The 545,204-nt window shown below is 39.2% G+C and overlaps 6 protein-coding genes and 1 pseudogene across 19 annotated transcripts; 3 read left to right on the plus strand and 4 right to left on the minus strand.

The window, feature by feature from the left end:
* The first annotated feature begins 37,229 nt into the window (after positions 1-37,229).
* On the plus strand, positions 37,230-101,041 carry ARHGAP21 (Rho GTPase activating protein 21). Its single transcript, XM_053468437.1, has 25 exons — positions 37,230-37,467; positions 64,582-64,761; positions 70,308-70,332; positions 75,392-75,484; positions 75,759-75,837; positions 76,823-76,877; positions 80,261-80,290; positions 81,509-83,381; positions 87,111-87,269; positions 87,818-87,917; positions 88,335-88,374; positions 89,076-89,198; positions 89,521-89,817; positions 90,661-90,725; positions 90,810-90,958; positions 91,989-92,128; positions 92,221-92,376; positions 92,459-92,537; positions 93,044-93,117; positions 93,887-93,976; positions 94,256-94,381; positions 94,463-94,504; positions 94,901-95,006; positions 97,834-97,865; positions 98,269-101,041. Exons 1-25 carry the CDS (start codon positions 37,384-37,386, stop codon positions 99,919-99,921), a joined length of 5,850 nt encoding a protein of 1,949 aa, XP_053324412.1. The 5' UTR covers positions 37,230-37,383; the 3' UTR covers positions 99,922-101,041.
* Positions 101,042-107,261: 6,220 nt separating this feature from the next.
* Positions 107,262-413,065, minus strand: KIAA1217 (KIAA1217 ortholog). 14 transcript variants are annotated; one of them, XM_053467127.1, is made up of 20 exons: positions 412,680-413,065; positions 227,203-227,483; positions 188,161-188,356; positions 168,407-168,605; positions 161,586-161,679; positions 134,717-135,540; positions 129,883-129,987; positions 129,643-129,695; positions 128,072-128,241; positions 123,942-124,117; positions 118,248-118,378; positions 117,686-117,833; positions 116,814-117,267; positions 116,463-116,634; positions 115,972-116,120; positions 115,729-115,866; positions 114,976-115,095; positions 109,823-111,451; positions 109,303-109,428; positions 107,262-108,733 (listed from the first exon to the last, which is right to left on the minus strand). In XM_053467127.1, the coding sequence occupies exons 1-20, from the start codon at positions 412,774-412,776 to the stop codon at positions 108,236-108,238; spliced, it is 5,760 nt and encodes a 1,919-aa protein (XP_053323102.1). In that variant the 5' UTR covers positions 412,777-413,065; the 3' UTR covers positions 107,262-108,235. The 14 variants fall into 14 exon arrangements, with proteins under 14 accessions (XP_053323102.1, XP_053323101.1, XP_053323105.1 ...); XM_053467126.1 differs by lacking the exon at positions 412,680-413,065 and adding an exon at positions 356,279-356,578 and having other exon boundaries at positions 115,972-116,117; XM_053467130.1 differs by lacking the exon at positions 412,680-413,065 and adding an exon at positions 356,279-356,578 and having other exon boundaries at positions 107,262-108,436.
* LOC128498577 (uncharacterized) lies at positions 137,979-138,158 on the minus strand (annotated as a pseudogene).
* A 33,914-nt stretch (positions 413,066-446,979) lies between the features above and the next one.
* On the minus strand, positions 446,980-448,169 carry OTUD1 (OTU deubiquitinase 1). Its single transcript, XM_053467143.1, has one exon. It carries the CDS (start codon positions 448,001-448,003, stop codon positions 447,035-447,037), a length of 969 nt encoding a protein of 322 aa, XP_053323118.1. The 5' UTR covers positions 448,004-448,169; the 3' UTR covers positions 446,980-447,034.
* A 10,540-nt stretch (positions 448,170-458,709) lies between these two features.
* On the plus strand, positions 458,710-503,074 carry C5H10orf67 (chromosome 5 C10orf67 homolog). Its single transcript, XM_053467141.1, has 16 exons — positions 458,710-458,825; positions 460,543-460,663; positions 461,355-461,498; positions 461,848-461,922; positions 462,937-463,065; positions 473,530-473,677; positions 474,926-474,984; positions 476,422-476,487; positions 480,192-480,257; positions 487,267-487,449; positions 488,589-488,674; positions 488,750-488,815; positions 491,492-491,579; positions 493,000-493,071; positions 493,394-493,490; positions 502,925-503,074. Exons 1-16 carry the CDS (start codon positions 458,737-458,739, stop codon positions 503,014-503,016), a joined length of 1,581 nt encoding a protein of 526 aa, XP_053323116.1. The 5' UTR covers positions 458,710-458,736; the 3' UTR covers positions 503,017-503,074.
* Positions 503,075-515,214: 12,140 nt separating this feature from the next.
* PTF1A (pancreas associated transcription factor 1a) lies at positions 515,215-517,018 on the minus strand. The gene is made up of 2 exons (XM_053467145.1): positions 516,349-517,018; positions 515,215-515,752 (listed from the first exon to the last, which is right to left on the minus strand). Exons 1-2 carry the CDS (start codon positions 516,950-516,952, stop codon positions 515,547-515,549), a joined length of 810 nt encoding a protein of 269 aa, XP_053323120.1. The 5' UTR covers positions 516,953-517,018; the 3' UTR covers positions 515,215-515,546.
* Positions 517,019-538,626: 21,608 nt separating this feature from the next.
* C5H17orf98 (chromosome 5 C17orf98 homolog) lies at positions 538,627-540,714 on the plus strand. The gene is made up of 3 exons (XM_053467147.1): positions 538,627-538,936; positions 539,518-539,617; positions 540,368-540,714. The coding sequence occupies exons 1-3, from the start codon at positions 538,670-538,672 to the stop codon at positions 540,523-540,525; spliced, it is 525 nt and encodes a 174-aa protein (XP_053323122.1). The 5' UTR covers positions 538,627-538,669; the 3' UTR covers positions 540,526-540,714.
* Positions 540,715-545,204: the final 4,490 nt, after the last annotated feature.

Raw genomic sequence — 545,204 nt, forward strand, 5'->3', positions numbered from 1 at the left:
ATGTTAAATGCCATTACAAATTATTTAATAACCACTTGTAATAAAGGGAAAAGAGAGATAATTTAATTTAATTATACTTCTATCCCTGAGAAACATTTCCTCCCCATCCCCCGCTTTTTTTGTTTTGGTTACTACCGTAATCATTACATGTCAGTCTACCGGTATTACGACAATTGTGTGGCATTGGACTATATCACTAACACTTTATTATATCAATACCTTGGCAGGTATGGACTAGCTCTTAAGCCAGATCAAAGATCTCCCCTACTTCCGTTGTTTGGTCCTCATGAGTATCCGTACGGATATGGAAGAGGAGCTGGACCCCCTACAGTTACATAGCGTGTTTTGCTAAAATATTTGTACATCATAAAAAAAATAGATAACGTAAAAGATACGTTATTTTTATGTGACACTATTTGCTGCATTCAAAATGTTTTTAGAATTTTAGGAATAATCTCCACATCTCATTATTTTTACCCAATAAAGAGCTTTGTACATTTCTCCTGGACCCATAGTAGAGTACAATCTGGAGGGAAGAAAACAATTTAATAAAATATTATGGATTAATTAACATGGTTATGGACATCAGGAAGCCCAAGGGTCTTTTCAGAATTTGTCTCGGCAACCCAGACAAATTTTTCTTCAGATAAAAGGGATCACGAGATGAATTCCTTCACAAATTTCCACAGAAACACTCAAAAATCTTCCTCCCAGAAGAATAGAGGCTGTTATAGCCAAAAAGTGGAGGCAACTACATATAAATGCTTTGGAATGGGATGTCCACCAAGCGTGATGGTGTCTACATATGCTTGGTCATGTAGTGTATATAATCCAAAGAAAATTGATGGTTGTTGGATGTTGTTGGTTTAAATGTTTTTGGGGTAACAGAAATGATTGCACATGTAAGACTATGAAGTCATTACTTCATGTTGTCCACTTGACCCAAGTACTAACTGAATATGAATAAATAATTAAGGTTTTGCCCTAAATTAAAGCATTTTTGTAAATAAAGCCCTTTGAAAAATGACTCAACCGGCCACTTTCAATTGTCTAGAATTACTTAAGGCAGCCCCTTCAAAGTAAAAACACGGAGGGGGACTCAGTCTAAGCCCAGCTTCACCAGTTAATGGTTACAATGCATCCTCTGTGAAAGGAAGACACAGAATAATTGTAATGATGATTGATCCACGGTAAAATATTTCAGCAATATGTAATGCTATAAACTAGATTATACTATGTTGAAATATTTCGTGATCAGCTGCGGGTTTATCAGTCTTGATAACATGGAATGTATGTTTAAATGATTAACCAAGGGTTATTAAGCTACTGGAAAGCCTAATGGATGTCCGCACACTATAATAACAGGTGAATAGTTGGCTGACCAACAAACCTATCCGAGGAGACTGCTAACAGATTTTTAAATAGAATGCAGCTTAATCATAAAGATTGGGACTGTTTGACTCGGTAGATTCCATCGAATAGAAAGAAATGCTGCCGTCGGAGAAGCTAACTGCCGGTTGCACCTGGAGGACCTTAAGGAAATAGGCCTATTGTATTTGTGTCTGGTTATTGCAGTTCAGTTTATACTCAAATACCGTATTTGCTCGGATATAGGCCGCCCCCGTATATAGGCCGCACCCTAAAAGTTTGGTGCTTTTTTAAAGAAAAAGTTTTTTTCTTTAAAAAAGCACCAAAAAAACATGCTGCCACTCTGTCCCCCCCCCCGAGATACGCTGCCACTGTCCTCCCTCCCCGACATACGCTGCCACTGTCCCCCCTCCCCGAGATACGCTGGCACTGTCCCCCCTCCCCGAGATATGCTGGCACTGTCCTCCCTCCCCGAGATACACTGGCACTGTCCTCCCTCCCCGAGATACGTTGTATTGCGTAGATGTCCCCCGCCGACCCCGTAAGACACCCGGGAGTCTGCTCCGGTAAGTCCGGGGGGGAGATGCAGAGGTAAAACGCATCCGCACGATGCGCTTAGACAACCTCCCGTGCCGGAACCCCCCCCTGTGGGAAGTGCTGGCAGGGGAGGCTGTCTGAGCGTATCGGGGAGTAGGAAGTAGGTCCCCTGCACCGCTGTGGGGGATCTGTATCCTAACCCCGCTGCCTGCCCGGCGGCCGGGACTGCATGTCCCGGGCGTCGGGCGCTAGACCCCGAATATAGGCCGCACCCCCACTTTAAAGTCTTAAAGTAGGGGGAAAAAGTGCGGCCTATATTCGAGCCAATACGGTACATAGCTTTTCAATGTCATCCAATATCCACAGATACAAAATAAATACTACATTATGGTAAATTGAGTTTTGAATGAATGTTTAATCCTTTTGCAGATCAGGAGCTAACAAGAGCTCCACAGCCAGTGCCTTACAGCAGGAAGAAGGCCATTTAGGGATTTAATTATAAAGTAGAATTATCAATTTTAAAAATACGCACGGATTGAAATGTTATAAATTAGAAACAAAGGATTAAGAGAGATTTTCTCCCCTAGGGAATCTATCGCTTGTTAAAATGTAACCAGCTTTTTATATCAGCTGGGAGGAACAAGTTCGAAATTGAATGGCTACCATTTAGCTAGAGCTGGAGTTTCTGATATAATATTAAAGCCGTGACCTTGTGCACTGTATGTTAAGATGTCTCAGCTTTGGATCTCCCCAAACATTTCATTTTCCGTAAGAGGGACCCTAGTATTTAAGATAGTGCTGCATACAGTTTCTTCTGACCAGGCCCTGACTGGCCATCTGACACAGTAGGCGAATGCCCAGTTTTCCGCTGGCCGACGGGGCTCGAACTGCTCGATTGCTGCAACTTGTGGCCGCTGGCTGCATATGCCTGGCTGCACGCTGCATTTAGTATGAAACCTTAAAGTGGAGCTAGCATTTGGTAGGACTTAAAGTACCAGGACCATCATAGGTATCTCCATTTCCGCCCAAGCTTGTGGCCTTCTCATGGCCTTGCTTTAATCGACTGAATAAATAATTTGGAGCAAGATAAAAACTATTTACATTTTTAAAACCTGTAAACTGAAGTTTAAACAAACATCATGTTGTATTTCATCTGTGAAATATGCCAGTGGAGTGGAGTGTCAATAGAGACCGGAAACTTTGGAAATGCGCACTTTGGCTAGCAAAAGTTACAATGTCATTTATACATGATGAACATGCACAGTTGTGAAGGCTACGAAAGAACAACAAATGCAAATTCTTGAAATTAAGTATAATACACAGATAAATAAAAAGGAAACTTTACTCATAGTGTCTAATTCTGTTCTTTCTCAGATTTTTTTTCACCAAGGTCACCCCCTCACATACAGTTATTGTTAAAATTGTGTATTTTTGGGATACCAGTAAATATGAATAATTTCCCTGTTCGTAAGGAAGGTGGATATCCTATTACACTTTAGTTTGGCTTCTAGATTCCTTATTTACAAGAACGTGGATATCTCTAAATAGCCCAAATTTTTTTATATTTTCTTAAAGATTTTGATATATTTCACCCTTCAAAGTAATTTCACTTCCTCATCATTTAACTTCAAAACTTTTTGCAAAAACAGTGGTACTTATTTCAAAAGAAATGCGTACTTTGCTAAAATATCCATTAGTGGTGAAGCCTAAAGTAGAAACAAGCCAGTTCGATTAGTATTTTATAGTAAATATTACATATACCAATCTATTATTGGTAGAGCTCGGTAAGTGGTTTAATTGGAACAGGATTTCGTTGCAGCTCACACAACTCACCTTTACCTCTTGCGGAGTCCTTTTTTCCCTGCAACTTGCAGTCTCCGCTGGAGCTACCACTACCTACTAATGCTGGGTCACGTAACACTCATTACATGACCCTAATGTGTGCTTCAGTTACTGGGCATCTTGGTTACTGGGCGCTTGGGTGTCATGCACCCCTGGCACAGCCATAGCACGCCTTTTGTTTCTGTGGGTTTAAAAAGTATATCCCCTATAGTGCAAGGTCACACTCTAGATGGTTGTAAATGTGTACCTTTGTGATATATTTTTTATATTTGGTTTAACACCACAGTAAGCAAGAAAAATGTGGCAACATGGCAACCCTAGCAGATAGCCAGTTAATGAAAAAGATATGGGAAACATCAACCATCACTAAAAGTTAAAACACATTTGGTCATTTTCCCCGGGAGAGATCCCACAGGCGATTTTGGTGTATAAACGGGCAGCTGCCCCTCATTGGTTGATGCCGGAGGAGGCCCGTGTTGGCAGCCAATAGAGTCCCTCTTACGGACCTTTAGCTCCTCCTGTTCCTGTTAACCCCTGCTATGCTACGAAGACTTAAGGTAGGCTAGAGGCAGTGGGAAGGGACCAGGGAGATTAGCTAGGGGACATTTACAAAGACAAACACGAAGAAACGAAGATTCTTTGTGTCCGTTTACCTGCCGCCATATTATGCTTTCATGTTCTCTCGAATACAAATGCCCAAGTCTAGTTATATGCCTGAAAAGAATCTAATACATGTAAATGTGGAGTTTCCAGCATTTCCATTCAACTTCCCAGTATAAACCAGTGAGAGGTTTAAACCTGCCTGAGGAGGATTGATCTCATTATGTTTCTTACTAAAGATTATCATTATTTTTTACTAAAATCTCTGTGGTGCTTTTGCTTTTAATCACATATGTTATTTACATTCCGGTCCTAAAGAAGAATCACTAGAGAATCCATATCCAGGCAAAATCAAGGGGTCAATTGCATAAAATGATAAATTGATTCTAGAATACAGTTAATCCCCAAATCTGATCTTTGTGTTTTTTTGTTAGCACAATGTATTGATCATCTTACATTCACACTATATTCAGTGTGTTGGTGCCAGACGTTCCTGCTACACAGAAATTGCTAAGTGGGTGTTATTCTTCATAAAAATCTTCAATACGTAATGAATACTCATTAATTTAATTATGGTGTTTTACCGATACTAGCGACACACCTGTGACCTTGTTTCTAATTTAGATTTACGAATTTCAGTAACCTGCCTAAATCGTGATTAGGCAATTAGAATCGCCCCTAGCAGCTTTAAGTCTGAAATTCACATAACACTCAACCGACTTTCTAACATTGGCTGGAGGTAATGGGCGTTGTAGTCCAAGAGCACAGAAAGTCACAGGATTCCAGATGTTCTGTATTTTTTTCATAACACTTCTGAAGAACCAAGCTTAATATTATTATTATTGTTATTATTACTATTATTATTATTATTATTTCTCTGATGTATCAAACAGTAGAACATTTATTTTTTTTGAAAACGTCATTCAGTTCCTCCAAGCTTCATTGAGCTCTAATTTTAGAAGGGCTTTGTCTAGTTTCACCTCCCGAGGGATCGGAGCAAAGCAGGGGAGGGCTGGCAGCCTAAGGCCTGGGGGGCAAGTCTAGTCAACTGGCCCATTGCACCATCAAAGCGGCTGCGAGCGACATTGAAAGCGGCCGTCGTGCGGCAGTCACTCCACCGGCGCCTAATGAAATTAAAGTGGCCGGCGTGCACACACCGCATGCCTCAGCTCTTCATCACACCCCTTTTAAGACGAGGGAAGAGGAGCTGAGGCATGGCCATTGGGTCTGACAGCCGCATGATGCAGGGGCGTACCTAGAGTATTTGGCACCTGTGGCAGACCCTGTATGTGGCACCCCCCACACTTTAAAACTGCATAGTTTCTATGGTTAGGCAAACATTGACAGGGGTACAGCATATTTGTTATCATTATATACTTAGGGATTACGCAGCACCACCGTCAATGTGTGCCTATACATTGAGCCAGACACTGACAACCCCTATCACTATATACTAAGCCAAACATTGATGTGGTGTAGGCTTACCACTTTAGTGACTGGCATAGTATATAGTAGGGATGCACCGAAATGAAAATTCTGGACTGAAACTAAAAATTCAGCATTCACTTGGCCAAAACTGAAAAAAAAACAAACAAAAAAAACCTTTAAAATACTTTATTAAAAGTAACACCAAAATTAGACAAAAAAAATCAACAACAATATTAACATATATATATATTTATATATATATATATATATACAAATATATATAACAACAATCACAATCCTATCATGCCCAGGTTCTAGCATGTGCTGGCTGACTTAGCATGATAGGAGTGTGATTGCTGTTTGCAATTATATATATATATATATATATATATATATATATATATATATATATATATATATATTAATACTGTCATTGAATTATTCTGTCCAATAAAAGTGTTAACACACCGAAGTTGGACCAAAAAATAATTTATAACAGCAATCACACTCCTATCATGCCTAGGCAGCCACTACATGCTGGAATCTGGGCATGAAAGGAATGTGATTACGGACTCCCTATGCCAAGCTATCCCCCAACACTTACACATCCATGCTATCTGAAACCCTCATTCACAAACATTCAGCATAACACCCATCACTCTCACACACTTACATTCAGCATAACATCCATCACTCTCACACACTTACATTCAGCATAACACCCATCACTCTCACACACTTACATTCAGCATAACACCCATCACTCTCACACACTTACATTCGGCATAACACCCATCACTCTCACACACTTACATTCAGCATAACACCCATCACTCTCACACTTACATTCAGCATAACACCATCACTCTCACACACGTACATTTAGCATAACACCCATCACTCTCACACTCTTACATTCAGCATAACACCCATCACTCTCACACACTTACATTCAGCATAACACCCATCACTCTCACACATGTACATTTAGCATAACACCCATCACTCTCACACACTTACATTCAGCATAACACCCATCACTCTCACACACTTACATTCAGCATAACACCCATCACTCTCACACACTTACATTCGGCATAACACCCATCACTCTCACACACTTACATTCGGCATAACACCCATCACTCTCACACACTTACATTCAGCATAACACCCATCACTCTCACACTTACATTCAGCATAACACCCATCACTCTCACACACGTACATTTAGCATAACACCCATCACTCTCACACACTTACATTCAGCATAACACCCATCACTCTAACACACTTACATTTAGCATAACACCCATCACTCTCACACACTTACATTCAGCATAACACCCATCACTCTCACACACGTACATTTAGCATAACACCCATCACTCTCACACACTTACATTCAGCATAACACCCATCACTCTCACACACTTACATTCAGCATAACACCCATCACTCTCACACACTTACATTTAGCATAACACCCATCACTCTCACACACTTACATTCAGCATAACACCCATCACTCTCACACACTTACATTCAGCATAACACCCATCACTCTCACACACTTACATTCAGCATAACACCCATCACTCTCACACACTTACATTTAGCATTACACCCATCACTCTCACACACTTACATTCAGCATAACACCCATCACTCTCACACACGTACATTTAGCATAACACCCATCACTCTCACACACGTACATTTAGCATAACACCCATCACTCTCACACACTTACATTCAGCATAACACCCATCACTCTCACACACTTACATTCAGCATAACACCCATCACTCTCACACACTTACTAATCCACTCTCTCCTACCTTTTCTTCTTTCACTCTCATGTTTCCTCTTCCTCCTCTTCTTCTACTTCTTCTTCTTCCTGTCCTTCCGGTGCACTGAGCGCGGAAAATGTTGGGCGTGGCTTCAGTGTTGTTGCCGCGCGTACCGTTTCTGGAGGCGTGCCGGCATGGTGGCACCCCTCAGATGAGCGGCAGCCGGGGCGGACCGCCCCCCTCCCTCCCCCGCCAGGTACGCATGACGGCCGCATTCAATCCTGCTCGCGGCCGCTTAGTTTTTAACTTTGCGGCCGCAGCCGCATTGAATGTCTGTCTGCCGGTCGTCCGTCCGGCCCACCGGCCCGGATTTAGGGCGGCCTGGGGGGCAATTGCCCCCCTGCCCCCCGGCCCAGCCCGCCCCTGGAGCAAAGTGCAAAGAAAACACTGGGAGGTGGAACGATTTATCCAGTACCACTAAGAGGACAGGGGTGGTAATTGGGAATGTGATGAGGTCATCATCACAGTTGAGTAACTATTTCCTGTCATTATATAATTAACATTAAACGTTCTGCCGCAGTTTATTAGCTATGATATAAAATCAAAATTATTTCACTAAAGATATGAGCTTTAATTAAAAAAAAAAGAATAAAAAATGACCTTGGTGTAACTTTTACTGCTAACTTGTATGGCAACACCCAAATGTTTATCAAGAATACTGAGCAATGACTCACACAACCGGCTTGGATTTCAGGGTTTGTTATTTTGGCAGTCGGTTTTCCAAATGACATCTTTGGGAGCAATTATTAAATCTGGTCTATTTTGAGCCACCTCCAATGTACACAGAAGCAGCAATTTCAAAGATATCCTTGATATATTAATAGGAAAGGGTGGAAAGGGTTTATTTTTGGCATACCAGCCCAGAAAGGAAAATAACGTCTCCTCCTTCACAAATCCATCTCTTTTCATTCATGAAAATACATTGTGTGTGGGAGGAAACGCCACAGTATTAAAAAAAAAAAACATAAATGGAGGCAGAATGGAAATAATAAATCGCTGATAAAGTTGTTATATGAAAATTATTCCTAAAATAAAAATTATAGACCAGGGTAGGGTTACTAAGTGGCCAATATTTGGCCAGCTTGCAAGTTTCTTTAAAAGTGAAACTGGTTGTTGGTTCGATACTCTCAGTGTTCCTATAGAAAGACATTTTCTTTTGCTATATTCCGACAGCTTGGCATAGCTGGCTCATTGCAGGCAGACGCAGTGTAACGATGTTCGCAGGGAGGAGGCAGCCATTCCTCTGTTAGCAAACTGGATACAATGTAGTGGATACACTTTAACTAAGATTTGTAGCACAGCTATCTAAGCAGTAACCTCTGCCTTTACAGTCTGTGTGTGTGCATGTGTGCGTGTGTGTGCATGTGGGTGTGTGTGCGTGTGCCTGTGTGCGTGTGTGTACGTGTGTGGTTACCTCTTAAGCGCAAGAGTGCCGTACATCCATGTTGTATAGATAGCCTCTTTAATGTCAGAGTCTGAACTTTTGTGTAATTATTAGCTGTTTGTGTAATTATTATTAGCAATGCTGGAATGCAAAACGTGTGTGTGTGTTTAACATCTTCAGTACTGAAGTGCAGAATTTAGTGTGATGGAGTAATGTCAGCAATGTGCCATATAGATGGCTGGTGCATGGATATGATGCCGTTTGATGGATATGGAATGCTGTTACTAACAAGTCGCTGCGGAATCGGCCGGCGCTTTATAAATAATGTAATGTAATGTCGGGTCCTGGTTTTATCTTTTTGAAACAGCAACCCTAAAATCTGTCCGTCGCTACTGAAGTAATACAGTTATCAAATTACCGTATTTGCTCGATTATAAGACGACCCTGATTATAAGACGACCCCCCAAAATCTGAATATTAACTTAGGAAAAAAAGAAAAAGCCTGAATATAAGACGACCCTAAAGGAAAAAAGTTTTACCAGTAAATGTTAATTCATGTAAACTATTTTTTTTAATAAAAGCTATGATTGAGAAAAATATTTTTTTTTGTTTTTATTTCTTGTATTTTCCAACCTGTCCCCCAGTTACGCACATCTGCCCCCAGGCTTGCCACACCAATATGGCACTGTGGCCCATGATATGCCTTTTAACCCTCTATATGCCACTGTGCCCCATGGCATGCCTTTTGACCCCCTATGTGCCACTCTGCCTCCAGAAATGCCTTATACCCCTATATACCACTCTGGCATTTAGGGGGTTAAAAGGCATATTATGGGGCAGAGTGGCATATAGGGAGGTATAAGGCATTTCAGGAGGCAGAGTGCACTATTAAATGCCCCCTTAACGCCACTCTGCCTCCTGAAATGCCTTATACCTCCCTATATGCCACTCTGCCCCATAATATGCCTTTTAACCCCCTAAGTGCCAGAGTGGCATATAGGGGTGTAAGGCATTCCAGAAATGCCCTACACACACACACACACACACACACACACACACACTTACTTACTTACCGGTGCTTCCAATTTCCTGCTGTATTGCCGGGGCAGCGGGTTGACGTCTCATTCCGCGGCAGCCGGAAGGAGGTGGAGTTGACAGCGGGGGTTTGTATGCGTCCGTCGCAAATACCTTCCCCGGCTGTCAGAGATCAGGAACTCTGGAACTCTGGTCTCTGACAGTCGGGGAAGGTATTTGCGACGGACGCATACAAACCCCCGCTGCCAACTTCACCTCCGGAAGCACCGGTAAGTGTGTGTGGGGGGGGGGGCGACGACAGGAGGATCCAGGTCCCCTGCAGCGGTGCGGGGGATCTGGATCTTAGTCTACTAATCAGACCTCTATTTGAGGTCTGATTAGAAGACGACCCCGATTATAAGACGAGGGGTATTTTTCAGAGCATTTGCTCTGAAAAAAACCTCGTCTTATAATCGAGCAAATACGGTAACTTTCTCAGTGCACCAACGTATATATATTTGGCAGCAGCCACACTTTGTAACAATGTCGTGTATGGACGCAACCTGCTGAAGGTAAAGGTGATGTATGCTGGCGTGGACATTGGACCAGATGTCTAGCCTGTTGGAAATACATCATTCAAACTTACATGGCTGTGAATGTACCCTGAATATTATGCTCATTGTTTAAGAATATATTACAAGTTTATGCATTAGGTCTGACAAAAATCACTCAAATCGTGTCTGTTCAAATTACATCTATATGGAAGCAGAAAAAGAGAAGCACTCTCTAAAATGTACATAAATGAAAGCATTCAAATATGCACATGCAACAAAGCAAGGAATCATTACACCCCAATCAAATACAGCATAAAAGCACCTATGTGAGATAAATATTGGGGATTCCATCACACTATATGGCCATATATCGCTTGACCCCCACGGAGTTGAATCAGTGGGACTGCACTGCCTTTTAACCCCCAAGATCTAGTCAAAGCCTCCAAATATACACAAAAAAGTGAAGCACACCCTAAAAGTATATACATTCAAATATACATTTGGGGTGCTGCACCAATATGTACATTGTTTATATATATATATATACATTTACATATAAAATATTGACATACAACTAAGCACGGAGTCAGCACCTACTTAAAAGCATTAATTTTGTGTGCTGGTTCCTTGCTTCAGATAGGGGCTTTCAAATGGTTTTTTTCTGGATACACGCTTATTCTTTGTGGGTTTTTTATCTGTAAAGTAGTAATATTAAGATTCATTTTTTTCTCCTCCTCAGAGTAGGATAGTGTTTTAGAGCGATCTCAGAATTAGTAAACGGTAATGTTGATGAACATGACCTTCCAATGTAACACAAAATTGTGTTTAGTTCTTCTTAAATCTTTTGAAATCAGAATCGTTGAACCGGATATTTTCATCAACTATTTTCATTATCTCAACTTCTTAAGAATAATACAGTATATTAATATAATATTATGATAAGTTTTAGTTGTAAATAAACTGATGTTTTTTCCTTGCCATCCCATTTGTTTTGTGGTATCACCATCTATAAAATATGAATAAATTACATACATTTGTTATAGGCTAATCTGAAAAAAGAAGCAACTACAGCAGTTTGCATTGGATTTTCTCAAATGATGCCTTTTGCTGCAGGGCTGGATCAATATTTCTTACTTTGTTTTTATTGCAGCAATAACCATATGAACGATTACTGAGCTGTGTGAAAACGTACATAAATCTGTAACACAGGTTATTATAATGATCACCTTTTTTAGTTACATAGTATTAGTCAGCACTAAAATTTTATTTTTACAAAATGATTAAAGCGGTCAACTAAAGGTCATTACAAAAAGTATCCGGTACAGTAAATGGAATTAATCCAGGTCTGGCAGAGAGGAGTTATGGCACGGTGACAATTGACATAACGGCACACTATGCCAACCATCTGCGAACTAGCTTCATTCTTCCTGTAGGAGACAGGTATAGATAATGATTTTATAAATCAATGTCCTCTTTATAAATCATTAGGGGAAACTATCTTGGCATGTCGTTAACCGAAAGGGTCAAGTAACACCACTAGCACTGAGTAGCATTTGCCACGTCCATCATATGATAGTGTTAATATTCTTCAACCAAGAAATGGAACAATGTGTAATTCTGCATGCAAGTACTGGAGCAATCTGGGATTTGGCATTCATGCATTGGAGAAAAGTAAAAATTCAAAATGTGACATTGGCGAAGCGAAATAATTCATCTTGAAACATGCTCAACCCAAGTGTGCTTTTTGGAAAGCTGGTAATGCTTACATGGCCATGATATCATCAAGATTGCAGGTACCTCATGGTGGTATTAAGGTCACAGCTTGGTCTAAGGTATTTGTGTGATTAGTTTTTATATGAATTGGTGCTTTTTAATTCTAAAGCCCATTTTATCAATCCAGTTACAATAACAACTATTTTTAAAATCAGATACAAAAATCCACTAAAGGGGAAGGGACTTATTTACCTTGGGTGCTCACTAGGCTTGATCCCCCCATGGCCATTACAGAGAGCCAGTGTATGACATCATATCCCAGCACTCAGTGTCTGAAGGGCACACAGGACCTTCCAATGCATCCAATGGAGGCACAGTCTTCCATAATGTAACTGGGAGAGTTGGGGAGATATTTCTTGCAACTGGCTCACTGAGCAGCGGCACAGCCGGGGGAAATCTGTGGCTGAAGACACCCACTCCCCTGGACCTGCAGCCCTAGACAAGAATATGTTGCTGTTAAGAGGGGTTCCCATATAGCATATTTGACATCTCTTCCCTTGTTCTTAATATTTTGACGGGTTCCGATGAAGGGTGCATTTTACTATACAAATAAACTATAAATTGAATGTGATAATCTATATGGAAATGGCGGTTAAAAGTCATCTCCAGATGTTGTTGACATTAACTTGCCGTTGATGTTGGTTGCAGTTGATTTGAGTTCTATGTCAGCTAGAAATGTACTTTCTGGCGACTTATAGCTTTGAATTCAGGTTTCAGCTTTTTCACATACTCTGACATGTCGTTGTCTACTTCATGCAGGATCCTTTCGCAGTAACTCTTGGTTCTGAGTTTCTTTTTTGGCTTTGGAATCTAAGATCCATAAAAAGTTCCCACCCAACAGCTGCATTTAGTTATTGGCATCCTTATATATTTACTTTTGCTCATTTTGTGATCTAAACAATGAGCCAAAAAATACTATAAAAAAATGCAAGACACTTTTTGTTTTTTTAGCTCTAAAAAGGACTATTAACAGCAAGCACATATTTTCTAAATTGCTAGCTTTCCAGGTAAAAATATATGAATGTTGCCATGACCTTTCTGGAAAAGTAATCTCTCCAAACTGAGTTGTAAAATGGGAATGTGAAGATAAAACCCCTCAAAATTGTGAATATTCAAAGCATACTTGGAAAATTATTAAACTAACTGCAATTTATTGTGGGAAATAGAGTGGTGCATCACATTTATAAAAAAATGAACAAATTTGTTAAAAAAAAAAAAGAGAAAGAATGTTCTGTCTCTACGCATTGTGCGGGCACTGTTTTTTTGTTTTGATTTGGCAGGAAACAGAATGTGTATGATGTCACTGATGTCCCGTTCACGCTACGGTCAACTGCAAATATGTCAGATGGCCAACCTTTCCTGATCAAAATAAGTATGGAATATATAAAGCCAGAATGATTTCATTCTTCATTTTCCATAATAAAATCTAATAATGACATATTTATTATCGAGAAACATTTGTATGCTTTAGTCATCAACCAGGCAGCAATGTATTCTGGACATGGCCAACTAGGCCTAGACCTGCGGCGGCAGGACCAGAGGGGTGTCAGTCCCCCTTCTAGGTGGCAGATCATCCTCTTGGCCCCCCAGTGTGCTGCTGCTCAATGGGCTGGTTACATAGACTGCATCCAAAGATGCTGTGCGCCTTTAAGACACAGAGCAGCAGGATATGATGTCATATCTTGGCGTTCCATGGTGAGGACGGAGCTGCCCAGAGTTATTTGTCAGATGGTAATACACATTATATTACATTATACGTATTATATATCTATTACAATGAAAATGTACTGAATTTATACTGATTTTCAGACTTAACACAACTTTCTTCTTTGGGACTGCCGTAGGCTTAATTCAGAGCAGCACAAACTGTCGCCCCTCCAAAATGCCAGTTGAGGGGATCAGTGATTTCTCTTTTTAACTGGCCCGTTATGCAGTGGCACTGATCACCCAAAAGGGCAACTGGCTCTGTGTTATGTTGTGGAGAGGCCAGAATACACCACAAAATGCAAATGTCTTATCGAATTCTGATTTATTTTTTTTGAGAACTTTACTTTTACAATACAGCCTCCTTAACAATTTTTCTACGATAAATATTTAGTCATATTACCGTGGAGCCAGTGATCTCAAACGTCTGCATACAACTGCCGGGTGCTAAACACAAATGTAAATATTTTGCATTGAGACACAGAAATCAACCATAACAAATTTAAAATTAAGAACCAAAATAGAAGTAAATTTACATTTCCTTTGGGCTTTACAGAGTAATATATATACTATATATATATATATATATATATATATATATATATATATATATATATATATATATATATAAAAGGTGATCATTGTTGACCTTATTTGCATGTGCCTACCCAGAATCCCTTGTGGTTGTGGCAGCACCATGGGAATTCTGGAGAAAAAACAAGCCTTCTGGCTTGTCTGGTGTCTGTAGATGAGTGTTTAATAGCGGTAATACTTCTACTACCCCTTAAATTTAGATGGAAGGGTTTTTGTTATTTTAGATATATATATATATATATATATATATATATATATATATATATATATATATATATATATATATATATATATATAAATACTTAAAATGAAAATCATAGAATCAAGTAAATGTTGTCACGGATCTATGTTTCTCTGCGAGGTACATTTATTACAATATATTTATTTCATTTTAACATGTAATCCAATAATGTTACACACAAATTAGCAAAAACAGATGCAACAGAGTTACACTTACTAAACAGCGGCACAGACCATACCTCAATATAACCAATCAAAAGTTGCTATTGTTGTAAACAAAATGCTAAACCTATGGCAGATATCACATTTTAATTATAGGAGGAGAAGCCAGTAGTGAGTTCTGAAACAGCTGTGGGACTATCAGGAATACTTGTTCAGATGCACTTTCCTTTGACAATGCCAGTCGAGCATTATGGGAGTTGTAGTTCCTCATGTTAGGTGCGGAATACATTTGTTATAAAGCAAAACAAAATGGATGAAAATGTAATTAAAAAATGGGAGGAAAAAATGTTCCTCAGTTCAGTGGAATTTGTAGGCATTAAACAGAATATGTGTGAAAGGAGATAATTGCATGCGCAGGCACAACGTCGCCTTGCCAGGCCTATACTCGGCTAGGAAGTGCAAAGATGTGGGTGAAGTGCCATACTTGTTACCTAGCAACATCACGCTTCCTGCAAAACACGTCTGTGGGATACAGCGAGGTGTTTAGAGCGAGAAATATATATATTTTTAATGGGTTTGTCATGTCTCTAAAATGAGCTGAATAAATCGGTCTCCCGTGAGGATAAGAGTACAGCAAGTAACAGCAGTGGAAAAGAAAAATGACTCAACAACCAAAGACGCTGAAAGGATCAGGAAATACTTTAGCCCCCCCCCCCCATTTCAGTACAATATCCACCCACCCATAAACGATTCTCCTCCAAATCATTATGCTAATAGGGAAACTGGACTAAAGACAGCAGAGAACGATGTTTCTCCTCCGCTAGTATAAGAAAGAACTACTTTTGCTATATGGAAAGAGTAATTGGTGTTACCAGCAAATTCCATGGATACAAAAACACAGCAGAGGTAACATAAACAGTGTGAGGACAGAGGGAAAATGTTACAACGTAAGCTAAATAAATTGAATTTCAAAATTTTTAGAAAATGATCAATTGATTCCTTTTTTCCTAGGTTGGGCCAAATCTGGCAAAGAATGATGTCGTATGGTTTTGCACATGTTCCACTTAGCACATACCTTGGGGGTTGTGGTCATCCACACCACACTTGTGGTCATCTAGAATGGATGGTGGAACCTACCAAAGGGGATCCATTCCTAACAAACCCATTAAAGCAATGTGTTATGTACAGTGGCATCACAAAAAACACATACATTAACATACTTACACACTAACACACACATACTAACAGAATAACCAGAGAAAGGCAGGCATCATATAGCTTGGTGTGCCCTCCATCCCATATTATATATATACTAAAGCACACACTCACCATAACAGACAGATACTCACTAAAACACCCTCAATCAATCATGACTCTTCACTCCCTCATACCTATAACACATCGCTCCCATCGCACATCACTCCCTCACACCTCACATTTCACAACTCACTCCCAATGTGAGAACCTCCGTTACACCAATGGTCGTGTACCTGGCTGGAGGGTCCTGCAGATACTCTTCCATGACTTACCTGTTGCGTGGACATCCCGCGCATCAGATGAGAGCATGGGGAAGAAATTGGAAGTTGTGTCTACGGCCTTTGGCAACCTTCTCAGAAGCTGTAATGGACAGATCAGTGTTCTCCATCGGTGGTACCTAACTAGCTCAGGTATAAAGCCTCTCCCTGTAGCCTCAGTATGTTGGTCAGCTGCTCTGGGTGCCCCTAGTTTTCTCCTGATTCCACCTGGCCCATTGCTGAGCTGCGGCTTTTAATATCTACTATGATCTGGGTTTTGTTCCTGGTTCCCTTTTGGATGTCATCCTGGTCGGTTCTGATCTTCAGGTTTGAGATCGGCCTAACGTTGTTGTGATAACAAGAAGAACATAAGTGGGTGTTTGCTGAGACAGTGACATGAAACAAGCAATACAAAATCTATGGTTTAAATCCACCCACCTGTTCTTACAGGGAGGTATTTAGGTTTTAAGAGGCCCCATAGATAACAATATAACGTTCTATGAGATATATATCAAATCAATGTTAAATCCATTAAAAATATATATAATAAGCAGTCTTTGCAATCATACCTATTTATATATATATATATATATATATATATATATAAATAGGATTTAGGTTCTAGGTATATTTTTTAAATAAAAACCAGTTCCGTAAATACCAGAAATAAGCAGGGGGCACCTGTTTCACCAACACACATGGGTATTATTTTGCCTGCTTCAATGCCTGGCAGCTTGAATCTGGAAACAATGACAAGATTAATCTCCTGAGTGGAGAACAGAATAGACAGCTGCACCAATCCCACGGGGTCCAGTGCGTACCACATACTGCTAAAGAATCACGCTTCACAGGCGCAAAATCACTCCTACACTACCATGGCCCAAAAATATTATATATATATATATATATATATATATATATATATATATATATATATATATATAATTTTTGGCCTTAAAACTTTAGATTAAATATTAAATTACCAGATGTGAGGCACTTGCATAATAGTGGAGAAAAGCATTTTTGAGACATAAAAGGTTAATTGAACATTTTTGGACAAAAAACTGAACAATATTTAAAAAACGATGAACAATGTGTTTAAAAGGATTGTCTTATTTTTTACTATATTCACCTTTCCAAATAAAGTTTCAAAATATTTGACTCCAATAGTAAACCTTAAACACTAAATATTATTATTATTATTATTATTATTATTATTAAATAATTGTGGTTTTTTTAGCAAAGTTACTTTACCAAACATCACAACATTTTAAATGGCCAAAGAAGGACATTTTATTTTTGAGGTTTTGCTGTGACTGTGACTTTTTTTGGCTTATTATAAGCTATTTATCATATGAAACCTCTGCCATTCTCAATAAAACTTCAGTAAAGAAGTAAAGCCAGTTCCGAATACAATTACACAGCGCAAGGCTGCCAGATTATAAATCAGCATTTTACCACCTATTATTCAAGCATTTTTTAATTAACAAAAGTCTAGACTCCAAGCATGTTATTAGTCAGACTTAGGGAAACACATTCAAACCCTAGGCCTTAAGGGGAAAATAATATATTTCTGTAAAAGGGTGACGGAGCAGATGTATCATTTATTAGCTTGATATAAAACAGAGGTTTTTTCCCATAGAAAGGAAAGGACAATCTGTATCACTCCTTGCAGCTTGTAAATTTGCCCTCTGGGTAGTAAAGAATTGTCCTGCAGAAGCTAACCTTATGCTAAGTGTCACACTAAACACAATGTGTTCTACGGTATAATATAATACGGACGTGCAAACAGACTCTAGATCACTATGTGCAATTATGGATTTTAGTTATTTTATTATAAATTATAAAGTAACCTTCTAAAAAAAGCAAATACTGTTTATCTAAAATATTCAGCGGCTACAATTAGAATTCATTTGAAGAGAGGAGATAAACTCCTAGTATAGTATTTAATTAAATTCAAGCGGAATTCATGCATGTAATCCATTTAGTGCCAGAATGCTACCATCTGCCTATAATATTTATAAAAAGGCTCTATTCTCATTATACTTACAAAGACCAGAGGAATATTAAGAAAAAAAAACATGACAGAGGATGTGTCACTTGTGAGGCTTTCCTCGCGTTCCTTTTACCCTTAGAAATTTAATATATTTTTACATGATTTATGGTTTTATAGTTTTTTTTCTCAAACAGTGTAATAGTTTTAAGGCATTTGTTCAATGTTCTATTTCCACTTGGTATTTGAAGCTTCCAACAAAGGTACCAAATTATTATCGAGATACAGAATCGTGAAGAAGTTTGTTATGTAGGCCTTTTTTAAGTGAAATCTGAGTAGTTTTGTGGGGATTTCAGTTTATCTTAACATAGAAACATGGAATTTGACGTGAGATACGAACCAATCTGTCCATCTAGTCTGTGTGTTTTTTTTCCTGATGTAAATCACAAATTTTAATCATTCTTTGGTCTCATCCTAGATTAAGAATAGCTATACATCTATCCCATGCACCCACTATATTAAAATCACAGAAGATGCCATCCCTCTCACTTCCACATAAGGAAAAATAAATGTCTGATGTCATCCTTTCTTTGCTAGACCAAAAACTCCTCGATTCAAAGCTTACATTTGAGCAAATACCATAGAAGTTGGTCACTAATATTCCTAACAACCCCTCATTGTATTCCGCATGGAAGATTATTTGCTTGCGCCTTACATTACAATAGAGGTATTCAATGCACCTGCTGTTATTATTTAATCCAGACATCCACTCCACTACTCGTTCCAGCTTTGGTGCAGGGAAGGTTTTCATACAATATAAAATGTTTTAGAAGACAGTAATTACTGTACTTTATCTAAGCAACTATTTGGAGATAAATCCCCCTATTTGGCTCTATCATTTTTCATATATGTCCAAATGGACAGTTGAATTACCACAGTGACAAAACACTTCTTTCCCCAGGACTGGGTTAGCCCACTTAACGCACATATTTCATGTATAAGTGAGAAGCACTCAAGAGCATTCTTTCATTATTCAATAATTGCCCATCTTTCTTCCCAAATATTGATCCAGGGACCTTAATGAAGGCGACTTTACAAATAAGCACAGTGTTACCATCTTCAATATGTACTGAAATGGCCTTTAAAATAGTTGACAATGCATTGTGGTACAGGCGGCACGAGCTGGTCTAGGCCTCAGTAATAACTGCCCTAGTTGTACCACGTCTAATGCAGATTTATGTTAATACCCCGGGGCATAAAGCTTTTGGAAGAAGGTCTACTTGTTCATTAAAAGGGGTATCATGTGAAATAGTGTAATACTGTTTAATGATGAAAGTGTTTACTTTGAGTTACCATTGTATCTCTATTTACATGTTCAGCCATTTTTGTGCACATTGTTTAAAACAATAGACCACAAAGTGTTGAGATGGGGCAATATTTGTTGGACTAAAAATCAGTGCATGGACCAGTCTTTTTAGCTATATCCAAGCGTAGTCCTAAATGCAATACTTGGCTTGGCATGGGGCTGAATTGCCTTTTCATCTCTTATACCCGATAACCCTGCAGTATCTGTAGAATCAAGGTTGTTTTCCAATGGCCCAAGTTATGTACATATCTGTACATAGGTAGGTAACTCTAACTCCCATGATCCTCCAATGACCATAAGTTTACAACTGAAGAGTCACACGTTTGCTAATGTTACCTTAGTATTAAAAATAAATATCAGACATGATGAAATTACTGAATAATTCCTGCTTCTCATAGAAGCCAGAGGAAAGATAAAAAGATAAAAAGATCAGATGCCGCGGGATATAGAATGTTCAGCAGGAAATGTCAGCATGCTGGTGTTGTGGTAATCAAATGCCTGGGTGAACACATCAGTCTCCAGCTTGCTCTAATGGAATCATTGTCATAATATTGTTAGGGCAACATTACAGTCATTCATGTCATACATTTTTCATAAAAAAACTGGCAGCAGCAATCATTGTTACATAGAGGACAATTATTCATCAACAGAGTCCATTTGCCATTCAGAGTGCAGAACTTAAGCAGAAGCTCATGCCTATGTTCTCACTGCATAACAGATGCATTAAATCATCTTCACTCATTCTTAGTAGTGTGTTTTGGGATACGCTGTACTGCAAAGGATATCTGGACAAGACGTTTAATATAGACTTTTTTTCATAATATGATTTTTTACATTTTCCAAAATAATACATGAAACAAATGCATAGTTAACAAGTGGGAGGGGGGGCTCTTGAGCTGGATTTAATTGTAGATTGTGTTTCAATTCTAAATGAAATGAAATGAAATGGAATCTGAACAATATGGAGAAATGTGATAAATTCAAAATAATTTGGTATCCCTAAATAAATAGATTCAAGTAAATCCTAAAGGATACACCTCCTGATGAGCGCGTGTGAATGTGGGGGTTTATAGTTACATTTTGTGCTAGCTTATTAGGACAAATACATGGAACTGTGGTATATTTATTGTAATGTATTGATGTTTATTTATATGTTTATTGTCTGGTACAGTAAAAAATATTAATCTATACACTATACTGCTGGGGAGATTGAAGGAAGGTACTGGGATAGAGGTATTAAAGGTATAGGTACAACTCATCTGTTACAGCACTTGATTCTTGAGGACCAGGGTCCAAGCCAAAATTACATTTTTTCAGTTGTTACTTTTCGTCTAGTTGTTCATTTTTTCCAAGACATTTAATTTACTGTTTTATTAAGTAGAATATTTAAGCCATCAAACTAATATTGATAGTACTTGTAAAGATGAAGAAGAATGTGGATATTTATTATATGTTTTATACTTCCCATATGATAACACCTTCACAGTGAGATTCCAAAATACAACCTGAAATGTCCCACTATTTAATACAAGCTGTAAGCTCGTTTGAGCAGGGCCCTCTTCACCTGTTGTCTCTGTAAGTCAATTTGTTATGTTACATACTACTTGTTGTGTCCCGTCTACCCATTGTACAGCGCTACGGAATTTGATGGCGCTATATAAAACAATAAATAATAATAATATATCATTTGTTGGTACTTACTGATAAAGACTTTGTATAGAAGGAATTAGATCGTCAAAGTATCAGACAATTATAGAAATTGGGAGCATTTTAGGTTGGTTTTAAAAAAAACACAAAAATTCCTTTTTACATAGGGATGAAGAGGTGTATTTTTTTATATATTCCCATTTCACATATTCCTTTTTTCATTTCCTTTACAAATCTATGCTTTTATTTTCTACTCCAGCAAACTTTGGCTGAACTCCGTGTGCCCTCCCTTTAGAATGCGACAGCCCTGTCTAGAATTTGGAATCCACAGAACAGAATGTAGACCAAGGAATTTCCAAATATTCCTTTTAACTATTTTTATTATCTTGTGTATATGAACCGACTCTACACTCCACAAACGTCAAACACTGAGAAATGAGAAGTACACATTCTTAAGGGGAAATAACATTAGAATTAATTATAATTGATTACGATTGAAATATCTTTTTCTAGTGGATAGACGATGGTTAGGTTTTCTTTTGTTTTGGGTTCTTCTGTTTCTGCCAGGGTGCAACTGGTGGCCCCAAGCAATATATTTGTTCACAAAAATAACATGAAATATTCTTTATAAAAAATAATCAATAAAAAGTCAACAATGGTTACAAATAAAAAAAAGAAATACATATAATCAAATCTGTGATTACTAAGAAAATCAACCACCTGATCCCCAAGATCTTTAAAAATTACGGTATATGTCTTAGGAACTGGTCTCTAATAATATTGCCTTCTCACCAAGGCATCCCAGTATAAGTTAATTGACTCTTAATCTATTAATATCTTTGTAAAAGTATACAGGCTGTATTGCGGTGTAAAATTCTTTGCGGGTAATTTTAACGCTAAATTTTTCCGTCTCGTGGCACTTTATTATACCTAGTAAAGTGGCCTGTCATTGACTGCAATCCAGAACCCTGCCACGAGGGAAGAATGATCAGGACCAGGAGAACCAAACTGAAATTAGAAGCAGCCACTAGAAAAGAAGAATGGCATTTCTACGTGAAATATCACAAGCGTAACAAAGGGAATCTCAAGAACAAATATGAGAATGACTCCCCACCTAACTGTGCCAACTGCATCCAAGCGCTGTTTGAAGTATGAAATTCCACTAAGAATATGCCCCGTTTTTAGAAAAAGTAAAAGGATCACTAGATCAGTGATAATTGCATCCCCATAAAGCTGTTTGTGCGATCTGAGTACGAACAGTGAAATTTTAATTAAGACCAACTACTGCTGGATGAAATTTTAATACCATCAAAACATAATTAACAATAATAAGGGTAGAATAAAATCTCTGATGGCAACATGACAATAGAATGGATATAATATAAATGGATGGAATTGTACTAAGAAACACTTCAGCAGAGAATAGCAGGTGTTTGATTATAGTATTTAGTTAAATAATTACATACTCCTGAGTAAACTGCTGTGCTGTAATTATTTAGAAATTATTTTCAGAAAGCTGTGCATGTCATATTTGGTTATGAGTCCAAAACGATGCGAATAAACGTATATGAACGCAGAGGAGCCACATCAATCAAGCAGAGGTCTTGTTGTTTAGTGGCTCAGAACAGAAATAATTACTTTCATTCAGGGTGGAACATATTGCGGAGCTGCCTGGACTGGAGTATTATTTACAATTCAGATATTTCATAAACAAGATATTAATTGGCAGAGCTCTCTGTAAGTGGCCATAATATCTTCACCGAGCAAAATGTTCAACCAAACCTATCACCGGCATTTTAACACAGAGATCAAGTTTACCAAGCACAAAATGCATGCGGTATTCTAAGTATACAGTTACAGAATACATGAAGGACACATCTGTTAAGGGGTATAGTATAACGGTGGGAGAAGTGGCCACCAGCCTGCCTTACCCAAATAGCCACCTTGTGATCCCAGTGTCTCAAGCTGGCTAGCAATGGCTGCAACACCACAGACCTCCATTGACTTTAAAGCTCCCTGGTCCTCCAAAAGTGGGACAATTGGGCAGCTACCAACAACAGCAGGTCATTCCCCTTGAAAAACTGGACAGTTTGGCGGTATATGATATGTGTTTATTTCAACCACACGATGACCCTATACACTGAGCGTTTTAGGTGACTTCGAAGTGCTCTCAACAGAAAACTGACTCTTGTGAAATGTTGTTTTTAGTTACACCCTGTCTGTAATCACTTGATTTGTCTTTTAAAATTTTAATTTTGTATGTTCTTGTGATCTAAAGAAACACAGATGGAATACATTTCCCAAATGTGACCATAAGGAGCAAATAAAAACACTCTTTTAAAAAAATTATATATTACACGCAGTGCAACCACTAATTCACTGTAATGTTTATTGTGCGTGCTCCTAACATTGGTGTAACACTAAATCCTGGACAAGTTTTGTTAAGGGCCCTCTCCCCACATATGTATCCTGAATCTAAATATTATTGCACAAATAAATGCAATTGTGCTCAAAATATGAGCTAATGGTATGTTATGGTATGCCAAGTAAGGGTAGGCTTCCCTTAGATCTGGTGTCCACTCTGTTATGGCTCCCAACACTTTCTACTTGTCAGTGGCACGCTAGCCTAAGGCTGGGAATCAGCATAGCAGAGCGACTAGCGATAATTGTGGTCCTAGACTAGCCAAAATTCAATAAGGTAGAGGGTGTATACAAGGACTTGCCCATAGCTGTTTGAAAGAAGCGTAGAGAATAACACCTAGAAAATATCTAATGTATATGCAAACATATGTACAATATTACTGTTTTGTTTGTGTCTGTTTTTGCCCGATTTCAATCATTGTCATTGAATTATAATAGTTGGGGTTTTTTTTAAACAATATTTATTTTGTCATGTGGAATGATCACACTATTTTTCTTTGTCTTTCTTATATTTGAAGAACAAAAGTACTACCTACAATACCCTAGATTACCACTGATTAATTCTGCTGGAAATTATTTCAATTTCATGTCACTGTGTGTCGAAGACACAATGATAGTAATAATAATAATATGTTGAACCTCTTAATTACTAGGTTTTCCTAAATATCAGAGTATCCCCTTTTTATTTAATAAGTACATTCTTACTCTGCCCAGCAAATGCTTACCCTAGGAACAAAAGAGCGCTTGAACCCGAATTGGAATCTTTGTTTGTGAAAGTAATAGTTTTATGTTAGAATACACCTTTAATACAGCTGCTGATTTTGATACCTTAATATTCAATTTAGTAATTATCCCCCTCTTCCCCCACCCTGCTCTTTGTGAGATTGCTTATTTTTTTGCCACACTTTTTTCTTTAGCAGTTATTATTCGTTGGCTCAAAGATGAGGATTTCAGGACATTACTGGACGGGCTCTGAAAGATAAGATCATCTTTTTTCCCCCATAGGTGACAATGGGTAAGAGGTGGCAGCATGGGAGGGGTAGAAGGGTTTATTATTTCATTTCTTCCCCCAATGAATGGGTTGGGGATATTTTTATTAAGCCACTTCAAGTAGTGAATGGAGGCAGGAAGTATAGTTGGAGAATAGGCCTGACCCCTGGGCCGTACCCCAGCTGCCCCCTCCACAGCGGCGGTCCTCGCGGCAGAAGTGTATATTGCCATATCCCAGTGCTCCTTGATTTAAAGAGATCTCCCTGCCTGATGTCTGGAACCTCTTTGTGCTTCCCTCTGTTATGATTGGATGTGATATTAGCCTGGGGTAACATTTGACCTTGCCCACGGTGCCAAGACTCCTATTTATGGCTCAGCTTTAATAGTAGGGTACTATAGGGAAAATTCAGATGCAATTTGAGGCAGTTGAAGTTGAAGGTCCTTATGACCTAGGGGGTTTTAAAATGTTGGTGGGAATAACAATAAGCAATTTTGTCAACCCCCACAATAAGACTTAAAAAACAAGACCACAAGACCAGGTGATTTCGATGTAAGAAACTGTTGGTTTTGTTACTCGTAGCTATTTCTCTAATGATATCAGTCTGAAAAAGTATTCCGTGTACACAATGAATTTACACACACTACCTCAATATACACATTATTTTGATATTTACGGATATGACGTGTATGTCTGCTATACAACCTTATTCCTAATCTGTTATTGGGAAACGTATCTGTGCCCAAAAGAGGGACTCTTGCTTAAAAAAAAAACTGGGAGGCTGGGTGAGTATTCGTGAGTCAGAGAGCATTTCCTCCAAATAAAATGAAAAGATGTTTGATTACGGGGTGATTATTAGAGAGGATTATGCTATCTTCACAAAGACAGTCTCACACATTAATGCGTATGTAATTATACCCGCATTTAGCCACTTGTTGAGTTCTCCTTTCGATTATGTATATACTGTATGTCACGCACAATGAGTATCATCCTAGAGTGGGTGCGTAATGAGCTAATGATGTTTGATGATGTAGTATTTAGTAATGGCTTTAAATCTTCATTGTAGCAGACACTGGTGTTTAAGTCCAATTTCCGGGAGCTTCTTCCAATCTTTTCTTAATATACCAGGCCTGTAAACAAGAACCGTGTGCAGTGTTTAGAGAGTAGGCTAAATCAGTTTTCAATATAACACTTCTAATCTCTTTACTCAATCAGGAATCAGCAGTATATCTGGCTGTCCCTCTGTTTACTTAATTCTGTTATTGAAAGACCCAGGAAAGAAGAGTTTAACCCAAAGACTCCTGGTCAAACCGGGACAGTTCTCAGGTACTAGATCCAACAGCAATGTGTAAAATCTGATACACAGCCAGGTAATCAAACAATGTTTTTCAGTTAAAAAAAATAAAAAAAAAAACTTTTATATAAATATATTATAAAAGTGTTATATAAATATTATAGTTAGTATATTAATTTTATTCTAATGCATTTTGTAATAGTGCTGAGTGTGTAAGCATTTAAAACATATATGATAGTTTATTCACTAAAGGGAGAGTTGAAAGGAGAAAGGAGAGTTGGCAGGAGAATTGTGGTTTCAGCTTCTTGAGATTCTGCTGGAAGAAGAGCTTGCCTGGTCCTGAGTAATATATAGTAAATCAGAAGTCTTCTTACACGTTAAATTATGCATAATGCATGGCCTGCTCAGCCCTTCATGCTAGAGAAACTTTCTAGGGTTGGCCCATCACAATGAACTATGATATGAGAGAGTTAAAATGACAACTTTCCTATTAGTGAATAAACCCCCATTGTTATTTTCTCTGAATATTGGTCCTATTAAAAGAGAGAGAGGCTACCAAACATCATTGTCTCTTGATAAAACAAAAACTTTTAGATAGCTTAGATACTGGAATTATGGTATTAAGGCAAAGCCTAGAATCCCTGCTGGGTCACACTTGCATAAGAATAAGAGTCATTTGGTTCATTGTACATCCCGGCATTTGAGTTACTAAAAAACATTACTGCCTGTAGATAGTTTTGTCTGTCTTCCTTCCTAGTGCTTTGTTTAATGGCTGTTGCAAAAATGGTTGCAGACCCAAACATTTAATGTGCTAAGAGGTTGTGCATAATGCAAAGGTTAAGTTTGCTGTGACTAAAGACGATTTCACTGTGACAACTCTTGAAAAGAAAAATGGATAGAATGAAGAATGGCAGGCACAGACATGTGGAAAATGCATGCCTGGTCGGGGCGCAAGCTAAATGAAATAGTAAATTGGCCAGGGGCACTATATGATTACATTCATTTGCAATTGAAATATCTGAAATATGTTCACTTACCCGGAAAAGGTGTTTAAATTCTTTATACTTTTTAATATATATATATATATAACGCAATGCAATGAGTCATGGCTTAAACAGACCTGAAAAATTCATGCAGTAGGTATAAAAACTTGTAGACAGATCTGAACTAATTTAGTGCATATTTAAAATGTACAACGTGCTACAATGTATCAATTTTAAGTACCAGATGGCTTCGCCAGACAGAATTTTGATGTGCCCAGACAAATAAGTCTTCGTATTGGTAATAGCCATTGTACTACACATTGATACATTGTAGCAAGTTGCTGGAAACGTCCCAGAAATACATTTAAGATGAAGTTAAAAAAATAAATACAGTTGGCACATAAAGTTATACTTTTTATGGTTTTAAATAAGGGTTGTAACTGTCTAGTATCAAGGGGATCTAGACACATTTTTGCAACTAGTTTACCATTCAAAAACCTAATTGGTTACTCATTTGCCTGAGCAAAGGTTTGCATAGATAATGATTTTAAATTGAAGATAGCTTTCAAAGGAGGAAATTCAGAGTAATGCTCGTTAAATGTGTACATGTAGTCCAGCTTCTTACTTGTCTTTGTGCCCTGGGAGTTGAATCGCTTACTATTGTGTATGATTTCAGCATTTGTTCCTTTTTTTAATAAATCCAGATTTCAGATGGCGCGTCCAATAAACCCCTAAATATGTTCATGCTCAGTGTGAGTTTTGTGAACCATATATCAATAATGTTATTAAAAAATAAAAGTATTTTCTTTATTTTTTGTCTTCCACAAGACTGGATACAGAATTTGATCATACATTATGTATATTGTGGACAGTAAAAAGTAGCTTGTACTGTAGTTTTGAAATTACACAGAGGGAAACTGAATGGGCCTTTCCTGTAGCACATAAATAATGAACGTGGCATGTGATGATGCAATGTTAAGTAATTCATGAATTTTAAAAATGATAAATAGCATGATATATGTAAAATGAAAGATGAAAGGCAGGTTGTAACAAAGTTTTTCTAGATGCACTAGAAGCTGACACTAGTAACGTCTGCAGCTTATGATTTCTAAAATAATTGAAAGGATTCCATATACCATAAAGGCCAGCCTAAGGCCCCTGACAATTTGTCCTGTATATAAAACAGTTGTGATCCATAAAACAATATGTAGCCATGAATATCTACTGTGGACCTCTCACCATGGATGGATGCCTAAATTCATACCCTTCATATGACCATATACACTATAGGGTACATTCTAGTGGTTTTTCATGTATTTATAAGAAGAGTAATAGATTATTAATTCATTATTTGTGTATCAATTCTGGATGCTTTTTTCTTTTGAGAGTAATACTAGAGTGTGATGTATTACTATCAATAGTAGTAGTTCTAGTATTGACTCTTATCTAAAGACCTTGCACTGTATTCTTTTTAAACCTGAAGCTTCCTAAATACTTGTTTCATCAGCTTGCCATCATGCAGATACAACTGTTGGATCACTGTTAACATGCACGTATTAATCATCTTGCGACCAAAATGTGTTATTTTTATTGTATACTGGTGGTAAAATACCAACTCAATGGGTACCTTAGTAAATACCTGTCCCTGAAGGTTGCTTCTAATGGACACCAGAACAGATAACCATCAAAAGCACCAGTAGTCATCATAAGTGAGAGTTTCAACTTTAGGCTTCACATTGGGTTAGGGCTGGCCATAGGCAAGAAGAGGGTAGTTCAACTTGCATCAAGTTATAGTCTCTATACATTTTGCTCTGGGCGTGTCTTATTTGGAGTGTGACTAATTCAGCCATGCATGGGCTGCAACTCCTCTGATCCTCAGTAAGATAAATGTACATGTTAGTTGGAGGATCCATGGTGGCACACTGGTCATGGCTCAACAGGCTTCTGTCATGATCCGCAGTGATTCGAACCAGCAACATTGTGGATTCCAGATGAATCACCCTGCTCGTGTCCAAAAAACCTATAGATGGCACCCAAGAGGAAGACTAGGGCTAAAGTGGAGCGTAGTCCTGAACAGGATCCATCGTCAGTCTGTCTTTGGCCATGCCCCAGATCATACCTGATCTGGCACCCAGTGCCCTTACAGCTTTACTGTTTTGATAAATACATTTTTCCGGTGCCCTGTCCCACTCTTATAACTCTTAATACCCTGACCTTAAAATAATGATGTGATTTTTTTTCATATCCTGTTTCCAGACATTCCATGTAGCCTTGGATGGAGGAAGTTGTCTTGTGAGTTTATATAGTATCCAGAAAAAAACAATTCCTGTTTGCCAACACACCTTTGTTGTAAGCAACTTTCCTGCCGATAAAAATGGTGTTATGTGTATATGTCTCATTACATGAAATACAGGAAGGAAAACATTAATTAGGAGTAGAAATATTCTGAGTTTCTGAGGTGTTACAGAGCTAACTGCAGGCAACAGTGTCTAGTGCAGATCATGCTTGGTTCACTATTATGTTAGTGTCATACTCAATTGAGTCTGTACTCAATCAGCTAGTTTGTCTTTGGATGGACAAGCCTTATCTCTGACTGGCAGAATGGGAAATCCAATCCATTAAAGAGACACAATTTAAAGTACACAAGCTTTCAGCAATAATTAAATAAGTACAGGTTACGTGAATAGTTGGGATTATACAGGAAAAAGATGCTCTATGTTACACTGATAAATAAATTCGGGGGCATTTTTAATTCGGGAATGAACATTCATTCTTATACTCACTCTCGTTCACTCTCACTCTTTCTAAATGTTTTCCTACCTACTCTGCTGACCGCTTCCGCATCTTCTTCTATCTTTTATCTTCTCTCTTTGTCCACATCTCCTGGGACATGACCCGCCTGGAACTTCCGTTATAATGGTGGCGCATGTGGTGACATCGGGGTGAGTTCACTTACTTGATATATATGCATTTATATATGCATTAAACAAAGAAAGTTTACCTTTTACTATATTGGTCCTTAAAGTTTCTGTTCCACTAAGATAAAACATCAATTGCATTCCATAGTATGCTAACCAAATAAGCCTTACCGTATCAGTCATCTTATTCTTTCCTCTATGTTTAAACTCTTAAAACAGAAAGTTTCTCCAGATGCCATGTCAATAATCTGTGTCTGCTTTTGTTTTGTGTGACAATTAAGTGTTCTTAGCAAAAATCTGATTAAATAATTATTTCTAGGAACTGTTTGGACATTAAACAGTAAGAACTAGGAATGATGTATCTAATGCTGCATCTATAAATATTTATCATTTTTGAATGCTTTTCTCATGAGCATTTGATTTTGTTCCTGTGTTTCCTTGTTTTTAATTTAGGTTTATTATGTAAGAAGACATGTATGGATTGATGTATTTCGACGAGAAGCCAGAAATAAAATCCCCACTCAGCCTGTTTAGGCTTGTTATAGCACTCACTCGGTAAAACCACATTCTTTCATTTTTTTACTTTGACAGTAGAGAATGAATTTGTATGATGTTGCTCAAGGCAGCTTTGCTTGTCTTATTTTTACTTGACGTTGTATTAGGTGGATTCATGATGTACCATCTCCGGGTGTAAAAGTGTTAACATACAGACATTTCAGCAATGTAGTATCGATTTGGAGCAGAACAATGCAATTCTCAAAAGGATCTCCAGGGTATTACTGCACTGATGCTTTATGAATGGTTTAGCTAAGAACATGACAGATAAGGGTTACAAATCCAGAATTGTAATCAAAATATAGATACTTTTGTATCTATTTAAATAAAAGGTGATGTATTTCAGAAAGTTTTATTTTCATTAATTAGCAGTACATGTGCAACTATTGTGACACAAGATGTGTTTAAGACAGGACCGGAGAATGTGTATTTTTATCCTAAATCGTGGAGCAATTATTATGGACCAACGTATCTTCCGCACTAAATTGCTGTGCGCATGAATGAGTCAAATACATTTTGCCAATGGGCCATATGGGTGAGAATACTCAGATGATGTGGAGGTGAGGCCCAAGTTGACTAAGAAAACAAGGAGCAATAACAGTGGAATCAATGGGAATGCTTTCCGCACATGCGGGGGTCTCATTAAGCCCCCTTGTGAAATTTGCTGAGCCACTGCTGGAGACGACTGGTGGTAGGTATATTACATGTCCTGCATGGAAAATAGGGGTAGAAAAAGAGGCAAATGAAAATGGAGATCATACAAAACCCCGCCATGCTTTTGCAAGGGGGACACCAGGCAGATTAAAAGGAACCTCGTAGCTGTCAAATACTTTACAGTGCGTTAACAGTAGATTAATAGTAAATAATAACCATATGGCCCTAGAGACTATTACAAAATTACATTAAGTGGAAGGGGTCCTACCAACACACTAGCATGATGTGTACATATAGTTATTTAGTTATAGCAACAAGCGGGTATAACAGACATGCTTTTAGTAATAAACGAGTAAAATCTATTGTAGGGTCAAGATCCACATCTTATATGAGTTCAGCAACCCCCCTGATGCCATATCTCCAACATTTCAGGTACCCAAGGTGGGATACCATCATGGTAGTTCTGGGGCACAGATGTCTATCTACCAAACGTATCCAGTTATCTTGCAGTATATTAAAGCAGGGATTGTGTTCTGCTGTAACGCTTCCCAAAGTGGCCACCTGGGAGTGGAGATTGAGGTCTGGGTTGCAAAAGTCAGTCAGTGGAAAATCATTTGCTCTCTCTAACCATCCAATGATTCTCATTGTCTGCAAAAGCAACATGGTGGGACAGCTTACTGAGACGGTTGGACAGGTCCACCTTAAAGCAAGACACTTGGGAGGCATGTGATACTCACATGGGCATGGTAAATCCAAGATTAATAAACCAATGGTGTTACATGTGTAGAATCTTTACAACTCAGCTGTAGGGATATAATTAGGCTTAGGCATACTAGGCCTAGGGAGGCAAATTTGTGGACCAGAAGCCCCTGTGCCACATTAAAGAGTGCAGCTTGTCCTGTGGGCAATTGGGCTCACCAGCACACCACTGCCCAAAGGGCCTGTGGGGGATATCTTGCAAATTGGCTCAGTTACAATATAGGAGCATGTGCCTAGCCGGCATATCCTCTGTAATACCTACACTCCTACACGGTGGGATCTTCTGAATTGTGATGCCACTTCCCAGCAATCAGCACAGAATGCATAGGGAGGACGTTCCTGGGGGCATTGTCCTAAGCCTGGCCATCTAAAGATCATTCATCATTATTTGGGTTGCACTTTTAAAGCAGCTAGAGAACGCCAGAGGCAGATTATCACCCTGAATGGGCAAAAATGCATTGCAAAGGTAGCATTGGTATTGGAAAAACCAGTTCCTGGTTGATTGAGCGCCTAGATTTTCTGGTACTGGAGGGGTTCATCATGGTGTTTTTTTTAGGACCAGAATACGCTTATCGCTAAGGTGGGGTGCTCCAGGCATGCATAACACCAGCTGCTTTGCTGTAGGTATAAAACCCATGATTGTGAAACTTAAAACAGTAATTAACATGCAGCAGCCCTCCATCTATTTGCTAAATATAGGGTCACTTTAACACTGCACAAAAAAAGTGATAAGTGGGTGTCAATGGAGATGCACGTAATCTTAGAGGCAAACAGCCCATTGGATCTAAGTACAGACATTAATATATCTATGGGTAATTGTCCGCACCTAAACTCAACTTGAACTTCTTCTTTGTGTGATTTCGCTGTGTATGGGTCATTTACCAAATAAAATGTGTGCATTAAATTCTTTAAACAGACATCTTCTTGCTGCAGCCTACAAAATAGTTATAGCCACAAATGATTTTGATTGGCTAGAACTTACTAGAACTTATATTTAGTTTGTAAGATGAACGCAAAAGTCTAATGTATATATTTTAAAAAAAAAGCTATGGGCTTTTTCTGGCATTTTAAAAAACAAACACTATAATCCTATATAGAATATAATTATAAGGTGGTCCGAAATTATATTATTTGTTATAATGGCATCTGTAAACGTAACGTGTTTTTTTGGACATACAGCCTGCAGTTCTATGGCAAAGACAAAGTCAGCCGTGTGAACACAGCCTTCACCACTTCAGGAACACACTCCTACTAAATTGTTCATACCCTCATTCAACGTTCCAAAAGGCTTCTGTTCACACATTGTTCGCTAGACCACTGGTGTCAGGGGGTCTTCTATACCGCGCTCAGTTAATCCCCTCTGTATTTCTGAAGCCCGCAATGCATTGATATGTTAATTCATCTTTAACTCATTCATCAGCAAAAAGAATCTGCTACTGCATTGTGTAAATGTTGGAACCATAGATTCTGAGCTTGCAAGAGCAAGGCCCTCTTCTCCTTCTACACCAATATTTTGTAACTTGTCTTAATGTTTAAATTGTCTCGCAGGTTCACTGTCCTCTATTCTAACAGCGCGACGGTATCTGCTGGCGAGATATAAATAAATGTAACACAACTATAACATTTTCCATGTTCCAAGGCATTATATGCAGGTGTCAGATTGGGCTAAAGCGTTCTTATATGATCTACTATGGGAACACTTGGAGTATATTGCAAGGCAATTTGCTGCAGTCCCCTCTGGCATCAAGTGATTAATCAAACGGAAAAAATTATAGTGCAATGTGTCATAAAGCGCTTTATCGAGTGACAAAGTGAAACATATATGGCTTTGTTTTCTATAAACCCTTTGGGTACCAGTGTGAAGCGCAAATACCTACTCCTTTCAGGCATACAAGAGTTAATAAGTTAAGGGGGGAATAACTCTTTAGCAGAGGAGAGACATCTGCAGGCTCTAAGGGATCATCTGTGAGGCAGGGAAGTGAAAGTTATTTGTCCTCATTAATTTACAGACCCAAATCTCAGTCTCTTCTTTTTTCCCCAGTCTTCTACTCCCTAAGGATGTTTGGGAGCAGGAGGCAATGAGGGCGTCTGAACCGGAGAAGGCTTTGTGTTTGTTTCAAAGGGTGGGTTCTATTGTCAACATGGAAAACTTCTAAATACGTTTGCTTTCCACTAATATTTCTAATAAACTTGTTGAATTATCAATACAAGGAAAAATAACTTACTGTGCAATATTCTAAAAGTGTTTCTTGTTAAATAAGTCTGTTGTACAGCACTGCAGGAACCAGGATATGATGTCACAATACCAAAAATCAATAATTAATAATAAAATGTGTAATCCTTTATTTCATAGAAATCGGAATTTTACTTATTTACAAAATGCATTAAGGTTTCCTGAGCGAAAGAACTATGGGTTTATGTATATTTATGCGACACAGAGCCCAAAGTAGTACAGTCACCACGGCAACAAAATGTTCCTGCTGATTGCTCTTCTGGTATCAATATGGACCAGAACTTACTTTATATGTAACCTCCTATAGCGTCGTGATGGTTGCTCACAATACTAGTAATTGTTTATTACTCAACAAAAGAACTGTTGTTTTATGAGGCCTTTTTATTATTAGTTTTTACTTATATAGCTCCATCAGGGCCGCCATCAGCGGGGTACCCACGGTACAGATTACCGGGCACGGCTGGGAAGGGGGGCTTGGCCGCAGGGTTGCGCTGAGACAGGCACTGGGTAACTGAAGCGGCCAGCGGAGTCGCATAACATGAATTACAGATATTGGTGTAACGGAGGCCCCCAAACCAGCTCCACCCCCCTCAGTCATACCGCTAGGACGGTGACCCAGGATGTGTTTCCTCAGGCCCAACATGCTGAGTCCGAGGGACAGGATATGACGTTGTTTCCCAGCACAGTGTGTATGTTACTATATGTGTGTATATGTTACTGTGGGTGTGTATGATACTGTGGGTGTGCACACAGTATGTTTCTGTGTGTAAGTGTGTTAGTTCATTTGTGTTAGTATGTATATGTTTGTAAGGCGTTTAGGGGTACCAACCTTACATCTCACACGACTGCCCCCAGTGCCATAAGGTGGTGCTTCCGGTGATGTCCTCTCCCCGATCCTCCAATCGAATTAAAAATACCCCTGAATTTTCAGCCAAATGGGCCAAAAAACGGACTGACCTATTTTGTTCAAATCGTTGTTCAAATTTGCATTAAATATATATTAAATATATGTGTGGCACAATCATTGGCACCTTTTTAGTCCTTTTTACTCATTACTTTATGCTACCTCCCTTTGCCAAGATAACAGCTCTGAGTCGTCTCCTATAATGCCTGATGAGGTTGGATAATACATGGCAAGGGATCTGAGATCATTAGAATACAGAATCTCTCCAGACCCGAGATCGATGCTGGTGGACTCACCTATTCAGTTCACCCCACTGGTTTCCTATGGCATTCAAGTCAAGGGACTGGGATGGCCATGGTAGGACCTTGATTTTGTTGTCAGTAATCCATTTAACCGTGAGCATGAGGTACTTTTCCATATGGCTACCTCTCTGCGTGCGCCAAACCCACCTCTGGTTGTTTATTGCCAAAAGGCACTACTTTGGTTTCATCTGACAGCAGAACCTGATCACATTTTACGTTCCAGTAGCGTCTGGCAAACTGATGACGGTTGAGTTTGTTTTTGGATGAGAGTAGAGGCGTTGTTTTTGAAACTCTTTTTTGGAGACTTTCTGGCCCCAAGACGCAATCAACTTCTGCAATTCTCCAGATGGGATCCTTGGAGATCTTTTGGCCACTGGGACCATCCTTCTCACAGTACGTGAATGATGGAAATGGGGATGTTCAATGCTTTTGCTATTTTTTTATAGCCACCATTTTGTGAAGCTCAACAGCCTTTTGCCGCACATCACAGCTGTATTCGTTGGTCTTACCCATTGTGATGAATGACTGAGAGAATTTGGCCTATGTGATACCTAATATTTATACCCGTGTGGTTATGGTTAAACGATTTCCTGTTCCTAGTCAACCAGGTGTACTAAAAATGTGAAATATCACGGGGAATATACTTCAAATATACTCTTCTCATGAATTCATAGGTGTGTCAATAAATGTTCCACACATATATTTCACATTTGCATTGTGTTTGCAATTGTTTGATATCCATGAGAGCAGAGTTTTTGTGTATTCTTCTGAAGAAAAGATCAAAGAACATTTTTCACAGCTTTCTTTGCTCATATTTACCAAGGGTGCCAACATTAGTGGAGGGCACTGTACATATAATATACACGCGCTAACACTATACAATATATATACATGCTGTTCCTATGGAAAAATATATATATATTTTCCTCCCACAATGCATCTCTTCCTCCTACAGAGCATCTTTTCCTCCATAGGGAGCAGCTCTTCTTCCAACAGAGCATCTCTTCCTCCAGAGTTCAGATTCAACAACTTCCAACAGTAAGTCAGGTGTTAATGTTAACTCTATATTTATATCTATAGTAAAATCATCTACAATACCTAGGTGACGGTGACCCTTTTTAAATGTTTTATATATGATATATTACATAACACAGCAAATACATGACTTTCTCAGCGTTTAAGAGACAGGTGACGGTAAATGAATGGCGCCTTGCTTGGCGTTGTATACTTTAGTATTATGACACAAAGTGGCCAGATGAGCACCGCCCTGTAACAGCCACCTACTGCCTCAGCGCCACACAAACACCGCAAACCCAGGGATTCCCTAACACGAAACCTGTGGCTGCCCGCCTTATATATTGGAGGCGTGCCGGACAACGTCACGTACTCTTTCCATTAACTACCTGGCTGCTGGAGAGAGCGCTGATACGTTACCTTCCAAGTCATTGAGTCACTCTTGTGGCCGCGGAGAGGGTTAAGGTTGAGGGCGGGATCTTGTACTGCATTCTGAATCTGTGATTGGCCCGCCCTGGCACGCCTCCTCTCTCCCGAGTCCCAGTCCCAGTTCGCGGTGACATGGTGCGTGGTCTCAGCGCGGCTGTTCAGCGACTTCTCCCTACTGTGTCCCGGTGAAAGCGGCTCGTTCTAGCGCCCCCCGCTCTCGTCGACAGTCTAACTCTACCGACGTCCTGTTACTCCCGATGCCGCCTTCTCCTCCCCCTTCCGTGGCTTCTGTCTCCTTCCCCAATGTGGACTCCCCAAGCAGTTTCGCTCCTCCTTTGTAATCAGCACAGGGAATCATGGCGACCCGCCGGACAGCTCCACCTGAGGAGGACGGCGAGAAGAAACAGCAGCTACAGAAGCCCATCAGCCCGGGCAATGAGGTGAGCTCCCGGGGTACGGAATAAGAGCGGGGGCCGGTTACTCCAGGTTCTGCGCCCTGACATTAAATGACCGGATTTAGGGGGCTCCCAATAACTGCCCCAAACCCCGGGGTCATACCCACATGCCCTCTCATGAGACCCCAAGTAACCTCCACTCAGTTTCAATTGCTTATCAAAGGCGTATAGGGGGTGCATGCGGTGCTACTAATAATGTCTGGGAATATAAATCCAGCATTTGCCCTTAGCCAGGGCAGTTTGAATTAAATGCCCCTGTAGTTTTCCTCCAGGAAAGTTTGGAGTTTTGAGTTTTGTTCCTGTGCAGCTGCAGAGCCTCGGCGGGTGAGTGTGCAGCTGCAGAGCTGGCAGTGCCCACTCACTCAGTCCTGGCATGTGGCTGCTAAACCCTGTATGCTGCATGAAGTAATGAAACTGGGAGCACCATCCCCAGGCCACCCACTGCAAGACATAGAAGCGTAGACTGTGGCGGCAGATCGGACCCTTTCAGCCCACCTAGTGTGCCCGTTATTCCCGATGTAAAGACTCACACCTTAATCAGTCCTTGGTCTTAGCTTTATGCCTGTCCTGCTCATGTATTAGTCTCTGTATGTATTACCACTTCTGCTGGGAGGATCTTCCATTTATCTGCCACCCTCTCTGTATAGCAAAACTTATTTACATTGCATTAGATCCTTATGAATATGTGTCTTCATCGGCGAAGCAGCTGCGGAACCTCTTTAACCATCAGCTCTTTGCCTATTGAGCAGATTTTGCTAGCCTTGTCTCTGTGATCTGTTGGCAGCCCCAATAATCCCCCCTCCCCCTCGGGGGCAAGTGCCAGGTCCTCCAGGGGTTTTTGTAGTCTGTCATTCGGCGGTCCGATGTGGCCAGCTGTGTCTGTCCTCTCCGCTCATCATATATTCCGTGTTGCGAAGGCTATTCTTGCCGTGATATTACCATATGTTACACGCAGCGCAGATTTCTGGCCGCCTTATTGATTCCCGTGTGACCTCTGGATACTGTTACTACCTCTGGATATCTCTGCTGATGTGTGAATGCGCGTACGTTATGTTATAATACGTTATATTTCAGCCGATTGTTACCCGACTTGTTTTGCTGCTTCGGATATATTTGCAATAAGAAAGCAAACAAGTTTAATGCTGACCGATTCGGCTGCCGGCGTCACTGTGATGTCAGAGCTCCGCTCTCGTTTGCATACGAGGGAATCGCACGCCTCTCTGGCACTCTACCCGCCCGGGGTGTTATTGTATGGATTTGTGCAGGCTTGTTAGGGGAAGATTTGGTGAATATGCGCTGTTTGAACCCGCGTGTCACGGAGGTGGGGATGAACTTTTGACTTTATGGATGTTTTTTGAATTTATTTTTAATCTCTGGCTGGTGCGCCCGAGTTATGACATCACACCGTGTCGTTTGTATGGACTGTAATCTTCACGTTTTCTGTATATATATTACCATAAAGGGTTAAGTCTCTGGAGTGAATATTTAGAGTGTGGTGACGGCTCTTTGGTTTCTCGGGTAACACCCGTAACTTCTGCGAAGTGTTAAAATTACAGTGAAATATGTTTTTCTTTGCAGAATGGAATAAGTGATTCTTTCATTAAAATCCAGCAAACGCAGTTTTTGCTTCCTGTACGTTTGGCTCGAACGTATAGATGAAAATATCCGGTTGAATTCCGCCTGGGCTGTGCCCGTGCAACCGTTTCTTATTTCTTGCCGTTAAAGCCAAGCTTGCTTTGAGAAGCAAACACGGTATAAAGCACCTGCCATCTACATTTTTTATCCCGCAAAAAATCAGGAAAGACTTAATATGTAAATATTTGAGGACAGAAGAGAGGGGAATGTTGTAGAAACCTTTAAATTCATAAAGTATCTTAACAAAGTACAGGATGAAAGTTTATTTCAAAGGACGAGAAATGTAATGTAAAAATGTATTATTTTACTGGTAGATAAGAGGAACTGCCTCCCAGCAGAAGTGGTAGAGGCTAATACAGTGAGGGGATTTAAACATGCATGTGTCTCTGCATCAGACTGGGTGGGCCGAATGGTTCTTATCTGCCGTCAGTGTTCCATGGTGTGAGTAATATAAACCACTTATTGGGTGAGTAATAAAAAGCTGTGGCTTGGCCGATTTCTGGGTTATATATTTGGAATTCTTGCTCTTCTGTGTGTTGCTGATATTTAGGTAGTAAGCGCGTTTGAGCCGGACCCTCCTTACCTCTTGCTTCTGTAAGTCGGGTTGTTATGTTTACTACCTGTTATGACATGTTTGCGTATTGTACAGCGTTATGGAATATGATGGCGCTGTATATAAAATATCTGGCACATTATCGCGTTAAAGTGAATGTGTGCGTTCTGTCTCTCGGTGTCGGAGCCGCCAGCGGTTTCTTCTCCCTGAGCTTCTTTTTCTTTTCTTGCTGTATTCACGTGACTTTGACATCAAAGGGGAATTCCGTTTGGCCCAACAGACTTACAAACAGGACGGGTTTCATTCTGCCTTTCGCCGCCTCGTATTACCGGCTAAAATCCTGACATGAAGCCCCCCATACAGAATAGCCCCCGAGACGAGTAAGTCGCTCTTTGCTGGGGGATGAACTTGGCCCGGTCTGTTGTAGGGGTCTGGATTAGGAAGCATGTTGCGTTTTGACGGGCGCATTCTGAAGATGTTAAATATTCTGGAAGTTCTGCCTTAGAACGTCCGTGTGATTTAATATCCCATTTCCCGTGTGCAGTGATTTGGGTGCACGGTTTGAGAGGCCTTCCCTTTTTTTTTTTTTTTTTTTATAGATAAACCCCCACGTTTAGGTTTGAGTTAATATGAATAGTAGTGCCTGAGACTGATATGGAATCCAAAACAAGTCGTTACAGGTCCTCAAAACCCCCCACCTGCCCCGTTGCCAGGTAACCGTAGCTGCCGTGTTACCTCTGGTACCCAACATGTTCTACTTCTGTCTCTTTTTGTGCCACCCAGTCTCCCAAAGATTGCTGAGCTGTCTCCTAAAACCGCTTCGCTCTTAAATGTGTTCTGTTTCTCCTATACCCCACCAGCAACTGCCGGCACCGCTAGGACATACATGATGTCGGGGTTTTCGGGACCACCTGCCCCGAGTACCCGTAGTAATAGGTAAAGGTGCGCCGTGTGAAGCTGCGTAGCCGCCAGTGGTATTAAGAAGTGATTTTTACGCTCTAAGCTTTTACTTTAAAAATGATAAATGTATTCTTTACTTTACCTATATAATTCTTTATTAATTAATGCAAAAATAATGTACCTTGCATCGGTAATTATGTATCGGTAAGGATGTGGAGGCTTTTTAATCACCTCGCGCTATGGGGACCGCGTTCCTTCCCGCCCTGCACATCGCTCTGTATACCTCCTAGTAAAGTTTGTGGGTCTTCCTGGCTGCGCTTGAGGACGTAGAAGCATTCAGTGATCATTTTTATATAAATGTATATCATTTTATCTTTCCCTTGCGCCCCCCCCCCTTCTTGCATTTGGTGCACCAGCTGGCCTTTTGCTGGCTGTAATGAAATTGTTGCACCTCGGGGCAAAAGATTTCTCTGGTGAGGTGATCGGGCAAGTTTCAGTTCAGACGGCAGGTGTTACCCAGCCTAGGCTTCCCATCATAGAGCAGAGAAGTGTGGTATGAAATGGTTTTTACTGTCCCATTTGAAGATATGCCTTTTTTTTTTTTACTGGTGGTTTTATAAAATATATATATCTCTCTATATCTCTTAAATGTGGACTTATTACCATAGCCCCAACGGAATGCACCTGCTGACTCGATCGTTCTGCTTGTTGCCACAGTCATAAAACCACTGTACAAACTTTGCCCCAGGATGGCATTTGATCCTCTACCCGAATGTGTTAATCATTGGCTCGGTCACGCTGATCTACCCATGTTCTGCCCAGAACGGGGCTCCGCAAATTCGTGCGGAAGTTAGAAGCCGGGCAGGCCCAATCAGATGAACTTTTTAGGCGCTAGAAAGCGATACCCCCAAAGAAATCAATATCAAATTGCTCAAAAAGTTCTGAATCGGATAGCCGTGGCTACTCTTTAGAAGATTGAAGACTTGGAGGTATCTGGTTCTGCTCCTTCCTTGACAGGTTGGCGTCATCGTGGGATATCCCCTGCCATGTCGTTTAACAGCCTGTTACATGCCAGGAGCGGAAGGCACAATGTATCTTTGCCCTCTACACCAGATATACCGTATTGGCTCGGATATAGGCCGCCCCCGTATATAGGCCGCACCCTAAAAGTTTGGTGCTTTTTTAAAGAAAAAGTTTTTTTTCTTTAAAAAAGCACCAAAAAAAACATGCTACCACTGTCCTCCCCCCCGAGATATGCTGCCACTGTCCTCCCTCCCCGAGATACGCTGCCGCTGTCCTCCCTCCCCGCGATACGCTGCCGCTGTCCTCCCTCCCCGAGATCCGCTGCCCTCCCTCCCCGAGATCCGCTGCCCTCCCTCCCCGAGATCCGCTGCCCTCCCTCCCCGAGATACGCTGCCCTCCCTCCCCGAGATACGCTGCCCTCCCTCCCCGCGATACGCTGTCCTCCCTCCCCGCGATACGCTGCCGCTGTCCTCCTCTGCCCCCCCTCCTCGACTTACCGGAGCAGACTCCCGGGTGTCTTCAGGGCCGGCGAGGGACATCTACGCAATACGCGTATGCAACTTCCGGTACCGTTACCGGAAGTTGCATTTGCGTATTGCGTAAATGTCTCCCGCCGGCCCCGCAAGACACCCGGGAGTCTGCTCCGGTAAGTCGGGGGTGGGCAGAGGTAAAACGCTTAGATAACCTCCCGTGCCGGCACCCCCCCCCGTGGGAAGTGCTGGCAGGGGAGGCTGTCTGAGCGTATCGGGGAGAAGGATGCAGGTCCCCTGCACCGCTGCGGGGGATCTGTATCTTAACCCCGCTGCCTGCCCGGCGCCCGGGACTGCATGTCCCGGGCGTCGGGCGCTAGACCCCGAATATAGGCCGCACCCCCACTTTAAAAACTTAAAGTGGGGGAAAAAAGTGCGGCCTATATTCGAGCCAATACGGTATATATTCCAAATGTGACAAAGATAAGCCAACTCTGATCCCGCAGATGTGAAAGACCGCTGTTTTTGTAATATTCTATGACATTCCTATGGAAAGGACAACAATTAAAGGAAGCGCGTGTCAGGATGAGGTTAATTAGGGTCGGAGGTTATTGAGACAAAGCTGGATTGCTTGTGATGGTTGATGTATGTTCTTGTAAGAGTCATTTGATTATTCCCAGTGGATAGACGGCTACTGTAAATGGCTACTATTCAAGGAAATGGCATCTTCAGGCAAGAGGATGTTTTTAATTTGGGAAGGTGAGAAGAAGTGTCTAATGGTTAATGTTGTCCCGGGTTCCTGTTGTGTTCTATGTACTAGCGAGGGAATGAATATTAATGAGGAATGGAAGTTGAAAACATACCCCAACATCTGTTGGAGAGTGCAAGCTTTAGACAACTGCACTATTCTCGCACTTTGACTAATTTTCACACTCTATCATGTATGAGATCATCACTTTATCAGTGATGGCTTATAATATAGGCATATAAAAAATAAAAACAAATCCCAGGGTGTTTTTGTGACCCACAATTTCATATATCTCCCCCACCCCAATACCTTCCTTATTACTGGTAACCACAAGTTTAAAAATGGTCTAATTTCATTCAAACATTTCGGACCGCATGCTGTCTTCTTCAGGCTCGCATTTATGGCTTTTAATTCCATAGATGAAAGTTTGGTTTTTTTTATAGGAAAATTGTGTTCCTTTGTCTGAATGACCCTCTTCTCTGGTTCTCACACGTGGGATCTATCTAGGCTGTGTGGCTCAAAGCTTGGAGTACTGGGCTGGTGTGAATAGACGTTGCATGTGCTCTTGATGGTTTTCCAGTTTTTAGTATTTTCACTCAGGACTGTAGACCCAGAGGAATGCGGCTTCAGCCTTAACTGGTAACGGTTTTATGGACGAAAGTTCCACGTGAAGTCTAAAGAGTTAAATATGTTAGAAACCCCATTAGTAAATCCTTTACCTTTTTGATGTTTAAATGAAGAAAAGAAAAACTTTCAGCGTGCGCGGCGGTCGGGATAGTACTTGTCTATTCTGTAGGATTCCGAGTAAATCTGAATTAGGGCATTGTTTCTTCACCCAGAATTTCCTACGAAAGGTGCGAATGAAGCAAAGACCGACGCAAGCCATTAGTCATTGGAAACTATTTGCATAACTGCTAGCAGGTGCTGTCTTGTGGTTAGTGTCCAGATTTTCTGTTTTCTTGATGTATTTGCCTCCCTGGGCTGTCTGCGGCTCATTGACACCCAGTCCAAAGTTCACATTTAAACGGCTCTTTTGAATGTGACCTTTTACCTTCTAATTCCGGGATTGCGTCTTTTGGAATGATTAGTTTACAGCTAGTGATTGATTAAAAAAAGATGGCTGGATTTTTGGATGTGAGATGTCATTCTGAATTTTTCTGTATTTGTTCTTTTATTTTTTTTATTGTGTTTTATACATTTTCTTTTTTTTGGTGGGGCTTCCCCTTTAAGAAGGCCAGTAGATGTATATTTGCTTTGCTCTCCTAGAGACAGTGGAGGATTTCTTGGAGCTCAATGAACTGTCCAAGCAAACAATGGCCGTGATATGTTCCTTGTACGGAAGCTGGAGCCGCGGACTCCTCATAAACCCGCTCCCCATTGTTCTGCCGAGTACCTGCTGTGAATGTTTACAAAAAACGCGGTAACTGTTTATTTTGCGTGTTTGCATTCTGCTCCGACAGTTGTTCTGGAAACCAAATATGTTCCGTTTAATTGTACAGATTCCAAGTTATTTTTGACACTTTCTGCTGATGCGATTCGACTAGAAATAGCAATGATGTGGAAACAAGGATTTGTATTGTTTCTACATTTTTTTTGTATGAAGGCAAACTTGGATTGCTAGAGCAACATATCACTTGACTCACTCATAGTTTCCATACTGACTAAACTACCAGTTATTCTATATAAAATAGTTATTGGACATATTTTACTAAACGTCAGCGTTATTGGACTTTTAAAGGATGACTTATGGAAACGCATCATTTAATATAAAATAATATATATATATATATATATATATATATATAAAATGATATGCACATATATGTGAAGGTACCTTCTCATTCTTTCATCTTCCCGGTTAAGAATGTGTTCCGGCCAAGGCCCTTCTGCATCTGTTTTCACGTACAACATCTAAAACACAAATTATAGTGTCCTAGTTGTTTTTGTTTCTCGTATATTGGTTATGTTGTTTCTTCTTGTATAAAAGGAAATAGACGTTGAGGCTCATTCCCAGATTTGGGGGCGACGCTTCTGGTTTCTACTGCTGACATGATTAATGTATTTATGTACTGTATAATATTTGTGGTTCTGCCCATCTTCCCTCCACAAGATTTACCCATATTTTTTGTTTTTATGGATTTATTAAATATTAGAGCTTTAAGCGTTTACTGGCCCTGTGCACCTCACAGGCGCCATCGATGGGGCAGTGATGCTGTGCGGGAGGACTTTACTGCATGGTGGAAAGCGGCATGTCGGCGTTGCACGAATGTTCACAAAGTGCATATTTCCTTCGATTGTACGACTTCTTGGAATGCCCTGACTCACCTGTTTCCTTTTTGAGCCGTTGTGTAAGGAAGTCATGTGAATAGGAAGCTCCTTTTTGAGAGCCTCCTTGGAACCCTGTCTTAGTTGGCAATTAACAGTATGTAGCGATGCATAGAATTCATAGCCAATGTATCTGGCTTGCTAGTACACATTTCTTGACCATCAAAATAACTTATATCTCTGCAGCTAACTCTGAGTCGTCTGACTCTAAATCCAAAAAATAACCCTCAATAAGTCGGACTTGGTGGCCAGATTTCAGACTTATAGAAGGGTAACGCAATGATGGCTGGACAGCTGAGTTGGTGTTGTGTTACTGTAGAAGTTATGCTTGATGGCTCAGAAAATCTATGTTGGAAGAATAAAGTTTAAAATCTAACTTGGAATCCCAAAGATGATTAATTCGGATTGTACATTATCCCTGTCTGGGTGCAAATTTGTTAATTTAACCATTAACTTTCTTAGATCCAAAGTACACAGCCGGTGACACCGCTGAACAAACACTCTACTGTTTATTTGATTAGGGTTTGTTAATTTGGTTTTTAAAAGAAAAGAGACTGCAGGGCTGTACTGTTTCCAGGCAAAACATGGGAAGATTGCTGATTGATACAGAAACTATAGGCATCCCGTACATTCTGGATCGGTTGATCGTTGCTTTTCTGGATGGCGCTAACCATTGCTCCTGCCTGCCGTAAACTACGTAATTCTTTGAAATGAGCGCTTGGGTATCTTGTCTGTTAAGTGATAACAGGAATGGCTCTCCATGGCTTCCATTTCAAGCATTTTCTTGTAATGATAGTTTGTCTTCCACACAGAAACAAGACTTTACTGCCTCAGCCCTCTGCAAAAATTCCTTTCTATATTAAGGTGTCTCTTAGATATCCTCGGCACCAGAGTTCACGTTTTATTAAATTTCCATGCTTCGTGTATAGCAGATTCCAACAAAATGACGCTGGGAGGACTATTACACCAGAACAATATCTGGTTATTTTTTGTGAACACTGAGATCTAGATTGTAAGTGAGATCTGAGGCTTCCACGTTCTGTAAGTAACGTGTACTCGGTATCTCATGGCAACAGAGATTGTCGGAGAATCTTATAGATTTACAAGTATTGTTGATTTAATTTAACCTAAAATTAGTGCTCGGATTCTCTAGATAATTGTCTGCTGACACTTGTAGTACAATTCAAATGAGAATGTTAGGAGAAGAGGTCATGGTCTAAAAGTTAAGGGTCAGAGTCTTAAATTTAATGTGTGGAAGATTTACTTCACTGAGAGTCTGGTCCATGAGTGGAACATTCTCCCAGCAGAAGTGGTAGACGATAATATAGTAAGGGGATTTTAACATGCATGATGTGGGTATCCTGAATTTTTTAGTTAAAAATGTAATAAATGATAGTGTCTGGAATCGATCAACATTTCAATACGTCACCAGATGAGCACGTTTTTTCGATGTCTCTAACACTTATTTAGAAAATGTTGGTACATTTTTTTTTTTTTTCTTTTTTCACTCCCAGGCTAAATATTCACAAAACATTTAAGAGTTTCTGCTGGTTTAATGTTTTTCCCCCACATTCTCCACTAATGCCGAGGTTGTGTGCACCATAATCCCACACCGAATGCAGGCCCGTAATCTGGATTTAATAATTCTGGGAATGCGGAAAGCCTTTGAAAGGTCGCATCGCTGCATTTTGTGTGATTGCGATTCCAAAAACTGCAAGTGTAATATTCAGCAGCGCATGTAAACTGACAAAGCCGCGAAGGGACTCAAATTACAGAGCAATTATCTGCTTTAGCCTTTATCATTCGTGTAACACCCTTTACAGGCTTGCACAAGAAGCAAAGCATAGCAAGCTACGCGTGCACCTGATGATTAAGATTTAGACCTATTTAGCAGTTTGAGATATATAAATATCAGTATTTTGCAGCTAAATCGGTATGAATAGATTTTTATACTATTACACCAGAAAAAATATATAAATACACAAGCTCTGCAAACTTCATCCACTCATCTATGATAAATAAGTGTGTGTGTGTGTGTGTGTGTGTGTGTGAATGTACAATGTATGTGTGCCAGAAAGAACACCATTATTTTTTACATTTTCAGAATTACTGTATTTTAAATTGATAAATCGGTGGTAAATCATATCTCTCTCAATAAATAGAAAAAGTCTAAGTGCAGCTTTCCAATATTTTGGTAGATTTGCATATTATTTAATTATTTGTTGGACCTCTCCATGAAGTAACGTGACTACAGGTTAGACTTAATCTGACCAGACAAAAATCTCAATGGGCGACACTTAACACGATTAAAGGATTACTTTTGTGTGGTGTTTGGGCTTTTGGTTGGAATAGCGTTGAATGTTTCTATTGTTACATTTAGTTGTTAAAGGTGTTTAGCAAAATAGGTGGAACAACACCTTTAAACAGGGTAATTTGGTGTGTCCTCCACCTTGGCTCTTATGTGAATCATAGTTGACCAAAGGTCCTAAATTGCTTTCCCAGGGTAACTCCTGCTTGTCCAGTATTCCTGTAGATCGACAAAGGTTCTTACCTGTGAGATCTACTGCTTACCTGTTTATATAATCTCTTTATTGTTCTATTTCATGTTGCATCGGAATACCATACATTCTTGTTCTTTTACTCGCTGTATTGTTCTCTGTTGCTCTTCCTGTCTTTACTATCCAATAAATCCAGAAAATAGACACTAGGGTTATGTCAGATGAGTAACGTTTGTAACTGTTCGGTTAGCAAGGCAGTGGCTAGAATGTGGTCTTGGGATGAAACTTTGCTTTTAATAAAAAGCTTGGCTGTTTTTATCCGAGACCGAGGATCTCTGGGTATTCCACAACTTAAATAGTCCCATAGAAATCCATTCATAGTGTGCATGATTTTTTTTGTTTATTTTCTTTGTTTGTTTTTAGAAATTGGTGGCACAAGGTACAGTCTTGTGTTCATGTTCCATTGGAAGGTGGTGAATTGTTCAAGCACTCACGCTCTAGGTAACTGTTAGAGTTCCCAGAGAAAACCTTCAAGTAGTAAATGAATCCAACCCTATTCTGAGAATTACATAATGTTCTCAGCCGTGTTCTCCGGGTTTTACACAAAGTTGACGTGCTGTCAGTTATTTTCTGTACCGACTTTAACGCTAATTAGGGATGAGAGCTGTCACTCTGCTTTGGCTGAATCACGGTTTGGGACCCGGCTCTGTGCTGGAAGATATGGAGTGAAGGAATGAGAGGAATGTCAGAACTATGTGTGGTATTCTCATTCAGGACAACTGCAGATCAGGTCCATCTCGTCTCTGTAGTCATGGTCAACATGGTTCCTGGCTTCATTCGTTTTCAGTTTCATAACTGTTCATGTTCAAGTAAACAAAGCAGTAAAGTGTGTCATAGCTATACTATACATTTAAGACGCTCAAATCACTGACACACCAATGGAAACAGATATTGTGATAGTAAGGCTTTTGGTGAATAAGTGTAGTGTTTTGGATGGATCAGGCGTCTCATGCTTCGGTTTGGGTAATCTGAATGCAATGTGTGAATAAACCCTGTCCTAAGCCCCCCCTTATTAAAACGTGATTATTTCTCAGAAATCGAGAGATTAAGGTTTTGTTTAATAATTTATTCTCTATATTGTGGATTGGTCTTTTTGACCTGTTGGATTCGTTTTCAGCTATTATCAATGTGCTGGTTGATGTTGCGCTGCATTGTGGAGGGCCAGGGGATGGTGGTCCACAATGTCCCCTTTACTGTATAACACAAGATCTCACTGATTTTTAGTCCTTCTCTCTGTTCTTCCACCCAGTTGAAAGCATAACTACATAGCGCAGAAGAGCATTTTATACTCAATCTAGACGCGTGTTTGCTCTGCGTCCATAAATACCGAGAATACATTTACTTCTCTGTTACTTCTCTTTGTTGCTATGAAGAGAAATCTCTGGGAAAAAATTATTTTACAGTGTGATTGCAGGCTTAATGAATACTTTTTTACTCATACAAAATGTATGAAAATAGATGCTAAGAGATTTCTACTTTGCAAGGCGGAGGAATTATTTATAACCCACTTAGTAATTCCTGGATAATTTATATCAGTACCGGCCATTGTTTGTTAGTGCTGTTAATTGACTTTGAGGTGGGCTGTAGCCCTTTTGTGATCTGTAAGTTTTACAACTGGTTTGTTAGTGATTTTGTCACTACCTTATTCAACGCAGCATAATAAAAGTCGTGGTAACACTTAAAAGCATGTTAAACGCAACGGTAAGTTTGGAATTCACCTTTTCTTATGATCCTTGTAGCTTCTTGTTCCTGTTCTATAGGGCAGAAGCTTTGTATAGTTGCAATAGAAACGGCAAATGCAGTGTTTCCCAATTCTGTGTGTTTTTGGGTACTTTTTCTTTTTCTTTCTTTCTTACGGGTGCTTGACCAGAATATTGTCTATGTTAAAGGAAACGGCTTGGTTATCCAAAACCGCCAACTACTCGGAACACGTCTGTTTGGTTTTGTAAGTTTTTAACTTCCTCTTTCTTAAATATGATGTAGAAATTATGATTTTATGGTAACTCTTCAAGAACGTTTGAAAATTAGTGAAAATATTCTACGAAATATGGTATATTTGTTAGGGCCTTCAGCATATTATCTAGTTATGTACACATTTGACTGGGATACTTCTTTGAATGTGACTTTGCCCACTGCCAGCCTCATTGGACCTACATATTGTCCATATTATGTCTGGTACCCACAGCTTACTCCACTCTTGATGATTATTTTGTCACCGGGGGACATCTTGAGATCGATTACACTCCATATTTATACGTATTGTAATATAATGCTTCATAACTGATATCCCTGAAGGTTCTCCCAGCATCTTCAGTAGAAGTAGTGAAAAGAGTTCCCATGTTGCCCAGTTTAACTGTAGTAAGGCGGTCAGGGGTACCAGGTGGTAGCTCCTGGTCTGATGATTGTGGGTAGCGCTTTCCACTGACTTTACTTTGTTTGGCTTCATAGAATAAAAAAGGGAGCCCTATGAAGAGAAAAGATATTCTCCTTGAGCATAGAGTCCTGGGCTGTGTACAGTAACATAGAATAGACATTTTAACTTCTTTTGTCTAAAATGTGATGTTTTGAGTGCCTTTTTTAAAGGGGATTCTTCATGGCAATGCTAATGAAGTCTGTTCCTCCATAGAATTTCAATAGTTAGTCTGTTTGGGTAAACAAGACTGAGCCATTCTATTGTTTACCACATGTAGTACCATAAGGCATCAGGGTTTTTTTTCTAGCGGATTGGGCCAATAGAACACATAACACAAATGGCTAATATGCTCCTGCTTCAATACATTATATTCAAAATCTAATACAAGCAATAAGAAAAAAACAATGGCAGTTTTTATTTAATGTCTGATTTACTGCAGTTGGTTAGATTAGGAATGTTTTGAAGTTTATTAAAATAAATGAAACTATAACCAGCCTTTTATTAAATCTGTAAAAAGTGTGTCTGTGGCCATGCTGGGCTTCTCTGGGTGTCTCTAATAGATTTTTAATGATTTTGTTTCTGTCTTTGATTCTAACAGTTCAAATGTCGTAGAGGGGACATGGCGATGCCTCTAACATTCAGAGAGGTCAGACACGAGCCTTATTGTTTTATAATCCATATTTATGCTTCAAGCTAATCTGATTATAGCAGTGAGGTTTTCAATTTCATTTAAGTGTTAATTTACACTAAAAAGCTTATCTAGCACGAGGGAAGCTGCCGAGAGTATCCGGATCATTTTTGATGGGAGATACTTTCTTGGAATCTATTTGGTTTCTGCGTTCTAAATCTAAAAGTCTCCGATCTGCTTTAAATAAATTTCAGTTCCACATTTTAGGATGATGGTGATGTTTCACATATGATCTGTTGGCTCATCACTAATACAGGGAAGTCCACAAGGACAGGAAGAATTACAATGTAACGCGTGATCACCAAGTACAGTCCGGTGGAAGGTCTGGTATTTGTTCCGTTGCTTTAACAGCAATCAGAGTGTAAGGGCGGTTGTGTTGACTTGAAAGCGATTACCGAGAAATGTGACAGCACTTCACTAGCTAATGTTCTTGGAGCTAAACTATGAAATATGCTTAAATAAAGCTATTCCATCTTTTAGTATCTTCACCATCTGTTCTTGTTTAGTTTTTCCTCCCAGCCCTCTGTTTCTGTGCATGTAGTATTGGTCGTAGCTTACTGCCCACTCTTCTTAAAATGCTGCTTTGAGTTATGAGGAATGGAACCCTGTAGCAAGCACGGGATCTATGTGTTCTAGCCCTTACTGCTCAAAGCGGATAAATATGGTTTAATAAGGAAAACGACATGGTGGTGTGACAGGGGTGGACCCACGCTGTGGGCTACCTATGTGGAGCTTCTTGGTCGCCATGGAGGACCAACCTTACCACTCTAAAGGTATCCACATGAAAACTGCACCATTTTATTCTTTCGCCATCCGTGGCCTCCTGGCTGGCAGGTGGAGGAAACCTTTTACAACGCCAACCTGAGGACCGTGGTCTTAATTACAATTTTTCCTTGTTAATGCATGAAGACACCAACTGATCTAGCCCTTTGCTGGCATTTTTGGCATATCCTTTAGAGTAGTGTGATGCCACAAGCGAGGACGTTCAATGGGGACTGCCCAGAATCTTCTCATGGAAGCGTTACCCCTCGGACCTCTATAATAGTAATGGAAACGCACAGCAAAGCAAGAGACACCCACATGTAAATCATCAATGGTTTCTACAGAGGCCTTTGAACTGAAGGAGAGTCTCGGTGGCTTAAAAGGCAGTGCTGTCCCACGGGTTCAGCTCCAGGATAAGCAGTTCAGCCATGTTAAGGATTAGATGGGGCTCACCAAAACTGGGTTACTTTGACATAAGCAATATATGGCCCTATAGCGGTTAAAAGCAATATGCGGCTATATAGTGACGGGCTAAGCATTATTTGCTGGCCGTGGGTTGATTCCTTGCTTGATTGTATTTTCCTATAATATATATAACGTGTTTAGTCTTCCTACTGGCCGAGGCAGCAAGCAATCTGTTTAGTCACCCCGCTACTTATACATGACGACATTAAAGGGAAGAGCGCGTATAGGTTTTAGACAGGGTGTTTTCGGCTGTGGCCACATATAGCACATGTTTAAAGCACCAGCCGCATTAACGTTAGATCAAAGCGGTACGGTAAGTAGCACGTTCCTCTCCTCTTTTCAGAAAAGCCCCAGTTTTCTGCCGTCTTATACCAATCGGAAACTGTGTGTAAAGGGCAACACCGATCAATATAGAATGCGTTTCAGGGCAGCATCTGTTAACTGCGTTTTATCAGGTCAAATCATCTGGCAGCGAAGCCTTGCTGGTGGGCTGGGGAGATAACAATTGCCCCCAAGTTGTTATCCAAAGCATAATATATATAACGTGTTTAGTCTTCCTACTGGCCGAGGCAGCAAGCAATCTGTTTAGTCACCCCGCTAACTGGAGCAGCGCGCAGGGCCAGGTGGGGTAAATGGAGAATGTCCATCTTTGCGCTATGACAACCTATCTTATTACTATTATTAATTATAAATAATATTATTTTAATGTTTAATGTTATCAAGCCCATGATCTAATTTCTTAGGAAGCCATCTGATATTTTATGGTATTTATGGTATTTTAATGGTGATCTATTGCTGATGACGGTTGTTCACAAGACTGCATTTCTCATTTAGATGTGAAAGCCACACCGTGCAAAGTTTTCACTTTCACCGGGGTACGATTTACTAACAAAACCATTAGACATCTTGTGTCACATATCACGCTATTCTGTGAATCCAAACGTGCATGCGCGTTTTATTATGATATCCAAGTAACTGTTAAACCAGCTGCCCGAGTGGTGCAGAACACCTTTTATATATTGATCCATACATTTACTTAGAAGTGCCTGTATGAAGAAACCTAAGAGTTAAAAAGAACACGTTTCACTGATGTGTTTAAACCCACCAAAGAGAGATTTCTGTAGGATTTTGGGGCCGACCTCATCTTACAAACCAGGAGAACATCTGTGTCTCCACAATTTAGGAGCCCACGGTAACGTTCTAATAGCTTGTGGCTTCTGAGAGTCTTCAAGCTCAAAGAGAAATGATGTGATTTTTGTATTTCTGCTGATGGTTCTATTAACCCTTTGCATGATAAAGGATTTAAAATCCTTTGCACTTAGCTGAGCAGCTCCTGCTTTGAAGGAACTGGGTTTTATAGACGCGTGTCGTGCAGACCCGGGACGGTGTTGATTGGTAAACGGATCTGTTACTCTCGCTGCGAGCTATCAGCTGAATGGTTAAAGTCGGAGAGGAGGAAGGTCCTCCTCTCTAGTTCCAAACACTGCATCGCTTACACATCCTCCTGTATCTCCCTGATCCGTGCAGGCTGAGTCAGATGCGGAATGCATACTGCGCTATAGGCAGATATGGCCCAGTTCCGAATATTAGACTGCATGCTGAACCCCAACTGGAGTTTGATCTGCAATCTCTACTGTGCTTGGAGCAACCAGGTTTGTACGTTTCCGGGTACGCTCCTGTAATGGGTTAACGTATTGATGACCAGAGTCGTGATGAGGGATGCATCAGTGGAGGGGTTTGTTTTGTTTGTTTTTGCCATTTTATTTTTTTTTTTTATATGTAAAACTGTCGGACCACTTTTGTTGTAAATGTCGTTATACATGACCTACCACCACGGGGATTGGTCCGTAAAGTGGTAATGCTGAAATGGCTTTAATTTTCCCGACTTCAATCAATTCATCAGCATATTTTGATGATCTCAAAAAAGACCTTTTTTGTAGTTTGTGCACCTATCTGGGGTTTAACGAATTAAAATGAGGAGACTATGAAAGGTCTAGGTATGTTTTATGATTTTTGGGGGGCCGGTTTCGGTCAACTTACTGATGGGGTCTAGCACCTCGTTGGGTTTGATTCAGTTCATTTTTTGTGTTTTCTTTTACAAACACCAAACTGATGTAAATAACTCTAAGGTGTTTATTTATTGGCTAACTGGGATATAGAACTTCGACTTGTAATCTCGAGCAGGGCCCTCCTTACCTTTTTGTTTCTGTAAGTGAAAATGATGTACTATTTGTAATGTCCCCTTTACCCATTGTACAGCACTGCAGAATATGATGGCGCTATATAGAACAATAAATAAACACAACACAATTGATTCATTTTACCTGTATATGCTGTATATATATATATACATTTATACATATGTTGGAAACTCCCCTGTATCTCTTGTTGTGTCTGCAACTCTTATCTTTCTAGCCATAAACAAGTTTAGAACAATAAAAGATCTTGGAAGCATTGCTCACATAAGGTGTAAATACATTGTAGAAACTCATACGACAGTTTTGATATTCATCTGAATATTACATTTTTACCTATGAAAAATAAAATCTTATCATGGCTGTGCGGGTTCTGGTTCTTGGGACAGGGTGCATGCAGTTGACTTTGATGTTTCTAGGTTAAAATTATAAGTATGCATATATTGGGGACCCACGACGTGTGTATACCGTAGGGGCAGCAGTCCTTACTTCTGTTCTCACTTTTCATTGCGTGATGGAGGAGCAGGGACAGGGTTTGACATTTAGGGACTCCAGTGGTCTTAAAGGAGCACGCCGGATCTATTTCCGTGTTAAGTGTACTATGGACTCCAACGCGTTTTACTTCCAGTAAATCAGAGCTTGACTAGTTATTCTTCTTTCTCAGTAAATGCCTCTTCTAGCTGAATGCAGGGGGCCTACCGTAATATACCTTTTTGCACACGCTTAGAACCCGCGGTCAGTGGGAATAGCAGCAGCCAATCACGTGTGTTTTTCAACAATGATATTTAGCTGGCAGAAAGTGATTGGCAGGCGTCCCATCTTCCAACTCCAATAACTTAACGATGTATGCTTCGATTTGCATGCAGTAAAATGCGCTTTAGTCTATACGCAGTGTTGTTGGAATTTAACCTGGGTCATCCCTAAAGTTGAGCAGGGCCCTTCTCACCTGATGTTTCTTCAAGTCAAATTATTATGTTACATACTACTTATGTCCCGTCTACCCGTTGTACAGCACTACTGAATATGATGGCGCTATATAAAACAATAAGGACTCAATTCAAAATTTCTAAGTGCCTGGGTCCTTTCTGTAGCCCTTAATGCTATTTAAGGGGTCTGGACCTGAGAGCTAATCTGACATTCACTCTTAATCTGCCCTGGACTACAACTCCCACCTGCACTACAACTCCCATAAATTTAGATCAGACCCGGGTGAGAGATGAGTGTTTCCCTTTGGCCCCTGCCAGAAAATCTTCCAAATCGCTTCTTGATAATCACAAAATTATAAACTTTTTAAATGCGTGGAGCCGAGGTGCAGCAACTCATTTAAAACCTTTTTTTTTTTCCCTGTGTAAATCAATGCTATTGATTCGCAGTGAGTATCCTTCTCAGGTTCTGTATAATATGTGCTCTTGGGCGTCCTGCCATCGTTTTTTATTTTGTGTTTAAAAACCATTATGTTTTTTAAACTGCTTATTCATTCTGTATCTTTCGATAAACAGACTACTTGCGTCGCCCGTGTTCCCAGGAAGCCATTAGCAAGCCATAAAACCAAAGCTTTTACGGAGCTGGGTGCTTTTAATGCCTATGCACGTGATAGCATATCGTCTTAAAATAGCTAGTGCGACCTGTTGCTTTTACTTCTTATAATCTGATAAAAGTAATATGTTTGCCACAATTAACACATTACGCCTATGCCAATGAGACATCTCAAAAGCATGTCACGGGCGTTTACGTAGTTATTCTTCCCCAGGGAGTTGTTACTCTTCTTTCAGGTAAATACTTGTTTGTCTAGATGACCGGTCCCCATAAATTTAGGCTGTCCAGGTGGCTCCTTCGGCTTTATTAGAAGTCTCGATTAAAATCAGTGGTGTTGGCAGCGTTAATTGAGCTCTCTAGTTCTGGCAATAACTATTTCCAGATCTGACATTTTATTCTATAAAAACATGTAGAACCTTTTTAAGACTCGTTTTCAGTTTCCGTGGCAACATTATATTATTCCCGGTTTGTGTCATAAGACATCGTTTTACATGATTAAAGGATTATTTGGTGGAAAGGTTTGTACTAATGGTATTTCTAATGGTGCGTTTATCTACTGAAGTGTTGCGTTCAGCAGAGTAGGCGGAATAGCACCCTTAATATTCAGTCATCTTTGTTACAGTAAACCATAAATCTAATCTAAATGTTCTGTTTTTATGTATATAAAAACTACTTGTGTTGACCTTTTTTAACATGCCCATTTTCAGATAGAGCCTATCTTTGTCACTTTTTGACAATTTCATAACCAAACTTCCACTTTGCTGCCAGGATTTGATACTTTAAGAAACGCCAAAAATAACCACAAGAACTTAGAAAAGCAAATGAGTTTCGATGCTTGGGTAATAATGGCTTTTGATCCCGTGGTGCTTGTTGGAACTTGTGTGAGATCTCCTCCCTCGTCTTGAGTTGGCCCATAAATAACGAGCATGTGCTCTGCTCTTCTGTAGGAGCTTGTCAGGGCTACAGGAAGAACAGTTGGCTTGTGGGAATATCCCTTTGACACAAACACACCCAAATTCATCTGACTTTGTTTTGTGTGTGTGAATCATTCACATTCCTTAAGGAGGTGGAAGGAGAAGCTTCTAAGCTGCAGAATCAAGAGTTGATTTGGTGTTACAATTGGGAAACAGGAGATTGCATATTCACATATCAAAGCTCCATCCAGATATACTCCAAGGGTTTTACCAAAAAAATAGCTAAAAAATGTTGATTGCCAACCAGAGATAAAGGTGTACACACACACACACACACACACACACACACACACACACACACACACACACACACACACACACACACACACACACACACTTTCTACCGGGCAATAGATTAACGAACTCCTACAGGCAATGTGTGTTAAACTTCCATACAGTTCCAATAGCCAAGAACTCGCATCTCCCACCGCCCCTCCATTGATATGCACCGAGCCTCTGCATGAACCTGGCTCCATTTGTAAATTCCTTGTCTGAGTCAACCACTTGGTGTTAGGGGGAGGAGGTATATATCCTCTAGCTCTTACCTTCCCTTTCAATGCTGAAAGGGTTAAGCCTGGTTTGCACCTCTTAGGTGTCCCTTGTGGTCAGACAGACCTCTAAGCACACTCAGTCCCCTTATTCAGCTCCTGATTGGCTGGGACGGGAAAAGGGACAGGTCAGACTTACTCATGTCTGACCACTATCTGTCCAACCACTTGATTTAATCATTGTGTGGAATGCAGGGAAGCAAACATCTCACATTTTGAAAGCAGGAGGATTAGAGGAAACATGGTAGGCAGATACGTAAGTATTTAAACCGGGAATTGCGAGTTTTACTTCCAGAGTAATCCATGGTCTTTGCCATTTAAAGTATTTATAAGGTATTTGTGTTTCTTTCCTTGGGTTGACGCACATCTGCAAGTGTTAAAGCGTTGGGAATCTATGGAACCAGAAATACGACTTTCTAGTCCACTTTATTATTTAGTGATCTCTTTAATAATTATTCATACAGATTTATGTAAAGAGGACTAAAAATGTAGGAAACAATAATTCGGTATGTCGGGGCTGTGGCTGTCTGTCTCCTGAGGTTACAGAAAATACCATGCATGATCAGTGACCTATTAGAGAGACCTGATTTGAGTGATGTTACAATGTAAAAACTGGGTGAAAAGGAACTTGCGTTCGGTTTGCAAAATTAGTCATTTTTTACAGTCTGGACTGTAGACACATATATTATTTAAAATAGCTATAAATGATGATCCAGATTGACACTGCTGAACTGTCAGTGAAATTATGTATAAAGTAAAGAAATCTGTGTTTGTTCTTTCTGTTTACCTTTTAATATACTCCTTTTTTTTGGTTGGCATGTTAATTGAAAGCTTTTTTTATTTTTTTTGGGGGGTGTGTGGTTTGTTTTGTTTTTTAATATATAATGGTATATGTATGCCTGGAGGGTAATTGAAAGTTTGAGTCGGATTTAAAAGTCAGAAGCATACCCAAAGTAATTTGTACAGATGGCTTTGGGGAAGTAGTGGGGACTTGGTGATCTTTTGAATTTTTATAAACAAAACAAAGGCGCATTTCAAAGGCTGCTGAGGTTGTATCTCGGGCTGTTGTATGGTAATAGTGTGCGGAGGGAGGTGCTCTGTGCCCTGCTGTGCTTGGTATTTCGAGACAGATTAGGATTGTAAACATCAGCTAGTCAGAAGCCAAGATGTCTGTTTGGTGTTTTGGGTATTGATGGGCTGGAGGCTGGAATTAACTTCTTGAGAAGTAATGCCTGGCATGAACCCGTAAACTCCAGGGATTAGGAAACTGATATCACAGTGTGCTATATGCTGTCTGATTAAGTATCATTTACAGCGTGTCTGTATTTTTAGTTTGTCTATTACACTGAAGGCTTTGGTTGACATTTCTTACGAGTGTTTTCATTCTGAGTTGATGTCAGGTTATACAATCACAGAAAATAACATTTTTTGGGGCCCAATACAGACTTAATTCCTGAGCCCCCCATGTCCCTGTCATTGTCCCACACATTACTCCACCCATCACTACATTACTATCTTCCCATAAGCACACCTCATGAGAGCAGGTGCGAGCCTAGGGTTAGTGGTGTCTGGGTGCTGTATTTCTTCAGTTCCACTAATAAATATGCATACATAGTAACATGCAAACGCTCTCTAACACCGTAACACACACACACACACACACACACACGCTTTCTCCTTCTCACCACTGACACTCCCACACCATACACTGACAACCACACATGCATGCCATCACCATACGCTAACACACTCGGATGTCATACAGCAACAGACATGCACATGCTACCATTGTATTCTCACAAACGTTAACACCTTACAGTAACACACACTAACACTATACACTGATGCTAACACCATACACCAAAATACACACTAACATGATATACACACAGGCTAATGCCATGCAGTAACACACAACACCAAATGCACTTACATGCAAACACAACACTCATACGCATGCACACCAACTCTCACATTATACATATATAATGTGTCAGTGTGTGTATGTATGCGTGTATATGTACCCAAACATATATTAGTAGAGATGAGATAAAAACGCTTTTATATTTTTGATGTTCAATTGTTAGATCAAAATAAAAATATAATAAATTGATTTAACAATTGGACATCTATTTTTTTTTTCTGTTTTTGTTTTATGAAAGGGCTTCCTAGGCAGCAGGGCCCTCTAGTACTAGTGTATTGGTTTCTCATTTCTAGTTTTGTCATAGCCTTTGAACGTATAGACTGTAAGAAGTGCTGCGTAATTTGCTGGGGCTATATAAATAAAAAAATCTATACTAAGGGCACCGTCCGTTTTAAGGCCGTCTAAGAAATACATTACTGTTTCTCCTCTCCGGCCTGCTGTAAGCCTTCCGAGCAGGCATGGTAAAGCCTTTCAGATCCTCTGCTCCCTAATCTACCCCGTTGGTTGATATGAGTTTGCTGCCTGCCGCGGGTTTATTCCTACTTTCATTTAATGGCAACTATAATCAGCAGACGGCATGAGTCAACCTCTAATCGCACCACTCCTGTAAAGAATTTGTCGGATACATCGACCAAAACCTGTGTGTTCACACCGAATTCATTATGGAGCTCCCTGTGCTCCAGACTGAAGACTGTTCAGCAAAACCTTTTTATGCCCGGTCATTTGAGGACATGGGGGTTTTTTTTTTTGTTTTTTTTTTTCTTTTTGTGAAGTTTGAAGCCTTGAAGAATAAAAAGGGAGACATCTACTTTGCATACAAGTCCGGGTTTACAAAAAAAAAATCAACATGATGAAAGCATAACTCAGAAATGACATCACCTGCTGTTAATGTTGCAATGATTATTCAAAACATACATCACTAAAAAATAGCTTAAGCATAAAAGTAAAAGACGTCATCTTGGGGTATTTAACTGTCAATATATTCTGAGAATATCCAATAAGGCGACTTGGCCACTCAAACAGAAGCTTAGCTGACCCCGTATAATGAAAAGTAAATCAGTAAGGGTCCTAGAGGTCACCACACCAACAAAACTTTTTAGTATCCAAGGCCAGCTCAGAGTTTCCAGCAGGTGGAACTTGTCAGATATGAACAAACACTGATGTGATAGCAGATATGTTTTATTATTATTATTTAGCATGTTTCACTTATTTTTCTATAAACGTTTTTTGCCGGTTTTTTTTACATATTCGCTATTATTCAGATTGTTGATTTAATTAGCTGATTACTATTTAAAACCCGCCTCGCTAGCTGCTCTCTCATCTCGTATAATGCCGTTTTAACGCTTGGGTAATTGCACCATTCCTTAACTAAGAATCGTGTAATCCCTACAGTCACAGACCGGGATTAATTTAAAAAGTGCAGACCGATTTTAAATCCTGTAAATTAAAATAGTTTAAAGATCTGATTTGATTTCTAGTGCTTTCTTATTTAATGGTTATTTCTGGGAAGCTTATCGTTATATACGCCGTTTAGCGGTGCAAGTTATGAGACAGACACTTCCAACATCTCCTCTGCTCATCCAACATCGTATTCTGTATAATTGCTCTTTATTTTATTATTCTTAGTATTTATTGATTTTTACGTTGACATCATATTCTGCACAATTTATCTTTATCTGTATAGGTATTATATTATTTTTTTATTTATATATATATATATATATATATATATATATATATATATATAGTGCCATCATTTTCTGGAGTATGGCTCTTTATCATTTATACAGGTATTTTTATTGACTTATAGTGCACATTTTCTGGGAAATGGTTCTTTTTGACATATATATTACTCTGGAAAGTCCATAGATGTGTTTACTTAGTATACAGTGACTCAAAACTTCTTTGTTCTTATCATCCATGGAGCTGTTTCTCTTCCTTTTTTTTCTTTACTGTCATAGTCGGTTTTATCTGTTTTGCATCATTTTAAAAAATTAAATTTTTTTTGTTTGCTAATTTTCATCCGTAGCCAGTTTACTTTTGAACGACCTGCATTTTTTAATATAATTACCAAAATAATTGGGATAGGATCTACTGAATCAATGGTTGGCTCACTTGGCTATCGTTTCACAACTCTGCTGTGTACAAAATATCCATTTGCACAATGAGTAATACAGCCGAGATATAATGACAGCGCTGGGACTGGCTGGGGAACCAGTTCTGAAACTGAAAACTAAACTGAGTCATGATTGTGTGGCTTCACGAGGCTTCTCCATCTGGTGCGCTGAAGCTAGCATTGTATGATCTGCGGGGCCGTATTGATTGTTAATGACCATTACTGTAGATGTAATTCTATACACATTGCTGCTTCAGTCTGGAGTTGCCCTGTCTGGTTTTTGTATAATTCTTGCCCCTAGGGGAGGGATTAGTAAAACAGCTGTAGCCAGGGGCTTTATTACGGCTACTAGATCATCTCCCAGATGGCTGTTAGAAAATTTACTTTGTTGCAAATGCAGGATCATTGTTAATTTTGTAACTCAACCATTTTTTTTCTCACTGGGAGAGGCTTTTCCATCCTTTTTTATTTATATTTATTATTATTACATTTTTTTGTCACCATTATCCATTATCTCGCTCCTATTCACGCTGATCTCTCGCCCCTGTCTCAGGTGTTGTTCTGCTATGTGTGCCTACTCACCAGAGATTTCAGACTGTCTTCCCACAGCGCTGGCACAGGCCGCGTCCTCCCACCACGGTACAAACACCGGCTTTCTCTGCCTTGTTGCCATAGCGATTGAATGCAATGTGATCAGGCCATTAGGGAGCTGCTGGTGTGTGTGTGTGTGTGTTTTTTTTTCTTTTTTTTTTCCTCCCTTTTTCTTTTTTTTCTCCCCTGCGTTCCGAGGCCAAGCTGTCTGCCAATTGATCAGAACCACAAACCAAAATATTCCCATCATCACCTGCCATTCCAAGCGCTTTTAATTCTTGGAGTAGAATGAAAGGTTGGGGGTTAACCATCAGCTGCCTTTATTTTTCTCGAATAAGCTGGTGTACCTTGTTTTGCTCATGGCTGCTAATTCTGATCTATAAATACCATTGCAAATTGCCTGCATTAGGGTTGCTGTTGCTATTATTTTTGTTTGTTTGTAGCTTTCGGCTTTAAAGGAGCAGTCGTTACTAAAGCTACACAGAACATGAAAGGGTTAAGGGTGCAGTTTAACACTCAAGACTCCTGATAGAGTTTATTTTAGAATCTATGTATATTTATAGTGACGGGTGCTTTGGGATGTGGAGAGGCAGTACTTTGGATATGGCAGTAAACATAGTCGTGCTGGTTTAGTTTTGTGTGGGGTTTTTTATGTGATTTTTTCCCCCTTTTCGGTAACGGGACTAATTCTTGGTTCGTGTGACGCCAACAAGAAATCTGTTGCAAATTGTTTTCATTAAAGGTATACGCCTCGGAAATGTTACAACAGACCTAATTCTGAGACCATCTTCGTCCGTGATATATGTTGACGGGACGCTATCCTGACACAGCCGCGCCCCACCATTTTCCCCCATGGCTGCTCTTGTCCATGGTGGGCATAATATGCTCCCTGCACACTGCGTTTTTAAGGATATATCCGGCTCAGGCCAAGTTCACTATGGACACTGCCACCATAGCGTATATGGACTTGTTACAAGGGAGATCCGAACTCCGCAGCCGTCCCATAGAGCTGTGACGGACTGGGGAGTCTGATCACTCAGAAAGGCAGTCTCCCCAGATTATGTAGAAGAAGGGCTGCCGTCCCCCCGTGGAGCTGTGGCCTAGGCCTTAATACTTCACTAACCTTAGTGTATATATAGCTCAGATCTGGAGGGTCCGTTTCCTGGACAGGTAAAGGTAAAACTGCATGACGCGTAGTTAAGCTGTGCTGGCGTAGCGTCCCTGCGTGATATTTGGTTTAGAAGTAACAGAACAAGGGGAGCTTATATGTGTGGCAGAGCTAGCATTTCAATTTGTATTCCATTCTAGTCTTTACAGGGGCTGACAAAATAATAAAGAAGTCGCCAAAGGGAGAACGTAACATAAAAAGGAGAGAAATGACTTAATGGGGAAAAATATTTCTCCCTGAAAGTTCAGGAAACGGGAAGTTAAGGTGGCTGCTCCCTTGGTATTCACACATGGTTGGCTTCTAATGCATATATTGATGTTTTTGATTGGTGAACCGCACTACCTATATAAAATAAAATTAAAAATAAATTAAACTCCGGGAAAAAGTAATGGAAGCGTTTCACGCTCCTGCAGCGCTGGCACCTCCACCGATTTCTTTGGGTTACCGCTCGGTGAGCGTCGCTTGGATTACCGGACAATGAAAGGTGGATTACAAACTTTTTTTGTTTGCAAACACTGAATTCTAAAACTCGCTTTGGTGGAAACGTATTTGTAAAATATCCCAGCAATTAGTAATTTGAGTAATTCTTCACAGCATGTCACCTGAGTGCGTGGGTCTCGGTTACCCATAATCCCTAGGAAATTACTGCAGTCCTGGTCCTAGGCACTAGGTATCGGCAGATTCTAAAAACTACAATTCCCATGATCCTCTGCCAGCCATAGCCTTTTCTATCCTCCAGGCTATCGTCTGGTTTGATGTCTGAAGTCCTCCAGCATTGTCATGTAAATTGTGCTGCAAGTCAAGACACTTAATTTTGTGTCTCTATTCTATTTTGTTGAACCTCCATTAAAAATAAATGATTGAAAGCGCTTCTGATGCTGTTGGCTGTAATTGTGAGCGTTAGGTGGATGTTTTGGACTCGCAGGAGACAGTTTAATGTATTTTGGATTCCCCCTGCCGGTTCCCGATCCTTTTATGTAATGCTGCGGTTTGCCTGGTGCAGCTCCCTCTCTTTCTGGTCGTCCAGTGCCGGTTAATGACTTCTTCTACATGCAGATTGTTATCTGCGGAGACAGAATTTGCAGAATGTGGGTTTGTTTTGTAGGGGGAGGGGCAGGGGCCAAAAGGTCAGAGCTGGGCTGGTGCGGCAGCTGCTGCTGGATGGGGTAATATGTATGCGTTTCAGATGTGAATTAATATCTACTTACTGTGCCAAACAAAGGAAAAACGGCTGCTGTCAGGGACTCGGTCCGTCATCTGGCCAGAAACAATAACCAGCATAGAGGAATTCTACAAAAATATTGATCATATCTCTTTAATAACGATAGACATGCGGAACATTAAATGAAGCCAGCATAGCTTATAATAAGGCCTCTTATGTCTTTTTAAGTAAATAAAAAAAAAAAATATATATATATATTATATTATTTTTTTTTCCATGTGATTTTTTTTTTTTTTTTTTAATGTTTTTTTTTTTACATTTTCTTCCATTTTTCTCCCCCTCAAGGTTTCAAAAAATAAAGATGGGCTTGAACAGAGTGAGGTGGTATCGCCGACGGAGGAGGAAGTCTTTTCCTGGCCTGGTCCAAAGACTGTAGTCTTGAGAAGAATTTCCGGGGGGTTTGGATTTACTCTGAGGCATTTTATTGTGTACCCCCCTGAGTCGGCTGTTCATACATCTACAAAGGTGAGTTAACGCATGCTCACTTTCTGCTGCTTGTGTTAATACATGTTCCTCTGTTACTATGGTTGTCGTGCCCTCTTATCTCTTCTGCTTATAGTGCACCTGACTTTATAAAATCTGAAACATTGAAGACGCTCTATTGTTTATTACACGACTGTCGTGTGATAAGGATTCCATGTGTTTTTCTAGTACAGGGGTCTCCAAACTTCTCAGTACAAGGGCCACATCATATATTATACACATTTTCACAGGCCAAAGAACAAAAAATACGTTTTATAAATAAAGAAATGAAATGATGCCGTGCTTACACTTGCGTTCCACATGTAGATCATATAAAAAAAAAAACACATGGAATCAGAAACTGTATGCATTGCAGATTTAGATCAACCAAGAAACAACTGTAGAGCTGCCATCATGACACCCACCCACGTCATAATTCATTTAAGTTATGTCCATACCTGGGAACTTCTGGGCTCCGGCTACCCGGAGCCTTCCCTTGCGCGACGCGGCCAGGACTGCCCAATGGGAAACACCTGCATTTAAAGGACAAATGGGCGGGGAGTGGGCCTTGTCAAGACCCTGGACCCGGATGATTCAGGTCTTGACCCAGACAACCGGTGCTTCACCTGGCAATCTCCGGGTCAAACCCGGAGAGTTCCCAGGTATGGTCATGTCCCCAACCACTATATTCATATCTCTCATCATAATCATTCCTCCCCACCATCATTTCCATCACCCAGTATTGCACCAAAATGATTCCCCTCCACCTCTATTCCCAGCAATATTTCCTCTTCATACCCTTGCCTAGCGTGCCCCAATGCATACGTTTGTGTCCTGACAGAGTCTGTCGCTCAGCCTGTTGGTCTGCGGTTCGGTCTTTCTTTGCCTGTCTGCCCCTGCAGTGGATGGGAGATCTGTCCCTCAGTTGGCACAGGTCTGTTTTTTACGGCTAAGGCTGCGGCCGTGGCCACGCGTTCTGATGGCCTACCTCAAGACCGGCCCAGGTGAGGCGGCCTACCGGAAGGTTTCCCGATATCCTGGTAGGCCAGTCCTACCCTGCTGCCTGGGCGAATTGCTGCGGGCCAGATAAAAACTTGTGGTGAGCCAGATGTGGCCTGCAAGCCTTATCATGGAGACCCCGCTCTACTAGATTGGACTAAAATAACAGCGCTAGAAATATGCAAATGCAAAAAATATAAGAATTGTTTTAAAACAGAAAATTATATACCTGTTTTTGTGATACAAGCAATACGACAATGGCTTATGGGGGGAAAAAACAAGGAATAAGAATTAATTAAGAATTCCTACATAATTTCTAAATGCATCTTCTGTTCTTCATAAATACATTGGTGTTACTTTTAGTGTAGGTCAGCTGTGCCCACCATGTGTTCTAAGCTCATAGCGAAGAGGGATATAAATGCGAAGTGAAGACGGACAGAGGGATGTGTGGCACAAACGGCGCGCGGACGTATCACACGGGCATTGGCTTTTCTTGTGACTAAAGAAATATTTAATCCCAAGTGAAGCATGCAGTTTATTGTAGAGGTTAATAGTGCAGGTCATACCAAATGCCAAGGAATGTGGAAACAATGGTAAGGTGTGCCACCCAAACAAGTAACCCGGGTCTCTCGACAGCTAAAACTAACCCCACTCTGTAAGTAATGAAAAGGTGAAAAACTTTTTTTTTTTTTTTTTGGCTGTTAGATATACCCCATTATTTTGCACAACATTTCTTGCCTTTGAGTGTCTTCCTTCTTTCAAAGCAGCCGTTCAGCGGCAGGAAAGCTCTCCCATTTAAATGAATGGGAGCGCATGCCGCGCAGGTGCGCAAGAGGCCAAAGCCCCTTCCGCAGACTTCCCCGAGCCAGCACTGGAGCTGACTGTAGGTAAGTATATAGCTTTCAGGGAGATGTGTTCCGCTCGGTTACATACACGCTTCAAACCCTTTAACAAACAAGACAGAAAGGCAATGGAGGGAAGGATGCTTAAATGAAACCTACTTGTTTTACTGTTCACACAAACACGCACACAATTGGTGGAATCGGCTGGAATACACACGTGTGATATGAGTGTCTGATACAGTGCATAACGTGTATCCCCCGCAACCCATACAGAATAGGTGTGTCGTTATTTAGTGTATTTCCCCCCTCATCGTTTTCGTGGTAAGTTTTTAAATTAGCTGTGTGCAGAGTACATGCAGCAGAATACTTTACGTGACTAGTCATTGTTTACAGAGCCTGCGCCCTGCTGATAAGTGTTTGGAAATGAGTCATTGCTGCCTTCTTCAGTTTGATTTGTAGTTTTGCATTTCAGCCCAAGAGACTTGAGAGTCTTTAACTTTTTTTTTTTTTTTTTTTTTATATAATAGTATTTTTATATATTATGTGAAACCCCCCCACACAAAAACAACAACAATGTTGCTTATACTGGCAGATGATATAATTTGTATTCAAGGGCACACATATACCATAAATACATCTACCACAAATAATTTTAAGTACGGTGCCTGAATTAATCGGCGTGCGCTTTGGTAGTATAAAACATCCCATAAACTATTTAATATTGTGAGATAATCTCTTAACAAAATAATATCTTATAATATGTATCGGTTTGTCTTAGTCGGTCAATTCTTGTCTTGTCAGACCCCTTGGATATATGTATTGCAATCAGCGCTGCTATATAAATAATAATAATAATTTTATCTTTTAACACTTACGCTGTACTTTAGGCAGATATCTTGGCTGATGCGTTTCCCAGGGGCACAGCTAGAGGGCGCAACAACTTAAAACCATGAGTTTTTTTTTTCTTTATGTGCATTTTGTTAACCGTATTTACTTTGTGTCGCATGGCTTACGTATGTGCGTGGGCATCAACATTTTGTAGCAAATCTTTAATTTTACTTTCTATGATGCTGAAGCTTTAATGCCGTGGCAAACTGCTACCTATGGTTTTTTTTCAGCAAGCAGGTGGCACTAGAAATGCCAGTTTAATGTCACGTGGCCAGGATTGTTAAGTACACAACACAAAGATTCACCTGATCATCTCAGAGTTAAGGGGTCCATGGGTTGCTGCCACCCTCGTCCTAGTCGGCCAGAATATGCCTCTGGCAGAACTTTCTGGAAACATAAAGTTGCTGATCTAATATTCTTCCTTTATTGCCCAGATATCCATGATTCAAAAATTAACTACGGTCGACTATATCATAATGCTAATAGGGAAGGCAGGGCCACTGTCTGCGTGGTACTCAGTACTGGTGTAGTGGTCCCGGTGAGAGATCGGGGAGGTCACTTATGCACCCCCTTTGGACGTGACCCTGTGGTAGTAGAGACACTGGTATAACGAATGTATAGTATTAGAGTTAGTGTATGTTGAATAATGTGTGGTGGTGGCATGTGAGAGCATGCTGATGACCCCTTATAGTACGAGTCTGCGATATTCCTTTCAAGTTTTTATTTATTTTTTTTGTCTTTAAGATTCTACGGTCACTTTAATTTTATCAGATTCGTTTTAGATTCCGTCATGGGAACCAATGCAGGCTGGCCCATTATACTATATGTAGTTTAATGCATGATGAAATATTTGCAACCCACCTCCACACAATTACAGCTTGCCATTTAGTGAATAAACCTCATTATATGCTCTATTGCTAAACCAAACTGAGTAAAACAAGTTTCCATTGAATTGGGTTTAGTAATTTATCATACATCTTATATAAAGTCTTTCATGGAGAGAATTTTTTTTGTTTGTTTGCTGGTCCTTTTCATTTATTGGCGCCATTGGCGCGGTAGAAAATGTTTGTTCTTCCTGAATTCCTCCGTTGGGTTGGTGCCACCTCCCATGACCTCGGTGGCTTCTAGACTCGCTATCTAAATGGGAAGGGGCGATGTTCTCCGCATTGCAGCCACTTAAGGTTTGCTGAAGCGGGACTGTGAGCTTTCTTCTTCTTCAGTTCGGAAGTCTTGATTTTGCGTGACACAGATGTGTGTCTGTAGACGGTGCTTGCCAAGAAAGCGATAAACTCTTGACTGTAGCGCTTCCCCGTGTGTACACACACTTTGGGTGTTTTTCCTCTACTTTAGAGCGTGGATGTATTCTTAGTTACTATATCCTGAAAACAGGAAAAGGTATTGTATTGCAGATTAAGATTAATTTTTGGTCTATAGTGTACACGGCAATCATATCATCCCTTACATCCCCGATGTGGCTGTTTACAAACCGCTTACAAGTGATAACATTTCCTGCTTGCTGGTTGACTGTGATAAACAAGCTTAAAGCATTCTCCGCTTCGGCTGTGTCTGTCCCTTCTCTTTGCTGCTTTATGGATGTGCCAGAAAATTTATAAAATAATTAATTGGAATATCCATCTATCTATATCTCTATATATATCATTAAGCTGCCGAGTAACACATTGATTCTCCTTAGTGCAGGGCAGGGAACATGTCTGTAAATTAGAGAGCCGGAAGGAGGTATGCCAACAGATATATAAAATCACCAGAATCGGGAATCTGCACACACTCCCCACAGGAACTCAGGTGCTTAGCTGTGCCAGGAAGGGCCAGCTCCCCAGTAAATCCAAATAGAAAAAGGCTCCTGGCACTCAAGGGTTCCATCAGGCAGATTTATTGAAGGAGAAGGACAACAAAGTTTCGACCTCACGATGAGGTCTTTATCAACTTGATAAAGACCTCATCGTGAGGTCGAAACGTTGTTGTCCTTCTCCTTCAACAGATATAAAATGGCACAAACGGTCAGGAGCCATGGCTACCCAGTTCTGGGAATTCTCTAGCCTTCTGATAATGAAACACAAAAAGAATCTCTGCTCTCCACCGATTGTCTTCCACATATAGGATCTCGAGGAAACATAATCTGGTTTAAAGGGACACGCCAGCCATCATATGTACTTTAATGCATATGATAGGAGTGGGGCCTTTACATTCTTGTGATGGCCCTTCTGCGGAATTTGCCTCTCTCCCCAACCCCAGCCTGCGCTTTGCTTCGGTATATAAATTCCGGGTCGGTATTGTGCGAAGTGTCCGGCTTCCTTCTTTTTCACGAATACTTTTAGGGTTAATCCACCGTTACCTGTCCGTGGATCTGTCATTCGGTGTAATCGTGGGAAGCAAACGTGCTGCGTGTTCTCCCAGAATAAGATCTCTTTGCGGATAGACTGTAAGACTGCGAGCCTGGGCTCTCGGAGACTTATCGAATCGATGTGCCAACAGACTTTCTCTCCCAAACTCTGTAGCTGAGCGCAGGGTACGTGAAATGGCCCTGACGTTCCTACCTGTGGTGAAGGTTCATTCACCTGTCCCTTTCCATAAGTGCTTCTGTTTAATGTTTGTGAAAGGTCAGCGTAAATGATCAATATGTGGGATTTATTTTAGGTGTAATTCCTCATCTTTAATGCCTGTAGAACTATACATATTTTAAAAAAAAAATGAAATTGAAGACCTTAATGTGAAAGCCTTAATTTATGCATGTAAGTACTATTACATTTTTATACGTTTACCGTATTTTAACCTTTTTATTTTTTATTTTTTTCTCTCCAGAATGAAGAGAATGGAAACCGAAGCGGTAAGATTTGATTAATACATTTGAGGCTACTTTACTTTTGAGGGCTTTGTTTTAATAAGCCAAACATAATATGATGTAGATAGATATATAATTATACTTACGAGTTGTGAAGCTGCAGCTACACGTGGCATGCATCAGATATCTCCTCTGTGTATGTTCATAGTTCATTCTTGACTTAGGATCCGTGGTTTAACTAAGCTTTGGAATTCACTGAAATTGAATCTGCGGCTAGGTTTGGTTAGAGTATAAGTTTGTGGGTAGATCAGGTGAAGCGAGGTTGGTTTCTGTGTGTTTTGGTAAGTAGTATACTGTGCCAAGCGACTTTGTCTTGGGATTAACAATAGAGGCCCAAGACCACTTGTTGGACCAAGGCACACTTACTAAAGCCGCTCCCCATGATTAAAGGATCGGTAAGTTAAGGAAAGAATTTCAACAATTTGAACCCACAGAAAGGTGTTTATATTAAAAACTGGAGTTTTTCTTTAAAATGTCTCTTCCACAGGGTAGTGTTTTCTGAGCCAAGTAAAGGAAACAAATCCAACAAGCAAACTGCATTTAAGGAACCATGCCTTACAATGACATAATGAACTTATATTTAAGTAGAGATGGTGATGAAAAGCGAAAAGATCCCGAGCGATTCATATACTGTCCGTCTTTTCTTTGTCCACCTGTCTCGGGGAGATTCTGTTTACGTCGGGCGAATGCCACTTGGATGTTGTACAGAATCACCCATTCTCTTTAATGCCTCTAAAGTGCCGTAGGGTTGGACAGTAATGCACCTTTGTGGATAAAGTACATTCCTCATGTCATAGCCGTAGATCCCCTACCGCTCTATGGCTTTGGCTGAAAAGAAGTCGTCAAAACAAATCTAATCTTCACTTTAACGTAGTTGGCTTTAGTTTTAAGTCTTCTGTTCTCCAGTCAGGGACATGCTGCTATAAGAAACGGGAACGTAATCTACACGGTGGCACCCATATAGAATGTAAATAACATGTTTTTAGCTTATGGCTGTGTAAATGTCTTGTTAGAGAGTTTAATTAACTGGGCAGTTGATATGATGGTAATTTAGGCCATTAAGCTCCCATTGTTTCTGCTTTCTTGACGTATAAGTGAAGAATAGGGATGAACTTGTAGTTTGTTCTACAGTAGTCATCATACAAATTTGCTATAAATAAATATTGTGTGTGTCCATCTCTTTATATGACTGATTTTAAGCCTAGGTGAGCCAAGAGAGAACTCTTTTCTCCTCTTATATGACATTATATTTAGGGCTATTACAAGAAGTGAGAAAAATAAATAACATAAACAGATGTTAAGAAATACTGGTATATTAGGATAAGAGCAGCCTGCTTGTGCAAGCTTTTAGTCTATGAAGTGGTTAGGGGAGAATGAGATGTATTGGTTGTGATGAGAGTAATGTGGAGAAGTCGGTGGCAGGTGCAGGTGGCATCGTAGGGTTTATGTTATCACTAAATTTTATTTTAAAATGGTTGGTAAGGGCAGAGACATTGGAAGGTAATGGTTCCAATTGGTGGGATGCTTGGGACGGAGGAGGTTGAAAATAGGGTTATACATGATGGAAAAGATAATAGACACAAAATGTGAAAAAGGGGAAAAGTGTTCGGGTTTTTGTACTGTTCTGAGACTTAATCCTGCGTCAGATAGCGCCATCTAGTGGTGAACACAGTAGATCACACCGATTCTGACAAACTTCTGTAAATATGATCATCAAATTGCTTTTTCTGTCTAGCCTTAATAGTTGGTTATCTAAAGTAAAACCAATCTAGACCTTTATCGTTTGCATATATATTATATAGAATTTGACGACATCTATGAGCAATTCGGACCGTATTACATTTTTTATGTAAAGATTTACACCTTAATCTGTCTTGTATTTGGCATAACAAATACTGATTCCATGTATTATACTGTCAGCACATAGTCCATGGAGGTGCTCAGAGGCGCTTGCCAGGAGATCAGGGTGTCTGCTTACAGGATCTGTCGGTGTTGCGGAGACATAGCGAGGTCTTTTCTCTGATTATCCCCGATCACCCTAGAAGTGCACAAAACTGCAATTATCCAATATACTGCATTACTTCTTGGTAAATGATATTAAAAGGCATAGTACCCATCAATTTGCGTAATAACTATTGAATTTATAGCAGGCATGCTATTTACCACATATCAGTTTTCCAGAAAAGCACCCTTTTCCACAGTACAGCCTAGTGAAGAGAGAAATCCTTAAACAGAATAAATGTATACCCTACTAAAGCATCAGATATTTCAAATAATTTTGATTTAAAAATGTTTTTACTTCTCAATAGGTATGGTGTGATCAGGAAAGCAGGGCCTGAGAGATCTGAGATTACTGTGTGATCGGCAAGCAGGGGAGGTCATAGTGAGAACTGAGGGTAACACACTGTCTACCTCTTAAATAAAAAAGTACATAATAATGGAAATATTTAAAAGGTGGACCACAGAGATTTCTATGTCTAGTTACAAGAAAAATCCCTGGGGGCTACAAATACAAGGGGGTATCGTGTTTATATTGGAGAGCTTTTTTGGTGTTATTATTCCTTCCCATTATGTTAGTTCCCTTTGGTGGGAGCTGGTTCCAAAAGTCTTTAAGGTCAAGGACCAGTAGAGTAATTAGTCATGCAAGCTTTGTCACCATCTGCCGCTGGACTTGGCATTGTTACAGTGAACCTGCCTTCTGTCAGCAAACAGGTTGCGTCCATAACCAGTACTGTGACTAAAAAACCCTCAACCTCTGATGCCAGACATAGTCTAGTCTCCCAAATTGTTTGTTTTTCTTTAATGGATATTGGAGTCCATTTGTATTAGAAGGAAAGGCGTATCGAGGAAACATACTGTACCTCTCCACATGCGCAGTGGCGCTCCCAGTCTAGTTAGTGGCAGCTGAGCTGTATGCGTCTTGATTTCAGTAGAGGCAGTCGTTGGAGGATTTAACACAAAAGTCTCGTTTTCTATAACTAAAGGCTGCGCTGATTAGTATGCCGTAAATTCCATTGGCATCCCTGCAACGTGAACTTGTAACATGTAAATAGGCTCACATTGGACTTCTAAAGGTGCTGTTCCACCTAAAATTCTGAATTTATATTGTCATGTTACCCAAAAACAGGTGGCTGACCAAGAACCTATGAAATTAAACCGTCAGAATAAAATGACAGTTATGTTAAAGTTTATTTGATGAAAATAGTAGAGTGTGCAGTTCATGTCCTGTCTAAGTCGGGCAGCGGTTTTCAGTCTAAACCGTAGAGATGGGGTACCTTTAATCGCAAACACTTCGGGATGCCTAGACCCAAGCTTCCTTGTTAGCGTTGATCTTCATCTTATAAACTTTGGATGATAAATACACAGAGCTTACAGTTCAGTGAAGTGTCTTGTGAGAGGTCGTTGAAAACTTGGAAGATTGTGAACCCAATTTCTCATCTCATTATTGTTAGACTTGGACAACTTGCATAGGCCATGTATTTTTACCCCTCTTTGTACCCAATCCAGCTATGCAACCCCATAAAGAACCTTGTGTGTGTGAGGATTGGTATCATCCTTCATGGCTGAGAAACCTATTGAAATCGGATACTGATTAGCAAGCATTTGCCCACCCGACCATACAACTCCACTTCTAAAATTACAGTGGAATGGGCTTTTCGGATGAGAACATGGGGTTGCATAAAGATCACTTGAGTCTGAACGGAACTTTTTATTAAATTATTAGCCATTACCTCTGGATAGACTGACCTCTGTAATAAACAAATTGATGCAAATAATTATTCTGGAAGTAGAATAGTAATTTTCTGTCGACTTCACCTGCAATAGTTATTATATCAAAGGGCAGCATATTTTCCTTTATTTGCAGAGCGCTCTTGTTCTCTGTGCCAAGGAAGGTGTGCATGGCTGGTAATTATTAAATTGCTTTAATACCTTTCACTATGAGTGTAATTTAACCTTAAATGTCCTTTTGTGTCCCAAGGAACAAACTGTTAGTACTACCGCTATAGTCTTTGAATGGGCATTTACAGTATTATAGTGCTGATGCTGCCACCTAAGAGATTTATTTATTTTTATGGGGTTGTGCTGCTTTTTTTATGCCAAACATAGCACTGCAAGTTCTTCACAAACAATTCAACCTTAATTTCATCAGTCCACCAAACATTTTCCCAGTGGAGTTGCTCTTTCAGACGAACAGCGATGTTGAAATGGAGAGCAGCAGCTTCCTCCATGGTGTTCTGCCATGGACTCCATGCCTGTTCAGAGATATTAACCAACGATTCCTTCAAGCCTTTAACGGTTACTTTAGGGTTCTCTTTTTTTAACCTCACTGAGCATTTTTGTGTTGTCCGCTTTATCCTGGCTGGGCGACTACTTCCAGGAGTGGTAGCCACAGCACTAAATTGTCTACATTTATAAACAATGTGTCTCACTTTGGACTGACAAATATGTAGACTCGTTGAAGTTATTTTGTAACTCTTTCCTGGTTTATGCCAATTGACAATTCTTGATTCTAGGTCTTATGATACTACTTTTTGTGAGGCATGGTTCACATCAGCAGATGCTTCTTGAATAGCTCTAAAACACACATCAATTCCATTTCATTGATTAGACTCCAGGTTTACTAACTCCTGACTCCAATTAGCTTTTGTTGAAGTGATTAGCCTAGGGAGTTCAAATACTTTTTCCAACCCGCACTGTGAATATTTGAATGATGTATTCAACAAGAACAATACAATAATTTGTGTGTTATTAGTTAAAGCATTAGGTACAAGATTGTTGCAGTTACTATACATAATATTGTAGGGGTTTTCATATGGTTATAGCAGACATGGTTGTGTTTTTTGGAGAATAGTTATATGAATTTAAAGCAGTTATAGCATAGTATGTTTATTTTTAGTTTTAGTAGCAAGTAGAATTGTTTTTTTTATTATTTATTATTATATCCAGGATAGAACTCTTTCTAAATGTCCAATGCTGCGGGTGGCACTTTTCATTTTAATTTGGGGAAAAAAATACTTTTTTGTTCTCAAAAATCAATCTGCAGAAAGCCAAAGGAACCGTTTGGAGCCAATGGACACAATATTTGTGAAGCAAGTTAGAGAAGGAGGATCGGCTCATGAAGCAGGACTGTGTACAGGTACTGTAAAGGGGAGGAAAAGTGTGTGTGTGTGTGTGTGTGTGTGTGTGTATGTTTATACCTAAAGACATGAGGGTTGGTGGATGCTTTAGCCCCTAGTGGTGGGAGGTAATAATAATCACACAGAATACTTATGATCTAATTTATTTTACACCCATTTTACATTTATGGAAGGTACACTATGAATAAATATTTAATTGCTCTTATAATGGTGAGAAGTATTAAATATGCATCCATTGTGGGTCCTTTCATTATGTGCCATTTTTTCACCCAGGGGACAGAATCATTAAAGTCAATGGTGAAAGTGTGATTGGCAAGACATATTCACAAGTAATTGGACTAATCCAGAACAGGTATGTAAGAGCATTTCCATTCCTTTTCCACTTAGGCTTGCTGGATATAGCATTAGTAGTAGTGTCTGGCCTCTCAATGACATACATGGTCCATCTTGGTGTACCCTCGGCACATCGCTCCTACTGGACTGAAAGCTGCTCAAATTGGAGGTCTCGATGCTAAACCTCTCTACAAACCACAATAATCCACCATCTGCATAGTTGTACAAATGTTATTGTTCCTTTACCGAACATACAGCAAAAGATGAATACATTTGGTACAAAAACATGCAAATGGAGACTCATGGTGGATTCATGGCTCATGATCATACCTGTAAATATGCTGGCTCAGGCTCCTCGAGCCGTTTCCACATTGTAGGGTGGGAGCCAGGGTCGGATTACCCTCAAATAGCTTAAATCAGTGTGGGAAGGGGATAGAGCAAGAAGTGCGGGTACCTAGACACAGCTCCCAGAGCATGGATACAGGGTATGGCGACCCACCACTGCACCAAGACACTCCAGCGATGACCCAGCGCTTCACCCAGACACTCCAGGCATAACCCAAAGAGTTCTGTATGCTGATGGCCGAGTGGTTTAGTGTCAGACCGTGACATACCAGAGTATATTTCTGTGCTTTTTGTTTTCACTTACTGTACTACATTTATCCCACATTCAAAAAGTAGGAAAATTAGATGGATTTTGTAGTACAAAAGGCAAACCTTATTGTTTCCAACTTTTATTACCAAAATAGTCAGTTTCGGTTTGAAACGTATTATTTGCTTCATTGTTTCATGAAGCTTATTTAATACTCCATCGTTATCCTTTGAACGTGAGTGATGTTGATGACTAATCTACTCTTTTGTACGATCATCTTTTTATTTAAAATTGCCATGGAAAAGCCATTTGTTACTGTTCATATATGAATAATGGGCTCTGCGATGTGCCCCGCAACCAATGCCATTAGATAGGTGTCAGAATACTAATTACTGCTAATGTTTTCTTCCAGCGATTCCACATTAGAACTTAGTGTGATGCCAAAAGATGAAGACATCCTCCAATTGGTAAGTTGATGCCGAACGGGGTAAACTTCATGTATTGTTTGTCCGCTGTCTAGGTTCTTGCCAGGATGTAAAAGATTTGGTTTACATTTTGTGTGTTTGGGTTTTTTTCCTCCCTATGATGTTTCAAACCGAATGCTCATTCATCGGCGAGAAATCTTTACCAGGAATGAAAGGAGTTTATTCATAATCGCGTTTGTGTTGGGGCCTCTATCTATCCTCCCTCATCCACATCTGGGGTTTTGTAGGCTTCTGGTTAAGCGTATCTTCCTAACTGACTGACCTTAGCACATTGCTGAGCTGTTACAGTGTCTGTTAGCATTTCAGAATAATCGGTGTTAAACACCATCAGATGCTGCTTATTGCTGCACTTGTCTATATCATCCTCTATCTTTATCGATGTGCAGATTATTTATTAAATAACTCCACTTATAGTGTATTACCCTGAAATATCTTTTACTGTCCCTTTAATTTGTTGTGACATACATCATCATGTTTCTTACTCCAATGGAAATGTTCAGCACACACCCTAGATATCTGCCTTCCCCAGTCACAGATATACTTGTGCTTCCAAACGCTTGTCTTTGGACCTTTGAACTGTCTGACCGGGTGATCAGCTGGGGTTGTGTTGGATCCATAAGAATTGGTCACCTGTAGACATGTTCGTCTGCGGCCGTTTCCTGTGAGTAGGTGGCTCTCCTCCTGGCACTGACATCGCCCGTGACGTTGGAGTAGGCTGCTCCTTGCTGCGGAGACTCTGCTCTTTGCTAGGGGTTGGCGGATGATCCTTACAGGGCGGCTCGTCATACCGAGCTGGGTGTGTAGCGAAGGGAATGAAAGGTTATGTTTACTATTCTACAAGTACCAGCGCCTTGTGGGTTGTTTGCACCAGGCTGTAGAACGTGTGCTAGTAGCTATTGTTGGCTCTTGTGACGCCCGCCGTGCTGATAAGCTGCTGTTCACCTGCCCTTCTGGTTAAGCATCTAAAATTTTAAGTGGATCTCATTTTTCCAGTCTGTATTTACAGTCGAGTACATTAAACACATGTCATACTGAAACCACGCAGACATTTAAACCTTCTGTTTTCAGGAGTTGTGTTCTTGTTCCTTATTGTTGCTGTTACATTTTGGCTGAAGCCCATTGATTCTGACCATATTCTGCCATATTTTGCCACAATGCCCTGCCTTTTTTAGATAAAATAGCTCCAAACATATATATTTTTTTTTACTGATTGCAAAATAAAGGACAGTTTTCCTTTTAACGAATAGGCGGATTGTGGGCACTTGTGTATATGTCTGCCACAGCCGCCTAAACGGAGTGAAAATAATACACACTTTGTGCGAACGTAACGTTTAAGGATGCCCATGAATCACCAGATTCCCTCTATTGCCGTTTCAAGCCCAAACAAATTTGTAAAATGTGACCACCATGTGATATCACAAACAATTATAATATACAATAAATTCATTATATCTTCAACAATAATAAATAAATCTGTTATCTTCAACAATTTAAGACTGTGAGTCCGTATTTGGCTCTAAACCGATTTATGTGGTTTCTGTAACATCTTGAACCGATTTTAATTGGACTTGTTACGGGAATCGATACAAAATGAAGATGCATTGGCTGAGCTGTGTTTGCATTAGAGTTGCGTGTTCTCAGTGAATATTTTAATATCTACAAAATAGCCGATACGTCAGTGACTGTAGCTGGTAGGGCAAGACCAGTCCCTGAGGTCTTTTATCCACCACGTGGTATTTCTCCATAGCAAAGTGACTTATTAATATAAATGGCTATGAGTTCATAAAGTCACCTAAATAAGAAAAAATTTATATAATGCCAGACGGATGCATTGTTTTTCCAAAGATCTGGGGTTTTTATGCTGGGGTCAGGTGAGGTCTATGGGCTCCTCAATTATATGTTAAATATGACAACCAAAATAAATAATAATAAAAAAAAACACCTATCCAAGTTTCATAATAAGTAGGTAATTACGCCATATTATCCCAAGCAAACAAAACTCACTAAGAGAGCTATATGAATAAATTATAAATGAATAGTTGTAAACCGGGATTCTTTGTAAAGAATGTACGGCCACATTTAGAGTAGATCTTTGGTTAATGCTTTTTTGATTCCTCTTTGTAGCGGCTCTTTTGAACTTGTGCTTTTCTTTGCGTGTATACCTTAAATGTTTTGTTATCGTTCAGCTGTTGATGGGCTATAAATATTATAATCTCCTCTGGGTTACTGGGTGATTTGTGAGCTACCTTTATGGATATTTTAATCCGCTGACTGCACATCAGAACCTTTTTCTAATCAAGGCTGATTTCCTGAAGCTCTCGGGTCACCCTGTCCCAAGCAGTCACCGCTTTGCATCATGTTGGTTCTTCTTGTTCACCGTTTACAGTTGATGTTCCGGGCGCTCTTGGGTCTGATCTGCAGTGTAAGACCATGATCTACATCAACCCTGGCCAGGTTGTCACCGAAAGGACATACTTAGTAGCCTGTTAGATTAGACTCGCTTCTAACTCCCTGTTAACGTTCTAGCACCCCAAGCCCAATGTATCCAAAGAGCAGGGTCAATAACTCTTCCGCTCCTTAACTACAACCCCCAGGATCCCCTGCCAGAACGTAATCAGGAGCAGGGCTGCCATCATGGAAGTTGCGTTCCTATAAGGCATACTTATTTTTACCCATATGCATTCTGCTCATCAGTGCCGTATTCACCCCGCCGGACACTTAGGAAGTTAAAGCGCATCCTGCGCAACCTTTCGCTGTCTAAAACCGATACGTTCAAAAGGCTGCAGATGTCTTCTCGGCATGTAGAGACCCCAGCGAAATTTTTGGCTGATCGCATGAAATGAAAAGGAAGAGATTTCCTCTGGAGTATCGCTGTGTTTTTCACTGGAATGTAGAGGGAGAGAAGGGGGGGGTGCAGCTTGCCGTCAGCTGAGAGCCGATCCTATGGTCAGGGCTGTACGGAAAGCCACACTGTTTGAGATGAATAATAGACCTATTGGTGTCGTCATCCATAAGCTGCGCGGCTGAAAGCCCCGGGGAGAGAGCGTAATTGCTGTAGTGGAAGGAAAGGGTCTGTAGCATAGGACTAGGTTTGCCTACATGTTGCAGAAAGGATGCTCTTAAACACAAGCAAGCCTTCGCCTGATAAGAGGAGTAAACACTGCGAGAATGTGTGCGGGAGGCAGAGCTGCCACAGGAGGCAATTAGGGGAGACATTCTGCTCTGCCGCCCCTTTCCTTCATTGGTACCTTCCAGAGAAATCAGTAGCGATGTATTTTTAGCCCTGTGTACCCGGCATCAATATGACAACATAATTCACTCTTTCCGTCAATAAGAAGCTCTTACTATGCTTTATTCCCTGCCAGCTGCAGTTTCCAAAGGATGTCACGGCTCTGGTAAGAAACGCACAGGAGCCATTTCTGTCCTCCCTCGATGGAATGTTTCGATTTTTATGTGTCTGCGATGCTGCTTGGTTAACGCCGGACATGTTCTTGTAATGTGTGTTGTGTTCTTTCTAGTTAACGTGTACTTGCATGGGCTGATTGATTTCTGTATAGATTTTTTATATGTTTCGGTGTATGCGTGTGTCTGTATACGTTATGTATTAAACACACACACATACAGACTTTGCAGCAGGGTTCGGAGCCTCGCCCTCCCCTCCACTAGTTTATGGCTGCTTTTTATATTTTTATAATCTTCCAAGCGCAAGGCATTAGACAGGCGGCTCTTGTCTGCAGTGAGTATGTTAAGGTCGGAGCAGGAAATGCTGTAATCTGATACCGCACCTGAACTATATAAAAATCCACCAACAGCGCTCTCATGTTTTTTTTCCCTTCCCTCTATGCTGCATTGGCAGCCTCCTACTCTGTCGGCTCCTGCCGGATCTCACGAGCGTACGCTCAGAGTCTATTTCACATACTTTCGTGAAAAGGTTTGCCCTCCGCTGCTCGCCTTTTCTCCGTTTTTGTGACGCCCGCGTGTTTTATGCCTCTGCAATGATTGCCGAAGTGCCTTTCGATGCGCAAGGAAATTGGGCGAAACGAGCCAAATTTAGTTTAAGCATTTATTTAAGGAGCCAGGCTTTAAAGCGGAAGGTAAGCTGCAGGCAAACCAGACGGGGGAAAGTCCTTTGGCTTTGTGGGTGTCCAGCCTTCTAGTGATTTTGACATGTATTTTGGCCACTGATTTTTAAATATGGCTTGTTTTGTACGTTTGTTGGCATGACGTTTATAATTTTTGCTATGTTCGGCGTTATTGTTGAAACGGTTAAACGCATGTGTGCGTAGATATTTTTTGGTTTTCTTTTTGAGTATATTTATGTGTAGGTTCGTATAATTAAAAATGGTTACTTGTGTTTCAGGCTGTGTATATATGCCGTGTGTTCTGTTAAGCATGACATATACATTACCAGTGATTAGTAAGATAAATGTTTGATGTTTAGTATTTGGTAATGTGTGCTTGCAAATGGCTTTTCTTTATTTTTTAAATAAACGTATGGTAACATCTATATGGAGTTCATTACCTCTTCGTTATATAGATTCATTACCCCTGTTTTAGTTTATAAGTGGAAATCGGTGTTTGTGGTCTGACTCTGGTTTATTGTTTCTGTCTAGGCATATTCCCAAGATGCTTACCTGAAAGGAAATGAAGCCTACAGTGGAAATGCACACAATATACCTGAACCTCCTCCCATATGTTATCCCAGAATAAAGCCTACTGCTTCTGCCATGGCTCAGCCCGTTGAAGTTCCTCCTCCGAGCACGTCGCTAGCCAAGCAACAATCCCTCCGACAGGGGCGCACATCGATACCCCAGGACAGAAGCTACAGAGTTGAGATACAAGTGCCTCCGTCACCAACAGATGTGAAATCTAGCACAGCTGTATGCGTCTGCAATGAAGCTGTGAGAACTGTTATTGTGCCTTCTGAGAAGGCTGTAGATTTTTCATCAAATAGAATTAATCTTGGTGGCTCTTTGCACAAGACTGAAGAGGTAAGATATGGATTGGCCGATCCATCTACAGTCAAAGTAAAATCAAAAGCCGGGTCACCACCTTCTACCGCTCCAGCTTTAGTGCCGATGGTTCCGGTTGCTTGGCAGACGGAAAGCGGTGGATACATGAGCAAGCCTCCAAGCTGTGGTGGACATGTAGAGGTGTTTGGTGTTAGAACAAATGCTCAAGGGGAACAATCTCCTTCCACTGCGAATCACTGTTCTTCACCGACTTCACAAATAGACTGGAGGAACTATAAAACGTACAAAGAATATATAGAAAGTAGACGCATGCAAATGTACGGAAGCAGAACAATACAGGAAAGGTTGGACAGCCTTCGAGCAGCATCTCAGAACACAACAGATTACAAATTGCCAAATTGTACTTCGGTGCAAGTCAGGAGACGTAGCACTTCCCATGAGAGAGTGCCACTTTCTGTCCAAATCCGCCAACGAAGTGTTTCACAGGAAAGGTTGGAAGATGCTGTGTTAATGAAAGAATGGCCCAGGAGTGCCTCCCAGGATACTTTGACACAACCGGTGGTTGGCCCTCGGAACCACAGGTCGGAATCTTGGGATTACCTTTCGAGAAAAGGAGAAACGGACCATTTTATGCCAGACGTTCATGACACTAACGGGGACAGAAAGCACAATTACAAATGGACTGGATTTACTGAGCAGGACGACAGACGGGGTATATATGAACGGCCAAGGCAACATGCTTTTAACATGTCTCTTCGATCACCCAACTACGGCATGACCCCTGCTGCGTACAGTTCAGACGTTAGACGGATCGGTGCTAGAGGATTCACCTCTGCGCATCCACTGCAAAAAGCTCTGCCTGATATGAAAACCAATCAGCCCACAATGAACTTTCAGAAAATGTCTCTTAGGACTGGACATCCTCGACCTGAGAGATCAAACTTTGCCATCACTAAGACTAATTCTATGAGAAACCCAACAGCGTATGCGCCCAAACCATTTTCTCTTAATGTAAATTTAGAAGGCGGCATCGTGAAAGACCAAAAAGTAAATCATATGTATAAAAGTGCGCCTCTAGGCTTGCACAAATTAACACCGACTGAAAGTACACCTATATCTCAGCGGGAATGTAACATCAAGTCTCCGATCGCCACTTCACCTCTGGTTCCCGCAAAGCCTGAACACCAGGTTACAAATAGCACACCTACCTCTGAGAACGGAGATGTTCCAAAAAGTCAAAGCCCTGAGGCGACTGCCTGTGACTCTGGTTCGGAGCGGAACTCTATGGATTCGGTCATTTTGAGAGAGAAACCTCCTTCTGGCCGTCAAACGCCTCAGCCCTTAAGACATCCATCTTATATCTTTGCTGTAAACGAGCCGGAAGTTGTGCCCGATGCTACCTGCTGGCTACCAAATGATGCCCGTCGAGAAGTTCATATAAAGAGGATTGAGCAAAAGAAAGCGTCTGGCTCTGGGTCACCTGGTGATTCGTTGGCATCCATTCCTTTTATCGGTAAGTGAGCGGACATTTTAATGCACAAGGTTATTTAATTTGTATGCTTCTACTGGACAAACGTTCTATCTCTGAGCTGCTGCCTGAATAAGTGATAACACAGGAGTATTGGAACTAGTTTAATGCCATTGTGGGCATGTGGTGGTTTCATGTCTCCTCTAGGTTGGAGAGAAGCATCTCTTTTACATCGGTTACACTTGTGCTATCAATCCCGTGCGCCCAAAATACCTGCAGGATACCTCGTGGCTAACTTTATGTTTGCGTGTTACAAATTTGTCTCGACAGCCACCTTCGTTAAAACAAATCCCAGCAAGCGCTTCTGTCGCCGGCCGACGAAGCAAAGCCAGGTCCCAGATAGCGAGAGCTTTGGTTTTTAGGCTCTGAATTCCCACCTTTTGTACGAATGTTTCTGTCCGTACTCGCCGTGTGTCTGTTGTGACTGCGTGTTTGGAGTCTTCCATGGTGTGCCACTGAAGGTGTCTTGCCAAAACACACAAACTCGGTTGCGCAATAACGAAACATTGCACAAAATGTGAGTTCTGCTCAGATTTCAGAAATATTTCTTACATGTTTGACAATTGTGGCCGGTTTCCAGATTTGCTAAAGGCGGTGAGATCAAAGTCCTCAACTGCGGTGTATTAGCCGTTCACCTATTACAGATAAGGAGAATCGCTTCCACTGCTGCAGCTTGCCTCCCCTCGGCATTAATGTGATACGGCTCCTTGTGCAAAGGGTTGTTTTAAGTATTTCCCTGCTGTTGGGATGTGTATACGCATCTTGTTGGGGTGTGTATACCCATCTTGTTGGGGTGTGTATACGCATCTTGTTGGGGTGTGTATACGCATCTTGTTGGGGTGTGTATACGCATCTTGTTGGGGTGTGTATACGCATCTTGTTGGGGTGTGTATACGCATCTTGTTGGGGTGTGTATGCGCATCTTGTTGGGGTGTGTATACCCATCTTGTTGGGGTGTGTATACCCATCTTGTTGGGGTGTGTATACCCATCTTGATGTTTAAATCTTTTGAGTGTTTTTGCCTCGACTTTCTAAATGTATTTCTGTGTCCTAGCTTGTCTCTAAAGTTACGCTGAAGGCAGAAATCCCACAATTTACAGTTCAGGAAACACGTATGACTATGCAACAGATTTTATTTATTCCTGGTACTAGTAAATGCTCAAAGCTTTCCTTCAAATAATAATTAATAATTTTGTTTCCGGCAACACCTAGTTGGCAAGTGGCATAAAGCTGTACCCATAGAATCTGACAAGACTTTGTAAAAGCTTGTGTTTTATATGATTAAACCTTCAGTGATTATTATATATATATATATATATATATTTATATATATATAATATTTTTTTATATATATATATATATATATATATCTCTACATATATATCTACATATAAACATATACATACTAAGGATATTTAAATGCATTCATAAGGCTACAGAATTGTAAAACCTCCTTCCCTTTTAAGTCAACTGCATCGCCATACCATTGGCAAATATTATGGAAAATTATCAAAAACACATTAATTTTGTCGATAATCAAGCCAAGAGCAATGAAATCAAATAGTTTGACACACAGCACTAATTTGCAATTCAAACACTGCTTTGCGCTATTATTTCAAAGTGCGGCATTTATTTGTAAGGTAATATGATAACTTTTGTAGAATATTAATGAAGTTCAGCTGATTATCGTTATTAGTCAATTAATGACTCAAAGTAAAGAAAGTAAAGTGCGGTGGGCCTGAACACCAATGTCCCCGAAATTCTAATGGGGTTGTAGAACATATAGTTTGTGTAATGCTTGTCCCAGGGCCCGTGTTGAAGAAACGTTAAATAACACCTTGAACATGGGCTGTGTGCTTCAAGGGATGGGACGCTTTTGTATGAAAAAGTCTAAAGAAACGACAGAAACGGACAAGAACATCTGACTGGGGGGAGGAACAATCCAACCTCAACCGAGCCTCTGTGCTGACATCTTCCATGAATATCCATTCTTATATTGCGTAACCATATCCAGACGACAGATGCATGAAGCGACAGGTTATCTTCTTCCCGTGAATTCCACACGTAGCACAAATATCTGCTCCACTTGATCTCTGATTCAACGAGGAGCCTCGTTTCACAAGCCTTGTTTTTGTCTGCTTCAGCATTTGACTCAGTCTTTTTATTTTTTTTTTTTACCAGACTGTATCGTCACAATATAGACAATGTCAAGTTGACGAAGTTAGTCATATCCCGTTTGTTTTGTAAAGTAAAACTTTTTGCTTGGTGGAACTTCCTTTCAGCAGTAAGAACGTATAAGTGGTCGGCAGCGATTTAAGGCAAGCGATTAGTTCGGAGATGGCTGGAATGAAAGTGGAAAGTTGGGAACCGGTTGATATATATATATCATCATATAGGCATAGAAACCCTCTGTTTCTTGATTTGTAGAACTTTTGGTTTTTAGAGTAATAAATATTCCACCATTCCGTATTGTAAAGCAGTTGGTAATTTTATTTATTGGTTTTTGTGTTTTTTCCTGTATGATCATGATCTTTTATATTATTATCATTGATAATGAGAGTAAAAGATGTAAATATTGTACCAACCCGTGCACACATCCTCGAAGTATACCGTCCGCACAATACAGACTTAACAGAGCAGCTTCTGATCTATGAAACGGCACAATGAGTCCCTAGCTGTGTCTAGAACAAAAGTCGCTTGTTGGGATTCACGCGGCTTAATGCTCCACTCAGAAGCTTTTGGTCTTCAAGATGAAGTCACCTCTCATCCACGGGGAAGGCTAAACGCTGCACCGTTCCCTGTCTCCATGGCATGCTTGGGAATCTTTACTTGCCTCATGTAATGTTTCAGAGATGACCTCTCTGCTCGCTGATATGTAACATGTATCATGGCCTTGGTGACGGTGCAGACTGCTGTATGTTGGACCTGCGCAGACTGCCACGACTTCTATGAGCTCTTGGTAGAGGATGCCGTTGGTAGGTTGCACCTTTTGTGATGGGGTTGGGGGTAACGTTCGGTTTGGAATATTTTGCTCTATTCTGTAGCGTTTTTGTTATTGTGGAGGAGGAGAAAGAACCGAAGGTGAATGTTGAGTAGCAGGGAGGCCGGCGTGGCATCACTTCTCTGTAACGGGATTCTGGTAGTCGGAGTGTTGGCTAGAGAAGGCAGACGTCCATCTCCATTTCTTTGATTCATTCCTTTATGGTTAACGTTATGTCTACCGCTGATGTCGTTTACTGATCTGAAATTGCGTTTCCACTTTTATTAGAAATTTTCTCCTTTTTGACCCCAAAACTTTTCTTGTGGTTGAACTCAAAAAACGACATGTGCTTTTTTTAAATGACCTTCGTTCGGTGATATATTTAAGATGATCTCTGACGGCAATGTGTTTGAAAAGACCCAGATCTCTCTTTTGTGTGAAATAGTCAGCGGACTTGGTGCAGATCCGCCACCCTGCGTCTGTCGCCGTGGATTCATCTCGCCTAAATGTTTTAATATCTCAGAAACAACGTTGCACATGGGCTTACATTCTCTTTATTTTAATTCTGTACATTTGTACTAATAAGAAATAACAGCATGCAATTCCCTGTAATGCGTGTTTTTGCCTTTTTTTTATATTATATAATTAGCAATTTTCTGCTTTGTTGGATGAGGAAATCGAATTACTGCGTAGAAATATCACATGTGTGATTTTCCGGCTTTTTCTCTGTGTAGATGAACCAACGAGCCCCAGTATCGACCATGAAATAGCAAACATTCCTGCCTCTGCCGTGATTTCCATCTCCGTGCAGCCGCCCCCCACCATAACCACGGTTCCTCCAAGTCCTACCTCTCCAGGGCCGGTATTGCAGCGCCATCTGTCCCATGATAACGGTGAGTTTTCTTGTGGATTTGATTCCATCTTGGTTTTTGTTAGAATTTAGTTTTATTTATTTTTTTTTTAATAAAATTATGTATTTTCTGTTCATATCCTCACCGTTTAATTTGGTAAAATGTGTCCTGTGCATTGAAAATTGGTTGCTTCATAGGGGTTTATTTACTACATGGTTTACTAGGTAGGCGCTATTTTAAATCTTAGAATTTTATTGTATTTATTTTGTACTTTTTTGAGAAGTTTCATTGGCTTTGCTTAATGTATAGTTACAATGCAGAGATTTCTTGAACTCTCTGATATCGCTATGCTTTTTTCGTGCGGGAGAAAAATGTCAGATTTGACCCGTTTATAATGCATATTGATGTATGGGAGTTGAAACCACAGCTTTCTGGCAGGGTAAAAAAACCTCATGGTGCCGGAGTAGTTTATACTATTTTGCTCTTGTTGTAATTATAGCTATCGTTTTGTAAGCAGGGTCATGTGATGGCGTGCAAAATGTAACAAAGTTTCTGTTAACGTAACATTAACAATAAGTATTTCGTTTCAGGGTCTATAAGGCCCAGTGTACTAAAGGTCCACTCCAGCTCTAAAACCGAAAGGTCAAAATCTTGTGATGAGGGGCTTGATGATTACAAGGAGGGAGTAAAGTAAGTGACCTGCTAACTCTTTGCATTAGGAACTAGTATTGCAATTAAGTACACCTCTGCGCACAAAAGACCTGTATTAACCAAGGTATTTTCATTAGCAAGGTGAAGTGTATATAAAAAAAAATACATTGGATATAATTCTTTAACCCCTTAATGACCATTCACGTGCCTGGCAGGTCATGGGGTTAAATGAGCTTTGAAAACTATCAACGCCAAAAATTTTCAGGGGATTCATGTGATCACTCTCCGGATCACATTGTGATCACATTCACCATATTGCTACGTCGGATATGCCCGTTCCCTGCTGAATGCTAAGACAGCCATTGTCACAAAGGGGTTAAAGTCTGAAAAGTTTAGGAGCAGGAAAGTTATAAAGTGGCACTAAAAATCAACTACTGCATGTTTTCCTTCTTCCAGCAGAACCTTGGAGCACGTTTCCAGCCTTAAACGGATCAACGTATGTATTTTTGGAAGTGAATATTTATTTTATTGTTACTGATTAAATATCGTCATTTAACTGAATATCTCTGTGCAGGTCTACTACCAAAAATAGATTTTATTAGTTTGTTAAATGCCCAGGTCTAGCAAATAAAATCTCTTGCAGGGGGTTCGAACTGTGATTATAGTTTATATAGGTACGAAATAAAAATGTTAAACATGCCCTATGTAATATCCAACAACATCAATGATTTGATCCTCCCCCCATTCATAATGGCTCTTTGGGCAATACATTGCCTAACGGCGATTACAACATAAATCACAACTTCCCTGATCCTATCCCTTTGGTGGAAATTTGCCTGGTGTCAACAATCTTTGGCTTTCAAAAAAATGCTTGTAAGCCCTTTCTGTCAAATACAGCACAATACGTGTATTCTTTCCCAAATGAAGTCTAAATTAAAAATGTTCCGAAATGACATATAAAATGCATCTCAGAATATAGAGCCGGTATTTTTAAATGTATCCGGCACTAGAAGAATAAAGAGCATATCCCGCGGAATATCGTCACTGTTCCTTTAGGGTCCTTGGAGGATAAACTGTGTCGTTCTGAAATGTATCCTGCGTTAATGTTTTGCAATCGCTCTGTACTCGAAGGTATTTTCTCAAATTGCACAAATTCTGGGGGTTGTTTGGTTTTGTAAAAAGCTTTATTTCCTTCAGGCCCCGGAGAACGTGCAATCGTCAGACTCCGAATCCAGGAAAGATTCTTCTTCTGATGTCTTCAGTGATTCAAACAAGGAAGGCTATTTGTATTTCAGACAGTTAGTCACCGACAAAGGAAAGGTGTGTACAGTAACCCAATCCAGTTGAATATTTGCAAGTCACATAGTTTGGAGTCACTTATAATTTGTGTTCCCAAATCATGAATCTGATGAACGGAATTCCCCATGAGCTGCCAAAGTTTGTGCCCCGTGGCTCATGGCGGAATGCAGGCCATAATGTATCTAAAACCCGTTTAGGCTCCTTGCGTGTGGGTCAGTCGTCTTTGTGTCCTTTCATCTTTATCAGATTATATTCTTTCCCTTAGTCCTTGTTAATTTCAATTTGCTCTGCACTTTGGTGTTTGTAATGTTAAATGTTGTGTTTTATTTATTTTCTCCCACAGCGGGTTGGCGGGAGTATTAGGCCCTGGAAGCAAATGTATGTCGTCTTGCGGAGCTCCTCTCTGTATTTGCACAAAGATAAGAAAGACCAAACCGGCCACTCTTCATCTCAGTCTGAGGAGGAGCAGCCGATAAACATTAATGGATGTTTGATAGATATATCGTACAGTGAAACCAAGCGCAAGAATGTGTTCCGTCTTACGACGTCCGACCGGGAATGCCTTTTTCAAGCTGAAGACCGAGATGATATGTTGGCGTGGATTAAGGCCATACAGGAGAACTGCAATCTAAACGACGAGGTAGTATGGCTACGGGGAGCGCGTATAATTCTGTACTTATAGGACAGGATCGGCTCATTAGAAATGTTCCGTTTCATGTCTGTAGGGTGGCATTAAATGCTGATCTTGGTGGCGCCTTGCTCGTTGTTTGCTTCATTTCAGGCGATGGCACACATGATAAGTTTTGTCCAGGCCTGTCATGCCATTAGCAGCAAGCGAGCTCATACCTGGCACTAGAAGATTAACTACAATCATGGGTTTATTTTACGTGCCCCTAGTTTTCCAGTCCTGATAACATTTTAGGTTTTAGTGCTGCCACAACGCATATTACGGTCAAACGGCTAAATCGTGATGGCCGCTGTTCCACTGGCAACCTTAAAACCCAATTAGAAATGGTCCTCGTGGCAGGTTTCCATTGTTAGAGCCCCAGGAGGATACCTTCGTATTGTGCGCAAATTTCATAATACTGGGTATTTTTAGCTTGCTCTTCCATAAATGCTGCCCTGGGTGAAATCCTTCCCTTAATGGAACAAATTGTAAGCCCTGGCAGTGTTCAGCTTCCCAGGTTAATATATATATATATATATATATATATATATATATATATTTTTTTATCTTAATCTGTAAAATTGTTGCGGTGGGCTATATTCTAAAGTCATTTGCGTCAATCCATGTAAAATCCCCCTGCCGTCGGCATAGTGTGATTTATCAAAAGAATGTAGCACTTTTCCTTTGTCTTTAAAAGGGATTTGTCGTCGTCTCTTTAGTTTTCTTAATTTAATTTGGTTAAAGCATCGACCCTGTGTACGTTTTGGGAATCCTGTCGAGTTAAGTCTTTCTTTTTGATTTTTTTTTTTTTTTTAGCAAACGGGCCAAGCGAGCAGGGACCTGATTAGCAGGAGGATTAAAGAGTACAACACAATGATGAGGTAAGCATTGTCTATAACTAAGAGCATTTTTTTTCACGTTTTTGTTACACGGCTCTATGTGAATAACGCAATTATTCTTAACAGCTGCTCAAGCAACAAAACGGAGCCTTCCCCCAAAACCCCGCGGCAGAGCCTGAGCATCCGCCAGACGTTCCTGGGTACAAAACCGGAAACAAGGACCCAGAGCCCCCACTCTCCAAAGCAGGAATCGGAACGGAAACTGCTAAACAAAGGTTAGTATGGATAATCTGCAAAGTATCTTCAACTATATCCTGGCACCTAATGGGTGCCCACACCTGTGTCATAGATCTATGAGTAACTATAAGAGATTGTAAGATTAAACCTAAAAGTTCCAGATCTTGTAAACAACCCATCTTTCCCTCTGTTTTTTTTGTAGGGTCAAAGTAGTTGTTTTTTTGCATATATTAAAGGGAATATTTAGAAAAATGTAATTGTCTCTTATATTCACAATTGTTTTTCTTTCTTTCCTCCCATCTCCTCTCTAATCCTCTCCGTATTATTTTAATATCGTGAGTCTTTGTTTATATAATAAGCATTACTGGTTAAAACAAGGGTCCCAGCCTAAGAAACAAACAAAGAACCTTATATACCTTTTAAGCAAGGTTAGTAACAAAAACAAGGAAAGTCAGACAAAATATGCAATACAGAAGATTAACAGAAAAACAAATGAAGGGTTAATGGACAATTTAAAAAGAAATTTAAATGAACGTGCTATTATAAAGGAAATTGGGCAGACGGGTTAATGACAGCAAAATTAAAAAAAAAAATAAATAAATAAATTGCTCAACAAATATATATAATGTATAATGGGAGATAGTTATACTCACCTGATGACGTTGGTGGAGTCATTAAGGCAGGAGAGAGACTTTAGAATAGAGGCCCTGTGTAAAGATTGGTTAGATATTATAATAATGACCACATTTTTTTTGGCCCCATATCTTGTTTGAGATTATGGTGAACACAACAGATCAAGTACGGCGATTGCCAGGTCTTCAACCATCGTCATCTTAATAACAAATTATATGTATAAATACTAAATGTATAGATATATATATGTTGCATTTTCAGAGGCATGTGGAAGTAAATGTTTCTTGTCTGTCGAGGGCTGGACCCCTGAAAACTGCCAGTTGTCATTGATTTCTTTGGGTTTTTTGTTTTTGTCTTGTTTTTAAGGCAATACATTTTCCGTATTAAGGGTAACAAAAGTATAACATTAATGTAAATCCAATGTTTTATCCTAAGATGACACTAGTCCACCTAAAGACAAAGGCACGTGGAGGAAGGGAATTAGCATCATGCGGAAGACGTTTGAGAAGAAGCCAACTTGTGGTGGGACCTTTGGTGTGCGCCTTGATGATTGTCCACCTGCTCACACGAATAAAGTAAGGAGCGCCACTGACAGTATGCTCTACTGTTTGATTATAAGGCTCAATTATTATTGCTATTATTCATGGATTCGATCTTTTCCCCGCAGTACATTCCTTTGATAGTAGACATATGCTGTAAATTAGTCGAAGAAAGAGGACTTGAATACACGGGCATATACCGAGTGCCGGGGAACAACTCGGCCATATCGAACTTGCAGGAGGAGCTCAACAAAGGATTTATTGACATCGACGTCCAAGATGATGTAAGAAAAGACGTTGTTGTAAAATACCTTCGGTTTGCTTTGTTCGTGTTTTATTTGTAATCGGATTGCTTTCGTTATCTAGAAATGGCGAGACTTGAATGTCATAAGCAGTCTGCTAAAATCTTTCTTCCGGAAACTCCCTGAGCCGCTTTTTACCAACGGTGAGATACCTACAGAATTAATATTAATTTTATTTATTAGACAATTGCCTTTTTATACTTTTCTACTGACTTCTATCAAACGCACAACCTTAACCCATGTATGTATAGTGTGACATTTATTACGTCAAAGAAAAAGAGGACCTTTCCTTTATTTTAAAATAAATTAAATAATTTTAACAGGGCTTTCCTTTATTTTAATAATTGACTACAGATTGTACACAAATATTGCAGTCTAGCATAGAAAACCTTTATTCTGTTCCTGTTTTTAGGATTAGGATCTTTTTTCGCTTGCTATTTTACATCGACATTTTCCTACATCAAACGTGTACCGATTTATATCCCATTAAATAATTATCTGTACGAGAAGTCAATAAAATGCCACTTTCAGTGAGGAATAGTAAATCTGTCCGGGAAGCATTAGAGGGCAAAAGATGATTTGAGTAAAATCTGGGTAAGCTGGGTCAAAAATGTGCATGCAGTTACTTGAATATATTGCCATTTTTCAGAGAAGTACAATGATTTCATTGAAGCAAATCGGAAGGAGGACCCTGTAGTAAGACTTAAAACCCTCAAGCAACTGGTAAGTCCATACAGGGATTTTTGGATCGGTTTTAGTGTGTAAAACTTAAGTAAGTTAATCACTGGGAAGAAAACAGCGATAGTATATGAACATTGTCTTCTGCTCCCATCTGAGATCCTGACCTTTTTATGTGGGGTTCGATAGAAGGTATCAACTTCACCTGGAGACTCGGTGAAACAAATGATGTAAGAGGAGAAACGGTGACATCAGATCTTGTTTATAGCAGGATGGGTGCAGCAAACAAACGCTTAAGGTCTACACGAATCTCATGGTGTGGCCCTGGTTGGAACTATTTTATTCCACTCATCCTTCAGGAGCCAGAGGCACCCCCTTCCAGTATAGTCTATGTTGGGGGACGGGGCCTTGCCGTAGTTGTTTGCATATTGATAATGCATTCAAATTATAAAGGGCCTACGGCACGTCAGCTTACTTTCTAATAAACCAACACAGGCTCCCCGGCTACCATCCTAACGTATAGCCACCGGTTTGATTCCTTACGTGTGTTCAGTAGATCCACAAGAGATCTCCTGCATTTAAAAATCCTTTCTTTTATAAAACATAGCAATGATCTTTACCTATTGTAGGATTGTGAAAATGGGTACCTGTGATGGATTTGTTTTAGGCAAACTGCGTTTATCCCACACACGTGCTTAAAGCTGTCGAAGATGACTACATTCTATCTGTAGTGTTTGATTGGAACATCTAACTCGTGTTTGTCCGCTTTGTGCTCAGAGCCAATGTCTACTGACGTCTCCACTTTTATTTCCAGATCAAAATTCTACCCGGTCATCACTATGAAACATTAAAGTTCTTATCTGCGCATTTAAAGACCGTGGCAGACCATTCTGAAAAGAACAAGGTAACCTCGATGTAAAACGCAGCCTGAAAGACTACTTGGTGATTAATACAGCATGGGTTCGCTCTGTCTGCAATGTTTTTTAATGCATATGACTGTATGTATGTATGTATGTATGTATGTATATATCTGTATATAAGAGACCAATTCCTTCCAGCTCTGTCTTTTTATAAGGTCAAAAAGCCTTTCTAACTTTACCTTTTGGATAGCTTTTCCCGTTGCCTGTTCTATCCTCTCAAGGTCGTTGTAGTAATGTGAATGACGGAGTATTTTATCTTTTAGATGGAGCCGCGGAACTTGGCCATCGTGTTCGGCCCTACTCTTGTCCGCACGTCTGAGGACAATATGACTCATATGGTCACGCATATGCAAGACCAGTACAAGATAGTGGAGACTCTAATTCAACATGTAAGCCCACATTTCTGTACATCTTTCTCTATAAGGTTAAATAGATTCCCTTTCTCACCCGCCTTCCCTCTGTTTTTGTAGCACGACTGGTTTTTCACAGAAGAAAATGAAGATGACCCAATTGTAAGTATTGCGGTTTTTTTTAAGGCATTTGGAAAATAGTTATATTACATCCCTTTGTTGCTGAATAACATTATTAAAATATATATATATAATTATTTGTTGGGATATTCATGATGCAAATGAATCTTTTCTTCTGGGAGCCTGTCGATAAGATTAAAGCTTTCCAATCCTGATCTTTAAATATGTTGAAACTATTTTGAATGAACAATCCTGACAGACAATCTCTGTGGGTTTTCTGAATAAAATGAAAACCACAACACATATTGTCTTTTTCTTTTCAACTTGGAGCATCTATTGATTTCTGCTATAATGGTGGCCTGCCATCTAGATTCCTTACAACACAAGGGATCATCTTTGTGTAATGGTGTTGAAGAGATCTTTGTGTATTTACTATAGACAACTGTGCAGCAGGACAACACCATTGAATCCCAGCCGGTGCCCAGTATAGACCATCTACTGACCAACATCGGGAGGGCTGGAACGTCTCCTACAGACATATCAGGTAACTCTTGCCTGCACACACAGTGCTAACCAACAGGTCAGCCTACTTAGACTTTTAAGAACTAAATGTTTGTGTCGTGCGGATGTGTTTAAGTCCTGTTTGCAAGAATTGCACTTTACGTGTATGCAGGCATGTATAATACTCCTAATGGCTGTAAGTGTTACATGCAATCTGATACTGTGATGTGATGCTTAACACTTTTTGTATTTCAGATGTTGTATATTTCATATTGTTTGGTTTTGTCCTAAAGTCGTTAATGTCGGTTTTTATATGTTTTATGATTGAATATCGTATTCTGTATGTGCTACACTTTTACTTCCTTGATCTTGTTTATTTCCCCCTTGTTTTAAACCCAGCAGAGTTTATCTGTTAAATAGTTACTTTTTTTCACAGAGATACATACTGCTGTTGTCTACAACACTTTACTATCGCGTAAAAAAACTTTTTTTAAAATATGTTGTATATAGATGGTCCTTTGCATGCGTTTACTTTTGCTATGTGTGCAGGTTATGCTATATGCTGAATATAAAAGTATGAATATTGCCTAAATAACATGAATACAACAGCAAGCATGCGCTTTATAGTTAGAAGACAAAATAGAAGTCATTTATGACTCGTATTTACTGAACAGGCTGCAGAGAGAGCTCATAACATGAGCACAGAAATGGATCCAGTCGGGGTGTCCTAAAACAGAGAAGCCCTAGGAGCCATTGTCAGACGTCCAGTTGACTTTCCTGTTTTTTTTTATATATTTAGCGTTAACATCTCCGCAATAAATTCATTTTTATATTAAATATGAATTAAGTAGACGAGTAATCTAGTAAGAGTTGAAATGATTTGACAGGTCTATACATGCAAATACATTTGGACTGGTAAAATGTGCTGTCTCCAGGTCATCATGAACCCTGCATGTCAGGAGGTGGCACCTGGTAGAGGATCCCCTTTGGTGCCAAAGTGTAACTAAAGTAACCCAAGGTGGCCAAAAATTACATCTCTAGTAAAACCAGAGGGTCAGATGTTTAGATATGTAGTGTAAAGAAAATGTTACTTTACTGACAGCGTGGTAGATAAGTGGAACAGCCTCCCAGCAGAAATAGTTGGGGCTAAATACAGCGAGGGTATTAAACACTGTCTTACTATAGTGTTTGAACTTTAAATCAAATAAATCACATATGTAGTCGGACAAGTAACGTGAGACCTAATCCAGCACACGCGTGACGGCCTTTGCTTTCTGTACGTGTTTGGCCGTTGTGATAAATAAGGATCTTCCCAATTCCCAGGCTCCATACAGACCTACCAACAATATATTCCAGGTATCAAAAAGATATTTCAAACATTTTATTGCCTGTTATGCCATGTTGTGTTTAGCACAGATGAAGTTTATATTTAGGTCTGTACTACGTCTGCCGGTTTTTGCCTATAGGGTTAGGATGACTTAACATTTTGTTCTTACTAGAAAGTATATTTCGTGTACTAAAGTTCAGTTTTCCCCTTTTTTCTCCTTTGTTTTCAATTGCCACCTTTTTCTTGGCTAAGTACTAGTATCTCAGGCTTTCTTGGCAAATACCCCCCTATCTGCTGTTGCTGTAACCTAGCATGCCATGCTCTACAACATTTATCCTTTTACCACAAGCCTTTGTTTTAAGTTCAAAGGGTGTTGCTTTCTACCTCTGCTCTATTTACTCAAACGACATTTATACTGGTGTTGAAACAGGTGAAATGGGAGGCGTCTATCATACAGTGATGTCACTAGTGGACGCTATGATGTCAGTGGTGGACAGCTGGAACTGTAGGAAGAAGGATGACTGCTGTCCACATTGTAGCTGCCTTGTCTGCAGAAACCCCCGTTTTTTCTAAATGTATTTTTTTAAAAGAAAAAGAAAAAAAAAACGAAAAAAAACCCATTGCACTGTAAATTTACTGTTCAGCGTACCTTAAACAGATCAATGCTACTTTCTTAAAGTTTTTCTGCCGTTTCTTGTTATTTCTGAAGCAGACCCTGAGGAGAGATAGCATGGTATGGTCTTTTAGTTTTTGTGGTCATATAAGCATTAGCCATGTGTCTCTAAGGGGTGTGGCATGGGGCTTAGCGCTTGCGTGAAAAAGAATAAAATCTATCATTTTTGAAATTTGACTACCAGAGGCTACTGCTGGCCCCCTACTGCCCTCTTTACACCCGTCCAGCCTCAGTCTCCTTCCCTTGTACCAACGTTTTTGGTGTTCATTCTCCATTCCATAAGAGCGCCAGCACAGGTTGATCGGAACAGAACCCGCCAAATTATTGGAATGTGGCGCTTCCTGCAGAAATAAAGTCTCTTCCTGCCACTCAGCAGCGAAACATCCACATAGACTATATAATCCACAACCAAAGTTTTTGTTCTTTTATATATTTTTTTCATTACATAGGGTGAATTAGATTAGTAGATTAGCAGTGTTTTTTTTGTTTGGTTTTTTTTTCTTCTGTTTTGGGTCAGTAAATAGAAACACACAGGGTTTCCAAATAAGGATTAGCGCGTGTGAGGAGTCTTTAAACCTTTTTTCTTTCATTTTAAAGACCAGGGTTCCCTGCCATCCCTCTCATTGAGCTGGTTCTGCCTACAATTCACAGCATCTTTTCATAGCGGTGGCTTTCTGTGGTGCGGCTTGCATCTTTGTGAGCTATTACTATCCCTTTTTGTTTCGTTGTTTTTTTTTGCTCTTATACATTTTATGTGCTTGTCCTTTCCATGAAACCTAGCATTATTTGTTGCCAAATTTGTTTAATTTTTCTTCCAGAATTAACTGGTTTTTGTTTTGTTCCCCCCCCCCCGTTTTTAACTCTTCACAGATTCCGCTACTAGTGACTCGGCAAAATCTAAGGTATGCTATGCAGTGTGTTCTATATGATTTAATGGGGAATTGTCTTGCCACAAGGGTTTATTTTCCCACTAGGCATGTGCTTTAGATCATGTGGGTAGCAAAAAAGCGAGAGGCTTTATAGAATGATCCCCTGGTCATGTAACTGCCCGTGTCTGTCAAGTTCTAGCCATTTTATGGCCATGTTTTTCTGACAAAGTTTATCATTTAAAGAGTCTGCGGCACCTTTGGGTCCTTGTTCCAAGAACGTTAATCAATGTTTAGATGAGTTGCGATTCCAATTTGGAGATGATTCTCTAGAGATTTGTGAAGTAGTATAGAGTATTAAAAGGGTGGCTAGATAACAAATGGCTCTGGTATGCTTTCTATGTTTATAACCCGCTATAATACATTGTTTTTCATACAGGGTTCTTGGGGATCTGGAAAAGATCAGTATAGCAGGGAGCTGCTAGTTTCCTCCATCTTCGCTGCAGCCAGTCGCAAGCGAAAGAAGCATAAAGATAAGCCGCAGCCTAGCAGTTCCGAAGATGAGCTGGAAAATGTGTTTTGCAAAAAGGACCTCTCTCCTGCGGAGTTTCGCAAATCAGACGGTGGTAAAAGCGAAACTGAAAAAGATGGCAAGGTGATTACAAAATTCAAAGGATTGGCATTAAAAGAGGTTGAAGATATTAATAAGACTGAACCAAGCGTGAGTAAGGGCTACCAGCTGAGAAAAGAGAGTACCCCCTCTGACGAACCCAGTTGTCTTCCAAAAGACATAAAGTCTCCGACCACGGGTCAATGGCTAAATGTTCCATCATACGAGAAGAAAACGCCTGCATCAAAAACAAACTTCCATGTGGAAGAGAGCATGTCTGACTCTGGAACGATACTTAGCACATCATCCCAGGCCTCTGCTCATAGGTCGAAACATAAAGTAACTAGTCCCGAAATGAAAGGTAGTGATTTTTTAACGGCAGATAAAGCGTCCATTACCTCGGATTACTCTACAACATCATCAACGGTATATGGGACGGGACTGGACCCAAACCTTATCAGCCCTGAGGTTCAATCTGTAGCGGAAAGCAAGGGCGATGAAGCAGATGATGAGCAAAGCGAATTGGTCAGCGAAGGTAGACCCGTGGAGACGGACAGTGAAAGTGATTTCCCCATCTTTGCTTCAAGCGCCGCGTTTGATAGACAACAGCGGGCAAAAGCAGAAGAGATGCCAAAGGGCAGTCGGAGGAACTCGGAAGGAAGTGCTGGTTGTACAGAAGGCAGTTCAACGCCAAGGCTGGAATGTCGGCGACTCAGCTCACACAAACTTATTGAATGTGACACTTTGTCAAGAAAAAAATCCGTACGAAAAAAGACAGACAGTGAATGTTCAGCAGAAGGAGCTGCGGAAATTATGGAAATGTCTAATGCGGCAGAGGCAACAAATAAAGCTAGATATATCGGCAATCTGGACCTGCAAGTAAAAAGCGAGCCTGAAAATCAGGAACTTGCCTGGAGACTCAAAATTACAGACAGGTTGAAACTGAGACTCAAGGCATCTGCGGATGACATGTTTGGAATAGGAAGTCAAAAAGCACATAACACCACAGAAAACCGGAAGAAGAAAAACATTAGGCGGAGGCACACACTGGGTGGACAAAGAGACTTTGCTCAGATAAGCATCTTGAACGCCTGGAAAATCCATGAACCAGGTAATGAGAGAGAAGCAGAACTGTCAGCCGTAGATCGGTTGAAGCCAAAGTGCCCATCGCAGGACCTTTCTATCTCGGAATGGCTCGCGCGGGAACGTCTACGTTCGGAACTCAACTCTGGGGAACCTGAAGATCAGGTTTCTAAGAACACTAACTTAAATCCAACATCTTCATCACAAGCAAACATAGCAAGTTCAAGCGGAGCAGCCGAAAACTCCTCCGATGCAATCGCTAACCCTCCTGATGATCAATTAAATGGGGAGAGCTACCAGAGTAAGAACAAGAACAACTTTAGCCCGGCTGTGGATGCCCACCCCCATAAACTGTCTGGTACCCAGGTCGTTAGATCTCGATTCTACCAGTATCTTTAAACGCAAGTGACAACGGCGTTTGAATAGACTCTAGTTCTTCTCCAGTGTATATTGTTCTGTGCCTTTTTTACATTTTATTTTATTCGCAGCCTGAGTGTGGGCTGGATTCATTCATGAGCTCTGTGGAAAGTCTTTGCAGAGCTTTGCTGCGGCCGGAAGAACTTCATACAAACCGAATTAATTTGAGTTGTAAGAACTTGGTAATCGGAACAAATGAATTGCTTACAGATTGTGTAAATATTAGTGACTGGTGCTGGCCATGTCGTTAGCTGACATTGACACATAACAAATGTTCTTTTTGATTTTAGTCACTAAGAGAAAGTGCCTCATGAATTCATCTTTTTTTTTGATAGGGTGCCATATTTTTACATGTTAATTGGAGAAACCTACTGTGAACAAATATAGCATATTTTACCAGTGACCAGTTTTGCATTAAATTTTACATATTTTAACAGGTGGATTAAGAGCTTCCATTCGTTACGCATTCCAGTTCAGTCTCCGAGTTTTATATACGAACTTTTAATACAGTTTGAGTTTTATGTGACTTGAATTTTTAATCTTTCTGTAAGATACAGTAACAAAAATGTATATATTACATGTGTATCTTTTCTTCAGATACCAAGATTTGATATAAATGTTGTAAGATAGGCATGTAGATAGTGAATCCTGGATGGAACTGGTTTCTTTTATTGAAAAGAATATAAATGTGCATGAATCCCTACTATGCCCTTGTATCATGCCTGTGTGCATACCCACTTAAACACTGGAAATAAAATTGTTTTGGTGATTTTTTTTTAAAGCTTTATTTAAAAAGATACAAAATGGTTCATCCCACAATATTGTATAGCAGCTGTAAGGTTTTATAAGGCCAAATTAATTTAAGAAAGCACAAGATATCTGGGCAAGGCAGCGACATGGGGACCACCGAACGAGTCTCAACTTGTCAAGCCTTTTTTGCATTTAATAAAAGACTGAATTAGACAGGTAAATGTGTAAAAATAATAAAATACATAAATGTCCAGCTGATTATAAGCATAAATTAGATGCTTAATGGAATAACGTACTGGTCTTGCGTCTGTGTAGTTCTCTGGTTCTTAAATAAACTTTATTTTATACATAACGCGTGGCAGTGATTCCTGGGAATAAAGTGGGCTGGTATGTCGGTGATGTATCTAGTACTGTGCAAAGTAAACACTATTATACACGCTACCGTTCAAAAGTTTGGTGTCACTTAGCTGTTTTCACAGAAAACAAGGAATTTTCTAGCTGTAACATAATTGCAAAATGTTTTTCTTACCATCAATTAGCCTTTTAAACAAACTTTGATCAGGGCCTCTGTACACCTATGAAGATATTCCATAAACAATCTGCCTTTTCCAGCTACAATAGTCATTTACAACATTAACCCCGTCTGCGCTATATTTCTGATCAATGTTATTTGAATGGAGGATATTTGCTTTAAAAACGAGGAGACTTCTAAGTGACCCCAAACTTGTGAATGGTATCGAATGCGTGTGTGTATGCACCATAGTTCACAATCAGCCAAGTACGTGTTCTACTCAAGCTATTCGGGCATTATATATGGTGTGAATGGATATTGAGGCGAGTAACCAACACTGACCTTGTGCATTCTGGGTTTACTAAAGCCGGTCCCCATGAGTAGCTGACATGACCTCTTTGAGTTGTGTGACGGTATTAAGGAGCACAACTTATTGCGTAGTTATGTTAGTGTAGCCAGAATTAACATGCAAATACTTTATTGCAAATTGGGGTCGCAGATAAAGCAGCCGATAGACAAATCTCTGACACCAGCAGGCTCCAACTGTCACGTCGTCTTTTTATATTAGAGAATTTCAACAATTTGAACCCACAGAAATGACAGACGTTTATATTGCTCTATCTTCTACAGGATAGCGTTTTTTGAGCCAAGTAAAGGAAGTAAATCCAACAAGTAAACCGGATTTAAGGAACCATGCCTTACAATGACATAATTAACTTTTATTTAAGTAGAGATGGTGATGAAAAGCGTAATGATCCCGAGCAATTCATACACTGTCCGTCGGATGTGGAACAGAATCACCCGTTCTCTTTAATGCCTCTAAAGTGCCGTAGGGTTGGACAGTAATGCACCTTTGTGGATAAAGTACATTCCTCATGTCATAGCCGTAGATCCCCTACCTCTCTATGGCTTTGGCTGAAAAGATGAAGTCAAAACAAATCTAATCTTCACTTTAACGTAGTTGGCTTTAGTTTTAAGTCTTCTGTTCTCCGGTCTATCTGTGCTGCATAGGGACACGCTGCTACGACACGGGAACGTAATCTACACGCTGGCACCTATCTATATAATAAGACCGACTTCAATAACTAGAACAAATAAAAAAGGTGGTTCATGCACTTTGTGATAAAATAAGAAATATGTGTATTAATTAACCTTTTGTTAGATTACTTTATTGGGTCTAGAATCTCCCTTCATGTGAGATTTTAAAGAGATCATAAACAAAAGAGGATCTTGTTCACGTCTTCACATGTCAATAGAATCTTCCGCCATTCACTCCACTGAGTAAAAGTGGAGTTACAATCTCTCTGCCACTGCTTAATAAAATGGGGTGCTTTGCTAGTATTTACAGATAGTAGTAAGTGGTAAATGTGTGACACGGCTTGAGGGGGTGTCTATCTCCGCACACAGAGCCTCAAACAGAGTAAAATCCTACCATAAGACGTGTTTCTTTGTGATAGCCGTAAGGTAATGCTCAATCTTATAATGACAGAATTGAATAGAGAAAGTGGACGCGCGCACGCACACACACTCTCACACTCTCACTTTCTAGTATGTCTAAGATCTGGGGCTGTCCAGAACCTGAAATGTTATACAACAACTCATAATGTGAACATTGTGCGATGTTGGATGCAAGATGCTGCTCCTTCCTATCCTTGAATCCTTATGAATGGCTGCCTGAGCCTGCGTTGTCCTTCAGGGCTCTTGATAATTACAGTATCTACTGAGTTTATTCCCACGTATGTAATGCATTTTAGATGCCAATTTTTCTGCCGTAACCCATTTCTTATTCCAAAGTGTTACAAACTATTTTCTACGGGCCGAGACTAGACTCCGGGTATTGGGTGCGGAGCCGAATCCTGAGGTGTATGGGTGCATGATCACTTCACATTGTGGTGTAGGTGTGAAACCAGGCCGGAGCCTTTGCTTGTGTACTTATTGTGAGTATGTGACTAGTAACTGTAATCTTCCGTATGTGTGTATTTTAACATGCGGCATGCAGTTTCGACCATCGAAACAATCCCGCCTGGGATCTGTGAGGAGGATACCCAATGCATTTAAAAACCAGGGAGTTGAACATGAAAACCATGGGAATGTTTTTAGTCAGAATCTCAGGATAATGCGTCTCCTGGACAAACTCTTAAAAATGTTTCATGTCTGCCACAAAGAGTCAAATATATAAACCTTTCGCATTACGTTTTCAAAATATCTACTGACATAATAAATCATGAAAGCAATGTTTCTCCTGCCAGATCTCGGCCCCAAGAAAAAAACCCAACTAAAAATAAAGGAGGCTGCACCTCATGATGCATCATAATGCTCTACAATGTGGGCCGTAGGCCGGGGTCACGTGACCTCACATTCTCATCCATTTCCCTCTCAGGTGTGGATTTAATAAGCCCTCGGGGGTAAGAACAACACATTTAAGCCCAACAGGGTTTGTGTTTCCGGACATCTGATGTATAATATAGAGGGATTTTCATTGCCCTCCATCAAGGTGTGTATAACTGTAGGTGCTTTCCCCCCCCCCCACCCCTTTCCTTCCCGCCTGACACATGTACCCCATAAGTGGTCCCCATTCAGCCTATTTTAACCGCACGTCACGCCGCTGTCCGTATTTATAATTATTCCAGAAAGATACATTGCGAGATCCCAAACTCTCCACAGGAAGTAAAAAAGAAAATTTTTCCCTATAACTCCCGATTTGTAAACTGCAAAAAGAACCCACGCGATGGGCCTTTTCGTGCGACGCTTCCAGCAGCGCCATTATACGGACCTCAGAACGGGACTGGAAAAATTCCATCGATCCCCCTCTTCGTTTTTTGTGCTTTGTTTTTTAAACTCTCAATTTAAATGGGGTAATCCCAGATTCTGAGGAAATTCTGGTGCCTTTAAACATATATATGTGGTCAGCCTTTTTTTACCGACAGGTTGAGGGGGAATCCTCAGTGATAGCCGAGTCTCACCTAGTAAACCCTTCTGTTACCGCTTACAGGACCCATAGTTTGTTCTATAGTAGTCGTCATACAAATTTGCTTGAAATAATATTGTGTATGTCCATCTCTTTATCATTTTAAATGACGTTACATTTGGAGCTATTACAATAAGCGAGAATCCAAAATTAATAACAAACACATTTTTAGAAATACTGATTTATCAGAAAAAGAGCAGCCTGCTCACACAAGCTTAAGTGATTGGGGGAGAATGACTTGGTTGTGATGAGAGTAATGTGGAGTCGGCGGCGGGTGCAGGTGGCATCGTAGGGTTTATGTTATCACTAATGGCATTTTATTTTAAAATGGTGGGTAAGAGCAGAGACATTGGAAGGTAATGGTTCCAGTTGGTGGGATGCTTGGGACAGAGGAGGAAGTTAAGGGGAAAATTGGGTTATAAATGATAGAAATAAGTGTGTTTTTTGTACCGTTCTAAGATTTAATATGGCAGATAGCACCATCTAGTGGCGAACACCATAGATAGTACCGATTCTGACAAACTTCTTTCTGTCTGGCCAATCTATATCTAGACCTTTACCATCACCTTTGCCGTGTGTATATATAACATAGAGTTTGATGAAAGCTATGAACAATTCGGCCCATATAGTCTGCCCATTATTTCTAATAATCATACCTGGAAACACTCCAGGGTTGACCCAGAAGCACTTTTTCCGGGTCTACACTCAAATACTCCAGGGAGCAGGGACTTGACAAGTCTCTCAGCGCCCATTTCCCCTTGAAATGGGGTTGTTTCCCGCGATGCCAGCGGGCTGTCCTAGTCTGGGAAGGCTCAGACGTTCTCAGGTATGCTAATAACGTCCACCATCAGAGGTAAAAATAAATCCGGTAAAGTAGCTTGCTTTTCAGAAATATATAAATGGTTTTGTAGGGGAATTATAAAGTCTAGTGTTACAGAGGGCTTCCAGCTCGTTATTTTGGGGTTATATCTGTGCTATGAAAACTACCGTATATTCCGGCGTATAAGACGACTGGGCGTATAAGACGACCCCCAACTTTTACAGTCCAAATATAGAGTTTGGACTATACTCGCCGTATAAGACTACCCCTCTACCCAGCGTACAACAACCAGCCAATCACGGCAAGCGATGCACCTTACCGGTGATTTGCTGGTTGATTTGCTGACATATACATACATGCACTGCCCTTACACACACATATATAATATATATATCTATATATATATCTACACATATGCCTGTCCATACATACACATTTATACACTGCCCTCACCACACACCCCTGCCTTTACACACACATGTATATGTATATGTATATATATATATATATATACACACACGTATGTATATATATATATACACACACACGTATGTATATATATATATACACACACACACGTATGTATATATATATATATATATACACACACGTGTGTGTGTGTGTGTATATATATACACACACCAGTAAATATATATATATATACACACCAGTGTGTGTGTGTGTGTGTGTGTGTGTGTGTGTGTGTGTGTATGTGTATATATATATATATATATTTCTCCCCCCTTTCTCCCTATCTCTTACCTTATCTTCTGTCTTCTTTCTTCCATCCAGTTGTGGGAGCCCGAGGTCTGGCACTTCAGACCTCGGCTTCCCTGCTCCCTCATCACTACGCGCCGGCTATTGATGCTGGGCGCCGGGACATGACGTCATCCCTGCGCTCGGCATCAATAGCCGGCGCCTAGTGATTAGAGAGCAGGGAAGCCGAGGTCTCAAGTGCCAGACCTTGGGCTTCCCTGCTCCCTCATCACTACGCGCCGGCAATTGATGCCGGGCGCCGGGACATGACGGCATCCCTGCGCTCGGCATCAATAGCCTGCGCGTAGTGATTAGAGAGATTGGTGGCTTCGTGGGAACCTCCGGCTTGGTAAGTACCCGGCGTATAAGACGACCCCCCACTTTTAAGAAGATTTTTTGGGGTTAAAAAGTCGTCTTATACGCCGGAATATACGATATATCTCTTGTAGTTGCTAATATTTTCCGCCAAGTGTCACGAGTGGGGCAATTGCCCCAGGCGGCACTTTTGAAGAGGCGGCACTTTGCCGAGTGGTTTTTGCTTATCAAGTTTTCAGTACCCGCTCAGCGCCCCTCTCTCTCCTCTGAGAGCCCTCTAGCTCGGTCTCGGTGTCGGCTTGTAATGCTGAGTGCCAAAATGTGACGTCATTTCCAGCGCTCAGCAGTAAAGCAGCGCGCACCGCGGCAGAGCAGAGAGACTCACTGGACTGCTGAAAGGTAAGTGAAGTACAAAGGGGGGGATTTCAAACTTCGCCCCAGACGGCATTATGTCTTGGGCCGCCCCTGCTTACAACAGGAACTCATTTGTGTCACGCTGTATAACTTTACTTAATGAAGTATTTAAAAGCTTCCCCCAGCTGACTCATCAACATCCATTGCAGCACCGAGTGCAGGGTACTGGATAAACTCACAGAATTTCTTGGTGCACATTTCCAGTCTTCACTACTCTGCAAACACCCATGGTTGGGGGCCTGTGGTTATAACTACATGAATGTGTGACAACCTTCCAAAGTCATAGTACTGGACAAGAAAATATATGTTTAACATATATGTAGTTCTCGATATACTCATCATGGAGGCTGCTGAGGTAGTCCTTCTCTGGGCTTCTTCTTTGTGGTGAGCACTAGGATACGATGAACTACAAAGATACAGCAGAGGTCTACCTAGTAGTATAACTGGGTCGGTTTCAGGAGCGATCTCTCAAACCAGACCATAAGGGGTGCACAAGAATCAGCCAATAGGCTTCTGCCCCTGTATTTGCCATTTTTGCAGTCTATATATGACTGTGCCAACGGCTGTCCTTTGCTAGGTATGACTTCCAAATAATGTGTCCTTGGACCAAAATCTTTCCTTAGTTGGGAAAGAATCAAAAAGAACCCTAATGACCTAAAGCTCTTGTAGTGATTTGCTTCATCTTCTTATAAAGAATCAGAGAACCAAATGTTTTACGAAAAAGCAGAGCCAATGATCACTGCAATGTCCCACAGGACGCCGAAACAATATTAAGTACTAAAAATACATACGCAGCACTTTCCTTTTTATTTCCAAAAAAAGTGATCTGCTTATTATAAGTATTTATTACATTAGTTATACAAATTCATTCATTTACAAAATCTGTGCAACAGGATTCCAGCGTTCCTTCCCACATGGCTGATACTGAAAAGCAGGCATTTTAATGGTAATGATAAACGGCATGTTTACTTAAGCAGAAATACAAAGTACGTGTTATATACACATGGGTTACAGGGCACTTCAGAAGAAAGAAACGCTTCTCTAGATCACTCCGCACGCCCAATTTTACTCATTAAAACCCATATCCGGGGATCACAGGCAGTAGCTCTGAAAAATAAAAACTGATAAATATGTACTTTAAAAAAATCTACACTCTTAAATACTTGCAAATGGCAGTGCACAGGGTGCCAGTTGATGTATGGTTTTAAACATGTGTCATCCTGATCTACCCCATACATGTTTAGGGTAACCTACTACTCCTATTTGAATTCTTAAACATACTTTATGTATCAAAATATATTGGCAAAAAAGTCATTAAAAGCAACAATGGCATATTGCTGTGAAAAATAGAATTCTGTAATGAACGCTTGTGTTGAAAAAAAGGAAAGAAAATAGCCATTTATTTTTCTCTTTTAAACCACACACTAGCATTTAAGTTTTTCTGTTTGCAGATTGCACAATGAAAAATATTTTATACAAAATAATCTGTCTTCTCATCCTTATCCTAATTTCCTTATCCGTAGGCGCCTTACATTTCTCACAGGTGCAAACAGAGTATATGAATATATACAATCACACATACATTTTACAGATCTCCATGAGAATGAATTCATAGTAGTAGCATAATATTACAACAGCTGATTGGGATCTGAATGTTGGATAAATGCACGCATTGGACATCAAGATTTAATATATATTGCAGAAAGTGGCACTTCGTTGATGATACTTTTGTAGCAGACATCGCAAACAGCCGCCGCGTTTTTCACAAGTTGGAGGTCTCCTTGGAAGGGGGTGTTTTGACTGCATTCCCATTCTGTGACTTGTAGCTGGTGAAGCTAGGTGTGTGGATGGTGCGAATGGTCTTCATACCTTGAGTCAGTGAAGTGGGAGAGACAGAAGAAGAAGGGGAAGAAGAGGCAGAGGAAGATGTAGCAGTAGGAGGAGATGGTCTGCCATTTGGGGTCTGCAGTGAAAATGAAAGATGATGACCTTTACCTGTATATGTCGGACTTTGAAGTTTGGAAGGACCATTATGTGCAGAGCGTACAATGGAGGAAGCATTAATGGTACGACTAGTTTGAGTGTTAGAGTTTGTTAATGAAACATGTGACTTCACAGACTGATTAGGGGAATTAGAGGTCTCAATACATTGAACAGAGCTGCTTTTCCCAGTGTTAGAAGGGGCTGGGATCTTAGAAACAGATAAAGTAGGGGAAGTAGCCTTATAATCCCCACCAGCTTTCTTAGTACCTCCGTTAGCCTGCAAATAAAGATGGCAGGAGACATTTTGTCAAAACAGTCAACATGGTCACCAGTTAGGGTGCATTAGAAGTACGAGAAGGAAAAGTTTCACCCCGGACCTGGCAGAATCCACAGAGCATGTAGATAAGAGAGCTAGAAGAGTAATAGGGGATGTGAGGTCAGATAAAACATATAACGATAATGCATCTTGGTGATGATTAGGTGAGAATGGAAGTGAGCAACCAAGCCGTTAATGCGGTGCACCAAATACGCACTTGTTAGTATTTGACGACAGAACACGTTACACACAAACATTTCAACTTCTTTTAAGTGCTATTTTAACACTCAAAGCCTTCCGTTCATTCCAGCTGAATGTCTTGAAGTTGAACAAAGCAACAGATCTTGTATTGCAGCCATGCACAAGTATGGTGAAAGTGAAATAGTACTATAGGAATTCTCATGCCACCAGATCCAGGTAAGTAAAACAAGTACAGAGATACACAATCCTTGTTTTGGTTATATTAAGTCAGTGACGTGGCTTGAAGTTTAAAAAAGTTCTTCCAAAAAGGTGGTTTACGGTAAAACTACCTGTCTGTACTGACGTTGTGGCTCCTGGAGTTTGGGCTGTTTGCTATTTTTTTCCATACTTCCTTGCCTAATTTTAGAAGACATCGGTACTGGCATTCGGCTGGTCTGTGACCCTCCATTTGAACCCTACAAGAACAAACCAATGGGGGAGAAAAATAACACAAAAACACATAAATCACACACTAGAACTGATATCATTGACTGTTCACATGCCATGCCCCACCACTATCAAACAATATACCTGGTCATGCGAAAGAAACATTTCAGCGTTATTTTTGTTAAAAATAAATAAATAAATAAAAAAAAATGCAATCAAAATGATTTTAGGTCAAACAATAAAAACATTTCAAACACACAGATTTAAGTCCTTGATTTGCCCATCACCAAAATATTATACGTATTAAATAGATTGTTAGGAACCTAGGAAAACACCAGCCACCAGAGGAAAAGCAAACATGCCATTTGGCACCAATTTTGAGTGTTGTGATTGGTATGCATCAGGCTTTTTATCAAAAGATACCTTACGTGCTGCTGAAGGTATTGAAGGAGACTCTATAACATGTTTGGTTTCATCCGATAGTACAGATTGTTTGTCGGCGTGAGTTAAAGGTAACAATTGTTTTTCTTCTTTGGTTTCAACATGATCTGACCCTGGCTTTGGAGACATTTCACTGATGGTACTTTCTAGCTGCTTGATGGTCTGTTCAAGGCTATCAAGGGTCTTATATGTGTTTTTCCGTATCTCATCGGTTCTAGAGCTTTGGTCAGGGTCCTCCGAGCAGAGGGTCTCTTGTTCAGAACTTCTCTCATGGCTGTCCTTGGTGTTGTCTTCTCTACTCTTGGATCTTGCAATTTCAAACCTTTTTGCTTCTTTATGTTGTTTGACTGTCCCATCAGGTTCTTCCTCTTCCTCATATACCACTACCTGTAAGGTCTTTTTCCCAGTTTTTGTCCCAGTGCGGATGGCTTGGGTCAACGCCACCAGCTGCTTTTTTGGAAACTTGAACTTGAATTTTTTCTTGGCATCTTGCCTTTGGGTAAATTGATAATCTGGTGTATCAGACTTCTCCTCATCCGTAAATTGTGACTGGGAAACTTTCCCATCCTCGAACATAACCTTTTTCATTTGTGCTAAAGATGGATAATTAAACCTATATTTGTTTTCTGGTGGAGGATCAGAATGAGCTTCATTATTCTTTTTGATGCTTGACTTCAGCCTGTCCCCATGGTAAGGAAGTATGCCAGATTCTTCTTCTTCTTCTTCCTCCTCTTCTTCCTCTATCTTTCCTTCTGACATCATTTTTTCGAGATCATCATCGCATTCCTCAAATATTGTTGAAAGCCTCTTATAGGCTGATTTAATATCCATTGGTTCATCAAATATAATAATGACTGGTTTCTTGTCTGTGCAAACAACAGAACCTTCAGGTCCTAGATTTTGTGGGTTCCCGGAGACAATTTTCTCTGCATTCTCTCTATCTAGATTAACTGTTTGTACTTCATCTCCTTTTCTGCTAACAATATCTTGGACTTCACCAGTCGACAGGAGTTGTACTTCAGTTTTGGTTATCATAAACGCAATATTGTCTGCCGGGGATTTTAATTCAGTTGGAGATGTGGTTGGAGAATCTTCAGATTGCTGGCTTACAGTCCTCCTAGGATTTTTGGGTCTCAATACGACCGTCTGACCAACATCTAAATAAGGCATCTCTTGCTCCCTCAACAGACTAGAACCCGTCAAAGGCTCAGGAGTTAGTAAAGCTTCGCTCTTATTTCCTAATTTCAAAACCGTGGATACGGTGGAACCGGACACTTTTGTTTTACTTTCAGTTAATCCGCTCTCCGTTACTGTTCTATTAAAATCATTCATTTTCTTTTCCTGTTCATCACCAGGTATGGTCATAAATTGATCATCCCCATGTTTTGATTCCTTATCATGCTGGGTTTCCCTGGTTTTAGAATAGCTCCCCTCATGCTCAGCCTTCCCTATAAACAGACTGTAGGTGGATTTTTCATTCCTTAACACTGCATTCCCCTCCCTATCACTTCCAGAATCAGGTGCAGGACTTTGAATATTTTGTAAATTCCACTTCTCATCTGGGATTTCAACAGGTTTTGGGCTTTCATGAAATATATACTCTTTTGAAACCTACAGAGAAATATTACAAGGTAAGTTGAAATATTACAAGGTAAGTTGTTTTGTTACAGTGTTATAATTTCAAAATTGAGTTGACTAAATATTAAAGTGTTTTGTAAGGAAATGATGTCCATACATTAACCAAGGAATCATTTCTTGTATTATGGTGAGCAGAGTAATGTTATATATATTTATATATTGTTTTTTCAGATGTGTTGTTGCAAGATTCTGATCTTTACGAACAAAATCCAGTAAAAAGTTGCCATGAAGTTTGCAGCAAAGTTTAACCTTTTAGTCCCTTTCATTACAAATTACAAATTGCCAGTCCTGGGGAACTTCTCCTGCAAGAAGGGCCGAGCTGACCCTACATTATAAATAGTTAACATGAGGAGGTTTCCTTAAAGTCGCCTCACTGATTCTTCTCAAAGTAGATGCTGATGTGCTGGGCCATTTAGAAACAGAATATTGCAACTACATGCAAAACGAAGGTAAACACACGTCCACAGTCAAAGTAAGCGTAACATGGTTCTGGGTATAATTTACAACTAACATTGTTAAAACAGTAAGACTTATAACCGCAAAAGTATAAATATGGAATGTCCATGTTTTTCTTATTGCATTTCAACTTCAAGGTTTCACCAATCTTTAACAGTTTAGGTACTTTATTCTACGCCTTCTCGCATCATGGTAATTTCTCACCAGTAACGCATACTTTTAGTTCAGTGTTAAGTACATTTCTCTCTTGAATGGTACAGAGAGAGACACACAGAAGATGAAACACTGACATATGTGCTTCTAATATTCTTCTGGAGTTTTGGTAACAAGTATCAAGCACCTGCATCCATTATTCAATGATTTCTAATAAAACAAATACAATATCTGTAGACTTTGTGTGATATCGGGATACTAGTGTTTATGTTCATAAGAAAACATCACATTGCCTATGGCAGAGTTTAATAATGGTCTCCTGGTACCCCCAACAGAACAGATGGTTCTCTATTAAGAACACTAAGCATTAAGCACCAGTACTGACTGATCCACCATAGAATGTGGAAGTTACAGCTTGGAGATAAAAGTTGGTTTAACTACATAGAGAAGATAATAAATGTTACCAGTACCTCACAACCCTTTCATGATAGGCAGTAAGAAGTAACCTTAAATGCGAAATTGTACATAATATGCTCTGGGAATACATTATTATTTGCAATTGTGTTTCCATTTAAGTAAATCCATATGTTATATAGTTCTCTATACACCATAGAAACACCTGCACTGTTGTCCCCTGGAACATTAAATTCACAGATCCCGTTGTTCTCCTCCATTAATTCTCATGTCCAGTTCAACGTAAAATGAATACACATGAGTATTATTTATCCACATAAAATTTTCCATGGTATAGTCCCATTAAACAGTTTACAACAGCCATTAGCTAGCTGCCCCTGAGGAAACGGTCGGTTTTGGTTAAAATGTGTGTAACATTTTATTTAAGCAGCTGCTCTAAATGCTCTTTATTTACACAATATGCTTCCGGTTTAAATCTGTTACAATCTCTAGAAGCTGTACTATATCTACTGTGCTTCCAGCTTAACCACAAAGACACAACAGCAGCTGAATTAATTCACTGCAACCGTCACTGGGGCATATCCAAGTATCAGTTTTAAATCCATAAGACATCTTGGAGCTTCTCTATTAAGGCTACACCACAGCCAGTGAACCATACAATAAAATGAGCCATTAGAGAGCATCTTTGTGGATCCCTGACTTCACCATACAGTATATTATGAAGGTCCATCCCCAATAAACGTCTGCTGCAGCAAGAGCTTGGCTGGCCCTGTATAATGTATGCTGACAGTGGTGAGATTTCTCATAAGTCTCCTAGCTTGATGAACCTGCCAGTGTTGTCCCTTTACAAAAATCGAAGAGAGAGTTGAAATCTCTACTTTTAGTGAAAAGCCCCATTTGATGTCTACACATGCTTTGATACAATCTAATAAAGAAGATGCTATTATGAAGGTTTTGGCTGCTAGTCTTTAGTTTGTCACGTGGAAGCTCTCCAGTTCTTCTTTGTTCGCAGAATACTAGCATGCTTTACGTTCTAACCTGGAAAAAGTTACTGAATGACGTGTTTTATCATAAATATTAAACTGAATTTTGAGTTTTATATAAAACAGACACAACAAAGGCATAAGATCAATGAGCCGTACACAGGAATGTCTACCTTTCTTAGATAAAAGAAAAAAATGACAATACCCAACATTGGAAAATTCTAATATTCAGTCTGTCTGATTTACATGCAGGCTGTGTACTTGTTAGTAAGCATGCGGGTTAAAGATCATTACACTGCACTGGTCTAAAAGGCAATGTACATCGTTCAGCTTTCTCATACATTATTACTTGAGAAATAGTAATATTTTAAAATCTAGTACTGGTATTGGCCTAGGCTAAGAGTGAAAGACTAGAGCGAGCAAAGACTGGATTATTAGGGAAATGTACAGCACTCCTGCCAAGTACTTGAATTCTACATAGATGGCGTTTGAGGGAATAATGTAGTTGTTGAGTCTCCTTTACAGCATATGAATCCATGCGATCTTTTAGATCACAATTGACCACCCAAACCCCACATAGCTCCCAAGGCCACGCTCACTTGTATTTATTTATTTAAATTTGTATGTTTTCCTTGTATTTTCACATGCACTTACAACAGTATCTGATGGGCATTAGGCAACATTTGCAACTTGACTGTAGCCTTTGTGCTTATTTTTACTGTCCTTTTAAATTAAAATAAATATGTGTTGGGCAGGATACCTTAGTATGGGCCGCCAAATATGATTTTGGGTGTAAATCACTCAACCACAGAAACAAAGAGTCTAACTGTGGATAAGAACCATTTGGCCCATCTGGTCAGCCCACTTTTCCTGCTGTAAAGACTCCATCCACAATCAGTCGTTGGTCTCATCTTAGATTCATGATAGCCATCCTATCCCATACATGTTTATGTTTCCTGATTGTATTAAACTCCACTACTTCGCCTGCTAGGCTGTTCCGCTTATTCATCACCCTTTCCTTAAAGTAAAGCGTATTTTATATTTATTTGGGCTTGCCCTCCTGGCTGAGGGTTGCAAGCAGTGCCCTGACGCAGTACAGGACAGCCAGACCCACAGGGCAGATAAAAGCAGCGGAGCTTACAGAATCTAGTTCAACTGGCTCAGTGTCGCTGGAGTTTCAGTTTAAGAGCTGACAATCAGCACACAACCTATAGCAGTCAGAAGATTTAATCAAACAGGAGCCGTATGACAAGTACCAGCACTGTGTGGCGTTTGATCCACAGCCTAGACCCAAACCACGTTACCCGGAAAGTTTATTTTTTTGTGTTTTTCTTTTTTTTCTGTTATTGGCTCATATGCTTTAAAGGAGACGGTATACATTCATTGCACGCCAGAAAAGCTATATTGGAAACTGGTCTTTTGGGGTTAACTAACAACATGATGTTAGTATTTACTCCAGAAAAGAAGGTTATGGCCAGGCCTTAAAATTACCTTCTTTTCGCTAGGCTGGGCTAAAGAAGCAGGTCTGAGATCTTTATCCTGAGTATCAGATTTGGAATACTCCGTTGGACCTTTTGAATTTACATCCACAACAGAGCATTTCTGGAAAGCCTGAGAAATGAAAACATTAGACATAAACACTCTGAAAAGCCCCGCTGGGTCATGCCTTTCTGATATTTCCTTTTTAGATGGACATTTCTTGACCACTGAGTTGTCAGACGATATAAGTAGCTTACAATGACATTTCTGTTGATGTCAGGTGTTTTACAGGTATTGTAGGGTAATGAAACCGGTTACAATATCCCTTTTTTATAAGAAAAAAAAATATATTTTTTATACATTCATGTAACACAGCATTTTCTAAACGGATAAAGAAATGTTATATTTTGATAACGTGCCATGGTGCAATGACACTATTGTATTCTTTTTTTTTTTTGCAACCATATATTAAATTTGCTTTTAAATTTAATGCATACTCATTGAAAACTGAAAAAGCCTTTTGACCATCATGGTGGATGTAAAAGTGTAACATTCTTTTTGGATCACTGCTCCGCTTTACCCCCGCCTTAACATAAAAACTCACAAAAAGTCTACCTATCTTAGTAACTGATCACAGATCATAGAGTTAAAGCTATGGATTTCCCAGAGTAGAATACATGGCCGGTTTACTTGTGTCAAATTAATGGTAGTAAAAGTGAGAAAAATGATTCAATTTACTTTATAGAATATGAATGCAGCTTTTACCTGCAGTTCTGCCATGATCCTCTCTCCCTCCTCCTCCTCTTCATCATCTTTTACCACTGAAGCCTGTGTTGAACTTTGATCTTCTGTCTCAGCCTTGGTAGTTTTTGATGGTGCTAATGGAAGTATTTCCTCACATTCCTGCATTAGTTACAAACAAATAACACCATTTTCATCAATCAATAATCAGTTACAATATAATAGATCCTTAATGCATTGTACGGAATACAGAAAGAGCCTCCACACCTTGCTGTTGTCCTTCCTTGCTATGTAGGTAGCATCTGGTGTCCATGGGCTGCCTATGGCAGGTCCAGGTGGGTAAATCCGACGTGGTGGTGGTGGAGGTGGAGACTTCATTACTTTACTGTTGTCTTGTTCAACATCTGGACCATCTTCTGGAATTACACAATAGGCGTTGAGAGGCCAATATTAAATCCTCCATCTTATCTCATTATTTTTTGTATTATTATTATTATCCCTAGAGACCGGTGCAAATAAGTCACATCACTGGGATAAATACAATAAGGATAATATATAATAAGATGGTTAGGTGGAATTTAAGCCACTGTTTGATTCTCAATTTTGAATAATTAACAATTCTTAAGTAGATTGCCTTGTCAGGATAAATATGATATTTATGTATTAATAAGAAATGAAATAAGTTGTAACTTTTTTTGCTACAGTAGTTATGGTATAAAATATTCCACACACATACGTCCTTAAAATGCATGCATCACCTGTAACATCTACTTTCTCATTAGCGTCCACTTTCGGAGATTGGGACGGCATCTCGAGGCTGGGAATAGACTTCATAATATTGGCTTGTGCTTCTTCAAGCATCTTTTCAAATTCTTTGCCATTATAATGATCCAGATTCTGTCTTTTCTCTTCAAATTTTCTCTCCGCTTCCTAAACACAAATAAAAAAAACTGTTACATTTCAAAATCATTTTTTTTTTACTTTGAAAGAAGGCACACAAAAAAAACATCTAAACCTATAGTCAAGTTTGGCTCATGTAGGAAAGAGGCATCACAGAAAGACATATTGATGGGGACGTCTTTATGTGGTGGCTTACACGGTGGTCATACCTCTATTGAGAGTGCTCGGTTCCTGTGGCTTGTTTGTTGAATTTCTTCAATAAAGAGGCTCTGCATGGTAGATCCACTATTGTGAGCAGGCTGCGCCACCGGAGTCTGAAGTCCAGCAGAAGCCTCCTGTGGTGCAGTCACTGCAGAGTTCGATGATTGGTTATTGGAGATAAGAGAATGGTTAACCAGTGCTGAAGAATGTTGGGACTGTTGTATGTGGACAGGTAAACTTTGGACTTGGTGAACCTTCACACCGGCAGAGAGAGGAACCACCTCGGATTTCACAGAGGCCGTCTGTGAATCGGCTACTATTTCTGTTTGTGTTGGCTGGAGATAGGCATGACCTTTATCTTCCACATTTTGGATGGCTTCTGTTTCGGTAATTTGCTCTGTAATCATATACTGGTTATTCTGATTGAAGTCAATGGATTTCGAAGGCCCATCTGTAACATGCCTAAATAAATCACAAAAAAATAAGGTTCACAAAAGTATTGAATATAATACAAGTACAGCCAAGCCGACGTTTTGTTGAGACTGTCCTGCTATGTTAGTATATGTACGTCGAACAACCTCAATGTACTATATTCTATTCTATAAACCATATCTGGATATGGTTTGTTGAGTTCTCTGGAGATGGCATAGTTTATATTCATACTATTTATCTTTAAAGAAACATTATTTGTATTGAATTATTTAGGTTTGCAGTGTTTAGCAGAATGATGTCAAAGAATCAGCATGGTTTCCATGGTATTCATTATAAAAAATGACATAAACTAACAAGCAGGTAACTGAGAAGCCATATGAATCCCAATCAACCAATTAAACTAGATCTTATGATAGTGGCAGAAGAATTTATAATTAAAGGCGGTCACCTTCTTAACGCAGAGAGGGCATCTGTCATATTCCGAATCCTTTTTAACATGCTGTCCAGTTTGTGTGGCTCTTCCTTCAAAAACCTTACGGCTTCAACCTCTACTCGTAAGACTGCTCGCATCTTGCTTTGAAGGTATGGAAATTCTCCTGTGAGAGAAGAAAAAATATTGAAATTACCAGCCCCCCCCCAAAAAAAAATCATCAGTCTGGGATTGTGGGACATTAAAGCAAAATATATATAATAATTAGGCATTCTCTAAAAGAACCCAGCAGACCAAATCAGTTGCGGTTGTAGAATCATATTGTGTTTTATGGGGAAATTATCCTTTCTTGCATGGGAAACAAACTGGAGTCGTTCCCAATGGAATCCTTCTGAAGAAGAGACTTCTAATTCCCAAAAGATTATGTAACTTTCAATATTTTTCTATGTTGGCCCAATAAAGGTATCACCTTCAACTTCAACACCTTCTTGCAATGCATCTAGAACTGTTTACTGAATAAATACTGAACTTAGTCTGAAAACGCGCTAGTGATTGATTATTGATTTCTAAATATCTGTACCTTTCAGATTGGAAACAGCTTCTCCTATCTTTCTCAACATGAAAGCTCTGTCTTCCACGTCCTTCAGTGTAATTGCTCTTTGAGATGTTGTTAAGTCTTTTTTAAGATCGTCTACAAAGCTCTCCAGATCACTAAAATGAGAACACATACAAGCAAATCAGAAAAGCTGGCTTGGAAAACGTACTTTGGTATTAGAAACTTCACATATACAAACTTTTATTTTTTATTTTTACGAAGGAAAAAAAAAAATGACCGAAGACATTGTCAAAATTTCTACTGTATAATTCTGTATAACTGATTTCCTTACAGATTAAACAGAATGAGGGATACATTGCTTGTTGGGTCTGAAGTTATGTGGACAAAGCCGCAGTTTGATATTATCATACGAGAAGCAGGACAAACCCTTTGTTGAATATCAGACGTGACCAATGTGTACCCTGCCTGTTCACCAACTCCCGCACAGAAACCGTATGTACATCACACAGCCTCTAGGTGGCAGTAGCAGATCACAGACCATTGCTTTGGTTGGCCATGGTTTCTTATCGCTTCCACAGTAACATTACATCACACATTCCCTAACAAATATGGCTTACTGGGTGAATGCTGACTTTATCAACAAAAATAGTGGAGATTTCACCAGCGACAGGATAACTCCAGTGCAGTGCCTTCTACATACTAAGAATCACAGGATTATCAGACGTCATGGTAGATGTAGTCAACTGCAGCTGCGGTACTGAAGACGTCACGCAACTTGCGCATCACATTACTGCAGATTTGGAAGAATAGACGGGTGGCTTTTAAAAGAATGATCTCGTCCCCATCATCTCGTTATGTGCATGCTCAGTAGCACACCCATCTAATCAAAGCAGCTGGACAATATACTCCTGATTGACTGTTGCAGCACCTATTGATTAAAATAGTTTTCCTGCGCATGTACAAGAAGCATACCCCAGTATGCACCCCGCTTCTATTAATGGCAGATGGAAGAGGACTTTACTACAACTTAAGAACTCAAATATATAAATAATGCCTGCAATTATTTGCATGCTGGAAACAACACTTCTTCTATCTCTGGTGTTCCCAATGTCAGGTTGTCACATGGCTTAAAAATGTATTTCAATTGAACAGTTTAAGCAGAGATGGCTTATCTTTAATACATTCATCTGGAACTTAGCTATGCCTCTCCAAGCCTACAGTGTTAACTGGAGTTCCAAATGAGATGACGCATGCTGTAACATCTTTTTAATAAAACATTTGTGTTGTAGTTTCAATTACATGTTAATTGCCTTGAGAAAGATGTTAATGGAATGACAAAGTCTTAAATGATAGAACAACGATGTCTAGATTTACTTTCTAATCTAGAAAGAAAAGACACTGCAGTTATGGTTCACAATTCTTCAATGTAATGCCAATTCTTGCTAGCATGCCCTATGCAGAGGGGTAGTAGTGCGCTGGCAGGTTGCAATGGAACCATCAATCCTCCAGCCACATTTTCATGCCAATGGGCCAGTGATGGACAGCTGCGCATTGCAGTTTAGATTCCTTCGTACAGGGTAGTGTAATGCCTTATATAACGATAGGTGCGCCAGCAAGGCAAGGTGTATATGAACATGTGATATTATTATTATTTATTGTTTTATATAGCGCCATCAAATTCCGTAGCGCTGTACAATGGGTAGACAGGACATAACAAGTAGTATGTAACATAACAATTTGACTAACAGAGACAAAAGGGCCCTGCTCAAACGAGCTTACAGTCTAGAGGGCATTGTCATGTAAGAGAAATGCAGGCACTATTACATGGCCACATGTAATGTTGCCACAGAAAATGAAAATGTTTATGATTAAACCTTCAGAGCAAAGAATAAAATGATAGATCTAGTAGACTGTAAGCTCACTAGAACAGGGCCCTCTTCTCATTCTGTCCCGGTATATTTTACCATGTGTTAATCACAGTCCCCAGTTCTAATTTGCGTAACACACTAGAGCCTGCAATTTATATAGGTGACCCATTTAAAGTGATTTGGGTGTGCCCTAAATCTATACACTAATACGGCAAATGTCCATTCATTTTTATGCAGGATTTCAGCATTTGGGTACACTAAATATGATGAACTATATCCTATCTTCATTTTTTTTTATTTTTTTTCCCTTGCAGAAACTTTAGATGGAGCAACATTACAATTTTCAGATACAGAGAAACATATTTGGCAAGGTTTATGAATATATTTATGGCATCGCTGAGAATTTTAACATTTTTATTTGCTTATTTCTAATACCAACATGGGAGCGTGAAAGTTAGTCAAGTGAACTATCAGCACAGCCCAGATGTAAAAAAAAAAATGCGTTCATAAGGAAAATGTATTTGAACTTCTTACTTTGTATTCAAGTCCAGGCGTCTGTTTAGCGGGATTTAGAATTCCAGATCTGAGAGCTAAACCTCATGTTCCATATAATAGGTAAATTACAAGTATGTCTGGCTACAGTTTGATACCATGCCACTCATCTAGGAATTTATTTTTTTACCCCCTAGAATCCACATAATCAATAAAATCCACAAAGCAAAAAATGCACTAGAAGAAATACACATTTTACAAACATGACAGTATTAAAGAGCTTGTAAAAAATTTTAAAAAATGAAATTAAAATTGTTTCACTAAATTTTGCTTGAATTAATCCCCAAAAGCTTTTGTTCCATTTAAAAAGAACTATAATTTCTATAATGTGCACATTGGTTATAGAGATCATGACGCACAACGCCTAATGGCCTAAGGACACTTTGTAATGCAGGGATAAAGGCAAGGCTTTATAAAGACTTTATTTGTAACTGTGACCTAATATTTACTAAGTTATTCAGAAGAAGAAATGTATACTGGTTGCACAATTACATTTATAATCATGTTTTCTTCTGTTGATTTACACATTATTGGCACTTTTAGATAAACGTATACCCGACAAACATTCCGAGCTTCTGCACAACAGGGACATCAGGGAAGGAAAGAACGACAAAGGGATCTGGGGTCCCAAAGAGGGACACTTGGAGGAAAAAGGGACATAGGGAATTCGGTACCCTATATAAGGACATCTGAAAAGTACGGTTAATGCATTAAAAAGCCAACAAATACCATATTTATTGAGAACAGTGGAGAAGCTCCAGCTTTTTATGGTGGTGGGATGGCCCGAGCCTCCGTGAGCCCTGTCGTTGGTAGCAATTAGCTGGAATAATACGTTGTTGCGTCTTCCAAAATATTTTTGGATGGGCCCATTGCCTGGATTAAAATATATTTATAGAGAAGGTCTACGATCTATTTGTAGTTTACACAGAAATCCAGACCTGGTTTACCATCTCTCTACAAAGGCCTCAAACTGACCGTACTACATAAACTGCATGGAACACGATCTTAAAATACAAGGTTCCATTCATTCCCTGTGAGCTTATAAAATTAAGCACCGCATTGAAATATTTGGGTTTGGTCCGTCTGCCACCATCAAAAAAGTATTTTTTCTTTGAAAAGCATTGGTACTTTTTTCTTTTTTTTTTTCTCTAAAACATTGATTATTCTAAATTGATGCTTTCAAGATGTATGATATATTTTATTTGTGATAATGGATTTACCAGTGTATATAAAATTGATAATTGATTTTTTCTGGAACATCAGCACCTGCTCCACACGAGCACATTCTGTTAGTAGGAGCTCAAAAGCGAGAACAGCTGGTGATGTTTCGAAGAGTAATAGGTATCGAGTGTATTGTCATTGGAAATTGAAGAGTTGGAAAACAGAACATTTCTATAAAAATGTCAGCCTGGTGTATAATATGTCACCCATGATAAATATTCTTAGTGCTACAATAGATTCTCCATACAAGAAGGTGTGAGAAAGTATGGAGTCAGACAGGGGAATGGTAAAATATTTAACATACCGGTTATATTAACCAGCAAGAGCAAAATTATAAATCCATAGTTTCAATCTTATATGTGAAATACATTATTTGTAGGAGTGTAAAGGATAAAAAAATCAGAATGCCAAATTCCGATATATTACGGCACTATTGCATGCACTTTTTTTTATTCAGAAACCTATAGTATTAGTTCATGTGCTGTGTATTTTTTTTAATTATAGAGGAAATCTGGAGAAATATTTTGTACTGATAGTGGGAAAATGTGACAGGAAATATCCATTATTAATATTTCAGTTGATGGTTACAAGGTGTTGATACAAGGACATGTAAGTTACAGCTGCTAACAAAATTGAATTTGTTTCACTAAAGAGAGAGTTCCCAGAAAGTTGAATAATCCGACGCGGAGAACGGATTGACCTTGGTAATTAATTTTTTGTTACGTACACCTGTTTCCGTGAACTGAGGTTACAGACCGGCGTGTTCATGGAAAGCAGTGACTAGCTAAGGGCCGGTTAACTAGCTAGTCACTGCTGCTCCAGAAATCCAGGCTACGCCGGTTGTCCAACCGGCCACCTGTAGGCCAGATGAAGCTGTCCAGCCTGCCTGGGAAACCCATACATTCTATTGCATTTCATAATTTTATGACGTTTATTCCAGAGTCCAAACTCCACTTGTACAAATATCACGTTACTGCTGTTACAGACCAGGGGATTGAAGTGGAAGGGGTAATGAGATTTTGAATTATATATTTACAAAAAGTGCTCACGACGATAGTGGCTGAACATGTACTTCTACAGGTTAGCAATTCATTCATGTGTAATATATTCACATATTTGTTAGGGTATTATATTCAAACTAAGATGACTGATGGGCCAGTAACTAATTAAACATTCTTCTAAGATACAAACTGTTAACAACTGCTGTAACCCAGGAGCATACACCAAAGAAGTTCTTCATCCAGATACACCCTACCGAGGGCCTGAGCCGCAAGACAAACATGCCTGGGACTTCAATGATCCCAATAGCGTGGAGGCACACTAAAGCACGGCACTAAAGCACTTGCCGTAGGTTCCAGATACCTGTACATACGGTAGGTAATACCAGAGGTAGATGCTCAGGACAGGTAACCACAGAAAGCCAGGTCAGGTGTGCAGGGCAGGCAGTCGGCCAATGCCGAGTTTGATAAACTCAATGAGTGGCCAGATATGGCAAAGGTCGCTACACAGAGCAGGTAGTCAGGATAGGCAGGTATGGTACACAGACCAGGTCAGGAAGGTACAAAATTGCAAGGCAGAGGCTAGTTGAACTGGTCAGGAGTCAGAACACAGCTTCAGGAACAGATACACACACAAAAGGTCTACGCTAGGCTATAGCAGGTCCGGGTTTTAAAATCCGGTGTCAAGCCTGCCCCCACCCCTAGTTACCCATCACAGAAGAGCCCCCCATTGCACGTCACAAACTATCCTAAACCAAGATGGCAGGTACAGGCTGCGTGAAGACCTTGCTTTGGCTACCAGCATCTTCAATGTGTTACACAAACTACAGAGAAAAGGTAAGTTAGTTAAGGTAGAATGGATGAATGAAATGCTTATTGTTCCACAACTGAACTATATTTCTCACGCATACACTTGTGTAGTTTTCCTACTGTTTTTAATACAGGATGGAGTTGTTCATATATCTCATGGGTACCATCTAGATTATAGTTAAGAGTGTTATTAAGGAATACTGTTACTAGACAATGTATAGCGAATTACAACATAAATGATGTGGGAAGGAAAAAGTGATTAGACATACCATAATTTTGTAATAATTTGTTCCTCTTCATTGAGGTACTTTTGGCGCTCTTGTTCTACGAGGATGCGCTGGCGCTGCACGGGGTCTTCCAAGCTCTTGACCATCTCCATCAATTTACTGCTGATTTCCATTTCCGCCTTTTTCATCATCGCTCTCACCGTTTCCTGGTTCTGCAGCTGTTATACAAAAGAAATCAGTTTCCATTTCCGTATTTTTCCTCTCCTGAATCTTAACCAGATGATTTCTGAAGAGACTCATGATTAAATAAAGTATAAATCAGAAAAACAGTGGAAATCACTCTACATTAAATGTCTGCATTTCAAATCCCTAAAGTACAGCCCAACGTAGGCAATTCTCCCATTTCAGGTTTGTGGGTTTAAGATTCCATGATCAGTTTTAACACAACACAATAATTCCAAGAATAAATCACCATCAAATACAAAACTCCTAGATTTAAAAAATGTTCAATGACATATACTAATTTATTGACCATGAAACTAAAAATCTAATTATACTGGAAAACTGGGCACATAACGCTCAGCTCCATACCTTTGCCCCCCCCCCAACATTGCTTTGTTTAACTCTAGTTTCTTCTATTCTAAGCGCCCAAGAGATTACTGACAGAATAGTACATTTCTGTGGCACGGAACAAAACCCTTACAAAGAACCATCTATCAAAGTGAAATGCTGTTGCATTCTTGCTACTAGATTTTGTCCATAGTAAAATGACTCCTCTTCTATATGAAAGCTTTTACGAGATGCTGAACTTTTCAGTTCCAGTTTTGCTCATTTGTTTAAATCAGCAATGCACGCCTTCCAAAATGTCAGTCTGTAGCACGCTGTGACATCTTCATATTCTCCAAACAGAGAGGAAGAGGAACCTGGTCCGAAAGAGGTACAGCTATTTCTTAAGAAAGAAACTCGGGGCAATTTATTTCCGAAAATAATTCTCTCCCCCACTTGTTTGTTTTTGCTTTGCCTTACAGCATTATTTGGCAAGTCCATTGCCCATTTATATGATCTAAACGCAACATTTAATACCGTGATCGTATCACAATAACTCCCAGCTATCACAGAAGGTTGGTTACAGCATGTAGACCCTTATTTATCGGCTGAACAGCTTGAGAAACTGGATTGAGGCCATCACTGAACCTCGAGAGATGCAGTTTTCATTTTTCTTAATCAAAGCATCTTAAAAAGAGTCTTGACCACGAGGTTTCCAGCGGGGTGAACTAAGATGCAGGGCTTTTTCTAGGTTTATCATGTGAGAGCTCTCATTTACTCATGTAATATTTCTATACTTATACAGCTACCCCATATTGCTTTGTTTCTGATACCTCTTAACACGTTATCTGCATGTGTTTGAGAGCCACGTTTATCTATGCTATCTCTATAAACAGAATGGCTTAAACGAAACCACATTATCAAAATCATCTTAAGCAGACTCTCTATTGCCCCCCTTGTTATAAATGTATTATAACTTCATTTTAATATATTACTGTTGTCCCCATTCTCTTTCCTTTTACGTTTATTCTTGTCTATGAAAATGACCAAAATGTGGTTACCTGGACAAAAATACCCTGTGTGTACCATAACTGCTGTTATGCATTAAAGGTTAATTTGTTGTTGTATCTACCCACCTTCCCATCATTCTCACTATGGAAAGGTGATGGGAGTTGTATCCAGCAATCCTGAATATGTCATTTGTCTGGCTCTATACTAAAAGATGCCATTGGCTGTCTACAAATTTGAAACGGAGACGGCTTCCAGCCAGGAGACACTCAGTCTTTCACAATCATGCCTTCGAGGCACAATGGAGATCTTTGATAGCAAAGTCCTCTTCAATGGGATTTTAAGTCACTCAATGGCCATCAAGTTGCAGCAGATGATGAGATAACTCCAGCTGGCTCTTAACCACTTGGTATCAGTTCATGTTTTATTTGGGATAGTTCCTGACTTTTTCACTGCTAACTAACTGGGCAATCATCTTCAGTAATGTCTGTGCATTAGAAAATAATTTCGAATTCCAATCAAATGTAAAATAATTGCAGTGTTTCTAAACTGCTGTGTTTCAGCTTTCAACCTGATTTCCAACGTTCATTTTTTGGCACGAAGCTACATCACCTATAGTGCCGAGGGCTAATGTTTTTACATCAGCAGTAATGACAATGGCCGCCTCCAGGTCTGCAGATACATGAAGTTTGTCGGAACAAAATTATATTAAACCAGGTTTTTGTCAATTACTGCACACAACAATGTATTCTCGAGGAGAAAAAACGTTTGTTTCCATGGAACTTCCCCTTTAACGAAGCTACTGAACGTTGATAGAATTCTCTCACTCTCCTGAATCCAATAAAACCAAATTGTAATCCAACACAGCAACTTAGATTTTTATCTTGGGGTTGCGTTCAGAGATATATCAAACTGATTTTTTGTATGCTTTCACTAAATAACTGCTGAGTAAATTCTCCTTTATCTTCACAACCTTTGGTGCGTGCGTTCTGTTGGACTTCTATCTCAAATTAATCTCTTTCTCCGTTACATCTTGAATTTCTACTTTCCATGGGAGCTGCCAGAATCCTAATCTTTGCTTCTGTTATGACACATTTCATCTGTTACGTTATACTTGCCGTATCGCACAATCTGTGCAGAATCTTAAGTTCCTTGGAATTTTATATCAAAGTATACAGACTGAAGAAAGAAATAAGAGGTTTCCTTTGTTCAAAAAGAAGCGTCTCCAAAGTTGCAATAACATTGTACATGTTAAAGAGAAACTCCTACAATTGTTTTATGACAAGCATCAGAAGAAAAGTGCTGTTAAAATAGTTCTTGTATAATTTAATGTTTTCAGATAACCGCATAATAGCTACTTGTATGATTTCTCGCTCCGTTATCTTAGCCCACTCTACTAGAAAAACACCCTGACTCCTTAGCATACTCCTTAGCCTTGTAGTAAACAATAGAATGTCTCAGTCTTAATCACCATCCAGTGTGACTGATGAAAGCCTACAGAGGAGCGTACTTCACTATCATTGTCATAAAGAATCAGCTCGATGTAGTGAGCAGGAAAGGGCACCCAAAATATCACATGCCTCACAGCAATAACAGTCTCGGGGCTGCAGATAAATTATTGGAGCAAAAAGAGATAAAAGCAAGGTTTTTGGTCAATCCTAACCTATATTACTGTATATATACAACACTGGATTTTATGCTCAAGGAGAAAAACATTCATTTCTATAGGGGCTTCACCTTTATATAGAGCTTATAGAATTGCAGTAAATAAAGCCCTTGATTCTTGCTGCAAGAAGAAACCTTTTTAAAAGTCTCCTATGCAGAGGCATATTTGTCTTTGGGGCTGCACTTGGCCTAACCCAGGTCAGTGCCAGCAGCCATGCCTTCTGCTCTTCCTGGGGACCTGTGGAGGACTGTTCTGACTCGGGACAGTCCTCTATAGCGTAGGCTGGTTGGGGAGACTGGTGAATCTCCCTTTTCACCAGCCTGATCACTTAATGGAGTCCCAATGGCTGCCACCTCCTTTGGACCTGCTGGCCCAGGCTTAGTTAGCCTAGGATAGAATAGGCCACTGCTTTCAACAATAACAGGAAAAATACCTTTACAATAGGATTAGGTTGTGTGTGTCAAGATCTAAACCTATTATTTGTAGCACGCTGAGAACTGTCGCATAGGCTTTTACTTTAGCTTGTTTTTCAGGGTGAGTTTTTCCCCAAGTTTAAATATAATATCTTCTGACGTTTGATGTTTCATGTTCCCTTAAGCGCACAAAATGCAATCTATTCTGTATTTTTTAACCTTTTTTTACACAAAAAAAGCAATTGATGGATAACATTGAAGCAGGCAAAGGAATCATGAGTTTGAGGGATGTATTCTTTTTTAATTGCCTTAACTTAAATTCTGTTTAATTCCCAATGCCCATGATCAAACTGTTCATGGAAGTTTCATGCCAATTATATACACCCGATAGCAGCACTGACACTCTTAACCCTTAAGTTTGCCAACTGTTTTTATTCCTTCAATACCCCAGGAAGTCAAGTCAAAAATAGGCTACTAATTGTCTTTCCTAATATATATTCCAGATACACGTTCTTCAAGAGACCATAATAGACAGATACCTGTAATTGCCGTAATTTATGCAGCTGAAGGCGAAGATCTACCACATTTCTTCTCATGTCATGCAGATTGACTTGCATTCCGTTGGACCTGGCTGGTGGGGTCTGATTGGTGACTGTTGTAGATTCAGTAATGGCTAGTGAGTTCTTTGTACTTAATATTATGTGAGTTCCTGTAACAAAGTAACACATCATGAGACAAGAAGGAAGACTGAAGAAAGGAAGAAAGCGGTTAGACGACCAATGCCTCAGGAGGACTCATTTCAATTTATTAAGATACCACAGAGACCTCCCTAGCCTAAACCTGTGCATGGTTCCTCTATATTATGCACTGAATGTGAGATGATGTGTGGCCATTCTCAAGCACCAGCAGTTCCAGGTAGTAAGGTCAATCACTACGAAGGAAGAAAAACAATAGAAGAACCAGGATATCATATCAAAACCGGGCGAGCAATGCACACGGCAGCGCCGACTCCAACCGCAACAAACCCACAGAATAAATCAATGAACCGCGGCAACACTATCTCCGTTAGCAGTCAATTTATTGAAGCGCCATAGCTTTAGGGAAGCAGATCGGGCGATATACACTTGACACTACGCTTAAACTCCTCTAAACAAATGGACAAATGCTATGAATTAAGTAATGAACTGAAACATAGAATGTGACGGTAGATAAGAACCATTTGGCCCATCTACTCTGCTCATTTTTCTGATGTAAAAACTCAATCCTTAATCATTCCTTGGTTTTGTCTTAGATTCAGGATACACAACCAAAAAGGAGAAAATAACCGCTATACAGTAAAAGTGCTACAAACTCTAAACAGTTATCACCTCTATTCACTGTGAACAAAAATAAAAACAATATAGGGTGGGCAATATAATTAATACAACAATCCACCATCCAGTGATTGTACAAAAATATATAATACTTATATTAATAAAAAGGATAAAAAAAGAGATATTTTGTAATCTTCCAACAATGGTATAGTAACAAAATATATAGAGAGAAGCATGACATAACAGAGCACAATCTGTATAGTAATTATTGATAATCCCCAAGAAAGCATACATTTAATTGAGCAGCATATGCTCATATGGTAGGGCACTCAAAAGGATAATTTGCTTCCTTAAGATGCAGATGAAAACTTGGGGTACATTAAGTGTAAAATCAACTTTTCTTTTAGTCTTCCAAACAAATATAAAAGCAAATGATTGCAAAACGGCAGGGATATCATTTGCTAGTCTGTCCAAAAGACCAGTTCGGCTTCATGCCAGACACAAGAGTCACAGTCCTAGTGATACTCGATGTACACGGGCAGCTTTGCCTCCGCTTCTACTTCCCGTATAAGCAAACTCACACTGACGCGTTTCGCTTCCAAACAGGCTTCTTCAAATGTATTGCCTTACCCTTATCCCACGCAATTTCCTTACTGTATTAACCACTGTTCCACTTATCCACCAGCCTCCCAGTATTGTAAAGTAATGAGTGATAGTCTCAATGTTAATATAATGGAAATAAATTATCAATAATGGAAAGGTTTGTTACTATAAGCCACCTGTAAACGGTAACATACCTGTAGTGTCCATGCTCTGAGTGTTGCTGTTTGCAGCTTTTAATCCTTTCTCACTATAAAAAAGTAAAAACACAAATACAGATTTTATCCATTCTCAATTACGCAGGTTACTATGTCAGAACGATATATTCACAAGGTTGAGGGACTCGTAAATAGCTGGTGTGTTATTATATACAGCAAGGGTGGGTTTCAAGGGACATGTCGGTTCTTCATAGCCTAATGCGAGACACACATAGGTACCTAGCAGCATCCTTAGAGCTGGTTGGACCTGGTCCTTTCAAAAGTGCAGTTTGGACAAGACCAGTCAAGCTTGCAATCTGTTTCTCCATGGCCTGCATCCTCTCCCTGAAAAAAACAAGGGGTAACTTATTAGCAGAAAGCTCTGTATTGTTCCTCTTACGCATCCTGAATATCAAGTTGGATGCCCTACACATCATAGTCGAGCAGAAAATGCCAGACTTTACAACACTGGAATCCAAACTGTAGAATACAGAAAATGTTCATAACGCCACTGCTATTAAATTGTAACCTTATTGTGATAAACCCAAAAACCTATATATATATATATATATATATATTTATATATATATATATATATATATATATATATATTCCTTGTGTCCAAAACTAATTTGGTTTTCATTAAAACTCAATAACAAAGAGATTATTTGTTATGTCTTCTTCATAATGTCTGTAAAGCTTCGTAAAATACAGATAATCCAAATATCTGTTTTCTAAACTGTAAAACAAAGTCCGCAATCTCTTTTACTTTAGAAACCTGGTAACAATTTAAACTTTTAATTTAACTATGACTTTTTATGGGGATGACTTTGGGTTAGGATACCCTCAACATAAATCATACTTGGGGAAAATAATCCCAATTTTTATTTGATGCAGAATTAAGCAAACAGTCTGTGCTTCCAAATACTATTTTATCATTCTGACGAACAGTAAAAAAATAATTCTGATTAAAGGAATGTGCATTAAAATTCTCATGTGGTATTCGCTCCGGAATGAGCAGCTAAGGGAGTATTAGTTTATGGACAGGGCTATAATACCGGAATTTTAATATAGGATTATTATTAAAGTATAAATTGCAAGACTGTTCAGATTTTTTTTTCCACAAATGCCCATTATTAAAAAAAAAAGTTTATCCAATTCTGGAAACCAAAGGAAATTGAAGACTAAAATGCAATAGTTTACTTTATGACAAAGAAGGGCTGACAAATCTGAGTCCGTGAGATGCAAATGGGTTCTCGGGTTTAATCTGAATAAAACTGCACTGTACCTTGGCTTTGAATATGGGCTCAAGTGTCATTAAGCGGCCATTACAGTTTAAACTGGCATTTTAACTGTATTTTTATGTGTCGGAGTATTTTCACTCTTTCCATGTTTGTTCTGATATAAAGCTCTGATCAACAGGGCTTTTGAGAGAGTTTGCTGGCATTTGTTTTGCAACATACCATAGGCGCTGTCACTATAGTAAATCCAGTGTTCAAATAAATGTACACATATATAACATTTTCAAACTAATACAACAAATATTTCTCTATTTTGTCTTGAATACCCCTCACAACCACACCAAATATACTACGGTAATAGAGTAAGAGCCCACTTATGGTTATATCAATATAAATTCTGACCTATCACTATGAAGATCCCTGAACTTCCTAAGCGCTCTATATCACCATATAACGTTATCGATAGACAATTGCTTTCTACAGACACCAGACAAGGCAAAAGGCTTGTTTTTCCATCAGAAAGGGATTCTGGGTAGGCGCATGCAAATAAGGTTAAAAATTATCACCTTTGCCTCTATATCCACTTTATACATGGAACCCTTGAAAGTAATTGCCCGGTGTCTATAGATGAGTGTTATAATACTCATAATACTTCTACTACCCCTTAAATTTAAGTGGAAGGGTTTTCCATCACCTTTACTCACCATAACTTATGTAATGGTATTTCTTGGCAACCCCAAGCCTCAAGTATTAAGCCAGCATCACAATCTCATGCTGACGAGTCCCAGCTGTCAATGAGTGGTGATCTGGCTATTGCACCTCTTCCCGAGTTTTGTAAAGGCTGTCCTGTACAGCGGGCAATTACTTTCAAGGGATCCGTGTATAAAGTGGGTACAGAGGTTAACCTTATTTGCATGCGCTTATCCAGAATTCCTTGTGGTTGTGGCAGCACCATGAGATTCCTGGTTTGTCTGTAGATGAGTGTTTCATAATACTTCTACCCTGTACATAATTAATAATATAGTATTCTGCCTAGATTGCTTCAAGTAGCACCAGGTACCCAGACAGCATGTTAGATAAGGAATCTGTTTCTTCCATTGGCCTGGCCAGTAAAACATTCTGACCGCAAAAACCTTTTGCGGTTTTAAAATGTGCCTAATACAAGTAGAAACAAGAATTTGTTATAAAAGTAACTCAAACGTGTGGGGTTTTATAAAGTTGTATCAGCATACAATAATAAAGGTTTCTTTATGAAGTTTCCACTTTTACTTCTGCAATTACAGAGCTTGCTTTATGGCGCTTGCCTCAACTAACGGACTAAACAGATCTTCTTCACGGTAATCCAACACCTCGAGATCTGTGTCTCCAAACCTCAAAAGCAGTACAAGAAACAAAGTCTCACAAATATATTCTGTTTCCAAGGTTTGCTTGCGAACAGAAATTTCAAATTACAGTTCCAATTTTTGCTGGAAGGATATTTCAGGACAACCAAAAATACCAAAACAAAAATTATATATATATTCACAGAAATAACACTATTTTACTACAGTTTTCGGAACTAACATTACTTTTCATGTATTAAAGGTAAATTGGATTAAAAAAAACTTAGTACATGGGAAATAGTAGGTGCCAGAGTTGTTATATTTCTTGCACTTGACATCATTTACAAAAACATTTTAAAACACATTGAAGTAGTTGTAGCAGGAATGTAGTTTGTATGGCACGCTCGTCATTTTATTGTACTACAAATCAGATACTGCAGCTAACATCAGACATGGTACATGAGGCAGATCAGACCAAGAGCTTCAATGGGTGAAAATCTCTGTGCCCCTGCAGTTCTTCTTCAGTTTTTTTCTGAAAGGACTGAGCAGATATACAGCTGTAATTTGCAGAGCTGCTCCCATCATTGCAACACTGATGATTACAGAGTAGAAAGACAGGATGTGTCACACAGGACGGCCACTAGGGGGAGCAAGAGATAGAGGCTGTGTCGGACCTGTGCCTGTACCAAAACACCACGTAGGGACACACTCTCCAAGTGAATTCATCCAAATTAATTATTATTATTATTTATTGTTTTATATAGTGTCTCAGAATGGGTTGCCTACGTCAGCGGATGACTGGATGTGCTACGGCAGCATCCACAAAGAATTGCCCACATGGGGTGAATGTTTCTTCCAATTCAAAAATAAGAACTCTGGTAACGAGTGTCATATTTGCACTACTATTACTATCATTTGTTTTATATAGCAACATCATATTCCATAGCGAAATACTTCATGAATAGACTTCAGAATATAGGGAATCAATTTAACACAACACAATTACAACCTTTGTACAGAATAAAATAATGCAAAACAGCCTGTCAAAATAAAAAATATGGTTAGAATGACATAAAAAGCGGATGAAAAAGCTAAAACCAAAATCTAAATTCGCGGAAAAACCTGATGTTCTCGTTTGTATCTATCCTGTGCTTAGAGCTGTGCTCTGCGGGCCCACAAATTATAGGCTGGGTCCTTCTCTACCATGGTGAAGTTTTTTATGCACACATTTAATAAAACTTAAGGCTTCAGTCCCTGGTGTCTTATTTCTGAGAATAACATTCACTTTATGACCTGCTCAGCCTCTAATCACACAGGATTCTGTTATATATATATATCAAAGTGCTAAACACATGCAAAAATATTTTCATGATAGTGTTAATTTATACTTAATATACTTAATTACATTTTTTACACTTATTTTTCTAATAAAAAATGCATGGGCTGTGCATTCGGAAACAAAAATATCCAAATATTATGTTATAAGTGGTATAAATTCATTGTATTCAGACTACATGAAACAGTAGGTTTCTGAACAAAAACAAATGCTCGCTTTTGACTACACTATACCACCGATGTTTAGGCTGCAAAATCCCCTTTAGTTTCCTGGAAAAAAAATTGTTAAATTAATGCATATCATGGGAGATATTATGTATGCAAAAGCCTGACAATATTTCGAACAGATTCATCAAAATAAATTATGCTAAAAATATAGTAATATTATACTCGCTTGCCAGGTCACAATACAGCTATACAATTTTGTTAGGAAATATTTTATAGCGCTGGATTAATGGGCAAACAAGGATGTGATATTTAGAACTGCTGTTGAAATATAAATTATTCATAAACCTACATTTTAATTAAAGAGATTTATATTGGTTTTAGAAGTACGTGAGATAAATATCCTGCAATGGATGTCTACACAGCGATAAATTTAATAAAAATATGTGTTTTTATAAATAAGGCAGAACTATTTGCATTTGTAGATTTTCCCTGCGCTTTTAATTCTTATTAGAATATTTGCCAGGAAATCACTGTGTTCTGAAAGTACATATACACACACACACACACACACACGTATGTATCCATATCCAAAGATGGGCCTGTTCTAATTTAATAGGATTCTTAGTTACACCTCCAAAGTAACATACTGAGCCCTAGTAGCCAGGGCCAGATTTAAAAATTTACCTTTTTCCAAATCTTTACCTATTAAGGATTAAATAGGTTAAGGCATATAAAGCCTGCTCTCTTTCTTATCACAGATACTAAGTTTGGAAGCCCAACCATGTTGCATTACGGATAGGACTCATCTCTCATGGGATGCCTCGTCGTAGCAGGTGGGCTTATGTGCTTTGATGAAAATATAGTATTAAAGCCTCGTGTCGATTGAAAGCATGAATTTGTACGTTTCTCACAGAAAGTGGAACAAATGCTATACATAAACAAACTATACTCGTACTAGATCAGACTATAAAAAAAATAATAATGATGTAGAAGTGATGATTGTTTTACCTGGTATATGGATCTTTGGGTGGTGCGCCATATCCTCCAAATGTTTTTTCTGTAGGAGAAGGAACAACATCAGCTACTCCCAGTATTCCACCAGTATTACGCATCTTGGCCTCCACAAAAACACCAGCTCCTTGATCCTTTTTAAAAGATTGTCGGAGCGGAGAGGACCTTTCTGTTTGTACTGCGTGAGGAGGCACATGGGTATTATGGGGGTGAATATCCATCATTCGAATATCTGTCACTCTGTGAGGAGAGACTGGCGGCGTTTTCGAACCAAGGGTCGGGAGATGACTTTCAGAATGTTTGCGGGTCTTTTGTCTGTACATCGATTGCTCCATCATCTCCATCTGCACAGATGAGTTTGTGTAAGTGCTTGCAGATCTCAGTGCTCCTCTGTGATATGCAATTACATGATCAGGAACATCAAGCGGGTGTCCACCATGTGAGGAAGCTATGCTCATCCTCCCTTCATGATATAAGTAAGGTTCCGTGTACATGGTGTCGTTCCGTATCATTTGCAAATTTTTATTGCCTAAATCTTCATCTGGTTTCACATCCCTCCTTTCCAAGATGGCACTTGGGCTGGGGGATATGGATCTAGATGCTGGCAAACTTGCAATCCTATCTCGTTGCATTGTGTTATTGCTCTGTATCACTGCTTGGCGCCCTCCGCCATATGGAATCCTTGATGGAGAAGGAGGCATGGAATGGGGTGCTGGTGTGGTTGGTGGTGATATTGGGCCAGCATGAGAAGGATAGGTTGCCGACCCAGGTCTATGGACTGCTGGGCCTTCACGAACTGAATAGGAAATATCCCTTTGCATCTGTAGAAAGTAACAAAAGAAAAGTGTTTTAGGCTAATAAGTACAAACCGAATGATATCATTCACCTCCAAAGTACTAATAACAAGGGTAACATCTAAAAGGAGCTCACATAACACCGATAAAGTGAGCCAATAACCCAACTAAAATAGTTCGGTATACTTGTTATCTAACACATTGAATACAAGATATATTTAGATAACCGGATTCAAGCACAAAAGAAATCCAAACACTATTCTATAAGAAATTTAAAAACATGAGCATACAAATCTTGCAGATTCACTCTTCCAACTTCCCCAAGGGGATTTATTATAATAATAATGTTTTGTAGAAGCAGAGCTGTTTATTCTAGTGTAAACCCGGCACTAACTCTGAGAATGGCAAGATATCACTTCAGGGACTTCATAAAATTGTGAATTTAATTATATATTTCTCCATATATATCTCCAAACCATTTATCATCACACGTGCTTATTGATTTCTTTTTAAATAAGTATAATAAAAAGGTGTTATATATAACTTTTAGTTATGTGCAATGTTTTTGCCTTCAAAGACATCATGATAGAACCAAGCATTACTGGATGATAAAAAGAACACACTCCCGAAGGATATGCCACCCCTTCCTTCCCTCCTCGGCCATAAGGCCTGCAGGAGGGCCGGATCGTCTTGGCCCCTTCCCGCAAGGGTTGGGGCCACTGAAATCTTCGTTTGAAGGAGGGGGCTTTAGGGGACCCGGCTCCACCGTGGCTTTTCAGTGTTAGTCGTGTCCGTTTTATCGCATCACTATTTATATAAATAAGCTCAAATACAAAAATTATCAAGAGCACATACACATGTACGCTGTGAAAAAAAAAACAGTGCAATCATGTGGTAAAAGTATATACAAAAATGCTACCAGTGGAAGCCCCTAAAAAATTGTTTGTATGTACCACGCACCAAGCCAGAAGGCTGGGGCTAACGCATACAAAAACAAAAGTGCATGTAGGGGTCCAAGGTTCTAAAAGGTGGTTAACAGCATGTAACACATGAAAGGGCACAGTGTGCTTAGAGCCACGCTAACACCCAGTGCACAGCACCCAGGCGGGGACCAAGGACTGGGGACCTAGAAACAGCCTCAAGGCTTCATGCATTCACAGCCCTAAAGCCAGAGAACCAAGCTTTCCCTCTCTCTCACAGGTACTGACTTGATCTTAGCCAAAGAGCTACTCATTGACAGCCATTTCATCCTTAATTTTTTTTTTTCTTTTTTGGAAGCCCGAGGTGCGTGCTCCTTTGGTGCCGCATTCTGTGCACAAGGCAGCAGAAGCCAGACTACGATACCGAGTTCCCTCACGGAGAACTCGGACAAATTCCAACCCCCCCCATGGGAGGGTCGGATCTTGAGTCTCACCCCGAAGAGTGAGACTCCTTGCTGGCCTTCTTGAAGAGAGGAAAGGGCCAAAAGGCTCCAATCCTCTCCAGCAAAGTCCAGACTTCACTGCCTCCTAAAAAGAAAAACAGTGTCCAAAACATGGTTACAAAAACGTGTGCTGTAGAGTAGTGGAGGCCAAGCCGTGAATTTCAAGCCGTGAATCAAAAGGGGGATAAATTAATAGGCACTCGTGCAAAAACAAAGTGAATTATATAAATTAAAGAAAAATAATTTAAGGGCAAGCCATTTCTGGCCTGCCAGATTCAAAAATAATTCTCATCCCCAAGACCTGATGGTACATGGGGAAGAGTAGTGCTGGAAGGCCGCCAGTGGAAACGTGCGCTCACCGTGTGCAGTGGCGTGCAATACCACACACGGTGACTCCGGCATTTCTGCCAGAGCAATTTCACCTCGGGTTCCATTGCTTTCCCGAACCCTAAGGCCAGAGGATCAGTGTCATCCCTCCCCACCACAAGAGAGACTACACTTGATCTTAGCCAAAAGGCCGAGAATTCATCCTTTTTCTTTTTTGGAAGCCCGAGGTGCGTGCTCCTTTGGTGCCGCATTCTGTGCACAAGGCAGCAGAAGCCAGACTACGATACCGAGTTCCCTCACGGAGAACTCGGACAAATTCCAACCCCCCCCATGGGAGGGTCGGATCTTGAGTCTCACCCCGAAGAGTGAGACTCCTTGCTGGCCTTCTTGAAGAGAGGAAAGGGCCAGAAGGCTCCAATCCTCCTCCAGCAAAGTCCAGGCTTCACTGCCTCTTAAAAAGAAAACAGTGTCCAAAAACAAAGTGACAAAATCGTGTGCCATAGAATTGTGGGGGCCAAGCCGTTAATTTCGAAAACCGTGAATCAAAAGGGAAGTAAATTAATTGGCACTCGTGCAAAACGAAGTGAATTATATAAATAAAAAAAATAATTTAGGGACAAGCCATTTCTGGCCTGCCGGATTCAAAAATAATTCTCAACCCCAAGACCTGATGGTACATGGGGCCGAGTAGTGCTGGAAGGCCGCCAGTGGAAACGTGCGCTCACCGTGTGCAGTGGCGTGCAATACCACACACGGTGACTCCGGCATTTCTGCCAGGGCAATTTCACCTCGGGTTCCATTGCTTTCCCGAACCCTAAGGCCAGAGGATCAGTGTCATCTCTCCCCCCAGCAAGAGAGACTACACTTGATCTTAGCCAAAAGGCCGAGAATTCATCCTTAATGGGACTCATCAGCATGAGGTTGCGATAATGGCTTAATACTTGAGGCTTGGGGCTTGGGGTAGCCAAGAAATATCACTACATAAGTTATGGTGGGTAAAGGTGATGGAAAACCCTTCCACTAAAATTAACGGGGTAGTAAAAGCATTACTAAACACTCATCTACAGACACCAGACAAGCCAGAAGGGTTCTTTTTCCCTCAGAAATCTCATGGTGCTGCCACAACCACAAGGGATTCTGGGTAGGCACATGCAAATAAGGTCAATAATGATGACCTTTTGCCTCTATATCCACTTTATACATGGATCCCTTGTAATTGCCTGCTGTACAGGACAGCCTTTAGACAAAACTCGGAAACAATTGTCCATGGGTGGTGATCTGGCTATTGCACCTCTTCCCGAGTTTTGTCTAAATCCTGTACAGCGGGCAATTACTTTCAAGGGATCCACGTATAAAGTGGATATAGAGGCAAAAGGTGATAATTATTGACCTTATTTGCATGCACCTACCCAGAATCCATTGTGGTTGTGGCAGCACCATATATGTGTAATATATATACACACACACACACGCACACGCACACACACACACACACCCCGTATTTGCTCGATTATAAGATGACCCTTATTATAAGACAACCCCCCAAAACTGAATACTAATTTAGGAAAAAAAGAAAAAGCCTGAATATAAGACGACCCTATAGGAAAAAAGTTTTACCAGTAAATGTTAATTCCTGCTGCAGCGGAAGTTGCGTATGTGTGTAGCGTAGACATCTACACGCTGCCCCAGCTACACACCGGGGACTCAGAAGTACCGGTAAGTGGGGCGGGGGGGAGACAGGAGGATCCAGGTCCCCTGCAGCTGCGGGGGATCTGGATCTTAGTCGTCTCATAGTCAGACCTATTTGAGGTCTGATTATAAGACGAGGGGTATTTTTCAGAGCATTTGCTCTGAAAAAACCTTGTCTTATAATCAAGCAACTACATATGCCAAGGTATTAACACATTGTTGTCACGGAAGCCTCCATGACTTGGGGTTTGCCTGGAGGTTGTATTTCCCATTATAGATGGTGGACCCCTGGATTGCATTACATACTTCCAGCAGGCGACAGTGGACACTAATCGCAGTGCGATATCTGGTTCCCTTTGCTTGGATTCATGTATAAGTCACCCTGTATCTGATTTGGGGTACAGGGCAGCAAGAGCTAGAGAGAGCTAGAGAGAGCTAGAGAGAGCTAGAGAGAGCTAGAGAGAGCTAGAGAGAGCTAGAGAGAGCTAGAGAGAGCTAGAGAGAGCTAGAGAGAGCTCTAGATCACAGTTTCCCCTTTCTTCCTGCCTGCCTGTCTGACCAATATTATTGGTTCTGATGACAGGATTGTGTAAGTTAGTGTTGGTTGCATGATCTGCATATGATCTGCATAAAGTGTTTTGCATATGGTGTGATGCACTCTGGTCATAACTCACCGCCAGTCTCTTGAAAGGGTCTTGGAGGCTGGTGGTGATTGTTAGTATTAATTTATAGCGTAATTGATGGGCAGCTCTAGTGTGAATCCAGACCATACAAATCAGACCACCTGTACTGTACAAATGTTTTGTATCCCAGTAACCTATCACTTTAAATGTGTAAAAGATACTATTACTAATTATTACATTATATGATTGGACAAGGGAGCTTGATAAATATGCTAGTTTTGCACTTGCTTATCTTGTACTAAGGAGAGAGGTTAGTATAATGTGAACCTTTTAATGAGATCTAGTGAATGCACAGAGCCCAAACTCCGATGGAGCTCTATTTAGGTAAAAATATCTAGACGTTAACATTTCATACCAAGGCAGGCTTTAACATAAATATGACTATCTTTTAGACAAAAGTTGTCTTTAACGTTCAAGACAGTTCCATAAATGTCCGGCCTTTGATGACCTGGATCTTGAGTTCTCTAAAACGTACTCATGAGTTATGGTGATAAATATATCTGTTTACTTCCAAAGGCAGAAGAATCTGAGATGCTTAAAAATACCAACCTTTAAACAAATGGTCATGGATATTTCTAGTGATGACACACCATGTGATAACTTAGTAGCTACAAAAACACATCTAGTTGAAGTCCATACACACTAGAATCTAAATAGATTTCCAACAGTGTACTCTTCTGAGGACAATTGCTTTTGTATCTGCATAGTGGATTAATAGTGGATGAAGCCAATTATTTTACTATGCGGGCTTGGACATGGCCTGTTGAGTGAGGTGGACAACTACTTCTGCATTACCAAATTAAGTCTATACATCTTACATTGGAAATGATTTCAAAACTATTCTTGAAACTAAAAAAGACATTGCCTGTGTTTTGTGTAGAATAGTTTTCAATCATGAATAAAAAACCTCTATATCAAAATCTGCAAAGGCAATCATACAAAATTATATAGAAGAATTTATGGCATCCGAGCAGTATAGCCTCATTATTAAATGCATGCTCACTCCTCATTAAAGAAAATCGTGCCTGCTTTTTCAGTTAGATCATATGTCTCACTTTAAATTCCTTTCATAGCGTTACGTCCTCTTTATGTATAGATTGATTTTCGGGAATGGATTCCAGCATTCCAATTAAAGCCATATAATTCCAAAATATAAAAAGTATATATTATACTAAAATGAATAACATATATAGAATTGTTTTCAATTCATTTATGGTCCATCAAATATTTATTTATCTTTACAGTCTGAGCTAGAAAATATTATTCTTGCTATCAGCAGTTCTAAGTTTGACAGGACAGGCCCATCCATTGGTGGTATTTAGGCATGCCCTGCAATGCACTTTAATGTGAATTTTGTGTGCGGGGGTCTAATGAGACCCTGTGCACATTTATTGAAAATCCTCCTATTACTTTCAAGCAGCCAATTAGTGGTCAGAATCATCAGATCACAGTGAAGGTGGGGAGCTACAGCTCTGGACCTGCAGCTTCTACCTAAGGTGATTTTATTAATGTAACTTTTCCAAAAAGTGCATATTTAAGTACAGATAAAGTACTTTAATATGTAGTATTATTTGGAATAGCTCCCTGGCACATTAAACTGTTCCTTAAAGAAAATCGGACATGGCAACCATAGGTGTTTCAACCAGGAAAACATTTTTGAGTATTGTGATTATACATCCAGTGGGAAAAGATCCAAACATATGGAATTCATCATCAGGGATATCTCTATTGAGAAGAGGAGTTTACCAGTGTAACCTTCACCTTATGAGTGTTGAGGGAGTGTTAAAGTTAAGTTGGTCATTTTATTTGCTTCTTTTTAAAGACAGTAAGCGCCAGACACAAGGTTATCTCAAGTTCCTGACATCCTAAACTGAGGCAGGAGAAAAATCCCAGGCCACTCCAAATGCCTCACTTATTCGTGACTCAATTATAATATATATATATATATATATATATAAATATTTTGTGGTCCATTTTCAGCAATGTGTTCTTAGAATTCCGTTTACGTAAAATAACAATTCCCTGTTTCGTGATCGACAATCAATTAAACACCAAGTCTATAAACTTTGACACTTTAATTACCCTCTAATGGAGTCAAGGGGCACTGCCTCAGCCATCACAAACTACGCCAACAGTCAACTATCATAAATATCAGGGGCCTTCCTTCTATCAATGTAGCCCATCTGTGAAAACTGATATATATAGATTGGCGTTGCAGGTATTCAGCAACCATTAGCCATGCATGAACTATGACATCATCAACGCAGCCCCATATGCAAGTATCGTCATGAATGCCAAGAATCAAATAGGAAGCGAAAATGTATAATTATACATTATATGAAAATCTGCTATATTTACAAGTTCATTTTAATGCCACACATCAATATTTGTTCCAAGTTCAAATTTGCAAAGCATTTAATTTACAGTTTAGCATTTAGGGCAGCTTTTGCAAGCACCACGTCTTTCCTATAGAAAAGTCTTGCTTTGTGTTGGAGTGGTCATGGGGAATATTCTGGGAAAACATGGCATTCATGCCGATAGAGAGAAATATTCTATTTCAGTATCCAGATGGCAAACAACTGATGCAGCCACTAATTTCTCTGGAGTGAATTTTAACCACAGTTTGCATCACAGAGGGATATAAAATAACCATCTACCAATGTGGTTCTGTTAAAATCTCATCTATGTGAGACCACAGAAGGACAATGAACACACTGTTTTCAACTTTGGTATTTTTAGTGCTACCCAAGCTAAAGTAAACAGGAATAATATGAAAAAGAGGGGTCGGGTGGTCACAACATAGTACACACATATATGGAGTTCATATGCGTTGTTAAGACCGCGCCAGATGTCACCCCGGGAAGTGTTTGCTGGGTATTTCGGGCACTCAATTTGATCTCATGTTCAGAAGTTGTGTTAAGAGCTACCCTGTCTCTGACTGGTTCTAGCCACTTGCATAAAGTTTTACCCACCAAGAGCTGCCCCTGTTTTTTGCCTCTAGGCTCTTTCCTTCTCATAGTGTGAATGAGGGCAGAGACAAAGATCCCAGAGAAACATGTCTGGGAGAACTGATAATATGTGAGCATATTCACATACAAGAGTATATTCGCCCTCTATGGTTTCTATGAGGACCAGAATTTTGGATACCATAACATCGCAAAATCTCATATGCTATTAAACGTTTTCAGGTCAAGTCATTTACAAAGTTTCCAGATACTGACTTCAGACATACTCATAAAAGGGAAAGGATCCACACATGTTTAATTGTTTGTAATGCTCCAACCCTTACCTCATTCCATGTATACATTACAGCTGAAATATATCTCTAGGATAGACACTTAACGACCCCAGGAGTGCAACTGCACATAATTCACATAGCCTTCCTCTCAGAACTGAAGACCAAAAGCACGTTGATATACTACATGTCTCCATGCTGGAGTGGCGTCATACTGGTCTCAGGTTGCCCGGTAAGTATGAGCAGGTGTAGTCCTATACATAGCGTTGAAAGAGTGTTGTTCCACATGCAATGGGAGTTGGATAACTATATCATACTGCAAGGTCATCCCTAGACTCCTACGTCTAGGAGCTTCTACCACCTCAAAACATTTAAAAGTCGAATTTGATTATTGACCTCCTTGTATGAATTATAAAAGATTAATTAAATTGTAGTAATTAACACTTTAAGCTCAACATTTATGATATATACACCGAAAGGCATAGGTAAGGCAAAAATAAATTAGGTTGTAGATCGTGTAATGGGTGTCCCACGAGGCGTAAATCCCACCAAGAGGTCAACTTGAATTCCTATATATCACACGAGCAGTCCTGTGTTCCCATCTTGGGGAATACAAATACCTTTATGTAGTTCATACGAAATGGTTCAATAGATTATATAAAGAGAATTTACGATCTAACCAAACGGTGCGCAAAGCTTTTTAACCTTTACCAGGTAAAATGTTCATTGCAAGTTTACATACTTAAAATGTGACTTATACTGCTGCGACTATTCAATGAAAAACATTATGAGTCTTTGTGAAAAGCAATGTTTAACGCCACAGGAACAATTCAATTGCAAATATGTGTTTTTTTAGAATTATAAAACCCATGACAGAATTCCAAGCAAATCAGAATGTTGACATTTTACACGGAATAGTCTAAAGTTCTGCAAATAAACAATGATTTAATCAATCCATAAACCTAGCACAGAGGAAACAATGCCCCGAATTCCAGAAATCGCACAAAGCAACACGCTCTTTGCTACAAAGAGGAATTCTCCATACGCTTGGACACAATAAGAAAAGAGAAAAAGAATTGTTGCCAAAATAAATATCCTGGCCAGCTACCCGAGTATTCTGAGACTATGCATGTCTGAAACGAAACACTTCCACGCAGATTTACAAATTCTAGCATAAGCGTACGCACTTATCCATTGTATATTTTTAAAGTGGATCTGTCAGCCTCAAAATGATTACATTAAGCTAACCGAGCCTATAAAATGTCAATTTGTTTAAAGTGAAATAAATGGTAACTATGTGATTCACCAAAGACTGGTACATCCATTGCATTCTTAAAGGGACAGTTTAATGTCCCCGACACCCCATTAAGGAAGGATGCATATTAAGATACTCTGCGAGAAGTACTAGAAGCAGAGCTCTTGCCCCGTATGGGCACGGAGGTCTGAAAAGACCCCGTCTGCTGTGTTGACCGAGCCAGGGCTGGAGCAGTAAGTATATCACATGTAAGGAGATGTGTTTCTGTGTCAGCTATACACTTCGTTTACATACATACCCCATCCTGTCTACAGAGCAGGGGTTCAATGTATGCTTCAAGAGGGAAAGCTTGGTCCTCTGGCCTTGAGGCCTGGTGTGCATCATGAAGCCTGAGGATTGCTACAGCGCACCCTCGTATGGTGCATCAGGGCGCTCGGCACCTGTGTGGTTGTACAGGGGCAATTTTTTGCATTACTTGCTAGGTAATAATAAACAGCCCCATATATGTGGCGCTAATATTGCACCAAACAACTCTGTGTATCAATTCACTTTTGCTGTACTTTCCAATATAGCGTTGATTTTATAAAGTTCCACCATAACGGTTATAATGCTAGCTGAAAACATTCTTAATGTCTGAAAAATCAAGAAATAAAAAGTAATAATAGTTTTAAAAAAACATAATGACAGACACACATTGGACCATCTGTAGTCACTAGGCGAGTGCAACTTGGCTTGTACCTAATGTTAAAAACAGAGCATGAAGGCTAGTTTTCCTCTGGTATCCCAACTCAGGTACCTTTACTTTACTTTACATGAAGACCCCCTAAATTAATGTTTGGTGTATGGAACAGCATGTGCAGTCATTTTTTAAAGATGCCGTTCCACTTACTCTGCTTATTTGACACGGCTGTAACTAAATTTATTAGAAACATAATTCCTAGCACTGTTGAATGTCCAAACCTTTTGAAGAAATAATTGTAAAACTTTCGTTTAGCCTTTTTTTTTTGTCAGGAACTCATAATTGTCATGTGACACAAACGCAGGCACTGATTGGTTGGTACCAGAAAAACTGAAAAAAACCCAACTTTTTTTCTATGTAATTAAACTTTCAGAGGAAAGAAGAAAATATCTGCTAATAGTAGCTGCATGAATTTATTTAACGCAATTATATATATATATATATATATATATATATATAAATATAAATATATATATATATATATATATATATATAGGCTACTTAATTTCATATCATCAGGCTATAAAACCAAACAGATGACACTGATTTTCTAGAGAACGCAAATTACTGTGCATTTTCAGAAGAAAGTGAGCTGAAGAGATGTAATTTGAAGTTCTGCTGTAATTATCTTTCACAGCTGTCTCTTTTGTTGGCGGCCCGGACCCCTACCTCACACCGGATCTCAGCGCACATAATGCCCAGCAGTTACAGAACTAAAAGAAAACTATTCATTTAAGTCTGCTTATCCGGTCCGTTATTTCCCTTTGCTTTACATTTTCTCTTTTTTTTATGTGGCCAAAAGTATATCCGTAGTTTTATTATTTTAATGTTAAGTAGCCAAGGTATAATAATGATAATTGGTTATTAATAATTATTGTTTGACCCGAAACGTTGGAAAATACTAGGTGTTTATATAGCACTTACCTACTTTAACATTCCTCTTGCTTTTAAAACAACTGCACTCCGTGCAATTTTTACACAAAAGGCACATTACATCATTTAGCAGCTCACTTTGTTACTAGCCCTGCCTTTCACGGTTTATACAATTTCCAGATCAGCAGTATGTTGGCTAAGCACAATGGGAGTTGTAATACAAATCAGCAGGGGAAATGGGTTTTACTTATCCTACTATTAGATCTGGCTAACAATGACAGGCAGAAATAGTTCAGTTTCAGTATTAATTCCATGTCACATTCTCCTCTGATGCTGAAAAGCTGCTTATGCCGCACTTTCCACATTAATAGTCTGGATATCTTTAACAAAGAGCAGGCTGCCTATTTAATAGGCTGCTATAGTTACTGTAAACTCAGATTTCAAAGTACTACCAGATACTCTTGAAATACCAGAATAGGGCTGTATTCACATCAAAAAAATCAATTTGCGAAGTTGGCTTAAAAACCATTTTCAGGGCCGTCCACCTTATATCTGGCCAAAGGCCAGAGTGTGATGCAAGAGGTGAAAAATGTCCCTGCGCAGCTATAAACCAAATGACATCACTTGTTGCTCCAGTGGTGCCACAAAGAGTGTTAACGTGTGCTATGGCTGCGCATATTTAATCCCCATCACAAAAAGACAGGAGCCTGCCCTCTGGATCATGGAAAACGTTATTATAACATTAGGGAAAATATAACTTAAAAAAGAGAGAGAAATGGGTTCACCATTAAAAGTGTTATTCCTGATGGAGACTGCGAGTATATAATTGCTTTCTGAAAAGGTTCCAGTTTCTTCTATGTGGAAACCCAGAAATTCACACAAATTTGTCTACTGAGTGGTTGTAGGCAGTAAGTCAGGGGTACATATAGACACCTGAGTGGAAATTGGGGAAATATAATAGGAATACTGATGTTTTTTTTTACTCTATGTGCATATAGGTAGCCTCTGTAGAACCCAAGTTCTTCTGACCCTCTTTCCTCCCATGATGTATAAGAGCTCGGAATGTTTGATGGGTATGAGTGATCTGTAGCACTCAATGTCAATAATGAAAATAAACAGCAAAACACAAGCTTACACATTAAATTGTATAAATAAAATACATTTTTTCTAAATGCCTAACTTCACCAGTAGGATCCATGAATAAATCTTGGTAAAACCGCACCACTAGTCATGGGAGGTATACATAAACATCTATGATGCTTAATCATTAAAAAATGAATCCAGTTTACCTTGTAGTTTAAATAATGTTTATACCCACAACCCACAATATCTCCTCTGCATTACATTTCAGTCCAAGTGGCCAAAGGCTGGTGGCAACTAAGGAATGGCTTTACCCTTCTTAAAACCTTGAAGATTTACATTTCCTAAAACCTTGAAATTTACTGCAAATATTAACGAACATGTACACCAGCCTCCATCTATACTCAATGGCACACTGCACTGGGTCATTTTCACCCAACGCGATAAGGGGAGAAAAGTTACACACGTGGTAAACATGGTTTTGCATGGGTTATTGGCAGATTTGTGTCAGAACCTACTGGGAATCACTAGATATCTCTGGCACTTTAAGGCCAATGGCCGGTAAATTACTCCTGTGTGGACACCAGCTGAATACGCATTACGCTCATGCAGGGTGAGTATCCAGCTGCAGCTTCACACCTCAGGACCTGATCTGCAGCTGGAGCAGCAGTATCAGTAACTATTCAGCCCTACATGCCACCATCCCACCGGTCATCTGCTCGGTGTGCCAGATGGCCAGTCCAGGTCTACATTGTATCATAATGCCTGTATGAACAATGTATTTCCCCATACATTGCAAGGAATACCTCTGTTTGTGCTATATAAATAGAAATATACGTACATACATACAAATTGGGATAGTGATGGATCATTCCAAAGACTCTGGCTCATCCTGTTTATATAAGACATGACATGTGTCAAAGCCATTTGTTATTTTTGTCAGACTATCAGTCCTCAACCTTTGAAAACAGCAATGAGGATATCATTAACTCTTTTTCAGATCTCAGGGGTGATTAATGCATGTCAAACACACCGCCACATGGTTATATGTATCTTGTTTTCATCAAAAATGTGCTAATAATGCTTTAGTTAAAGAAATGCCAGTGGCAAAAATCTAGCGCTTTAAAGTGACCAAGAGTGACGTTCTTTTCTCTTTTCTTTGAAACACTGGGAGTTGGTGGCTAAAATATCTGGTTTCAAAATCCTTGCTGAAATGCTTCATTTCTGACACGGTTAGATGAGGTCTATTTTTAGTTTTAAACATTAAACCAGAAGCCAATATTTGAGACCTCAGAGACGCTTAGGCTGGGCAAGTCATTTGCTGCTATTCCAGGCGTCACCCATGTTTGCTTAACCCTTTCCTATAAGAAATGGTTTTCTGTGAACTTAAGAACAAAAAAATGTTAACAGTTAACAGTATTTAAGAAAATGTCACTATTTAAGAATGTTAATAAGGGAACATGTGATATCGTGAAAGTTTATGTCAAAAAAATCTAATGTTCCTTTCTTTCTCCCCAGTGCAGCAGTGGTCGGTTTTAGCTATGACCAATACAAACTTTGCAGATTAAAAGTCTATTTAACTAACCTTACCTCCCCTTCTGATTGCCGGTGATGCCACCATGAATCAGGTGTTAAAAACAAGTACTAGAGAATTAATTCACTCCACTTCACATCACATTCACAGCCTGCACAATATGTCCATCCTGGAATAATGATAAAATCTTTATCACGCCTCTCAGAGCTTTACACTGTATTTAGGTTTCAACTTCAGTGATGCGGTCTTGGAATGATCAGGTAGAATTCTCTGGCCAAGAGTATTGATCCTTGTATAGTATTATCTTTTATTTATACCATGTCAACAATTTACACAGAGCTTCTTACGGTTCATACTTTCAAAGGGTTTGACAAAACTAGAACTGATAGACTAAGACAAACCATTGTATTAGGTAAAGAGGACTCTGCTCAAAATATTTTTTATATATTCTTGATTGATTTTATGACACCTAACGTTTCATAATGGTGTTAACAAAAATCCTGCTTGAAAGCTAGTGTTTAAATGAAGGATATATTTGAAGGCTGACAGGCGAGGATGTCTAGAAAGACTATTTTGTAACCACAACCAGATATTTTTCATTACAGACTCTTAAATGGCAAATTTTAAAGTTTTTGAGTCCCCAGTCAGGTCATTTATGACATAACTGGATAAGACTTGTCCTCACTTTCTAATCAGCTTCTATGAAAAATCTAAAACTAAATGTCAGGCTCTAAAGAAATCTAATATTTTGGACCAGAAAATAAAATCATGAAAAATATGCACACCTATGTATTACTTGTATATTCCTGTAGATTCACTATTTTAAGCATTTTGCGCGACCTGTCCTAAGAAACTGCTGCTTGGTGCCTGTTCGCAATAGAACCTCTACGCATCAGTCACTATGCAAAAACTTCACATGTACAATTTATCTCTGTAGGAAAGCTTTAAAATGGCATTACATAACGTACTGCAACTCAGCAAAATAAGATCAGAACCACATCATTCTAGAGTTACGAGGTCTAACCACATAGAGCCTATTAAAAAAGCAAGTCAGTAAATTATGGCCATTTATTATGGTCATATACACTGTTCTAATAAACATTCCATAAGCAAACTAGGTAGTCTTCACCACGTCCCTTTAGGTTCAACAAAGTTTCACGTAATTTGTGAATGTTCCCAGCTAAAAGGCTAGTTCAAAGGTTGCTCCCAGCTGTTACTGAGCTACACACGTTCGCAAGACTGAACTATATATATAGAGAGAGAGAGAGAGAGAGAGAGAGTGCTACAGAATGTAATGAAGTCCTCAACGCTTTGGCCAGTGCATCCGCCTATATACTGGTTGTTGTGAAACAAACACAATGATTACACAGCTATTGGGAATTCGCTTCACCAATCCCTTTCAGATCAGTCAGAAAGCAGAAGAGAGTCATGCCTTTCCAGAAGCCAAACAAAGACTGTTATCTCTCCGTTTTGCTTACACAACAGAAAGACGTGACACCAAGTTATATTTATAAACAACAATTTTGTGATAACAATCAACAACATTCCCCTGGTTCCATGGGGATTGGTCCATGTCTAAAACCGTCAAAAGGATTTTCCTTGGCACTCAAGCGGCTAATCGTCATTCTAATGTGCTGGTGTATTTACAGGACTCATTGGGTCACAAATGTGATCATATCCCAAGTCCTGGGGGGCGCAGTCTATGTACGCTTGTAACCCCAGTTACTGATGTGGAAAAGCAGAGACCTCTGGCACCGCTGGCTTCCTCCACATACCTAGGAACTGAAGGAGTGGCAGCTTCCTACGTCACCGGGGCGGCGCCACCTATAGGCAAAGTAGGCGCCTACTAGGAAGCCGCAGTCCCTTGATGGAAGGCAGTGCAGGATGCAGCCACGAGCCGCCGGCCGCGGTCATTCAGTAAGCGCAGCCGCGGTCACTATGGGGAGGAGTGGGTGTGGCAAAGGGGAGGGGCTTGTGGCAGTGGAGCCAGGATGCGGCAAAATTATGTTTTACCTAGGGTGGCAAAAATCCTTGCACCAGCCCTGTACGGCATCATAACCCTGTACTCACTAAATCTTTGCATAGAAAGACTGTGCGGGCAGCCGTTGAAGAGAAATCCATGCCATCTTATGCCCAACAAGGGCTCCCTGGACATTCTTCTTTCTGTGCTGAGTGTGAGGGAGCAGGGTATGAACCATGGCGAGGATCCCAAATATCTCTCCATTGTTATACTAATGCCATGTCAGTTCAACAAATACAACGGGCATTGAGCTGGGATTTAAAGAAAAATACCTGTTAATAGTCACACGATTACTTTTGCATCTAAACTGCAGGTTTGGAAGTATGCCACGAAAGTTTTCTTTTAAGCCATCATTAAGTCTTGATAACCTGTTTAAATACCCGCACAGTTTGCCTTGCTTTGTTTTTCCATTATCCATTATTCCCTAAAGCTCTGCGGCCACAAGGAAGTAAGCTGTTTCTTGTGATTACACAAGACGTTGGAAAAACACAACCCTTAGGTCGAAGCATTATAATCGACCGAATGAAAGCGTGCTTTGTGCGGCAGGATTTTGGAATGTAACATCACTGCCTGACAGAGGTATTTTGTGAGCTAGAAACACCACGGGAGTATGCCCTACCCCTTAACAAAAATACCACTGCAAAAAAAACCTTATAAATATTATATTAGAATTTACATTATTTTTATTGCTCAAGCACTCATTATAAAATATACAGTATACAGAAAAATAAAACTCAAAAAAACGTAATAAAAAGAATTCCAATGATGTGTGCTTTTTTTTCTCTATTTCTTTCTTTACTTTCTGTAACGCATCTATTTGTTTAAGCAAATCGCAGTGATCCTTTTCGGTTCTGCATAGTGAGATCATTTTAATTATTTTTGGAATTTTTAAAAAACAAAAAGCATCATCATTTGACTATTCTTCCCAGCAGGAAAACAGCCCACTCACTGATCCTAATAAAACATCAAATAACTAGAATATTGAGCTGATTACCAGGCAAAACTCTTGGTATTCTATATTTAGACGAAATGTAAGAGTTAAGTGCAGTTCTGCGAGGGATGAGTGGCACTGTCAGTTTTAATTTATATTTGCACCTGTTTTGCCCGCTGCTGATGCACAGTGCAAAGGTCAAACCCCACCTTAATTTCTCTAAACTGTCTGGCCCTTAAATAGTTAAAAGAAAGATCTACCCCTGAGCACTGCCACCATAATACAAATATTTGCTTGGATTTTATTTACAATCATTAATTGTAATGAAGGACCATATAATTTTTTTTCTTTTGTCATCACTGTTCCTGTGCAATGACATCATACAATAACTGCAGCTGACATCATACATGTTTGATCTCCAAGTATCAGCAAACAAGGCAAAATGATACGTTCTATATTTAAAGCTTATTTTACACCAAACTTTGTGTTTACAAGAAGATCTATGTAATAAATGGGAAAGTTTTCACGCCAGTTACTATGATATTCTTCAGAGTTTATGTACTAAACTGCACAAGGTTCTCTGTTGGTAAAAATATAATCTGAAGAGGCTGACATTTGATGGACTCCAAAGTGGTGCAGCTTCCAAGACACATTTCTGGGAATTCTTATACAAAAATAGCAATGCCCCTTTCCCTACATTACATTATTCAAAACATGTCAAGAACAAAAAAGGTGTTTCACCAGGAACATAAAATAACATGCATGCCAAATACAAGTGCATTGTACCAAGCATCTAATTCTACCTGATCTTGCTACACACAAAGTGTTTTGGTATGAGGAGGGTTAAATGTAATGTAATTTCCATTGCACTTGCCAAAACTATGGTAATTTCAGCATTCTGCATATTATGCTATTTTTGCCTTTAAAAAGTAAACAGCTCTTGTAAAGAAAGAAACATTTAGGAATACAAAATATTTTCAAAGAAATAAACCATAAAAGTAAATATAAAATGTACAATGTAGCATATGCTTACCTTTTCATCTTACAGGGGTCCCACAGGGGTCCCACAGCCAAGCTGACAGCACATGCACACAGAATGAAAGAAATCTCCAGATCCCTGGATCTCTCCCCCCTATGCTGCTGCTGCTGCTGCTGCAGCTTCTGCTCAGGGTCTAGAACAGACTAAGCTCAGCCTGATCCAGCAGGGGAATCTCATCATCCCACAGATCTGGCCAGTGTGTCTACAGCCAGGGCTGGGCTAAGGAGGATTGTCTCTCACCAAGCCCAGGGCAGGAGCCCAGAGCCCCAGCAAGGAAACACGTGATGTGTATAAATACAAACCACTTCGTGTTGTTCTAACCTCTCAGTGACAAGGAGATGGGCAGGAAAGATCCCATTTAAATGCTTCCAAAATCCAGCATGCTGCAGCTACATGCTCCTCTCTTCCAGATCTGTGTTTATTCTAGCCAGAGTCCAAGCAAAGCAACAGCATCAGCCCCTGGAAACTGCCTTTCCAGAAATATCTGCTGGTTTTCTAGACACTGGAAGTTTCCTTTATTGCAGACTGCAGTAAATAGCAGTATTGAGTATATTTCCAAATATATGCTGCAGGCACATTTGCCGCTTTCTAAATATATAGGCGTTATGCGCTAATACAAATCTCTCAAGTTACATTCAAAGAATATTCTTGTTTTTTTTAAACATTTATTTTTATTTGTTTTTATTTTATTTGTGGACAGGCTAAATTTATACATGAAAATCAATTCTTATTCTTTTTGTTTTTTTTGCAAAAATGACCAAACATTCTAAACAAGTGTTAAAAAATGATAATACACTACAAAAGTATTAGCGATAAATTAATGATTTTTTCGTGTTTTAATTTTTTAAAGATCCTGTATAAAAAATAGCCAGATGTTCCTATGATTCCCTTTTAATTAGATGAGATCTTGGGTCTCCCCCTTCCTATCAACCCCTACCATGTGCCATTTAGAGGGTTAAATTACCTGACTGACCCAGATTCTGGTACTACTATTATGTACATTATAGTCCATACTGTTGGAACAGACAAAGTTAAGTAATGAGCAAAACAACTAGATTGCTACAAAACTGCAGTGTGTGGAATGAGACAGATGGACACTGTTAAGAGCCAGATGAAATAGTCTGCCAAGATCTATTACAAATATCTTAAAAGGTAAAGAACCAGATGTAAGGATGTATGAACTATTTCCATTGCTCCAGGGACATATCCTGCCCTCACCCCAACATACAAACACAGATACATGGCTTTTCTAGAATCAGAGATGAACTACAACTCACAACATGCCCAGGCAACAAATGCCTCTGCCTATTATTATTATTATTATTATTTTATTTATATAGAGCTAAAAATTTATGGAACGCTTCCTACAGTACATACATTTAAAGGGTATGACAAAACTAGAATTGACAGACTAAGGTGTGCTGATACATTAGATAAAGAGGGTCCTCCTCACAAGCTTACAATCTAAACATCTAAGGCAGGGGCGTCCAACGTGCAGCCCTCCAGCTGCTGCAGGACTACAACTCCCATACTCCTCAACTTAGCCGAAAGAGCATTATGGAAGATGTAGTCCTGCAGCAGCTGGAGTGTCGCAGGTTGGACGCCCCTGATAAGGTATGTAACATAGCTAATACTTGGTCCAATTTAGTCAGAGCACAACTTGGTCAAAACTATGTAGACACAGAGTAGAAAATCCCCGTTGGCAAAGTTGCTTCACGGTTTCTTGAGTTTAGCAGAGCTGAGCCCCCTTTGATTTCAGTGTGACATCAGGTTGCCAGCTTTAGTGACCTACTGGGTTCAACGGACTTAAAACTAAGCTGGAAGTCAGCAGAATAGTTTGGGTTAAGTGCAGGTGAAGTGTATAGTTTATATATTGGACCTCTGGATACGGAGACCCAGGTGATGTAGTCTCCCTAGAAGAGATGGGCAAACCCTGGAGTTTAGGGAGCAGTGGTTCATATTGATCTATATGGGCAGATCCGATGGGTCAAATGGTTCTTATCTGACATCAAATTCTATGTTTCTATATGGACACCTCCCTTCCTGGCTCCTAAAGTAATTAAGCTAGGTCCTAAAAATATCAGTCCGGCTCCAACTACATTCGTTAGCATTATACTGAATAGTTAACAGGAGAAAAGTATAGTTAAAATGAGTTAATGCATCAAGATTTTGTCCCCGTCTTGCTGCAACTCGGAGCCTAATAAATACAGCCCTAATTGGGAAGTCTGCTTCCTTCCCCAATGCTAATTTAAAGGAAAAATGGACGGTAACGCATTGGGTGGCAGGAATGAGATCAAATCTACCATTCATGCTAAACTGAGCAGAAGTTAAACTTCCTTTTGATCGTGGAATCTTCTGCCGTCCTACAGTCTAGATTATAAATCAGTGGAAAACACATAGATGAATTGTGACAGCTCCCGCCTCCCAAGTGGGTCAATTTATATGGAAAGGGTCCTCAGGTCCTTGAAAATGACCTCAAGGAAATCATCTAAACCTAACTATAGCAAAACGACATACATTTGCCTGGCCTCCAGCACTCAAAGGGTTAACGCCAGGCAAAACTGGTATTGGTGCCAATTAAAATGTCTTTTACTGTTTTTTATATATTTGCTACATAAAATTGTACAAAAATCAAAGACCAGAAATGTTCTAAAAAAAGGCACATAGAAAGAACGAGGGTTACATTAGATTAAGAGGGTAAAGAATTTTGTTTTCTTTACGATGGAGGAATGCAAATTCAAGACGGGGCTTGTCCTAGAGAAAGAATGTAGGGATACAACTCCTCGATTCATTGGACGTGTTACAAATTGTGTATTTACCGTGGAAATGTCACCTAAAAAACCCACAGGGGGAAACAAAGCAGCCAGAGCGGTTCCTTCAACAGAACCCAAGATGTTAAGGACGGGATGCCCGCAGGCTTAATAATGCCCTGGGCAATAATCCAGAATTTACAATGACATTATTATTTTGTAACATGCAGAATTCGTAATCACATTTAAAATGTTCATTTGTAAATATATGGTTGACCACCAAGCTGAAGCCGAGGGGCACACTGGATCCGCTTGGCTTCCTCTATTTCCGGTTGCACCATACTGAAACCCATATGATCATAGCGTGAAACTCTCTGATTTAATGTTTATAAGTTACAGGGCACAGCAAATAAAATCTGTGTTCCCACCTTTACATAAGTATTACGTTTTAAGCAATTTACATCAGTCGGGGAACAAATACATCAAAATATGGAAATTATACAGTTTTATTAAGTAAGCAACTTTTAGTATTTTTAACAAAAATAAATCGAACTAGGGGAAAAAAGTACCGTATACTGCAAAGCTTAAAAACATTGCCGGCCTGCATGATCCATTTTCTTTTTTTTTTATATCCATCCCGACATTATTATCTATAACACTTTAGCATATGCGGCCAAGTTGCCATGGTAATTCTCTTTAACGTTCTATATGCAACACACACAACTATGGCACTTAAAATGCTGAGTTTCTAAAAAAAAAAAAAAAAAAAAAGTTAGATGCTGCAATTAGGTTTGTGTAGATTTGTGACAATTTGGAGGTTAACAGCAAGAATAAAAATGATGTGTTAAGGGCAAATGGTTCTGCAGGTTTAAGCACAAGCAATAAAGCAGGAATCAATAGAGGATGGCGGGGAAGTCTACTGCCTGCAGACAGCATCGGAATGGAATCTTAGGCCTGGTGCACGACTTGCTGATAAGCTCATAACACCAAATAGGCCATTCATCACCGAGTGTAAACCATTACTCCACACACCTGCTTCCGAGGGAATAAAGCCGGTTTATTTTCCTGGATTATGATGAGATTTCAGATCACATAAATATCTGAAGAGTCAAACTACAGACTGTCAGTGTTTATAACAAGAGTGCAAACCATAAAACCATACTCCCCCCCCCCAACATTTCACATGTTCAAACTGTTGTGGGATGTCACCGGGGGCAAGAAAGGGCAGAACTGTCTGCCTATCTTATCCAAAAGGCCACCTGGCTACCAGAGATCCCAAGGAGGTCACGTGAAGGCTGTGATGGAAACCTCTATTGATTTTACAGCTCCATGGGCTAGTCTGAGGAAGATCTCCCCAACTGACCAACGATCCCCTCTGCCCACAAAAGCAGGACAATTGGAGCGGGCCATTGTACAAAAAGCGTGACTGTCCCACAGAAAATGGGATAGTTAGGAGAATTTTTGTTATTTTTAAACAGAAAAACACGATATAGACATTGAGAGTATCAATGATCAAGATGGCAACCAAAGCATTGCAGCAGAATCCTTCAAGAATAGCTGCTGTATTAGTAGCATTCCAAGATAATCCAGTGCAACAAACTTTTTTTGCACTATACTTTTCCTTGACCTATACAAGCAAATATATAGTGCAATAAAAGAAGTTTGGCACCATGCTTTAAATGACAAAGGGTAAACAAAAGCAGTAAAATATATACCTTACATTAAAATGTAACCCCTTAAAGCCCATATTATTGAATCCAATACAATAGTACACACAAATGCATACATATTGCCACAACAATAACACTAACCACAGCCGTGTATCAGCCAACAAGCAAAATTCAGCTGCTGGAAACCAGAAGCTCCAGTAAATTTATTTATTCTGCGATAATCTCAAAAACATGAATATCTTTCGTTTTGTTATGTAATATCCCTTGACAGTCAGCTGTACTAACCCTGTATATATTACCGCACCCCATTATATACTCTGACTAAACAGCGGCAGCACTGATTCCATTATATATACTGTATATATAAGGGATTTAACTACTCACTGCCAGATACCACCTATAAAGGTATAATACTTTACAGATGTCCGTCATCATACACATTGATGTCGTTTACTGGAACCAGAGACTCAAGGTGATTATTTTCAGCGATAGTTTTAAGTCTACTTTTGCGAAGCTTTTTTATTAAGTATATCCAACAAGTAAATAGAACCTTACCCCACCAAAAATATCTGTTTTAGAGCCAGCCTTTACTAACTTTTATTATCCTTGCAAACTGGGACTGGTGGTATAGAGACACTGCTTGCGTGTTTCTGGGGCATTTATTTGAATGATGATGCCGCCGTTCTTATCTTTCCAATATTCAAGAACATGGCGTCTTTTTTTCCTCCTAGTTCAACACAAAGGCTGGGTTTTCCCTTTTGTAGGTTTTGCTTGTTTAAAAGGGCGTAGTTTTATTTTGCAGCGGTATTCAAATAGAGAATTTCAATAAAGAACAAATAAAGCGAACAGAAAAGGAGCCGCACACATGCCGGAGCTGGTAAAAACGGGCACGCTCCGATAGGCACATGGTACACACATGGCACGCAAGATGAACACCAAGTGTTGGACCAACCAATAGATCATCTAATCGGTGGTGTTACCTTTATTTATATCAGCGGTTCTTAAACTTTTTCTAAAGACTGTATTGACCAAGTCAAACCCTTTACAACTATTGTAACTACTAACAACGACGTGTTGCCATTGGAAATAATCTAAAACTATAGGATTAGAGGTCTAGATGTAATGTAAGGAAGATTTACTCTACTAAGAGGGTGCTAGATAAGTGGAAGAGTCTCCCAGCGGAAGGGCTAGAGGTTAATGCAGCGAGGGAGTATAAATATGGATGGAAAAGGCATAAATCTGCCCTACATCTAAAATGAGAACGACTGATTACAACAGAAAATCTGGGAAGACTAGATGGGCCAAATTGTTCTTAACTGCCATGAAATTATATATTTCTGTGTATCTATGAAACAGACAGCGAAATGATACCTGTCTGGGAAATTATACTTTAAAGTTTTTCAGAATATAAATAATCCATAGACACGGAGATGATGCATTGTCACATCATACACAGCGTGACATTTAAGGTCCATCATAACGAAGATCCATCAAGAATCCTGCGGAACGGCTCTAGAGTTGTAGTTATATAGAAGAACTAACACTGCATCTCAAAAGTGCTACTTCAAACATCTTCATCTTCCATAAGAACATGGTAACGGCGATTAAATACATACTGGACAGATCAAATATACTACTAGATCTAATCTATACATGATGATGGTGAGAGTCCTGGCATATGAGTAGATGAAAAGATACCCTAACGCTCCCACACTGATGAAGCATTCTGTATTCCCTTCCCGCTTCCATTAGACGACTTCATTTTCACAGTTTTACAAGAAAGTCAAAGTACGTTAGCTGTAATTGGTGATGACTTTTAATAGGCAAACACAATCATCTTTTCTGGAAGGATTACTGAACTTTGGAGAAAGTGCTGCTTTGTCTTCAAGTGTTTTATAGGGTAAGCGTGAACAACTGTGTGAAAGCCTGTGCCATATGCCACTTTGTAAATGGCATGCGCGTGCGTCAAAAAAAACCACCTTTGACTTTTTATTCCTTTGCCAGTCTCAAGCAATCTGTAAAAGAGAATTTTCCTGAATACAAAAGGACAAACTCTATAAAAGAAGGCTTGTGTATGAAGGGGCGTATAATATATTATTCGGTATATATTGGCTCCCAATTAACAAGCTAATATATTCATATTTTACCATACCATAGCACGTTCCTAGTAAAGCAGAATGTATTTATCTAATCAGTGGTCATGATCGCCAGCAATTGGAAGGGTAACAAGACTAGAAACAGTACAATGCATATTTAACCCCTTAAGGACAATGGGTTTTCCTTAAACCCATTAAAAACAATGCATTGAAGGGGTTATACCCGCCCAATCTATATAGGGTTTTATGTCACCCACGGTAAAAAGCAAAGCTGCAAATTGTTATAAGGCTGGGGGAAAGGAGGCAAGGGGTTAAACGCAGCCTGTAAATAGTATTCAGCACCATTCCACTCCCATATACACTATTTAACATAAAAAAGGTTATTCTTATATTTATCTTACTTTCAGGCTAGAACGCTAGCACTACTTAAACACTTAATTAACACATTTCTTCAGCAAGATACATTTGGGTTATTATGTTTATTATTAATATGATTCACTAATTGCTATACCCTATTAACCCATCGTATTATACAGTTCCCCAATAATGTTGCTTTCATTTAGCTTAACAATCCTGTTAATTCATTTAAACACATTATTGCTCTTTTTTCATGCTAATTTTAAGTAGGGTAACCTGATACAAACAAGCCGTCTAGGTTTAAGACCGCGACTTGGTCCCTGTATTTGACATTTTTCTTAAATGATAGCGATAACGCTTTTAATACGACTGCCTGACACGTTAAGCATTGCATGACATCTTTATACTGAGATTTCCCAGCTCCGGGCAGCAGTTGGGAGGTTTCGGAGCGATGAATCAGCAGAGCTGATAAGAGCCATGGGTCGTTTATCAAGAACCATGCGCAACAAGTCTAATGACCATACTTTTCAGTTTTATTAGGGGTTTTAAACGGTGGCAGGCACTTAGAAAAAACAAACAAACATGGCAACCCTGAAGCTACCGGGTGCATGAGTTACCAGAAAAGAATGACGCGACTCAACATTTATGATTATACGCTGCTTTCCCTAGAACTCAAAAAATAGGCAGGCTAAACTATATATTATTTTTCATTATTTTCATTTTACTGGGCAAGAATCACCAGCATATGATTGTTCTAACTACTAGACGATCTCTGAAGGTATGCTCTTTTGGGCAGGGTTGTCCATGTGAACTAAACAGCCCTTACGAAAAATTACTGCAGTTTTTTCTGAAGTAATACTGCAGTTTTTTGGACATGAAAAAACTGCAATACTGCACTTTTACTGCAGTTTTACTGCACATTTACTGCACTTTTACTGCAGTATTACTGCACATTTACTGCCCTTTTTTTTATATTGCAAACCTACAGTTGTACTTCAAAGTACTGAAGCTTTATTTCATTTGTACTTCCGTACAAAAATAACTGCAGTAAAACTGCAGTACAGTGAAGTACAAATGCAGTAAAACTGCAGTAAATGTGCAGTAATACTGCAGTAAAAGTGCAGTATTGCAGTTTTTTCATGTCCAAAAAACTGCAGTATTACTTCACAAAAAATGCAGTATTTTTTTGTAAGGGAGGTTTCTGAAAGGCCGTTCTATTTCCATAATTATTGATTTTTTTTTTATTATTCCAATGTCAGGTTACAATATCTTGAAGAAAATCATTAGTTGATGTGTTGGAATCCACTCAGATGGTCTTTGGTCTTTTTGACAATTTCAAAGATATTATACTATAAGTCTTATTATTGGGTTTCTGCATCTCAGAGATTACATCTCGCTTTTGCACAGCCCTGTCCTTGAATATCTTTTTTTATACAAACTACTAGATTAAAACCGCTAGAAAGAGAGGCAATACCAATTTTAAAGATTTACAATAATAATAAATTATACATTACAAATACATTATAAATTATTATTATTTACATTTATAAACTATAAAAAATAAAGGTGCTTCTGTCCCTTTAAATATTTTTTTTAAATAAAGTAAAATACTGTTACTTTTTTTTTACAGAAAAACATGTTTATCTATTAGCAGAACATCAACAAACCAAGAGCACGATGTGCTATGGAAGAGATCACAAATAAAAGAATAACTAACAGATTCCCAAACTGGGCAATGTTTAGCCAATAACCAGAAGCATCGATGCAACGCGGTTAATATGTAATTTATCATTTACTGCATCTTTCGCCTCGCTAACTATAACCACGGTAGTTCCATTAGTTGCAATCTCATCAAACATCCCCCACATTGTGTGGCGCAGTCACAACATTACATCACATCTTTGCCTTCTACCGCGTGCATGCGCAAAGCCATAAACCAGAACTGAACAAAATCCAGTGAGCCTTATTTATAACGAGCATCATTCGGCAGGATCATTGCACTTGGTTTCCATGGTGATTGCTCCACATATAGAACTCTGCTATGGAAATTGCACTGTTGCTGGACCGTAACCTCTACTTTCTGAGGATGATAGGCATTGCTGTTCAAACTAGCAGGACGGTCACAAGCGGCACAGACTGAAATTTCCATAGAATCAAGGAATCAATTAAAACACATAAAATCGCTGAATCGCTTACAACCGAGATAAATGAACCCACGAGACACAAACATATTTTTTCTCATTAAAGAATCCTAGTGCCTTATGTGCCACCATACTCCGCAATGCGATCATCCGACAGATCAGTACACATAACCCGATGAGAACACGAACAGCGTGAGTTAACGAGACAGTGATAGAAAGGTCGCACTCACCTTTATGTCTCCATTGACAGTCCTCGGAGTGTGATTAAAAGCCTGCGCAGGATCCTTATTGTAAACTTTCAGGAAGGATCTATCTTGAATGTTCCTTGAATAGAAACAAAAATTCAGACACATCAGTACATGTAACACACGGAAGGGGGTACATTTCAGCCTTTTCCCTTCGGGGTCACCCAAGGAACCCCATTATTTCCTATTTAGACCTGTGCGCAGGATACGCTGGAAAGCAAAAAAAAAACAATAAAAAAGAAAGGCAAACCTGTATGTTTTAGAGTTCGGCGTGATCTTGCGATAGTTCCACACCCTCGGGGATCAGGTGACGTACAGGTTACAGACGTGTGATTTGAATACGGACAAAGTATGGAGGAGACGGGTTAATGTTTAAATGTTTCCCTGCTAAATCTAAGCTAACAGAGAGAGACACGTACCGAGGCTTATCTCAGAAATGCCTATTAGCAGGACACACAAGCTTTCCTTTGTTTGGCAAAGCATGTAGACTCTGAAATTTAATAAATTAGACCAGGACACCGTTAACACTGGGAGATTTAACCCAAAAGCCAACTTACGCTCTGCTTTTTTCCACAATCACTAGCTTGCATTTGCTCGGCTCTTCCCAGACATTCTGCGCTTTAACTGCGAGGCTATTTTTCAACTCAAGCAGATCGGCTGGAAGGATTTCTCCGACGAGAAAAAGGGAATCGGCATCAGGAAGGAGAATAAAAGGCTACAAATGGCTAGGTTTGCTTCGTATGCCTTCAGGAAAGGCATTCCTTCCCCGATCTGTGCCAGCGAACTAGAAAGCTCCCTAAACGAAGGCTGAATTCCTTTGGTCCAGGTGCGGTAACCGAGTATTATGGGCTGAGCTTAGGCAGGAAGATTATGTTTTAGGAAAGGAGCCGGGAAAAAAAAAAGAGGAAGAATGTCCTGGGTTGGTCTTATTTTGATCTTTTGTAAAACAATTGTTACGCTCCGTGTATAGCTATATATAAACCATTATGTCACTGGGTTTAATTTATAAGGGAGATCATTCTATGCTTTGCATATTGTCTTGCGTACCTGAAAACGATCCAGGATTTTTATGAACAGTTTCAAGCTTTTAGTTTTCCGGTAATTCTCTTTACTTGAATCCTTAACAACTTTTAAATGGAGACCATAACCTTATAATTTGCAATAATGCTATAGACTGCAGTAAACTGCACTACGTAGAAGGCAATTATTCTCGCCACAAAGGGGTAACAGATGTCTTTCTTTCTAAAATACATACACTATATGGACAAAAGTATTGGGACACCTGACCATTCCACCAACCGGGACTGTGCACTGTGGATTAGAAAAGGGTCTTCCCCAAACTCTTCCAACAAAGTTGGAGGCATAGCATTGTCCTAAATATCTTGGTATGCTGAAGCATTAATAATTTCCTTCATTGGAAGTAAGGGGTGGAAGAACTTGGCTGGCCGCACAGAGCCCTGACCTCAACCCCATCGAACACCTTTGGGATGAACTCCAACAGAGATTCCGAGCCAGACCTTCTCGTCCAACATCAATGAATTCAATGTATTCATGTATTCAATGAATGGGCAAAAATTGCCACTAAACTCACCAAAATCTTGTGGAAAGCCTTCTCAGAAGAGTGGAAGCTGTTATGGATACAAAGGAAGGACCAACTTCATATTAATGTCTATGTGTTAGAATGCAATGTCATAAAAGTCCCTGTTGGTGTAATGGCCAGGTGTCCCAATACACCATAAGGTCCTAATATACTATAGGAGAGGATTGGCAGCATTCAGCCCTGGTGGGCTGGTGGTACCAATAAAGTGAAACCAATAAAATGAACCACAAAGGATCAAGTTAGGGCACAAATTCTTAGCCATAGGAAGGTAGCCTAAAATCTTCAACTGACAACACCGGGGTGTATAATTACCCATCTGCCCCTTGGCAGAACTACATGGCTTCAATTAAACCTAACACAAAACTTGACAGTAATCTGTAGATCATTACAATCCTCTGCCTTGACATTTTGTAATATATTTGTCACAAAATACATCAATATATCCGCTGTTTTGCACACTCTGGGCACTCATCTATATTTCCACATATTTCTAATTATCTGTACCAGTTCTACATGTTACAAAGATTCATAAAGCTGTTCCATTACCAGCGGCTACCTTTTAAATGATTGCGTTCTGCAGAATCCCTCCATATGCATTTGCCCCTTCTCTTCCCACCAGCTGTTTTCGGTGCAGGCGATGCGATCTGCTGAACTCATCTCCTTGCACACGATCCACTTACCACCTTCTCTCCATCGCCGGCTCAGTGAACGCTAAGGGTTGGGGTTCTGCGCACATGCGCTTCCCTACTACTGACTAGCTGTATCAAACAGCCAATCAGTGGCAAGAATAGTGGGAACATGGATGAGCAGAGAAGCTGCAGTTTCTACTTGATTGTGAACACTCACATAGTACTTTACTATCCATTCTTGTTTTAGAGGGGCTACCAGGGACAGTAAGATGTCGCTTTAAATACCCTCGCCGCCATTTATGGAGAGAAAGGGGTTGAGATACAGAGGACCTTTTGTGGGAAATCAAATAACAGACAACAAAGCTTGTGCCAGAATTTTTTTTCCTGCTAATAAACAGGCTTTATTATTCTTATGAACTGTAAAAGTTAATAAAATCAAAGCAGGGCATTAGTTTTTGACAAACATTACACTGTTATGATGGCGATTTCCAGTTTAAACTAGCGGAAACTTGGAGAGATTAGGCAGAGTTCATTAAATATTGCATGGGACAGAGGTCAGGCCAGTGTCTTTCTCATGAAAGAAAAGTGCTTTTTTATTAAACATTCCACCCACTAAATGGACAAATTGAGCCTTAACTAACTACTGGCCAAAATATAGGTCTCTCAGATGTCTCGCTGGATGAGAAACCAAGCTAATTAATGTCCTGGGTAATGATCACGCTCTTTCTTAGGAATGGCGACCAAATGCTTGTTTACTTGTGTTTTTAACTTTTAACTAAAATCTTTTTTTTGTCTCTTACCGCTGCAGTAATTAACTCATGTTCTGTGATTGAACTTACCCCATTTTCCTATTTCATCCTTTTATTTCTTATGAAACAGAAAGATCATTTTTTTCTTTAAGACTTTTATGGCACCCGGACGCCACGATAAAAGCGGTGTCCAGCTGAGTCACGTAACACACCGAAAGATAAAGGCTCTACACGCAAGGTAAGAAGGAGGGACTGCTGTGTGAGCTGCACTCTAGATGGGAGAGGAAGGGAGAAGGAGAAGGGAAGGTGGAGAGGTGAGAGAGATAGAAAAGGAGAATCAAAGAGAAGGGGAGGAGAGAAGGAGAGAAAGAGAGGATGGGAGAGTGTGAGTCTGTGTGTGTGTGTATATATATATATATATGTATATATATATATATATATATATATATATATATATGCATGTATAAGTGTATAGTGTTAGAGTCAATGTGTGCATATAGTGTAAGCGTATGTTAGTGTGTGTGTGAGCATGTAGTGCTATCATATGTCTGAGCATTTGTGATAGTGAATGGTGTTAAGCCTGGTGTATGTCAGTGTATAGTATCTAGAGCTGAAACAACGAATCGATAAAATCGATAATAATCGATAACGGAAATCATCGATAACGATTTCCGTTATCGATTAATCGAGTGATCAATTCGTTGTTGGAGCACTCGGCTCCTTTTACTTACCTCCGCGAGCGTTCCCCGCTTCTGCTACACGCTCTGCAGTCTCCGCCTTCTTTTAGCTACGTGACGGATGTGACGCGTTCCGGAGGTAAGTATTCTTCATGTCTATGTGCACGGATCGCACAGAGCCACTCGCACAGAGCGAATCGCTCTGTGCGAATGGAGCCACTCGCACAGAGCGGTTCGCTCTGTGCGAGTGGCTCCACTCGCACAGAGCGGTTCGCTCTGTGCGAGTGGCTCCATTCGCACAGAGCGGTTCGCTCTGTGCGAGTGGCTCCATTCGCACAGAGCGGTTCGCTCTGTGCGAGTGGCTCCATTCGCACAGAGCGGTTCGCTCTGTGCGAGTGGCTCCATTCGCACAGAGCGGTTCGCTCTGTGCGAGTGGCTCCATTCGCACAGAGCGGTTCGCTCTGTGCGAGTGGCTCCATTCGCACAGAGCGGTTCGCTCTGTGCGAGTGGCTCCATTCGCACAGAGCGGTTCGCTCTGTGCGAGTGGCTCCATTCGCACAGAGCGGTTCGCTCTGTGCGAGTGGCTCCATTCGCACAGAGCGGTTCGTGAGTGTGGGTGCAGGGCAGAGTGGGGGTGGGGGTGCAGGGCAGAGTGGGGGTGGGGGTGCAGGGCAGAGTGGGGGTGGGGGGTGCAGGGCAGGAGACTGGGTGCAGGGCAGAGTGGGGGTGGGGATGCAGGGCAGGGTGTGAGTGTGGGTGCAGGGCAGAGTGGGTGCAGGGCAGAGTGTGAGTGTGGGGGCAGGGCAGAATGTGGGGGCAGGGCTGGGTGCAGGGCAGAGTTAGAGACTGGGTGCAGGGGCACAGTGCAAAGTGCTGGGTGCAAAGTGCCAGTGCTGGGTGCAAAGTGCCAGGGCTGGGTGCAAAGTGCTGGGTGCAAAGTGCCAGGGCTGGGTGCAAAGTGCAAAGTGCTGGTGCAAAGTGCTGAATGCTGGGTGCAAAGTGCTGGATGCAAAGTGCCAGGGCTGGGGCAAAGTGCTGGGTGCAAAGTGCTGGGTGCAAAGTGCCAGGGCTGGGTGCAAAGTGCTGGGTGCAAAGTGCTGGGTGCAAAGTGCTGGGTGCAAAGTGCAAAGTGCTGGGGCAAAGTTTCTTGAACAGTAATAGTCCACCTCTTTTCAGAATGTTTGGGGTTATTTTGTTTCATAAATATTGTGTTTGGGTTCTTGTACTTTGAAAATATTGTTTTTTATTACATCATAACAAAATAAGAATGTTAATGTAAATTTTAAGTTGTTTTTTAACATCCAGTTCATTAAATTCTTTTAAATAAACGAAAAATTTGCATATTGTTTTTTTTTATCCGATTAATCGATTAATCGAAAAAATAATCGGCCGATTAATCGATTATTAAAATAATCGTTAGTTGCAGCCCTAATAGTATCATTGCAAACCTAGGGTTATTGGTCCCTAGGAGAGGGGGAGGGGGAGAATGGGTATGTATGTCTAAGCGTACGCTATTAGAGTTGTTTAGTGTATGGTGCTAGAGCGAGTTTGTGTGTATTATTTATGGGAAAGGACGCTGAAGAAATCTGGGGCTGGCCCTGTCTCCACACAAAGACCCTCCCCAGAAGAGCAAGAGCTCCAGGTAGCAGACCTTGGGAAGTTCCTAGGTAATATTATATAACAAGAATTTGGACAGGCAGATAAACTGAACTCAATGTTTTATAAACATTAGAAGATACCGAGCAGCCAAGTATGAGGATGGCATACGCATGCTGGATATATTATGTTCTAGGTACAAAAGTCCAATTGTAATTGTTAAAGGTCCTTCTCCTCCTAAATATAACACTTTTATAACTAAATGCAGAATTAGCAACATTCATGGGCCTGATGAATGCCCAAACCTATTTTTTTGGCCAAGTACACTTAATTGCCCTGTGATACAAAAGCAGGTGATAAGCTGTCTGTTACTTTTAACAAGGAACCAAACACAAAAAAACCCACAAAATAGCAAACAAGTAATACATGATTTTGGACTGGAAAGCAAAAAAAAAAAAAAAAAAAAAAAGAGAGAAAATAAATTTAAACTTAGAAAAAATGATAGGTTGGTTGTTTACTAATTGATATTATTTGCACATGGTGTATGATTTTCATCATGTGCTTTGGTGAAATTCTGTAATTTCACATGATAATGATAATGAGACACTCAGAATGAGTCCTAAGGGTGAGATTACAGAATATTAATAATCGTTGCTGCGGTGCTTAAATTGCCTCAAACCTCTGCGCTGCCTGACTTCGTATCGAGGGCTAGGAATGTCTAGAATATTAATAATCGCTATTTATTCTGATATTGTGTTGACAGAATGTGCTACGGTGCATATTGAGAAATACAAGGGACAAAGTAACTCTGCTGTTGACATCTTTACGGCCTAATATGCAAATACGATGAGCTAACTTTCCCAAGATGTTACCTTTTTATGTGAAATGCCCTAAAAATCACTGTACTTCAAGATGAGTATGACATGTAATTTATACCCTTAGAACAAAGTGAATGTGTTATTCATTTTCAAATATGTGTTGGCTTCCATGACACTTTTTCCATACGTAACATGTCTTCTTATTAAATATTATTAATATTTATAAATTATACTATACTGTTCTATTCTGTAAGGTGCTTAAAAAGGGGCTATTTGTACCACTGGATGAATAGTAAACAAAAAATGACATCATGAGACAAGGTTTAATATCAAGCAGGAAAGTAAAAAGATATTATTTCTTATTTTCTGATGATCTATATATTCAGTTGAGATTTTACATTTTGAATACAGCTTTGTAAGCGAATATCCAGACCAATATATCACCCTGATTTCTCTATACTGATTGTGAATTACTTAAGTCCCCCCTGGGTCATCTCCTGCATGAAGGTTAAGGAAAGACCCTTTTGTTGTTTTAGTAGAACTTTGCAGGTGTTTACAAGGCCCTTATTGTATTGGAATATATGATGGTCATATATATAAAGAACATAGCGATAAAAGCAGGGCAATCATGAAGGCAACCAATCAAATTTTCCCATTGACTGCATTTTTTGGCACTTTGCATTCTTAGACATTATTCCCAAAGTGAGTTGTTTTTCTCTTAACTGGAGAGCACTTACCTTACATCACTTAGTTCATAATATATATTCCTGCCCTCGTCCTTAATATAAATGGCGGTGCTTGGCGACTCCAGCGTTTTCATTGTCAGCTGCTGGGGAAAGGCACTTACGAAGAGGGCGCGTATTGTGTCAAAGCTCGTAATTTCGTTGGGCATCTGTAGCTTCTTGGTGTCTTCTCCATACTGCAGGAACAGCACACCTTTAAGAAAAAGAAATGCAAGACCATTAATACCAAGTACAGTACCGGCAGATAGCTCTGTCCTTGTGGTTGTTGAATTTGCCAACGTGCCCGTTATAAAATCTGATATACCCACTGTTTCAATACGCCACTCTCATTAACTACTGTAACTATAACAAAGCACTTCGATTTCTAGAAAACAGTTGTCTCTTTGGAATTTAATGCCCTTGAATAACTATGACCCTTGCCCCTGACTTGCTACTGGAATGTCCTCCAAAAGGGCAGTTCCCTAAAATAAATAACATCTTCTCATACCCAACCAACCTGAATGATCTATATTTGTGTGTGGAATTACATTGAAATATATGAATATTTGTTTTTAGAAGAGTATATTATGCCTCAGATCCAGATGTAAATTTTGAATGTTTTTTTTTTGTTATTCTGTTTGACTTATTATGGTGTAAAGTCTTTATTTGAAGTCTCTGAACGCTCTTTGATGGTTTGCATGCGAGGGCACACCAATTATTTTTCGTTACCAACAGCCTCTTTAGCCTGGATGACCTCACACTTTCACATCCTTTCCACTGTAGATAAGTTTGATCAGAACCTTCCTCATCCTTTGTTTCATTATCTTAATTTATATTCTGTTTACAAATTACATACAGCACCGGCAGAACGTAAGGATCTTCCATCATTGCAACTCTACTAACTCTTAGTTATACCCATAAAATGAGGCCCTAAACCCCTAGGGTTATTCATAAAGTTGGGGCAATTAAGAAGATTCGCTATTTGCTAAGCAGCTATAGGTTTTCCTGAGTTTAGTCTCCACTTGGCTTGGGCAGTAGTCTGTCTTTAGTACATGTTACTGGTCTTGGTGAGTTCCACTATGGGATTTATTCACCGATCCAGGATTTTACGCACAAGCTTACAAAAGTGCTGCCCATGAGATTCTCCTATAACAAGAGTTTACTTCCAAGGTACGATCCATAATTAAATCTATGAGATATCGTAAAAATCTGGTCACAGATTGAACTATGTATTCATCTGGTCCGTTCTGCCCTTCTTGCAGGAGAAACTTTACGGGTTGGCCGTCCATACTGCATACTGAATGAAACCTATAGCGTATATATCTACCAACCAAGGGAAGATATCAATGATCTTGGAACGGAATAAGACGGGAGCCAGAAATTCTTGCCCCTTGGCAGTTGTAGCAGTTCTGGTTCATGTTTTATGAATACTTAATGCACGTCGCAATTTATTTAGTTACCTGAATTACATGCGCAACACTTCTTGCTGATGTGTGACGTTTATTGATCGACTACACACCAATTAGAGAAAAATAATTATTTCCCAACAGAAATTCTGTCCCACAATTACTGAACTTTATAGAAGTTTCACTAAAACTGAACGAAATGTATTTTTATGCGAGGTTGTCCAGATGTGACCCGCAATCGGAATATGGAGCCTCTTTAAATATTTGCCTAAGCCTGTCTGATAAACCCATAGGTTTAATGGTGTAATGCACCGTTTGCTCGTTAATCCATGCTGGCTTGTGTTTTAGTTACCCTCGGGCAATGGACTTTACTCCTTCCTCCCCATTTAAGATTTTGATTTATTCCAGAATAAAAAAAAACTCATCACATCTTATTACCTTCTTTATAATATAAGAATAAGGAGTTCTGTACCTACGCCGATAGCACTACACAACCAGATAACTGTAAAGTGTTTCTGTGACTAATGTCTGAGGTGAAAGATCACAACGTGATGGAATAAATCAAGTCAAGTAAGTTTATAAACACGGGATAAATGATGGCTCTGCCAACTCTTGCAGACATCTGGTAAGACCTCACCCTTGTGAGAGTAAAAGTATTTCCAATTTTGGTAACAAAGTATCCTCTTTAAAGGTTTTATTTTCTTACAACGTTCCAGCCTTTAACACATTGTACGCCAATGGGATTTCTATTTGAAATTAAAAGTTAAAATTTCTCTTGTGCAAAAATTTTCCCAGAGCCAAAATTTTGTGCGCACAATATCCGCGCCGCATAAAGTTTCAAAAAAAAAAATAATAAAAAAACTGTTGTGCGCACAATTTTTGGACGTGTGCGCTCTCTAAAAATGCTTTGCGCACAGCTTAGAGGGAACACTGATTATAAGCTGACTTCACTGGATCTGGTTATAAAGTCTTATGTTACACGTATTAATTTCTTTGCATTCACACATATGCTTGTTTTTTTATTATGTTTATGTATATTTAGCATGTTACATATATGTCACTGTGTATCTGTTTGAAATTGTACATACACAAAACTGTTTTTTTTTTGTATGCCTAAAGTAACAATATGTGTATGAATTTCAGACACTGATATAATAGTTTTTAATCCCTACCATTAACTGAACTTCAGGTGAGGCTGGATTAAGGTAATAGGAGTTGCAATAAATTCTGGCTTTGTTCAAACACAAGTCCCTTTTTTGTATAGACTCTACTGCTACACAAAAATCAGATGTGGCTAAATATAATTATTATTTATTGTTTTATATAGCACCAGCATATTCTGTAGCGCTGTACAATGGGTAAACGTAACAAGTAGTATATAACATAACAATTTGCTTACAGAAACAAGAGGTAAGGAGAGCCCTGCTCAAACCGGCTTACAATCTGCAATGTTTTTATGTATTATTTAGGTAATTAAAATTCACAAAGCTAAAATGAATAAATTCAACAGAAGGGAAAGGGAAATTTTGCTAACAAAAACTATATTTTGTTAAGCACTCCTCAGGCATTGTACAAAGCATAATTCTAGCTTATTTTTCTGCTGTACCAAACAAATGCTTTTCTGACAGAAACCATACATCTGGCTGTCAAGTATGCATTGGAAAATATCAAGAGGCAAAGTCTATTTTTTCCCCCAAAAATCAAATAAATTGTAAGATACCTGTGATACACCTGTTTGCGTTTTTAGTAAATCTAATAATAATAATAAAAATAAAATCGTAAAATGCACATATTTGGATAAACGGGATGGAGTTTAGGAATTTGCCATCCAAGTGATATGAAAGCCAGGCCCAAAGCTGCCATCTGGCACACTAGGAAATACCCTATGGGCCACTGGCCGACATCACTCCATGCTTCGTGAGATTAAAAACTTGTGGTCTCTCGTATTCAGCCGTCAGATACACTTAGATGATTGGCGGCTGCCCCCCTTAAAGTGCCAGGTACTGTAAACCCCAACATCAGATGTGGATTATAAATCCAGAGCTACCAAATTATTGTGAAGCAAAGGATAATGAAAGATATGATGCTGTATTGCCCTGTGCTTTTATTGTACGGCTACTATTTTAAAGGAAAGGTAATGCCCATTGTAATGTCCGAGGGCTTTCAGTCGATTTTGTGCAATTTAAGAGAAAGCCAAACTCATCAAAATTCACCAATATAATTTCTAAAGCAAATAAAAAATTAGATCACGTAATGATTGAAATATATGTGAGGCAGTGCTAACATTTATGGCTTTTATGGTATTTAATCTGGTTCCAAGCAGAATATTTTCCATATGGAGCCTAAATCTGTTTAACCCAAAATCCTTTCCAATAAAAATGACATTAAATATGAATTTGCTTCTCAGACCTGACATAATACGATCGAAGTAACTGAATAAATACCCGTTTGCCATATAAAAAAAAACATGCGCAGGACCTGACGGAAAATGAATCAGAAGATCGCACTTTTATTTTTTTGGCATTTAAAAATGTCTCCAGCCAACCCTCCCTTTAGTGACCGTACCCATAGAGCTTTGTAAATGTGTGAAGCTACTCGTCTCCCCACAGCACTGGTAGCGGACGCAGCCTTTTGTGGAGAAAACACTTCTAAATAAGCGTTTTGGTTTTAAAAGATGAGTTATCCCTGCAGCACACCGCTGGTTATCTTGGCATGGGATTACTTGATCTTGGCGTGAGTCCTGGAGCACAGCATCAGTGAAATATCAACATCTGTGAAGGTAAAGCAATGCTATCACACTCCATGCCAAGACGGCATTCGGTGTTGTGACTACCAGCAGATTCACTTGTCTCGGAATTCTGAAAAATTCCATTTATGGCAGGTTCATCTAACAGACGGCCCGGGTGTTATAAGGATACATTTCTCATAGAATTCTGAATAACATGGAGGTTTAAGCTAGATTCTTTTTTTCAGATCTAATGGGATCTCTATTGCGTAATAGTAACAATAAGTTCATATTGGATGTTAATCAAAGGAATACATGGACAGATTTTAGTCACTAGTGGTACTTTGTCACATGTTAAACCAGGCTACATTTTACAGATACCGGCATATATTAAAACATATTTAATAGCCATCTGTTTTCTTCTCTTCTTCACCATTTTCTGATATTTCTTGAACCTTTCGCTGTGGTCTAAGTTAACACCAACAGAATGTATACAGTAATCGCAATCATGTTCTAACATACAAAATGTCTTAATTCACCCAGCAAGATATGTCAAAAAATGTTTATAATTTAGAAACATCAATAAATTCAGAGTTGCAAAAAAAAATCATATTTACAGACTAAATAAATGAATATAAATATATTAGAATCCCGTTACGTGTTTACAGCAGTGGTAACAGTGATCTTCATCAGCATTTCTATGATTATTCTTCCTCCCATTAAGCTTCTTCTTTCTTGTACTGAACCTGATTCCGATAGCGTTTAAAGGGGATAAAAAAGGAAAGTAAGGTACATTTAGGATGGAAAAGAGTAGTTTTATAGGTTTTACTCCACATCACTATTATTTGTCATCACTGGCAGACCAGGAAAGAATGGGTCTCCCCGCTTCCTTGTACTAGAAGTAGGTGAGGTTAGCAGGGTTTACCCCTTGATAGCCCCGTTACACCAGATTTACTCTGTATGAACCCTATGTATCTGACTCACAGCATTCTCCCCTCCCCAGGGGGCACCTTCCACGTAGAAACACAACGTGTTTTGGCGGACAACGCTTGTCTGAAAGGTTTGAACTATGACCTCCCCATGGAAGGCCTGTGCCATAATCTCTGTAACTAGAACCCTCTAAAGTAATAAGATTTGAACACATCAACTAAATAGGGATGGCTTTAAGCCTGCAATTATCTTCAATCTATGGAAAGGAAAAACAAATCTTATTTTCAACGTTAGAAAATGCAGTTAATCCTACACTGTACCTACCCATGTCTTCATCTTCAGACTATATAAAACTATAAAATACTCATTGCAATTTTACTACAGAATTACTAGTTTATTACACACACACACACACACACACACACACATATATATATATATATATATATATATATATATATATATATATATATATATACCGGTATATATATAAATTGCATGTTTCCTATGCCTTAATCAGTGGCTGGATACAGCAAAAGAACAGCCTAGAAAATTGGAGTCATTTACAATAACAAATACGAGGAGCTTTAATCTAAAATAAGTATTATTTCTCCCAAGTTTTGATATTTTCTGGAACATTGCTTGTAATTGCTATGAAAAAGGAACAACATTATGATGCAAAATGTACCCATATAAAAAAGTAAATATAATTATATCTGCTGGAAGAAATGGAAAGCGTTACTAAGGTGCAGTACCAAGTAAATATGACTAGGTGTATATCATGTTTTTTAGCATCACATACAGTGTGTTTTTAATAGCTATTCTGTATGCATGAGATGAATATGGACACACATGGTCTACTGCTATAGATGGAGGAGCCAGGAAAATGATAGCAGAAGCCAAGTCGGAACTTAGGCTCGTCCCTGGCTCACGGAGCTGACACTTTACTCAAGCTGATTCTTTTTCAGCACACGCAGGTCCTGGTACAGGAACATTTCACCTTCAGTGGTTTCACAACGGAGTTTCATATTATTCTGGTCACAGCCCAGTGGACGCTATTACTACCCAGAGTCTGACCTCGTCTCTAGTAATATGGGTGCTCATTAGCTGCTGGTATTTAATCACTCTCTGTCATCAGAACCTTTACCTTTCCGTTCACACGCTCTTAAGTTCAAATTCTAACCATTGGGATGCAGCAGTAAGATCAATATCCCCCCCCACCCTTCCAAGGACTCCTAACATCCTGATAAATACTCTGAGTGTCCTTGACTTAGGATTCCTTTTCTAAAACCTTTCATTAAGTGTCACAAACTCTAATAATGTCAAGGAAGAAACAATGGCACAGAATATTTCAAGAAAAGAACAATTCACAAATATAATCATGTTAACAAGGATGTTATTTTCTTGGTCTCTTCTTCCTAGCCCTCTGTGATACCCCATGTAGGCCACTGGCTATAAGGTTGACACAGGTAGAAAAATGTCTGATGCCTTCCTTTGGACAATATTTTTTTTTATTCTTTTTAAACTGAAATGGGTAAGGTATAGTTGTAGACAACCTATTTAATTAGATGTCCATTCTCACAAAAAGTGTGTCATTACTTAGCAAAACAATATTAAATCCAACAATCGTTTACTGACTTAGGATTTTAACTGATCCTGATCAATGTAGTACTGCACCTGCACATTAACATGACCAGACGCTAATATTTACAATTGACTAAGAAAAGCATCTTTCTAGCCTTATTCCTAACATGTGCTTCGAATTCCAATCCCCACTGTCAGCGAATAAACACAATTTTAGTTATTCTTCACGGTAAATTAAAGTTCTTCTTTCCAGTGGGGGTTGTAAAGTTTGGGTATTCAGGTGATGAGCAAAAATGTGAAGGGGGTGACATTTTTTTTATTGTTTCTGCATTTCCACAGTCATTTTTCTACTTTTCTTCTGTGCATTTGCTTTGACCTTCATTTTTTTTACTTTCTCCTTCAAATCAAACCCTTACATTCAAGCGTTTTCTGGTTTTTCCCCTTTCACATTAAGTATTAAATGTATAAAACAGTTATCAAGTATGCATGGGAACAAGAAGCTAAAATAGTTTGATTTTTCTCAATCACATTCTTTCTCTATTTATGTCAAGCATAGAAGTCACAACAAAAGAAAGGGATTCTTTACAGTAAGGGCAATAAAGGTAGGGAATTCACTAGAGGTGGTGTTATCAGAAACAATGGGCGCCATCAAAGAGGGTCTGGATATTTTTTTTTAAGAAAACAGAACATACAGGGATAAAAATGATAGAATAAAAATTACAATTTTATTGTTTCTGTGTCCAAGCATAAATCTAATTGCCTTTAGAAGTCAAGAAGGAATTTTCCACTCTAAGTGTTAAAATCAGAAAAATAGCTTAATTGGGTCTTTTGTTGCTTTCTTTTGGATCAAAGGTCTTTTTCAACCTAAATGACCGTGTTACTATGGATATTCTTGTTGTTACATGTTTACAGTTACAGTTTATATCAAAACTTTACGTTCAAAATGTATTTATTTCTGGGGGGGGGGTTGCGAACACAACTCCTTCCCTGAGGTTATAGACCTGCCTGTTTGATTTTGGGATATACAATGTAACCCTCTCACATCAAACAAATTTATTTCGCTTCCCACAATAAAAAAGCATGCAATTAAACTTAAAAGGGGTTTGTGGGACTCAGGCTTTTTTTTATATCAGTTACACTGCAGATGTCTTTACTAGGTAAATAAAGCATGATTTTGCCCAACGGAAAAAAAAACGTTAAAATCCCTTTTTGCACATTAACAGCTTGAAGAAAACGTGTAGCCTTATTTGGATACTTTAAGAAATTTTAATACGATTGGATTCTGTGATATGTAGCCAAAGGCCACGATAATACAATACTTTGATAAGACACAAATGGAAAGACTTTGGTCTTATGTTTGCCTCAGATGTATTTTTTTAACATTGCATTATTTTAAATTACAAAGTAACAGGCAGTTTTTTTTTACGGAATGATTTAGCATGACTAATGAACCATAGTAGTGCCTGAATGTTAAAAGCAACATATGGTGATCATCCATTTGTTATATTACTTTACTTGAATGGAATTTATCAATCTGTTTTTATTTTGTGTGCTTTTTAAGGTACAAGTAACACGGAATCACAAACAGAAACGCTCGCACAAACTATCATGATTTGTCCTGGAGTGTCATGATGTCATAGATGAATAGTCCATAAAGCAGCCATTCATTTCCAGGTGGTGGGGATAGGTAACACTCACGTGGGTCCCTGTGACTTCCCAGCAGGTCAAAAGACCATGACAATGATGCGATATAATAAATACATATAACTGGGATTATACTGGATGAATAATAGATACCAGTTACCAAAATGCAATCTATAATACAGTACTGTGAGTTAAGGTATAAAAAATGATTCTGATCAAAAGTTTTAAAAAGTTCCCGGGAAAGTTCGAACTTCGGTTTATATTATTTGTCAGATATTTGCTGTGCAGTGCTACTAAACAAAATGTATATAAAGCGGCAGAGAGCTTCAGCCAGTGCTGCAGGTGCAGAGACAGCGGTAAGAAGAATCTAGTCTGGATAACTCCTTTTTGGTTTGACTGCAGTCTTAGTAAAATGCAATCACTGGTGAGCCCAGGATGTGGATACAATAACACTAGATCAACACAAGCAGCAGCTCTTTAATGGCCTCTAAATCCTAGATCTGAGAGAGGACAGGATGATAACTCATTTATCACTCATCGAATGAAAAACTTGTACAGGAGCTTATACCACAGAAAAAAAATCATCACTTATACAAAGAGCTGTTTACCAAAACCGCCTGCTTTGAAGATATTTCGTTTAAAACCTAACTATGTGGAAGCTGAGATTGGTGGCAGCGTGTGGCGGATATAGTGTTGTTTGTATTATCTGGAAGTTCCCCCCCCCTCGCCCACGTTTGCGAAGGCTGCCAGAACCAATCAACAACAATCAGCAACTTAACTCAAGAGAATGGTTATGTAATGGGGAGTAAATATCAGACCCCACACACACATTTGGTGCGTTATGAACTTACCTGGGAGCCGTCCCTTGCGGGACATGGCCAGGACTCCCCACCGACGTTGGGGGGGCGTTCCCACTGATGTCAGTGGGCGTTCCCGCTAACATCGCGGGAAACACCCTCATTGGTCGGGGAGTGGGGCGTGTCCAGACCCTGCTCCAATGACCTGGAGTTCTCAGGAGAATTCCCAGGTATGGTAATTATATATATATATATATATATATATATATATATATATATATATATATATAGCTTATTGTGTACTATAAACACCATTACATGCATTTTGTGCATAGTACTATAAAAAGTAGTATTTGAGAAAAGCACAAAGTGCCCTTTAAGCATGCAAAGCTTTTACCATATAAAATTCTTCTCGAAACAGGGAAGTGTTCAAAAACTGGAGAGAAACTGTAATATTATGCAGCTGAATATAATGCATGGGTTACTACTCTCCAAGTTCCAATACTCGGGAAGTGAAGCAGAAATATCCATAGACTGCAGCACAGCATCCATAGACTGTATCAGAAAGTGCTGGTGCCTTTGTGACACGGCAACTCAGGGATATGAGGTCATATCCTGGTCCGATGTGTCTTATAGGCGCTGCATGCCTAGTAATGTATTGTGGATGCCAACCATGGAGTCCCAAAGGTAAATACCCTATTGGGGTAGGGGCAAATCAACGGATCATAGATTTTACTATGACTTTTCTAAACCTGAATAAATATGATGTTTTGGGTGCCATAATAGGGGTCTCTGTATACGCCAGTACTCGAGGACTGCAAACAGGCCATATTTTTGGATATCCTGACTTGAGCACAGGTATGTGAACTAACAGTTCATTAAACTACTTGTTTTCTAGTAAGGAAAACAATCCTCATACACAGAATTACTGGTCTGTTCGTGGCCCTCAAGGAGTGGAGTTATGCAGCCCTGCTCTTTGTTAAACTGGAAACTCCACACTGGGAAATATGGGGTGATATTTTATGTATAGAAGTGTCTGTCTTTGGTTTCCTGGAGAAATCTCATACCTGAGAGATTAGAAAACCAGAATAACAGGTTCTTGCACTTGGCAGCGAGGCAACCGCTTAGTGTAAACATCTAAAAGTCACACATTTTTTAGGGTTCAATGACTTAAAGTGGTTGATCACCTCGAGCTCTGAATCCGCTGTGCACAATATTGATTCAGCAAACTCACTGAATTAACCTTATAACCAGTAATAATCTCATGGTCCCATGCAGTCTATGCAGAATGTTTTACTAAAACGTGTCCGCTTTTCTGAAATTTACTGTTCTAACTTCCACAATCCTTCCATTACGATGACATTTACACAACACGAGTCTAAAATATTCTTTACCGGCAATGCCAAAACTTGCACACTGGTGTAAAAGAATGTAAAGGGATTTGAATACTCATCATACAACACTGTGGAATATGATGGCGCTATATAAAACAATTAATAATAATAACAATACAGAACCTATGGGTTTGACTCAAAGTGGTCAAATAATGGGAACTACTGCCCTCAGCTGTTACCAGGTTATAATCTCCACCGGTCTCATCTATGTCTGACGTGGGACTGAAAATTGGCCACCTACCACTACCTGAATACGTGTGCGTGCTCACTAGTGCTTCAATTAATCTGTATTATATGTAAATGTGAATTATGAAATACAAGAGAAGTAAAAAATAAAATATAAAATCCATCAAAACACAAGTCTGTCGCCCGGTTGATTCATTTGAAACAATAATGTTGTTTAGTTAGGACTTTTCCAAAATACACATTTGAGACCGCGGATTTGAACTGAGATTACATCTAGAAACTCATTCGAGAAACAAGCAGCTTTTATATCCAATTCGAAAATCACTTTATGTAGATATTTTTATAATGTGGAATTTGGACTCTACATACAGTATAGAAACTACAGATAAGAACCCTCCAGCCCATGTAGTCTGCCCATTTTCTCTGCCGTTAATACCCAGGTCTTAGTCAGCCCTTGCTCTTGCCTTACTGTATCACCCTCTACCACTTCTGACGGGAGGACCATAAGCATGCGGTGTTTACATTCAGTAACATGCACTGGAGCCCATGAAAAAATGCCGCTAATATGAATTAAAAAATGTTAATCACATAAAAAAAACAACAACACAAACTTTTAAGTGGAATTTTAACTTCTAAATTGGCTGTGTTTTCATGGAAGAAGTAACTCCGAGCCAATCAGGGGCTCATTGAATAAATCAATATACGTGGTATATATATATATTTGGTTTCCTTGTTGTCTTAAATCAATATACTATGCACAGTATAATCACCTAGACGAGATACATTGCATCTTCCTTTTCTTTTTGCTCAAGTCATTCAACCTAGCTTAGGGTGCTGGGAGTTGGAGTCTAACAGACAACCAACAGACAGGGGCTGATGATACATGCCATACTTCTGAGACTAGGCAGACAAAAACAGCCCAGATCTCAGAACATAGAGCTTCATGCGCTGCTCTTACTGCATTCCTGTGGTCCGGCTGCTGCTTCTTTAGAAAAGAAAGCCCCAAGAACTGGCAACACTTTCTGTTGTTCTCTTTCGTTCCTCTTGTACATACATTCATCATTCCTGAACAATCCCCTTTGCTCTAAACCAAATGACGTTCCAGCTGCATCAACTCAAACTCACAAATATCAAGTTCAGCTCCTGTAACATTCATTCTGTTTCTTTTCCCTCGTGCTTTATCCTTAAAATAAGGTTACATGGGGGAAACGTATTTGTATTATATGTATATGTATATGTATGAGTACTGTATTGTTGTGTGTATGTATATATATTATATATTATACACTCTAACTCATGTGGCCCATGTGGTAATAGAGAAGGAGTGTCCAGCTGTGGTATGGGCTTTGCAAAAGTTATAGCCATATCTGTATGGCTGAGACTTAACTGTCATACCCGATCACAACCTGCTACATTAGCTAGACAGAGTAACAATGACAAGCTGGAGTCTTATCCTCCAGCACTTCACTGTCAAGCATAAGAAAGGCAGCTTACATGGGAATGCAGATGGTCTGCCTTTTCAGGGGCAACCAGAGGTTAATAGAAGACAGATTGATCAGCGTGTGGCTGGATCTCTCTGTCCATCTTCTCATAGTTGCCTACCTTTGAAAAAACATTTCCAGCACTTTGCAGCACAGCTATCACTCTGCCCAACCCACATAATTAGCATAATTTGGCTCCATCTAGTTATTATGGTGAAGATTATATCAGAAAGTTCCCATCAATACTACCATACATCCCTGGTATGCAGTACATTTGCAGCACAGAATCTACACCAGGAAGGTGAATTTTATCACCTTGACAGAGGTTATATTTGAGAAAGTAAATAAATAAATGATGGTAAGCCAGACACTGAGGGTAATACAGCATAACTCCCACCTCCATCTATATATATACAGAGCCTGACATTGATGTTGGTACACCATAACTCCCATTTACCATCATCATTTTTGTTTGCTCGCTCACAGTCTCACTTACTCTCACACACTCTCTCACATCCAAACATGGGATAGACATTTGCATATCTGTTAACTTTTAGGCTCCTTGCAGGAAATTCTCGCTGGCATCAGTGAACGTTTCCGCCTCTGTCAGTGGGCTTTCCCGTTGATGTTGCAGGACACCCCCCCTTTAAGAGGGAAATGGGCAGGAAGTGTAAGTATCAGTCGACCCGAAGAACCAGAGAATAGGCGCTTCTCATGGAGTCTCCGGGTGAAACTAGGAGAGTTCCCAGGTATAGGCATTTGGCTATCCTGTATCTAAGATAAGACTGATGATTAATGATTAGTCTTTAAATCATGAAAAACAGGCAGACTAGATTGGCAAAATGGTTCTTATCTGTCGTCAAATTCAAAGTTTTTATGTATTAAGTTTTACCAACCGGCAAGCAATAGATTTATTCAAACTATATCCCTGTTAATGCATGAATCTCCAAGTTCACTTGTGAAAACAGTACTCAGCAGAACATTTTTAAAATGTATGTCACTTATTCTTCCTTAATGTCATCTGTTTGTATACCATTTTAATTTCATCTTTTTTAAATTTAATCTAAAAAATATACATAAATATCTAAGTGTTTTAGAGAAAATGTACCCTGTAAAGGTAAAAAGGCCTATCTTTCAAACTTTCTTAAATGTAACGGCTTCACTGGACATTGGGAGCCCCATTAAGAGTGAAAGAAGTTATTTTCATTAGAAGATGAGCATTTCACTAAATCGTGCTGTCATTAGCTGGAATTCTTGGGCAAAGCTGAGATCTATTTTATTTCTGCGAGTAGAATGTGCACATTAGTGTTAATTCGCATACTTTAATCACCACTGCGGGGCAAAGAGAAATGTCAAAATTGCTAACTGTTAAAAGTAATTTGCTGCAAAGGACAAAATGTAGAGGATTATTTTAATTTTCATTTGTGATAATTTGTAAATTTATTAACAAAGAACATGTGAAAACACTGAAGCTATTTATATTCTTGTAATTAAGAATAATTCCCATTTCTGTTTTTTCTTTCATGTTTGAAGCTCTCTTTGTTAGATCTTGGGAGCACCACCCTACAAAAGATTTAAGGCGTCTGCAATTTATATGGAATTAACCAATTAGTTTATTATTCATATTACCAGCACGCAGGTTGTCACCCTTCCTCAATAACCCTGCAGTTTCTTAATGAGGGACAAAACGTACACTGGAATCACCCACAGGGTTTACATATAAATATTTTTAACACTAAGCTAACTAGCCTTGTTTACAGCCGATGCAGGAGGCGGAAGGGGATGCCGTTTCTCCTAATGATAAGCCCTACTCACTCTGTGCCTATGATTTGCCCATTGTATATTACATGTATATTCTATTTTACACATCCATGCTGCTCTAATAATAACGATAATAATAATAATAATAATATAATTATATAATAATACAAATTTTAATAGTACTAATAATAATAATAATTATTATTATTATTATATAATTATTAAAGGAGTTATTAGATGGAATTATGCACAGAAAATCCATCATCGCAAAACAGTCCCTCCTGAAAAGATTTATTAGATCCTTGTTAAATTATCAGTCCCTTTTTGGTGTTAATAAAAACAGAATCTGCCATCAGATGCATCTTATTCTGGCCATCATTCCCATTGAAGCTCCCAAGAGCAGGTCCTCTTTTTTTTCTCCGTACCAGCTTGTTATCGCGTGTGATTTTAAATGATTTCAAGGACTCTAATTGGTACAGCGCTACTGAATCTGATGGTGCTATATAAATGTAATGTTGTAAAGGTCTTGTCCTAGATTCAGGATAGCTTTATGCTCATCACATGCATGTTTAAGTTCCATCACTGTATTAATCTCTACCACGCCTGCTCAGTGTCTGGGAACAAAACAAACCTTTTCAGCATGGAACAGCAATAATGGTCGTCTGAGCATTCTGGGAGTTACAGAGACTAGAGTTCGCTTTCCTACGTTCAGATAATGTGAATGCCATGGTTGACATCACGTTAATTAGAAGCAAGGAAGTGGCGAGTTCTGGTTCATTGAGTGGACCCCTCTTGTGGGCACATGACTAAGTACGTTGACCTGCCTTTGATGAATATCAACATTTCCCAAACACAGAGGAGAAAGGTTATGCTGATGAGTAGAGGTTCACGCCAAACACCCTCGGGTTAATAAACACTGTGTTCAACGATTGCCTGCTTAGGTGTGTCTGGCGGGGTGTACGTGTGCCTGGAGCCATTTGGTGGGTCCTTTTGTGACGTGCATTTCGCAAATATCTTTCAACGCGGCTTTTCATTTATGAATTTGCTCCGTACCCCAAAGGCAAGTAAATGCTCCTGTCACATGGATATTATTTTCACTTTTACCTTTATATACCCAGCAGGTAACATGGAAAGGCTTACATACTAAAACAAAAAGGCAGAAACCTTGTTGCTGTAGGGTGGGGGTTCCCAAACTCCCCCGTGTCTCAAAGCCAGACAGATCTCTATACATACATTATGTGATTTGAAGGTGTATTTTTTTTTTATTACATTGCACAAGCTGAGTTTAACAGATAAAACACATAGATTACTGTAAAGTTGTGTTGCCTTATTGCCCTTTTTATTTTTACAGCACTGATATAACAGACATAGCGGAGAAAGAACATCCCAGGGTTGCCCGGAGTGCCCCCTCTCCAGGGTGTGTGGCTGTGATTGCAGGCAGGGCTAGCTACTCATAAGGATGGGGCTAGCGCCAATTACCCTTTACAGGGGCAGAAAATGATAAGTAAAACTACCATTTATTAACCAGTGATATTTCAACTTACTGAAAAAGTTATCCCAGGGAACCTGAGATTTATATTCTGCCCTAAAATTTTGTTCTTTCTCTTCACCCAAAAATAAAAAGGCTGTCTGACCCAATCAGCAACTTCACAACATGGCTAAGTTGTGGGGAGGAATAATCACGTAGTCCCTTAGAGGCATTTTAAAAGCCATCCATTGCTTATATTAATCTGGGAAACACCACTGCATATAGTGCATACGACAGTAAAAATTAGGATTTTGGAAACCTGACAGAAAAGCTTTAGTTCCATTCCCTTTATTTAAAGATCCTGTGGTTTTTAGTCACCTAAACATATGTTATAAATAAGAAAACTGTAGAACAATAGATAAAAAACTGGTTCTCATGTATGCAAAACAAATGTGTTTACAGACCTCACATCGACAGACGTAGACTTTGATTATAGTGCGTTAAAGAAATGTTTATTAGTTGTGACAGTAATGTAACTTTTGGCAAAATAAAGCCAGTTTGGGGTTCCCCATGGAAAAAAATATAGATTCATTGTTTATTTTGTTTGGTACCTGGACAGAATTAACTGGGGAAAAATCTCAACAATTCAGTGCTTCTATCCAAAACATAAATTATTAACTTCTGCTTACGACATGGCCTTATGAACCTTAGTAAATCATTGTAACCCAAAATTCACAAGACAATGCTTGTTATGTGTCAGGCGTGCCGTAAAGTACAGTATTTAAAAAGAATTTGGACCTGTTTTGTAAAACATAACAAACACGTTTTGCAAATTAAGTGGGAATACATTGAAAAGGCAGCTGCTTATCTTGTCTCTAACAGAGAAAACAAAGAACAGCCATGGAATTAAGAATTGATGTAAGGACTGCATGATGGTGCATGGATCATTGAATATACACTATATGGACAGAAATATTGGGACACTTGAGCATGACACCAACAGGGACTTTGATGACATCACATTCTAAATACATAGACATTAATATGTAGTTGAACCCCCCTATTCGGCTATAACAGCTTCCACTCTTCTGGGAAGGCTTTCCACAAGATTTTGGGGTGTTTCTGTGGGGATTTTTGCCCATTCATCCAGTAGAGCATCTGTGAGGTCAGACACTGATGTTGGACGAAGGCCTGGCTCTCAATCTCCATTCCAGTTCTTCCACACCAAACTCATCCAATCATGTCTTTATGGACCTTGCTTTGTGCGCTGGGGCACAGTCATGCCGGAATAGAAAAGGGCCTTCCCCAAAATGATATTCATAGTAGCATCTGGTAGAACATGCTTGCGTTCTTTGCTTGTCATAAAGTGGAACATAACTTAGTGGACACGGCACTTGGTGGACTAACATTTTTTTGTAAACAGGAAAAATGTGTATAATGTAAAGACAGAAGAATCCCATATCTTCATGTTTGGGATATTTTCACTAACCTGGTATTTGCTGGGAGTTGATCTTTTCAGCTCCCCGATATTAATATGCATTGTGAACGTAGATCCTTGTCGAGTTTCTCCCACAAGAAGGAGAAGACCCACAATATTGGCTAACAGAAAATGCCTTGAGCCGTATAACCTTCCAATTGTTTTATCTATGTATAGCATATAGCAGACCTCTGGCTAGGAACACAGCGTGTTACCATCTAAAATAATCCCACATTGTAAAGATTCTAATTTTTCTCTGAACAAACAACTAAATGGATGCCACCAGTATCTTCATTCTAACTCAGCAAATTAACCCGGTTTGATTCTGCTGAGAAATATGAGTATTTTTAATAATTAGAATTCATCATTATCATTTTTCTGATATTGTATATGTAAATATACATAAAAATAGTTTGCATGCCTTGGACTTTACTAACTTACTCTGAATTCATGAAATAATTTTGGGCACTCAGCATCAACTATAATCATGTTATTTTGGCTTTAATGCCATAGCTGCTAGAACAATAGATGAACTCATAGCAAAAAAACATGATATTTTGTCATCTTCTTGAATGAACATCCCAAAAAAAACTTCCATTTAAAAATCCATTTCAATGAAACCCTGGATTCTCCCTCACAAAATCCTAAATGTAACTGACCTTATATGACTCCTATGCTATTAACCTACACTTTCTTCTGCTGCTTAAAATAATTTTGTCTATTAACCTTTTCAGTACCAGAGGTGCTTCAGACTCATTACAACGCACTTCAGCGCTGAAAGAGTTAACTGTGCTAGATACTACTCTGCTACATTTTTTTTCTAGTTAATTAGCAAGTAATTATTATATATAAAATATAACATACTGTACGTTCTTTTGCAGGCAAAAGCACATTGGCTCTTAACATTTTAAGAAACGTCAGCATTAGTGTTTCAACACACCACACAAGAGAGCGTTAACCCATTAGTTACAAGTGTTAAATACAATTACACATACATGATCACTGCAAACGCATGATCTAGACCAGGGGTAGGCAACCTTCGGCACTCCAGATGTTGTGAACTACATTTCCCTTGATGCTTTGCCAGCATTATGACTGTAAGAGCATTATGGGAGATGTAGTTCACAACATCAGGAGTGCCGAAGGTTGACTACCCCTGGTCTAGACCATGTCTGAGTAACCTGGGGCATGAATATTGTTGTTGGCCTGAAACTTTTTTTGACCTTAAGCAACCCCTCTTTCAACCAATTCATTGCCTTATAATTAAGAATTTAGTTCAGTAAACTTTAAAATAACACTAATGCATATTGAAAAGTAAATGCCCAAAAATAATACACATTTTATTTCACCATTAACCTAAATCAAATACTGTCACGTCCCTTTAAATCCTGCACAAGGAATGGAAAATAGAACGTGTAAACCCCAAGGAGGGAAAAGATTAGGTAAATTGTGTTTTTGAAGGGAAATTCCACCTTTGCTTTGCCTGGCAGGCGATAGAGAACATTTTATTTGACTGTGAGTACCCGGCACGGTCCGCTTACACCTAACGAACGGTCCAAGGCGTGAGAACCAGAGGAAGCCACATATTCCAGCTGAAATTTCCTTTTTTTGAGAGCCAGTGGGACATTAATAGAAACTGATTACCTGGAAGATTAATATTATTGCATCCTTGCAAGCAGAGCCCTCTATACATAATGCATTGGTTTCCTTTAGTCTGTCGGTTCTATCCTTAGAATATATGGACTGTAAGAAGCGCTGCTTATTATGTCGGTGCTACATAAAGATAATAATAATGTGCTTTATTTCATTTTATATTTTGTTAGGGAATTCTTATATATATATATATATATATATATATATATATATATATATATATATATATATATGTCCTATAGCATGTGATTTAAAGGGAGGGCAATGATTGGCTAAGAATATTTGTTGCCACAGGAACAAACAAAAAAAAGATAAGAACCATTCGGCCCATCCAGTCTTCCCATTTTTTCTGATGTTAAGAGTTGGTTTAATACTATAAAATCTTTCAAGATAATAATAATGTGATGTTTATTTTCCCAACATAAAAGGACACTCCCTTAATGTTTTGACACCTTTAATCGGGTCAGTTTTGGGCATTTGTATTCTCTATAAACCTGGTTAGTTCTGTGTCGTTGTTATATGACTCAACGTCAGTGAACTATTGAAACTTTGTTCTGCCAGTAAAAAGAATCTAAAGGCACCGGTTGATTTTTTTTTTTATATTAAACTTTAAAACTATATGTTTTCTAAAACTAAAAATATATTATCCTGTATATAGTGGCTATGACAGATAAATGTTGGTCGTATAAAATATGTTGTTGACATTTTTAGATGCAACATTGCAAGTGCTTTATGGTTCTTGTATTTAAACATTTCAATAGAAACGATGAATCATTGCATACCTTTTGCCTTTAGTCTAAAAAGTAGATTAAATCTATAAACTGCTGTACAGAACCCGTCTGTGCCCCTGGCCGTAACACGACTACGGAATACGAATGCGACAAGACTAAGTAATGGTCACAATTAGTATACCTCTCATCTCTGCCTTATCATTCCATATCATAACAAGCTGTTATCTACATGTTATCGGATTGCAACTACAATTAGAACTTGTAGGCCAGCGTGATGTGGTCGGTTGTGGACAGCAGAACAGAGTTATTGTTCTTCTAAAACATTTGTATTTCTATTGTGGAGCCATCCATCTCAATGGTAAGAATGCAAAAAATGAGAGCAAGTAATAACATAGCGAATTAAAAAAGATTAAATACACCTTTTCGCCGTTGAGCAGCCACCTGCGTGATCTCCTGGGATTTTTATTTTGAGAAGGCTTTGGAAAACATACGCACGGTTTAGTAAGTTGAATTTAAAGCATATGAAACCTACCCAATGACCTCTCTTTCGTTTGATTTGTAGACCTGACGACCGGGAGGCTAGCTCTCGTACGGCTGCCTCTAACAAAAGGCAACATCGATTCGCCTTCAAACATTGCGTCTCCGGAATCAGCAGATGCCTCTGAAAGATGCTCGGCCTGTTCCCCCAGGCTTGGCTGGGGACTCGGAGACAGCTTTGGACTTTTTGTCTGAAACATGAAAAAATAAAAAGTGAGACGTCAATAAGGAGGTAGGATAACATAGTATCGCTATTGTCAAATTTAAACGACAGTCCAAGCCAATCCAATACACAAACAAAACAAGTGAACATTTACGGGTAATAATTAAACAATGTTGTCCAACCCTATGCATCGAGGAGCGCGGCTCCGCTGTCCTGTCATTTGCTTTCTAAAAGCCATTTACATGTTTTTATATCTAGCATTAGTGCATATGGTTTTACCCAAGCGGATAGGTTACCTTCCAACAAGATCTAATGATGCGTTAAAGAATGGATGCACCTAAATGCATCTAACCCTCCTGTTAGACAACCCGGCAGCTCCAGCAGTACGTGGCACCTATCATTATCTAGATCATCATCATATTAATCATTATTTTTAAAAGAAAATCAAAATGAACTCATGCATCCGAAATAACCAAGTAAACGTCAGAGCAGCTGAGAGGTTAACATGCAGATAATATGGCCGTGCAACATCGTTACATGATGGAGCACAAGAGGCTGACATTATCTCGGTAAATGATTAGTTATTTCTGGCCATAAGTTGAAAAAAAACCTCAAACTTAAAATGAATACACAAGAAACATTCTGAAATGCATTTGTTACAACAACAATGTTAGCTCTGTCATAATGTTAAAGAATTATGTTTTATGGGATGAGCTTCCACTCTTTAAGACTAACTTAATTTATTATTAAGTTTTCATTAGACACAGGCGTCAGCCCCTGTCATTTCCATTAAACTGTAATTATATGACATGAATAACTAATGCCGGGAACAGACCATCTGGAGGTCATGTTAGAGACATGCTGCTATTAAATTATTAGGTATAATCTGGCACCCCGCCGTGAAGCCGGTTTACGCGTTTTGCTTTACAAAGGACAGTAACTGAGAGTTGTGCATGATTGTCTTTCACAACCCAAAAACATATACCTAAAGTTAAAATGCATACTTTTTAATGATTTTAATTAGAGACATAGAAACATAGATATCCCCGGCAGATAAGAACCATTAGGTCCACCTGGTCTGCCTGTTTTTTCCTGCTGTAAAAACTCAATCTTATCCCCTGCATGTTCTATTACTGTATTAGGCTCTACCACTTCTGCTGTGAGACTGTTCCACTTATCAATCACCCTTGTAGGTTTTATGAGAAAAACTACGAAAGTTCATCAATCGACTGATCATAAAAATAAGTCACATATGCGTTAATATTCTCTTTTATAAATAGTAAAGTTTGTAAGAAAACCCACACTCTGCCCACAACAAAGAACCAAGTTGGCAAATATTCATTGCAGACAAGGTGTGGGTTTCCTGCTAGTCTTCCTAGGTATTTTAGCTTATTAAATTTTAATATTTCATGAATGCTCACCAATCCTGAAAATAACAATGACACGTACTGCTCACTCCTTTTTATAAAGAGTGGAAAGTAGATCCTAGTCATCTGGACTGCTAGACTAACACAGCACATAGTAGAATGGTTTAAAATTCTGTTAGAAATTCCTTCACGACACATATGCTGTATATGTTCCATTGATTACTATAATTTTGTTTTGGGGAAAAATTGTTTTGTCTGCAAAACAAGAAAACTGTAACTAACTTACAGACCACCAAAAAGAGATCATAGGAGACTGAAAAGTAAGGTACACCCATCATCATGATATATTTTATTAGTAACTCAATCCAGAACATTGTCAATAAAGTAGAAAGCATTGGCATGCACATGCACAGTAGACCCAGTCAGGGCTCTACTGGGGATGATTAAGCGCCCCTGGCACTTTAAGGCTATTGGCCACCAAATGACATATGTGTGGCCACCGGTATACAGCCAAAAGTCACAGACTGCAGGACTCAATTGACTTGTGGAGAGTGTCACGCAGTTTGCAGCCGTGTGTATCCACCCCACATCCGCACACTGCAGGACCAAATGGCCACTGGAGCGGCATATTGGGTAGGTACAGGCCCGCTATGACAGATGGCCAGTCAGGGTCTGGACACAGCATGCGGAAGTCATTATAGTGAATGGTTAGTGTTTCTGGGAATGACAAAGAACAGCAAGCCAAATACTGATTGGTCTGACTGGTTCTGATTGCCCTTCACGGCTTCTTTATAATTTTTTGCCAACTTTGGGCCACAGCTGTGGCTGAAACTCCAACTCGCCTTCACTCAACCAGCATGGACTGACTGAAGTCTAGCGCCACCAGTAGGTCCTGTGTTAAAAAGCAGCCTTAGATTCAGTAGCAACAATGAGGTATTACATGATCTCATGACATGCATGTTACTAATGCAAACAATCCCAAAGCAGTCCACTTCCTCTGCACAGAACAAAGGATCACATGCAATGATTTGGTTTCTTGCTACTGGGTGGTCTTCCTGCTTCTTCAATCCTATATTATAATTATAATCTATGGAACCTTGGGGCTGATTAACCATCAAAGGAATTTCATCCCTCCCAAACTTGGGTTTAGTCAAACCCTCGACTCTGTGAGAAGGAGATCGGGGTCATCTGTTGGTGGACACCATAATGCACCATGTCTGGACATGGCTTATGTGTCATCAAGTAGTAGAAAGATGCAGTAGATCCCCTCATAGAAATAAGGTATGCAAATTCTAGGAGGTATAATGTATATTCGTTATAGGAAGAGACTTTGTATTTAATTGTCAATAATTATAGTTTCTGTATCCTGCAGGCTTTTGTCACCTAAAAATATTATATAATATATTGATACAGAGCTGCTTACGTTTTTACGGGTCACCCGTTTTCACGTTTACCAGTTTCGTTCCTTGTTTATATTCTTAGAATGTAATTTCTCCCAGCATCTTTGGCCTCTTCCTCCTGCTTCAGTGCTCACTGTTTATCTTTTAAGGACTTGAAAGGTTTTCTTTTTTATCGTGAGCCAACAGGAAGGTTATACGAGTGCCCAAAATACCCACAGCACAAACAGTTATGGAAAAAAAAACATTTGAACACAACATGCAGACCAATGTATTCAAAGTGTCCAACATTCCAAGTATAAAGGAGGAAAGTATTGCCCTGGGAATGGGGGTCTTTGGACGCTAATGGCATAATATTCACAAAAGAAACCAGAGAATAGTTAACATGGCCACTAGGAAGCCCAGTACATGCCATGACACAAAGGCAAAACACTCCAAACCAATCTACCTAACGCCATCGTTTTTGGAACCCATGCGAATGTCTAGTTTAGCAAACACATCGACATGTCCAACCGCACACTGTTAATGGGGAAATCTCAGGCCTTTTCGGAAAAGTGCAAAAGAAAAAAAAAAGAAGGTACTAACTCTCTGACGGGATTCAATTTTCATCAAGTACCTTTGAATGTCAAGTTCTGCATGAAGAGAGGACAGCATGCACTGAACGGCCTGCGGATGGAGGACAGAAGACAAAAAGGACACAAAGAAGCAATTTTACAGAAGGAAAATAAAGAGATTTGTCCAGGTTTTATCCCTGTCATTATCTTCATCACAATTGGCCTATATATATATATATATATATATATGGAGGGAACTAAGACAGAATGTCGGTGTGGATTAGAATTATTGTTAGAACGTGTGATGTAGGAATATTCCAGAGGGCAGAGGCATTAACCTGCACAGTCGTGGAATACAATGAAATGGCAGGAAATATAAAAATCTCTAAAGGATAGGTTTTTTTTCTATTATTCTTTTTTTTTTATCTTCTTGAACCCATCAAACCGGTAGTTGGCATCTTTGAAATCCAAAATCCTTACATTGCAACTCATCATCATCAAGAGATTTTTGGATTTCATTATACGTATATATGTATGTTTTTAGAAACATCTGCGTATTAGAATATTATGCACAATACAAAGCAAAGTAAAGTAAAGTAAAGGCATTTGGCTTTTCTATTAAGGGGTCAAAAAATATGCACATGGGAGGCAGGTACATGGAAGTGTTTGGTAGAGAAGGTAGGGAGTGAAGTATTAGAGTGAGTGAGAGTGTGAGAGAGTGAAAAAAAACCCAATGAAAATTCGAGGCTCTCTGCTTTTTCTTGTCTTTTTGGACATTTGTACACATTTATGAAACTGGCACATTTTGTTAACATTAAAATTTGTTTGAATTCTCAAAGCTCTCTCTCTCTCTCTCTCTCTCTCTCTCTCTATATATATATATATATATATATATATATATATGGCAAAACTTGACAGATCAGATGAATTATGTTCTTGTTTGATAGTCCTCTCCCTCCATTACATAGATGGCCAGAAAACCCTAACGCTTTTGAGTTGATGGTGTTTGTTGGGGGTGCATAAATGACAGCAGTCAGTTTTTGGGGTTTAAAGGGTTATTATGGTATATTATGGTATGTTTCACAATCTTTTAGAAGTCTCAGGAATCTCTGGAGCCTTAGAGTAAGTTTGCTCTTTCAACATAGCAAGAAACAGAAACTCACAATAACCATGATACTAAATATTTATTTTGAGGTTTTTTATTTTTTTTTATTTTTTTTATTAGTGAAACTGTGACTGATCATCTTTACCCAAAATAATGCTTTTGCATTCAAAAACACCAATGTAAGAAAAGATGATAATAGTCTGCTAACAAAAGGTACCACAATATGTCAATAAAATAAATGGTCCAATGAGCGTAAGACTGCTGGATGGCACATTGTTCTGTATACCATGCAGTATGTGAACCTACAGTATATTACTGATAAACACAAAGCACCAAACATGTAGAAAGAAATGCTAATACATATACTACATATAGCTAATAATATTAGTGTGACCCCTAACGGACAAAGAGACATGGGTCTCCCTTAAAATCTAGGGGTAGCCATAAGCTACCTACATTATGCCCTTCAGTCCTAAAAAACACAACCAGAATATACCTGGCACATAATTACAGTATATATAATGGTAAAAACAGCATTTTGAGGGAGGAATCTGCTAATCTGGACCAATTTGGATAACCATTTTGCCCCAAAATTATTATTATTTTTTTAATATTAATAAATTCATATATATATGTGTGTTATATGAAACCAGAGCCGGACTTCGAATGACGGGATGGCCCTGGCACATAAGCATACCTGGGGAGTCTCCGGGTTTCGGCCGAACTCTGGGAGAAGCGCTGCTTCTCAGGTTCTCCAGGTCAAACCCAGAATCCTTTGGGGTCCTGAGGCCACTCTCAGCCCATATCCCCTTTAAACGGGGTGTTTCCCATGATGCCAGCGGGAACGCCCGATGACATCAGCAGGAATGTCCCCAACATCAGCTGGACCGTCCATCGACATCAGTGGGCAGTCCTGGCCACATTACACAAGGGTAGTCACCAGGTAGCCAGAGCCCACACGTTCCCAGACATGCACATTAACCTTCTCATGATGCAAGTACGGCAGATGGCTGGATATGCAAAGCCGCACACTACGGTTTTATGCTTTTCTAGCGTGCAGCCAAGCATATCCAGTCCCTAGATGCACGCTGCAGCACCCCATCTGGCACTGGATCGGCAGAACGGGTGAGTGTCGGCCAGCAGCCCACCGGCCATTTCACTGATGTTCCAGATGGCCAGTCTGGGACTGTATGAAACAATTTAACAAACTAACATTATAAGACACCAGAGAGACATGAAGTGCTTGGTCTGGAATGGGGACAGTTCCAAAACATAAAACCGAATATTCCTTTATGAAACCATACACCTTCTAGGCTTCTACTGTAACACAATAAGTTTTTCTTTCATTTTACATAAAAAAGAAAAGAAGAAAAATAAGCTATAATAAACCCCATGCTTCCATTTCATTGTAAAACAAATATATGTTCCTAAGAAGGATTGAACCCTTAAGACTTTTTGATAAGTTTTACGAGGAGCGATCTTTTTGCTTTGTGTACACTAATGCAGTTTCTGCTGCTCTGTTAATCCAAACTCCGGGGTAGTGAGATTTCCTTCCGAGAGGTGTTTCTGTATTAGCTCTGATAACCTTATTTATATTGTCTGCTCTGTTCTGGTATTAACGGGGTTCTATTGTGATAGCTTTGTAGGAAAATCTTTACTGCAAAACAAGAACAAAATCTTCCAGGATTAGACTCCTAGGCAGGCAAAGCTTTCATTTCGCACTCAAAGGAAACAATTCTTGGTTTTGTCTAATTTCCTGTACATATATACTTATTTTAATGCAAGGAATAAATCAGAAGCAAGCTCCAAGTTCACAAGGAAGTTGTAATTTATATTTATCATTTGGGGGGGGGAACCTGTGACATAGGTTTATGACATCATGACATTTGTATCAAACAAAGCTATTAGCATTAATCAATTCATGTAAAAGAATAAATGTCAAATTATTAAGGCTGTCATCTGTAGGATTTCACTTGTGTGTTTGTTAAAAAGACACACAACAAAGTGGAGAATATCCTAATGGGGAGGGATAACCATGTAAATCCTGAGAATAGGAAACTGAGCCGCCTGCTCTGATCATATACATCATGGTAGGTACATATACTTTGCATATTAATAATAATAATTTAGTCGGGTCACATAATCAAGCCCCCAATATCTTCCTTTACAGACCAAATAATCCAAAAGGTGTGTGTTTCATATTAAACGGTTTTCCAAAACGAACTGGAAAAACCTGAACAATTCGTATTTAATAGCCATGTGCATGGCTGCCGAGGTGATCTGCCTCCGTTAGTACACCAGCGTCTCGCTAGAGTCAATGATTAACGACAAAGTGCCAACAAAGTGTCTCCTGTTGAAGAAGCACTCCAGGAGGCCATGTTAACATAGCAGATAGCGGAGAAAAGCGGACCAAGAATGAACACAGAAGAACAAGAAGAGGCAAGATAAGAAGTGGAGTGGCATAAAAGGAGACATAGACATGGAAGCAGTTGGAAGAGAAAGTAGGGAGACATTGAGAGAAAGCATTAGAGAAAGTTAGTGAGAGAGTCATGGCTCATTTTCAGACATTTTTACAAATTAACAAAATTGGCATATTTTGTTAACATTAAAATTTGTGCGAATCCGAAGTCTAAAAGCTATATATATATGGCAAACGGTGACAGATCAGATTAATTATGTTCTTGATAGTCTTCTCCCTCCCTTACATTGGCTACCAGAAAACCTGAGTCTAAGAAGTTAACATGGCTACTCCTATGTAATATAGGTTTTGAATTGATGGTGTTTGGTGAGAATGCATCATTTTTGTTAATTTTTAATTTGCATAAAAATAGCTCATTCAACTCTTTGCGGGCAGAGTTGTGACATCACCACATCTCATTTTTTAGCATTCACGGTGCAAGCAAAGACCACCGAGCAACCCATGTCGCATTTGAGAACAGACAGTTCCCAAGAGCGTTCTGGAAAACGTGCGAATATTAGCAATTGTTTAACACTTCTTATTGACCCTTTTGACCATATATGGTCATATTGAGCAAAACCTGCTAATCTGCCACAATCACCAAAAAATACAAATGGTAACTACCAGCTGATTTATCATGGTGACCACAATGGCTCCAGGTTTGCCTTTCGAAATATGAAACTTTCAAAATAAGATTGAAATCTTTATTGTATCATATATATATATATTATAGAAATTATATATATATATAGTAGTGCAAGGAATGTTAATAAATACCGGTATACATGTACATGCATGCTAGTTAAACCTGTTTTTAACTGTGGGAAACACAAGACTCAATATTGTGGCTCCAGAAAAAGCAAATCTTATATTATGATTCACTTCCTTACACAAGACAACCAAGACAACATGTATTTATTTAAGCCTTGCTCGTTAGTGCACATTTTCAGGATTCTTCATATTGTGAGCAGCCTATTGTGCCAATACAACCCAATTCAATGTATTCTTAAAATTCTTTACATTCTATTATGTCTTGGACATCTTCAATCAGATATAAGGCTCTGTCTATGTAACCTTGAAATATGCATAACATTTGCATAAATGACTGCTGTGTGTACCTGGGAAATCCCAAATCTTAGCGTTTCAAGGTGAGCAGATTACTGGCGTCACACAGTCTGGGACTTCATCTTCTGTTCTGATATCTGAGCATCATACTTGCTACACGACAGCTGAAGTCCTGCCTGAATACAGGTTACCTAACATCTTCTTGACATGAGGAATGTTATTAGAACCTTTTGGTTGCCACTACTAGTCACTAGAGCTTATTCTTAGTGATAGGCTATTAAAGAGTTAATATTTGGAAGATCGCTAGGGTAAACTGATGAGGGAAGTTTCCAGATATCTGCACTGGAGTGGAAAAAACGCAAAAAGTAAAAAGAAATTTTAAAAAAAGTCACAACGTCTAAGAAAAAAATCGTAAAATGGATTTTCCACATATAAAGAATAATCCTTTAAATAGGTACATTTACATTTATCTACCACAGCAGAAGTAGCAGTCATTAAAACAGACAGGTTTGCATAAAATATGAGTGCACTTTTGCATTAAGGCAGAGAGATCCTGTTTTTAGAAACCATTTGCACGCGCAGAGTAGGTTTAATGTCTGTATCTGATCAAAGACAAGAAATCTTAAAGATATAACCCAAACAGTGTAACTTATCTATAACAAAATATTGAGACCTCAGAATAAATGTCTATAGGATGCAGGATTTCTGCGTGACGCGGCAGCGTTTTGTAGCTGGGGCTTTATAAGTTATTGAGATGAAACATGATGTGATATTATACACATATTTGTATCTTTTAGAAAACAGAAGACACGAGGATGTTCCTGCTACCTCTCTTTGTGTTAGACACATTTTGTATTCTATTATATTGTCCCTTATAGCAGTTGTTTAATGGAGTATAATATGACAGCACTTGGAGACATTTTTCTCTAAGCCAATGCCTGAGAATTGAGGGAGTTATAGTTCAACATTTCTGGAGGTCTATTTCCTTTTTCAAAAGAATTAACTCTTATTTACGGTATATGAAGACAAATCACAACTTGGCCTGACATGAATCTAAACAAAATCTACAGTTACTATTAACGGCAACTCTTTGATCCAAATTCAATTGTCTCTTACCTAGTGCCTGCTTTACCGCTTCTTCTCTTAAGTTAAATGTCTCTTACCTAGTGCCTGCTTTACAGCTTCTTCTCTTAAGTTAAATGTCTCTTACCTAGTGCCTGCGTTACCGCTTCTCTTAAGTGAAATGTCTCTTACCTAGTGCCTGCGTAACCTCTTCTTCTGTTAAGTTAAATGTCTCTTACCTAGTGCCTGCTTTACCAGTTCTTCTCTTAAGTTAAATGTCGCTTACCTAGTGCCTGCGTTACCTCTTCTTCTCTTAGGCTATCCGTGCTCTGTATTCCGGCAGACCGTCTATTCCTTTACAGTTCCCATTAGTCAGTTAATTAAGTAGTACGTTGGTGAAAAGCTTCAGCGCCTCAATAAACTTTTCGTAAGAGCTGTGCTCCTAGACATCACTCTTCTCCTGGTTGTTCCTCTTTTCGCAGAGATATTCAAATCATCTCTATCACTCCCCTCTCCCGTCACTGCAGGGGATCGTGTCTTTCTCAACATGCTATCCCTTGTCAGTTAAAACTCTACACTTTTTAACAGCTGCAAGGTATGTGAAAGTGAATTTACTCTCACGTCAACAGCTTTCCTCACGTTGCATAAGGCCACGTTAATTCCTTTCTAGCTTGCTTTCAATTTAAAATCAGGAGATACATTGCAAGGCCTTTAACAAAGTATGCCTGAAACTGCAAACTGTTAAATGTATGTGTGTGTTAGTGTCTGGTTGTGTTAGTATGTGTGTTAGTGTGAGGGTGTGGATGTGTGAGTGCCCCTCCTGAGGTAATGCACTGGTTCCACCCAGATCAAACCCATGGGCTTTACTCATCAAATCAGATCTGTTTCACTGCCCTTGAAATGTATTTGTGTAAATGTACTTAAGGGACACTTCGGTTTAAATTTTGTAACCTCATAAAGGCCTACTCATTAAGCCCACAAGAGTGACCCCTTGACTGTACACGTTTTACACATCACCCAATGACATCAAGTCCAAAGTCAGACTACTATAAATTTGTGTTGGACGTATATTTTTAGGCCTTTAAATAAGGTCTTCTATGATGAACGCCCTACTGACGGTAATTTAATTATAATTAATGATAATGGTAAATATGTACATTGTCCATGGCCATCTTCTTCTATTCCACAACTGGACCTTATTGGGTTAAACCTGTCAGATATCATTTTTAATGTAATCACAGATTCCATTCGTTTAACCTTTTTCATACTCTATCATTAAAGTCTTATTGTCTTTCTGGGTGGTTTTTTTTTTTTGGATGTTTGTTATCCGAGACAAAAAGTTAATACTAAAATCCAAATGCAGAAAAATACCTTTAATTTTGACAGGTACGTTTAACTGGCTAGCACATAGGGGCGTAATGTATTATAATATTCCATTTTCCGACGCATTTCCATTAGTTAATCATGCTTTGAATGCCTGATCCATCTGAGCTGCATATCTTTTGAAAGCCTCATCTCTTTAATGTTAGTTTAACACTTTATAAATTATACAATGTGCCTCGCGGTGCATCCAATTAATATAACAAAGAGAAGAAGCGCCAAACAAACAAAAACTTCATTATTCATAATTGTTCAGCTTTTAAACAGCTTGCCTTGTACAAACATTTTCGGGGGGACGTTGAATATCATTCAGCACGAAGCCAGCTGTAAACATTACTTGCTCCAGGGGATAAATGCGTTCGGGATGGGAGGGCGTTTAGGATAGAAACCGCTGGTGGAACAGAATCCAGTTTGCTCCCCGATCTGGCTTTTAGGTGATATAATTGGCCGTAAGGATAGGATTTGTTATAGCTTGTTGATACGGTGAGAAATCAGAAGCCCTATTAGAGTCAAGAAGGAATTTCTCCCCTTTTTGGGGGCTCAATAGCGTTAACTTTTTTGCCTTCTTGTCAATCAACATCAAGCTTGAACTTGGTAGACTTCTGTCCCTTTCCAACCTACATTACTATGTTACTATGTTATATTCATTTTGTACCTAGCTTATTCCCCTTCTACAATGAGCTTATATTTTTTTTTTTAATTAATGGTAGTTTGTCTCAATGTAATTCTTTCCCTGAGACTGGAGATAAACCAATTACTGTTCCACTTAATCTGCTATATTTATTAAAAAAAACAGCTTTTGTAACTAAATACAGCATTAAAAAAAATCTTTCCGAATACTTTTGTAACATAAAAACACAACTAAGTAACAACTAAAAAACGTTATATTTCTAATACATATCAGAAAAAAAACATTTATTCTACACTTATAACACGTGTTTACATATTTCATTTAAAGGGTAATCTGAAGGGCAAGTGGTTTTATCCAGACATTATTTATTCTAACGTGATCACTGCAGATTGTCAGTAAACGACGCCTGTTACATGCGGTTCACATTATTTATTTATATTCCAGCGACCATGGCTGGCCATTGCAATAAATATGCTGCCAAGTTGGTATGATGGGAAAACAGTCTATCTATGCCACCGATATGCAAGCAGTGAAAACACAAACAGTGTGGAATGATGTACTGATTCTGTATGTGTTAACAAACAGCTCTATCTGTACAGTTCATGTCTTCAAACAGTAGTATTGACAAGAGGTTACTGTTTGTAATTTATTGTTCTCCATCTGTTTCTTCCAGTACCTAGACGAGGTTCCCATCAATTTTCCAAATTCTGTCCCACTAATATGTGACTTCAATACAACCTTCTTGCCTCCTGCCCAAAAAACATCCAGCGATACCTTTCTGGAACTCATCATGTATTGCTCCGGGTTCTAGTTTTGGCTGACGTTGTTCTGGATTGCACACGTTTTGTGTGGGTTGAATAGAATGTTGGGATGAACCAAAAAACTATTAAATTTCCACTGACCTAGTGGTCTCCACATCCTGACACAGCTCAGCACCATAGCAAATAGTTTGTACTTTGAATAGACTTTAATATAATGTAGCTTTTTCCATGGTTTAGAAGCCAATTACTAAAATACCTAAACATCTATTTTTTCAAATACTGTAAATGAGCTCCAATGTAAGAATTACTAAGACATCATTCCCATTGAAAACTGCATAACACAGTATAAAATGTATATATATATATATATATATATAGTTTTAAATAAAATATAATAATGGCACTCTTAAAATCAAATTGTCTTATTAAAAAAATGCATGAATTTTGGATTAATTGAAACATTCTACTTTGTGCCCGGACAATTCTAAATTATGCTTTTTAAACTAGAACGTTCAGTATTGTTCACTCTATAGATTCTTTAAAACCAGAGGTTCCAGGATGAGGAATGCGATCAACAAGACAGACAGACAGACAGAAATGCTGCAAAATACATATTTTTAAATAAAAATAATAATAATAAACTAAACATGGCAAATTGGAATATGGTTACTTTCCATAAAATATGTTAGTGACTGTGAATTTTATTAATGTGCAGACAGCATGACCTGTTGAAGCTGCTTGCAGTTGAAACCCAGACACTACAAAAGAAAGCTTATTTTTCAATATGTATCTGTGGTTTTCACATCCCAGACATCTTTTAAATAAACAGCAAGTGAAGTAACATTTTGTACAGAGGATACGATACTAAATATAGGCTCAGGACCACACAGCTTGGAACTTCTTCTTGACATATTTAAAACATTTCCATAATTCATTGTCCTTTTCAACTCTGGTGCGGGGCAAGGTCGCTTTGTGAAAAAATATACAGATGAATGCGCCATGGCTAAATTAAAGGTTCATTATGGTCATGTGACAGCAAGAACATTCAACTTGAATTTGAACTTAACTCGGGAAGATTACAGGAAATAAAAGTTGCCCCTTATTAAGGAGAGGTATAGCCCAATATATGGTGTCCTATGAGACCTCTCTATGGAGTTTAGGAATATGTTGCTATTTTTTCATACGTATATAGTAAAATAAGCCTGAACGTCACAATAAATAGGGGAAGAAATTATACTTATAGGTGTGGGAGCAAGTCAACATAAATTATTTAATTAAGTTGTTTTCCATTAAATTTGCCATTGCAAGGGTCAACTTTTCATCCAGACTTTTGGAGGGTATTTCATCAAACAGTTGGTTGTAGGCTGTTTAAGGTGAGAGAAAAAGATTTCATCTCATTGACTCGCATCGTGGAAGGCCAACCTTGGCAAGTTTGTTCATGAAGAGGAGAATAAAGACCAACGTATTATATAAAGGTAAATGTAATATTATTGGTCCTGGAACTGGTAGATGGCATCATAGCAATCAATGATAGCTCTTTCTTCAATCTTACATACATATCCTGAGCAGTCACATATTCTACTTTTAACCAACATAACTTGCCAAGAGGGGATCATTTGCCTTTGCTTGAGAAAAAAGATCAAACAAAAGATCAAAACTAATATCACAGTGAATTATGCGCAGAGTACAATACTGAAAAAAAATACAAGTAGACAAAATAGACTTAGAGTTTTGTGTATCGAAGGAAAGGGAAAAACTTTATAAAGGATGCAAACTTATTGGGTACATTCTTGGAAAATCTCACCCATTCCCCTTGTGTCTCAGAGATGGAACAGACATTCTATCTTTTTTACAGAGATAAAAGTTTCTACTGGTAGAGTGGTTTCTACTGGTAAATTTCCTCTTCCACAGCCTTATTAAATAAAATGAAATTAATTGTAAAATACCATGCCTCTGGATGCCTCCCCATCATAATTGGATTGTAGTGAGTGATGATCCAGGTATATTTGGAACCAAATAATATATACTAAGTCCCTCTTCTAAAGTCTACTTGGCGAATCTTCTGAAGTGTACTTTCCATGTCACTCTTTTTCATATCTTCCCGCTGAAATTGGGCTAAAATGTAACTTCTTGACGTTTTTGACTAATTACAAAGGGAAACTACTGATGAGCTGCAGATAAGCATAATGACAAATGGTGTTCATTGGTCCTTTACTCAACATACATTTTCAGAACTAAAGTAACGCTAGAAATAAAGGATGGCACTGACGATACTCTTCAGGCTTGCAACTTGTCTTACAAACTGGTCCAGAGCAAGAATATTAATAGGCACCTCCAATACTTTGTGTGTTTCATCAGGTTTGGGGATTAACCTCGTAAGGACGAGGATGTAATATAATGTCCCTGCCAAACCAACCTTTAATAATATGTCCAACATAATAATATGTCCTCTGGTACTGTCCTGGTGATCAGTGACAGTACCAGAGGACATATTATTATGTCTACTTATTATGTCTACTTATTGTGGCTACTTTTAGCCACAATCTGCAGCAGAACCGCTGCTGCTTGCTGCCTGGGGACCTAGACAGACCTACAGGAGCCACTTCCGTGCATGTGTTGGCTCAATGAGCTAACCGCATGCGCACTGTAAAAGGGCACATTTTTTTGGTTTTATACTTGGGAGGGGCAGTGTTGGACGCAACTAAATTTCTGAAATCAGGGCAAATACTTTAATATATCTTCATTTGCACTGGCTAAGTATAACTGTTTAGGTAAACCTGTAAAAATGTCTTCTTATACATATATATATATATATATATCTACACAACATTCCTAAAAAAAACCTACAATATATAATTATTGTTGTTAAACTAAATGAGAGAGGTGAACATAGGAAAAGTGGTAAAAACCCTTTAGTCCTTAAATTATAAAATAAATCCTTAGTCCTTAAAGGGTTAATTGGCATTTTGGAAAATAAGTATTCAAATTTATCATAGTCAATTGAGATTAAAATAGTAGTAGATAAGTACCCTAAGCCTACTTACACTTAGTCTGCACCACCTAAATATTATTAGGAAATCCATATACAAGGACTGTGCATAATCAGGTTAATTTCTAAATACAGCCTTGTTTCATTTAAAATTCTGCTACACGCAGATGTCACTTTGTGTCTAGTTTAATTTTCGGAAAATATGTTTCGCTCCCCTTTGGCAATCTAAGGACTTAAACATTATTATCAGTGAAGCAGAAGGAACCGTGTATTTATTTTCTAGCTGTGAACAGTGTACACATGGCCACTTTGTACAATCCACAGGAGACGGCAACAGACTGCTTCTTTACTACACTTGGCTGTGTGCAGGAATCCAATCACTTGTGGCAGAACATAAGTACTTAAATTGCCCATTAAATACGAACCAGCATGCATAAGATTAACTGTTACTGGAGCCACAAACCAAAGCGGAGTGTTCTGTATACAGAGAAGAGTAAAACGTAGGAAGAAAACGACTTTAGGAAACGAGTGATGGGCATCTACGGAGATAGGAACCCCGGTATCTCAGGGCACTGAGATAAAAGACCAGCTGTGTGTGTTTTTTTTATTATTATAGGCATATGGCTATCCTGAATCTAAAACGAGACCGGCGATGGAGTGGACACGGCAGGAAAAGCTAGCTGTCATATCTCTATGACTCTGAAGCCATCAGCTCCTAGACCATATCATTGGCATGGAAGCCTTTATGGTGGGACATGACCAAAAAAGAAAATATAGTATTTTTTTCCAGAATAGAGAGAGCAGTAATGTTACAGATTCTATTTGGTTTATTAATACTGGAGAAGACGTGTTTAGAGAGATACAATGGCTTTATATAACCTGTTCCAAGGCCATTTACTATATAACTTCTCATTCCATGGGCTGCAGAGAAAGGCACGCTCATCAAAGAGAAAAATTGTGGTAACTGTTACAATATAGTGGTTTATTAAGTGCTGTATGGGGAAAAAATTGATACTTCTTTTAGGAGCCCATCAAACACGCATCGTTGAAGTCAATAAAAGAAATAACAAAAAGTTGCGCTGGGTGCAATATTTGGGGCTACTACATTTTTTAATAGCTACTGATTTTTCAGGTTTCCCATATTTTCAGGGCTTTACACATTTTTGAACATATGCACACAAAGACACCTATGTACATTAAACACAAAAGCAGCTTAGGCAATCTAAATTTCCTTTTTCAATGATTATTTCGTTGATATTATTCTCTGCTGGCCCATGATGGGCCTCGCTATTTACTTACAACCTTTATGTAAATATTAGACATCTGTTCCGGGCATTGGAAGGAAGCAGCTGAGTGGAGTCACCGGTGAATCACAGTCACACTGAATTTCTGCAGCCACCATGAATCGTGTTTCGTGAAAACAGATGTTTTCTACTACACGCTGAAGGACATGGATGTCACAACAGATCTGGCCCAAAATGATAAACAATGGGACCTGATAATACACCCTGTACCGACTTTAAAAATAAGTAGGCGGATATATTGCTATATAAATATATTATTGTATTTCCTTTTTTTATAGTCCGGCATTATATTCTGTAGCGCAGTACAATGGATATATTGGATACACATAGGCACTGTGAATTTTCCCCGGTAGTCCAATGGCCAGTTTGGGTCTGCATCCTCTCGACAATTATTGACTAGTGTCTTCTGGCTCAAGAATACAACTCTTAATGAATGCTGTTCTTCTCATTCAGTACCCCCGATACCAGTCTAATTTGTTTAGTTAATAGTGTTTTTTTCCTTAAAAGCATATTTTATGTCATCATTATCTGTTCAAGCATACAGTGTGCTTCAGGGTCTCATCAGATGTATCCTCCCTGCTGAGAAACACTGTAGACTTGTTAGTAAGAGAGGATACCAATTAGCAGGTATATTAATGAAGACATCTAAGCCCACCCACAGTTTTATTCTGATTAGGAGTGGTACAAACTATACACAAAAGGGATTAATATGTTTTCCTTTTAAAGCACAAACATAATCAACGGAATCAATGATCCAATTCCCAGTAAATTCTTATGTTTTAAATACTAATGTCACAAGTGCCAGATCTTTTTTTCAAGATTATCATTATAATAATCAGACGTGAGATGTGAAACACAACAAGGCTGTAAACCCTGGGTTGTCAAAGCCATTTATAAGTATATTCACGAAAGCAGGAATCTAGAAATATAGGATTTCATGGTAGAAACATTTGTCCAAATTCGCCCGTCAATTTCTCCTGCTGTAAAGACCTTAAACCTTATTCGGCCTTTGGCCTTGTCTTATATCTATGATAGACTCATGTCTATAACTCACTATGTATTATGAAGGACCAACCCCAATGAACTTTACTTGTTAAAATTCTTTGAGGGCACAATAATAGCCTATTATGTTCAGGTTAAAGTAAGCTACTTAATATTTGGCATTTCCTAAAGAAAATAATTTCAGATGAGCATTTTTCCCGACTTTTATGTGGGAAGAGTAATTTTCGGTTCCCAATCCTCTAGAACAATAGAGGTCATATTTAACTGAGGCAAAGTCATGGTCAACTGAAGATTAATCAGATATAGATCTAGCTACACAGTTGAAATACTTTGTGTGTAACAGCAATGCGTGACAGAGCACTCCATACTATTTATATGCTGCATCTTTCCAAATCCATCCCAAGGTCAAGTAAAAGCCAGGCGTGTGTTGGTCCCACCCTTGTATGGGGTAGCTCATGCCTCCTTAATTATCTGCCCAAGAATCTAAAAATAATACATCATATCTTGGGTATTGAGAGGATCGCACTTATCTGGGATCAATTTCTGTCCTTGGGCCCCAAAAATGGGCACTCTTGTTATAGATGTGTGATGGTAGCATATATTGAAGAGTTATGGAGCATATAGAATATGCGCCATATTTGTTTTTCTCCCCATAAAGTATGATTTTTACAAATCCCAGAACATGTTAAAGGAACTGGGGAAAAAAGCTTGGAATGTGCATAAAGCTCCCCCAATTATCCAAAGAACAATAAGCAAAGAGTTATTCCATTAGGACAGACTAGATTGGCCGAATGGTTATTTTCTGATGTCCCTGCCAAATATATCCATCAAAAGTCCAGTTGCCCATCAATTGGACCTTCCAATCGTAAACACTTTATTAATGGAACATGCCAGCCTTTGCGTGCTAAATATTGTTTTTCAGCAAATCAGGGATTATTACAATTACAACTTATTGTAAAACAGGTGCTCCCATACACATGTATTGCTTATTGTAAACGTGGGAACATCATTACAAATGTTGATTTATTGTACGGAACAGTAAAATAGGAAATCATTATCACATAAAATCCACTTCAAAAAATCAGATGAATTCAGAATTCGGTTTGGCTGGAGACATAATTATTTTTAATAGATTCTGGCTAGGAGTTGATCAGAAATTAGAGTCGCTACATTGAAATCTGCCTTACGGGAGCCTGCACATTCCTCGTTAAAGTTTATTTTCTAAAGAAATATGAATTCATATATAACATAATACATTTTAATGGCATTAATTAAACAAATCAATGTCTCATCTTAAATTTCACAGTATTGAGCCCATACAAAGCGAGATCGTATCCTGATATCTTTCAGTAGCATTTTGATATTTTTTTTCTTTTTAACTGAACCTTTACCTTTTCTTAGCTTATTCAACTACGGTGTCATATTAATGAATAATAATGGGACCTCATTAACCCACATCTCCCTGCATCCAGCAGACATTCACAGCTCCTATCGTTAGAAACTATAATCCAATCACAGCTAATCCGATTAGCGAGAATCCTGGAGGAACTTCCAAAAGAAAAAGTCATGTTTATCATCAAAGGCACCGTGTGCTTAAATCTGCAGAGCCTTTTAAATCTTCATTTTACAGAAGGAACGCCTGTTGGACAATGGAGGACTTGTACCGGATACATAAATCACTAAAGTGAAATTGGGTTTCATATAGTACGCATGAAAGAGTAAAGCGTAAACCGCCATTGCCAATGAAGTAGTAAACCACAAATGGGGTTGATTGACAATGTTTTCCATTTTACCATAAAAGCTTCCGTGATCGGAATGTTGGGTAGAACAGAGCCTGGTTGCTTTAAGCAGGCAATTCTGTGGCATTAATCAGGCAATTGAAGGAATACCAAACTTCTCTCCATGTGGAGAGATGACAAAATTCTGCAGAGCAAAGATAGACTTCTGCCACAGTAAAGAAACGTATCCATTAGGACACCTACATCCTAGAAGACTTCTCCAACCTTGGACGTCGGTTCGTGAAAAAAGGCCGATTCCAAGACTTAGCTCTACTGTAACGAATAGGAATAATCTAGGAAAGTGTTCTCATTTGAAATTATGCTCTAATATATTATTTTTTTGGTGAAACTATTCACACCCAAACACCCAAACCTGACTGGTGACCTACTTCTTCAAATCCCTCCTAATTACTAGCATTCATTGTCCAAAATGAGAATAATGCCTTTGTTTTAATTAATATACTTGTTCAATGACACATTAAGAAAACATGTTATGTACTTCCACTTTAATGATTTATAAAAAAAAAAAAGATACTACCAGACAGGTGTAATATTACAATTCAGGTAATGTAAATAATAATCCTCTGATCACATTACTATCATTATCTATCTATCTATCTATCTATCTATCTATCTATCTATCTATCTATCTATCTATCTGTCTGTCTATCTATCTATCTATCTATCTATCTATCTATCTATCTATCTATCTATCTATCTATATGTCTGTCTATCTATCTATCTATCTATCTATCTATAAATTCATCTATCCCAGAGATCTTGTATTATTTTGGATTTTTTTCCCTCAATCTATTGATTAACCCTTTGTTCTCATATTTAAATCCCACAAGACAGATGTGAGCCCCTGTGATTTACATTTGGGCAGCATCTTGATGATTTTGCCCCAGAAGAGTTGCATCTCCCGGATATGGCTAGCAATGTAATCCTTTGGCCTGCAGCCTTTTTGAGACCTCAATAGGTCTTTATTATACAAAATCACTTTTTTAATAGCTTCCGGTCCCCAAAGTGTATAATTCCTAAAGATTAATGGCTCATGCCATGAACAGATGAAACTTATACATTAAAATGAAAATGTGTATGTCTTTTGTTCTTTATACAGAAGCAGACCGACAGACACAAAGACAGACATGCAATCAGACTAATGGAATGTCCAAAATCTGCTTTAGACGACTGTTTTGGGGAGAAATTGTCTTTTATTTGGTTAATAAATCAAGGTGAAAAAAACACAATAAGATATCTGGGTCCAAAAGAGGAGAACCTTTGGATGTAAATATAAATTGCCTACCCTTAACTCAAAAATACTCTCCAGTATATGTTTTAATAACATTTCAGATTTCATATAAAGACACCAACTATTATTCCGTTCAGCTGACACAAGCAATTTTGAAACTTTGTTAAGGTAACAAAAAAAAAAACATGAATGCTATGAAAGAGATGCTGAGAAAGTGTTTGCTTATTTATTCTCCGGAAATAATATTTCATGTGTGAAAATACCTTGAGCACGAAAAGGTATATTACAAATATTACCATATTTATTAATTTAAAAGGAAAAAGAAGAACAAAAAGAAGAGGACTAAGTAAGAGTACTGGAGAGAGGCAGCCCAGATACATAGATAAAGAGGGCAGAGGAGAAACGCTTGCTACATCAAGCTGACCCTTTTTTAATCACTTTTTAAACAATTATTAAAGGTGCCGCATTAAAAAAACACCATTCCTGACACCGCTGAATTCCCTGGCCTCTCCCTGAAACTGAAAAGGCCACTTTAACGTGTCTGTGTTCAGAAGGAATGAAATAACAGGTTCTAATGTTTTATTTAACCTACTAGAGAGGACCATTAATGCTTGTCTTTGGGGAACTGCACCCTCCACTATTTAGGACAGCTTTACACATATCCCAAGCTTCCTTATGACTGAGCAGTGGCGTATTCTTGCAGTCTCCATAGCATCCATTAAAATGTGCTGTGGGCCCTTAACCCCTTAATGACAAAGCCTGTACATGTACGGGCTCAAAATGCATTGTTTTCAATGGGTTTTGGGACCGACCATTGTCCTTAAGGTGTTAAGGTACAAAGTGTCGGCATATGGCGTTGCTCTTCCTTGGCTTAGGGCAACGATGACAATATATGCCATTAGGTATGAGGGGCTGGCAGTTGAAGTATGTCTTTCTCTTCACATATTGTTACATATGGAGTGTAGGCTATACCAGGCTGGATGATGCCTTGAAATAAGGTGACCCTCTGTTGAATATATATAAAACATTATAATTTTATTTCATTAAACAGACATTTTTTTTTATTTTTATTAATTTCCCCATATTGGACAGATTCTAGTCAGAAAGACAGAAACAGTTGTAATGGACAGCGTGTTACCTTTTAAGAATTGGCACTACAGTTACTTTCAGTTTTGAATGTCAGCTCTTTATTAATTAAACACCATAAAGCCTCTTTTATCTGATAACAACTAGTTGCAAGAAGATGGAGAGGTTGAAGCAGCCAGAGGGAAAGCTGCAGGAGTGGTGAGAGGTAAGCGGGGGCCAGATGGAGGCGGGATGTATGTATATGTGTTTGTATGTATGTATGTAAGCATGGATGAGTACTTTTGTGTGTGTGAGCATGGATGTGCACTTGCGTGTGTGTTTGAGCATGGATGTGTAAGTAGGGTGAGATGGAGTGTGCGTTAGTAAGTGTGTGTAATTTGTGTGTTTATATGTTGGAAGGAGGGACGAGGGGCAAAGAAGGAGGAAACAAGTTGCTGAAGTTGGGGGGCCCGGGGGGGATTTTTGCACCAGGGCCCCGTGGCTTCTAGTTACACCCCTGCTTGTAATGGTTGCTGGGTCACTGAAAAGCTCACCACACTGGAAAAACTTTGATAGCTCGGTGTCCTTTCCACCTTATTTCTCAGGTTATAGGTTACGGGATGGTATAGAGCTTTAGACTTTTGACATGCTGGATAATCTGTGCATTGCATTCGAGGTTGGAGGAGTTTACAGATGCTCGATGTGCGTCACTCATAACGGGTATAGTAACAATACTGTATGCGATTTATCCAGGATAGCGAGGCACAAGGTACTCATTAATTTGCTTCTGGTGCAATCAGTCCCTCCAGCTAAATCTCTGATCCAAGCAGACCAGCTTCCATAGACTGCATCAAAAGGCACCGCACCCCAAGGCGCTCCATAGCGAGGGTAAAGACTGCGGAGGGGACCAGGCCACGATAACCTACCCTTGGTAGCTGAGCCCCTGCCTAATTCATCAGCAATGACACCCAAACAACGTCATGCTTAACAACGCATCATTTTCTGCCTTATGTAAATCTTCACAAAACTAAAACAGCAAGAATCGGTCCAATGTCCATAAACCTCACCAAACAAATACACGCATATGCTCGCTAAACAACGCTCACAATCATAAAGCCAAGTGTCTCGAGAACAATTTAATCAGAGAAAAATGAGGTACCACAAAATAAAACAATGTATCACAGACAATTAACTTCCCCTGCAAATGAACGTGAATGTTATTTAAAAGTCAGCCAAGATAAGAGGGCTGGAGTTTAAGATATCTGTTCTTCTAGATGCTTCCAGTAATTACTTGACATTTTCATTAGGAATACAATTGCAACAATGCAATAAGCAGACTAAATTGTATTTCCTCGCCGAGGAGACACTAATGTACGCTCATCTAAAATATTGTCAGAATTTACGCTGCGGAAACTAATAATCAAAGATAGAAAGATATCCAACAAAATCACAATAATGGGATCTGAAAACCAACAAGCATTAGATCTTCACATAATGAACCCTCTACCACTAAAATACCGTTCATTTAAAAAAGTATATCTTATTATTTTGTTTGCATTAAATAAACTGTATTTAGGGATACTGGATCTGTTAACTGTTTATTTCCATTGAGTGGCATAGAATTCTATTCTATACCGGCTGCCAGGTTACAAAGGACTATCGTCAAAAAGATGGTCCCATTCAGTTCCTCAACTCTTTTATCCCAATTATCCCATAAGCACATATAAATATATTGAATCTTCTTAAGGGTATTGATAAAAAAAAAAGATTGTCACGAAATCTTGTATTCTTGCCTTTTTTATTTCATATTAGTAAAATAACCAGTACAGAACCACTTGTAAATCCCAAAGATTGCACTTATTGTACCAATCAGACCCCATGATATTTTTGGGAAGTCCCACTGTTTTTTTTTTACCACCTTCTTTACTGTAATTTTCCTGATTGAAGGACTATAGCCCCTAGAGGTCTTGAGGAAGCCACCAGTGAGATCTGTGGCCATATCTCATTGCTCAACATACGGGACCACCCAAAGATCTACAACTTCAGTGAAGTGCTTACGCAGCCAGCTAGCAATCTGTCATCTGAATCTTCTGACATTAAACATTTCTGACCTTATTTCACGGAATCATTCAGGTTTTGCTGTTGTTTCGTGTCTCATGGGTAGCAATCAGAATGAAATTATGTTTTTTATGATAAATGAACTAAATGAAGCTGCTCCATTTGTAAAATGTCAACACACCGAATGCAATGTCTGCTTCAGTTGTCCGGAACCTTCATTATTTACATTAGTTTCCCTTTAAGGACTTAAACAGCAGAAATAACTTAAATACAGTAAAATCTGATAAATTGTTACTTGCACTAGATTTCATTTCAAAAACTTAATATACGGCCCGGAGCCTTCACATAAATACACGAAGGAGCCATTGTCCATCTGATATATGTCCCCAGTGTTCTATAGGCATTCCACCACAATGGAAGACCATCACGAGATAAAAATCAGGGAAAGTGATGGAACGTAGAAGACAATGCTTTAAGAATAAATCAGCCTGCTTAAAACACTGTTTGGATTTTGTTTCTATACCTTTCTTAATCCTGACTGGTGTCGGGAACCTGCGCAGCACAGAGACGCAAAGCTTTTCTCCGATTTCTGGTTCCTTACATCAGAGGAGGCTTGCTGTTCCATATCTTGAGGTTCCAGTCTGGCTGCAGAGTTGGCACCGGGGGCATGGAGGCTCTAAGGCAGTCCTGCCTTACTCATGTACCTACATGCTTAGCTCGATTCGCACACAGGTTCCCGGATATTCCAGTGCAACACTCATCTGCCTGCCGGAGTACTGGTTTTTCATGGGTGAAACAGTAAATAGGAGACGGTAGGTGTGGTTACTGTGTTTAAATGACTCTTTCGCTTCTGCCCATAAAAGAACAGATCTCCTCTGGAATCCAGATCCACCGACAGAACACTACAGACTCGTCTGTCAAACATACAAAGGCACTAATCCGGAGAATAGCCCATGTGCGCGACTTTTCTGTATACTTCTACAAATGTTGTGAAAAGTGGAAAGATACTTTATTTGTTTTATGTCATTTGTGCGATTGTTGTAACATAATACAGTGTTTTATTTTAAATGAGAACAAACTTTTTCTCGGCATAAGCGAAAACAAGCAAAACTGCGTCGGGTTGCAAAACTTAAATGAATAATAACCTGAATATATTTAAAACTTCATTAACTGTGATGAACTAATCCGTACTTTGCTGGACAGAACATAGCCTGGTTTTTAATCATCTATCATGTACAGATTACAGATTTTATCCGCATGTAACTTTTTTGGGTCTGATTTGCAGCGATTTTAGTAAAGTTAATGATTGCTCGAGAATCTGGTTAAAAGTGGAGCAGTCATCCAAAAAAGTTATAGTTACCTGAACACAGAACTGGACTGGTTTTCTGGAAAACTGGACAGTATGTGTTGGGCAGGTTCCTGATGGTGCTACGCACTTACCTTTGTTGCCAGTTGTGTGGCAGATAAAGTTCTGTAAATACTTATACTGTATATACTAGAAGTTAGGAGGTGCGATACCTGGTGGTAGATAAATAGAACAGCCTCCCAGCAGAAGTTGTAGATGTTTGTATTTCTACGGGCGTTCAACAGCCACAATTTGCCCAATAAAAGTAAATTCAAATGATTAAATAGTTTTCATAGGTCAGAATGGATTAGGTCGGTATGCTATATTATTGCTCTAATGTGGCAAGAAATTAAGAAATATAATTTTTTTGTCTAAAATATGTGACTTTGAAACATCATTCGAGGTTTTAGCTCGTGACGTAATTGGCCATACCGGCCAAGGGCTGGATACACGTGGCTGTAAGTTGAGAGCGTGTAAGAGCACAGTGCGTGACCGCGTGCATCACGTACATCCTTCATTGGCTGTTAGCCTTAAAGTGCCAGCACCAGTTTTAATCCTGAGTGAGACTGCGTCTGAAGACGCCTGGTGCTGGTTCCTGGGGAATTCCAATATGGCGGCAAAGGTGCAAGAAAAGCATTCTGTGGGTAGCGTAGGTGTGCATGCACCCCACTCATCGGCCTCATTAACGGCATAAAGATACATAGCAAACATAAGATTTGGAGTGCCTTTTATCGTGTGCATTTATAGATGAAATAGATATAGATTTCCCCTTCAACGTTAAAAGGCCCGCCTCAGCTGTTATATTGGTTCAGGGTCCGCATACTGTATATCTCTGTCATCCCCACCCCACTGTCCCACTCAAGTTAAATATTTGTATTAAATGCCCATAAGGTATTTAAGGTATATATGAGGTATTTATCATACTTTTGGGTCCTTGTCTAGACCACCCACCACTCTGGGACTTCCATGTTTTTTTATAATGTTTTTTATTAACGCGCGCTCCATACATTTATTGCATCCACAGTAAAGTACGGGTCACAAAAAATCACTATGCGATTAGGGGTAGTTTATTCTCAGACCGCGTGACTCTGGGTGCAGCCTTTACGTTAAGCAGCAGGTATCAATACAATGGTAATTTATATTATCAAGTAAAACCTGTCAAACTTGAACAGGAGATCTCGCCTAATAGATTGTAAGCCTACAAGGGCAAGGCCCTTTTTCCTTCTGTATCAGCATGATGTGAAGTGCGTTCATGTTTTTGTCCATTTTGTAAATTGTTAATTTTAATATTGTTCTTAGTTTTCTCTTCCCTACAGAATCTGTTGGCACCCTATAAATGATAAGTGATGTTAGAATGTAATTGCGTATCACAATTACATCACAAGCTAAAACCTCGAGTGATGTATCAAAGTCACATATTTTAGACAAAAATTTTACATTTCTTAATTTCTTGCCACATTAGAGCAATAATATAGCATACCGACCTAATCCATTTTGACCTATGAAACAATTTAATAATTTTAATTTACTTTTATTGGGCAAATTGGGGCTCTTGAACGCCTGTAGAAAAAAAAACATCTACAACTTCTGCTGGGAGGCTGTTCTATTTATCTACCACCCTCTCAGCAAAGTAAAACTTCCTTACATTACTTCTAATTTATCTGGAATAGGAATCAGAGTATCGCACCTCCTAACTTCTACCCCCCCAATGAATCGAGATGCTGGGGTGCGTAGCTTGGGAGGTAGAATGTCACTCAAACTGGCAGCTCTATTGTGCATGTGCACAATTCTGCGCTATACGCACAACAGAGAATTGTGGTCCCCAAATCAGCTGGAGGTAGAGCTCGTCAGGACAGAGTGCGAAAATCAGGACTGTCCCTGGGAAAGCGAGACAGTTGGGATGCATGGAGTACACATGGAGTCTCAATCATGTACATAAATACATGATTAAGAGATTTACAGCAATGATGGTTGACATGGAGCTCTTGAAATCTGGTCGAGCTATCAGTCGACTCAGTAACTCAGCTGCCAACTCCATTTAATTCAAACTTTAGTGAATAGACCAATAATGACTTGCAGAAGGGGCTGCGCGTGTTAAACTAACGTGTATATTCTACATGATTTCTGTAATATTAAAGAAACATTAAGCAGAAAATGACTTTTCCTAATTGTTCACTAAGGACACTTAAGATGCTGAATGTTATCTTTGTAGAGCGCGTTGTTAGATGCGTATCCGGATATCCGCGCCAATAAACACTTCAATACATTTAGTTTAAGCTTGATGGACTTTTCGCAGCCTGACTATACCAGCTGTAACAAGGGGTTTTTAAAGCGGTTCCTATAAGATTGACTGAACATTAGCATCTATTAATTCCATGCTGACACACTACAAATGATACATTAAATTGCATAATTAAAAGCATCTTTAAAAAAATACAGCTTGGCTGGGAGTTTATAAGCCCTGAGCTGTCAGTTTGTAATCACTTCTTTAGGAGTAAAGACTGGTCCATCGCGTGGCTATTCATTGACAGGGGACAAGGCGGGGATCACCGTTTCCGTACGGCCAGCTCCGATATAAAGCCAAAGCCCCACTGGGATCCAACCATTTGTGAATAGCTAGCTATGCCTTCTAAGTATGGTGCAGTCTAGAACATAGAACACAGCAAATAAATAGGAAACATTACGGGAACATTCTAGATCTAGTGTTGTGTAAAATGTATATATGGGGCTCCAATGCATTTTACTGCATGCCTATAGGGAATGGATAATAGAAAATGAGATTTCAGCTCAGGTTACATGGAGGGTCTACAACCCAAGTGGAGGAAGCGTACCGGAGCACCCTTCCTGCTTTTAGGAGAGGGAACCATAAAATGGATTGGAGTTTTTTTTCCCCATAGATACATTAAAAAACTAATTCATGTCTGTGTTTTGTATTTATTTTTTTATTGGTCTGTCTTGTCTGAAAAAAAATCAAAATTATTGAATAAAGAATTATTAAAAACAAAAAAATTAATTCATTTTGGAGAGTCTGTCCCTAAGGTAGGAAGGTGTAGAATTTTTTTTTTTTTAAGGAAATTAATTTTACTAATGGCTTGATGTCATTCTCTTAAACATGTTTTTGTTAATAAAATGCTACAGTCATTTTTTTTATGGCATGCATGTCAGCAAAAAAAAAATGCACTAATAAGAAGGAATCATTCTTTTATGGGCTGCGTTAAGTTTTTAATTGTTTGGGATGTTTAAGATAATTGATATCCTAACTCACTATACAGTAAGGGGCAGACTTAGTGTCAGTACCCTCCCTGTAAGCATATGGGGTAACAAAAGAGAAGGTAACATATTCAAGAAACTGATCACCTCAACACTTAGAACACTCATGACTTCTGCTTGTTTCTCTGAAATTAATTTTTACTGAGATTGAATAAAGTTAGAATTTTTATATTTCTGGCTACTTCTCTTCATTGGACGAGTAAGTGGGCTGTTTGAGGATTTTTCAGGCAATAGGTTTGCCCCCTGACTTCTGAAGCTTTTGTACTACATTCTCTACCTAAAGCATTGGCCATGATTTAGAGAAATATTACTATACATTTTTGATAGTAGCTAAACTGCTATAGCCCATAAGTAGAAATCAATGGATGTTCCATCATTAAGGAAAGAAGTAAAAATCCAGGAAGCGGACAGAAATATCTACACCCTGACTCCTTATCATACTGCCTACGGTAAACGATGGAACGACACAGTCTTAATCACACGGAAGGACACTGTGACTAAGGAAAATCTACGGAGGAACAAATGTTATTAGCATTGCCATAAAGAACCAACTCAGTGCGGAGTTTGTGCAGGGAAAGTCACCCAAAATATCACTTGGCTTACAACAATGGCAATGATTATCAGTGTTGGGACCGTCCACATTGTGTTATAATGTTTGCTCTCCTCACTTTTAGGTTATAAGTTGGCACTCTGTCTTGGCATTAAGTAATGTAAAAGATATTTACCGGCGGGTCCAATTTTCACACATTGGGGGTTAGATCTGTCTCCTGTCCTGTGTTCGGAAATATCATATTATAATGCATGTAGTGAGGGAGGCTGAGATTTGCAGAAGGGGAATGGGCAGATTTGGGGGGCATTTAATTGCTGTGGCCCTATAAACAAATATGTGAAAGCGCCTTAGCTTGGAGCACGCGCTCCCCAACATTGTGTAAAGTCTTCGCTAGCGGTCGCTGCATACAGAAGGCTTATTAATAATCTCCGAGCATCGCGCGCAGCTCTGTAAACAGCAGAAGACGAGTGCAGTAATTAATGAACCTCAGAGTTTTCAGCCTAGTTAACAGCCGTATAAATAACATCAAAACCCAATCACAGATGGTAAGCGACAGCCTCTTATTTTTAACTGTCACTGTATTCAGACTGTTTGATTAAATACCGTATTTGCTCGATTATAAGACGACCCTGATTATAAGACGACCCCCCAAAATCTGAATATTAACTTAGGAAAAAAAGAAAAAGCCTGAATATAAGACGAACCTAAAGGAAAAAAGTTTTACCAATAAATGTTAATTCATGTAAACTATTTTTTTTAATAAAAGCTATGATTGAGAAAAATATTTTTTTTTTGTTTTTATTTCTTGTATTTTCCAACCTGTCCCCCAGTTACGCACATCTGCCCCCAGGCTTGCCACACCAATATGGCACTGTGGCCCATGATATGCCTTTTAACCCTCTATATGCCACTGTGCCCCATGGTATGCCTTTTGACCCCCTATGTGCCACTCTGCCTCCAGAAATGCCTTATACCCCTATATCCCATTCTGGCATTTAGGGGGTTAAAATGCATATTATGGGGCAGAGTGGCATATAGGGAGGTATAAGGCATTCCAGGAGGCAGAGTGGCATTAAGGGAGTTAAAAGGCATTATATAGAGCACTCTGCCTCCAGAAATGCCTTATACCCCTATATGCCACTCTGGCATTTAGGGGGTTAAAAGGCATATTATGGGGCAGAGTGGCATATAGGGAGGTATAAGGCATTTCAGGAGGCAGAGTGCACTATTAAATGCCCCCTTAACGCCACTCTGCCTCCTGAAATGCCTTATACCTCCCTATATGCCACTCTGCCCCATAATATGCCTTTTAACCCCCTAAGTGCCAGAGTGGCATATAGGGGTGTAAGGCATTCCAGAAATGCCCTACACACACACACACACACACACACACACACACACACACACACACACTTACTTACTTACCGGTGCTTCCAATTTCCTGCTGTATTGCCGGGGCAGCGGGTTGACGTCTCATTCCGCGGCAGCCGGAAGGAGGTGGAGTTGGCAGCGGGGGCTTGTATGCGTCCGTCGCAAATACCTTCCCCGGCTGTCAGAGATCAGGAACTCTGGAACTCTGATCTCTGACAGTCGGGGAAGGTATTTGCGACAGACGCATAAAAACCCCCGCTGCCAACTTCACCTCCGGAAGCACCGGTAAGTGTGTGTGTGTGGGGGGGGGCGACGACAGGAGGATCCAGGTCCCCTGCAGCGGTGCGGGGGATCTGGATCTTAGTCTCCTAATCAGACCTCTATTTGAGGTCTGATTAGAAGACGACCCCGATTATAAGACGAGGGGTATTTTTCAGAGCATTTGCTCTGAAAAAAACCTCGTCTTATAATCGAGCAAATACGGTATATTACTTTTAAGACTAACAGTTTATGGGCAACCATTTTTCCCAAGAATAACTTTGAAGACCTGCATTGTTGAGTTTATAATGGATGGTCCGGGAAGAAATGTAACAATTTGTTTTCTCACTGGTGCTTTGTCAATGCCAGAGGGGATAGCATGAGACTCCTTACATTACTCAATGGCTAGAGACGCTCTCTAAGAGTCTGTAACCTGTACACCAAGACGTGGGGCCACCTTAAATGGCCAGTGACCTAACTACATTCCGCTTGGCAACCACATAAGTAACTTTACTAAGGATTTTGGATTATTTAGTCTAGTAGGTCAGATACTTATATAGAACACTAACTTTTATATATAAAAATAACAAACACATCAGTTGGCCACCATATGGTAAAGCATTGTAGACCTTTCATGTGATTTGTAAATAATACATATTAATATATTTTTTTTTTACATTTTATACTAATTTATTCACAAAAACGGCATGGTTCAGTATAGCTGGGTTTTCACCTTTTATAATAAGCAGTGCATATTAAAGCGCTTTCAATTATCCCAATAAAGGCTAACGAACATGATCACATTCTGAAATACTCAAAGAGTACACACACATTCTTCCCAAGTGTCCTGGTTTTCACAAGCACAGTCCTGCGCTCAGGATTACACATAATCCCAAATGTTTTGGTAATCAAACACATTTAATGTTTTTAAACGTTTGAGATCCAGCTTCTGTTTCTGAATCATTTTAAAGCTTTTCATTTGTTTCAGGCATGTAAAATGAATCCAAACATTACACAGTTAAAAGGCAAAGAAATCAGGGGGGAAAAACTGTTGTTTTCCCCCCAAAACTGTGCCTGATGTATTACACAAAATTCCGCATTTTTTTAATGGGGAAATATGATAAGGATATATAATGAGTCAAGCGAGGGCCATCTGCCTTCTCTGTGCGATCGGTGTTACTTCACAAGTTAAAACAGGTATCTGAAATAACTTGGCAGACAAAATATCCCATCAGCACAATTTTCAGAATTTAATCACAGATTTCATGCATTATGGAATGCGTTTATGCGCCGTATATGAAAATATGAAAAATAACACATAAGAGAACTTGATGTAAAGTACTAGCCTTTCACGGTCACTTTGGTAATTAGCGGGCTTTGTCAACGTAGAATCCAGACTTTACTTCCAGAGAAAACCTAGAACTTTCCAAGATGTGTGATATGTGCTAATATACGGAGAATCCATGTGCGTATCACTTAGTGGCCCTACAAGGTGTACCTTCCAACATCATCAATGGCCGAAGAAGAAAATGGTTTACCAAGACTTTTTATGTGACCTATTACTAGTAACTTAGTAACGCATTAATAATAATACTTGAGTATCTTTTGTAAAGAAAATGTATCCTGTTTTAATAATTCTGACCTCATAGAAAAGAAGAACATCCGTGGAGAAAAGAGGGAGACGGGACTTGGGACCCAAAGAGGGACTGTCTCTCCTGATCAGGGACACTTAGAAGTTGTTTCATTTGATTGTTGGACATTCTGTGGAATTCTGTGTGTAATGACAGATGATGATGTGAGGATAAGGCTGAGTTGAAGCGTTAGTAATGTCACAGTGAGGGTTAGACCTATTTTTCAGATGAGTGCTCTAAACGAATTGGGATTTGGACAAAAAGTTCAAAGATTAGATGTGACAGGGTTACAGCCGCGTGAACGGTGTCAGCCCTGCCTTGGTCCACCTCTAACCGCATCCTCTTAATACCAAAGAGTCCCACTTGCCGGGTATGGCCTCGGGATATGGATCAGGCTGCTAAAGAGCCGGGGCTGGCCTAGAGGCACCAAATGTCACTCGACGTGTTCTGCAAAACTAAACCATTCTCGTGAACCCGATTAGAAACTGGATCTACTTCCTCAAAAACAAGTTTTGTCTCGGCCTCCTCAATGTCCTTCAAACCAACATGTAAATAGCGTGTAACCTTTCATGTGATCTGGAGGAACAACTCCTTGTAATACCACACGCGAGAATCTTTCCATACCCCCTTTACATGTTCCATATACACACGAGAACGCATAAATAGCGTTGGATATTTCTTACACTTAATGATATCATAAAATAATGTAAAAAGATGCACAGATATTATTAAAACACTTTCACTTGTATTAGCGTTTTAAAGTCTGTATTCCGACTGGTATAGAAATGCGATGATCAGGAAACTACATGTGCTGTAAGGAAGATTTACTGAAAGGATGGTGGATGAGTGGAACAGCCTCCCAGCCGCAGTAGGAATTTAAACATGCACAGGGTAAGCATATGGCTTTCCCGAAGATAAGACGAGGCCGAGGAATCATTATGGTTTGAGTCTTTGCATCAGGAAAACGGGGCGACTAGACGGCCGAATGGGTCTGCTTCTACAACATTACACAGTTCCTTCAGAACGTGGCCCACAGAAGAGTCGGTGTAACTCGGCCATCGATGAAAGATGCAGCACACAAACACAAAACAAGATTAAAAAGGACATTGTGTCCGGGGGGGGCAGACAACTTGAAATCCAATAGTAGAATATATTAAAATCTGCTGAACAGATATTAACCTCAAGATGATAACTGATGAGAATTCTAAAAGGTCACCGCGTAGCCAAGGCAAATTCTAAACTCCCCCAGCAACGCAGGTCCAGCCTGTCTGAGCAGAACGCTCAGAATTTAGGAGAAAGACGTTACTAGCGCAGAAAAGCATCTCTCTTTGGGGTCCGAATCCAACACTGATACCCCGTTCCCCAATTTCCCATCCAAGATCCGGAGCTAGTAAAACAAAACACAATTCTATTAGCGCCGGCCACGCGCTCCAGAGCTGATCCGTGCATGCGCAAAGGGTTAAACCGATTCATGACTTTAAGTTAAGTGTCAGTTTTCAGCTATTTTTGTTTGCACTGCAATTACCCATGTGTCCCAGAGCTAACCCTTTAAATAAGTCTTCTGGCTCAACTAGAACACTTTAGCTTTTTTTTATTTACAACTTTAAAGGGAGATTCTTTTACGGTGTTTACAGAGAGACCGAGCCGCTGAGTGATGCCAAGAAAAGAGAATTCAGGCTTCTTTTAACAACCCCATTTCTTTTTTTTGTCCAGAGGACACAAATCTGCTACGTATCCAAAAACAGACTGTTTGCGTACAAACATGTTAAACAAAAAAAAAGGCTACCCCTTTTTCACAGGAAAACGTGAAAACTTAACAGTAACTTTATAAAACTGGAACATTTAAAGTCAAAGATTCTGCCAGAAGCTGTAATAGTTCAATGCGCAGGATCAAGACATTTTTATTAACTCATCATAACACGATGCAGGTGACTTCGCACCCATTACTTTACATTTATATATATATATATATATATATATATATGTATATATATAGCACCAGCAGATTCCGTAGCGCTGTTATAACAAGGAGCGATGAAAATATTTAATAAATTAACAATAACATTAACACACGTTAAAACATAAGGAGAAGAGGACCCTGGTCTGAAGAGTTTACAATCTCATCGGTTTGTATCATGGCTTACAAACTCTTTTTCTTCAGAAGAGGTCATTTTATTGTAATGAGGAATGCTAGCAAGGTATAAAGTCAAATGAACCTTTTCTTCATACAGAACGTAATGTAATGTACCAAACATTTCCAGTCCATGGATCAAATGGCTGAATTCAAGTGCAAGTGCGCCTATATGCCCGGGGGCATCCACGGTTGCCCCACGCGTACGGATGGTACCTTAGCAGTTAAATCCCAAATCCCAGGTACTTAGCGCTGTTTTGCAAACAGCCGAAGGATTTTGGTTTCTCAGTCACAGGATCCATTGTTGCTGTAAACGCAGTACCCGAGGCAATCAATTCTGTATTATTCATATCCTGACGGAAAGCGACACATCAGGGCTCATCACGCAGCCTCGCCTTACAGTCCGGAGCAAACCTCTTCTATCTAAGAAACCTTTAATGTAATTAAGAGCCAAACATTCACTATACAGAAGTATCCAGAATAAGACAAGATCCAGAACATCATCATAAGTTTCATTCAAGTCCCCTTTTGTATTAGAATCACATATCCTAAAACCTCTCAGATATCCAGAATGCCTGTGAGGATATGCCCCGCATTTGATTGTACGCTCTGCAGGCAGCGATGCCAAGTGTCGGGGGACGTAGTCTTATATACTCTTATAACGCCTCTATACCCGCTGCACGTACGGCACCTCCCGTGTAATATACTGTAGAACAGGTAAAGTAATTAGCAATTAGCATACAGCCAACTCGCAGAACATTAATCACAATCCATTGGCAAACAGATCCTTTTATTTATTTTTATTTTTTTAAACGTTGTAGAATAAGGGAGACGGACGAGCAGTTGGTGAAATTATTATTATAAAATATTCCAATATTTCAGATCTTTTTTAAAGCGGAAATTATTAAACAGTTTCAATAAATATACACAAATCTATCACACAAGCTGCAAACTCTTACGATGCTCTTGAAATATATATATATATATTTTACAAAGGTAAGAAAAAATGCTTAATTTCTTTAAAAAAAAAAAGTCCTTTAACCCTTACAAGACCATCCATAACCGACTGATACTACCTGACATGTCCGCATTGTTTTGGTAAGTAGGAATGTTACAAAATGCCGATCGCAGTTATTTAAGAAAAAAATATATAAAATGATGTTGGGTTTATTGTACCTACCCTGAAAATTCCCCGTGTCCCGTGGTGGAAAAGCGTGAAGTCAAACCATGGAGCCGGGCGTCTGATTCCTTTCGTGCATTCAGGTAAAAACCAGCCCCATGTCACTCCTGTACCTGCACGAAAAGCGCTTCCTTCTCTAGGATTTTTTTGAAAGCTGTAACATGTTGCTTTGGATGTCTTGACACGCTCCCAACCGTGACTTCATACTATCGCCATGGTTACTAACCCCACCTGGCGAACTCCATACAAAAGATCAGTTTTTTTAGGTCTTTTTTTGATAATTTTACATTTGGCTAGTCTGTGCCCAAAGAAAACATGCAGTATTGTTACCGCTTGTTACACGGACACCTTTTAGCTGCCTGCTCTGCGCATCCCGCGTTAGGACATTGAATGAGTTTTGTGGAGGGGCCACTAGTTTTAAACAATAGGTTTTTGGTGATCTGCCCCTCCCTGTCTGCCACTAGGTTTCCCTGGCAGCTCGGCTTCCCGGCGAGGGCTCCGACTTCTGCCCAAGCAGGTTTTTCCGTTTTTTGCACAGCCTCTGGCCTGATATCTCCCTTCGAAAAACAAAAAAGTCATTTCGATTTTGTGTGTTTTTTTACAGCCCCCAGTGTTGCAAAACTCACATGGCTATTGGAGCGAGAATAAAAGTTTGTAACTTTACGAAAATAATTGATGCACGGCTCTGTTTGCGAACTCTTTGGATGACAGAGCTAGGAGCAACTCGGCCCCTGCAAGGGTTAATGAGGTCAGACTGTGCTAGGGGGTAGGACGAATGGGTGAAGGATTCTGTTTTCTTGTAATTTTATCAATGAAATTAAAAAACAAAATTACGCTCAGCAAGCAGGTGCAAGAAAAAACCTTGCCGGCCCTTGAACTCCCATCATGCTAAGCCAGCTGCTGCGCGTAAGTGTTAACTGGCTGCTTACTAACTTTCACTTGTCAGCATTTCAATATTAAATAAAATTGCAAACACTGATAAATGCCTAAAATTATTTTGATAATAAGACTGTAAGCTCGCTTTTTCTATGTAATGAAATACCGAATATCCGCAAGGGGGAAATGCGTTGAGCGCCCGAGTATGCGCGCTCCCTGTACTTGCACACAAAAGCAGCAGCGCATGCGCAAGCACTCCACGCTGTGTGCTGCTGGTTAATGACATCAGAAAGCATAGCTCTCGGCAGCCCCAATTTTCTTGGGACAGTCCCGACAAACAAAGGCTGTATACTTCTCAGGGTATATTCCCATTTTTGGGACTGCTGGCAATTTAGTATACATGGCGTTAAGATTTTTTGGGGCAGAGCCGCACATGGCGTTGGAGCCGCTCCAGTGTCCTAGCCCCGGAATAACCGGCAACCTTGGTATGAGGAAGCAGCTGAGCGATGTTTCATATTTCACGGAGACAGGGACACAGAAGCAATATCACTTGGCTTTACTTCTTTCTGATAAAATGGGGCATGACGGCCACTTTCATTGACCCCGATCCCCGAGCGTACCCTCGGGACCTATGTCCTGGGAAGGTCACTGGTATTTACGTTAAAAACTTCACTGAGACGCCGAGGAGAAACGACTGGTTTTACGTCAGCGTAAACAGGTCTGCAGACTATAAAGTCCGTGCTAGACCACATAGAACCGCTAGGAATAAGCGCCATACTTCTTTATCTTTAACTCAATCACAAATCTTTTTTTGCTTATGTCCCTTAATAACGTACAGCCTCTTTAATAACGACTGGCAAAAATTAGTAAAAATCTCAAAGTCTAAGCATTTTTGGTCAAGAATTATGTTTTCGGCAATAATGTGACAAGCGGGGGGGGGGACGGAAGGCTCCTATTCTAGCTAATCAACCTTTGTATACCCCACTTTGTGTGCTTTGCGTTGCCTTTAGACTCTATGTATATATAATCAGCACCAAGAACCTTCAAGATAAAATATGAGCCAAACATTCCCATTTAGCATTTCACGTGACATTGCTTGAAAACATTAAACATTTCTGCAAATTCCATCCACAGTCCCACCCTTGTGATAACTCAACATACAGCACCTGCGAAGGCAGAATATTTGCCTTAATCTTGTCTTAAAACAATCAAATACCAAATAAGGTAACTTTCCTGCAACGTTCACCGACATTCTTACGTTTTTTCCCCCTGGATCCCTCACGTACACTCTTATTCAATGGTTAAAGTGTGTTTAGTGGAATATTTCGGCGTCTTGCTCTCAAATTACACAAAGCAGAATGTTTTAAGACAGGCGCAGATTATTTGTGATCTCCGGGATCATCACCTGCATTGCAGATTTTCTCCAAGACGTTCATTTTAAACTTGTTAGGCAAGTTTCTTTTTTTTCTAACAAAATATATCTAAAATAACAGAGACAATAATGAAAGAAACAGACGAACATCACAAAGAGATCAGCAGGGGGACAAAAGTGCAGGGGTTTTTGGTATCCCCAAATGTCCTACATCTTCAATGTCCCAAAGGAGCGAGGTGCCTGAAGAAGAGACCTGAAGCTTGCAATCCATTATACGTCAGTTAGGAAGTCTGAGGAAGCTCACACATCAATCTTTTCACTCTTGCTACAATATAACATTCTTGGCTTCTGGATTAATCATGCTTTAATCATATGATTCTAGCTTCTTGGTGTCACAGTATTGTAATAGCGTAGTATGTTAGGTTGAAAAAAGTCCATCAAGTTTAACTCTTCTATGTATCCCTCCTGCTTTTGAGGCAAGAAGATATGGACCACACAGTCCATCCTCTCCTGTACTCCTCACCAGAGCTGGATTAGGAGGCTCCATCGGCAAATGGCTTCTGGAGCAAAAAAAAATACACGCACACTCTCTTGTGACTCCATTGGCTCTCTTTACATAGCATGGGATAATACATTAAGTGTTGTGTGATCAGAATGCTCACAAAATAAATCCAGAACCCCCATTATCATCAGCCCTGATATAATTTTGCCTTGTCCTGACGAAGGTCATACGTGGCCGAAACATTGGCAACTGGCAAGTAAGACAATAAAATGGTGGCCGTTTTCCTATTAGAATGTACATGGTGTAGCTTTTTGACAGTAGGTAGGGATTGCACCATCCCTGCAGCAGATTATGCAATACTGGGCTTCCATACATAAATTATACAGATACCGGTACAGCCCGTGCCTCTAATAACCCTCACGCTGTTTCAGGGTTAATTGTGATCTGCCCATGTCTATATCTGTGCATCTGATGTAAAGGAAACTGAGAAAGGAGAATCTACTTTAAATTATAAAAGGTTGCAGGCATTTATTCCGTAGTAAATAATTAATAAAGAGTGATTATTATATTGAGAAAGCTATGAGTATAATCACTTTTAAATTAGGATTTGCCCAAATGACAAACAAAACCACTTACACATGATATTTAAGAAAACAACCAATTACGGCATACAAATATTACTCATATTAAATTCTCCGTTGGCATTTTGCATGGCGATGTGTAACCACCAATAACTCAGCTCTATGTGAAACACTTAAGCATTATGTATAGCACCTAAACGTGGTTTCCAGCTTATGGGCAGTTTCGGGAATCTGGGATCACCAGTGAACTCTATTAAAATGTGAGCCCTTCTCGGTTTACAACTTACAATTCGCATAGCAAACAATCATAAACACATATTCAACTAGGATCTGTGGCAACTGTATACGTGCAATCAAAAAATCCAACACTCACAAATTGTTTATCCATGGCAACCTGCTCGCGTGTGAAGTCACAGGTTTATCATGTCACATCAGGAGTTTCCTGATGGTTTCTTTTGATTACCGATGTTCCAAAACAGTCAAACAACAAAGGGGAACATTCTACATTTTTATGGACTCAAGGTGGCCCTCATACAGTGACACATCCAGAAGAAGACCACCATGGCTGTATCATGTTACCTGGTCTCTTAGGCGCTCCTGATGACCCATAATCGCAGTGGCATGATGAGGGTATTTGTACTTGAGATGCTCCAGAAAAGCCTCTCTTTTTCTGTCCATTTCCGATGTCTGCATTCCGAGAATCTCTTTGGAACTTCGAGGCCCACCTACTGTATGTCTCCTGGGGATATTCCGTCCAGATTTGGGTGGAATGTGAATATTTCCATTAGACAGGTTCTCCTTTGATTGATGACATTCTTTATCTTCTAATGATGTTCCGTGAATATTATTTTTTGTTTGGCCTAAGAATATATAAACATAATATACAATATTTTAAGATTCAAAATGCGGAAAACACGTATCACGCATATAGAAAAACTCAAATGAAATTTATGATAGTTGCGCATTTCAATGCTAGAGGTTTGATAGCTCAAGTCCATGGCATGTAAAGGCTTAAAAACAAAAGATACTTTATCTGCAATATTGAAATAAAAGTTAACTATGTTTCTAATATTAAGTAAGTCCCTTTGTTATGTTACATACTACTTATTATGTCCTGTCTACTCATTGTACAGCGCTATGGAATTTGATGGCGCTATATAAAACAAATAATAATAATAAATAATAAATAATAAATAATAGTAATATTAGCCTGGCTTGTGTGTCCTCGGATGTTTCATAAGTAATTAATACTTATTGAGCAATAAAGTGATATTACTTTCTAATACTAAAACATATTGTATCAAGCAGATATATGCTTATTTTTAGAAGCAAAGGTTAACTTGTTCCTTTTATGATAACAGTGCTTGAGGTTTTGTTAACAAGAACCCAGATTGAATTTCACAGAACATCTAATTAAAAGAAAACTGGGTTCCTGCTTGCTTTCTTTAGTGTTATTTTGGAGAAATGATACAATGAAAGACTTCACATTTCTAAGTTCTGTTGTCTTTTCCCAGCACAGACCCTTCCAGTAGTCCCCCCTGATGACAGTAACTCAGAAAGTAGCGGATTATGGTATAATAACCCTGTGTCTTTATACAAGTAGACTGGCAAGGAGCATAGATGTACTGGTGGAGCCAAACATATCCCTGCTTACCGCTAGACATTCTGAAATAAGGTCCACCAGAGGTGGCTGAGACCCAGCACGGCTTGGAACATCTCCAGATACTGTATAGAGGGGTTTGGAATAGCGTAATATATTCTAATATAACTAAGGCCTACAATAAAATACCAAGCTTGTGTGTTCAGGAATTGACTGGGCAGTTTAATATACAGTATCACTTATTGGAACAGAAGGATTACTAAAGAGGTCTAGGGGGGTATAGTTGTAACCAGGCTTAGACCCATCAACTCTGCACTCCAAGGCAACTCCTGTTTCTAGCAAGAGATCTGTGGGTTTCTGGAACTTATCTCTTCACTGTTCCCTTACACCCCATCCAAACTGATTGGAAAAGGTGTGACCTATGTGGGAAACGTGAAGGAATCTGTTCTACGAAGGCATCTCGTTGGATCCCAGAGCATTTCTCCTTCTCAAGGTGTTGGATGTCAAACAGGTTCCTGCACAGGGCCCAAGGGCTAAGGTATGCTGGGGTAATGGACCGCGTTTGTCATGGGCCTCCATCAGCCAGCTGCTTATATGTGGCTGGCACAAGTATACCGGTTAAAGAGGAGGCTTGCTGTTCCTTCTAACAGGCTATGGCATTATGCTGGGAGTTGGTCTTGGAGCTGAACTAGAACATGCTGTTGCCCTAAATACATAGAAAATAACGCGTCTCAAGTATGCAAAAAGTAAAGAAAAATAAAAGAAACATAAGAAAATGGTACTACAAAATCACACATATAACACTGCCTTTTTTTACTGGTTTATGACAACTTACTAGATCCCTATCCATAGCTTAGTTTCATATTAAAGGGACACTCCATAAGAGAGTGTCTCCTTTAAATTACTGGTTTTTCACCCCATTTTAGGCGTGTTGTTTATCAGACTTATAATAATACATCATGTATATACTTACAATATATACCATCTCTCTATCATTGCATTTAATTGTTTATGCAAATCCCCAAAATAAGAAGTCTACAAACAATCTAGAAGCACATCTCCCAAACAGCGAAAACGAGAACCGCTATACTTAGCAGAGAACTATTTTATGAGACATAACGCTACTTAACGGAACAATTTAAATTTTAATTTCCCCAAAGCTGATTAACAATAAATCACAGCATACTAAGCCACGCGAAACCATTTATGTAATCACCAGGAAACCTTTTTTTTTTCTTTCCTAAGAGTGCTTTTTTTTTGTTTTTCCATTAATACGTTTTATTGTTTTTGCATGTTCCCTGCCATAAAACAATCCTTCATGCAGAGAACCTGTCTTATAAAGAACTCTTCCCTAGTAGACTCGGATGATATTTCCTGCCGTGACAATCCCTTCTAATTTAATTACGTGCAAACGCATGGAGATGTAGAGGCCGTTATAATGGAAATATCACTGCGAAGCCGCATGCTTCTCAGTCAGGTCATGGAATATGATGGGAATGTGTTGAATGACAGCACTCTAAAACCTGTTATTTACTGGGCTTGAAACGAGATTGGAAATAATGGGTTCAGATGACAGTAAATTGGTAATCTTCCTTTGAAATTTCTTTCTGTGAGTTAACCCTTTTTTAGTTTAGTGTGATGGTGCATGGAGAGTTAAAGGGATACTCCAGCCTTCATATGCATTTTTTATGCTTTTTTTCACTTTTTTTGCATATGTGCACGTAAATGCATAGACAGATTTTTCAAAATCCTTCTTCGCATTGGCTTTTTTTTTTACTTTTCCACCTATTCGAAATTGTGCATGTGAGTATACTCACCGATACTCACAGACTCATATACACATATGAGTAAACCCACCATCAGTGAGTATACTCACCAGAGCTGGCTCTCATGAGAGATTCACAAGTCCCTACAGTATACATGTGCAGAAAGTCACCCTCTGCAACTCTGGAGCTGCAGCTTTCTCACCAGAAAAGTCTTTTACATGTGAAGAATTCATATTGAGGTTCTTTCTAGGTACTTTATTATACATTCTTTGTCGGTGGGGTTGTATGCCCCTTTAAGCTACGGTTATACCATACATAAGACACATAATGTCAATATCATAATTTCAACATTATAGAAATTATCATTTTGAGGCTTTTTTATACAAGAATATCAGTGTGTTATTAAGTGTATTAAGGACTGGCCCTACATCTAGGTTTTTCCCCTCCGTGTAGTATGTGTCCAGTACCCTCATCCAACATGCACCGGTTGGATAATATAGAGGAGAACCTGAAGGTGGCGCCCCCACTAGCCACCTGCAACAACTACATGGCAGATCCAGTCTCTTATCTCCCAATTGTCTTCGGAGTCTCTCGTTGTGAGTATCTGTCATATGTTTTTTCAATGTTCTAAAAAGATATTGTAATCACGTTCTTTTCACTTGTCGCCGGTGCGCACTGAATGCGGGCCTGACGAGTGATCGCGTCACAAGACAATATCACCGACATTAAAAGCATCCTTTTTGTTTGACCACAAGACATTCACCTGTTATTTGTCAGGTGGCCTTCACTGTGACATACATGATATTCATCTTCTATTTGAATATAAAGTGCTGACACTTGGCTATTCATGTTACAGAACTCTATTGTACTCTATTGTGGAACACATTTCATATGGCAACAATTTCATTGTTGGGGATGTGGTTAGAGGTGTGGCTAGGGGCGGAGCTATACCAAGACTTCATGTGACCTATTGACAGCTATTTATGTAATTATGTAAGGCATTTAGTTGAAGAAGAATGTCGTTTGTTCACTCAATTGCCCCTTCCTCACCCAAGAAGCCACTAAAACCATGCTTCATTCCATTATTATCTCCCGCCTTGACTATTGCAACACTCTTCTGGTTGGTATACTCTCCTCTGAAGTCTATCCATTCTCGGCTTATCTCCTGTACACAACGCTCTTCTTCTGCTTCCGCACTCCAACGGCTCCCTTAAGCCAAAAATTTTAAATCCTTCTACTGACTTACAAAGCCCTCCATGTAACGTCTCCTCTGTACATGTCTGCCCTCATAACACGTTTTCCCCCTTGGCTCTTATCACCTCTTCTCACTTACCTCTGGAACTCGCTTCCACCGAACCTCCATCTTTCACCTTCCCTCTCAATATTCAAGAAAAACCCTCAAACCCACTTCTTCAGAGGAGCGAACAATCTGTGCAGCGAGAACTTATCTGCCCCTAATACAACCCCCACATCCACCTACGGCACCATCACTCCTTCTTTCTCTATGCCTTCTAAGTGTATGCATTGCAAGAAACTCTGAGTAGGTAGTTGGTGCTGCATCAATAAAAGATAAGAAGGGTAATAAACAACAAATATTAGCAGAAAGTTAAGAAAAAAACAGAAAAATGTAACTTTCATTTGCTTGCGTTTGACGGAGCTTGACTGTTAATTGGAAATAAGTTTCCTTATTCATATTTGCTCGGAGCTATTTAATGGAATTTCATAATAATTATTACAACTGCTTACACCTAAAAGCAAAGAAATATTAATTTAGATTTAAACTGGAAATAATGCATTCAAATTGTAATAACCAAGATTTACGGAAAGGAATGCTGTTAATTATTAACCTATCCACTCCCAGTTTTAGCTGCGGATGAACATTCCGAGTATAATAATCATTGTATCAGGTTACCGGCGGCTACTAATAGAAGCTGGCGGGACAGAAGTATAAAACACATACTCTCTGAGCCCAAATATAACCAGCCTAGAAAGAGCCGAGTATGGTCTATAAATTAGATTGAGAGCCGATCTCTATAAATATACAAAAATACGGCCAATGTCTCAATGCGGTTTTTGGAATTTTACTAAAAATAGATAAATCTCTTCAATGTTTGGTTTTCTTTTTTTTTTTTTTTTTTTTTTTAAATATTCTTTATTTTCTTATATAAAAGGTATGGAAGACAAATTTACATACACATAATTAAACGAATAAATACGTACAGCAAATACAAAACAGAAAAAAAAAAAAAAAAAAAAAGACAATGAGGTATTCGGTCATGGAGAGAAGGAAAAGAGGTAAGTCTATGCAAAGAGGATTTGGCTGCCTAATTTATCTTATTTATTATTTGGAGGCATTTTTCCCATATTTGGTTTTTTTTAAATGAAGTATACAAAATTTGGGAGACCTCCTTCTCCATTATAAGCTGAAATTTTAGTTGATTTATCAACTGAGACATATTAAATTGGTTATCATTTTTCCATTCCCTGGCTATCAATCTTTTGGCTGTTAAACATGTGTGAATACTTAGATTTAATTGTGCCTCAGTCATAGAGGGCCAACCTAAATGAAATAACAGAGAAAGAGGAGAGTCTGGTATAATAATATTATCTATAGATTTCAAAAAACACAAAATCTCATTCCAAAAGTTATTAACCCTAGGGCAGGACCACCAAATATGTAGGTAGGACCCTATTGCCTGGTGGCAACGCCAACATACATTAGAATTATCTGAGGACATTTTTGCCAATCTAGTTGGTACTAAGTACCATTTGTTTAGGACTTTAAATTGGGTCTCCAAAAGGGAGAGGTCATGCACTCTAGAGGATAATTTTCTAATCTCCTTTAACCAGTCATCGGACGAGATTGGAGTGTCTAATTCCTTTTCCCATCTTGTTATCACTTTTTTAATTGCCTTATTTCCTTCTTTTAGCCTCATTAACTCTAAACATTTGGAGAAAAGTTTTATTGGGGGATTTGGACAAAAAATTTGGGCTAATTTTTGGTTTTCTAAAGTAGACCATTCATGCCAAAGGCATGCCAATCTGTTGAAAAGGCTGAGGCGAGGGGCTCTATGTGCAGTCGGGGGTACACAGCCAGCAGCACCATCAGGCACTGGCCCCATGGGCATTTGCCGTGTATGCCAGATGGCCAGCACGGGCCTGGTATTTATGTATGTATGTATGATGATAAGGATGTGTATGTATGATGATAAGGATGTGTATGTATGATGTATGTATGATGAGAAGGATGTGTATGTATGATGTATGTATGATGAGAAGGATGTGTATGTATGATGTATGTATGATGATAAGGATGTGTATGTATGATGTATGTATGATGAGAAGGATGTGTATGTATGATGTATGTATGATGAGAAGGATGTGTATGTATGATGTATGTATGATGATAAGGATGTGTATGTATGATGTATGTATGATGAGAAGGATGTGTATGTATGATGTATGTATGATGATAAGGATGTGTATGTATGATGTATGTATGATGATACGGATGTGTATGTAGGATGTATGTATGATGATAAGGATGTGTATGTATGACGTATGTATGATGAGAAGGATGTGTATGTATGACGTATGTATGATGATACGGATGTGTATGTATGACGTATGTATGATGATAAGGATGTGTATGTATGATGTATGTATGATGATACGGATGTGTATGTATGATGTATGTATGATGATAAGGATGTGTATGTATGATGTATGTATGATGATACGGATGTGTATGTATGATGTATGTATGATGATACGGATGTGTATGTATGATGTATGTATGATGATAAGGATGTGTATGTATGATGTATGTATGATGATAAGGATGTGTATGTATGATGTATGTATGATGAGAAGGATGTGTATGTATGATGTATGTATGATGAGAAGGATGTGTATGTATGATGTATGTATGATGATAAGGATGTGTATGTATGATGTATGTATGATGAGAAGGATGTGTATGTATGACGTATGTATGATGATAAGGATGTGTATGTATGACGTATGTATGATGAGAAGGATGTGTATGTATGATGATACGGATGTGTATGTATGATGTATGTATGATGATACGGATGTGTATGTATGATGTATGTATGATGATACGGATGTGTATGTATGATGTGTGTATGATGAGAAGGATGTGTATGTATGATGTATGTATGATGTATGTATGATGATAAGGATGTGTATGTATGATGATAAGGATGTCTATGTATGATGTATGTATGATGATACGGATGTGTATGTATGATGTATGTATGATGATAAGGATGTGTATAAAGAGACTCACAGGTGGCCACGAAAAAAAATCCTCTATTTTAGAGAGCATACATATGCGGTACAAACCAATCCGCACAGATTACTCTGTGATCAGAAGATGATACACATGAGAAGATAAACCTGAACAATCATATAACCCAACTCTTTCACCAGTATTGTTCTTTTAAGCACTTTGTACACAGAATATCATTGTGTGCTTTTCTGTATCCATTTATTACCATGTAATTCAGTTTGTATCACAAATTGTTACGATTGTTGGCTTAATGTATGCTGAAGGTAAACAGTCAGCATGACCTTAATTTGGGGTCAATAAATCAGTTGAGGTCCTGTTTTACTTTCTGAGTAGAATCTGTTGATTTAAGACCTAAATATTATTATTATTGCTAATAGATGATTTATTGTTATAGTTATTCCGCAGTGCTTTAGAAGCTGGTACAGAACAGGACACACAACTAATGGAGTTTACATCACATGTATATTAAACATTTTATGAGACAAAACGGGTAAATGTATACTCACTGAGAAAAAACCCTAGAGCCCCTATATTAGATTTATGCACTTAAGGTTAGTTTGCCATTAAAAAATAAAAAGGCTTGAATAAAAAATATTACTATTATATCGATTTTGATTTTATTTTAAAACATTTTGTGTTTTGTTTGTTTAGATGAGCAGGTTTTTCAGAGCTTAACAATCAAACTTTCTAAGACACGCCGTTTAAAGTAGAAAGCATAGAATTTGACAGCAAATCAGAACCATCCAACCCATTTTTCTTGTTGTAAATTTGAGCCATGGGGTTGTCTCATGTTTACCACATGCCTTTACCATCCATGTTTAAATATCTTCACTGTATGAACCCTACTACTTCTGCTGGGAAGCTGTTCCACTTATCTACCACCCTTTCATTAAAATAAAACTCCCTTACATTACATCTAAACCTGACCCTCTAGTTTTAGGTAATGACCTATTATTCTAACATTTGCCTTATTTTGAAATATACATGCCTCTTTTACTTTGTTAAATCCCTTTATGCATTTAAATGTCAATTATAGCACTTGCAAGTATCAGGGAAATCTCCCTCTCTTTTTTTAAGGTAGTGTTCCATGTACTGTCTGAGGTTAACAATTGCATTACTAAATGCAGAATTAAAAACAACACTCCTATTAGTGTTGAGTGCTTAAACAATTCCCAGTAATAATTCTTGAATCATGTAAAATGCGCCCTTGTATTGTGTAAGTGGAACAGCACCTTTAATGTGGCACTTTATTGGAACAGTGTTCCCCATGTGTTAAAGTTACCGAGGACTTTGTGTCTATGTACCATATATACACTACTTTTTTTTCCATTTTGATGCTCTATATATGAATATGGTATCGATATAGCATTCAGTTCTACACGCACCATGGAAGCGTCCAGTTCTTAAGTATTATGCTTTATCGGCTATAGACTAAAATCTTTTCAATGTAAAAAAAAATGCTTCATAAGAAGGATAGGAACTGGAGGGATCTCGTTTTCAAACTATAGTGCATCTGGGCCATAGGGTTAAATCATGCGGAGGTCCAGAGGTTAATGTAAAACTACAGGTATGGTATGCTTAATGCGGAATCCACATTTATTACGATCCTTTGTGCCTTGGTACAAACATAGTCTTATGTGAAAAAAAGCAAAATAGAGCTCACATGAATTAGCCTATTCTTCTCTAACCTAAATGATCGTTACTAAACTGGCTTTTATTTACAGCTACTGAAAACGCAGCATTCTTCTCTTAATCACCGAACAAAGGACTTTACGATACGGGATTTCTACATTTGCAAGCCGGAATTCTATCCTAACCCTAAACGCCCGATGCTCCTGACACATGATAGCCTACCGCACCTAAACAGTATCATATTCTATGTGAGTCTTAAAGGAATAGCAATACGCTGTGCCGAAACTAACGCTATAGCTGCTTGAAACAGCAAAGGGTTAAGTAGGAACCGACAACTAAAGTAATTTGTTATTTACGAAAGAAAAGGGAAATCGCCTCCATTCACAGGGTTTTAAAGAAGCAGCCAGGTGATCTAGACCGTAACCTCATCAAGAGAGTCATTGTTACTTACCCTCCACCAGCCTCCTAGGTAGGGAAGCCTGACATTGATCAGGCTTCTGACTTATATCCTCCTCCATTGCCCTCTTCTAGTAGCCGCTGAAAGGTTTTCACGAAACTTTTTAGCGATCGTTTAAAAAAACAGCAAGAAAAAAAAAAAAAGAGAGCGAGATTATGAAAAAATAAACAGCATTCCAGCCTGGTGTATTCACGCTTTCCTGAAGCGGAGGTCTCTCGACGAGCAGGGAAGCCCGTCTAAACTGTTTGTTGGCAGTAGCTACTGCTGCTGGTAAGAATCCCAAATCAGCTCTCAGTGAGGGCCCCAACAGGTGACGGTTTTTGCTGCGGGTACAACATAACTCCCACTGCTGAGTATTCCCCCCTTGAATTAACGGAACAAGAGCAATGGAATCGTTTGTAGGAGGATAAACGTGCACATGTCCCCCAGAATTAACCTTTAAACTGCTAGTTAGGTATAGTTATTTTAATTTGAAAAATATGTCACAATGTAACGATATCATTTTTAACTCTATCTTAACCCGATCCGTGGCAAAGAGAGGTTTCCCTATTTCCTCGGAAAACAAGCAAGACATTTTTTTTTAACTGTTTCAGTGACAGTATGACACGTGCATTTATTGTCACAAGAAAGATTTGCTCATTTTTTAACATAAATTTAAGAAAGGGGTGGATGCGCATATTGGCATTCTGTGACACCAAATGGAAATGTTAATAGCAAATCCTATGATCAATTCTATATTTTGCTTCTTATTTATGTAGTTAATTAATGTTCGGGACATTTACCTGTTTTGGTTTGTCTTAGTCTGCCAGTTATGGTTTTATTATTATTATTATTATCTTTTCTTTATATAGCACCAACAATTTACGCAGCGCTTAATATGATACATATATCGTATAGGATGTCCCCATGTTGTCTGCAAAGTTCTATGAATGAAAAGGTCCCCAGACAGGTCCTTGTACTGTTCTTGAATATCACAAGCCCAATTATTCATCTATACATATGCGTTAATATCGTTTCTTAGCACCAGCATTACAGCACAGCTCATATTTTTGTCCCCTGTAAATGTACTTTTCCCAGCCCTTGCCTTACCAAAGTTCACTCATTGATTGCTAAATCCACACCATGCACTATTTATACTCTGCCTTCTCACTATAGATCAGCAATAAATAAAAAGTGTAACTTATTCAGCAATTTTTGGCAAAAAATCACTTATTTTCACTTCTCTTATTTGATTGTTATGTGTAAATGCTGCTTATGTTGACTCTTTATATATAATATGTCATGCTTTGTATAGATATGGAAAATAAACACTGAAACAAAGCTTACACTTTTCCTTTATCAGATAGAAACAGCAGAAAAGTAACATTTAACACAAAACTAAGGATTCCAACTTCAGTTTAATCTAAAAAAAAGTCTAAATTACTATTATCACCAGCCTGTACAGAAAAACAGGAATAATTCCAGGTATTAATCTTTTCATTTGGGTATCGAGAACTGGCAGATCTCCCAGAACGAGGAAACTGAATATGAAGACTTCATACAAGAGAGTTCGGGTCACACACAACCTTTGGCTTTTAACTTAAAAAAAAAAAAGACTTTCACGGTACGGAACGGACTTATTTTCATAGAGTTTATCACAGCCAAGATATGTTTGTTTTAAATCCACACTGGCTATTATTTGAAGAAGGAATGTGTTCTTGGTACTTTACTTTGTGATATTATTCTGTTGATTGGGCAGTATGTTGTTATATTCTCTGCGGAATCCTGATTATGAGGGTATTCTGGCTCAAGAATTACGAATGAAATAAAAGACAAGGTCGGTGATCTTAATTTGTGGACATAAACGGATTAAAAGAAAATGCATTCAATCCACTTTTATCAAAGCAGAGCCCACCAACAGCATTTAGGGTGACTACATGTATGCTTTTTACATGTTGCTGCCCTGCAGTATGCGGAATTTATTAACTCATGGAAGGGAACCAATCACTCTGTTATACATCCTCACTCACACTGCAGGGGGCAGCACTGTGCTAGTCAGCAATACGGGAACAACGTGGCCGATGCGGTCACTAAACCATATGTAGACCATATGTATTGGATGATGTTATTGGATGTTTATCCACACACAGGCCCGGACTGGCCATCTGGCACACGGGGCAAATGTGCTCCATTCTCACCTGATGTGCCGCTCTGGCCGATATGCCGATACCCAGCTGCCAGCCGCACTTCCATCATTTGGCTTTAAAATACCATGGAAGGCTTGTCGTCCCCAGTCTGGCCCTCTCCGCACATACCGCTAATATCACAAACATGTCACCCTTTAATAGCTACTAACAAAACTGTCAATATAGATGAATTCACGGGGCTAGCATATCTTAGGGGTAAATGGATAAAGCCCCTCTACCCCTCTATTGTTAACTGTGTAATGTTTAAAAAGCAAATATCCACCTGAAAATGTATTTGTTTGTAACAATTTCTTGTCTCCTCTCAGTTTGATTTGTCTTGGTCGGGTAAAGTGACCCGACCCACTAAAGCAGATTATTGTACTGAAACCTCTGAAGTGTATATATATATATATATATATATATATATATATATATATATATATATATATATATATATATATATATATACAGCTGTTTGAGGCTGTATCTTCCCTCTCACTGGGACTCCCTTTTGTACTTTGCTTCTAGTTTTAGCCATGGACACATGTCACATGTGAATAGATTGTAGCCAGGTGTTTACGTAACATTTCTCGCCCAACTGATTAAAGCCAGCGCGTGTCGCATTGGAAGGGATTAGGAATTACCAGTATAAACTCCTATAACAACATACAGTATCTGTGAACTCTGTGCTAAGTATTGGGGCCTAGCCCCCAACACTCCTAGGCTGCCTATGATCCTATGTATCATGATACTGGGCTCAAGAGAGATAGCAGGTACTATGATTTAGGTTTTTACATGATTACGACGTTCATACATGAAATAATATTCCGCTTCATACCATTTCCATAATTTACTAAAGCACTGCTCCATTAATAGGTACCCCGATAACATATTTTGCAATCTATAATCATATTTCTGGGTTCTCTTAACCGTCAAACGACATAGTATTTGTTTCTTTAAGTGTTTGCTATTGTACCCAAGTGAATTAAAAGATTAAGCCAGTGATACCTCGGTAAAATTCCACCCATACAAAAGGGGCTCCTCATTCTCTCATCTGGCAATGATGAATTGAAGGAAGAACTCAAAAAATTAATCTACCTTCATTTATTTCATTATTTCTGCCGGTTAATTCATTGCTATGGTCCTTGAACTTTCTGGGAATGTATCTGAAACAACTGCTCTGTTAATTAAACAGGCCATGAAGTCACAAATCCCGGAGATTAATTTCCTCTCTCTCAGGCCAGTGAATTGCAAGGAAATTGTGCCAAAACACACCAGTTGGTTCTGGTTTAATATGATTTTGCTATCATAAATATTCTTTTAAACCTTGTTTTTTCCAGTTTATCAGTGACAGAAGTCATCACATAACATTGGAACATGAACTTTCTCTTCAAATGATTTTTGAATTAGCTGAGCAGCCAATCAGAAGAGACCTTTAAGTATATTCCGGTAAACACTACGTTCTAAACAAAAGAGCTCTAGCGCTACGTGACGAGCCCACCGGCCACCTCGGTCCTGACCACTTCCTGGCAAGTCACATTCTAACTGGGGCTAGCCAGTGAAAAACGTTTTACTCTGGTGAAAAATGTTACATTTTTATAGGACAAGTTTAATGGGAATCCTTTGTAGAAATCACCATATCTAAAAGAAGAACAAAAAATATAGCCCATTCTTAAAAATATTTATTGTCTCTAAACACAACCTCTTTAGGTAAAGATAAGCCTTTTAAACCTAAACTTGGATTAGCGAACACAACGTGCCACTAGAACACAGGAGCGATGGGAGTGATAAAGGGCCTCTATGAATATATACCATTAAAAATCAGCGGTTTCCAGCTATAATAGTTAACGTTAACAGCGTATGTGCTGGATTTCTGATGATTTCATGACAAAATTAGATTTTCTTTAAAAAACAAGGACATTTCTAATGACCCCAAAATGTTTAAATAGTAGTGTATATTCCTTAAATCTCTCTCTCTCTCTCTCTCTCTCTCTCTCTCTCTCTCTCTCTATATATATATATATATATATATAAAATAAAAAAGACATTATTATTGAAATAAATGAGATAAGCTATGTGTGTTCAGGCACATCCTGTATGTTGATAGTGAGGTTGGATAGGTTGTATTTTGTATCTACTTGAGTGATCAAAGGTAAAACTCTCTTTGAATTATGAATGTACAAAGTCACCGATAATGACAGGCAGGTATAATGACGCTCTCATCAGCTGCATACAGAGGTGAGATGATTGTACAAAGTTTAAGCCTGATTTCAGAATGAACAGACTAATGAGGGCCTTTCGTGATTGCTATTTTAGTACTTGTGAAATGAGATAGGAGTGCAGGGAATGCCAACCAGCGCCATGGCCTGGATGCCTCTCCAACGGAGCGAAGGAATACCAAGACGATTAACCCATCGAGAGACAGAGAGGTCAGCAGCACTGCTCGGTGGTACTCATTTTGGTTATAAAATTAAAATTTAGGGAGGGATTTCTTTAAGTTTTTAAGTAATTTTATATTATAAAGTATTTACAACAATGTTTTTTTAATGTTTTTTTTTTAACTGTGCTTAAAATGTCAAGGTTTATAACTTTTCTTACCCCTATTTATCAATCTTTTTATGCATTAAAGTCCCTACAAACTTTAGTTATATTGATAAGCCTGTTTACACATTGCCATGATTACATCAACGTGAGAATTGCTGAGCCATTGGACCCAGCAGAGGTTCGTTTTCCCCTTGATATCTGTTAATAAAACATTATTAGAAACTGGCAACTAATAGACATAAGAAGTAACCCACTCTTCCTCCTGGCCTTAAATTACCTGCATAACTTGGAAGCAGTTCCTAGTGTGCCAACAGATGTATACCAGATTTGGGATTTCAGCATAAATTACAATCAGTGATCTTCTGTGATCTATGAAATCTCATGCTATTAGTCACGTGGATCTTCTTAGATAGTAAGCTCACGTGAGTTGAGCCCTAATTAACGTTATGAACTCTTTTGTAATGTTTGTCAGCTTTTTCAACTTCTAAAGGTTTAAAGTGAGATTTTCACCAAATGTTTTATTACTAGTATCAGATTTCTAAAAAAAAAAAAAAAGAAAATATAACGTTTTCAGGCACTTGGTCATAAGCCATTTTCTCGTAAACTACTAGACAAATGCCCTGACTCCTCATCACGCTGCCAACGGCAAACAATAGAATGGTTCAGTCTTAATCATACTGGATTAGCAGAAGTTCATGGAGGAATGGACTTCATTAGAATTGCCGTAAAGAATGCTCTCTGTGCGATGACTCTTTGATCAGGCAAAGTTTGATCACATGACTGACGACAATGGCAAGGATCATTGGAACAAAATGAGATAAAACTAGGGTTTTGTCAATAATAATCTATATTCCTGTATACAGCACTGTACTATATTGCTGAAAAGCGCATGTACAGTGCCCCCTGCAGGTGGGATGTACAACAGTAGTGGATCCCTTTCTGTGAAGTTACAAAACCCAATCAGGACATTTGCTGCTAATATATCATTTTCTATAACGTAGGAAAACTTCTCTAGTAGAATAGCATAATTTAAAACTAGAAGGCAAATCTGTAGTTAAAAAAACCCAGAAGGTTAAAGGGACTGGTTTTCAGTTATTATTATTTTTTTATATGTGTAGGAAGCTGCACTGACAATACTCATCCTTTCTGGTAGATTAAAGACCAAACTATCAGTATGACATCAAAATAATGAGGTTCAACAAACCCAGGTGTCACATTGACAGAAGATATTGTGGTTACATTTTCCAATATGTTTTTTATTATTTAGACCGCATTCATGATGTATCAGATCCTTCCCCATTCTCTGGCTTTGGTGGAATAAATACATTTAGTAGCTGGCCTTTGTTAGTCAGGAGGAAAAAAGGAAATTCCTGATCAAAACAGTCAAAAAGTGCCCAGAATATTAAACACCTAGTATAGTAATGCGCATAAAATCCATTATCATTATTTCTGTTCTAATTACTCAGATCTCCGATGGGACACGCTGTTCCAGACATCTATACTTGTGTTAGCGCTAATGTTTCAGTTACAGTTCCGGTTCTGATTATCCAGAGGAGTCACCCAGATCTGGCTCTATAATTAGAAAAGTTGATATACAAACCTTGCATCAATATTATACAAATTAGTAACGGGATACTTTGTATGCCTTAACATGTAAAGTATCCTCGGTATGTTTATCTCCCTGTTTATAGGCAAGCTTCCTCCCCTCGTCGGCTCTGCAAAGATGTAACGGCTTTATACATATGCTGCATTTTATTTAATTAAACAAAGTTTTCATGTTGGTTTCAAAGACTTTTGTTCCATGGGTCAGTGAAGCCAACTATTCCTTCTGGGGACTTGCGCTTCAATATATACCCTACTATGTGAAGGGGTGTTTAGGCCTGGACTGGCCATCTGGCACACTGGGCAAACGCCTGGTGGGTCGCTGGCCAACTGCACCACACTCACCCTATATGGCACTCCAGCGGGGGTTCAGGTAGCCGTACACATCCAGCCGCCGGACACACTTGTGTCATCGGGTGCCTGCTGGCCTTAAAGTGCCAGGCTGCCTCATCATAAGCTTGGTGGGCATTTTCCGTATACCTGCTCCCTCATGAAAAGGTGCATATGCTCAGTTATTGCCCTGCGGTATAATGTAATAGCGTAAAATAACACGACTGATACTGGTAAATAATACAGTAAAATAATACAAGTAAATATATAAATGCGACGTCTACAGCATAAGCTGGCTTCATGTTAATGTTAAAGCTCGTCTAATTAAGACATACACGGAACGTACATGAAACTCCCAGGGCTGGATCACTGTAGCGCAGGAGTTAAACACATTCCATGACTTTCTCTGGAAAGCCTCCAACTTATAAGTAAAAACACCAGGCGCTGACCATTGTCTGAATGAAAGGTTTTCCGAACAGCTCCTGTTTAAAATAGTTCTCTAGCAAAGGTAAAAACAGTTAAATGGCTTTCAGGGAATGTTTCGAAAAGATAGCTTTAGACACAAAACAAGTTTAAGGAAATCTTTTAATGTATTCTTCAAACAAAAGGCGGAACACAGCTAAAAATAAAAGATTCCAAATTCGGTATTTGGCTAACATCGCTTCCTGCCCACTAATTAATAAAAAGCAGTACTGTGCCAAGTATTAAATGAGCATTCACATGCAAATGGTCCAATGTTTTGCTTGGAGAGGTAAGAAGAATAGTGATTTGTAATTTGAGGATACGTCAAAATATGCACTCGGGCATTTGGCAACGACTCAGGTATTTGGGGAGCTGTCATCTGTTTTTTGGGACTGCATATGCCCCGTCTCCGTTCCCCTTCAAAATGTTGCAACATTCACATGGATTTGTTGTAGCCTTTATACAAAAAGCTGCTTTTAATAGTAGAAGCTGCCAACACTGCTCACTGTGAAAAGTAACCCTTTAACACCCTTGATTCTCTCAACATTAAATTGGGTGTGAGTTGTAGCTATGAAACTTTATCAGGGGTTAATGAGTGGCCGTGATCTTCACAACAATCTGTGGACGTCTCCCAGTATGACGTAGTCTTTATGGTCTATTCACAAACTTGTGCACGTGAGTTTACTATAGTTTACTCTGACGTATTCTGGCCTAGGCCAACATGTCCAGAAGGGAGTAGTCCCCCTTAGTAAAACCAGGGGACAGATCGCTCTCTTGGGCAATCAGGCTCCCTATGTGTGTCGCTGCTCAATAGGACGCTTACAAGGGTGACCTGTGCCAAGCTGGTACAATATCCATAAAATGCTTTCAAAGGTGATGCAATATGCGGATTTCGCCCAGAGACTTTGGGTGAAGAGCTGCTTCTCCGGATCTCCAGGTCACTACAGGTAATCTGTGGGTCGCAGGAGCAGCATTGTGCCCCCCCCCACTTCCTCTCCAACAATTGTATGTCCCGCGACATCAGAGGGACTACCCACTGACATCAGCAGGACCCCCCCACAAAGCCAGTAGGACTGCACACTGACATCAGCGGGATCTCCTACTTGCATCCCGCAAGGGTTGGCTCCGCGTAGCGGCATGACATCATATCAAGGTGCTCTGCATTTATGTCGCGGACGCAGAGAGTGCTGCTCTGGGTCAGGTCTAGGACAGTGCTTAAAATAAATATCCCTCTGCCCTTTGTGCTGATTATCCTGTGTTTATGAAAGAAAATGCACTCCTAATTTTGCAGCTGCAAATGATTCCAGGGAAATCATTTTAAAGGAAATGTGTTTTAAAGTACAATGTAGATGGAACCTCAGACATAATTAGGGAAGAATTTTAAGGGAGCACAGACGTTCAAACAACATTAATGGGTTTTGGCTATATACGGACTTATAAAATAGGTGAATAATAAAAAATAGCTATAAAAAGCTAGATTTTGGCAGATATGAAATATATTAACATTTAAAAAAGGATTTAATAACTATATCTAGCAAGTCCTTTAATAATCCCATCAAACCCCCACATGACTATTTACACAGTGTGCCAAGATGTCAGATGATTCTCATTAAAAGCTGCTTTGCCGCTGGCTTTGTGCCATCTTGTATTTTTCAGGTTATCATACCTTTTATGGGAGAATAAAAGCCATTTTTGTGGACCCCGTAATAAGAGAGTTTTATGCCATTTATAACAACATTACATTAACGTTAAACTATCATCAACTTGTAGTTTATTGGTTTAGCACTTTGATTGGTATCTTCATATTTTTTTAAACATTTTTAAACTGGTGTCCTTGTATGGTGAGGATATGACTGGGCAATATATTCTACAAAGTGCTAAGTATAGGGCAATCAACAGGGACAAATGGTTTCATTAATATGCCAGTCTTTGTTACAGCGGTACAGCTGTCGTTTGTAACAGCATTAGAGTTGGGGGCCAAAACTTGGCTTGTCCTGGTTTGCGAGGAAAGTACAATTACACAGTAATATACTAACATACTTACATATACACTAATGCACAGACACACTAACACACACGTAGTAACATACACACACAGTAAACTAGGCTGTCATCAGAAATCTTGGGGCTATGTACATACTTAACTCCCGGGCCTCCTTGCCCCCCATCAGCCTTCCCCATTCTCACCCCAATATCCCGCCTATTGCTCCACATACATTATGAGAGCAAGGTGAAGCCTCGGGTTAGTGATGCCTGTGTGCAGTATTTCTTCGGGTGCCATCGATAACTAACACACATACACACTAACTCCTCTCACTCTAACCGTACACTTGCATTCACACACATTCTTTATCCCGCTCTTCTCCATCTCCCAGGGGCCACTAACCCAAGGCTCACCCCTGACATTTCAACATCATATGCTGGCACCAACTCACAAAACACCGTACACTGACATCCACACTCACTCACTCACTTGTTGTCCACCAGCCAGTGAGAGCCTGTCTGCTACCTCACGGTTCTCATATGCTGCCGGGAAATTACGTCATATCCCAGCACTCTGATTCAACGTGCTGAGACTGAGGGAGCGAGGCTCTCTGGCCCACTGGCTGGACTGGTGTTGCAGGGGGCTCCGTTACTTAAGTGCTTGTCATATATATATATATATATATATATATATATATAATTTGTATTTACCAATGTTCATTTTACAATCCCCTCCAGATACTTTACCATGGTGCATACTTGGTATGTTAGGTTCAAACCCAAGAATAGCTCTAAAGGCACTATTCTAAAAATACACAACTTGTTTAGAAAATAGTAGTTGGTATACATCTCCAGGTGTAAATTACAACTCCCACACGCATTTTCACACTCCTAGTGCAGCAAGTAAGTGTTTCTGGGGTAATAATGGGTGATAGGGATGTGTTTTCCTCTCACTTACTACCTCTCAATTGTGAGAAATATTCAGTTGACTACAGTTCAGCTATCAGTTACTTGCCTTGACTAACACAACACTTGGCTTTACTTGACAAACTTGATTCACTTCTCTATTCACTTAAACATGAGATGCTTTCAAGTGCTGTCTAGCCCAATGAGTCTCCTTCTGAGATGTTTTGAGCAGATGTCATGATTTTGTCAATAACTGTTGAGATAAACTTTAAAGCAGTTCAGTTTGTCAATCAAGTCTGATTTATTGAGCCTTTCATTAATTCTGGGTCAAGTCACCTTCTCCCAAAGAGTAGATGCGATTTTTATGGAGTTGGAGCCCTTTTTGAACCCCAATGCCAACTCAACTTTCTGTGAAGAGACATGTTGCTATTCTTGTGATTGCGATGCAACAAAAAACGAGGAGTTGAGTCAATCCGGAATCTGGTTTGAGTTACCAAACTAATAAGTTGCTCAACAGAAGCCAACTCGATTTAACTCAACCACCAACCCGATTCAACTTATTTTTAGGCGAAATAAGACTGATTTTTAATATTTGTGTTCAAAATGGAGATAAAGAGAATGTTGCAGGTTATCTGGAAATGTAACGGTAAAACACTAAGGAATCCAACCCTAGGCAGACTCTGTATTTGGTACAAAATGGAAAAAAAACAGATGCTTCATGTAGGAAGCCAGCATCATTTTCACTTTTTAGCGTGCATACATCTCAGTAATTAATCAACATATGGTGCTGCTCAGGAAAACACAAAATAGATGTGGAAAATTGTGTCTTTGTGAGATACGACGTTAGGGTGCTGCTAGCTTTTGTTCCAGAATCATGCCATGTTATCATTTTTAAATCGTATGCAGCCTGCAATTTCCTCCCTTTGTTTTCTATAGTGCCTTTAACAGCTCTTATGCTGATGGGACCTATACGTTCTAGCAGCTGTCTGTAAGAAGTTTACCAGGTCTTAGAAATGTCACATTCAGTCTACTTTAAAAACAGCATTGTACTATTATATGAAACTTTATTCTATTCAAATTTCATAGAATTTTTAGAAATAAGATTTTAAGCAAATTGAACACTTACTTTTATGCCGTTACCCAGGACCCCTAGGGGTTGCAGCAATTGTTGGGTCTGGGGGTTCATCTACACTAGGCGGCATAACCCTGCTAGGTTATGACATGTCGTGTGATCCTATTGTCCCTGCTTTCACCCCAAGAAATCATGAGAACATTGCTCACAGCCATAGCAGTAAAAGCATCAAGCGTTTCAATTTCTAGCGTATTTACAGGGGGAAAAAATCCACAATTTTTGCTTTAAAGAACAGCTGTAACACACATGTTTTATTTTAATTCTGCATCATTGCTCCCCATTAGAATTCTTCCTTTGTTTAGCAGAACTTGCAGCACCATCTTTGAAAATCATGTACAAAGTCATATTTTTCTTGTTCCACCGAAATCCTTGTCTCCAATCCATCTCATTACCGCGTTTTAATATATTTAGGTTAATAAGGAAGAACAAACATATTTTACTCTTCTTCTTCTTCTTGGAAAAAAAAACTTTTTAAAGGACAAGGGAAAACTGCAAAATATACATATTTTGCATCCTCAACAAGCATACCTTTACACAATGAAACAAATACTAATCACGGGCAATTCTGACAGCGCTTAAATTTTACTCAATACTAGCCGTTTTTTTCCATAATGCTTTGAACCATAACAAAAGCTAAGACGCATGGACCACAGCTGCATAGGCTGTTCATGCCTCAATAAGCTTATAGCCAAAGAGAAGGCTACAGATTATGGAAATGAAACATTCCTTGCACAGCTTCACAAACGGTATGATTAGTAATTATGGTATAGATTATGGCGCATGTGATCTGCTTTTTGCATGGTGCTCTGTTTCGTTAATTGCATCAAGGAATCTGTTTTTGGAGCAGCTCACTGATATACAGATAGATTAAAGCACTGGTATACATCCCAACAGCCCCAGGCACTGTCCTGCTTTCCTGGGTAACTGCCCCAATGTCCCGCTTTTGCAGGCAGAAGGGATAATCGGCCAGTTTGGGAGATTCTCTGATCCTCAGGGTGCATTGAAATTTAAAGAATTCTATGTTGCTGCAGCACAGACCTCCATTGCAGTGTAAATACCCCGCTACACTCTGGAGGCAACCTCTGCCTTTTCCTGGCAAAGCAGGTGGTCACACTGGCTCCTCCCACTATTGAGACAAGCCCACCCACTTCTGGGGCAAACCACTCCCCTCCTCCACCCTTACCACGCCCCTCAACTGATGAACAAACAAGATAAAGGGGGTGGGGCTAGCTATTACAGGGTATACGGGGTAAAATGGCAGGGAGTGGGTAGAACCCATATGGGAGATGACCTGATGCCCCCCACGGCATTCCCAAGTAATCCTGCAGAGCATTTCTATATTTTTTGGAGAGACAGCGGGACCCCCATGATAAAGGAGCTAATCACACATTAACCATGCAATGCCAAAGACACAAAATCTTGCCCCTTTCACCCTGACAAAAAAGACACTTAAAGGAGTTCAACCTACAAAATACGGTCAGAGTTAAATTACTGTCAGTTTACAAAATTAATATATATTTAAGGGCATATACCTATGTGTTTTTCTTTGTTTAAAATGTATGATACATTTAAAAGGAAATATATCCTTTATCATGGGGTTATTTCCCATGTACAGCTGTATGGAATAAGGTGGCGCTATATAAAACAATAAAAAATAATAATAGTAATAATAACAATGCTGATTTTTTTTTACAATTCTAAGAGAGGGTCTCATTTTACAATCTCCTGATTACTGGACCAATCCTAAGTACTGAGTGACAACGTGATGAGATAAGACTACCCTACCCTATCTTGTTATCTCCACAGAGGAGGAAGGATGTCGGTTCTTCAGAGCTTTTCTCTAATATCTAAGATCTCCACTGTCTCCTTCCTTCTCTTCGCTTTGTGCTAAGACACGTCAGCCCCAATTACCGATGCCCTGGTTAACAAACTGAGTTCAATGGGTCGGAAGCTCTCACAAATTGACCTCTTGGGCTCCATGATTCAGAGTCAGCTACTCAGAGTCAAAGAGTGAGGAAGAAGTCATGTGCTTTGGGGGGGTAGTTATTGCCCTTAAATAGGGCCAGACGGGTGATGACGGGGTGGACCTGGCAATTTAAGGCCATGGACCACCTGATGAAGAAGGTGCGGCGGGATATGCACCGACTCATGCTGAATTTTTATGTGGTGTCCGACTGGGCATGCTCAGTGTGTGCCGCTCTCAAGCCAGTGGCAGATGGCCAGTGTGGGCCTGACCTTAAATAAGTTACAGCATGTGGCCATGTCCATGAAATAACGTACTTTAGTAAACATGCTGAAAGCCTTGAAGAATTTTTAGATAATAAAGCTAAATGAAATAGTAGGGAAATACATCACATTTATCAAATGGTATGATGGTCGCATCCCTTTAAATTATTTTAAATGTAATTTTTTTTTTCAGATGGCAGGACCATTTAAGAAGTCGTTACAGAATTTGTACAAACTGTTAATTCATGTGTTGGATTTCTGCAGAAAAGCCGACAAAAGCCATTTAAGGGATCAAATCAGACTGCGTTGAATAAGCTGGACTTTTAATTAGTGATTTTTTTTCCTGATGCATATCAGTATATCTTCTTCGTGTATTCTCAGCGGCATTCTATTTCTCAGCTTCACGATTATAAAGCAGTGGTTTGCTGATTAGCTTGAAAAATTAAATCATCTGACAGCGTAGATGACAGCCCGCTGTATTCATTGTGACAGTAATGTGAGGGATCTAGTAAAGATGTTAATTTTTGTTCGGGGAAACAGGCCTAGCGGAATATTTATAGTCGGCGACTACATCTAATGCTTTTTGTTAATAACAAAATAATTCTATTTTCTACCCACTGAGAATAGATCCAGATTCTGCAAAAGGGATAACCCCTAACGCCACCGACCGCTTGGCTTCTTAATCGATTGACCCAAATGTGGGGTAGCAGAAAATAAAAAAAAAACTGATAAAAGATCAAGGTTCAAGAAATATCTAGTACTTATGAAGGACCCCATTAAAAGATTGTCATTTATGGCAGATACATGAATATCACTTGATTTAACCCTTTGAGTGTCAGTGGTAGAACACATTTGTCACCCCAGAGGCTATACCTGGGAATAAAGGACAAGTTAAGCTATGATGTAGTTTAAAGCAAACAGTCACTCAAGGAACAGTTTAACTGACACCCCCACACACTTTTATTTTAACCCTGTAGACTGACACAAATACACACTTATTTTAATCCTGTTCACTGACCCATACTCATTTTAAGTCATTGGAGTCATTTTAAGTCACTGGACTCAACTTTAAAAAATAAAAATGAAAACAATACTAATAATAGTGACTCTGGGTTAAATGTGTGTTAAACTGAATCAGGCTATTCCCTTTAGGCCCAAAATAGCAATAGTAATGGATAGACTGTCAGAATCTCACTTATTTCTCATTATCTCACCCTATCTCTCTCCTTTCTTCATCCTTTCTTCCCATCTCATAAGAACAGACCTCCTGCTCCCTCTATTTTGTTGGCTCCTCCAACGGCAGACACCCCCCTGATTAAGGTGTTCATTTTATAATCGAGCTAAAGTATAGGTAGAAAATACCAATGTACACAAATATGGCTACATCTTCCAGTACGTTCAGGCTGAAGGATATGGGAGCTGTAATCCATAAAACCTAATCTATCCTATTTTTTCCACTCGTTTTCAATAAAAATAAATTAATTTGCATAAATTCTTCCGCGGGGATCATGCTTTTTCCTGCATGCTGGTTTCACAATAGCCACGGAGTTAGGAGAAGGTTGCCCGTCAGCTCAGCAGCTAATACGGAGCATCAATACACTGTGGACAAGTATTTATGGTGATCATTGAAAGCAATTGCTGAATGCAGCTACGTGCCACCACTTAGAGATACATAGCTGGCATCCTGCGCCCTATTTCCCTGCTTCCTATCTCGTACATAGCGGCCACTCTGGGGGTTAACAGTAAATGTCATATATTGCCATAGGCAATCATTGTTACAGCTAAATGAGACAATTTAATGCTGATTACAAATTATATTGCATAATACCAATAACAATAAAACTGCAAGGTACCTCATTATCTAGTAATTATGTACTAAGAATGGAATAATGATTGTAATTAACTATAAAGGGAAAGTTTGAATGTGGTACAAACTGGATCTAAATGTATAATTCTCATTTGGTAAGCATTATATTATATAGAAAGTCTTTGAACCTATACAAAGTGTAGTATTCAACCAATACCACAACCAATATTCAAAACCACTTTTTTGTCCTTTTCATTCAAATTCCTGAAACCGGCCCCTGACGCATTCTTCTCTGGAGATTGGCCCCTCACACACCCTTGTCTAATCCATATCACGCTCTCCAGGGCTAGTCAGGTGTGTGGGCAAGGCTAACACCAGGGTCTTATGTAGGAGGAAAAGTGGGCAAGCAGTGGGCGTAGCTAAATCCCACTGTTCCTGCTTGCAGAAAGAGTGAAGTGACTCAGAGACCTAGGGAAGCAGTGCTTCCCCTGGAGACTCAGGACCAAACCCAGAGAGTTCCCAGGTACATAGATCATCATCTGTGATATTACAGTCTGTTTCCCTCCGGCACAGTCTACAGTCTATTTATTATAAATGATTAAGCCTGGCAAAGCTGTATTAGTCTATGGATATGCAGTATAGCAAAGCATTAAACAAAAGGGTAGGTACAGATAGAACTTAGGGGAAATTATCATTTTAATTTGAAGGGAACGAGGAACAGAGCAGAGAATGCTTCTACTTCGGCTAAAGCTGCTTTAATGGCAGTATATAAATTCTGTAATTTGTTAAGAATATATCAATCATATGCCCATTTGTGAAAACATTGAGGTCACGTAATGTGGCATCTCTTGACCTTGCTGTACTATCGCGGCTGATCGGACGGTGTGCAACTGGCTACAAAGGAAGGGCACCAGGCAACATAAGGATAAGATAGGTGTGAGAATGCAAGGTGTAGCAGAGATGTAATGATACAGTGACAGTGTTTTAGTACAGGTGTGTATGTGTAAATGTGTGTTAGGGTCAGTGTGTGTGTGTGTGTGAAAATGTGTTAGTGTGTGTTAGTATCAGTGTATTGATTATTGGGAGGGGATGCCAGGGGCTGGGGGGATTCATCTCTGCTTCTCTCTGGAGCCAGAAGGTGCCATCACTCCCATAGAAACAACTTTAATTAAATAATAAACAGTCTCCCAAGCATGCCCTTTTTCCGTTATGGCCATCACCAGGTGGATTTCATATGCTGTGACCAGTCATAAGCCAGACGCTAGGCTAAGGTGATCAGCTGCATGCATTCTACATGAGAAGAGTCGTTTGAGCTGGCTCCATTTATGAGCTAACACTGGTTTACCAAGCAACACGTGGCATGTCTAACTGGATAAAGACAGCGCACACTGGATGCCATGGTGAAAAAACAGGAGTCAGCAAAACATACATGGGTGCTCAGAGGTCAAGCTTCCATATATTAAAATCAATCAGATGTCTGGGACAGCCCTCGATTAAAGGGAACCTTGGAGAATGATTTAAGTTCATACTAACATCATACTAGTGATAAAACCCGTTAAAAACCGTTAACACGGTTCTGACATCTACAGGCGACAGGCCCGTATGGCACAGAAGAAAAAGCGATGCAAATTTACATATCAACACTTAGTTGAAGAAAGTCCACATGTCGCTCAATATTTTTATAAATACATAATCAGAATCTGAACTCTAGTACTTCACCGTTTTCAGGAACAGCGCACACTGACAGGATAATGAGTGGATTAACGTGTCAGTAATTCCCCTTCTACTGAAATCACCTGCAGGAATCATTTGTTTTTAACACAGTTTAATGATTGCCAATCACAGCTGGAAAAATTACATCAATCTATTCAAAACATAAAACAGTTTTGAAGTGCAATTGTTTGAGCTGTATTGTCGAATTAAGTCTCCCGCTATTTAATAACACTTTGGTGGCATCCAGAAACATACTAAATAGTGAAGAAGCGAAGTTAATTGCTATGGATATGTAGCCCGGAGATGTTGTTTATTAGGGCTCTGCAAAGCTTTTTTAACCAGTTTTGAATCTCCATTGAAGCCAGTTGATTAAAAGATCCCCTGACGCTGATGATGGGGCTACGGATGAAGTCTGTGTCACAGGGGCATGTTTCACATCCTACCCAAATGTACAAGAGCCATGGCGGGTCCAATATTATTATTATTTATTGTTTTATATAGCGCCATCATATTTCACAGCGATGTACAACGAAAAGTCAGGACATAACAAGTAACATATAACATAACAATTTGACCTATAGAAACAACAGGTGGGGAGGGCCCTGCTCAAACAAGCTTACAATCTATATATAAACTATATTGACAAAACTATTGGGACACCTGACCATTACACCAACAGGGACTTTTATGATGATGTATTCTAACTATGTAGACATGAATATGTAGTTGGTCCCCCCTTTGCAGCTATAACAGCTTCCACTCTTCTGAGAAGGCTTTCCACGAGATTTATGATGATCCGTGAGGTTAGGCATTGGTGTTGGATTATAAGGCTTGGCTCGCAACCTCCGTTCTAATTCATCTCAAAAGTGTTCGATGGGATTGAGGTCAGGGCTTTGTGGGACCAGTCAAGTTGTTCCACACCAAACTCATCCAACCATGTCTTTACGGATCTTGTTTTGTGTGCTGGGGCTCAGTCATGCCTTCCCCAAATTGTTCCTACAAAGTTGGAAGCATTACATTGTCCAAAATGTCTTGGTATGCTGAAGGGGACAGCATGATACAAAAAGGACTAAAAAAACAATGCCAACAAAGTGTAGAAAGCAAAACAAAAATTCATGTTTCATGTGTACATCTGATCTCATAAACTGATGATACACTTCCTCTTTTTGGTTCCAAATGCCTCTGTCCTTTTTTTTATTCCAGAGCCTTGAATGTTAATCATTAAAATATGCAAATAAAATACAATATTCTTTTTGTGAAGACCTTCCTTAATAACATAAATAGCTGTTGGCACATCACATAAAAAGCAATGGTGAAGTCCTTCCCCCATCCACGCTTCTAATAAGACCAAAAGGGTTCCTCTTTGGCCGGTTGGAATGTTGGAAGGTATGACGGGCCGTAAAAGGTCATACACAGAACAGAGTGCATTCAAAGTATGTGTTTCTTTTAATCATCAGCGGGTCATATTCCAGAACAGTCAGGTAGCCTGCCTTTGCCCCAGGTGGAAAGAAAATTGGTCGTTGCGAGAAGAGAATGTGCAGGTGAAATGTCTCATTTCCAAAACTGCAGGAAGAGCACCCCCAGAGCATACAAAAAATGTACCCAAGCAAGCACAACTAAGTTCTAAAAGTTATAAGTATGGCACAAAACTTATATAGTTTTGCAGATGTTATATTTATATAACATAAATATATACCGTATATATACACTAGTAAACACTAGGATCAAACAGGTGGATGTCTTTAGATTCCTGAATTTCTAGTCCTGTTGGCAAGACTGGCGAAGTTTGTAGAAGAGAATAATAAAAATGGTATGGAGCATCGCATATGTCCTCACAGCCCTGGTTTTCATGGAGCGGTCCCAATTTTCTGAAATGTTCTGCTGTCCTGGGTAACTGCCCCGCGGCCCTACTTTTATATATATTACATATTTTCATATATTTTTCACATATGGGCTGTGGTGAATGAGCAGGAAATTGGCAAAGAATAATACTAGCAGAATGACTCTAAAACAATACACTGGATTTGTCAGCCACAAGTAAAATGTGATCTATATCATGTTGTATAGCCCAGCTTTCCAATAGCACAAACATACATTTTGATTAATATATGGAACAGCGCACTTTTATAGTGAAATGTTTTTTTCAAATGGGCTAGCATTGGACACTCAAGGGTAGCCCCAAGCTTGTGCCCAAAGCTACTATTGCATAAGGCTTTTTTGGCCAGAAGCAATCAAAAAACTTAATTCATAATAGAGAATTTTATAGGTAATTTTAAGAACGGTTAAGAACTATACATCAATCACATACCTATTGTGTGGTAACTTACTGCTATAATGATCTCTATAAAGCATCACACTTAATAAAAAAATAATAGGGACATTTCATGTTCTCATTAAAAAGAAAAAAAGAATTTGACAGCATCCGGCCCATTTAGTCTGCCCATACATACTGTATATAGCAAGGTGTGATCAAAACGCAAAGTCAGATGTACTTCCTACTCTTGTTGTAAGCAGGGTTGTTACGTATCAGTAGATAAACCCTTTAGAAGATTCTGAGAATCAGTAGAGATGACCTAAGTTCAAGGTGACCTTTAACATCATGCAATGATGAAGTGGTCACTAATGAAAGAGGAAATTCAGATAACCGTCTAAGGAACTGCGGATGACCTGGAGCTTTTCTTTTACATAGTGTATGGTAATTATGATCGCAAGTGTTTGCAAAAAAATAACAATTCCAAGATTGTTAACTGATGATTAAACATCAACATGAGCCTCTCACTTGAAGACTCCCATGATTGGTCCGAAAATTGTCAGGAAAGTTCAGGTCAATGAATACATTAATGGGGTATAAAGACAGAAATAAATCATGCAGTAGGATGTAGAATTTAGGATTAAGTTTTCCTGTCAACCTATATCAAATTTTAAGAAGTCCTAACAAAACTATCCACTTGGTTGGAAACCATCCCCTGTCTGAATCACTTCCTCTGCTCATTAACCCCGATGCGGTAATTACACATCTTAACAAACGTGGCATGAAACATGTACGAGTCAAAGAAGCTTATTTTTACACCGAACACGAATCGACAGCTCAGCTTGAATTCCGAAGCTTTAAATTATAAAGTTATGAGCAACAACCAGGAGAAGCAAAAAGCCTCGTAAAATCAGACTAATTAGAGAAGTGTCAGTGTGTCCGGGTAACGCGCACTTCCCTTTTCTGAGAAACAGAATAATGCCAGAGAATAAAACAATGTGGAATAAAATGAAGCTTATCCCCTGTGATCTGATTAAAACATTTATATATATAGATATATATATATGTGTGTGTGTGTGTTTTATATTATTCTGTATTTTATTTTATTGTTTTTTTCCAGAATTAATCTTAATCTTTCTTTCATTTTTTAAATGCAGCCACTGTTTAAAAAACATTATAATCAATATTTATTATGAACTCCTCTGAAGGTTTTCGATTATTTCAGCAAAAGTGGGATATGAAAACGTACTAGTCTTTGGACAACACAGTAAAACCAGATTGGTTAAAATAAAGAATAAGGTCATTCTAAGTAACAGAATTACAATCATTCGCAACCAACACACATGTGCTTCTCTGCCCCAGTCCAGGCTACCCCGAGCCCTCCACATTCTGGGGAAGTGGCTTTTTGTGGGGTGGGGCTTATAGCATTTGTGGGTAGGGCTAGCTGCACATGGAGGTGGGGTTATACCAAGAGTGCCTTTTGTAGGATGGGAAGAAGGCGGGATCAATGACAGTGGGCAGGTTGTAGGTAGAAGACCCGGGAAGCAGGGCTTCATCCAGAGACTCCAGGTAAAACCCAGAGTTCCCAGGTGTTTCCTGGACGTGGATGACAAGGTCCACTGCAGGTAATTATAACATTACATATACATTTTGATAGCAAAATAAAACGATACCTGTACCTGGACGCTTCTGGCGCCAGTTTCTAAGCTTGCGAGCCGGGCTCTCTCCACCTAATGTATCGGTTTGTCTTAGTCTGTCAATTCTTGTCTTGTCATACCCCTTGAATATATGTTTGTATTAAGTGCTGCATAGATCGTTGGCGCTATATAAATAAAAGATAATAATAATAATCATAATGACAAATACAGCTGCCACGCCTGCCTTATGTTCAGTCATCAGAATGACGAGGGGCACAAAATTTCACGTATCTTTACCCCTATACTATCCTCTGCCAATTGGCTGGCACAACGTATAGATGAACTATTGCCCTGTATAAAGTGATACTTTATTCATTTTTCTTTTAAGATGTAATATGTGTTTCCTACGCTACAGAAAAGGCATGGTGTCTGCGGTGTAAAAGCCACTCTGTAAGCAGTCAAGTTTATTAGATGTTTTGCTACTCCCTGGCAACTCATTAGTTCTCATTATCAAGTTTGTAAAGGAAGAAAAACTGCAAGCTAAGATTTGAAATGGTCTGTGCAAATAAATTTACTGCAAACGAGTAAAGAAACCACAGCCATTATCAGTAACGCAAGCTTCAATTAACTTGACCATTTAATCCCCTGTTTTTTCACACATTCTTTTGGAATAGATACATTAAATTGTTTATAATTCACACACTTATAAAATAAACCTGAATACAACTGAGCAACATATCTCACAATTAGGAAGAAACTCCCTCCTTGTACCCCTGATGCCCCTCTGTTACTAACTCAGGCTGTTGCTGAGCATGAGTTTGCCACAGGGTCCTACAAGCCTGTAAGTCACAATAATATGTATTACATTGTGTAAATAAAATGCATCGTCCTTCTTCTATATGCGTAACTCAATTACATAAATTGTCATGAATATGTCACGATATCACATGAGAATAATTCCGAACGGCATTTTTTAACCCTTTCTATTTATATTATAACCCACGAGTGGGAGGAGCCACGAATCAAGACGCCAATCTGGTTACAGCAAAGCCGTGACCGGCCACTCATGAGCCAAAAAAACGGGCAAAACTAGGCAACTAGTGGTACTGGGTGAGGTTAGACGTCTCACCCCAAAATGCATCTTTTCCAAAATTTAGCAAAGTTTATATAAAGTTTTGTTCTGCTAACTTGCTTGTCAACACTGTATACACTGTACACACATTTAAAATCCTTATAACATATGTCTGTATACCGTAAAAAAAGGTTGCAATGAGTATTCTTCATAGATGGTTTAAAAACATATGTATAGTATGCCAACCACCAAATGATATACCCAAACATTTACTTATTAACACATGAATGTAGATCTATACGCATAAATTCAGCAGTGTACCTCCCGCATTGTTCAACAAATCCTGGGTCCAAAACTCAGCCACAAAAACAAATAATAAAATATATTCTTCCTGTTTGGGACTTTAATCCTGATTTTATATATATATATATATTTATTTATAATAAAATGTTTATATATATATATATATGTATATATATAAATGTAAGGTAGTTAATTTAATTATATACGGTAATGGTGGTAATCCCTGCAATACATTATTACAACAGAGTACACTCCCAAAATAATACACTTACTTGCATCAGTGTTTCCAATTCCGGTTGAGCAGATCCCAGTAATTTCATGTGACAGCAGCAGATAAACAGACTGGATTCTCTTAAATCCTTTCAGGCTCACTGCGAAAGTTTAGACATGGTGCTATCCATTACAGGGCCAAATTACCAAGTTAAAATAAAAAGCCGGGGATTTCTTCCAGCCCGGTCTTGGTGCCCCTTTCTACGGCTGAGTAGCAAACATTTCCTGCCTGGCCCCCCCCCCTTTCCCTGTTATTTTACAATAGTGTGAGGATGTTTAAAGAGCCTCAGAAGTTCCGTAACTTAAAGGAAACCATATGGAGGATTTCCTGCAGATCCCTGCCCGTTAGGAATCCCGTGCGCAAAGCCGGGTGTAGATAATAGCGGAGAGACCCTCTGGGATTCCGAGTTAAGGACATTGCTTGATATGCACAGAAGCTGCTGTTTGGTTTCTTCCCATTTGTTTTACTTGGAAAAAAATGATTCGAAACAAAAAACAAATCCCTTTTTTGGGTTCTTCTCAAGTTATGAAAGACAACACTTACTTTCAGATCTAATATGATTCAGCCATCATATGACACAGCTAGTTTGCCTTGGGGTTAATAGCTCCACATCTAATGAGCTAATAAATATACTTTAGATTAATATTAACCCTTTTTTTTAAGGAAACGGGCATAAACTTGCCACAAACACTGATAAGAGAGAATGCTTTTACAAATAAACTTTTAAAACAACCGTCTTTTATAGAATAGTAGATAAATGGAACGGTCTCCCAGGAGCAGTGGTGGAGACTAATACAGTGCGGGAATTTACTATCTGGTGAATCCTCACTATGGGGGCTGATCAAAGACAGATAAGGCAGACTAGGTGGGCCGAATGGTTCTTATCTGCCATCAAATTCTATGTTTCTATGTATACTGTTACAATATAGAAATCATGTAGTCATAGTGTGTGTTGAAGGGGATTCCAGAAACATCCCTTAGTCAGGTTTGGAATGATCACCTTTGGTGCAAAGTGTTAAACATTGAGCAATATGCAACAATGTTTCTTTGGTTTCCATGGTGATTGCTCCTCATTTCTAGGAACTGTGTCTCAGACTTGCCCTAATGTTACAACATAACAACCATAGCCGTTAAAATACATCCTGAACATGACTGGCATATTTTATCGCTGCCCCATTCAGAGTCCTCACACTGAGTTAAGTTATTATTTTAAAGCTGTATCCGTATTACTAGCCTTAAGGTTTTATTGTCCCTTAAAACCCTTCCATTGCTAAATAGAAGCAGTGAACCAAGACACTGAAAGGGTTAACAGATGTTATATCCCAGTCATTCTTTCGGAAGCTGGATTAGGATAGAAATATGTATGGCTCTAGTTTAATACCACCTGAAATCTCCGTGCTTATTACATATAGGTTATTATTTCAGGTTTATAGAACTGCTCTGCAAATGTAGAGTAAATCTGCTAGGTGTTATTTAAGGTGTCTTGGTAAAGTAGATCTCTGTATATCTCCCATACTTCCTCTCACATATATATTCTGTCTTTCATGTGTCATTTACTTCTTCCCAATCTGGTGTTCACAGCATCTTTTGTGCTCTCCCTGTTTTTACAATGACTTTTATCATCGACACCAGTCATTTCTCCACTCTCTGGAGCATTTAATAAGGAAGTCCTATCTGTGACTTACCGGCACACATGGGAAATTAGTAATTGTGGCAACCAAATCATTCCAAGTCTCTTTACAAATGCCATGACTAGCCGGAAGGTAAATACTCTCTATATGTGATATACCAGTGAAAAAAACAACAATTTTGTATACTCATCTATCTTGAGAGGTGCTATTTCAATTAGAAAAACACATAAATAACCCTTTTCTAGTAAGTTAACTAGATCAGTAATTTTATTCTTTTCTCTTAAGGGCAAATCACACAATACAGAAGATTTTTTTGCAGTTTGTATGGCAACAGCCTATCAGTGCCTTCATTTGTGTCCCATGTGTTCCACACATGATAAAAGAAAAATTGCGTAGAAGGGGTTGGACATTCAGAACTAGGAAATATAAGTCTAAATCCGCCTTTAAATCATAAATCCAGCAGAGCGGGACACTGCTGTAGACAATATGACCCTTAAAATCTGCCCATTCAGCCAGAGACCATGAACTTCATAGAGTATTTTGTGATTATTAATTAGATGACAAAGTCACTATTATCAGAAGAAAATGAGACTTTACATTTATTAGCAATGTGTACATATTTGAGCTACAAACAAAATACCATATGGACTTTGAACCGTTTCCAACTAAGAATAAACGATTGGCCAAGACAGTCAAGAATGGTTTCTGCCAAGCTTTCCATTAGCTTTCTCCATAACTGAATTATACAACATGTCCTTCTTAAAAAGAAACAGGTACAGTATATATATATATATATATATATATATATATATATACTAAACAAAAACGATTCTAACATGCATAACATGCTATAATATGATTTAGCTGCTTGCTTACATACAGTATGTACAGGCTACAGGTTAATAATTATTGTTTTATATAGCACCATCATATTCCACAGTGATGTACGATAAACAGGGCATAACAAGTAATATAATGTATAGCGTAACAATCTGACTTACAGAAACAACAGATGAGGGCCCTGCTCAAATGAGCTTACAGTCTAGATGACAATTTGTGATTTTTATTTTTTTCTATACTTTAAACTCCACGTTAAAACATCTATCCCGTATGATGATGACATGCCTGAATTGGTATATCCATTTAACATGGAGAGCAAAAGAGATGTTTTGAGCTTTTGAAGTTTGGAGTTCATGCAACATGGACACAGAACAGCTGGAATCTGGTAACTGGGAGCATTTCAACGTGACCAACTCAAGAATAATTACAGTAAACTACATGCATGGTGTTTAGTTAGTGAACGATAGTATGTTTTCTGTTAGATTCATTTTCCATAGTTTAACCTCTTTTTGTTGGATTAATTCCAGACACGACCAAATGGCTGTGGGTCCAACATGCAGTCATGTGTTAGGAATAAGAATAATGTATCCGTCCAGGAATTCGATTCAATCTATTTAAAATAATTTATTATTTAAAGAAACAAAAACAACAAACAAGTGGGGAAATGTTGGCAACATTATAGTTAAACCTAACTCATAGGCATGTATATGTCTCTGACTTGTGTGTACGTCTCCAAGTAGAAGGTCAACTCACTCCTTGTTTCATATTCACCTTGTGCCTCCAAATCCTACTCATCATAAAGAGACATTAGGTTCCAATTAATACTAGTAAGAAATGCTGATTGGAAAATGCAGAAATGTTGGCTTTAGCCCCCCCGAGACTGACCTTAAAAATGAAATAACCATAGTGCAGCAGGTACTCTGAATGCTATTCAGAAGAGCAAAAAAGAAGTGCGTACCAATTTGATTGGCCAATGTGTACTGTTGCCATCAAAAAATGTTGCTTGACTCATCTGCTGAGACATCTTCCAGCCATAGTTTCAAGATACTGGCTTGGTGGAGCCACTTTTGTTTTTTCTATATGTGGTATACATTTGCTGTAAGCAAACTAACCCCCATATGCCGTTCAGCAAGGCTAAGTCTTCAGTTCTTCACTGATCCACATCTGAAATACGTTAAATTCTCCACTCTTCCTATGATGATTTATGTATAATTTCAGGAGGCTTCAACCTTGCCTATATATATTCCTCCCCAATGGATATCTGGAGAAGCCACCAATACGGAGGGTTGGTGCCATATTGGATTTTGAAGGTTTCATTAGGAAGCTCTAGATGTGAAAACGGTCTGGTATGATTAACTTTTATGTATATTTTGGCCGCGTAACTCGTTCCAGCTAGTTACTAGAGTGTTTGGCTTATGCACAACTACAAAAATCTATTTTATTATAGGTACCAAAATCCAGCCTACAATGCTCTAAGTCTGACTACCCAAATACTTAACATTCATCAAGTGAGATCAGAAGGAAATCATCTCTTGGGGTTAAGACACGGCTTCTACTGTACATTAGACCTTTTAGAATAAATAAACAAGTTATTTGTCTGAAGTGCGGCAATTTTTTTACAAAACACAATCTGTCTGTGAAGTATTTGCATTGTAAATCTTCCAATTTCTATTTTCTGCGGCATGAAGATGAGAAAGTGGAGTTTCCTGTCAACTCTTCAGCTTCCTTTCTGGATCCTATTTGCTACAAAGTAGGCCAGCGATGCAATGCACTGGGGTATTAATGCGATACATGTAGATGTGTGCGATAGAATCTCTGGTTTCCATTCTTTTGCCCCCTAGTGTATATTTTTTTATACATAGCACACAAATTCAATATGTAGAACATTTGTAAAATAAGAACATTGAATACATAACATCCTGCTTTTCAGCAAATGTTATGGAAACTGAATATCTACCTGAACGGACATTTATTCCGCAGCATTATTTACAATATAAAACAAATTTCAGACGCTCATCAAGAACCCAGCTATCAAGCTTTAGCTCTCTTGTGCCATTACAAAAGACCAATCTCTATCAACATAGCCGTCTAATCCTGGCCCAGGTTAAGCCCAGATCTGAAATGGGAGGCATTATTTACAGACAGCAACATTGTGTAAAATACATTTTAAAATCCCAAAGTATGTATTTTTTTAATGTTTATTTAGGGCTGTTTTTTATTATTATTTATTGAGTTATATAGAGCCATTGTGTTTCCCAGCACCATATAATGGGTATGCCTGTTTGGTTCATAGCTCAAGGGTATTAATTAATTAATAATCCATTAGTAAATATAATCAATTAATTTAAATTTGCTTTGTAAAGTAAAAAAAATGTTGAAAATAAAATATATATAATTACTAAAAAAAAAAATATATATATATATATATTGTATGTATACAATGCTGAATATGATGGTGCCATAAAAATTAATAAATAATAATATTTTAATTATGAGTATTTATTAAATTATATAGTGCCATCATATTCTGAATTTGAACGGCCCTTTTAATTATGTTGTTTTAAAAAGAATATTATACTTTACACGCACCTTCCGTTCCTTACTAATGCCTTTTTGACGGCCTAAGGACAAGTTAAATTTTACTGACCTTTTTATTGAATGTCTCACTTGTTAAGCATAACAGCCTTGATATGAACCACAGATAATTTCAATTCAATAAACAGATTTCTTATTCATACATTTTCATTTCTACGTCTTTCCCTCACTGAAAGATGTTATCTCTTCAAATAATGGAACAAAAAGCCAGTTGATTCCTCCAACCCAGAAATCGTTTTTCTATTTCAATAAAATGCAAACATGTGATCATAACTGATTCCAAGTCAATACAAATAAACAGAAAGTATTCTTTTTCTGGTTCTTTTGAAAGAGATTCTTGAATGAGATAAGTACATCTTTCTTCCTGGAAAAATGTAAAAAATGTTTTCATGCTAGCAGTTACAGCAATAAAGGGATTATTCTGTGGGATGCCGTAACAATGTGATTTTTTTTTAGGGTGTTTTTTTTTTTGTTCTTTTCTTTGAACGGCAAATGCCAGACATCCAAAACTTTAGAAACCGTTTAAGGGGAATACCGGAGAAAATAATATTGCTGTTGGAAGATTACAAAACTATTATGTCTCCCCCAGCTTACTTCTGTTATGGGAACCTTGTTTTCTTCCTGTTTTGCTTAAGATATGAGCTTCTGGGAAGAATGATATTGGTCACAGAGGTCACAAAATGTTCCCGATTACCAGCAGCTGTATAAAAACAATTTGCAATGATTTACCACACTATTTTTCCCTAAAAATGTAGAAGGATGTCCTTCTCCTAAGATTCTGGTAAGAATCAGTCCTTCTAATTAGTATTAAATGTTTTTTTTCAACGTTATGTTTTATTCCAAATATTTTAACCAGTGTCAGAAGTCTTTTTCGCGTGTGTTTTCTTTACAAGTACAATTAAGTTGATACCTTTATTGGCCAACTTATTTCTCCTGTTTCTATAGCTAACACTGCACCAACTCTCATAATGCTATATAAAATGCGAGGTTTAACCTCTTCAGTGGCAGCCACATACGAGCATCTAGGTTGCCCAACTATGTATCCCACATGCATTTTGCATTGTAATGGGACTGCCAATCAGATCCTAAGCCGGTAGCTGTGTCCCTGATTCAGGACCTCTGTTATAGGGAAAAGCCTCTTATAGTTAAACACAAAGGGTTCCTCAACATAGAAAAGAACAGAACACACTTTTCAGCCTGTCCCCCAACATTGAAAAAGGAAAATAAAGATCCCATCCCTTCAGTGCATGGAGCCTAATATGACTGCCTGCTACCATGCTAACCTAGGCTTTTTTTTAAAAAAAACATGAAAAACAAATTTTACAGCAGATAATAACTTTTCGTCCCATCTAGACTGCCCATTTTTTCTGATGTAAAGACTCAGACCTTAATCGGTCTTTGGTCTTGCCTTAGATTAAGGATAGCTTTATGCTTATCCCATGTATGTTTAAATTCCCTCACTGTATTAGTTATCTGTCACCCCCTCTCAGTAAACATCTAATTCTACTATGATTCCTGCCATTATGATGAAAAAAAAAACATTCACTTTCTCTCTGTCTGACACTCAAAGCGTTAATTGATCAGTTGAAAATGAAGCAATGAAGGTTCAACTTCACCAATTTCAAATAGTGGCCACAGACAACCCGTGGAGTAAGTCCAGTTAGTCACAGGGACAAATGTGCCTTGATCCAGCGGGTGTCTGTGAGTCTAGATGCTGGTTATTTATTTAGGGACTATATTATTAAATAATGTCTTTATGCACGACATACAGAAATGTAAATTGGCCTTGAGTCTACATTTCAAAGGCTTTCAATACATTTATTTCTAGAGGGTTCACTAGTAGCGCTATTAAAACAGAGGGGCAATAGATATTGACAATAAATTTAAAAACAACAATAAACAATTTGACAACAAGATTAGCACGTTAAGACACGCTGGTCCATAGGAGACCAGGACCCTTCTCTCGCATCCCTGGGAACTTCTTGACTCCGGCTACCCGAAGCCTTCCCTTGCAGGACGTGGCCAGTACTGCACACTGAAGTCAGTGGGCGGTCCCGCTGACGACGTCGGCGGTCCTGCTGACGTCGGGGGCGTTCCCGCTGACGGCAGCGGGAAACACCCCCATTTAAAGGGGAAATGGGCGTGGAGTGGGGCGTGTCAAGGATTCGGGTCTTGACCCGGAGAACCGGAGAAGTAGCGCTCACCCGGCAATCTCCGGTTCAAACCCAGAGAGTTCCCAGGTATGTTCTCTGACAAACTTACAATCTATTAGAGGCCTAGCAAGCATTACAGCTCTGCCAACTCCATGTCACATCGACCACTCTATGGAATCTAACCTCATTTTAGCAGCCAAAAAAGGCTGAGACCCCCCAAAACACAAGGAAAGGGACAATACCCAAGTAAAAATCTTTGACTAGCGAAAGGCAATGAGCGATGCTTCAAAAGAAAATGCACTTTTTATACTCTCCGTTATCTACTACACCTTCATCTTTAATAGCCTCCTTTTTTGTAAGTGAGATATCAAACCATAAAATTCTGTCAATGCAGAAAACTCTAAAACTCCAATATACCCTATACTTAGATTCTAAAAAGTTATGTTCCTTGTTTTTATTCGATCTCCTCGGCTACAATACTGTATGTAATACCGCTGCCAACAGAACTATTGCAATAATGTAGAGCGCCATAAAAAAACGGAGTTTGTGGTTTTGTTGATCAGTAAATCTAGGATTTTTTTTCCGTCCAGATATCACTGGCATTTAAATTCTATAAATAATGGAGCTATAACTGGCTTTAAAGTGCTACACAATGGGGAGAAAAACTTGAAGTGTTTGTTTTCACACTCAAAATGTGTTCGGTATCTTTCGCAACAACAACCATTTGTCACAGAAATCCAACAAAAAGAGGTATTTTAGGAAAAATATGATTTTGTGCCTTCACATAAAACCTTTTGCCATAGGACTAAAAGAAATATCTTTGTTACCGGAATTCTAAGTGGAACACTAACTAATCCGCAATTCCTGCAGAGACTAAAGTAACAACATTACAACAAAAGTGTAATAGCATTCAACCTGGCGAAAGTCTCGGACTATAAAGTTATGTTTGATGTAGAACTTGTAAGAAAGATAGATAGATAGATAGATAGATAGATAGATAGATACTACCCTAATATGATAATATAATTGAAAACATTTTGTCTAATGGTCAAATAGCCTTTTAAACTTAAACTTGGATTAGCGAACACAACATGCCATTAGAACGCAGGAGTGATGGGAGTTATAAAGAACCTCTGTACGCCTAGCCATTTCCAGCTATTATAGTCATTTACAACATTAACAATGCCTGGGCTGGATTTCTGATCCATTTCATGTTATTTTAATCAACAATATTTGTTTTTATTTAAAAAACAAGGAAATTTCTACACAACCTCAAACTTTTGAATGGCAGTGTGATGGGAAGTTGTCTTGGAATGCTGAACGGGACATACCAAGACATTTTGGACAATGCCATGCTTCAAACCTTGTGGGAAGAGTTTGGGGAAGAACCTTTTCTATTCCAGCATGACTTTGCCCAAGCGCACAAAACAAGGTCCATTAAGACATGGTTGGATGAGTTTGGTGTGGAAGAACTTGACCTGCCACACAGAGCCCTGACCTCAACCCCATCGAACACCTTTGGGATGAACTGGAACGGAGATTGCGAGCCAGGCCTTCTCGTCCAACATAAGTGCCCGACCTCACAAATGCTCTACTGGATGAACGGGCAAAAATTCCCACAGAAACACCCCAAAATCTTGTTGAAGAATGGAAGCTGTTATAGCTGCAAAGGGGGACCAACTACATATTAATTTCTATATATTTAGAATGTGATGTCATAAAAATCCCTTATGGTGTAATGGTCAGGTGTCCCAATACTTTTGTCCATATAGTACACACATATATATATATATATATATATATATATATATATTATATATATATATAAAATGTAGGTCCTGAACAGCAACTCATTTTGGTAACATATTTTTGGCATTACTGAAATCTCTCTTTTTCTGGTCTATAATAATGCTAGCGGATAGCGCACATATCGGTAATTACATCCTAGTTATGCAGCGTGAATTCAGGTTTTTCAGGCTGACTGAAATTTGATGTTTATACATAAAAAATTCTTTAAAAATAAGGAATTGTTTACACAGTACTTTTAATAAAAGGCTCGGGGTGTTCTTAACAAGTTCTGCTGTGCAGACTTTGGGCAGACAGAAGTTTCTCTCCCAAGAGATGCCTGCGCTAGAAGAAAGTATTTTATCGGCAAGCAGCTACATTCTACTGCTGTACAGAGTGACTCAGGCGGTACAGACAGGAGTCTTTGTTAACAGATAGTACAGGCAGTCAAACAACTTTCTAAATCATCCTAACAAAGTTCTTTGGAGGCTGCGTGGTGAAAATAGGCCCCTCTAACACATGAACTGTGTCCAGCCAGCCTACCCCACTCCAGCTGGCACAGCGACTCTGTTAGCCTGAACATGATGGGAATTGTAGTCATCATTCGCAGTAGCTGTCTTATATATTCGAAGTATACTGTATATATATATATATATATATATATATTCGAATTACGTTGACATTGCATCAAAATAAATGTGCTTTATTGCAGTTTAGTATTTCCTAAAAGAGCTCTTGGAGTGAGCATAAAAATGATCCAGTCAAGGTGAACATGATACACAAAGCAATGCATGAAGCTAATTGTTGCTATTTGTGGCATGCTCTGCCCATTTCCACTCTGATCCACGCCCACATTCCTCCTACAAAAAGCACTTTGATGTGAGCCCCGCCCCCTACATGCTGCTAGACCCGCCCCACACAAAGACCCTCCTCCCAGGAGAGGGAGAGCTTCAGGTACCCTGCCCTGGGACGTCCCCAGGTATGCTGATATGTATAAACGAGTATACATTAACCCATCGTTGCAAACTTCCAAAAGGCAATAACCACATATAAACAAGCCGTTCCTCGCCACATCCACTCTATTTAACTTTTATAAACCAGACAAACGTTCTAAGAAAAGTTCATAAAGTAAAACAGACGTAAGTAAATGTAAACCTAAGGCTACGAAAGTTTTCTGCTCTTTTTTAATGCTCATTTGAGAAAAACATTCCATTACTAGAAAGGGCCACACATCCCGTTGATCCCAATGCCTTTACAAATCGGTAACGTGAAGCAGTATGGCCTGGGGTAGATTATATTACTTGTAGCTGCATTAAACATACTTATTAATTCTTGTTTTATAATACAGTAAAAGGCAGTCAGCTGCTCGTAAAATCATGCAAAACCCAATATATATATAATATGTTTTCTATGCAAATGTGACAAAATTATAAAAGATTAGATGGTTTATGGCAGGCAAATATTGTATTTCCTATTAAATAAGCACCATAAAAATATTAAACTTTTGCAAACATTAACTAGTAACTACCGAGGATTCAATAATTCATTCGTAGCCTATTCTGTGTGAACAGTCAGGACTGATCTGCATTGCAAATTAATATATTTGTTTTACTAATTTACAGCTAAAAAGGCAAGTTATATACATTGGGACAGGAACACCTCGAAAACACCAGAGAAAAAACCCAGAAAAGTAAAGAATTATGAGGAGGCACAGAAATAATTCAATGTCTGACACCCAATGTAATTAGGTTTTATTCACTCCTTTGGCTATAGGGGCTGTGGTGATTCGGATATAACCGGCCCATTGGGCTGCAGGACAATGGAGAACCTGATCGCCCCCAAGAGGACAATCGAGATGGACACTCATAGACATACCTGGGAACTTCTGATCTCCGGCTCCCCGGAGCCTTCCCTTACGGGACGCGGCCCACTGACGTCAGTGGGCAGTCCCCCAATTAAAGGGACAATGGGCGGGGAGTGGGGCGCGTCAAGACCCTGCTCCTGCAACCCAGATGATTTGGGTTTTGACCCGGAGAACCGGGTCAAACCCAGAGAGTTCCCAGTTATGCTCATAACGCTAAGACTAGCTTTGAAAACCAGCATGACTTAAATATACTGCCTTAAAGTGGACCTGTTATCCAAAAAAGTGTGGATGACACATTATACATACATTGTTCTAGCAAAATTACCAGCAAATATATATATTCATATATGTGCCGTCTTAACACATGGGCACACTGGGCACCTCAGCGTGGGGAATCACATTGCTGCCATGATCTACGTTGGTAGTTTTTTTTTCTCCGTACTTTGGTGCTGCTTGATCATATCTTTTACTGGATAATTAACCCAGCGGATCCTGTGGATGATGATTCTTGTAGATCAAAAAATCTTTTTTGTAAACAACATTTTGGTTAAAAAACTTCTTTTACTTGAGGGTACCGAGTGACCCTGAATGAGAATATGAAGAATTTTCACCTTAACTGCCTTTTCAACTGTAGCTCTAGAAAAACATACAGTTTCCCGTATTAAATACGGGTCGGGACAAATATACCTCCAGAAGGTATCAGGATGCTGAATGGATCTTTCTAGGTTAAAATAGACATTTAATATGTTTTTAATTCCAATTACAAGAGGGAAGAATTTAAATTGTGGTTAAAAAGAAAATGTACCCCTTACCCAATAGTATATTTGTGAATACTTTAGGGATGGACATTCGCAGTGTTTTCCAAATAAGTGCCACTTAATGCATATGACCAAAAATGAAGTCATTTAAAGTTATGCACAAAGTAACACAATAAAGCCCCTCGGTGTTAAGTAATTGATCATCTTTGTTTTGTACTGCACAGCTTCTTCAGAAGTTAACTGGACCGTTTCTCCTCTCATGAGCCCAGATCATGCTAATGGTGATAGGAGAGGCACTGAGCGCGTGTTTATTAAATCTGCACCTGCATTGATGATATATATTTTCTTTAATAATATGTGAACGCTTTTCACAATATTTGGCCTTTTGAGGACACCATACTTCACCTTTTTGTGGGTGTGGTGCTAGCCTCTGGGAACTGCCTAAAAGGGGGTGTGGCAGAACCTGACAGGGAAGAAGAGACGCCATTTTAGTTCTCTCTCAATTAGGATCGGTTAAGGCCTATTCCCCATCCAGCAAGACCAAGTGACTAAAGGAACAATCCTGATCTGTTTTTCCAGGAGGTTTTCTGATACAGACCAGAGCCGCAGCTTAAGGTCTTCCAGCAAATTCATCTCCGCAGAGAACCTGCCGTCAGCAAGGACAGCATCCAGACTCCACCTGAGGACATCAGACCAGGGAAGTAACATCCTCGTTACACAAAGGCTATTGCTGAATGTGTGCCAGGGCCCCACCGTGCCCCAACACCATTTACTGGAGCTCCTAGGTGGGCAGTCACCCAGCTTTGGGTGGGCTATGGGGGTTTCAGTATATATATTTCTGCCCTGGGTTAGACAGTTACTGTGAACTGCCACTCAGGACAAATCTTTTTTTTTCTGTGAACACTGTTACTGTATGCGTCTGTTCCCCTTTATTACGGTAAAATAGCTTAGATTGGTTTATCAGTTATTGTGTACTTATTAGTGTTATTGCAGCTCCACTTCTCAGTGAGGGGATCCCTGTATCTAAATAAATCGCAGAATCAAATATGTCCCAATCTCCCTCACTCATTGCGGAGGCTCAGGAGCCCTATCAGCACCAAGAAGCAACAGAGATCGTTACTGATCCTGACCCTAATTTCCAAGTCAAAGTAAGAAAGGCTATATATAAATATATATACTTCTGGTTAAAAGTTTGGGTCACCTAGAAATGTAATAGTTTGAAATGTATGACAAAGTTCAGAAATAAAGCACAGACAGGGTTAATGTTCTAAAAGAGTATTGTAGCTGGAAACGGACGATTTTTTTTATGGAATATCTTCATAGGCGTACAAATACCTTTTATCACTCCCATTACTCTAGTGTTTCAATGATATGTTGTGTTTGCTAATCCAAACTTAAGTTTATGGGGCTAACTGATCATTAGAAAAGTATTCTACAATTATGTTACAGCTAAAAAATTCCTTGTTTTCCCTGAAAACAGTTAAATGAACCCAAACTTTTAAATGGTAGTAAACAGTCCCTCTTTCAACCCCAATTAAATGTAAATGAAAAACATAATCCTTCTTGTAAGTGCCCCCCCGTGTACATAGATCACTGGGTTACTGTATCAAAATTCTCGCTAAAACCCTTTCCCTTAATATGCCCTTATTACAGACTACATATGGGTAGATATTAAGGCTAACTGCTAACGATGCGTTGTGTTAGTTCTGTTTGGCGATTGCGAGTTATTGGTCTAATGTGCAAGGGCAAGAGGTTATAATAAGGTTGATTAAGTACATTGTTATCGGCTTGCACAGCTGTCAGGGTAATGGAACTGACACGTTAAAATCTAGTCAAATGTGTACATATAGGAGTGCTGTCGCCCCCAAAATACGTCATTCAAGGTCCAATGATACTGGTCTCAGCCCTGGAGATGCTAATGAGGTAGGATGTGATGGATTAGTACTTAAAAGTTATTAAAGACATGCTGAGGAATCTAAGACTGGACAACCTTTAGTATTGGATGTAATTTCAAAATCCATTATTTGGTTATTATGAAAAAATAGGAACCTTAAGACATGAAAATCTATAGGTTATGATATTACATGAATTAAGTTACATTGGGGCTACATAAGGTAGACTACTTAAAACTGAGTTTCATTTGGGACATTGCTGCCTCCATAAATTTCAATATACCATCTGCGTATGGTGTCATAAAAGCAGAAGCTCTGTTGTAAGGTCATAGCCATGTAGAGCTATCTGTAAACAACGGCACCTGTAGCAATACAACACGAAGGAACCAATAACAAAAAATGTAGCTGTTTCTCAAATTTATTATGATGTTATGATGTTCGGAAACAGCAGATCTTCATACACTTGGCCGGTGCTCAGTCCATTCTTCAGGCCATCCAATCTGGAGTCACAAAGGAAAAGCCAGAAAGATGGCTGCACAATGAAGAGGATGTGGCCTCCAAAACTGATGGAATCTCCTGCAGTATCTGCAAGTGGAGATTTGATGTTGATGTTGGCTGGTATGGGGGAGTTGAACGGCGGCTCTCTATATCCTCCCACTTAATGTTCTGAAAGAATGGATGCCGCCTAATACATCCTGCGATCCCGAGGCGATACTGAGGATCTTTCATCAAAAGATGTTTCAACATGTCCCTGGCTTCTTCAGAGAGGTCTTTGCTATACTGAGGGTTTCCATATACAATGGCAAAGAACATTGCCTCCCTGCACATTGCATCCCAGCAGTTACCATGAGGGAATGGTAAAGCTCCGTGAAGCATGCGGAATAGAATCATCCCAAAGGACCACCAGTCCACGGCAACACCGTATGCTTTCTTCAGATGTATTTCCGGGGCCATGTACATAAATGTTCCACAATGTCCCGTTGTCTGTGATGTTCCAAAAATGCCTTCTGCGACAAGACCAAAATCGCAGATCTTAGCGTGGCCCTGTCCGTCAAGCATGATGTTGTCCGGCTTCAGGTCTCGATGTATAATGCCCTGAGCGTGGAGGAACTGGATGCCACAGATGATTTCAGCAGAATAAAATGCAGCTGCGGTCTCAGTGAGGCAGCCCACCCTATTCATATATGACCGGAGGCTCCCACCAGCCAAATATTCCATCACAAATAATGCGCAGGTCGGTGTTTGGAAGCTCGCATATCCGTGACACAGAAACGGGCTGTCCCGAGCTATCTCCAGGATCCTCCTCTCTTTCAGTAAAGACCGGGGATTTACGGCTTTCTTGCGGATGATTTTGACCGCTACCATGGGCTCTTTTCTAAGTACAGAAGCCAACATGACTTTTCCAAACCCTCCTTGTCCTAGCACTGAATGGAAGTTAAAGCCGCAGACTAACGTGGGGAGAGGGCTCCTTCTTGCGGTAACACTACTTTCCTCTATACTCTTGTGTGTTTCCATTGGAACCTCTCCCCTACTGCTTTCCTCCGGATGTTCCTCTGATTTTGCGTTCTCCTGCTGCCTCAGATTCTGGCTGCTGTTTTCCTTGGATTCACACCGCACTTTCTCATGTTTGGAGAGGCTGCTCTCGTCCCTCTCATTAGCACTACATTTGGCCCCCTTGCTCTCTTTCCCTCTTTCGCCCTCAGTACTCCTACTGTCCTTTTTGCTTTTGGGTACTGGGACTCTACTGGCCAAGTGCTCCTTCTTCTGATCTTTAGTCTTTTTTGCGGTGTTAGTAAAAGCTGTATTCGCTCTTTTGAAAAACGTACGCAGTTTTCTGGGGCAGCATCTCTTTACAATCCACCTTAATCCAGGGAGAAGACAACACTCCTCCGTAGTTCTTGGTACTTTCTCCATTTTAATCTCCACAATCTCTGATGTCGTTGGTAACAACACTTCAAGTCCGCTACGAATAGCTCCTTACAGTGCCGAGCGCCCAACTACACTAAGTAAACAGATGAATGTTCTCCAGCTTTACAGTGGATGTGATGTCACCGACACTTGTGATGTCACAGACACTTGTGATGTCACAATGTACTGACCACGTGAGGCCAGAATGAGGGCTCTGTGGTTCTGCTTTACTGCTTAATGGATGTAAATACTGGTGGATTTCTTTTCATTTATTGATGGGGCACTTCTGTATATATAAAATGACCAGTGACCAATGATTCTACGGTGAATTTAAATACTGCATATAAGTGTTCCAATCCTGCATGGAAAACCCATACATTCTGCTGCCTCATTTCTTGCCCTATGATGGATGTGTGATGGAAAGGAGAAAGTTGCGATTTTTCCATATTTCCATATTAAAAAAACCTATTCAATAAATGTTCACACTGTTTACATTTAGCCATTGGCCACATGGACATCCCCACCTCCTGCGTGTGAAGGAAAATCCGGGTATGGGGTAAGAAGCAGCTGACTGCGACCATAATCTTTCAGTTTAAAAAGGATTAGATAGTGTATGATAGTGTTTAATACAATGTCTTAGAGGGACATTTCAGTAAATAAACTTTTGGATATTAAGACTTTAGTATGAATGCCACAAATAATCAGCTTATAGGACAACATGAGATAAAACCCAATTTTCTTCAATGGTTAATAGCATTATTATTTCACTTGCATCGAGAGCTCTTTTGACCACGTGTTGTAAGTTCACAGCAATCAACTCCGGACCTTTTACCTGTTCAATCGATGAGGAAATAACAAAGGAATACCCCACACCTGTCCCTGAAACAGCTTTGGTGTCCCTTGTCCAATGACTTTTGGTTCCTTGTATAAGAGAGGGGTGCATATTAAAGATCTGTAATTCCTAAACCCTTCCACCAATTTGTATTTGAATTTCCTCAAATGAAATCTGAGAGACTGTACTTTAAGCCCATATCCATGCTTACCTGTAACTTGAATTTATTTTGGTAAATAGCCAAAATAACAAAACTTGTGTCAGTGTTACCCGAACTGTATGTGTGTGTGTATGTATAAGCAGTATATGTGTATATAAGCACTGTGTGTGTGGGCAGGTGTTTGTAATGGCAGTAAATGTGTAAATAAGTGTACATCATGTATTTTTTGTGGGGGGCTCGGAATAGGGGGCCCCAGTGCATTGCTTTGCCCAGAGTCTGCAGTGCTGTTAAGACGGCTCTGAGTTACCCAAGTACTTCCGATTGCTGGTGCATTTCAGTTTCTGGGTGCTGTGCATGAATGCCCGTCTTTTGTTTTACTCCAGCATTTTATGGCATAACACAGAGCATTATTAAGTGTCGCCACTAATTTAAGACTAAACATAACTTTTTACTTATACATATGCTAGACAATTCACTAGTGCAATGTATGGGTGGAAGGTTACAACAGGTGCATGTAATATCTGCTGGGATTCCTGAATTTTAGATCGCTTGTTCCAACACAGAGAACAATTTTCCATTAGCCCACAATGGCAGTCCAGAACCAAGAAAAGTTGAGGCAAATTTAACACACAATGAAACCAAACAACCTCAAGGTACACTTTGGATTGGTACAGGGCAGGCCTGTTCACACTGAAGCTCGCAGAAATTCATCCTAATGCAGTGAAGCCATGGATATTAAATTACAAATCTCTGCCTCCCTTTAAATGTTCTTTTAGCTTCTAAATAAATGATAATGTTGATGTTCAAAAACCCGGGCCACCCGCCAGCACTGCTTTCCTTCTTACTACCTGTGTATTAAGTGCCCCCCAAATAGTTAACGTCTCTAGACTCTTGGCAGCGTTCCAAAATCAAATGTATATTTCATTAAGGGACTCCTCACCTTTTGTTTCTGTATGTCCAAAGCTAGAAACATAGAAACCAATAGGACATTGTCCGCGTATGATGTTATTTTAAAGTTTTGATGAGATGTTTTTATTGAATTTTATTTGAAAGTCGAATCATTGCAGCAAAAGGTTCAGTAGTTAAAATATATAATAATGGTGCTAAAGGGCACCCTTGTCCTGTCCCATTTTTTATATCAAAATATTCCGAGTTAAGATGTTTACAAGATACTCTAGCTTGGGGACACTTAGATAAAGCCGTCATGTTATTTAAGAAAGAGCCTACAAAACCAAAAGTATTTAGTGATTCTTCTAAAAATAACCAGATAATTTGGTTGCTTTCACCATTTCTACCTGTAATGAATCCTCTTTGATCTGGGTGGATTAAGTCAGGCATTATTCTCTTCAATCTTTCTGCAAGAATTTTGGAGAATATTTTAATATCTAAGTTAATCAGCGAGATCGGCCTAGGGTTCTTAATATTACTGGGGTCTTTCCTTGGTTTTTGAATAGGTGATATGGGTGCTTGGAGCATTTCTGATGGAAAATTATTTTTCTGATTTATTTCTGAAAATACTCTTAATAGCGGTGGGGAAATTGTCTGTTCTAATATTTGGTAAAAAAAATAATAGCCGAATAGCCGTCTGGACCTGGGGCTTTCGCCTTTTTTAAGTTACGAATAGTATTTTTGATTTCAAGTAAACTAAAAGGTTCATTTTAATTGAGACAAAGATTCCTCAGATAATTTTGGGAGGTTCAAATTTGCTAAAAAGGATCTCATTTCGAGTCAGGTCTTACTTGATTCAGGTAAGTGATATAATGAGCTGTAATATTCATTCAAAGCTGCACTAATATCTTTTTTCCAGGAGGTTTCCTGATACAGACCAGAGCCGCAGCTTAAGGTCTGTCAGAAAATTCATCTCCGCAGAGAACCTGCCGTCAGCAAGGACAGCATCCAGACTCCACCTGAGGACATCAGACCAGGGAAGTAACATCCTCGTTACACAAAGGCTATTGCTGAATGTGTGCCAGGGCCCCACCGTGCCCCAACACCATTTACTGGAGCTCCTAGGTGGGCAGTCACCCAGCTTTGGGTGGGCTATGGGGGTTTCAGTATATATATATTTCTGCCCTGGGTTAGTCAGTTACTGTATGCGTCTGTTCCCCTTTATTACGGTAAAATAGCTTAGATTGGTTTATCAGTTATTGTGTACTTATTAGTGTTATTGCAGCTCCACTTCTCAGTAAGGGGATCCCTGTATCTAAATAAATCGCAGAATCAAATATGTCCCAATCTCCCTCACTCATTGCGGAGGCTCAGGAGCCCTATCAGCACCAAGAAGCAACAGAGATCGTTACTGATCCTGACCCTAATTTCCAAGTCAAAGTAAGAAAGGCTATATATAAATATATATACTTCTGGTTAAAAGTTTGGGTCACCTAGAAATGTAATAGTTTGAAATGTATGACAAAGTTCAGAAATAAAGCACAGACAGGGTTAATGTTCTAAAACAGTATTGTAGCTGGAAACGGACGATTTTTTTTATGGAATATCTTCATAGGCGTACAAATACCTTTTATCACTCCCATCACTCTAGTGTTTCAATGATATGTTGTGTTTGCTAATCCAAACTTAAGTTTATGGGGCTAACTGATCATTAGAAAAGTATTCTACAATTATGTTACAGCTAAAAAATTCCTTGTTTTCCCTGAAAACAGTTAAATGAACCCAAACTTTTAAATGGTAGTAAACAGTCCCTCTTTCAACCCCAATTAAATGTAAATGAAAAACATAATCCTTCTTGTAAGTTCCCCCCCGTGTACATAGATCACTGGCCTACTGTATCAAAATTCTCGCTAAAACCCTTTCCCTTAAGATGGGTAGATATTAAGGCTAACTGCTAACGATGCGTTGTGTTAGTTCTGTTTGGTGATTGCGAGCTATTGGTCTAATGTGCAAGGGCAAGAGGTTATAATAAGGTTGATTAAATACATTGTTATCGGCTTGCACAGCTGTCAGGGTAATGGAACTGACACGTTAAAATCTAGTCAAATGTGTACATATAGGAGTGCTGTCGCCCCCAAAATACGTCATTCAAGGTCCAATGATACTGGTCTTAGCCCTGGAGATGCTAATGAGGTAGGATGTGATGGATTAGTACTTAAAAGTTATTAAAGACATGCTGAGGAATCTAAGACTGGACAACCTTTAGTATTGGATGTAATTTCAAAATCCATTATTTGCTTATTATGAAAAAATAGGAACCTTAAGACATGAAAATCTATAGGTTATGATATTACATGAATTAAGTTACATTGGGGCTACATAAGGTAGACTACTTAAAACTGAGTTTCATTTGGGACATTGCTGCCTCCATAAATTTCAATATACCATCTGCGTATGGTGTCATAAAAGCAGAAGCTCTGTTGTAAGGTCATAGCCATGTAGAGCTATCTGTAAACAACGGCACCTGTAGCAATACAACACGAAGGAACCAATAACAAAAAATGTAGCTGTTTCTCAAATTTATTATGATGTTATGATGTTCGGAAACAGCAGATCTTCATACACTTGGCCGGTGCTCAGTCCATTCTTCAGGCCATCCAATCTGGAGTCAAAAAGGAAAAGCCAGAAAGATGGCTGCACAATGAAGAGGATGTGGCCTCCAAAACTGATGGAATCTCCTGCAGTATCTGCAAGTGGAGATTTGATGTTGATGTTGGCTGGTATGGGGGAGTTGAACGGCGGCTCTCTATATCCTCCCACTTAATGTTCTGAAAGAATGGATGCCGCCTAATACATCCTGTGATCCCGAGGCGATACTGAGGATCTTTCATCAAAAGATGTTTCAACATGTCCCTGGCTTCTTCAGAGAGGTCTTTGCTATACTGAGGGTTTCCATATACAATGGCAAAGAACATTGCCTCCCTGCACATTGCATCCCAGCAGTTACCATGAGGGAATGGTAAAGCTCCGTGAAGCATGCGGAATAGAATCATCCCAAAGGACCACCAGTCCTTTGACTGATGCTTTATTCCAGTTGGTTTCCAGAATAAAACAGATATCTATTTTTTTTCTTTGATTAGCTTATCATATAGAAATGCTTGTTTGTATGGAGAGTTCAGACCACAAGCATTTATTGAAGCAAACTTAACTGCCATAGATATTTAATAGTTTTCTTTTCCGCCCGCTCCAAAAACTCCCCATTTTAAACTTTCCTCTTGTGATCGCACGCTCATACATCCAATCATCTCATACAACCAATCCGCAATTAAAATACTTATGCGGTTTATGTCTCATTTGACGTAATGAGACCCTTACACGTGTAGGTATCAGGAGGAGGAAATGTTAGACAGCTATTTCTCTAACAAAGATACGAAATTAAAACAAAAAAAAATTATTTTCCCTTGGTTGTTACATAATAGGTCAATGACCTGTTAGAATAATTAATTGTACTATAAACCACTAGGGAAGCACTTAAATATTATTTAGACGATAAATAATAAAAAATAAAAAATGTAATGATGTATATATATCTAAGTGATAGGTGTGTCCATTGGGTATAGTAAATAGAGCTATTGCTCCCTAAATTGTATTCTCCTTTATTATTATAAAAAATGCATGTGTATGGCAAGACAAAAACAAACCAAAAAAAGTGGTGTATTTGTGTGTATATGTAACCCAGCGATAAGTGTGTCAACTTAGTAAGGTGCATATAACTATCACTATCTAAATTGTTTCTCCTTCTCTGCATAAACAAATGTGAACGCAAATAGTAAGGTATCTGTCCTTAACTGTATATAACGTGAGAAAAAATAAATAAATAAGAAGTAAATCAATTAAAAAATTGGTTTTCCCTTAGTTGTTACATAATAGGTCAGTGACTTTACAAAAAATACAATTTCTAAGCCCCTTTTACATGCCAGCAGCGTGGAATACCTCCAGAAGGTAGCAGGATGCTGAATGGATCTTTCTAGGTTAAAAATAGACATTTAATATGTTTTTAATTCAAATTACAAGAGGGAGAATTTAAATTGTGGTTAAAAAGAAAATGTACCCCTTACCCAATAGTATATTTGTGAATACTTTAGGGATGGACATTCGCAGTGTTTTCCAAATAAGTGCCACTTAATGCATATGACCAAAAATTAAGTCATTTAAAATTATGCACAAAGTAACACAATAAAGCCCCTCGGTTTTGAGTAATTGATCATCTTTGTTTTGTACTGCACAGCTTCTTCAGAAGTTAACTGGACCGTTTCTCCTCTCATGAGCCCAGATCATGCTAATGGTGATAGGAGAGGCACTGAGCGCGTGTTTATTAAATCTGCACCTGCATTGATGATATATATTTTCTTTAATAATATGTGAACGCTTTTCACAATATTTGGCCTTTTGAGGACACCATACTTCACCTTTTTGTGGGTGTGGTGCTAGCCTCTGGGAACTGCCTAAAAGGGGGTGTGGCAGAACCTGACAGGGAAGAAGAGACGCCATTTTAGTTCTCTCTCAATTAGGATCGGTTAAGGCCTATTCCCCATCCAGCAAGACCAAGTGACTAAAGGAACAATCCTGATCTGTTTTTCCAGGAGGTTTTCTGATACAGACCAGAGCCGCAGCTTAAGGTCTTCCAGCAAATTCATCTCCGCAGAGAACCTGCCGTCAGCAAGGACAGCATCCAGACTCCACCTGAGGACATCAGACCAGGGAAGTAACATCCTCGTTACACAAAGGCTATTGCTGAATGTGTGCCAGGGCCCCACCGTGCCCCAACACCATTTACTGGAGCTCCTAGGTGGGCAGTCACCCAGCTTTGGGTGGGCTATGGGGGTTTCAGTATATATATTTCTGCCCTGGGTTAGACAGTTACTGTGAACTGCCACTCAGGACAAATCTTTTTTTCCCTGTGAACACTGTTACTGTATGCGTCTGTTCCCCTTTATTACAGTAAAATAGCTTAGATTGGTTTATCAGTTATTTTGTACTTATTAGTGTTATTGCAGCTCCACTTCTCAGTGAGGGGATCCCTGTATCTAAATAAATCGCAGAATCAAATATGTCCCAATCTCCCTCACTCATTGCGGAGGCTCTGGAGCCCTATCAGCACCAAGAAGCAACAGAGATCGTTACTGATCCTGACCCTAATTTCCAAGTCAAAGTAAGAAAGGCTATATAAAAATATATACTTCTGGTTAAAAGTTTGGGTCACCTAGAAATGTAATAGTTTGAAATGTATGACATATTTCAGAAATAAAGCACAGACAGGGTTAATGTTCTAAAAGAGTATTGTAGCTGGAAACGGGCGATTTTTTTAATGGAATATCTTCATAGGCGTACAAATACCTTTTATCACTCCCATTACTCTAGTGTTTCAATGATATGTTGTGTTTGCTAATCCAAACTTAAGTTTATGGGGCTAACTGATCATTAGAAAAGTATTCTACAATTATGTTACAGCTAAAAAATTCCTTGTTTTCCCTGAAAACAGTTAAATGAACCCAAACTTTTAAATGGTAGTAAACAGTCCCTCTTTCAACCCCAATTAAATGTAAATGAAAAACATAATCCTTCTTGTAAGTGCCCCCCCGTGTACATAGATCACTGGGTTACTGTATCAAAATTCTCGCTAAAACCCTTTCCCTTAATATGCCCTTATTACAGACTACATATGGGTAGATATTAAGGCTAACTGCTAACGATGCGTTGTGTTAGTTCTGTTTGGCGATTGCGAGTTATTGGTCTAATGTGCAAGGGCAAGAGGTTATAATAAGGTTGATTAAGTACATTGTTATCGGCTTGCACAGCTGTCAGGGTAATGGAACTGACACGTTAAAATCTAGTCAAATGTGTACATATAGGAGTGCTGTCGCCCCCAAAATACGTCATTCAAGGTCCAATGATACTGGTCTCAGCCCTGGAGATGCTAATGAGGTAGGATGTGATGGATTAGTACTTAAAAGTTATTAAAGACATGCTGAGGAATCTAAGACTGGACAACCTTTAGTATTGGATGTAATTTCAAAATCCATTATTTGCTTATTATGAAAAAATAGGAACCTTAAGACATGAAAATCTATAGGTTATGATATTACATGAATTAAGTTACATTGGGGCTACATAAGGTAGACTACTTAAAACTGAGTTTCATTTGGGACATTGCTGCCTCCATAAATTTCAATATACCATCTGCGTATGGTGTCATAAAAGCAGAAGCTCTGTTGTAAGGTCATAGCCATGTAGAGCTATCTGTAAACAACGGCACCTGTAGCAATACAACACGAAGGAACCATTAACAAAAAATGTAGCTGTTTCTCAAATTTATTATGATGTTATGATGTTCGGAAACAGCAGATCTTCATACACTTGGCCGGTGCTCAGTCCATTCTTCAGGCCATCCAATCTGGAGTCACAAAGGAAAAGCCAGAAAGATGGCTGCACAATGAAGAGGATGTGGCCTCCAAAACTGATGGAATCTCCTGCAGTATCTGCAAGTGGAGATTTGATGTTGATGTTGGCTGGTATGGGGGAGTTGAACGGCGGCTCTCTATATCCTCCCACTTAATGTTCTGAAAGAATGGATGCCGCCTAATACATCCTGCGATCCCGAGGCGATACTGAGGATCTTTCATCAAAAGATGTTTCAACATGTCCCTGGCTTCTTCAGAGAGGTCTTTGCTATACTGAGGGTTTCCATATACAATGGCAAAGAACATTGCCTCCCTGCACATTGCATCCCAGCAGTTACCATGAGGGAATGGTAAAGCTCCGTGAAGCATGCGGAATAGAATCATCCCAAAGGACCACCAGTCCACGGCAACACCGTATGCTTTCTTCAGATGTATTTCCGGGGCCATGTACATAAATGTTCCACAATGTCCCGTTGTCTGTGATGTTCCAAAAATGCCTTCTGCGACAAGACCAAAATCGCAGATCTTAGCGTGGCCCTGTCCGTCAAGCATGATGTTGTCCGGCTTCAGGTCTCGATGTATAATGCCCTGAGCGTGGAGGAACTGGATGCCACAGATGATTTCAGCAGAATAAAATGCAGCTGCGGTCTCAGTGAGGCAGCCCACCCTATTCATATATGACCGGAGGCTCCCACCAGCCAAATATTCCATCACAAATAATGCGCAGGTCGGTGTTTGGAAGCTCGCATATCCGTGACACAGAAACGGGCTGTCCCGAGCTATCTCCAGGATCCTCCTCTCTTTCAGTAAAGACCGGGGATTTACGGCTTTCTTGCGGATGATTTTGACCGCTACCATGGGCTCTTTTCTAAGTACAGAAGCCAACATGACTTTTCCAAACCCTCCTTGTCCTAGCACTGAATGGAAGTTAAAGCCGCAGACTAACGTGGGGAGAGGGCTCCTTCTTGCGGTAACACTACTTTCCTCTATACTCTTGTGTGTTTCCATTGGAACCTCTCCCCTACTGCTTTCCTCCGGATGTTCCTCTGATTTTGCGTTCTCCTGCTGCCTCAGATTCTGGCTGCTGTTTTCCTTGGATTCACACCGCACTTTCTCATGTTTGGAGAGGCTGCTCTCGTCCCTTTCATTAGCACTACATTTGGCCCCCTTGCTCTCTTTCCCTCTTTCGCCCTCAGTACTCCTACTGTCCTTTTTGCTTTTGGGTACTGGGACTCTACTGGCCAAGTGCTCCTTCTTCTGATCTTTAGTCTTTTTTGCGGTGTTAGTAAAAGCTGTATTCGCTCTTTTGAAAAACGTACGCAGTTTTCTGGGGCAGCATCTCTTTACAATCCACCTTAATCCAGGGAGAAGACAACACTCCTCCGTAGTTCTTGGTACTTTCTCCATTTTAATCTCCACAATCTCTGATGTCGTTGGTAACAACACTTCAAGTCCGCTACGAATAGCTCCTTACAGTGCCGAGCGCCCAACTACACTAAGTAAACAGATGAATGTTCTCCAGCTTTACAGTGGATGTGATGTCACCGACACTTGTGATGTCACAGACACTTGTGATGTCACAATGCACTGACCACGTGAGGCCAGAATGAGGGCTCTGTGGTTCTGCTTTACTGCTTAATGGATGTAAATACTGGTGGATTTCTTTTCATTTATTGATGGGGCACTTCTGTATCTATCATATAAAATGACCAGTGACCAATGATTCTACGGTGAATTTAAATACTGCATATAAGTGTTCCAATCCTGCATGGAAAACCCATACATTCTGCTGCCTCATTTCTTGCCCTATGATGGATGTGTGATGGAAAGGAGAAAGTTGCGATTTTTCCATATTTCCATATTAAAAAAACCTATTCAATAAATGTTCACACTGTTTACATTTAGCCATTGGCCACATGGACATCCCCACCTCCTGCGTGTGAAGGAAAATCCGGGTATGGGGTAAGAAGCAGCTGACTGCGACCATAATCTTTCAGTTTAAAAAGGATTAGATAGTGTTTGATAGTGTTTAATACAATGTCTTAGAGGGACATTTCAGTAAATAAACTTTTGGATATTAAGACTTTAGTATGAATGCCACAAATAATCAGCTTATAGGACAACATGAGATAAAACCCAATTTTCTTCAATGGTTAATAGCATTATTATTTCACTTGCATCGAGAGCTCTTTTGACCACGTGTTGTAAGTTCACAGCAATCAACTCCGGACCTTTTACCTGTTCAATCGATGAGGAAATAACAAAGGAATACCCCACACCTGTCCATGAAACAGCTTTGGTGTCCCTTGTCCAATGACTTTTGGTTCCTTGTATAAGAGAGGGGTACATATTAAAGATCTGTAATTCCTAAACCCTTCCACCAATTTGTATTTGAATTTCCTCAAATGAAATCTGAGAGACTGTACTTTAAGCCCATATCCATGCTTACCTGTAACTTGAATTTATTTTGGTAAATAGCCAAAATAACAAAACTTGTGTCAGTGTTACCCGAACTGTATGTGTGTGTGTATGTATAAGCAGTATATGTGTATATAAGCACTGTGTGTGTGGGCAGGTGTTTGTAATGGCAGTAAATGTGTAAATAAGTGTACATCATGTATTTTTTGTGGGGGGGGCTCGGAATAGGGGGCCCCAGTGCATTGCTTTGCCCAGAGTCTGCAGTGCTGTTAAGACGGCTCTGAGTTACCCAAGTACTTCCGATTGCTGGTGCATTTCAGTTTCTGGGTGCTGTGCATGAATGCCCGTCTTTTGTTTTACTCCAGCATTTTATGGCATAACACAGAGCATTATTAAGTGTCGCCACTAATTTAAGACTAAACATAACTTTTTACTTATACATATGCTAGACAATTCACTAGTGCAATGTATGGGTGGAAGGTTACAACAGGTGCATGTAATATCTGCTGGGATTCCTGAATTTTAGATCGCTTGTTCCAACACAGAGAACAATTTTCCATTAGCCCACAATGGCAGTCCAGAACCAAGAAAAGTTGAGGCAAATTTAACACACAATGAAACCAAACAACCTCAAGGTACACTTTGGATTGGTACAGGGCAGGCCTGTTCACACTGAAGCTCGCAGAAATTCATCCTAATGCAGTGAAGCCATGGATATTAAATTACAAATCTCTGCCTCCCTTTAAATGTTCTTTTAGCTTCTAAATAAATGATAATGTTGATGTTCAAAAACCCGGGCCACCCGCCAGCACTGCTTTCCTTCTTACTACCTGTGTATTAAGTGCCCCCCAAATAGTTAACGTCTCTAGACTCTTGGCAGCGTTCCAAAATCAAATGTATATTTCATTAAGGGACTCCTCACCTTTTGTTTCTGTATGTCCAAAGCTAGAAACATAGAAACCAATAGGACATTGTCCGCGTATGATGTTATTTTAAAGTTTTGATGAGCTGTTTTTATTGAATTTTATTTGAAAGTCGAATCATTGCAGCAAAAGGTTCAGTAGTTAAAATATATAATAATGGTGCTAAAGGGCACCCTTGTCCTGTCCCATTTTTTATATCAAAATATTCCGAGTTTAGATGTTTACAAGATACTCTAGCTTGGGGACACTTAGATAAAGCCGTCATGTTATTTAAGAAAGAGCCTACAAAACCAAAAGTATTTAGTGATTCTTCTAAAAATAACCAGATAATTTGGTTGCTTTCACCATTTCTACCTGTAATGAATCCTCTTTGATCTGGGTGGATTAAGTCAGGCATTATTCTCTTCAATCTTTCTGCAAGAATTTTGGAGAATATTTTAATATCTAAGTTAATCAGCGAGATCGGCCTAGGGTTCTTAATATTACTGGGGTCTTTCCTTGGTTTTTGAATAGGTGATATGGGTGCTTGGAGCATTTCTGATGGAAAATTATTTTTCTGATTTATTTCTGAAAATACTCTTAATAGCGGTGGGGAAATTGTCTGTTCTAATATTTGGTAAAAAAAATAATAGCCGAATAGCCGTCTGGACCTGGGGCTTTCGCCTTTTTTAAGTTACGAATAGTATTTTTGATTTCAAGTAAACTAAAAGGTTCATTTTAATTGAGACAAAGATTCCTCAGATAATTTTGGGAGGTTCAAATTTGCTAAAAAGGATCTCATTTCGAGTCAGGTCTTACTTGATTCAGGTAAGTGATATAATGAGCTGTAATATTCTTTCAAAGCTGCACTAATATCTTTTTTCCAGGAGGTTTCCTGATACAGACCAGAGCCGCAGCTTAAGGTCTGTCAGAAAATTCATCTCCGCAGAGAACCTGCCGTCAGCAAGGACAGCATCCAGACTCCACCTGAGGACATCAGACCAGGGAAGTAACATCCTCGTTACACAAAGGCTATTGCTGAATGTGTGCCAGGGCCCCACCGTGCCCCAACACCATTTACTGGAGCTCCTAGGTGGGCAGTCACCCAGCTTTGGGTGGGCTATGGGGGTTTCAGTATATATATATTTCTGCCCTGGGTTAGTCAGTTACTGTATGCGTCTGTTCCCCTTTATTACGGTAAAATAGCTTAGATTGGTTTATCAGTTATTGTGTACTTATTAGTGTTATTGCAGCTCCACTTCTCAGTGAGGGGATCCCTGTATCTAAATAAATCGCAGAATCAAATATGTCCCAATCTCCCTCACTCATTGCGGAGGCTCAGGAGCCCTATCAGCACCAAGAAGCAACAGAGATCGTTACTGATCCTGACCCTAATTTCCAAGTCAAAGTAAGAAAGGCTATATATAAATATATATACTTCTGGTTAAAAGTTTGGGTCACCTAGAAATGTAATAGTTTGAAATGTATGACAAAGTTCAGAAATAAAGCACAGACAGGGTTAATGTTCTAAAACAGTATTGTAGCTGGAAACGGACGATTTTTTTTATGGAATATCTTCATAGGCGTACAAATACCTTTTATCACTCCCATCACTCTAGTGTTTCAATGATATGTTGTGTTTGCTAATCGAAACTTAAGTTTATGGGGCTAACTGATCATTAGAAAAGTATTCTACAATTATGTTACAGCTAAAAAATTCCTTGTTTTCCCTGAAAACAGTTAAATGAACCCAAACTTTTAAATGGTAGTAAACAGTCCCTCCTTCAACCCCAATTAAATGTAAATGAAAAACATAATCCTTCTTGTAAGTGCCCCCCCGTGTACATAGATCACTGGCCTACTGTATCAAAATTCTCGCTAAAACCCTTTCCCTTAAGATGGGTAGATATTAAGGCTAACTGCTAACGATGCGTTGTGTTAGTTCTGTTTGGCGATTGCGAGTTATTGGTCTAATGTGCAAGGGCAAGAGGTTATAATAAGGTTGATTAAGTACATTGTTATCGGCTTGCACAGCTGTCAGGGTAATGGAACTGACACGTTAAAATCTAGTCAAATGTGTACATATAGGAGTGCTGTCGCCCCCAAAATACGTCATTCAAGGTCCAATGATACTGGTCTCAGCCCTGGAGATGCTAATGAGGTAGGATGTGATGGATTAGTACTTAAAAGTTATTAAAGACATGCTGAGGAATCTAAGACTGGACAACCTTTAGTATTGGATGTAATTTCAAAATCCATTATTTGCTTATTATGAAAAAATAGGAACCTTAAGACATGAAAATCTATAGGTTATGATATTACATGAATTAAGTTACATTGGGGCTACATAAGGTAGACTACTTAAAACTGAGTTTCATTTGGGACATTGCTGCCTCCATAAATTTCAATATACCATCTGCGTATGGTGTCATAAAAGCAGAAGCTCTGTTGTAAGGTCATAGCCATGTAGAGCTATCTGTAAACAACGGCACCTGTAGCAATACAACACGAAGGTGTCATGGGAGCAGGCCTGCTAATAAAGTTACAATGAGTGGGAGGAGTCACATTGGTAACTGACTCCAGAGAGAGAGTAACTGAGCAGCCATGACAGACTCTGCCTGTGAGTTATGCTAGATGTTTCATGAATAAAGCAGTTAACAGAAGATCTACTGGATTGTTTATTTCATGACATGGTGTCAGAAGTGCTGTTTACCCTACATTAACAGTCTGCAAGTTTGCCAACATGTCCAAGTTTCAGCCTCCTGAACCCTTTGATTTCTCTCAGCCTGCAGCATGGCCAGCATGGCGTCAGAGGTTCTCCCGGTTTCGCATCGCTTCAAAATTGGATAAAGAGAGTGGAGAGGTACAGGTTAACTCACTCTTGTATGCCATGGGGAAGGATGTAGAGCCCATATATAATGCATTCATTTTCCAGGAAGGGGAAGAATATAACTTTGATATTGTCATGGACAAACTGAGTGCCCATTTTGTCCCACGGAGAAATGTAATCCATGAAAGGGCCTGTTTCTATAAACGCAGTCAGCTAGCAGGAGAGTCTGTGGAGTCCTTTGTACGCAGTTTATTTGAAATGGCAGAGTACTGTGAATTTGGTCCTGCTAAGGAGGAACACATCCGTGACCGAATTGTTATTGGTGTAGCTGATGCTGATGTGTCGCAGAAGTTGCAGCTGGAGCCTGAACTGACACTAGATGTGGCTATCAGAATGGCACGCCAAAGCGAGATGGTAAAAGCACAGAATGTGACCATGAGGTCTGAATGCATGGTGAATGAAATGCAGACTACCACACGTTCTATTAGAGAGAAGCATAGTACGGGCAGTAGGCTGCAGACTGCAGAAGGGCTGAAATCACGCTGCTCTCGCTGTAACCGCATTCATGGACCGAAAACCCCCTGCCCTGCTAAGAATAAGAGATGTAGAAAATGCAATCGCATGGGTCATTTTGAAGTTACATGTAAAACAGAGATGGTAAAGGAAATTGAAGTTGGATGTGAATCTGAATGTACAGATGAACTATTCCTTGGATCAGTATCACAGTGGCTGGACACCGATGACTGTTGGAGTGTGGAACTCCCTGTGATGGGGGCATGCATCAAATTCAAGATTGACACAGGGGCAGATATCTCTGTTATGTCTGAGAAAAGCTTTAAATCATTACCACAATGCCCCATCTTGGAAGCTAGCAGAGCATGTGTCCGCAGCCCAGGAGGGCGTGTAGACTGTGTGGGCAGATTCCTCGCACGCAGTGTGTATAAATCAAGGCACTTCACCTTCTGGATCTATGTCATAAGAGGTCGGTGTGGTAACAACCTCCTTAGCCGCACAGTGGCTTGTAGATTAGGCCTTGTCTCTAGAATTAATGAAATACAGAGTGACATGTTTGGAGACATAGGACTATTAAACTGTGAACCGGTACGGATTCAACTGAGACCCGATGCTGTTCCTTACAGTTTGTCTACTCCTCGCAGGATACCATTTCCTATTTTGCCCAAGGTAGAGGCTGAACTGAAGCGTATGCAGGCTCTAGGGATAATTGAGGTGGTGACGGAAGCAACCGACTGGTGTGCACCCATGGTGCCGGTAACAAAGAAAAATGGAAAAATCAGAATTTGCGTGGATTTAAAACGTCTGAATGCGGCAGTAAAAAGAGAACGGTATGTCTTGCCTACACTTGAGGATATTGCACCTAAGCTGGCGGGGGCACGATTCTTTTCCACACTAGATGCCTCTAGTGGATTTTGGCAGATCCCCTTAGATCCAGGTAGCCAGAAATTAACTACTTTTATCACCCCTGTCGGGCGGTTCTGCTTCCGCCGCCTCCCTTTTGGCATCTCCTCGGCTCCAGAGATCTTCCAGCGAGAGATGAGTGCTCTCTTGAGGGACCATGAAGGCGCAGTAGTTGTCATGGATGATATTCTGGTCTATGGCTCTACAGCAGAGGAACATGATCACCGTTTGGAAAAAGTGCTACAGACTATCAGACAGTCTGGACTTAAGCTGAACAAAGATAAATGTTGCTTTAAACAATCTGAATTGCGCTATTTTGGACATCTTGTAAGCAGTCAGGGCATAAGGCCCGATGAAAGCAAAGTACATGCCGTCACAGAAATGAAAAGCCCTGCGACAGTGCAAGAACTTAGGCAGATTCTGGGTCTTATTAATTTTCTGGGCAAATTCTTGCCAGATCTATCAACAGTTTTGCACCCGGTGACCGAACTGTTAAAAAATGATGTTGCCTGGTACTGGGGTGAGCCCCAAGAGAAGGCTTTGGCTCAGGTGAAGAAGATGTTGGTGTCAGCACCAGTATTAAAATTCTATGAGTCTACCAGGACAACAGTGGTGAGTGCAGATGCAAGTTGTTATGGGCTTGGCGCCGCACTGCTACAGGAACATGATGGGGAATTGTGTCCAGTGGCCTTCTGTTCACGGACCCTAACAGATACTGAAAAGCGGTATGCCCAAATTGAGAAAGAGTGTCTGGCGGGTGTGTGGGCCTGCGAGAGATTTCAACGATATCTAGTGGGCCTGGATTTCTTCAGCCTGGAAACAGATCATAAACCCCTGGTGCCTCTGATTAACTCATTTGATCTGGATAAGGCCCCAATTCGCTGCCAACGGCTACTAATGCGCCTTCTGAGGTTCAATGTCAAAGCCATACATGTTCCTGGGAAGAGGATGGTGGTAGCTGATACTCTGTCAAGACTTCCCTTAGAAGACAGTGACTTCTCTGACTCTGACTATGAGGTCCAAATGTTTGTGGACTCTGTTATGTCTTCACGTCCAGTTTCAGAAGCAAGACTAGAAAAAATCAAACAAGAAACCTTGCAGGATGCTGATCTCCAGGATGTTATCCGGTTCATTCGGGAGGGTTGGCCAAGCTGCCGATCCGCCTGTGTGTCCCTAAGCAGGTATTATACTGAGAGGGCTCACCTCTCTGAGGTGGATGGCCTTATTCTTTTCCAGGATAGGATTGTCATCCCAACAAGCTTAAGGCGCGAGGTGCTACAACAGCTACACCATGGCCACCAGGGCATCACAAAGTGCAGAGAAAGGGCTGCGCTATCAGTTTGGTGGCCTGGCATCAATGTGGATATAGCAGAACTGATCTTAAGGTGTGCTTTCTGTCGTGATAATCGGCCTACTCAGAGGAAGGAGCCCCTGGTAACATCCCCACTGCCTGGGGGCCCCTGGCAAAGGATTGCTGCTGACCTATGTGAGATGAGGGGTAGGAGATACCTGATTGTGGTAGACTACTACTCAAGATACATTGAAATAGCACCTCTCACTGCAATGACTAGCCGAAGTGTCATCTCCCATCTCAAAAGCATGTTTGCTAGATGGGGCATTCCACTGGAGTTTGTGAGTGATAATGGCATGCAGTTTGCCTCTGATGAGTTCAAAAAGTTCAGTGAGGAATATGATTTTCGGCACACCACGTCTAGCCCACACTACCCGCAGTCCAATGGGGCTGCTGAGAGGGCCGTCCAGACTGCTAAGCATATTCTGAAACAGCAGGATCCGTACCTAGCCCTCATGGCTTATAGGGCCACACCGCTGCAGGCAACCGGTACAAGTCCAGCTCACCTCATGTTGGGCCGCCACATGCGTACCACTGTCCCTCAGTGGAATCTCAGTGTACCGGCAAGTGATGACCTTCCATGGGCAGTGAAGGAGAGAGACGAAAAGATGAAGACGTCTTATCAATTCTTCTACAACAGAAGACATTCAGCACGCCCTCTGTCTAAATTGTCCCCTGGCCAGAGTGTTAGGGTGAAGCTAGACCAGGAGACAAGCTGGAAGACCCCTGCTACTGTTATATGTCACTCTCAAGACCCACGTTCCTATGTAGTACAGACCAACACAGGTGCTGTGCGCAGGAACCGCAGGCATCTCCAAGCTATTCCAGATTTAGACTGCGGAGAACAACCTGGGGAACACTGCACTGATACTCCACTGGCAGATAGTGGACCATGCCCAGTTTCGCAACCAGAGCGTAATACAGTTGTTCCAGGAGGTTCCCAGGTCTCTGCTGCCTCCAATAACTTCAAGACAACTTCCAGCGGCAGAGTGGTGAAACCTCCAATCCGTTACAGGGACACAAACTGTATAATGTTTAGTTAGTACAGTAACATGAAGAATGGGCAGAATAATCCCTATGTTACTGGGGGCTAGGGTAGTCTACCCCGATGCCCAAGTCAGGAATATGTTGTTGTTTAGTTTAAAATATATGCATATTACCTACCTCCCTGCTGATGGTACCTTTTATATTGTTATGTATTGCTGGTGTTTGTTCTTATTTCTTTAAGGAGGAAGATGTCATGGGAGCAGGCCTGCTAATAAAGTTACAATGAGTGGGAGGAGTCACATTGGTAACTGACTCCAGAGAGAGAGTAACTGAGCAGCCATGACAGACTCTGCCTGTGAGTTATGCTAGATGTTTCATGAATAAAGCAGTTAACAGAAGATCTACTGGAGTGTTTATTTCATGACAGAAGGAACCAATAACAAAAAATGTAGCTGTTTCTCAAATTTATTATGATGTTATGATGTTCGGAAACAGCAGATCTTCATACACTTGGCCGGTGCTCAGTCCATTCTTCAGGCCATCCAATCTGGAGTCAAAAAGGAAAAGCCAGAAAGATGGCTGCACAATGAAGAGGATGTGGCCTCCAAAACTGATGGAATCTCCTGCAGTATCTGCAAGTGGAGATTTGATGTTGATGTTGGCTGGTATGGGGGAGTTGAACGGCGGCTCTCTATATCCTCCCACTTAATGTTCTGAAAGAATGGATGCCGCCTAATACATCCTGTGATCCCGAGGCGATACTGAGGATCTTTCATCAAAAGATGTTTCAACATGTCCCTGGCTTCTTCAGAGAGGTCTTTGCTATACTGAGGGTTTCCATATACAATGGCAAAGAACATTGCCTCCCTGCACATTGCATCCCAGCAGTTACCATGAGGGAATGGTAAAGCTCCGTGAAGCATGCGGAATAGAATCATCCCAAAGGACCACCAGTCCACGGCAACACCGTATGCTTTCTTCAGATGTATTTCCGGGGCCATGTACATAAATGTTCCACAATGTCCCGTTGTCTGTGATGTTCCAAAAATGCCTTCTGCGACAAGACCAAAATCGCAGATCTTAGCGTGGCCCTGTCCGTCAAGCATGATGTTGTCCGGCTTCAGGTCTCGATGTATAATGCCCTGAGCGTGGAGGAACTGGATGCCACAGATGATTTCAGCAGAATAAAATGCAGCTGCGGTCTCAGTGAGGCAGCCCACCCTATTCATATATGACCGGAGGCTCCCACCAGCCAAATATTCCATCACAAATAATGCGCAGGTCGGTGTTTGGAAGCTCGCATATCCGTGACACAGAAACGGGCTGTCCCGAGCTATCTCCAGGATCCTCCTCTCTTTCAGTAAAGACCGGGGATTTACGGCTTTCTTGCGGATGATTTTGACCGCTACCATGGGCTCTTTTCTAAGTACAGAAGCCAACATGACTTTTCCAAACCCTCCTTGTCCTAGCACTGAATGGAAGTTAAAGCCGCAGACTAACGTGGGGAGAGGGCTCCTTCTTGCGGTAACACTACTTTCCTCCATACTCCTGTGTGTTTCCATTGGAACCTCTCCCCTACTGCTTTCCTCCGGATGTTCCTCTGATTTTGCGTTCTCCTGCTGCCTCAGATTCTGGCTGCTGTTTTCCTTGGATTCACACCGCACTTTCTCATGTTTGGAGAGGCTGCTCTCGTCCCTCTCATTAGCACTACATTTGGCCCCCTTGCTCTCTTTCCCTCTTTCGCCCTCAGTACTCCTACTGTCCTTTTTGCTTTTGGGTACTGGGACTCTACTGGCCAAGTGCTCCTTCTTCTGATCTTTAGTCTTTTTTGCGGTGTTAGTAAAAGCTGTATTCGCTCTTTTGAAAAACGTACGCAGTTTTCTGGGGCAGCATCTCTTTACAATCCACCTTAATCCAGGGAGAAGACAACACTCCTCCGTAGTTCTTGGTACTTTCTCCATTTTAATCTCCACAATCTCTGATGTCGTTGGTAACAACACTTCAAGTCCGCTACGAATAGCTCCTTATAGTGCCGAGCGCCCAACTACACTGAGTAAACAGATGAATGTTCTCCAGCTTTACAGTGGATGTGATGTCACCGACACTTGTGATGTCACAGACACTTGTGATGTCACAATGCACTGACCACGTGAGGCCAGAATGAGGGCTCTGTGGTTCTGCTTTACTGCTTAATGGATGTAAATACTGGTGGATTTCTTTTCATTTATTGATGGGGCACTTCTGTATCTATCATATAAAATGACCAGTGACCAATGATTCTACGGTGAATTTAAATACTGCATATAAGTGTTCCAATCCTGCATGGAAAACCCATACATTCTGCTGCCTCATTTCTTGCCCTATGATGGATGTGTGATGGAAAGGAGAAAGTTGCGATTTTTTCATATTTCCATATTAAAAAAACCTATTCAATAAATGTTCACACTGTTTACATTTAGCCATTGGCCACATGGACATCCCCACCTCCTGCGTGTGAAGGAAAATCCGGGTATGGGGTAAGAAGCAGCTGACTGCGACCATAATCTTTCAGTTTAAAAAGGATTAGATAGTGTTTGATAGTGTTTAATACAATGTCTTAGAAGGACATTTCAGTAAATAAACTTTTGGATATTAAGACTTTAGTACGAATGCCACAAATAATCAGCTAATAGGACAACATGAGATAAAACCCAATTTTCTTCAATGGTTAATAGCATTATTATTTCACTTGCATTGAGAGCTCTTTTGACCACGTGTTATAAGTTCACAGCAATCAACTCCGGACCTTTTACCTGTTCAATCGATGAGGAAATAACAAAGGAATACCCCACACCTGTCCATGAAACAGCTTTGGTGTCCCTTGTCCAATGACTTTTGGTTCCTTGTATAAGAGAGGGGTACATATTAAAGATCTGTAGTTCCTAAACCCTTCCACCAATTTGTATTTGAATTTCCTCAAATGAAATCTGAGAGACTATAAGTATGGTACATTAAGCCCATATCCATGATTACCTGTAACTTGAATTTATTTTGGTAAATAGCCAAAATAACAAAACTTGTGTCAGTGTTACCCAAACTGTATGTGTGTGTGTATAAGCAGTATATGTGTATATAAGCACTGTGTGTGTGGGCAGGTGTTTGTAATGGCAGTAAATGTGTAAATAAGTGTACATCATGTATTTTTTGTGGGGGGCTCGGAATAGGGGGCCCCAGTGCATTGCTTTGCCCAGAGTCTGCAGTGCTGTTAAGACGGCTCTGAGTTACCCAAGTACTTCCGATTGCGGGTGCATTTCAGTTTCTGGGTGCTGTGCATGAATGCCCGTCTTTTGTTTTACTCCAGCATTTTATGGCATAACACAGAGCATTATTAAGTGTCGCCACTAATTTAAGACTAAACATAACTTTTTACTTATACATATGCTAGACAATTCACTAGTGCAATGTATGGGTGGAAGGTTACAACAGGTGCATGTAATATCTGCTGGGATTCCTGAATTTTAGATCGCTTGTTCCAACACAGAGGACAATTTTCCATTAGCCCACAATGGCAGTCCAGAACCAAGAAAAAGGTGAGGCAAATTTAACACACAATGAAACCAAACAACCTCAAGGTACACTTTGGATTGGTACAGGGCAGGCCTGTCCGCACTGAAGCTCGCAGAGTTTCATCCTAATGGAAGCCATGGATATTAAATTACAAATCTCTGCCTCCCTTTAAATGTTCTTTTAGCTTCTAAATAAATGATAATGTTGATGTTCAAAAACCCGGGCCACCCGCCAGCACTGCTTTCCTTCTTACTACCTGTGTATTAAGTGCCCCCCAAATAGTTAACGTCTCTAGACTCTTGGCAGCGTTCCAAAATCAAATGTATATTTCATTAAGGGACTCCTCACCTTTTGTTTCTGTATGTCCAAAGCTAGAAACATAGAAACCAATAGGACATTGTCCGCGTATGATGTTATTTTAAAGTTTTGATGAGCTGTTTTTATTGAATTTTATTTGAAAGTCGAATCATTGCAGCAAAAGGTTCAGTAGTTAAAATATATAATAATGGTGCTAAAGGGCACCCTTGTCCTGTCCCATTTTTTATATCAAAATATTCCGAGTTAAGATGTTTACAAGATACTCTAGCTTGGGGACACTTAGATAAAGCCGTCATGTTATTTAAGAAAGAGCCTACAAAACCAAAAGTATTTGGTGATTCTTCTAAAAATAACCAGATAATTTGGTTGCTTTCACCATTTCTACCTGTAATGAATCCTCTTTGATCTGGGTGGATTAAGTCAGGCATTATTCTCTTCAATCTTTCTGCAAGAATTTTGGCGAATATTTTAATATCTAAGTTAATTAGCGAGATCGGCCTAGGGTTCTTAATATTACTGGGGTCTTTCCCTGGTTTTTGAATAGGTGATATGAGTGCTTGGAGCATTTCTGATTTATTTCTGAAAATACTCTTAATAGCAGTGGGGAAATTGTCTGTTCTAATATTTGGTAAAAAAATAATAGCCGAATAGCCGTCTGGACCTGGGGCTTTCGCCTTTTTTAAGTTACGAATAGTATTTTTGATTTCAAGTAAACTAAAAGGTTCATTTTAATTGAGACAAAGATTCCTCAGATAATTTTGGGAGGTTCAAATTTGCTAAAAAGGATCTCATTTCGAGTCAGGTCTTACTTGATTCAGGTAAGTGATATAATGAGCTATAATATTCTTTCAAAGCTGCACTAATATCTTTAGGGGACAAAAAAGTTTTATTATTTGCAGCTATTTTTTTGATTCTCGTATTGTCAAACAGGTTCCTACTCTGTTGTTACTATAGTACCATTTTTGCTTCAATCTTTAAAAGGCTTTATAATGTTCTTCTATTAGTTTCTCTTTGACATCGGTGTGTAATTCTTTTATTTGCCTATTCAAGATTAAAGAAGGAACTCTATATTTATTTTTTCCAGTTGGGGGAGTTTTACGTATAGGTCTGTTATTTGTAGTCCCTGTTTCTTTTTAATTTGAGAACCTAATTTGATTAAGTGTCCTCGAAGTGAGGCCTTCATAGCGCACCATAGTGTTGAGTCCGAGACTGTATTTGTGTCATTTTCTCTCAAAAAGTTATTTGCCTGTATATTTAGTTCTAATTTCTAATAAAGATTAATTCAGCCTCCCTTTCGTCCTGGGTTTATAACTTGGATTATTTCTAATCGAGAAAAAAACTGGGGCCATGGTCTGACCATGCAATGTTTCCAATTTGTTAAGATTGACAAAGCCTTAATGTGTTACTATCCGTAAAGAACGAGTCTATTCTTGAGGATGAAGAGTAGGTAAAATCTTTCTCCTTTGGGTTCTGGACTCTCCATATATCATATAGATCGTTATCAACCAAAAATTTTGCTAAAGTAATAGCTAATGATTTCACTTTGGGATCTAATGTTGCTCCAGTACCTATACTTTTGTCCAAGTCGTGATCTTGTATGCAATTCATATCGCCACCCATAACTAAATACCCCTTTTGGATTTTCTGAATTTTAGGCAACACTTTTCTAAGAAACTTTATAGGTGAGTTGTTTGATAAATAAAAATTTGCCAAGGTGTACATTACATCATTAATTTTACCTATAACAACGAAATTTCCACCCTCCGAATCCTCTCCATGGTGTATATATTCAAGCTTTAACCCCTCGTGCATTAAAATTGCAACCCCTCTTTTTTTTTTTATTATTTTCTAGCGAGGAAAAGAAACTTACTGGATACTTTTTGTATTTCCAAAATTTGACTGATGCTTTATTCCAGTTGGTTTCCAGAATAAAACAGATATCTATTTTTTTTCTTTGATTAGCTTATCATATAGAAATGCTTGTTTGTATGGAGAGTTCAGACCACAAGCATTTATTGAAGCAAACTTAACTGCCATAGATATTTAATAGTTTTCTTTTCCGCCCGCTCCAAAAACTCCCCATTTTAAACTTTCCTCTTGTGATCGCACGCTCATACATCCAATCATCTCATACAACCAATCCGCAATTAAAATACTTATGCGGTTTATGTCTCATTTGACGTAATGAGACCCTTACACGTGTAGGTATCAGGAGGAGGAAATGTTAGACAGCTATTTCTCTAACAAAGATACGAAATTAAAACAAAAAAAAATTATTTTCCCTTGGTTGTTACATAATAGGTCAATGACCTGTTAGAATAATTAATTGTACTATAAACCACTAGGGAAGCACTTAAATATTATTTAGACGATAAATAATAAAAAATAAAAAATGTAATGATGTATATATATCTAAGTGATAGGTGTGTCCATTGGGTATAGTAAATAGAGCTATTGCTCCCTAAATTGTATTCTCCTTTATTATTATAAAAAATGCATGTGTATGGCAAGACAAAAACAAACCAAAAAAAGTGGTGTATTTGTGTGTATATGTAACCCAGCGATAAGTGTGTCAACTTAGTAAGGTGCATATAACTATCACTATCTAAATTGTTTCTCCTTCTCTGCATAAACAAATGTGAACGCAAATAGTAAGGTATCTGTCCTTAACTGTATATAACGTGAGAAAAAATAAATAAATAAGAAGTAAATCAATTAAAAAATTGGTTTTCCCTTAGTTGTTACATAATAGGTCAGTGACTTTACAAAAAATACAATTTCTAAGCCCCTTTTACATGCCAGCAGCGTGGAATACCTCCAGAAGGTAGCAGGATGCTGAATGGATCTTTCTAGGTTAAAAATAGACATTTAATATGTTTTTAATTCAAATTACAAGAGGGAGAATTTAAATTGTGGTTAAAAAGAAAATGTACCCCTTACCCAATAGTATATTTGTGAATACTTTAGGGATGGACATTCGCAGTGTTTTCCAAATAAGTGCCACTTAATGCATATGACCAAAAATTAAGTCATTTAAAATTATGCACAAAGTAACACAATAAAGCCCCTCGGTTTTGAGTAATTGATCATCTTTGTTTTGTACTGCACAGCTTCTTCAGAAGTTAACTGGACCGTTTCTCCTCTCATGAGCCCAGATCATGCTAATGGTGATAGGAGAGGCACTGAGCGCGTGTTTATTAAATCTGCACCTGCATTGATGATATATATTTTCTTTAATAATATGTGAACGCTTTTCACAATATTTGGCCTTTTGAGGACACCATACTTCACCTTTTTGTGGGTGTGGTGCTAGCCTCTGGGAACTGCCTAGAAGGGGGTGTGGCAGAACCTGACAGGGAAGAAGAGACGCCATTTTAGTTCTCTCTCAATTAGGATCGGTTAAGGCCTATTCCCCATCCAGCAAGACCAAGTGACTAAAGGAACAATCCTGATCTGTTTTTCCAGGAGGTTTTCTGATACAGACCAGAGCCGCAGCTTAAGGTCTTCCAGCAAATTCATCTCCGCAGAGAACCTGCCGTCAGCAAGGACAGCATCCAGACTCCACCTGAGGACATCAGACCAGGGAAGTAACATCCTCGTTACACAAAGGCTATTGCTGAATGTGTGCCAGGGCCCCACCGTGCCCCAACACCATTTACTGGAGCTCCTAGGTGGGCAGTCACCCAGCTTTGGGTGGGCTATGGGGGTTTCAGTATATATATTTCTGCCCTGGGTTAGACAGTTACTGTGAACTGCCACTCAGGACAAATCTTTTTTTCCCTGTGAACACTGTTACTGTATGCGTCTGTTCCCCTTTATTACAGTAAAATAGCTTAGATTGGTTTATCAGTTATTTTGTACTTATTAGTGTTATTGCAGCTCCACTTCTCAGTGAGGGGATCCCTGTATCTAAATAAATCGCAGAATCAAATATGTCCCAATCTCCCTCACTCATTGCGGAGGCTCTGGAGCCCTATCAGCACCAAGAAGCAACAGAGATCGTTACTGATCCTGACCCTAATTTCCAAGTCAAAGTAAGAAAGGCTATATAAAAATATATACTTCTGGTTAAAAGTTTGGGTCACCTAGAAATGTAATAGTTTGAAATGTATGACATATTTCAGAAATAAAGCACAGACAGGGTTAATGTTCTAAAAGAGTATTGTAGCTGGAAACGGGCGATTTTTTTAATGGAATATCTTCATAGGCGTACAAATACCTTTTATCACTCCCATTACTCTAGTGTTTCAATGATATGTTGTGTTTGCTAATCCAAACTTAAGTTTATGGGGCTAACTGATCATTAGAAAAGTATTCTACAATTATGTTACAGCTAAAAAATTCCTTGTTTTCCCTGAAAACAGTTAAATGAACCCAAACTTTTAAATGGTAGTAAACAGTCCCTCTTTCAACCCCAATTAAATGTAAATGAAAAACATAATCCTTCTTGTAAGTGCCCCCCCGTGTACATAGATCACTGGGTTACTGTATCAAAATTCTCGCTAAAACCCTTTCCCTTAATATGCCCTTATTACAGACTACATATGGGTAGATATTAAGGCTAACTGCTAACGATGCGTTGTGTTAGTTCTGTTTGGCGATTGCGAGTTATTGGTCTAATGTGCAAGGGCAAGAGGTTATAATAAGGTTGATTAAGTACATTGTTATCGGCTTGCACAGCTGTCAGGGTAATGGAACTGACACGTTAAAATCTAGTCAAATGTGTACATATAGGAGTGCTGTCGCCCCCAAAATACGTCATTCAAGGTCCAATGATACTGGTCTCAGCCCTGGAGATGCTAATGAGGTAGGATGTGATGGATTAGTACTTAAAAGTTATTAAAGACATGCTGAGGAATCTAAGACTGGACAACCTTTAGTATTGGATGTAATTTCAAAATCCATTATTTGCTTATTATGAAAAAATAGGAACCTTAAGACATGAAAATCTATAGGTTATGATATTACATGAATTAAGTTACATTGGGGCTACATAAGGTAGACTACTTAAAACTGAGTTTCATTTGGGACATTGCTGCCTCCATAAATTTCAATATACCATCTGCGTATGGTGTCATAAAAGCAGAAGCTCTGTTGTAAGGTCATAGCCATGTAGAGCTATCTGTAAACAACGGCACCTGTAGCAATACAACACGAAGGAACCATTAACAAAAAATGTAGCTGTTTCTCAAATTTATTATGATGTTATGATGTTCGGAAACAGCAGATCTTCATACACTTGGCCGGTGCTCAGTCCATTCTTCAGGCCATCCAATCTGGAGTCACAAAGGAAAAGCCAGAAAGATGGCTGCACAATGAAGAGGATGTGGCCTCCAAAACTGATGGAATCTCCTGCAGTATCTGCAAGTGGAGATTTGATGTTGATGTTGGCTGGTATGGGGGAGTTGAACGGCGGCTCTCTATATCCTCCCACTTAATGTTCTGAAAGAATGGATGCCGCCTAATACATCCTGCGATCCCGAGGCGATACTGAGGATCTTTCATCAAAAGATGTTTCAACATGTCCCTGGCTTCTTCAGAGAGGTCTTTGCTATACTGAGGGTTTCCATATACAATGGCAAAGAACATTGCCTCCCTGCACATTGCATCCCAGCAGTTACCATGAGGGAATGGTAAAGCTCCGTGAAGCATGCGGAATAGAATCATCCCAAAGGACCACCAGTCCACGGCAACACCGTATGCTTTCTTCAGATGTATTTCCGGGGCCATGTACATAAATGTTCCACAATGTCCCGTTGTCTGTGATGTTCCAAAAATGCCTTCTGCGACAAGACCAAAATCGCAGATCTTAGCGTGGCCCTGTCCGTCAAGCATGATGTTGTCCGGCTTCAGGTCTCGATGTATAATGCCCTGAGCGTGGAGGAACTGGATGCCACAGATGATTTCAGCAGAATAAAATGCAGCTGCGGTCTCAGTGAGGCAGCCCACCCTATTCATATATGACCGGAGGCTCCCACCAGCCAAATATTCCATCACAAATAATGCGCAGGTCGGTGTTTGGAAGCTCGCATATCCGTGACACAGAAACGGACTGTCCCGAGCTATCTCCAGGATCCTCCTCTCTTTCAGTAAAGACCGGGGATTTATGGCTTTCTTGCGGATGATTTTGACCGCTACCATGGGCTCTTTTCTAAGTACAGAAGCCAACATGACTTTTCCAAACCCTCCTTGTCCTAGCACTGAATGGAAGTTAAAGCCGCAGACTAACGTGGGGAGAGGGCTCCTTCTTGCGGTAACACTACTTTCCTCTATACTCTTGTGTGTTTCCATTGGAACCTCTCCCCTACTGCTTTCCTCCGGATGTTCCTCTGATTTTGCGTTCTCCTGCTGCCTCAGATTCTGGCTGCTGTTTTCCTTGGATTCACACCGCACTTTCTCATGTTTGGAGAGGCTGCTCTCGTCCCTTTCATTAGCACTACATTTGGCCCCCTTGCTCTCTTTCCCTCTTTCGCCCTCAGTACTCCTACTGTCCTTTTTGCTTTTGGGTACTGGGACTCTACTGGCCAAGTGCTCCTTCTTCTGATCTTTAGTCTTTTTTGCGGTGTTAGTAAAAGCTGTATTCGCTCTTTTGAAAAACGTACGCAGTTTTCTGGGGCAGCATCTCTTTACAATCCACCTTAATCCAGGGAGAAGACAACACTCCTCCGTAGTTCTTGGTACTTTCTCCATTTTAATCTCCACAATCTCTGATGTCGTTGGTAACAACACTTCAAGTCCGCTACGAATAGCTCCTTACAGTGCCGAGCGCCCAACTACACTAAGTAAACAGATGAATGTTCTCCAGCTTTACAGTGGATGTGATGTCACCGACACTTGTGATGTCACAGACACTTGTGATGTCACAATGCACTGACCACGTGAGGCCAGAATGAGGGCTCTGTGGTTCTGCTTTACTGCTTAATGGATGTAAATACTGGTGGATTTCTTTTCATTTATTGATGGGGCACTTCTGTATCTATCATATAAAATGACCAGTGACCAATGATTCTACGGTGAATTTAAATACTGCATATAAGTGTTCCAATCCTGCATGGAAAACCCATACATTCTGCTGCCTCATTTCTTGCCCTATGATGGATGTGTGATGGAAAGGAGAAAGTTGCGATTTTTCCATATTTCCATATTAAAAAAACCTATTCAATAAATGTTCACACTGTTTACATTTAGCCATTGGCCACATGGACATCCCCACCTCCTGCGTGTGAAGGAAAATCCGGGTATGGGGTAAGAAGCAGCTGACTGCGACCATAATCTTTCAGTTTAAAAAGGATTAGATAGTGTTTGATAGTGTTTAATACAATGTCTTAGAGGGACATTTCAGTAAATAAACTTTTGGATATTAAGACTTTAGTATGAATGCCACAAATAATCAGCTTATAGGACAACATGAGATAAAACCCAATTTTCTTCAATGGTTAATAGCATTATTATTTCACTTGCATCGAGAGCTCTTTTGACCACGTGTTGTAAGTTCACAGCAATCAACTCCGGACCTTTTACCTGTTCAATCGATGAGGAAATAACAAAGGAATACCCCACACCTGTCCATGAAACAGCTTTGGTGTCCCTTGTCCAATGACTTTTGGTTCCTTGTATAAGAGAGGGGTACATATTAAAGATCTGTAATTCCTAAACCCTTCCACCAATTTGTATTTGAATTTCCTCAAATGAAATCTGAGAGACTGTACTTTAAGCCCATATCCATGCTTACCTGTAACTTGAATTTATTTTGGTAAATAGCCAAAATAACAAAACTTGTGTCAGTGTTACCCGAACTGTATGTGTGTGTGTATGTATAAGCAGTATATGTGTATATAAGCACTGTGTGTGTGGGCAGGTGTTTGTAATGGCAGTAAATGTGTAAATAAGTGTACATCATGTATTTTTTGTGGGGGGCTCGGAATAGGGGGCCCCAGTGCATTGCTTTGCCCAGAGTCTGCAGTGCTGTTAAGACGGCTCTGAGTTACCCAAGTACTTCCGATTGCTGGTGCATTTCAGTTTCTGGGTGCTGTGCATGAATGCCCGTCTTTTGTTTTACTCCAGCATTTTATGGCATAACACAGAGCATTATTAAGTGTCGCCACTAATTTAAGACTAAACATAACTTTTTACTTATACATATGCTAGACAATTCACTAGTGCAATGTATGGGTGGAAGGTTACAACAGGTGCATGTAATATCTGCTGGGATTCCTGAATTTTAGATCGCTTGTTCCAACACAGAGAACAATTTTCCATTAGCCCACAATGGCAGTCCAGAACCAAGAAAAGTTGAGGCAAATTTAACACACAATGAAACCAAACAACCTCAAGGTACACTTTGGATTGGTACAGGGCAGGCCTGTTCACACTGAAGCTCGCAGAAATTCATCCTAATGCAGTGAAGCCATGGATATTAAATTACAAATCTCTGCCTCCCTTTAAATGTTCTTTTAGCTTCTAAATAAATGATAATGTTGATGTTCAAAAACCCGGGCCACCCGCCAGCACTGCTTTCCTTCTTACTACCTGTGTATTAAGTGCCCCCCAAATAGTTAACGTCTCTAGACTCTTGGCAGCGTTCCAAAATCAAATGTATATTTCATTAAGGGACTCCTCACCTTTTGTTTCTGTATGTCCAAAGCTAGAAACATAGAAACCAATAGGACATTGTCCGCGTATGATGTTATTTTAAAGTTTTGATGAGCTGTTTTTATTGAATTTTATTTGAAAGTCGAATCATTGCAGCAAAAGGTTCAGTAGTTAAAATATATAATAATGGTGCTAAAGGGCACCCTTGTCCTGTCCCATTTTTTATATCAAAATATTCCGAGTTTAGATGTTTACAAGATACTCTAGCTTGGGGACACTTAGATAAAGCCGTCATGTTATTTAAGAAAGAGCCTACAAAACCAAAAGTATTTAGTGATTCTTCTAAAAATAACCAGATAATTTGGTTGCTTTCACCATTTCTACCTGTAATGAATCCTCTTTGATCTGGGTGGATTAAGTCAGGCATTATTCTCTTCAATCTTTCTGCAAGAATTTTGGAGAATATTTTAATATCTAAGTTAATCAGCGAGATCGGCCTAGGGTTCTTAATATTACTGGGGTCTTTCCTTGGTTTTTGAATAGGTGATATGGGTGCTTGGAGCATTTCTGATGGAAAATTATTTTTCTGATTTATTTCTGAAAATACTCTTAATAGCGGTGGGGAAATTGTCTGTTCTAATATTTGGTAAAAAAAATAATAGCCGAATAGCCGTCTGGACCTGGGGCTTTCGCCTTTTTTAAGTTACGAATAGTATTTTTGATTTCAAGTAAACTAAAAGGTTCATTTTAATTGAGACAAAGATTCCTCAGATAATTTTGGGAGGTTCAAATTTGCTAAAAAGGATCTCATTTCGAGTCAGGTCTTACTTGATTCAGGTAAGTGATATAATGAGCTGTAATATTCTTTCAAAGCTGCACTAATATCTTTTTTCCAGGAGGTTTCCTGATACAGACCAGAGCCGCAGCTTAAGGTCTGTCAGAAAATTCATCTCCGCAGAGAACCTGCCGTCAGCAAGGACAGCATCCAGACTCCACCTGAGGACATCAGACCAGGGAAGTAACATCCTCGTTACACAAAGGCTATTGCTGAATGTGTGCCAGGGCCCCACCGTGCCCCAACACCATTTACTGGAGCTCCTAGGTGGGCAGTCACCCAGCTTTGGGTGGGCTATGGGGGTTTCAGTATATATATATTTCTGCCCTGGGTTAGTCAGTTACTGTATGCGTCTGTTCCCCTTTATTACGGTAAAATAGCTTAGATTGGTTTATCAGTTATTGTGTACTTATTAGTGTTATTGCAGCTCCACTTCTCAGTGAGGGGATCCCTGTATCTAAATAAATCGCAGAATCAAATATGTCCCAATCTCCCTCACTCATTGCGGAGGCTCAGGAGCCCTATCAGCACCAAGAAGCAACAGAGATCGTTACTGATCCTGACCCTAATTTCCAAGTCAAAGTAAGAAAGGCTATATATAAATATATATACTTCTGGTTAAAAGTTTGGGTCACCTAGAAATGTAATAGTTTGAAATGTATGACAAAGTTCAGAAATAAAGCACAGACAGGGTTAATGTTCTAAAACAGTATTGTAGCTGGAAACGGACGATTTTTTTTATGGAATATCTTCATAGGCGTACAAATACCTTTTATCACTCCCATCACTCTAGTGTTTCAATGATATGTTGTGTTTGCTAATCCAAACTTAAGTTTATGGGGCTAACTGATCATTAGAAAAGTATTCTACAATTATGTCACAGCTAAAAAATTCCTTGTTTTCCCTGAAAACAGTTAAATGAACCCAAACTTTTAAATGGTAGTAAACAGTCCCTCTTTCAACCCCAATTAAATGTAAATGAAAAACATAATCCTTCTTCTAAGTGCCCCCCCCGTGTACATAGATCACTGGCCTACTGTATCAAAATTCTCGCTAAAACCCTTTCCCTTAAGATGGGTAGATATTAAGGCTAACTGCTAACGATGCGTTGTGTTAGTTCTGTTTGGTGATTGCGAGCTATTGGTCTAATGTGCAAGGGCAAGAGGTTATAATAAGGTTGATTAAGTACATTGTTATCGGCTTGCACAGCTGTCAGGGTAATGGAACTGACACGTTAAAATCTAGTCAAATGTGTACATATAGGAGTGCTGTCGCCCCCAAAATACGTCATTCAAGGTCCAATGATACTGGTCTTAGCCCTGGAGATGCTAATGAGGTAGGATGTGATGGATTAGTACTTAAAAGTTATTAAAGACATGCTGAGGAATCTAAGACTGGACAACCTTTAGTATTGGATGTAATTTCAAAATCCATTATTTGCTTATTATGAAAAAATAGGAACCTTAAGACATGAAAATCTATAGGTTATGATATTACATGAATTAAGTTACATTGGGGCTACATAAGGTAGACTACTTAAAACTGAGTTTCATTTGGGACATTGCTGCCTCCATAAATTTCAATATACCATCTGCGTATGGTGTCATAAAAGCAGAAGCTCTGTTGTAAGGTCATAGCCATGTAGAGCTATCTGTAAACAACGGCACCTGTAGCAATACAACACGAAGGAACCAATAACAAAAAATGTAGCTGTTTCTCAAATTTATTATGATGTTATGATGTTCGGAAACAGCAGATCTTCATACACTTGGCCGGTGCTCAGTCCATTCTTCAGGCCATCCAATCTGGAGTCAAAAAGGAAAAGCCAGAAAGATGGCTGCACAATGAAGAGGATGTGGCCTCCAAAACTGATGGAATCTCCTGCAGTATCTGCAAGTGGAGATTTGATGTTGATGTTGGCTGGTATGGGGGAGTTGAACGGCGGCTCTCTATATCCTCCCACTTAATGTTCTGAAAGAATGGATGCCGCCTAATACATCCTGTGATCCCGAGGCGATACTGAGGATCTTTCATCAAAAGATGTTTCAACATGTCCCTGGCTTCTTCAGAGAGGTCTTTGCTATACTGAGGGTTTCCATATACAATGGCAAAGAACATTGCCTCCCTGCACATTGCATCCCAGCAGTTACCATGAGGGAATGGTAAAGCTCCGTGAAGCATGCGGAATAGAATCATCCCAAAGGACCACCAGTCCACGGCAACACCGTATGCTTTCTTCAGATGTATTTCCGGGGCCATGTACATAAATGTTCCACAATGTCCCGTTGTCTGTGATGTTCCAAAAATGCCTTCTGCGACAAGACCAAAATCGCAGATCTTAGCGTGGCCCTGTCCGTCAAGCATGATGTTGTCCGGCTTCAGGTCTCGATGTATAATGCCCTGAGCGTGGAGGAACTGGATGCCACAGATGATTTCAGCAGAATAAAATGCAGCTGCGGTCTCAGTGAGGCAGCCCACCCTATTCATATATGACCGGAGGCTCCCACCAGCCAAATATTCCATCACAAATAATGCGCAGGTCGGTGTTTGGAAGCTCGCATATCCGTGACACAGAAACGGGCTGTCCCGAGCTATCTCCAGGATCCTCCTCTCTTTCAGTAAAGACCGGGGATTTACGGCTTTCTTGCGGATGATTTTGACCGCTACCATGGGCTCTTTTCTAAGTACAGAAGCCAACATGACTTTTCCAAACCCTCCTTGTCCTAGCACTGAATGGAAGTTAAAGCCGCAGACTAACGTGGGGAGAGGGCTCCTTCTTGCGGTAACACTACTTTCCTCCATACTCCTGTGTGTTTCCATTGGAACCTCTCCCCTACTGCTTTCCTCCGGATGTTCCTCTGATTTTGCGTTCTCCTGCTGCCTCAGATTCTGGCTGCTGTTTTCCTTGGATTCACACCGCACTTTCTCATGTTTGGAGAGGCTGCTCTCGTCCCTCTCATTAGCACTACATTTGGCCCCCTTGCTCTCTTTCCCTCTTTCGCCCTCAGTACTCCTACTGTCCTTTTTGCTTTTGGGTACTGGGACTCTACTGGCCAAGTGCTCCTTCTTCTGATCTTTAGTCTTTTTTGCGGTGTTAGTAAAAGCTGTATTCGCTCTTTTGAAAAACGTACGCAGTTTTCTGGGGCAGCATCTCTTTACAATCCACCTTAATCCAGGGAGAAGACAACACTCCTCCGTAGTTCTTGGTACTTTCTCCATTTTAATCTCCACAATCTCTGATGTCGTTGGTAACAACACTTCAAGTCCGCTACGAATAGCTCCTTATAGTGCCGAGCGCCCAACTACACTGAGTAAACAGATGAATGTTCTCCAGCTTTACAGTGGATGTGATGTCACCGACACTTGTGATGTCACAGACACTTGTGATGTCACAATGCACTGACCACGTGAGGCCAGAATGAGGGCTCTGTGGTTCTGCTTTACTGCTTAATGGATGTAAATACTGGTGGATTTCTTTTCATTTATTGATGGGGCACTTCTGTATCTATCATATAAAATGACCAGTGACCAATGATTCTACGGTGAATTTAAATACTGCATATAAGTGTTCCAATCCTGCATGGAAAACCCATACATTCTGCTGCCTCATTTCTTGCCCTATGATGGATGTGTGATGGAAAGGAGAAAGTTGCGATTTTTTCATATTTCCATATTAAAAAAACCTATTCAATAAATGTTCACACTGTTTACATTTAGCCATTGGCCACATGGACATCCCCACCTCCTGCGTGTGAAGGAAAATCCGGGTATGGGGTAAGAAGCAGCTGACTGCGACCATAATCTTTCAGTTTAAAAAGGATTAGATAGTGTTTGATAGTGTTTAATACAATGTCTTAGAAGGACATTTCAGTAAATAAACTTTTGGATATTAAGACTTTAGTACGAATGCCACAAATAATCAGCTAATAGGACAACATGAGATAAAACCCAATTTTCTTCAATGGTTAATAGCATTATTATTTCACTTGCATTGAGAGCTCTTTTGACCACGTGTTATAAGTTCACAGCAATCAACTCCGGACCTTTTACCTGTTCAATCGATGAGGAAATAACAAAGGAATACCCCACACCTGTCCATGAAACAGCTTTGGTGTCCCTTGTCCAATGACTTTTGGTTCCTTGTATAAGAGAGGGGTACATATTAAAGATCTGTAGTTCCTAAACCCTTCCACCAATTTGTATTTGAATTTCCTCAAATGAAATCTGAGAGACTATAAGTATGGTACATTAAGCCCATATCCATGATTACCTGTAACTTGAATTTATTTTGGTAAATAGCCAAAATAACAAAACTTGTGTCAGTGTTACCCAAACTGTATGTGTGTGTGTATAAGCAGTATATGTGTATATAAGCACTGTGTGTGTGGGCAGGTGTTTGTAATGGCAGTAAATGTGTAAATAAGTGTACATCATGTATTTTTTGTGGGGGGCTCGGAATAGGGGGCCCCAGTGCATTGCTTTGCCCAGAGTCTGCAGTGCTGTTAAGACGGCTCTGAGTTACCCAAGTACTTCCGATTGCGGGTGCATTTCAGTTTCTGGGTGCTGTGCATGAATGCCCGTCTTTTGTTTTACTCCAGCATTTTATGGCATAACACAGAGCATTATTTAGTGTCGCCACTAATTTAAGACTAAACATAACTTTTTACTTATACATATGCTAGACAATTCACTAGTGCAATGTATGGGTGGAAGGTTACAACAGGTGCATGTAATATCTGCTGGGATTCCTGAATTTTAGATCGCTTGTTCCAACACAGAGGACAATTTTCCATTAGCCCACAATGGCAGTCCAGAACCAAGAAAAAGGTGAGGCAAATTTAACACACAATGAAACCAAACAACCTCAAGGTACACTTTGGATTGGTACAGGGCAGGCCTGTCCGCACTGAAGCTCGCAGAGTTTCATCCTAATGGAAGCCATGGATATTAAATTACAAATCTCTGCCTCCCTTTAAATGTTCTTTTAGCTTCTAAATAAATGATAATGTTGATGTTCAAAAACCCGGGCCACCCGCCAGCACTGCTTTCCTTCTTACTACCTGTGTATTAAGTGCCCCCCAAATAGTTAACGTCTCTAGACTCTTGGCAGCGTTCCAAAATCAAATGTATATTTCATTAAGGGACTCCTCACCTTTTGTTTCTGTATGTCCAAAGCTAGAAACATAGAAACCAATAGGACATTGTCCGCGTATGATGTTATTTTAAAGTTTTGATGAGCTGTTTTTATTGAATTTTATTTGAAAGTCGAATCATTGCAGCAAAAGGTTCAGTAGTTAAAATATATAATAATGGTGCTAAAGGGCACCCTTGTCCTGTCCCATTTTTTATATCAAAATATTCCGAGTTAAGATGTTTACAAGATACTCTAGCTTGGGGACACTTAGATAAAGCCGTCATGTTATTTAAGAAAGAGCCTACAAAACCAAAAGTATTTGGTGATTCTTCTAAAAATAACCAGATAATTTGGTTGCTTTCACCATTTCTACCTGTAATGAATCCTCTTTGATCTGGGTGGATTAAGTCAGGCATTATTCTCTTCAATCTTTCTGCAAGAATTTTGGCGAATATTTTAATATCTAAGTTAATTAGCGAGATCGGCCTAGGGTTCTTAATATTACTGGGGTCTTTCCCTGGTTTTTGAATAGGTGATATGAGTGCTTGGAGCATTTCTGATTTATTTCTGAAAATACTCTTAATAGCAGTGGGGAAATTGTCTGTTCTAATATTTGGTAAAAAAATAATAGCCGAATAGCCGTCTGGACCTGGGGCTTTCGCCTTTTTTAAGTTACGAATAGTATTTTTGATTTCAAGTAAACTAAAAGGTTCATTTTAATTGAGACAAAGATTCCTCAGATAATTTTGGGAGGTTCAAATTTGCTAAAAAGGATCTCATTTCGAGTCAGGTCTTACTTGATTCAGGTAAGTGATATAATGAGCTATAATATTCTTTCAAAGCTGCACTAATATCTTTAGGGGACAAAAAAGTTTTATTATTTGCAGCTATTTTTTTGATTCTCGTATTGTCAAACAGGTTCCTACTCTGTTGTTACTATAGTACCATTTTTGCTTCAATCTTTAAAAGGCTTTATAATGTTCTTCTATTAGTTTCTCTTTGACATCGGTGTGTAATTCTTTTATTTGCCTATTCAAGATTAAAGAAGGAACTCTATATTTATTTTTTCCAGTTGGGGGAGTTTTACGTATAGGTCTGTTATTTGTAGTCCCTGTTTCTTTTTAATTTGAGAACCTAATTTGATTAAGTGTCCTCGAAGTGAGGCCTTCATAGCGCACCATAGTGTTGAGTCCGAGACTGTATTTGTGTCATTTTCTCTCAAAAAGTTATTTGCCTGTATATTTAGTTCTAATTTCTAATAAAGATTAATTCAGCCTCCCTTTCGTCCTGGGTTTATAACTTGGATTATTTCTAATCGAGAAAAAAACTGGGGCCATGGTCTGACCATGCAATGTTTCCAATTTGTTAAGATTGACAAAGCCTTAATGTGTTACTATCCGTAAAGAACGAGTCTATTCTTGAGGATGAAGAGTAGGTAAAATCTTTCTCCTTTGGGTTCTGGACTCTCCATATATCATATAGATCGTTATCAACCAAAAATTTTGCTAAAGTAATAGCTAATGATTTCACTTTGGGATCTAATGTTGCTCCAGTACCTATACTTTTGTCCAAGTCGTGATCTTGTATGCAATTCATATCGCCACCCATAACTAAATACCCCTTTTGGATTTTCTGAATTTTAGGCAACACTTTTCTAAGAAACTTTATAGGTGAGTTGTTTGATAAATAAAAATTTGCCAAGGTGTACATTACATCATTAATTTTACCTATAACAACGAAATTTCCACCCTCCGAATCCTCTCCATGGTGTATATATTCAAGCTTTAACCCCTCGTGCATTAAAATTGCAACCCCTCTTTTTTTTTTTATTATTTTCTAGCGAGGAAAAGAAACTTACTGGATACTTTTTGTATTTCCAAAATTTGACTGATGCTTTATTCCAGTTGGTTTCCAGAATAAAACAGATATCTATTTTTTTTCTTTGATTAGCTTATCATATAGAAATGCTTGTTTGTATGGAGAGTTCAGACCACAAGCATTTATTGAAGCAAACTTAACTGCCATAGATATTTAATAGTTTTCTTTTCCGCCCGCTCCAAAAACTCCCCATTTTAAACTTTCCTCTTGTGATCGCACGCTCATACATCCAATCATCTCATACAACCAATCCGCAATTAAAATACTTATGCGGTTTATGTCTCATTTGACGTAATGAGACCCTTACACGTGTAGGTATCAGGAGGAGGAAATGTTAGACAGCTATTTCTCTAACAAAGATACGAAATTAAAACAAAAAAAAATTATTTTCCCTTGGTTGTTACATAATAGGTCAATGACCTGTTAGAATAATTAATTGTACTATAAACCACTAGGGAAGCACTTAAATATTATTTAGACGATAAATAATAAAAAATAAAAAATGTAATGATGTATATATATCTAAGTGATAGGTGTGTCCATTGGGTATAGTAAATAGAGCTATTGCTCCCTAAATTGTATTCTCCTTTATTATTATAAAAAATGCATGTGTATGGCAAGACAAAAACAAACCAAAAAAAGTGGTGTATTTGTGTGTATATGTAACCCAGCGATAAGTGTGTCAACTTAGTAAGGTGCATATAACTATCACTATCTAAATTGTTTCTCCTTCTCTGCATAAACAAATGTGAACGCAAATAGTAAGGTATCTGTCCTTAACTGTATATAACGTGAGAAAAAATAAATAAATAAGAAGTAAATCAATTAAAAAATTGGTTTTCCCTTAGTTGTTACATAATAGGTCAGTGACTTTACAAAAAATACAATTTCTAAGCCCCTTTTACATGCCAGCAGCGTGGAATACCTCCAGAAGGTAGCAGGATGCTGAATGGATCTTTCTAGGTTAAAAATAGACATTTAATATGTTTTTAATTCAAATTACAAGAGGGAGAATTTAAATTGTGGTTAAAAAGAAAATGTACCCCTTACCCAATAGTATATTTGTGAATACTTTAGGGATGGACATTCGCAGTGTTTTCCAAATAAGTGCCACTTAATGCATATGACCAAAAATTAAGTCATTTAAAATTATGCACAAAGTAACACAATAAAGCCCCTCGGTTTTGAGTAATTGATCATCTTTGTTTTGTACTGCACAGCTTCTTCAGAAGTTAACTGGACCGTTTCTCCTCTCATGAGCCCAGATCATGCTAATGGTGATAGGAGAGGCACTGAGCGCGTGTTTATTAAATCTGCACCTGCATTGATGATATATATTTTCTTTAATAATATGTGAACGCTTTTCACAATATTTGGCCTTTTGAGGACACCATACTTCACCTTTTTGTGGGTGTGGTGCTAGCCTCTGGGAACTGCCTAGAAGGGGGTGTGGCAGAACCTGACAGGGAAGAAGAGACGCCATTTTAGTTCTCTCTCAATTAGGATCGGTTAAGGCCTATTCCCCATCCAGCAAGACCAAGTGACTAAAGGAACAATCCTGATCTGTTTTTCCAGGAGGTTTTCTGATACAGACCAGAGCCGCAGCTTAAGGTCTTCCAGCAAATTCATCTCCGCAGAGAACCTGCCGTCAGCAAGGACAGCATCCAGACTCCACCTGAGGACATCAGACCAGGGAAGTAACATCCTTGTTACACAAAGGCTATTGCTGAATGTGTGCCAGGGCCCCACCGTGCCCCAACACCATTTACTGGAGCTCCTAGGTGGGCAGTCACCCAGCTTTGGGTGGGCTATGGGGGTTTCAGTATATATATTTCTGCCCTGGGTTAGACAGTTACTGTGAACTGCCACTCAGGACAAATCTTTTTTTCCCTGTGAACACTGTTACTGTATGCGTCTGTTCCCCTTTATTACAGTAAAATAGCTTAGATTGGTTTATCAGTTATTTTGTACTTATTAGTGTTATTGCAGCTCCACTTCTCAGTGAGGGGATCCCTGTATCTAAATAAATCGCAGAATCAAATATGTCCCAATCTCCCTCACTCATTGCGGAGGCTCTGGAGCCCTATCAGCACCAAGAAGCAACAGAGATCGTTACTGATCCTGACCCTAATTTCCAAGTCAAAGTAAGAAAGGCTATATAAAAATATATATACTTCTGGTTAAAAGTTTGGGTCACCTAGAAATGTAATAGTTTGAAATGTATGACATATTTCAGAAATAAAGCACAGACAGGGTTAATGTTCTAAAAGAGTATTGTAGCTGGAAACGGGCGATTTTTTTAATGGAATATCTTCATAGGCGTACAAATACCTTTTATCACTCCCATTACTCTAGTGTTTCAATGATATGTTGTGTTTGCTAATCCAAACTTAAGTTTATGGGGCTAACTGATCATTAGAAAAGTATTCTACAATTATGTTACAGCTAAAAAATTCCTTGTTTTCCCTGAAAACAGTTAAATGAACCCAAACTTTTAAATGGTAGTAAACAGTCCCTCTTTCAACCCCAATTAAATGTAAATGAAAAACATAATCCTTCTTGTAAGTGCCCCCCCGTGTACATAGATCACTGGGTTACTGTATCAAAATTCTCGCTAAAACCCTTTCCCTTAATATGCCCTTATTACAGACTACATATGGGTAGATATTAAGGCTAACTGCTAACGATGCGTTGTGTTAGTTCTGTTTGGCGATTGCGAGTTATTGGTCTAATGTGCAAGGGCAAGAGGTTATAATAAGGTTGATTAAGTACATTGTTATCGGCTTGCACAGCTGTCAGGGTAATGGAACTGACACGTTAAAATCTAGTCAAATGTGTACATATAGGAGTGCTGTCGCCCCCAAAATACGTCATTCAAGGTCCAATGATACTGGTCTCAGCCCTGGAGATGCTAATGAGGTAGGATGTGATGGATTAGTACTTAAAAGTTATTAAAGACATGCTGAGGAATCTAAGACTGGACAACCTTTAGTATTGGATGTAATTTCAAAATCCATTATTTGCTTATTATGAAAAAATAGGAACCTTAAGACATGAAAATCTATAGGTTATGATATTACATGAATTAAGTTACATTGGGGCTACATAAGGTAGACTACTTAAAACTGAGTTTCATTTGGGACATTGCTGCCTCCATAAATTTCAATATACCATCTGCGTATGGTGTCATAAAAGCAGAAGCTCTGTTGTAAGGTCATAGCCATGTAGAGCTATCTGTAAACAACGGCACCTGTAGCAATACAACACGAAGGAACCATTAACAAAAAATGTAGCTGTTTCTCAAATTTATTATGATGTTATGATGTTCGGAAACAGCAGATCTTCATACACTTGGCCGGTGCTCAGTCCATTCTTCAGGCCATCCAATCTGGAGTCACAAAGGAAAAGCCAGAAAGATGGCTGCACAATGAAGAGGATGTGGCCTCCAAAACTGATGGAATCTCCTGCAGTATCTGCAAGTGGAGATTTGATGTTGATGTTGGCTGGTATGGGGGAGTTGAACGGCGGCTCTCTATATCCTCCCACTTAATGTTCTGAAAGAATGGATGCCGCCTAATACATCCTGTGATCCCGAGGCGATACTGAGGATCTTTCATCAAAAGATGTTTCAACATGTCCCTGGCTTCTTCAGAGAGGTCTTTGCTATACTGAGGGTTTCCATATACAATGGCAAAGAACATTGCCTCCCTGCACATTGCATCCCAGCAGTTACCATGAGGGAATGGTAAAGCTCCGTGAAGCATGCGGAATAGAATCATCCCAAAGGACCACCAGTCCACGGCAACACCGTATGCTTTCTTCAGATGTATTTCCGGGGCCATGTACATAAATGTTCCACAATGTCCCGTTGTCTGTGATGTTCCAAAAATGCCTTCTGCGACAAGACCAAAATCGCAGATCTTAGCGTGGCCCTGTCCGTCAAGCATGATGTTGTCCGGCTTCAGGTCTCGATGTATAATGCCCTGAGCGTGGAGGAACTGGATGCCACAGATGATTTCAGCAGAATAAAATGCAGCTGCGGTCTCAGTGAGGCAGCCCACCCTATTCATATATGACCGGAGGCTCCCACCAGCCAAATATTCCATCACAAATAATGCGCAGGTCGGTGTTTGGAAGCTCGCATATCCGTGACACAGAAACGGGCTGTCCCGAGCTATCTCCAGGATCCTCCTCTCTTTCAGTAAAGACCGGGGATTTACGGCTTTCTTGCGGATGATTTTGACCGCTACCATGGGCTCTTTTCTAAGTACAGAAGCCAACATGACTTTTCCAAACCCTCCTTGTCCTAGCACTGAATGGAAGTTAAAGCCGCAGACTAACGTGGGGAGAGGGCTCCTTCTTGCGGTAACACTACTTTCCTCTATACTCTTGTGTGTTTCCATTGGAACCTCTCCCCTACTGCTTTCCTCCGGATGTTCCTCTGATTTTGCGTTCTCCTGCTGCCTCAGATTCTGGCTGCTGTTTTCCTTGGATTCACACCGCACTTTCTCATGTTTGGAGAGGCTGCTCTCGTCCCTTTCATTAGCACTACATTTGGCCCCCTTGCTCTCTTTCCCTCTTTCGCCCTCAGTACTCCTACTGTCCTTTTTGCTTTTGGGTACTGGGACTCTACTGGCCAAGTGCTCCTTCTTCTGATCTTTAGTCTTTTTTGCGGTGTTAGTAAAAGCTGTATTCGCTCTTTTGAAAAACGTACGCAGTTTTCTGGGGCAGCATCTCTTTACAATCCACCTTAATCCAGGGAGAAGACAACACTCCTCCGTAGTTCTTGGTACTTTCTCCATTTTAATCTCCACAATCTCTGATGTCGTTGGTAACAACACTTCAAGTCCGCTACGAATAGCTCCTTACAGTGCCGAGCGCCCAACTACACTAAGTAAACAGATGAATGTTCTCCAGCTTTACAGTGGATGTGATGTCACCGACACTTGTGATGTCACAGACACTTGTGATGTCACAATGCACTGACCACGTGAGGCCAGAATGAGGGCTCTGTGGTTCTGCTTTACTGCTTAATGGATGTAAATACTGGTGGATTTCTTTTCATTTATTGATGGGGCACTTCTGTATCTATCATATAAAATGACCAGTGACCAATGATTCTACGGTGAATTTAAATACTGCATATAAGTGTTCCAATCCTGCATGGAAAACCCATACATTCTGCTGCCTCATTTCTTGCCCTATGATGGATGTGTGATGGAAAGGAGAAAGTTGCGATTTTTCCATATTTCCATATTAAAAAAACCTATTCAATAAATGTTCACACTGTTTACATTTAGCCATTGGCCACATGGACATCCCCACCTCCTGCGTGTGAAGGAAAATCCGGGTATGGGGTAAGAAGCAGCTGACTGCGACCATAATCTTTCAGTTTAAAAAGGATTAGATAGTGTTTGATAGTGTTTAATACAATGTCTTAGAGGGACATTTCAGTAAATAAACTTTTGGATATTAAGACTTTAGTATGAATGCCACAAATAATCAGCTTATAGGACAACATGAGATAAAACCCAATTTTCTTCAATGGTTAATAGCATTATTATTTCACTTGCATTGAGAGCTCTTTTGACCACGTGTTATAAGTTCACAGCAATCAACTCCGGACCTTTTACCTGTTCAATCGATGAGGAAATAACAAAGGAATACCCCACACCTGTCCATGAAACAGCTTTGGTGTCCCTTGTCCAATGACTTTTGGTTCCTTGTATAAGAGAGGGGTACATATTAAAGATCTGTAATTCCTAAACCCTTCCACCAATTTGTATTTGAATTTCCTCAAATGAAATCTGAGAGACTGTACTTTAAGCCCATATCCATGCTTACCTGTAACTTGAATTTATTTTGGTAAATAGCCAAAATAACAAAACTTGTGTCAGTGTTACCCAAACTGTATGTGTGTGTGTATAAGCAGTATATGTGTATATAAGCACTGTGTGTGTGGGCAGGTGTTTGTAATGGCAGTAAATGTGTAAATAAGTGTACATCATGTATTTTTTGTGGGGGGCTCGGAATAGGGGGCCCCAGTGCATTGCTTTGCCCAGAGTCTGCAGTGCTGTTAAGACGGCGCTGAGTTACCCAAGTACTTCCGATTGCGGGTGCATTTCAGTTTCTGGGTGCTGTGCATGAATGCCCGTCTTTTGTTTTACTCCAGCATTTTATGGCATAACACAGAGCATTATTTAGTGTCGCCACTAATTTAAGACTAAACATAACTTTTTACTTATACATATGCTAGACAATTCACTAGTGCAATGTATGGGTGGAAGGTTACAACAGGTGCATGTAATATCTGCTGGGATTCCTGAATTTTAGATCGCTTGTTCCAACACAGAGGACAATTTTCCATTAGCCCACAATGGCAGTCCAGAACCAAGAAAAAGGTGAGGCAAATTTAACACACAATGAAACCAAACAACCTCAAGGTACACTTTGGATTGGTACAGGGCAGGCCTGTCCGCACTGAAGCTCGCAGAGTTTCATCCTAATGGAAGCCATGGATATTAAATTACAAATCTCTGCCTCCCTTTAAATGTTCTTTTAGCTTCTAAATAAATGATAATGTTGATGTTCAAAAACCCGGGCCACCCGCCAGCACTGCTTTCCTTCTTACTACCTGTGTATTAAGTGCCCCCCAAATAGTTAACGTCTCTAGACTCTTGGCAGCGTTCCAAAATCAAATGTATATTTCATTAAGGGACTCCTCACCTTTTGTTTCTGTATGTCCAAAGCTAGAAACATAGAAACCAATAGGACATTGTCCGCGTATGATGTTATTTTAAAGTTTTGATGAGCTGTTTTTATTGAATTTTATTTGAAAGTCGAATCATTGCAGCAAAAGGTTCAGTAGTTAAAATATATAATAATGGTGCTAAAGGGCACCCTTGTCCTGTCCCATTTTTTATATCAAAATATTCCGAGTTAAGATGTTTACAAGATACTCTAGCTTGGGGACACTTAGATAAAGCCGTCATGTTATTTAAGAAAGAGCCTACAAAACCAAAAGTATTTGGTGATTCTTCTAAAAATAACCAGATAATTTGGTTGCTTTCACCATTTCTACCTGTAATGAATCCTCTTTGATCTGGGTGGATTAAGTCAGGCATTATTCTCTTCAATCTTTCTGCAAGAATTTTGGCGAATATTTTAATATCTAAGTTAATTAGCGAGATCGGCCTAGGGTTCTTAATATTACTGGGGTCTTTCCCTGGTTTTTGAATAGGTGATATGAGTGCTTGGAGCATTTCTGATTTATTTCTGAAAATACTCTTAATAGCAGTGGGGAAATTGTCTGTTCTAATATTTGGTAAAAAAATAATAGCCGAATAGCCGTCTGGACCTGGGGCTTTCGCCTTTTTTAAGTTACGAATAGTATTTTTGATTTCAAGTAAACTAAAAGGTTCATTTTAATTGAGACAAAGATTCCTCAGATAATTTTGGGAGGTTCAAATTTGCTAAAAAGGATCTCATTTCGAGTCAGGTCTTACTTGATTCAGGTAAGTGATATAATGAGCTATAATATTCTTTCAAAGCTGCACTAATATCTTTAGGGGACAAAAAAGTTTTATTATTTGCAGCTATTTTTTTGATTCTCGTATTGTCAAACAGGTTCCTACTCTGTTGTTACTATAGTACCATTTTTGCTTCAATCTTTAAAAGGCTTTATAATGTTCTTCTATTAGTTTCTCTTTGACATCGGTGTGTAATTCTTTTATTTGCCTATTCAAGATTAAAGAAGGAACTCTATATTTATTTTTTCCAGTTGGGGGAGTTTTACGTATAGGTCTGTTATTTGTAGTCCCTGTTTCTTTTTAATTTGAGAACCTAATTTGATTAAGTGTCCTCGAAGTGAGGCCTTCATAGCGCACCATAGTGTTGAGTCCGAGACTGTATTTGTGTCATTTTCTCTCAAAAAGTTATTTGCCTGTATATTTAGTTCTAATTTCTAATAAAGATTAATTCAGCCTCCCTTTCGTCCTGGGTTTATAACTTGGATTATTTCTAATCGAGAAAAAAACTGGGGCCATGGTCTGACCATGCAATGTTTCCAATTTGTTAAGATTGACAAAGCCTTAATGTGTTACTATCCGTAAAGAACGAGTCTATTCTTGAGGATGAAGAGTAGGTAAAATCTTTCTCCTTTGGGTTCTGGACTCTCCATATATCATATAGATCGTTATCAACCAAAAATTTTGCTAAAGTAATAGCTAATGATTTCACTTTGGGATCTAATGTTGCTCCAGTACCTATACTTTTGTCCAAGTCGTGATCTTGTATGCAATTCATATCGCCACCCATAACTAAATACCCCTTTTGGATTTTCTGAATTTTAGGCAACACTTTTCTAAGAAACTTTATAGGTGAGTTGTTTGATAAATAAAAATTTGCCAAGGTGTACATTACATCATTAATTTTACCTATAACAACGAAATTTCCACCCTCCGAATCCTCTCCATGGTGTATATATTCAAGCTTTAACCCCTCGTGCATTAAAATTGCAACCCCTCTTTTTTTTTTTATTATTTTCTAGCGAGGAAAAGAAACTTACTGGATACTTTTTGTATTTCCAAAATTTGACTGATGCTTTATTCCAGTTGGTTTCCAGAATAAAACAGATATCTATTTTTTTTTCTTTGATTAGCTTATCATATAGAAATGCTTGTTTGTATGGAGAGTTCAGACCACAAGCATTTATTGAAGCAAACTTAACTGCCATAGATATTTAATAGTTTTCTTTTCCGCCCGCTCCAAAAACTCCCCATTTTAAACTTTCCTCTTGTGATCGCACGCTCATACATCCAATCATCTCATACAACCAATCCGCAATTAAAATACTTATGCGGTTTATGTCTCATTTGACGTAATGAGACCCTTACACGTGTAGGTATCAGGAGGAGGAAATGTTAGACAGCTATTTCTCTAACAAAGATACGAAATTAAAACAAAAAAAAATTATTTTCCCTTGGTTGTTACATAATAGGTCAATGACCTGTTAGAATAATTAATTGTACTATAAACCACTAGGGAAGCACTTAAATATTATTTAGACGATAAATAATAAAAAATAAAAAATGTAATGATGTATATATATCTAAGTGATAGGTGTGTCCATTGGGTATAGTAAATAGAGCTATTGCTCCCTAAATTGTATTCTCCTTTATTATTATAAAAAATGCATGTGTATGGCAAGACAAAAACAAACCAAAAAAAGTGGTGTATTTGTGTGTATATGTAACCCAGCGATAAGTGTGTCAACTTAGTAAGGTGCATATAACTATCACTATCTAAATTGTTTCTCCTTCTCTGCATAAACAAATGTGAACGCAAATAGTAAGGTATCTGTCCTTAACTGTATATAACGTGAGAAAAAATAAATAAATAAGAAGTAAATCAATTAAAAAATTGGTTTTCCCTTAGTTGTTACATAATAGGTCAGTGACTTTACAAAAAATACAATTTCTAAGCCCCTTTTACATGCCAGCAGCGTGGAATACCTCCAGAAGGTAGCAGGATGCTGAATGGATCTTTCTAGGTTAAAAATAGACATTTAATATGTTTTTAATTCAAATTACAAGAGGGAGAATTTAAATTGTGGTTAAAAAGAAAATGTACCCCTTACCCAATAGTATATTTGTGAATACTTTAGGGATGGACATTCGCAGTGTTTTCCAAATAAGTGCCACTTAATGCATATGACCAAAAATTAAGTCATTTAAAATTATGCACAAAGTAACACAATAAAGCCCCTCGGTTTTGAGTAATTGATCATCTTTGTTTTGTACTGCACAGCTTCTTCAGAAGTTAACTGGACCGTTTCTCCTCTCATGAGCCCAGATCATGCTAATGGTGATAGGAGAGGCACTGAGCGCGTGTTTATTAAATCTGCACCTGCATTGATGATATATATTTTCTTTAATAATATGTGAACGCTTTTCACAATATTTGGCCTTTTGAGGACACCATACTTCACCTTTTTGTGGGTGTGGTGCTAGCCTCTGGGAACTGCCTAGAAGGGGGTGTGGCAGAACCTGACAGGGAAGAAGAGACGCCATTTTAGTTCTCTCTCAATTAGGATCGGTTAAGGCCTATTCCCCATCCAGCAAGACCAAGTGACTAAAGGAACAATCCTGATCTGTTTTTCCAGGAGGTTTTCTGATACAGACCAGAGCCGCAGCTTAAGGTCTTCCAGCAAATTCATCTCCGCAGAGAACCTGCCGTCAGCAAGGACACCATCCAGACTCCACCTGAGGACATCAGACCAGGGAAGTAACATCCTCGTTACACAAAGGCTATTGCTGAATGTGTGCCAGGGCCCCACCGTGCCCCAACACCATTTACTGGAGCTCCTAGGTGGGCAGTCACCCAGCTTTGGGTGGGCTATGGGGGTTTCAGTATATATATTTCTGCCCTGGGTTAGACAGTTACTGTGAACTGCCACTCAGGACAAATCTTTTTTTCCCTGTGAACACTGTTACTGTATGCGTCTGTTCCCCTTTATTACAGTAATATAGCTTAGATTGGTTTATCAGTTATTTTGTACTTATTAGTGTTATTGCAGCTCCACTTCTCAGTGAGGGGATCCCTGTATCTAAATAAATCGCAGAATCAAATATGTCCCAATCTCCCTCACTCATTGCGGAGGCTCTGGAGCCCTATCAGCACCAAGAAGCAACAGAGATCGTTACTGATCCTGACCCTAATTTCCAAGTCAAAGTAAGAAAGGCTATATAAAAATATATATACTTCTGGTTAAAAGTTTGGGTCACCTAGAAATGTAATAGTTTGAAATGTATGACATATTTCAGAAATAAAGCACAGACAGGGTTAATGTTCTAAAAGAGTATTGTAGCTGGAAACGGGCGATTTTTTTAATGGAATATCTTCATAGGCGTACAAATACCTTTTATCACTCCCATTACTCTAGTGTTTCAATGATATGTTGTGTTTGCTAATCCAAACTTAAGTTTATGGGGCTAACTGATCATTAGAAAAGTATTCTACAATTATGTTACAGCTAAAAAATTCCTTGTTTTCCCTGAAAACAGTTAAATGAACCCAAACTTTTAAATGGTAGTAAACAGTCCCTCTTTCAACCCCAATTAAATGTAAATGAAAAACATAATCCTTCTTGTAAGTGCCCCCCCGTGTACATAGATCACTGGGTTACTGTATCAAAATTCTCGCTAAAACCCTTTCCCTTAATATGCCCTTATTACAGACTACATATGGGTAGATATTAAGGCTAACTGCTAACGATGCGTTGTGTTAGTTCTGTTTGGCGATTGCGAGTTATTGGTCTAATGTGCAAGGGCAAGAGGTTATAATAAGGTTGATTAAGTACATTGTTATCGGCTTGCACAGCTGTCAGGGTAATGGAACTGACACGTTAAAATCTAGTCAAATGTGTACATATAGGAGTGCTGTCGCCCCCAAAATACGTCATTCAAGGTCCAATGATACTGGTCTCAGCCCTGGAGATGCTAATGAGGTAGGATGTGATGGATTAGTACTTAAAAGTTATTAAAGACATGCTGAGGAATCTAAGACTGGACAACCTTTAGTATTGGATGTAATTTCAAAATCCATTATTTGCTTATTATGAAAAAATAGGAACCTTAAGACATGAAAATCTATAGGTTATGATATTACATGAATTAAGTTACATTGGGGCTACATAAGGTAGACTACTTAAAACTGAGTTTCATTTGGGACATTGCTGCCTCCATAAATTTCAATATACCATCTGCGTATGGTGTCATAAAAGCAGAAGCTCTGTTGTAAGGTCATAGCCATGTAGAGCTATCTGTAAACAACGGCACCTGTAGCAATACAACACGAAGGAACCATTAACAAAAAATGTAGCTGTTTCTCAAATTTATTATGATGTTATGATGTTCGGAAACAGCAGATCTTCATACACTTGGCCGGTGCTCAGTCCATTCTTCAGGCCATCCAATCTGGAGTCACAAAGGAAAAGCCAGAAAGATGGCTGCACAATGAAGAGGATGTGGCCTCCAAAACTGATGGAATCTCCTGCAGTATCTGCAAGTGGAGATTTGATGTTGATGTTGGCTGGTATGGGGGAGTTGAACGGCGGCTCTCTATATCCTCCCACTTAATGTTCTGAAAGAATGGATGCCGCCTAATACATCCTGCGATCCCGAGGCGATACTGAGGATCTTTCATCAAAAGATGTTTCAACATGTCCCTGGCTTCTTCAGAGAGGTCTTTGCTATACTGAGGGTTTCCATATACAATGGCAAAGAACATTGCCTCCCTGCACATTGCATCCCAGCAGTTACCATGAGGGAATGGTAAAGCTCCGTGAAGCATGCGGAATAGAATCATCCCAAAGGACCACCAGTCCACGGCAACACCGTATGCTTTCTTCAGATGTATTTCCGGGGCCATGTACATAAATGTTCCACAATGTCCCGTTGTCTGTGATGTTCCAAAAATGCCTTCTGCGACAAGACCAAAATCGCAGATCTTAGCGTGGCCCTGTCCGTCAAGCATGATGTTGTCCGGCTTCAGGTCTCGATGTATAATGCCCTGAGCGTGGAGGAACTGGATGCCACAGATGATTTCAGCAGAATAAAATGCAGCTGCGGTCTCAGTGAGGCAGCCCACCCTATTCATATATGACCGGAGGCTCCCACCAGCCAAATATTCCATCACAAATAATGCGCAGGTCGGTGTTTGGAAGCTCGCATATCCGTGACACAGAAACGGGCTGTCCCGAGCTATCTCCAGGATCCTCCTCTCTTTCAGTAAAGACCGGGGATTTACGGCTTTCTTGCGGATGATTTTGACCGCTACCATGGGCTCTTTTCTAAGTACAGAAGCCAACATGACTTTTCCAAACCCTCCTTGTCCTAGCACTGAATGGAAGTTAAAGCCGCAGACTAACGTGGGGAGAGGGCTCCTTCTTGCGGTAACACTACTTTCCTCTATACTCTTGTGTGTTTCCATTGGAACCTCTCCCCTACTGCTTTCCTCCGGATGTTCCTCTGATTTTGCGTTCTCCTGCTGCCTCAGATTCTGGCTGCTGTTTTCCTTGGATTCACACCGCACTTTCTCATGTTTGGAGAGGCTGCTCTCGTCCCTTTCATTAGCACTACATTTGGCCCCCTTGCTCTCTTTCCCTCTTTCGCCCTCAGTACTCCTACTGTCCTTTTTGCTTTTGGGTACTGGGACTCTACTGGCCAAGTGCTCCTTCTTCTGATCTTTAGTCTTTTTTGCGGTGTTAGTAAAAGCTGTATTCGCTCTTTTGAAAAACGTACGCAGTTTTCTGGGGCAGCATCTCTTTACAATCCACCTTAATCCAGGGAGAAGACAACACTCCTCCGTAGTTCTTGGTACTTTCTCCATTTTAATCTCCACAATCTCTGATGTCGTTGGTAACAACACTTCAAGTCCGCTACGAATAGCTCCTTACAGTGCCGAGCGCCCAACTACACTGAGTAAACAGATGAATGTTCTCCAGCTTTACAGTGGATGTGATGTCACCGACACTTGTGATGTCACAGACACTTGTGATGTCACAATGCACTGACCACGTGAGGCCAGAATGAGGGCTCTGTGGTTCTGCTTTACTGCTTAATGGATGTAAATACTGGTGGATTTCTTTTCATTTATTGATGGGGCACTTCTGTATCTATCATATAAAATGACCAGTGACCAATGATTCTACGGTGAATTTAAATACTGCATATAAGTGTTCCAATCCTGCATGGAAAACCCATACATTCTGCTGCCTCATTTCTTGCCCTATGATGGATGTGTGATGGAAAGGAGAAAGTTGCGATTTTTCCATATTTCCATATTAAAAAAACCTATTCAATAAATGTTCACACTGTTTACATTTAGCCATTGGCCACATGGACATCCCCACCTCCTGCGTGTGAAGGAAAATCCGGGTATGGGGTAAGAAGCAGCTGACTGCGACCATAATCTTTCAGTTTAAAAAGGATTAGATAGTGTTTGATAGTGTTTAATACAATGTCTTAGAGGGACATTTCAGTAAATAAACTTTTGGATATTAAGACTTTAGTATGAATGCCACAAATAATCAGCTTATAGGACAACATGAGATAAAACCCAATTTTCTTCAATGGTTAATAGCATTATTATTTCACTTGCATCGAGAGCTCTTTTGACCACGTGTTGTAAGTTCACAGCAATCAACTCCGGACCTTTTACCTGTTCAATCGATGAGGAAATAACAAAGGAATACCCCACACCTGTCCATGAAACAGCTTTGGTGTCCCTTGTCCAATGACTTTTGGTTCCTTGTATAAGAGAGGGGTACATATTAAAGATCTGTAATTCCTAAACCCTTCCACCAATTTGTATTTGAATTTCCTCAAATGAAATCTGAGAGACTGTACTTTAAGCCCATATCCATGCTTACCTGTAACTTGAATTTATTTTGGTAAATAGCCAAAATAACAAAACTTGTGTCAGTGTTACCCGAACTGTATGTGTGTGTGTATGTATAAGCAGTATATGTGTATATAAGCACTGTGTGTGTGGGCAGGTGTTTGTAATGGCAGTAAATGTGTAAATAAGTGTACATCATGTATTTTTTGTGGGGGGCTCGGAATAGGGGGCCCCAGTGCATTGCTTTGCCCAGAGTCTGCAGTGCTGTTAAGACGGCTCTGAGTTACCCAAGTACTTCCGATTGCTGGTGCATTTCAGTTTCTGGGTGCTGTGCATGAATGCCCGTCTTTTGTTTTACTCCAGCATTTTATGGCATAACACAGAGCATTATTAAGTGTCGCCACTAATTTAAGACTAAACATAACTTTTTACTTATACATATGCTAGACAATTCACTAGTGCAATGTATGGGTGGAAGGTTACAACAGGTGCATGTAATATCTGCTGGGATTCCTGAATTTTAGATCGCTTGTTCCAACACAGAGAACAATTTTCCATTAGCCCACAATGGCAGTCCAGAACCAAGAAAAGTTGAGGCAAATTTAACACACAATGAAACCAAACAACCTCAAGGTACACTTTGGATTGGTACAGGGCAGGCCTGTTCACACTGAAGCTCGCAGAAATTCATCCTAATGCAGTGAAGCCATGGATATTAAATTACAAATCTCTGCCTCCCTTTAAATGTTCTTTTAGCTTCTAAATAAATGATAATGTTGATGTTCAAAAACCCGGGCCACCCGCCAGCACTGCTTTCCTTCTTACTACCTGTGTATTAAGTGCCCCCCAAATAGTTAACGTCTCTAGACTCTTGGCAGCGTTCCAAAATCAAATGTATATTTCATTAAGGGACTCCTCACCTTTTGTTTCTGTATGTCCAAAGCTAGAAACATAGAAACCAATAGGACATTGTCCGCGTATGATGTTATTTTAAAGTTTTGATGAGCTGTTTTTATTGAATTTTATTTGAAAGTCGAATCATTGCAGCAAAAGGTTCAGTAGTTAAAATATATAATAATGGTGCTAAAGGGCACCCTTGTCCTGTCCCATTTTTTATATCAAAATATTCCGAGTTTAGATGTTTACAAGATACTCTAGCTTGGGGACACTTAGATAAAGCCGTCATGTTATTTAAGAAAGAGCCTACAAAACCAAAAGTATTTAGTGATTCTTCTAAAAATAACCAGATAATTTGGTTGCTTTCACCATTTCTACCTGTAATGAATCCTCTTTGATCTGGGTGGATTAAGTCAGGCATTATTCTCTTCAATCTTTCTGCAAGAATTTTGGAGAATATTTTAATATCTAAGTTAATCAGCGAGATCGGCCTAGGGTTCTTAATATTACTGGGGTCTTTCCTTGGTTTTTGAATAGGTGATATGGGTGCTTGGAGCATTTCTGATGGAAAATTATTTTTCTGATTTATTTCTGAAAATACTCTTAATAGCGGTGGGGAAATTGTCTGTTCTAATATTTGGTAAAAAAAATAATAGCCGAATAGCCGTCTGGACCTGGGGCTTTCGCCTTTTTTAAGTTACGAATAGTATTTTTGATTTCAAGTAAACTAAAAGGTTCATTTTAATTGAGACAAAGATTCCTCAGATAATTTTGGGAGGTTCAAATTTGCTAAAAAGGATCTCATTTCGAGTCAGGTCTTACTTGATTCAGGTAAGTGATATAATGAGCTGTAATATTCTTTCAAAGCTGCACTAATATCTTTTTTCCAGGAGGTTTCCTGATACAGACCAGAGCCGCAGCTTAAGGTCTGTCAGAAAATTCATCTCCGCAGAGAACCTGCCGTCAGCAAGGACAGCATCCAGACTCCACCTGAGGACATCAGACCAGGGAAGTAACATCCTCGTTACACAAAGGCTATTGCTGAATGTGTGCCAGGGCCCCACCGTGCCCCAACACCATTTACTGGAGCTCCTAGGTGGGCAGTCACCCAGCTTTGGGTGGGCTATGGGGGTTTCAGTATATATATATTTCTGCCCTGGGTTAGTCAGTTACTGTATGCGTCTGTTCCCCTTTATTACGGTAAAATAGCTTAGATTGGTTTATCAGTTATTGTGTACTTATTAGTGTTATTGCAGCTCCACTTCTCAGTGAGGGGATCCCTGTATCTAAATAAATCGCAGAATCAAATATGTCCCAATCTCCCTCACTCATTGCGGAGGCTCAGGAGCCCTATCAGCACCAAGAAGCAACAGAGATCGTTACTGATCCTGACCCTAATTTCCAAGTCAAAGTAAGAAAGGCTATATATAAATATATATACTTCTGGTTAAAAGTTTGGGTCACCTAGAAATGTAATAGTTTGAAATGTATGACAAAGTTCAGAAATAAAGCACAGACAGGGTTAATGTTCTAAAACAGTATTGTAGCTGGAAACGGACGATTTTTTTTATGGAATATCTTCATAGGCGTACAAATACCTTTTATCACTCCCATCACTCTAGTGTTTCAATGATATGTTGTGTTTGCTAATCCAAACTTAAGTTTATGGGGCTAACTGATCATTAGAAAAGTATTCTACAATTATGTTACAGCTAAAAAATTCCTTGTTTTCCCTGAAAACAGTTAAATGAACCCAAACTTTTAAATGGTAGTAAACAGTCCCTCTTTCAACCCCAATTAAATGTAAATGAAAAACATAATCCTTCTTGTAAGTGCCCCCCCCCGTGTACATAGATCACTGGCCTACTGTATCAAAATTCTCGCTAAAACCCTTTCCCTTAAGATGGGTAGATATTAAGGCTAACTGCTAACGATGCGTTGTGTTAGTTCTGTTTGGTGATTGCGAGCTATTGGTCTAATGTGCAAGGGCAAGAGGTTATAATAAGGTTGATTAAGTACATTGTTATCGGCTTGCACAGCTGTCAGGGTAATGGAACTGACACGTTAAAATCTAGTCAAATGTGTACATATAGGAGTGCTGTCGCCCCCAAAATACGTCATTCAAGGTCCAATGATACTGGTCTTAGCCCTGGAGATGCTAATGAGGTAGGATGTGATGGATTAGTACTTAAAAGTTATTAAAGACATGCTGAGGAATCTAAGACTGGACAACCTTTAGTATTGGATGTAATTTCAAAATCCATTATTTGCTTATTATGAAAAAATAGGAACCTTAAGACATGAAAATCTATAGGTTATGATATTACATGAATTAAGTTACATTGGGGCTACATAAGGTAGACTACTTAAAACTGAGTTTCATTTGGGACATTGCTGCCTCCATAAATTTCAATATACCATCTGCGTATGGTGTCATAAAAGCAGAAGCTCTGTTGTAAGGTCATAGCCATGTAGAGCTATCTGTAAACAACGGCACCTGTAGCAATACAACACGAAGGAACCAATAACAAAAAATGTAGCTGTTTCTCAAATTTATTATGATGTTATGATGTTCGGAAACAGCAGATCTTCATACACTTGGCCGGTGCTCAGTCCATTCTTCAGGCCATCCAATCTGGAGTCAAAAAGGAAAAGCCAGAAAGATGGCTGCACAATGAAGAGGATGTGGCCTCCAAAACTGATGGAATCTCCTGCAGTATCTGCAAGTGGAGATTTGATGTTGATGTTGGCTGGTATGGGGGAGTTGAACGGCGGCTCTCTATATCCTCCCACTTAATGTTCTGAAAGAATGGATGCCGCCTAATACATCCTGTGATCCCGAGGCGATACTGAGGATCTTTCATCAAAAGATGTTTCAACATGTCCCTGGCTTCTTCAGAGAGGTCTTTGCTATACTGAGGGTTTCCATATACAATGGCAAAGAACATTGCCTCCCTGCACATTGCATCCCAGCAGTTACCATGAGGGAATGGTAAAGCTCCGTGAAGCATGCGGAATAGAATCATCCCAAAGGACCACCAGTCCACGGCAACACCGTATGCTTTCTTCAGATGTATTTCCGGGGCCATGTACATAAATGTTCCACAATGTCCCGTTGTCTGTGATGTTCCAAAAATGCCTTCTGCGACAAGACCAAAATCGCAGATCTTAGCGTGGCCCTGTCCGTCAAGCATGATGTTGTCCGGCTTCAGGTCTCGATGTATAATGCCCTGAGCGTGGAGGAACTGGATGCCACAGATGATTTCAGCAGAATAAAATGCAGCTGCGGTCTCAGTGAGGCAGCCCACCCTATTCATATATGACCGGAGGCTCCCACCAGCCAAATATTCCATCACAAATAATGCGCAGGTCGGTGTTTGGAAGCTCGCATATCCGTGACACAGAAACGGGCTGTCCCGAGCTATCTCCAGGATCCTCCTCTCTTTCAGTAAAGACCGGGGATTTACGGCTTTCTTGCGGATGATTTTGACCGCTACCATGGGCTCTTTTCTAAGTACAGAAGCCAACATGACTTTTCCAAACCCTCCTTGTCCTAGCACTGAATGGAAGTTAAAGCCGCAGACTAACGTGGGGAGAGGGCTCCTTCTTGCGGTAACACTACTTTCCTCCATACTCCTGTGTGTTTCCATTGGAACCTCTCCCCTACTGCTTTCCTCCGGATGTTCCTCTGATTTTGCGTTCTCCTGCTGCCTCAGATTCTGGCTGCTGTTTTCCTTGGATTCACACCGCACTTTCTCATGTTTGGAGAGGCTGCTCTCGTCCCTCTCATTAGCACTACATTTGGCCCCCTTGCTCTCTTTCCCTCTTTCGCCCTCAGTACTCCTACTGTCCTTTTTGCTTTTGGGTACTGGGACTCTACTGGCCAAGTGCTCCTTCTTCTGATCTTTAGTCTTTTTTGCGGTGTTAGTAAAAGCTGTATTCGCTCTTTTGAAAAACGTACGCAGTTTTCTGGGGCAGCATCTCTTTACAATCCACCTTAATCCAGGGAGAAGACAACACTCCTCCGTAGTTCTTGGTACTTTCTCCATTTTAATCTCCACAATCTCTGATGTCGTTGGTAACAACACTTCAAGTCCGCTACGAATAGCTCCTTATAGTGCCGAGCGCCCAACTACACTGAGTAAACAGATGAATGTTCTCCAGCTTTACAGTGGATGTGATGTCACCGACACTTGTGATGTCACAGACACTTGTGATGTCACAATGCACTGACCACGTGAGGCCAGAATGAGGGCTCTGTGGTTCTGCTTTACTGCTTAATGGATGTAAATACTGGTGGATTTCTTTTCATTTATTGATGGGGCACTTCTGTATCTATCATATAAAATGACCAGTGACCAATGATTCTACGGTGAATTTAAATACTGCATATAAGTGTTCCAATCCTGCATGGAAAACCCATACATTCTGCTGCCTCATTTCTTGCCCTATGATGGATGTGTGATGGAAAGGAGAAAGTTGCGATTTTTCCATATTTCCATATTAAAAAACCTATTCAATAAATGTTCACACTGTTTACATTTAGCCATTGGCCACATGGACATCCCCACCTCCTGCGTGTGAAGGAAAATCCGGGTATGGGGTAAGAAGCAGCTGACTGCGACCATAATCTTTCAGTTTAAAAAGGATTAGATAGTGTTTGATAGTGTTTAATACAATGTCTTAGAGGGACATTTCAGTGAATAAACTTTTGGATATTAAGACTTTAGTATGAATGCCACAAATAATCAGCTTATAGGACAACATGAGATAAAACCCAATTTTCTTCAATGGTTAATAGCATTATTATTTCACTTGCATCGAGAGCTCTTTTGACCACGTGTTGTAAGTTCACAGCAATCAACTCCGGACCTTTTACCTGTTCAATCGATGAGGAAATAACAAAGGAATACCCCACACCTGTCCATGAAACAGCTTTGGTGTCCCTTGTCCAATGACTTTTGGTTCCTTGTATAAGAGAGGGGTACATATTAAAGATCTGTAATTCCTAAACCCTTCCACCAATTTGTATTTGAATTTCCTCAAATGAAATCTGAGAGACTGTACTTTAAGCCCATATCCATGCTTACCTGTAACTTGAATTTATTTTGGTAAATAGCCAAAATAACAAAACTTGTGTCAGTGTTACCCGAACTGTATGTGTGTGTGTATAAGCAGTATATGTGTATATAAGCACTGTGTGTGTGGGCAGGTGTTTGTAATGGCAGTAAATGTGTAAATAAGTGTACATCATGTATTTTTTGTGGGGGGCTCGGAATAGGGGGCCCCAGTGCATTGCTTTGCCCAGAGTCTGCAGTGCTGTTAAGACGGCTCTGAGTTACCCAAGTACTTCCGATTGCTGGTGCATTTCAGTTTCTGGGTGCTGTGCATGAATGCCCGTCTTTTGTTTTACTCCAGCATTTTATGGCATAACACAGAGCATTATTAAGTGTCGCCACTAATTTAAGACTAAACATAACTTTTTACTTATACATATGCTAGACAATTCACTAGTGCAATGTATGGGTGGAAGGTTACAACAGGTGCATGTAATATCTGCTGGGATTCCTGAATTTTAGATCGCTTGTTCCAACACAGAGAACAATTTTCCATTAGCCCACAATGGCAGTCCAGAACCAAGAAAAGTTGAGGCAAATTTAACACACAATGAAACCAAACAACCTCAAGGTACACTTTGGATTGGTACAGGGCAGGCCTGTTCACACTGAAGCTCGCAGAAATTCATCCTAATGCAGTGAAGCCATGGATATTAAATTACAAATCTCTGCCTCCCTTTAAATGTTCTTTTAGCTTCTAAATAAATGATAATGTTGATGTTCAAAAACCCGGGCCACCCGCCAGCACTGCTTTCCTTCTTACTACCTGTGTATTAAGTGCCCCCCAAATAGTTAACGTCTCTAGACTCTTGGCAGCGTTCCAAAATCAAATGTATATTTCATTAAGGGACTCCTCACCTTTTGTTTCTGTATGTCCAAAGCTAGAAACATAGAAACCAATAGGACATTGTCCGCGTATGATGTTATTTTAAAGTTTTGATGAGCTGTTTTTATTGAATTTTATTTGAAAGTCGAATCATTGCAGCAAAAGGTTCAGTAGTTAAAATATATAATAATGGTGCTAAAGGGCACCCTTGTCCTGTCCCATTTTTTATATCAAAATATTCCGAGTTTAGATGTTTACAAGATACTCTAGCTTGGGGACACTTAGATAAAGCCGTCATGTTATTTAAGAAAGAGCCTACAAAACCAAAAGTATTTAGTGATTCTTCTAAAAATAACCAGATAATTTGGTTGCTTTCACCATTTCTACCTGTAATGAATCCTCTTTGATCTGGGTGGATTAAGTCAGGCATTATTCTCTTCAATCTTTCTGCAAGAATTTTGGAGAATATTTTAATATCTAAGTTAATCAGCGAGATCGGCCTAGGGTTCTTAATATTACTGGGGTCTTTCCTTGGTTTTTGAATAGGTGATATGGGTGCTTGGAGCATTTCTGATGGAAAATTATTTTTCTGATTTATTTCTGAAAATACTCTTAATAGCGGTGGGGAAATTGTCTGTTCTAATATTTGGTAAAAAAAATAATAGCCGAATAGCCGTCTGGACCTGGGGCTTTCGCCTTTTTTAAGTTACGAATAGTATTTTTGATTTCAAGTAAACTAAAAGGTTCATTTTAATTGAGACAAAGATTCCTCAGATAATTTTGGGAGGTTCAAATTTGCTAAAAAGGATCTCATTTCGAGTCAGGTCTTACTTGATTCAGGTAAGTGATATAATGAGCTGTAATATTCTTTCAAAGCTGCACTAATATCTTTTTTCCAGGAGGTTTCCTGATACAGACCAGAGCCGCAGCTTAAGGTCTGTCAGAAAATTCATCTCCGCAGAGAACCTGCCGTCAGCAAGGACAGCATCCAGACTCCACCTGAGGACATCAGACCAGGGAAGTAACATCCTCGTTACACAAAGGCTATTGCTGAATGTGTGCCAGGGCCCCACCGTGCCCCAACACCATTTACTGGAGCTCCTAGGTGGGCAGTCACCCAGCTTTGGGTGGGCTATGGGGGTTTCAGTATATATATATTTCTGCCCTGGGTTAGTCAGTTACTGTATGCGTCTGTTCCCCTTTATTACGGTAAAATAGCTTAGATTGGTTTATCAGTTATTGTGTACTTATTAGTGTTATTGCAGCTCCACTTCTCAGTGAGGGGATCCCTGTATCTAAATAAATCGCAGAATCAAATATGTCCCAATCTCCCTCACTCATTGCGGAGGCTCAGGAGCCCTATCAGCACCAAGAAGCAACAGAGATCGTTACTGATCCTGACCCTAATTTCCAAGTCAAAGTAAGAAAGGCTATATATAAATATATATACTTCTGGTTAAAAGTTTGGGTCACCTAGAAATGTAATAGTTTGAAATGTATGACAAAGTTCAGAAATAAAGCACAGACAGGGTTAATGTTCTAAAACAGTATTGTAGCTGGAAACGGACGATTTTTTTTATGGAATATCTTCATAGGCGTACAAATACCTTTTATCACTCCCATCACTCTAGTGTTTCAATGATATGTTGTGTTTGCTAATCCAAACTTAAGTTTATGGGGCTAACTGATCATTAGAAAAGTATTCTACAATTATGTTACAGCTAAAAAATTCCTTGTTTTCCCTGAAAACAGTTAAATGAACCCAAACTTTTAAATGGTAGTAAACAGTCCCTCTTTCAACCCCAATTAAATGTAAATGAAAAACATAATCCTTCTTGTAAGTGCCCCCCCCGTGTACATAGATCACTGGCCTACTGTATCAAAATTCTCGCTAAAACCCTTTCCCTTAAGATGGGTAGATATTAAGGCTAACTGCTAACGATGCGTTGTGTTAGTTCTGTTTGGTGATTGCGAGCTATTGGTCTAATGTGCAAGGGCAAGAGGTTATAATAAGGTTGATTAAGTACATTGTTATCGGCTTGCACAGCTGTCAGGGTAATGGAACTGACACGTTAAAATCTAGTCAAATGTGTACATATAGGAGTGCTGTCGCCCCCAAAATACGTCATTCAAGGTCCAATGATACTGGTCTTAGCCCTGGAGATGCTAATGAGGTAGGATGTGATGGATTAGTACTTAAAAGTTATTAAAGACATGCTGAGGAATCTAAGACTGGACAACCTTTAGTATTGGATGTAATTTCAAAATCCATTATTTGCTTATTATGAAAAAATAGGAACCTTAAGACATGAAAATCTATAGGTTATGATATTACATGAATTAAGTTACATTGGGGCTACATAAGGTAGACTACTTAAAACTGAGTTTCATTTGGGACATTGCTGCCTCCATAAATTTCAATATACCATCTGCGTATGGTGTCATAAAAGCAGAAGCTCTGTTGTAAGGTCATAGCCATGTAGAGCTATCTGTAAACAACGGCACCTGTAGCAATACAACACGAAGGAACCAATAACAAAAAATGTAGCTGTTTCTCAAATTTATTATGATGTTATGATGTTCGGAAACAGCAGATCTTCATACACTTGGCCGGTGCTCAGTCCATTCTTCAGGCCATCCAATCTGGAGTCAAAAAGGAAAAGCCAGAAAGATGGCTGCACAATGAAGAGGATGTGGCCTCCAAAACTGATGGAATCTCCTGCAGTATCTGCAAGTGGAGATTTGATGTTGATGTTGGTTGGTATGGGGGAGTTGAACGGCGGCTCTCTATATCCTCCCACTTAATGTTCTGAAAGAATGGATGCCGCCTAATACATCCTGTGATCCCGAGGCGATACTGAGGATCTTTCATCAAAAGATGTTTCAACATGTCCCTGGCTTCTTCAGAGAGGTCTTTGCTATACTGAGGGTTTCCATATACAATGGCAAAGAACATTGCCTCCCTGCACATTGCATCCCAGCAGTTACCATGAGGGAATGGTAAAGCTCCGTGAAGCATGCGGAATAGAATCATCCCAAAGGACCACCAGTCCACGGCAACACCGTATGCTTTCTTCAGATGTATTTCCGGGGCCATGTACATAAATGTTCCACAATGTCCCGTTGTCTGTGATGTTCCAAAAATGCCTTCTGCGACAAGACCAAAATCGCAGATCTTAGCGTGGCCCTGTCCGTCAAGCATGATGTTGTCCGGCTTCAGGTCTCGATGTATAATGCCCTGAGCGTGGAGGAACTGGATGCCACAGATGATTTCAGCAGAATAAAATGCAGCTGCGGTCTCAGTGAGGCAGCCCACCCTATTCATATATGACCGGAGGCTCCCACCAGCCAAATATTCCATCACAAATAATGCGCAGGTCGGTGTTTGGAAGCTCGCATATCCGTGACACAGAAACGGGCTGTCCCGAGCTATCTCCAGGATCCTCCTCTCTTTCAGTAAAGACCGGGGATTTACGGCTTTCTTGCGGATGATTTTGACCGCTACCATGGGCTCTTTTCTAAGTACAGAAGCCAACATGACTTTTCCAAACCCTCCTTGTCCTAGCACTGAATGGAAGTTAAAGCCGCAGACTAACGTGGGGAGAGGGCTCCTTCTTGCGGTAACACTACTTTCCTCCATACTCCTGTGTGTTTCCATTGGAACCTCTCCCCTACTGCTTTCCTCCGGATGTTCCTCTGATTTTGCGTTCTCCTGCTGCCTCAGATTCTGGCTGCTGTTTTCCTTGGATTCACACCGCACTTTCTCATGTTTGGAGAGGCTGCTCTCGTCCCTCTCATTAGCACTACATTTGGCCCCCTTGCTCTCTTTCCCTCTTTCGCCCTCAGTACTCCTACTGTCCTTTTTGCTTTTGGGTACTGGGACTCTACTGGCCAAGTGCTCCTTCTTCTGATCTTTAGTCTTTTTTGCGGTGTTAGTAAAAGCTGTATTCGCTCTTTTGAAAAACGTACGCAGTTTTCTGGGGCAGCATCTCTTTACAATCCACCTTAATCCAGGGAGAAGACAACACTCCTCCGTAGTTCTTGGTACTTTCTCCATTTTAATCTCCACAATCTCTGATGTCGTTGGTAACAACACTTCAAGTCCGCTACGAATAGCTCCTTATAGTGCCGAGCGCCCAACTACACTGAGTAAACAGATGAATGTTCTCCAGCTTTACAGTGGATGTGATGTCACCGACACTTGTGATGTCACAGACACTTGTGATGTCACAATGCACTGACCACGTGAGGCCAGAATGAGGGCTCTGTGGTTCTGCTTTACTGCTTAATGGATGTAAATACTGGTGGATTTCTTTTCATTTATTGATGGGGCACTTCTGTATCTATCATATAAAATGACCAGTGACCAATGATTCTACGGTGAATTTAAATACTGCATATAAGTGTTCCAATCCTGCATGGAAAACCCATACATTCTGCTGCCTCATTTCTTGCCCTATGATGGATGTGTGATGGAAAGGAGAAAGTTGCGATTTTTCCATATTTCCATATTAAAAAACCTATTCAATAAATGTTCACACTGTTTACATTTAGCCATTGGCCACATGGACATCCCCACCTCCTGCGTGTGAAGGAAAATCCGGGTATGGGGTAAGAAGCAGCTGACTGCGACCATAATCTTTCAGTTTAAAAAGGATTAGATAGTGTTTGATAGTGTTTAATACAATGTCTTAGAGGGACATTTCAGTGAATAAACTTTTGGATATTAAGACTTTAGTATGAATGCCACAAATAATCAGCTTATAGGACAACATGAGATAAAACCCAATTTTCTTCAATGGTTAATAGCATTATTATTTCACTTGCATCGAGAGCTCTTTTGACCACGTGTTGTAAGTTCACAGCAATCAACTCCGGACCTTTTACCTGTTCAATCGATGAGGAAATAACAAAGGAATACCCCACACCTGTCCATGAAACAGCTTTGGTGTCCCTTGTCCAATGACTTTTGGTTCCTTGTATAAGAGAGGGGTACATATTAAAGATCTGTAATTCCTAAACCCTTCCACCAATTTGTATTTGAATTTCCTCAAATGAAATCTGAGAGACTGTACTTTAAGCCCATATCCATGCTTACCTGTAACTTGAATTTATTTTGGTAAATAGCCAAAATAACAAAACTTGTGTCAGTGTTACCCGAACTGTATGTGTGTGTGTATAAGCAGTATATGTGTATATAAGCACTGTGTGTGTGGGCAGGTGTTTGTAATGGCAGTAAATGTGTAAATAAGTGTACATCATGTATTTTTTGTGGGGGGCTCGGAATAGGGGGCCCCAGTGCATTGCTTTGCCCAGAGTCTGCAGTGCTGTTAAGACGGCTCTGAGTTACCCAAGTACTTCCGATTGCTGGTGCATTTCAGTTTCTGGGTGCTGTGCATGAATGCCCGTCTTTTGTTTTACTCCAGCATTTTATGGCATAACACAGAGCATTATTAAGTGTCGCCACTAATTTAAGACTAAACATAACTTTTTACTTATACATATGCTAGACAATTCACTAGTGCAATGTATGGGTGGAAGGTTACAACAGGTGCATGTAATATCTGCTGGGATTCCTGAATTTTAGATCGCTTGTTCCAACACAGAGAACAATTTTTCATTAGCCCACAATGGCAGTCCAGAACCAAGAAAAGTTGAGGCAAATTTAACACACAATGAAACCAAACAACCTCAAGGTACACTTTGGATTGGTACAGGGCAGGCCTGTTCACACTGAAGCTCGCAGAAATTCATCCTAATGCAGTGAAGCCATGGATATTAAATTACAAATCTCTGCCTCCCTTTAAATGTTCTTTTAGCTTCTAAATAAATGATAATGTTGATGTTCAAAAACCCGGGCCACCCGCCAGCACTGCTTTCCTTCTTACTACCTGTGTATTAAGTGCCCCCCAAATAGTTAACGTCTCTAGACTCTTGGCAGCGTTCCAAAATCAAATGTATATTTCATTAAGGGACTCCTCACCTTTTGTTTCTGTATGTCCAAAGCTAGAAACATAGAAACCAATAGGACATTGTCCGCGTATGATGTTATTTTAAAGTTTTGATGAGCTGTTTTTATTGAATTTTATTTGAAAGTCGAATCATTGCAGCAAAAGGTTCAGTAGTTAAAATATATAATAATGGTGCTAAAGGGCACCCTTGTCCTGTCCCATTTTTTATATCAAAATATTCCGAGTTTAGATGTTTACAAGATACTCTAGCTTGGGGACACTTAGATAAAGCCGTCATGTTATTTAAGAAAGAGCCTACAAAACCAAAAGTATTTAGTGATTCTTCTAAAAATAACCAGATAATTTGGTTGCTTTCACCATTTCTACCTGTAATGAATCCTCTTTGATCTGGGTGGATTAAGTCAGGCATTATTCTCTTCAATCTTTCTGCAAGAATTTTGGAGAATATTTTAATATCTAAGTTAATCAGCGAGATCGGCCTAGGGTTCTTAATATTACTGGGGTCTTTCCTTGGTTTTTGAATAGGTGATATGGGTGCTTGGAGCATTTCTGATGGAAAATTATTTTTCTGATTTATTTCTGAAAATACTCTTAATAGCGGTGGGGAAATTGTCTGTTCTAATATTTGGTAAAAAAAATAATAGCCGAATAGCCGTCTGGACCTGGGGCTTTCGCCTTTTTTAAGTTACGAATGGTATTTTTGATTTCAAGTAAACTAAAAGGTTCATTTTAATTGAGACAAAGATTCCTCAGATAATTTTGGGAGGTTCAAATTTGCTAAAAAGGATCTCATTTCGAGTCAGGTCTTACTTGATTCAGGTAAGTGATATAATGAGCTGTAATATTCTTTCAAAGCTGCACTAATATCTTTTTTCCAGGAGGTTTCCTGATACAGACCAGAGCCGCAGCTTAAGGTCTGTCAGAAAATTCATCTCCGCAGAGAACCTGCCGTCAGCAAGGACAGCATCCAGACTCCACCTGAGGACATCAGACCAGGGAAGTAACATCCTCGTTACACAAAGGCTATTGCTGAATGTGTGCCAGGGCCCCACCGTGCCCCAACACCATTTACTGGAGCTCCTAGGTGGGCAGTCACCCAGCTTTGGGTGGGCTATGGGGGTTTCAGTATATATATATTTCTGCCCTGGGTTAGTCAGTTACTGTATGCGTCTGTTCCCCTTTATTACGGTAAAATAGCTTAGATTGGTTTATCAGTTATTTTGTACTTATTAGTGTTATTGCAGCTCCACTTCTCAGTGAGGGGATCCCTGTATCTAAATAAATCGCAGAATCAAATATGTCCCAATCTCCCTCACTCATTGCGGAGGCTCAGGAGCCCTATCAGCACCAAGAAGTAACAGAGATCGTTACTGATCCTGACCCTAATTTCCAAGTCAAAGTAAGAAAGGCTATATATAAATATATATACTTCTGGTTAAAAGTTTGGGTCACCTAGAAATGTAATAGTTTGAAATGTATGACAAAGTTCAGAAATAAAGCACAGACAGGGTTAATGTTCTAAAACAGTATTGTAGCTGGAAACGGACGATTTTTTTTATGGAATATCTTCATAGGCGTACAAATACCTTTTATCACTCCCATCACTCTAGTGTTTCAATGATATGTTGTGTTTGCTAATCCAAACTTAAGTTTATGGGGCTAACTGATCATTAGAAAAGTATTCTACAATTATGTTACAGCTAAAAAATTCCTTGTTTTCCCTGAAAACAGTTAAATGAACCCAAACTTTTAAATGGTAGTAAACAGTCCCTCTTTCAACCCCAATTAAATGTAAATGAAAAACATAATCCTTCTTGTAAGTGCCCCCCCGTGTACATAGATCACTGGCCTACTGTATCAAAATTCTCGCTAAAACCCTTTCCCTTAATATGGGTAGGTATTAAGGCTAACTGCTAACGATGCGTTGTGTTAGTTCTGTTTGGTGATTGCGAGCTATTGGTCTAATGTGCAAGGGCAAGAGGTTATAATAAGGTTGATTAAGTACATTGTTATCGGCTTGCACAGCTGTCAGGGTAATGGAACTGACACGCTAAAATCTAGTCAAATGTGTACATATAGGAGTGCTGTCGCCCCCAAAATACGTCATTCAAGGTCCAATGATACTGGTCTTAGCCCTGGAGATGCTAATGAGGTAGGATGTGATGGATTAGTACTTAAAAGTTATTAAAGACATGCTGAGGAATCTAAGACTGGACAACCTTTAGTATTGGATGTAATTTCAAAATCCATTATTTGCTTATTATGAAAAAATAGGAACCTTAAGACATGAAAATCTATAGGTTATGATATTACATGAATTAAGTTACATTGGGGCTACATAAGGTAGACTACTTAAAACTGAGTTTCATTTGGGACATTGCTGCCTCCATAAATTTCAATATACCATCTGCGTATGGTGTCATAAAAGCAGAAGCTCTGTTGTAAGGTCATAGCCATGTAGAGCTATCTGTAAACAACGGCACCTGTAGCAATACAACACGAAGGAACCAATAACAAAAAATGTAGCTGTTTCTCAAATTTATTATGATGTTATGATGTTCGGAAACAGCAGATCTTCATACACTTGGCCGGTGCTCAGTCCATTCTTCAGGCCATCCAATCTGGAGTCAAAAAGGAAAAGCCAGAAAGATGGCTGCACAATGAAGAGGATGTGGCCTCCAAAACTGATGGAATCTCCTGCAGTATCTGCAAGTGGAGATTTGATGTTGATGTTGGCTGGTATGGGGGAGTTGAACGGCGGCTCTCTATATCCTCCCACTTAATGTTCTGAAAGAATGGATGCCGCCTAATACATCCTGCGATCCCGAGGCGATACTGAGGATCTTTCATCAAAAGATGTTTCAACATGTCCCTGGCTTCTTCAGAGAGGTCTTTGCTATACTGAGGGTTTCCATATACAATGGCAAAGAACATTGCCTCCCTGCACATTGCATCCCAGCAGTTACCATGAGGGAATGGTAAAGCTCCGTGAAGCATGCGGAATAGAATCATCCCAAAGGACCACCAGTCCACGGCAACACCGTATGCTTTCTTCAGATGTATTTCCGGGGCCATGTACATAAATGTTCCACAATGTCCCGTTGTCTGTGATGTTCCAAAAATGCCTTCTGCGACAAGACCAAAATCGCAGATCTTAGCGTGGCCCTGTCCGTCAAGCATGATGTTGTCCGGCTTCAGGTCTCGATGTATAATGCCCTGAGCGTGGAGGAACTGGATGCCACAGATGATTTCAGCAGAATAAAATGCAGCTGCGGTCTCAGTGAGGCAGCCCACCCTATTCATATATGACCGGAGGCTCCCACCAGCCAAATATTCCATCACAAATAATGCGCAGGTCGGTGTTTGGAAGCTCGCATATCCGTGACACAGAAACGGGCTGTCCCGAGCTATCTCCAGGATCCTCCTCTCTTTCAGTAAAGACCGGGGATTTACGGCTTTCTTGCGGATGATTTTGACCGCTACCATGGGCTCTTTTCTAAGTACAGAAGCCAACATGACTTTTCCAAACCCTCCTTGTCCTAGCACTGAATGGAAGTTAAAGCCGCAGACTAACGTGGGGAGAGGGCTCCTTCTTGCGGTAACACTACTTTCCTCTATACTCTTGTGTGTTTCCATTGGAACCTCTCCCCTACTGCTTTCCTCCGGATGTTCCTCTGATTTTGCGTTCTCCTGCTGCCTCAGATTCTGGCTGCTGTTTTCCTTGGATTCACACCGCACTTTCTCATGTTTGGAGAGGCTGCTCTCGTCCCTTTCATTAGCACTACATTTGGCCCCCTTGCTCTCTTTCCCTCTTTCGCCCTCAGTACTCCTACTGTCCTTTTTGCTTTTGGGTACTGGGACTCTACTGGCCAAGTGCTCCTTCTTCTGATCTTTAGTCTTTTTTGCGGTGTTAGTAAAAGCTGTATTCGCTCTTTTGAAAAACGTACGCAGTTTTCTGGGGCAGCATCTCTTTACAATCCACCTTAATCCAGGGAGAAGACAACACTCCTCCGTAGTTCTTGGTACTTTCTCCATTTTAATCTCCACAATCTCTGATGTCGTTGGTAACAACACTTCAAGTCCGCTACGAATAGCTCCTTACAGTGCCGAGCGCCCAACTACACTGAGTAAACAGATGAATGTTCTCCAGCTTTACAGTGGATGTGATGTCACCGACACTTGTGATGTCACAGACACTTGTGATGTCACAATGCACTGACCACGTGAGGCCAGAATGAGGGCTCTGTGGTTCTGCTTTACTGCTTAATGGATGTAAATACTGGTGGATTTCTTTTCATTTATTGATGGGGCACTTCTGTATCTATCATATAAAATGACCAGTGACCAATGATTCTACGGTGAATTTAAATACTGCATATAAATGTTCCCATCCTGCATGGAAAACCCATACATTCTGCTGCCTCATTTCTTGCCCTATGATGGATGTGTGATGGAAAGGAGAAAGTTGCGATTTTTCCATATTTCCATATTAAAAAAACCTATTCAATAAATGTTCAAACTGTATTCATTTAGCCATTGGCTAAAGGATTAGATAGTGTTTGATAGTGTTTAATACAATGTCTTAGAGGGACATTTCAGTAAATAAACTTTTGGATATTAAGACTTTAGTACGAATGCCACAAATAATCAGCTTATAGGACAACATGAGATAAAACCCAATTTTCTTCAATGGTTAATAGCATTATTTTTTCATTTGCATTGAGAGCTCTTTTGACCACGTGTTGTAAGTTCACAGCAATCAACTCCGGACCTTTTACCTGTTCAATCGATGAGGAAATAACAAAGGAATACCCCACACCTGTCCCTGAAACAGCTTTGGAGTCCCTTGACTTTTGGTTCCTTGTATAAGAGGGGGGTACATATTAAAGATCTGTAATTCCTAAACCCTTCCACCAATTTGTATTTGAATTTCCTCAAATGAAATCTGAGAGACTTTACTTTAAGCCCATATCCATGATTACCTGTAACTTGAATTTAAAAAACTTGTGTCAGTGTTACCGGAAATAACTGTGTGTGTGTATAAGCAGTGTATGTGTGTGTGGATAAGTACTCTGTGTATGGGCAGGTGTTTCTAATGGCAGTAAATGTGTAAATAAGTGTACATCATGTATTTTTGTGGGGGGCGAGGAATAGGGGGCCCCAGTTCATTGCTTTGCCCAGAGTCTGCAGTGCTGTTAAGACGGCTCTGAGTTACCCAAGTACTTCCGATCGCGGATGCATTTCAGTTTCTGGGTGCTGTGCATGAATGCCCGCTGACAGAGCCTTTTGTTTAACTCCAGCATTTTATGGCATAACACAGAGCATTATTTAGTGTCACCACTAATTTAAGACTAAACATAACTTTTTACTTATACATATGCTAGACAATTCACTAATGCAATGTATGGGTGGAAGGTTACAACAGGTGCATGTAATATCTGCTGGGATTCCTGAATTTTAGATCGCTTGTTCCAACACAGAGGACGATTTTCCATTAGCCCACAATGGCAGTCCAGAACCAAGAAAAGGTGAGGCAAATTTAACACACAATGAAACCAAACAACCTCAAGGTACACTTTGGATTGGTACAGGGCAGGCCTGTTCACACTGAAGCTCGCAGAGTTTCATCCTAATGCAGTGAAGCCAATTACAAATCTCTGCCTCCCTTTAAATGTTCTTTTAGCTTCTAAATAAATGATAATGTTGATGTTCAAAAACCCGGGCCACCCGCCAGCACTGCTTTCCTTCTTACTACCTGTGTATTAAGTGCCCCCCAAATGGTTAACGTCTCTAGACTCTTGGCAGCGTTCCAAAATCAAATGTATATTTCATTAAGGGACTCCTCACCTTTTGTTTCTGTATGTCCAAAGCTATATAAATCTGTTTATGTGATTAAACATTCAGATAATATTACAGCATCAACCAAGGATGTCGAGTTGATTGACATGCCGCAGAATGCAATTAATGTTTTTGTCTCGGTAGAACATCACCTTTGAGAAACTTTACTGTAAACATAAGTAAGGAGGTACATAAGTATATGATCGGTACTACTAGCAACCACTATAAATTACCAAATATACTGTCAGGGAATATTCTTCTCTTCCTCCTGTCCCCAAACAAGTAAACAGATAGTTTGTACTGTCAGAGGGTCTTAGATCTTTCAGGACCCGTATATTTACCCAAAAGACTGTGTGTTAAATATGGAGTCAGACTTGGTTTTGCGGCTTGTTCCTGATTCACCGCTGTCACGACGTTATGCAATATCACTTTCATTTTTCTTTTTAAATTGCTAGAGAAAAAGTTTAGCTACTGTGAGAAAAAGCTAGATCGCTCTGCCAAGCCTGTCAGTTCCAGACACTTTGAGCCAATATGGATCTTTCTTTTTTCGACAACCCAGTAAAAGGTTTGGCACATGGCCAAGGTCTGAAACGGGGGAAAAATGCAGTCATTTAGGTCCTTTTCTCTTTTGCTGGCATACAGGTTTAACTTAATGATGATAAAGTTATATTTAAACACTTTCCTCTAATGTCATATTTTTTCTTTAATGCCCATATTTTAGCGATTGCTGTGTGGTTTAGTTATGGTTACTCATTTTATTTGACATTCTCTTGGCTGAACACTTGAGCTTCAAGAGGGACAAAATCTTAATACAGTGATATTTATAGAGGCCACTGACCTAAGCCTGACCTAAGGCAGATCTCCTCTTCCGCTTGGTTGAATTCCTCTAACTTCATATCCCAGCACTCCACATTAGTTTTGATGGAAATTAGTATATTTTTTCCCCCAACTGGCCCATTGAGTACTATTATGCACTAGTTGATCAGTCCCTCCATAAGAGCCACAGGGGCTGTCTGCCTGGATATGTTATCAAACATAATGAGCCTAGGTGAGAATAGACCACTGTATGTGTGTAGGTAAGGGAAGGCAGAAAAGAATGTGGACCAACAGAATATTTTCTATTGATTTGGGACCAGATTAAGAAAAAGATGCAGATCACTAAAAATATTTATAAAATATGCAACGTATTAGTAAAGTGGCATGTCTCATGAAATGTCACAAAATAGGAGTAAGTATCTATACATGCATGCACAGGAAGAAAGCATTCACTATCGGAACTGGATTCAGGTCTGAGCTCTGCAAAAGTATAAAAAGTAGGCTTTTACTGTTAAAGCAGATCTCACACTAACCGTATTCACGGCAGCGACCACACATATCAGAAAGAAACACCCATTAGCTGCAAACATGTAAGTATTTAGTAAGCAGACTTCACAATCACAGCACAGCGAGTGCTGTTTAAAAGTCTAAAGCCCGGGAAATCTAATAAGAACAGAGGAAAACTGTATCTGGTGAGACGTTGACATCTTAATTCAATTCAGTTAAAAAAAAAAGCCATATAAATATACTGTATGTCCAATTAAACTCAATTGGATCACTTTCTGCACATGCACACAGGAGGTCCCATTAAATCCCCCGGAACTGCTGCGCAGGTCAGTGCTGGATATACTGCAGATGCATTCAGGGGATGCTGATGACTCCCCCCATGCATTTGCTACATAAGTAACAAGTGTCCATAAACATTTTTTCTTTGGCCAGGGGGCTTGCACAAACCGGGAATGAACAAAACAAATCCCCATAAGTATTCACCAACATTGTCAAGCTAGGGTTACTGCTGTCCTATTCTTTTAAAGTGAATAGCTTATGTGGTTCTTAAACTAACATCTTAATACATTGCTAATACTTTTATTAATGTATAAATCAAAAAGTCAATTTCTACCCAGATGTCTAATTATTTAGTAACCTCTATGCTGTGCCTAGAAGGAGAGTAGGACTCTGGATAACTGGCAAACCAATTCCACAAAAGAAAAAACGGGGGCGCAACTCACCCAATAATAAAAATACATAACTCAAAATATACAAATAAAATCATTACAATATATAAAATGTAAAAAAGTGCTGAGCGTAGATCATATATAAGAGAAAATAGCAGATTCCAGGGCTCCAAGATAACAAATCTTCCAAATATTTGCAAAAAGATGCAAAAGTAGAAAAATAGAAAAGTCTGTGGAATAATGTGAATACAGCTCATATCCGAGCAAGAGAAGAGGTGAATAAAAACCTGGATACTGTATCAATCATTCATCATCTTACACGTTTTATAGGCCAATGTTTACTTCCTCAGAGAAAATAATTGTCTGTAGAGCACTGGAAGCGTCGAGATTTGTTTTTCGGGATCCCTGCAATCTGCTGCTATTTTATCTGATATATGATCTATGTTCAGCACTTTGCACATTTGTATGTAGGCATTTTATATATTGTATTGATTTTATTTGTACATTGGGAGTTATGTATTTTTTTTCTATTAAATGATTGATTTGCACTAGGAGATGCTCCTTTTTCTTTTGTTTTTAATGTTTTTAGAATGGGGGAAGTGAGGAGCGCTATTCACAGAGGAGCACCACCCTGCAGCTATATTGAAGAATCCTCGTTTTTTTCTTTTGCATAGATATATATCTATTTTATTGTATTTTTGTACTTTGGTGACTTTTCTCTTTTATTACTCACTTGTTTAGCTAAGTAGTCTCTTTACTGCTCCCTTAGCACTGGTGTTCTTTGTCTATAAACCAATTCCACACCAGTATTCCCTGAAATACCTATAGTAGCATGACCAAACGCAGAACGGCGGTCTAATGCACAACACTTACCTGTTGAAAACATTTTCTCTCCACGTGTAGTACCATTTGGGGCAGTTCCATATGTACCTTGGACACTGCCCTATGTCTGACCCAAGGCAGTGTCCCCAGCTGTCCTCTCTGTGGCCTCCGTCCTCACTACTGAACGCCAGGATGTATTATATACATATATATATATATATATATATATATATATGTGTGTGTGTGTGTTTGTGTACACACAAAAAGCCTTTTATTTCTTACAAACTGATGCAGTCTTACATAGTATAAATGGGTCAGCTGGGAAGTCTCCCTGTTAGTTGCAGCATTGAGCAGCGGCACACAGGGGTCTGATCACACTATGGCGGCATAGGCCAAGTTGGCATAGGCAAAAGTGTGCCACTGCTTTGGGGTCCTCTGAATGATCCGGTAGGCACATTAAAATAAAAAAAGTCTGTTAGCATTTTAAAAGTTGAGGGTACCTGCTCAGAAAAATCTGATTTTGGTAAGGGAAATGGGCTGAGAACATGCGTCACACTAATGATATCCAACTCAGAGGATGTGCTGGGTGTTTGTCATGCTGCCATCTATCACATGATGAATGCCAACAGGTTGATCTGATTAACACATGGCACTTGCCATATGGAATATATTATATATTTATATTAAATAAATGAGTTGACTTGTAGGCTCATTGACATTACAACTCATTATTCTTCAATTTGCAGTCAATTCTAATTTAATATAATCAAGATTCAAGATACAAAATTATAAAGCCATTCAAAGCTTGTAGTGGCTTGTAGAGAATGTAGAGATTACATGTCATCAATAAATAATCATCTCTTAAATTAAAAGAATAAACATGTTATAACCAATTATGCTCTAAAAATAAGTCGCATCACTTGTACTCGTCTAGTATGCGGCGTGATCCGTCAGTTAGTACATGTCATGGGATTTGTAACATATTTACTGCGCATATAGATGCTTTTATAGATGCTATAAAAGAACAGAAAGGGAGGTCAAATATAGTCAGCAATCACAAAGTGCAGCAAGCCATCTTGCTTTAAAATCCACGTAGGCGATTTCCTTTTACTCTACGGTGCGCAGAGCCGGCGGGAGCCCCATGCGATTCTCAGCCCGGATTGTGATGAGAGTAGGAGTAAAGTCAAAGCCTCACCAGCTATACGGTCTCTTTGTCTTTCCCATTCTGGCCCTGTCATGGCTAGAAGGGCCAGTTCATCTATTGTTTTACAACACTCGAAGGATTTAAACTTGGAGTGTCATTTATGAGGAACAATTGCAGCATCCCACACAGGGTAACCTTTAATATATAGTTTGTTCCATCTACCTGGGGCTATCTCCTCTGATTATAACTCCGGTTTCATCTGTGCGCCTGCCTGCAGGCTATTGAGCTTCTTATTGTCCTATTTAAACCAACACCCAACACACGTTTATTGCTTGGATGTTTGACTTGTTCGTCCATCCAAGCTCTCCTGGTACTTCTCTTAAGATTAATGGACTTTGATGTTTCGCCTGGATGTACCCTTTTAGGAGCATTACATTCAACCAGCCTTACGGGATCCTAGTTAAAGTCCCACTCATGCTTTAATATAAATACATTTTAAACAGAAGTTCATAAAGTTTACTTTTCACTTCTGTGAGACGTCTGGAATCTTCCAGAAAGCAGGTATTCAGTGTGGCATAAAATCACAGAATAAAAAACCTACATAATATATACAATCAAACTTAAGTTGATTATTTAATGTCTCCTAACTGACAATGATGTTCAGATTATTCTTCTTGATTTCTAGTTTAAAATAAAATATTAAGCAGGGAGTTCCCCTTTAAATTACTTATGTTAAACATAAAAATATAAAATTGGACAGCGGATAACAACCATTGGACCAGGGTGCTCTGCCCATTGTTCCTGCTGTGGTAGCGCCACCTATGGTTCTGTCTGAATAAACAGGACTAAACTCTTACTGATTTGTGAATATAGTGGAGTAAATATTCTCTTTGCTTTTTTTCATAGAGAAATAATATGTGTTACAATATTCATGACAACTGTCAAGAAACACCATGTTCCAGGCTTAAGTTGTTCCTCTGGGGGTATCTACTGCAGACTACTGTATATATAATATACGATATATATATATATATACATTTTGTCCTGCATTGCTATGCACAAATGCTGCAATGCAAAAAACAAAAAATGTACATATATTAGCACGCTTAATGTGATGTTAGCAATGGCTGGCAGAGCTGGCTGGGAATGGTTGACACGTGCTAGAGCATCTTAAAACCTATACAATGATTCCATGTTATGAACCCAAGCTTTTAAATAACCAATAAAACTTAATGCACCGTTACTAACTGAGAGCACTGAGCAAGAAAAAGGATTCAGATACACATGAAAATAAAGCAAAACCATCCATCAGAAACTGAAAACTTTGCCTACAACATACTTGAAATTCAATTTGCCATTTTATGCCTTTGTACATGAGTTGGCACCACCTGTTCTGCAACTTGGCAAAAAAGTAAGCGAGAATGTGAAAAGGACAGTGCGAATTAAGGACTCGTCAGGACTCTGTTAAAGCTTTTTCCAAATTCTCCGTTTTTCAACATGTCTTCTTGGAGGACCATAAATGGAACCAAACTCTAGACTATGCATACTTTCCACCGTTTCAAATTTTGGGACATTTGTTTTAAACAGTTTTAGAAATGCAGATAAGGAACAGGCCTATGCCAATAAGATTTGGTTATTGCATTTTATATACACAATTTAAATTATAGGCACTTTTCCTGCTGTTTCCATACATATAATTTTGATTTGTAGGGCTGTAGAACACCGATTATTTTATACCCAGCAGACTTCCTGAGCTCTTATTTGACCATGCTAGTAATTAAAAAATGTGTTACATAGTTCAGGAATATTTCCCCACGCGTGTAGACACATGTTCAGGAAGTTGCATCTCACTCATGAAACATGAAAGGCACTTGACTGATGTCTGTACAGATTCTGTTTTTACAGTAAAAGGCTCCTGATGTAAAAAAAAATGCAGCCAAACATAAGTAACATGGTTTTATTTAAAAGCTGGAATTTCTATATGTTGCCTGTGACAGAAGGGTGGTTAGCCTGAGGGTGGACCTTGTGGTTTTCCATCGCCACCATGAATCGCCCTTGTTGCCATTATGAATGCACTCAGTTCATTGTATTTATTAGTGCTTGAGGTTTTTTCCAGGACACTGAGGGATATCGCTTATGTGCTAGATTCTTCTAGATCAATAAATAGTACCACTAAAGAAGAGTTTGTCGGTAGTCAAATCATCCCCTGTGATGTGCGAGGCTTTAATGAGAGGCATTCTTTTAGGTAACACCAAGGCAGATATATACAAAGGCAGACAGAAAACCTGTTAGCTGAATGTATGCTCCTTCCCTCACTGAAGATACTCTGCAGGATACATTGTAACTGTGACATTATAACAAAACATAGTGTGCAAGAGAAAAGAAAAAGATAAGTGGGGTAGGGTGTTGAGAAGTCAAGTGATCTCCCTTCCTGTTGACAATTGTCTAGCCAAGCTTCAGCAGCTGGGCCCATGGAAGGTCCCCAAAGAGGGTTCCAGACAAATGTGTTTGGTAGTAGTTGTTTTTCAGTGGCACCTTAGTGCTCATGCAGCTATTCTTTCTCTGTGGTATTCTTTTCCTTCTCATCTTTTTTGGCTGTTCTTTCCCCTTCTGCTTGCTAATCAGCCTAGTAGCGTACAGTTGCCACACATGTGCTACCATTGGACCGCATGTGCGAACACACATATAGCACTTGATAACCTTGGGTTATTGCCCAATTACAATCTAGTTGCACCATCACTGCCCTGTTCGGAGTAATGAAAGATCTGTTGCGCAGTTACTAATTTGAAGCTCTACTGGAACGTGGGACTTCATGTCCAGTTATTTTGTGTGCAGTTACTCTTCATTGTGGGCATTTGCTGAAGCTGACATGAGCTTTCCCCACTTTGCTCAAATAACCCGAAGCTAAGTATATGGCCTTTCTTGTCTTAATAAACTGCATTTGTTCTTGAAGAGTGTTGGTGTTCTGTTATTTTTGGATCTGAACTCGTTTGCTGACAGAAGGTATATTCTGTCAGCTTACAATTGCAAGGTTATATTTTTATAAAAACAGAAACCAAAAATTACACCAAGTACTATTTACTACTGTTGTCAAAAGCAGTAGACATAACGCCTCAAGCTGGTGGCAAGCAAATCACATTCAAGGGTCTCTGCAGGAAAGTCTAATGAAGAAGGAAGATCAGGATGCCAGAGACGGGTTCCATGGAATGGAAGTTTAAAGCTTTGTTTTATTAATTATTTTAGTAAGGATTCTGCACAAACTGATTTTTGTGTGTTAACTAATTTAAATCTGTTTAGTTTAGAAAAACGTCGCCTCAGAGGGGATATGATAACGTTATATAAATATATTCGGGGCCAATACAAACCATTGTGTGGAAATTTGTTCATAAACAGGACTATGCATAGGACACGTGGTCATGCATTTAGACTGGAAGAAAGGAGATTTAGACTAAAGCAGAGGAAAGGGTTTTTTACAGTAAGGACAATAAGGATGCGGAATTCTCTGCCTGCAGAGGTAGTTTTATCAGAGTCTGTACAGACGTTTAAACTGCAACTGGATGGATACCTGGAAAAACATAATGTTCGGGGATATAATCTTTAATTATGGGGAAACAGCTTATTGATCCAAGGAAAATCTTACTGCCATTTTGGGGTCAAGAAGGAATTTTTTTCCCTGGTTAGTGCAAAATTGGAAAGAGCGAAGCCGGGGTTTTTTGCCTTCTTTTGGATCAACAGCAACAAATTAACAGATATAGGAAAGGCTGAACTTGATGGACGCATGTCTTTTTTCAGCCTATGTAACTATGTAACTATGTGTGTTCCGTAAGGTTTACATTGAAAGTCATATAATGGAGGAATACTGGAGCAAGAAGGCTATACCTTTTTATCTCTGTATTTATATAGCTATTTTCTGAATAGTATCACTAGGGCTTGTTGTTTTCTGTTCTTGATTTACTTGGAGTATCAAACACTCAAGCTGCCTTTTCCCCAAGTGCTGGTGAGGCACTATATATATATATATATATATATATATATATATATATAATGTGTATGTGTCTCCCCAGGTTGCAAAGAATCTGCCTTAGTTATAACAGGCATCATGATATCCAATTTGACTTTTTTACCCTCTTTCTTAGAGCTCATATGTTTTCACTTTGTAATAGTGATGTTTGCTGCTTCTGAACATTAGATCAAAGAACATTTGCACATATGAAGATGATGACCCACCAATGGAGATAAATATTTTTTAGGATTACACCCAGAGCAGCACTCACTAATAATAATATCTGGTTTGCACTTCAGTCTGAGATCCTGAAGAAGGAATAAAGCAATTTATCCATCAGCCCAGATAAGAGGAATGTCATCACCTTTGATTTCTGTTTTAGAGCAAGTCATACTGCAACAATTCTTTAAAAAGCCAGAGGCTCAGGAATGTTAACCTCAGAGGCCTTTTAAAGTAAACTTTTGCAAAAAAAAAGCACTGGTTTCAAGTTACAAAATCCATTCTGGCAAGTTTGTGAAAAATGTATGACTGATGTTAAGGGAGCTGTTGCGAGATAAGGAGGCATACAAATTTACAGGAACTGGCTGAGAGCCTTTTGCCTTCAGGGTAATATGATTGACTCTTTCCAGAAGTGATAACGCACTACTGACAGCCTTACACTTCCACGAGTGAAAGGAAAACCTCACTTATGGCATACGATTAAGGATATGGGAATGATTTATGGATTTAAAATCCAGCTTCTGCAGAACCTCTCACACACAGTGTTGGGAAGCACGCTATATATTCATGCTATGTGCTAGGACATGACGTCATATAGTGGTGCTGAGCACTTAAGCCGTGCAAACACACCTCCAACCTTTCAGGAACGAAGAAAGGTGAGTGAGGTGAAGAGAAAGGAGGGAGATAGGAAGTGAAATGGGAAGAAAAGTGAAATGGGAAGAGATATAATGAGGAGAGATGGAGAGAACATCATGTTCAACATTTCTTTTCTCTTATGGAAGAAAGTGGCAGCAGCACATGGGTTCCATGTATATTACGTATATGTGCAAACACCTTGCACCCAATAGAAATATAGATAGCTCTATCTGAGTACAGTCATTTTGTTCAGAACAAACTTATTTACCATGTTTAATGTGCAGTGATGGCAACTTTGAGATCTGGAACTTGGTTTAATGCAGAAAATTGGGCACTCGCGGCCAAAAACATTCGCTATCACTAACCATTTGGCCTATCTACCCAGTTGGCCCATCTTATGTGCCATTCTTTCCTAATGTAAGACTCCGACCTTAATCAGTCCACTGTCTTGTCTTCCCAGGCATGTTTAAGTTCCTTCACTCTATTAGCCCTTACCACTGACAGGCCTAAGTACCAAGGGGTATAACTGGGTGACACTGATACAGGGGTATGTCACTTGGTGATTCCTTACACAATGGGTATATGCTCGCTTTTTATACACAGCTGGAAAGAACATCCTAGGGTTGGAAGCGCCTGAGCCTGACCTGTGTTTCACCCACAGACGGCTGTTTAGATCTTCTTAGATATCATCAGTCCAGGGCAGGAACTACTCCGGCTCACGCAAGTGATTAAAAATCAACGCAATGAACCACACAGCCTAAGCTGCTATTCTTCTTACAAAATAAGACAATTGCGGGCCGAATACCATATTGGTTTGTGTTGAGACACAAAGAAGCCAAATGCTCTACAAAAACACAAACACTGCTATTTCGTCAGATCTGCATTGCCAGCGGCTATAGAAAAGAGTACTTTAGCCTCCTCTTCAGTCCTTGACCTTTTCAAGCCCTCGCATTCACTAAAATAAAAAAAATCGCCCTCAGGACTTTCACTAGGTGCTTACCCTTTCCACCTATTGAAAACTTCATCGAGAGCGATGTCTGTCTCCTTTTCAAAGGAAACAATCCGTGAGGAGTTTATATCCATCTATTACTCTGATTACACAGCTTCCTTCTGTTTAAAAATCATTTAACGGCGGGTCTGGGATCTGCGCTTGTATCGTGACTATAATAATCAAGCAGAGAGTTCTTTATATCAACTTCGGCTGTACAAAAGATAGCTCTGAGCAGACCAGTAACCAATAACACAAATAAATCTTTGTCTTTGTTATGTAACAAAACCATTCAGATTATAATTAAACACAGGGTTCACGCATAACATTTAAAAATATTAAATGGGGTGCTTTCCTTTAGGCATTTCAATAGTTAGCCTAAGCCGCATTAACCCTTGCCATTTGCCACTAGGTAGATGGAACCCAACTATGCAGAATGTGAATGATTTCAAACAGACATAAGTCAAATCACCTCTATAAATAATACTGATCCACTAATGCAAAGTTTATACAGCGATCAATGATGTAAGACAGCTCTTACCCATAGCGGTCAATCATATACTTAGACACTTTCAGTACAGAGGAGAAGTGCACAGCTCTATGTCACTGAAAGGGTTAAGTTAAAGAGCCACGCATGTCCTTAATTTAACGTACCTTTCGTAGCAGCGTTGGATCCAGATTGCTTGGTGGATGCTGAAGCTGCCTGCACCTGCTTCTGTGTTACTAGGTTCCCCTCGCTGCCAGCTCTTACAATCTTCTCTGCTAAGCTGATTTTTCTTGATCTGCTGCTAAAATCTTCTTTCCTATTTGTAGGCAGCTTAGATGTTACATTAGCTGACACGGGCCTGGCCAAACGAGATGGCTTAGACATTTTCAGTCGATGAGACGAAATATTAAAATCCAGAGGCAAGAGAGAAAAACACAAAATCCTCGTCAGTTTCTCATAGTTTCGGAGAATGCCTCTACTCGATTCAGCGCAGCAGAAATACAAGTTTAATTGGTCTGGAGCTCCAGACAGGAGGACACTTTTATCAGACCTGTGGAATGTTGGTATTCTTCTGGAACAAGCAGATGACTCCTCTGTTCTGGAGGACTCACAGTGGTTGTGAATACCAGATGCTGCTGCTGCGTTTCAGTTACTGCTCGAGAAAGCTGCTGGCATGCCGAGACTAGAAACTGTCCATTATTACAGCAGGAGCAAGAATTTCTCAATGCCCCACCTACCCAGGTAAACTTGCCCAACATAATAATACAGATGTGTACTTTTACCGAGAAAGGAATGCAGTGCAGCCCCCTGCTGCAACTACCTATTTTTTTTCACACCAAGGTACTTTCCTCTGTATTATTAAAGACGACAAATAGGTTCTTATTTGAGCTGGGAATATTTAGCAACAAAATAACAAAAGGTATATTATAGGGCTTTCTAAATTCAGGGAAAGTATAGACCAGATTGGGAAATAATGAAATCAATAAAGAAAAAGAAAATATATAGATTTAGAAAGTAGAATAAAATATTTAGGGAGAATTAATAAAGTGCAAAGTTTTCGTGTGTGGTTACTAAATTGTGTGCTGGAAACACTTTAAGACGTACAGACATATCCATTGGCCAGTCCAAATTTAATAGTTTTGCTTTAGATATATTTAGGTAATAACCGTATAAACAGCTATACATTACATTCTACGTTTAAGGTGGTTTGCAGGGCCGTCCGAGCCTTATGTTGATGTCCTGTTTTCCCATTGTACAGATCTGCAGAACGGTATAATGATGATGATGCTATGTAAATCAATGAATAATTATATGTTTTCTCTTTTTTAGCTATTCAAAATAGCTATGGCTAGTTTAAAGCAAACGATGAATCATAAAATAATGATGAAAAAGCAAAACTAAAATACAAAAATTTAAGATTCTCCAATATTTTCCTGGAAACGAATAAAACATAACAAAAACTCCAATCCTTTTAAATTGACACCCCAGTCTTTATACGCACTTTAATACATGTAATAACTTCTAGCAAATTAGGCATGAAACACAAATAGGTGACATGACCTTACATATTATATGGTAGACACACATTAAATGGTGTTAAATGTCATGATTATTATACTAAAGAAACACAACCTAGGGATAAAATACACATTTTCTGAAGAATTATTCTTTTTTTACCTCTGGCACACACCTTTGCAGACTACATTATCATTCTTTGCTGAGGGTCCATAATGAAAAGCACCAGAGACCCCGTCCCTAGGAAAGGAACATAGCTGCCGATCTGCTCAGCAAGGTGAGGGGGCCCAAAGTGCTATCACATATGGAATACTTGAACCGCTACTTGTGCCAACTTGGCCAAACACGTATCCTGTGAGTAAATGGCGTTCAAAGAATGAAAGTAATGGAGGATATTTTTTTTTATTGGGCCATAATTATTGAGCCAGACAGGTGGGAATTTAGCAGTTTACGCCACAATTTCTTTAGATTCCCTTTGATAAATATGCATTGGTTGTGGAAAACATGTACCCGTATATTTGTGGTCCCTAATTCAGTCACTGAATTCTTTCACTGGTAGAGTGTTGTTGAAATACATACAATAAACAGCATCCAACAAGTCACCACTGCACATAAAATATCTTGATAAAGTCCTGCCTCTCAGTCACACTTCTAACAACATCCCTAAAAGAAAATAATCCATCTTTGGCCATTTGAAATGTTGGGAAGCATGTGTGGCATAATCAATACGGTACTCGGCATATGAAATAAGAAAAACAAACAACATTTTAGTGCTTTAGTCTTGATTTATCAAGAAAGGTTTGGAAAACGCTACAGACAAAAGAATACTTTTTTCATCCCTGGTAATCCCGAGGAGTCTCCTTATCTTGAAAGAAGGCTTTTAGACGCTTTGATATTTGGGCTCTATAAGAGTTTTTAGAAATCACACAATTAGCTGGCACTGGGAAAGCAACTCCAGACATTGTCTAACCTTCCTCCTCTGTCATTATAGATTCCAAACTCTGGATCTTCACCACCACTGTCCAGATCCAGAACATCTGAGTTTATCAGCTGACACTGTTTTTTCTAGGAATTCATACTATTGTTGACTACAATTTTTGTATGTGTTTCAGCCCCATCATCCTATGCTTCACAACAGGCATAGACAATGAAATGTGGCCATCCCGAAATCCACCCCTTGTAGGGGTAAAATCTTACATATTGTGCAATAAAGAAAAGACCACTACTTATATAAATTTTCTGATATAGTGTTTTTATTGCAAATAAAAATGACTGTCTGTTTCCCCTCTTGGCTATAGACGTGGGATGCGTTAAAATTGGTAGCTTCTAAAGCAAATCACAATATTTATCTCTTTACTGGATGCGTACAATGGATTTATATTCTCATACATATTACATCCAATTGAAGAGAAAAACTAAATACATGTATACTTTCCTTCCGTACGCTTGCCAGCTTGGTCGCTATCCATTTTTTTTAATCATAGAGGAAGAGTAAAAACAAACAGAAACAAAATGTAAACAGAAAAATTAGCAGAACAACAGGAGCTCTTTGGGATTTACAAAAAAAAAAATGACTGTGCCATACGTCTCCATACATCTATAGCTTCAGGCAGGAAAGGAAAGAGAAATTAAACAAATAATAAAATCTCGCTTTAATAACACCGCACTTGAATACTGCAATAAAGTATTTGCTCAAAGCAAATAACAAGTAATACTCAAGTTGTAAAGATCCTTCCCAACAATTATTTCTTTAGTGATGATGCCGCGCAGCAGGGAAGTATAATAATGTTGTTATGGTACTTTATTATATGCATTTTATAGAACAGCGGGATTTGGGACTGGGACGTAACTAGAAACACGCTGATACTGTGTCACTACACTATGGAGTATGTATAAACTCCACGTGTTAAATGTGTCAGGTGGACACTTTTTTAGTAAGCGCTGGATCATTTTCTGTGTTCAAGAATCGCTGCTTCTCACATCACTGGCCCTTGTTCCCTACTGCCCTATATACCCCACTCCTCTTTTATAAAACTCCCTTCCCGTTCCCCTCTTCCATTCTCACTCCTTCCTATTTCATATGTTATAGTTGTTTCTATTGTAATTATATACCGTAGGTTCATAATATAAACTTTTCCTAATTTAATACCTCGCCCTGACCATGTAAATAAAAGTATTATGCTTTACTCTTTTGTTGTCACCTAGTCTGTATGCCGCAGGCATGTAATCAGTAATCCTTCTCTGCAGGCGGTGGGAAGAAATCACATTCCAATGCACAAAACAATTTGGGCATACAGAACAAAAAAAGGCGAGGAGGGCCCTGGTCAAAGAAGCTTACGATCTAGAAGTAGCTTGAACTGGATCCAGTCTAGGCTTGTATACTAGCATAAGAGGTAGAGATAAGAGCAAAAGACAAGCAAAGATCATGAGATGAGCAGTGGGACTGGGTAGAGAGAGAGAGAGTAAGTGGAGAAAATATGGTGAATAAGTCTGGTTGCAGCATACATGATGGAATTTAATGGGTCAGGACATTAGGAAGGAGCAAATACAAAGATTGATTTTAAGATGTATACGGCAGGTTTTGGAGTCTGAATGTAAGGGGTGAATGAGATGTCTGACACATTGGTAATTAGCATGTAGGGTAGGGATGATGGTCATACCAGTGACATTGATGGAGACTGTCAGTGGAATATTAGAACTAATGGAATTAGTTGTAATAAAGGGTAAGCAGTTCAGTTACAAATAGATTGAGTTTTAGGAATCAGGGGAATCATTTGGAAACAACAGACTAGACAATCAGTAACACCTTCAAAGAGGGAAGGAGAGAGATCGGAGGATAAAGACAGATCTGAGAGTCATCAGCATAGAGGTCATACTGGTAGGTGACAGCATTTGGTGAGAAGAGAACGGGTCCTAGAACTGAGCCTTGGGGTATACCAACTGAAAGAAGCAGACACAAAAAGTGTGATTAGAGAGGTAGGATGAAAACGAGGAAAGTAACAGTGTCACAGACACCAAGATTATAAAGCTATGAAGAAGAAGAGTGGTTCCCAGTGTCAAAAGCAGCATAAAGGTCAAGAAGGATCAGTAAAGAGAAATGAACCTTGCATTTTACAGTCAATAAATCTCTGGTAAATTTAGTCACTAAATGGTGTCCTCAGTAGAGGGTTTTTCTTTTCTTTTATTCAGTCTGTGTTTATTGTTCAGAAGAGTGTTGACAGCGGAATCCAGTTTGAAGAGGGTCAAGTTAAGAACTGTAATCAAGACAGTTAATCAGCCAGGTACACACATTCAAGAGGTTTGAGGGCGACAGGTAGTATAGAGATTGGCTGGTAGGTTGGCAGACTGATAGGGTTCCTGAAGGTCTTTTCATTGTTATCACTGTTGGGTCCAATAAAGGGTTAATAAACAGCTACATTTATAATAATTTTAAGCAAGCAAAACAGAAACAACCTTTGCAAAGTTAATGTGAATATAGTATTTCATAGCAGGGATGGACTGGTCATCTGGCTCATCAGGGCTCTTGCCGACAGTGCTGTGTGCAGCCAACGGCTGGATATATTTGGCGGCTATATCACTTCTTTCCTTATGTTTTTGTATCTTCCTTTGTTGTAGTTCTGGGAATGCAGCCTCATCAAGCAGCGATCATACTATTTCACATCAAGCACTGCTTGAGTAACATTTCCATATAGTTATTAAAGATTGTGTGATTAATTACATAACCTAGAGCGGCTTTGTTTATACTGGACTTTTTAACATTAGAAAAATATAGCGCAAACATTAAAGACATAAATATACAAAGTTTAACAGCAGGTGAGAACCATTCTACCTAAGTAGTGTGCTTATATTTTGTACCTGCCATGACACGTCACACCGCTTTTCTCCTTTTTTTGTCTTATTTTATGCGCCTTTGTGCATCTGTATTTGTTGACCAGCCATTAAATGAATATTATTCATAATACATATGCAGTATTTTCACCCAGCAGAACATATTGTCACTATTAGCAGAAATATATATATAATTGAGGTACAGGTCGGATTCTGTATATGCCTGACTGTCTTTATACATAATGGGTCACGGGGCACGCTAACCCCCCATATCCCAACTTTTCAGCCCAATCGTATCTTACTGCAAGGGAGGTGGCTAATGCTGAAATCTTATCTTATTCACCTGATTTGTTTTATATTCAAAATTTATATGTAAACAATTGTTTTTACTGAATAAAATATTATTTAAAGATGCACTAAAAAATTAAAATTCTTAAATTTTATAAACCTTATTCAATGATAAAATTATTCCCCTTCGGGTCATTTTAATTTCTTCTAATACCAGAGCTTTGTAATTAAGGATTTGTCTCGTGAACTAGGGGTATATGACCACATCACTATACATATTAAAGGGAAGATACAGAGTTGCAAGTATTTGGTGAGGGTTGCGCAATTAATGATTGGTAATTATGGAAACCCAAATAAGCTCTATATACCTGCTTTCGATGGGGACCGTTCTAGCTTTCCCCTTTATAATCCCTGGGAACATTTTCTGAAGCAGCCCTGCCAGAGAAAGTCTATAAAATAACAATAAGATAAGTTGTGAGGAAGCTTGAGGAGATGTTACAGATAAATGCCTCACAATCCCAGACATACATCGTAGCTAACTGTCAGTGCTTCCGAAAAATGTCAACCGAGAATGCTTTGGCTAGCAACGCATTCCCAAAATGTCTTTCTTTTGACATGTGAGGTCAAATACTTAAACAGATAACATCTAGTAAGAGTAACTGTAAATGTTGTTTACAACGCTATGACATTTTCACTTTGCAGAGAGCACTTTCTATTATCTAATATTGAGATTAAAATAAATACACGGGGCAGGGGAAGCATCGTGGTTGTACAGGTATGGAAGGCAATGGACAGATGAGATTTTAGTCGTAGTGCTAGTCGTAGTGATGCATTAAAGATGGTGGCCCTAAGCCTGACAAGACTCCACTAGGACCCCCACCCATAAAAAAATTAAGCCACAAATTGCTTCTTCCAATTGTGAGCACAAGAATTCTTAAGGGAGGTCTTTCTTGGTGGTTCCGTGAGAGTTTGTGCATTTTCTAGAACATACTTCTGGGGTTTCACAGTGAAGATTGCCAAGGTAAGACGTCATATGTCTCTACGTAGCTTCGGAACAAGTATGGGCTGGCCACCAACTCTTTTAAAGTGATGCCCAAGGCCAGAGCTTAGTCAAAATAGGCCTGAATATGAAGTTGTGGGAACAGGGCTTCTTTTGTGATTTCTAATCTCTCAGGTCTGGACAGAGAGGAGAATTGATACCAGTGCTAAAGGCCACATGGGATTTTTACATCTAGACACAACTCACCCACAAATGCCAGATGTGGGGAAACCACCAAATGACTATGAGAGTTCACTTACCACCATGGAACTGAGACAGCAGCCACTAACTAACTAATTTACAGCTACAGGTCACCGGCCATGTGACAGAAGCAACACCCCTCATCGTGTAAATAGATACAGTACCAAATCCCTGAATGACAGCTGTCACTCACTGTCACAGTAACATTATATACTTAACCACTAATAACTGGTTATCTTCCCATTGTTATCAAACTCTATCATCTCCTCTAGATTATAAATTTGCGTTTAGAAAACAAATCTGGTTAGAACAAATGGTTAGGATAATGTTATTAAGCTATATATTACGTTATATGGAATTATATCTCAGAGATATAAAGGGACACTCCTTCAATACATAATTATTATTATTAATTAAGCATTTCTTTTTATTTATGCTTTTGCAAGTGGCACAAAATACACAATTTAAAACAATGGATGGATGGATGAATCCAGTGAAAAGTGATACATCATTTCTCTAACCAGAAAGGATGTTAAGAGCATGCTAGAAGTTTAATTTAATGTGATTATGGAAAAGGTTCGAGAGCAGATGCGTACCTTTTTTGTCCTTCCATTTTACATACAGCAGAGTCTGCAGTATATAAGAAACATCTGGTAAAAGGGTGTCTGACTGACCCTCTGAAAGATTAAAGCCTTCTACTGTAATCCTACACAGTACTCGCTGACAGGCTACAAAATATTAAACAAGGAGTTTCTAGCATGTAATGGAACCGACTTTAAACTATTCTGCTTACTTTGTACAAGAGGTTTTATCTCCCTGTGATTCAGTGACTATCATTTCACTTTCAACTGGTAGGGATATATCATAAACGTTAGCGCACAGTACAGCCTTTATATTTTATGGGAATATTACAAGTAATAAAAAAAGATAATATATTTATGCAAGGCGCTTTATATTACAATGATCACATTAAAAATGCAATTTAAATAATTGCTTCATAACCATCATTACTTATGAGAAGGAGGTCAGAATTTCAGAGCCCAGTCAAAGCAAAGATTTTGGGTAGTGATCCCCTTAAAGGACATTCTAGTGATATAACATACCAGGGAACTTCCTAAGGTAGGCTACCTAAACTCCATATTCTAGGGGAATGGCTTTGCGAAGGCACAGACCTCCAATGTACATTAGCTCCCACTTTGGCTCCTTGCAATGCTTACCACCCCCCACCCTTTAAGGCCGACCCCTTCCTTCCCTGCTTCACGTCACTCACACCCCAACACAATGTGGACACCTGACATTTTAGGGTTATACACATTATTGTGACATACAGTAGATGCACATACCCGGAAACAATCTGAGCTCCTACAGAAAAAGGAACATGGAAAAGGCAGAGGAAAGAGGGATACATGGATATGGATTCCAAAGAGGGACTGTCACTCCTAAACAGGGGCACTTTGGAATTATGCAGTTATAGTGCTCATTCACGCATAGGACAACATATAAACTGGAGAGGCTTCATTCGTGTATCAGCTCAGTAAGGGCCACAGAGACACCCTTTGACTGTTTTCTGAACAGCATGTAAGCCTTAATAGACCAACAAGTTAAAGGATGTTTATTGATGTGTCGATCAACTTATTGAACTCCACTTTAAACATAATTTGCTCATATGCAACATACTTAAATCAATATTTTTAACAGCTTTAGGGATCAGAAGGAATACAAAGAATGACATGCCATCATCTTTGTTCGCAGCGTGATGATGCATTGAGCTAGAATTCAAGTCACAGAGAACTGGTTCCATTTTTGCCACTGTTGCTGGGTAATTCAACCCACAATTATTAATGATAAATGTCATTATAATGTCAGTACATATATAGGGGAAAAGGGCTTTATTACCTGTGTATAAACTGTGTTCTAGTGCTATAGTGTAGGGTTAGGTTAGGTAGGAAGCATAAGTGTCCTAATTATCAGGAATTGACAAGAAAGATAAGGATTTTAAGCAGGGGATATGAAACAAACTATTTTTGCTTTTAAGTAACCCAATTTTTATAGCACATTTTGGCACACATTTGAAGAATATAACCACATGTGAGACCTTCCCAGGCACCTGGAGCGCTCCCTTTTCTTGTTAAGTGGCTTTGTGAAAGCTTTGGCTAGTTGAGCATAGGGAAGGGGCTAGCTGAACATAGGCGTAGCGCAAGCTGAATATAGGGGTGGGGAGAATGTGGGCAGGGAATGGGCATGGCCAAATATCACCCTCTTGGTCCAGAGAAAGATGACATTGTTCCAGAGGCTCAGAAAAGCATGGCTTCAATTATTGCTAATTGCAAATTTTACAATTTACAACTCCAACACTTGTATTTATTATATAACTGAGCCTTTTGTTTATACCTTGCAGTGATTTACAGTTGAGTATGCCCACCCACATACGACAGATGCCCCTTCCGTAGGCACAATGGCAAAAATGTTGGTGTGAGCCCAGAAAGTACAGTAGTTTTGGCATTTGCCTTAGTGTTTCACACTACATATATCGTTGTTGGTCACCAGTTATCTAGATTGTGATGCATATGTCCTAGATTAGCTTACCATACTGGTTGTCACTGTATCAATATGGAAGGTTTTGGGCCAAGGGAATATCGCATGTTTGTTTCCTTGTTAATACAGCAGATTTCCTTTAAACTGAGCAGATGTTTCCTCTTTAAGTCTTTCTTCCCAAGACTCTGCAGTTGACTTTATATCTGTGTTTACCATCTGCCGTCATGATCAGCCTATGCCAAATATCTGTTCCATGTCCTCTTGTACCTTTGAGAATAACTGTAATTACGCCTCTTCAAATTCTGTGACCTCTTGGAAATAGTGCTATTATGTTACTATTCCAACTTGTGCTGAAGTTTTGGACACTAGATAAATATGAATGAATAACAAAAAATAATATTTAAAGGACACAGATGCCTTTGACGACCAATCTCACTGACCTTCGACACTGGAATTGCCATCTAAGCATAAGTTAAAAAGACATCTGACCCACGCGATATCATCAGCATTCTATAAAATTAATTGCAGTCCATTTTTTTTAAGAATTTAAATAATATATCCTACATAGTTGGCTGCTGTGATGTTGTTTAACATGGGCCTTAGATCTACATTACTCATTAATATAATTGGTCATAAAATTATTCTAAATTTTAAAAAAAAACTCTTCTAGTGTTTCTGACATAAAACACTTGCCTAGTGTCAGCCTATGCCAGAGTGGACAGGGCTTACCCCAAGCTGCCTTAAGTGCCCTGAGAATAGGAGAGGAAGGATTGGGACATTCTGTGGTATTCAGTATGAAGTTTCAAATGCTGCATTCGGTTATGAAGAGTTTCATTCAGCACAGAAGTTAAAAAAAAAAACCTGAACTTAGCACAACATATATTCCTTCGACTAGTATATACAACATATACAAAAGAAAAAAAAGAAGATTTGAGTGCAAATAAGGAAAATGAAAACGTATATCAAACACTCTGTTTAACAAGCTGGCAGATGGAAATATAATTCTGCCCAGTAAAAACACTTTACATGGAGATCATGTCTGAATGTTTGGTAATTCAATTTAGTTAGCGCTACCTGAAAAAAAGGCATGAAGACAATCTGAACACGAATGACGCAGAAGATATATGTTTTCGGGCCATATGGAAGAGATGATAAAATTGTATTCATTAGATCTTCCTCGCTGGAGAGATACAGAAAATATATCTGCCACTAAAAGTCATCTTTTAGACATGGCTATATGCCTCATTAAGTCTTTAGTACATTACTTCTGCTATTATTCAGAACACTGTCTGTCTCACTATTTTTTTAAATTAAACTATTTTTTAAATGAAAATAAAGCGAATGCCCATTTTCTAATAAGAGTTGTACAATATGAAGCATGTGTTTGTTATCAGCCATTATACCGTGCCTGGCGCTATTCATCAAACGCTCAAAACTCCATGTATCATACATGGCTTACAAACGCTCTCAGGAAAACCCATTAGAGGCTTTTGGTAAAATAATTTAAAAAAAAAGAATCTATCACTTTTTTATGCTTTGAAACGTGATTGTTCGTGACATGTACTTCAGTATCTGATTTCAGGGAAGGGTCACTTTCATCACACTGCATGATGGTGTGTGGAGACGCTAAGGGGCTTTAGGTTAAGGGTAGTTGGGTAGGAGAGGAGCTGGGTGAGGGAATTTAGGGATTTTGGGTTAGAAGAATCAGCATAAATGGAGGGTAATGTAAGAGTGGTCTCTTTCTGAAGTTTCTACGCGCAAGAGATGTCAGGGTCTGGAGTAGTGCTTTCAAGGTTAACTGTGGTTAAGCAGGATACTTCTACTCTGGCTCAGTTAGCTGATGTGGGTTGTAGCTGGTGAACATTAACATACATAGCAGGACAAATATCAGGACTTTTAGGAGGTATGTAAGCTTGTGTGAGCAGGACCCTGTATTTAAAATAGTTTTTTTATATATCACTTGTTATGTCCTGTTTACCCATTGTACAGTGCTGTGAAATATGATAGCATAATATAAAACAATAAATAATAATATATGTTCTGTAGATGTGCTATGAATGCAGTGGTGCATAAATAATAGTAGTTATATGATCGTTGATACATAGACTATTAGGCCCAGAGGCGTATCTACCGAAAATAGCGCCTTTGGCAAGCGCTGAAATTGCGCCCCTGTCCAAATATCTAATCCCTCTCCCTCCCTTATCACTCCCTAACCCCTCTCCCTCCCTTATCACTCCCTAACCCCTCTCCCCCTTTGTAGTTCTCACCTTGAGGTCCAGCGACGGGAGCACGAGGCTTCTGCCTTCTTTCACTGCTGCGGTGCCCGCTGCTTCACTGCTGAGCGCCTTAATATGACATCATATTTCGGCGCTCAGCACTGAAGCAGCAGGCACCGGGACAGAGGCAGAGGCCTCGTGGAGGAGAATGAGGGGCGCCGAGCGGTTGCTAAGCGCCCCTCTCTCTCCTCTGCATCAAAAAAAAAAAAAAGACGGCGTTTAAAAGCCGCTCGCTGGTGCCGGCACCGGGACGGAGGCAGAGGCATCGTGGAGGAGAATGAGGGGCGCCGAGCGGTTGCTAGGCGCCCCTCTTTCTCCTCCGCATCAAAAAAATAAATAAAAAAAGACGACGTTTGAAAGCCGCTCACTGGCGCCCCTTTCAAATGGCGCCTATGGCAGGAGACATAGGTGCCATACCCTAGATACGCCTCTGATTAGGCCCCTTAGAATTGTGACACAAAACACCAGTTATTGTTGTAGTCTTGTCTCATTAAAGTACTAGGTAGTTATGCTATGAACATTGTAATGACATACATACTGATGGCACATATTGAAGGGAAGGCATACACACATGATTATATGAACAAACTAAAGAAATAAAATATAGATAGAAATTACCAATTTGGTATGGTGGCATTTCTGTATTTATATTTATCATTATATATTTTTTAGAGGGGTGGCAGTTTGGTTACAGCATGGGGGCAACAGTGACTGATCTTTGCATATTAGCAGGGATCAGCCCTTGTTTCTAGTATGCTGGTCATGCTGTTCTCACAATACATCAGCTGGCAGCAGACTGGCACCTTTTTTCATGCTGGCAGCTGTCATGGTTGCAGGGAGCCATAATAGGCTTCCTTCTCCATGTAGACAGAGATTATTGTTATGAGAACTATTATATTTACTGTTTTGCTCTCGTAAAGTAGCTGCTGATTGGTCACACTCCTCTCTTACACAGATATAGCTTCAGTGTTTACATGTAAGTAATGTATCTATAACGGAAGTCACGCCTGTATACATAGATATGCGGGGAGGTAAAGGGAGACATCAAGGCCGGCCAAAGACTTAACGCCGCCTGGGGCGAAGTTTAAAATGACGCCCCCCCCCCCGCCGACGCGGGGGGGGCAGGGCAGCGGCATTTTAAACTTCGATGCCATTATTTACCCCCCCCCGGTACTTACCTTTAAAGAGTCCTGCGGCGAGTCTCCCTGCTCTGCCACGGTGCCGGCTTGTAATGCTGAGCGCCGGAAATTGACGCCACTTCCGGCGCCCAGCATTACAAGCCGGCACCGAGACCGAACAGGGAGACTCACCGCAGAGGAGAGAGAGGGGCGCCGAGCGGGTAAGCGAAAACCACTCGGCGCCCCTCTCTCTCTCCTCCGCTTCAAAACGAACAACAAAAAAAAACCGCTTCGGACGGCAAAGTGCCGCCCCTTCTAAAGTGCCGCCTGGGGCAACTGCCCCAGTCGGCTCCATTGTAGGGCCGGCCCTGGAGACATCCACACTACAGAAAAGGAGAAGTCAATATTTATAGCAGGGAGATTTCCGCTATATTTGAGATAAGCCGAGCCAAGTTTACCTGCCACATACATGCTACATTTTTAAAACAATATGGTTTACTAGGTTCTAGGTACTAGACATGCAATTGGATATTCTTGTTATTTAAAACAACCTGTTTTATTAAGACAAACTACTATCAAAATAGTTATTATAAATGATGTTACTGTAATCTCAATAACGATGGACACACTAATACCAATTACAAGTTTATAGCTCTTTGAAATGGGAGTGCCATGGACCTGAATACGTTCCATATTCATAAACATTCATTTTAGACCATTATAAATACAGAAGGGACAGCGATCATCCAGAAAATGGCATTTAGTATTTTGCAGCCGAGAATATTTATAAATTTTGTTGAGTAACAATAGCCATTTTCAGCTGAAATTAAATTAAGTATATAAATCTAAGGCAGAAATATTGTCACAAGTAATAACACATCAGATAGAACTTTGGATGAAAAAGCCTCGAAGCTTGAAAGCTTTAAATACGTTCACTGTGCAGAGCTGACTACAAGAAGGACGATAAACTCAACACAAGCACATTCAGGGGGCACATAAAACAAGATGGAATCCATAATGACCAACAGAACAATGAATGCAATGAGAGAAAGGCTGTTAAACCCCTATGGGGTAAAAACACCTAATACAATTAATTTAATTTAAATATCTACATTCTCTAATAATGAGTACGCAATGCAACTACTGACTTCAATCCTCATGGATTATTGTAAAAGCTATTAAAACATACATTTTCATAAAATACACTCATGGCAAATTCCGCCATTGGGTACATTATGAAATTATTATATTTTCTGCTTTGTCGTATTTTTTTTTTTTGTTCCACAGGTTCTCTCAAAGAGACCCTTACTTTCAAGCAGCAATGTTTTCAATTAAATTGATTTGAGAGCTTCTAGAAATTCAAGATTGTAATTAACCATAGAACATTCTGTGACTTCGAGGTGATCTAGAGCCCTAGAGGTTCAATGATACTTCATGGACTAAGCCCCCTCAGGCATAATCAGCAATATAAGTGGAATCAATAAAAACAGGTCACTGAAATTTAAATCAGTCTTCTGATTATTTAATTTATTACTTCTAGGTTTTAAAGACATATATATATATATATATATTTTTTTTTTTCATAAGATTAAACATCATATTCTAATATATTGCAAGAAATCTCAACATACCAAGTCTTTTCACTGAAAAGCCAATTTAAAGGCAACCCATTGCAAAAAATCCTGTTTGAACAATATGTTTCTAAAAGTTCCATTTGCTTTATGAAATATACATGTCTGGTTTACTATAGTTTAAAAAAGTTTAAAAAATAATACCGTATATTCCGGCGTATAAGACAACTGGGCGTATAAGACGACCCCCAACTTTTACAGTCCAAATATAGAGTTTGGACTATACTTGCCGTATAAGACTACCCCTCTACCCAGCGTACAACAACCAGCCAATCACGGCAAGCGATGTACCTTACCGGTGATTTGCTGGTTGATTTGCTGACATATACATACATGCACTGCCCTTACACACACACACACACACATATAATATATATATCTATATATATATCTACACATATGCCTGTCCATACATACACATTTATAAACACACATGTATATGTATATATATATATATATATATATATATATATATATACACACACACACACGTATGTATATATGTATATATATATATATATATATACACACACCAGTGTATATATATATACACACACCAGTATATATATATATATATATATATATATACACACCAGTGTGTGTGTGTGTATATATATATATATATATATATATATATATATTTCTCCCCCCTTTCTCCCTTTCTCCCCATCTCTTACCTTATCTTCTGTCTTCTTTCTTCCATCCAGTTGTGGGAGCCCGAGGTCTGGCACTTCAGACCTCGGCTTCCCTGCTCTCTAATCACTACGCGCCGGCTATTGATGCCGAGCGCCGGGACATGACATCATCCCTGCGCTCGGCATCAATAGCCGGCGCCTAGTGATTAGAGAGCAGGGAAGCCGAGGTCTGAAGTGCCAGACCTCGGGCTTCCCTGCTCCCTCATCACTACGCGCCGGCAATTGATGCCGGGCGCCGGGACATGACGGCATCCCTGCGCTCGGCATCAATAGCCGGCGCCTAGTGATTAGAGAGCAGGGAAGCCGAGGTCTGAAGTGCCAGACCTCGGCTTCCCTGCTCCCTCATCACTACGCGCCGGCAATTGATGCCGGGCGCCGGGACATGACGGCATCCCTGCGCTCGGCATCAATAGCCGGCGAGTAGTGATTAGAGAGATTCGTGGCTTCGTGGGAACCTCCGGCTTGGTAAGTACCCGGCGTATAAGACGACCCCCCACTTTTAAGAAGATTTTTTGGGGTTAAAAAGTCGTTTTATACGCCGGAATATACGGTAATCTGTTTCACTAAGGTCAGTGTCTTCAATCGGTAGACGGGGAGTGTCGTTTGGTAACGTCTGTTCCCCACTAGGCCTGGGCTGGCTATCTGGCACACCAGGCAAATGCGCGGTGGGCTGGTGGCCAGTACAGCTAAACACTTATGCATTTAAAGTGCAAGGGTCATTTAGTTATTCCCAATCTGGCCCTGCTCCTGCCCTGCTCCTGCCCACTGCTCCCCTCCCACTGCTCCCCCACTATGCCCCCCCCACTGCTCACCCCTACTCAAGTTCTGCCCACTCCCTCCTGCTCCCCACCCTTTACTGTCTCATTGGAGCTTGCCATGCCCCCTTAATGTAGCCCCACCCCTTCCTGTCTCCTATAAAGAGCAGTATGTGTGATGATTTTCATTATCAAAGCAGGAACTAAACATTTACAGACATTATTGCTTATGCTAAACATAATCCCTTCTCTAGGATTTTAGGGACTTTAAACCAAAAAAGTTAAGACTCCTAGTTTTAACGTATTTATTGAATTATTTGTTTTGAAAACAAATTATACTGTAATATAAATCTGGCCCACCCATTCAAGGGTCTCAGTTCTAATTGTGATGGGGGCCCATAAAGAATAAGGTGCTTCTCTATTAATAGGTAATTGACTGGGATATTATAGAGGTTTTATTTTTTTTGAAAGACTTTCAAGAAGGTTTTGATGGTATGGGAAGTAATCAGGAGGTTTTTTGGGGAACAACATCGATATATGATATTGTACCCCTATGATGTATAGCTTGATAGTACTAGGAGATCATTTTAAGATACAGTGACAATAGGCCACAAAGGACAACAGAGTACTGACAGAACATATATCTGAAGGGGAGATCATATGAGAGAGATTTACTAGCCAATTAAATTTGAAAAGATTAATAAGCAAATTAACAAAACTGGTGTTCTTATACCCTATTGGAATTTTTATACATTTAGGTTTGGTACTCAAGCAACTTGCATTTTGGTTTCTCATATTTTTGGCCAAAGCAAGATCATGGCATATGATTAAAGGAATGCAAGTTTTGCTATTATTAATTTACTATTCATTTAGTTTTGACTTTTTGTGGGCAAAGCAACCACAAAGATTAAGATATATTTTGCCATCTTTATAACCTCACATGCTCCAAATCTTCAGTAATGCTTGGACAAAACTCTCGTTATAGAGTTGCTAAAAGCATCTGTGTTTATATAATGATAGCATGTTAATCTTGAAATATTGCCCCAGGCATAGCAACGGTAGTATATAAAGGTACATTAGTGTTTGCTATGGGATCTGAGCAAAGAAATACATCACAATCAATATCTCTGTCACTTGTGTTTCTCCTTTTCTTAAATCTGTGGATCGATACACTAAATACATGGAGCATTGGCGCAGAAATGATGGTTTAAGTGCTTATTTATGAGTGAAGTTCACAGTTATTTTGAGATCTTTGGACTTTTGTTTACAATGTGAAAATAATAACTGGATATTTTTACACCTGCTGTTTCTACAGTGTTTTTCCCCAATAACCGACAATAATCTTATGCAATCATTTCATCAAACTGAAGAAATATATATATGCAGTGTTAATATAAAAATAATTATTATTGCCTGAAAAAAGAAGCCCTTTGTTTATATGTTGCATAGTGTATGAATGGGTTGTTACATGGGACCCTAACAGCCTCAACATTTCAAGAAAGGGACCCAAAAACAGGACACCCTCAAGTTACTTGGTTAACAAAGTATTGTTTATTGCATATGTAATTTTTTACACTGATCAGTCATAACATTATGACCACTGACAGGTGAAGTGAATAACACTGATACTATTGTTATCATGGCATCTGTCAGTGGGTGGGATATCTTATGCAGCAAGTGAACATTTCATCTTCAAAGTTTATGTGTTCAAAGCAGGAAAAAACAGGCAAGCATAAGGTTCCGATAGACTCTGGCAAGGGCCAAATTGTGATGGCTAGACGACTGGGTCAGAGCAGCTCTTGTTGGGTGTTCCCGGTCTGCAGTGGTCAGTACCAAAAAAAAAGAAAAAGCGGTGAACCGGTCACAGGATAATGGAAGGACAAGGCTCATTGATGCACGTGGTGGGTAAAGGCTGGCTCGTGTGGTCAAATCCAACAGACAAGCTACTGTAGCTCAAATTGCTGAAAATGTTAATGCTGGTTCTGACAAACAGGTGTCAGAACACACAGTGCCCTTTTATACCAGGAAGCATCCATAGAGACCCCACCTCACAACTTAGAGGACCTGCTGATAACATCTTGGTGCCAGATACCACAGCACACCTTCAGAGGTCTAGTGGAGTCTATGCATCGACAGGTCAGGGCTGTGGAAGTGGTCAGCAGAGAAGGTAGGGAGACATTGAGAGGTAGAGTGAGAGCAGTGAGTGAGAGTCTGAAAGAGCATAAGGGTGAGTGAGAGCATATGAGAGTAAGATTTTATAAACTTTATCAAGTGTATATGAATAAATAATATTACATACACATATATCTTAATATTTATATATTTTTGTAACAAATTGGGCATGTCTTGGAGCCCTCAAGTATCTAAAGTTTAGGGTATGTGGGTCTCACATTAATCATGGTTGGCCACTCCTAAAAGGAGATATAAGAGAAAGGCAAGGTCAGCAAGAGGGTGGAGCCAGGCAGGAAAAAGCTGAGGTCTTGCCTGCATAAACAAGCAAAAATAGTTTAAGACTTCCCTAAAAGCTGTATATTTTTTTAAAGGAGAACTCATAGAGACTGGTATTCTAACAAGAGGACACCAACTTAAATGCGAAGGTCAAATTCTCAGCTTCAAAAGTTGATATTGTATGGTCAACAACTGTATGTGCAGAATGCCATGAACAAAAGTCAGAAAAAAGTCTGTACCCGTACACCAGCGTCTGTGACAAGGCTTCTGGGAGTCAAATCTCCTTCACAAATAATGTTTCTGCCTGCCCATGATGATGATGCACATAAAATGTTCAAGATTTTAGGTACCAATGAATAGTTTTCTTGGACCATTATTTCTCATTCTGAAGTTACAATAAAGGGAGTTATTCCAATGTTAATGTTATTAAAGTTTGGGTGCTTCATATTAGTTTACAGAAACAATAAAATAGAAGAAAATAACAGCAATCAGTGAATTATAGGCACAGCAGCAATGCATTGCTTGGGTTATCACAGTGTATACATAAAAAGACCTAGCATCAGATCATAATCATTGATGTTTGTAGCTTTCATTACTTGATAAGTCTATAGCAATCCAGATATGCGAAATTATTTTGATATATGTTGATTCTTCACCACTTAATCAGTTGCCAAATAATTTATCAGGAAATTTGCTTGCCCTTGTTCTATGATTATGATTACTCTGAGTGGAATCTTAGTCTATGCTATTCCTCTTTGTATGCGGGAAGCATTGATCTTCAATGATATTTGACTTTTAGTTAATATTGATTCTCTTTTAAAAAAAAATAGGGCTTAATTAATTCAAATATAATTTAAACGAAAAAGTAATGATATTGATAGCATACTTTATAAGATGAAGGGTGGGCAGTCCAGGGTAAATGAAGAATCTGAGGGCCACTACATCACCACAAGTGCTCTTTTTGAAGGTGGTGCAGTGCCGTCTTAAGCAAGGAGTTTGCAAAATCTACCCCAGTTCCCCTATGAATAGGGTGATCTTTCAGATTAGATATTTTTCCAAAAGCACTGATTCTGAAGAAAAGCTGTAGAAAACAAGTTGGTGAGGCATAAACATAGAAATATCCACTCATTCTCATGCTGCCTACTTTGTACCCTACTCGTCCCTGCCATTCCCAGTCAACCCATGTGAACTACAACTCCCATCATCAAAATTAGTTAAATAGCCTTTTTGGATGTATAAAATAACCCCATTGTATAATTAGAGCACTGTGGCCAAAAAAACTATCATGCCATCTGCACAAATTGCTAAACAACCTCTTCTGTGTTCTATTAATAATTCCAGATGCTCAAGGTCATGTTCTACAAAAACTGTTCATCTGGAAACATCTGATGTACTCCATTATTTGATACTGATACTGGCCTTTCTGCAAGTACTGATGGCTGAATAATTCTTCTTTACAAAATATGTGGGATGCAACAGTTTATAAATAACAATTAAGAAACTACTAATCCAACAGCTACCCAATGTTATCTTTTTGGAAATAAAATAGCATTACAATTGTCTGTAAGAAGCAATAGGAAAAGCCAGCTGGCATTACACTGAATTGCACAATGCTGCTTGAAATAGCTATAGAGAGGCTTTCGAGTCAATTAACAGATTTGGTTGACTGAATACACCCTAGTGGCTTATAATTAAAATAAATTATGTAATACAGGAAGATATAAAAAAGGACATATAGCGGCTTATAGCTGATGATACTTAGTTACTGTAAGGCGGAGAAACTCATATGTGTTCTACATTCATAATTATATGTTTGCACTTTATTTTAATGTATAGATTTCACAGTCTTGGATGCCAAGAATAAGATTGTGGATTAGAAATATCACCTTACTATCTTTTATCTCTTGGTACTGTTCAGTATCACATGTATAATATTGTCAACAGTTAATACTTGCTTAAAGGCATTATGTGTTAACATCATGCAAACTAGAATTATATTAGTAACACACAGTACCCAGTTCACAGGATCCTCTGGGGGCAAAATGTACATGAAACCCACAATTTTTTATTTTTTATTATGAAACAAGCAGGGGCACAAATATACAGTCATGTGAAAAAGAAAGTACACCCCTTTTGAATCCTATGGTTTTACATATCAGGACTTAAAAACAATCATCTGATCCTTAGCAGGTCTAAAAACTTGGTTAAAACAACCTTAGATAAACAACAACACATGACAAATTACCACAGTTCTATTTATTGCACAATAGTAATATACCAGTTTTGACCTATAAGAAATCGTGAACTAAGAGCCATATGGCGGCGCTTGCGATGACATCCTCTCCCCCGATTGAAGGATTGGGGAGGACTTTACTGCAGCGCTGCCATTTTGGCGTAAGTTCTGGCTGGGTTATGTCTGCGGAGATGCAGACAAAGAAGGAGGATAGAAAGAGAGCAGATTAAGGATTGAAGACTGAAGACAGAATAGAGAACAGAAGATGAAGAAGATGTGGTTGGCAAAAGTGGAAGCAGTCGGCAGAGAAGGTAGGGAAACATTTAGAGAATGTGACTGAAAATGTGAGAGAGTGCGTCTGTGAGAGTGTGAGTGAATGTGGACCCACAAGTATGGTCTGATTCTTGGGGGGTTGGCCTCATTTTCAATTCGGTAAATTTGCAATTTGTACAAGTTAGAAGTTAAAAACCATAAAAGAGGGTGTACTTTTTTTTATCATGTAATTCATTGGACACCAAAGATTAGTGTCAAATGTATCAGAACTCAAACGTGTTCATTTCAGAAAATGAAATTATTATTAAAAACAAATGTACTCAAGTCATAGAAATTAATGTCACCTAAATGTCTTTTGGAAAGATTTGCATATATCCTTACAATATCCCTTAATAATGAAAATGTCAGACTGACAAAACTGATATAGCCTCACTGCTTTAGAACTGCCACTAAATCTACATTTTTCATGGTGGAAATATTATGTAAGCGTTAGAGCAACAATCCTCTAGACTCAGGCAGCGAATTAATATGGTATGGATTTACCTTTGATGGTTTGCTGGTAAAACTATAAATTAAAGTGTGATCTTCAGGGACTTAGGCCTTTTTAGAACATTGTTAAGTAGACTTGTACATTCGGATTTGTACAAATTACAAAATTTATTGAATGTTGGCAAATTCTGTGTTTTTCATACAAAGTTATGAAAATGAGGACAGACACCCCACGAAGTGGAGGAAAATTACGCAAAAACGGCTGAACTTTTGTCCGAAATACGCAGGCACCTTTCACTCAGAATCTCACTCACTCTCGTTCACTCTCTAAATGTTTCCCTACCTTCTTTGCTAAACACTTCCGCTTCTGCAACTCCTGGTTCTTCACCTTCTATCTTCTCTCTTTTATCTGTTATCTTCTATCTTCATCCACTTCTCAGCGGTTATAACCTGGTGTGAACTTCCAGCAAAATGGCGGCACTTCCAATGACATCCTCTCATTTGATCCTGCATTCGGGAGGAGGATGTCACCAAAAGCGCCGCCATTGTTTGTGAAAGTTAACCTTAGGGCAAAATGGGGGTGCTTTCGGTGACGTCCTCTCCCCCGATTGAAGGATTGAACATCAGGTGCAAACTGATTTATTTTATTTTCAATGTCGGTGTTGCGAACTTGCACCAATACCCTCTGAAACATTGGACTTCTTGTATGTATGTTATATTTTCACTAATAATGATTTTGCCTTCTCCACTCACCACCGCAATAACATTAACATAAGAATTAAACATTAACCATCTTCTTTAATATTTTATATGAAACTTTATAAGCAAGATAATGATCAACCAGAGCATTGTAGCCGGTGATAGAGATACATGTGTCATTCATAATTGGCCCGGAGCTCCTGCGCTGTATTTTGGGCTTACAAGCCCCCTTATGAACATGCACAAGGTCTTTCCTTGGGTTGCAGATTTGTCCTGCACAGCTCCATGGCAGCTTGAACAGATGAGTCAGGAGTCTCAACTTGTAATGCCCTCCATGTAGCTTGCGTTCTTCTACTTACTGCCCATTCTGAGTCTTCAATTAAAACCTAAATGTACAGTTCTGAAGTCTTATGTTCAAGATGCATACAGGGGGCCAATAAATATAAAACGCCATCCAGTTTGACGTTAATTGTAGACATTCTTTAAGCTGACAATACTATAAGACTGCAATTAGTGCTGCTTCCAGTCGAACCCCACATTCCAGGATAATCCTGTTTCTTAAAGGATCAGTCATGTTAGGAAAGTATACTAGGATAATATGATTTAATTACTTCCACAGCTAAAATCTTGAATTTGAACCCTCTGAATTACTTGGAGGACAGCATGAATACAATTTTCTCTTTAGCAGATGGGCTCAAACATCCACATCTCCATAAACTCGTCTTTTCAAAAACATTTCAAACCAAGCAAGTATTATAAACGTTAAGGGAATTATAAATATGCATTTAATTAACATAGATATAAGCATAAGATATGACTATAGGAAGAAAATGCCAAGAGGTAAAGCTCCTCTCCGTCTCTTTTCTGACTTTTCTCGTCCCTGAGCATTGAAACTGTTTCTTACCAGCTGCAAAGAATACATTTCTACGTTTTAGTAATTATGTAGGGAGCACAGAATAGACTTGCTAGGAGGTGGCCAGAATTAGAAGTAAACAACACAGCATACAAATGGGTTTTTCCATCAAAGGTATGTAGCTCAGTTGGCTACTAAGAAGCACTGGGCCAAAGGGCAAAAAGTCAAAGAAATAATGAGAAGTAAGAGACAAAGAAGGAAAGAACATGTATTAAACATATATATATTGTCATAGAGGACTAAAAACTCCCCAAAAAGGTATGTGGCTTTCATCTCATCATACACTATAGTTCTTAGCGTTCTAAATAGCTTGACAAAACTCCAAAGTGTTCCAGTGGCCAACCAACTAAAGATAACTGACCCTTTCATGTCCCACAGCTGTGACAGTGCCAGGAGCAAAACTTCCTCCATAAGTGGTGCATGTGTCATAGCAAATGCCACTATGGACATTCAGAAACAGCGTTCAAGGGGTGAGTAGAGGTAAAAGGTTATTTTGATGAAAATCCCAGCCAGATCACTTCATAAACTGCAGTGTCACTCCTGCTTGTGTATTCACATCACAACGCGACCTTCTGGAAATTGTCTTGGCCAAGACATTGTTATCTTGTCAGAAGCCCTATGTGTACACACAATAAGGACAGAATCACAATTATCTATGAAAACGTCGCGCGGAGAGGCAATATGATCTTTAACCCGAGCTTATAAATTGCTAAAATCACTGTGAATGGCTGTTAGGATATGGAATGTTATGGCAAACTATGAAAAATGTCATCAAAGAACCCTGAACTGTATATGGTGTTATTTACAAACAAATATCAATAAATAATCGAGAAGTGTAATATAGGAAAGAAAATGAAAGGGAAAGAAAAGAAAAGAAAAAGGAAAGACGATGGAAAAAAATGAAGGAAGGAAAAAAGGGGAAAGGAAAGAAAAGCCAAAGAAAATGAAAGAAGAATTGATTGTCTGTGCTTTGTGTTTTACCTGTTTGCTCCACCATCATTAATCCTGAATATTGGCCCCATAAGGCTTCTCACAAAAAGGTTGCTGATTCAATGAGCAATTTATCTACACAGTGTATCTCCGCAGCCATGCTGATAATCACACGGTCCTTTTCGCTTACGGGAACATAATGCAACATTTAAATGAATTTTATTATGGTCTTAGTGATTTTCTTTACTCATATATTATTAAGTGCTAGTGTTAAATTACTTGTTTAACAGATCAAATAAACAAGCGTGATGGCTTTTGTTATAAATGTAAGCATAATCTGTCTTTGAAGAATAATTACAGCAACAGGAAAAATAAAGCATATATTAAAGCTGATGAATACTCACAAATAACATGTTACAAATTTAAATGCAGAATACACTCTGCGACGAAAATGTAGCTATTTATTCAGAATTACGCTATTTTGTAAACATTGTATTGGGTCTATTAGGAGCGATACTATATTTTTATTTTTATATGAATTCCATATGCAATACTGTGCTACTTGTTTCTGCAGCGAGGCAACATGACCTTGCTGCTGGGGCAAGTATTATGTGTGCAATCTGGTGTGCCAGGGGTGACCTGTGATTGATGCCTGCAATTAAGGGTTATCATGCATTATTTATTTGATCTATACTTTCAGTGCTAAGGCTGGGTTTGTGTGTTATTCAGTTGATCTATACCTGCAATGCTAAGTTTTACATTGAGGAGGAAAAGTGAGGTGCAGTACAGTGAACGGGGGACAAAGGGACTCTGTGGGTGATGGTGGGGGCGCCACAGGGAAAGTCCACACAGGGCACATGAACACCTAAGACACATGAACACCTGCTTCTCTCTTGCCCTGTGCATGAGGCGTAAATATGTCTCACGTTGAGTCAGAAGGAGGGGGTCCCAAGCAGTTCCAGGGTCCAATCAATATTAAAGATGGCCCTGCTGAATGTCAATGGATTTTGCTCCATGCAAGTCAGTCTATGAATTATTTAGTTACTGGAGTTAAAAAATTAACCTTAGCATAGTTAAGTACGCTTATTGCATATGACTTGTGTCTATCCCATTGAAGTCAAGGGTAAAACATCCAAACATTGGATTGTGCTATTAACTATTAAGGGAGTTCTATACTGATGCTACTGCATTACTATTCTCACAGGATATTTTATATGAAAAATTGGAATGGATTTGCCCATCCAAGTTTCAGTGCAATTTCTCCAGTAACTGATTATTTTTAATCAGCACCAGACAGAAGGCAATTAACAACTATTTCAGATGAATTGTGTGCTGATGGTGTCTGGCACTATTACATTGTCATAGCAGAAATAATTAAGTAAACTGTTAGCAGGATTTTCTATGTATTTGGAATATATTTTGTTTTCACTGGGCACCAAGGATGGGCATTAATGGATTACAGGCTGACTTCACTTGACACAGCGTAACCCAAGAAATGACAATTACAAGTAATGGTGAATATCTAATTACCGTATTTCCTCGATTATAAGACAAGGTTTTTTTCAGAGCAAATGCTCTGAAAAATACCCCTCGTCTTATAATCAGGGACGTCTTATAATCAGACCTCAAATAGGTCTGACTATGAGACGACTAAGATCCAGATCCCCCGCAGCTGCAGGGGACCTGGATCCTCCTGTCCCCCCCCGCCCGCCCCACTTACCGGTACTTCTGAGTCCCCGGTGTGTAGCTGGGGCAGCGTGTGCGGGGAACTCTGATCTCTGACAGTCGGGGAAGGTCTGCGCGATGGACGCAGACAACCCCTGCTGCTAGCCACACCTCCTTCCGGCTGCAGCGTAAGTGCGTGGGATCTACACGCTGCCCCGGCTACATGACAGGGAAGTCAGAAGCACCGGTAAGTTTGGGGGGTGGGGGAGTGTTAAATGGGGGGCATAAGGCATTTCTGGAGGCAGAGTGCTCTGTGAAATGCCTTTTAACCCCCTTAATGCCACTCTGCCTCCAGAAATGCCTTTTTAACCCTCTATACGCCACTCTGCCTCCTGAATGCCTTAAACCTCCCTATATGCCACTCTTCCCCATAATATGCCTTTTAACCCTCTAAATGCCAGAGTGGCATATAGGGGTATAAGGCATTTCTGGAGGCAGAGTGGCACATAGGGGGTCAAAAGGCATATCATGGGGCACAGTGGCATATAGGGTTAAAAGGCATATCATGGGGCACAGTGGCATTTAGAGGGTTAAAAGGCATATCATGGGGCACAGTGGCATATAGGGGGTATAAGGCATTTCTGGGGCAGATGTGCATAACTGGGGGGCAGGTTGGAAAATAGAAGGAAATAAAACCAAAATATTTTTCTCAATCATAGCTTTTATTAAAAAAAAATAGTTTAGATGAACTAACATTTACTGGTAAAACTTTTTTCCTATAGGGTCGTCTTATATTCAGGCTTTTTCTTTTTTTCCTAAATTAATATTCAGATTTGGGGGGTCGTCTTATAAACGAGCGAATACGGTAAATTCTGCACATGTCCTGTTTAAAGGGACAGTCTTCCACCATTTATTTCTGTAATCCAGGCAGTTTTTTTTTGGGTACAAGTACAGCAACCCTACTTACTATGCAGATGTCTCTTAATGTCATAGATTCAACTCAACCCCATTATGCATTTACTTTCCACCACACAGATATTATGTTCCGCCTGTGGAGAAAACATGAAGTTTTATGGTATGTTTTATTGTAACCTAAGGAAATTCCTTTCTTCTTTTTTTCCCCCTGTAATCTTACAAACTCATCACAAGCTGGCAGGTATCTATTCTCGGTTGTACTATCTGATCGAATTCCCTAGCAGATTCTGGGTTTCACTCACATCTCTAAACTGAAAGTGGATTTACTTTATCTTTATACAAATGCTAGTTCTATCAGATCTGTGCCGTTTCATGAAATTCTTACGCACGGATGCTAAGTGTTTTGGGATGTAGCTGTATATAACCTGACAAGGATCACTTTATCATTTGTGAGCCCAACAAGCAAATAAGAAAGAAATTGTCTCCATTGTTTACACTTACTTTTTGTAAGAATGTTCTACATCACTTTAGCTCTAATTAGGAACATCAAAAGCATCGTCATAAAAAACCAGGGGCTTTTGTGCATGCCCACAGCTTGTGCCAGGTTCTAGATTTTCTACCAGTGTGGTGCCCACCGAAATTTAGGAGAAAATCATTAACTCATTAATCATTTACCCTATGTCCTTCTATGTCCTTCTAGCCAAAGTTTGGATGCTGAAGCTCCTCTTAACCGAATATATATATATATATATATATATATATATATATATATTGCGAAGAAGGCTGTGGACCTGCAGTTATTAATGTCACTGACATTATGTACCAATTCTATAATGATTGATGGAAAACAAAAACATGGTTAACAATGAAGGAACGGAATATAGAGAATGTCCAAACTTCTAGTTTAAAAACCATGCCAATTCCAACAATAATGGTCAATTCACTTGTCTCAGTTCAATTGTTTGAACAACGAGCCAAATCTACTGAATCTAACCATATCTTTCTGGTTCTACCACTGTTCCTGATTTACTACTCTTTATTCACACAATCTGTTACTCATTCCTAGTCTTTTCATCTATCAAACGCATACTTCCGGCAGACTTCTTGTACATACACTATGCAATTATCGTAAGACGACATTCTGTATATCTGTTACCAACTATGTTGATTTTCCTTAAGGTTATAATGGTGTAGACGTTTTGTTTAGTAGACAGTATAACAGCGTGATAATCATGATGTTATTAAATAATTCTTACATTAAACTCCTTTCTTAGTACAGATATTAGATGAATGCATAGTTGGAGCTTCATTTACTTGCCTGGGTTCTATCACTGTCTTCAAGAAGACCAATTAGCGTCAATCAAAAAGATGTTTCTTCTGATGCCAATGACTGACCACTCAAAACGTAGTTGAGAGTGCAGAACTCTGAAGGTCTGTGAAAGCTTAATATATCCCATCCTCTCCCACATGACTCTTGTAAAACATTTATTCTACAAGCTGTAACACAAGCAAACTGCTGGTGGAGCAAACAAGATGCAATTCAGAACCTTGTTGAAACAAACAAGAAATCTATACGGTCTTCATGAACAAACAGGGATAAATAGGAATTCTTTAGAACGACCATCAATTTTAGGTGAAAATCTTTACAAAAGGGTAGCATGAATATTTCGGCCCTAACCACTGGAAGGACCAGGAAGGTGCAAAGTACTGTTTCCCCTTTTTAAACCTGGCGGCTCGCCTGCCCCTTGCTGCCCGTCACGGGTGCACCTCCAGCTCTGTCTACTTGAGGAGGCCGCACATAGTTAACACAACTAATACACCAACCAACGTGGAAATATTGGTTAATAGAACCATTTAGTCTACTTAGTTTACTAAGCCTACCTAGATTTGGTAAACCTTGTTCAAATACCTTGAATACAACAATGAGGTTTACTAACTGGTAGTGAGTGGGAGAGATGCAGTTTCAACTCACAGACTTAAATATGCTCTATGAAGAAGGCCTAACCTGGCTCTGTATAATGTATAACTCAATAAGTGGGGTAACATTCAGGAAATCTCACTGATTTATGCATGATGGACGGCCACATCTGGCCTTCTTGGAAGAGAACTTCACTAGGCGAGGTGCAGTCACACAAGTGAGATGGAAACACTGCAAACGTCCCACTGATTCCATAAACCATAAAGTGCACCCTTTTTGTGCTCAGTGAAAAATCATAAAAGAGAATTTGCAGTCTTAATTCTGGAAGAGAAACAGCTTACAATTTATATAATAACTTGTGTAAATTAGAACAAATATGTGACAATAAAATAAAGGCTTTAAATTAATTATGATGGCATTTGTGTGGGTATTAAAATTATAGCCTAATGAAAGAATTATAAACAGAACAATAAGAAACCATTAAGGCTTTAAGATTAAGGACATTTCTCAGAGGTTCACGATGAATATAGAAATGCTATTTTCATTTCGTTATTCCACATGACGTGTCTTGTATTGTAATGTCTATCCGGCTGGAACATGTTAATTCTTCCAGTTTCTTTTTAAATGTGATTATCAATCACGATGAAATGTTGCATTTGTCTTTGATCAGAGAAATCGGCTACAATCTACAGCTTCAAAGAGCTCCGGCAGATAAGGAACGCACATCTAGCAACCTGTCTTTAAACCGAAAAAAAAACATATCCAAGCCGCTAAACTGCAGTTTATAATTTAGCACATTTTGAGGACGCTGATCTGAAATGTCAGATTCAACCAAAGCAATTACAGTTGACTGTCTAGACAGGTAACGGCAACGAGTCCTACTAATAATAAAATGTATTTGTTTTCAGAATCGTTTAAACTCGATGTACTTTATACACACGTTGTTTGCTATTAAATTAACTCTCATTGACCGCATTTCACTAGCTAAGATTATAGTCTGCCAAAATGCAGCAGGAGACAAGAGAAAGCTTTCCAGCTATTATACCCATAGATGCGCTAAGATAACGTTAGTGGAACGCCTGCATTCTTTACTGCATATTCTATCTCTTAAGTATTATATCTATAATAATGTTTTATATTGTTGATAATATTTTTCTTGGTATTAGACATTAAGTGGAACGGCCTCCCAGTATAAGTGCTAGAGGTTAACACAGTAAGGAAATTTAAACTTGCATTAAATGAGCATATTATTAGAGCTCAAAATAATCCAATTCTTGTAAATACTGATTTTAAAAATTTGGGACAAGCAGCACTTCTGTTTTTTTTTTTAATTAATATTTTTTAAATGGGAGGCAGAGTCTGGGATCGCAATTACAAATAGTACCAACACGCTTCCAGCTTATACCTGCATTGCTGAGCCTGGAAGTATGTGCGGAATCCGCGGGGAAACATTCTGCGTTTTACATGAGTACACTTTGAAATCGAATATTATATAATAAAATGTACATTTTATGACTGTTACTCTAAGCACATGATGTACAAATGGATAGAAAAGAGTAATATATGTGTGAATGGCTATTAAGTGACTGTAGATTAAGTGAATCCCTTTTCCACAATACATAAAAACCAAAAGAAAATAATATTAGCGGTAATTTGTGTGAGTAGTAATTAATGTAATGGCTTCTATTGAACATTCCATTCTAAGATCTGATTTAAAATGACGTACACTAAATTCCCAAGGTCAGACTCCACTTACACACTTCCTAATGGAAAGTTATTATACCGGAGTCACCCTGTTTGCCTCTGTCCCAGTATGAAGGCTTAAGAAGGCTACTTTGATCTGCCCTGACTGGCCTAGGAAGCCATCACATGTAGGACAGACCACGTGGTTACCTCACGTCATTCAGCAGCACATACTAAACCCCCAACTCAGGTGACCCAACTTGGACAACCAGAATGTTGGGATTATGCAAGTATGACTCAGCCGATTGGGCACATTAGGAGAGGAGCCCACCGGGTGGCGCTACAGGAGCCCACTAGAGGTAGACACCAGGAGAAGTTGCCCAGAGCTCCTTTTATTTTTAATGATGGACCAGGACAGATTTGGTTAGTTGGAATGACATCATGTTTCTGAAACTATATGTATATATGGGCCATGTGTGTTCATTCACAGTGAGAGAAAAAATCTTCTTTCTTCTGCTTGTGTGTCCTAAAATAAAACAGATGCGGAGCACTTTGGGACAGAGTACGCGATTAAAACAGGAAAGTATTTCAGCTACCAGGTCTGGACAACACCTAACACAGTCAAACACGCAATCTTTTTTTTTTGTGTTGTCTAAGGAAGGGGAAGCTTAAAGGGGAATTTGTTAATCAATCAGCGTTGTTCATTATTTCAAAATAACTGTAAAATGGGAAAGTGATATGTTCTGAACAGGCAGCGTCTCGGCCTACAATGTCATATCCCGCCGCTCAGCAGCGTGGAGGGAGGTCGCGCAGGGGGTGGCTGGAGGCGCTGCCGTGGGTCAGCGCTACTGCTGCGCCAAAGATAAATACATTGCTGCCTGCAAATATCCACCGGCTGTTTTCATTTTCCTTTTTTCCCTGTGCCTATAAAAGTTCAGTAGTTTTTGTAAATAATGACACTAAATGAACAGAAAATGTTAAAAGGCTTATGTGGACAATGTAATGACTTCACCAACAAATAAAAACCAGCGCAATTAATCAGTAGTCTTTGAGGCTTTCTTCATGGAAAGGTCAGTGGGAGAACGCCAAGGATGGGTGACGCAAGCTGCATTTAACGGGACTGTCACCATCACAGCTTTTACTCAATTCATTTATTAAAACCACCTGTGTTTTGAACTTTTGGTTCACAGGTACAAATAGGTGATAAATGTGCGGGGTAAGAAATGTACAAGTGGGATTAATGAAATGTTACACTGTAAATTAGTACTGTATGAATATAGTTCCAAGGGGGTCACCAGGAGATGGGCCTCAGCTGGATGGCAGATGCCCAGGTGGTAGAGTGTGCTGGGAGGCTGTGGGCCGAGAGGAAAAGCAGGCGGCTATGCCTAAGAGAGGTACGGCACGCTGAGAGAGTGATAGGTAGATAAAGAGTGTTATCTGTTGGAAGAAGAGGCCATAGTCTAAAAATAGATGGAATTTAAACATGCATGGGATAGGCATATGGCTTCTGAATCACAACCAAGTCTGAGTTTCTACATCAGGAAAATGGTTGGCCCAAATTATCTTACATCAAATTCTATGTTTTCAGTCCAACCCGATTCAGTACAATAAAAGCTTGACTTGATGTGGGTGAAATTTATCCTTACCTTTTTATAGAACTGGGAACAGACTCCTGCTTGAACTTGAATTTGTCTACAGATCAAGTTTTAAAAGGATGTGGGGCTCAATGAAAATCTGGCCCACCTTTGATTATTATTTGACTATTCCTATCTACGCTACACTAGTTTTCAAGCCTATCTGTCTCTTGCATCTCTCATTGTTTTGTTATAAAAAAAAAAGACTAAAACTCAAAAAACATTTCTGTTCTGGAAGGAAAAAAGCAGGAAAGGCTTGGCCAAGAAATCTCCATGATCCAAAACAGCCTTTTCTTCATTAAGCAGCATTCATCCATTTTCACAACTGAGCGGCTTCGTTGCTATTAATGGCACATGTGTCTAATGTTTTTTCTATTTGCTATTAATGGCACATGTGTCTAATGTTTTTTCCCCACAAGAAGAGACCATTTCTAAACTCCGCTATCTATAAGGCTGAGGGCTGAAATATACAAACATATTTGCATTTCTACTTAAATTGTCACGTTTCTCATAGATTAAGGGCTCAGGTCAAGGCTAAAACAGCAATGTTCAATTTAGCTTTAGCTTTTATCATAATACATTTGTTGGCATGCTGGCATACAGAAGGTATGCTTTCTGGGCTATTTTTTATTCCTTAAGCATGTTTAATTCATAAATCCTGAAGAGACCCAAAAAGACTTCAATGGCTGCCCACTAATAAAGATGATTAATTTATTCCTTCTCTGTTAGGTATTTATTGGGGAACCCAGCTTTAGCCTAAACTTTTAAAGAGGGATTGATGAAAACTTAAAGGAATTTGTGTGACTCTGCATCTTACTTTGTGAATGTTTGAAAAATTAGGTTTGCGAACAATTTGATTTTTCACTTCTGGGCACCTTATCCAAACCTCACCGAGTTCTGATGCCAATCAAACTAAATTGTCTACCAGGAGAAGATATATAGAACTTTTTTGGTCACTGGACCAACAGATAAGATGCTGATCTAATATGTGGCATGATTAAGGTGAGTTAGACTGAGATGTTACAAAAGTGTGCTATCCAATAAAAGTCGTGGTGCTTATCGATGATTTATTTGGTCCACCAAAATGAGTCACAAACAGCTAAACCGGAAACAAAAAGTATGCCGTTCATTTGTTGCATTAACAGAACCCCTAAATCCAGGCTTCAGCACTCCTATCAGTAATCCTACTCCATCAGTGAATAAATTAAGACTTCATAAGTAACCCTAGTAAGTACTTTGTAACTTCTCTTCGTTCTGGGCAGAGTTCCAAAGTAATTTCCCTTCTTAATATTTGAAGGTTTTCTGAGCATGACCTAACCTGTAATTCTAAAAGAAACCTGAATACTTGATTTAACCGTAGAAAAGACATCTCGTCTCCGAATAATTCACACTCACTGACATGTTTCAAGGATCATTAGGCTTTACAGTGATTTTGTTAAGAGGAAAAAATGTCGAGGAACATGGGATGAATAAAATCATGCAAAAGTCACATTAACGTGCAAGTCAAAACAAAGCATCAGCACGGCGGTGATAGGAATATAAAGGTAATTATAAATATAATGTATTTTCCTCTGCTTAGAACAGTTTTACTTAAGCATGACCAACTGTAACTGGTTCCAACCAAGGGATTGGTATGCTCATACCGGGGCTCGCCCCACCGCAGCTCTCTGTCTCGTAATACGAGGCAAGAAAAGAGTGTGTCCGGTTTTAGGAGACAGAGCTACCCATAGGTGAGAGGCTGGAAAAACGGATTATGGGACTAGATGAGGCCAAACGCCATATACTTGCCACTAGATTTAATGCATTGACCTAAAGGCCCTGGAATCATGTCCCATTTCTGGAGTCTGGGTAAAATCTAGAGTCTTTCTGCGTATGGTTATGCAGGTTCCGGGCTGGAGCCTTGAAGTGGTGGATTGCTTTTGTAAATAGTCTGGTTTATTACCTCTTTATAACCGGTTTGTCCATTACCTTCTGCCTCATTCTAAGTAACTAAGACACAGACCCATACCTCCAAAAACGTCCTTCTTCCAGAGAGACTTCCCCTCCAAGGGACCCACATCACCCTGTCCATCCTTCCTCCCCTGAGGTCCCTTTTTTTCAGGTTGCATTCGATGTTTGTTGGGTATGAGAGTATACATAGTGTTACATAGAAGTGCAATATAATTCTGTACATTGTGTATAAACAGGAAGAACACATTTATAAATTAAGAATGAAAAAATAATGAAATAGATTTTTTATAGGTCAAAAAACTTATTAAAAGCCCCTGGCCATACCACTCAATCCTAAAACAGATGGTGATTTGAAATGTTTTGTTTAAAGCAAATAAAATACAGATCAGCAGACAAATGATTTGTCAATCAGCTCTTAATAGGCAGTTGCGGCGTTCAGTGATGACGGTACGATACCAAGACGCAGTTTGGGATTACAGAGAAGAATTGGAACAGGAGTACAAGCCAAAGGCTTTTGCAGCGGGTTGGATGTAGGTTTAAAAGCGCAGATATATTTGATTAATTTCAATGCAAAAAGCCATAAATAAATATTTATCACCAAGAGCAATACTGCTCACATAAAAAACCACAACCTGCGCGGATCATGTGGCTTTCGCTTTATTATATTCATCACATCAATGAGAAGTTTTTACGATGTTATTAAGTGCACAGTGGTTTCGATCTGGAATCAGCTCATGTTATTATTATGAGATATACTTAATTTGCACGTGCGCTTGACAAGCTCGCAATCGTTTTTTTTTTTTCATATGTTCCCTGAATTCCTCGTGAGCCTGATTTTAGCGTGTGATTTGTTTTTTCATTAAACGTTTCCTTATATTTCCTATTTTTCTCACATTTATATTTCAGGGAATGCTTAAGAAGACGGGCAAGACAGTGAAGAAGACAGATCTGTTTATTTGCTGCGCATGCTGAAGAACTCAATGCTTTTTATTAAATGTCAGTAATTTGTACCGCTTTAGTACAAGAAGGAGAACTGCAGGTTAATAGAAGAATAACTGTTTGCTGCTTTCAATCCCTCACCCATACAGGGGGGGTTTATTTATTGCATGAGACATCGATACACCTAATCAAAAGCCACAGTAATCATCCAAACCACCTAATTAGATCATTTTCAGTCTTACACCTCCTAATGATGGCTTCATCAGACCGGCATCAGAAATAAATGAATTGTGTATACAGATCACACAAGCTTGTGAAACTGTAATATTCATATACGAGGGTTACCTCGTTTTATTTTTTTTTTTACAGGCATAATTCTTAAGACAGGCTGCAAGGCCAGAGAGAAGAGGAGCGCAAGGAGCGGTGTGATGTCGGCACTGGCAGACTAGTGCGCCGGAGCGTAGGTCCTTGAGGGTCATATTTTGCCCCCTACAAATGCGATGGGGCGCGACGGTGTCAGAACTGAGCAGCCCTGGAGGGAAGAGGACGGACCCGTTTTCGGTCACACGTGAGAGCTATATTTTTTCAGACACGCACCAGCTATAGTGTCCTCTTTTCTAGTCACCAGGGTATAGTAACCCTATTATATACATAATAGAAGAGCCCTGGATAGCTGAATACAGACGATTGGTGGATATTGTTAACGTTCTCCATTATAAATGGAATAGAATAGACTTGTGTATTCGGATTGTACGAATCGAAAAATTTACAGAATTTTGGTGAACTCAGGGATTCATACGAAGCCCCGACACAAGCGGAAGTGGTCGGCAGAAAAGGTAGGGAAAATTTCGTTCCAGAATTAAAAATGCCCCCGAATTTTCGGCCCGAATGGGCAGGGAAAGAAATCTGCTGCCCGAAAACGAATGTGCTAAAAACTAACCGAAAAATCTGTTCAATTCCTCTAGAATAGACTGTGGAATGAGAAACAGAACAGTTAACAAAGGGTTTACGGGTACCCAGCCCCCAACCTCTACCTTCCCAAACTTTTGGTTTTAAATCACTAATAAGATGCTACTCAAAAGCAATTTTTTTTATGAAAGGGGTAATTCTGGGGTAAACTGGATTTGCCATCTACGTCTTCAAATAAACGTTATTTAGAATGTACCAAATGTATCATTTTAGAGTTTATGAAAGTCAGTAAACTTCCAGAGGAAAAAAGAATGTTTTTGAAAAGGCAATGGACGGCATCAATCTCCAGTTGTCAACATCCGTCCCTTAAAGGTGACCCTGCGAGTCTCGCTGACACTGCTTACTCAGCCTGCTTTTATCTCTGTCATTCTTTCATGGAGTGTCAGCGATTTTGATTGCCCAAATGCATTGATTTAGTGCTCAGCTATTTCTGCAGGTTAGTTGCCGCATGTAATTAGATAAATAAGGATCCTATGTGAGACATGGATTTTTGCAACCGAGAGGACATTGTGTTATTGTAAACGGAACCCCGCTGAACCTCATTTAGCTGTTTCTATCTTGAGCTTGGCTTATTTCGTAAAACACTTTATTAAGTGTAAAAAAAAAAATCATTCTAAATATGTAGTCATAAAAGCAAATAACATCTAGAATTTAAATGTAATATTCAATTATTAGTTGCAATATAATTGTGATAAGAACCGTAGCAATTCCGTGTTAAGTTTAAATCGTGCCTTTCATCATAAAAATCTGTGTATGTGTCAAACTTTTAAAATAGCTCAGCAGTTTTTCAGATGCTTTAATAATCCAGTCTTGCTACCATTAGCAGCCTCTTGTGCCTAGAAGATAATATTGAGCAGCGTGATTACTTTCTTTCTGATTATCTTCTCATTTTCTGCTTTAATCCTTCAATGTATTTTATGACCTTTTAGAAAAATCAGCAAAGGGGTGTTAGGCTGCTCAAAATTTAGTCCAAATCAGATGAGTAGGGTAACTATATAGATAAATATTGAGAAACGCTTGGATATGGAATTCTATACCAAGGTAATCCATACTATCAAAGGACTATTAATAGATAGTAGACCCCCTCCTTCCTACAAGGTATTTAATGTTGGGGGGGGTATGCTATAGCCTATTAGGGTATGGACTGAAAATAAATGCATAAAATCAGTTTACATTTCCAGCTAGTCTATTCTTGAATGTTATATATGATTCAACGTCCCTCCCTTAATATAGAATTTGTCCCTTCATGGAACATATTGTTAAAAAAAGTAGTTTTTTATTGTAATATTCTCAAGTTCATATATATATATATACACACACACACTCCACAACATCTGCTCACACATCTGCTTACTACACATTTCTCGTTTCAATTACATTATTGACCCTTTTGTTCTATTCTGTGTAACCCCATATATATGTATGTATATATATGTATCATTTCATTCATCAGAGTATGCTGTGTTATAATAATCAAATAATGAAATCACTTACAAATGAGACCAAACCTGTAAATCAATCGTACAAATTATACAAATTAAGCATCTTTTAACAATCAATCATATAATAGATTGATGTAGATGATAGATATCATTTAATGCAGATAACAGAATGTTACTGAAAACCGTTCTATTTTAGTGTAAGTTACCACGCTGCAGTAAAAGGTCATCTTTTTTACGAGAAAGTGTTAAATAAGAGGCATTGTAGCCAATTTTACATAATTTCATTGTGTGGCTTTCGAAACAGCGCATTCTTATTTAATAGCTCTTTTTATCTGATGACATTTATTGTATCCAAATCATCGTATTTTATATTATTATTCAGTGCTTGGAAAGGATAAAATCATAATAACGGTATTCATTCGGAGTGTTAGAAGTGCTGTTTTGTTAAGCAATGAGTTGGCTTATTCTGTGCCTTTCTTTCATGTACGAATGCAAAATTCACTGCCAACAGCCGTCTGCTTCGCTGGTATACAAGGGAGCTTCGTGCTTTCGCTTTAATTCTAAAATGAGCCATGTTTTACAACACTTCTATCTTAAAAACATTGGAGAACAGCTTGATAAATAGAATATACCTCTCTATTCATCTAGAGAATATCAGAGCTTCTTCTAAAACATACCCCCTCTTAATACCGTGTAGTAAAGGTATTTTTTTTATAAATAAACATACTAGAAGCAGCTGATATATAAAATAACATTTGCACATAATGTTTTACGACCCTAAAGCATAGTTCGGGAAAAAAAAAGTTTATTTGCACCAACTTGCCCCTGAATGGGGAATATTGAACCGAGAATTGAGCATCTGCAGAGACCTTCCCCTAAAACACATACATATACGACTTACTATACATTTCTAGATTAAATTTATTTATTGATTCATTTGTTCTATTCTCTGTAGCGCCATATACTGATAAACATATAACACAGTAACGACTTTGGAACTCCCCGACTTTGTTTTAATGTTTCTGAAGGAAACCTGCAGATGAATATATTTCTTACAATTTAGGAACAATCATATGTTCCTAAAATCAACAGCACATCGATTTCACAGCTTGAGATGAGAGAATCTCCCTAACCGGCCCATCATCCCTACTACCTGCAAAACCAGGACAGCTCAGGGGGCAGCCGGACAGTACTCGAAAATCGCAACTTGCCCCAAATAATGGGTTTATAGGAGATGCCACCAGATTATTAAGATTTGTAAGGGGGACAAGAGATTTTAATAAAAAATTCCTCATTGCTTTATTGCCGTCAACCAAAAAAACAGATATGAATTGAAAAACCAAATGGAATTCATCAGTTTGTATCCACCAAAGACATTAAAGGAAGATGTGCTAATCAGTTAAATAAACCACACTGTTGGTTTCAAAGTGCGACATAATTACTGGACGGTGTGGTAAAAATGTAAGTACTTTCAAACACATACAGTAGCAGAGCTCGTATCTTTGAAGTGCGTCGATATGGTAGGTAACCAGTTCCCAGTTGAATTCTAGGTGTCTAACTTGTATTGATCAAATATGTTCTTGAGAAATCATGTATTAAACATGGCATCAGCCTGAAAGTCAGCAGGAAGCTCCATGTTAACCATTTCAAGGCTACTTATATAGAGCTATGCATACCTCTTACTGAGAGTGGGTAAAAAAATAGAAGTGAAACAGAAAAAGGGGAAATTAACACAAAACAAGATGTTTTATTTGAATGACTCTCTCACTTTCTCTCCTGTACGATTCCCTCTCAATGCCTATCAACAACCTCTCTTCCCCTGGAGTCTATAAACTGTTATCCCTCGCCTCTTCCTTTAGTTTTTCGCAGTGGACCACTTGCCCCACACACAGGGATGACCACCAAATGACCTTATAGAACCCCCTGTGACCTTGACCCACTACAATTAAGGGTTACACCTAATACCTCTCCTTCTGCCCTGATGTCGCTACCACACAGTACAATCACACAATGCCTCAGTCCTACATGATGTAGCTCCTGCTGTCATGTTCCAAACCTCACACCTTCCATTTCAGCCATGACCCACCACCTCCAAAGAAGCTCTCTTGTGCGTACTGTAATAGCGCTATGGAATACGCTGGCACTGTATACATATAATGGAATGTCATGCCATGTAGGAAAAAAAAATTGTGTCTGCAAGAGTCATGCTTAATTAAGGTCAAAGGGAAGTCTTCACAAAAAAGTGCAATGCCTCGATTGTACCCTTGGGGAACGTCAGAGCCGGAAAATATAAATCTAATAAATTTACATTACATACAAGTAGTAATACAAGTAGTAGACCCAAGACAGGCACCAAACCTACATCTATATTGTACGGTGGAGGCATCTTTTTGGGGTGAATGGTGACTGCTGGAGCCATACTGGAGAGAAAAAAACTGATCGTCGGATCCTGCGATGCAGTGGTTGACCCACAGATCCCTGGTCAAACTTTGGAGAGTTCCCAGGTATGGCTGAAGCAGCCCATTTTCCAGGTGCCCCGGGCAGCTGCTCGAGTCACCTGGCACTAAGACTGGCCTTGAATAGGTAGACAAAAGGATTGATAAATAGATATAGACAGGGCCTGTAGAAGAGAATGAATATAACATTTCCTTATAACAGATTTAATAAGAAACTTTTCTTCTAAAGAAATGAAAAATAGCCCCTGGCTGTGAAGTATTATAAGTCTAATGGATTTTGCAGCTCTGGATGAATAAGCATTTATATCGTTTAACCTGTAGTATTTAAAGAAAAGGAATCTTTAAAAACGAAACATATAGAATAGTTTTATAGTATGTATATTAAAAGAAAATTCCATAATATTGGCCTTTCATTTACTCTGATCTCCTGAAGGCCAACGACACACCAAGTTTTCAGAAACTGATACAGATATACCTTAATTACATAAAACAATTATTGCATGGCTTCCATCAATTGAGGAACTTCATTCCTGTGAATATGAAATTACTGTAACCTGGATGAGTTAGCCCGGAGGACTGGATGCAGGGGGCTCAAAGTCACAAAGGTTTGATGAAGAAACATAAGACTTCTGTTGCATGATCTCCTGCTGACGTTCTACAGAGTGCCCTTCAAGCCGATTCATACTAATGGATGCTTGCAGGCAATAAATCAAACAAATCACATACGATTGTAGGGAAAAAAATGCCTTTTAATTATATGCATCTTAATTCATGGTTTTTAATTATGTAAATTAAGCTGAAATTAAGACAGCATTTATAGACAGAAAAAAAATTTGTCTTGAAATGCATTGGAACAACTTGACAGCAGGATATTTATGCCGTTACATTTAATATCTTGATATTCGCAAATAAATATGTACATACAGCATGTTTTAATCCTGTACTATTTACTCTGCTTTCTGCTATAAACATTATACGCGTACATTCAGAAACATAGAACTTGAGGGCAGATAAGGTCCATTTGGTCCATCAATTCTGCCTTAATCATTCGTTAATCAGTCTTTGGTCTCGTCTTAGATTCAGGATAGCCATATGCCTATTCCATGCATGTTTAAATTCCCTTATTGTGTTAAACTCTACCTCTTTTACAGAGACACTTACCACCCATCCACCGTCCTCTCAGTAAAGTTAAAGTTTTAGGACGCTTCATCTTTCCTTGAAGGAGAAGCCCATTGGGCTGTGCCCTTAATACAGCAACAACATCTGCTGGCACTCTATAAAGAAAATTTGATATTCTCTAGTTCCCATATAATGGCTTTATTTTTCTCAAAGGTGCTGTATGGTACATAGAGTCTACCACTAACTCTGCAACTCTACCATAGCAGAAGCTCGCTTGGATTGACAATGCAGAGTGACCTCTCTCGCTTTGTATATTCATACATGAAATGTATCATGTCTATAAACCTGGCTGCATCTCATATTAAGGTGAACAAATCCATGTTTAATGACCTGCAGTAAGGATCTCTCTGGGTCTGACCTGGAGTGAAGCCCTGCTTTCTGGGGTCTCCAGGTCAGTCTCTTCTATAGGCAGAGGGGTGGTGTTGGACCATGCCCACTCACCACACACTGACTGCCCAATTATCTGCCATTCCTTACCCTCTAAAGCATGTCTGAGGCTAGTCCCATACCTGTACAAACCCCCTCCCCAAAAAAGGGAGATCTCCGGGTAGTCTACCAAGGGAAGAATGGCAAGCAAGCACCCACCAATACACAAATACAAACGATGTTATATGTGCCTTCAGAAAACAACAGAATCGTGTGATTTCTGGGTCTCCTCAAATGTGATTTATTCAGATAGAAAGAAAAGACGTTGGAGTTTATTCACTAAGGCAGGAGTTTGCAGGCGACTCTGCAGGGGACTTGTTTCAACTTACCAACTTCACTATGCGTTATAAAATTGCCTTGGCTTAAATTTAGCAATGGTCCTACATCCTCTTCTGCAGACCTAGGCTTAAGTGAATTCAATTCTTTAGCCATTCTTTGATCATGCTAAGGACATCCTGATTATAGTACAAATACTGTATGTTTCTTTAATTATATAATCTTTTCTTGGTCTGAAGATTTGCCACATTGCGTTAAACATGGCCAGCAAACCATAATATGATAAAGCAAGGTTCTCTTAGAATTGCCACCAAAATATTTTCATTAATTAAATGCTCACTTTTATCTTGAACTCCACAAGAGCAAGTTGACTACTCCCAAATTACTAAACAAAAGTGGTGGCTTATTTTATTACTCATACTGTACTAATAGGTGTATGTTACCCAGAATCCTTTGCTAAGCAACTTGTAAGGTATGATTGAAGTTTTGTTTTTTTTTCCCTCAAATTTCTACAGGGAAATCAAAGGGAAAAATTACAGTTTTAATTTGTTGGTTTTGAATGTAGCCATTCAACTATTTTGCAGTATTGAAGAGGTGTCTGGCTATCCAGTTAATAACTAATCACACACAAAACACACTGGAAATCTGCATTTTATGGGAAATTTTGTAGAATCATTAACAGTGACATCTACTGGCAAGACATGAATATTTAATCAATGCTCTGAGATACAGCCGGTGCAGGACCAGATGGTGTTTTATGCTAACAAAAACTGTACGTGAAACAGTTCATTTAATATATATAAATCCAATAGAATTGATTTAAATACTCTGACCAATAATTAGATAGCAAGTGAGAGGGTGAAAAAATATTCTGTATAACCCCAGGTCATGAAGCTCTGTGTTTTTTGTACATTAACACACAAAGATTTATTAGGCTTAGAAGGATTATTTAGAACAAATCAGCAACTTTGAAGAAAACACATTTCAAATACTAATACATTCATGTGACAATATAAAAATGATAAAGAAATGCAGGAATGGGAATAACGTTTAGAGAATAGTCCTAGTCGTAGGATTTTCCTAATTGTCATAATGTTTCAGGCATTTTTTGTAATAGTGTTCACCATATTGAATTGAAGAAATTTTTTTAAATATATCTGTCAATGTAAGAGCATATTGCGCAGTCGCATGTATCCAGCAGGCAGTTGCATTTAGGTATCGGCCATAGGCCTTAAAGTAATGGTGCCGCTTTTAATCCCCAGTCTGGCCACTGGTACGGCCACATGGATGCACATACGACCAGGCCAAAGAAGGGCAGACATCGCTGACGTTTCACATTGTGTCTACTTGCTGGATGTAAAGGAGTGGCAAGATCAGAAACAGCACATGTTTATTGAAGTAAGACCATGTCAAACTGTAGTTAATGGTGTATCTGCAGAAGCAGGGCCGGCCGAAGACTTAACGCCGCCTGGGGCGAAGTTTAAAACGCCGCCCCCCCCGCCGACGCCGGGGGGGGCGGCATTTTAAACTTCGCCGACGCCATAATCTACGATCCCCCCCCCGGTACTTACCTTTAAACAGTCCTGCGGCGAGTCTCCCTGCTCTGCCACGGTGCCGGCTTGTAATGCTGAGCGCCGGAAATTGACGTCACTTCCGGCGCTCTGCATTACAAGCCGGCACCGAGACCGAACAGGGAGACTCGCCGCAGAGGAGAGAGAGAGAGGGGCGCCGAGCGGGTAAGCGAAAACCACTCGGTGCCCCTCTCTCTCTCCTCCGCTTCAAAAAAAAACAAAAAAAAAGCGCTTGGGGCGGCAAAGTGCCGCCCCTTCTAAAGTGCCGCCTGGGGCAATTGCCCCAGTCTGCCCCATTATAGGGCCGGCCCTGTGCAGAAGAAGGATTTTTTTTACCTCAGGGGTCAGCATTAGGACCCGTACTTTTTAATATTTTTATTAAAGATATTTCAAAATGTCTAAATACTAAGGTATCAACAAGTGATTGTATAGCAAGACTCGTGAGTAGCAGGAAGAGGGAGATGGTTCTGCCACTATTACTCCAGATCTCTGGTCAGACCACACCTGGAGTATTGTGTAAAGCTCTAGAGAAACCATCTCCAGAAGGATATTGACACTTTGAAAAGAGTTTGAAAACACATTAACCCTTCCCATACAAGAAGTATGTTCAAGGCGTAAAAGGTACAGGATTTAAGGGTCAATTGAAGATGTGAAGCATATTTGTAAAATATTACCTTGGGTAAGAGCAGTTTGAGAACATATTTCATAATTATACCTGATTTTAGCCACATCTCTTATTAGAAATGATCTCTTTAAAATTAAATTTCTACTTCACTACATCCATGCATGCCTGTGTGTCCTACTTACTGGTAATGAAGATGTTAATGGTTTCTGACTTGCAGGCTTATATCATATATTCCTGTGATATGAGTCAGAAAATCAGAATCAGTGTCTGCTTTTGTAACCAGTATTTATAGCGTGCCATGAGCTCAGGCCATTAAACATCAGAGAAATTCAAATAAACGGATCATGTGGACCTCTGTACGTTATGTATTGGCTGGGCTCGCTTTGGGTTTGTAATATGTCATACTGTGTGAATTGTGCTCCCCAATTAATAAATAAATAAAAATCATTATCTTAAATTTGGAATCCACGATCCACAGCTCTGTATTTTTATAGAACACTGGATTGTACAGAAATGTGCTACCACTAGAGAGCAGTATACTCACGTCAGGGCAAATGCAGAATAGTGTAGAAGTACTGGTAAATAAACATGGATCTTTTGGTCCTTGGCCGTGTCTTAGATTCAGGATCGCTTTATGCCTATTAGCCTCTACCCCTTCTGATGGGTGGCGGTTCGATGTATCCACTACACTCTCAGTAAACAACAATTGGACAAAAGGTATTGCCTTTAATATGTAAATTGAATTTATAATATAATGTTGAATTTACATTATTTTTTATTTTTTGGCTGTAGAGCTGTAACCTAAGAAAACATGTCATTTAAAGTAACACGAGGAGAGTAATTTAATAAGGAGGCCAATGGCTGCCTGGTTAAATAGCCGCACTACTGCTGTGCACCAGTGACTTCCACAAGACTTGCCACAGACACTTTGGGGTTAATTTACTGAAGGGCGTCTTGGCAGGAGAGTTGTGCTTTAAGCTCCCTCTCCTCACTATTTATTATGAGTAGTCAACAATGGCAAGTATTTCCAGCACGAAGGGCTGAGCTGGCCCTGTATAATGTATAATCCATCCATGAGGAAACTGAAGAAATCTCACTAATCTAACTATACATTTTACAGGGCCGAGTTCTTCCTGCAGCAGAAGCTCACTGGGGTTGGACTTTCGTAATGTATAGTGAAGTTAAGGAGTTGAAAGCACAGCTCTTCTGTTAGCACATTATTTATTGAACAGGAATCCCTTTCGCCAACCTCTGCCAGTTAATGATATAGAATAGACTGAAATTCACCGCCACCATTCCTTGTTCATAAATAAAAAAAGGGCATAAATTAAAAAGCCAGAAGAAACATTGTGTTCGGGTCTCTCTGACTCACAATTTGCCTCTAATAACAACATATTTACAAGTGTTCAGTAAACCGAAATAAGTGTAAAAGGTGCAAGAAATTACAAAAAGTCAAGTGCAAATGGAATGATATATTTAGGAATAACTGGGAAAAGTTTAAAAAGCCATGTCTTAAACAAACTTTCCCTAACAACTGCACATGCTTATCTAACACTCACATACATTCATTCTAACACACACACAATGTATCTCATTATATCACACCTTGAAATAATAGATAATAAAAGACAATAATAGTTCCTGTGAATGTGTTTCCTGTATTCATTACTTATTCTGTACGTATTGTGCAGCACACAACAACCACCATGCCCCAAAATGCTCTGGAACTGCAGCTTCTTCTAAAGGTGATTTATTTACTTATTTTCCTCCATAAAGCTGCATAATTCATGCGAAGGTACTTTCAAAGTACTTTAATATGCATCAATCAGTGGTGGTCTGTACGGAACACAATTATGAAGAATTAGTGACATATTACAGTCATATTTAAAATGTCTCTTATTCAGACAACTTATTACAATTTAAGCAATTTGTTAAACAATATGCCAGTAACTTCCACTCCTCATTATAAACACATAAGTCATGTAATAGAGTAATGCTTTTGCATTCTTTTGACGTTCATGTTTTATTAATCCAAGGAGCTCAGATAATATTTTCTCACCAAACCATCAGCTTTCAGCAGATTCCTAACGTTTTATGTTCTCCCTAATGTATCGCTCTCGGGAATACAGTGATGCTTCACAAATAAATTACAATAATTTGGCCAACTCCACTAGAAAAGTAATATTAAAAAAAAAAATCATTTTAAACAAGATGCAAGGTTCGGAAAGAATATGATATTCAGAGCCCCTGTGTGCCATATGTTATACAAAATATTGATGATACGTAAAAAAATGTTCTGCTTGATACGATGGTTTTAAAGCACTTTATACCATGAGATATAAGCGTTTATACCCACTCTTCTCTCCATCCATCTGTACCATTTATGTTCTGGAGTGCTTGGCAGGAAGCCTGCATGAAATAGGGACCACAATTCAATGTATTCATACTAGAATCCGGAATGGGATATTATTAACAGACTAGAAAAATGACTATAGTAGCTTTTATTGACATTTAATGGTAGCTACCTTATTGAACTGGAACAAGCTGTACTGAATCTTCTTGGGTCATGTCCAGATTGGAAAAATATATTCATTATAAAATGAATCCCAGGTTAGACATTTTTTGTAAAAGTAAGTTTGAAACTTAAAACTTGAAGGTGACGTTAGGATGAAGAAGTGTGGAAGTTGAAACATTTTTTTCCGAGGCTATTAAAGAGGTTACATTACTATTCCCAGAGATACAGTGGCTGGGAAAATTGTTTTGCTTACCTCGTGAAAGGACATTCATTCGCATTTCTCCAGACTGCCTAAAACTAAACCCCTTAAATTCATCTCACCTTTGTGTTCAACATAAGTCAAGCTGTATTATCACTGCTCCTGAAAACAAAAGTCTGCACATGCTGGAAAAAATAATCAAGAGAGTCTCCTCGGAGCCCATGATAAATCTATTTTAAAATTTAATCATTTTAAGATATTTTTAATAATAATTTCAAGCCTCTCGTGTAACTTATTTGTCTTGTTACTCTTCTCTGGATAGACTGCCTCTTTATGGCTTCAGCTAAAATTAAAGTTGTAAAACTGGATATGTTTGAAATGAGCAGCAAAAAAAATAAGAAGAGGAAGATTGATTATAGGATGATCACACGAGCAGAGGAGAGAAGTAAGGCATCTTAAGATGTATTGGTAAAAGTGTTTAATTCAGAGCGTTTTTAAATATTACGACAAGGTGTTTAATTGACTAATCTAAAACTAAAATTAACATTTCCGTACAGTGATAACACAGCAAAACATTTCGTGTTTCTCTTGAAATATAAATTAATTTCAAGTTTAATTATTATAGTAAAAAAAAAAAAAGGTAAGAACGTTTCAGGAACCAGAGTTACCTCTGCAGCATATGGTGATCCACATGGTGAAAAGCCCCAGTCTCATACCTGGGAATTCTTAGGGTTTGAACTTAAATCTCAGGGTTTTTGCCCCAGTCTCAGGGTGAAGGGGCAGATTCTCAGCGTCACACAGTCTGGAGCTGACCTATTCTACACTGCTGTGGTCAGATCTAAGACTCCCTATTGGTGCTTTCATGAGAAGAAATGTGTCTCTTAAATGGGGCAGATGTTCAATTACTTTTAGTGTCTGCTAGGGTCTGGGCTTTGGCTATTCAAAGAACGGGCTCCATTCTCAAGGTGCTGAGTTGTTGTTTCGGTGTCGCCTGCAGCAACTTGGTTTCTGTTACCTGAACCTGATTCTGCACTTGACCTTATCTCTGACCCTTACCATTATCTGTACCTTGTCCCATACCTATTAGATTGGCTCTTCTGGTTTGACTCTTGGCTTGTAACTTGGACCTGGCCTCTCGCTAAGCCCCTGTAAGAACTGGCTCTCTGGTTATGACCCTGGGCTTGAATTCTTACTATGCTCTATTCCTGACCCTGTTCAACTGCTCCTTTATGGCCTTTTCCCTCCATAATAACCCTTTGCCTCTGGATTTGTAAACACAGGACTGGGTTTTTGCAAATTCTCTATAATCTTGTGTTCTCTTGTCAGTTTTTGGCCCCTGGTTGTTTTCAGACCAACTTTGAATGTCTGCTTGAGCCTCTAGCACCACACATCTGCATGAGTTATATGCTCCTCAGATTTACTGCCGTCTACTGCAAGGTGCTTCCCAAATGGAAAACTTGTCAGTAGACTACATCAGGCTCATTCCATCTGCATGTGGTTCCCACTCTCTGTAATATGAGAACTGGTAAGGTCTTTGCAATAGGTGTGTCTGCTTTCTTCACTGTTTCTCAGTAATAATAGAGCGGTAAATGTGTTCAAATATGTTGTCTCCTATCTGGTCTCTACATGATCTCAAGAGGAATGACTTATCAATGGGTCAGATCAGTGTCATAAGTGTTCAGCGTTCAACTAAGAGAGATGAGCGAGATGTCTATTAAATGCAGACTGACAAACCCATTAAGAACAATGCATTGTGAGCCTGTACATGTACGGGCATAGTAACGAAGGGGTTAAGACTGAAAGGGAATGATTCAGAACAAAATGTAGGAAATATTTTGGCTAAAATAAGAAAGAAGACAATGATTCATCACAGGTTCCTATGGGTCTATGCCCAGACACCACTGTCCATAGCAAAGCATGTAGAGTCATAGTTGCCTTTGGGGAAACAATATGCCCCGTAATGCACGACCTTACCTATTCCTGGTTATAAGGTTCTTATAGCTAACAGACTCATTTACATAAGTATGTACCTTGAGATGCATTCTTCCAAAATGATAAAAAATAAAACACTTACCCGACACAGAATTTGTATCCATGGTTCAAAACCTTCTTTCTGTCTATATGATCTGAAATTTCTTGCTACTGATTGGCTGCTTAAGCTGTCAATCAGCGGCAGTAAAGTACTTCCAATGAAACCAATGGGAGTATTTATGCCACTGATTGATATTGTAAGCAGGATCTGACAGGAGGTGAGTGTGTCATGTGCAGACGTATGCATTTGGCTGGGACATTCCGAAGTCTTACTTTTTGACCCAAGGGTAGCATCCCTAAGCAAGCACCTTAAAAAGCCAGGGCCAACTTAAGTCCCCAGGCTGCCGCCCCATCAAAGTCAACATTTATCTGGACAGTAAAATGAAATTGGTTAAGCTGATTCCACTAACATTGGAAATTCTCCTTACTTTGTATTTCTTGTTGCTGGAAAGTCTGTTTATGCTTGCATTAGTAAGCAAAAGAAGCGCAGCTCCCTGGTGCCAGTTGTGCATGGAAAATGTAATATAATTTCTAATTTAGCAATCAATAAGTGGCGCTATGTGGATCCTCAGAGACCTGTCTCTACCTCCCAAAACTGAAGGATTCTAGAGAATGCAGACCAATAATTAACCCCATAAAAGTGTGAACCGTGGTGTACCAGTTGGGTAGCAAAGCTCTGATTCTCCAAATGCCTGGACTATAGACAATGCATGCACATCAAGAAGCAAAACATACTGCCATAAAACATCTTGTAAATACTACGATCAAACATTATCAAACATACGTTTTATTCTTTGAATGTCAGAGTTATATTCTATGCAGAATGGGAAATGTGTAAACAGTTACCACCAACTAATGGACTATTATTGCTTATTGTTCCAGTTTAAAAACTTTGCTCCAGAATCACTCTATATACATAATATTGTGGACTGATACATCTGTATTTCATGTTACTAATGGCAGTATGTTGTTTCATTACTATAAATCAGTTAAGTTAGTAATTCCCTGTACGTTGGCCTGAATTTAATAATAATGTCACCAGACCCACACTAGCCACCTGGCACAACAGGCAAATGCAAGGTGGGCTAGTGGCCAATGGCGCAGCGCACTTTCCTTGGCCACAGCTCAGGTGGTGGATCAGGTCCTTCAGTGTGCAGCTGCCAGCTGGGTAGATATGTCTGAATGCGGCATATCGTGGCATATGGCCGCACATATCCAGCTGCCGTTGGCATATATCACATCAGTGGCATCTGGCCTTTTCCTTTCTATAGCAGTTTTCTAAGTCCAGCCACCAACATTTCTGGGGTCCAAATCAGGACTGTGTTGGGGGGGTGTGGCAAGAGGTGGGGACTCGTAAGGCTAGTACCAGAAAAAGCTTTACCCAAAAAGCTACATTACGTCAATCAGCTTTAGAGCCTTGCAACGAGGCCAGGTGGTAGCTGCAATGGAGGTCTGCACTGCAATAGCACAGACCTGATTTACGACCAGGGACATGGCCAAAAAATCGGGACTGTCCTACAGACACTGGGACTGTTTGGAGGTATGTATAAGGTGCAGCATAAATCAGTGCACATCCCTAAAAACAACCTCAAACTTAACCTTACAGAAAATGTCATTCCGATCTTGCCCAACAAGCCATGCTCGAAACATTAGAGAAACTATTTTGTGAAATTGATTTTATTGCTCAGTTTTCTGCCACAGATAATGAGTTTCATAGATTTGAGAGTCATGACATTTGATTGTGTCTTATAGTTGATTTGGTACAAAAATCTTTTCTTTCATAAATTGTGATAAAAAAATATTTTTTTATTATTTTTTGCAGAATTCTCAGAATTTCACGATTAAAAAAATGAAAACATCTCTTCCAAATATTTTTTTTTTAATTTATAAAAACGGATTAAATTTTTTGTCATATATTATTTTTGTTAAACCAATAGCTGTATCTGTAAACTCTAGAGGCCTTTAGTGAAAAATAGTGCCAATAACTATATATTATACATAAAGCTGCTCCAAATAAAGTAAATAATTCTAAGGATAATTACAATAATAAAAATGGGCTAGAAAATCCAACTTTATTACATTGCATCCATAATTTCCAAAAGTTTTGGTTTATATTCTCACCAGATCCATACCGAGTTTTGGGCTATGCAGGGCTTCTACTTATTGTACGCCTGTTTATCATAAATAAGGCAAATATTTTAAAACATCCGCCAGAAATCTTCTTTCTAAGTAGATAATACAACCCTTATCATACTGATATAATAAAATAATACACTTTGCTTGGCCTAATTATACAGTATTATTCTAGAACAGATTGAGAGTATGACACATTGGTCTGTGCTATGACTTGCCGTTAGTTAGACGGAATTATGACGAAGGAAACGGAACTCAAAACAAAACGCTATTAATGTTTCAGATTTGACAGCAAGATGTCTCCTGAAAATGTGAAATGATATATTTTGGGTAGTTGCTGATTGATAAAGTTAATAGAGACGTCACGATGTTTTCCACCTACTCTGCTGCCTTTAACACTTATATATCTAAAAGCAGCATTAGTCATATGATTATTAGAACCTTTCCCGGAAATTATACAGATTTTTTATTTTAGCAGAAAGACTTACTTGTCATGTGGCACAAAAGCAGGCACTGATAGGTTGTTGCCATAGAAACTAATCAGCATACCTGGGAACTCTCAGGGTTTGAACCAAAGATTGCCGGGTGAGCACTGCTTCTCCGGTTCTCCGGTTCAAGGCCTGAATCCTGGAACTCTGGGAAATGCGCCACTTCTCCGGGTCCAGAGCCGAATCCTTTGGGGGGGGTCCCAAAACATCAACACGAACACCCATCGACCTCTGTGAGACCCCCTGCGATGTCAGCAGGACCACCCACTGATGTGAGCGGGCAGTCCTGGCTTCGTACCGCAAGGATAGGCTCCAGCTAGCCAGAGCCTAAAAGTTCCCAGGGATGAGCATACTTAAGAGTGCAATTAATGTTTTGTCAAAATGGAAAAGTGCCTTTGAATTTACCAAAAAAAAAAAAAAAACCTTTTTTGTAATGATAAATAATGGCTTTCACTGTAAGACTATTTTCAGTTTACTTTTCTGATGTGATGATACAGCCAGGACGTGGCGTTACATGGACTGTGTCCGGTCTACTTCATGGCTCAGGAAACTAAATTACAGACAGACGGAAACCGTCAAGCGGAAATCTGTCCGGTAATTCTCACTCCAGGCCTCCTTCGCTCCTTTGGCTGCACTCTGCTGATCCTAAAGTAGCGATTATTTAATGATAACCTATCTCATGTGGTGCAGCTACACTAAGAGATGAGGCAGCTGGAGAACATCCCAGACCAATAAGTTTTATCTGAGGACAGTTTGGTAATTCCTTTTAGTAGTTAACAACTAGACGTAATTGTGTATATTGAGTGTGTGTGTATACACTGTACACTGTATACCGTATATATTTATATATATATATGTTACTGTGAAAGACCGAAATTGGTGAATGTCGACTTTCACCGGTGAATGTCAACACATACCAAATACGTTGGTGAAAGATCGAATATTTCATTTCATGATATGATATTCGGACACTCACCGGTGAATGTCGACAATCACAGATATGCTCTGGTGGAGGTCGAAAAGAGTACATTCGGACCCTCACCGGTGTATGTCGGAGACAAATAGGCGACTGGCTGTCTCCCGCTGCTGTCAGTCCGTATGCCAAATCCTTTGCTCTGCTGTCAGTCCGTATGCAACTCCCGCCAAATCCTTTGCTCTGCTGTCATTCCGTATGCCAAATCGTTTGTTCTGCTGTCAGTCCGTATGCAACTCCCGCCAAATCGTTTGTTCTGCTGTCAGTCCGTATGCCAAATCCTTTGTTCTGCTGTCAGTCCGTATGCAACGTTTGATGGTGCGAGTAACGTTTTCTACATTTTTTACGACACCCTTATTTATAATCAATGGATACCGCAGTGAATCGTGATCTTTTTCTTGAAAAGTTAAATGCATTAATTGCGGAAAAACGAGAAGACAATTGTTTTTATTTTTCTCAAGAAAAGTACTCTAAAATACTTTCTGAAGTGGTTTCTGCTAAAACTAAGTGCAATACACCTTTGGATTACAGACGATTAAAACGTTTTGATGTTTTAAAAATTAATGATGAAGAGAAGTTAATTGTACCATTAAAACAAGGAGACACGAATATCCAGTATTATGTTACCAATGAGGAATTGTTCAGTATACTATATGAAACTCACACCAGAATAGGCCACGGAGGAAGAACACGTATGCTGAAAGAATTGCAAGTTAAATACAAAAATATTACGTATGAAGTTGTCATGTTGTATTTAAATTTATGCAAACAGTGTCAAATGAAACACAGTGCACCTAAGAAAGGTATTGTTGTGAAACCAATGGTCAGTTCTGAGTTAAACTCAAGATGTCAAGTTGATCTGATAGATCTAATTCAGTAATCAAGTCACAACATTCACATAGTCGCTTGGTGTATGTCCAGTAATCCAGTATGTCCAGTATGTCCAGTATGTCCAGTATGTCCAGTATGTCCAGTAATCAAGTCACAACATTCACATAGTCGCTTGGTGTATGTCCAAAATAATTGCTAAATACCCTTATTTCTTACTTACACCGGCCAATGTCGACATTCACCAAGTACTAATGGTGAATGTCGGAGATTTCTATTTTCTTCTCCGTATTTCAGCGGCGATAAAATATCACAAGGGTGATAATAAAAGGATTCAATTATGTGATTAGAAACTTATTTATTGCAACAACTGAAACAATTATGACATTTTGAATTACACAGAAGTCCCTTGCTTTTGCAACTACATTAACTTATTTATTGCAACAACTGAAACTATTATGACATCTTGAATTACACAGAAGTCCCTTGCTTTTGCAACTACATTAACTTATTTATTGCAACAACTGAAACTATTATGACATTTTGAATTACACAGAAGTCCCTTGCTTTTGCAACTGCATTTATTTGTGGAACACTTCCTTTTGCAATGACAGCGTGTATAGCCTTGCCCGCCGCTTCTCGAATTAGCTGCAGCTGCTTCTCTCAGCGAAATTTCTTGAGCCGAAATCTCATTTATGGAAAGTAACTTTTCTTTACAAATTACGAACTGGTTACGTGTGTAAAGCTGCTTGAGGGTACCATTTTTATTTGCCAGTTTATAGAAGTCGGAGTCTTCTATCCCAACAACAACCGCTAACACATTTCGGCTATCTGTACGACCACGGTCGACATCAGGCACTTGTATTCGTACACTATCGCCAATTTGAGCAGGAGGAAATTGTTTTTGTGAGGTGCGTAACATTTTGTTTGCTTGCAGTACAAGATTCTCTTTCGCGGCCGCTCTTTTTCTTGAAATTAACTCGTGTTTTCCAGTTAGAGCTTGATGTGGAAACGTAGTAGAATGCAGGTCCTCTTCAATATTTTTCCTTGAAATATGGTTTTCCGAAAGACCACCGCACAAATTTTTTTCAGAAGTATCAACAGTTTCTTCATGCTGTTTTTCGGTTTCACAAGTATTGGCAATTTCTTTGAGTTGTTCTTCGGTTTCAATATTTGCGATTAGTTCGCTAGGCAAAAAAGACGATGCTATGCCTCTTTTAGCCTTAACGCCAAACATGGCTTCATAAGGACTTTGGCGTATTCCTTCGTGGTATGTAGTGTTCTTGGCAAATTGTACAAAGGGTAAACCATCTGACCATTTATTTGTATCGTTATCGTTCATCCATGCGGATAGCATATTCTGTATATCTTGATTGGCCCTTTCAACTGAGCCTTGTGTTTGACTGTGACGAGGCTTTCCATGGACTATCTTAACATCTTTCCACATAGCGCATAGTTCGGATATGACTTGATTACTGAATTCTCTACCATTATCTGATTGCAATATTGCTGGAGCACCAAATGTTAAAAATATTGAAAGAACGTGATGCGCTACTTCTTCAGCTCTCTTAGTTTTCAAAGGTCGTAGCTGGACAAACTTAGTTAAATGATCTTGGTAAACCATTATGAATTTATATTCGCCATCGCTGTTTGACTGTAGATCTATCAGATCAACTTGACATCTTGAGTTTAACTCAGAACTGACCATTGGTTTCACAACAATACCTTTCTTAGGTGCACTGTGTTTCATTTGACACTGTTTGCATAAATTTAAATACAACATGACAACTTCATACGTAATATTTTTGTATTTAACTTGCAATTCTTTCAGCATACGTGTTCTTCCTCCGTGGCCTATTCTGGTGTGAGTTTCATATAGTATACTGAACAATTCCTCATTGGTAACATAATACTGGATATTCGTGTCTCCTTGTTTTAATGGTACAATTAACTTCTCTTCATCATTAATTTTTAAAACATCAAAACGTTTTAATCGTCTGTAATCCAAAGGTGTATTGCACTTAGTTTTAGCAGAAACCACTTCAGAAAGTATTTTAGAGTACTTTTCTTGAGAAAAATAAAAACAATTGTCTTCTCGTTTTTCCGCAATTAATGCATTTAACTTTTCAAGAAAAAGATCACGATTCACTGCGGTATCCATTGATTATAAATAAGGGTGTCGTAAAAAATGTAGAAAACGTTACTCGCACCATCAAACGTTGCATACGGACTGACAGCAGAACAAAGGATTTGGCATACGGACTGACAGCAGAACAAACGATTTGGCGGGAGTTGCATACGGACTGACAGCAGAACAAACGATTTGGCATACGGAATGACAGCAGAGCAAAGGATTTGGCGGGAGTTGCATACGGACTGACAGCAGAGCAAAGGATTTGGCATACGGACTGACAGCAGCGGGAGACAGCCAGTCGCCTATTTGTCTCCGACATACACCGGTGAGGGTCCGAATGTACTCTTTTCGACCTCCACCAGAGCATATCTGTGATTGTCGACATTCACCGGTGAGTGTCCGAATATCATATCATGAAATGAAATATTCGATCTTTCACCAACGTATTTGGTATGTGTTGACATTCACCGGTGAAAGTCGACATTCACCAATTTCGGTCTTTCACAGTAACATATATATATGTGTGTGTGTGTATAATAATATATATATACCATGATATTATCACGTCTAGCCTACATTACCAATAAATCAATATCCAAAAGGCTCAGAAACCAAGACTTTAAGAAGGGATCTATATTATATATAAGGTGCACGATTAACAACATACTCTACATCTCTTTATTTATCTGACTTTCTCTCTCTCTATATATATCAACACTGTCTAACCTCAACTTTTTGCAATAAAAAAATTAACCCTTTCTGTTTTTCGATTAGGAAAAAATTGTCATTTCAGGCTTTAAATGTTTCTCTGATGACTGACATATCAGGGTTGCTCAGGAAATATTTTTCTTTCAGGAAAAAAGAAAGAATGCAAATACTAGAAAATGTTACTCTCCATGCAGCGCATGCATAATAAGAAGTCACTAATAAAATAAGAAGGTTATTATATTAGACGGCAAACATTAAGCTATTCCATATGTGGAAACAATGCACAAATATATAAACACAATTAATGTATATGTGTATGTATATATATATATATATACGGTATATATAATGTATGTTCCCTGCACAGTTCACTATATCATAATGTATTATTTAGTAAGGCTGGCAAGATGCTAAATGCTAATAATGTCATTCCTTAAAATTGTGGTTAACCCTTTCAGTGCCATTTGACTGTGTCTTGTTCTGTCTGGCACTGAAATGATTAAGAGGCCAGAATCTGGCTCGGAAATCTTTACTAGATATTAGCTTTAAAGTTTGTAGATCAGTGAATGGAAGTAATTGTTTGCAGGAGAATGTTCCTTGACCTCTGCAGCTGATCACTGCTCTGATAACTTTCCTGATACAATTCCTCCACTGCTTGTCTGCAGGAGACAGGAGGAGCTGGAGCTTTGAAATCGAGATAAGAAATGCCCCCCCCAGTCACAGTTAAACTACAGCCTGCGGATCTACCAAAGATCTGTGATCTCCAACTGATCCACTTGGTAATCGCACATCCTATATTGATTGGCTCGGGATCCACTCCAAATCTAGCTCTACAAATATGACCCATCTGGGCTTCTCTGGGACATTGGATTGTCTTCTGAGAAAAGGTGATGAGCTGATGTCAGAACACACATGTTCACAAACACCATCCACAGCTTATCGGCAACAACAACCTAGAAGCTCTATTCTAGCTCCGAGGACCAAGGTCAGATCTCTAGCGGAATCTCCCATAAACTTTTTTTTTATTAAAAGTCGGCAGACTTACTGGGCAGTTTGAGGCTTCCTCGTCTTTGGACCCTTGGAGACACGCTGAAGAACTGGACCTTGTGTGTGGCCATCCCAGGTTGTCTCAGCTCGTCCATGGGGTGCAGCTCCCTGCATCCAGATTTTGGGGGATCGGATGAGGGCAGGGAGCGGGCGCCCTCCTCTCTGCCCCCTCTCCCGGCGGGGTGCTTGCGCTGCCTCTCCTCCCTGCTGTCTCTATTGGGGTTGCAATTCTCCGTGCATGGCAGGACTGCAGCAGAAAGAGCAGCGCGGCTCCCCCTCCTCTCCCTATTGCAACGACTTTCAATTCACCTGGATGAGGGGAGGCAGCACAGTGGTCCTGTCTGGGGCAGGAGGGGAGCTCAGGGAGAGGTGGCTTTGCTCTCTGTAGCTCTCAGTGGCAGCAGGCAGGTAGGGTGCATTGCCTGTGACTGTAAGAGGAATGGAGAGGGAATGATTGGCGTTCGGAGCTCCCATCTCCAGCCCCCCTCCAAGGAGCTCACTCTTCTACCCTCATCTCCCAAGGACTGCAGGCATGACGTCATCTTTTTTGCCCACTGTGTCTGGTAGGGGGTGGCAGAGATCAGACTGGCAAAAGTGAATTGCAAACAAATAATACCATTGAGAAGTGACCTGGAACGAAAACTGTCAGGGTGCTGGTTACTTTTTCGTGTAATAGATGCTCTTTGTCATTTTAAGGGATAAAGAGGGGGCTGGCAGTTGATGAAATTACTGGCAAGTGACGTAAGAAGAAGAAGTTTTGTAAATGCTCAGGGTCACTTATGACATGTTTTATTCTACAGCTGCTGTGGAACCTTTTTGGAAGCACCCCCCCCCCATATCTGCTGTCAGCTTCTAAATTTTGCCCTTCTGCTGCCATTCAGGGAATTAAAGGCAGGTTACAGCCAAGAAGCAGAATCCCCAAAAATAATTGCCCCAAAATACCAGCTGTATTGGAATTCTGGTGTTGAATAAAGGAACTTACTTATTTAAACAAAATGAGTACAACAAGCAAAAACAGTTATTAGGGTGATAATGTCTGAAAGTTAAATAGTTAACAATCTGTTCTATTCTATTGCATAGTTTCTCAGTTAAAATTTCAATTTTTGATAGTATTTCATTTACTTTTGAGGTATAAGTATAATACCGGTATATAATATATATAATACTGTATAATATACAGTGTGTGTGCGTGCATGTGTGTGTGTGTATGCGTGTGTGTGTGCGTGAATGCATGTGTGTATGCATGTGTGCATGCGTGTGTGTGTTCTATATAGCACCTATGCTTAGCAACCAGAGCTCTTCATTTCTTTTCTTGGGGATTAATTATGGCAGAGGCAAGTACACATCTCCAATTTACTGCGCTGCAGTATCAGTTGGTGCCATAAAAATAAAATAATACATTACCAATGCAGAGGGCAATGGCAGGTATGTATATTTACTTGCATATAAAGTAGATTTAAATAACTGTGCCTTCTGTTACTGATATATTATTTCTGTCTATCGGCAACAATTGGAAGTTCCAACCATAAACATTATGTAGAAATATATTTACTTCCGGACCACGTGTACTTGGTGGCCCAATATCTATGCGCATTGATTTCTTATTGATTCCTGTGATTTGGAAAGTGATTTAGATTTAGTGTCTTTATGAACATAGATGGTAAAAACCACATTTTTTTTAAGCTAGACATAACTGAATTTTGTGTAAAAAAAAAAAAAGCCCCCAAGGCTGTAATTCAAATACTAGTTAATATTGTTCATTTGATATCAAAATTAATTATATTGGATATTGTGGGAATTAACCTGAAACAGTCAGTTCTAGGTAACTACTTTGCAAGGGCAGCGTGATAAACTGCTCGGACCCCAAGATATTTGGAGGGTCGTCTGTGAAGGGTTTGCTACCCCTTATATTATATTATATTATAAGCGATGCTCTGTTTTCCGGTTCTCTATATGTCTGGGAGGTAGAGGTTTCCACATAAAATACTAAAACGTCCGGGAATAACTGCAGGGACACAACTCTTGATTTTGCCCCGTTTCGCATGTCTACACTTATAGGTCATGTATGGAGGGGGAGAGGAAGAAAGAAAAAAAAGAGTGGTGGGGGCCCAAATAGTTTTAGGGCATGGGGCCCTTACTACAGAGTTATACCACCACTTGCGTGTCCTTGATGGTAATGCAGACATTTCCAGATTGTTTGAAACAATTCAATTCATCTAACCATGTTGGCACAGAATAGAGATAACTTTAACATTGCAATTAAAAACTTTCACGTAGGGACGGGTTAAGGAATATATGGCCATATAGTGTGACGGAATCCCCAATATTTATTCCTTAGCTGTTTTTGGTATTCGCTGGGTATTTGCTGAGTTCTTGTTTTGCTTTGTGTACTTAATGGTGATTATTTTTCTAGCAGCAACCCGGGAATCTGAATGTTTATGCCTTTTATGCTTTTTAGGATGTGTGCGCCCGTTTCTGTTTATTGTTTATGCAAACTTACAGCTTTTGACCAAACTTTAGGGTTGAGCAACCCCTCCTTTCACACAGGTGCCTCATTAATGGTGTCCAGAGAAGGCTTTAATTTGCTTGAACGTCTCATCTGGGTTAAAATGCGGTGCAGTGCCACTGATTCAGCTCCTTGGTAAGCAATTTAGCCATGAATAATTAGATCGGACTCGCCAATATGGGGTACTTTGATGTAGTAGCGGGATAAGCAATTTATGGCCATATAAAGTGACGGAATTTTTGCTTTGCTGAATTCTTGCTTTGTTTTGTGTAATTAAAACAAAATTCTTATTACAAACCTTACATTAAAGGGGCAGTTCAGCCATCGTAAGCACTGTAACGCGTATGATAGCTGCATGGTCCCTTTAACTTTTCATGATGTCCCCCTTGAAATTGCATGACCCTCCATATGCATTTGCCCATTTCCTCTGCTTTGTTATAATTACTTCCAGCTCCGGCTGTGGGAAAGGCGTGCACATCCATGGAAAGTGCTTCCATTCATTTCAGTTGGATCACTTTCCTGTCACGGTACAATCAGCCAATCGGTGGCAAAAATCATTGGCCCGTGGAGGGCGAAAGCAACCGATTAATCAATGGAAAATAAATCCCATTGTGATGTTTAATATTTCACAGTTTTATACTTTTTACAATTTTTCAGAAATGTCAGCTTGTTCCAAGTAATTAAAATAAATCTACCGGAATAGTATTTAATTCAGTTCCTTGACAGTTTTTTTTGGCTGTTTCAATTATTTTATCCACCATTGATCTTACTTTACAAGACTTTCAAGACAAGATAAATATTATTTGATAGTGATGACATTATGTACTTAAAATGAGATCATACCTCACTTGGTATATTAAATCTTAGTTACATATGCCGGGGGGGTCTACGCAAACTTCCTGCCATCTCTAATTGGGTCATTGTGTGGATGAGAGGCGGTTTATATATCTACATCACCAACACCTGGTTGGTGCAACAGAAGGGACATTCAATTAGTTGCTATGGTGACCAGGCCAGTTTTTAAACCTTGAGGTTAATTTATTCCATTGACAGAATCTGCTGTTTCATCTCACTGACTTCGCTTTTTATTATGATGGGCCAAGTCCAGTGGGCCACTATCTTAAGAAGAGCTTTGCTAGCCTTGTGTAGAATTCTTAACCTTGGAACTAAAGGACTTATATAGATATGTCCTACAAAACATGGTCCCTGAGGACCATGTGGACGTATACATACGTCCTGTGTTAAAATGTAGCGTGCGTTCCTGAGTGCAACACTACTTGACGGGGCTCAGTGTCAAAGCTGCCTCGAACCAACACAGACCTTCCTCTGCTGCCTGATGGCTCCAGGAGAGCAGTCCTTAACCCCTTCAATGCCACAATCGTGTTAAAAAAAAATTTCATTTTGCATGGACTCCAGTTAATATTACTGCATAAAAATAGGTGTAGGCGTTCTTTAGTTATTAGAGTTATTCTGTCTCATTTAAATACTCTCAATAGAACTCACATTTTAGCTGAGCTCCCATTGAAATCAATGATAGAAGTAGAAACAAGGTCTAATTTAAAAAACTTCTTTTGGGGCCCCTCACTGAATGACCTATGCATTTTGCAGGGTCCCCGTAAACCTTAATGCAGAGAAATCTAACAGTGGCGTCTTATAGTGCGTAGTGAATTCAGGAAAATGAATCCATAACCCCCCTACAACCTATCCTGCTTGAGGCGGATGTGAGTTATTAATGATCTAAGTATATCCTGAATGAAATAGAAATTGGCAACACTTTATTTTCTACTCATGTAACTACTATGGGTATGATTCTAAGGGACGCTGATCAGAGACCCTGTCCAGGGTTCTGAACTTCTGAGTTACACCACTACTGATAAATGTAGTTCAAGGTCTGTGTACGGTTTTCCGATCTGTCTAACATGGACTTGATCATCTCCCAAAAGTTTTTCTTTTTAATGCATCTAAAGGTACTTTGAAAAATGAGCATTCCGCTTCTAAAGAGTTAACACAGAGATATCTCTAAGTCAGCATTTAATTTAACTGCAGACCACAAAGAAGTAAATGTTCACCGTATTAGGTTTTAAACTTAAATTTGGTTGGGGGAAAAAAATCAGTTGCGTGAATATGATTTTATAATTACCCACATAATCATCAACATTTGCATATTCATAAACCACAAAGTCACATTTAATATAATTGCTCACAAACATTACATTAACTCAGTGTTACTAAGGGCAATCAGAATAAGTAGTAACTATGTATTAATACGTGCTAATGTGTAGTTATATAGGAGCAGACTGAATGCTCACTGATCCCCTAAAGTTGCATTAATATACTAGATTGTGAATTTATGGGGGAAAAAATTACTCAAAAATATATTTTGTGTATTTTTGTTTAATGTATTCATAACGGCAGCCACAAAAACTTAAGGAACACACAAAGCCACATACTTTTATATTAAATATATGTATTTTTTATTAAAAAAATGGGCTGATGAGCTTTTGTGGACACAATGATAAGTATAGCACTCAAAAGCTGGAGAATCAGGGGCATGAAAGAAATGTCACTGATCTGGGTTAGAAAGCAAAACGAGAATCTCTTCACCCTCTTTCCTTGCTTGGAGTTGGTGGAACAGAGCCAAATTGGAGGCATCAGAGGACTAGACAGCTGATCTGTGGGTGAGATCAGAAGAGACATCAAAAGGTATTTTTCTTGATCACTTTGGGCTGCTTGTCATATACATCTCATCTCTATATCACAAGCCCCCAATAGATACCGTAAATTCAACCTAGAAAAACAAATGAGCCTTTGTAATGTATTATTTATTGCACGGATCGTAGAAACAGTGCCATTCAACCACTGACCTAAAGAACAGAGACGCCATCTAGGAGCCGCTCAAACCCTATATCTGCATTGACCCCACAAACATATGGAGTTGTGTTTGCCCATGGTACACCACCTTTTATTTGGTCATCCTAGACCTGAGTTTCTCAATCACATGTAACCCATGTTTTATTTAAATATGTATTTAGTTTCAAAAGCCATTTTTATTTTAATAGTTTGCATGACATGTAAATAGTTGATATTAAGGTTTCTTAGTTTAAAAACTCTTATAAATTATACTTAGGTGCTCCAGATATAAAAGTGATTGTATTATTGGACCACAGCCTAAATCTCTGCTGGCTACTTGCTATGTTTTTCATGGCCAAACTTGGACAGCTGCAGGTCCTTCTGCCTAGAATAAATAAAGACATGCAAGGTGGAGATGACAAGTCTACCCAGTGGGAAATGAGACTGTAAATGAGACCTAACGTTATCACATGGTGACTATCGAGGCCCTGGAACTTCTACTGCCCGCTATGATTGCTGAAGCCCTCTGCGTGATGGGAGTTTTAGGGTACTTGTAACCTGTTCCACGTACGGTTCTTGCTTTTTTAATTCTCCGGCTAAAGGCAAATAGATGTCACAGCATGCAACCATTATTACGTTTAATCTTTTCATAAGAGTGATTACAAAAAGTACTTATTCGCTGGAGAGATTATTGTACTATCTAATACGTTTCTAGATCAGGTGCATTACAGTGAGATTCTGTGGATTTTCTCAAAAATGTGAAGTCTTCGTAAAATAAGTAAACTATAACCCAGTGAACAGGAATGGCAGTGAGCCCAGAATAAGAGTCTAGATAACAAAGGCACAAGGGATTAGAACATGATTCCTTTAGGCTCTATGGTTAAATCATCATTCCAAGCAATCAGTAGCATTTGTCTGGTGTTGATGGCAGCTCGGAAATGCTTCCATCTCATTCAGTATCACCGATTGTTTCTCCTCCCAGCAAGAAGTATAAATGTTGGATGCAGAAACGAGCACATGGAAGGCTACCAGTTGAATGCGTCATAGGACATTTCATAAGTAATGTCAAGGCATGAGGGGGATAACCATCAAGGCTTCAATGGAAAGATGTCGGATTCTGGAAACAGGGTCGGGGTGGACAATTGCTGCTCAATGGGTTAGTTGGAGATCAGAGATCTCCCTTACAATTGATCTATTTTCACATTGGAGGTCTGTGTCTAGCTGGCACAGCCTTCATTTTATCTTTACCTGGAGCCGCATATTCTTCTGAGGTGGAGCACTGGGATATGGCGTCATAGCCTGGTGCTCGGCCGAGAGGATGGCTGGTGCAGAAGTCTTGAAGGGTTGCTGGGGCATTGCCTTAAGCCAGACCCAAGGCAGAGATACACTTTAATACATCTTCTGACAGCAAACCAGGGGTAGGCCACGTGTCTGTAGAGGCACAGCGGTCAGTCTCTACCCAACCCTTTACTTAACGAGTAATTTGTGTAATGAGTGATTAATTCCAGTGTCTAGATGGGAATCCTGTAGCTGACCTTCTGTCATCTCTGATATGCCATGAGGTTATGTTCCAAAAATCAAAGGCTTATAGGATTTCCAGGATCATACTAGACACAATTACATTATTCTCTTATAATTGGTATGAAAAGTGAATAAAGTACCAACACATTTATGAGCAGGTCACATAAGAAAACCCCCTTTTCCATTTTCTCCTAGCGCTGTGTATACTGCCCCTGTGATGTTAATAATTATTTTGTGTTATGTGTTATTACTATTTATGACCCATTGTGTCAGTGATATCTCTCATGTTACTCCAATGCCGCCGATACCAAATGGCGAGATACTCACTTCTGTTGGCTTCCTAGTTAAAGAGCTGCAAATAACAACCTTTCAGAACCGGTGAAGGGGGCTAAAATAGCAGCACACATCAAAAATAAAATAATGAATGAAAATATGCTTTTTAAACAGGGTATTTACAGTTTGGCTCAACCATCTATTTTATCTAGCATCAATTTTATGATTCGGTTTTATTTATTTATTTATATAGATAGATAGATAGATAGATAGATAGATAGATAGATAGACAGATAGATAGACAGATAGATAGATCTATATATATATATGTATATATGTGTGTAGCAATATTAAATGGAGAATCAAAGAAAAGGAAGGAACATTGCTCATACTGCTACCAAGCTCAGGTTATTGTTTAAATTGCATTATCTTTTATTACATTTTGTAAATTACATCTTAATGTAGTTTTTGTTTACAATTACCAGTATTCATCCTTAAAATTTCTTTGCGACTTCCAAGCAGTAAACCAGGAGAACAACGCAATTGCATTTAAGGTTGGTTGTTTATCAAACTTATTGGAAAAGCTTTATTTCAGGACAACATAAATCACATTGGAAACACAATTTGTTCTCCAGAAATGATTGCGTTATCCTTGTTATATTTCTTGTTTTATTATTGTCCGTGCGCTGTAAGTAGCATATTTAATTGTACATAACCTCAAAGACGTATCATCGCCCCAGTTCCAAAACAGCAGAGGACTCCAAGATGAAACATTTTTTATCTTCATAACGTGTGTCCTAAAAGCATAACCCCCAACAATTCCAGTGTCCTAACCTAGATACCAGTGTTGGAGCAGTTGGGGAGGGCCAGAATCGTCGCGTGGAAGGGGGTCGTGCTGGACCCAGAATTGGGCAGTGTCAGGGTGTGACCGCCAGCCACCTTCGAGGAAGAGACACCACGCAGTTTTAGACTGTTGCAAGGTGGCCACATCAGGGGAGATCAGAGGATCTTCTCAAGTGGCCCATGATCTCCACTGCAGTGGTGAGGCAGCTACCCCAGACAGCGAGACTGTGCCTGAAATGTTGAGATTGTCTATTATTGAGTTAAGTTTTTACTGACTTGCTTATACAGTATTTGCTAGGGGCAAACCCTATAAATTCTGGTTCCCCAATATAGCCGTTAAGAAACTGTATAGATGGTTGGACAATGTCCAGAGCTCCTTGAAGACAAACCAAGGAGTTTCATGCTATGTGAATGAAATCACTGAAACATGACCAAAAAGACATCTTAACCATAAAACAAATGGAACTATATGCTACAAACACAATATCTGCTTTAGACTTATATGTAATGTAGGTAAGTGAGAATGTACCTAGGGGAATGACTTGAATGTATGAAGTGGCGCTGTTACCCAGCCAAAAAACCGTGAAAGAAATTTGTGTTGACAGCAACAACTCACGCGTACGATTCAGACACTTTCAAGGGGAATAAAAAAAGACTCTGAAAGAATGAATGATGGAAAGGGATACATTTTGACAAGATACAAGTATTTTACCTTTTTAAATCAGAGAATCAGTACTGAATATTCCAAACTCTTCTGAGACATGAAGTCATCACGGAATGATATTAGTGAGAAGCATCTAGTCAATGGTCTGCCATGCATAAAAACTAAAGAAGCAAGAAATGATCATTTTATTGTTCTATTAGTTAGTGATTTATAACGGTGTAAAAGATTTTTGAGCACGGGCCAAAATAGCAGTTATTGGATGAAATATTTGAAGAATGTTCTCACTAAACGAAATATTTAAAAGTTATACGTGATGATTTTTCAAGAATGTTTTCTACAAGGGTTCCATTGTCTTTTTTCTACCATAATTATTACGAAGCAGGAAGAATAAAGCACCTTAAATATGTCCTCATAGGTTTTGCCTGAAGATAGGAACCATTGAGCCCATCTAGTCCGTGTGTTTTTCATGACGCAAACCTTAATCACTCCTTGGTCTTGTCTTAGATCTAGGATAACCATATGCATACCCCGTGCCTATTTACATTACCTTACTGTATTAACATCTACCACTTCTACCACCCTTTCAGTAAAGTAACACGTTCTTAAATTACATCTGAAAATCATGCAAGAAAGAGATTTAGGGATTGTCTATCTTCATCAGATTAGAATATTGCCAAGCAGGGCATCTTTTAATAGGCATCTGATTAATTTTCCCAGGGCTAGCCATAACCCGGCGCTGCCTCACCAGAAAGGATTGATTAAGCATTAGATTGAGAGAGACACCACTCCAGTTTGTAGTTAATGATAAAGTTAAACTGTTTTATATTTGGGTCAGCGGCTGGATATGTCCGGCTGCATATGCATCCATCAGCCCCATCATCATCAGGTGGCCGCTGGGTTTAAAGTGCCAGGACCGCCTCATAATCGCACCCTGATATATTCTAGGTATGAAGGGGAATTCAAAACAAAAGGCACTAATCATTCGACCTGTGCATTTGGATTCAAAGCTTCGTAAACGAGACACAAAATGGACGAAAATGAAGCAAAAAGCTCACACTTTTCATCCAAAATCCATGGGCTCTTTCACTCCCACTCCTATACGCTTGTCCACATACTCTCTCTCTCTCTCATGCTCCTTCTCTTCTGTCCACTTTCCCTTCCATGTCTCGCAGCTCCTCTTCCGTGTCTCGCAGCTCCTCTTCCGTGTCTCGCAGCTCCTCTTCCGTGTCTCGCAGCTCCTCTTCCGTGTCTCACAGCTCCTCTTCCGTGTCTCGCAGCTCCTCTTCCGTGTCTCGCAGCTCCTCTTCCGTGTCTCGCAGCTCCTCTTTTGTGTCTCACAGCTCCTCTTCCGTGTCTCTCATCTTCTTGTTCTTCAACTTTTTGTTCTTCTCTTTTCTCTCATCTTAGTTCATCCACATCTCAGCAGACATGACCTCTCAGCGAACTTCCACTTCCGATGATGTTCTTTCCCCCAATTGTAGGGTTGGGGTACAGGACATCACCAGAAGCTCCGCCATTTTGCTCAAAGATGTGAACCCTGTGTGAACTTCCTCCAAAATGGCAGAGCTTCCGGTGACGTCCTCTCCTCCTAATTGGGGAACAAGAAGATGCGAGACACATAAGCGGAGTGGTCAGCAGAGAATGTATGGAGACATTCAGCAGAGAGTGAACGAAAATAAGAGTGAGTGAGCGTGTGAGAGTAAATGTGGAAGTTGGGCGAATTTCGTTTCCGAATTTAAAATCCCCCCCCCCCCGCAGGAAACAGAATTTGTCCAAAAACGAACCAACATATTTGTCCAAATTGTTTTTGGCCCATTTGCACATGTCTAGTGATCATGTGACTTAGGCAAATGCATTAATATTCAGTAGATTTCCTGCACGTTGGCTGCATTGCTATCCTTGAATTTATCCTTCATGTTGTACACTTTCTAGCCTCCTGTACAAAGTCCCATATCTTTCTTTGTCAGGTGAAGAGATTAGGAAGAGCCTCACTTGGTCCTTGGCCTTGACAAATTTCTATTCGCCAAATTTAAGGTATATTAAATGGCAATTTAACTGGAAATCAAGTCTTGGGTACGAGCTATTTAAACGCTAAGTGACACCGGCATCTGTCATGTCAAATTCCAGCATAGCACATTTCAAATCGCTGATAAACACAAAAGATTGCACTAGTTTAAATATTTCACTTCCCAATTTATTTAGTACATTCCACTCATTAAATTATGCGGGATTGAAAACTCTTGCCATCTGTGCTGTCAGAAAGAAAACATTTATTATAGTTTACCTAGCTGAGACTTCCAGCGTAAGACATGTTTAGCATTTCATATTTATGTTTGCAATTACCTTTGAAGATACAGTTTAATGAAACTCCTACTGCCAAAGAAAGCCCAAAGTGGGCAGTGTGGGCACACAGGTCCGTTTTTATATATGTGCGGCAAACAGGAGGTCATAGATGTGCAAAAAATTCCGCTTGATGACTTTACGGTGCATTTAGACCAATAATTGTGATGTTTCTCAGAGTTCAGGACTGGGCTAGCCCTGTATAATGTATTGTTCATGTGGGGCAAGTCCTTGAAATGGACCTCACAGATTTAACTATGCATTGCGCAGGAGAAGCTCATTAGGGTTTGCTCTTCTACATGTACAGTGAAGTTAGATCAAATAATTGATTTAGTAAATAGACTCCTATGACTTGTGTTGACTGGTGTTTTCCATATTATTAGTATTTTACTTAATTTCACACGACTCCTGGGGCAAGATAGGTGGGCTTTTTTTAAGCATGAGGGACCATATAGATAGAGCCAGCAGATATTTTTAAACGCGCTAAAATTTAGGGTTCAAAATTATTGGGTTTTTTAATATGGAGGGCATATGGTGGGGTTTAACATGATGGACAACACAACAGGACTGGGCAAGTTGGTAGAGGGCCAAACTTTATCATGGTGGCACTGGTCACAAACATAACGTCCACACCCTGTCCTACAGTTCCTTCAGCAAGATGGCATTTTCATGGTAAAAGATTGGACATTAAAAATGGATTTTTTTTTTATTGCTCTTTAGTAGTCATGCAATCTTTCTCCTTGCTTTACTGGTTTCTTGGCCCACGGCCATCGTGTGATGGCCATTGTGTTGTCTCTCTGCGTTCGCTGGATTTTGGGCCACTGTCCATTCAGATAAGGATGCACCGGCATCTCTAAAAAGTATAAAAAGATTATTAATTCAAAGCTTTCCTGGAACGTCTGACGTAAGGTGTTTTGCTGTCGAAATTTATATTAAAATAGAACAAATTATCAACTATTTCCAGAGAATCCACTGCAAACCTGTTTATAAACCTGGTTTTCCAAGTGTGTTCAGGATGTCTAACATATTATTTATTACTTATTTAACTCTTGTGTGAATTCTCTCTTGCCTTTAATCGTTGTCGTGTCCTTATTTAATCACTTGGGAAATAGAAAGGCAGGTTTCACGCAGCAGATGGTTGGAGATTATTATCGTCTGTGGACATCATCCTTGTGCAAGATCTTCTGAAAACAGAACCGTTCTATTACTGTGCAAAGTAATATACATAAAACAAGAAACAATTCGACAGTACATGAAATGTATCAAAATTCCATAAGTGTTCAAACTGTAAATTGGAATCAGACCTAAAAAAATGCTTATTACATCTCTTACCACCCATTTTATGGACCTTTTTGTTCATAGATTCACAAAAGCCCTTGAACGGAATTTATTCATAACGATTGCCACTGCACTATAGAACTTGTTTGAAGAGGGTAACAATTAGGAATCATCTCATTAGTATTTCTTCCAGATAAAGCAAATAAATCATGGGGTAAATTTGGTATTTTGGGGGTATAATTGGTATTTTTGGCTACCGTCCTCAGGTAATGGTGTTACAAAGCGCTCTGTTCTGTGTTGCGACTTATTGCATTATAGACTGCTGGCCCTAGAAGGAAAATCGAATTCTTGATAGCAAAAATAAAAAGATTATAGGAAGTTATTGTAGACTCTTTTAATGTTTTATGAAGGCTGCCGCCTGTTTACCCATTTACACAGGATGAGATCTCTTCAACTCCACAGTGTCAATTGATCCAAGTTCCTTCCTTTGTTATACTCATATATTTAAAATATGCAAGGAATACCATTCAAAAAACACGTATCTAAGGCATAAATATTGGGGATTCCGTCCTATTATACGGCCATATATTGCTTAGCCCACCACTACGTCAAAGTGCCCCAAGTTTGGCTGAATCATTGAGACTGCACTGCATTTTAACCCAAATGAGACTCTCATTCAAGTTAAAGCCTTTTCTGGACACCATTAACCCCTTAAGCACAATGGCTGGTCCCTAAACCCATTGAAAACAATGCATTTTGAGCCCGTACATGTATGGGCTTTGTCATTAAGGGGTTAATGAGGCTCCTGTGTGGCAGGTAGGCTGCTCAACCCCGAGGTTTGGTCAGAACCTGCAAATATGCAAAGTGCAAAAAAAATAGAAAAAGGAGAGCAATCACCAAAAAAAACCCATAAAAGTCATAAACATTTTGATTCACAGGTTGTTGCTTGAATAGCAATGACCAATAAATACAAGAATTTAGTGCATGGCCAGCGAATACCATTGGTTGTCACTGCACTGTAACCATTTAAACGCAAACTCTAACCCATTAGCTGTTACTCTAGCATCATATGTTAACACCGCTACATACATTCTTACCCCATATGTTATGCCCAATGATATTCACTTTCACACGCACTCACCTTGCCATAAGCCGACTTAATGCAATAAATCAATAAATCTAGGTATCCCTAGTATATATATATATATGCTGACGTGGCCGTTGTGGAGGCAAGTGGACTTTATCTGTCTTATAACAACACTGTAATTTGTATACAGCATGTGATTTACTGCACGCTCAGTCATAGTATAAGAGTCTATAATGAATATGAATTTTACCCCATATGGTTCAAGTTTACAGAGCAATCTGCGTCAAATAAATATAATTCCTTATGAATATCCTCGTGAATTATTGCTATCCACACAATACTTCGGAAATCCCTAATCTTGTGTTTATTGAGTTGATATTTTTTACTTTTTAAATCCATCAGGTGTAATTTTACATGACATAAACATGTTATGGCATTTTTGGACAAAATAATGATTTAGTAGAATTCCAAAATTGAACCATACAAAACTGTTATATAAAATCTGAATACATAAATAGCGATGGCATGCCCCATAACAGTCACGTTAACCAAACTCTTCATGCTTACTGCCTCTGTTCTATTTGTTAATCTGCACAATTTAATTCTGCTCTAAAACACAAGGACAGTGACCTTTTTCCACATTAAAACATAATTCTTCCTTACACGGCTGGCTTCCAAGTCTTACGGACTTACGTGGCCAGCATCTTTTTGTAGGAGGTCTCCCCTTTCACACTTATGTATGCGGCTCTTGCTGTCCGCTTTTAACCTGTTCAGTGCCGAAGTATTATTGACACTCAGCCGCTTACCCAAATCACACACTGAAAAGCAACATACAACAAAACTCGCGAAAAAAGCTACGATAATCTCATGGCTTGATATGGTCCCGCTAACTTCAAGCTTCAAAAATAACCAGCATTTGGCTTTAACCTCCCTGGTATTTGCTGGATTGCAAATAATATTATCCTCTATTAGAAACTGTTTATAATAAAATTGTATCGTTAATGCTGATTTCTCTATGAAATCAGAGGTTTTCTAAATATTTATATAAAAAAAGCCTAATCGGTAATTGGTATGTTATTTAGATTTTTACTTTTTATACATTAAACTAGTGCAGGCCCCAGGCAGGCCAGTGAGATTACAAGGTTTTAGAGCGTATGAGAGAGAGAGTGCGAGAGCATGAGTGAGAGACATAACGAGTAGAAAAAAGCTAATGAAAAGTTGGAGCTCTCTGGTTTGTTTTTGTTTGTTTTGTTGGGGTCCCTCCTTGTTTTCGGGCATTCGTACAAACTAACGAAATTGTCAAAATGCACAAGTCTGATTAATGTTCATATGATCAACACAGGAATGAAAAGAAGCCGACACAAGGGTAGGTATGTGTAAGCAACTTGTATGGGTGAGCTGGTAGTCACATGCAGGGCTACAGCCGTGGAGGCAGGAACAGTCCGCTTAGAGGCAGGAGTTCTAAAAAGTAAAAAACAGGATTAGTATAAAAACAGCCCAAATAAGAAACCCGAGTCCAATAGCTGGTTTGGTATTGGAGTATACCAAAGGTCCAGGTTTGTATAATTCAGTTGAGTCTGAACACTATGAACCCATAAATCCTGGCACAGGAGAGTTTTTTTTCCACAGAATTAGCTCTTTATTTTAGGCCTTTTTATTAGTCATTTTTTTGTAAGTAAACAAAATATCAAATATCAAAAAAAAATATATAGTTGTATACATTATTGTATCAGTTTGCTCACCCTGCTTGCACTGAGAGTTTATTTAGGTAACTAAGTTTTGAAAACTGCAAATCTTGTAAATTTTGGCTGTAAGTTTGTCTTCTGATGAAAGGCCCCAGAGCTTTGGAATCCAATAAAACAGAGTACAGCTGGGAGCTTAGCATGAATTACAAATCAAATCACCAGGAAACCCATAATGTTCTTTCCCTTGTTCTATTTCAACAATCATTCAGCCAGATCACTAGTTTTCAAACTAGGGTCCGTCCTGAAGCTACCTGCATTCTGCGGAAAGTTCAGGGTGGTCCTTTGGCCGATCAAAGTTTGTAACACGGTGTGTGTTTACGAGGGAATGAGGATCAGAATACATTGTGGGTGAAAAAAATAAAATAAAATAGAACGATAGATCTGTGAGGAAAGGGACGGAAAATAAGGGGGGAAAATCTAAAAATTAGATTTGCTATGGAATGTTGCTTATTTACATTTTTAAAGTTTCAAAAACGTTAAAAACTCAGTAATATGTTTAATTTTTCAACTTTTTGCAGGAATTATACTTGTAGCCGCCCTTCATTGGTTGATGCCAGAGGAGGCCCCTGCCAGCTGCCCAATAGAGTCGCTCGTATGGTCCCTTTAACTCCTGAAACCCCCCCAGGCCAAGTTTCGGCATCAGAAGTTAAAGGTCTGCATGTGCGACTCTATTGGTAGCTGGCAGGGACCAACAGAGTTGCTCGTTGTCTGGGCAAATTGACCTTGGAGGAGCCAGGATTTTTGGCCAGCGCCCAAGTCTACTCCAAACCCATTTCCTTAAAGAAACCACACCATAACTTCCCTGTGACTGATACAACCACCACACTTCCTCTAACCTTTCTCTGTTTCTTATGTTTGTCACCCCATTCCCTCAAGATTGTAAGCTTGCGAGCCGAGCCTCTCCACCTAATGTATCGGTTTGTCTTAGTCTGTCAGTTCTAGTCTTGTCGCACCCCTTGAATATGTGTATTGTAAGAAGCGCTGCGTAATTTGTTGGCATTATATAAATAAAAGATAATAATAATAACTGGTTATGCCACCCTTGGCAGCAACAACTGCAATCCAACGTTTGCAGTAGCTGCCAATGAATCTTTTACATCGCTGTGGAGGAATTTTGGCCCATTCTTTATGGCAGAATTATTTTTAGAGCAGCCCCAGACATCACACGACCACCACGATTGACTGTTGGTATGACGTTCTTATTGTGGAATGCTGTGTTAGCTTTACACCAGATGTAACGGGACCCATGTTAATTGATGTTTGATTCAACAGGACTGGTGGTAATCATGCCTGGGTGTGTCTAGTGAAACTGAACCCAATTACCAATTACATTTCGTTAATTGGTTGATTTAGTAACTAAGGGGGGAATTATTTTTTCACATAGCCAGCTCCTCTTGACCACCTCTGCAGTTGCAACATTTTCTTAAGATAAGTATTTTACTTTTTTTTTATCTGAGGGACAAAAAAAGTAAAAAAAAAAAAAGAAAAGCATATTAAAGAACGTACCATGTAATATGCATCCGTGTTGGTTTCTCTTTAGTATGCATTCCTGTTTGGTGTAGGACAGTAGACCGCTCCTTTAAGGGACACGTATTAAACTAATTGAAAAGTTGGACCAGCTCTGAGGGCAAGGTTCCCCTTTGTTGGTTGTCCAGGATGATAACCTTCGTGTTGTTTTTCTCCAAAATAGCAACTTGTTCATAATAAATATAAATTATGTAGATTAACAGAAAATCAGCAGAGCTACAGAGGATTTATTAATCAAGCAGTTTGTTTACAAATGTTATATCTGCTTATTACGTCCCCCTGGAGTGTTTCTTCATCTACAGCCAGAAATAATGTGACTGCTTCCAAGAAGTAAAATGGCAAGAGGTTGTACTGGAGAGAATCAGAGCATAAACACACAAGCCAACCACAACTGAACAAACTTACAAATAGTTATTGATAATAAACTTTTTTTAAGGTTCTAATATATGTTTGAGCATAAAAAAGGAAAACATTACAAATCTGTATTTAATAGTAATTTTATATATTGAATACTTATATGTATTGCATTTTTAAGTAATTAAAAACATATAGCTCAATTACCTGACACTTGGAATGTAAAATATGTTTGGAACTAAAGATAGATAGATAAATCATTGTGTTGAAGTTGCAAAGCAGAGTTGTACATTTATTTAACAATTTAATAAGCAGTCACAATAGAACCAGAACAGTACAACGTGGACCCAAGGAAATGAGAAACAACAATAACAGGATTTTTTAACCTTTACTAAAAGTTGGAAGTAGATTAGATAAATCAGGTGATAACTTAACTAAGGTTAAGAAAGGACTAGCTCTTTGGTGAGTGACCACTTTACACCATGGCTGAAGCTCCTGGGTTTCACTGGCAACATACAGAAGCTTTAGAAGTTTTCCAAGGTGTCAAATCAAAAGTGAGACTGGATTCAGGTTCCAAAGGGACAGGGAGGCAAAGCCTCAAGAACGTCACTAAGGAAGGTGGGTTAAAATGAAGATCACAGGGAAAAAAAGCAAACCTAAAGCAAATTCATTAACAGTGGACGTTGGGAGAAGAAGGAACAAATAGTGTTCCTGATCACATTAACAAATCAACAAACAGCCACAGTATCAACAAACAGTCCAAGGCTGGATTCTCAGAAGGCCCTAATAGATAGTTACAAAAAGAAGCAGTTGCAAGTTTTGAGTCTAGCATGTTTTTGTGTCATTTACTTTGTATTGTGTGGATTTTTTTTGTAGTTAATCTTCTATGCAAATACTTGCAGTACTCATGATACTTTGACCAGTCCAGTGGTCACAGCAGCTGGCTGAGGTTCAGGAAGAGGTATCCAAAGTAAAAGGTCAGTAATCCAGGAGGGAAATGGAGGTCAGCTGGTACGAAGACGGTGACAAGTTCTGAAGGAGGCCAAACGGGCTAGCAGTGTTCAGGTGTGTTATATAAGACCTCCTCATGTGAGGATGTGTAACTACAGTACATGGCTGTTACAGCTACCTGTGAGTATCTACAGACATGACCATGACTGGGTCTAGTCCACCCAGAGGCACCAGATCCTGGCAGTTCCTGTATGATGCGCAAGCCTGGCCTCAATGGGCATCCACATGACCTCTTTGCAGGCAAGTGGCATACAACATGTTAAATGATTATTATGTCTTCACTGTCCTCTTAAACATACAGTATACGCTCCATGCAATCACTTGGGATGCCTGCAAGACCAGACACATCTGGAGATCTGAGCTCTGTATGCTCTGGTGCTTGTACTTTACGGTCACTCTAAATTGAGAGGTGCGTCTATAATATGTGATTCATTCTCAAGGCTAACAGATGATGTCACCGGTGTACTTGTAAGCATGTGGGCAGTATGACCTCCAGTAGCACATGGCAAGAAAAAAGACGCCGGATCAGCAAGCAGGATACGGATGAGTATCAGACACAAAAAAGTAATTACATTTTAAAATCTGAATTCTGAAGTGTTCTTTTACTGTCATTTCTGGAATATTATTTCCTAGTATGGTGCGTGTGATAACAGCAGACAATAAAACCTGCTTTATAACTAAATTAACTTTAAATGTGTTAAAAAACGTTATAAAGCATATATGAAAAGATGATGTAGGTGGATAATTAAATTGGATATTTCTAAGTAAGCTTTGTGCTCTGCTTTATTTCATTGTTATGAAGCTAAGAGAACTGCAGGTTATCAGTCAGCTAGAAGCCCTCATCTAACAATCAGAGCCAAGAGCTAAATCCTCAACTTGATATCAGAAAGGTCACCTGTACTTCACCTAAGCACATCAGACATATCCCCGAGAATCCCAGGAGCAGGAAAATGTGCTTAACTTGTTGAAAGCATTATGTATTCGTAACTCAACTTACGGAATGTGAACTATATTCCCTAAAATGCAGTTATTTTATCATTATTATGCCACTATATTGTAGTAAAAGCTATATAAGCTATCTGCAATCTGACAAGTGTAATACCGTAAAACCTGCTACAGACTATTAATGTGCTTGTAGTGACTGTGTAGGAAAATGAATGCTTACGGTAGGTTAAACTACATTAAATGATATTTTAATTAGTATAAATTATATTGTTAGTAGCATAATACACAAAAGGAGAAGAGTGGTGTTTACATGGAGGGCAGTTTACATCTGGAAAAAATGGGCAGACTAGATGGGCCAAATGGTTCTTGTCAACCATCAAATTCTATGTGTCCATCATAGAGAAGATTGAGGAGCCTCGTTGTCAAATGCTTGCTTCCCAGTAAAAGAGTGCCTGTTGATGTAAGTGCGGCCGTTGGCTGAAGCATTTGCCCGGTGTGCCACAAGGCCAGTCTGAACTTGTCTGAATCCACATTAACCTTAAAGCGGGGACTGCATTCTGCAACTTGGAGAAAGTAGCAACCTATTTTTCCCTGACATTGGAATAAAAGCCATAATAATATTGCGTGTTCGAGAACTGGTCAAACTGGTCTAAAGGAAGTTTAATGATTGCCCAACATGACTGTGAGCATGACAATAACAGCATACAGGTAGATGTTTAACAAACAGTCGCTTTAGCTGTTGAACACAGGAGAAGGGATTTTAGAAAGAGAACTGATCCCACTGGTTTATGAAACGTTCTCATCTGTAACTGTGGATTCATCTAGGTTAGATACAAGACAAGGAATTCTGTGCCTACTCGATTAATGCTGGCAGTGCATCCAAAACAAGCGAGAAAAGTGAAATCCTACAGCATACAGTATTTGTTTGTGGATTTTGCTGGCACACAGCATCTGCGGTTCATAAATATCCCGTGCCAAGACAAGCACAGCAGACAGTTTGTGATTGCTAATCTACAAGCAATCCTCTTGGGCAGCTCCACTGAATTTGACCAAAAGGCTGTGAGGTTTGGCTGAGCAAAATGCCAGGGACATTATCTTTTTATCTAGATGAGTCAGTCTGCACGGATTGGAGATGAATAGACTGTGATTTTCGATAAAGGCAACAGTAGTTGAAAATGTTACTGATGCAAGAAAACCAATAAATGGCACAATTGTTTAAGCTGAGGATTACAGGGAGATTTGTAAAAACCAACTGATCTAATTTCTCAAGAGAACATGATATGGTTGATAAACCTAGCGAACTACATAAATGCAATAACTGTTTTTTTTTATTCCAGTATAGTATATGCCTGCTCTACGGTTACTTGGTTTTCAGCGTCTCCATGTCCTCTGCCTACCTGGACTGATTTCTGAAATACCTGGGGCTCATCTGCTCATCGATGGCCTTTATATATTGGGGAGATCCCAGCTTCTCTTGTTGGATCATTGTTTCTTGGCCATGGGTTGTGTGTTTGTGGAGATTCCCCTGAACTGTTTTGGGTTCCTGACCCTCCGCTTTGGACCTTGTTTTTTGTGCTCCTGCTTGCCCCTCTGATACTTTGCTTGGACTCGATCCTGTTTTGCTCATTGGTACCTATGTTTGGATGTTTGATTTGGCCTTGATATTCCATACTTATTACGCTTCCATAACCTGCCTTGGTTCCTTCTGTGTATGAACTTGGCCAGCCTGCCCTAGATTACACATCTCCCATGCGCTTGTTACTCTTTGGCTTAAGAATAGACTCCTCAATAGAGTGGTGTTCATTCAAAGAACATGCAAAAGCAAATGACTTAATATAAAATTGGTTTATCGGGAATAGGCATGCCTAGATGCACCTGAAACATCGTATCTTATCGGTATACTGGAAGAAGAAGAATACAGCTGTGTAACTGTTCTTTTGTGTATTGACAATGGAGAGTTGGAGTGAAAAGGATCCCCACAGATATGTTTCTTGGCAGGCACTCGCAGCTCCCAGCTAATCACTTGGCTGCACATTGATTATTTGCTTGTTCAAACCACACAGACCTAGCAACTGCTTAATTGCACAATATTTCAGTGCCTGCTGCTCTCCCCTCATTAGTCCCGAAACTAAGTTTCAGGCAGAATAAGAACAGTTTGTCAACAGTGAACTAGCAAATGTGTACAGGGGAAACGTACAGCATGTCAACTGTAGCTTGTTTCTTTGTAATGTGCAAGGAGTAAGGTGGCATAACCTGAACACCATTAACATGCCCTGACCGGCCAGCTGGCAAAGCGGATAAATGCCTGGTAGCTGCCGACTGGATACACGCGGCCACACGCTATGAGAGTTTAAGAGCGTAGCATGTGGCCACATGTTTCCAGCAGGCAGCCGCACGTATGTCATTTATCAGTCGCTGGCCTTAAAGGGCCAGAGCTGCTTTCCATACCGAGTTCAGCCCTGATCATTAGCATGTCCTTTTATCACATATTGTATCTTTAAATTGGACCCACCATCCGTAAGTATGTGATTGACAAGCTTAAATTCAGCTATAGGTGCCAATAGTCACAATTAGGTCAAAAAGGTCCTGACAGCAATAATTACTTCCCAGCTGCTGTCGGGTGCTATTAGCGTCTGGCTTTGCATTGCCGTTGGCAATCAGACAAAATAAAAAGTTGTGAAAAAACAAACCATCTAAGATTCTCTCATTAAAGGTGCCAGCCCATGGCACTGCCCTAGCTACCCCTCTGATCTTATTCTTTTTTTGTTACCGATTCTTTTGTCTAGGGTTATTGCTAAGAGTTAATATATTTGACTTGTCCGTCACCACACTACTGATTCAGCACTCAGTAGATTAGAGACCTATACATTATTAGTCAATATTGTAGCTTTAATGTAGACTTCAAGGAAGCGGTGAATCAATGCGGGGTGAATTATAAAGGCGGGAAATCAGGAATTAACATGCAAAATGAAACATTTCGCGAATGCAAGCCATGCCAAAAAGTATCCGTAGGTAAATGTCATGAAAAAATATTTAGTTTTTTTGCTTAAGACCATCCCATCCAAAGTAGACGTTTCTCATCATCATCTAACCATTTGCCTGTGGTCAATCATCCAGTCTGGATTTTCTGAAGTTGATAAACTCTGGGTAACGCAACGTCTCGTCCAGTGTGCGCTCCTAAGCTGAATTCCGTTTAAAATCCACAAGACTCACCTTGGCTGACCTGAGAGTAACTCAGTGACCAGCAGAGCAAGGTTAACCCTGTTTACACTAACTGAACAGGGAGCAAGTGGGTTAATCCCGGCTTGTATTTGAATACTGGGAACAAGTTAGAATTAGAAGCCTGATTAGACTGTCGGGTGAGGCTATACGTAGATTACCTGTGTGTGTCTAAAGAGACAGACACCAAATAGGTTAAACCAAGAGAACCAACTCACATTGTTTGATAGGCTGTGTTTCATAGTAAACATGATTGCATGTAACACTGGCACGATATTCCCCTTAAAATGGAAAAACATGGATTTATTGGAAATTAACGCCCCCTCCTGTTTCCATGCTGACTATTTTGACTTTTAGGGAGTTAGAACAACCATAATTGTTTATCCAGGTTGTACAAGACGTGTCCCAAACGTCATGGCTTTGCTCGGTTAACATAGAGTTTACAGCACTAGATCTTGCCAACAGTACATGGATGAAGAACGAATACAATTTATACTATAGTGGAGCCATCGGGTATTACTTTAAAAAAATACTTTAAAAGTATTCTCAATAACATTGGCATCAGAATACTAGTGATAAACATAATCATAACTGGCCAATATAATCTTTATTTAACCTTTTATACCTCTTGGGTAAATATATAGTACACGGCTGATGTATCCAAAGCTATATTTTACAACATTGGCAATAACACCATATGTAATTCTTTAATATAAAACAGATTACATACAACAATTTATAGACTCATAATGATTTCCCTATGTATGGATTTTCATTTTATTGCACTAAACCACTGCTTTAAAAGCAATATTGAACCTTGCATGTCAGGAGAATATCCTCTTGATTATTGACAAGGGATCTGGAGAAGATTTCCAAGTGTCAATTATACAGTATGGACAGAATAAACATACAGAAAATGGTACGTATGGAAAGTAAATATGTTGATAATATGTACATTCAGGTAAGAATGCATTGGTATGTGACACAAAATATGCATCGTGTATAGATGGGGCTGAATTATGGGTTATATTATATGGTTCATGGGTTAAGAGTAAAATATAAACTGAAAATGAATGTATTTAGATTAGGTGCTGTTTTTAACTATTTGTTCACACTTTGTACCTTCTTAAAAAAATTAACATATGCTGTTGCCGTTTTATTTCTTCCATAAAGAGATAATCGCCTAAAAACAAAGTACAAACATTTGGGAAGCTTGTTCTATTTGTATGGATAAGGTAAAAGTTTAAAGGACTATATCTCAGATTAAGCTGTGTGTTATATTCTACCTCTTTTTTTGCATTAGTATTCCCAGTGGTCTAATCTCCTGCATTTTTATTTTTAAAGCATTTGTTTCGGATATAGCCGAATAGCAATGTATTTATTTTTTCCAATGTATGCTTAGAGTTGGTGAAACTTCTTTAGAAACATCTGATTCTTCCTTCATCCTCATGATTTTTAAGATCCTTTCCTTTTAGCCTATAATATGGACGTAGACAAACACGTAACCGAGGAATCAAAATCATTTCTAGGTTTAAATACTCTTTTGTATGTTCGTTTACTTTCTATTTGCACCATAACCCCAAATGCACAGAGGGTTCTACCCCAATACCAGTGTGATTGTGATGTGTAAATCCCACATATGCATCCTTTGTGTTTAGTGGTATCTCAAAGCACTGATCATATTGATATAGAATATTTACTGTGATTAAACAGTAGAGGTCACTACAGCAGTCTATTAAACAGTACTACGCACTCCTACATATAATACAGTTTTCCCTTCTTTCCATGATACTTAATACGTTATATAAAATAACATCATTCATATATAATTCACTCCTTATCATTATAGTTTTAGCAGGTATATTATATGCAAACACAAACTAAACCTGAGATTTTTCTTCTGTAAATGTAGATCATGTTTTGTTAAGTAAAATTTCTGTGCTTTAAGTTCATATTAACAGGAATAAAATTGCATAGATATCATGGTAAGCCTTTAACATTAAAAATGCTGGGCTCAGCTTTGTAGGAACCGGCTCAAAGTGCAGCTTTGGCCATAAGGCTCACTTCCAGGTTTAATTAATTCCTATGCAATCAAAAAGCAAGTAAACATTATGGGAACAATAAAAATACCGTGTATTTGGGGGGTAGGGAAATAGAATCCAGGTGCAGAGGTATTCTCGGTTTTATGCACACCTGGGAACTCTCAGGGTCTTATCCAAGTTCTACCCCAATTTCAGGGTCTGAGGGTGAAGGGGCACACGGTCTGGAACGGACTCTTTCCTATTCTACACTGCTGTGATCATATATTAGACCCCAATGCCTTTGCTACTGTTGGTGACTCAAGTGGATGTTTAAATAATCACCAATTAAAGTTTTCATGAGGGCCGGTATTACCGTATTTGCTCGATTATAAGACGACCCTGATTATAAGACAACCCCCCAAAATCTAAATATTAATTTAGGAAAAAAACAAAAAGCCTGAATATAAGACGACCCTATAGGAAAAAAAGTTTTACTAGTAAATATTAATTCATGTAAACAATTTTTTCATATTTAATAAAAGCTATGATTGAGAAAAATATATATTTTTTTATTTCTTTTTATTTGCCAACCTGCCCCCCCCAGTTATGCACATCTGCCCCCAGGGTTGCCACTCTGCCCCCAGAAATGCCTTATACCCCCTATTTGCCACTCTGCCCCATGATGTGCCTTTTAACCCTCTATATGCCACTCTGCCTCCAGAAATGTCTTATACCCTCCTATATGCCACTCCGTCCCATGATATGCCTTTTAACCCCCTATATGCTAGAGTGCATATAGGGGGTTAAAAGGCATTTCTGGAGGTATATATATATATATAACTGCTAACAGCAATCACACTCCTATCAAGCCAAGGCAGCCAGTACATGCTGGAACCTGGGGATGATAGGAGTGTGAGTACAGCCTCCCTATGCCATGCTACCACCACCACCACCCTTACACATCCATGCTATCACACACTCATTCACAAACATTTAAATACTCATTCATTCCATTAATCACACACACTTCACACATTAATCACAAAAACCCTCCCCCACCCCCTTACCTGAACTGCAGATCTCTCACTCGAAGACTTCTGCAGGGGCCCGGCTGTGCGAGCAACTTCTCTGGCCCCGCCCCCAGAGGAAGGAGGGGGGAGGCAGAATTATGTGACACTCTGCTAGCTTCCTGTTCTCCTGCTGCTAGAAGAGACGCTGCTCGCGACCAAAGCACCGGTAAGCAGCCTGGCCCCAGCGGACATTTTTTGAGGTCTGATTAGAAGACGACCTCGATTAGAAGACGAGGGGTATTTCTCAGAGCATTTGCTCTGAAAAAAACCTCGTCCTATAATCGAGCAAATACGGTATAGCTGTTTGGTTAACACATTTGGTGAGTCACTACAGAGAATCTTCATAACTTATTAATAACTTATTATTTAAAGAGTCTTCGGTTCAGCGCATTAAGAAAGGTTCCAGGTATGGTGGGATGTGTATTTGAGGGCACGTTGGTGTGGCGGAGAGTGGTATGTGCATTTTGATTGGAGGTCAGTGTGGCTCAAGGTCAGTATTGTTACAAAGTAAATATTGCATACAAAGAGATAAATTGTATATTTAAATGTATAAATTGATTTTTTTTTTTATTGGTGTAATATTTTCAAAGTGTGACATCCTTGCCACCTTCTGGACTCAACAGGTTAGAAGACTGTCTGTAGGCCTGTAGGCCTAGTAATAAGAGTGCTCCTATTGAGTGTATAAAAAGCAACTTCCCTACTTTAAAGAGACTTCTTTGTAAGTCCCTCTATCCTGATGCTGCTCATTTCCATGACTAAGACTGTTTTGTACTCTTTGTGATAACAGTTGTTTTTTTCAAGTTTGTGATCACTTGCTTTATCCATCTTGAGTTTTACCATTGTTTCAAAAATAATGAAATTGTGAATAAATGTATCGGTGTATTAGTCCTCCAGAAATTACAATGGAATACAACTAGAACTGTAGCTTGTTTGCTAAGACTTTAGCTGCTCAGTATGATGCTTCTTTCATTATTGGAAACCAGATTTAATCAGATAATGTCTTAAAGAAGCTTAAGGTTGCTTGTAAACATCTGTTTATGCTTCAAACAGCACCTGTTGTGAATAATCACAAACACGGACTAGTAATCTTCAATAATGCTATCCAAGTTTAAATTATTGGAAAACTCAGATGGAATAAAACAGATAAGATTTACCCAGGGCTCCCCTAAACCTTTAATGTGACTTTTCTCGGCTCCAGAGTTTATGAATGGCAAAATTGGCTTTTTCAATAATTTGATTTCTAACTAGAAATATTCTGTTCTTATTGTCATGATCTAATCTTTTCTTCTGTTAAGTACAAAAGAGAAGAGAAAACTGGCCATTGGGAGATACTGAAATGCAAGAATACAAGAAGAAATTGGAACTGGAAAAAGACCATCATATGTAAGCCCATTCCAAAACCATGGGCATTCATGTGGAGTTGCCCCCAAACATACACTTTGCAGCAACTACAGACTCCACTTTTCTGAGAAGGCTTTCCACAAGATTTTGGACTGTGCCTGTGGGAAGTTGTGCCCATTCCACAAAAAAGAGGTTTGTGAGTTCAGGCATTGATGTTGGACAAGAAGACATGGCGTGACACCCATTTTATGAAGCTCCTGACACGCGGTTCTTGTGTTGATGTTGCTTCCAGAGGCAGGTTGGAACTCTATGCATAACATTTATGAGCTGAATACGGGGTGACTCGAACTGGCCAGATTTACCCTGGTGTGGTTATAGGTGCAGATAGAATCTCCATTTATTTGGTTTCCCTATGGAAATACTACTGATCACCATTCATTATCACATTCAAGTTCTTTCTTACCAACTCAGTATTTACTTAACGCAACCCTCAGTCCAATGCAATGGTGAAACCTAACCCCTGAACCAAATGCAATCAATCCAGCAATGTGACAAAGACAAATATGAATGGATGGAGTTCATTGTTAACTTCTAAAATGGATATCGTTCATTTTTTCGCACGGCCCTTGGCTGAAACATTATATGGTGAAACATCTTAAAGGGAAATGCATATTGTAAATCAAAGGTATTACAAAGGTTCAGGAACTGGTAACGTATCAGAGCGGTTCTTGCCCGCGCTGATTCACTTCTGGAAGCAGGCATAGTGACCAGGCCGCCCAAGAGTAACCACTCATCTTACAGCTGCCCATCTTTTCCCATGTTGGAGCTAACCCTGATCCCTGATATAGTACCAAAGCATACACAAAATATATTTAAAACAATGTCATTTGTTGAAATCAAGTCGCAGTTGATTTGCTAAAAATGACTTTGTTCTTTCGTACATCTAATAATCTTTTAAACTAATGTGTGTTTATGTATGCAAATCAAGGCACATTTCAGATGAGGTAATTCAGATATCTACACAATCCACACCCATTCCATTAATTATAACATTAAGGAGATCCTCGCAGCTTAAATATGTCTGAGCTGAAACGTGTGCTGGTCATGTTTGCTAGTTACACCCACAGAATGTATGCCCAAAAATATATTGAAGGAGTCCTGTATAATTCTATCCGCAGAATAGAAGACTCCAGAATAGAACATATAGAGACTCCTAGTGGCGTCTCTCTATGTTAAAAACACTGCAGGTTCACAAAGCTGTAATTGGCCTAATGAACTAGCCAGCAGTCTAAGTGTATTCTGCTGTACATAAAGGATGTTAATACGTGAGTGATGTTCGTAGGCAGACGCATATGGATAGCCTTGTGTAGGTAGTAGGGTCTTCACCTTAAGATGTTCAGCTGCTGCCAGAGCTGCTGCCAGAGGTACTGACGTATAAGGTACAAAAGGAGTGATGGAGAAGAAAGGTTGGAATACAGACTTTAGCCAATAAGCAGGGGCAGGAGATCAGTCCAAGGTCACACACAGGATCAGGAAGTACAGAGTAGTCAGAAACCAAGCCAAAGTTTGGTAAATGAAGAGAATACTCCAGAAGGAAACACACCCAGAGCTCATTGAATGGGCCTAAGCATTCTAGGCTATTTATTTTTTCCATATTATGTAATGACACATTATCCAATTGTGTCCTTCTGATTGAAGTCTATAGGACCAGACCAAGTATATTGGTAGCTTGACCCTAGTCAAGTTATACTTCACTGAAGGTTGGCTTCCATCAAGCTATACACAAGCAAGACAGCTGTCAAGATACCTTGACCTCGTCACAGCCAGAAGGCTTGGGAATCTGCGTCCACTTAAGACCAATGGTTATGCGGGAGCTTGGTAAACATCATCTGTAAGTATCTAACATCTTGGACGAAAGCATTTGAAATTTCTGCAAAAATCTACCTTTTGGGAGAACATTTTTAATGAGCATATCTCACTAACAACAAAGTTCAAATTGGGTTGCTCTTTTGCTTACTTACTGACTTTCCCAAATTGGTCAATACCATTTTACAGATTTGAAATGGTCATTGAGTAGTTTGTAGCTATAAACACACCAAACCATTGATTGTGTTTTTCCCTTATTAAGACGCAGACGGAGAGAACATTCTTTCCCCCAAAGAAAACCATTGGGTGATGCAAGGACAAAGACATTAAAAAGAATGACAAAGAATGTGACAAACACAAAAACAAGTCAGAAATGCAAACAGAGACATGATGGAGGAATATACAAAGAGAGGCAAGGCTAAATGAAAAGGCCGTTCACAACAGAGCACTTCAATTCCGATGATTAGTGGAAGCATTAGTCCAGTTCCTGCCAATTTCGGTAAGAATGACATTAGAAGGATCGAGGTTTAAAGCCAAAGTGCACATGAAAATGAGCAGAAAAGCCGTAATTTATTGTGCTTTTGTCACAATAAATGACTTCCAATAATGCAGGACTTTTGGATTAGAGGACTTCTTCTGTCTAATACAGCTCACAGACAGACCTTTTAGCTCGCAGTCTGCAAAACGGAATTTTCATTTTATACGATGGAAAATTAAACAAATAACACCAACTGCAGAGGAAAAGCAACAGGAGCTCCAGGCCTGCACACGGCCTTTTCTTGACATACAGGCTTTGAGTGAATCTCTGATGTCGGGAGGTGGCAGGATTAAGTACGGTAACATCTCTCATTGAAAAGTTCCATAGGTTAAGCACCAAGGGAAATAAAGCAGATCATCATACTTTGATTCTTGCTAGGCGGGGGGCCTGGTTACATTGCAGCTTTGTATTATTTTTGATTCATATCTTCATATGTATATATTATTTCTAAAGACTAGGATACCCGGGACCCTGATATAAAAGAGTGGATCAAATTAACCAACTGGGTCTCTTCAAAACCACAAGCCTCATTCAGCTAAACTGCTATGATCAGTGCTGATCATTAACTTCGGGACTTATAGACTATTAAAAAGACAGAATGCATTGCCATAGTAGGTACTAAACATGAAGGAAGCTTATTGCATGATGAAGCTACGTTCCATTAATAATTACGTTGATCTCATTCTTGTTGATTACATCAGGAGTGATGATATAATCATAGTGGAATGGAATGTCAATGTTGTTATATTATCTCATTTTGGCTTATGAAAGGGTGGAGGATTTTCAGATAGACTGTTGTTTTGTGCATGAAGAACTATAAGGTCATTTAGAGGGGAAGGTGTATTGGATATACTTTAAAAAGTAAGTGTTAATACGATAATGTATAGAGTAATGTTTCCAAATAACTTTTATTGGCTTATCAATAAAATGCCTACGATGCAGCTGCACACAGAAATCCTGACGTTCTATGTCTTGATAAAACACAGAGTCCTGCACACGACCTGTACCTGTACCAAATGATGACAGTGACATAGTACGGGTGCAGCAATAGGAGCGCACATAACATTATTTACACTACATCTATTTACATTTCTAAATGAGCTGACCCCGAGACTCATATTGAAATATTAACCCTTTAATAGCCCATCATTATTCAATGTAGCGACTTGCAAAGTGTGTTAACCAAATGGTTCTAATTGCAGTCTTCTTGGAAACTTGACTTGTCGTTAAATATGCACGTAATCGAGTCACCTACATTCAAACAGGGGTACCAGCCTTAAGATTTTGGTAGCACCACTTGGGAGTCTTAGATGAGATCACAGCAGCGTTGAATAGGAAGCAGTCAGTTCTAGACCACGTAAGCCTGAGAATCTATCCATTGCCCCTGGCACTGGCGCAAACCCTGAGACTTCCCAAGTAGGCTGGTGATGCTGGTGACAGCAGACAGCAGACGGGTATAATGGACCAAAGGCATTTCCTAGGTATTTCATCATCAAAATGCACAAGCATGAAGGTTGTAAAGTTTGTTTCTCACTCAGATGGTTTCTGGTATCTTTCTGTGGATAATATGGAGACGACAGCATTGTAAGCACTTTATTGCTGTGTTTTACTAACAGCAAGAGCTGACTGGAGCCTGTTATTTCTTTCTATATGATTTCTGTCTATGGGCAAAATCTGTGCACCTGCTATGTGCAAATTATCAAGGAGAGCTTCTTTTGCATGTATTTTATCTACAGACTATGCTGTTGTATTTTACAAACCTTGATGCATGTTAAGGAGCACATGTGGATCTTATGTGTCTATGTTTACTGGAAAAACACTGCCAGGTTCTCGGCTTGGCAGGACGATGCCATAAATCAGCCCATTAGGATACTACAGCTTTGTGTTACAGAATTTGGCTCCAAGGCTCACACTGTGGCTTCACATTTGACCTTATGAAGAGAAGCTGTCAGAAAAGATTATGACTATGCAGCCGAAATGAAGAACAAGATATCATAACAACAACAAAGACTCAACCTTTATATATGGATTCATGACAAGTTAAACCTAGTGATATATCCTGGCCTAGGTCTTGGGCAGCAGGTCCAAGGAAGCATCACCCCCAACCCCCCCCCGCTGCAAAAACCAAGGGGGGGGGTAGATCGCCCTGTTGGGTGATCAGGCCTTGCAGTGTACTGCTACTTAATGCATCATTAACAAGGAGATCTCTGAAGGGCCTCTTCTCCGGGTAAACACCTGAATCCTCCAGGTAGCGGGAGTGGGGTCCTGGCACTCCTCACTCCACACCCCTGACATCAGTGGGACCCGGCCAGATCCTGCAAGGTTAGGCTCCGGGTAGTCTGAGCCCACAAGTCCCCAGGTATGGCTGTAACCATTTACACTACAGAGGACTAAGCCAACTTGGCACAACCTCTATAGACAACACCAAAAGACGCTGCACGGAGTGCCTACATTTCATGCTATATCCCAGAGCCCTGTAGTGAAGATGTGGCCACTCAGTGAGCTGCTGGGGGTGCTGTCCCGGGTCACGACTAGGGCAGCACCAAAGGTAAATGCACTACCGATTACACGTGAATGTTAGGATTACTTATATATAGAATTTTTAGGCTCAAAACCCCTGATTTCAATAATTAAGAGGTGCATCCCAATGCTTTTGTCCATACAAAGGTGCACAAAGAAAGGTCCATAAAGACATGGTTGGATGAGTTTGGTATGGAAGAACTTGCCCAGCTGCACAGAGCCCTGACCTCAACCCCATCGAAAACTTTAGGATGAACTGGAATGGAGATTGAGAGCCAGGCCTTCTTTTCCATCAGTGCCTGACCTCACAGATGCTCTACTGGATGAATGATCAAAGAATTCCCACAGAAACTCTCCAAAATCTTGTGGAAAGCCTTCCCAGAAGAGTGGAAGCTGTGACGGCTACAAAGGGGAGACCAACTTCATATTAATGTCTATGTATTTAGAATACAATGTTGTCAAAGCCCCTGTCGGTGTAGTGGGCAGGTGTCCCAATACTTTTGTCCATATAGTGTATCTCCCTGCATGTTATATACCCACTTCCAGTTAGCTCCAATGCTGTCTCAGGCTATCCTGTTTACATCCCTGAGCATGTGTGGAAATACTGCATTGGTTCCAATAGGAGCATTTTCCTGCCACCGGATCATGGATGAGGACTGCTGTTACATGTAGCCTCTTCTGCGTCGTGAATTTCTTTTTTGTAAGTGTATATGATGCGTTTAAATATTCATGTGATCCTTTCTTAAAATGCATGAGTAGATTCTCCAGAATCCCCCAAAAGGTATTTGCATATTTCCCAGCCCCTGTCTGAATGCAGGAGATTTTATAGAAATGTAAATTCTGGGTCAGATAAGTGTTTTGTTTATGTTTTGTCCACAAGCGTTTACATTTATTTCTCCTGAATTCACTTCTCAAAGGTATACGCATTAAACTAGACTCAGGTCAACGGTATTTAAGATCTTTCATCTGTGTCTTTACCTAAAAAAATGAATTTCAATAAACATAGTTTGGTTCAGATATTATATCATCACAAATATTTAATATAAAATTAAGTGCTTTGGTCGATTGCATAAAAAAGTGCTTATAAAAATATAATACGCATTCTGTCACAATTTGTGTTCACGGACTCTATTAATGCATCCCCTGCCCATAATTTAAAAAAAGCTGTTAAAATTCCCATTAACTCCTTTAAGATCACCAATGGTTGGTGGTTAATAACTGCCCGCTAATAGCTTCTCATCAAATATATGGCCTGGCAACTTCAACCCATACATATTCTGAAATTCTTCTGCCCTGATCAAACACAATTTCCTGAATGAGGTATTTGTGGCTGGTTTTACATACAGGTAGACCCCCTACTACAGGTGTGTCCAACCTGCGTCCCTCCAGCTGCTGCAGGACTACATCTCCCATAATGCTTTCAGCTATGGGGCAGGCTGAGGAGTATGGGAGAAGTAGTCCTGCAGCAGCTGGAGGGCCGCAGGTTGGACACCCCTGCCCTACTAGGTCCTTTATGTGTCCTATGCCTCCTTAATACAGTATGTAACCCTCCAAACTAACCAATCATGAGTGCCACTCCGCCATTTCTGTTTTGTCCATCATATCAGGCTGTTGGATTGCAATGACTACTGAATTTTGCAGTCAGAACTACATATCAGGAAGACAAGAGGATGAAAAACCCTCAAAACAAATAATTATGGCTATTTATTCCCCCACCATCTGTCCAAACACCATTTAAAAGTGGTCCACTTGAAACAGCAGGCCAGGTGAATCCTTCTGCTATTTTATGAAGCTCATACTGTAACCATTAAATAACACACACAGCTAACTATCTGCTGATACAGTTGAAACCGTTGCCTTACCTACCCACACAACAACAACAAAAAAGCTATTGTTCTGTTTACATCTGATAACGTGTAAGATGTGAAAGTGTAGTATGCTTCTTCTACATGTATTTCCAATACATGTAGCATAATGAAAGCACAAATGATCAAAAGCCTAAACATTAAAAATATTATATAATATTAAAATGATTTTGAAAGCAGAACGCGGATGTGACAGTGTTTACGTTCCCATACGGCGGGACTCCGGCCAGTAGTGAGAGCAGCAGAATGGGTGTTGTTGCGTAAGGCAAACAAAGACAGTTTCAAGCACCTGGCTAAGCCTTTGTAGACGACAAAGGGACAAAACAACATACAATAATCATCCGAGTGAAAAAAGTTAAGAAACTTTATTCATTCCATTCTAACTTGGAATGTAACTAAATATGTACATAATACAAATTCCAAAATTGAAAAATAGATTGTAATAAATACTGAGTAGCAACAGGAAAAAAAAAATAACACATCCAGTATTTACTGGATCAAATCCTCAGCTTATTACACCGTGTTTTACTAATCAGCGTTTACTCAGTAATATTATTTGCCATCGTTAAGGAATATTTCACAAAACAATGACAGATCCGCTTAAATGATCACACAATGTCCAAGATATCCTGGCATTTGTAGCATGAAAAGCACACATATTCCATTATCTAGAAGTAATGGGTGTCTAGAGGGTACCAGGAGCCTCGTACAGTAATGGTTAGAGCAGAATTCTACGTTACAAAGAACGTATTAACCAGGCAGGAAGATATCCACAGAGATTAACATAAAACAGCGCAAAGTTATAAGCCAACAATGGGAATTTTAGGAGCCATGACTATGGCACTTGGGAATGGACCAGCTCTGGTTAAGGCAGAGTGTGCAGTCAAATGGTGATGGTTTAAAGTGCTTGTACTGGAGTGTACTGGCCAAGCAAACAGGATCAGTCTCCTCTCCAGAGGGTCTATTGTTTCAGGAGTTCTGCTCGATGTACATTTTGGAGAGGGACAGGGCCATAGACTTGGCCAGATCTTGGTCTCGGTTCCTCTGGGCCTGGTTCTGCTTGCACCAGCTCTCGTACTCCGGGTTAGGAAGCGCTTGTTCAAACACAGCGTCGTAGTGTCCGTTGCTGAGCCAGCTAAGCCAAATGCTGGGCCTGGTGGCGTCCTCGGGGCCCAGGTGATGAACCATGGTGGACACGGTGGGGCACTCGGGTCTGCCGCCGGTCGTGAGGTGGATATTCACGTCCAGCATCTGACTCATGGCCAGCAGCTCTGGATACCCTGCCCAGGCTCCGTCCTGAGACGCGTTAATCAGGAACTCGCCCGCATCCCCCTCGATGATGAGGTTGAAGGTCTCCAGGTTGTCGGCCACATGATGCACGGTGCGCTCCCTCAGCTCGGCGTGCCGGCTCTGGTCCCCGTACATCGCTTTGCTCACCGCCCGGTACAGGCAGTTGCCGTCCGGGATAATATGAAAACGGTAGCGCTGCTTTTCCCGAAGGTACTTGTCTTGCTTCTCCACCTCAGCCCAATGCAGCGCCAGCCGCTCTTTACTGTTACTTCCATGGGACAGAGTGGGGCTGGGCTGCTCCTCCGGCGTTTGCTCCGGACTGCTTGTTGCCAGCTGGAGGGCCCCGCTGGGTCGCCAGTTATCGCTCTCATACTCCAGGGCCTGGTGAGGCTGCTGCTCGGGTTTAATGGCGGTGTCCTGCTGGACCATTTCGCTCAGCCATGCCCGCAGCTCTTGCGAAGACGGAGGTTGCTGCTGCTCCTGGGGCTTCTGCAGGTGGGATGCGGACAGCTGCATTGTGGCTCCTGAAGACCCCCTAGGGCCTGGCTGCAGGAGCCGTATTGGCACTATCCTCTCCGAGCTGCACATGGATTGGAAGTGGGTGTGTGCACTCGAAGGCACCCGGGGGAGGCACGAAAACGCAGGCATGTCGCTGGAGGAGGGGGGTGCTTCTCCTGATGAGTGAGTGCGAGGTGTGGAGCTCTGTCCCGCAGCCTGCTGTTTATATATGTGCGCAGACCCGAGCCTTACTCACCGACTGAGGGCAGAGGTAAAAATAGTTATGTAATCATCTGCAACAAATATCAGTGACAGACATACCCCCCTCCGCCGGACCCGAGCGCTGCTGCCAAGGGATCGAGGACAATAAAAACATTCCAAACAATCATTTTATTTACCAGTGCTGGCCGCAATCTACCCTCACAAGCAGACGGCAGATAATACATAGACACCTCAGTGCCTTTTTTTTCACTAACAAATCAATATTCTAGAGGCCACACACCGTGTATCACTGGATGTGGTCAGACATGCTTGAAACAAACATTTCTATGTAAGGGCACATTACAATGAACCGCTTACGTGAAACCCCAGCGCCCTTTTATACACATACACATTAGTTATTAGTGAGAAGCCGTTTCGTTAGGGGCAGTATATTGTACCACGCTCCCTAAGAGGCGTCAACGCTCCAGAACTATCGAGGGTGTTCCATAACCCTCCTTGTGTTGTTTACATTTTTTCGCTCGATTGCGTCATCACGCAGGGCCCGTGGTGCGTCTCCCCCCCTCCCGGTGGAGATTCCCTTCTGTTTTACGATAAGCCGCGCTCATTGGAGGTTATTGACGAGAAGGCCCCGCCCAGTGATGATACTGTGATTGAGGGGAACATGAGTGGCGGGTAATTGTAGCTGTGTGAGGCCGCTGAGTGGTCGGGGACGGCCTGTTAAACACGCTGGCCGGTTGTCATCGGAGTCTTGCGTGACGGCCGCTCTATTTTTGGATGGAGTAGTGGTAATTTCCCAAGATTAAAAGAGTGACTCCTGAAAGGCGGGAAGAAAATCTGCAAACTCTGTATAAAGGCCTTAACCAGCGCTTAGTCTCATGTTACATACAGGAGCCATCTGCCTATCACACGCATGGTTAAAATACATACACAGCCCAAGAAGTAACTGACTGCTGTTAGAATAGTTGGGCTCTTAGCAAACATTAATATATGTATAAAACACAGGCCTGGAGATGCAAAAGCATCACAGAGAATGAGGCACCGTAATCCTGACATATAGGTAACCCTATGAGGGAACTGCCATGTGTGGGATCAAATCTTAATCACACCCATCAATGAAACCATCCAGTTCTTGAGTTCAGTAAGGAAACAATCACATCTGTCACACCTGGGAATTCTCTGGGTTTTTGCCCCATCCTCAGGGTGAAGGGCAGATTCTCAGAGTCACACAGACTGGAACTGACTTTTCCTTATTTGACGCTGCTTTGGTCATATAAAAGACTCCTAACTGGTGCGTTTCCTACCAGTATGTTATGAATAAAATCCCTGCTTGAATGCAGGTGACTCAAGTGTATGTTTAAGTAATCACCAATTAAAATTCCATGGACTGGTATTAGAGCCATTTGAGTAACACATTTGGCGAGTCACTACATACAATCTATAGAAGTGTGTGTCAGGGTCAGCTTGTTTAAAAGGGTCCCGGGCATGATCGATCAGAAGTATTTTACTGTTTGCGGTTCTAGTTATAGTTTTTGCATAATATAACATTATCGGGCAGCTACACATTAATCACCTATATGTGTTTTTGCTCAGTTATCCTAACTCCCTTCTCTTCAAACACCCTGATCTCTTATCGCACTGCTTTGAGGAAACAATAGAATGACTCAGTCTCAAATAACCAGCTGACTAATGAAAGTCTATGAAGGAATGGGAATGAGCAGGGAAAGTTACCCACAAGATTCCATGATTGACCACAACGGCAGCTTCTAGGTCTGCCGATAAATGTATTTAATTGGAGCAAAATTAAATAAAATGAAGGTATATGTTTTTGTATAAAGCACAGAAAAGATTTTATTTAAACATTAAAATGTGAAGCAGGTCCGACGCACAATAGGAAGGCCTGGGTAAAGGTGCTGTTCCATTTAGATAACAAATTCCTTTCTACTCTCTAGAATGCCAACAAAATGAATCTCAGCAGAGCTTTCATTTTCGTTTTTCTTCAAGTGGTTTTAGTTTTTTTTTCTTAACTTGTATTTGTTATGATAAAAGCATTAGATGAGTTGAAGTTGCATCCAATATTAATAATGGGTTTTATTTACATTGACGAAAATGTTAAATATCAAACAGGTATGGCTTGCAGCATCCTATGCATAAACCCCATTTATTATTATTATTTATTGTTGTTTTATATAGCACCATCATAGTACTTTGTTGTCTGTCACATAATTCTTATAGTACGACGCTTTCTTCGGGCTGTGCAAAATATATATTGATTTGTATAGTTCAAGAAAAAACGTTTATTAAATCGATATTTTCCTTTTGCACAGGGTATTTTGTTGAATACAATGTGCATTGCTGAACACAGGAAAAGAGGCTGTGATACAAAATACAACAGACGTAAGCTCACACTTTACAAACACAGATCTCTAAAGCCAGCCAAGCCCCTATGATACCCTATTATGTCATTTCTGTAAACAACTGTGTTTTGCTCTATTGTAAAAAATTTTAAATAGAAAAAATAACTGTGTGATTTCTGCTAAATGAGAAAGTATTCTGGTCCAGGGAGTCTGTTTATACTGAAATTGTATTGCCAGAAAACCTGTGTTTTGTTTTTGATTGTAAACACTTTGCAAATCAATAGAAAAAAATCATGGACAAAAAGTGACCACGGGACAGAATGCCATACAGCAAAGCTTGATTTTTATTTATTTATTTTCTTTAGAATCTTCAGCTAAAACCAGATGTTTATGATTATGAATATAGAATGTGGCAGGAGGTACACTATATGACCAAAAGATGTATGTGGACATCCCTCCTAGTTTCAGCCATTGCTAACTGATGTATAAAGTTCAAAGGCATGCTATCTCCATAGATAGGCATTGGTATTAGAATGGGCCATACTGAAGAGCTCAGTGATTTTACACGTCATAGGAGGCCACCTTTATCCCAAGTCAGTTTGTACAATGTCTGCCTTGCCAGTCCTGCCCCAGTTTACTGTAAGTGCTAATATTGGAAGATGGAAGCACCTAGGAGTAGCAATGGCTTAGCCATGAAGTGGTAGACCATGCAGAGTCACAGAGTGGGGCTGCCAAGTGCTGAAGAACATAAAAAATTGCCTGTCCTCTGTAGCATTACTTACTACAGAGTTTCAAGCTGTCCCTGGAAGTAACATCAGCACAATCCCTGCTTGCAAACAGATGATCAATGCAAGTGTCAGCTGGATTGGTGTAACACCACCACTGGACTCAATGGAAATGTGTTCTCCGGAGTGACTCACACTTCACTATATTGCAGTCTGATGGATGGATCAGGGTTTGGTCACTTTGGTGGATGCCTCGAGAACACTACCTGCCAGAATGCATAGTGCCAACTGTAAAGTTTGGTGGAGGAGGGATAATGGTCTGCACAAAGTAAGGTCAGTAAAGACACAATTCGATGAGTTTGGTATGAGCAAATCGAGTGGCCCACACAGAGCACCTTTGGGATGAACCGGAACACACATCCGGGACTTCTTGTCCAACAAGGGAAGAAATTCCCACGGAAATGCTCCAAAATCTTGTGAAAAGCCTTCCCAGAAAAGCGGAGGCTGTTATAATGCCTGTGATTTTTGAATGGGATGTCCAACAAGCTAATTTAGTTGGGATGGTCAGAAGTCAACATACTTTTGGACATATAGTTTATTTTTTGTTATTTTTATGTTCCTTTGTGGTTAATCAAAAACAAAAAAGTGAACATTCAACCTTGGAGAGGTATTCCACTACAGCTTCTAAAAGTACATTTTTTTTTGCTTACAAAGTACTTTAATATGAATTCTTTTCTCCAGGAGACTGCCTGGCAAACTGAAATAGAGCACTTTTCTTAGCGGCAGTAAACACAAAGAATGTTTCGTTGTTCAGGAGCCATTATACATAGGTGCTGACAACAATGGTGCTAAAGCACCACTATAATTTTAGTTCTCTATGTACTTTACCCTTGTTCTAAACAAAGAAGCATAGAATAGATTCATTTAGTCTGCCTGTTTTTCCTGAAGTAAGATACTCAAACCAGATTCAGTGCTTGGTCTGGTCTTATTTCCCTTACATTACATCTAAAAACTCAACATAAGGCTTTAGGCTATAATGAGATTAAAGCTCTTCTGACGCTAAAGAGATTAATTATCCGCATTATGAATTCATACTGTTTGATATTAATTGGGACGCATGTAATGAGGCGGTTTAAGCGATATTTAACAGCTGTGCAATCCCCTAAACTAAAGCCACAGCTCATTCTGTTGGTGTATTCTGTGAGCACCTTCACTTACGTTGTAAGTGTTGTTATGTTTGTTTTTAATCTGTGAAATATCATCATTAATAGAAGCTGCAGCAACATCCCCTCTGTGGTCCCATTTTTGTGCCTCTCCATTTGCTTCCTGCACACGCACATGGGCTGCTCCCATTAGCCCAGCCAAACATAGCTGATGCACTTTAATGATCTTCTGAATTTGCAAGGGGAACCACATATTATTTAAATCTGTACGATGGCTGGAGTGTTAACACCTTGACTACAATGGTCAGGCATGTCACGGAAATTCATCCTGTTCATGACAATTGACGTGCCTGACACGTCATTGGGTTAAATGGGTTTAGAAAGTGTTCAAGGATCGCTGTCCTCTCCCAAATGGTGTTACAGTAATGTCTCTCAAGGCATTCAGCAACACTGAAAACTGAAGCAGGGGTCCTGTTTGATCACTCCGTGGAACGACCACGTGCGCCATATATAAAAGAATCACCTCCTAAGCTCAAACGGTGGTGCTGAAATGCAACAAATGCCTGTTGGTACCATTTTGTGGATGCTGTACTACTGAGCTCAGAGGAGCCAGGGGTGGGGGGATGTTGACACAGATAAAAAATTTTTAAAAAAAATTAAATGTAATGTAAGTTGTGCAAGTTCCACATTGTTTTTCTCTTTTCATCATCAGTTTTTAGGGTACTGATCAAAGAGAACAGAAGGAATATAAGATCCAATACAGAAAACATTGTAAGAAAAAGAATAAGGGACTTAGTTCAGCCTGTAAACTGAATCAAAGGCTATTTAGCATAATTAAAAGGGACTATTTTTGAATGCATGTTGTTGTCCATTTGCATGGACTGCATGGAAAATTATGCATGTATTCCTTATTCTGTCTTTCTTGCCAGGGATTGGGGTTGTGTTAACTTTATTTTTTTTGTTCTGTATGATTGATGATTGTATGCAAATTCTATTTATGCAATGATATTTGTAGCTCTTTCTGTTTCCTTTTTTTCTGTTCTGGAACCGTGTGTTCTTGGCTATTACTACTACAAGTTGAGGAACATTGCAGCTTATTTCTGAGATGAGGCCAAGTAGACACCATTTGTTTTTTCTTACACCTGTCTTGTCGTTTATATAGGTTAATAATATGTGAATCTAATGCAACATGTCTGTGATCAGCCTGACCTGGCATGCTAATGATGTTACAGAAACAATTATCTTCTGCATCAGACTTAAACTGGGCGAGGTGGAGTGGCAGGAAAAACCGGGGCATTGATTTGTCTGATCTAGCACTGTGGCACTTATAAACATTACATCACAAGCAAAATATATAATGAAATAATACCCCCCTAGTGACCAAACACCTTCCTCTTCATCCAGATAAGGCTGATTCTATAACAGGGGTGTTGACCTCCAGGTTGTGATTTCACCAATTCCAAGCATGTTGCTTGAGCTGGCCGTGCTAACGCTGCAAACATCCAGAAAATTTGGCCTGGAGTTTGATGGCCCCGTGCTATAACTTACTGTATTGGAGGCCAACAACCCAAACATATTAGCTGCATTTTGCTTGTGTGATCACTTACATGTCACCCTGGTCACCGATCACATTGTGTGTGCTTATATACCTTATATACCTTATATACCTTCTGCAGACAAACATTTCATATAGGTGTTTATCCATCCGATCTACTAGTCAAAGGCTAAAGGTCCCCTAAATAACAGCCATAGAGATGGATATATTTCATCCAGCAAAAAGGAACATATTTTGACAGATTACTCTGACAAAATAGCTTTGATCCCAGTAATAGAGGTTATGTCCAGCTGGCTGGAACATCTAAAAATAGTGTGAAAGAAATTTACAAAAGCTACATCACTGGTTCCTCTGAGTCATTCCGTTTGTCTGTGTATTTACAGACCTGATCTATACCTTAACTTATCCAATAAGTCAGATGGAAAGACCAGTAAGAGTCTGAACATCAAGGGAGTTCTCAGTTACTGTGTAATACATTGTACAGCATGCGTTAACTGTTGTAAACTGCTGTATGGGGAACGCCATAACACAGTAGGAAGCAGTATAAGAAATAAATATTATTCATCATGAAAGGTCCACCGTGACTGAGTTTCCTTAACAATTACATTTATCATCTGGTCTCAAGATAATAGATTTAACTAATATCTTCACAAATATAATACTTTTTTAAAAAGACAGACCAGGACATCTGGTACACCAGCAAATGTCATCAGGCAGCCACTGGCCTTAAAGTGCCAGGGCCACCCCATCCTCACCATAGATGCTTTTAAAAAGGGTGTACATCTTCTAAATAAAAGAAAACAAAAAACAGCTCCAGTACTAGATAATATATGCTAATGGACCATTCATTCAACTTCCCAGCATCTGCTGTTTTGTGACCTACTTATTTTGTAGATTAAAATGTATGCTAATATTTGGAGCTTATTTGTTCCTTTTATCTGCGCCCCTCCCAAAAAGGATCATAACTTAGTTTAGATCCTATTATTACCTGTTTTGCCTTTACATGCTTCTGCTCCCACATCAGTGTTTTTGTTTTGTTGGCATATTGTTTTCTGTACGCCATGTTTGAGTTTTCTTGCTATTCACTCTGAGCCATTCCCTGTCCCTCTATCATGATACAAATTGATCAATTTATTCTTAGTCTAAACCAGATCATCTTTTTCTCCACATACATTTTTAATGGCTGGCTGATACAAATAACTCAGTCGAGGCAAATGGTCTTCTTGACACGGCTAGACTCTACCTAACGATCACTCGAGTTAAATCATTCCTAATATAGCAGAGCTTTCGAAATAAGACAAGACAATACAAGAAAGGTTGTATCTGTGCTTCCAATGATCAACACAAAAATAAGTCTTTGTCAAGTAGACTCCCAATCTGCGAAAGTACATCCATGTTTTATAACAGTATGTTCAATGGGCATTATTAATAGTCGGACGCCATCACTAGAGACTTGTTGATGTCACCAAAAAATCCATCCCGAGCCTTTACTCCTTAGATCATCGTGTGAATATAGTTAGGCATCATGTCATTACCCTTGAGCAATTTAAAACTCTCAGCTTGTAGCCATTCAAGCTACAGCTGTTTTGCGTGATCAGTGGTAGCAGACGCTTTTCCTGGCAGAACGCGTGCTATGCCAGTCCAACCCAATCTCAAATATCATGACGACGAAGGGCTCTATATTAGGATCAGAGAGTTCTCATTCATAAATGTTTTTGTTTTCCCATAAACAAGCATATATTTTTTACGAGAGGTTTGTCAAGAGTTCTATAACCAAATGCTAAGACTCAATTACACATAAGCACTTGAGATTGCGAGATCATTTTCCAGTAAAGTTCTTCTGAGTTTAACTGCTCCATAAACTGTCTGGCAGATCTGCAAAGCAATTAAAAACTCAGGGTATGGTAGCCATATTTCATCTTCTGCAATAGCTAAATGTAACATAATATATCATAAAACTGCTACCGAGTTATTATTTACTGCAGATCCATTCCGGCAACAATAATTGAATGTTTCAGACGCAGCATTTTTTAATATGTTTTGAAGATGTCTTCAGACCGGGTTCTGTGCCAATATTATTTTGAATAGAACATGGCAATTATGGTTGCAATCAAAAGTAGTTAAAATGTATGGGCTCCAAAACTTTTGGAAGATATCGTGGTTTACTTACAAATACTATTTACTAAAGTAATTTTTTTAAGTCCGTATACAGTGTTGTACTGATTCTAGGCACTTTTTCCCCCTAATTTAAAACCTTAAAGTAGGGGTGCGGTCTATAATCGGGGGTTTAGGTATTTGGGATGTGAGAGAGCATGAGTGAGAAAATATTGTTTTACCCTCCTACTAAAGTATACATTTTCTTTAAAAGTTAAATTTTCTTTAAATTGGCACCAAACTATAAGAGTACAGCTTGTAATTGCGACACAACAGTACGTAGACATAGCTGAAGTATAAGATACAGTTAAAAAAAATCTTTATCCTTAACTATGATTTGCAGGAACACGCTATACAAGTAAACCCAGCCTTTAAGAATAGATATTATTAACTTTTGGGACCCAGAAACCGAGTTCTATTATTTGTGCCTATTGGTTGACTATTTATTAACCCAAGGTCAGCGCATGCAAAGTACAACATAGCAATTTGTAGCATTACACTTTTTTCACATTTATGGTGCCCAGACAAAAATTACTTCAGTCTGGAATTAAAAAGCTTTATTTTCCACATTTATAGGATGAAAAGTTATTTTCTTACAGCCTTGGGATTTTGTAGGCTTGTTCTGTACGCTGTACTATATGTGCCAGGAAAGACTGCCTAATAGGCTGCTTTGGCTTTGAGTGAATTTTTCTTCATATACATAATAAATTCAGGCAGAGTTCTGTTCCAAAGTAACAAATACTTATTTAACACTCAGAACTTTATTCCAAATGCTTCCCCATTAAATTTGAAAGGCCGGTGCTAAGGATAGTACATGAGTCTTTTCACTTTCAGTATACCAAAAAACAGATTTAGTAAACAGTATATGTTGATTTGCACTTTATGTGCAAGACATTCTGTACATAAATGTGGTTAATTCAGATTGCCTGATTTTTGCATTAAATCAGATTCCCATATCTAATGTACATTCCCACCATACTTTCCTATCATGTAGTTATTGCCATATGGTTGTAAGGAAAATCTATGTAATATTTGTAGCAAAAAGTCTCATAAATAGTAACTTTATCATTTCTATCTATGTGTTATGTGAGCATTCACCTACACATGATTTGTCAAGCTAGTTCTTGCAGCTTGGAAGTATCGTTGAGATTGCCACAATTAGCATCAAAGGTCTACGCGGAAGCCACACATTGTCACAACAACAGCAAATTGGTATTTTTAATTTGTGATAGTACTCTGGCTTTGTGTGCGATCTGATGTCAGCTCAGATTACTACTGCCCCTTAGTGTCCAAATTCTAGCTTGGAAAGCCCATATTGTTGTGCGTCCCTCACGTCACTATTCAAGTATATCATGTCACTTTTCCCAAATCCTAGCTTTTACAGTTGCATACACTACATAAGCCCATGCAATGTAAATATATTAGCCTATGTATGTGTAATAAAAAAGCTCACTTTATGTATATACCAGGTCGAAAAGTTACCGTTATTATTATTTTTATTTTATGTAGCACCATCAGATTCAGCGCTGTACAAAGTGTAGAGAGGACATACAAATACGTAAATAAAATAACAAGTTGACATACAGAAACAACAGGTGAGGAGGGCCCTGCTCAGATGAGCTTACAATATAGAGAGCATTAGGGTGTGTTATATAAGAAGAGCTGTTGTTACGGATGGACCAGCCACACTGTACAAATATTGCAGGAAAGCGACTAGGAAAGGAGAGCTAAAGGAATGTGTGAGGGAGTTGGGGTACTTGGCACAGTTTTTAAGGGACGTACGGGTATGAAGGAGTTAATGCATACATCGCTACGGTGTTCCTTTTGCAAATGCATAGGGGGATCCTGCAGAATAAATACACCGATTGACAAACTGCACAAGCCACGGGAAGCTTCAATACATGAATTTAGCTAAAAAAAAGGTTTTTATAATGAATACCAACTCACATGAGCTTCTTCTGTAAGACCGTCGGAGCTTGCCTTGCAGAGTGCATAGTTTATAATAAATGAAGACAGCAAAATAAAACATTCAACTCACCTGTTAACTCGCTGGTTAGCGAATACACCCTTTTGTCTGGGTGCTACCACAAAACATATGTGACTATAAATACAAGACATCATCATTTTAAGAATTCTCATCTTAAATGCATACAATACCACAGTATACCAATAAAGGCTATTTTACCCCTGCGTACCAGTTTTAGAGGGTAGAGGGTGGTAAGAAGCATGGCTTGGGAGTTATTCAGACTTTTATCATTTGCATGAACTAAAATGTATTTTAATTCAGTATATATATCCTGGGTAATAAATGCCCTGTGTGGTCATCTGAAGAAGCCTCTCAATAAAACCTTTCATTACTTTCTGTAACTGTTCGTAAATCCTGATGTGGGACTAAGCAGAGAATGCCCCAATTACCAAAACTATTTCAACTTCGAAAACGAAAAGTCTGGCGTGAAACAAACACTAGGGATCTTAAAACCAAACATACAACATCTGGCTTTTAAAAAAAATTCTGAATGCATGCTTTATAAACGCCCACCACCCGCTATAAATAAAGACCACCAAGTACATGTTGGGCTTTACCCAAAAGAAAGATGGCCACCAAACCAAAATTACATCCTGCCTTTGCGCTCCGGAAGTAGCTTCCCATTGGCTTCCCGTCCGGTTTCCATAGTAATGGACGCTGACAGCTTTCCGAGGTTTGCAGAGCATGGAGAACGAGGGTAATTCGGAGACATCAGAGCCCTGCTCTCAAGATGAACTTCTGGCTCTGGAGATATATATGAAGGGAGAGATAAGGTATCGTTATTTTACTACACTGGGTTCTATTGTGTTTTTTTAATTCTATAAAACATCTCATGTCTTCTGTCGTATATTATGATTCTTGCTATGGTTATGCATTGCTGATTCGGCAGTTTATCATTAAATTAAATTGGTCACTATTTATAGGGTGCAGCTAATATTATATAATCAGAGTAAATCCCCAGTAATAAGTCCAAATAAAATGATCTATTTTTATTACTGGAATGCAAGCTTGTGAAATAGCAGATTTCAGGTTTCTAGCCCATGGTTAGGTGTAGAATTATTTAAAGAAATCCCAGCACATGTACAGCCCAACTGACTAAATTATTTTTATAAGTAAACTGTTTCCTACAGCTGCTGGTGAACTTCAACTCTCATGATCCTCAGCTAGAATATACCAATGGCCAGAGAGCTAACCTGCCTGCTAATGGCCTGAAATCTTTGCCTGCTCTTCTAGCTCTAGATCATCTTTTTATTCATGTTATGAATCCATACATTTTTAACATATAAAATACTTTTATGTTTTAGTTTGTATTTTATTATTTAATTTATACAGATGTTGTCATGTATTGCAGCCAGTCCAATATTATAATATAATTTGTTATCCTATGTCTCTGATTGTTCCCTTGTAGCTGGTATCTCTGTACAGGGGTCCAGCCTTCTGGACGTTGTGAGCCTTTTCAGGGTTTTCACCCCAGTCTTGGGGTCTCGGGGTCAGATTTTCAGGGTCGTGCAGTCTGGAACGGACTCCTTCCTATTCTACACTGCTGTGATTCTATATAAGTCCTCCAGTTGGTGCTTTTGCTACCCAGTCTGTTTTGGTTGATATCCCTGCTTGAATGCAGGTGACTCAAACTGTACCTTTAAATAATGTCAAGTCAAGGTTTCCATGAGGACCAGAATTAGAGCCATTCGGGTAACACATTATGCGAGTCTCTACATAGAACCTTCATTATGGGCTATTAAAGAGTCTCGTGGGTCCCTCATTTTGAAGGTTCCCAGGTATTCTTATCACTTTGTTACTTTTGTCTTTGCACATAATTTGTTGTTAATTAATGCATGCATTATGCTTATAACTTTCGTGTGGTGTCTTGATCTATGTTTATACAAGTTTCGAAAAACAAAACTTTCTCACTCATAGAATAGTCGATGGGTGATGTACAAACACAAAAGAACCAAAAATAACCGGCAGAGATCAGTGATTTATGTTATTATTTTCTTGCGTCAACACATAAATAACATGAAATAACATTTCGTCCATGTTCCTTCCAGGATGAATGTGTCTTGCTATATTACATTCTTGGAAATCGGTAGCCTCGAGGTTTAAAGAGTGCAGTTAGCGGGTGAAATCCAAACACTCACATTCATCAAATGCAAACTCTGGTGGGGATGCTGCTGTATAAATTGAAAAATGATGTAACAAAGATTCCAATAAAAACAAAACAAAAAAACTCAATAAATAATACATAATTTTATCTCCAGATCACAAAACTAACACCTTTTATTCAAGTATTTTTTCTATAGGAATGTAACACCGCTCCCAATTAACCATATGTTATACAAAGCCTTTCATATGAGAACAGATTACTGGTTACAACCACTTCATAATTCATCCAACTCCTCTGCAAAATACTTTAGTTAATAAACCTGCAAGTGCTTGATTATTATACAGAACTGTTTTTATTATGATAAATATATGATTTATCCCCCCCAGACCTTCAATTTCAGACAAGCTTAGAGTGGGTGTCTATGACCGAGAAAATGCCTCCCAAACAGATCTGAGCGAAATACTGGAGTTAAAGGAGTTGACAGGCGTTCTACAAACTCTCGTAAAGGTGAGGTTTCTTTGGATATTCCATTTCTGCGGGCCAGGTGGGACCTGCTCATGTTGGTCATGCTATAGAGAGAAACGGTATTCTATATTTGTCTAGCGAATGCTACACACCTACCATGAATCTGTATCTTTATAATGTAGCCATAATGCAGATCATCACACGTGTCTATATAGATGCAGAGCTGATGTCCTATCCAAGAGAGAAGCGCGAGGGGGTAGTTCAAACGTGCCTTGTGGTTCCTGGTGCAGCTGTCCCTCTACCCCCACAGAAATGAAGGCTCAGAACAGATATTGCACTTCGATGTTTATTCATTAGGAGCTGATGTACCTTAAAGTGAACCTTGGTTTAACTTGACTAGCCTTAATAGGTTACATTAATGTAGTGGTGTATATTCACATAATTGACATCTTAACAGGTCTGTGTTATTTTAACCTACAGTTTACTGAATATTCCCCCATCCTGAGCAGGGTTTCTTATCTTGTGGTCATTTCGATAAAGCCTTACTGGGGAAATGATGAGAATAATGGCCCTAAAGAACTATTTTTCTTCATACAACCTTTGTACTGGTAATACACATTTAAATATGCCACTTACAGCTCCTATATCATATGTTGAACTCATACAAATAATGAAGCTTCTTTTAACTACCCCAGCGGTGAGATCCTCTGTATAACTTCTGCTTTTTATTCAGTCTTATGATGTTCTGAAGAAAGATGTCATTCTTCATAAAAATATCCTGCAAGCAGAGTACGAGCAGAAGATTCAGGCACAAGCTTCAGAACTTTATGGCAGGATAAACAATGCCGTGAGAGACCTTGAAGCTGTTCACAAAAAGGTAATGGCTCAATGACTACTTTTATTCTCCCATTAGTGTCTGATAAAACAAGTAAAGTTGTGGTCTATTTGTGACCCTCAATTACCAGTACCGAGCAGAATTTGGGAGCAGGAACAGTGTTTACAAAGAAAACCATGTATAATATAACTATACTCGGTATACTGCAGTATAATGAAAAATATAATATGGCATAATAGGATCCTCTGTCTTTCTTCGTGTTTGACAAGCTCCAGTTAGATAAACTGACAATTGAGTAATTAATAGGCATTATACCATATTTCAATATCTGTTATTCCTCACATCAATGATTTTTACTCCAGTATTATTGAATTTTCATTATTTTTTGCAGAAAGTATCCACTCTTAGAAGAAGCTTCCAGACACAGCTGATTGATGCTCTTGCTGTAATAAGAGCAAAATATGAGGTATGCTTCACCTGGCGGTTCAGGAAAATTTACAGATATTTAAAATGTTTGCGCTGACGTTAATCTTTACGGCATTACGTTCGCAGCTCAATGCTGTGTCAGGAGTAAAAATATGTGCCCTGATTCTGTACCCAGTCATCTTTAATGGCGAAATACAGCCAACATGTAAGATGTAATTATCTTTTTTTTTTGGTATGTGTATTTACAATCCACAAGCAAATAAATAATATGTCCTGTTGCATACCTCCCAAAAGTCCAGGATTTTGTGGGACAGTCCTGATTTTCAGGCACTGTCTTACTGTCCCTGGTAGCTGCCCAGGATCATAGGCCTGTTGGGGAAGTCCTTAGATTTCCCCTAACTGGCCCAGGGGGCTGTAAAACATATGGTGGTCTGTGCTTTTGCACAAAACCCCAGGACATGGACAGAAAGCTCTTCCATTGTTTTCAATGGGAGCATTTTTTTTGCACATGATTGGCTGCAGCCAAAAGCGTTGGGACAACATGACCATGGTAAGGTCGATGCGCTGCAGGTTAAAAATGCATATCAAAGTGCTTACACACACTTACACACAAAAAAAAACAACAAAGTGCTTACAAAGCATCTTAATATGCATTCTTTATTGTTATGACTTTATGGCACACTGGAGTAGCCATTAAATCCAAGGCTTCTGATTGCAGAGAATGCTGCCCAATTTACTAATTACTGCTTGATAGAAGTCATGTGTGTGACATGATCCAATTGTGATGTATGGTCCCTCTATTCCTTAAATAATTTATAATTTAATTATTTTATTATTATTTTTAATAATACCGTAAAGCCAGTAATGCTGCCACTGTTTTTTTATGAACATTGATAGCTAAAATGTATCCAAATATATTTAAATCTTGCTAATGGATAGTTGACTGCTTATTAATGTGTAATGTGATTAGATTATCGTATTCATCGTAAGGCATATGTTGCACTTACTTGCAAGGTTTTTATTATATATTTCATTTATGGTAATTCGTTCACAGCGTGGTGATGTAGAGGACCACAAGACAGATACAAAAGCACTAAAGCAGAAAGTGTCTGAACAGGATATTTTAATCAATTCATTAAAAGCACAGATATTGGAACTTGAAGAACATGAACACCCAACACAGGTATTTCAGATCTTATTATTGTCAGTGTTATAGTCAGTGTTTGTACATTTCCAGCTTCTCTGCCAGCAGCTTTTCCACCAACAGCAGTTTTCATTTATTGTCTGATCCTGTTGCCTAACTTTCTCATTTCAGGTGAAAGTTTATTCTTCTATCTGTAGCATGATTCAGGGATGAATTCACTAAAAATGGCTAAGCTGTACCTTCTGGCCCAGGGGAAAGATAAAGGCAAGTGGCCCATTGGCCCCTGCCCCCTGTAACTAACATACTTCCTGGCACACATTTACACAGCCACTCTCACACTTAAACAAACTTTCACATTGACTCTAACACACACACACACACATATACACACATATACTTATGCTACCACACGTTCGCATTGTCACTCTCACACTTATATCCACTCTAACACTCTCTCCTGCAAACACACACTCCCTCTAACACACACATACACATACATATTCATGCTAACACCCACACACATACAGAAGCCCATACTCACACTAACACCCATACTTACACTAACACACACATACTCTAAAGCTAACACACAAAGGTGCACACTCATGCTGAAACACTCACTGTAACATACCGTACATACACACATAAATACTCGCACGGTCCCTACCTCTCTCTCTTGCTCCCTCCCTTACAGCTTTACTTCCTTACCTTGTTCGGACCCTTCTCTATAGAGTGTACGAACAGCCTAAGTTTTAACACAAGGTCACTTAACATACCACTACAGGCTCTCCCCGCATTCCTGCCTCCCTTTTTGTAGAATTCAGGCCCCCTGCCTTCCAGGCCAGCCCACCTGGCGAGATAAAATTCAAGAGATCTCTCCACATTCCGTATGCATTATACAGAGCCAGCTTAACCTTCTCTGTAGAAAAAGCTTGCTGGAGTTGACCCTTCATAATGCATAGTGATATCAGGGATTTCTGAAACGATCTGCCAGATTAGTTAATACAACCCTCGGTGCTTAAACTGTAAAGTAACCTTTTTTCAGGTTATACTGTAACGCAAACCCCTAAAAGGTGTGTTGTGTGGCAACTTTATTAACTCTTTATTCAGAAAGAGCAGGTTCTTGCAAGGAAAAGAGCAAAAGATTGGGATGAACTTGTGGGATCCAATAACAGAGTGTTCTTTGGTACAAAAAAAAAAAATAGCGCCTCCTCTGTAAATGTGTTATAGAAGGAAAACATTGTGTTAATTATGCGTGAGCTTGTCCAGTATCTATGATGTATCAGTAAAAACACTATAACCTCAAGATTGTAAGCTTGCGAGCAGGGCTCCGTCCACCTAATGTCGGTTTGTCTTAGTCTGTCAATTCTAGTCCTGTCATAGCCCTTGAATATATATATCAGAAGAAGTGCTATATAAATAAACGATAATAATAATAATCATAGTAATAACCAGTGACCCCAAGTGCAGAGCAATGTATGCAGATTCCTTACAAAGTCCTTTAATATGCATTCCTTGTTGGTAAACCGGGCTGGGACAATAGACTGTGCCTTTAATCTGCTCGACCTAGAAATGTTTGACTTATTTTGGTTGAAACACACATTTAGTCACTTAAAAACTGGGCACTGGATATTACTGGCGTGCAAATGTAGAGTTATATACTTGTCCGCCTGTAGTTTAGAGGCTGGTAATCATTTGCGGAATGTTAATTGACAATATTTTACATCAATATAAAACAAGAGGTGTTTTTCCTGCTATGTAATCGTGTTAGATGCGTGTTATAGTCCTGAATCCTTTATATGTTGTGGCCTGGATTGGCCAACCAGCAAACCGGAGAAATGCCAGTGGTGTCTTCCATCTTCCTTTATCACTTCTCATATGCAGATACGTTCCTTTAGAGTGCTAACTGGATACAGACAGTCGCACCCCATAAATGTGTAAGAATATTGTATGCATTTGCCAGATGGATACACGCAGCCACATGCACAAAAGTGTAAGAGGGTAGTGAGTGTGCAGTCACCAGATGGAAACACGCGGCCGCACATCTAGGGCTATAAAAATAATTCATATTTTAGACCCTCTTGATCCAAGGAGAAATCCGATTGTCTTTTGGAGTCAAGAAGGAATTTTTCCCCCTGATGGCAGAATTCGAAGAAGCTTAATTAGGGCTTTTTTGCCTTCTTTTGGGTCAAGAGTGGGAAGGTTAGGTAGAAGGGTTGAACTTGATGGACTTGGATCTCAAAGTGTAAGAGCGTAGTATTACGCCTCCAGCTGAATACGCATTTATAGAATATATGTTTTTAATCTTAAAAACTATGAGAAACTAAAGAGAAAGATATATTCTCAAATAATCCTGTGCATGAGTGAATTGTACTGTGTGTGTCATACAGAGTTATTATTCAGTACCTACAGAGTACTTTATAAACTGGAAACTAAGCAAATCATGGTAGTGAAAGCAGCACGTCTGTTTGTAAAGTCAGTTTTTGTTTTATGGGGCTTGACAGACAGGATATACCCGTGGGTCTCTTTTAGCGTCGGCAGCATGATGTGGCACTAAATGCAGGTAACAGAAAGAAGTCTCTGATGCCTGCGGGAATCTGATTATCTTTCTGACTGTCTCTGTATGATTCTCACTGCTGAGTAAGACTGTCTCGCTCTCCCGTTAAAAGAAATGACCTCCCTAATTGTGTTGGATGAGACGAACGATCTACATTTGCATATCGCTGTTTTTTTGGTAAACTATTACATAGATCTGCTGTTTTGTTTGTGATAGACATTTTTATAATAAACGCGGTGACAGCTTGTATCCATTTAAATTGGAAGACTGGAATAGGGGCTACAAAAATGATTTCATGGCAAGCAAAGCTCTACCGCAGTCACGCTATGACTATGAGATATGAGTGCAGTAAATTTGCACGCATGCGGGTCTATTCTTTAAAGAAAGTGTTGACTGGAGAGTTTGCAGAAGTATTTTAACTCTGTGATTTACGTACAAATGGGAACATAGAATACGATGGCAGATAATAACTAGTTGGCCAATCTCATCTACCTGTTCATGCTGATTTAAAGTCTCAAGCCTTAATCACTCCTTGGTGTTGTTTTGAAGGGCCAACCTTCCAACATTAGAAATGTAAGCTTCTGCTGCAGGAAGCACTTGGCTGGCCCTGTATAATGCGTACTTAAAGCAAACCCTTTTGCTGGAAAAGCCTGTCACTTTCCTACAAACTCCCCTTACAAACCATCCATTAGTGAATAGACTCCATTGACCAGTTCACACTTGCCATCACTTCTCCCCTAAGCTGATGGCGTGGAAGAGGCAGTTCTGAAGATTGTGCTCGTCTATGATATTCTGAGTGGATTGAATGGATATTTTATACACCACTGTCAAGATTCTTCAAGAGATCATTTATTTTCCAAAAAAGCTTGGATTATACAATTTTAATACAATTAGTCATTCATTGTTCGGGGGGGGGCTATATTGTGTCATTGCCAGAGAAATGCTCCAGAGGTGCAAGCTGGCTGTCAGTGGCCTTAAATTGGCTTCTTTTAAAACTAGCCAAACAATGTGAGATCTTTTTGTTATGCACAATGCTGCTTCCTTATAAATAGACTCCTCAAAAAAAATACGGTGTTAGATAAGTGCAATCAATAAGTAGTGGATCGACTAGAAAATGCTGTATCTCCCTCTGGAAATTTAGTTTTATAGAATTTTGAATGACCATTGTACAGCTCTACAGAATGTGGTGGCGCTATATAAAACAATAAGTCATAATAACAATTGCATATTATCTTGTACACATAATGGGGGTTATACATAAAAAGCGATGCTGATGCTAAGTTCTAAAAGTATTGTCACCATAGCAACAGATGGTATGCTCCTTCTTATTGGACCGTTCCATTAGTTGCTGTGGTGACCACTTGTAGAACTTTGCACCAGAATCACTCTATACGCACAACCAAGGTACGAACCCCAAAACAGGCTGTTCTAGGCAGAAGTCTTTACTTAACTTTCTTTGCCGCATAAAGTGCAGTACTATTTTATATATTTTGATGTCTAAATGCAAACTCTTTAAATTTGGTATCTGCACAAACATATTTGTATATAAAGGCATTTAATTTGATATATAAGAACCATCTGACCCATCTGCTCTACTTTTTCTTTCTGTTGTTATGGCTTAAACCCTTTTCAGTCCTTGATCTTGTCTTATATTTATTATTGTTATTATTATTATCTTTTATTTTTATAGCGCCAACAATTTACACAGCGCTTAATATTGCAGGCTCGCAATATTTAAGCTATTTTTCAGTAATATTAATTATTTAAATAAGTGAAAAATCACCAGAGAGGGAGTCGCACCTCCAGTGCTTGCTCTGTCGCTTGTCCTGTACAATTGCTCCCTCCTGTGGAATACCAACAAATCTACATTTTTAAGTAGGCAATTTCTATATTAGGTTTTCGATGTTTTAGTTAAAAAGCTATTAAATAGCTTTTTTTTATCTGGGATGAACAAAATGCCTTTCATATTTTGTTTTGTGTCAGTTCTTTACTTAAAAGTCTAAAACTAGCACTGTCCTCGTTATAAACGTATTACTGGGAGATGTCTTTATTGTCTCATTTTAAAAAAGAAACAAGTATTTCAATATAAAATAATATCTTTTTATTGGACATATTTTATTTTTTTTTAATTGCACTACTCGACTAACATGGCTATCTCTATCTACATTGTCTATCCTATAATATAAATTAAAACCTTTGGGTGAAACCCCCGCTTCTTTAATTAATCCCCTGGCATTTCCAAGCCGACTCTTAAAGCAATAAAAATAAAAGCAATTTAGAATATGGTAACTTTCAGATATAAAGTTGGGGGGTGGGGGGGTGCAGAATGCTCCTTTACGCAGCGCAAACCAGCCCCTACAAAAATGACCTGACATGGTTCCTGGTGTAAATGCTTAATACATCTACTTAATAATAGTAATTATTATGAATTATTATCTTCTATTTATATAGCACCAACAATTTACACAGCACTTCTCACAATACATATATTCAAACCATTACGATCTGGAGGCTAATAAATATTTATTTATATTTACTGCACATCTTAACAAGCACTTTATTGGAAGAATATTGGTTCTGGGGTCTCTAGAATGGAGAACTGAGATATTAAAGATCAGGCAGAAGCTAGATTGGCAGCCTCTAGATTTAGAAGTTATACTGGTTAACAAACAAAAATCTGCATTATCCACAGACTCACTTGATAAGACACAATGATAGGTGGCGAGAGGGAAGATATTGAATTTTCTGTATGTATGAAATAATTTATCCATTTTAATTGATTTTCTGCTTCAGCTTATAAAGACTCCCATGTCCTGTATTAAACCTAATCTTTTTGTAAGTATTCAAATCCCAACCTGTGACGTAATACACTTTTCTCTATGAGGTTATTTAATTGTTAAGTATATTATAATAAATAAAATCATTCTTAGTCCCAATATCTTAAATATCAAAAATCTGTGTATCAGGAGCAATGTCTAAATAATTAAAATGTCTCTTTTTTTTTTTTTGAGAAAATACTTATTTTATAAAAAATACATATTTTGTAATAATATAAGTTGCTACTAATGTAACTAGAAGTGGCCTTAATCAGAAATCGTTACAATCTTACAATACTCTGGACAGATGGCGCAGAGAATACCATAAAAAAAAAAAACTTGTAACAGATGATTGTAGCTGCAGAGGACGATCCCTTTGTTCAATTTGCTAATAAGCATCTTCCCTGAGACAGGAGGCTGAATAGTTAATGAGCTGTAATTCCGCCCTGTCACAGAAGGTGGCGCAAGAGCTAAAGTTTAGATCCCAGTGAATCGCTAGTATTATTTATTGCTTTATATAGCGCAGTCATATTCCATAGCGCTGTACAATGGCTAAACAAGTAGTGCATAGCATAACAATTTGGATTTACAGAAACAGAAGCCAAAGAGGGCCCTGCGCAAGCGAGCTTCCATTACATTAAGTAAATTAATGTGATTTTATTAATTAGCAAGGTCCATTTTATAAAGAGCTTACTTGCATTTTCAGCATGTTTATCTTTTTCTTTGTTATTTTGGTAAAGTTTCATCTTTTGGACTTACCTTTTATATAATAACTATACACATTAAAAAAAAATTTTTGATTTTATTTTATGCTAGCTTTTATTTTGTGCTAGGTATTTGTACAGAGATCTACAAGCTTTAAGAACAAAAATACAATTTCCTTCAAAAAGGCATAAGGCATAAGGTTTTGCGTGTTTTTGCATTAAAATATATGTGCGTTGCATGTACATTTGTGCCGTGGAAAGATCGGAAGGTATCATGTGTGACGGTGTTATTTTTTGTTCAGGGTTTTGAGCTTCAAGTTTCAGAGGTTGAGCATTCCCTAGATTAACGCTTGGGTTATTTGCACTAGTATTTATCCATTGTACAGCACTGCAGAATATGATGGTGCTATATAAACCAATAAAGAATAATTATATTACATACATATCATATATACCCCTGTTAGAAGGGACATACAAAAAAAAATAAGTTTCCTGGTGTTCTTCTTTTTCTGCTTGATAAATGTACATTATACCGAATAATCATTGTAACCCTTAAAGAACTAAGAATGAGCTACAGAGTAGATTTTTAATGATTGCACAACACATGTTTGTGTAGATCTGTAAACCAAGCGCCACGATGTCTTGGTGCATTAGGATAATCTGCGGCTTTCTAGATCTTGTTAAGCTAACCCTTCCAGCATTTTTCTCCGGATGGGAGTTGTAGTCAGTCACACAAGGTGAAGAAGAAATCATACCTGTAGAAGAAGTGAAAGCGTACCTGCACAGAACAGATGTGGCTCTTCATTTTGGGTACATTTAATTATCTACACATTTTGGACTGCGCGACAAGTTCATATTTTGGGTTTTTTGGTTGTTGCTTAAATTTGTCAAGAACCTGTTACCGACATCACCAATTATATCAGTTACTCTGAAATATAGCATTGTCTGGTACCAATCTTAGAGTTTTTATGTATCAGCTTTGTTTGACAGCGTTTCGATGCTTAAACAAACTTTAAAACTCCAAACCCTTTAATGGGAAACTCTCACCATTTTTTTTATTACTAGTACTAGAGAAAACAGTCCCAGTTTTCGCATAATGCTTTCAGACAACTTCATATTAGCCATTTTATGTGTTCTAGTTCAACTTATTGTACTGCCTGTGGTAAACAATAGCATGACTCAGTCTTAATCACCCAGCAGGACACTCTGACTAGTGAAAGTCTATAGAGGAGTGGATTTCATTGTAAAAGCACATTAGCATTGCTGTAAAGAATCATCGCATTATGGTGTTTAGGGAAGGAAACTCAACCAAAATATAAAATGACTGGCGACAATGGCAGCCTCCAGGTCTGCAGATAAAGGACGTTTATTGGAGAAAAATGAGATAAAACCACCTTTTTGTCAATCCTAAACTGTATAATTGTACACAGCACTATATTTGATGCTCAAAGACAAATAATATTTCTATCTTAAGATATATATATATATATATATATATATAACTTAAATAAGCATGGTAAAACATGAACTAAAAAATCTTTAAAAGTCTACCTCATCTGGCTTCTTTGCGAAACAAGTGTATGTATATCCCAGAGCACAGAGAGGGAAATGAACACATATGTGCTTAGTATATGTACAGCTACAATGTTTTTACGTTTTTGTCTTTTGTGTATGGTGGATGCCCCAGCCCCCTCATCTAGCAGCTGATATCACCCTAAATAGAGATCTAGTGCCCGATATCCAGGGCACCCAGTAAATAAGAGTGATAATTATTTATTGTTTTATATAGCGCCATCAAATTCTGTAGCGCTGTACAATGGGTAGACAGGACATAACAAGCAGCATGTAACATAACAAATTGACTTACAGAGACAACAGGTGAGGAGGGCCCTGCTCAAAGGAGCTTACAGTCTAGAGGATTAGAGCTGCAGAGTAACCCCAATATAGCATTGTGGTGGAGAGAGACTTGGGAGTCACTATTTCTGAGCTCTAAGGTAAGCAGGCAATGCAACGAAGTGCTAGAAAACGCAAGCAGGGTGCTGAGTTATTCGTAGAAGAAAGAGAGAGAGGGGCTTCTGCCACGTTACAGATTTCTGGTCAGACCAGAAGGATAAAGACATACTAGAGAGCGTTCAGCAAAGGGCTGATAAAACGGTAAATGGTTTGCAGAATAAAAATGATCAGGAAAGACTAAGGTGTCCCAAGATGTAAAGCTTGGAGGAGAGGCGAGAGAGGGAATATGATGGAAACATTTCACAGTACAGGAGGGATATTCTTTTCAAAAGAGATCGCAATCCAAAACTAGAGGTTCAGAGCCTTAGATGTAATGTAACAAAGTTTTACTTTACTGATGGGATGACGGATAAGTAGAGCAGCCAACAGGCAGAAATTGTAGAGGTTAATACAATGAGAGAATTTAAATTTGGGATAGGCGTGAAGCTATTCTGAATTTAACATAAAACAGCAAAAATAATGGGCAGACTAGATGGGCTAAATTATTCTCATCTTCTATAAGCGATTTCTATTGGTTTCTTTTTAATAATAACCTAGTTTATATATCTTTTTCTTACACCCTTTCCATGACGAAGCAGCAGGTGAATGTTGGCTACCATATTGCCTTAAGAGGCTAAACCCTTCTATGCAGGTTATGTTTGCCATTGGCTTAAGACATGGATGATCTGCACAATGTGATGCAACACTTACATCATTCATTCACATATCTCTAAAATATATTTTCACCAATTAACATTTCAGCACGTATTACCTAAAAGTTACCAAAACATCTAATTATGAATCTAAAATAGCTTTCATTAATTTTAATATTAATTGAGTGATTGAGAGGGGATGAATTCGGCAGGAGGGGTTAATAAAACCGTCCCTTTTAAATACTGTTCCTCAGGTACTTCCTTGTTTACATTTTTTTTTACTTTGTTTTTTCTTTATCTTCTTACTGTATTCCACAGACCTTGAACCTCAGAATAGGACAAATATAAAACCTGCAAATGTATGTTACTTTTTAACATGATCCTCCTACGGCTTGGTTAATCTTTGTCATGTTTTTCTCCCTTTATTTAATTTTCTGTTATAGTTGTTTTTTTCTTTTTCTTATCTGATGTTGGGTATCTAGGCATATAGCGCTATATTTGTTGTGCTTTGTACAGTAACCATTATTAAATGCCTGTTAGAGATAATATATGAAACTAAATGTATACATTTTTGGAATGTATTGTGTATATACAATTTTAAAACGTTATAGCACCCCAGTTTATTAGCCTTTTTTGAATTAGCAAAATATATATCTTTCCCCAGTTTGATTAAAATATTTTAAAATATTTTAATTTAACATATTTTATTATTTTAATATTTTCTGTAAGATTTTTATCTGTTAAGATTGTATTTACTTCAATAGAGATATCCATCCATTTATCGCAGTCTACTTGTGAACCAATAATTATATACATATGAGTGAGTTGTATTAGTCTAGACAGCCGAGCATAGTATCTCAAAATCTACTTGAAGGGTTTGAAATAGACAAGTGAATAGGGGTATCGTTTACAATAAGCCTCAACAGCATCAGAAAAAGACTTTTTCATCACGGAAGGGGCAATGCTTAAACAAAGGCACGCATAATAAAAATGTAAATGAGCTTGCTTTACCAAAATTATAAGTTTAAAGTCTTTTGTTGGGCGTTATCCCTAAACCGTCTTACAAGGTAATCACTGTTTGCATAAAGATTTAAAGTGAAGCCCTCAATAGCATTAGACGCCTGCACAGTCTATGTGTGACAAGCATGCAAAGCCACGTTAATGTTCAGAATATGAATTGCCTCCGGGTGGCTGCAGCACCAAGTGGAGAACCAACTGCGTTGATATCAGAGGGCCTGATGGACTCCATGCGGCTTCCAGGCTGAAAACTTCACCGCTTTGACGTGTGATGTGCTCCTTGTGACACTGGCAGCACTGTCACAGAGAAATGGCACAAAGGCAACAAGCCCCCTCCTTAGCAGTGCACTTTACAACCCCCTAGTGCTGGCCGTCCACAAACTCCTTACTTTTGCCTAGTTACGGACGACGCTTGCCTAAACACACAGAAGGACGTGTGGGTGGATTGGACCCAGCTGCCTTCCTGGACACAGCTTCCATAATAAATTGACCTGAATGATGAGGGCACGCAAACAGTATGATCTGCATTATTCCCGTCAATAAAAATATCCCCATGTGTTATAGTCTTTGTATGTAATGTAGTGCTGTCTTTCTTCCAGCAAGAGCCTCTTTTTAGTCTCTTCCCTTTCCTCTATTCATATTTTAAATATGCAGCAGAATGCAGGAAATTATATGGCGGCCATGCTTCATAATTGTTTTGGCTCAGCAGCATGCTCCAAGCTTTTGTCTTCTTTCTTCAAATAAAAGGCTCCCTAATATTTCAGATTGTTTTCGAATCAGAAGATGACCCAGAAAAAGAGAGGCTGGTAGAAGAGAATCGAGAAATGAAAGAAGAGATTGACACCCTGCAGGATAAAATCCAGCAGCTGGAAAATGTTCTAATGGAGAAAGAGAAGCATATTCGAGCTTTAGGTAAATTCTGTGCTTGCGACTTTTTGCTGAAATCAATCTGTTTTAGGCAACAGCCGTGCATGGATTTCTATTTATCACTTGATTCGAATGTATGATCAACCATTTGGTTAAAAAAAAAGTATATTCAATCTCTTTGAAAATTTCTCATTATAAATCCAGAAAAAGCAATTTCCATAATATACATATATATACGACCTTTCAAAGGTTTGGGGCCGCTTAGCTGTTTTCATGGAAAGCCAGGACGTTCTAACATAATAGCAAAAAGGTTTTTCCAAAGATCAATTAGCTTTTTAAACTTGGATTAGCGAACACAACGTGCCATTGGAACACAGGAGTACACCTATGAAGATATTTCATAAAAAATCAGACATTTCCAGCTACGATAGTCAATAGACAATTGATGTTATTTTAATGCACAAAGTATTTTTTTTTTTAATTAAAAATAAGGAAGTGTCCCCAAACCTTTGGCCGGTTGTGTACATATAAATGTATTAAAAATATAAAAGTATTTTTATATTTCTATGAGTATTGCAAAAGAACCTTTAAATTTCCCGTTTACAAATTTTGCAGTCTTGCAAGAATGGCATAACTGTGATCAGCTTTCCAGTCTTCTCAATGTCTGTTCAGTTTTATCAAACCGTTCAGTTTTTATCTCTGTGCTTCAATCCAATAAGAAATGAGCAGAATAATGGATTTCCATATATTTGTTGACTTTTTTTCTTCCAGTCTTTTCGGCCTCTACTTTGAGAACAGGCTGAGTATGTCTCCTTTCATGATAGGTTTAACAGAAGCTTTTAATCGACGTTGTGGTTGTGCTTGTATTTTAAAATGAGTTCATTACACATGACATAGACCATATTCAGCATGCATGTTTGTCATCTCATTCAATGGTGGTTCTTATCTTTTCACGCCATACCCTTGCAGCTTTCAAGAACCACCTGCTAAAGTGCTTTGTATTTGCTGTGACTAACAGCGATGATGTCCAGTAATAGTATTGATCAAAAGCAGTGGTCACTCAAGGCCACACTTGACTCATGAACTTACTTCTTCGTTTCTCTCTGACCAGCCTGCCAAACAGCAGGAAGAGGTCCTCGAATGTCAAGGACAGTTGTGAGGGTCACATTAACGCCTGGGCTTTTGGGCACTGTGCAATGGATAGGGCTTGCATACTGACCTGCAGTGGACGACATGAATGAATCGTCACGGGGACAGGATTTTACGCTTTGCTTTTCTTCTCCTTTGTTCCAGAACTGGATGTGGGTGCCATCAAACAGAAAATGGAAAAGGACCAAAAGACCATTGAGAAGGTGTGACTTTTGACATCAAGTGATGGCTTTTTTAAGTATGTTAATGGCCAGTCTGTAGCATTATCTCAAATTGCAACAAAACTTGCCAGAGCGAAGTGGGAACAAAACGGTTTTGTATGTTCAGATTGATGGCTTGTTTGAAAGAGATGAAAAGATGACAAGCAGCCTATCAAAGTGAGGTGTGATTTTTGGGAGCCCATTGAAACCGTCACTGCAAGTAAAGTTAGCGCTATTGTGCAAGAAATCCCAATGTTCACGTCGGTTTGAAAGAATATTGTACATTTTCTGACACCTGAGCATAGCCTATAGCATTCAAGATTGGACTCAAATAGCAAACTTACTATGAGTAATAATGAGCCAAAAGAGGAGTTTGCTGCAGATTCCTTAAAATAGCACAAATAGTACAAAAATTAACTTGATGCAGGATTTGTTCGTTCCATTTATGATTTGTAATCTATCCAACAAAAGGCTTTAGGACTAGAAATATTATTGTTATTAAAGTAGCAGATTCTTTTTTAACATGCATATATATGCAAATTAATAAATCTACGCTATTGCTGCTAAAACTGAGCTAAGTCTGTAGAAGACTGAAAAAGGCTGTATAATATATAATATATATATATATATATATATATATATATATATATATAACTACATACTCGGAGAAACTGAAACAATCTAATTAGCATTAACAGGTGGAATTAAAAGAAAAATAGGGACTGAAATGTAGTCTTACAGATGGAACATAAGAGTCCTGTAGGGGACAACAAATTTAAATACATTTTACATTTCTTCTCTCTCGATGGACGCATTTTCCTGTAATTCTGCTGTTGTGAATTATTGATCATTTCAGTTTGGGCGTTTACATAGATTCTGTGGTGCTATGACATGGGTAAGTAGACACATTTTTGGGAGCATTGCCGCTTAACCAGCAACTTGATGTGTCCAGCAATATTTAGTGGACAATCTAAACTTGATAGAATGAGCCATTTTACTTTTCAAAGGCCCCAGTAGTCTGAATTCTATAATCTCAAATTACAGATAAGCCAGTTTATGACTGGTTGTTTTTAAAATAAAATAGAATAATTTATTTTCTTTTTGGACATTTGCCCCCAGAAATTGTTTCAGCTGCTCCACGGTCGATACTTATATTGCTCTTGACAGCTTCATTGGGTCTTATTCTGGTGGGCAGCCAGGGGGTAATTGCAGTTTTCGATACTTTTGACTCACTGTAAGAGTGGTTGGACAGCCGATGTAATTCGATAGCATGTGGCTGCTGAATACAGTTAAGTTGGCTGGATGTCATAGTCCAGGATGTTGTCCACCAGGCAACTTCATGGCCACATTTTCAGGCCGGTCCAGTCCTACCCATGAATGTCTGTATCCATTTGTTATTTCTTCTTTAAGAATACATATTATATTTTCTGTGTGTTTCAGCTCCTGTCTGAAAGTAACAGTTTAAAGATTGAATTTGAGAAGGAGAAATCCGCTATGGTGATAATGGTGAGAGATGTTTCTTTAAATAAATAAATAAATATAGCATCAAAATGCTTTTTTCTTAGGCTTGGAATATATGTATTGTAAGAAGCGCTGAATAAATTGTTGGAACTATAAAAATAAAAGATAATAATAGCAATTGTGATTTCTGGTTCGGTTGACCAATTGTATTGAGATGAATGTTTTCAATTGCATGATAATAAATACTTATTGGGACAGATTTAAGATTTTTTAGAAACTCTCCTACTAATGATTGTTTTTTCCATATTTTATTGTAGTACTGGTTCTATGTTGAAGGCATGATTAGTAAAAATACAGCAATATTCTGTTAATTCTTTGCATTCCATATGAGCTGCCAATATACAATAAAAAGTTGGATAACTTCTGACACATTCTATGCAATATTCCTTAGCCGTGCTGTTCGTTATTAATATATATACAGTATATATCCTCTGGATATTTGTGTCCATTACCCGAGAAGCATTTGTTTGCTATAGATCTGGAGCTTTCTTGCCATTTGAGAAAGAGCAGTATAGACGAGAGATGGTCCACCATAAAACCTGTCTAATTAGTGACTCTTTTCTAGCTACCTTCAAATAAGAAGAGCTGGTTAGCCAGCTGGAAATAAGATTTCCCTGCTTTAATTGTCACTGATTGTATCTTCTTTACATCTTCCATCTTTTCCTTAAAAGTTATTGCATGTAGCCTGTGTAACCAGTCTCTTCCTACCTACCTACCTGTCTTTTTAAATTAGAAGACCTGCTTTTTTGGCCATATAGGAGATGGCCGAGCTGAGAAGATAACATGCCTGGTCCCCCCATTCTGTTCCATCATCCTTATTGGTTGTTACATAAATCTTGTCCAACCTACTTACACCGATCAGCCATAACATTATGACCACAGTTGAAATGAATACCATTAATAATCTTGTTATCATGGCACCCGTCAGTGGGTGGGATATATTAGGCAGCAAGTGAACATTTGTTCCTCAAAGTTGATGTGTTAGAAGCAGGAAAATTGCACCTCTCAATTTACAGGACTTAAAGGACCTGCTGCTAAAGTCTTGGTGCCAGATACCACTGCACACCTTCAGAGGTCTAGTGGAGTCCATGCCTCGACAGGTCAGGGCTGTTTTCATGGCAAAAAGTGGACCTACATAATATTAGGCAAGTGGTCATAATGTCATGGCTGATCAGTGTATATATCTTCAAGTAAGAGAAACCTTTTAGCCAGCAGGACATGCGATCTGTTAACCCATCCCAATGCGATCTGTTAACCCATCCCAACGCAGGTCTAGATCACCACCTGGTCCTCTGCCTCCACTCTTTTTCTCTATATTTTATAACATAATAAATGTCTATTCCATCTACCTGTCGTTAAGTAATAAAAGCCACATATGTACCATGTTATCATAGTTCTTTATCACGCCTTGCCCTTGGTTTTACAAATGCATACATTTTAACAGATTCTATTGTTGAGATTTCCACTAAAAAAGATACCAATTTCTTTTTTTCTCGCATTAGGTTGGTATGAATGTTGTACATAATTTTCCATTCATAGGAAAGCAGCCGGCCCCTCTTCCTATTGATATAACCCTTCAGCTTTCCATCCCACTGCTTCATTATTTGCCATGTGACTCCTCTCCGCCTGCTCCGGATCCCGGGGCTCTGCATTAGTGCAAATGCTTTTGTGAAAGTAAACTGGCAGAGTTGTTTATCATATAAAAATAAAACCCAGCTTGTGTTCAACACCCGACATGGGCTGCAAAATAATATGACAGTGTTCAGGGGGAAAAAGTCTGCCCATCGAAAAATCAACACGCCTTTAGATATGTAAAGAATCATTTTCCTGCCGCTTGTCAAACTCCGTGCCAAGTCGTGGCCACTTTACTTATATTGCTTTGTTCAGCTCAGCATTGCGTATTGTTGCGCTCGCTGTCATAGAAATCCATGAAAAACGATACTTCAGGGTTACAATAGGAGCTTTCTGTGAGACTGACTGGTGAGGGCCGAGCCCTGGGCATAAATGACGAAGTGGCATCATATTGAGTTTAATAAAGACGGGGACTTTGGCGTGTTGTGCTATTTTACAATGTGACATTCTAAGAAGGTTTAACCCCTGTTTGTCAAGCAATGGATTCTTTAGCATCTCACAGGTTTTTTTTTTTTATTATTCTTTTCTTAATGGAATAAAATAGCATAGTGACATATGCAGACTGCAGCCTTCCTAAAATTGCGCTTCCCGAGGAACTAATTGGAACACACCACTATGGTTACTATATATAATTATGTAAAAAATATATCTATGTGTGCGTATATGTTTATATGTGTATATATGTATGTATGTATATATATATATATATATATAACACATACAGTCATGTGAAAAAGAAAGTACACCCTCTTTGAATTCTATAGTTTTATATAACAGGACATAACATCAATCATCTGTTCCTTTCCAGGTCTAAAAATTACAACCTCAAATTAACAACACATGACATATTACACCTTGTCATGATTTATTTAAAAAAAAACCAAAATGGAGAAGCCATGTGTGAAAAACTAAGTACACCCTTACTGCTTCCATAGAAATTAAGTAGCAGACAAGTGCTGCTCATCAAACGCCTCTGATTAATCAGCTGTAGTTTTAGTAGTGTGCTAGTCTGGAGCATTCAGGTCTGTGCCAAGGAGCAAAGCAAAGGGGCGTGCTTTCTTTTTCACATGCCTATATACATATATATATATATATATATACATGTGTGTGTGTTCTGATCCCCCTTTTAATACACCAAATTTGCATAGATCCCAAATGTCAGCATGTGTTGTGAAATCCCAGGTATAAATATGAAAAAAACACAATTTCCCACTTAAACCACTTGCACATAGGTTGCACACTAATACTAATATTTAAAGGAATAGTTTACAAATGATGAGATACATAATTGTATTTAACTATGAGCATGGGGTGTCTGTATTATTGCTATGACCTGCAGAGTCTTTCTATGATACTCTACAGGCAGGTAACGTTCTTTCACTTTTCTCATGCTGGAATTCTAGCACGACAAGAAGTCTTCCAGGCTGATGTACTCTGCGTGGCTGGAGTCATTACTGAGCTTAGCTACAAGGAGAAAAGAACTTGGTACACATGAAGATGTTAGACAAAAATGTAATACTAAACATATACGAAACCATGCCCAATGCTAGCTGAGTGCTGGTGGTAGGCTCGTCCAGATAAGGCCTATTTTCCTTATCTGTTTGAGCTTGTTTTATGAGCTCCTCCTGTTCTTAATCTGGTACAGAAGTTTACCAGGTCATTGGGACTCTGATCGTTGTTGGCTGCTACCACTCTGAAGCCTATCGTTGGTTTTCAGAAACGTAGTTCCTTTAGGTTGTATCTCCTAGTATTATGAAGGATCACTGACCTGCTGATACTTGTGGTATCTATAAGACTACATCTGTCTGTCAGTCGCTTTATCCGTGTTCAGATCCATAGCACTGAGGACAAATTGAATCTTCCTTCCGCCACATTTTGCAAGCGACCAGGTCCGTGGTTGGCTCTCTCACTGGGTGTCTAACTTCATGAATGTGCACAACATTTAAAATAAAAATGCCTTTGAGTCTAAAATACTTTGTTTAATTGGTTCTTGGACATGAATCTATAATTTAACAAATGCAATCATGCTAACATTTTCTCTGATCATTTATCTGCAGCTTCAACAACAGAAAGAAGAAATGGAAACCATTATGAAAACAAAGCTTCTTGAAAAAGAGAAAGAGGTATGTGGTTGATAGTTTGCTTCATGAACAAAGTGGCTGTTCGGCAGGAAGGACCTCCATATGTTCCAGTCTCCTAGCCTTTTGGATGCAGATTTTCCTTGCATGTTGTTGACATTGTTGTAACTTAGTGCGTTCTTTAAGTTCTTTCTGTTCATGGGGTTACCGTGTATTAAAAAACACTTGCAGTACTACTTCATGTTTGGTTTGTCTTTACAAGGTTCTTAGACAGAAACTGCATGTTTACATACAACATAATTTAAAGAATAGAATATAGTTCCCATCAGCGGTATCTGATCAGATGTAGCTGTAACACAAAACCTAAGATATGCAACTTACTTACATTTATTTGGTGCAAAGATATTTATGAATAATCCAAAAAAAATAAACAAAATCAGTAATTTCCAGAAATGTGGATAGCGAAGTGTGAACATTCTAAAGTAAAATCTAAAGTATTTATATAAAAAAAAGAATAATTTTGAGTGTCAATACTGTATAGTGAGCAATTGCTCAATTAACATTTTCTTGTCCATTTGTTCTCAAACCGGGCTCTGGTCTTCAGGGCATTTCAAGTTGATTCACAGGATAATGAAAGGAGAGGGTACATGGCCTTAAATGTAATTGGAAGCAGAGTTAACGTTATGTTACAGCAAAAAAATTATATTTGATAAATATTTATTAAATGCATTAATCCAATATCTATCTATAGCAAATGGCTAAGTGCATGAACATGGGATCCAGCACAAAATGTTTGAAAAAAAAAATTTCCATTTGAAATATCATTTATTGACACACTAACACATCATCCTTACTTCTAAACCTCCCCTACTTTGCTTTAGCTCCATGTAATACAAAAGTGGACTTATTCTTGCTAATTATCAGCGGTTAACGTTAGGGGAGGATTTTGCTTCCTGCGCTAGGCTTACGGTTGACAAATGCACCGGTCACTGTAAAACTTTAGAGAGCCGTGCGTCTGATGAATCCTTTCCTTTATAGCGTATCATTAACACCATCGAGAAGATAGCGAGTGACCTGCGAATACTTCATAGGAATATCTCGGAATGAATTACCTTAATTGTTTAGAACTTGTATTTATTTCAGAAGTTGTTTACACTATCATATTAATCACACTTATTTTCAGCAACCATGACACTTGGTGGGAACCAGGCACATGTTGCGATAAGACAAACGCGTAACCGTTCACTAACAAATTGATAGCAATACAACCAGATAAATATGTTACCAGTAAATTAGCATTCGCAATTGCCAAATCATATAACATGCAACCTCATTCCATACCGAAGCCAATGACTTAATGATTAAGCCGCTGCTCTTAATAAGAGACGCTGTATAATGTATTTGGATCCCTTTTTTTTATTTACCGTCTTAATATTTTCATGTATTTCAATATTTCACATTTTAAGCATTACAGAAACTGGATAATATTATCCAACAAACACACTTTAACATTAATGGCCATTTAACTAGCCTTGGGGAACATTGCGTACTTGGATCTGAAACAGGATGAGCCTTCGCAAGATTTCAAATAGTCACTTGGATTGACAATGGTAGTTATTCACTAAGCTGTGAGTTGAAACAAATGTTGAAACATTTTGTCTATCCTGTCCAATTATGCCATCCAAGGGGTCTACCGCAATAAGTTTTCTCTCCAAGAATAGTGTTGATCTCACCTGTTTAGCAAATAAGCCATGATATGCTAAAACCACTTAAATACATGTTTTAATGTAATTAACCTTCAATCCTCTCCTGGCCTGACCCAGGGCAACTCCTTCATTCACCCGCTCCGCAGCCACTGTCCCCACAGCTGAGTTCATATCCCATGTCTCTGCCCGTTAAGAGTCCTCCATACTCATCCATAATGTAAATGGATCTCTACCAGCCCATTGAGCAGCATTGCACTAGGGAGCCTGATCGCCCACTATGCTGATCTGCTCTCGGGTGGCAGAAGGGCCGCCGGCCCCAGGACCTGCTTCTTATAATATACCTCTTGTGCTTATATATCCAAACTCCAAACAGCTCCAATGATTTATCGCCAGGCCTACAATATACCGCATGTATTCCATAAGCATCTCTAGTGGCATCCAAGAGTCTTTAGATGAAGATGATACCGACTTTTGGGTCTTATCTTCAGCTTCCATTTGAAGAAGAGACCCCTGAGAGCCCAAAACATAAATTAATAAACTTACTAACAGGGTAATTTACTTTGTCAATCTGTAAAAATGCCCAATTTGTATTGCAGATATTTTCCATTAATTTTCATTAATTTTATGATTTCAGTCGACATACATGGGAAACAGTGAGGAATAGAATGTGTTTTGTATCTTTACCTTTAATGTCACAAGACGCACGGTTCATCAAAAACTCGCTATGTATGAATATCTTAATTTGTCCTAAAAATAAATAAAATATATATACAGACACCTGATTCCCCACCATAATATATATATTTTATGACTTAGTGAAGTTGTCATAACACTACCACTACTACACAAGGCTTATAATGACCAAACAATATGTTTAATAGGCTATGCAATTAACCTAATACAATTCAATAGTATGGCGCAAGTGGGCTGATCTGCCCCCCATAATTCAGAACAGGCTTTTTTTTTTCTAGTTTTGATGAATTGCTCTTGATAATCTTCAGGTCTTCACACAAGTGGGTACAGACTTAAGATCTTCCCAACCCAGGTGCTGGACTGCTCCCTTATCACTGTCCTGTTTATTGCCCCTTGTTTTGTTTGTGGATCCCCAGACTCGCTGCTTCTCTTTGTTCCCATTTGCAGGCATCCACACTCGGCTTTGAAAACCGCGATGATTGCCCATGTTTAACCTCCTCATCAATACAATTTATTGTTGTTAAATTGATGACAGGATCAAGCCTGCCTTTGCATTAATGAACTACTCATTGGCAACGCATGTCTTCCCAAAGACGACCAGCCTAATGAATATGTTAATAAAGATTATGTGAAATGATGGGAAAAGCACTTCACCAGGCTTCCAGCTCACCACGAGTGCTGGCCGGTGGGGTTCAATGGCCCACGACTGTGTTACGCACCATTTTTATAGCCATCAAATGATAACTAGGCGATGTATGTTACGGCTTGTGTTTTCTTTTCTCATTTGCTTTGATTATTTCTTCTTTTTTGTGGCTTGTGTGTCTCAAACCAGGTGCAAGTTGTTTGCCTTTGGCTGCAGGACATATTTGCCTCGGCATGAATGACGAGTATATAGAGTATATAAGTTACATCCATGCGTGTGTTTGTTGTGTAATGCATAATTATCTTAAAGGTGAAGCTTGCAGGAGGAACAAATTTAAATCAGTACAACCCTGGGCGCGTATATATGTGTGTATATATATGTATATATATATATATATATACATATACATATATATATACATATATATATATATATATATATATATATATACATATACATATATATATACATATATATATACATATATATATATATATATATATATACATATATATATATATATGGATAATATATAAATATATATGGATAATATATATATATATATTTTATATATATATATATATATATATATATATATATTCTGTCTGTATAGTAGCTTATACATACATATATTCATACATACTATATAAAATTAGTAAAATACCAATATCATAAACTTTAAGTAGAACCCACACTCTTGGTACCACCAAAAGAGAAGAATAGTGAAGAAACTGCATGTACATTACAGGCAAATAGACATTTTAAACAAAACAACTCAACTCTGTTTCATGAAGAATGACTTGAAATCTAAATACATTTTTATTTTGCTCAGAAACAAAATACACATAAAGTACCACTTTTCTTCAAAGAAATAGTAAAGACAAAGTACATACGATTTTCTCACTTTCCTACAGAAGTTTAACATTGTTTAGAATTCCAAATATTCTATACCTATAAAATACATTATTCTAGCAACGCAAAATCCATTTTACATTCTTGCAAGTAATATGGCTAGCGTGATGTATAGATCAAATCACATGCATTGTTTTCATTTTGCATTTGAATCCTCTATTTATGTCAATCGCCTTCAATACGCTGGCTTAGTCAATAATCATTACTTATAGAATAATACATGATTTTTGAAGGTTTCATCTATATGGCACATCCGTCCATTAGCCGCCTGTAGCGTGTAAACATTTTCATATACTTAGTGTTGTATGGCCGGATAAACCGGATAAATACATATCATATTGTTGTGTGTATCTTACTCTTCTGTGTATTTATCCAGCACACTTGAAATGAGATTTGTTTTACAGTATGCCTTTCCTGCTTAAAAGATATTGAAAATAAATAGCAATTGTAAAGAGGCTGCTACATTAACCATTAAACGTCCTTGCCCAATGTTAGCATACATTCTGTTCTTTGTTTGCAAGGTGCTACCGGCTGAACCTCCTATAAGCACATTAAAAAGACCTGTACACCTGCGTCGGACTCATAGGCCAGGCAAGGCTTGTATTTTAAGAGCCTATTTGCACAGAGCGCGGGTGCTTTGTTTTCTTTATACATATGAAATATTAAAAGGGTAGATTGTGTATCCTCCGTATGTAACACATTTCCAGCTTAGGGAAATGCGTCACCAAAGTAAGGTTTAAGTGAAAATCCACTTTATGCATTGTGGTTGCAGAATTACAAGTATATAGTTAAACCAACAAGAAAAAAACAAACCGTTTTAATGGATTGGCCCCACCCTTTGTGACATCACCAAGCACCCATATATGCAAATTACCCAAAGCTGAATTCTCATAAATGGTTCTATTGTGATGTTGGAATTCTATATTAATTGCAATACCTGGAAGAAAATCATTTTTGTTGTAAGCTATAATTCTGACATCTTCGCTGACACCAACGATGCAGTGTAGCTCGGAGAATATATAGCATTTTTTTTAAATAAAAAAATCTCTTAAAAATTGTTAAAGGCTCTGTCACAGCTTAATAAATTAATTTATCAACACGTGTTATAGCTTGTGCTTCTTCCATTGCTTCTGAGTTTAAAAGTTTGTCTGATGGAAGCTGACGTCTATGGAAGCTTGTGGCGGGGTCTGCAATATTTAATTTCCCATTCTCTCCCTTTTCCTTACAAATCCTGCCGGAATCAATTATCAATAAACAGTACCTTAATAGAGCAGGGGGAGGAATAATCCTGTAGGTCCTGTGAAATGGAAGCAAAAATGTCTCCCACCATGGTATAAACATTAGGTTTTTCAGGCATACGAATTGCTTTTTTTAACATATAATATAATATATATTATATAATTTATAATAAATATATATATAAAAATATATACTTTAGAAGAAGTGGCAGATCAGAGTTACCATCTCTGTCCAAAAACCCTTACTGTTTAACAAACGTGTTTCCAAAGTAAGGCATTTGCAGATCTTACAGAATAGTTCTATATTTTAAATCTACCATATCCATAGAATTATTTCAAAACTGCATGTTTTATATTGAACAGTTACTTTGTACTAAATTCAAGTAAATTAGTGTGGGTTGGCTAACCTAGTGCATCTCTCAGTGCCGAGGAGAGAACAATTGTATATGTCACCAAAATCATGGCCTCAAAAGAGGTTAAGAGTCTCCTGTTTGCACATGTCAATAAAATGTCCGTGTAGGTGAGAAGCTGCTTTGCAAAGAAAATGGATTGTGTCAGCAAGTCGTGGAACGAGGTGATGGCTTCAACTAAATAAGAGAATGGGTCAGGTCCTGCCACGATAAAGTTGAAAGTTTATCTCGTATGGAGGTTGTTGAGTGTTCTCATTCTTCAAAGGCGTACTCAAAGTCCTCACGTGGTCACGTGTTCATTATGAATAAGAACATGGGGCGTACATAGGATTTTGTAATCTATTGTGTACATAAAATTAGTTTTAATCATGTAGAACCTAAAAGAGAAAATTTATTAAGGTCAAATTTTATATTTCGGTGCAACAAAACAAATTGAACAACAGAGTCAGCCATACTTTAGAGCTGCAACAATCCTTTCCTCAGTAGTGGAAAAAAATGATCTAGCAGCTGGAAAAATAAAACATACCTTTTATTGCATTTCACGTAAAAAGAAAGGCTAGCCTAGTGTGGCCAGAATTTGCAGTGTATGTTGGTATTAATTTTGTTTTTGCATGTGGTACATCAGTAGTGAAGGCTGAGTAGTACCCCATAAGCTACCTGCAGCGGGGTCTTCACTCGGCACCAAGCGTCCCCTGTACTGAGCGCTGGGACATGATGTCATATTTGCTAGGGTTAGAAGACTCTACAGAGGCTATGCTGGCTAGACACAGACCCGCATGGTGTGAGTTGGCTGGTGAAGGCGTGAGCGCTCCCAAATAAAAAAAGGTGCCCCCACTATTGCAACACAGGAGATGCTGCCTCAAGACCCCTCCACACCCCCAAACTGCAACACTGCTATATTGACTCTTATGAGCTCTTTTATTGAAAGCGGTTGAGAGCATTGTTTATAAAGAGGGCATTTAACCTCCGAATAACCTCCATCTTTTACTCTCAATAATCAGGAAACTAGTCAAAAACCCACTTCCTCTGAGAAGCGTACAATCTTTGTACTCCGCACCTACAATTCTATCCGCCGTTCTCATAAGGGGGTGCTACACCAGGTTGGGCCTAGGGCAATGCGAATGGTGACACCACTGGCCCTAGCCTATAAATTGTAATCTTACGAGCAGGACCGCCTCACCTAATGTATCTGTTCGTCTTAGTCTGTCAGCTCTACTTTTGTCAGACCCTCTCTATGTATTGTAAAGAAGCGCTGCATTGGCACTATATAAATTAAAAATAATGACTCTGTTTAGGAAGGTAGGACATCGCCCCACATTTACAAAAACCATGTGGAACAATAGCTAATGGAAACCAATTAGATACTTTTATAAAAATTTTTGTCTCTTCTCTGTTTGACATTCTTATTTGATAATATGTCTGCTGATGTCATGGATCATCTTCTTGTTTAAGCAAGCGCGAATAGAACAAGAACATCAGGCCCGTCTGGAACAAGAACGTCAAGCACGACTCAAGCAAGAAAGCGAAAGTCAAATCTTGGAAGACATTCAGAAGCAGAGGCAGCTCCTACTTCTTGAAACCGAACAACTGAAAAAAATCCAGCAAAAAGTTATGATTCCTACAGGCGGCCAGGAGGTACACAATTCAACAAATGTACTAGCGTTCCCTCGCGCAGTTAATCATTCTGTGATTATTCTCTTAGCTCAGATGCTTTATTGTGTTCTAGACAACATATTGGAGCCACTAAGAAGGTGCAGAACAACTAGAATGCTATTAAAATTCTAGCTGACTGTATCCAGGGCTGGTGCCTACTTTACCTACAGGCGGCGCCGGCCCTGACTGTGACAGTGAAATTAATAGTACATTTCCCAGTTTAAAAAAAAAATCTTACTTTATTTGTTATTTAGTTAAACAATTTTGCTAAACAATGCTCCATTAATGGATGACTCTTGGCCATCGCAGCCCCCAAGGATCTATGTCCATCCCTCCATCTTTGCTAAGTAAAAAGCGATTATATTTTCTGATATCACTAAGTTAATGGTGTTCATCTGCAAGCCAACGCTGCCTCCCACATCAAAATACACGGGCAGCATTTTGATGTCATAATTATGATCATCTCCTTGAGGATTTTCCCATGGTGATTTTTCAGCATACATCCCATTTTTTGCGGGGCAGTCACGATTTTCAGGTATTATCCGCCTCTACCCCTGCGGAAATGCCCTACTTTTGGGTTGATGGGCTGTTCGAGAGATCAGAAGATCTCCCCTGACAGACTCACTGAGCTGTAGAATTGATGGTGGTCTTTCAGAGACCTCCATCAAGAGGCGCATTGAAGCTGTCCGCCAGGTTATGACATCATATCCGGGCATTCTCCCTTAATGCGTTGCAAAGTGGAAAGGTAAGTACAAGGCCCAGCCCTGTCCTCTCCTCTAACCCTGCTTCCAAAGAAGAATAGTAACTTAACAATATGGGAGAATTGACAATGGGGCGGAATAATCATTAAATCCAACGAACAGAAGGCTAAGGCAGCAGCTGCTAATTGTATACACATAAATTGGAATTGTAGTACCGAAATACAGCTGTTTAGGGTACAAAACTGTAAAATGGAATATTTGGGAAAAGTGATTCCTGCTTAAAATGAAATGATTGTTAAACTAGAAATATTTGATTTCGAATTCATATTCTCAATTACAAAAATACTATATATTTTGAAGATTGGAAAGAACTCTGGCACCAATTGCTAATATCTTTTTTTAATATTTTTTTTATTCCAGAGTGGAAGTGAAGAAAAAGAAAAGCTACTCGCTCAAATTAAAAAGCTTTTGCACGTTAAAGAAGAGCATGAGATGACCATACATAGGTACAATTAGCATTTTAATCTTTAATTACGTCAAATATTTATACAAAGCGTGATGGAATGCTTTCTGAATTTTAGGCTTCGGAGGGAGCCGGAGAGAATTAACAAGATGTGGGAGAAGAAATTTGAAATATTAAAGCACAGGTAAGTGATAGATACAAATCTATCTAAATGGGGGTATGTGGTGGGGGTTCTTTTGGTTGGAATCATTGTCTTGAAAACAGTAGCATATCGTAAAGAGGAAATATGATATAGAAGGACACATACAGATACATTCATTTGTGGCAATTCAAATGTAAATATGCAGAAGAAAATGAAAGGACGGGTATCATTCACAGTAGGAAAACATGTAAAAGCCATGGTGGCGTGTAGGATACATGTAACCAACTAGTGCAGAGCCATCGGCTTCTCGGTTCTCTCTGAGCTGGGATGGTACAGAGAATGGTCAGAGAGTGATTAAGGTACGATCGTTTTATGTTTGGGAAAAATATTCCTTCCTCGATTACTGTGAGGTGGAATACAATCTGTATTCCTGCTGGGCATGTGGGATTCTACCCATCTCCTGCCGCTAGAAGCCATCTTTTAGCTGCTGGGAAAAGTCATGGAAATTAAAGATGTCCACCTTGATACCCGTAATATTCCAGCTTGAATGGAGAAATTATGTGAGTCTTTTATAACTGGTCTGTTAATTATGTTTATCGAACCCTATTTAGAGATCATCATGGGTTCCCAAAGCACGCCATGTTCTTGGTCCCCTTAAAACCACTTCAAAAAGTCTCTCTACTCCTTTCACTTCATCACAGCATGACCCTCTTCTCCCAGTCTCAGTCCTCGCTCCCTTCCCTCCATCCACATAAGTGTTACATAATGGGGAGCTGCCGTGTACCCCTTTGGAGTGCTGTGGTGCTGCCTGAAAGATGTAACTGATGTGTACTAGATATTCTCCACCTTTGGGAAAAAAAAACCTTATAAAAACTGTGAGTTTTCCCTTATGTCTGATACGAGGCAACTTTGTTTACCGCTGAGATTAGTTGCTTCCAATGGCTTTATCCTCCTTGGGAACATATTTGACTCTTTCTGAGATGATGTCTTTTGCCTTATTACTTAGTATTGGGTGTTCCATGAGACAATGTATGCAAAATTCTATTTACACACAAATTCATTTGAAATACTTTTCATAGCTTTGCTGCATATGTTTACTGTGATCAGGTTTTCTAGATGGGCATAAATGAGGGACAATTGATCCCGTCTATTGAGACTCTGGTAGATGTGCAGCCCTTGAGAAAAATTGTATAAATACATATTTTTCATCATGAAATCATGTAGATATTGCCGTTCGGTGTATACTTTTTATACTGATGTTAGAGGAAATCATGAGATTTTTACAAAAGAAAGTAAAAAGGAAAACAAAAAGCGGAGGGGGGCTGTTAGATTAGTTTGGAAATGATTGACTAATTGTATTGCTCTAGCTGGCCTGATGCTGCGGCTACTTGACTACAATTGCAGCCTTGTGATATGGCATCTGCAAGCAGCAAAGAGCACAGATAAGTAAAGACAGCGTTATGATTTGTGGCCCATGTTTGATAAGCCAAAGGGTACCTCTTGTCCTTTATCTAGCGCTCATTTAATATAGGCCTGTGTGGGCTTGGAGTCCTGTTTTCCCTTTTGCTATCTTGTTCCACATTAACCATTCTCTTTTATCATTTAATGTTTAGCTGCTTCTCCTTCACATATCCAGCTTCTGAAATAAATGTATTGTTCCTAACTGTGTTTAAACATTACTTACTTTCCGTTCTCCCATTTAGGGCGGGTAACCCCTGATGGCCTAAATGTGCTTACGAAGGAACTGTTGCATTATTTTAAACAGTTTGGGGTTGGTCTCATATAATTTAATGCATATTGAAAATGCTGTTCTGAATACGTTGCCTCTTTTTACACAGTTGGAATTATTTACAACAGAAATTATAGTCTGCGTTCCATCGAATGCCAAAATTTTTCCCTAACATTAAGCTGGTGATAGGTTGTTGTCATAGAAGGAGCTTCTTGAGTTGATATTTTATTCTTGTGTGATTAAACCATCACAGCAAAGAATTAAAATTCTATAAACTCCTAATGGGGCGTTTGGCTGGACTTAGTCCCACAGGCTGAATAGTGCCAGCATTTCATTCCCATGCCTCCAAACCCAGATCTAGTGTGGTTTTTTTTGTTTGTTTTTTTACATTTTGGATCCATCTTTTATTATCTTAACAAAATGTTGGTGGAGACACGTTTGGGCCGGTAGGGAAGGACGGGGCTCACTGGACCAAAAGTGTCATTCACTCACAGGTTCTAAGCTCATTCATCGCTGCATATCACTGATCCTTAAAGCATTCTTATAACTTAACCCACTTTAACCTCACGGCAAACCCTGCCTTGTAGATGATTTCTAAAGGTACTTGGAGTAGTAACATTCAGATAAATCAAGCTCTTTTAGTGCCTACCCTATTGAGACGTAAGATTCTAATGTTAATTAAGAAGCACAATACAGCCAACTCCGTATGGCCCCAAGGGTTTTTGGTGCACAAGTGGGCCTTTTGGATCTTGCACTGATGACACCTGCTGCTAATAACTGATTTATTTCTGCCTATTTATTGGTAAACCTGTTCAAAGTGTGTTTTTATCGAGTCACTGACCAATTATTGTTTGATTATCAACCGCGCTCCACTCATACAATGACATTTTCGGAGACTCAATTTATATCCAAGGGTGCATATAATGATGGTTGGAGCACTTTTAAAGATATTATATTATTTTTATTCTTTCTATTTGTTCTTCTTTTAGTTATCATGCTATCAAAGATGAAATGTTCCTTAGACAATCTCTTCACCGCCAAGCTATGAATCTTCACAGGGTATCCGTCAGTTACATGGTATGGATTATATATGCTGCCCAATGTGTTTGAAGTGAGAATACACCCATTATGTGGGCCATAGTGATCACTGGCATCCAACACTGTCTCTGGGGTCTGTTCATTATAGAGAGAGTAATCAGGTGGGTTTGCGGGAGAGCTGTGCTTTTACTTCACTATGCATTATGAGTGGCAAATCTTGGCAAATTCCTCATGCAATGTACAGGGCTGCCTTTAATATTGATTGAACCCTGGGCATGCATTTGCATATAATGCATAGAGAAGTCAGTGAAGAGGCTTTTAAGAAATCTCAGCGATTAAAGTATGCAGTGTCCAACATTTGCAAGGATTGGTCCTTTATCACTTTTTATGTACGAGGACTGCTGCCCTAGGGCTGACCCAGAACATCACCCCTAGCTGCCCCCCCACAACCTACCTTACCAGGTCATCTTCCTGATGCTGTGCACCCTCTCTGCCAAGATGGATGTGCCAGCATGCAACTTGATATTGCAGACCCTGTCTCTTAAGGCCGTGTAGAGTGATGGAAAAGATTCTAGAGGCAGAGGGCAGGGGGGCAGAGATCCCTACAATGAGCTGCAGCCCATCAAGGAACCCAATCGCCTTATACGCCTAAACCAGACTATGTTGCTATCCTTTATAAATGATGGTCAAGTTAGTGAATTTAAGTTTTCAAGCCCCTGTCAAACGCACGCTTCAATAAATCCATGTGAGACCTACAAATGCACCAGGTTTTCAGTATCATACACAAGGTTGCAAGGACACTTTACTGTACTCTGTGGGTACTTTAATACGTATTCTTTAAAAACTAAAAAAAATGTTACAGAGCTTAACCTGAAGGAAATGCTGCAGCCCTGTCGCTGCCCTCCTCCTCTGTGGTCCAATTCTTGCCACTGATTGGATACTGGAAGCAGCCAATCAGTTGCAGGAAAGTACTCTCATTGAAAGTCGTTATAATGATTCCCATTTGCTTAATGGGCGGTGTACCTGCGGAAACGTTCCATTTGTTTTAGAAAATATAACCAGATTATTCTACCAAGCGTCACCATCGGTCAGCTGCAAATGTTGGACTGCGTTGCTTTCAGAAAATGTCTAAATGCAGGAAGTCTGACTCATTTCATTGTATGAGTCTTAATCATAGGTACCTGTGAAACATATGAGTTGGCTTCCCACCGTTAACGGTTTTCTGAATACTCTGGGATTATGTTTTGGGGTGCCAAGTACTTATACCTTACAGTTTCTTCACTGTATGGTACGGAGGTCAGATATATTGAGCACCATTATTATACTGCAAAGCCACATATATGCACAGGAGATTCTAGTATTTGATGTTGTTAATGATGATCCATGGGAATCTTAGTAATGACAAAGGTAATGAACCACTTTGCAATAATAATAGTTACTGTGCTTTTTCTATTCACAGATGGATGGCATAGGAACAGCCCCTGCAAGCCACCCAGCAAAAAATAACTTTTATCTGCCGACTTTACCTTTGGTGTGTAAATATACTGCTCACCTGTTTATATGAAGTATGTGTATTGCTTGACACAATAAGGTTAAATGTAATTAGAGTTCCCACATCATTTAATATATCTAGGGCATGTATATATATTTCTGAAGGTGCGGACTAGTTCTGTCCTGCAGTTTCAGTGAAGTATACACTCAGATGGAAATCAGTTATTTAGTTATACATCACACATACTCCTGGGTAACACTTTTAATGTGCTGGTCAGCATCATGTAAATTGTATGTGTCCTGGGTAAATGTCAAACCAAATGTAACAAGATTTTACATCATAAGACTGTCAATCTTTACAGCCCCAGATTAGGACCAAGTCCCCCACCACAATCCAGCCAACTGAATTTGGGGCAGGATACACAGAGATAGAAGAGCAGGACGCATTCTCTGAAGATGGTAAGTTCTACCAGAAAAATACAGACAGATGTCTTCATATAACGTCACATTGAAGCTGTGGCCTGTGCAGTTACTTTTTCGCTAAGGACGGGAGAATGTGTTTATTCTTAATCAAGGGGCGAGACTAGCTAAATATATATTAATGCGACGGTCTAAAAGCGCGCATGGAAAAAAAATACAAAAAGTAAAACACACCCTAACAAGCATATAAATGCACATTTTGGTATGCTGGAGAGAATGGGGAAATATATTCCTACCCCAGCCTCTCCTTCTTTACTTACAACTGCAAGCCCGCACTATTTTTATTATAATAGTGCTTATGAATCTGTGTGGATTTTGTTTTCAGGGCTGTGTGTATAATATATATATAGATATAGATATATAGATATAGATATATATATAATCTGTTGTGTTGATAACACATATTGTATTACTAATTGTGATAACACTATAGGCAGCATTTAGCCCAGATCCCATGTGCGTTCTGTCTGTTGTGTATTGATTTAGTCTATTTAATACTATAAATGAAAGATTATGTTTTAAGAATTGTCTTTCTCCACTATTCAATATTTAATTAAGTGACATAATTGTCTTCACCCCCATGCTTAACCCTTACTGTGCCGGATGTCTGAGTAATGTCTCCGAGCCCAATGCTTTTCTCTCCCAGGGAAAGGGTTAATGGCGACACAGCAGAGGACAAATCAGCCCAATGTTAATTATTATTTCTGTTCCGCTTCACTAAGCGATTTGCTGCGTACAATAACAGTGTGTATTACAGATGACTGGAATTTTATGATAATAATACTACTGAGTGCTCAAGAGATTATGCAAATCCGGATACCGTCTTTTGTATTTCAGTAATCTGCAGTGTTTGGAGGCGAAATGCTGTAGCTACAGTATGCCGATGTGACAGTTTTATGCGGTATCACCACAATGAGATACATACAAATCACAATATACTTAGGCGGACCACTGAGGTCCCAAAAGCCTATGTGACTCCACATCTCTCTCTATGCCGGGCCAATAAAAGCTTTCACCTTGTGCTAAAGACTCCAGAATGGCATTAACGTTATACTGATGGGCTTCTGTACATTAGATCCTGAGAATGTTAGTTAGCGTCTGATATTCCATTTGAAGATTGTAAAAGCACTGCATTCTAATATTCGATTCCTCACTTCTCCAAGAGCCAAACCTTTCAAACTATATGCAGTTCGAACAGTTTATTTCTCAGGTTAATTCACAGGTTGCTTGCTGTGGACATAAGACCATTAATTAGTTATTCGTTTTAGTTGACTCTCTATATGCATTCCTATGATAATGTATTTTATCCAGTTCTGGTGTTCGGCAGGGTCACCCTAGTTGAAGGATTGTTCCCGTGTGTTCCTTGGCATGCATCAGACCTTAAACCTTTCAACATGGACTTTGGTAGCCCATAATGTGTCACTGCTTACCCTTTGTTTGTAGATGTTAGTTGTACCACAGAGTCTACTAAGTAGTCGGGCGATGTCATTACACTCACTGTTACTACTTAAAAACATAATTTTCACCCATGATGCTAATAAAAGTGCCCCGACTGTGGATCCCGTTATCAGGGGTAGGCACCAACATTGCTCATGGTGGACATTTATTGGGGTCTGTGGTGGATAATTTAATGATGTCTATGGACCTTCACAACCCTTTCCACAGACACTGGTGTCCTTGTACGGACACTTTGCCTATCCCTGCCGGTTACTCTTTTAGGTTTTCTTTCCTGTATATAAGGAGCTCTGATTCTAAGCCAGGCCAACAGCAACCAAAAGGAGACTTCAAGTTGCAGCCACATTAGAAATGGATCCCTTATATTTCTATACTAAAGTGGTGGGAAAGAGTCTTGTGTTAATTGCATAGACTTACTGTGGATGGCATTTAACATATTTTGGTTGGGTTCTATGTATTGGGTTCTGTTGATCATCGGGATTATTATTTAGCAGAATATGTTTTTGTCCATATCGGCAGCCTTGGCAATTCCTTAATAGACATCTGTAGAAATTGCCTAACGTGCCGTAGATCGTTTTCTCAACATCCTAGATTTGTTTTTCAATTTAGCACAGCAGAGCTGTATTTAATGGTTGGTCACTAAGCGATATGAATGCTACATCAAGTCTAGTATTAAGTACAACTGGTTTATATAGCAGTTTATGCCATACCAGGTATGATAAGCCAAATTACCTTTTGGAGAAAAAGAATGTCTTAAGTGCATTGACTCAACTGGATCTTTGTTTAACTTACTTCACTTGCATCTATGTACTCAAGCAGAACTTTCTCACAGTCCTGTAATTTGGCTCTGTTGACTTTCTACTCATTAGGAATCTCCTTAATGAGCTGAAAAGACACGAATCCTAAAGATAAAAAAACTTAAGGTAACAGTGCTTCTTTACCTGCTTGTCAGCAAGAGAAAGCTCAAACATGAATATCTGATGCACAGAAGTCGCACGTATAATCCCAGCAGATTACATTGTTTTTTCTTTCTTTCTTGGCCTGATAATGGAGGAGTTAGCCATGCCGCCCCACTACTCAACTAACCCTTTCAGTGCCACATTGCTCTGTACATTTCTGGCATGTAGCAGATTAAAATATTTATTCCTTATTCCTATATGTTTAAGGGATTTATCATTCTATACATCAAGTCAACAGCGGTGTCATAATATGCAGACTATTTTGGAAATTGAAACATAGAAATATATTTGCAGATAAGAACCATTCGGTCCATCCAGTCTGACTATTTTTCCTAATGTAAAGAGTCAGACCTTAACCAGTCCTTGGTCTTGAGAATCGGGATAGCTTTATGCCTATCCCATGTATGTTTAAATTCCCTTACTGTATTAGCCTCTACCACGTCTAATGGGAGGCTGTTCTATGTATCCTGTGTTGATGTTAATTCACCTTCTCTGTAAAGTAAAACTTCCTTACATTCCATCTAATAATTAAGACATATGCCAGTTCATTTTTTACTATCTTTGAATTTGTCTGATTTTGATATTAATTAAAGCAATTAGGGCTGCTGATCCTAGAAGCCATGGTATGAAAATATATCCCGTCTTTTATGCCAGTGAATAAAATATCATCTTCAAAGCACGGTCGTTATTGAGAGGGCTATTAGTGTGTAGAAAAAGTCTTTGCCCTTCATAATCTATGCTGACCAGGGGCAGGCTGGCTCATGGGGTAACAATGGGTATTTCTATTTGTAGTGGAAACAGAATATGATAATGATCGGTGATTCCTTAATGAGTTTTACTGTCAACGAAAACAGCAGCACGTTCTGTCCTAAGCCAACTAGGCCTATGCCAAAGAAGGGATATCCAAACTCCAAGGCTGTTGCCTCCATGCTGATTACGTTGGCAAATCTCTGTTTTGGGCTTTCCAGCATCCTGCTACTCAATGGGCCTGTAGAGAAGATCAGAGATCTACATTGTGACCACAACACTATAGATGTCTGTGCCTAGCTGGTATAGCATCCATAGGATGTCTTCCTTCACATGTCCTTCTGAACGGATATGGCATCATGTCCTGTGTTTGTCAGAGAAAACCACAGCTTACAAAAGAGTCCTTCCTCAAAGTGCTGGGGACCCCCCAAAAATGCACCAACTGGGAATGCTCTTTGTTGAGAAATATATTTAAATATGTTTTTTCATCAATTTAGACTAATATCAAAACCCAATTCCAACAATCCGTCTGATTTGAGTAGAAATGACCAGCTAATTAACAATCCTTAGCAAAACCACCATTCTAAGTGCCATCAATTCTTCTACTAGTTTAGTTTCATGAGACTGCTTGGTTTAGTATATGAACTCTAATTACTTATTTCTACCTGTGAAATTATTTTAACCAAACTTCCTGACAGTATTTATTACTTCTATCGTATGAGTAATTATGGTAAACACAAAATTGGTTTGTTTTTAAAAATATTCCCTGATATGCTTTCCTGAATGAGAGAACTGAATTGGACCATCAATATGTAAGCCATTCATACATTTTGTAGCTAATTCACCCTGAGATGAATGGATTCCCTTCTCTAGTGTTGTGAAGAGTTGTTGCATATTTAAGCTATCCAGGTTTTTGTGGACATTAGGCTGATAGAGAGGCAGCAGATATCAGAGGTATAATGATAATCTAAGAGTGAACAAGAACAAAAGATAGTATGTCATGGTGAGTAGGGAATCAGGCTACCATGAGTTTAAAGAGTGGCGTCGTCAAGTGTTGAGTCAACATTCTCGGTGCATAACTGCACTACTGAGTGGAAGAAGATTATATGGGGGGGGGGCAAAAATGTGCCCCATAGTAATGCACGTGATGGTGTTCAGTTCTTACTGGCTGAAATATACTATTGAATATGTGTCTGATTCAGAAAGACAGGAAAGGAGGCAAATATGTTCTTCGGGGGAATGCTGCTGAGGTTTTTGGTAAATTATAATGGTTTAAACTACCATTAAATATTACAGTCTTGAGAAATGACCTTGAGCTACATATTGAGTGCTGCCCTAGACCCAGGGCTCTGTTTCAACCTCCTCAATGTATTCATTCACCTAACACCTACATTTTGGCGTTGGCAGTGGTCCACAGTCATGGTACAGATATGAAGTGTCACTAGAATTCTTTATTTTGGATTTATATGAGGGAAGTGACATGGGGTCTATGCAATGCAACTTCCATAGTAACCTTACTTGGTGAAACCCATCCTAAAGTGATGGAGCGCCAGCAAATGTGGTCACATATTGGCACTCAGCAGAAAAGATGGCGTATGCGGAGGTAAGTGCTGGGGGCATCACTGGCCAAATACACCACTGCTTATACTGCCACAAGACAGGGACGGACTGGGGATTCAAACCAGCCCTGTGGTCTGATAAAGGAAGCACATAAAGCCACCTGCTGATTACGTGCAACCACACGCTACGCTCGTACATTTATGTAGCGTGCAGCCGTGTGAATCTAACTGGCGGCTGCACACTGTGGGATGGGATCTGCCCCACGTGTGGCAATAAAGATATCTGGCAGGTTGGGCATTTGCCCGGTTTACCCAATAGCCAGTCCAGGCTTGACACTATTATCCCACCAAGTCTATGGAATATCAACGCAAATCTACCTGTTTTCAATCTCAGGTTCTTTGAAATGTTGCAGCCCCTCACCTATAAACCAAATGTCACCAAAACCATTGTAGTGTCTGCAACATAAGATTCACAAGCTAATAGCTAATGTAAAAAAATCCGTTTTCTGGAGGTAATTTTTCCCATATATTGGATAAAATAAAATGATGCTTTGTGGTTTACAGTTTATAATTATTGTTATTTATTGTTTTATATAGCGCCATCATATGCCGTAGCGCTGGGTATTTGTGCCTCTAGAATTATACTCTAATGCAAATGGTTTTTAACAAGCAGACTCTTGAGCTCTGCTGACGATCAATGTTATTAAACTTTCTTCTAGACATCACCAGGTCGAACTAAAGTCTCTGTCCGGCTCCCGGATAACTAGATGTCCAGGCAAAGAATTAGTACTAACAGTAATTTCATGTTCTGCTCCCACCAGTCCCTTTCATAAAATCCATGTTATCCTGGAAATGTGTTATATATCACAGCTTGTAAAGGGGATTTTATAGGATTACACTATTCAGAATTAATTTGATTTTGTGTCACACTGCAGTGATTTCTATAGGGAACGCTCTGAAAAATCAGATTAAGCCGTGCGTTTCTATGCCTTGAATATTTGAGAGTGACAGCTTCATAGACGTGTGGCATGGGAATCCTGTTATTGCATATCATTCCACCCGGGTACGTTGTATTATTATAATCTCCACCGAGAAATACGTTAAGGATGAATACTTTTTTTGTTTAACCCTTTCAGTGGATCAGCAGCGAGGAACATGTCGCTTTGGTACAAGGGTTACAACATGTGATAACTTAATCAGGCTACTCTGACATAACCTGACGTCAGACTACTGAATTCATTCGCTTTATAAACAGGGAACGCATTCAGTTAAAGCTCTTTTGTTTTCAGTATTAAAATACACAAGCTTAGTTTTGTCGACATGTACCTTTAAGGTTTTTGTCCACCCCTTCTCTGTCCCCCATTCATGCAAAAGCAGACACCGTCAATAATACATTGTAGTCCCATGTAATGATACTAGTGACTCTTTAAATGGGGGTTTTCATTCACACTTTTCCATTAAAGTTATAAAAAAAAAAGCCTTTTGGTCCTGGCCATACAAGCATAAGAAATTGTGTATGTTTGTGATAGTGAATGCATTGCGCCCATATGCTGCACCGCATAGCTACATGAATGAGACATTTAACAAATCAGTCCCACCACATTAAACAGAAAAACAATCTTTATTCATGGTAACTTATCAGTTTCAATTAATCAACCCTAACAATGGAAATTCTGATGTGCTTAAGCAACTTGAAAGCAATAGGTCATCTCCAGGGCAGCCTTGTTGTGTCTTTGTGCCTTTGGCTTCAAACAAAGACCCATCAAACTGATATAATGAGCACAATTTTTTGATTTGTCTTTTTTTTTTTTTGCCTATATTTTTCATAATCTTACACGGAATCCTCATATTAATCTTCTGGCGTTTTAGTTCGCCGTGTTTGCTTATAGTCCAGATGTTCCACCCAGATGACCTGGTTTAAGTGTCTAGAATGTGAGAAGAAACGAGGAGAAGGGGGGGGATATTTCCATCAGATGACCATTCTTTCCGTCCCTGTGCTGCTATGTGAATAGCATTGTGTAGGCCATTCCAGTGGTATTGAAAAGGGGTAACCATTGGGTTGATTTGGTTACACGGTTTAGCAAAAAGCTCCCTCCCACTGCCTTAGGGTCTGCGAAAGGTCTGTGACCTGTTTAGAAGTGCCAAGCGAAATGTCATGTCGCCCCTCCCAAAAGGGAGTATCTGCATTCATTTGACCAGTATAAAAAATAATTGGGGATGGTAAGATCAGTGCTTTTGAATTGCAATTTATAGTAGTTTACAAAAATTCACATTGTCAGAAAAGAAAACATGGAAGTGCTTCTTTCTAAATTGCATTACCTGTGAAATGTCATTAGTCTTCGGAGAATATTTGTTTATGTTTAAGAAGGAGTTACATCTACAATTATGTATCTATATGACATCATTTTTTTTTACATTTAAAAAATACATTAATGGGTAATTTAAGCGTCGTGGTCCTTGATAGAATATTTGTAATCGTCTTCATTAAAGAGTCGCTCGATGTTAACAGATGACTATAGTATGATTTTTTAAGCATTTATATATTTGTGCAAAAAAGTGTGAAAAAGTGATGTTTACATGCGATTTTGCAAATACATGCAATATTTGAAAGCATTTTGCTTTCTTTAGTTTTTAACTTCCAAATATTGTCTTATATTTTTGTAAATCATGTTTTTTTTTATTGAAAAACACTTACTTTTTTCTTTTTAGTTTTTTAAATCTTGGAGGGTTTTTTCATGGACTCCTTGTGTCTTAGATATTTTAAATCTATTGCAGTAAATATATAATAATCCTGGGTTTTTTGTAGTATTTTTTTGTTGTGTTTATGATGTCATCAGAGTGTTACTGTTGATCACAGCAAGAGACAAGTCTAGACATTAGTATAGACTTTGTCCATCAATGTTAAGTCAATAGAGCAAACTCGGACAGAATTCATCAAAGGTTTTTACGCCTGGTTACTGACCGTTTGTACGAATTGCTTTAACTCCTCGGAATTGATGGTTAATAATGGTCATCTCTCTCAAGCCTTCCCCCGCTTTAGATACTGAAACAATTGTTTAGATAAAGAACAAAATACATTATAAAACAAAAAAAAAGAAGAAGTGTTTCATAGAGTTAAAGATTTCATGCAGAATAGCCTTTTTATTCACAGAATTCTACCTAAAGAAAACAATGTTTTTGTACAATAATGGGCTTTACCGAGAACCGTAGGAATCCTAGTTGAGCGCAGCCCTGACATAAGTCGATGTAGATAGGCTTTGAAAGTAAGTGAGTTTGATAAACTGAAGGCATTTTTTTCTCCTTGTTAAAGATACTGTTCCACTTATTATAAGCAAATAAACATTAGGTGATCTGCCATTTTATTCTTTTAATTAAGGTTTAATCACCTAAAAGCAACACACTTTTTTAAGGAGCTTTTATGTTTATATGGCAACAACCTATCAGTGCCTGCTTTTGTGACAAATGGAAATAAAGTGTTCCCAGCAAAAATGACAAAGGCGTCATTTTACATCATTAAACAACTATTTCTGGAAAAGTTTTTTTGCCATTGAACAGCATTGTTACTCATATCTTAATGTCAACAGAATAGGCAGGTTTACACTCTATTAGGAGGATGTGGGGGGTGACACAGAAGGTGAGGGATTGCTTGGGCGAGGATTATTTGGTTGTTGGTCAAGTAGAGAGCCTGTGCTGTGAAAATTCTCAAGGGGACTGTGGGTTTTAGGAGGATTGAGTGAAACAGGTGGGTTTTTTAGTAAGTATTTAAAGTTAAAATATGTAGGGGGAGGTAGGCAGAGCGAGGTAGAGTATTCTGTAGAATAGGTAAATGCTTGGAGATGCAAGTCAGAAGAAGTGATAAAGACCCAAGAGAAACTCCAAGTCATTGGCAGGGCTAAGAGGATGGTTAAGAGAGTGTTTGGAGATAAGAGCAGATATATAGGGCGCACGGTGTTGGTAAGGGCTCTGTAGGTAAGTCCCAGGTGTTTGAATTTAATTCTGGAGGATATGGAGAGCCAGTGGAAGGACTGACACAGCGGGACAGCAGATGAAGAGCAAAGCTATAAAGCTGAATCTGGGAAAGGTGTTCAGAATGGATTGGAGGGATGAAAGGTGATCCAGATATCACAAGAGACCAGGGTATATGGTGCAGGTTAGAAGTGAGCTATATCATATGAGATAAATAATACATTTTAGGAGATTGACATTGATCTCACAGACGGGGTTACCATCTAGCTAGCATAACGCCAGCAGGCTGGTAAAAGAAATACCAATTAAGGCCATTTGTCACCCTGTTAAAAACAGTATTTTGTTCCAGAAAAGATGGCCACTCATACTACAGATTATTTTGTTCAACGGACTGGTGCTTTCATACTAAGTATTTCTAATGTTGTCCATACTTACTTCCTAGAGTTACTTCCATACTAGATCCAGAACTTTACCAATATTTGCTATTGAAAGGAAATAAACAGTTCAAATACCGGTATGTGGTACAGGGTCCCTTGGTCATTAAAAATTTCACTACTGGTGGTTCCATTTTCCGTTGCGGGCAATGTATAAAGCTGTTATCTCCTGCCAAAACACGTCAAGGAATTTTACTAATCAAATAAAATGTCAAAGAAGATGTGCATGTGTTATATTGTTGTTGAATGGGCAGATCTTCTGGTTCATACGTTGAATTTTGTTTCTTTTATAGAATTGCAAGTGATTTCAGATGATGCTGAAGCAGAACTGGAAGGAATACCTGCTTTTCCTCCTCCACCAGCGCTAATAAATCTGATGAAGTAATCTGCATCTAGTCATTTTCCTACAGAAAGATCTTTCATAAACTGCAAACGGCCTCAAGATGTCAATTTTTGTCAATTTCCAAATCTAAACAGTTATTATATAACTTGACCATCATCATTCCTTCTATAGACCTGAAATATGTATTGATTTGTTGATTCATGGGGTAACTTTTTTAAACCATCAGTGTGTCAAATAACAGCAGAGATTCAAAAGAATATTCCTGAAAATCAGGTTTTCTTGGTATTATGCGTTTGACTACAATAATCAAATTTTCTTACTTTGCCATATACTGTATATTTTATGATGGAAAGATAGACATGAGTAAACTCTAAGTCTGCAGGGGGGTGAAAAGAAGATTGAAAAGGGTCACTATAGCCATCATGCATTTTAATACCTAGATAGCTGAGTGGGCCCCTTTTCATGGTGTCCCCCTTGCAAATGCATGAGGGGTTCTGCAGAATACACCCTTTTCTCACCTCCCAGCTACATGCTGTGCAGGAGAAGTGTTCAGCCGAACACCTCTCCTGCCACGTGAGATACTTACGCCATTCAGATCTAAAGCTGTCTTGGCAAGAGTTCATGAGATCAAAATGTCAGAGCTGCAGCTTCCCCTAAAGGTAAGTCATTTATTTTTAATCATTTAGACAGGTATAATTCATGTATATTAAGGTTCTTACAAAGTACATTCGTTGTTCTGGAGGCTGCCTGTGACACTGGAGTGTAGGAAGCCAACCCTTTTGGGTTCTCCTGGAAGGAGGGTGCATCAAACCAAAATTATGATAGTTGAGTATTCGTTTACCCTCTAGCACAGCTTAGTTGATAAACTGTATGATCCAACATAGCAATGAGTGTATATTCTGCGTTAAACACCTAAGGAACACATACTTTGGTTTCTTGGCATTGTGAGCCATTTTTTTGTGGATAAGCTTTCAAAGTTGCAGCTCCATAAGTTCCTATTTTTATTTTTATTCCACAGCTGCAACATTTTCCCTGTACAAATAAATTCTGTTCTAAATAAAGTTTGTATTTTTTTCATATTTATTCCCCAACTCTAACATCTTTTTTTCAACAAACTGACTGCATTTTACTCCCACTTACCCTGGGATGGTTGGTTGATACCATCATTACTCCAGGCAGTAAGAAATGCAGTGGATTGAATTTCAGCCATAGTGTGCAATTTTCACCAACATGTACAGAGGTTGCATCTCATCGCTATAATCTATAATTTGCAGCTTCATTACAAACTGTGCTCAGCAATAAAGACATCACACTTTGAAATTCTACTAAATAAAGGGATACTTTTATATGCAACTTACTTGCATGCAGTCATGTGAATATGTAGGGGGCTGTGTAAAATAAATTGTTCTTGTGCAATATTAGAAAAGTGGCCTCATTACCATACTGACCAAGCAATGTTCCTGCTGATTGAACCATATGGCGGGTCAACATTTTGAAAGCTCTGCACCAGAATCACATTTTATACATAATACTCATTGTTCTCCTTGGCTATGGATACTACAAGACTACAGGACAATGGGACTCAGTTTACCAGAAGGTTTACCTGAAAGGGAATATGGCTGTTCTCTATGTGCATCAGTGGGGTTTTCTTAGAAAAGATGTGTGGAAATCACCAGCTTCCAGAGGTCCAGATGTCCCTTCTTCATATTTAAAGTCCTTAAAGCATTTGTTACTGTCACATGTTAATATGTTGGCCAAAAAAAGGTATCACCTGCTGCTAAAGACATCATAATGAACTAGCTCTGGAAATTAAACATTGTTATTAGTGATTTTACTGATTGGTGTGATGATGTTTTAAAGACCTGCTATGTTGGCGTGACCCTTCAGAATCTATGCTGTGCCCAACAGACCTGGTACAACATGGTGCCTGGAAATGATTTTACATTTTAAATCCTAATCACTTGTTATTTCATTGTAATCTGTGAAGCACAAAAAGATCCTGATCTCTCTGTGTTATTAAAAAAAAAGGAAACAGGACAGCAATGAGCACATATTTTATATAATCTCTTGTTTGGTGCAGTTCCACATTGTTCCTTAATCACTAACAAGCTAATCTTTCACAAACACAGTGTCTTTTAGCAGTCACCAAAGGAGTGTTACCCTAGAAACTTGGTAAACTTTGCTAAACTCCTGCTATATATCAACACCTTGTCCTTTTAGTCTCCCTCTGAATTACAGTTACACAGTTTGGTTTTTCATTCAAGTTTTCTTCCAAAGAAAGGATTTTCCCCCTTTAGAAATGAATTGGCTTAATTAGTAAGTAGATTAATGGCAATTGCTGGTGAGTTGGTTTCCAGCAGCGTTTTACCAGAGAGGGTTAATGGGAGTGAAAACTGGACTCTTCAGATCTGGCTTCAAGCCATGGCCACCATTTACATAATAAAGTTATATATATAATGTGTAATATATAATGAAATGACATTTGGCATACATACACACAGAGAGATAGATAGATTGATAGATAGATAGATAGATAGATAGATAGATAGATAGATAGATAGATAGATAGATAGATAGATACCGGTACATTTGTCTGTACAACATATTTGGATTTAGCTTTTATTCCTCAAGCATTTTCCAGTTCTTCTCTTATCCTCTCCTATTGTTTTTTTTTTTTTACATATTATCCTTAACTGATTAACTCAAGTTATTTGTTTCATATAAAATTTACTATAGATTGTACAATGTTCTGAAACTCACAAATAGTATACAATAATAAGTAGGACTATTTTTTATTTTAATGTTTCATATATTTTGCATTTAACACTGTATGTAATTTCATTTTTTAAATTTGTTTATCAAATGACTCCATAGCTTAACTTGCAGCTGGGATAAGCTTGCAAAAAAAAAAAAAAATCCTGCTGGGAAATGCATATAATAGGAGGAGAAGAAAAAAAAACATTCGCTGGACAGCAAAGTAATTAATGCTAGAAAGATCTTAGGACCGTTTTATAGTATGGCTTTTGAGGATATCAAGAAAAAAAACCACTAGTGAAAAATGACGCATGTTTTAGCATTTCAGAAAGCTGGCAACAGGCAGAGTTTTCTTCCTTTTTTTCCATTTTACTTTATGCTCCAGAACAAAAGGGTCGGGAAACTAGCTAGATTGCCATGAGTTCTATGTCCCCAGCACATTAAGTGCATGATGGAAACATATTGTATGGAGATAGTTTGGAGGAGAATTCTAGGCATGAAAGAGAATGGGTGCTTTGATCAGCTCCCTGGGGTCTTGAGTGCGCACAGATCCTCTTAGATGAAGTTATTCAACTCCAGCTAGACACGTTTGAAAGCAATTTGCATATCTGTAATTTATCACATGTGTCTTCAACATTTATACTATGTAAATAAAAAGTTAACTGAAAGGCAACAAGGAGACCATAGGGCAAAACCCATCCTACTCTGAATCCCCTGAAATGCACAGATGAGGAACCCCATACTAAAATTCTGAATTACATTTTTTTTTCTAGTTTGAGAGTCAGATGGGTTCAATTGTATCTCTTTAGTAATAAAACCTGTTTTCCAAGAAGCCAAAGGATAATGTCACTAAGTATTTTGGTAGGGACAAAAGAAGACAAGTTGTAAAATTGACTTTGTTGCAAAAGTTTACCTAAAACGAAAGGTTAAGTTTACAGGGCTGTGAAAAGCTGTGAAGTTTTATTTGTAGAACTTGGTGACTGATGGAGCTCAGATGACTGGGGATCTGTTCAGAAGGAAATGCACTTTCTTATTCTTTACACAACAGCAGAAAGTGAACTGATGTCCATTGTCTGTGGCCATTTAACACACTTTGCAGCACCAATCTCCTACTTGACCTTGAGAAAAAAAGCTGCTTGTCTCCAGGTAATCTATCACATCAACCTTCCCTGACAAGGCTTTATTTATTCCAAAGTGCTGTGGAAGGGGCACTAAGAAAACATTTTGTGCCTTATGCAAGGACTCGAAATCAGTTATTACTGGTCAGCATGTGCCTTGCCTGCCATATAATGCCACTTCTAGAAAATAGAGTTGTAAATCAAGCACTGTAATATTTCTTTAAGGGCGCTGGAAAGCTGGAGACAATGCTTCTCATATTAAACGCAATGTTTCTTTGCTATGGTGAAGAACAAAAGTCATAGCAAGACGTCTTTGTGGCTAATTCAGTGAAATGCACATCTCTCATTCCCCTGCAGAAAGGTCAGTGTCGTTGTGTTTGGTCCACCGAGGGGGGTTTTCACAGAGAAAACAGAGCCAGCTGTCCCTGTCATCCTATCTCCATTGGGGGGCACACACTCTGCAAGCCTTTTAACAGCTCCCTACACCTGCAAAATATACCAGTTTCCAAAATCCTGCACTTTACCTTTTAAACACTCCATTTCTTTTTTTGATTGAAATAGTTTTAGGGTATCTCCTGATGATGCTAGGATGGGTAGAATCGTGTGGAAGTGAAGAGTCAGAATTAACAATTTATAGTCAACTTGATTTTTTAGGAGCCCCATGAAGATCAACATATGGCTGCATATGGCTATGATGTTATGCACCAGATCTTAGGCTATCTGGATTTTTTTCAGCAGGACACTTCAAGAAAATTCTTAGTAAATACATGGGATAGATATATCATTCTGAAGTCCACTAGTGCTTTCACAAGCAGGTTGACATTGGCTAAAAGACTTACACAGCCTTAGTAAATAAGAGAACACTGAGCTCCCTGTCAGTCCTTGACAACAGTTTTATATAAGCATGATCAGTATTCTTTCCACTTTTATGAACAGCACCCTAGTACTATATAGCAAATATGTAGGAATATCATAGAATATTTTTTTTTACAATAAAAGGCAGCTAGATTGGTGATATTAGAGATATTATGCCTTATTTGTACTGTGATTGCATTCTTATTTGGACCAGTGGATTGCCCAAGTCCAAAAATAACCCCATTTACTTGGTGCTATACATATCTATCTATCTATATATATATATATAATTAGGGACTATGCCTTTTACAAAATATTGAAACCTATCCAACAATAACGCAAATGATTTTCATAAATAAAGTATTTAAAATACTTAATATAAGTCCATATTCCTATTGAAGTTAGAAAGAGACATTGACCAGTGGGGGAACTGACCTGAGTCAGGAATAATTATTTCTGGACTCTCACTTGTATGTGGTTGGGCATCAAAGAGTACACCACGCGTTATAAGAATACTTATAATAAAAAAAGGTTAAAAGGATGCATTTAGGTAGCTGTGGAATTGCAGCTTTAATGTAATGAACATGGGAATCGTGTGTCTCATGCAACAGGTTGTTGAGAGCAGGTGTTTTCTGTGAATGTGGAGCTTTTTGCATTCCAACAAAAGCTATGGAGTTATGCAGTGAGTGGGGATCACGGTTTTTATGTCTGATCCCTTTAAATGTATTTATAAAAGGCATCATTTGTAGACTCCAGGTGTTGCAGGCGCAAAGAAACATAAAATTATAATAAACTCTAGAACATTTAGGATTAAATGCATTTGAGCGTTACAGAAAACGTATTTGGCATTTGATGCATTTAATTGAAAATAATAGTTAGAATATAAAGTATAGACGGGGAAATGGGATGCTTTCAGACAGCTGTAATAGGGGCACTGATGTGCAGGTCACTTTTTGGAGTTACCGACAGCCTGAGCGCAAAAAGGTATCTCACCTCTGGCTTCCAGTGTTGTCTGGAGCCATTCCATGCGTAATCAGCACCTTACTCGCCATGCACTAGTCCAAAGGCACCTCAGAAAAGCAGAGAACTTTCCTCGACGAAATGGCCCGATCAGACTTTGCAGGAGGCTTTGCTCCACACCTTGGACCCCCAGTCAAGCCTCCCAAGCGGTCCGATCTGAAGCATTCTCTCCGAGAAGATGCCTTACGCGTGTGCGTCTTAATGCAGCTTCTTGTGCCAGAAAAGGTGCGAAAAGTTTTCCAAAGTTTGCAAAGTTTTTCCTGACTCATGTAGAAAGTCTGTCGCCTTTGGCAATGCAAATGAAAGCTGCTGGAGGGCCGTATGCTTCCCGAATAAAGCCGTATGGGTCTGAAAAGATAAAAATGAAGCTTTAAAAGCCTAGAAAAGGACTTTTGTGTCGTGTAGAGAGAGTACTTGCGCCTGAACGCAGCGCGCTTGTGCCATTGAGTTGGTCTTTCTTTGGTAAGCCCAATAGCCACCACATAGCGTGTTTCATTACAGCATAAGCTTTTCATCAGCCGGCTTTGTTCTTGCTGAAAGTAATGCTGTGAATTAAAGAAATGACAATATTTTCTATCTGCTTGAAAGTCCAAGAGAAGGGTCCTTGAGCTTGGCAAAAATCAAGGAAATCATTCATCATGCCACCCTGCACCTGTGAGCTTGACATTCAAAGTCTACAAACCTATCCCTATTAAACTTAATTATTCAAAAACTGCACAATGGTTGAAATAGAGCAGGTTTTAGTCTGTTTATTGGTGGCAAATGTTTTTTTTCTGAATTCCATTGTGAGCTTATGTTGTTGAAGCTTCCTGCCTTTTTTTTCTAGAGCAGAGCCCCTTGGACTTTTTCAATTTTCAATCGTAACATCTGCTTAATCGTACGGATCAAAATATGGAGACACAAAACATATGCAGTGGTTGATTTGTTAAATCCTGGTAATGAGTTATTAACAAGAGAAAACAATGGGGAGGGGTGGTGAGAGCCTTATGGTAACAGAGTCACTTCATGGAACGCCTGACATTACTCTTCTTGATAGATGAAACTAAGGATTGAACGACAGGTGATAGCAAAAAAAATCAATGTATTTAAAGGCAAAGAATTGAGACTTTTTTTCCTCCCCTATCCAAAAAAATTAGTAGACATAAAAGTTAATTGGCTGATCATGGAAGAAATGGTCTGGGGTTTAATTGCCAAACCAGACAAAACCTTTTTTTTGGAGGGGGTCCTGTTTATTTGCTGTGCAATGCTGCTTCAGGATCATTGAAGATGTGGTTTATTATAATCCATGGCATTCTTTACAGTTTCTATATTGTATAAAGACAATAGTTAATGGTACATTAAAAAACAAGCAAGCCATGCCAACAAGTCTTGGAGACATTGTAAGGGCCCCTCTCTTTTGCTTGTTTTAGGCAGCTGCAGTCCAGGACTTAGAAAGAAAACACAAAAAGAACAAAGTTTAGAAATACCAGGTGCATCCTAGAAAACCAAGACATGGATTGATATGTTATAGCCCAGGACATGAAGCTAGCTATAAAGATATCATTTCGATTGTTTGGGGCTTCCACGCCATGTAAAGTGTAAAAGAGCTGGTACAGCCAGCTTCTGGCAGCAAAAAAAAGCCCTCTCCCTCCCTGGGTTGCCCTATAAGACAGCCAAATCCGAACACCTGTTGGCCAGACCTCACATCCTGTCGTGGGAAACGTTTCCCCCCTATGATTCCAGATATCCACAGTGCAATTTATTTGTGGAATTATTTAGGGTCATTCCCACAGGCTGCAAAATACACATGGAGACTGAGAGATTTAAAGCCTGACTTGTCATTTTTTTTTATATTTAGTTTTTTTTCCCTACCAGGAGAAGATTCAACTGGTGTCTGATGGACCTGGCAGCTGGTACTCGGTGGCACAGAAAAGATACATTAATGAAAATGGGATGAGTTCATGGATTTAGGATGTTTCACACCCTGTATATTATAGGGCGTTAATCCCACTATTGGAAGATTAAAAGGCATGGGAATCAGATTGGGGGGAGTTCACACTACATGGAAGCATCCTGGTCCACAGGGATTTCCTAACAGATTATATATAGATGGTGTCTTTTTTTTTATAATCTGGAGCACACAATAAAATGGATTTAAATGGAGCTGTCACTTTACTGTACAATGTGTCTTCATTGGAAAGCAAGCCAGGCAGTGGTCCCTCAACCAGTTTCATCGTCTAATATAAGTGGTGTCCCACATACTAACACACACATGCATTGATATTCATAATATATTTTTTATTAGTGTTATGTCTTATACAATAGGATTAATAAAATTGATATACTTTATCTATTTATAGGTCCCACTCAATACATGACAATGAGGTTATCTAGATTATTTTACGTCAATTGATTATATATATTAATTTAAAATGTTTAATATTTTGCAATATTTATTGTTTCTTTTATTTCTTTATTATTCATTAATTACATTTAATTTTTCATGGTTTCTTGCAAGTTTAATGCTCGTTTTAAGTCAATGTATTTAAAAAAAAAAATCAGACACATACATTTTTTCTCGACCAGATGTCACCTAAAATAGGAAGATTTGAGAATAAGAATGCATTTAATGACAATATATATATATTTTTTAATGACACCAGACAGTCTTAAACTGCATTGTACATTGGTAGCTGTGAATATAGAGTGATTGCAAGTCATCTGATTTGGTGTCTGATGCTGACATGTTTTGCAGTTGGCAAGAGAAAGGCATCCTTATTAAAAAAAAATGAGGGCAGACCCAAGCCAGTTATGCAGTGCCCATGAACACATACCAACTGGCACAAGCCTGCAGTGGGAAGCAGGCACATATGCCACTGCCATGTATCCTTAATACCAACTGTTCAGCCCATCATAAAGAGCTTAGAGCCAGACAGTCCTCTTATTATGCGAAAAACACCTAATATTTTCTCATAGCAAGTAGCAACTATTTCTTTTATTGTTAATTCTACAATAACAATTAAATTAACCCCTCGAGTGCCAGTGCACTTGGCAAGGCATTGCTTTTTGTATGCAGCTCAAAATGGTTACATTAACTTGTCAATTGAATACAAGAGTTCAACACAAGATGTTTTTTTTTAGTTTCATCTAAAGCAGACTACAGTTTATTTAAGCCAGGGAAGTCTCTGGCATGGTGAGGGTTAATAGTGAGGGAAGCCATTGCACAGTCCCTATGTAAAAGAGAGAGAGAGAGAGTGGGACACAAGAGCATTAAAAAGTCAACCACCTCAGTGTCCTCTAATAGAGTCCAAGTACTAACATTTGACTTTGTAATGAGTGTAATGAGATTTCATGCCTGATGGAAGCAGTTGTACAGAAGAGGCTCACTGTGTTTAATGAGCGCCTAATGTATGGGGGAATTAAATTATACATTTTACTTTGCACCGAAAAGAACATCTTTAAATTAATTCTATTTAGCTCAATAATCATCGAGTTCCTAGAAAGCAGCAGGAGATGTCATTGATCTTGAATTATTTGAAAGCAGATATACGGTATATACACAGTATACATATATATATATGATTTTGTGTGTGTGTTTGATTGGGGTCCTCTGAGTTCTTAACCCGACCTCTTTTTGACACAAAAGCTTAAAACTGCAACTCCCATACTTCTGAGGCAGCCAGGAAATAATTTCCCCATTCATACAAGGTTTATAAAGCACTATGCGTGCAATGCGGATGGGCAGTCGTACTTTTGGTAATAAAATCACTACAAAGGGATATAGGATATATTCAATTTTTGTTAAAGTCTGTTTAATTGTATTTTTCCTGTACATACTGTCCTTTTCAAATAATAAATATAATGTATTAAAAAATAAATACAAATAGGTGTTGAGCAGCCTGATGAGACTTGTAGTCCACAGCTGCTCTAGTGTCCTAGGTATGCTCTGGCATTTGCTGTGAATGAATGAAATAACCATATCTGCCAGTTATGCAGACACCTATACCACTATAAATGCACATTAGACCTGATCATACAGAATACATACCTCTGGGCTACTAAACGCTAGAGGGGATTGTATAGGTGGCCCCATGAGATGACAGTATAATAGAAGCAATTAGACAGACAGGGTTTAAGTATAAAGAGAAATTATGGTGATAAAAACTAAAGACTCATTCCAGTGGGTGATATGCATTTGGGTCCTTTATCAAGCAATACATGTACAGGGCATGCAGTACTTCATACTAATCACTGTGCCAACTAATGTATAGATCATGAATCTGTCCAATGTCAAGTAATACCCAGAGTATTTTTCTTTTTCAGAGGTAACTGACATGTATGGTCAAACTAATCCTGTGCCACACAGTTTACATCCATGCCAACCAATACATATTGGTGCTGTCTCGTGCCAGCCAAATTGCACTACAGAAAACTGCCCTGTGCCAGTGTATTAAACATGGAGCTGAGCTTTGCCTGGCTTGTACCTAAATATAGTCAACCAATACACACAGGAGAAATATGCCCTATATATACCCACAGTATGTACCTACCCTGTGCCAGCTTACAAGGAATGTATGCACCTGCCCCATATTGACAACAAACACAGAATGAACCAGTGTGTGCTGACCATTATAGCTTTTGATTTAGTTGATAAATACCATATACACATTGGGGCAAATCTAGAAAGTGCCCTTCTAAGTATGAGTGGAGAAATCACAATAGAAACCAATTTTTTTAATAATATGTTTCTTATAAACCTAACATACTATGTGCTCATGAACCTGCCTTACCTGTTCCATTAACATTACATGATATTATGAATCTGAGTGCTAGGGGGTTAATCTAATGTTTTACACAATAAGCATCAAATAGTGAAGCATCACCTACACACACTGCACCCATGTGTGCCTAACATTAGACATGTGCAGGACCAAAGAGCCAAGAGCAAGGAGACTTTGGACTCCTTATACCAGAATTTATCTACATTAAACATAGTCCCTATGGTCCCAGTGGGATTCCTAGTACCCCTTGCACACTGACAGAAATCAGTCCCTTTTATACAAGTGGACTATAACATCAGTGCTGCCAGAAACATAAGAAACTTTGATTGGCCCAGGTAAAATGAAGTCTTTAGTTAAAGTTGATACCTGTTATTGGGTCAACACAGCAAAAGACCTATAATCTTTTTCCGTGCTGGCACAATATAAGATTTCAACTTACTAGTAAGGCTGGCCTGTCTTGCTCTGTAGTACTTATATTTACAGTCATGAGACAAACCATTTCACTTAAGACATACATACTTATATTAAATATAAAACATACAAATTTTACATATAAGAAATACATATATTACATATGAGGCATACATATATTACATATGAGACATACATATATTACATATAAGATATACATATCTTACATATGAGGCATATCTATTACATATAAGACATACATATAATACATAAAAGACATACATATATTACATATAAGACATACATATATTACAGATAAGACATACATATCTTACGTATGAGGCATATATATTACATATAAGACATACATATATTACAGATAAGACATACATATCTTACGTATGAGGCATATATATTACATATAAGACATACATATAATACATATAAGACGACAATGAACACATCCACGCCTTGCCTTTGTTTTAACAGAGATCTTGCATCAGTTTCTTGCTCTAATAAATTCAAAATGATCATTATAGAACCTGAATTTAAAATACTAGTCAACTAACTATAGAACAATACATTCTATAGTTAGATTAGTACTATATTGTGTAAGAGTTTTGGCTTCTAATTAATTAAAGTATATTAATCCCTGCATTTCAGTTATAATCTGGGGTTCGTGTGTTTGAGGAACTCACAGGGTTAAGTTATTTTGCAGCAAACACTCTGCTACTGGGCTTGATATCTCTCCTAGATATTTTATATCTATATCAGCAAGTTAATGTGGTGATAAGTGAGCTACTGCCCTTTTGTTGTGTATAAAGAGACCCCCTTAGGAAGCCAACAGACCAGTTAATGCAAACACAAAGATCTTAGTCCAAAATGAGATAGTGCTGTATAGAGAGAATGACTTGGGCTGGGACAAAAACCCCATCCAGTATTTAATACAGAGACAGGAGGACACTGAATGCATAGTAATATACCTACTGCCTGCATTAAACCCTTCTGTCTACTGCAATCCGATATACACTTTTTTAAATCTATATATAAAAAAAGATATATACAGTATATATATATATATATTAACAATATATTAATATAATAAATTAATATATTAACATATTCCTTTTAGCCTACAATTTTCCAGGACCAAAAGTTGTAACCGATTCAGACAAGTGTCAGGCTGACGAAGCTCTTATGGTCCCGAAACGTAGATCTTTATAGAATATTTGTGTTGTGTAGGGATGCTGAGTTTTATTGTGAATAATCCAGATTTGCAATATTGAGCAACTACTAGCAAAATGATAAACACATACAGTCCATTCCAAAAAAGATTTAGTCATTTATTCAGTAGAAAAATCACTCAAATATTTAAAAAATAAATTATATCCACATCTTGAAAAATTAGATGAAATTATAAGAATTGCAGTCAGAAAAGGTGCCGTTATTGCATATTTCCAATTAAATTATATAAATTATATATTCCAATTCAGTTATTTTTTAAACTCCACAAAAGAGTAATAAATATATAAATACCAAACTGATTGCCATTCGGATGATAAAGGGGTAATAAAGATTATAAATTACTTTACAATATAAATATTTACATGTTATATACATTATTTGCAAGTATATGAAATACTGCATGCTGCTTTTAAATATTCAGACAGAGAGTCAGAGGAGGCTCATTCTCGATGTTGCTGAATGGGGATTTGTTTAATTTTCTGGGGTCTTCTGGGGTCCATACTTTAGCTGTTCTGATAACGTTTTGATCTTTCAGTTGCTTTTCATCAGACCATGAGAGTGAATGTCCAGCCAGCGGAGGAAGCCCATAATCTGGGTCACTGGGAGATGGTGATCCTGGGGGAGGGAGGAGAAGACAAACCCAATTAGTTCCATCCACTAACTAAACTATTCTTATTGCCATCAATTTTATCTGAGGTTCTGATACCTTTTAAAATACAACCCATCATATAGCGTCATAGCTAATAAGTACATTTGATTTCATATGTTCAATAATGTAAATTAACCCTGATGCATTGCAATGAAGGTCTAAAAAAGCAGATTTAATAACTAGACACAAATTACTCAGTAGTCAAAAGAATCCAGATTAACAGAGTACGTACACTACACCCCCCCCCCCATCCACAGGACACATTATAGAGTTTTCTAGATGACTTGATGACTTCTGTTACCCCCAGTAACCGGGCACACTGTGTAATTACCCTGCAGTTCCCCAGTGGCAGGGCACAGGTTACATATACTATGTGGTGAAGGAGCAGATCTTCCCTGCAGCCCCTGGGCATTACGTGATGACACTGCAGGGACCCCTTTCCAGAAACCCCTAACCGGTGCTGGCAGGCAGGAACTACAAGCTCCCCAGTAGGTTAAATGGGAAGGGAGCGCCAGACTTGGAGTAACAGGTTGGGGAGGAGGCATTCCTGTGGGAGACTCACTTGTGCCTCGGTGACAGATGATGACTTTCTTAGGCTGGTGCGAGCTCTCGGAGTTGGGATTCCGCAGAGGGAGGTCGGACTGCACCAGCTCGCTCAGAAAGTTGATGTAGCCGATGGCCAGGCGCAGGGTGTCCACCTTAGAAAGTCTCTTTTCGTAGGGCAGAGTCGGGATGTGCGATCTGAGCCCCTCAAAGGCATCATTGATGGACTGCATCCTCCGCCGCTCCCTCACATTGGCCGCCTGTCTGAGCTGCTGCATCTCAGCATCCGACCTCATCCTCCTTCTCCTCTTCACACCCGAACTCACTCCCTTCATCCCAGGAGACAGCTCGCAGGCTCCCTCCCCGCAGTCATAGTGGAAGCCTCCTGAAGAAGAAGAGGAGAAGGAAAAGTTGCCGGGGTCTCCGTAGTCCTCCCCATGCATTATCCGACTGTCCTTGTAGTACTCTTGGATCTGGCCGGTCAGGAAGTCCACATCTTCTTCCAAGAAGTCATCGGCGTCCAGGTGGTCTCTAGAAGACTGATCAGTGAAAAAGTCTTCTTCATCAAAGTAAGGGGAAGGGAATGACTCCAGCCCTGTGAACTGCTCCAGAACCGTGTCCATGGTGTGCGCTGATAGAACTGGTTGTCCAGTCACAACTTTGTGGTCTGGCTCCTTGTTGCTCCCCTGCAGGTTGAGGACCTTCTGGAGCCTGGCACGCGAGGACTCTTATAACTACATCCACAGGCGCGTGCCATTACCCCAAACCCAGAGCCAATCAGAAGCCAGCGCCCCCTCCCTCCCCTGCCTAGTTCTCTAAACACCTACATGCGGGGCAGGCGCAGGCCACTCCCCCTCCCATTGAGACAGGTAGCTGCCGATCTGACGCCCAGCTGCTCTCGCCTTGTATCTCTTCCTCGCATAAGAGGGAGGTCAAGAAGAAAGAATGGGCCCGTCACTGGCTGTGTGCTGCCGGGACAATGAACACACTCGGACGGCACAAATCATAATGTCACCGAATAAAGGCTCTGCAGCCCGCACCCCGTCTCCGAGTCCCAACACCAGCCACGTTTCAGAGGAGTGGCCCCGATGGCACGGATCCAGCACGGGTTCAACAAGAATAGGAGAGCCGAATTCCATACAATCACACGAACACTTTACAGACACACGGGCTGCAGAAATGTCACAATTCCCAGGGATTCACACGCCCACTGGTGATCCATCTGCGTGTGGCCCACGGCAATAAACGGCCTGACTCTGGGGCTTAAATAAACTGTATTTAACCAACATGGCTAATAGATGATTTCATATATATACATACACATATACATATATATATACATTGTCCCGTACATACAAACCTAAAAACATATCTACACACAGTGAACTAAACCCGTGTCTCGTAAAATGCATAGCTGCCACGTGATGAGGATCTAGAAAGGATTCAGGACTTTCTAGGACTTACTATGACTTTTAGCAGAATAGTATAATTTAGGAACGTACACCGTATAAAGCAGTAAATCGCAGGCGCCTATAGGATGCCATATGGGAATGAGCCACAATAACATTAAGACCAGCATATATTCAAATAACATTTCACATGGAAAGATCTATAGAAGATCCCCTTCATGTTATACTCTTCATGGCATTTACTAAATTAATTAGTTTGTTCCTTTAGCTAGGTACCTAAACGTTATCCCTCCCATTTTATTATTGATTAACTCCTTATTGCCCCGTCTCTTTACTCTTGTCTTTCTCTCTAACCAGCACTATTGCCTTAGCTAAAAGCTACTTGTGACGAATGGCACCCTCTCTCTCCTTCACAAACAAACACCTTTCTTCACAAACACCTTTCTTCACAAACACCTTTCCTTCTCCCACGGGGAGCAGAGATCTAATAAACTCATTGCTCCCGTAGGAAATAATTAATGAATTTTCTTAGAAGCATGGGTTAAATTGTCCACTAAAGTGCCTACCAAGGAACATGTTTACAGTATGATGTGATCGCATTAGCTCTATGGACATCGCTGGAAAGTGTTAAAGTTAGTTTAAAGTTCAGGATACCCCTGAGCCAGAATTCCAGTTACCATTAATTAACAGGTACCCCCCCACACACACAAAGTTAGTTCTTCATGTGATCTGTATAAACATCTGTGTTACATAGTAAGATTCATCCATGTGTAATCCTGCAATGCATGTTGTGTATTAGTTGTTAAGAGATGTCCCTCCTTAAACATGACCTTAAAATAAATGACCCTGAATGAAGGCTCTGGCACAGACCACCTTATTAACCTTTGTCTGGTTTGCCATAGTCTTAAGAAACTTTAGATTTGTAAGCAATTGACCCTTAAGACTGTCCCCACTTTTCTTGCACAGAGTGGATAAAAGACACAGGATTCTCATCAATCAACAAGTAGATCCCCCTGGTCAGCTCCTGGCAGTAAGGATGTGGCCAGCCAGTGGCTACTGTCACATTCATTGAAGTGGCCTCAGTCCGGTCACCCACCACTGGCTCTGCAAAAGGTGTCATCTGCACAGGAGGGACACAATTTATTTTCCTTGGGTTTACCCAACCCTCAGCCAGAGGACTGAGAAGGGATCAACACAAAGGGTTAATTTAAGTTCTTAACCCTTCCTGTGACAAAACCCTAACATTGTGAAAGCAATAACCTAGTACCGCTAGTTAATTGTTGTTAGAGATGATATTGCGCATGGAGATAAAACTACTACAACTTTATGCAGACTGCAAAAAAAAAATAGAATTTTAACTCTGGGGTGAAAAAGATTCTTCTCTAACCTTAGAAAGCAAATGCTAATTATAATACATTATTATTATATATATTATATATATATATTCATAAAAGTAACAATTATTCGTGGATACTAATACAGATATAAAACCGAAAAAAAAGAATTTAAGTATTAAAAAAATACAATTATATAAATATATATATATATATATATATGTATATATATATATATATACCGTATATATATATGCAAATATTAGTTTTTATTGGTTATTGTATTACTTAAGTATTTTCGTAAATTATTTAAATTGTTTTGGTACTAAAAATGGATTCTGTTTATTTTTATTTTATATTTTTTTCTTTTTTGTATATTTTTTAGGTCATCCTCTGGATTCACTTTACAAAAGTTTACAAGTAAACCAAAATCATAAACTAAATTTAAAGACAGCAGATGACAGGCAGTAAACCTCAAAACGGGGTTTACCGAATTCTACTTAATTAGCCCACCTATTGCTAATGCTACATATATTGTATTAGTAATATAACAGCAGGGACCACGTCTTTCGAATTTAATTAACCCTTGAAATTAATTGCAATTTCTGTAACTGGCTGTATGTTGTGGTCACCGAGTTCACTTAATGTTGTTTTTGACTTTACAATTTACATTAACTTCATATTACAACAGAAAAAAACATGAATGGTGTTTAGAAACATTATATATAATTAATCTATGTATATACGTATATAATCTATCCCAGCTGTAGAGTGCTACGGAATATAACGGCCCTATATACATATTATTATTATTATTATTATTATTCTTTTTCCAAACACCTGTCCTGGAGAGCAATGCCAAATTGAATACAATAATTATCAATTCCTATTGTATTTAAAGAAATGTCCCATGTTCTGTTATACAGAATTGGTATTATATATTTGGACACTCACCACTTCCACCCCATTAATTCAAAATCGGTACACCCCACAAGTGTGTCTATGTAATTTTATTAAATTACCCCAAATAAATGACTGTAATTAGATAACAATAATATCTGATGGGTTAAGTATCACCCCAAACAAGCACCAGGCATTAGAGATACATCAAACACACTCATGGGTGATTAAATCATGTTTTAGGGAGGACTGTTTTTACACCATCTCATGGTTTTTCCTAAAACATCTTGAATTATGACAATATTTGATGGTAAGAACAATAACAAGTTCTACTGAGTTTCTGGATACATAAAATGGTTAATTCTTACAACAGTTTCAACTCAACTGTGGTTAAAACAAATCATTTAAAGCACTGTGCCCTTGTAACAAAATATCAATACTAACTGTCCTCTTTAGCCTGAAGTCACAAGCCAAGTGTGTTTGTTAAAAAGCAGCCACCCTCTCCAACGTCCAGAGCATTTCAGTAATTGCCCCTAGAGCTGGGGCATTATTCTAAGGGTCATTCTGAGCACTTTTTATTTTCCCTTTTAGCCTTTTGATGTATTTTAGCACCAGTGCATTCATAATAACACATCTGCTGCTTCAGGGTGAGAGGAATATGACAGTATGTTCCCAGCAAGTAGTCCATGTGAGTCCATGGAGCTTTGGTCCTTCACACAAGCTTGTCACCTCATCCCATTCTTTCCTCCTAATTCTGCATCCTTGGGAAGCACCTGCAGCATGCTATATACACAGAGCTGGTACCTGAGTCCTTTGCTGGTAATGCACCATAAAGAAGCTCTTTTCACTGTCTCTTATGTCAAGATGCTTGAGGTCAATGCATGTCCCCCCTCCTCCCAGGGACTGGGCTGCCTTGGGTGCCAGCGCAAGCTGCAAAGCTGGACCATCCATGGGAATCCCACCACTTGTGCTACTCCGAAGCCGGCTTCTCCCCCACCCCCTGCAAAACAGCCAGTCAGGGGAACAAATGAGGTACAATCGATCTGCAGACTTCCTGACAAATGGAATTACATGCTAAAGATGTCTGTCCATCAGGCACCAAGGAATCCACCTAACAAGCAATGATTATAATATTAATTATAATAATAATGGCATCAATCATGTATTTTCCCATATTTCTGGCTTGCTATATTATATATACATATATATATATATATATATATATATATATATATATATATATATCTATAAAAATTATATATATATATATGTATATATATATAGATATATATATATAGATATATACACACCACTGAGATGAATCCTGTGTTTTCCTATATTTCTTTCTTTATATATGTATATAATTGTACATGGTCTCACTTTATATGGATCTCAAATACAATGAAATTCAGTAACCATGCAACAATATTAATTATAATAAATATTTTCCAGCACTGAGATCAATCATGTATGTTTTTGCTTTCTTTGCTCATACACACACACACACACATATATATATATATATATATATATATATATATACACACACACATATATATTGTCTTAGTTTGCTCACTTATTGGCTGTTCTTTCTTTCTTTCTTTCCTTTCCTTTTTTTTCTTTCTCTCTCTCCTCTCATTATACAGGGATCTCTTATAATAAGGTGTAAAACTACTAAATTAAATGTGATCTAAAAGTTAATGTAACTTAAAGGTTTATGTAATTTAGAAATGATTGGCACAGGAAGTTTCCAACGCCAGCCCGTTGTTTCAGGGTGACAGGGTGACGGGGAAGCTCCGGAGTCATTTTACGCTGCAGACATCGGGGGTATATTGATGATATACTGCCGGCAGAAGTTGCTCAGCTGTTGCTGTAAGATAGGATGACCTTCTCTTGCGGTCAACGTGCTCAGTGCTTTGGCAAAAACTGGCCCCTCTAGGGAGTACAGGGGAGACATCCACTGTTTGCCGAGTCCCCCGCTAACCAAAGCCGTGAACACCCAGAACAATCAGGAGCGCTCCGGGGTTAGGAAGCGCACCGAGCAGCGGACAGCCATGACTGAATGAGCTCCACAAAAGCAACACCTGCAAGGGCTGCCGGTTGTGAATTGAGCTGGGCTGAGGGATGGAGCTTGTACCTGGCTTGTCCCTTTCTGAGCGGTGACAGCCCCGCCGGGATCAGCGCGGTCACCCTGCTGGAGGACACAGAGCGCAGCCCCAGCCTGACAGCCAAGCTGCAGTGCGAGGCGAGCCATGGGAATCTCAACACTTGTGCCCCTCGCAGCCAGGAGGGGGCTGAGTCTCCCATTCACAAACAGACACAATTAAGCAAAATGCTCAATGAACATTATAAATGATGTGCAATCGCTCTGCAGATTGCCTGGCAAATCAAATTATATGGTCACTTATGGATGGTTTTCATGCACTTTGCGAGGAGAACAGGTAATTCCCGATTTTATGAATAACAGGAGATTTATTGGGGATACAGAATGAAAAGGGAGCGCTTGGTGTTCACATTTTCCTTTTCTCCAGCCCTGATGCCCACAAAGACTGAGCCTAGCTACACACTGACAAGTCCCTTTCTTGTTCTGTTTTCAGAGAGCTGCTGGGTTGCTTTTTGACATCGTGAGTCACTTTAGACACCTGCTACTGAGTGCAGGCACTAAAAGTACCTGCAGGTCCCACACCAGGGAGAAGAGAGAAGAGAGAGGAGGGAGAGAAAGAGAGGGAGAGAGAGAGAGAGAGACAGAGAGAGAGAGAGAGAGAGATAAGCAACTAGAGAAGAGAGAGAAGAGAGAGGAAAAACTAAAAAGAAGAGAGAACCAGAGAGGAGAGAAGTAGATAAAAAAAAAACTAGAGAGAAGAGAGAAAGAGAAAAAAAACTAGAGAGAAGAGAGATAGACAGAACTGGAGAGAGGAAAGTAAAGAGAAAGAATGAGTAAGTAAGAGGTAAACACAGGGGGAGAGAGAAAGAGACATAGGAAAGGGTAGAGGATCTCTTCTATTATCTCTTGTACCAGTCAAGGTAATTAACGTGCCCAAATAATTCATACACACATCAAGTTTAATCCTCCTGTTGATCCAGAAAAAAAATATCTTCCCATACCCCAGTAATGCTGGTCAGGCTTCTTATTTAATCCACTGGAAGATTTTTCCTGCTGTATTTCAATGCTTACAAAAGGACAGATAACCCCATAAAATGTATGATAAATAAATATGTATAATAAAAACCCATATGGATGATAAAATATATCAGGTTAATGTCAGGATTTTTTTTTCATTGCTTAGTAAAACAGAACAAAAATAAAGTAAAAAAAAACCCTAAAAGCTCACAGGTTTGGTTGTACAAGAAATGTGTATATTAAATATTTCTATCTATTGTGCTGTATGTACCTTTTGGGGCTGCCCTAGTGCCTCCTCCTCTCCAAAACATGCTGCCTTCTTACTTTCTTTAACTCCATAATCCTGCCATAAGATATGTTGAGGTACCCCATCATCTGGCAACCTTTCCAAGCTCACCACTGGCACCACGGGGGTGATAATTTCCCCCCGGGCTACCCTGATTTGGGCCACTGTCAAATTTGTTTTCAGTTTTTTGTTTGTTTTGCTTTTCGCACCACCTGGGTATGATTGTATGATGTAATGATTGTAGGCAGAATTTACACGCTCACTGCATGGACGTAACGGGCAGCTATATCACTGGGGCATTTGGTTCTGCTTCCCCCATCGTTGCCAGGCCAGCCCTGTATAGTAATAACCCTTTCGACATGACATATCGCTGTGTTGTAGGGTTCCAGAATCAGAGAGGTGTAAGTGCATTGTTACCTTCCCAGGCACTGCAGACATAACCATTTGGGAACAAATCAGTAAGTAGTGTTGAATTCAGTGACCGGTGAGGGGTCCTCAACTTTTTTTTCCGTTTGTATGAACAAATGCCAAATCTTCAGTCCCAACATAATTAATTCAGACTGAACTGACTAAGTGATGTTATTCTAATTTGGTGCAATTTTAATGAAAACAGCCATGTTGTTTACGATGAAAGACGTCAGTGAGCCAGGACTAAGGACAATGTTTGCTTGTAAGCAATCACTTCTGAATGATAAACACCTGCATAAATAAAGCAGGTTAAGACTCCTCAAAAACATATCATTAACCCAACTGAACCATATTAAAAGGGATTAGGGAGCATTATGTGCAGACGGACAGAACGAGCTTACAGAACACTTTCTGATATTGTGCTGAATAATCAAGGACCCTCAGGTGTATTTTAAAGCAAAGAATGTTATAAATGTTTAATTGCCGGTTCTGGGCTTTACATCTAACAGTGAACGCGGCGTAAACATACTGTAAGATCTTCCAAATTACCCCTTTAATGACTGATCAGGGGGCACCGAGTCTGGCCCTTCAGCAGGTGCAAGTTCTGTTCAGGAACCTCTATGTTCATTGGGTATAAAGTGGGATTTTTGGCTTGAAATCTGAGGGAGTGAGACTCCTTATATCCATAACCACCCTGCATCCAACACAGGAGAATTCATTATAGATATAATGCAGAAAGGGGAGAGACAACATCAAGGGACATCATAGAGTTCAGATCTCAGTGTAATCCGGTTGGGGGGAAAAACTTTAAAGAGGAACTCTGACCAAACCTTTATGACTGGTGTCGCATTAAAAATAAGTTTTGTGCTGTTTTCTTTTTTTAAAAGTTTGAGTTTTTGTATAATACAAGTATTTGTATCTAGTCATTTGTACGTATTCTAACTGTGAGACACCCCGACTCCTTATCATACTGTCCTGTACCGTAAACAATAGATTGACTCTGTTTTACCAACCCAGACAGACACCCTGACTAATGAAAGTCTATAGTGGAACAGACTTTATTAGCATTGCCATAAAGGAATAGGCTCAGTGTGGTGAAAGTCATCCATAATATAATGACTGACAACAATGGGAGCCGCCAGGTCTACAGACAAGTTTAAGTTTGAGGATCCATGCAGATAAATAGTATATGTGTAATGTATGTGAAATGGCTAGTTGAACAGGTTTAGTATTAAAATACAGTATTTGGTCACTAAAACAAAAATCGCTCTCTCTCTTTAGGGAACCCTAGGTATGAGAGCCGTGTTTTATCTAACCCCCACCGGAGAACATGCTGTGGGAATTGCCTGCTTTCGAAATAGAAGTAAGGGGAATAAAGGCCAGTCATGTAACTTGGGCCCTCATCATCAATATGGACCTGGCTTGGAGCCAAAGAGGGGTAGGGATAATACCCCCCCCCCAAATAACTTGAGACGGTAGCTGACAGTCCTCTGCGTATGATGGATCTCTCTGTCTGCAGTCTAGAACCAAGGGAAGCACGCAGAGCTATTAGCTCCATTATCCAGACTGACAACACAAGATGCCCCCTGTGAGATACGCAGGCCGGGCAGTTTGTGCTGTCAGAATTTTTCGATGTTCCTATACCCTCAGTGTATATCTAAACGCTGCGAGACAGAGCTGGCTGAGCCAGGCTGACAGAAATAATATGTTCCTACATTTAGAAAGATCTGTGGTTATTGCTAAAGGATTTCTCTTCCAAAACACTCCATAGGGCAGAAGAGAGCATTCTATAGATGTTATGTTTCATATTATCCATACAATTGTGGAACATTGAGAAATGTATTAATAAAGCTCTATAGTTAATAGCTGGAATAAACCTCTCATTGAGGCCAATGGTTGTTTAGGCTGATTCCTACCCAAATTATGAGTTTATTTGAAAGTGATTAAAAAAAAACTAAATTCCTGATTAGCACAGTGCTTACTATGTTACTATTTCTATGATTGAACCTGAAACACCTTTAGTAGGTAACAGGTAACCTTTACAATTAATAATTTATTACCCTATTGTTAAAAATAATCTGATGATTATTCTGATGTTCAACTTTTTGTTTTTACTTAATACACTATATTTTTTACAAAATGATTACATTTTTATTGGTTCTACATGAACAATGCTGGTGTCTGTTATTTGTCACGTCCTTCCCAGGCTGTGGAGCTGCATATCTCGCTCTTGTTTCAGTTATCCTGTTTTGCTTCGATCCATTCCTGGATTTCCTTTTGCTCTGTTCTGATCTTCCATACTCCCAGCCTGCAGCATCCCGCACATGAGACTTGTGAGATGTCTCATGCCTGTTCCAGGGTGCCTGCAGGATTTCACTTTGTTCTGGACTACATCTGCTGCCATATCAGGGCGCTGGTGTTTGGCTGCACAACCCTAGGTGCTCAACACCTGGGTGAGTGCGGTCGCCCTGCAACCAGGTCCTGTCTAACTCCACTACTGCACCGTGACTCCTGCACACAATCTTTGGGTGCGCTGGGTCCTTTCCGTCATCAGCATGGACCCAGTCCGTGACATATACATATCTCAAGCAATATAGTATCTTCTTCACACAACATCATTTTATAGGAAAAGTACAAATCTACAGTTAATATGCAGATTGTATCTACCATAGAAATGCAAAGAAACCGACAAATTACTATTGGGTGCATAACATCTCCGTCCACAAAGGTAGATGATCCCCAGGAGATTGTTAATGGCTTGCGTTCGGGGGTAAAGGCTGGATGTATTTCCTTAAATGATAGCTTTGCCAGCTTTTTCGCTTTTAATACATTGTAATATCATATTGATAAGGCTTTCATTGTTTTTACTTAATATCTGCAGTAGTTTGGATGCTGTGCTTTCGCTGTGTAATTATTTTTCTTCCATTAGGGCTTTTGAAGCTTTAGCATCAGGTCCCAAGATTCCCAAAACTCTATGTACTATTATTATTCATTGATTTATTTGGTGCCATCATATTCAGCAGAGCTGTACAATAGGAAGACAGGGCAGAACAAGTAGTGCATCACGTAACAATTTGAACTTACAGAAACAATAGTTGAGGAGGGCCCTGCTGAACCGGGCTTAAAATCTAAATGATCCGCAAAAACTATTGGGACTTCCAAGTCATTGGGTGCTTTGAGAAAACGACATGGCCAGAGTGACACAGATGTTCTGGATCTTGCAAAGAATTCCGAAGAGATGTCAATAAATACGTTGGATGATTCCTAACCAGGACCAGATTGGTGATGACATGGCGACCCTGGCACGTTAAGGCCAGCGGACACCTGATGACGTAAGGGTGGCCGATGGCTGGATATGTGCGGCCACATGCTACATTTTCACGCTCAGGTAGTGCGCAGCCGGCCATATCTGGCCCCTTGCCACGCACTGCGGCACCTGATCTTGTGCTGGAGCAGCAGATTGGGTGAGTGCGTGGCATTTGGCCGGTGTGTTCATTTGGGCCCGTTCATAATCATTTCCGTTTCTTTAAGCCTGGAATGCTATTTCACCTTTTTTGTCACAAAGCATTGATCACTCCACAGCAGAAAATTAGCCAAGGAACACAAATCAATATTTGTTTAGCCCCCACTACTAGAGATAACATAATTAACGGACACTAAGCAATGTAGAGAGAACAGAATGTCCATTCAACCCAAACTTCACCAGGCAGGAGCACTATCTAAGCTTAGATACTGGTTTTAAAGGAGGTGTTCATGTAGAATCTTTTGGTCTGTTTAACCAAGACTAGGAGAAGGCCAAGAAGCTGGCCAACATGAACTTAAGAAATGGGTCCTACTGAAGGATGATGTTCTGTAGAAGGGGAAGCAATTGCTCCAGAACATTGCAACAGTCTTCAGTATTAGACCTTAATAAATGGGATAGGAATTGCAGCACTTTTTCCAGAGCTGATTTTCTAATGAAAGTTAAAAAAATAAATTGAAATCAAATTTTTAAAAATTAGTGACTTCATTAACCCCAGAATCCTGACACACTGGGATGTGGATGGGAAAAATGTATATAGAATACTATATACAGAAAACTATTATTCTAGAATTCTAGAATAATAACCATGGCTACAGGCTCTTTTATGAGATTTCTTTTGGATCAGCTTTAGAACTTTAGAAGTAGGTGTGAAAAGTCCTTTTTAACCTACTATACTGTATTACTATATTATTTTACTAAATTACTATTTTACAGCAAGACCATGGAGACCTCCTATTTTCCCCTCTAGAAGACAATTGAATACTGTACTTTCATAGATGAAAACAAACAATATTAATGCAATTCTAACACAATTGACAATCACAATAAAGTTTGGGTCAAATAATAATAAGAGAACCCATCCAATTTCTGATAATGATAATATGTGGTATTGGCTGGAAACTATCTCTCCTGCATATTTAAATGATCTGTGCCCCTCACAGGAAAGTCAATGCAGAAATGACTCAAACTACACTAAGCCGACTGTACAGAGAGTGCCCATGGGTCCGACTCCTGGGCACAAAGGCTGGCTCCAGTGCATTTCATTGTCACTGCGGGTTTCTCAGGAGTATGAAAATGCTGAACATCATCACACCTTACATGTAAGGCACAATCTTTTATGTAGCACTAAGTGCAGCTTAAGCAGTTACAGCCCCATTTATGTCTACTTGCTTCTGCGAAGAGCAGATGTCCATTTCCTTTCTTTCATTCATGGCCCCTTTCTGACTTGAGCTCCTAACCTTTTCTCACTTGATTTTCTTCAGCTATACCCTTTTCTCACGAAATAAATAAATCAATAAATAAAAGCACATGTAATGCGGAGCCGGGTGTATGAGTGATGGTGACTTGGGGGACACTCACTGCATTTCCAAGGTGCACCAAGTTACGCATTCTTAGAGCACACGTCCCTAGTTATACCTCTATTTACTACCTATTTTCTGAAATCTTTCTGGAGTTTAAAGGTTGTTAGAAACTCTCGTAAATTTATCACCCAAGAGGGGCCAAATTGGCCCTTAAAATATGTGAAGAATAGAAAAATCCATCAGGACTTTTGGGAACATATCTCAATATCTTGCAAAGTGAGCAGATTGTCCCTGATCACGGGCGTAGGAACCGGGGGGGACGGGGGGGACGGATCCCCCCCAGGAAATCATGCGGGGGGGACCGATAATATAGAAATCCCCCCCAGGGTGAGCGCACTCGGGTGCAGCTGTGAGGGTGCTCACAGCTGCCCGATCGGCAGCTGCAGCCTGCAGGACTGGTTAGGGAAATCCGTGATCTCCCCAACCAGTCCTGCAGCTGCATTAAGGTCACACTCACCAGCTGTCTGTAACTGAGCGCCGGGGCGACGGGATATGACGTTTATATCCAGCCCCGGCGCTCAGCAGAAACAGCTGTGCGCAGCCGCACTGCACAGACTGCGAGCGGCAAACAGAAGGAAAGTTAGAACAGAAATCAGAAAGGAGGAAGCAGAAAGCAGAAAGCAGGAAGGAGGAAGAAGGAAGAAGGAAGAGAAAGCAGAAAGGAGGAAGAAGGAAGAAAAGGTAAGATTTGTGGAGAACCAAGGTGGGTGGATGGTTGATTATTGGGGGGTCTGATGTGGAGAACAAAGGTTGTGGGGGGGGGTCTGATGTAGAAAACGAAGGTTGTGGGGGGGTCTGATGTAGAAAACGAAGGTTGTGGGGGGGTCTGATGTGGAAAACAAAGGTGGGTTAGGGGGGTCTGATGTGGAGAATGAAGGTGGGTGGGAGGGGGTCTGATGTGGAGAACAAAGGTGGGTTGGGGGGTCTGATGTGGAGAATGAAGGTGGGAGGGGGTCTGATGTGGAGAACGAAGGTGGGTGGGAGGGGGTCTGATGTGGAGAACAAAGGTGGGTTGGGGGGTCTGATGTGGAGAATGAAGGTGGGAGGGGGTCTGATGTGGAGAACGAAGGTGGGGGGGTCTGATGGTAGATTTGTGTGTGTATATACATATGATAAGGCATGTGTATGGGCACTTGGGCAGGCATATGTGTATAGGGCAGCTGTGTATATGTGCGTGTATGTGCATACGTCTGTATGGGCAGTGTATATGTGTATGTCTGTATGGGCAGTGTATATGTGTGTATCTGTATGGGCAGTGTATATGTGTGTATCTGTATGGGCAGTGTATATGTGTGTGTATGGGCAGTGTATATGTGTACGTCTGTATGGGCAGTGTATATGTGTGTATCTGTATGGGCAGTGTATATGTGTATGTCTGTATGGGCAGTGTATATGTGTATGGGCTGTGTATATGTGTACGTCTGTATGGGCAGTGTATATGTGTATGTCTGTATGGGCAGTGTATATGTGTATGTCTGTATGGGCAGTGTATATGTGTATGTCTGTATGGGCAGTGTATATGTGTACGTCTGTATGGGCAGTGTATATGTGTACGTCTGTATGGGCAGTGTATATGTGTATGTCTGTATGGGCAGTGTATATGTGTATGTCTGTATGGGCAGTGTATATGTGTACGTCTGTATGGGCAGTGTATATGTGTACGTCTGTATGGGCAGTGTATATGTGTATGTCTGTATGGGCAGTGTATATGTGTATGTCTGTATGGGCAGTGTATATGTGTACGTCTGTATGGGCAGTGTATATGTGTACGTCTGCATGGGCAGTGTATATGTGTATATCTGTATAGACAGTGTATGTGTGTATGGGCAGTGTATATGTGTATGTCTGTATGGGCAGTGTATATGTGTGTGTATGGGCAGTGTATATGTATATGTATATGTATACGTGTGTATAGGCAGTGTATATGTGTATGTCTGTATGGGCAGTGTATATGTGTATGTCTGTATGGGCAGTGTATATGTGTACGTCTGTATAGGCAGTGTATATGTGTATGTCTGTATGGGCAGTGTATATGTGTACGTCTGTATGGGCAGTGTATATGTGTACGTCTGTATGGGCAGTGTATATGTGTACGTCTGTATGGGCAGTGTATATGTGTATGTCTGTATGGGCAGTGTATATGTGTATGTCTGTATGGGCAGTGTATATGTGTACGTCTGTATGGGCAGTGTATATGTGTACGTCTGTATGGGCAGTGTATATGTGTATGTCTGCATGGGCAGTGTATATGTGTATATCTGTATAGACAGTGTATGTGTGTATGGGCAGTGTATATGTGTATGTCTGTATGGGCAGTGTATATGTGTGTGTATGGGCAGTGTATATGTATATGTATATGTATACGTGTGTATAGGCAGTGTATATGTGTATGTCTGTATGGGCAGTGTATATGTGTATGTCTGTATGGGCAGTGTATATGTGTACGTCTGTATAGGCAGTGTATATGTGTATGTCTGTATGGGCAGTGTATATGTGTACGTCTGTATGGGCAGTGTATATGTGTACGTCTGTATGGGCAGTGTATATGTGTGTATCTGTATGGGCAGTGTATATGTGTACGTCTGTATGGGCAGTGTATATGTGTGTGTATGGGCAGTGTATATGTGTACGTGTGTATAGGCAGTGTATATGTGTATGTCTGCATAGGCAGTGTATATGTGTACGTCTGTATGGGCAGTGTATATGTGTACGTGTGTATAGGCAGTGTATATGTGTATGGGCAGTGTACATGTGTATGTGTGTATGGGCAGTGTATATGTGTACGTGTGTATAGGCAGTGTATATGTGTATGTCTGCATAGGCAGTGTATATGTGTACGTCTGTATGGGCAGTGTATATGTGTATGTGTGTATGGGCAGTGTATATGTGTATGTGTGTATGGGCAGTGTATATGTGTGTATCTGTATGGGCAGTGTATATGTGTATGTGTGTATGGGCAGTGTATATGTGTATGTGTGTATGGGCAGTGTATATGTGTATGTGTGTATGGGCAGTGTATATGTGTACGTGTGTATGGGCATTGTATACGTGTACGTCTGTATGGGCAGTGTATATGTGTGTATATAAGGAGTGAATTTGTCTTATAGTGTATATGTCTGTGTAAGTATGTGCAAGCAGGGAAAAGAAAAAGTGTCGGTGCGCTAAGCTAGTCACAGGCTCAAATAATACAAATGTGTAATACGAGGCCTACCAAACAGGTGTAAGCATGCTGCAAAAACAGGGAATTGGCTGTACAATGTATACAAAAAACAAAGTATACAAAAAACAAAAGCGCAGACAGTTTTTGTTTTTTGTATACATTGTACAGCCAATTCCCTGTTTTTGCAGCATGCTTACACCTGTTTGGTAGGCCTCGTATTACACATTTGTATTATTTGAGCCTGTGACTAGCTTAGCGCACCGACATTTTTTCTTTTCCCTGTTTGCACATATTTGAGGTTGTTGGCTCCTCATCAGTCTGGTTGCAGCTTGCTGTCCAGGGGTTAATAGGGAGGAGGTTTAATTGCACCTCCCCCAACACATTAATAAGGTTTTGGTAGCAGTATAAACTGCTTTGTGTGCCCACTATGTAGGAGGTGAGAGTCGGTTCTCACCCTATTGAGAGTGTGCCTTGACGTGGCGGGTGAGCTTAATTATGCTTTGGCCAATTCATATAACCAAAACCTCTCATCTATATTATGTTTATATATTTGTTGCCAGACAGTTTTTGTTTTTTGTATTTGAAGCGCAGACAGTTTTTGTTTTTTGTAAGTATGTGCAAGGGCAGTGTATATTTATGGGGAGGCATGTGTGTGTGAGCAGATTATGTATGTTTGGGCAGGCGTGTATAAGGGTAGTGCATAAGTGTGAGTACTGGCAAGTGTGTATGTGCAGGCAATTGCAGCGTATACGTGTGTTTTTGTGGGCAGGCATGCGTAAGAGCAGTGCATATGTGGGTATGAGCAGGCATGTCGTACTTAAAGGGAAGATTATGATTCCCTGTAACACATGTTTAACCCATTGTGTGTGTGTGTACGTAAGTGTGTGCATGCGTGTGTATGTTATTCAAGTGTTGTAAGTGTGTGGATATGTTCCTGTGTGTATGACGTGTTAGGAGTCTTAGATGGTTCCTTCAATACATCATAGTAGTCTCTGTGGCCGTGTCCAGTGGGGTCCATCTGTGGTTGTAAGATTTGTCTTTTCTTGTGAGTTTCTGTTGGAATTTTCTCCCATTCATCCAGTAGAACGTTTTATGAGCTGAAGGCGATAAACCAAGACATTTTTGACAACACTATGCTTCTAACTTTGTGGGAACAGTTTTGGGGATCATGACTGTGCCCCAGTGTGCAAAACAGCTACTTTGCACCATAACCACTACAGTGCGTTGGTTGTAGGGTCTTACTCTGCCTGCAGTTAATAAAATATTTCTATAAGAGTATTTAAGTGTTGTCTGCTCCCAGACCACAAATGCGGAAAGGGTTAATTGCATCATTGCATTTCTGTAGGATCTTTTGTTAAAATTTTGGCAATTGTGCATTACTTAAAGTATTATTACCAGTTGTTCTAAGTGAAATAACTGAAATATAGGCCAAACTTTTGGTTAATTTTCTTTGACCTGTTTGTTTAATAAAGAGCTTGTCTGTGAAAACTGAACATGATACTTTTTTTGTGCGGAAATTGTACACACACACCACACATACATTTATATAAAATTTGCCATGAACAATTCCCAGTTTACTGAACAAGAATATACCCTACCAGTAAAAATGCTATCCCCCCCAGATTTTTAGGGGTTCCTACGCCCATGTCCCTGATCACACATTAAACCTATGCATGCATTAGGAAAAAGGGCCTTCAACCTAATAGAAAATACCAGTTTTGTTTTTACAGAGGGAGTCTGCTTTAATATGTGCTATCACTTCATATCAGCAAAAGTAACATTAACTGTGGCCAACATAGTGGGACCTTTTCCATAAACAGTATAGACACAGTGTATCTGGATGTGTATCTGGATGTGTATCTGGATGTGTATCTGGTTGTGTATCTATCTGGATGTGTATATCTGTTTCAGTTTTGAAGATGAGTTAAAAAGTGCGTCTTGTTAAATTTTAATAGTAATATGGCGCCCTCTTGTGTCGATTTTAAGGATAGCACTTGGTTTCAAAGGATGAAGACATGCGCAAGGATTTGTGTTAATTTTATGGTAGTGCTATATTTACCAGCATGTGTCCTTTACAGATACTAATGTCTGAGGGAACAATATCAGTTAATGCTTATTCATATAAAACATATATATATATATATATATATATATATATATATATATACATACATATATATATATACATACATATATATATATGCAGTATATTAAATCTACCAAAATCATTTTCTTTACTTTGCATTCTTTTTAGCTTCTATAAGTTGCTTCATTGAATTCCTGCTAAGATTATATGTACATGCATAGATCCTTTATCCTTTATCCTACCTGTTGGACTGAAGCTAAGTGGCACTGGTTAGTACAGATAAATAACTGTACAACATTTGAAATACAGATTAATGCGACATAATCGCAAAGTTGACAGATCCTACTCCATTTTCCTTTACAATAAATTATCTCATTCTTTCTTGAATTTATACATAATGTGTGGTTTCGGTAAACTACCCTGTAGAATTAGAGAGCTGGATTCTTTAGTAGTTGAAATAAGATGGCCAGACATGCTATTTGATAAGATATCAGCTATTGCCAATATCAACCAAAGGTACAACATACAGAATATATTATGGTAACATCAGTGTGTATGCTGCAAGGAGCGGAATCGAGTACTATCAACAATTTCAGCTGTCATAATGACACATTCTCCAAGTGTGACTCTTTAGAGGACGGTATCTGGGTTTGCTGGGTATGAGTGTATCGTAGTGTTCTACAGCCCAAGTCACAATAATGTTTATAGAAACAGCAGAAAATGTTTATGTTATTCTTGTTCCAAATGCCTTAGTTACATAAATGAATATAAAAAGTAACAAAATTCATACCCCCCACTTCTAACCCCACCCTCTAAAAATATAAATGTTCTCATCTAGCTGGACTGTGGATTCAAATCGGCCCTGGTAAGATGTGGGTGCTCACTGAGATGGCGTTTATTAAATACAGAACCATCCAAGCTATTCTTTGAATTAAAGCTCACTGGGGTTGACGCTTCATAATATAAAGTAAGTGAAATGAAACTGTAGCTCTGCTGCCACCAACTCTCTCTTCAGTGAACATACCGTATGTAGCTTTATGAAAATGTACAAAGCTCTTTGGCTCCCTCTTGTGGGGTAAACGTGAAAAATTGACAAAAATAGTTTTTTCCTCTAAATATTCTGTTAAATCCACTGTAGTTTAAAGAACGGCCACCTTCTTATTTTGTGAAGCAGACAATGTTAATCGGCATCTTAATATATTTGAATCATTTAAAAAAAATAATTCTCAGAAACTTAGCGAGGAGAATGTATGTTTATGTATTCTAATATTCTTGTAGTAGTAGCCAGCATATGGTTCTGGCAACTAGTACTGAACTACAGCTCCCATGATGCCCAGCCATAAATCACTGTCCGGTGATTTAACTTGGGCTGGGTATCAAGTAACATCATTCCCTTTCTCATTCTTACTTTGTATCCTTTACTTGCTCCTAAAGTTCTCTTACAACCACTTTTTTCTTTTTCTTTATTCAGTTCATCCTTTGTTGTTTTCTTAAATATATGCAAATAAACCAACTTGTTTAACCCCTTCAGGACAATGGGCGGTCCCTAAACCCATTGAAAACAATGCATTTTGAGCCCGTACATACACAGGCTTTGTCATTAAGGGGTTAAAACGTGCCTTCTAGGACATGCACCTTACAGACAATCTGTGCAGGGTATCTAACATCTACAGCGCTACAGGATTTGGCGGCGCTATATAAAACAATGAATAATATTAATCTAACATGAGTGTCTCCTACACTGATAGCCCCAGTGCTAAACTGTTGCTGAATGGGCTTCAGACCCTGATGCAGAAAGGCAGGGCCTAATAATTAGCTCTAATTCAGTATCTTAATGTTAAAAAAAGAAGGTCCCGCCGCTCTGATATCACAATGCAGTTTGTGGTTACAGGTGTCCAGCATTTCATTCATTCATTGCAGGGACAATTGTTATCCTGCGTCCCTCCCTGACTACAATGTAATTTAATGCATGGTGCACTCATTCTTTGGTTATTAAACTCATTTAATTCCTCCTTCAGTTGCCTCTACTGAGAGCAGGAAGTGTACTTAAGTATGCATCCTGCACATGCTCAGTAACCCTCTACTGACTCTTCTACCCAAAGGGAGTCAGCGAGAGCAGCAACAGCCAATTCATACAATCATGTTCAACTATGATACTTTAGCTCAGAAGTCCAATTCCAGAAATTAAAGAATGCATGCAGTAAAACGTGATGGAATCTATGCAAAATGGACTCCGATATGCATCATGGACTAGGCTGTTCAATTAAAAAATAAAGTGCTATTGAATTTTGTCCACCCAGGCCACTCTGCATCTTGAGTCATTATAGAATTCCAACCATTTACCTATATGGAATGTATAGAAGTAATGGCCAAGTTCATTACTTCTGTTTTTGACTTGGGTAACCTAACCAGCCAATATTTTTAGTTTCCATCCTTTGTCATTTATGATTTTTAGAAGTATTTACAGAAGAATGTTTCTAGAGTCAAATGTATCGTATGTTCAGGAGTTTAAACACTAATTACCTGAGCTGCATAAAACACACTGTTAGATTTATAATTTGCACGCTCACACACACATCTAAAAATGTAAATATTTGTATGATGTGACTGCTTTCTCTAGCCTAATGTTCTCTGTTTCTGGTAAATATCTGCTGTTTATGGCTCCGCACAAATCCCAAACTCCGTTATTCACCTTTCCAATCGTGCAGTCTTGACATCCAACCGTTACCTGTTCACAAAATAAAATTGCAAATTCAGCCACGAAGCCTCACTACTCTAATAACCCAACAAGCAAAGCACCTGTTCTTCTCCTGCTTCTCTTATCTGCTTGCGTTATATGCGTTGATAATATCTCACATGTGCAACAATATCCCAAACTTGGTCAAGTCGTACCCTTTAAGGGTTCCTGTTGGGGTCTGTGGGACATGAACTACGTGGATGAATATTCTGTGTGCCTTCTCTGAACCCACTAGATGAAAGAGGAGGATAAGTGGCCCTAATGATGATAATCACAGATGAGAGCCAGCTGTAGTGAGTTAACATAACAAATGTGAGATTCAAATATAAGATTTATGGCAATTATATTGCCACCTGCTATTGCTTTAATCTGCACCTCTGAAGGCTAATTGTTTGCTGCGATTGCCACCGTGTGAACATTTGACAGCAGATCTGTAGTGGTTGGGAAATATATTCAAGTCTTTTAAGTATCCTGTACTGGCAAATGCTTTTTAATTGTAAGGCTCGTTATGTTAACTTCCAGTTTTTATTGGTAAAGAGTATTTTATCTCAAGTGCTTTTTTTGTTGTTGCATTATTTGACCCAATTCTATTACCCTGATGGCAAATAGTGAAGATGGTTATAAAAGCTCATTTCGCAGTTCACTGGTTAGTGCTAAACTAAACCAGCGCTGGCTAAATGAGAGAAGAGCTTAACTTACTTACATACGTTAGGATAGATGGTAAGAATTATTTGGCTACTAAATTCTATGCAGTCCTGTTAGATGAGGACTCAAAGATTCTTTCCTAAATCAAAAATTTGAAGCAGGACTGCTTAATCTGAAGGGCAATGCAACCCCATGATGTCATCACCCCATGCCTCACAAGTCACTTGATCTCTTGCTATTCAATGTCTCGTACTTCATACCTCCCAAATTTTCAGGTAGGGTGGTGGGCTGGCCCAGGAGTGGACATGATCATAGGTATAGTCACCCACCTTCCTCACAGAGGTGGTCAGTGGAGAAGGTAGGGAGACATTCAGAGGGCGTGAGAGAGAGTGAATGAGAGTCTGAGGGAACACGAGTGAGAGTGTGAAAAGAGCGTGAGAGAGTGAATTAGGGTGAGTGAAAAAAACAACGAAATAAAAAAAATTGAGCTCTTTGCCACCTTTTTGTTTGTTTCGTTTGGGGGGATCCCTCGTCGTTTTCAGAGATTTGTAAGGATTGACGGAATTGGCAATTCTGTTAAACTCTAAATTTGTACAAATCCAAATGCACAAGTCTAATGCAGAATACATTTGTATAATTGTGTGCTATTGGACCCTTCCTGAGTGCATTCTGATTGGATGGCAACCTCTGGACCGTTTCTATACGTTTCCACTCAAAAGGGAAAAATGATCGCAAAACACATCAGTGATAAACACCAGCCGGAAGGCAAAGCGTGTCTAGTAAAAAGTATAAATAATAACAAATAATAGCGCAGTATTGTTTTGAAATATTACCAAAATTTGTGCTGTTATTGTGTCATTTGTTTTATCCTAGCTGGCCTTCAAAGTGTGTTCAATTACAAAGAAAAAAATGCAGATTTATTAACAGTGTGTTTGCAATATTATGCTCTATCGGCATTTATGTAGTTGTTTTAACCGTATGTGATTTGCTCACCTACAAGCATATGTGTTATACATTAGTCGCTAGTTACTGGCGGTTTATTATACATGTCTGGATATTTATATGACGTTTGTAACATACAGTAGCCCGAGGTCTTCTATGTGAATCTGTTTGGCAGCTTGTGGCGTAGTTGTCTAGGACTCCTGGCGTAACAGGTAAAACTCAATGGACTGCTCTAATGAGAGTGTTGCTCTGGAAGCTAACGAAAGGCAAACTTTGGTAGTGAAGTAAGACAGCGATTTGTTTCAGTGTCCATAGCAACACACAATGGGCTGCACTGTGCTTTGGAGTGAATACTGCGGGTTCATTAAGAAACCAGCACGGCTACAAACCTTGCCCTGTTACAATTCTTCACTTTGGAAACCGGTCCCATGGCAGATCCCATTCTGTCCCAAAGAAGAACCAAATCATGCCTGCTAAGTCGCTTTGCGCCCTCCCCATCACTTGCTGAACTTCAGGCCAGGGAGAAGGGGTTCGTTTTGGACTGTGTGGCCGTGGAAAGAATTTCTAAAGACTATGGTTACTCCTTACCAAAACTTGGCTCTGTTATCCCACCATACAACTCTCAGAAGGATCCCCACGTCAGTGCCTATTTCAGAACTACACCGGTTCCTCCATTGCTGAAGAAAACGGGACAGGTAGGTTGATGACTTCTTCTGTGGCCTGTGTTGCCTGCTACTGACTCACAAACAACAGGAGGTGCAAAGGGCTTTGATGGAGGGCGCACTAGGCTTTTAAATAGCTGCCATGGGCCCCTAAGGTAAGCACGGGCGCAAATCAGCTGCCCCTTTTGCCCCATGTTAATGATGGCCCTGGTTTGCAGGAATGCTCAACATTTCAACTCACCAATTTCAGTATGATTTATAAATAAGTCCCTGGAGAGGTGTCACTGAACTTGGGGGCTTAGCACGTGAATGTAGAATATACTGACATCACCCCTAAATTTTGCATTTTAAAAGTAAAACTAAGGAGACACATTATCATTGAAGTCAAAGGAGAATAAACTCAGAGGAACTCTTGGAGGCCAAGTTGACCCAAGATGTCTACTCACACGACACAAGTCTGCACTGCAGCTGTATTCCACTATATTCTAGCGAGAGTCAATCTATAAACTCCACTAATTCCCATTGAAACCAATTTTTGATTTAGTATATTGAAAGCACACAGGATTTTTGCAAACAATATGTGATATTTCATGTTAAGTATATGATTTTGACAGTCACGTGGAGGGACCTCCACCTACGGTGAGCTGGCTGATCGCTTTCAGAACAGAGGCGCTGCCGCTTTCTATCTACTAACTCGGAATAACACCGGTGCAGGTAAACTAAAAGCTTCATTCTCAGGTGTACAAAAAGGACTGAATTTCCCATAAATTTACATTTTTATAGACCCTTCCTTGAAAACGAAAGAGATATTGGAGATAGGAATAAAAAAAAACGTAGCCTTGCAGTTCCATATAGCTGTTGCTCATAGGACAACCACCAGTTGCCCCTCCGACCTTTCCATGTGATGCGTACATTTTTGGCATTTTATGAATAAAAAGATAATAATAATAATAATAAAAAATGTGGTCCTCTGGATTATACAGCTAGTGTAATAGAGATGTTATTTGTCTAAATTTAACAAAATGTGTATTGGAAGAAACAGAAATTGAAGGTTTCTGTGAGATTTCAGCCATTATTTTAGACGTAAGTTCTTTTGACATTTACTTAAAGCACAATGGGAAGGTTGTACATATATCCAAATCTTTCTCTGATTGTACCTACACGACAAGCATACACCACTTTTTTTGTAGTCTGGCTTGAGCATAATGGAGTTTTCATTCCATAAGATCTGGAGAGCCGCCTTTTGGCTACTCTGTGCTTTATTATTATTATTATTTATAGTTTTGTATCGCACCATCATGTTCCATAGGGTTGTACAATTATTTAATAAAATGTTATAATACTATTATTTAAAGTAATAAAAAATGCAACTGAACAGATACACAGTACAGCTTTGGTGCTACCGTATGCAGGGTCATATTGTTTGTGGCTACTGTTTCAGTAATGGATGCATTTTACGTTTAGGTCATTCTGCTGAGTACACAAGAGGCCATGGCCTGTTCCTTTCTTCAGTTAGACCCGTTTTGGGATACAATGGAAAATATGGTTACAGAAGAAATACCCCTTCATTAAGAAGAATGCCCTCTCCTTTCGGAATTGTGACCTATTCGCCAATTCACTAAATCTTCAATCGAATGCTTCAAAACTCTAAAAATTGTTATATATTTTTATAGTAATGTCTTCTCAAACACATTTTCACAAAAACAACTGTATTGAAAGCCTATAAAAGAGCACAGGGAAGGATCCAGTTAGGGTGAAAATTCAGTACACACCCTGGTGGATATATGTGGAATTGCAATAAAAAAGTACAAGCAGACACTAGCTGGTAGGCCTCAAATCATTAAATAAGAGTAACCCTGACAGAAATGACCCCGTCCCTTTCTTACCAGGCCTCCATTTCTTTCCTTAGTTTTTCCAAAATGTATCTGAGCAGTGTGCACAATGCTAACATGGATTAGTCACTGACTAAAACAGTAACTTAATGACAATAATCACTAATGAATGAATAAGGAAGCCTGCATTTGAAGTAATTGCAAATTAGTATATTAATGTAATTATTAATAAAGGGTCAGTCTAATGCCCCATTCTGTCTCAACAATTAAGAATGCTTAGTAAGTACGTTAATATAAATAATATGCTTTCAGCCCCCAAAAATTAAATAAATTGCTTACTTTACTAAAATGCTGCAGCTTCACACACATCTACTAAGTTTTGCGACAGTTTAGCTGTTTGAAGCAGCCAATCAGCAGCAGGATGACATTCTCATTAAATGTTAAAGCACTTCCAGGTAAAGCACTTTACATAATATAACTTTACCCTTGTGAAACATTTTCCTAGAGCTTTAACCATTTAATTGCCAGGGACATTTCACGAAATTCATGAAACGGCTAATTCATAGACTCCGTACCTTTAGACTGAAGGTCATTAAAATATATCTATTTAATAAAGCAATTTTTTTTAAATATGTGGGAAATGTTGCTAAAATACTTTATATTATAATAATTTCATTCATTAATAACATAGTCTCATTTGCAGTGGGAATGCCACTGATGTTTTCCTAAACAATTTCAAGGCATGAAATACCGTATTAACCTCAATGATTTCAAGGCCTGCCCAGTTTGGAAGTTAGATGTCAAAAATGTTCTTGAAATGCTGTTGGTTCCCATACACAACTCTTATTTCTATATATTTTTACCCCAACAGGCCTTTTTTTCTCTTCAGGCTTTGCTCACTTGAACACAGGTGGTGCTTTTATTAACACAGGCGGAGGGTTCATATGTGGGCGCCATTGATTAATCCACCTCTGCTCGTCTGAGATTGTCCTGAGAACCGTAACCTTGGGCGTCCTTGTAAAGTGACTTTGGGAAGCGGTGTTCTTCAGGCAAGCCATTTAGTCAGGGACAATAAGATTTAGGCAAACATGGCAGCAACTAAAATATTGTCCGGGCAAACAGCTGTGTCAGAAGTTAGAACGTGGGAGATATTCCTGAACAAGGCCTGGCCCTCAGCCCAGTCAGCTGTGCCCTGAAACAATGTTAGAAATGTTTCTTTTTGGTTCCCTTCCATCTAAATATACTCATTTCCAATACATCCACATCAGGAAGCATTTCAAAAGAAGCGCACCCTTTTCACAAACTATAAAAATGTTGAACTATCATGATCTAATGAGAATAACCCTTAGCAAAATAAATATTATGTTTATTTAGGACATCCAGTGCTTTGAGTTGCAGAATGGATTAAACAAAGGATTCACAGGTGTAAAGAACCCAAACAAATGATTTCCATTGACATGGTAATGAAATTGCCAAAGTGGGCACTTCACTTTCATTTGCCAGCCAATGCTTCTGCCGATAATGTCTTCTCATTGAGGCTACCTTGTGCAATTAACATGAAAGGTGTTGGGATGACCATGTGTCTACACAGAAAACCATCAAATTAAGCCCCCAAAAACCTTGGTGTGTAGACAGACACCAGGCCAACTACAAAAGACTTTGCCTTTAGTGCTGTCTGAAGTCTGACTTTCCCATGGATTTCTGGATATGGGAGAGAAAAGACACAAAAGCTGACGGTAACCAAAATTGTGGTACAATTGGTGCCATTCTTAAAGCAAAGTGCTCAACAAATGGTACATTGTGCCTTTTACAACTTCAACAATAGAAATGTATTTCAGAAGATGTTTATATTAACTTCCAGGGCTATTTAGACCAGCAAAACCAACTTTTTCTAGGCAATGGGAAGACAATTGAGTATTGAAGAGCACTGGAGTAAGAAGGCGAAAACAGAATTCTGCTTGCTGCTAAACAGATGGAATAATTATACCATATAATGATAAAAAGTTTACTTTGATTGGTTTAACGGAACCATATAAAAATCTGCTGAAAGGGGATGGTACCTTGAACCATGGAATCTAATGAAGTTATGGTCATTAATGTAGAGAAACATATATATATATATAGCTTGGAGGAGAGAAGATTGAGAGAGGATGTCCCCAAACCATTTAAATACATAAAGGGATTCAGAGGGAGGAGAAACGTAAGAACAAGAGCTCATAATCTAAAACTAGAGGATAGGAGGCTTAGATGTAAGGACGTTTTACTTCCCAGAGACGGTGGTAAATAAGTGGATACATTAGAGGTTAATACAATAAGAGAATTTAAACATGCATGTGCAATAAGGATGAATATAGGAGAAGATTAAACACCAAATAAAGTTCTTCACAATAAGAACACATGGGCAGATAAGATGGGCCGAACGGTTGATATCTGCTGTCCAATTCTATGTTTCTGATTTTTCCAAATGGTCCAATAGTAGGGGAACTAAAAACACAAAATCCCAGATGAAGCAAGTAAGTGCCCAGCGAGAGCAGAATTTTGGCAAACACCCACCAGCTAATTACTATAATCTCGCCTGGTCGAAGCTCAGGATGAGCGAAACGCGTAGCACTTTTTATTTGATTTTTATCAATTTTAAAATTTGGAATGGAATAAGAGAAAAATCTTTTTATCAAATTTGCTGTCCCTTCTCATCTTTGGAACGTCCGTGGAGACAGGTCTGGAGGCAGTTGGAGATCTCGAGCGGATTGCCCCTGATGAGCAGAGTTATATCTTCTATTCTGTGAGTGCATTCACCTGTCTAGAGGGGAATTAATGCCCTGACTTTATTACAATATTAGCTGTGTCTGTATTTTGTTTTCAGGATATCCATCTTAAGAACTCATACAATGATATAGACATATATACAGGTTCTGTAATATTTTCATTTTTTCTATAGATTCACACGGAGGGCACTTTGTCACTTTTTCTGTATAATTTCAGAAATAACTGGGAATGGCTGATGTGGTCACCCTATAAATAAGTAATTCAATATAGGTATTCAAGAGATATTGCAGTGCACAGCACAAGGAGATTCTAAATCAACTATAGGAACATCCTTAAAACAGACCCCACATCACACATAAAGAGGATGGTGGATAGATAGATAAATAGATAGATAGATAGATAGATAGATAGATAGATAGATAGATAGATAGATAGATAGATAGATAGATAGATAGATAGATAGACAGATAAATAGATAGATGGATAGATAGAGATTATAGATGCTGTTATCATTATAGCCACCAATGAAGGTTGGAATAAGTGAAGCTAATCAGAAGTTTCTGATTGACAGGCATCCAGTAATACCCGTCTTTATACTGTTTCCAAAGTCTGCAAAGAACACAAACCATCACCGAGACCCAGTATTTCAACTTTTAGCCATTTTTATTTGCTATAATATTATAGTTTATACGTATATAAAGACACTTTTTTTTATAAGGGATACTAAGGAGTTCTAAAATAAGATCAGGAATCTACCATTATCTAAAAATACATTGCCTTTGGCTACTTTTATATAAGAGCATTGTCTATATGCAAGTACAGCGGATGGCTGTTCAAAAATGGCAGCCAACGGAATGTTCTTGCTGATTGGACCACTCCACAGGTTTCTATGGTAATAGGACCCTTTTAAAAACGCTTTAAAAACAAAAATTAAAATACTCTTTTAATAGATAAGCTCTGTGTCTCTTAAAAGAAACTCCACAACAGCAGAATAGTTTTAATATAATTGTCAGTTTATTATACAATACATTTTTTAATAAAAACACAGTTTTGTCACAAAATAAAAGGCTTTAGATACAGACACATCATATTATGTAAGGAGATCAGTAAAATCTCATGAAAAACCTTAACAACAAGATAAAACATATACATGTATCTCTACACCAGAGAGCCATAATTGGGAACTTTGTAAACACGCTACTCCATCATGGAGATTCTGTTGCTTTGAATTGTTAATGGTGGAAACCAAATAGTTCTAACGGAAAAAATAGTACTCGTCAGGGGTACAGACATACAGGCACACTTATACAAACAGGGATTTAAGCATTGAGAAAAGAAATTGTGTTATCACTTATCTCAACAGAAGCTGTCGTCAGTTTGAAGTTATTACATCACATGTAGCAGAAGACTTTTTATTGCTTGTTCTAGGAAATACATTATATTTTATGCATGCTTGTAAATAAGATTAGAGAAACTAATACCTAGGGCGCTCACTAAAGCACCAGAAAAAAATATATTTAAAATATACTGAAAAGTATGTATGCAAACATTCGTGTAACCCCACCCCACCCCCCCCCAGGCATGGCATGCTGTATGAATTGCACAATCATTAGATAGGATCCATGTCTCCTTCAGCTGTGTCAGCTTTTATTGACACCCTTGTGTGGTGGACAGAGCCGTAACTGGTGCTCTTTATCCAGGGG

The sequence above is a fragment of the Spea bombifrons genome, chromosome 5 (assembly GCF_027358695.1).
Source record: "Spea bombifrons isolate aSpeBom1 chromosome 5, aSpeBom1.2.pri, whole genome shotgun sequence".
NCBI lineage: Eukaryota > Metazoa > Chordata > Amphibia > Anura > Pelobatidae > Spea > Spea bombifrons.

What these genes read in the sequence shown, in the direction of transcription:
- PTF1A (XM_053467145.1), bottom strand. Translation starts at nt 516,952, where the DNA reads ATGGACACGGTTCTGGAGCAGTTCACAGGGCTGGAGTCATTCCCTTCC. An exon ending in CATCTGTCACCGAGGCACAA is followed by an intron (nt 515,753 to 516,348) that starts GTGAGTCTCCCA and finishes TCCCTCCCCCAG; the next exon opens with GATCACCATCTCCCAGTGAC.
- C5H10orf67 (XM_053467141.1), top strand. Translation starts at nt 458,737, where the DNA reads ATGGAGAACGAGGGTAATTCGGAGACATCAGAGCCCTGCTCTCAAGAT. An exon ending in AACATGAACACCCAACACAG is followed by an intron (nt 463,066 to 473,529) that starts GTATTTCAGATC and finishes CTAATATTTCAG; the next exon opens with ATTGTTTTCGAATCAGAAGA. An exon ending in ATCTGCCGACTTTACCTTTG is followed by an intron (nt 493,072 to 493,393) that starts GTGTGTAAATAT and finishes CAATCTTTACAG; the next exon opens with CCCCAGATTAGGACCAAGTC.
- KIAA1217 (XM_053467125.1), bottom strand. Translation starts at nt 356,495, where the DNA reads ATGTCTAAGCCATCTCGTTTGGCCAGGCCCGTGTCAGCTAATGTAACA. An exon ending in CTGTCAATGGAGACATAAAG is followed by an intron (nt 135,541 to 161,585) that starts GTGAGTGCGACC and finishes TACTTTCTACAG; the next exon opens with ATGCAAAGGGATATTTCCTA. An exon ending in CCCAAAGATCCATATACCAG is followed by an intron (nt 129,988 to 134,716) that starts GTAAAACAATCA and finishes TGTTTTTTTCAG; the next exon opens with GGAGAGGATGCAGGCCATGG.
- OTUD1 (XM_053467143.1), bottom strand. Translation starts at nt 448,003, where the DNA reads ATGCCTGCGTTTTCGTGCCTCCCCCGGGTGCCTTCGAGTGCACACACC.
- C5H17orf98 (XM_053467147.1), top strand. Translation starts at nt 538,670, where the DNA reads ATGGCAGATCCCATTCTGTCCCAAAGAAGAACCAAATCATGCCTGCTA. An exon ending in TGCTGAAGAAAACGGGACAG is followed by an intron (nt 538,937 to 539,517) that starts GTAGGTTGATGA and finishes TGATTTTGACAG; the next exon opens with TCACGTGGAGGGACCTCCAC. An exon ending in TCGGAATAACACCGGTGCAG is followed by an intron (nt 539,618 to 540,367) that starts GTAAACTAAAAG and finishes TTTTACGTTTAG; the next exon opens with GTCATTCTGCTGAGTACACA.
- ARHGAP21 (XM_053468437.1), top strand. Translation starts at nt 37,384, where the DNA reads ATGGCGACCCGCCGGACAGCTCCACCTGAGGAGGACGGCGAGAAGAAA. An exon ending in CCATCAGCCCGGGCAATGAG is followed by an intron (nt 37,468 to 64,581) that starts GTGAGCTCCCGG and finishes CTCCCCCTCAAG; the next exon opens with GTTTCAAAAAATAAAGATGG. An exon ending in ACCATTCTGAAAAGAACAAG is followed by an intron (nt 93,977 to 94,255) that starts GTAACCTCGATG and finishes TTTATCTTTTAG; the next exon opens with ATGGAGCCGCGGAACTTGGC.